Genomic DNA, 576,716 nt, shown 5'->3' on the forward strand with positions numbered 1-576,716 from the left:
TTGACTGCGCGTATGGTGCATTTGCGGCACGTAGACGTACGTTATGAATGCATAGTTCGTGTTCAGCAACAACTTGTTCTTGTGCATATTAAAACACATGTTGCCTAACTGTTGCTTGTTCCTCGCAGTACTCGCGACAGCACGAGGTCTTTTGTGCGTTCTAGGCTCATGGCACACCTGCACAGGTGTGTGTACCTCAATACACGTGCTGATGGAGCGTTGCGCAGAATATGTGCATTTTGCTGCCCTCGACACCGTGCGCCTGCCCGCCGACGCTTTTATCCTGGAAGATGGGAAAAAAGCGGCTGCTTTGACTTAAGGAACGAATCCTCCCTACCGCAGGCGTGTCTTATCTGTGAGCGCGAGAAGCGCAGGGAAGGGAAGGTTAGCGGATGCGCTGCAAGAGGCGGCAATTGGCTCCACAGAACGTACGCCTGCGAACACATCAAACGGTTGTTCCATGGTCGCATGTAGGCCGGTTCTACGCGCGTACTGTTCTGCACCGTGCGCCGGCTATCGCAAAGCTTTGGTTCCGCGATGCTTCACTTAGCGTATTAAGAAGGCACCCCAGACCGCAGTCAACGAATCTAAACGCGAATTTAGAAATGACATTCCGCCTCCTCGCCGGCGCGCTGTCGTAGTGACGCGCGGCCACCCGAAGTTTGTTCAATAAAGCACGACGATTCCTCAAGCGAGAATGTGTTTGTGCTCATAAACTCCAAATGAATCGCAAATGGGCCGGTGTGTCGTACGTGTCTCCAGTGCGTTCTTGCAGTGCAGTGAAAATGCGTAAATTTTTTTCGTATCGCCTGACGTCTAGCTCGCAAGACCGTCTGAGAGCCCCAGGAGGTCCAAGCAGGCAAAAGCAAGTAGAAGGCAGTGATAAAGGTGACCTTCTTTAAAATCGCGCAAGAACTGGGAAGCGGCCGGGACCCGCGGTTGATAACAGCTCATTTGGCTGGCCTGATAAAGCATGTTTATTTTCATAAAATACGGTAAAAGCAGCCGATTCGACCTCACGGCCCAATTTGCGAAGTTCATTATGAACTTCTTTCAACATGACTTCGGCAACGGTAATGCAATGAGACATCGCGATCGAGCAGCCCGGTTGCGCGCAGCGCGGCGTGGTTTCGCGAGAAAGGTGGCCAACAAGAGAGGAGAGCTGGCCCGATAGGCGGAGCAACGCCATGAGCAACACCAACTTCCGGCTTCACTTCGCTTCACAAAGAGTGACGTCAGGGCTTTTCCTGAGTTTCCTTCCTCCATGTTAAGATGCAACCGGGGCACAGCAGACGAAAGGTGTCCTGAACGTCTATGGTCACCTATGACGTCACGTCCGCTATTACCCATGATGTCACATCTGTCCATTTGCATGGCGTCTGTCTTTCGGGAGCTGTTGCGCTGCGAAGCGGTTCGTATTCCGTGCCCGCTTACAGCGTGAGTAATTCATATTTCCACGCTATATGCGCGTAATCAAAGCTTGGGGCTATGAGCTGTTTGATGCGTTACCGTTAGGTTCCTTGCGCGCATATTTTGCCTCCTGGCCGCGTCAAATTGCAGCCGGCCTGTAGAATGGGTCGTGCCATCCCAAATGGCAGCTGCTCATGTGAGTTGTATTGCCTCCGTCAGAATCACCAGTGCGTGCACAGAACCATTTATTATTCTGGTTCAAGGAAGGATGCGCGAAATAACGAGGACGTAAGAAAACACTGGCATGACGAGCTGTTCCGTCAGATCGTGTTACATCGCGCTTTTTTTCTAGGACCATCTCGCTCGAGCGAGATGATCTTAGAACAGCATTACTACTGCGTTTTTGCAGCTTTGCTGCAGCTCATTAAATCATCACCTACATTCTTATAAGACAAATGGCATCGCTGCGCGGAAGAGGGTCTCTTGAAGTTTCCCAACAAAAGCCAGTACCGCCGTGTCTGCTGCATACACGATGACTGTTCCTGACCCAGTTAAGACGCGGCATCAGCTCTACTACTGCGTGATACAGGATCGCGTTGATAGAGAGAGAGAAATAAACTTTATTCTGAGACCAGGCTCCTTGAGCCCAAAGGTGGGTGGCCTCCTCAGTCCAGGTAGCCATGGCTCGCTGCCACCGCCCGAGCCCTGTTCACCAACCGCAGCTGGCTGTCAGAGTCTTGCGTCACCAGCAGAGCCTCCCACTGGTCTTCCAATTCTTCTGAATCCGCCTCTTTCTGCATGTTATCGCCTGGTGGTGAGGATGACGGTGGTGCTTCTCGATTATTCCTGCACCCCAGCATCATATGGCGCAAGGTGTTGGGCGTGTCCGGCGGGCAGAACTTGCAGTCTCGCCCGTAGGTGCCCGGATACATGGCGTGCAGCAGTGTTCCGTGTGGGTAGGTTCCAGCCTGTAGTCTTCTCCAGGTTACCGCTTGCTCCCTACTCATCGTCTTATGCGCGAGCGGGTAGCGCCAAGATATTCGAGTACTTCTTGGATATCCGTCCATCATCCTCGTCACAGTCGTTGGTCCGTGTTCTCTGCGTGTCGGAGATGGCTCGGCGTGCATAATCTCGAGCCGCGGCGTGCGCCGCCTGGTTCCCCGCGAGAGACTCGTGTCCCGGCGTCCAGAGGATTTGTACTGCTTCTATCTCGGTGTTGTTCAAGACCTGAAGAGCTGCCTTTCCAATCCTTCCGTTCATATACCTTCTGCATGTCTCTTGCGAGTCCGTCACCACGGTAACCATGGTCTTCTTGCACGTTGCGATGGCCAGGCCTATGCCCAGCTCTTCCGCTGTGCTCGCGTCCTTGGCACGTATGGATGTGGCTGTAAGTTGTTCGCCCTTCTCGTCGACCACGCTGATTGCAAATTGGTCGTTTGTTCTGTACGCAGCTGCATCCGTATAGCTCACGTTTTCTTCTTTGCTGTTGGTGCTTTCGAGTAGGCGCTTGAGCGCCTGTATTCTCGCCTGTCTCCTTTCCTTGTCGTACTCGGGATGCATGTTTATGGGAACGGTACTTATGTGTAGCTTGTCTCTGTTCTTGTGTGGAATACGCTGAGGTAGGTCCTTTCATCCTCGACTTGGTAGCCCAGATCTTGGAGCAGGGCTCTTCCCGTCTTTGTCAGCTTTAGTCTCTCCAGTTGGTTGACGTTGTGCGCTTCCACGAGCTCTTCCCACCTATTGTGGACTCACATTTTGAGTAATTTCGCTGTGGACGTAGAGGGGGACAGGCCCAAGGCAATTTTCTAGGATTTTCTGATGAGGGCGTTTACTTTGTCTCGTTGACTGTTCTTCATGTCAACGTATGGGGTCCCGTAAGTGACGATGCTCGTGAGCAACGCTTGCATCATTTTTGTGCAGTCTTCTTCCTTGAGTCCGTGACTTTTGCTCGTCACTCTTTAGATAAGGTGGGTTGTTTGTTGCACTGTTCTCTGAATTTTTTCCAACTCTGGTCCCCAGGCCCCGTCCTTTTGAATCAGGAGTCCGAGGATGCGGAGCGTCGTAACCTGCGGAATCATGATGCCTCCCACCTTTACTACCGGGTCTGGTATCTGCTGCGGTTGTCGGCCTCTTGTGCGCTTTCTTAGCACCAAGAGCTCCGACTTTTCAGGTGCGCAAGTCAGTCCACATGCTTCCAGGTACTTTTCCGTAGTGTCAACCGCTTCTTGCAGAGCGTCTTGCTGTTTACCTGTCGACCCTCCCGTAGTCCAGATGGTGAGGTCGTCAGTATATATTGCGTGACCAATCCCTTCTATTTGCTTCAATTGCTTGGGTGGCGAGCTCATCACCAGATTGAATAGCATCGGCGAAATAACGGAGCCTTGTGGCGTTCCCTTTCGCGGTATGTCAAATTTCTCAGAGCGTAAGTTGCCTAACCCCACGGTGGCTGTCCGTTCTTTCAGAAAAGCTTTGATGTAATTATACCTTTTTTCGCCGCAGTTATATATACGTTGAGGTGTTGCAGTATGGCTTCGTGTGACACGTTGTCTAAAGCCTCTTTCACGTCAAGTGCGAGGATGGCTCTTTTGCTGTGCGTGTCCAGTTTGTCGATGACTTTTTCCTTGATCTGCAGCAACACGTCTTGCGTGGACAGGTGAGTTCTAAATCCGAACAAAGTGTTTGGGACGTGTCCGTTGTCTTCGAGATAGTCGATCATGTGGTTGTGCACCATGAGCTCGTAGAGTTTTCCAGCACGCGAGGTGAGGGATATAGGTCGAAGGTTCTGCACGCTGGTGGGCTGGTTGGGTTTAGGTATCATGGTTACCTCGGCATGTTTCCATTCCAGTGGTACTTTACCGTGTTCCCAGCACTCGTTGATGTATTTTAAGAGCGCGTCTACAGAGGGTCCGTCAAGGTACCGGAGTGTCTTGTTGTTTATTCTGTCGTACCCTGGCGCCATGTTGCGGGTGAGCTTGCTCAAGGCCTTCTCGATTTCTGCTTCTGTGAAGTGCCGATCCAGTTCCATATTTGGGTTGCCTCGATACTCATGGAAGTGCGAATCTACAGTTATGTTCCGCTCCGTACCGAGAAACTTCTCCTTCATTTCTTTGATAATGTCTTCCTCTTTCCCCGGTGGTTGTGTATGAGTCTCTGCACTTTCTCTTTTGCGGCGTTCTTGTTCTCCTTCTTTGACAGGAGAGCCTTGAGCACCGCCCAAGTGCGCTTGCTGCTTAAGGTACCTTGAAGCTTGTGAAATGTTTCACGCCAGTTCTTTTTTTCAAGTTGTTCAGAGTACTCTTGCGTTTCTGTCACACATAAGAGGGAGGCTAAAATAAAATTATAAACGAAGACAGGTTTCAAGAAGACGACGAGGATGGCGTTAAGGATGACGTGGATTAACCAAAGACTAAAGAAGATAAAGAAGTACTCAGTGAGGTGGCAAGAGATGATTGGTGGAGAAGAGAAGTATCCGGTGAGGTGGAAAGCGATGAAAGGAGGAGAAGAGAAGAAGAAGAAGACGAAGAGAAGGATTACGTGGACTAACGTCAAGGCTATAAGACGGCGAGGAAGGGCGAGGCACGGGGGGAAGAACAAAGCAGTGGAGGCTCGGCGGGTCAGGGGCGGTTCGGCCAGAAGAGAGCGACGCCGGCTACTGCTCCGGTGAGCTCGCGTTCTACGGCTTCGCACCGCAGATTTCCTACCGTTCCTGAGCCCGTTCCGGGGAGTCCACGGAGGACGCTACCACCTGCTACGGCCAGGGGCGTCTCCAGCGCTGTTTCTACTCATCCGGGTGGTGCCCCAACGCCAACATCATCGGCAACACCCCCACGGGCGTTTGGACCGGGAGCGTGTACGACGCAGCCAACGACGCCAGGCCTAGAACGTCGAACGCCACTTCGACGCCGGTTACGGGACGCACACCACGCCACATCCGCACCGAACCAAACGTGAGCACGAACGCCAACCACTAACAGGAGAACGCTAGAAGTAGTGTTACCGGGTGGTGTGTACTGATAGCCTTTGTATTTTGTGTTAGTTTTGTTAGGTTTGTGTGGTGGCGCTTGTGTCGCGTAGGTTGTATTAAATGTGCGTCTGTGTGGGTACACCTGTCGCCTCGTCCATTCTTTCGGTCAGAGTGTTCTCCTGAGGAGATCCGTGACAAAGATAAGTGGCGAGCCTGCCAGGATACATTTCCTTGTTTCTTTTATGCTTTGTCTCGGATCTTTCCGATCTCTCGACGGTAGAAAGTATCGCTTTGGCAAGAACGCTAGAACTTGCGCTCAAACTAGGGTTAAGCAAGGAAGAGGTGATGCGTCTCTGTGACGAGGAAAAAGAAGCAAAAAGGCAGAGAGAGGAAAGGGCGCAAGCATGGGCAGACGCTCGCGAAGCAGAAGAGCGATAGGCTAGAAGAGCTCTCCAGACAGAAGAACAGGATAAAAGAAGGATATAATGGGAGAAGGAGTTCCTTTTGTGGAAACAGGCGCATATCGCAGGAGGCTATGAGGGGATCACGGACAATGATCATCATTCCTTAGCCGGCACCGATTCTCCTAGACCGGCCATAGTTTGTCCAATAAAGTTGATGGATCCTTTTGATGACAGAAGAGATGTTTTGGACGCGTATCTGCAACGATTCGAGCGGAGAGCTTTGGGGCAAGGCTAGGAGCATAGTGAATGGGCCACGGCATTGAGTATGTGCTTAGTCGGGGAGGCGCTGAATGTGTTTGGAAGGATGCCGGCTGCTGAGTCCATGGACTTCGAGAAGGTTAAGAAGGCACTCCTCCCAAGATTCAGGCTTACGGCAGAAGGTTTTCGGGAGAGATTTCGCACCGCGAAACCTGAGGATTCTGAAACCGCTAAGCAGTTTTCCTGCAGGCTGACCAACTATGTCGATAGGTGGATCGATATGTCCAGCACAGAAAAGAGTTTTGAAGGGGTGGGTGACAAGCTGGTCACAGAGCAGTTTTTAGCATGTTGCAGCTCAAAGCTGGCGCTATTCTTGAAAGAAAGGAAGTTGTGTTCATTAGAAGAGTTTGCCGACACTGCAGACCGATTCCTCGAGGCTCAGGGGCTGAGAAATATGAGTAAGGGGAGGGAGGAGACACAGAAGGTCCTAGAGACAGATGCGACAAAACTAAAAGCATATGGCGGTGCATCTAAGACGCCAGTAAGGTGTTTTCCCTGCGGCAAGGTGGGACACCGTGCAGTTGACTGTCGGAGCAGTAACGTTGCTCAACCTACACAGGCTGTGTGTCAGGGTTGTAAGAGGAAAGGACACACTGTGGATGAGTGCCGGTATAAAACGCAAGACGGAGCTGCATGCGTTGTCGACTCTCGGGCAGAACTTGTCACATCACCTGAAGTTCCACAGCTGAAAGGAGAACAAACGCCGCTGGGAAATGAGGTGGTGAGTGGAGCACCGAAGTCAAAAGCAGCAATGCCGGTGGTGGTTGGGCAAATAGGGGACCATGCTGTATTGATGCTTAGAGACAGCGGAGCCAACACAGTTTTGGTACGGAGAAGCCTGGTGAAGGACGAGGATCTTACAGGGGAAACGTCGGCCGTCATTCTTGTAGAGAGCACAGTAAGGTACCTTCCTGAAGCCAGGATTCTAGTATCCACGCCATATTATACTGGACAGGTAGTGGCAAAATGCGTAGAGCAACACATCTACGATCTCATCTTGGGAAACATTACGGGTGCAAGAAGTGTCGAGGACCCCGGTCCCGAGTGAAGGATGCTCGACGTTGAAGAACACCCAAAGGAGGAAAGGCCCACGACAGCTCAGGCGGGTGATGGGGCAGTCAGTTTCTCGTCGGCAGTGGAGACAAGAGCTCAAGCGAAAGCCAGAGCAACGCAGCGTCCGCTCTCTACTCCCGTTACGATGTGTCTGAGCATAACACCGGGTGAAATTGCAACTAGGCAAAGAGAAGACCCGAGCTTGAAAACCTGCTTCGATAGAATCGGGGAAAAAGTGGATAGGAAGAGGAGTCGTACGTCATTCGAATATCTATTGGTAAGCGGTCTTCTGCACAGGGAATGCATATTTAGCTCAGGAAGGCGGGTCCAACAGCTGGTGCTATCAGCTGGATATCAGCATACAATACAGAGCTTGTTTTAATATAAAATAATTCTGACAGGCGGCATTCAATCGATCAGTCTAAGCAAAAAGCACTAATCCACCAGTGAGGCAGCGGTGGCGTAGAGGTAGAACACCCGCCTCGCGTGCAAGAAGTCGGTGGTTCGAATCCCGGTGCCGCGCAATTTTCCACCGGAATAAAAAAACAGAAAAAAAATAAGAAAAAAAATCCGCGTGTTGATAAAATTGCATAACCAGGCCTGGAGTGTGGCCTGATCCCGGTGACCAGAACCGGTAACGCATTCCCTCACCAGAGCAGAATTCGCCACCCTGGTGCAGTACTTGGCCACAACCTCCGATACGAACACAATCAAACCCCGGCCCTCCGTCCCCAGCAGCTGCGAAGCAACTGACCACGGCGGCGGTCAGACCTGCGACGCAGCAGAGGGTGCTAAAAATCCCTGGCTCCGGACAGGCCGCCATTGGAATATGAACCTGGCAGCGTTTAACGCTAGAACTTTATCTAGTGAGGCGAGTCTAGCAGTGCTATTGGATGAATTAGAGGGCAGTAAATGGAATATAATAGGGCTCAGTGAAGTTAGGAGGCCAAAAGAAGCATATACATTGCTAAAAAGCGGGCACATCCTGTGCTACCGGGGCTTAGCGGAGATACGAGAACTAGGAGTCCGATTCCTGAATAATAAGAATATAGCTGGTAACATACAGGAATTCTATAGGATTAATGAGAGGGGGCAGGCCTTGTTGTGAAACTTAAAGAGAGGTACAAAATGAAGGTTGTACAGGTCTACGCCCCTACATCCAGTCATGATGACCAGGAAGTGGAAAGCTTCTATGAAGACGTGGAATCGGCGATGGGTACAGTGAAAAAAATACACTATACTGATGGGCGACTTCAATGCCAAGGTAGGCAAGAAGCAGGCTGGAGACAAGGCAGTGAGGGAATATGGCATAAGCACTAGGAATAGCAGGGGAGAGTTATTAGTAGAGTTTGCGGAACAGAATAATATGCTCTCAGGAACGGAGGAAGCCTAAAAGCAGTGAAAAAAAAACTAGGAATAGGCAACAATCAGATGTATGCGTTAAGAGACAAAGCCGGCAATATCATTACTAATATGGATGAGATCGTTCAAGTGGCTGAAGAGTTCAATAGAGATTTATACAGTACCAGTGGCACCCTCGACGATTATGGAAGAGAGAATAATATAGAGGAAATTTAAATCCCATAAGTAACGCCGGAAGAAGTAAAGAAAGCCTTGGGAGCTATGCAAAGGGGGAAGGCAGCTGGGGAAGATCAGGTAACAGCAGATTTGTTGAAGAGATTGTTCTAGAGAAACTGGCCACCCTGTATACGCAATGCCTCATGACCTCGAGCGTACCGGAATCTTGGAAGAACGCTAACATAATCCTAATCTATAAGAAAGGGGACGCGAAAGAATTGAAAAATTGTAGACCGAACAGCTTACTGTCCGTTGCCTACAAAGTATTTACTAAGGTAATTGAAAATAGAATCAGGAACACCTTAGACTTCCGTCAACCAAATGACCAGGCAGGATTCCGTAAAGGCTACTCAACAATAGACCATATTCACACTATCATTAAGGTGATAGAGAAATGTGCGGAATATAACCAACCCTTACGTATAGCTTTCATTGATTACGAGAAAGCGTTTGATTCTGTCGAAACTTCAGCAGTCATGGAGGCATTACGGAATCAGGGTGTAGACGAGCCGTATATAAAAATACTGAAAGATATCTATAGCGGCTCCACAGCCACCGTAGTTCTCCATAAAGAAAGCAACAAAATCCCAATAAAGAAAGGCGTCAGGCAGGGAGATACGATTTTTCCAATGCTATTCACAGCGTGTTTACCGGAGGTATTCAGAGACCTGAATTGGGAAGAATTGGGGATAAAAGTTAATGGAGAATACCTTAGTAACTTGCGATTCGCTGATGATATTGCCTTGCTTAGTAACTCAGGGGATCAATTGCAATGCATGCTCACTGACCTGGAGAGGCAAAGCAGAAGAGTGGGTCTAAAAATTAATCTGCAGAAAAATAAAGTAATGTTTAACAGTCTCGGAAGAGAACAGCAATTTACAATAGGTAGCGAGGCACTGGAAGTGGTAAGGGAATACATCTACTTAGGGCAGGTAGTGACCGCGGATCCGGATCATGAGACGGAAATAATCAGAAGAATAAGAATGGGCTGGGGTGCGTTTGGCAGGCATTCTCAGATCATGAACAGCAGGTTGCCATTATCCCTCAAGAGAAAAGTGTATAATAGCTGTGTCTTACCAGTACTCACCTACCGGAGATACCTGGAAGCTTACGAAAAGGGTTCTACTTAAATTGAGGACGACGCAATGAGCTATAGGAAGAAGAATGATGGGTGTAACGTTAAGGGATAAGAAAAGAGCAGATTGGGTGAGGGAACAAACGCGAGTTAATGACATCTTAGTTGAAATCAAGAAAAAGAAATGGGCATGGGCAGGACTTGTAATGAGGAGCACCCAGTCAAGCTGCAGCTTAGCAGCTTTTTGTGCTTGTCCTAGCATTCTTCTGTCTGTACAAAAGAAATGCTGAAATAAATTGACTTGACTTGACTTGACAAGGTAACCGATGGTGATTAAGGGTTACGGATTGGATTCCAAGGGAAGGGAAGAGTAGCAGGGGGCGGCAGAAAGTTAGGTGGGCGGATGAGATGAAGAAGTTTCCAGGGGCGACATGGCCACAATTAGTACATGACCGGGGTTGTTGGAGAAGTATGGGAGAGGCCTTTGCCCTGCTGTGGGCGTAACCAGGCTGATGATGATGATGATGATGATGATGATGATGATGATGTGACGTGTGCCAGCGCACCGTTCCGAAGGGTAGAATTGGTCCCGTACCTCTGGGCAAGATGCCAGCCATCTACCTGCCATTTGAAAGAGTGGCCGTTGACATTGTGGGGCCAATCTCTCCAGTATCCGCCACAGGCAATAGATATGTGCTTAGTCTGGTTGATATGGCCACTCGTTATCCTGAAGCCATTCCATTGAAAACTATTGGCAGTATCCAAGTGGCGGAGGGTGTTGTGGATGTGTTCTCGCGTTATGGATTCCCGAAGGAAATTTCGAGTGACCGGGGCTCGAACTTCACGTCGGAGCTGATGAAGGAGGTTAGCCACCTTTTGTCAGTAAGGCAGTTACTGACAACGCCTTACCATCCCATGTGTAATGGACTTGTAGAGCGGTTCAACGGCACCCTCAAAAGTATGATTAAGAAAATGTTACAGGAAATACATCAGGATTGGGATAGATATCTCCCAGCTCTTTTGTTCGCTTACCGCGAAGTGCCGCAAATGAGTCTTGGTTTCTCGCCCTTCGAGATGTTGTATGGGAGAACCGTTAGAGGTCCACTTACAATACTCAAGGAGCGGTGGGCTAATAATGCGATCGCGTCAGATCTCAAGACAACCTACACATACGTTCTTGCGTTGAGGGAGAAGTTGGAGGAGACATGTAGGCTTGCACATCAAGGCTTGGAAAGGGCGCGCGAACGCTATAAGGGCTACTATGACAAGAAAGCCACGCACAGGAATCAGAAGCCGGGCGACAGGGTTCTCATCCTGCTACCCACGGATCATAATAAGCTACTGATGCAGTGGAAGGGCCCTTACCTTGTGACTTTGAAGAAAAACGACATGAATTATGAGTTATTGATAAATAACACCATGAAGGTTTTCCACGCAAACATGTTGAAAAAGTACGAAGAAAGAGTTCCCGTATGGTGCGCCGCCGAGGTAGCAGGCGCGGTAGTGGCAGAGGAGATAGATGATGTTGCCGAGGTGCCCACGTGCAGTGGAAAGAAAACTGTAGGATGGGATAAGCTGGTAATAAACCCCGATTTGAATGAAGACAGAAGATCACAGATAAAGGCCCTACTTCAAACTAAGGGGGATGTGTTTTCGGATGTGCCGGGAAAAATGGATGTCATAAGTTGCAAACTAGATCTTTCTTCAGATTGAACAATCAGCGTGAAACAATATCCACTGCCTCTAGTAGTTCAAGAGTCCATTGAAAATGAGGTGTGGGATATGTTGGAGCTTGGTGTGATTGAGGGGTCGTGGTCAGCATACAATGCGCCTCTCGTGGTCGTCAAAAAACCCGATGGTACTAACCGACTGTGTGTAGATTTTCGTCGGCTAAATGACATCATAGTACCCGACACCGAACCTATACCAAGAGCGGACGTGGTGTTCAATAAGGTGGCTCACAAAAGGTTTTTCTCGAAATTTGACTTAGCTAAAGGGTATTGGCAAATACCAATGGAAGCTTCGTCTAAAGAAAAGACTGCCTTTTCTTGCTCGGCAGGTTTATTCCAGTTTAAATTCATGTCTTTTGGTTGGAAGACAGCGTCCGCAATATTCACGAAGCTGATGCGGAAGGTTTTGGAGGGGATCCAAAATGTAGAACATTATATTGACGACATCCTTGTGGCAACAGATACATGGGAAGAGCATGCAATTACGCTGGAAAAATTATTTGATAGAATTCAACAAGCCAGGTTGACCATAAAACCGGCAAAATGTGAGGTGGGCTGTGAAGCCATTTCTTTTCTCGGACACAAGCTGGGGATGGGCCGCATAGCGACAAAAGACGACATCCTGGTCAAAATACAGCAAGCCCAGACACCGACGACCGAGAAAGAAGTACAGTCGTTCCTGGGTTTAACGGGTTACTACAGGGACTTTATTCTCGATTATGCCCACATAGCCGATCCGCTTGTTGAACTTACTAAGAAGGGGGCAAGCAATAAACTGAATTGGACTGCTGAACACGAGAACGCTTTCGGGATGTTAAAATGGCATATGGCAAAACCGCCCGTACTGCTTGCTCCGAATTTGGATAAAGAGTTTGTGCTGCGCACTGATGCATCTGACTGAGCTTTAGGAGCCGTACTCTTGCAAGAAGAAAATCACGTGCTGCATCCGGTATTTTTTGCAAGTAAGATACTATCGGCTACTGAACGCAACTATTCCACTGTTGAGAAGGAATGCTTGGTAGTGGTGTGGGCGATAAAGAAATTTCACATTTATCTTTATGGGAGACATTTCAGAATTCAAACGGATCATCAGCCGCTTGAATACTTAACCAAGGCCAAAATGAACAATAGTAAAGTCATGAGATGGAGTTTGGCCTTACAAGAATACTCATTTCAGGTGGAATGTATTAAAGGCAGAGATAACGTTGGAGCGGACTTCATGAGTAGAGCCAACTGAACAGCTCTAGGTATCTTTGGGATGTATCTTTTTGTTGCTGCTGTGCTATGTATTTCAGGGATGTATCGTGTTGTTGGTGTTGTGGTTGTTACGTGATTATACAAAGGAGTGTGTTGTGGACATTAACATGTTTATTAAGGACACCGTATGGACAACGGCAGGGATGTGTTAGTGTTCCGAAAACGCAGTTTGGTGGGATGTGTTAGTGGTGTGCTTTTGGTGTGTGCTGGTCATCCGCGGTGTGTTGTGTTGTGTGCTGGGTCCAGAATCGCCACAGAAGATAGTCGGTTGGCTGGATGGCTTGAAGATGAGGATGACGTGAGCAGTTTTTCATGGAAAAATTCTTGAGAGAGGGGGCCCTTGTCAGATATAAGAGGGAGGCTAAAATAAAATTATAAACGAAGAAAAGTTTCAAGAAGATGACGAGGATGGCGTTAAGGACGACGTGGATTAACCGAAGACTGAAGAAGATAAAGAAGTACTCAGTGAGGTGACAAGAGATGATTGGTGGAGAAGAAGTATCCGGTGAGATGGAAAGGCATGATTGATGGAGAAGAGAGGAAGACGAAGAGAAGGATTACGTGGACTAACGTCAAGGCTATAAAAGGGCGAGGAAGGAGGAGGCACGGGGGGATCAACAAAGCAGCGGAGGCTCGGCGGGTCAGGGACGGTTCGGCCGGAAGAGAGCGACGCCGGCTACTGCTCCGGTGAGCTCACCTTCTACGGCTTCGCACCGCAGATTTCCTGCCGTTCCTGAGCCCGTTCCGGGGAGTCCACGGAGGGCGCTACCACCTGCTACGGCCAGGGCTGTGTCCAGCGCTGTTGCCACTCATCCGGGTGGTGCCCTAACGCCAACATCATCGGCAACACCTCCACGGGCGTTTGGACCGGGAGCGTGTACGACGCAGCCAACGACGCCAGCCCTAGAACGTCGAACGCCACTGGGGCGATCCCAGAGATAGTGCAATACCAGGCCCACCCGCTGCGTAGCTTAATCAGGCGTTGAGCGCTCCGCATACGTGGGTCCATCCCAAAGATTGTGCAATACCGGGACGAACCGTGGCGGAGGTGAGGCGGGCATTAGGCACTCCCCATACGTGGGCCGATCCCAAAGATAGTGCACTACCGGGCCCACCCGCGGCGGAGGTGAATTAGGCGGTGAGTGCTGTAAGAGTTGTCGCACGATCCCACCGCTGGCATAGAGTTGTAGGAGTTGTCGGGCGATCTCGCCGCTGCCACCATTTGTAAGGGTTGAAGGTCGTAGAGAGGAACTTGGGAGGAACTAGGCGTACAGGGTTTATTTACAGTATTTACAGTTTAAACAAGAGATACATCGACAGTCTACCGTGACTCCCAAATCGAACACGCAAAACGAAGCACACAGCATACAAGCACACAGCTCACGAGTACATGACGAGCACGAGCAGACAGCTCACGAACACGTTGACGAGCACGAGCACCCCTAGCAGGCGACAACAGAAGCTTATAAGCACTTCGTGTTCCCTAGATCCCTAGGTGAGGCAAAAACGTTCGACGTCATCGCAGTCGGCCCCCTTTTGAGGGAAGTGGAGAGGGGGTTTATACCCACACGTACGCACAGCTTTCACTGCCGATTCGCAGCGTCAAACGTCAGCGCAGTCGACCCGCCGCTTGCCCATTATCTTGAGTCTTGAAAGGTGCGTTGGTTCCCCGAGCTGACCCCCGCAGCGTGGCCGCCGGTTGTCCCTTGTCCGGCGCCTCTAAATTCCAAAGCTGCCTTTCTCCTGTAGTCGCCGATTCCTCGAACGAGGCGCATGGTGGATTAACGCCGCCGTAGTCAAGTTCTCCAAAGGTAGTTCATGGTTGGTTAGCGCTGTCGTTCTCGCTGGTTCTCTGAAGGGCGCCACCACCCCGGATCAATCGAAGCACCTGCAGCGGGCTGAGATAGTTTTGCAGAGCAGTACCCCTGCAGGCCGATCCTAACAGCGCTCCGCATACGCGGGTCCATGCCACAGATAGTGCAATACCGGGCCGACCTGCGGAGGAGGTGAAGCAGGCGTTAAACACTCCCCAACGTATGGTGAGTGCTTAACGCCTGCTTCAACTTTGCCGAGGGTTGGCCCGGCATTGCACTGTACCTTCGGGCCGACCGGCGGCGGAGGTGAATCCGTTTGAGAGGTTTTCGTTTGAGAGCTTTGATTGTCGTCAGCTCTCGCTGCCATTCAATCTTCAGAGTGGAATGGTTGTCAATTCTTGAACTCTTTTTGGATGGCGGTAGTTATCGGCATCTCCTGGGGTGTGAAGGCCAGTTTTTTCATCGATTTGGTGGTTGCGCGATTAATCGAGATGAGTTCAGTTGTCACTATGTATTCAACGATCACGCGCATCGCTGTTGTTTCGTTAGTTCAACCTTCTCTGTTTATACTGATTCAGGGACCAGGAAAGGGATTCAGTTCGTAGTCAGGAGGTCTGTATGCTCGTGGAACGAGCTGCGGCCGGAGAAAACTCAAGTTACGCTTAACTTTTCCTTTTGCTTCCTAATTTCCTCGAGTGACGGCACACCGCGACGCTGGCGGATGCTGTTGAGATCGGCCTGCAGGGGTGCTAACCTGCAGAATCTTTCCCGGCCAGCTGCAGTAGTTTCGATCGTTCTGCGGTGGTGGCAATCTTCGGAGAACTGGCGACGCCAGCAACGCTAACCGACCATGCACTTCCTTCGCAGAACTGGAGACCACGGCAAAGTTAATTAACCATGCTCCTCGTACAGCCCAGCGGCGTCGGCCAGGCTAGCCCTTCGGCGGACCGAGTATTGTTGGTTGATTCGCCGTCGCCTTCACGGTCTATTTACAGCAAGAGAACTTCTCAGAAAAGGGTGTTTTGCGGTGCGTTTTTCCTCGGGCCCCAGGATTCGTCACAGTCTGCTGACACTCGTGGCGGCTACCGGAGAAGTCAGCTCTGGAATTAAGAGGCGCCGGCTGGGGCCAAGCGTGACAATCTGGCTACGAAGACCCGCTCAACACGGAGGGTTCTGGGAATCCAAAGTGCGCACGTGAGTGTGTGAGCCCTCCCCCTCAAAGGCGGGTCGACTACGCCTCCAACAACTGTGGACGCTACGATTGGACGAAGGTTGGACAGCAGTTTTCCCTCAACTAGGGGTCTAGGAAGGACAGTGTGTTTTTAAGGAGCTGTGTGCTCTACAAGCATCGCGCTTGGTGCTTGGAGCTTTGTGCTCGTGTGCTGTGGGCATTGGGCTTCGTGGTGGGAGCTTCGTGCTCTTTTTTGCAGTCATTCTAGGCTGTTGAAATGTATCTCTTCGTTTAATGTAAATATTGCAATTCAACCCTGTACTCCTAGTTCTCGATGAGAGCAAGTTCCTCCCTACAACCACGTCCCAAGCGTGGGTGAGTTGAACGACGGCATGGGCCAGCTACCACAGAATTCATGCCCGACTACAACCCTTACAACTGGATGCCAGCGATGGGTAGTTCCTCCCTTCAACTACGTCTAAATCGTACAACTGGCCGCCAGCGGTGGGATCGTCCTCCAAACCTTATAATACTCGGAACCATATACCCGCGATATGGGTTAGATACGGTGGAAAATAAAATAATGTGACCCTGCAATAACCGTTAAACCCATGCGCAATATGACTGTCGCCCATTACCTCGTATGGCTTTTCTCTAATTGTACAACACTTTTCGTGCAGAATTGGCCATTGGAAACAAGAGCCGCAAGGTGTTGAGAAATTAAGCGATCTACTACGAGAAAGAGCCAAGCCAACAACCAAACAGGAAGGAAAAGTGAAAAGTAACAAATTGAACCGTTGTTTGTGAAAATATTTATGGACCAATATCTTTGTATTTAACAACGAGGTAGCGAAAACATGGCCGGAAGTGGAGAATAATTCTGTGTGTTTTGAATGATACTTCTACATTTATCAGTGGAGCCGCCTGACGTAGCCACTTCCCTGCTGTGTTAATGTGGGTGCTTTTCTAACCTTCCGGGGTGGGTGCAGTACGTCTCGAACCGCAACGTCCTGCGATCTACGCGGTTGTACTGATGACCACGCAACGTTACGCAACTTCCCGAAGAACAACACGAGTCGGTTGTGGCATTTAAATTGGTAGAGCAGCAAACGCGGGTTCCAAAAGAACTGTGATTATTCCGCAAAAAGTATATATATATATATATATATATATAAATTGTTACGAAGAGTTGTGAAGAAATTATTGTATTTACAGGAGATGGACGATGATCGTATCGTGGTCATAGTGCAGTCCGGCCTCTAAAACTCCTCGTTCTCTTCGTCTTCTCGTCTTTCTTCTTGTACCTGCCTTTCGTATCCGTTACATTTCCCCGCAAGCAGATGAATTCCGTGGGAGCCAGTCAGGATGGAAAGCAGGGTAGAAATGCTTCAGGCGAGTATATCAGTTAGCTGAGTTTTGCTTGATCGCCGACCATTGCACAGGAGGCGAGCTGTGACATAGGTGAGTTCGCTCAGGCGGTCCACAACTACAAATATGCCTGAATATTGTGCAAGAGCTTTTGGCACAATCCACGCTTTGGTCGTGGTGTCCAAAGAAAGACCAAGTCAGCTTTTGGAATGCTATTTGTACATGACGGTCGTCGTACGACTTCGAACGACTGTGCGAAGCCAGCCTACGAAGACGAGCTATTCGACGGGCTTCTTCGGCGAGACACAAAGTTTTCGATACAGAATCGTCATTACGCAGAACGAAGGGTAAGAAAGTGTCCAGAGGGCTTCGCAGTAACCTTGCATACAGGAGATAAAATGGGCTATAGTTCGTGGTTTCGTGTTACGCCGTGTAGTATGCGTAACTGATGAAGGGCAGCACGTCGTCCCAGTTCTTATGATTGGAGGAGATGTACATGGGAAGCATGTTGGTCAGCGTTCTGTTTGTCCTTTCAACGAGGCCATTGGTCTGTGGATGATACGGCGTGGAATGACGAAACTGTGAAGTGCACAAACTCTTCAATGGCATCAGCAGTGAACTGGCGCACGGTAGCTGATAACTACACGTGGTGGGCCATGAGGAAGGACCACGGAACGCAGCTAGAGACCGCCACGCAAGCAGCGGTGGAAGAGGGTATGGCTGCAGTTTCTGCATACCGTGTAAGATGGTCTACGCATACAATTATCCAACAGTTCTTGTTGTTACATAACGGGAATTGACCCAAAAGGTCAATGCCTACATGCTCGAACGGCGTACTGGGCGGTGTCAATGGCCGAAGGTAACCCGGGGTTTCGGTGGTCGGTCGCTTGTGACGTTGGCACGTTTCACAACTAGCGACATAGCGCTTGGCTGTTTCGTACATCTTGGGCCAGTAAAAGCGCTCCTGCGTGCGGTGTAGCGTTCGCACGAAGCCGAAATGCGCGGATGTCGCATCGTCATGCATGACGCGTAGAACGTCGGAGCGGAGACTCTCGGGGACAACAAGCAGAAAACTCGCTCCGTGCCCGGAGTAATTAGTATTGTAGAGCAACTTATCACGGACAGTAAAGCGACTGCTGCCTTGAAAATTACGGGCGGCGACAAAAAGCGGATCGCGGGTAAGATCATTCCGCTGTTCTCGCTGAAAGTCTGCCTCGTCAGGGAACGTAGAAGTAACAGTAGCGAGACAGTCGTCAAAATTCTCAGCATCGCAGTCGGTAGTCGCAAGAGGAATCCGAGAGAGGCAGTCTACGTCAGCGTGACGACGGCCACTCTTGTACGATACCACAAAGTCGTATTCCTCGAGGCGCAGCGCCTAACGTGCGAGGCGACCAGAGGGATCACGCAAACCGACCAGCCAGCATAAAGAATGATGGTCGGTGATAATCTTGAATGGTTTACCGTAAAGATAACACCGAAGCTTCTGTACGGCTAAAATAGCTGCCAGGCATTCCTGTTCCATAACAGTATAATTGCGTTCAGATTTGCTCAGGTAGCGGCTGGCATATGCGACGTGATCTGCGCCACTGTGACGTTGTACAAGCACCCGCTCCTATCCCGATTCCACTAGCGTCAGTGTGAACTTCAGTCGAGCAACATGAATCGAAGTGAAGCAAGAGGGGTGCTGACTTTAGTGTAAAGTTCAGTTGAGAGAATGATGCGTCACACTATGGTGTCCAATGGAAGGCCGCATTTTGTCGCAAAATACTTGTCAATGGGTAAGCAATGTCGGCAAGCCAGGGAACAAAACGACGAAAATGCGAACATAGGGCAATGAATGAGAGAAGTTCTAGTGCTGACTGCGGTGGATTGAAGGAGCTCACCGCTTCAATCTTACGAGGATCAGGTCTGACGCCATCCTTCTCGCCTAAGTGTCTCAGGACCAGTGTTTGACGTTCGCCAAACCGACATTTTCCTTAGATTAGAACCACTCCAGCTTTCTCGGTGCAGTTCAAAACAAGGCTGAGGCGTTCGTTATGTTTTTCAAACGTGCGGCCAAATATTACAACATCTGCAACAACTTTGCGCTCGGAGAAGGACACTCGGTAGGGCTTCTGGCGAATGGGGTGTGCTGAGCCGGTATCTATTCTGTGACGAGCGCGGGACGACGATAAATGAAGGGGTGCACCTCCATGCGTGAAGTCGAATACATCCTCATGCCTGGCAAGGACCTGTACCAGTGCTTGCCGTTCCGATGTACAGAGAGCCCTGCTGATCATGCCAAGCATTAGCTCTTCAGAATGGCAATTATCGCAAGGAGAACAAGCTGTATAGACGTCCGCACTTAGTGCCGCTATTGAGCTACATGCCACTTCACCGAAGAGAGCGATTTTCATACCGTGAGGAAGGACAACCGGCGTGTCGGAACAGTTCGGCGACCACAATGTGGCGACTCCTTTCGTCATGCACACGACCGAGCAGGGCACAAGTATATTTTCTTTAGCACAGTTTATGCGGAGAGGCTTAACTTCAAGGTCAACACAATCAGCTTCAACGGTAGTTGCAGAAACACGAACGGGCGTCAGGCACTATGATGGTGCAATCACTTCATCAAGAACAGTGAGTGTGTCTGTGCCCCTGTCTTCGCCACGCGAGCTTTGTTCGGAATGTGCTGACATAAATAACTTGTTCAACGATATTTCGCCAGAGCCACAGTCCACGGAAGGGCCGCAGTGTTCAAGAAAATCGATACCAAGAATAACATCGTGCGAACAACAAGAAAGGACAAGGAATCCCGACACCCCCAAACACTTTCCCAGCCAAAAAAACACTCACAGCGCAAACACCAAAGGGATAAACCCACTCGCCGGCTACTCCACGAAAGGTAGTACCGTCGTTCCACCATCATCATCATCAGCCTGCTTACGCCCACTGCAGGGCATAGGCCTCTCCCATACTCCTCCAACTGCCCCGGTCATGTACTAATTGTGGCCATGTTGACCCTCCAAACTTCCTGATCTCATCTGCCCACCTAACTTTCTGTCGCCCCCTGCTACGCCTCCCTTCCCTCGGAATCCAGTCCGTAACCCTTAATGGCCATCGGTTATCTTCCCTCCTCATTACACGTCCTGCCCATGCCCATTTCTTTTTCTTGATTTCAACTAAGATGTCATTAACACGCGTTTGTTCCCTCACCCAATCTGCTCTTTTCTTATCCCTTAACGTTACACCTATCATTCTTCTTTCCATAGCTCGTTGCGTCGTCCTCAATTTAAGTAGAACCCTTTTCGTAAGCCTCCAGGTTTCTGCCCCGTACGTGAGTACTGGTAAGACACAGCTGTTATACACTTTTCTCTTGAGGGATAATGGCAACCTGCCGTTCATGATCTGCGAATGCCTGCCAAACGCACCCCAGCCCATTCTTATTCTTCTGATTATTTCACTCTCATGATCCGGATCAGCAGTCACTACCTGTCCTAAGTAGATGTATTCCCTTACCACTTCCAGTGCCTCGCTACCTATCGTAAACTGCTGTTCCCGTCCGAGACTGTTAAACATTACTTTAGTTTTCTGCAGATTAATTTTTAGTCCCACCCTTCTGCTCTGCCTCTCCAGGTCAGTGAGCATGCATTGCAGTTGGTCCCCTGAGTTACTAAGCAAGGCAATATCATCAGCGAAGCGCAAGTTACTAAGGTATTCTCCATCATTTACTCTTATCCCCAATTCTTCCCAAGCCAGGTCTCTGAATACCTCCTGTAAACACGCTGTGAATAGCATTGGAGAGATCGTATCTCCCTGCCTGACGCCTTTCTTTATTGGGATTTTGTTGATTTCTTTATGGAGGACTACAGTGGCTGTGGAGCCGCTCTAGATACCTTTCAGTATTTTTACATACGGCTCGTCTACACCCTGATTCCGCAATGCCTCCATGACTGCTGAGGTTTCGACAGAATCAAACGCTTTCTCGTAATCAATGAAAGCTATATATAATGGCTGGTTATATTCCGCACATTTCTCTATCACCTGATTGGTAGTGTGAATATGATCTATTGTTGAGTAGCCTTTACGGAATCCTGCCTGGTCCTTTGGTTGACAGAAGTCTAAGGTGCTTCTGATTCTATTTGCAATTACCTTAGTAAATACTTTGTAGGCAACGGACAGTAAGCTGATCGGTATATAATTCTTCAAGTTTTTGGCGTCCCCTTTCTTATGGATTAGGATTATGTTAGCGTTCTTCCAAGATTCCGGCACGCTCGAAGTCATGAGGCATTGTGTGTACAAGGTGGCCAGTTTTTGTAGAACAATTTGCCCACCGTCCTTCAACAAATCTGCTGTTACCTGATCCTCCCCAGCTGCCTTCCCCCTTTGCATAGCTCCCAAGGCTTTCCTTACTTCTTCCGGCGTTACTTCTGGGATTTCGAATTCCTCTAGACTATTCTCTCTTGCACTATCATCGTGGGTGCCACTCGTACTGTATAAATCTCTATAGAACTCCTCAGCCACTTGAACTATCTCATCCATATTAGTAATGATATTGCCGGCTTTGTCTCTTAACGCATACATCTGATTCTTGCCAATTCCTAGTTTCTTCTTTACTGCTTTTAGGCTTCCTCCGTTCCTGAGAGCTTGTTCAATTCTATCCATATTATACTTCCTTATGTCAGCTGTCTTACGCTTGTTGATTAACTTCGAAAGTTCTGCCAGCTCTATTCTAGCTGTACGGTTAGAGGCTTTCATACATTGGCGTTTCTTGATCAGATCTTTCGTCTCCTGCGATAGCTTACTGGTATCCTGTCTAACGGAGTTACCGCCGACTTCTATTGCACACTGCTTAATGATGCCCACAAGAGTGTCGTTCATTGCTTCAACACTAAGGTCCTCTTCCTGAGTTAAAGCCGAATACCTGTTCTGTAGCTTGATCTGGAATTCCTCTATTTTCCCTCTTACCGCTAACTCATTGTTCGGCTTCTTATGTACCAGTTTCTCCCGTTCCCTCCTCAGGTCTAGGCTAATTCGAGTTCTTACCATCCTGTGGTCACTGCAGCGCACCTTACCGAGCACGTCCACATCTTGTATGATGCCAGGGTTAGCGCAGAGTATGAAGTCTATGTCATTTCTAGTCTCGCCGTTCGGGCTCCTCCACGTCCACTTTCGGCTATCCCGCTTGCGGAAGAAGGTATTCATTATCCGCATATTATTTAGTTCCGCAAACTATACTAATAACTCTCCCCTGCTATTCATAGTGCCTATGCCATATTCCCCCACTGCCTTGTCTCCAGCCTGCTTCTTGCCTTCCTTGGCATTGAAATCGCCCATCAGTATAGTGTATTTTCTTTTCACTCTACCCATCGCCGATTCCACGTCTTCGTAGAAGCTTTCTACTTCCTGGTCATCATGACTAGATGTGGGGGCGTACACTTGTACAACCTTCATTTTGCACCTCTTATTAAGTTTCAGAACAAGACATGCCACCCTCTCGTTAATGCTATAGAGTTCCTGTATGTTACCAGCTATATTATTATTAATCAGGAATCCTACTCTTAGTTCTCGTCTCTCCGCTAAGCCCCGGTAGCACAGGACGTGCCCGCTTCTGAGCACTGTATATGCTTCTTTTGGCCTCCTAACTTCACTGAGCCCTATTATATCCCATTTACTGCCCTCTAATTCTTCCAATAGCACTGCTAGACTCGCCTCACTAGATAACGTTCTAGCGTTAAACGTTGCCAGGTTCATATTCCAATGGCGGCCTGTCCGGAGCCAGGGATTCTTAGCACCCTCTGCAGCGTCGCAGGTCTGACCGCCGCCGTGGTCAGTTGCTTCGCAGCTGCTGGGGACTGAGGTTTGGGGACTGAGGTGCCGGAGTTTGATTGTTGTGTTTATATAGGAGGTTGTGGCCAAGTACTGCACCAGGGTGGCCAATCCTGCTCTGGTGAGGGAGTGCGTTACCGGTTCTGGTCACCGGGATCAGGCCACACTCCAGGCCTGTTTATGCAATTTTATCAACACGCGGATTTTTTTTTTAATCTGGTGGAAAATTGCGCGGCACCGGGATTCGAGCCACGGACCTCTTGCACGCGAGGCGGGTGTTCTACCTCTACACCGCCGCTGCAACCGTCGTTCCAAGAAACCATAACTTTGTGGTCTGGACGGTTTTTGAAAGCGAGGCTCATCGCAGACACAGTCGCCCCGGTATCAACTAACGCCATGGTTGGCATTCCGTCAATCGACACATTCACTTTGTTTTTGAGCATCACAACAGGCAGAGGTATTTCTTGCAAAGACGGTCCGGCTACCTCATCTCCATTGGCAGCGGATGCTAGTTTCCCGGCGGCGGTGAGGCGGAACGGCGCCGAGGGGACGGAGAGCGACGGGGACGGTTATTTGGTGGCGTCAAACTCCGCTCAGATGCTGGCGAATTGCTGCGTCTGGTCTCGTGTGGGAAGCGGTCCACTGGAAGAAAACCGGTCGTCTGCAATTCATATGAAGTACGGGTTCCGGGTGGCGAGAACATCGGTGGTGTCGTTCGTTATTGACGGCCTTGGCGACAATACCGAGCTAAATGGCCTATGGAACCGCAGTTGTAGCACATGGGAGGGTCGCGGTTCACTGCATCTTCCTCGAAAAGACTGCTAGGCTGCTGCGGGCGGCGAGAAAGTTTGTTGTCATGTGAACAACGTGTCTTGATCTGCTCGCTGAAATGCGGAATATCGGTCATAAGTCACATCGTGGTAGTAGCATCAGTGCTGTTCTTGTCGCGGCCTGACAGAAGTCACAGGGCCTCGGGGATAAAAACGCGGCCGTTTTCGTTGTGGCCGAGCGTCATAAGTAGGGCCTCTGTCGTAGAGACGTGGCTGCTTTCGGGGTGCGTGTTCATAACCCTCAATGCCCCTCGCCGCAGGATACGGGGAAAAGGATGCCACGTTTGGCTCGAAATCTGGTGGTAGGCGGAAACTATGAGTGCCTGGGTGTGTCACTTGCGCGTGCAGGCTGAGCTCTTCCCGAACTATTTGTCGGATCATTGATGCAAGATCGAGGGGCTGGTTGCTATCCACGCTTGCAACTGTCGTCACATTGGCTAGTCTGCCAAACTTCGGCGTGATGCGCCTCGTCTTCAGCTGCTTGAAAGTGCGACAGTGCCGAATGATGTCGGCGACGGAAGCCAGGGTGTCTTTTGCGATGAGGAAACTGTAAACATCTTCGGCAATTCCGTTTAGGATGTGCCCGACTTTGTCTTCCTCAGACACTCCAGAGTCCACCATCCTACACAGCTTTATTACTGCCTCAATGTAGGTCGTGCAGGTTTCGCGTGGCACTTGCGCGAGTTGCGGTAGCGTCTGTTCTGCCCTTTTTTTTCGTCGCGGAGTCGCCGAATCGCTCTTTGATTTCCGAAACAAGTCTGCCTCATGTTGTGAACGTTTTCTAGAAATTTTTGAACCACACCGACGCAGTATCCGTTAGAAAGAACACGACGTTCGAAAGCTGAGAAGGGCTGTTTCACTTGTTGGCGGCACTCACCCGGTGATAATGGATGAGCCATTCTTCGACGTCCTCGTCCGATCTTCCGGTGAAGGCACGCGCATCTCAATTGTTGAACGGAAGTGGTCGGCGCAGCAGTTGGAATGGGTCATTGTTCGTCTGCGTCGTGGCACATATTCAAATCTGGTGGATTCGGTGGGAGTCCAGCAAGGTGACGGCTCCGTCGAAGAACTTGTGGTTCAGCCTCCGTCTTCGGTTTTCGAGTACCCCGCACCTTCCACCACAACTGTTTACGAAGAGTTGTGAAGAAATGGTTTTATTTACAGGAGATGGACGATGATCGCAGCGTGATCGTAGCGCAGTCCGGCCTCTAAAACTCCTCGTTGTTGTTGTCCTGTTCGTCTTCTCTTCTTTCTTCTTGTACCTGCCTTTCGTATCCGTTGCACACTATATATATATATATATATATATATATATATATATATATATATATATATATATATATGCAGAGTGTCCAAGGGAACTTGGACCAAGATGTTGAAAAAACCTATGCGTTGTTCGGAACAGAAATCACGTGGATGTTGCTAACGTGTATCTAAACTTACAGTACAATTTTTTGCTCGTCTTCGTTTGAGTAATTTGCCGAGATAAATTAACTAACTTTTTAAATATCGCTTGAAACGTTCAGGCGTCAATAGGAAAGTCCTGGAGCTCCACAAACATTGCCCAACCCAGGCACTTCCAACGAAATTGACTTAGCGTGGCTGTTTTTATTCGGGAAAAATGAAGGCCCGCGGAGTTTAAGAAATACCACGTTGCAGCGCGCTCTGTGCGCTGTTGTGCCATACTACGAGCACCACGTGGCTACCTCGAGGCGACGAGAGCTCCCACTTCTCCGCGACGAATAAAAAATTCGACACGGGAGGCGACTTCAAGAAGCGCCCAGCCCTCTCCATGACGAAGCAAGAATTCGACGAGGGTGAGGTCATCACCCTGCCCCGCCTGGTTCCTGCCGACGAGAACTCGCCCAAACCGTTTCCTGCCGATGAGGGGTCGCCGAAGGGATTTAAAGGATAACCGGCCCATTGTGAGAAAAGAGTTTCGCTTCCAGCCGCCTAGTCGGGCTGATGCGCTCTTACTGCTACCTGTAGGCTATCATGAACTATCTGTAAATATTGTATAAAGTTTTTCGTTTGTTCTTCGTCTACTGAACGAGTCCGTCTTTCGTCCTCCACCCCGAAGTCACAACAGTGGATGGCAAGCTGTGGGATTCGAAACCAGATAACGCCCGCTACACCGATCAACGACAGCCACCAGGACCACCGGCGTCAGCTACTTTGAAGGGGGTGAGTACCCGACATTTGCCTTTCGCATCGCGAGACCTCTGTCACACACGTAAATGCTAAGGACCATTGCTCAAGTATTCTGAAAGGGTTGTAGTAGTTTTGTCTTAGTTCGCTTCAGGCCTTGCGTAGATTTCCGGTTTCGGAAGCAAAGCTAATTTAGAGGCAAAACCGGAGACGAGCCGTCAGATCGCGATGGAGAAGCTCAGGATAAAGGACCTTCTTGATGTTTGTCAGGAGATGGGCCTTACGTTTGCCACGGCAAGGCGAAGGAAAGCCATTCTGGTCGTTATGAGGGCACAAGAGGTAACTGAGGAGGAAGTGAAATAGGTCTGGGAAGAAATTCTTGAGAGGAAAAACGTGGAAAGAATGCGCGAAGAGGACCAGAAAAGGCGCGACGAGGCAGAGGAGCAGAGAAGGCGCGATGAAGCAGAGCAGCAGAAAAGGCGCGAGGAGTAGAGAGAAACTCGCGAAGAGCGAGATTACGCTCTTAAAATGAGAAAACTGGAAATAGAGCAAATTCCAATCAGCTCGGTGCGTTCAAATCCTCCGTCCGGTGCAGACAATACGCCTAAACTGAGAATACAGGACCTAATGCTACCGTACACGATAGGCGGTGATATCGCACTTTTTCTCGTGAATTTCGAACGTACGTGTGAAAAGATAGGGCAGGACGAAAGTCTTCGGTCTCAAAAAATTCTTTCGGTTGTTCCAGGAGAGGCCGTGGAAGTTCTCGCAAGCTGGTCTAAAGAAGACTACGAGAACTATGGAAAGGTAGAAGCCGCGCTCCTTCGCAAATACCGCCTCTCTGCCGAGGCATTTCGACAGCGGTTTAGACAGGCAAAAAGGGGCAGCAAGTCGCACATTGAGTTCGCGTACGAGTTAAAGTCTAACTTAAAAGAGTGGCTCAAAAGTGCAGAAGTGTGTGGCAACCACGACAAGGTGCTTGAATGCATAGCACTAGAGCAGTTTTACCGAGTTCTTCCAGAAGTTAGACTTTGGCTGCAGGACAGGCTCCAAGAGGTAGAAATAGAGAAGGCAGCGCAGTTCGCGGATGGAATATTACACGCGCCAAAACTTCCAAGGAAAACTGATTAAGGAAGATAGGCTAGAAAGAAAGGACTATTCTGCAAAGTGGTTTTCCCCTCACAACCCAGTTTTTGCCGAATAAGAAATCGTCTTCGAGCGACGAGTTCAGCAATGGAGTATCGACTGAGGCTGAGGTGGCGAGGGAAGGGCTAGCAGAGACAGCCCAGTCGGCTGGGGCCGCTAAAGCTAAGGCAGACCTAGAGCGCGCGTTCTAGGCCCGGAGACCAATTATCTACTTCCGTTGCAACAAGGAAGGCCATATTTCCTTAAATTGCAAGGAGCAAATCGCCTTCGCCAGCATTAGCCAGTCGGACGAAAATCTGAGGCTGCGCGAGCCATTTATGCAGGATGTTGTGGTAAACGGAAAGATGTGCCGGGCACTTCGCGATTTCGCCGCCACCATGGATGTTACTCATCCGTCCAGTGTTTCTCCCGGAGACTATACAGGGGAATGCGCCTGGATCAGACAAGTCGCAGAAGAGCAGAGCGCGTGCTTGCCAGTTGCCAGGGTAACCCTCGAGGGCGCGTTTGGAAGGTTGCAAACAGAGGCAGCCGTGAGTCCATGTTCACCCGAACACTTTTCATATCTTTTTTCAAACAAATCAAAGTAGCTTTTAGAAAAGGAGGGCCAGTCGTTCTCTGCCAGTGTCGCGTGCATGGCATTAACGCGATCGCGGTCACGTGCCTTCTTAAGGAAAAGTGAAAGCTCATCTTCAAACGAGGAAATTACTGAAAATGTAACGTCCTCACAGCAGCAGTCGAGGCCGGGTGATATACGGCTGATGAAAAGCAGATGACTCAGACTTGTGATGGATTAATTACCGGATCAGTGACAGTGGGTGAGGAGCCTTTGGAGACTCGGGAAAATGGGGCGCCTAAGGCTGAAGTGGAAGGTTCACTGCTTAGTCCCGCATCCTTTTGCTGGGAGCAGGTTAGTAGGGTTGAAAGAAAGGCGCTTACCGCGGCACAGAAAAGTGACCGTTCGCTAACTGTGCTGCAGGCTAATGTAACTGAAGGAGTGGCCCGAAAGAACATCTCGTTCGACACTAGGTCAAGTCTCAAGTACCGGAAATATCAGGATTTCAAGGGTCGGATATACAACCAAATGCTCGTGCCAGAAAAGTATCGAACACAGCTTTTAGACTTAACGCATCGGAATGTTTGGGCGGGTCACTTCGGTATCCAGAAGACAAAGGCTAGACTAGTGCAAGAATTTTATTGGCCACCATGCTGGAAAGAGGTTGAAACACTTGTTCAGTCATGCGACGCATGTCAGCAAGTTGGTAAATCCAATGACAAGTGACAGAATTTCACTCGGAGCGAGACAGGGCAAAATATAAATTTTCTTCGATTGCATCAACTGTGTCTTGCCTGGACGAATGACTGTTAAAAATTGCTTTGCAATCTGTTCCTTAGCTGTTAATTCTCTTTGAATATGTCTTCTTTGAGAGCACTATTTATAGAGGTTTGTATCCCGGGCTCTGTATCGGGTGCGTGTTTCGTGTTTAGTACAACAACTGTAATGGTGCTGTTGAGAGCACAGAGGGGGGTTAGAGCGTTTGATTTCATGGAGTTTGGTCTGCCGTTGTGGAGGGCAGTGGGAGGGTGCTCACTTTCACCGAAGTGATTGGCGTTGATTTTCGGTCACTCCATGAGCTTTCTCAGATCCAAGCAAAGGAAAGACCTGCGGATGAAAGGGCGGCAAAGCCATTTCCTTGGCCCCACAAGGACGTCACCCAATCAGCACATCGCATACGTCGAGCCGCGTCGAACAGCTTGACTTCTGGATGTATTATCTGGCGGCGGGGGTGCTGTTGTGCCTAGAGTTACTGTATATGCTACCAAAGGTAGCAGAGTTGCGCGTCTGTTTTATCACGCCGCTAGCGCCTCTATTGGCAGAGCGTCGTCACGTGGTAGTCAAGCAACCGTGCATTGCGGAGAAGCAGATGCTCGGGCCAATTTTTGTATTTCACGACGCCGCCTCTGCAGCCAACTGGATTGACACAAGTTATCGCCAGTCAAATTCAAAGCGAATCCGGCTGATCTTGGCGTTCGCTGTTCGCGTGCGGGCTAGCTGCGGAGAGCTGGCTATGTAGTTATGTCATTGTAGCTATGTCAATCCTGTGAGAGAAACACTTTCACTACACTCCCACAGAAGGTTACCTTTGGAATCCCGGCAGTCAAAAGGCACATAATGAAGTGGCACTTGCAAGTGTGGCTGATATTCAGTGCCTGCTAGTAGTAGGTGGGTACGTTTCTACAGCAAGTCTAATATGGGGTACCAGTGTCGAAATACTAATGGTTGGTAATTGATTCACCAGTAATATTTTAGACTGCCTACACGTTGAGAGCTTTGGCACATAAGCAGGTATCCCTAATGCAAAAGCCAGTACCCATTATCCAATGTTCAGTGCAGCGCCGGATTATGGGCCCAGTGCCGCGCACTGGATGCTGGGGCGCTGGGCAGGCGCGGCGTACTCGGAGGCGCTGGGTATTGGTTCGAAAAATAGCTCTAGCGCGTTAAATACGTGGTGCCTGGACACCGCATATGTTTTTTTTTTGGAATACAGAAAGCAACGGAGAGCGTTTTGGTGCAATAAAAAAAGGTCCGACGACAATTCGATTGTCGGACCTACAGATCCCAAGCCCGGTACTTTACCACTACGCCACGCCAGAAGGCGAACATGAGTGGATAATTTGCCATATCAAGGATCGAGAAACAGCTTAGTTTCACAGACATGTCTCACTCAGTCATGGTAGATGCGCTATCGCCCAGCAACTAAAACTCACGCCTGTACCACAAAGAAAATTTTGCTGTCCGTATTCAGTAGCATGCTCGGAAGTGCCACAACATCGATTTTCACTTGCGAAAACACAGTCCTAAATGAACCGCCGACCCGGGAAACTGTATGGGCTGTTACTACTGATTTGGATAGCTGTTTCTTGTTCTTCACGCGAAGGATATGCAACGTTTTCTTAGTTCAGTGATGCCTTTCAGTCGACACGTCTGTCTAGTCATATATCTTCGTCAGAGAAGCGCAGGCTAGTGCCGGGAGCCTTCCGCGACAGCACATCTATACCTGTGTTTATGACGCTTCACATCGGCGCTCATCGCTACTTGTGCTGGCACTGTAAACATGAAAAAATGGTTTATTTAAGAACACCGATGCGAAAGCTGAAATATGGAGTGATTTATCCGTGTTACACTTCTTGATTCCTGAGCCTAGGCGCGCCGAGAGCGTGCAGACGGACTCGGCGGATACGCTAGGCCTAAGCTTCGGTGGGGACCGATCTCGGCGCCTTTTTCTTGACGATCTTATGCAGTCAGCTGTTTCGATGCGCTTTGTTTGCGATTAGGCGGACAAGCAGTCCAAAAGCGATGCAAAACCACCAACTGTCGATCGACGATACCGTAGGCATGCCGCCTGCAAAAACGGAGTGCGGCTTCGCCGCATAGATTTGGTTGCTTCCCAGGCAAGATGGCGGACCTACGCGCAACTCTGCTACGTTTGGTAGCATATACAGTAACTCTAGTTGTGCCATACTACGAGCACCACCTGGCGACCACTAAGCGACGGGAGCTGCCATACTATATGCACCACGTAGCTAGGGTGGCTAGAAGGGGAGGTGTGAATACCGGCGGCGCTTTCCTTCGGGCGCGCATGACCCCCTTGAGCACCGATGCCACCAGGGGGAACGTGGCGCTGCTGCTCGCGGCGTGGTATTACGGCGTGGTACTTCCGCGCTGGGATGCGCCCTCCGCTGTCAGTTGGTCTCGTCGCCTGGTTTGGAGTGTTCCTCCCGACATTCCGTCATTCGAGGGCGAGATGCTGTGGACCACTAAAGTTATGTTGAGCACCGCAGCGACGCACGGCTAGTTTATTACATTGCAGGTTATGTGGCGAGAAGGCGTGTTTTGCCCACACATTGTGAAGACTGCGAAGGACCATAAAAATTAAGGCAATATCCCCAGAGAGTTTCCACCAGAGGCATCCAAAGAGTGGTACCTTGAGGGCCTTTTATATCCCGCAGAATCGTTCTATAAGCTGGACAATGCCCTTGAAAACTAACTCACTCGTTTATTCAGTATAACACCCGCCGTGGTTGCTCAGTGGCTATGGTGTTGGGCTGCTGAGCACGAGGTCGTGGGATCGAATCCCGGCCGCGGCGGCCGCGTTTCGATGGGGGCGAAATGCAAAAACACCCGTGTACTTAGATCTAGGTGCACGTTAAAGAACCCCAGGTGGTCAACATTTCCGGAACCCTCCACTACGGCGTGCCTCATAATCAGAAAGTGGTTTTGGCACGTAGAACCCCATAATTTTTAATTCAGTGTAACACGATGGCATGCCAAAGCTAGGGCCGAGATTTTGCAGTCAATTGGTTAAATGTCAAAGATTGGTTGCCTAGACCATTCTGCTACCCTGACAGCCTCAGTTATACGTTTTTATTGCCTTGCAAAGATTCACTTTTTGCTTAAAGGTGTCGATCAGCAGAGCAGTGAGAAGAAACGGAAAACACTGAAACCTTGTGTGTTGTAATTTTTTTTCCTCACTTGTGAATAAATGATTTCATGACCAGATCTGTTGCTTCACTGTCTGCAATCATAGTAAATTGCTTATATGAGCGTTAAAATGACATGCTACAGGTCTGCAAGCGCAGACAAAAAGTGGTTTGTAAATACGTCCAGACGTTATCAGGTAATGTCTACAGTTTACAGGTCTTACGGCACGCATAGGGTCATTGACTGCTGATCTCGAGGACGACGGTCGCATTTTCAGGGAGGCTATATGCAAGGCACCTGTGTGCCGTATGATGTCAAAAATAATTATGGGGTTTTTCGTGCCAAAACCACTTTCTGATTATGAGGCACGCCGTAGTGGGGGACTCCGGAAATTTGAACCACCTGGGGTTCTTTAACGTGCACCTAAACCTAAGTACACGGGTGTTTTCGCATTTCGCCCCCATCGAAATGCGGCCGCCGTGGCCCGTATGATGTCAGTGCGCGTTAAAGAACCCGAAGTGGGCGAAATTATTTCGAAGCACCCCACTAGCCCCTAACACCCAAAGCCATCTCACGAAATGCGCACAGACGAAACGCGTTTTAATCTCGATACAGTGCGAACTGGGCCCGTAAAATTTCACAGGAGTAATGCTGTGGGCTGACATAACATTGTTGTCATGATAAAGATTCATTCCTTGACGCTCGCAGAAAGCGCGCGATACCCGAAACGGGCTCACTTTCACTTCGGTGGTAGAGATGCAGCCGACGTGAGGCTGGCGAGGCGCTCATTTCAGCTGCGTGCTTACCCGGATGGATGGATGTTATGAGCGTCCCCTTGGGAACGGGGCGGTGGGTTGCGCCACCAAGCTCTTGCTACTATGCTGCCTAATATCCTACCTAGGTTAACCAATGAAAAAAAAAAAACACTATTAACTACCGCGTCCAAACTTTCTGATCCCCTATTGCGAATTGTGCTATTGTACGTCTCCGTCTTTTGTCGTTTCCCTACTTTTCTTCCACCAATCCTCCAATCGCCTCTTACTAATGTCTATTGCGGACCTGTTTGCTTTACCACTGCTCCCGCTGAACCCAAGGGCTTCAAGGAGGCCAGTGGTGCCTAAATCGACCGCTGGGTAGACGTCTTCACATTCTAATAAAATATGCTCCGTCGTTTCCCTAGCTTTACCGCAGCAAGCACATGCTTCTTCTTCCTTCTTATATCTCGCTTTATAGGTGCGTGTTCTAAGGCATCCCGATCTCGCTTCGAAAAGTAATGAACTTCCCTTTGAGTTATCATAAATGGTTTCTTTCCTGATTTCGTTTTTTCCTCTTAAGTAGTTACTCATGGCAGGTTTCTTTTCCATTGCCGCCACCCATGAGATTAATTCAGCCTCTCTGACTTTCCGCTTGACCTTCCTTGTTGCTGTGTTGCCCACCCCACAGGCCGCATACTTGCTGGTAAGCTTCCTAGTTCTTTTCCTCCACTGTGAATCAATGTTTTGCCTGTACAAATACTTCAACACCCTTCCAGACCATTTACTTCCATATTCCTCAGTCGTTCTTCATACTCAATTTTACTGCGAGCTTCCCTCACTTCAAAACTAGTCCAGCCCATATCCCCCTGCACAGCTTCATTTGTAGTCTTCCCGTGAGCGCCCAATGCGAGGCGACCCACTGACCTTTGGTTCCTGTCGAGTCCTGATTGTACCCCTGATTTAAAGCAAACAACCGCATTTCCAAAAGTAAGTCCTGGAACCATTACCCCTTTCCACATACCTCGGAGGACCTCGTACCTATTGTATCCCCATAGCGCTCTGTGCTTCATTATGGCTGCATTTTCTTCCCCTTGACTGTTATGTTTTTTTCCTGTGTTTCCATATATCCATTGCCTTCGTTTATCCATATACCAAGGTATTTATATTCTGTTACCCGAGGTATTTCTTGGCCCTGTAAATTCTTGACCCCGCCTTGGTCAACAGCGCCACCCCGCGGCATCGGTGCGCTGTGGGGTCACGTTTGCGCCGCCAGTATTCACATCTCCCCTTCTAGCCACCCTAACGTAGCTACCACGAGGCGACGAGTGCTCCCACTTTTTTTTTTTTGAATGAATGAATGAATTTATTTCCATAAATATACAAGTTTATGGAGGATATAAGGAAAAAAGTTACAAAAGAGCAACTTGACTAGTCCTTAATCCTTCTCGTGACAGCAGCAGCAGAAAACAAACACATGGCAAAAAAGGAAGGGTAAGAGAGAAAGAACAAAAAAAATATCCGTTCTCAGACAAGTGTACATACAGCAGATAGCAATAGAAAAAATACATAACTCAATAAAAAGAAGCCTACTTATACAGAGATTAAAGGCTAATAGGCACCAAAGTAATTTATTAACTTGTTTTTACTGCAAGAAAAGACATCAATGCCATCGTTCATTAACTTATTTAATAAATGCGGTAAAGTGTATGAAAGCTTTTGTTTCGCATAGTTGGTACGTGGGTATGGCACAAACCAATATTCTGGAAATCTTGTAGCATAATAGCTTCTTTTCGTGTTAAGTTGGCTATAGACCTGACGTGGTTAATGTTTTTCTGGCATTTCTTACCATATGTTAACGCTAAGCGAAAATTCAAGAGATCAGGAGCTTTAAATATCTTTAAGTCTTTAAATAATGAATTAGTTGGAAAGTCAAATGGCACTTTGCACACAACACGAATGGCTCTCTTTTGCAGACGAAAGATACGATTAATATTAGTGGCAGATGTTGTGCCCCAAACCAGGCAGCCGTAATTTAGGTGGCAAAAAAATGAAGAGTTATACAGCAGAAGTTTTACCTTCTGTGAAATCTGTTTAATAGTGAAAAGAAGACCAGAAAAAAATAGTATGACAGTTCCAAGACATGTCATGATCAAAGAAAACACCTAAGGTTTTAATGGAATTCACGAGCATGATTTTTGAAGAGCCAAGTTTAATTTCATCCTTCAGGAGAGCATTCTTATTCTTGGCTTGAAACAAAATTGCTTTAGTTTTTTCTGTGTTGATTTTCAACCCATTTTCGACAGACCAAGTATATAATTTCTTAAGCACACAATTCGCAACTGTAAGCAGTGTTACAGCATACTTGAGGAAAACAACACGGTTGCATCATCAGCATATAAAATAAACTTAGTGGGGAAATCTACATTAACAATATCATTAAGAAAGATATTAAAGAGGGCCTAAAATGCTACCCTGCGGAACGCCAATATAAACTGGTTTAACTTGGGATGAAATGTTATTAATTTGCACAAATTGGCATCTATGACACAGATATGACCTAATCAGGTCTAAAGCGATGCCACGAATACCATAGCGATTCATTTTATGTAACAGAAGCTCGTGGTTAATACAGTCAAAGGCCTTGCTAAAGTCTATAAAAATGCCTAGAGTAAGAAGGCCTTTATCAAAATTATCCAAAATAAATTCTTTTTGGTGAAGCAGGGCAAGTTGAGTAGACCTATTTTTACGAAAGGCAAACTGACAATCGGTTAAAAACATTTTGCTTTCGAGGAAATCAGAAATGCGCTGAAAAATAATTTTTTCTAAACCTTTTAAAAATACGGGGAGAATAGAAATTGGTCTGTAATTTGTCAACAATTTCTTATCTCCTTTCTTGAACAAAGCCAAAACTTTTGCAGTTTGCATCTGACGTGGAAATACACCGGAAGAAAGGCAGACATTGTAGACGTGCATTAATACAGGCGCAATCAAATCTAAGACGTATTTCACAGGCTTAATCTGAATGTCATTGACATCACAAACGCTGCTGTTATTGAGTTCACTGAACTTGCATATTATTTCTGATACGTTTGTTGGGTGCAAAAAAACAGAATCGGAGCAATCAACGGATAAGTAACGACTAGCATTCATGTTGATAGATGCACTTGTAACGCCGGTAAAGTAATTGTTAAACGTGTCAGGCAAAAACACGTCTGGATCTACATTGCCATTTTCCAAAATACCTGTTGGAGGCTGATAATCAGGCACACGATTCAACAAAACGTTGGCCCGCTTCCACAATTTCCGGCTGTCATTCCAGCAGGCTTGAAAGTATTCGAGATGATAGCGGTCTTTAGCGCGGCGCAGCTCTTTTGTTAATTGGCTCCGAAATGATTTAAAAACCTGCAGGTCATGTGGATTCCGGGTTTTAATGAACTTATTATATAATTTTATTTTAACCTTGATTTTACGAGCAATTCTGTCATGATCCAGGGTTTGCGGATTTTCGAAGAACGCGAAGGTTTGGTACGAAGTGGGAAATGTTTTTTGTAGCAAGTTCGAAAAGTGTGCAAGAATGTTTCATAGACAGCATCTGCATTATCTGCTGCAAAAACATCCCCCCAGTTAATCAGCCGTATTTCATTTCGGAACTGTGCAAGCTGGTGCATTGTAATTCGTTGATAAGTGAAGTTACATATGTTTTCTTTTTTACTATTACGGATGAGACTTAGGAAGATGGGCATGTGGTCGCTTAAACCATACGTGAAAACACCGGCTTTTATGTCAGCTTGGGGAAAGTTTGTCAGAAAAAGGTCAATACAGGTAGATGTGTTAGCTGTGACCCTGGTTGGAATTGAGATTAATACCGTCACTACCACGTGACAGTATTATGACAGCCATATGCTTGCAACAAAAGCAAAAAGTCACGACTCGCTGCGGTATCAGTCAACACGTCAATGTTAAAATCGCCTCCGAAAACAACTGTACATTGTAGATCATGTGCATATGAAAATAATTTCTCCAGAAACGCCAAGAATCGCTCGACATTCCCATTGGGTGGACGGTAGAATACAGAAAAAATAGTTCGTGCATGCAGCACAGATAAGACTTCACAGTCTTCCGTCAAGAGGCAATATTCATCAATGCAATTTACTGAAAGATTACCTTGCACAAGCATGCTAACACCACCTCCCCGCGATGTGGTTCTGGACCGAGTAAAACATTGATAGCTCGAAAGGCACCATGGGGTAGAGTGTTGGTCATACCACGTCTCAGAGAGCATTATGAAATCAAACTGAAATTTGAGGCTTTCAAAGAAAAAATCGAGTTCATCTTTTTTACTTCTAGCAGACTGGCAGTTTAGGTGAAAACATGTAGTCGCCCGATTATGACAATTTCCAATATAATTAACGAAATCTGATGGAGGTAACAAGCCTGTGAAAGACATGGCAGTAGAAAGACAATTATCTATCAAACACGTTTTATGATTTCAGTTCATCAAGGTCGGCAGCACAGGTGATCGTGTGGGCATGACTGCCTTCTTTTTTCCTTACAAACACTTTTCCGCGACGGCGCCAAGCGAAACTGAAACCACTTGGCCAGTCTTTAGCGGTCTTTAAAAGTGCCCTGTTATGGGTAGTTAGGTTTTCCAACATGAAAACACCTTTTTCTACTGTTGGCAGTACTTTACGTTTGTTCAGCCATTGATCCCTTACTGATTGTTGTGCAAAGCGTATGATAACACCGGGAATCTTATCAGGCTTAGAAGGAAGCCTGTGCACGGCAAGAGCAGATTGACTGGTCAGGGGATCAAGTTCTAGCTTTGACGCAAGCACGTTTATTTTGTTGATTAGGGACTCATCTTCATGCATTTTGAGGCCATGAATTTCAATGTTCAGTTTCCTGCTTTGGTATTCCAGATCATTCAATGCAACAGACAACTTTCGTACCTCGTCGTTGGCACCGGAGTTTTCAAGGTTGGAAAGGCTGGAATTCATGCTCTTAATTTCAGCATCATGCTTGGAGACTTGAGCAAGTATTTCGTCATATTTGTTTGACATTAACTGTAATGATGCCTCAATGCCGTCCACCGTTTTCTTTAGTGGTAATAATACATCAAACTTGCGGTTGATGTCAAGAAGCAGAGAAGCTACAGAGGGTTCCATATTACTATTCATGCAAGGCGCATTTGTTTGGCTCTTGCGGCAATGTTGACACCTCCAGGCTTTCTTATACTCTTCCCCCTTTGATTTGAAAGTCGTTTCGGCGATTCCCGAGCATTCACCAAGATGGTAAATATTATTGCAGACGCAACATGTCATGAAATGAGCATCAGCTTCAATGTCAACATCACATTTTGCGCAAGTTTCATCTTCTAAGGCAGTCATAACTGAGACAGTTAACAGGCAGGCACGGTGACATGGACGAAAAGCAACGCAACCAAGATTTTCAATGTGGTGCAAAAAAACTAGGCAGCAGCAGCAGCGAGAATACGAAAATTAATCGGATATTACAGCTAGAAAAAGAAAAACTACACAAATCCGTAAAAAATTGCAGAACAGTTTAAGACAGCGTGTAGGCTGCGCTGCCGCTGCTGCCACAAGACGAGGAAGCGCTTGGCGACCACTTCTTATGTAGCGGATGGTGGCGCTTCAGCTGCTTGGGCCGTGACACAGGACTTGGTGAAGACAACTGTCACAGGTAGCTTGATCTTGACGATTAGATTCCAGACAGGCGCTTACGTCGATCCGAGCAAAGCCACGTTCCCAGCACAAGAGCAGCAGCAACTGTAAAAAATTGCAGGACAGTTTAAGACAGCGTGTTGGCTGCGCTGCCTCTGCTGCCACAAGACTTCTCCGCCACGAATCAAGAATTCGACACGGGAGGCGACTTCGAGAAGCGCCCAGTCATCTTCGCGGTGCCCAGCCATCTCCGTGACGAATCGAGAATTCGACGCGGGCGAGGTCATCACCCTGCCCGGCCTGGTTCCTGCCCACGAGAACTCACCCAAACTGGTTCCTGCTGACGAGGGGTAGCCGAAGGGATTTAAGGGAGAACCGGCCCATTGTGAGAAGAGAAAGTCGCTTCCAGTCGCCCAGTCGGTCTGATGCGCTCTTACTGGTACCTGTACGCTATCATCCACTATCTCTAAATATTGTATAACGTTTTTCGTTTCTTCGTCGTCTACGGAACGAGTCCGCATTTCGTCCTCCACCCCGAAGTCACAACAGCGCCCGAATGCGCCACGATTACAGCGCTCTCAAGCGTGCTTTGCAAAAAACATCGCTCGCTTCGCGCCTTTCGTGCTACCCACGACAGAGCTTCGCGTTGTGCTTGGTTACGAGATAAACATCAGTGGGGTTCGGGTGGCAGTTGAAATACAGCGCGGGTCCGGTTTCTGCGGCGATAATTGCACTCTCACGCTGGCAGAATGCATGCGGAGTAAAAATGACAAGCTCATGAGTTCGAATTTGGGAGCAAGACCCGAACAAGGAAACACTCATTATAACAAGCTTGATGACGTCTTGTGAATTATGCTGGTTGTCACAAAAGGTAGAATTGTAAACTGACCCGGCAGGTTGCTTTTGAGCTTCCTGTCCATTCCTTGTCGGCAGAGAATTTGTAATTTCATATTACTTACGTGCCTTTTCCCCGTCGCACAAAAGTTTCACACAGATGGCTTTTTTCATGGATATTGGTTGTAGAGATTGATTCGCTCTGATGTCTGTCTAAAGAATGTGTTCAAACAAGTCGCCCTTTGGCATGATGCAGTATTGGCGCCTTTTCAGCACGTCCGATGTAGCTTTTTTGATGACGCAAGACGGTATCTCGCTGCAAGCCTCAGCAATCTCTTCTTTTAGCGCTTCTGGTGTAGTAGGTTTGCGGTACACTTGGTCTTTCACATGTCCCCACAAGAAGAAGTCAAGAAGTGTCAAGTCCGGTGACTCTGCGGGCTATGCCACTAGTCCATGCCGTCCGACCCACTGGCGTTTGCAGGCTTCGTCAAGCCAGGCTCGGGCAAGGCTGCAGCTGTGAGCTGGTGCACCGTCGTGCTGATACCAAGTTCGCTTTAAAAACGCAAGAGGCAGATCACAGCAAAAATCTTCGACTGGGCCTTCCAAGATGTCGCTCACGTGCCGCTGAGCAGTGAGCATGTGGTCAAAAAGTATGGGGCCAATTATTCTTCCGTCAAAGATATCGCACCACACACTGAATGACCACTGGCACTGGGCCTGCGCCACCCAATGCGGGTTCGTATCGCTCCAGTAACGCGCACTATGGATGTTGAGAATTTCTGGAGAAGGTTGCCTCATGTGTCTAGAGCACTTCGTCAACAAAATCCGGTATTTCGTCACTGTTCACAAGGATCGAATTTCAGAAAGCAAGCCGCCATTAAAAGTCTCTTTCTTGCAGCTTTTGATGCAGTTGACGGTGATACGAATGCATTTCAGGCTTCCTAAGAACTCTTTACACTGAAGACTTTTGAAATGCCGACCTCGCCACTCACATCACGCACGCTGGAATGAGGGTTTCCAGTCATGAAAGTCAAAATCTTCAGCCTTCAACTTCTTCAGCCTCTTCACTGATGGTCCCATTTCTGTGCCGCGTCTTCTTGAAGCTACCTGTTTTTTTTTAACGTCAAGTAACTCCTCATAATTGGTTTCGCACTTGGTCTTCCCTCACATTGCCAATTTCGGCATACTTTGGCAGCTTTCCTCTTGTCGCCCTGTGCCGCTCCCAAGGCTGCTCGCTTGAGTACGGCATGCTTTAGGCACTGCAAATTCTTCGAAACGGTCGCGCGGCACGACAGTAATAGAATTTCGAGCTCACATGCATCTAGCCGCTGGCACAGCTTGGAAGCGGCGTTGTAACAAATGCTCTCTCGCACAGGTTCCAGATGTATGATGCATGTTTTGTGTGTATTTTGTTTATTCCGCATCGACTTGAGCGTTGGAAAAAAATTGCTCTTCTTGTCATATCGGGATAAACGGCTGATGACGGCGCGTTCTTCGGCGATAGGCGCGAGCGGCTGCTGACGAAGCGCTTTTTCGGAGCGCCATTGCCAGCCGCTGCCTCTAATGTCAGAGCCGAGCAAAGGTTGAAGCCCTTTCTCGTAAATGAAGGGAAGGCGCGGCACTGGCGATGTTTTCACAGATCGCTCATGCGAGCGCTGTAATTGCGGCGCATTCAGTACGCTGTCACGTGGTATTTTTTAAACTCCGCGGGCTTTCGTTTTTCCCGAATAAAAATGGTCACGCTAAATCTATCTCGTTCGAAGTGCCTGGGTTGGGCAATATTTGTGAAGCTCCACAATTTTCCTATTGACGCCTGAACGTTTCAAGCTACATTGAAAACGATAATTATTTATCTCGGCTAATTACTCAAAAAAGACGAGCGAAAAAATGGTACTGTAAGTTTAGATAAGGGCTAACAGCATCCACGCGATTTCGGTTTAGAAGAACGCATAGGTTTTGTCAACATCTTCGTCCAAGTTAGCTGGGACACCCTGTGATATTATATATATATATAATTCTTCCAGAGCTACTTCAAAATACGCTACTAGAAATCTTTATTTTACACTTTCGCTTGTTTACTTGTTCTTGGCAGTGTTCTTCCTGCGGTTTTGTCATGCGCGGGTCCATTCAATGTGGTTCCTTGTTTGCCAAGTAAAAGAGTGGTATGTCACAGGCGTACCTGGTAGGTACACCTTACTTCAATTCTCTTTTGCGGGTTGACGTGTCTTTATGGCGAATGCTGGGCATTATTCGCATTTGTACTAGTAAAGGTACCTTCCCCTCGCTCATTTGCATAGACAAGTTACTTTGGATTGCCCCCCCCCCCCCCCCCCCCCCCCGAAAAGAAATCCTGGGTATGCGTCTGGAGTGGTGGATACACATTCGATGCACGAAATATAGCTATTATGGCATATTGAAGTCATTTCAGCGCCTGCAATGGCGTTGGCCACCACCGTGCTTCTAGCATAGAGTTTCATACGTGAGCAGAATGGTAGAAGCGACAGAAGCATAGCCTCCGAGATTTCTTTTAGCGTAACCAGCAGTCACTGTTTGTAAAATATGACACCATAATTAATTAACAAAGGTGTTTGTAATAAAATGTAGTTCCAAAGTTTACTGCTAACACATATTGTTATATCTTTACATGTAGTCTTGGCTAAAGACGACGTCCATCATTTCTGCCGTCAAAGCCAATGCAAGCCGAGCCAAGCAGAGCTACAAACTGTGCGGCAGTGGTTCTGGTCGCAAGAAGTGGCTTTCGGATTCTGCATAGGTGACTATAAACCTTATTTCTACACTTTTGCAACTGTTTCTGTTCTCTTTTTGCACGCATTCATAGTTTGGCATGAGTCAATGGGCTCACGTGCGCTATTCTGCTTCCACGTGTTTATTGATGCTGTGCATGGTCGCTCTAAATTTGTGGATAATGTATGACTTTCTTTGTTCCCGTTCACCAGAAAAGCGGAAACCTGACTGGAGAAGGGTGACACGTATTTTGTCAAAATCTATGCTCTGGCAGACAGATGTTTTGAAAATGGGAGATGTGGGAGACGCGTGGGCTCAACATCGGTTATTTAAACGGAGTCCGAACGCAGTCTGGCCTATATACTGTTGGTGGCAGACATCACAATGTAGCATGTAGACCACATTGGTACTGTCACAATTTAGAGGTTCTTTAATTCTGAATGTAAAGTCACAGGAAGTAGCCTTAGTAAGACAGGTTGAAGTCATATACATGCAGACCTTGCGGCGTTGTTTACTACACGGTTTGCAGTCTGATTCCATGTGTTGAACCGTGGTTGTTCTAGCTCTGACGACGGTATCTCTTAGGTTCCTTCCCCGGAGACAGAGAACTCGGGGTGGCTCTGTCAAAATTGCAGGCAAACGTGCGCTCTGCTGAATAATATTAAAGTGTTTGGTAAGACAAGGTTGGTTTGATTTCTAGGATGGCGCAGCTTGGAGCCTCACAAAATTCCATTTCTGTATAAGGCTTGTGCTCGTCTTACAGCATCATCAGCAATACTTTCCGGGTAGGCCTTCGCCACCGGTGCCATTTTGAGTTCCCTTGCGTTATCTGTCTCGTCAGAGCATATTCGGTGGTATCGTTGGGCTCGTGAATACGGGATAGCTGTCTTGCAATGTCGCGGATGGCTAATTTGGAAATGTAGGTATTGGTGGTGGTCTGTTGGCTTTTTATACAGGGTTGTGAATTTGCGATTGTCTTTAATTTCTACAGTGGCATCAAAAAACTTTACGGCTGATCTAGAATAGCTGCACGTGAAAGATTTATTTATTTATTTATTTATTTATTTATTTATTTCGAATACTGTTAGCCCTTTTGGGGCTGGTACAGGGTGGGAGGATTGACACATTTTGTCAACACATCAAGCAATGAAAAATAAATACATCACGAGAGGTACATTTCCAGCTCCCGTTCAAATGATTGTACAGTCATTGTGCCATCAAAAATCTGTACATCAAGGCCATTCCAGTCTTCAATTGTCTTAACAAGGGGAGAATATTTAAAAACATCAATTTTGGCATTGTAAGGCATAAAAAAATAAGGGTGATTCGCACTGGGAGAGACTCTGCCAGGACGCCACAAATAGCGCGACTGATTCAAGTCATTAGCAGAGAGCTGGTACAAAAACTCCAGTCGTGCGATTTTTTCTGCGTGTTGCCAGTGTCGATAAATTTGCCCTAGCGAGCAAAGCGGTTTTGCGATACGCTGAAAATATAAACCGTACTGCAAGTTTCTGAATGCTATCAAGTTGGTTAATCTGATATTGCTGGTTAGGATCCCATATAACACTAGCATATTCCAAAGAAGGGCGTAGAACAGCTGTTTAGGCCTTAAGTTTAACTACAGGCGTTGCATGCGCCAATTTTCTTTTAAAAAATCAAAGTTTTCGCTGAGCAGATCCACATATGTTGTTTACATGATTCTTCCAATTGAGGTTATTTGAGATGGTAACACCAAGATATTTTAGTTTTGTCGTGCGGGCTATTTGTTTGTTGCCTCCAAAGTAATTAAAACACAGTGGTATTTTCTTGTTCGAGACAGTCATACACGCTATCTTCTCAAAATTAATTTCCACATTCCATTTGGAGCACCGGTTGTGGATTCCTTCTAAGGATTTATTCAGTAATTTTTGGTCATCTATTGATTTCATTGGGCAGTACAATATACAATCGTCCGCAAATAAACGAACCTCAACACTAGTATCTATATGCTCGGCTATATCATTAATGTAAATCAAGAATAATATCGGCCCCAACACAGACCCTTGCGGTACACCATAAGAAACGGGTAAACTTTGGGATTGTTGGCCATTAATTTCAGCAAATTGCAGCCTATTTGACAAGTACGCCTAAATCCAATTAATAATTTGTTCGTTGACCCCAAAGTCATAAAGCTTGCTGATCAGCTTGCTGTGACAGACCTTATCGAATGCCTTTGACATATCAATTGAAATTACGTCAACTTGCGCTTTCGAGTTGACTGCCTCAGCAAAGCTGTGGATAGTTTCAAACAGTTGGGTCACAGTTGATAGACTTCTTCGAAAGCCATGATGCTTACTGTAGAAAAGATTATTATTTTTTATATACTGAACTCCTTAGCAATTGTGTTCCAGGACCTTGCATATTGTGCACGTAATAGAAATCGGGCGATAATTCCCAATGGCAAGCTTGCTTCCAGATTTGAAAATTGGTTTTACCCTTGCCATCAGCCAGTGAGCAGGTATAATACCGCTATGAAGCGATAGATTGATGGGAGAACTGAATTAAGATCTGCTACGAATCTAAGGAGACTTTCTTCGCCGTGGAGCCAAATAAAGAATATGCTAACGACCTCTTGTAGATGAGCGGCTTCAAAGGTCTGGCCACAAAAAAAGGGTTCTTCAAGCGATGCCACAAAAATATTCGCATAATTATTAGCCATGCATCTTCGTGGCCATTGCCGTTCCGCTTATGTGGAGAAAGTGTTTCTGGTGAAATGTGAAGTTATTGTACCCTAGTACTCACCGAAATAGAGTTCACAGCGTGCCCTCGTCCATACTTACAGGCGTGTTTGCCTTCTTGTTAGCATTGACCGTCGCGTCAATGCCACTTGTTTGTGGTATGTTTGTGTATAGGGACACTACATCCATAGTAACGAGGAAGTTCTCTTTAGGGATCTCGAGTCTAGTTATTATGCGAAGAAAGATTTAAGATGGAATCGTCGGAACTATGTCCTTAATTATGAGCTCCAAGGCACTTGAAATTATTTCGGTTATCATGCCATTGCTTCAGACAATAAGGCGACCGGGGTGGTTAGTCTTGTGGATTTCAGGAAGGAAACAAAAACGACCTGGGGCTGGCTGAATCGGCTGCATTGCTTTAAGCATGTCCTTAGATATTTTCCCTTCCTTATGCAGTGAATTTGCGGTTTATGTCTGATTCAAAACAATTTATTCGGGCTCACCAAATTCTGTGAAGCCCATACATACTGATATCCTTCTTTCGGCTAGTCCACCTTATCCAATATTACTATTGGGCCACCGTTCTCCGCAGGTTTAATTACCACATCTGATCGGTGGCTCAGCGATTTCAACAACTTGCGCTCTTGATAGCACACGTTTTGTCGAAGGGCTTTCAATGTGGAGCATGCCGCCGTCAGCGTGCGTGCGCGCGCGCGTCGCGTGAGGGGTTTTAGTACTGCGAAATGCGTACGAGGGCGAGCGTTAGGCCTTTAAGAGACTCTACTTTTAATACGGATGAAATACACGAATCATATCGAGAAAAATAAAAAGCGAGTGCTTACTTTCTGAGGCTGGCACGTTCAATTGCGACGAACTGCCCCAAAAGCAAGTCGAGCCTTTCGCGCAAACAGCACACACTGAACGCTTTCTCAAAAACTAATTTCCTATTTTTGCTATGCATTCCCACCGTGCAGGTTCCGGGAATGGCTTCTGCGCGCTCACTTCACGCAGCAAAGCCAAACCGTAGACCATTGAAAAGTACAGCCTTCCGCTGGTCGCCTTTGACGCTGCCATTTTGGGAAACTGTTTTGTCTCGCGCTCTGCCGAACAATCAAGAACCACGAGCGCAGCACGAAAGGCTCCCTACGTACGCATGCAAGAATCAGATGCCTGCGTACGCAGCGGCCGCGTACGCATCACGCACCGTTCGTGTTGCGTACTGCACATGCGCACTTTGCAGAACGTAGCGATCTTACGTGCGCAACGCCGTTGCGTACGCTACGGACGCAGTACTAAAACTGCCTGTTGACACGTAGACTTGTTTACCGTTTTTGGCTGAGCGTTTTTCACCGTCTAACAAATGTTATCGCTCAGTGCAGGACGCGCCCGCATGTATCGGAAGTTTCTCGAATGTTGTCGATGGTTCTGTAGTCACCGAAGCTTGCGTAATCTGATTGCATGTGCGACGCGAATTGTGTAGAACTTTCTGAAAGACACGCGGGGACCACGGATTACTCTGGAACCTTCAATGACTTGTGTATTAAAGCCGACGCGCTTGACCGGCAGATGAGATTTTCGACGATCGCCGACTGTGTTCGCAGCTGTCGTTCTTTGAGTGTAGCCTGTTTTTGGGGCCACAGGCTCGGCCAATAAACGACTAGTTTCGCCATTCACAGTTTTGCTGCTTTCTTTACTGTCACTACCACGTGACAATATATATATATATATATATATATATATATATATATATATATATATATATATATATATATATATATATATATATATAGACGGATGAGAGAAGAGATATACTGCAGATAGCATTTTTGAAGAGATCCTGGGGTACATTTATTATCACTTTTGCTTTAGAGTAAGAAATGTGGTGTGGATTGGTATTTTCAAATAACGCACAAAATCCGTAGGCAAGCACTTTCGAAGGCGGTCCTTGGAGAAAAATCGCCCATCTCGTGGTGTGGATGTCTTGGCAGTGGCACATGCAACACAGGGGGCAGAACAACTTTTTGTAAAGTCTTGTATGCAACACTGCTGATGACATTGTACACTGGTCTTTCATGACGCGCCCTTCCACGTCATGAATATTTGCGCAGCCTGGTATGGTCCGCTTCACATTGTCCACGACTGCATGGCCGGCTACTTGCTGCTGATGGTGTCCGTGCACGATACGTGCAACTCAAGCTCATTTACTTGAGGCAGAACGACTGGGTCCAACACCAAGCAAACAAACAAAAATAATGTCCGAAATTAAACAACAGAAACGCACGAGCACACATAATTGACGTGCAAAATAGAAAATTCATTTACACCCTGCGCGATTTTAACGGATATATTATTTGATGTAATGTCCAGACATACATTGCGCATCGTTGTTAGCATAATTATTTGACACAATGCGCAACGACTATTGCTGATGATTTTTTTTGCCACGCAATTGGCACCCTGGAAGAATGCCTGCATAAGTGATATCACACATGAAACAATGCAGGTACCTGGCACAGACGGCGAAAGCGACTTACTTGGGGCACAACTGGGCCTATCGGAATGCTTTAAAACTTGAAGCGTAAAACACAAAAAGGACATAACAAAGAGCTCAGGATTATCACATATTCCTTCAGAATATTTGGCGAGAAGCGTGCACCAAACGAGACGTGCACGCTCTGTGACGCTTCGCACATGGCGTCACACATATGCACACGCACAAGCAAACGAATAAGAAATGAAGGTGGTCGTCACCTAGACTGTGAACACGCAGTGCCAGTGTTCGTCCTTCATCGAGTGGATTGCCTGTGTTTGTTTCTTCACTTAACCGCTGAACCGAGACGCTGCTGGTCAGAAAGAGCGCGGCATAGCACATGCCCCAGCAGGAGACATTTCTGTCCTCGCTGTCGCAACACGCCGTGTGTGCCTTTAGTGGTTGCCCACTTGCGAAACTACCCACAGCTGTGTTTGAAATTCCGCAAAACAAAGAAGCTATATGCGAGCGAGATGAGCAGAGAAGTGCTCGAAGGTCTTGGCACGTCCTGTTCGGAACAGAGGAGAAACGCTGGCGCCGCTTCTGTTAACACCGTGAGACGACGAAGGCGAGCCAAAAGAGCATCGGCAGCTTCAGCACTCGGCTGGCGCCGCTTTCCATCGGGTCCATAGCTTCTTCCATTTCTTCCGGGTCAGTGACCACGATCCTCCAGCCCAGATAGTAGTGGGTGAAGCACTGAAACAGAGAGCAACAGTCAGCGCACCTGCTCATTTCGAAAAGGGCAGCAGCACCTGGTAGTAGACAAGGCCGGGCGTATCCTTGTCCGGAGTCCAGGTAAATGTTCCGGGCTGACCGCGGTCACACTGTAGCCTTAACGTTTGCTTGAAGTTCTCCCAGGATGTCGACTCGTCGCTCATGTCCACCGTCTTGTGCTTCCACTCGCAATAGCGGCCCGTACCTGCGTCGCAGTGAAAGATCACTATGAGCCGCCTTCGAGAGGTGCCGCCCTAAATTGCCAGCTGGCGCGCACCCCACTCACCGATTTCTTGCTGTTGGTTCGCCCCTGTTCACATGGGCTGTACGCTTATTGCGGAGTGCTGCTCACGCTATTTTAGCTACGGGAATGAACACTATCTTGAGCCCAATGTATTTTCTTTGCTGCCAGAAAATCACAAACGTTTATTTCTTAGGGTCTGCAGTCAGACAAGATTTTCGACTCTTGTTCATAACCTTAGTAGAATACTTATTAGTTATAAAAACATCGACATTGTCATCAGATGACAGGGAAGTGGTATCATTACTGAACAGTAACGATTCTGATAATCTTAAAGGAGTACTAATATGAAGGTAGCTCAGAATTCTGCAAATACATACGTTGTGGGACATGCTTATGGATATGATAAATGGTAAAAATTGTCCAAATGTGTTTTTGCGCATGTGCTGAGAAATACATGACATATTTTTATAGGGCATGGTATCCCAAAAGGCATGGAATAAATAGACTGAATGCATGGGCCGTATAACGTAAAACGATCCTAATATGTTTTTATTCCAATATCCTGACGTCAAATTTGCGTAACCGCCGACGCAAGACTCGGACGGTGACCCGAAGGGTTGTCTGAACCGACCAACCAAACGCTCCCCTTGTTTATAGGAGGTAACTTTTGTTTGCTTCAAAAACGAATAATATTGCATACAGTGAGCGGCTTGTTTTACATGATTGGCTGACAAGAGGCGAGATGCACGCTCAAGTGGAGAGGGATTATGGGGCCGAGCCAGTGCACTGAAAATCAATAACCGGCTGAAGCAGGCGGTGCCGCCATCTGCGACTGGTCCGCTTTCCCTTGTATTGAGGTGGCTGGTCAAAAATCGCGGCGGCATGCACCGGAAGGTTAAGGATGCCGCTAAAACGGATCCTCAGCAAAGGAGAGTTGGCAGAGCGAGGTCGCAAACGTGCCGAAAGTGCTTGAAAGCGTTACACGGCCACGCAAAAAGGTTTAGTGGACGCAAATAAACCCATGCTCTCCGGCAGGTGCAAGTAGCCAGTGCCTGAGCGATTGGCGGTAGACATTTTTATTCCTTTCAGAACGGGGCAGCCCGCGGCTATTCAGAATAAAATTCAGTTTTGGTCGGCATATAATGCATCTTTAATGCGTGCGCGTCACTTTGACGTGCTTAGTTTTCGAGGTCTTGTAACGTCGCGTGACAGGCAAGTGGGTGCAGCCCGGAAACTTTTGACCAATCATCATCATCATCAGGCTGGTTACGCCCACTGCAGGGCAAAGGCCTCTCCCATACTTCTCCAACTACCCCGGTCATGTACTGATTGTGGCCATGTCGTCCCTGCAAACTTCTTAATCTCGTCCGCCCACCTAACTTTCTGCCGCCCGCTGCTACGCTTCCCTTCCCTTGGAATCCAGTCCGTAACCCTTAATGACCATCGGTTATCTTCCCTCCTCATTACATGTCCTGCCCATGCACATTTCTTTTTCTTAATTTCAACTAAGATGTCATTAACTCGCGTTTGTTCCCTCACCCAATCTGCTCTTTTCTTATCCCTTAACGTTACACCCGTCATTCTTCTTTCCATAGCTCGTTGCGTCGTCCTCAATTTAAGTAGAACCCTTTTTGTAAGCCTCCAGGTTTCTGCCTCGTACGTGAGTACTGGTAAGACACAGCTGTTATACACTTTTCTCTTGAGGGATAATGGCAACCTGCAGTTCATGATCTGAGAAGGCCTGCCAAACGCACCCCAGCCCATTCTTATTATTCTGATTATTTCAGTCTCATGATCCGGATCCGCAGTCACTACCTGTCCTAAGTAGATGTATTCCCTTACCACTTCCAGTGCCTCGCTACCTATCGTAAACTGCTGTTCTGTTACATTACTTTACTGTTACATTACATTACTGTTACATTAGACTGTTAAACATTACTTTAGTTTTCTGCAGATTAATTTTTAGACCCACCCTTCGGCTTTGCCTCTCCAGGTCAGTGAGCATGCATTGCATTTGGTCCCCTGAGTTACTAAGCAAGGCAATATCATTAGCGAATCGCAAGTTACTAAGGTATTCTCCAATAACCAGTATCCCCAATTCTTCCCAATCCAGGTCTCTGAATACCTCCTGTAAACACGCCGTGAATAACATTGGAGAAATCGTATCTCCCTGCATGACGCCTTTGTTTATTGCGATTTTGTTGCTTTCTTTATGTAGGACTACGGTGGCTGTGGAGCCGCTATATATATCTTTCAGTATTTTTACATACGGCTCGTCTACACCCTGATTCCGCAATGCCTCCATGACTGCTGAGGTTTCGACTGAATCAAACGCTTTCTCGTAATCAATGAAAGCTATATATAAAGGTTGGTTATATTCCGCACATTTCTGTATCACCTGATTGATAGTGTGAATATGGTCTATTGTTGAATAGCCTTTACGGAATCCTGCCTGGTCTTTTGGTTGACGGAAGTCTAAGGTGTTCCTGATTCTATTTGCAATTACCTTAGTAAATACTTTGTAGGCAACGGACAGGAAGCTGATCGGTCAATAATTTTTCAAGTCTTCGGCGTCCCCTTTCTTATGGATTAGGATAATGTTAGCGTTTTTCCGAGATTCCGGTACGCTCGAGGTCATGAGGCATTGCGTATACAGAGTGGCCAGTTTTTCTAGAACAATCTGCCCACCATCCTTCGACAAATATTCTGTTACCTGATCCTCCCCAGCTGCCTTCCCCCTTTGCATAGCTCCCAAGGCTTCCGTTACTTCTTCCGGCGTTACTTGTGGGATTTCAAATTCCTCTAGATTCTCTCTTCCATTATTGTCGTGGGTGATACTGGTACTGTATAAATCTCTATAGAACTCCTCAGTCACTTGAACTATCTCATCCATATTAGTAATGATACTGCCGGCTTTGTCTCTTAACGCATACATCTGATTCTTGCCAATTTCTAGTTTCTTCTTTACTGCTTTTAGGCTCCCTCCGTTCCTGAGAGCACGTTTAATTCTATCCATGTTATACTTCCGTATGTCAGCTGTCGTACGCTTGTTTATTGACTTGGAAGTTTCTGCCAGTTCTTTTCTAGCTGTAGGTTTAGAGGCTTTCATACATTGGCGTTTCTTGATCAGATCTTTCGCCTTTTGCGATAGCTTACTTGTATCCTGTCTCACGGAGTTACCACCGACTTCTACTGCACACTCCTTAATGATGCCCGTAAGATTGTCGTTCATTGTTTCAACACTGAGGTCTTCTTCCTGAATTAAAGCTGAATACCTGTTCTGTAGCTTCATCCGGAATTCCTCTATTTTCCCTCCTACCGCTAACTCATTGATCGGCTTCTTATGTACCAGTTTCTTCCGCTCACTCCTTAAGTCTAGGCTATATCCTATGGTCAATGCAGCGCACCTTACTGAGCACGTCCACATCTTGTATGATGCCAGGGTTAGCGCAGAGTATGAAGTCTATTTCATTTCTAGTCTCGCCGTTCGGGCTCCTCCACGTCCACTTTCGGCTGTCCCGCTTGCGGAAGAAGGTATTCATTATCCGCATAGTATTCTGTTCTGCAAAGTCTACTAACAACTCTCCCCTGCTATTCCTAGTGCTTATGCCATATTACCCCACTGACTTGTATCCAGCCTACTTCTTGCCTACCTTGGCATTGGGGTCACCCTTCAGTATAGTGTATTTTGTTTTGACTTTAACCATCGCACATTCCACGTCTTCATAGAGGCTTTCAACTTCCTGATCATCAGGACTGGATGTAGGGGCGTAGACCTGTACGACCTTCAATTTGTACCTTTTATTAAGCTTCACAACAAGACATGCCACCCTCTCGTTAATACTATAGAATTCCTGTACGTTACCAGCTATATTCTTATTAATCAAGAATCCGACTCCTAGTTCTCGTCTCTCCACTAAGCCCCGGTAGCACAGGACGTGCCCGCTTTTTAGCACTGTATATGCTTCATTTGTCCTCCTAACTTCACTGAGCCCTATTATATCCTATTTACTGCCCTTTAATTCCTCCAATAGCACTGCTAGACTAGATAACGTTCTAGCGTTAAACGTTGCCAGGTTGAGATTCCAATGGCGGCCTGTCCGGATCAATGGCCAATAGATCAATTTTGACCAATAGCCGAGGGGTAATGGCTGAAAAGCGTCGAATCAGAAATTACAATTTTTCTTTCGTTCGGCCCAATGATGCATAATCAGTGTTTACGTGTCATATGTGATGGGGAGCTATCGCGGTTTTCGTGACGTCGCGTGACAAACAGGCGAAGTGGGGGTGGTTCAAAAAAGTTTTTGACCAATCGCGGAGGACTGATTGCAGAATTGGAATAGCTTTACGGTATAGCCCCCCATGACTACAGAAGGCTGAAATATTGTACTATCAGCGGATGTTTGGAGATGCTTCGCGGAAGCGGTTTTGGGAGCTTGAAAGGGTATTCTGAAAGCAAAAGCTTTTAGTGGGCACGAATTATTAGGGAAAGCAATGGCAGATCACTTTCAACAACACTCTGTGAATACTCATCCGAGTACTGCATTAGACTTTTCTAACGAGACTGTTTATGCGCCTCATGTGACTGCGAGTGCATGCTTTGAACCACTAACATAAATGAGGTAGTAAAGCATACATACACATATAGTAAATCACTATAGTTTTGGTAACTACACAAATAAAACTAGTCAAATGTATACCTTGTGAACCATATATTTGTTCTCTGTAGTACATTTATAATATTGAACTTGTATCTTGGAACGATGCGTAAAGCTATGAAAATAGGAGTGGCGATCAGGACAATGTTTCAAACTACTGAACCTACAGTGGAGGCCGGGTTTTGGCTTTGTAAATGATTATATAAAACATTCTATACATTCGAATAACTACGATTTCGATAAAATAAAGGTAACACGTTCGTAATATATTGTCTGAGAGCCCGCAGGTCAACTAAAAAGTTTTGTACCTTACGAGACAGTAGACAGTTTTAGTATAGCGTAAAGCAGCGAACGCAAAGGGTTAGCGTTAGCGTTAGCGTTGCGTGCACCACACTGCGCATGCGCTATACGTAAACGCTGCTCGAGCTCTTACGTACGTACGCTATTTTCAGGATTTAGCGTTGAACGCTAACGCACGCAAGGGGAGCCTTACGTACGGCAAGATGGCGGCGCCAGTCGAAGTGAGAGCAGCCCGCTTCGGATCTATCGAGTCGTCTGCCTGAACTGCTAGGCTCTATCCTTCCCCACTAATGCTCGTGTTCGCCTTAGATTTGTGTGATGATGCTTCGGCAGCGGCGCACAGGTGACAAATGGGCGTTGTTTGCGATATACGTCCTCGATTAGCCGGGCAGTAGGCTTAACTAGAGGGTTTGCTAATGTTTGCTCATGTTTGCTGTATCCGCCTTGAGATGGCGCCCAAGTGTATTTCGCTCGTTCGCTTGGTGTAAAGCCGCATGTGAAGCCGATGCATGTCATGTTTTCCGCGGCAAAACACAGTAGTGTGGTCGGTGCTGTGGTCACAATGCGTGTGCGTTTTACCAACGACGACGATATGAACCTCGTGAAGGAGGTTTTTGCCTTGAACCCATTCGGATGGACGTCAAGGTGGGCGTCCGTTGCAAAAAATTGGAAAGAAGTGGGAAATCCGCTTTCTGGAAGCGAAATTTCCGGCGAAACGTCCCCACCGGTATAGCTTAGACGTTGAGTGGATCTTGAGGACACGTATAACCTGCGCGGTCGCTCTCATTCCCGAAGCATGAGGGCGTCTATGTCATCCCAACTTAAAAAGGACACGTAATATGGGTCCTACAGAACACTCGATCGCGGCATGCCAAGATTAATCGGTGTGTTTCGCGACTCTCGACAAAACAACGCTCAAACCAAACACCTACATGCGTAATTAACGCAGCGACTGTGGCTTTCGATAAGCTTGACTTAGGGACACACTTGCGGATTCGGCATTGGATAAGCTCGACATTTCGTGTGGATTTGGCTTTCCAGTACTTTGTGTTTTTACATCTAGATGGCGCTGTATTTGTTTGCGTTAACGTTAACGCTTTTCTCCGTTCCGCTATTCTAAAACACTACCTTGTGCCGCGCAGTGCAGTCTTTCTTTGCGTTAGCGTTGCGTCGCACGCTAACGCTAACGCAAGGATTTTACGCTATACTAAAACTCGCTAGTATTTTAAGAACGAAAGATAGCACTTACTCGCTGTGAAACTTTTCCGCGACATTATCAAAGCTTTCGACTACACTAACCACAGGGTTCTTGTTAGTAAACATAATATGCATGGAATCTTAGATAACCCACTACATATATTGGAAAGCAATCTTTGGAACAAAAATATGTTGGCCAGTGTTGGAAATTTCTCGTGGTTTCCGACAATGAACTGCACTCCAAAACCTGTTGCTTCGTGTATATGTTAAAAATATTGCTACGCGCTAATAGAAGGCGATGATGTTGACCTTTGCATTTAGTGGGACGTACCCGTAGAGGACATTGCTGATAAGATGACGACGACGTACCTCGCTTGATGTTGGTTGGCTTCCATATAGGCCAGTGCTTGCTATCTTTGTAAGTACACCCTGTAAATAGTTTCGCTAGTGTGCTTTCAAGTAAAATATATTTGGTGGAGGTGTTGGGTACTACTTCTGACGACAGAGCTTCGCAGTGGATGTCACCTTGTGTCTACCGCCAGGTGCTGACACGTCGCCGCCAGCTACGCCTGCGACCACCACCCATTTTGTCGCCCTCTCACAGCCCCGCGATCCATTTTCCAAGGCCAGCAGCGTTCACGCGGATGAGTGCTACAGGATGTACGAGTGTGTCATTAAACAGAATGGCTCGGATCCAACTATAACGCTGGCTAACTTGACCTCAACGGAAACCCTCGCGTCTGGTTTCGGAACCACGATGACGACCTCACCAGCTGGGACGCGTTCAAGCAGCAACTCCGCGACCTTTTCGGCAACCTGTTTGGTCGACAGCCATACAGAACTTGCTTGCCCCTGTGTCCACATGCTGACCAGAAGATGTCCGAGCATAACAACATCGCCCACATTTTGAAGGGTATTGCTGAGGACGCGTTCAATCCGCTCGTCTTCACAAACGTGAGCACCGTCGAAAGTGTGATTAAAGAGTACCGTCGTATAGAGCAAGCGAAATGCCGGCGCATCTCAGTTCGAGCGTCTGCTGAATACTGCTGCAACGTCGTCCTGCGAGGCAATTGCTTGCCAACCATCCACATCAGACAACGTGACGCGCATCGTCCGCCGAGAACTCGAGGCCGCCTATCCGACACCCCGACACCGGCTGCTTCATTGATCCAGTCCGTTCGCCAGGAATTTGCGAACCTTGGCCTCTGCTCTACTGTCTGCGCCATGAACACCCCTGAATGCCGCCCTAGTCTCCGTGGGCATGCCTCGTCGCGGGCCGTACGCCATTCAACGTTCCAGAAACCCGTCGGAATGGAGCAGATGATAAACCTGTTTCCACTGTAGCCGCAAACACGCCGTCTTGTGTCGCGTGAAAGGCCGTGAGAGAATGTGAGAGAGGGAGGTTGCGGCGTTGTGCTCCGGCAGCAACTGCGTATTTCGCAGCCGGGCGCAAGGGGAACCGACGCAAGGGTTGATGACGATTGTGGCTCAATCTCGCGCGTAGAGGCAGCGCGGGAGGGCGGCATCGACTTCGCCAACAAGTGCGCACTGTTGCACGGCTGCGCGCGGTCACGCGCGCCGTATCTTGAAAGGGATCTGCAGTCGGCTCATATCTTTGTGCGCGCTGTGTTCCCCTTGCGTTGAAGGTCTCGCTGCTGTTGCCGCGCTTGCAGCGTTTTGACAGCCTCTCCGCGTTCATCGAGTGTGATGTGCTCATGATTGCATGTGCGCACTGTCACCATGCTCGGTAATTGAGTTCGTAATATAGTTAGCAAGCGAATGCTTATACGTTTATATGGCCGATAAAACTAGTATCCTTACTTTGTATAGCTGGGGCGAAATAACGTAAAGCTACTCCAAACTTTTCTATTCCAAATCTGTAATCAGGCCTCCGAGATTGGTGAAAAACTTTCTTTGGACCAACCCCACTTCGCCTGTCCGTCACGTGAAAGCCCAAAAACCGCGATAGCTCCCCACCTGATATGACGTGTACACACTGATTATGCATGATTGGACCGAACGAAATAATATAGTTATTTCTCGTTCGACGCCTTTTCGCCATTAGCCGTCGGCAATTAGTTCAAAGTTTTCGGGCTGCACACACTTCATCTGCCTGTCACGCGACGTCACAAAACCGCGTAAACTAATCGCGTCCAAGTGACGTGTACGCATTAAAGATGCATTAATATGCCGAACAAAACTGATTTTAAATAGCCGCAGGCTGCCCCATTCCGAAAGGAATAAAAGATGGCTGCCGCCGATCGTTCAGGCACTGGTTACTCGCGCGTGCCGGAGATCATGGGTTTATTTGCGTATAATAAAACTTCGTTCGCGTGGCCGTGCAACGTATTTGAGCGACCTCGTTCTGCCCACTATTCCTTGCTGTGGATCCATTTTAGCGGCATTCTTAAAGGGAAGCTGAAGCGGTTTTCAATTTCTATGAATTGCTGGGGTTGGGAAGAACAGACCTATTCATTTACGGTTTTGAAATTTTTTTCTTTGTTTTGTTAATATAAGGGGCAGAAATAGCTTTCTGAATCCCCCCCGCGGACACGCCCCCGTCGCTTCCCGGAGCGCCGGGTGAGGCGGTTGCCAGAGGAGAGAACCGGCGAGAGTGACGTCACTCGCGGGGACCGTACTGCCGGACCGGCGTGCTGGCATGTGCTGGCATGTTTCTTCCCGTCCTGCGCTTTACTAAACGACGCTACGAGAGATATGCCGCCGCTGACGTTTGTTTTCTTTTGCGATTTTCGTGAACTGTGCTTTCTTTCTGTGCTGCGTGAGTGCCTACAGCCAAGGGCGCCTAACCTGCCATCGTTCTGTGCACATTCGGCTGTGCGAACACAGGCGGCCGAGACGATGTGGTGTTTCACATGTTCCCGAAGGAGAAGAAACTTGCAGCGCAGTGGGTCCGTGCGGTGAGGAGAAATAATTTGGTGCCGACGAAATCAACTGTGCTGTGCTCGGAGCATTTCCGCGACAGTGGTTATCATCGGAGCTTGACAACAATGCGGGCAATCGGTATTCCAATTAAATCGGCGCGACTGAAGCCCGGCGTTGTTCCGTCTATATTCTCCCACAAGGCAAACACCTCGCCACCTACAAGAGCGGCCTTCGCCAAGAGGAGAAAGGGTAAGGTAAGGGTTTTAATGTGCACACGGGCAATGTTTTAAACAGATGATCACCTGAGTGTCGAACAAACGGCCTTACAGCGGCCTTTGACGAAGCGAGGTGGAGGCACAGCCGGGAATATGCACGTGCGTGCAAACAGCTTGCCGTTTTCATCCTGTTTTTTCCCTCCGCTGTGTCACGGAACACTGTACTACGGCTGTTTGTTCGGTGCTGTTTTGATACGGTGAAATAACTGACCGGGGGTACGCTGGTGAATTACGTGATATTTGCTATTCGTCCTACCACGCGGTGCCCGCAGGTTTAGCTGTTCAGCATTCGTGTTCAAATCGCACGACATGAGGCGTTACGGTAATATTTTCATGCTCGCAATACAGTAGTTGAACTCGGCGTGTAAAAACTTCGTTCCGTAAATTTCGCACTCACAGCTTGCTACCAGCAGCGAAATGCTGCAAAAAACAAGCGTCGGCACAGCCGCGCCCTGGTAAGGCGAACGGGCTCAAATAATGAAGTAACGTTGTGAGGTATTGAACTTGTCAGCGTTCGACGTCGTCTAGCCCAATACAGGCATCGCTTCTGCACAAAAAATGTTTTCTTGCCTTTGTACCTAGAGAACTAGCTATGTATCAGGCATGACAAAATTATTTGAAAGTAATTATATTACATTACTCATTACTTTCTTATTACAATCATCGATTTGAATTACATTACCGATTACCGCTTTCAAAAATGGTATTACTTTACGACTCCTTCCAAAAAGTTTTCATGCATACAAGAAGCAAAAAGCAAAGTTTAAAGGGACGCCAACCTTTCTTCAAGGTAACATACACTTGCCAACATTTCATGCCCTCCCCCCCCACGTTCCTCCACGACACCTCACGACACTACCAACGTTCTGGCACCGTACACAACTTACTGGTGCATATTTAACGCAATTAATAAATTCAGCCATGAAATTACAGACACCAAATAATTCACATTGCTAAATCACTAGACAATTAATCCATCACATAAGTTACTGAAAAAGTATTTCAATTACTGGATATAATCCAATTGTTGTCATGTTTGCTGATATGCATGATATGCTGAAATTCATGACATCCATGCCTTGCACTCTTTCAGGTTCTAGCAGAGCACCTAGAGAACCGAGCCCCTGATGAACCTGTTCCACTACCATCACCAATCGAAGAGTTTGAAGCAGCCAGTGTGACACAGGCAGATAATGTTGAAAAGTTTCAAGTAGCCAAACGCGGCACTTATGTTCGCGATCGTGTATCAACACGCAAAAAACCACGGAACTTTAGACAAGCAGCGGCAAGGTGCTTGACATCGCGTAATTGCACCCATGTTTACAATCTAATGAGAAGTTAGTGCTTCGGCATTCTTCCAGCAGCAAGTTCCCAGTGACACTTTAGCGCATTTTTTCTCCCGTCATTGGAACGTGCAGCTACATGAAAAAAAAAAACATACGTGCCAGCTAAGATTTCCAACGCGCAAGAAGGTGCACACATCGCTCTCGCTGTTGGCACATTCAACATCGTCGTTGCCGCCATCGTTTACCGTATCGGCTGTCGGTTCGAACATGTACGGCGAAAACACAAGCTGTCCGAGACAGCGAGAACGTTCCATAATGCTTACAACTCAGCCATAGAATAAAGAACAACTTTGACTGAGCTATGAAGCCAGAACAGAACAGCGTGCTACGCTCTGAAACGGCGGCGCCGACCGGCGACGGCCGCCAATGACGTCACAGCGGCCCCGACCAATCGCGCGGCGTTCGCGCGATGCCCTGAGGCGCTGGTGCGCGTTTTCTTGGAAAAACAGCCGCTTGTGTTTGTTTCCGCCCTTTTTGAACCAGATATTCGTGTTCAGGGGACTCAAAACTGTAGAATGCTGCAGAGAACTCATTTTTTTCGAAAAGTGTTTCAGCTTCCCTTTAACTTTCCGTTGGATGGCGCCCCGATTTTCCACCAACCACCGGATGCTAAGTAAGGGCAAGCGGACCAATCGTAGACGCCGGCACCACCTTCTTCATCCAGTTATCTATTTTCACTGTGTTGGCTCGGCCCTATCGAATCCCTCTCCACTTGAGCGTGCTCCTCGCCTCTTTTCAGCCAATCTATCGAAAAATCTGCTCAATGCGGGCAATGTTATTTGCTTTAAAAGAAAAAAAATGTGACCTCCTATAAACGAGGAGCGCGTTTGATTGGGCTTCTTAAACAACGCTGCGGGTCACTGCCAGATGCTTGCGTCGTCTGGTTACATACGTTTCGCGTCAGCCGAGGACGTCGCCCTTGCCGATTGGCTCTAACCCCACCTCCCCACGGCTGCGGCGTTTAGGCCGCTGCTGCTCCTTCTCTCCCTCTCTCACCCCTTTTCACCCCCATTTCCCCTTTGCAGCTTAGTTGAGTTGTCGTCTGCGGAGAGAAAGTTACTGCGCTGCATTGTATCGAATATTTTCAACCTCCCCTTCCAATAAGAATCTCCTCTTCAGGAAACTGGAATAAAAACATATCGGAATAGTTTTACGTTATAGGGCCCCTGTTTACTAATTTGCTATCGCAATTGATGCTTTGCCTTTCGGGCGAAACTGCGACCTTTTAACATCAGAGTTGTTTGAGCTTGAGCTCTGGCCGTGCCGAAAGTTAAAAGAAAACTCCACTGGCCGAAGTGGAGAGGGGGAAGGCAAGCGAGGTAGAGGAGAGGTGCAGCTGGTATTAGCACGCGGTGCGGTGCAGCTGCCGTGGATAGGAGAGAGAGATTCTTGTTGGAGGGAAGAAAAATTGCGGTAAAGTGCAGCGCAGTAACTGTCTCTCAGGTGAGGACACCTCAACCGCGCTGCACAATAGGGAAAGGGAATTGAAAGAAGGGTGAAAGAGACGCGGCGGCGGCTGCCCAAACAGTGCGCGAGGGCAAGTTGTTTACATTCGCTTATGAGGCGCGGTGACGCGCCTAGTCGTGGTGAAGCAGAGCTTCCTGCGCGGCGAGAGCCGCGTCGCACATCTGTCGGACGTTGCCGTCGATAGCTGGGCACTGAACGAGCAGGGCACGGAGTGCAGCCGCGAGAGCGGCTATGAGCGCGTCCCTGGGGTCGCTGCTCGGAGCGGTTTGTTTGCCGCGCAATGGCTCAGGGGCGGCCGTCTGCGTGTGGCGGCCACGAAGGACGTCACTGTAGGATCGACCCTGCGGCGAGCGAGCAGACGTCGGCGGAGCGGCTGTATGCGGCTCGCACGATGTAGTGCCGGCCAGCTCAAGCGCTTTTTTCCTCGAGAGGGGCCGCTCAGACGATGACAACAACACGGCCGCCTTCCTCTCGCGCTGCCACTCGGGACAGCTCGGCTCTGTTGAAAGGTGTCGACCACCGCAATTTAGGCAGCGTGGCTTCTCAGCGGGGCAGTCTCCTGTAGGATGCGAGTCACCGCAGCGGAGGCAGCGGGCGTCGCGGAAACAGGTGGCGCCGGCATGGCCGAAGACGCCGCAGCGGTCGCACTGAAGTGGCCGGGGCAGACGGGCACGAACGGCGCGTAGCTGCTTGAAGAGTCGCACGTTCGGAGGCACGACGCTCCCGACGAAAGTGACGGTGACGCTTGTGCCACTCCGCGAGCACGACAGCACCGCGACGGGTGCCTCCAGGTTTTCGCTCACTGTGCGGGCGTCGAAAGAAGGGTCGACCCCATAGATGACGCCCACACAGGAGTTGCTGTGGAGTGCCTTCGAGTGTACTGTCACGTTACCAATGACGCACACCTCGAGAAGGGGCGCCGAGTCGGCACCGCGTGTCACGTCCACAGCCACCACGTTGCGACGGAAGTTGACACGCACACGCCTCACGCCCGGCACGGCGGATAGCTGAGCGGCGACACTGTCTCGCGAGAGAGCCAGGAACGTGGCTCTGCGCTCGATGGGCCGGTAGAGGATAGTGACGGCGGTATCGTGAGTAACGCCGCCGTCAACGGGTGGGGAATGCGCCTCAAAGTCGACGAACCGTCGGAATCGGCGTCGTCTTCTTGCGGCGTTTTTCGACTTTCCCGCTGCGGGCTGGCAGGCTTGCGAGTCCTTAGCGGTCGCGGGCGGCAGCGGAGACTTCCTGAGGAAGTGCTGCCCTGATCCTTCCGCAACTGGGGTAGGCGTTCTCGGCCGGCTGTGGTTGGAAGCCGGGCCGTCGGCGGCATCCTCGAGAGGCAACGTCGCAGTCGCGCACGGACTCTCGTCTGGTGCGGTGTTGAGCGGAGGCGACGAGCAGGCTTCCGTCGATGAAAGCAAGGGGCTCTCCGGGCGGACAGGACTTGTCGCGGGTGAGGCGGTCGCGTCCGTGCGGGAGGACGTAACGTCGGAGCCAATCATACTTGCGGTTGGCAAGTAGAAGGTGCCGGCACTCTCGTCGGTGTCGCCTGTCGACGGGCAGCTGGCACTGTCGTCGGTGGAAGCTGCCGAAGTGGGGGCCTCCGCGGTAGTATCCGTTGAAACGGACGGCGCAGCGTGGTGGTAGCTGGCAGAAGTTTTCAGCGCGTCAATAGGAAATGCGCGGAAGGGTGTATCCAGCGCAGATGGGGCGCGTATGGGTGGTGTCGCGCTCACTGGAGGAGGCGTGCATGACGCCGCGGAGCTCGCCGAGTCCGCCGAGAGCGTGCGTAGCGTGCGAGCTTTCAGCCCCCGCTTCCAACGTAAGGCGGGAGGCGATCTGCCGGGGCGTGACTGCCGGCCACGTGGGTGGAGCTGCTGGGCTCGTCTGGACGCCGGGCCATCGGTGCAGTCAGGAGATTGCTTCGTCGGCCTCTTCCTCTGCTGTTTCTTCGGAGGGTCGCCCATGAGATGGGGCCTCCGCCTGTCATGCGAGCCCTGAAAAGGGCTGCGCTCGTAAGCGCGGTCGAATGCGGAGACGTACGCGCGCAAGAAGTGGCGGGCGAGCCGTAGTCGTCGGAGCGAGGGGCGATGCGACCGCTCGCTTCGAAGGTCCGGGAGCGTCTCCCCGTGGATAGGAGGCGCGTCATATGGGATTGGCTGAGCCTACTGATGACGTAAGCTCTGACGTGCAGGTGCTCTCCTGGAAAAGAGGCGATGTATGTGCCGACGGCAGGGTTGCCAGATTGGGCTATTAATAGCCAAATTGGGCTACTTTTTATGCGTGCTGACGTCGAAAATTCTGGGTTGGCTACATGACTATATTTGGGCTATTTTTGTCTTAAGGACTTCCGAGTCCCAAATATACGTCAACACTGACAAAATTAGGGAACGTCGGTTTATGAAAACTAAAACCTCATTGCTGCTACAAAGATATGTAGGCAATCTCGAAGGCTGAGTTTTTAAGCAATGTCGGCGCTGGGAGGATGGCGTTATGTCATGGCTGCCATGTTTATACGTATTCCAGCGCTCTCTTACTCTTGTGTTGGTCTCGGATCTACTCCCGGTTCACGCGTGCTCCAGTAAGAAAAACGGTGAGGCTGACAGCTGTCGAGTACGTGTTCCGTGTCGGCTGCTACAGAGCAAACTATTCTGTCGACTTAACACAACAGCTCAAGTACTCGCACGCATGTCGCAGCGAGTCATTTCGCCCGTGATCCTTCAATGTTTATGAAGGGTTCCTCGAAGCCTATTGCTTGGTTCTCCTGCAAATTACCGCGTTATTTATTTACTTAGTAACTTTATCAAAAATTCCGCAAGTAGCTCTAAACGAGAAACGCGACGGTTTGAGTGTTTATATGAGCTTGCGAGCACGGCCACATAAAGACTCAAACCGTCACGTTTCTCGTTTAAAGCTACTTGCGCAACTTTGAAAAAGCAATCCGGAGCGAAGAACTCGCTCCGCAACTCTCGGCCGTCCAGCAGATCCACGACGCCGCCAGGAAACTCAACCTGCCGGTTCCGTCGTGGGAGACGCCCACTCCATGAGAGCCCAAAGCTCTCGTGGCCTGCAGGACCTTGAAAAAAGTTGATTTCCTTCCTTCCTTGAGTCTTTATGTACATGCTCAGCGAAGTGCAGCAGTCTCAACTGTCGATAAAACGAAATATTCTGCTCTAGTATCACCAGGCATCACCAAGCACCAGGAATGCAAAAAACGGTGCCGGAAATGCAATGTTCCCTCTGCTATCTGAGCTTGTTTTGTCCCTACTTGGGCTGCCTGTTTCGAACGCACCGTCCTAGGCGTGTTCGGCCAGGTTTCGTTGACAAAGAATGATTTGAGAAACCCTACGTCGAATGAGACACTGCAAGCTCTCCTTCACGTGATGTTTGGTCTGGCAGAGAGTGGGGACTGCTGCAAAGATTTTCAGCCAGATGAACATTTCTGTCGCGTTTCAACTCTGCATTTCTATATGGTCCATGTGGCAGTGAAAGTTAATTCAAATGGGACTAGACTATATATTTAATCCATTTGTGTAAATCCTCAGTGTGAGAAGTATCAACTGGTACTCTACACACTGTTTTTTTCCCGTTCTTTTGTTTTAGTGAAGCAGCTACGTATTATGGGAGAATCACGATTGTTTCATGGCACTTCTTGAACGTTGCGTATTATTACAATGATAATCTCTGTAAATTTATCAAAAACGATGTTCGTCCACAGTGAAGATGGAAAGGCAATTAATCACTAAAGGTCGGTCAGTGATTGCCTTGCCAACGTCAGGAAGATAACTCGTCGGTTTTCATACCGTGCTCCTGCGATAATTTTCTTCCCTTTAACTTTTGTGCGTACAAGTAACTGCGATAATGGCTTACTTTTTATATGCACGTACTTTATCATCATTGTAATTCCTCTTTGTTCGTCTTACCAGTAATTACATTATACTTTGCTCATGCGTATTTTCCAGCTGTGATGAGAAAAAAAAACTGCGTTCGATATACATAATAGGTGCTTGTGGTACTGTTACGTCTATATTTTATTATTTTTGCACACATCGCAGTGGTGTTCGGGCAAAGAGTTCTTGCCAGTTTGTAAAGGTATATATAGTGTTCTACTGACTGGCTATTCTGATGTATAGTGCTTGTATTTCTTAAATAAAGGGTTTTACTTTGCACTTCATAACAGCCGTGCGCGACCCATATATATCAATTTTCTGTGTTCCCTAGTGGAATTATATTTCTTTATTTTTTTTTCAGGTCGCACTGAAAGTAAGGTGCAGAGCCCTCCTTGGAAATTTGGCAACACACGCATTCGTGCTTGCATTCACAGAAACTTACGTGCGCGTTTTGCACATTGCGCGAATCTCGCCAGCGAATCACTGTTTAAACATTGCGCCCTGAAACTCTTTTCGATACTAATACTACCTGGATTATTGCCAGCGCCGTAATTCAGGCGGCAATTCAAACTACAAACTTTAATTCACCTCTGCTGTTATGGGCCAGCAGGTCGTTTTGTTTCTTCCCATTCAAAGGCGAATTGCGGTCACAACTGGCGCTTCTTCGCATGAGAAAAACGCGAGAAGGTTTCAAGTTTTCTGCAAAGTTCAGTGTGCCTCTAAGCGGCACCATTTGCAAACTCAGCGTCGAGCTGCTTTTGAGTAAATTGGAAACAAAAAGAGAGCGGGAGAGAAATGTTCATTTTATGAATCAAGCTTCAGAAAGGCATCGCTATTTTAATTACTTGACCTCGAGCTGCCTCGTGGGCCCACGATCGGGAACAGCCAGAGCTGATCCTCAAGGTTGGAGCTGGGAATAGTTTGCTCGACTTTTATAGAAAAACACCTCGGGTACAGCGAGGCGCGATGTAAAGTTAGCTCAGAACGTTGTAAATACCGATAAAGTCATGAGCAAATCGGAAAAGAAATCCTTCGGTTCATTGTAACAATAAGTGGTGTACAAATCTAGGTCTGAGTGGCGGCTCACTAGAATTCTTTACGTAGACCTTGAGACCAGTGTTGTGCTGGTTGCATGCAGCGGAAGTAATTTTGGTGCCGGTAATACGCGGTGGGATTTCGACACCATTTACACCGTATATAAGACACCTGCAGAACGTCATCAAACGTTTAGGGTATGTTTTTGGCTACTTCTCGCTCACGAAAAATCTAGGTCTGGTTATTTCTGGGCTACATTTTGAGATCGTTTGGCTATCTTTCTGGGGGGGGGCATCAGGCGACTGTGGCCGGCGGCGTCAGTATCTGCTCTATACTGTCTAGTTGGGCAGACCGAAGAAGATACTTCCTCCTGAAGAAGCCTAGCGAATGCGAAAGACGACGGAAGCAGCTCGTGAGGGTATGAGGCGTAAGCGGAAAGATCCTCAATATAAAGCTAATGCTGCCGAAGCTAAGCGCTGGAAGATGGGTGACGATCCAGAGTTGCGGGCCAGACAAGCAGAAGCAAAACGGCGATACGAGGCGACACATCGGGATGAACTGGCGGCTACAAAGAGCGTCCGATCCTCGCTTGCGCTTCATGGGGAACTTCAAGCGAAGAGAGAGGATGGCTACTTCTGGTGCGGACGGACGATTCAGACGAGACTTTCTGGACGTTGAGTTTAGACACAGTTGAGCAGTTTATGATGGACTGTGGTTCAATTTGAATTTAAGCAAGATATGCAGTGTGCGTAGTGCCCTCGAAGTTCTGCGAAAGGCGTTTCTCGAGGAACCTTGTGTGGCTGATATGTCCGTGTACAAGGCTTGCAAGGACTCTGCTTGGCGGGAAGTTGCCCCAGCTAAGGAACACGAATGGCTATCATCCGAAACCGTCGCATCTGCCTAAGCTCAACGACGTCGAAAAGCGATTGCACCGCGCCTTCGCTTAATGAACATTAGGCGCCTGACGAGTTTAAGCTTGGCTTGGGTGGGCGAAAGTAGCGCAAACAGCTCTGCTGTTTCATCAGTCTTCGCGACGTCTGTAATGCTGGTTCAAATTTTTTTTGTCGTGGTCAGTGCTCGGCAAGACAGAAAGTAGTTGCGTTATTTCAATAACATCGACAGCGATACGTAGAGAACAAGTTTAAAAAGTTACCCAAACTTTGCTGCTTAATATCCCCGGCTCGGACCGTCTGCATTCTCATTATGGCTCCCTTTCCTATATTTGACCTCGAAGTTGTATTCCTACAAAATAAGACTCCATCTCTGCAGTCTCCCGTTTATTCCAGGACATTCGCTTCAGCCATGCAAGTGGGCAATGGTCGCTCTCGATCGTGAATTTCGTGGCTTGAATATAGCATCCTAGGTTTTGAATGGCCCATACTATGCACAAACACTCTTTCTCCGAGGTGCTAAACGCCTCTTCTCGCGGTGTCAGTTTTCGACTGAGATACAACACGGGATGCTCTTCACCTCGTTCGTTAAGTTGGGCAAGGACGACACCTAGACCACGGTTGCTGGCGTCACATTGGAGAACGAATTCTCTGCAAAAGTCTGGCGAAACAAGCACAGGCCGTGAAGGCAAAGCTTTCTTCAGGTTGTGGGAAGCCTCTTCCCTATCGGCGCTCCAAGTGACCCCTCCTGCTTCACGCTTCCGGAGGCTGTCAGTTAGCGCACTGGCAAGTTGAGGATAATTTGGAATATAGTGCTCGTAATGCCAGGCCATTCCCAGAAATGACCGCGCAACGTTTTTTAGTGATCTCGGAAAGTTAGCTATTGCCACCCCTTTGACTTTCATTGGTTCACGTTTTCCGTGTCCTATTCCGTGCCCCAAATACGTGACGTGGGCCTGGCCGAACTGATACTTCTCGACTTTAACAGTGAAACCCGCCCCTCTAATTCTCTCAAGCTCTGTTCGGGTACACTTTGCAAATGACATGGTACCGAATAACGAAGTTAATTATCTAATAAGCGGATTTATTTAGCTACAGCTAGGCTAGAGAAATAAAAACTGGTGAGGTAAGAAAATTTTACCGTGCTACAAATAGTCAGTTGTCTTTATTATGACATCAGCTACAACTTGCGTGGGTTGACATATGTGGGATATGAAACTCACAACCTCTCATGTAATACCCCTTTAATCAGGGGTCTCTTAGCTCTTGCTGCAAGGAAGCGTGTGTTCAGCATCTTGGGAGCCTACTGAACGCGTCGCCGGAACTCGCATGAGCAGCTGTTGCAGATGCTGCTCGTGTGCGTGGCGGCGGCGAGACACGCGGCCGCAGTCTTGTCGGAACACTGTAGCTGCTCGCTGGTGTGAGCAAGTGAAGAACATTCGTGAACACCTCTCGCTGGCTGCTGAAAGAACTTTTCGATCTCAGAGCTGGCCTGGCTTCGCTGTCAAGAAGATTAAAGCTTGGTTCGTTGTGGTATCGGTGTCTTTCTTCGTATATGTATGGTGTGGTTGCATAATTCATTGCAAGAGTTCATTCATTTTTCACTGCACTATGCACCTGCCGTATGCCCACCTGTATGCTCTCAATCGATGGCGGCAGCATTTTAAATAATAATAATGACAAGATTAGTTTACGATAATACGTGCTATAGCTTGTTTTGCAACTGCAGTAGCCGAGTTATGTTCGAATATGTCTTGGTACCCGATACTCAGTGGCTGCAGTGCATAACTTGAGAAATAAACGACTTATAAATTAATATTTCAATTTCTGACGGGATTAAAGTTCATCGATTTAATATTCCGATGATCCTGGAACATTTGCTCACAAAATGGCTTGTGTGTTGATCCCATGAGTTATTTTTGTAAATGAGACCGAGACAATATCAAGATTAGTAGAACGCAGTATAAAAGGTGGTACTGTGCCCAATACCTTGTTTCACTCCTTCTTGGCCTGAATATAATGGCCGAGAAACCTCTTTTGTAAGCATGCCGTCTGTTATGCTATCAGAGAATGATGTGTGCTTTCTATCGGGATCCTGTATGAACACGCGGTAGACTTGTGTATCGATGTTTATCTTGATTTTATTGCTTGACAACCAGCATTTATTGCAAAAGAATGAAATGTAGCGTTGTTAGTGTGCCGTGTGGTGCCTGGGACCATTTGCTGCCAGATTAAACTAACTAACCCAACAATACGTTTTGACCAGTAATAATATCGTTAAAAGCAAAGAAAAGCATTCGGCTGTATCTGCATAGCTAAGAGCTTCAAGTATTTAAACGCATTTATCGTGTTTTGTTCCATGCTTAGCGAGCGTGAAAGGGGAAGTGCAACTTTTGCAATGCAAAGTTCGAGCACTCAGAGCGTCATCAAAGAGTCATTAACGGAGTTGGGTGGTGCTTCTGCTGTGAGGTGTCGCCAAGAATAAACTTACTTACCTCTGGAGGTGTCAACCTTGTCCTGGGAGTCCAAGACAACTCCAGCAAGCAATAGATGGCCCTAGAATAGTGATAAAAACACCCAGTGCTCCATAATTATGCGCAAACTCCGCAACGGCAATAAACAGCGTATTTTCGCATAGAACATGCTTAGAGTAGCCACAGCCGTGCCGTTTAAGAAAAACATCACAAATTTGAGCACTTGCCGGTATGAACTCACTTATACCCCTACTTTGCGAAAAATTACTGATATATTAGGCAAGCACTTCGAACTGTATATCACAACGACAGTACAATGACTGCACGATGACAACGGCACGAAGATGACATGACAGTGAAGCAGGACGACGCTATACGACAAATGACCAAGTGGCACAACGACATAGACGGCAAGTCAGCGCATGAATGGAGAAAACGGCAGTTGCATCTGTGTCCTATAGTAATTGATGCATGAATCCCGATATGACGACGCACAGTAGACTAACGGACGGAAGAAGGAAACCCTGTTTTAGAGTAAAAGAAATAAATTAAACCATGAAGCATTATCCCGTTTTCTAAGCTGCCGTATAGTATTCTCTTGAAAATTGGGACCAGGATGCAAGACTAGCTTGTAGCAAGGTAGACATTTGGGCGAGTTAGCACCGTTCCAGGGGAGCGCAATCAGCGCATACGAACCGTTTCCTCCAGATCTTGTAGTAATAGCAGCACAATTGTTTCTTTTAATGACTGGCTATAGATATATATGTACAATGTAACGGCACTTCTATTGGGTATTTTTAGCTCCAGTTTTATGTAACATTTTTCATTCATGTATTGACCAGGTACTTGCTAGAAACCTCGACTAGGATCTTTTTGGTAGAATTTTTGTTATGAGGCTGATTTTCTTGTATCTCTAAAGAATTGTAACCCCGTGACTGTTCGTGACGATGCCACACATGTATTATCGGTTTTTAGACAGCATGGAAAAGGCCTAACGTTTGCCCATGAGCTACCTCAAGACAATTATTTACAGTTTTCAGAGATTAAATTGCCGCTAAATCTACACATTTGTGCTGGATCTTGGTTAAAACGCGTTGGCGGGCTAGTTGGTTTGAATCCATGGTAGAGTGTGCAAGCGCGACTGAACGAGGACGTAGAAAGAAGCGGACGCACAGCGTGTGTCAATGCTTTCGACGTCCTCGTTCAGTTGCACGCATTCTATCATGGATATACAACTCCCGTGCACCTCCTGCGTTATGATTCTGCTCCCTGGTGAGAAGAGCCATTGCGACGCTTTGTCTCCCATCTGCTTTAACGAAGTCGTACACCACGGACGACAGTTTCTATTTGCACATCTTGAGGCTGGCTTCAGCCAGCTTCCATTCTACGGTTTTAACCAGTGCGTCCGGAGCTCAAGAAGTTGAGGCAGGCGTCCTATCCTGTCCCTGCTTTCACGTACTTCGCTAAATCGTATCAATAGTCCTTGCTTCATTTATGCGTCCGTGGTGCGTCGCCGTGTTTCAGTACCTTCTTCCCGAGGACTGCGCGATCCTCCTTGGAGCCGCCGCCCTTGCTGCTGTCGGTGATGTAGAAGGGGTGGTAGCGAGCCGAGTTGCTCGGGTCCACGCCGCCCTCGACCACGAACGTGTACGTCTTGCCGCGCTCCACGTGCAGCACCGGAATGAGCTCCTCGTTGATCCACCACGAAATGCCCCAGCCCGATTGGCCGGTGACCTTCTCGTAGCCGCGGCTGCCACCGGTCGGCCCGATCTGGGCGCGGAAGGTGGTGACGTTCAAGCTCTTCCAGATGTGGCGCCCGCCAAACACGGCCCGGCCCTCGGGGGGCGCGGGCAGTACGGGCGCCAGCGGCGGGCAGTTGCGCTCGGCGTTCCGGTTGAACTGCAGGAATACGTCGTCTGCATAGTTCCAAGGCCTGACTAAGAATCCCTCGTGGAAACACTCGGACCGTTCAGAAAACTTGCTATTATCGCTTTGTGCGGACACGGAATTAGCTCCAAATAAACGTCAAGAATAATTCGCTCCTACTAATACGCCATCAAGCATTGAAAGTAACTACAACTGTGTTTTTCGATCCATCGTATTTTTGAGTGAGAGTGTTTCATGAAATTTTCATTTAGTTGTCCCTGTATTGGCTGAGAAATTGTATTGGCCAGGCTGACTTTGGCTGCAAGTGCGGATGGCGGCTCGCGTCGCCTGCTAGCTATGACATGTGCGCGCTTCTGGCGTGCTATCCCCCAAAGCCTGTTTGTTCCATTGAGGTAGCGCACTCATAAATGCCATATTAATGCGAAGCATTCTTGCCGACCGTTTTTCCTGCCACATCTGTATAAGCATTCTTGTGGTCTAATTCAGAGCAGTTTAAGAATGCGGGGCGATACCGAAGGTAGTCAAGTTTCGGCTCTCGACCGCTATTGGCTTCCCGGAAAAGCGCGCCCGGGTTTTCCACAAGTGGCGATTATTCCTTCCATCTGCCTGACTATTTTCGTATAACTTGTTTCGCGGTACTCCTGAATCAATTCAAAATTCTAAGATTTCTCCGTTGCTGGACAGAATGAAACACTGGTCACAAGAGTTGCTCAAGCACAGCAGTCCGACGATTAGCGCGCAACGAATGCCTCGCCAGAAGAAGCTTCTCGCCCGAAGAACGTACGCGTGCTCCCCGACTGGATCGCCGACCGTGAACGCCGCCAAGACGGATAAAATCAACTTGCTTCAATCTAAAGAATCATTTTCTCCTAAACAACCGGCGGGTGATTTTCGCTGCACATACGCCTAGCTTTGACACACGTTACAAGTGCGGTCGCCGATTCGTGAAGACACATTTTGTCACCAAACAATGCTTTGAATCACGTCGCGCTCAGATAGGCTTGTGGCTGCCGGCAACGATATATACCTGGACTTGCGGTGCAGTCTTTGCACTGCAATAACAACAGTGCCTACACGTGTGGATCGAACGATGCTTGACGATCGTTGACCCGAATCGTTTCAACCTTGTTGCCGCTTTGTGCACGTAACAAAAAGCATTTGTCGTCATTTTAAAGAAGTTGTCGCCGTGAATGCAGCACTAAAGCGATTCTTGTGTTCATCATTCCGCAATCTTCCACGAGACGGGAGCGAGCAGCGTACGGACCACTCGTGCCGCAGGATATACGTTTCGTCTTTGGCATATGTTTTTCGCTTAGCGATTATGTGACCAAGCTCAGCTGTGCCTAAGTTATCTTTTATATTATGTGGTGCTGATTCCGGTACGGAGAAATCATTGTACCGCTCTAGTGAACTCTAGAACTTTGGTGCTTTGATTCTCTACTACAATAGGAAAGCGAAAATTTAGTATTATACTGAGGATCATGTGTCAAGTGGCCATCGCTAGACGCAGCATGTCGTTACACTGTCTCGCTGGCGGTTATTACAATTCACTCTTTCTTGTCTTCAAGTCGCGCAGCTGATTGGCACATGGTTCCTGCATTCTGATGGTCCCGCTGTAGTGACGGTAAAGACCAGGACAGGGCCACAACTGCGACTCGCAAAAAGCCAGGAAAACAAGAATACAACACCGAATGCACAACGATAGCGGCGAGCACGATCGACGAAATTTGATCTGCGTGTCAAGCGCGTTGGGTATGAACCACAATATGATTATTATATACGCCGTAGATCGAATTAATTTTGACCAGCTGGGTTTTCGTTTAACGTGCACCGTGCAAGCAATGTACATGCAATGTACGCGCAACGTACAATTTGGGATAGTCCCAAACACTTGCAGCCGCACTTAAGTGTGCCAAACGCAATTACTTTCAGAGCAAGGTATTGAATAATGACAATAATTTGAGACTGAACCAGCAGTTTATCAATGAATTTTTAAATAATAAATGTCATGGACATTTAAAAAAAATCATAACTGGCACAAACACACTCCCATCGCTGATATAGCGAATGCCTTCAATCAGTATTTTAGATTCTCAAAGTAGATCCCCCATGATCAGCATTCTCTCGCCACATTCACTCTTTTCTCTTGCAGCCTACGAGTGCAGAGCAAGTTTTTCACGTTATGTGCTCATTTAGGTCTACTAGAGCTGGCCTAGGCTCTGTTAACCCATCTCGTATCAAGCAAATTTCGAGTGAGCGATCTCCTATCACAGCAGGCATTGTTAGTGAAATATTTAAAGTAGGCATATTTCGCAGGATTGCCCCTTCAAAGATAATCTTACGACCTTTCACGAAATTACGTCACATTACAGACACAGCAGGAGGAAATTCCCTACCCCCAGCCCGAAACTGAACAGGGCTGAGGCTGTTACTTTCAGGCTTTTACAGACGAGATCCTACCTCACCCTGAGAGTGCTTAGTTGCATGGACCCGAACTTCCCGCAATCGTGCTGCAAATGCGGTCACGCGTGCTGCTCCTTCGACCACATGCTCTGGCTGTGCCCGTACAACGCGGGCTCCGACTTTGATAACAAGTTCAAATGGGACGCCTTGCTGAAGAGCTCGGATTCCACAAACCAACTACAGGCCGTCCAGAGGGCCCGCGACGTCGCGGAGAGTCACCACCTCACTGTCCTGTCGTGGGCGGAGCCACCAACTTGATCGGGGAGCCTTCGGTTCCCCCCAATCGAGTTCCTCAGGACACTCTAATAAAGTTCTTGTCACTGTCACTGTCAGGCATATTTCCAAATTCTCTGAAAGTTGGCAGAATAACAACTGTTGACAAAAAAGGTGCTCGTGAAATTCTCGATAACTGCAGACCTTCTCTTTAGTTTCTCAATAAAATAATTCGAAAGCTTTTTATAGACGTGTAGTATTCAATTTAGCAAAATTGAATTTGTTGCCACCTAAACAGTTCGACCAGGTTACTCAACTGCTTCTAACCTTAACCGAAAAATCATAGACAAAGGCTTGCTGGTTGGAAGCGTATCTACAGACTTTACAAACGTTTTGACACCATTGATCACCAAATTCTTACGCATAAACTTGAATATTATGGAATAACTGGTCCGTCACTTGAGTTTATTTGTAGCTATCTAACCAATCGTACTCCAGATTGACGGTACTCTCATCTTCTCAGAACATAAATCACGGTATTCTTCAGGGCTTGATCCTTAGCCCGCTGCTCTTTGTGCTATTTATTAACAACCTTTCTCGTGTTTCGACTAACTGGATCTTATGTCCTGATGCCACGACTGCTTTACTTGCGCTAATAATGTCGACAAGCTGCAGCGAAACGTTAGCGCTGAGCTACAGAAATCCACTAAAAACACTTTATGATTTTTCATTCTGCCATCGACACTAATTTTCAAATATGTATCTGTGTAAATTGAAAACAACTTAATACGAATTTCCGACAACAGAGAATTTCTCGGCTTAGTTTTAGACAGGCACCTGATTCTACCTTCATGCGCAATCAACTGTGCTAAAGACTTTTTTAATACGTGCCACCATCAAACCTCGCTCATATTTTCAGCCGCACATGATTCGTTCGTTTTATCGCGCAAATATTCACAGTCATTTACCTTATTGCGTATTAGCTTGGGGCAAATTCATACTCGACACACCTCATCCAACTTCAAAGCCTACAAAATCAGGTGCTTCTTGTCATGACTTTCAGTCATTATTATCCAATACAATGCCACTACGCCAATACAATGCAGCGGTGGCGTAGAGGTAGAACACCCGCCTCGCGTGCAAGAGGTCCGTGGTTCGAATCCCGGTGCCGCGCAATTTTCCACCGGATTAAAAAAAAAAAAAATCCGAGTGTTGATAAAATTGCATAAACAGGCCTGGAGTGTGGCCTGATGCCGGTGACCAGAACCGGTAACACACTCCCTCACCAGAGCAGGATTGGCCACCCTGGTGCAGTACTTGGCCACAACCTCTTATATGAACACAACAATCAAACCCCGGCCCTCAGTCCCCAGCAGCTGCGAAGCAACTGACCACGGCGGCGGTCAGACCTGCGACGCTGCAGAGGGTGCTAAGAATCCCTGGCTCCGGACAGGCCGCCATTGGAATATGAACCTGGCAACGTTTAACGCAAGAACATTATCTAGTGAGGCGAGTCTAGCAGTGCTATTGGAAGAATTAGAGGGCAGTAAATGGGATATAATAGGGCTCAGTGAAGTTAGGAGGCCAAAAGAAGCATATACAGTGTTAAGGAGCGGGCACGTCCTGTGCTACCGGGGCTTAGCGGAGAGACGAGAACTAGGAGTCGGATTCCTGATTAATAAGAATATAGCTGGTAACATACAGGAATTCTATAGCATTAACGAGAGGGTGGCATGTCTTGTTGTGAAGCTTAATAAGAGGTACAAAATGAAGGTTGTACAGGTCTACGCCCCTACATCCAGTCATGATGACCAGGAAGTCGAAAGCTTCTACGAAGACGTGGAATCGGCGATGGGTAGAGTGAAAACAAAATACACCATACTGATGGGCGATTTCAATGCCAAGGTAGGCAAGAAGCATGCTGGAGACAAGGCAGTGGGGGAATATGGCATAGGCACTAGGAATAGCAGGGGGGAGGTATTAGTAGAGTTTGCAGAACAGAATAATATGAGGATAATGAATACCTTCTTCCGCAAGCGGAATAACCGAAAGTGGACATGGAGGAGCCCGAACGGCGAGACTAGAAATGAAATAGATTTCATACTCTGCGCTAACCCTGGCATCATACAAGATGTGGACGTGCTCGGTAAGGTGCGCTGCAGTGACCACAGGATGGTAAGAACTCGAATTAGCCTAGACCTGAGGAGGGAACGGAGGAAACTGGTACATAAGAAGCCGATCAATGAGTTAGCGCTAAGAGGGAAAATAGAGGAATTCCAGATCAAGCTACAGAACAGGTATTCGGCTTTAAGCCACGAAGAGGATCTTAGTGTTGAAGCAATGAACGACAATCTTGTGGGCATCATTAAGGAGTGTGCAATAGAAGTCGGTGGTAACTCCGTTAGACAGGATACCAGTAAGCTATCGCAGGAGACGAAAGATCTGATCAAGAAACGCCAATGTATGAAAGCCTCTAACCCTACAGCTAGAATAGAACTGGCAGAACTTTCGAAGTTAATCAACAAGCGTAAGACAGCTGACATAAGGAAGTATAACATGGATAGAATTGAACAAGCTCTCAGGAACGGAGGAAGCCTCAAAGCAGTGAAGAAGAAACTAGGAATTGGCAAGAATCAGATGTATGCGCTAAGAGACAAAGCCGGCAATATCATTACTAATATGGATGAGATAGTTCAAGTGGCTGAGGAGTTCTATAGAGATTTATACAGTACGAGTGGCACCCACGATGATAATGGAAGACAGAATAATCTAGAGGAATTCGATATCCCAGAAGTAACGCCGGAAGAAGTAAAGAAAGCCTTGGGAGCTATGCAAAGGGGGAAGGCAGCTGGGGAGGATCAGGTAACAGCAGATTTGCTGAAGGATGGTGGGCAGATTGTTCTAGAAAAACTGGCCAGCCTCTATACGCAATGCCTCAAGACCTCGAGCGTACCGGAATCTTGGAAGAACGCTAACATAATCCTAATCCATAAGAAAGGCGACGCCAAAGACTTGAAAAATTATAGACCGATCAGCTTACTGTCTGTTGCCTACAAAGTATTTACTAAGGTAATTGCAAATAGAATCCGGAACACCTTAGACTTCCGTCAACCAAAGGACCAGGCAGGATTCCGTAAAGGCTACTCAACAATAGATCATATTCACACTATCAATCAGGTAATAGAGAAATGTGCGGAATATAACCAACCATTATATATAGCTTTCATTGATTACGAGAAAGCGTTTGATTCAGTCGAAACCTCAGCAGTCATGGAGGCATTGCGAAATCAGGGTGTAGACGAGCCGTATGTAAAAATACTGAAAGATATCTACAGCGGCTCCACAGCCACTGTACTCCTCCATAAAGAAAGCAACAAAATCCCAATAAAGAAAGGCGTCAGGCAGGGAGATACGATCTCTCCAATGCTATTCACAGCGTGTTTACAGGAGGTATTCAGAGACCTGGATTGGGAAGAATTGGGGATAAGAGTAAATGGAGAATACCTTAGTAACTTGCGCTTCGCTGATGATATTGCCTTGCTTAGTAACTCAGGGGACCAACTGCAATGCATGCTCACTGATCTGGAGAGGCAGAGCAGAAGGGTGGGACTAAAAATGAATCTGCAGAAAACTAAAGTAATGTTTAACAGTCTCGGAAGGGAACAGCAGTTTACGATAGGTAGCGAAACACTGGAAGTGGTAAGGGAATACATCTACTTAGGACAGGTAGTGACTGCTGATCCAGATCATGAGAGTGAAATAATCAGAAGAATAAGAATGGGCTGGGGTGCGTTTGGCAGGCATTCGCAGATCATGAACAGCAGGTTGCCATTATCCCTCAAGAGAAAAGTGTATAACAGCTGTGTCTTACCAGTACTCACGTACGGGGCAGAAACCTGGAGGCTTACGAAAAGGGTTCTACTTAAATTGAGGACGACGCAACGAGCTATGGAAAGAAAAATGATAGGTGTAACGTTAAGGGATAAGAAAAGAGCAGATTGGGTGAGGGAACAAACGCGCGTTAATGACATCTTAGTTGAAATCAAGAAAAAGAAATGGGCATGGGCAGGACATGTAATGAGGAGGGAAGATAACCGATGGTCATTAAGGGTTACGGACTGGATTCCCAGGGAAGGGAAGCGTAGCAGGGGGCGACAGAAAGTTAGGTGGGCAGATGAGATTAGGAAGTTTGGAGGGTCAACATGGCCACAATTAGTACATGACCGGGGTAGTTGGAGAAGTATGGGAGAGGCCTTTGCCCTGCAGTGGGCGTCATCAGGCTGATGATGATGATGATGATGACAATGCTACTTTATTGCAGCATGAACATTCATCCTTTTCACCGGCTCTTTCAGTTTAAGTTATGAATTGTGGTACGTAAATTATTTCCTAACATTGTACATATAGATGATTTTGCCATTGAAACTTTTGTAAATACTAATATTACGAGGTCCTCTGAGCCTGATAACCATCTTTTGCCTAAAGTGCACACAAGCTAGGGAACCTCCCCACTAGCGGGAAGCAAACAGCACAATTCTGTTCCACATTTCATTAAAACCATCGCTCACAGAGCATGTATTGAAGAACCATAGTAAGAATAATTTTATCGGCCGCCGCAGTTAGATGGTAGCGAAGTGAAACAACGTCAGTGTGCTCTGCACTGGGTGCAGGAACCCCACGTGGTCTCCCACCACGGCGTGCCTCCCAATGAGATGGTGGTTTGGGTACGTGAAACCCCGGAATGTAATCAATCATTTTATCTCTTAATCCTAGCAATTGGCTGATTGTAATAATGATGCTCGTTATATTCCTTCCATTACTGTTGTATTGGTAACTGGCACTGATTAATGTTCTAATGAGGCTTCCCGTAAAATTTCAATTGATCCCACCCCACGCAGGAATTGAAGGAAACGGAAAAGTGGACGCTCTTGCACGCCTAGCGCGCGTCCCAAAGCTGAGAGCGGCAAACATTTTTCAGAACTGTAAGGATGCAATACGCAATCACTTTAGGGCGATCCACAAGGCTCCACAGCAAGCCTGTGTGATCCATGAATTTACTCGCGAGGAAGCGACGTTGGTGTGCCGGAGTGCGCGAGCCCCCCGGCTTGGTTATTCAAGAGTGGAGGTTCCGCTCTGTGCTTTCTGGCGTGGCGGCACTGATCACTTCATTTGGGGATGCCCACAGTTCGACGCAGAATGGTGGACAGGCTGCAAAAGAGTGGCCTTATGCACAGGACCATTGAAGACGTCGTTTTCCTCGGGGGGCAATTAGGAAGAGAGCGCGACTACTGCGAATTGCCTTCCGGCGAGACACAGGACTCATCGACAGCTGGTGACACACCCCTGATCTCAGCTCATAGGAGGCTCAGGTGGAAGAATTGCCGGCTATGTATGCCAGGCTAACCCCGCCTGCTGCAACACCACCACCACCAAAAAGTTTTCTTCGCAATTTTTTTTTACTGAGCAGCTTTATATTTTCTTTTTTGCACTGTTTGCTTTTCTTCAATTTTACCGCAACCATTGCTTGATGAATTTCTTTTTTCCACTTTGGTCATGTGTGGCAGTCCCTAACTTTAGGGCTCCCTTTGTATTGAAAATATTGTATGGACTTTTATGTACAACTGACGATGTTGATGAATAAACCGGACACTTGAAGAAAGAAAAGCCTGAACCTGAACCGAACCTAAAAAAATTTTGGTTCGACACCCTGATACTTACTATATATTTTTTATTTAATCTTGCTATACCAACACAAAATGTTCCAAATTCGTATCGCTAACTGAAATCTAAATAGCGCAAAGTTGTGTAAATTCTAATGGCCATTTGAGTTGTCAGCCTTGTTTGGTGAAGTCTGTAACGTGACAAGCATGTGTTTCTTGTGGGATCGTGGCTTTATTAATGCTACCACGTTTTGCTAGGCGGTGGCGCTAGTCAAACTGCGTTTGAAAGACAGCTTGTTTTCTGGCCTTCCACACCACAGCTGTATTCTTAACCGAACAATTCACATGTCTGTTGGCCTCCTTATATTCGGATACTTTATCTGCGGATCTGTGCTTGACTATCAGTGAGATCGCGTTGCCTGTCGTGCATTCATTCTTTTCGAATAAGGAATCGCTCCACTTCTCGCTTCTTCTCCGTTTGTTTCGCGTTGGACACAATGCGCCAGGCATTGTTTTAGTTGACACCAAATAGCCGAGCTCTCTTGCTTTCCGGCCAGTCATACACTTGGTGAAAAATAACCATAGGTAACAAAAAAAAGGGCGCAAAATGGAAGAGATGCCTTCGTTAACTCATCTAAACAAGGAACCAACCTCTCGTAACTACCATGGTGTGGTAGAGTACAGTGTCCGGCTGGTCCATGTTGGTGGGACCCTGAGCAGCAACCACCGCCACTCGGCCTGTGGTTGCGATGGTCTTGTCATTGCTGTCCGCTGCACAAAGAAATCAAACAGTACTTGAGGCGCGCACTACGAAGATAAGCAAATGGAAAAGTGCACTGATGCGCTTGTCGGCGATGCGATGTTTGAAGCCGCGAAGGTGGAGCTACGAAGGCGCCCGCTGAGTCAGGGTGGCTCTTATTCCTTTGCAACGGGGCTGCGCCAGCAAGCTCTTGCCATTATACTGCCTAATGTCCTACCTATGTTAAAAAAAAATAAAAGAAAAAAAAACGATGAATTCCCACAACCAGAGATTCTGAACCCCTATTGTGAACTCTCTTTTTGTACGCCTCCTTTGTTTGTCGTTACCTTCCAATCTCCTCTTCATAATCTCTATTGCGGACATGTTTACTTTGCCCCTGATCTCGCTAAACCGAAGGGTTTCAAGGAGACCAGTGGTGCCTAAATCGACCGCTGGGCAGATATCTTCACATTCTAATATAACATGCTCCATGGTGTCCTTAGCTTTACCGCAGCAAGCACATGCTTCTTACTTCTTATCTCTCGCTTTATAGGTGCGTGTTCTAAGGCAGCCTGAACACGTTTCTTAAGGTAACGAACTTCCCTCTGAGTTATCATAAATTATATCTTTCCTGATTTCGTTTTTTCCTCTTAAGCAGTTATTCATATTCCAGCAGAACTTTTTGTTGGGCTAGTTGTTGGTAAGCGTTCGTCCGTGTCTCTTCTTGTGTCGTATGTCTGGCACTTTAGTACATCAGTTACTCATGGCAGGTTTATTTTCCATTGCCGCCACCCATGAGATTATTTCAGCCTCTCTGATTTTCCGCTTGACGTTCCTTGTTGCTGTGTTGCTCACCCTACAGGCCGCACATCTTCTGGTAAGCTTCCTAGTTCTTTTCCTCCACTGTGAATCAATATTTTTCCGGTACAAATGCCTGAACACTATCCCAGCCCATTAACTTTCTTCCATATTCCTCAGCCGTTCTTCATAATTAATTTTACTGTGAGCTTACCTCACTTCAAAACTTGTCCAGCCCATATCAAATACGCTAACGAAACATTCTTATCAACCACATTACCATCTATGCTGATAACTAACGTGAAAAAATTTTGGCGCGTCATACATACACCTTCTTATGATTCTATCACTCTTAACAATTGCTCTGGTAACCTTGTTCCGAAAAACCTATGCGCAACTCTCCTGACTAATAACTTTGTTAAAAATTTCTCGTGCACAGCTGAAATTCAACTTCCAGTCTTGAATGACTATAGCTTCTTAACTATGCCTCCAGTGACTGTTGAAGTTCGCAGAGTTATTCGACTAACAGATTCATTGAAGATTCATTCGTCACCCGGCTTTGATAACATCAGTGCTAAATTTCTTAAAAACACCTGCTGTTAAAGTTGCATTATATTAAACAATATATTTCAACAATGACTCAACACATATACTGTTTCATCAGAATGGAAAATAGGAAAAATATTCCTTGGCATGAATCTGGCAGCAAAACATCGCCTACAAATTATCGCCCGATATCATTAACCAGTACCTGCTGCAAACTGCTAGAACATATTATTTTTACTAACCTTGCGGATTTCCTTGAGTCTGATTCATTTTTTTTCGCCATCACAACATGGTTTTGGAAAATCGTTCTCATTTGAATCACCATTATTAACATTTACTCAGAAACTACATCAAATACTTGACCGTTCTTCTCTTCCCGATCGCATTTTCTTAGATTTTTCCAAAGCCCTTGACAAAGTGTGTAATAAACTATTACTTTATCAGCTAAGCAAATTAAACTTCCATCACAACGTTCTAAAATGGACTGAGTCATTTCTCGTTAACCGTTCTCAGTTCGTAACAGCTAATGGTCATGACTCACCTCATAGCGACGTTCAGTCCGGTGTGCCACAAGGCTCCGTCCTGGGACCTCTATTATTCCTTATCTATAATTATGACTTACCTTCAGCAATAACTTCTGACGTACATTTATTTGCAGACGACTGTGTAATCCTCGGAAAAATAACTAACGAACACGACATCACCATGCTTCAGGCCGATCTTAATAACGTCAGCAGTTGGTGCCGATTATGGCGAATGGAACTCAACATTAACAAGTGCAAATTTCTGAGAGTATCCCGATCTAACGATAACCTGCCTGTGTACTAATTGAATAATGTTGCTTTAGAATCGACAAGTTCATATATGTACTTAGGCCTGCATATAACATCTAAATTAACGTGAAATCATCACGTCGGATATATAATTAACCAAGCCAACCGCGTGCTGGGATACCCACGCCGTAACTTTTCTCGTGCTCCCTCTCCTTTAAAATTACTACTTCGTAAAAACTTCTTGCGGCCAAATTAGAATACGCTGCAGCTATATGGGACCCCTTTCACGAAAACGTAATGCACTACCTTGAACTAATAAAAAAAATGCCACTCGTTCTATTCTTTGGAACTACAACCGTGGTGCGAGCATATCTTCAATGAAATGGAATCTGGGTCTTCAACCGCTAGCAACACGTCAAAGAATTTGCCGCCTTTTATTTTTTTATAAGCTGCATCACCACCCTACTATTCATCCAGAATTCATGTCGCGACCATAATACTTATCTCACCGTACTGATCATCAGCATAAAGTTAGAATTGGTGCATGTAACACGACATATTTCTCATACTCATTCTTGCCCCGCACGTCAAAAGATTGGAATGAACTCCCTTCTGCCACTGTTTCCATTAATAACAATAATAATTTTTGAAAAGCACTAGCTAAGACTGTATAATAGCAAAAATGTGTACGAACTACTGTTGGTGTTTCCCTTTTCACGTTACTTCTAGATGTCATGTTCTATTACTCTATTTATCATTACCTTCAGCTAACATTGTATAAATAGCAAATATTGTGTATAAGTCGTAATTTATTTCCCTCTCATTTGTTGTATAACCCACTCCCCTCTCTAATGCCCAAAGGCCCTGAGGGTGAATAAATAAATAAATAAATAAATAAATAAATAAATAAATAAATAGCACCCTGCACAGCTTCATTTGTAGTCTTCCCGTGAGCGCCCAATGCGAGGCGTCCCACTGACCTTTCGTTGCCATCGAGTCCTGATTGTACCCATGATTTCAAGCAAACAACCGCACTTCCAAATGTAAGACGGCAAAGGATGGATGGATGGATGGATGGATGGATGGATGGATGGATGGATGGATGGATGGATGGATGGATGGATGGATGGATGGATGGATGGATGGAAGGAAGGATGGAAGGAAGGATGGATGGATGGTAGGATGGATAGATGGATGGATGAGTGGATGCTATCAGCGTCCCATTTGGAATGGGGCGGTCGCTTGCGCCACCAAGCTCTTGCTATTATACTGCATAATGCCCTGCCTAGGTTAAAAACGAAAAAAGTTAAAAAACACTATGAACTCCCACAAACAAATTTTCTGGCCCCCTATTGAGAACTTTGTTTTTGTACGTCTCCGTATTTTGTTGTTTCCTTACTTCTACCAATCTTCCAGTCGCCTCTCACTAATCTCCCCCTACTGCGGACATGTTTACTTTCCCCCTGCTCTCGCTGAACCCAAGGGCTTCAAGAAGGCCAGTGGTGCCTAAATCGACCGCTGCGCAGATATCTTCACATTCTAGTAAAACATGCTTAATCGTTTCTCTAGCTTTACCGCACCAAGCACAAGGTTCTTCATCCTTTTTATATATCGCTTTATAGGTGCGTGTTCTAAGACATACCGATATCGCTTCGAAAAGTAATGAGCTTCCCTTTGGTTTTTCAAATTTCGTTTTTTCCTCTTAAGTAGTTATTCATGGCAGGTTTCTTTTCCCTTGCCGCCACCCATGAGATTATTTCAGCCTCTCTGACTTTCCGCTTGACGTTCTTTGTTGCAGTATTGCTCACTTGACAGGCCGCACATTTGCTGGTAAGCTACCTAGTTCTTTTGCTCCACTGTGAATCAATGTTTTTCCTGCACAAATACTTCAACACCCTTCCAGACCATTTACTTCCATATTCCTCAGTCGTTCTTAATAATCAATTTTACTGTGAGCTTCCCTCACTTCAGAACTGGTCCAGCCCGTATCACCCTGCACAGCTTCATCTGTAGTCTTCCCGCGAGCGCCCAATGCGAGGTGTCCCGCTGAACTTTGGTTCCCATCGAGTCCTGATTGTGCCCCTGATTTAAAACAAACTGCATTTCCAAACGTAAGTTCTGGAACCATTACACCTTTCCACATACCCCGGAGCACCTCGTACCTATTGTACCGCCATAGCGCTCTGTGCTTCATTAAGGCTGCCATTTCTCTTCCCCTTCACTGATATTGTTTTTTCCTTTGTTTCCATATATCTATTGCCTTCGTTTATTCATATAGCAAAATATTTATATTCTTCCACCCCAGGTATTTCCTGGCCCTGTATTGCCACTGCCGGTTCACTGTTTTCATTGAATACCATAATACCTGATTTTCTAACACCTAATTTCCAACCTAAATTCTCGCCTTCCTGTGCACAGATATTAGCCAGACGTTGCAAATCACTTTGCTTGTTAGCTAGCGACACAATGCCGTCCGCGTAAAATAAACCTGAAAGCTGCTGCTCTACTACTGTACCCTCCTGTTTGTATAAGAGATTAAACCTGGTATTACTTCCTTCTAGCGCCGTCTCCATCCTTACCCTGTACATCATAACCAGCAGTGGGGATAAAGGGCACCCCTGGCTCAGTTCGTTGTTGATATCAACCTTCTCCTTGCTCCTCATCCCTTCCCATCCAACGCAAATGGTATTTTCTAGGTGAATCTCTCCCAAAAGCTGTAGACAATCGTCGCTTAAGCTTTGCCCTTTTCATTTTTTACAAATACCTACAGTGCTCGAGTTGGGCGTTGTCGTAGGGGGGTTAATTACAGACATAAAGGTCAAAGATTGAACTTCGAGAAAAACAGCATCATATCAGCTATGGTATTGAAAATACCATCATCGTAATTAGCAGAGAAAGGCAACACATCCAATACTAACAACATCCGATTATAAAATTTGTTACACAATGCATAAAACGGCACACTGGAAATATTGTCTAAAACAGATTCATGTAAAGTTCTCTATGGCAAATGAAAAATTGGGTCCAGACACTACCTCATCCAGGAGCAAATTCCATTCTGTAATTGTTCGCGGAAAGAATGAAAACTGAAATACATTAATGCGACTTTGGTAGGCCCTTATTTTCTGGGAACTGTCGCGTCTCTTAGACTGATAATGTGGTGGTTTTCAATATATGTTCTTATTGATTCCTGTGTTAGCGCTGTTAATGTTGTCTAAAAGCTTTAATCTGATTATTTTTCTGCGTCTGGACAGCAACTTCCACCCTAGATTTTCCCTGATTTGCGAACCTCTAGTTCTGTAGTCGTAGATGCCCGTGACGAATCTTGCAGCTCTTTTCTGAACACGCTCTAACTTATCTTCAAGAACTTTTGTGAAGGGGTCCCATGGCCCTTCCAGAATATCCGACAAAAATGCTGCGATATAAGTTGTCATACGCTCCTGTAATGTCTAAAAAGGCCACACATAACGGTCTGTTTTCCAATCTTGATATTTCAGCACACTGAGTAAGAACAAATAAATTATCATCCAAACGCCTACCTCTTCTGAAGCCAGTCGAAGTTCTCCCAAAATGCCATTATTGTCTGCCCATGCTTGCAGCTTTAATTTGATTGCGTGCATTGATAACTTGTATATTACCGATGTAATGGTCTACGGTCTATACGAGTCAATTCTATCTTTCTCCCCCTTGCCTTTATAAATTAAGTTCATCCTACTTTGTCGACAACTGCCAGGTATTCTTCTAGATTTAAAGTATTTTCCATTGCCTTCACCAGAACTTCGTTACTTTTTGGTCCTAGTTCATTAATCAGCCTCACCGGAACCTCGTCTAGCCCTGTGGCTTTGCGCTTAGGAATTTTTCTTCAGCTTTCCTCCAGTTGAAATTTGTCAGTACCAGCTCCTTTTCCATCTGGTTCTCTTTGACGCTTTTTTCTTCTTCATATACAACCTCGTCAGTGCGTTAGAATGATTCGGCTATTATTTTTCGGATGTAATTTAATGCCGCTTCCCCTTCCAGTTTGTTTCCATCTTCGTCTAGGATATGTTGTTATATTGTTGTTGAATTTCTGCGTAATAATTTTATTTCGTTCCAAAATATTATAGGTGCGGCGTCCTTTTTATCACGTATTTCTGACCACCAGCGTTTCGGTTTCTTTGTTTCCTTTCCTACCAACATGTTGTTTCACTTTCCGCATTTCTGTCGTTATTACACTTAGAAGCTCACTACATTCCCGCTTTTCACTTGCCCATTTGCCAAGTTCTTCCTCGACTCTTGTGACTATATTTGCTATTTTTTCAGCGTTCAAATTTGGACTGGCCATTTTGCACTCTTTGCTCTATTTCCCAACTACATGTCCCATTATCAAACTGATGCGTTTATGGTCACTCCCTGCACTGCTTTACCCTTCCTCGTCAATGACCATTTCTATCAAGTTATCATGAACTCTTTCATCAGACAGTAATCAATGGTCGATTGCCAGTTTTCCACGTCCCACGTGATCTGCCCTTCACACTTAGGCCCTGTGTTCACGATTACGAGGCTATGTTGCTCAGAGAGATCTAGCACTGACTTCCCATTGTTGTCGGTATAGCCATCGAGATCCTGTACATGGGCATTCATGTCACGTAATAGGATAATTTCGGCATCATTCCCGAAACCCTTCATATCAGCCCTTCGGCATTCTACTAACACTTGATTCTTCGCTGTGCAATTATTTCCGGTCGAAAAATACCTTACGCCCAGCCAAGTTTTTTCCCACTCATTGTACCTGATAACCAAAGATGCCCTTTAAATTTTAAATTTACTTTTTCCATTTGGATCCCTCATGGATGAACATTCCGACTCCACCGCCCTTTCTTCCCGACTTAGTTCTGTTGCACCCTTACTAAACATAATTCTCAATCACTGGCGGCTCTTCCGAGTCCCTAAGGTGCGTTTCTGTAACCACATACACCCCTATTTGTTCTCTATTTAATTGCTCCTCATTCTCTGCCCACTTTTCCTTTCTTCCGCCGCCCTGCATGTTGATGTAGCCTATTGCATGACGTGCTCTCTTTCTTGTTTTGCTCCTTTTCCTGTCATTGACGGCGATGCTATTCTTAGGTTCCCCTAGAGGACGTTCTTCATTACTACCTATTCTGGCCTCCTGAGCGCCCATGGGCCCCCTAAAAAAGCGACAACGCAACCAGCAAGTCGCCAGCCCACTGCTCGTCCAAGCTTTTAATTAAAGTGGGTGCCGTCTCGTTCAAGACCACCCCACCTTCTCACTTCCCTGTTTACTTCGACAACCTCGAAACCTTTCTCGAGGCTCATTTTCCATATCGCCTCATTAGCAGCCACTAAGCTCGTTGTACGTGGCTGTCACGTACAGGCACCTCCGGCACCGCGCACAACACGAGCTGCCCCTGAGGGGACAGCTCGCGCAACTCATCAACCCCCTTTTCCAAGCACTGGGCTAGTCCTGTCCCTTTCCTGTTTAGGACGTCATTTAGCCCACCTGATACTATGATAAGGCTGCGCACGTGTCCATTTCCCGTGACCTTTGTTTTGCTCGCTCCATGACAGAAGCTAGTGTCCGCCCTGGGAATGTCCCTACAGCCTATCTTTTATCGCCTTTCACCCTCTCCACAATCACTTCTGAGCACCTACCCAGGTTTCAGTTGCCAGCGATAATCACCATTTCACTCTCTCCTACTTCTCCCTGCTTCCCTTTGACCTTCTGCGCTTGACTCGGACTTGACAAGGGGCATTGACCCCTGCGCTCTTGCTTTTTTTTTTGTGTGGGGCCCTCAAGGTAGGCGCCGCTCGTTCCAGCTGCTTCCTCCCCACGTTTCACGTATTCCACGTGTTTTGCTGACACTCCCTCTCCTGTCACGTTGGGAGATTGCGTTTTATTGTCACGACCATTCTCGTTTAGAATGGCGGCCCTGTTCAGCTTTTGCTCGGCTGCTTGAAGTCTTTTTTCCACTACCTTCGGCAAGTGTTTACAAGAGGTATTCAGAGACCTGGATTGGGAAGAATTGGGGATAAGAGTTAATGGGGAATACCTTAGTATTTTGCGATTCGCTGATGATATTGGCTTGCCTAGTAACTCAGGAGACAAATTGCAATGCATGCTCACTGACCTGGAGAGGCAAAGCAGAAAGGTGGGTCTAAAAATTAATCTGCAGAAAACTTAAGTAATGCTTAACAGTCTCGGCAGAGAACAGCAGTTTACGATAGGTAGCGAGGCAGTGCAAGTCGTAAGGGAATACATCTACTTTGGGCAGGTAGTGACCGCGGGTCCGGATCATGAGACTGAAATCATCAGAAGAATGAGAATGGGCTGGGGTGCGTTTGGCAACATTCTCAGATCATGAACAGCAGGTTGCCACTATCCCTCAAGGGAAAAGTGTATAACAGCTGTGGCTTACCAGTACTCACGTACGGGGCAGCAACCTGGAGGCTTGCGAAAAGGGTTCTATTAAATTGAAAGCGACGCATCGAGCTATGGAAAGACGAATGATGGGTGTAATGTTAAGGGACAAGAAAATAGCAGATTGGGTGAGGGAACAAACGCGAGTTAATGACATCTTAGTTGAAATCAAGAAAAAGAATTTGGGTATGGGCCGGACATGTAACGAGGAGGGAAGATAACCGATGCCCATTAAGGGTTACGGACTGGATTCCAATGGAAGGGAAGCGCAGCAGGGGGTGGCAGAAAGTTAGGTGGGCGGATGAGATTAAGAAGCTTGCAGGGACGACATGGCCACAATTAGTACATGACCGGTGTAGTTGGAGAAGTATGGGAAAGGCCTTTGCCCTGCAGTGGGCGTAGACAGGCTGGTGATGATGATGATGATGATGATGATGATGATGATGATGATGATGATGATGATGATGAGCTCTTCGACCCGTTTGACTAGGTCATCCTGAAAGTCTCCTTTTCTTCAGCCAAGCATCGACATCACAGTGTCTGACGATTGAGTCGATTCCGTCTCCATTCTCATCCATCCCCTCGTCTGCCTTGATGGACACCTCGTACACTGCATGCTTTCCCGGCTTGACATATACTGCACGGCTTTTCTAATGTAAACATCGAAGCTTTCAGAGCACGTGCTTTCTATGAAAAACAGATACGCACAGAATCTGAATCCTTTAAATGCGGCAAAGTAATTCTCACCAATCTTTTAAAAGCAAGCAATGCCGCACAGAATTAAGGTATGACACGTTTTCAGACGTGTTCAAACACGCGGCCACGCTCTCACTTTCCTACCAAAGCAATATTGCCGATACCAAAGGACACACAGTAAAACCACCTAATAGCTATTAGTCTTTCCACTTCCAAGCTACTATTTAAAGGCTATAAAAATATAAAGTCGCACAAGGTCGCACGTGCTAAAACACGTGGCGCGAAAGGACGCTCTGACTATCCTGCAAAACCAAATATACACGAAACACACCCGCGCACACTAAAAGACAAAAAAAAAAGAAGACTACACAATTATTATTTAAAGGCTAAAGAATCGGCAAGTCAAAAAAAGAAGCAAGCTCAAAGCACGCACACAAAACTGGAAAAACACGTCCATCCGCTGCAAAATCTCACGAATCTTCACTGATCAGTAAGGTGCAGCACTGATAAATCGCGCCTGTGCCGAGCGGTGCAACACTGGGAAGGTGGGAAGACCGCGAAACTTAAACTACGTGCTCATGTCGCCGAAAGCCGCACGTATATCCTTGTTTCGCCGTTTTTGTAGCGAAGCTGTTTGTGGCTAGGTTCTGGCTGATCGCGTCTTCGTATACATACACCAAGACTTTTTCATACGTGGGCTGACCCGCGTCGGAGATGACGCAGGCGTTAAACACTCACAATACGTGGGCCGATCTCGAAGACAGTGCAATAGCGGGCTGATCGGTGGCGGAAGTGCAGTTCGCCATTAAGAGGCCCACATTCACAGCTTCGCTGGTGATCATTCTTCACATAGTAGAAAAGACACTGAATTTTTTTTGAATATGAAAGTGCAAGCGTGGTCCTCGGTGATGTAGCAAATACTTTTATATTAAATGTATATTATATATAGAGATAATTTAATTGAAAGAAGGCAGAGAGGTCGGCCTGAGCTAAGGTGCTCTAGCCTGCTACTCTGCACAGGGGGAGGGGGAACAGGGACATAAAGGTATGATGAGGGATGATGATGACGACATAGCAAGAGGGATGCGCAAAGGTGAAAGCAAGTTCAACACTCTGATGATAAACATTCACAAATGTCATCCATGAAGCCACAATCAGGTTTCGCCTCAAGTCTGTAGTCACCAATTCGAGTGAAGTTAAAAATAGAGGCGTTACGACGAAGCTGGTGTGGGCCTCCCCTGCGTGAACAACACAAGCGCCAAACAAAATCTTTATAGCATATAAAGAGCTATATATTATATAGATGTATATTAAATGTATAGGAGAGTACATTCATGCTGCTGCGTTAAGCAGCGGAGAACAGCCGTACGCTACTTCACATTTTCTCTCCGCGAAGGAAGTGGACAGCCTGGACATTCACGCTAAGTGCCGTTCGTAGCAGGAAAAACAACTGTATGAAGAAATCCTGCACCTGAGTAAAGCCTACTGTGGCACTAACATTGAAGCCACTGGACTGGTCCCCTGAAAACATTTTGCTTCTAATAGGTTGACCGATTTTGAATTGACACCTCACTGTTTTCGGCGCAAACCTCATTTCGCTCCGGCCCGTTGTACGCCGCGGCCTATCATTTGATGCCCATGTCACATTCTTACCTTAGATCGCCATACAGGGCCGGTGTCGTGTACGCGTTCGAGAAGCCGACGTTCGGTTTCGCCACACGCGATGGTGATGCGCTGTGGATGCTCGCTGGCATGATGAGCGACATTTGAACCAGCTGCGGAAGACAGCCACGATGGCGCGAGCAGTGGCACGAGTGGCAGGGGCAGTATTGGAACGCTGGCGTTATGAGCAACATCGGAGCCAGCTCTGGAAGACGACGACAAACGCGCGACCAGTGGCACGAGTACGACAGTCAGTATGGGAACGATGGCATGAGGGGCGAAATCGGCGCCAGCTGTGGAAGAAGGTGACGACAAAATAACGAGCAGTGGCACGAGCGCGAAGGGGGGTATAGAAACGCTGGCATGATGAGCGACATCCGGGCCAGCTGTGGAAGAAGACGACGACGAACGCGCGAGCAGAGGTAGGAGCGCGAGGGGCAGTATGGGAATGCTGGCATGCTCAGCGGCTTCGGAGCCAGCTGTGAAAGAAGACTACGACGGACGCGCGAGCAGTGGTACCATCGCGAGGGGCGGTATGGAAACGCTGGCATGATGAGTGACGTCATAGCCAGCTGTCAAAGAAGGCGACGACGAACGCTCGAGCAGTGATAGGAACGCGAGGGGGGCATGGGAATGCTCGCATTATGAGCCGCATCGGAGCCAGCTGTCAAAGAAGGCGAAGACAAACGCGCGAGCAGTGGCACGAGCGCGAGGGGCAGTGTGGGAATGCAAGCATGATGAGCGGCATAGGAGACAGGTGTGGAAGAAGACGACGACGAACGCGCGAGCAGTGGTACGAGCATGGGGGGCAGTATGGGAACGTTGGCATGCTCAGCGGCATCGGAGCCAGCGGTGAAAGAAGGCAACAATAAACGCGCGAGCAGTGGTACCATCGCGAGGGGCTGTATGGGAATGCTGGCATGATGAGCGGCATCGGAGCCAGCTGTGAAAGAAGACAACGACGAACGCTCGAGCAGTGGTGCCAGAGCGAGGGGCGGTTTGGAAACGCTGGCATAATGAGTGGCATAATAGTCAGCAGTCAAAGAAGGCGACGACGAACGCGCGAGCAGTGGTACAAGCGCGAGGGGTCGTATGGGAATGCTGGCATGCTCAGCTGCTTCGGAGCCAGCTGTGAAAGAAGGTGACGACGAACACCCGAGCAGTGGTACCAGCGCGAGTGGCGGTAGGGAAACGCTGGCATGACGACTGGCATCATAGCCAGCAGTCAATGAAGGCGACGATAAGCGTGGGAGCAGTGGCACGAGCGCGAGGGGCAGTGTGGGAATGCTGGCATGCTCAGCGGCTACACAGCCAGCTTTAAAAGAAAGCGACGACGAAGGCGCGAGCAGTGGTACCAGCGCGAGGGGCGGAATGGAAACGCTGGCATGATGAGTGGCATCATAACTAGCAGTCAAAGAAGGCGACGACGAACGCGCGAGCAGTGGTACAAGCGCGAGGGGTCGTATGGGAATGCTGGCATGCTCAGCTGCTTCGGAGCCAGCTGTGAAAGAAGGTGACGACGAACACGCGAGCAGTGGTACCAGCGCGAGTGGCGGTAGGGAAACGCTGGCATGACGACTGGTATCATAGCCAGCAGTCAATGAAGGCGACGATAAGCGTGGGAGCAGTGGCACGAGCGCGAGGGGCAGTGTGGGAATGCTGGCATGCTCAGCGGCTACACAGCCAGCTTTAAAAGAAAGCGACGACGAAGGCGCGAGCAGTGGTACCAGCGCGAGGGGCGGAATGGAAACGCTGGCATGATGAGTGGCATCATAACTAGCAGTCAAAGAAGGCGACGACGAACGCGCGAGCAGTGGTACAAGCGCGAGGGGTCGTATGGGAATGCTGGCATGCTCAGCTGCTTCGGAGCCAGCTGTGAAAGAAGGTGACGACGAACACGCGAGCAGTGGTACCAGCGCGAGTGGCGGTAGGGAAACGCTGGCATGACGACTGGCATCATAGCCAGCAGTCAATGAAGGCGACGATAAGCGTGGGAGCAGTGGCACGAGCGCGAGGGGCAGTGTGGGAATGCTGGCATGCTCAGCGGCTACACAGCCAGCTTTAAAAGAAAGCGACGACGAAGGCGCGAGCAGTGGTACCAGCGCGAGGGGCGGAATGGAAACGCTGGCATGATGAGTGGCATCATAACTAGCAGTCAAAGAAGGCGACGACGAACGCGCGAGCAGTGGTACAAGCGCGAGGGGTCGTATGGGAATGCTGGCATGCTCAGCTGCTTCGGAGCCAGCTGTGAAAGAAGGTGACGACGAACACGCGAGCAGTGGTACCAGCGCGAGTGGCGGTAGGGAAACGCTGGCATGACGACTGGCATCATAGCCAGCAGTCAATGAAGGCGACGATAAGCGTGGGAGCAGTGGCACGAGCGCGAGGGGCAGTGTGGGAATGCTGGCATGCTCAGCGGCTACACAGCCAGCTTTAAAAGAAAGCGACGACGAAGGCGCGAGCAGTGGTACCAGCGCGAGGGGCGGAATGGAAACGCTGGCATGATGAGTGGCATCATAACTAGCAGTCAAAGAAGGCGACGACGAACGCGCGAGCAGTGGTACAAGCGCGAGGGGTCGTATGGGAATGCTGGCATGCTCAGCTGCTTCGGAGCCAGCTGTGAAAGAAGGTGACGACGAACACGCGAGCAGTGGTACCAGCGCGAGTGGCGGTAGGGAAACGCTGGCATGACGACTGGCATCATAGCCAGCAGTCAATGAAGGCGACGATAAGCGTGGGAGCAGTGGCACGAGCGCGAGGGGCAGTGTGGGAATGCTGGCATGCTCAGCGGCTACACAGCCAGCTTTAAAAGAAAGCGACGACGAAGGCGCGAGCAGTGGTACCAGCGCGAGGGGCGGAATGGAAACGCTGGCATGATGAGTGGCATCATAACTAGCAGTCAAAGAAGGCGACGACGAACGCGCGAGCAGTGGTACGAGCGCGAGGGGCCATATGGGAATGCTCGCATTATGTGCGGCACCGGAGCCAGCTGTCAAAGAAGGCGACGACAAACGTGCGAGCTGTGGCACGAGCGCGAGGGGCAGTATGGGAATCCTGGCATGCTCAGCTGCTTCGGAGGCAGCTGTGAAAGAAGGTGACGACGAACGCACTAGCACTTGTACCCAGCGCGAGGGGCGGTATGGAAACGCTGGCATGACGAGTGGCATCATAGCCAGCAGTCAAAGAAGGCGACGACGAACACGCGAGCAGTGGTACGAGCGCGAGGGCCTGTATGGGAATGCTGGCATGCTCAGGGGCTTCGGAGCCAGGTGTGGAAGAAGAATACGATGGACGCGCGAGCAGTGGTACCAGCGCGAGGGGCGGTATCGAAACGCTGGCATGATGACTGGCATCACAGCCAGCAGTCAAAGAAGGCGACGACAAACGTGAGAGCAGTGGTACGAGCGCGTGGGGCCGTATGGGAATGCTCGAATTATTTGCGGCATCGGAGCCAGCTGTCAAAGAAGTCAACGACGAAAGCGTGAGCAGCGGCACGAGCGCAAGGGGCAGTATGGGAATGCTGGCATGCTCAGAGGTTCGGAGCCAGCTGACAAAGAAGGCAACGACAAACGCGTGAGCAGTGGTACCAGCGCGATGGGCGGTATGGAAACGCTGGCATGATGAGTGGCATAATAGCCAGCAGTCAAAGAAGGCTACGACGAACGCGCGAGCATTGCTACGAGCGCGAGGGGCCTTATGGGAATGCTGGCACGATGAGCGGCATCGGAGCCAGGTGTGGAAGAAAACGACGCAGAAAGCGCGAGCAGTGGTACGAGCATGGGGGGCAGTATGGGAACGTTGGCTTGTTCAATGGCATAGGAGCCAGCTGTGGAAGAAGACGACGACGAACGCGCAAGCAGTGGTACGAGCGTGAGGGCCGGCAATAGACAAAGCCGGCAATATCATTACTAATATGGATGAGATAGTTCAAGTGGCTGAGGAGTTCTATAGAGATTTATACAGTACCAGTGGCACCCACGACGATAATGGAAGAGAGAATACTCTAGAGGAATTTGAAATCCCACAAGTAACGCCGGAAGAAGTAAAGAAAGCCTTGGAAACTATGCAAAGGGGGAAGGCAGCTGGGGAGGATCAGGTAACAGCAGACTTGTTGAAGGATTGTGGGCAGATTGTTCTAGAAAACCTGGCCACCCTGTATACGCAATGCCTCACGACTTCGAACGTACCGGAATCTTGGAAGAAAGCTAACGTAATCCTAATCCATCAGAAAGGGGACGCCAAAGACTTGAAAAATTATTGACCGATCAGCTTACTGTCCGTTGCCTACAAAGTATTTACTAAGGCAATTGCAAATAGAATCAGGAACACCTTAGACTTCCGTCAACCAAAGGACCAGGCAGGATTCCGTAAAAGCTACTCAACAATAGACCATATTCACACTGTCAATCAGATGATAGAGAAATGTGCGGAATATAACCAAACCTTATATATAGCTTTCATTGATTACGAGAACGCGTTTGATTCAGTCGAAACCTCAGCAGTCATGGAGGCATTACGGAATCAGGGTGTAGACCAGCCGTATGTCAAAATACTGCAAGATATGTATAGCGGCTTCACAGCCACCGTAGTCCTCCATAAAGAAAGCAACAGAATCCCAATAAAGAAAGGCGTCAGGCAGGGAGATACGATCTCTCCAATGCTATTCACAGCGTCTTTACAGGAGGTATTCAGAGACCTGGATTGGGGAGAATTGGGGATAAGAGTTAATGGAGAATACCTTAGTAACTTGCGATTCGCCGATGATATTTCCTTGCTTCGTAACTCAGGGGACCAACTTCAATGCATGCTCACTGACCTGGAGAGGCAAAGCAGAAGAAGGGTGGGTCTAAAAATTAATTTGCAGAAAACTAAAGTAATGTTTAACAGTCTGGGAAGACAACAGCAGTTTACGATAGGTAGCGAGGCACTGGAATTGGTAAGGGAATACTTTACTTAGGACAGGTAGTGGCTGCGGATCCGGATCATGAGGCTGAAATAATCAGAAGAATAAGAATGGGCTGGGGTGCATTTGGCAGACGTTCTCAGATCATGAACAGCAGGTTGCCATTATCCCTCAAGAGAAAAGTGTATAGCAGCTGTGTCTTACCAGTACTCACGTACGGGGCAGAAACCTGGAGGCTTACGAAAAGGATTCTACTTAAATTGAGGACGACGCCACGAGCTATGGAAATAAGATTGATGGGTGTGAGGTTAAGGGATAAGAAAAGAGCAGATTGGGTGAGGGAACAAACGTGAGTTAATGACATCTTATTTGAAATGAAGAAAAAGAAATGGGCATGGGCAGGACATGTAATGAGGAGGGAAGATAACCGATGGTCATTACGGGTTACGGATTGGATTCCAAGGGAAGGGAAGCATAGCAGGGGGCGGCAGAAAATTAGGTGGGCGGACGAGATTAAGAAGGTTGCAGGGACAACGTGGCCACAATTAGTACATGACCGGGGTAGTTGGAGAAGTATGGGAAAGGCCTTTGCCCTGCATTGGGCGTAACCCGACTGATGATGATGATGATGAATTCTCTGTGCCCCAGCGTTTTTCTTGGGCATACGCTGTCTTAGTCCTTGTTACACCAGCATCTCACACTTTGCATCCATCAGGTTTGCTGTTCGCGTTTCGCGTAGCTTTTGAAGGGTCTAAACTTTGCATGAGAAGAAAGTTGTGACCAGGGCAGTGCATCAACATAACGATTACGCGAGGTTACGCATTGCAAAGGATAAACACAAAAGAAGAAAAAAAGCGCATTGCATTTAGTTCTACAGCACATCTATATAAATTTCATAAGCCACTATGTTCTATGTCTACTGCATGACAAACGCCTCTACCATCGATCTCCAATAATAACAAACTTGCGCTAGCTGATTACAACTTGCACCTGCAAGTTTCCTAATTTCATCAGCCCGGCTAATTATCTGCCGTCCTCGACTGCGCTTCCCTCCCATGACGCCCATTCTGTGACTCTGATGGCGCACTTGTTATCAGCCCTACGCATTCCATGGCCTGCCCAGCTTCATTTTTTTTCTCTTAATGGAAACTACATCGCCTATCCTCGTTTGTTCCCTGATCCACACCGCGCCCTTCCCGGCTCATAACGTTACGCCTAACTTCTAGAGCCTCTGTGTTAACCTCCAAGTTTCTGCCTTCGATGTTAGCACAGGCAGAATGTGATGATTGACAGCTATTATTTAAAACGACAGTGGTAAGCTTCCAGTCAGGACTTGGTAATGCCTGCCGTATGCATTTCAACTCATTTTATTCTGTAAATTTCCTTCTCGTGATCAGGGTTCCCTTTGCAGAATTGACCTAGACAAACGTACTCCTGCACAGACCCTTGACGCTGATTGGCGATAATGAATTCTTGCTCCTTTACCAGGCTCTTGAACATTACCTTTGTCCTCTGCATATTATGCTTACAATATATATATATATATATATATATATATATATATATATATATATATATATATATATATATATATATATATATATATAGAAAATGAACGAGCAGACAGGGGGTTCACCGAGGCGGCCGATATTTATTCATCATATCATGAGAAGCGAACGAGGACGCCAAGGACAACGTAGGGGTGATTACTTGTACTTACTAATTGCATTAAAGAAATAATAAATTAATGGCAATGAAAGTGGACGAAACAACAACTTACCGCATGTGGGGGAACGATCCTACGTCTTCGCATTACGCGTGCGATGCTCTACACGATGCTAACGGGGAGAGCATCGCACGCGTAATACAGAGACGTGGGATCGTTGCCCACCTGCGGCAAGTTGTTTGTTCGTCCACTTTCATTGCCATTTATCATTGCTGTATCTATGTTGTCTTTGGCGGCTTTGTTTGTTGGCTTCCCATGATATATATATATATCGGGTAGTGGTGTTATTTGGCCAGATTTACGCAAGTTTCAAGGATGCCCGTTAGCGATCAGATAAAATTATGCGTGGTAAGAATTCGGCTTGGGGTAGGCCTCTTGGCTCAGATTCGGGTTCGGTTAGACAGCATGGTGTTAGGCAGTATGTCAAATTCTGTTGGTGAGAAATCTTAAATAATCATGTCTTAGTCAAGATCCCTGTCAAAAAAAAAAAAGAAAGAACAAAATGTTTTACCGAAGTGGTTGTAGAAATAATGCGTAAAACTCGCACAACCACACTATTCTGCGATTGATTAATTATAATAATAATAGATAACATTTTATTTGCGTATTCATTTCGAATAAATATTGTGTAAAGAACCTATACGACAATTCTGTGTACCATTCTTTATCTTTTTTACTGCGCGTACTTGGCGGTCATTAGTAATTTGCACGGTGCAAATCTCCTCCTAAGGATTCCACGACTAATTCTCCTTCGTAGCCTCTGCCGCCCCCAAGACATGGCGGCGATTACAGTACCTGTGGCCAATTTTCTGGAGTAAACGACGTCAACAACGCCGTTGTCGTATCGGGACGAGACAAGCTGCAGGTCCTCGGTGCCGCCAACTTTGCTGTCCGGACACACTCCGCCGCTGCTCGAGCACTGAAAAGGGTTGACGCCTTCTCGAGCTGCCCAAGCAGCGATTCGCGCTGCGTCGTTTACCTGTGCCTTGGACGAAAGGTAGTAGTCGGCGACGGAGACGCGGCTGTCGCGGTGGACAAAGACCACGGCCACGTCGGCGCCGACCATGGCGCTCCGCTCCTTGACGCCGCTCGTGCCGAAGGCTGTCCACTGGCCCGGCACTGCAACGCGGATAACAGGGGCCGGAATAGGGCGCGGGTTTTGTCAGTGGCCTGAATCACAGCTGCTTGATGCGACACCATGGCCCCACGGTTTGTACAACAGTATATATTTACTATTTAAGAGGTCAGCAGTCTGCACAAAATAGCCAACACCTTCGTTCTGTTGAAGACGAAAGCTTCTCACATGGCGTACTCCAGCGCCATTCAATTTTATGAGGAAAACACAGAAAAAGTCATGAATTGACTGTCATTGTGTATGTGAACATGCTGAAAGAACATCCAAGAAAAAAAAAAAGCTCTTGAGTTTTTATTATTATTATGTGCTTAGGATGCCACATGGACGAAGGCTCGGAAGATCACTGTACAGCCTTGTATTCGCGACTCGTTCGCGAACTCGTTCTTCCATCAACCTCAACCCGGTTTTAGAAAAACTTTTTCATGCGATACTGAACTTCTTTGTTTCACTAACGATTTGTTCGCCGCCTTATAACAAGGATTCGATATTGAGTGTACTTTTTTAGATGTTGCCAAAGCTTTTGACACCGTATATCATAATGTACTTATCCATAAACTTAATCAGTTTAATATTGACCGAAATATGTTGTCTTGGATTAAGGAGTTTCTTTCTAATCGAACTCAATAAGTCACAACCAATAACTACTCTTTCCGCTATCTTTCCGGGCAACATCGAAGGGTCACGAGTTCAAATCACCTGTTATGTCCCTCTTCCCCCCCCCCCCCCCCTTTTCTTTCTTTTTTTTCTTTCTTTTTAATGTCTTTTCCTTTATTTTATCACTGAACGGGAACCCTCCTAAAATAAAAAAACAGAAAGATATATATCTTCAATTATGTATGGCCTCACAAGTGCAGGTCATAAATACCAGGTTCTCTAGCCGAGTGCCATCCGTGCGGTAAAACCGAGCTCAGATTGGTCCAGCTTGACTGATCAAATAGGGCACCACTGTATATTAAATGAGGCGTACAACTCCTGCGGGACCCGCCGTGGTTACTCAGTGGCTATGGTGTTAGACTGCTGAGCACGAGGTCGCGGGATCGGATCCCGGCCACGGCGGCCGCATTTCAATGGGGGCGAAATGCGAAAACACCCGTGTACTTAGATTTAGGTGCACGTTAAAGAACCCCAGGTGGTCGAAATTTCCGGAGTCCTCCACTACGGCGTGCCTCATAATCAGAAAGTGGTTTCGTCACGTAAAATCCCACAATTTCATTTTTAAATTTAACTCCTGCGGAGACGGTAGAGTATCCGCCTCCCGTGCAAGAGGACCTTGATTCAAATCCCGGGCCACACAATTCTCCACCGGAAAATACCAGAAAAAGGAAAACAACAACCGTGTGTTGAGAAAATTGCACAAACAGGCCTGGAGTGCGGCCTGATCCCGGTGACCAGAACCGGTAACGCACTCTCTTACCAGAGCAGGATTGGCCACCCTGGTGCAGTACTTGGCCGCAACCTCCTATATGACACAACAATCAAACCCCGGCCCTCAGTCCCCAGCAGCTGCGAAGCAACTGACCACGGCGGCGGTCAGACCTGCGACGCTGCAGAGGGTGCTAAGAATCCCTGGCTCCGGACAGGCCGCCATTGGAATATGAACCTGGCAACGTTTAACGCTAGAACGTTATCTAGTGAGGCGAGTCTAGCAGTGCTATTGGAGGAACTAGAGGGCAGTAAATGGGATATAATAGGGCTCAGTGAAGTTAGGAGGCCAAAAGAAGCATATACAGTGCTAAAATGCGGGCACGTCTTGTGCTACCGGGGCTTAGCAGAGAGACGAGAACTAGGAGTCGGATTCCTGATTAATAAGAACATAGCTGGTAACGTACAGGACTTCTATAGCATTAACGAGAGGGTGGCATGTCTTGTTGTGAAACTTAATAAGAGGTACAAAATGAAGGTTGTACAGGTCTATGCCCCTACATCCAGTCATGATGACCAGGAAGTCGAAAGCTTCTATGAAGACGTAGAATCGGCGTTGGGTAAAGTCAAAACAAAATACAGTATACTGATGGGCGACTTCAATGCCAAGGTAGGCAAGAAGCAGGCTGGAGACAAGGCAGTGGGGGAATATGGCATAGGCTCTAGGAATAACAGAGGAGAGTTATTAGTAGAGTTTGCAGAATAGAATAATATGCGGATAATGAATACCTTTTTCCGCAAGCGGGTTAGCCGAAAGTGGACGTGGAGGAGCGCGAATGGTGAGACTAGAAATGAAATCGACTTTATACTCTGCGCGAACCCTGGCATCATACAAGATGTAAACGTGCTCGGCAAGGTGCGCTACAGTGACCATAGGATGGTAAGAACTCGAATTAGCCTTGACTTGAGGAGGGAACGGAAGAAACTGGTACATAAGAAACCAATCAATGAGTTAGCGGTAAGAGGGAAACTAGAGGAATTCCGGATCAAGCTACAGAACAGGTATTCGGCTTTAACCCAGGAAGAGGACCATAGTGTTGAAGCAATGAACGACAATCTTATGGGCATCATTAAGGAGTGCGCAATAGAAGTAGGTGGTAACGCCGTTAAACAGGAAGCCAGTAAGCTATCGCAGGAGACGAAAGATCTGATCAAGAAACGCCAATGTATGAAAGCCTCTAACCCTACAGCCAGAATAGAACTGGCAGAACTTTCTAAGTTAATACAAGCGTAAGACAGCGGACATAAGGAACTATAATATGGATAGAATTGAACAGGCTCTCAGGAACGGAGGAAGCCTAAAAGCAGTAAAGAAGAAACTAGGAATAGGCAAGAATCAGATGTGTGCGTTAAGAGACAAAGCCGGCAATATCGTTACTAATATGGATGAGATAGTTCAAGTGGCTGAAGAGTTTTATAGAGATTTATACAGTACCAGTAACACCCACGACGATAAGGTGAGAGAGAATAGTTTAGAGGAACTTGAAATCCCAAAAGTAACACCGGAAGAGGTAAAGAACGCCTTGGAAGCTATGCAAAGGGGGAAGGCAGCTGGGGAGGATCAGGTAACAGCAGATTTGTTGAAGGATGGTGGGAACACTGTCCTTGAAAGGTTGGCCGCCCTATATACACAATGCCTCATGACCTCGAACGTACCGGAATCTTGGAAGAACGCTAACATAATCCTAATCCATAAGAAAGGGGACGCCAAAGACTTGAAAAATTATAGACCGATCAGCTTACTGTCCGGTGCCTACAAAGTATTTACTAAGGTAATCGCAAATAGAATCAGGAATACCTTAGACTTCTGTCAACCAAAGGACCAGGCAGGATTCCGTAAAGGCTACTCAACAATAGACCATATTCACACTATCAATCAGGTGATATAGAAATGTGCGGAATATAACCAACCCTTATATATAGCCTTCATTGATTACGAAAAAGCATTTGATTCAGTCGAAACCTCAGCAGTCATGCAGGCACTACGGAATCAGGGTGTAGATGAGCCATATGTAAAGATACTGGAAGCTATCTATAGCGGTTCCACAGCCACCGTAATCCTCCACAAAGAAAGCAACAAAATCCCAATAAAGAAAGGCGTCAGACAGGGAGATACGATATCTCCAATGCTATTCACAGCATGTTTACAGGAGGTATTCAGAGACCTGGAGTGGGAAGAATTGGGGATAAAAGTTGATGGAGAATACCTTAGCAACTTGCGATTCGCTGATGATATTGCCTTGCTTAGTAACTCAGGGGACCAATTGCAATGCATGCTCACTGACCTGGAGAGGCAAAGCAGAAATGTGGGTCTGAAAATTAATCTACAGAAAACTAAAGTAATGTTTAACAGTCTCGGAAGAGAACAGCAGTTTACGATAGGTAGCGAGGCACTGGAAGTGGTAAGGGAATACATCTACTTAGGGCAGGTAGTGACCACGGATCCGGATCATGAGACTGAAATAACCAGAAGAATAAGAATGGGCTGGGGTGCGTTTGGCAGGCATTCTCAAATCATGAACAGCAGGTTGCCACTATCCCTCAAGAGGAAAGTGTATAACAGCTGTGTCTTACCAGTACTCACCTACGGGGCAGAAACCTGGAGGCTTACGAAAAGGGTTCTGCTGAAATTGAGGACGACGCAACGAGCCATGGAAAGAAGAATGATAGGTGTAACGTTAAGGGATAAGAAAAGAGCAGATTGGGTGAGGGAACAAACGCGGGTAAATGACATCTTAGTTGAAATCAAGAAAAAGAAATGGGCATGGGCCGGACATGTAATGAGGAGGGAAGATAACCGATGGTCATTAAGGGTTACGGACTGGATTCCAAGGGAAGGGAAGCGTAGTAGGGGGCGGCAGAAAGTTAGGTGGGCGGATGACATTAAGACGTTTGCAGGGACAACATGGCCAGAATTAGTACATGACCGGGGTAGTTGGAGAAGTATGGGAGAGGCCTTTGCCTTGCAGTGGGTGTAATTAGGCTGATGATGATAATGATGAATAACTACTCATCTGTTTTGTCAACAATCACATCCGGAGTGCCACAAGGCGGAGCCTTGTGGCCATTACTCTTCTTGATTTATATTAGTGATCTCCCTAACTGTGTAACGTCATCATCAATTAATCTGATCGCAGACGATTGTGTGATATACCGACAAATCACTAACCCTGATGATTCATATAAACTGCAAGAGGATCTTTACAATGCGTCACTCTGGTCTAATAAATGACTCATGAAACTTAACGCTAGCAAGTGTAAATCGATGGGCATATCACGTACGGCCAGCAATGGCAATCAGTGCAGATATGTACTGAATGACACTTCATTGGTGTCCGCTAACACTCACAAATGTCTTGGTCTTCACATAACTAATGATTTGTTATGCAAAATAATTATATTACTGCTAATGCTAATCCCATGTTAGGATATCTTTGTCGTAACGTTTCCACCGTTCCTACTTCGGTAATATTGACACTCTACAAAACCCTAGTTCGCTCAAAACTAGAATACGCATCTACCATTTGGGATAACAATAAAGCATCCCTAACCGTAAACCTTGAAGCGATTCAAAATCGAGCCGCTCGCTTTATTTTATCTAACTATTCCCGCCATTCCAGTGTAACATGTATGAAAAAAACCCTGAACCTGCCAGATCTTTCATTAAGCCGAAAATGTGCTCGCCTTTGTCTATTCCACGAGGTTTATCACTCCAACCACGTACTCACGAATCAACTTATCCCCCCACCTTTCTACGTTTCATCCCGTTCTGACCACAAATATAAAGTTGCCGTCCCAACCTGCCGAACGAACAAGTATCACGATTCTTTTTTACCCCGCACAAGTGTCGACTGGAACCACCTTCCTGCTGCCATGATTCAGATCACAGATACACAGGTCGCAGATACATCTTCATTCAAAATAGCACTCTACGACGCTATCGCTTAACGATTTTTTTCTGTTATAACATTGTCTGCATATTACTTTGTTTTGTTACGTACCACTCCTCACTGCAGGGCCTTCGGGCCTAGAAAGTATGTATGGTAAGTAAATAAATAAATAAATAAATACATAAATATCATATGATATTATGTGAAGCAAACAAACAAAGACACCAAGGACAACATAGGGGAAGTTGTGCTGAGTAATTGAATAAAAGAAATGATCAATTATTGGAAATGAAGGCGAATGAACGTGGGAGTGTTCCCCACCTGCGGCAAGCTGTTTTTCATCCGCGTTCGTTGCCATGAATTTATCATTTCTTTAATTCAATTAGTACAAGTAATTTCCTCTATGTTGTCATTGGTGTCTTTGTTGGCTTCTCATGATATGATTAAGAATTGTTTTCACAGGTGTGATGGCCTTACATGAGCACTTGCAAGACCTCATAGTAGGAGAAAGTTCAGTTTCACAGCCTTAGTTTTCTCGCAGCACAAAGCATCTGGCGTCTCTCGGTGGTGTAGCCTTCCTTCATGGAATTGCCGTATACTGCACTATCACTAATACTGCTTCGCCTTTCTGGAGAAACTGCACTCTCTCTGTTTGGTTTAATGCGAGTCCAAGTACAAGCGCTGCTGCGCATGACTGCTGTTGATTCGGGTTTCGGGCGAGCCGGCTCGGACTCATTCCGGTTACTGAGTAAATTGTACAGGGTGTCCCAACTATTGCGCACCATGTCTTTAATAAAGAGCAATTGCGTTACTCGAAGAAAACCTAGTGCATATCGTTTCCAGTACAGTGCACTAGCTGCCAGTAATTTTTTCGTTAATGAGATTTAATTAGGTAATTGCAATTGATTATCTTACTCGAGAAGTACTGTCGTAATTATGAGGGTCAATGAGGCATTTGCAGGCACACCCAAGAGACATCTAACTGCGGTATTTTCAGCGATGTCCTAATTGCGCACTAATGTTTTCCGACTGGTAAAGAAACCCAACGAAATATAAAAAAATACCACGAGACTGCGCTCTCGCCCGCATCATAAAGCAGCGCGCACAAATAAGCTTATTGAAAGCAACTGCTTCGCCTGGTGGCAAACCCGAAGAAAGAGACAGCGCCTCACCTCGATCATGATACGGAAGGAGTACCAACACCAGGTTTCGTGGCTTCCCAGCTATTCCTTCCTTTCATTTCTACGTCACACTTATTATCTGTCTCTCAAGGCCGACTGACCACATTGATAAGAAAAGGCCCTTCATAACGCAGCCGGAGCGCCTCTCTGACCATGCACAATAGGTGAAAAGCAATGGACCAGGCACGGAATGCGTCAATATCCCGGCCCTGCTCGCACCGCATCGAAAGAGTGCGCGTATCTATATTTGGCGCCATAATCTTGCTTCGGACCAAAGCCAAATTAAAGTGACAGTTTTATTTTTCATGAGAGTGTATACCTGCTGTGAAAACAAACTCGTGGCAAAAATAAAAGCGAAATAAAGAGACAGGGAAGCGACCCATGTGTAGAGAAATCGCAAAACCGATGCGTTCAGGTAATTAAATGTACCACTTCTAAATGCGCCGAATTGGGAATCGGGATGCCTGCACAAAAAAAAAAAAAAACAGAAAAAGAAAACCATCATATTTTAGTGGCCCGTAGCATCTGTGAATTCCTTAGCGCCGTTGAACACCAACTGCAGCCTGGAGGGTGTGTTCGAATAAGTCTCCTTCTGCAGGTATGCAGCACTGAGTGACCGACTGAGTGACGCTGGAATTCTATGGCAGACATCCATTATCCTTGCCTTGAGCGCATCTCAGGTCGTCGTCTCGATCATGTAAACATGATCTTTCACATAACTCCGCAGAAACAAATCGAGTGGACAGAGGTCAGGTGACCTAGCCGGCCAATTTAGAGCCCGTGCCTTCCAATCTTTTGCGCATGAAAAGTCGCATCCAGCCAGTTTCGTGCACGGCTGCTGCAAAATGCTGCCGCACCATCTTGCTGATACCACATAAGTGGAAGGCGTGACAGCGGGACTTCGCTGAGAAAGCCATCTACCACTCCTTCAAGGATTTCGCCCACGTAACGCTGTCAAGCCAGTGTGTGATCGAAGAATATGGGACCGATTATAGCACCGGCGTAAATTGCGCTCCACACATTGAACAAGCACTGGTACTAATGCCGAGGCCGCTTTACCCAGGGTGGATTGGAGTCACTCCAATTGTGTGCATTATGCAAATTTGCCTGGGGGTTTCTAGAAAGAATGGCGTCATGTGTGCACATGATTTCGTTCAAAAAGTCCGGTGACTAATCCGCTTTTGTGAGGGCCCAGTTCAAGAAATCTAGACGATTCTGCAGGTCCCTCGCTTTGAAGTATTCATGCTGGTTAAGGTGGTACGAGTGAAAGGCCGAGTGAATTAGAATCCGGCAACTTGGAAATTGGTACCTGCACGGCCACGTCCCACACGATAGTATAAGGGTTCGAGGCCATAACTGCTAGAACATCCGTGCGTAGGCTAGGACTCAAAGATAGAGTCCTCCGCCGCTGTCTCTCGAAGATGCCGGTTTGTCTAAGGTTTTCCTAATTTCCGATGATAGTCGATGCGTTTGGTATAGCGCCACACTTCCATGACTGATATATAGGGTGTCCCATATAACTTGAGCCAAGAATTTAAAAATGAAAGGCGTGTCGGAAGGGAATTGAACCGAACGCATATTATTCGTAATAGCCTATAGTAAATCAGACATTTTTTGTTTCCCCAATCCCCCACTAAATAATTAACTTTGCTTACCCAACTTTTTATTTATTGGCTGAGGGCCCCAAGTATTATACGTAGATGTGAAGAGCACCTTCAGAAACCACCGATCAAGCTATTTCCTTTACGATACGTCTCACGTAGTTTTTTTCCCGTGTTGCAAAGAAAGCTCATGAAATATGACAAAAGCCATGTGACGGAGCGCTTGCGCAGTGCTATCGTGCTGCTCTCAAGCGTGCGTTCGGTGAACAAGGTCGGCTCCCGTTGGATGACGGCGAAAATGCATGCTGCCGAATCGCACCGAGAATGGCTTACTCACGCTTGTTGCTCTTGCAGACGACTTTTGCCGGGGCGGTCCCTGCTGCATTTCTCGAGTGGAGGCAAGAGCCGCCTGTCGACAAGTTTACGCAAAGAATTCTTCAAGCATACAGAACGCCGCTTCTGGATGAAAGCCGCTGGCTTATCTGGCAACGCGGACCCACTTCCAAGGCGACTGAGGCGACTGGCGGAGGATATAAAGGGCCGCTTCCCGCCTTTCTGTTTGGGCATGACATCGCACCGAGGAAGGCTTACTCACGCTTGTTGCTCTTGCAGACGACTGCTGCCTCTTTCCCGCAGAGAATTAGCAGCAAAAAAAAAAAAAAAGTAGCTTATGAAGTCTTGAATATTGGCCAGGATGATTTGGCATAGATATGATAACGTTTATGAACATTTCTGATGAAGGTAGTGGTAGTAGAGTGAATAATCAAAGAATTTCGATATAGATTAAATAAGATATTTCATTCCACTGCCAGAATTTTAAATCATCCCAACTAATTCTTGTATTTGATAGCCTATGCGCATCAAGCGACAGTGCTTCTTGATGCTTAATTCGTGCTGACATCATTCTTATGCTCCATAATTCACCTGCTTAAATTCCCTGTTTCTCCCGTGCAAGCAAATTTACATTCATCATAAGAAAGCTTGTAGATGATTTCCAGAAACTTGCTGATGAGATTAGAAGGCGGCATGCACCCGAGGCTTAGATATGCATTCGAGAGCCTCGTATCTTGCAAACGTTAGAAATACCCCTCCTAAGCAAAATCAAGAAAGGGGCGGACAGATGGAATAGCACACTGTGGTATAAAGTTTGTAAACAGGGATAAGGTGCCACAAAAAGGCTGGCCTATCTTCGTCGAAGATAGATCCTCCTATCGAAACGTTGGCCAGCCTTTCTGAGGCACCTTATTCCTCCTAAGCAAGTTCTTCGTGTCATCCACAAGGTTACTTGCGAATACGAATTTGTCTAAATTGGGAAAACAGTCAATCTAAAACATGTCAAACAATATCGCTGGCAATGCACACACATTCCAACTGAAATAAATACAAATAAATATAGCACCAAACGCAAGAATCATTGGCATGATGCCATTCTTTCAGTGGAATAAGATCTGTCTTCCGTTGTAAATCTGGAATTCTTTATAATTCAGACTACTAAATACCTCATGAGGGTTGCGACGTGAAATATACATGTTATATTTATTCCAATTCCTTTACTTTAAGACCCGATGATGCTTAAACAGCAGTGAAAGAATTGAGATCGCAGTACTTAATACTTTATATTGTTCCATAAATTAGTATCTCTGCCGATCGGAGCATCTGAAAATAACAATTTTTGACAGCAAATGCGAGACAGAAGGCACGTAACACTTAGGGTGGTGCTATTCTCTTTGATTGTTTGGGAATGAAGCCCATAGTGTACATGTTATGGCCCTACGTGTCATTACCTTTAAACAACAAAAAGGTAAGGGGTTTGCATTTTGCAAAACTACATGGTGGTTTTTTATTGTGTGTAATTTAAATTAGAAACCTTCACAACTGATAATAAATACATTCTCCACAGCTTTAGGCTATACAGGTGCACTACTTTACACAGAGCACACTCCTTACCTCGTCACGGCCCAGGTGGCGATTCAGGTTCTTCAAAGGTGTTTCATTGTATGGGATGGCACATAGCGCTTCACGTATTTGCAGAATATTGCATTCCAATTGTGTCATATGAGATAAATGCATCAGAGAGCTTCAACTCGCCCTAAATGTATTACAGTTGTATACTGGTAAACTGGCAGCAGCTTGCAGTGCTTGTGGAAAAACATATGTAACTGCCACATTTTGTGTAACTGTTAGTGCACAGGCATCGGCAACATCAATGGTTAGGGTACACTAGTTTCTTCTACTCTGAAATATGCATCCTCCACCAGAAAATAGGCTTTTTCCTCTTCTTCCTCTACCAGATTGGAATGTGAAATGGGGTGCAATTTGTAGGGTATACTCTTGCATAAACTTCATAAGCATTTCTCCTTGTCTGTACTTAAACTTACAGGACAAACACCTAAGACGAACCACAAAAGGAAGACACGACACAAACTGGCGCTGACTAAGAACTTCTTCATTTCTTCGTCGTCGATGCATATATAAACCCTAGGCCACACGACCGCGCCGGCGCACAGATTACATTACGGAGATCTGCCAACTTATCGCATATGCAAACTTAGGAATTCAAATTCAGATGGGTGAAGGGACAAAGATGTGTCACTGATGCAATTATCACCTTGTCTTTGTTAGGCCTCTAAGGCAAGCCGCGCATGCTCATTCTTGCTTTTGCCAAGAATCCGATCAAGATGCGTCTCACAATTGCTGCAAGAGTTTATATGCGCAACAAGGTGCGCTCCTCTATCTACATTTTTGTTTACTTTTTGCGCATGTTCTTTTTGCGAATGTTTGCGCATGTTCAGGCATCTTGATCGGACGTTAATTCTTGGTTGGAATGTAGCAATAATGTAAAGCACATTTAATGTTATAACAAAAAGAATTGTGCCGTCTTATCCCCTAATTCCCCTCGCTTGCTGCCTAGTGTTATAATAGCATGGTTGACACCATGAGAGTCAGTGGGTTTTATAATTGTGTGTATGGTTTGTGTGTATTCTTTGTATGGTATGTATGGTATTTGTGTATGGTATGTGCGTATGGTATGGTATGTATTGTGTGTATGGTATGTGTGTATGGTTTCCGGATGACTTGAATCAGTATTGTGGAATGCTGTTTCTTTCAATAATTGTTACCAAGCTTCACCTTGGTTGTGGCAACAAGTATAATGTAGTTTGCTAGCGCTCCTGCCACCATATATTATGGGTAGGCATCTGTGTTGAAAAAAAAAGACCAGCTAATGGTTTGCCAGGAGCTAAGGTCCATTTAGACCATTAAATTTTGAGCTTACACCTGTGGAAATTACTGGTGAGTGAAAGCCCACCCAGGAGAACTGCCCATAATATTTTCTTTGATTATAATAATGCTGATGCTTTGAACAGCATTTCAACTTAGACTTGTTTTAAAAATGACCCCTTTCCTTGTTCAAGTAAGACAAAGGTTCCACAGGAAGACAGAAACTTGAAGCCGTAAACAGCAGCATGAATATAAACAGCGCTCAACGTTTTGCAATTTTGCACCTGGTTACCATATTGCCCATTTCATATTTTTCCACAGGCTGTTCTTTACTGTTTTATGGTCATACCCAGTTTAATTTTAATGTCCTTACTTTTTAATATTCGGTCAATATATTTTTTTATTCATCGGGTTTCAACAAAATCTGTATTCATAATGTGCCTTCATTTACCCTTTACACTGATCTTAACCAGATGCATCTTGATACAAAATTTATTTTCCTTAAGTCTTCGTTGCCTTTTTCCAACTGTGCAAACAGTTTATCTTAATACCTATTTTGACTTCTGGGAAGATTAAGTCTACTGATTATTGACTGCTTACATGTGTACATCGTTTTATGTTTTGGTCACCCCTACTCTTTGCAAGAACTGACAACGGTGCTCATACCCGCTCCATCACAATCACCACAGCTTAGAACACCCTTCCTGCCTTTAACACTTTGGCTTCTCTTGACCTATTACATGCACCAGCTTCTTCCTCAATGAGGGTAGGGGCCAGTGAGCTATGCACAAAAAAAAAACACTACCAAGGACAACATTTGGTACCCTGATGACGATCACCTATGTCGAAATGTCGGCTACAGCAACAAATCCTGCGTACGTACGCAGGATTTTTTTTCGGGGAGGGGGGGGGGGCCAATCTAAGGTAACTTTTCTATGCAAATGAGGGAAAGGGTAATTTTACTAGTACACATGTGAATAATGCCCACCATTGGCCATGAAGACGCGTAAACCCGCCAAAGAGAATAGAAATAACGTGTATCTCACAGGTACGCCTGTGAGATACACCTCTTCTTTACTTGGAAAACAAAGAACCACATCAAATGGACTCGTGCATAGAAGATGCGCAGGAAGAACCTTGCCAAGAACAAGTTAACCAGAAAAAGTGCAAAATAAAGATTTCTAGTAGCGTTCTGTGAATGATCTCTGCAAGAATTATAGCGAAATGTATATTTGCGAAACAACCAGAGTTCTTTTGGATCCCTCCTTTACTGCTCTACCAAATGCGAAAACCGACTCGTGTTGTTATTTGGGAAGTTGCGTAACGATGCCTGGTCACAAGTCCCGTACAACCGCGTGGAGCGCAGGACGCTCCGGTTCTAGACGTACTGCGCCCACCACGGAAGGTTAGAAAAACAGCCCTATCAGCACAGCGGGGAAGTGGCAACGTCAGGCAGCTCGAATGATAACTGTAGAAGAGTCATTCAAAACACGGAAATATTATACACTTCCGGCAGCGTTTTCTCTACTTCCTTTTTAAATAAAAAGATGTTGATCCATAAATATTTTCAAAAACAATTTTCGCTTTTCCTACCTGTTTGCCTGTTCCCTTGGCTTTCTCCCTTAGTAGATCGCTTAATTTTTCATCTCCTTGCGACTCTAGTTTCAAGTTGCCAATTTTGCACGAAAAGTGCTGTACAATTAGGGAAAACAAGACCATGCTTGTGACAGTCACTTTGACAGTTGAACGGTTATTCCAGGGCCTGATGATGGACGCTGTTTCGCAAGATACTATTTTCCACCTTATCTAACCCATATCGCGGATATATAGTTCCGAGGATCTGCCAGCGTCGCGGAGAGCCATTACTCAAGGAAATAGTGAAGCAAAAGGAAAAGTTAAACGCAACTGGCCCTTTCTATGGCCGCAACTCGTTCCATGAGCATACACACCAGCTCACTATTAAACGAGTTTCTTTCCTAGCCCCTGGATCAGTCTAAACAAAGAAGGTTGGACTAACGAAGCAACAGCGATGCGCGTGATCATTGAATAGATGGTGACATAAAATTGTGTAGGGCATTATAAATAAATTAAAATATTGTAATTAAAACAATAAACTACAATAGATGTTGACAGCTGAATTCACCTTGAGTTAATCGCGCGGGCACCGAATCGATGAGAAAACTGGCCTCCACACCCCAGGAGATGCCGATAACTACCGCCATACAAAAGAAGTGAAAAACTTGCCAACCATTCGACTCTGTGAAGACGGAATGGCATCGAAAGCTGACGACAGTCAAAGCTCTCAAACGAAAAGCGATGTGTTTCACCTCCGTTGCGGGTCGGCCTGAAGATAGTGCAACACCGGGCCGGCCTCGGCGGAGGTGAAGCAGGAATTGAGATCTCCCCTTACGTAGGCCGATCCCGAAGATGTTGCAACACCCCGCCCACCCGCGCCGGAGGTGAAGCAGGCGTTAAGCACCCCCCATACGTGGGCCGCTCCCGAAGGTAGTGCAACACCGGGCCGGCCCTCGGCGGAGGTGAAGCAGGCATTGAAAACTGCCCATACGTAGGCCGATCCCGAATATATTTCAATACCGGGCCCACCCGCGCCGGAGGTGAAGCAGGCGTTAAGCACTCCCCCATACGTGGGCCGCTCCCGAAGGTAGTGCAACACCGGGCCGGCCCTCGGCGGAGGTGAAGCAGGCATTGAAAACTGCCCATACGTAGGCCGATCCCGAATATATTTCAATACCGGGCCCACCCGCGCCGGAGGTGAAGCAGGCGTTAAGCACTCCCCCATACGTGGGCCGCCCCCGAAGGTAGTGCAACACTGGGCCGGCCCTCGGCGGAGGTGAAGCAGGCATTAAGAACTCCCCATACGTAGACCGATCCCGAATATATTCAATACCGGGCCCACCCGCGCCAGAGGTGAAGCAGGCGTTAAGCACTCCCCCATACGTGGGCCGCTCCCGAAGGTAGTGCAACACCGGGCCGGCCCTCGGCGGAGGTGAAGCAGGCATTAAGAACTCCCCATACGTTGGCCAATCCCGAATATATTGCAAGACCGTGCCCATCCGCGGCGGAGGTGAAGCAGGCAAAAGCACCCCCCATGCGTGGGCCGCTCCCGCAGATAGTGCAACACCGGGCCGGCCCTCGGCGGCGGTGAAGCAGGAATTAAGAACTCCCCATACGTAGGCGGATCCCCAATATATTGCAATACCGTGCCCACCCGCGGTGGAGGTGAAGCAGGTGTTAGGCACTCCTCCATACGTGGGCCGCTCCCGAAGGTAGTGCAACACCGGGCCGGCCCTCGGCGGAGGTGAAGCAGGCATTAAGAACTCCCCATACGTAGACCGATCCCGAATATATTCAATACCGGGCCCACACGCGCCAGAGGTGAAGCAGGCGTAAAGCACTGCCCCATACGTGCTCCCCAATGTAGTGCAACACCGGGCCGGCCCTCGGCGGAGGTGAAGCAGGCATTAAGAACTCCCCATACGTAGGCCTATCCCGAATATATTGCAATACCGTGTCCACCCGTGGCGGAAGTGAAGCAGGCGTTAAGCACTCCCCCATACGTGGGCCGCTCCCGAAGTAAGTGCAACACCGGGCCGGCCCTCGGCGTAGGTGAAGCAGGGATTAAAAACTGCCCATACGTAGGCCGATCCCGAATATATTGCAATACCGGGCCCACCCGCGCCAGAGGTGAAGCAGGCGTTAAGCACCCCCCATACGTGGGCCGCTCCCGAAGGTAGGGCAACACCGGGCCGGTCCTCGGCGGAGGTGAAGCAGGCATTAAGAACTCCCCATACGTAGGCGGAACCCCAATATATTGCAATACCGGGCCCACCCGCGCCAGAGGTGAAGCAGGCGTTAAGCAGTCCCCCATACGTGGGCCGCTCTCGAAGGTAGTGCAACACCGGGCCGGCCCTCGGCGGAGGTGAAGCAGGCATTGAAAACTGTCCATACGTAGGCCGATCCCGAATATATTTCAATACCGGGCCCACCCGCGCCGGAGGTGAAGCAGGCGTTAAGCACTCCCCCATACGTGGGCCGCCCCCGAAGGTAGTGCAACACCGGGCGAGCCCTCGGCGGAGGTGAAGTAGGCATTAGGAACTCCCCTTACGTAGGCCGATGCCGAATATATTGCAATACCGTGCCCACCCGCGGCGGAGGTGAAGCAGGCGTTAAGCACCCCCCCTACGTGGGCCGCTCCCGAAGGTAGTGCAACACCGGGTCGGCCCTCGGCGGAGGTGAAGCAGGCATTAAGAACTCCCCATACGTAGGCCTATCCCGAATATATTGCAATACCGTGCCCACCCGTGGCGGAAGTGAAGCAGGCGTTAAGCACTCCCCCATACGTGGGCCGCTCCCGAAGTAAGTTCAACAACGGGCCGGCCCTCGGCGGAGGTGAAGCAGGCATTAAGAACTCCCGATACGTAGGCCGATCCCGAATATATTGCAACACCCCGCCCACCCGCGCCGGAGGTGAAGCAGGCGTTAAGCACTCCCCCATACGTGGGCCAATCCCGAAGGTAGTGCAACACCGGGCCGGCCCTCGGCGTAGGTGAAGCAGGGATTAAAAACTGCCCATACGTAGGCCGATCCCGAATATATTGCAATACCGGGCCCACCCACGCCAGAGGTGAAGCAGGCGTTAAGCACTCCCCCATACGTGGGCCGCTCCCGAAGGTAGGGCAACACCGGGCCGGTCCTCGGCGGAGGTGAAGCAGGCATTAAGAACTCCCCATACGCCGGCGAATCCCGAATATATTGCAATACCGGGCCCACCCTCGCCGGAGGTGAAGCAGGCGTTAAACACTCCCCCGTACGTAGGCCACTTCCGAAGGTAGGGCAACACCGGGCCGGTCCTCGGCGGAGGTGAAGCAGGCATTAAGAACTCCCCATACGCCGGCGAATCCCGAATATATTGCAATACCGGGCCCACCCTCGCCGGAGGTGAAGCAGGCGTTAAACACTCCCCCATACGTAGGCCACTTCCGAAGGTAGGGCAACACCGGGCCGGTCCTCGGCGGAGGTGAAGCAGGCATTAAGAACTCCCCATACGCCGGCGAATCCCGAATATATTGCAATACCGTGCCCACCCGCGGCGGAGGTGAAGCAGGCGTTAAGCACCCCCCATACGTGGGCCACTCCCGAAGGTAGTGCAACACCGGGCCGGTCCTCGGCCGAGGTGAAGCAGGCATTAAGAACTCCCCATACGTCGGCCAATCCCGAATATATTGCAATACCGGGCCCACCCTCGCCGGAGGTGAAGCAGGCGTTAAACACTCCCCCATACGTAGGCCACTTCCGAAGGTAGGGCAACACCGGGCCGGTCCTCGGCGGAGGTGAAGCAGGCATTAAGAACTCCCCATACGTCGGGGAATCCCGAATATATTGCAATACCGGGCCCACCCGCGGCGGAGGTGAAACAGGCGTTAAGCACCCCCATACGTGGGCCGCTCCAGAAGGTAGTGCAACACCGTGCCGGCCCTCGGCGGAGGTGAAGCAGGCATTAAGAACTCCCCATACGTAGGCTGATCCCGAATATATTGCAATACCGGACTCACCCGCGCCAGAGGTGAAACAGGCGTTAAGCACTCCCCCATACGTGGCCCGCTCCCGAAGGTAGTGCAACACCGGGCCGGCCCTCGGCGGAGGTGAAGCAGGCATTAAGAACTCCCGATACGTCGGCCGATCCCGAATATATTGCAACACCCCGCCCACCCGCGGCGGAGGTGAAGCAGGCGTTAAGCACTCCCCCATACGTGGGCCGCTCCCGAACTAAGTGCAACAACGGGCCGGCCCTCGGCGGAGGTGAAGCAGGCATTAAGAACTCCCCATACGTAGGCCGATCCCGAATATATTGCAACACCCCGCACACCCGCGGCGGAGGTGAAGCAGGCGTTAAGCACCCCCATACGTGGGCCGCTCCCGAAGATAGTGCAACACCGGGCCGGCCATAGGCGGAGGTGAAGCAGGCATTAAGAACTCCCCATACGTAGGCGGATCCCCAATATATTGCAATACCGTGCCCACCCGCGGCGGAAGTGAAGCAGGCGTTAAGCACTCCCCCATACGGGGCCGCTCCCGAAGTAAGTGCAACAACGGGCCGGCCCTCGGCAATAGAGATATGGAAACAAAGGAAAAACAATAACAGTACAGGGGAAGAGAAATGCAGCGGTAATGAAGCACTGAACGCTATAGGGATACAATAGGTACGAGGTGCTCCGGGGCATCTGGAAAGGCGTAATGGTTCCAGGACTTACGTTTGGAAATGCGGTCGTTTGCTTTAAATCAGGGGTACAATCAGGACTTGACGGGAACCAAAGGTCAGTGGGTCGCCTCGCATTGGGCGCTCACGGGAAGACCACAGATGAAGCTGTGCAGGGTGATATGGGCTGGACTAGTTTTGAAGTGAGGGAAGCTCGCAGTAAAATTGCGTATGAAGAACGGCTGAGGAATATCGAAGAAGGTAAATGGACTGAGAGAGTGTTCAGGTATCTATCTGTACAGGAAAAACATTGATTCACAGTGGAGGAAAAGAACTAGGTAGCTTACCAGCAAATATGCAACCTGTCATGTGCGCAATACAGCAACAAAGAACGTCAAGCGGAAAGTCAGAGAGGCTGAAATAATGTCATGGGTGGCGGCAAGGAAAAAGAAAATGTGCCATGAGTAACTACTTAAGAGGAAAATACTAAATTAAAAAAAAGTAGTTATGATAACTCAAAAAGAAGCTCATTACTTTTCGAAGCGAGAAGAGGAACCGTTAGAACACGCACCTATCAAGCGAGATATATGAAGGAAGAAGCATGTGTTTGCTGCGGTAAAGCTAGGGAAACAATGGAGCATGTTTTACTATAAGGTGAAGATATCTGCCCAGAGGTTGATTTATGCACCACTGGACTCCTCGAAGCCCTTGGGTTCAGCGAATGCAGAGGGAAACTAAACAGGTCCGCAATAGAGATTAGTAACACGCGATTGGAATATTGGCGCAAGTAGGGAAACGACAAAAAACGCATACGTACAAAAACAAAGTTCACAATAGGGGGTCAGAAAATTTGGTTATGGGAATTCATCGGGAGTTTTTCCATTTCTTTTTTTTTAACCTAGGTAGGACATTAGGCAGTATAGTAGCAAGCAATTGGTGGCGTAACCCATGGGCCCGTTGCAAAGGGGACGCTCATAACATCTATCCAGAGACGAGCCGGTCTGGAAACACGTTTCGTATGTTGGCAATGCCCGGTGCCACTGCATTGCTTCCATGCCAGCTGCATTAACGTCGACATTCAGCGTGAGATGGGTTCTGCAGGAATTTTTGTGCTCAGAAAACGGCTACAGACAAGTCCCGGCAATTAAGCGTGATCCGTTATTTGCTGCTTAAATTATGCTGATGGTACATTCTTCAAATACACTTTTGAAAGATTTCAAGTAACGATAATTACGCGGGAAGTAGTGGAAACCGCCTGCTCGCCTGCCTACGCATAACGCTACCATATGAGCAAGGCAGTCATAGCGAAGATTCACAGCACCAGACCATATAATAGGTTGTTTTAAAAGCAGATACTGCGGTTAACAGTGTTCACGGTGGCCTTTATGTATGTTTTTTATTTATTAGCGCAACATCAGGGTCAGTAGCGCGAGTGAGCAACTAGGAGTGTCTGCACAAAAAAGGAAAGTGCGCGAACACCGAAACATTTACACAAAGAAAATCCCACATGGCATACAACTTGGCTTGTGGATATCACAATACAAGTATGCGGATTCCACTCACTGTGGCAATCGATGTAAGCGAAGCTTTCTGTACTGTTTACTTCAATTGACGATATTTAGCGGTGATGCCAAATTAACCACGACAGTTCGTTTGTAGAGAATTACAACTACTCGGAAATATTGATGTTTCTGTGTGTGCTTCTACTACCGCAATTGTAATTTGTGGCGAGTCGCAGGTTGTGCCCATTAATTTTATTTTTGCATGTCTACAAGGCTGTGATTGCCAAAGCATTTTCAGCATTGTAACAAATATTTTCCACCTTGTAACGGCCCGAAGTATGGGCTAACAGTATTAATAAATGAATGGATGAACATTGGCGGCAATCGTTTGTGTTCTTTAGCGCTTAGTTCAATACGAAAGTTGTGAGTTGATGTTAAATGTTACTTTGCCTTCACCACTGCTGTATATATGCGTACTGCACGGGACACACAGATAGCAGTGTTTGCTAGAGCCGTTGCTGTGCGCCATTGTTTATAGCCTATGAGAAGGTTGAGCATTGTCATTGCTTTCCACGGCACATCGCATCCTGGCACAAGCGTTAAACCTTCATTGTAATAAGGGGCTGTACGTGCCAAAACACAGTTGGATTCTCAGGCACGCCGTAGAGGCACACTCCGGATTAGTTTTGACCGTCTGGGGTTCTTGCGCCTAAATCTAAGCACACGAGGGTTTTTCGCCGCGTGGAAATGCCGCGGACGGAACCCGCGACCTCGAGCAGTGCCACACACGCGGCGGGCCCAGCAGTGTTCACTGGACGTGCAACCGCTTCCGTAGTGTCGAAGCGGCTTTGCGTCCGCACACCCTCTGTCAGCAGTCCGCTTGACAAATTTGCATTAAGCTTATTTTTGAGAAATAACTGAAACGTACTGTACCGTGCCTTAAATTTATTCAGTTTGTCCGCAACCACAGTCCTGTCTAGAAGGAGCGTTTTCTTGCCTTCTCCAGTCAACTTTTCCCTCGCCCACCCTCCCCCCATGTATGGGAACGGCGAGCGAAGAATGGTAAAGCTATTTTTCAGTCGTTTTGTGCCTATGTTGCTTCTCTCCATTCTCTGCCTCCTCTCCCAACCTCCTCTCTCCCCTCTGCACTGTTGCACGTTAGTAGAAAAATAAGCGCTGCCGCTTCTGCAACGCTTTTGCGGGTGGTCAGGGATAGTTACAGCTGTCAAGGGGTATTGTAGCGACGCCTAGAGAGCTGCGGAGAGAATTGTGCACCTTCAATGCGACAGAAAGGCCGGGTTTCTCACGTCATCTTTCCACTCTACTGCTGTGCATTTGCACGCTCTGAACCACCTGTCAACGCGGCGTGCAAGACAGCGAAAGCATCAGCAGCGGAAGGAGAGAGAACGAAAAATATTATTGGCGATTCAGCTGTGAAATCGAGAGAAATGCGTTAGAATTATGTCGCACTTTCGCGGGTCCATGATTTAAACAGCGTTCACCACATCGCAAAGTGTAGTTCGGGAGCTCACTCTCGACACACACGTCCTCGCCGAAGAGCAGCAACAGGCAACCACAGGCCACCGTCAGCTGCACTGTACGTGTGTGTGTATATATATATATAGCTACACGCCGACATGTTCATGGGCCTACTGGAGTCAGAGTATCTTGAGAGCCGCGCGTTCCAAAAGGTTCACTGACGACGTATTCCAAATATGGTCCCACGGCGAGGAATTTATTCAAGTTCATTTCTCAATTCAATGCAATACATCCAACCTCTCATTCTCCCATCCATATTCGGACTCCGCAATCACCTTTCTGGATGTTAGTGTAAGCGTGCACAACAACAAGGTTGTCACAGCAGTTTACAGAAAACAGACTGATAAGCATCGAACTGAGAACATCGCCGTGACGACTTACTACGCCATCGTTATCGTCCCCTCTGTTATATGCGACGCGATTCAAAAAGCAGACAACCTGGATTGTCATGGGCTCATCAGCAGCAAACCAGCTCGCGCAGATTCACGGACTGACCTTATCCTCAGATATTGTGCATCAACTCCTAATATAAATCGTATCCTCCGGAAACATCATAACATGCTCTTATGGGTCGAGAAAATGCGCAAAATTGTTGTCTGGGAGCTTGAAATCGCACTCTTGATGTAGGCCGGACCCCGGCCGAAACGTCGAAACAGATATACCACGCGACCGGCTTTCGACACATACAATTTTTTTCCACTTTGACGCTCCTATATAATACTAACGCATTCTTGCCACCGAACATGTTCAGAACTGACAACGAAGCCCATCAACCTAGCATCAACCTAGTAACTCACTCGTTTGCGCTCGCACGTGGAATGTGATGGTGTCTGTCTCCAGGTGCCAGCCCACTTGTATTCGGTTGGAGACAATGGCCTCGCAGTTGCTAAAATCACCCGGTCTTTGCTGCGCCTGCATTGAAGCCACACATACACTACCCGCTGTGTACCCGTGGTGCAATAACATTCTTTTTCATTGTTTTAATTAGCTATGTGCCATTAACAAAGCTACGTTCAATAAGCTGAGCTCTAATAATAACAAGTGCATATTCAAACCTCTTGTGAGGGAACAGAATTGCTTTCTATTGCTAGTAATAATTTTAGCATGCAGATGTTTAGCCGCTCAGCTTTCAAGTTCCCTTAATGTTTAATTGGCTTCACTAGTCTATTCATGTCTTTAGGCCGGGAGAAAAGCCAGCGGCAATTCCCTGCCCAAGTGATACACGGCGTGACTTTAGAACACGCAGAATGTTTAGAAATCGCCTGTGGCAGAATCCTTGAGCTGGATTAGCGCTGGACATTAAGTGCGCGAGAAATCAAAATGCATTACCGAATTTTTAACGAAAATAGTTAATTAATATTTTAATTATTTATTTTACGACGCCTATTGGAATTTACGAAGTGCAGCCGGTGCATTTGCAAGTCATATCCATTTGGAAATGAAAATAAGGATCGCACGGGGTTCGAGATATGCGCCATGAAATCTGCTGTAAAAATGCACTACTGGCCCACCACTTCTTTTTTAAACAAACTACCGTTTTGTGCATTCACTCATGAGTTACTGGAACGCTGATGTATTTCATCGCATACTTTGGAAATTAATGTCTCGAAACTGGTGTCATCCTGAAAATTTGCTCCGAGGGAGAGCTCACCGGCTGCAAAACGCAAATTGCTATATGTGCCGTAAAGTATGTAATTAAAAAGTTAATTAGATAGTTTTTGTTATTCAGTCGAATATGCATTTTTGCTTCTCGTGCGGGTAATGACTGCCTGTTTGAGCATTCCAGCTCAACGATTAGAGTTATGCTATCTGCCTGAGGCGATTTTTTTTAAATTCTGCAAGGTATAAAAAACACACGGAATTAGGCAGATGAATTTCTATTGACTACTTCATTGGTGTACAAAGTAAAAAATTCATGCATAAATTAATCTGGGAGTTTTCTCAGTATGCATAAGCATTGTGCCAATTGCTCATCGCCATGTAGCCCGGTGCATTATCAATGTTATGAAACTTGATCCGACCAGAATAAACCGGTCGTTAATAACTTTATCGGAAAAGATCCGACCATTATCAACCCTTATCGGCTGTTATCAAACTTATCGGACTCGATCTGAGCCTTATCAACACTTATCGGTCGGTATCAAACTTATCGCAATTGGTCCGATCCTTATCAATCCTTATCTGTCTTGATCCGGCATGGTCCGACACTTATCAACCCTTATCGCTGTTGATTAACCTTATCAGAATTGATCGTATACCATCATATGCCCTTATTGCTCTTTAACACCTTATCCATCCGCGTCGAAACATTAGCAATCGTAATAAGACCTATCTAACCGCTCATCACTCCTTATCATCTTTATGAACTCACTGACTGCTTATTGAGCACCGCAACGTTTTTCCTTTCGAATTTAGTCTGCTTTATACAATAATTTTTCTATAGCGATTTGTCTTACGTGACAGGCGGACGGACGGACGGACAGACGAACGGACAGGTTTTTTTCGCTAGGTAGCCATAGAAATGCGTACGCATTTAAAAAGCAATTGCCCTGACGATCCTTCACTGTAGTACAGCATTAAAAAAATTGGAGGACAAGGATGGAACGCAATAGCATTCAAGGATCCCTGACTGCTTCTCACGCTTCCTGAACTGCAGCGTATGTAACCGCAATGTTTGCCGGGAAACCCTCGTGGCGAACGCTATGCACGAAAGCGGGCTTTCTGGTAGAAATGCGGCATCTTGCAGGGGCCGCGATGGATCGATGTTATGAGCGTCCCCTTTGGAACGGGTTGCGCCGCCAAGCTCTTGCTATTATAGCAAGAGCTGGTGCTCGCGATGCGGCGGAGGCGAGCGCCATCTGGAAGCGTTTCAAGGAAGCGGGCACACTGCTCCTTGGACTCTGAGATAGTTACGCGCCGGCGTGTGGAAATGGCAGACGCCGTCTCCAGTCTGAGCACTGTAGAAACGCTGGAAAAGGGGTTTGAGTTTTCGCGTAAGAGAATTATGTTTTCTCGTACATTCAAATTACAGTCCGAGAGCTATCATGTCTTTAGGTTGTGCGTAAGTCGTAGTTCACGATTTTTCAGCGTATTATAGCTTGATAAATTCAATTAGTTCATTGAATTCTTTGGTTCATATAAACGGCCTTGGTATGTGTGGTTCGAGAATCTTTTCGAGGATGCGGCGTCTGACGCGAGATTTTTTGCGACATGGGCTCCTTAACGCTATCGCTTTAAAACCAGGTACTGGAGGGAGTAAGCTGCACAACGGTGCGCATGAACTTCACACGCGTCAGGGACCTCTTCGCAGGGAGCGCCATCTCGCGGACGCCGCAACCTTCGTTCTGTTTTGACGGGAGCTTGATGCGCATCTGTACGGTAGTTTGGCATATTTTGCATAGCGTCCGTGCTTCCAGATGCGAAAAACTTCGCCGATGGTTACGATACTCCCCAATGAAAAATTTGAGCGCAGCTCTCTACGTGTTTTCATTTCGTGATATACTGAGGCAAAGAATTTGAGAGAGACACGTAGCACAGTCGGCAATCGTCAAAAATCTGATCTGCGGGCCAAACACGCAGACTTTTATGCATGACTCGTCGAAGGTTCCAGTGTAATCGCTGGTGCCGCTTGGCTTTCACAAAGTAGTACCCAATTCGCGTCGCGCATACAATCCGATTAGAAAACAACCGCAAACCATGACAATAGAAACAAGCGCCAAAACTAAACCAAGGAAACCAAACAAGCGCAAGCGAGAGCTGACGCGAGCAGACGATAGTACGAAACAAACGGTCTGGCTGAGACAAGGTACGAGTACGCATCGAGCGGTTGGGCGTGTCCACATGAAACCAGTTTCCCGCGCGCAGGCCACTGAAGGGGCCGCTCTTGGTCTCCGCCATTCGCGGCTCACGTCTTTCATCTGCCGCTCCATGTTCGCTCTTTCATCTTTGGCTCTTGTGCTCGTTCGCTTTGTTACGCCACCGCCGCCGACGCGGACGCTTGCCAAAGGAAAGGGCCATTAAGAGCTGCGCTCTAAAATGCGCATCTAGTGGCGTTAGCCGTGCTCTCGTCTGCGCTATCGAAGCCCACCGTGTTTGTTTACAAGCAGTGCTGACGTGTTTCTGCTGTGGCGAGTGACTAAGCGTTTAGTGGGACCGCTGTAGACCATCGATGGCCCAATCCGGTGTTTCGCAGCGCGCAAGCCTGCTCACTCACCTCCTTCATAAGCATTCCTATGCTGGGAGGAACATTGAGCTCTTTGGGAATCTCAGCCATGATGAAGACCTCGGTGTAAGTGATACAGTAGACAGAGAACCAATCTATGTCGTCGACCGTCAGGTTTCCAGGCAGAGTAAGGCGCACATTGGCGTTCACGTAGCCCTTAAGCTTTCGCACTCTGAAAAACAAAAAATCGACGGAAATATGACATCGACAAGTGCTCTAAGAAATTACACGGCGTTGCTAGCCGCAATCGTAGTTAAAATACTCCAATATAACAAGCACGAGTTGCCCATAACTGAACACAAAGTACGTGTATACGTTTACACAAATATTCACGCGATGTTTTGTGGCACAACTGCTGCCTGATCTGCTCAATGAAAGGTGCTTCATTGCTTTTCTCGGCTACGAAATAATCCAATGCAATTCGTACCTTCCATTCTCGTCGGGGATCTTGGTGCCATCGGGTCTCGGCCGCTCTCCCTTTCCGACGAGGAAGAATGCATCTGGTAGAGAAACCCGCAACGCTGTGATTGCTACTACACTTCTGGTTGGTCAGCGCGAAATGAGCCGGGTTTCGTCTTGATCGTGCCTGAAAGGCAAGCTTTTGCACCAGGGGGAATATCCTGTAAGTGCCCACCTAGTGGACATGCGTATTTCGTCTGCTGCTGAAGTTCTGATTGGCTGGGCTGGGGTACGCATCAGAACAAGGCCGGCGCCCCCAGCCAATCAGCAGTTCAGCAGCAGACAAAATGGACGTGTCCACTAGGTAGACACGTACAGAAAACCCCCTGCCCCCCCCCCGCAGGAGTCCTTTTGGATGAACTTAACGTCGTCTAGTCCTTGTGAACACTCTGAACCCACATTGTTTAGGCTGCATTCAATTAAGCAATTTTGCTGGTATATCGTAGTGGATAATCACACAACACTGAACACCTTTTTTCATCAATAGCTGCGATTATATAAGGCATTCACTTCCCTTTATACCCACCGTGGTTGCTCAGTGGCTATGGTGTTGGGCTGCTGAGCACGAGGTCGCGGGATCGAATCCTGGCTACGGCGGCCGCATTTCGATGGGGGCGAAATGCGAAAACGCCCGTGTGCTTAAATTTAGGTGCGCGTTAAAGAACCCCAGGTGGTCGAAATTTCTGGAGTCCTCCACTACGGCGTGCCTCATAATCAGAACGTGGTTTTGGCACGTAAAACCCCATAATTGATGGACGTTCCTTTATGTGGTAAAATTGATGCGGCTGTACGAGGGCATAGTGCGTGATCCGCGCTACTAAAACAGGTGCACCCTTTTCACCTTTCCATATGAGGGGCCTTCAATAGCGATTTCTGCTGACCTCCTTTTTAGCTTATTGCAGGATGCTGAAACTGCGAATGTGACTTGACATAGGTCGTTATAGGTTACGTGCCAATTTGCAAGTCTGAACTGATAAGGGTTTTTATTTTATCGGTGCTCCATTGGTGCAAGGTGTGATTATGGACCAAGTAACTACAGAGCAGTCATCAAGTTTCTTTACTTGAAAGGAGTTTCAAAAAGGCGTTGAAAAGTTTCTTTACTTTCTAAGAGAGGCGTTCGATGCGATGAAAAAGTTTTATGGGGAGGATAACCCATCAGATGATATAGTCAAGAACTCGATTCGTGGATTCAAATTTGTTCGGACTTGGGTGGGAACGGCTCCTATTGGAGGTCGACCCCACTCCGCTATTGATGAACACGCAATCCAGCAAGTGGAGGCGGTAATTTTGAAAAATCGCATAGCCATTCGAGACCTAGCGCAAGATGTGGAGATTAGTGTGGGGTCGATGTAAAAAGTCATTCAAGGCTATCTTCATATACGTAAGCTATCCGTTCGCTAAGTTCCCCGGCTACTGACACCTTTCTGGAAGCAGGATCGATGCTCTCTGGCCCTTTTGACGGCGTGCCATGGAAACCAGGACTTTTTCAATGGACTGACCACACAGCATAAAAGCTGGTCATTACTGTAATGCTGAGTCCAGTCAATGTAATGAAGGCCCCTAAGAAGGCACAACCCTCGGCAGGCAAGGTCATGCTCACAGTCTTTAAGGACCAGCACGGAGGATGACTTTCCTACCAAACAGTACCACGAGTACTGAGGTGCAACATGCTTAACTACTGAGGAAATTTTGGGAGTCATCAAAACTAACAGACGCGCCATGCTCACCAGATGTGTCCTCCGCTTTCTGCAAGACAGCGCCCCAGTTCACAACTCACATTTTATCCAGATGGAAGACCACTGATGCTTCTTTGAAATTCCCCGTCATCCCGCTTATTTACCCGGCGTCTCACCATCGGACTTGCACCTTTCTCCAATAATAAAGTGATTACTGAAGGGCAAGCATTTTCCTGATGACGAGACTTACATTTACGAAGTCACAACGTGGCTTTGGGAGCAACCTGTCGACTTGTAGAAGCGAGGCCTTTACAGTTGCATAAAGAGATGGCAGAAGAGTACGTCCCTAAGTGGTGCGCCAAGTTTCGTTGCTGTAAGTACGCAGTGAGTGGGGGAATCTTCAATGAATGTTCTTCGTAGAACAACGACGGCGGCGATAAAAGGTGCGACGACGTCCAATATTAGAAAAATACATGTAAGATGCACTGGCAATCTATTGATGAGCTTCAACATCACAAAGCAACAGGCCACACTGTAGCCTAGGGCTTCGGATAAATTCTCACAAAAAGAAAACTGGCATCACATGTGAAGCTGTTTACAAAAACAAATGCACAGAAGACCTCTTCACCGTCCAAGCGCTCTCCAACACTAATAACACTGAACCACAAGAAAAAAGTAATATTCGCGATTACAAAAAAAAAAAAATACATACCCAAATAACAACGAGATAAAAGGCATCCTAATCAAAGTTAACTTTTTGATGTTCTCCATTCCTCAAAAACACTGCAAGGTCTGTGTTGCAAGTCTACAGCGAAGCGGTCCAAGCTGGAAGTCTCGTTAGAAACAATCTTTTTCTGTAGTGCCAAGCGTTAGGAAACGTTTTGACCCTGCACAACTGTACTGAGCCTATAAGTTTCTCCGGGGGGTGATGATGCGCTCTCGAATGTTTCGCTTAACCAGGGTGGCAAACGATGGTGTTTTTATTCATTTAGAGGTGTTATACGCAGCGTGCAGCTTGATGTCAAAAGACAATTAAATCGGGCACCGACATTCAGTTTAAAAGGGGATAGCGGGCATGTTGCGGATCATGTACGATCAAAGCTTGAACAATGCAAGTTAATCAGCATGACCTCAGTGACGCTGTCACGTAACGAGCACCATTATCTGTAATTTTAATCTGTTACATGGCTTACAATATTTCCGAATTCTCCTGTATTTTCGGCTTGCCTTTGTTTGTAAAATGACACTCCATAGTATATTCTTTGTATACTCTTTCCAGAATGAAAAATGTTTTAGAGGTCAGTACCAGTGGCCTTTTATGCGACATCTCTGTACTTTGTGGGATCCCCATTTCCTGATAATGTTGACTTTCGCGCTATTTGACGACACTTATGCCGTGCAACAAATACTTGCTCGAGTTGTTCCTGCAGTTTCGGTCCTCGTCAACAAGCTGCAAACTATCCAATAAGAGCTCTAGAATCCATACCTGGCGCTGAGCCATCGTAGCTGAAGTTCTCGAGCAGCAGCGTCTTCTTATCCTCGACGACGACCGCATCGGCGCGCGTGCTGTGTGCGCCGCTGATGTTGAGCGCGACGGGGGTTGGTCGCGGGTAGTCCACGTCACCCGGGATGTCCACGTGAGCGAAGCTGGTCTGCGAAGCACAGGCTCAGTGTATGCACGTGCACATCATTTACTGTGGATCTACACAGCAAAAGTCAACCGGTGACAACGAACGTCTGTCTACGCGATTTCATCTTCATTTGCGAGCCGCTAATCCAAGTCGGCACGCAGTGCTATGCAGAAAAACGATGTGCAATCAAGGAGGGTGTACAAAAGCAAATGTTTGCTTCGCCGAAAACAAATAATAAGTATTTGTCTTTTTGTTTGCGACAAGTAACAAACGTAGGAAATTATTGCGAATATTCCCAAGATTTCTGCATGCAGACTGATTTTCGGCGGACATGGAATGCGACGTCGATAGTTGAAAGCATAGATGGCCTGGTCACACGGGACTATATCCCGTATTGGCGTCAGTTCAGGAAAATAAACTTTATGTGGATTTAGTAAGTGACGCGAGGTTCCGGGGAAGATAAGGCAGTTTCGCGCAAAGGTCGACGCATTGACAGTGATATGGATTTCGAGTGGTGTTACGCTCAACGGACAAAGTAAGGAGGAAGCTTTAGCTAGGGCCCAACTCCGATGCGGCCCATTCAAATACATGTAAAACGCAGAAACGTTTTTCTGAGATAACCCCTGGACCGATTTTAATGAAATGCGTTGCATTTGAGAGAGAAAGTTAAATTCTAGTGAAAGTTGCAAGTGGAATTTGGTTTAAGGTCTGAGTTTTGTTAAAAAGATTTTCGAAAATTCGGAAGTTTGAAAAAAATACAGCAGCACGAAGTTTACAAATTAATAGCTCTGCATCAAGAATAGCTATCAGAGTTCTGTAAACGGCATCTATTAGATCATTCAAAGCGGACGAAATTCTATGAGTCAATTTGTATCTTACGTGAATTCGTTAGGTTGTTAAGTCGTTAGATGTAATATTAGAAGAAATGAACATAATTTTGATATCATCTTCCATTGCCGAGTTACAGGGTTTTAAACTTGATACTTCGGTTTTCTGAAAATTCTCAATTTCTGCCACATTTTAATAAAAATTCACGACCTGAATCAAAAATACGACACGAACAGCCACCAGAGTTTAAGTTTTTCCTTTGAATACAAAAAGAACTCAAATTTCGTCTAGTGGTTGCCGAGAAAAACGAATTCTCCTTTTACATGTATTGAGATAGGAGCCATGGAATGTATGACATGGAAGACAACGCCGTGGAATGTATGACTGAGTCGGCAAAAAGCACCTGCGTTTGAAGGCGACTTGATTGACGTCGGGCACGAAAGTTGCAGAGAAACGCAGCGCGAACGTGCGGCACGCAGAAGAGCGAAACGAAGCCGCACACAAGTGGCAGCATACGAGATTAGTGATCAGCGCGCTCGCTTACCTCACAGAGGCGTTGCGTTAGCTTGAAATCAGCCCGGCTGATTCTTTGAAGCCAGACCATCCTCCGCGCCGCGTCTCGCTTGGCAGATGGCATACGGAATAGTCGCTTGCCGTCTCTTTCCCGTGTGCTGCACCCGAAGGCACAGCAACGCGGCATCGCGAACGCGGAACTACGCTACAAAAGCACAAACGAGACGCGAAGCGTGGCGCCTGCGTACGCGCAATGTTTATCACCGCGATGGCGGCGGAAGCAAACAACAAGCAAGACAAAAGCGCGCGAGAGAACGTGACGGCGTTCGACCAATGGGAGTGAAGAGCGTCGAGGGACGGCGGCAATCTTCAAAAGATGGCGCTACTTTTTATTTTAATTATGGGTTTTAAGTGCGTGAATAAATGCGAATAAATCATCACCAACGTCGTCGTTTGAAGGAGGAACTCACCGGCCTAAACGAAGAAAATTGATGGTTCTTCCTTTCGCTCCCTTTATTTTTGGAGTGTGCGTATCTGGCTTGGATCTGAGGACGGGTACGATTGGGGACCCATCGTGTGGCCTCTTCCACTGGTTATGTCCGACAACAACAAAGCTTGGAGGTGGAATGGTACGCGGCAGGGTTTCTGTGCCACGGGAGGCATGTTAAGATTGACGTGAGACACACTTGAGTTCCTCTGATCTCCCCGATGCCATCATCGAGTTATGGATATTTAGTCAAGGGGTTAGCATCACACAGAGAACGCACAGTATGTAACACTCCTAGTGCAGTTGCTGCTTCAAAGTTGACAAGTGTTCCCTGAGAGCGCTCATCTTTCTTGGCAAAGTAGATGGTTGTCAGGATTCTGTGGTCTTGATATGTCAGCTCCGCAGGGAATTCACCGAGGATTGGCAATGGTTGTGTGGAGCCACACTCAGGTAAGTGAAGGATTTCTAGTCTGGCTGCCGAGTGCGTCTTCACCCATGGTATTTCATCGTGGCAGCAGAGTCGATGACTCTGCTGCCATAACTCTGCTACAACCCGACGGTTCCGCGCGAAATGATTTAATTTGACAAACTTTCTGAAAGTGCGTCCTTCTTCCACAGGAGAGGACGAGTGCGGGTATATGCAACACACGTCGCCTTGCGTGCTGGCCATGCGCCAAGCTGTTGTTCGCTTCATCTTTCCATGGGGTGTTCGGCATGAGTCGACATGGAGGGTTACGTCATGGCAGTTATCAATCAATCAATCAATCAATCAATCAATCAATCAATCAATCAATCAATCAATCAATCAATCAATCAATCAATCAATCAATCAATCAATCAATCAATCAATCACTCAATCAATCAATCAATCAATCAATCAATCAATCAATCAATCAATTTATTAATATTACATTTCATCTTAACCACAGCATATTAAATATACAGACGAGGACTCCAATGTGCGAGGCTACAACGGGATCCTTGTTTAAGGTTACACATAAGTATTACAAAAATTAGTTGCAGTGCGAACAATAGAAGTGATAGAAATCCAGAACAAGAATTAAAGTCTTACGAACATCAAGGATTTAACAAGTAATCTTTTACTGAATTCTTGAATGAAAGTACCATTGGATTTTTGAGATATACGTAAATGATACCATAATGTGATCTCACAGAAAGCTGAAGATGATTTACCATATTTAGTAGGAACCTTAGCCAGAACTTATTAGCAGCAAACCTGGTAAGTTGATATTTCTTAAAAGCTCACAATCAATGAAATTACTGGAAAGTTGAATTTTAATTTGCTTACACAATAACACAATTAGACTAAAACTAAATAGTTACTTTGCAGCACGACGTTGTTGGTGGCGCTGCCATTGCGAGAACAGTGAAAATAATCCGAATAGCCCGATTTTGTAAACGCTGAGCGGATGAAAGATGACTGTGATATGTATTCCCGACGAGACGATGTCATAGCTGACTTGACTATGCATGAAAATATTCGTACTTCGACTGCGAGTCCAAGTATTTGGTCAGTTGCGCAACCACCGTGTTGTAAGACGTTGCGGCGGTGGTTGAGGCATCGGTCGCATCAGGTGCCGGTAGTGTTTCGTAAATATATAAATTATATATAAATTATTTATTTATTTCGAAAATGACATACAAATACGAGCCTGCCCAAGCCAACAATGGGCTTGTGGGGCAGCGCTCGGCAGAATGGAGCAAGCCAGGGAGCGGCACAGTAAATCAATTATGTACAAGACTCAAAAATAAAACTAAAGAAAGAAAGAAAGAAAGAAAGAAAGGAAAGAAACCAAATTACGCATACAAATCAAAAATATAAGATTTAACTTCTTTCCGTGTGCTGGAAGATAAAACTTTATCTGGCAGGTCATTTAACACATCAGGTACATAGAAGGCACGGACACGTTTGCCATAGCTTGTCCGTACTCTTGGTAAGGTAAAGCGGTCCCGTGTACGTAATGCTCTGGTGGGGACATACGGGAGGCAGAACTCATTGTTCCATATATACAAAAGGATTACCGTTTCTTTGAATAACAGCCTGAACGAGGGCATGTGCGAGCATGAAAAAAGACTGGAATTGTTAGTAATGTGCACACCATACATCACCGCCCGAATTATGGATTTTAGTAAAGAATCAACTTTATTGCGCCAAAACACTGAACAGAAATAAAAAGAACAGATTCCATATCTCAGCACACTGTACGCTAATGCATGTGCTATTGTTTTCCTTACGTAAATTGGACATAGTGCTTTAATAGAATGCAGTAGGCAGGCTATTTTGCGCAGCCTTTCACAAACGTTAGACAAGTGAGTGTTCCAGGACATGTTAGAATCAAAATGAACACCGAGATAATTGACACTTGAGAGGTATGGAATAGGAGAGCAAGATCAATTGTTACACAGAGGAGAATGAAGAAACAGTGGAGTGATGACAGGAATAGATTTCAGCGGATCGTGAAAACATACTAATTTAGTTTTATTCTGGTTAATAGAAATTAAGTTTTTACGGTACCAACTGATAACATTTGTAGTGTCAGTTTGTAATTCAGCCACGGCTTGATGGTAATTAGTATGACGAGATACTAAAAGCGTGTCATCTGCGTATTGAAACACCCAACAGCGAAAAATTGCTTGACTGAGATCATTAACGTACAAGTTGAATGAAAGGGGAGCTAAAATCGACCCTTGGGGAACTCCAGCGCTCAACTGTCTAGGTTTGCTTTTAATATTTCCGAGAACTACTACTTGAATTCGACCGTGCAAATAATTCTCAAGGAAAGTTAGAAAAGGCCCTCGGAAGCCATAGCTATGAAGTTTACAAAGTAAAATTTCATGGTTGACGGAGTCAAAAGCTTTTGATACATCTATTGTAGCAACATAACATATGTAGCAACATATTGATACATAATGTAGCAGACATGGTCGTCAGCATAGTGAAGTAGCATTCCTTTGGATCACGCTTGATCTCTGATGCTGAATACGAGCAGGAAGTTGTCAAATCTCTTCCCCTGAACACTCGCTAGCGAGGTCCTGCAGATGCAGCAGTGCCATAGGTGACCGGGGAGGGGGGCACTTAGCCCCCACTTTGAGAGTAGGCCAAGTAGGCCCTCCACTTTCGAAAGCGTGCGCTGTCAGCTGCACACTGGAAAATCTAGCAAAATAGCTGAGGCCAAGCTGTCTTTCAGAATAGCGCCGAGGTAATTATGATTTTTACTACTTATTCCTTGGTTAGGCAGCGAGGATTGTCTTTCGGGCCTCGTCGCCACGCGCTGTAGCAGACGACGCAGTCAAGGGCTTCGCGGTGCGAGCCGCCTGCGGGACGCGCCTTGGACGCCGGCAGAGGATGCTGTCACCGGGTGATCGAAAACAAGTTGTACCTTCCGCCACTGGCGTAATTCCTTGTTTGTAGGGGCCGTCTAACATAACTGGCTTTGAAAACACAATATCAGCGTTGCTCTTAACAGCGGAGCTGTGTAGGGGTTCGCAATGTCCGTTGAGCGTGGCTGCTGTTGTCAGCACGCGTCTGTCACGCCAGGAGAAGGTTCTCCGCTCGGCCGACAGATGCCGCCCACACCACAGCGACCGCCACCAAAAAGACGGAGACGTACAAAAAGCACAGTTCGCAATAGGGGATGAGAAAATTTGGGCGTGGTAGTTCAAAGTGTTTTTTTTTCCTTTTTTCATTGTTTAACCTAGGTAGCATATTAGACAGTACAGTAGCAAGAGCTTGGTGGCGCAACCCACCGCCCCGTTCCAAAGGGGACGCTCATAATATCCATCCATCCATCCATCCGTCCGCGAGGATTGACTAAAGTTGCACGTTGGGCTTGTTGGTTTTGTCCTGTTTCTGATGCGCTACGCCTTTTGCGTCCGCGAGGGGTTGCGCTGCTCTGAGCGAGCCTAGTGTTCCTGTGTATGCTCCCGCAGAGAGCACAGTTGCGCATAACTTTTCCGGCACCGCTCGCACCGCTATTCGCCGAGCGCTATCACGTGGTGCAAAATGACGTCAAATGTACAACTGCGTCGAAGCCAAATTTACGGCGCGACGCCGAATCCTCGTTTCGGTCAGCGCCATCGACATTGGAATCAGCGGACCGTCGAGCGTGAGTTGCATTCATCGCTTGCGGGTCGCAGGTACGATATTCGACGATATTAAGTCAAGGACTTTGGTGAAGTGATACGAGGCGCATCATGTTGACACTTGTATTCCAGTATGACGGGGTGCAGCGCACACAAACTGCTCAAGCCACACGGAAGGCTACTGCCTATGGGCCCAAACTGGCCGGCTTCGAAAGGGACCAGGATGTGCGAGGTGCCTTGTTTATACTAAGGCAACATTTATCCCGCGTAACACTCCTTTTAACGCTGAGACCCGTACGCCTGGCATGAGAGGTTGTTCACTTATACGTTTTTTGGCGTATATGTGCAGCGCGACACAGACGTGGGACAATGCATGAACTCCGTGCCGCGCTGCATATACGTAAACGCCAAGAATGTTGACCGACCAACTCGCCCCATTCCATGTGAACGATTGTTCTGACAATGCGGGTCTCGAACAGTGTGTTCAAAACAAAGTAACTACTAGCAGATACAATTTACTCGTTGCACCCTGGTGTTTCTCCCCTCTGTATTTTTGTTTTATTTATTGTCGGCGTTGTAATTTTCATGTAACGTTGATTGAAGTGCTAGTATTCATTTTTCTGTAGTAAGCGAAAACGTCGCGCGCTCCCGCTTATGAGGCAGCTGTGACAGCTTCAGCATTAACCGCCCGCAATGTCTTGCTGGCTGAATTGGCCTTAGTCGATATGAGGAATGTAAAATTCTGCCTGTATGTTTAATAAGCGCTGTGTTACAGTAAATTAACCTGAGCAGTATAAAGAGATAAAGAAAACTGTGTTGTCATATTAGAGTCTGCAATGTGTGAATAATTAATTTGCAAGTTTGCCATCTTATGTGATTAGCGCAATAAAAATAACCTCTTGTTACTCTTAATAGCTTGTTGCCTTTCAAGTGGCTTTGAATTCTGCCCCCCCAAGGCTCCAATAACCAGCACTCATCCCCTGCTGCCACCAGCCATTGCTCATCCATTCCCTTGCACGAAATGAATTTGATCTAGAAGCTCATGCATCATGAATCTTTTTGCACTTGCAGATTTGCTGCCACGAAGCAGCAGTTTAGTTTGCGGTATGAGTGAATCGTAAAAATAAGCTTCGCATAAGATGTGCGCGTGTGAACACTTGAAATGCGTTAAAATCTACGTGTCTGCACCGCATATATCGAAAACGTGCAGCTGCTGTGAACCACGGTTAGTTATGTATGACGGTCACGGTCACTGACATAATTGCAGGCACAATAGGTCTCTTGGCGACGATCATTATCCGTCTCGTTTCGGCAGTCAAAATGCGCTCACATAATTGTCCACCATACGTGTGCGAAGTTTTCTTTAGCACCATTTAAAACATTTCTTGCCTTCCGACCTCGGTAGGAAAACTTCATATGCATACTGAAAAACACTGCAGCGATTTTTGTTGCAACGTAATGAGCGTTTGGACTCGAACTTTTGAGCTCTTCAAGCCACGGTCGTAGTCAGGATTTTATTGCGGGGGATCGAGGGGTTCCTACCCCTTGTAACTACGTTCGTGCGTGTGTTTGTATATGTGCGTGCATGCGTATATGTACATACAAACTAAAAATTTCGGGGGGTTGGCACCCTACACTCCCTCAGGCTACGCCAATACTTGGAGCGTAGCCTGCATTACAAAGTGCCATCTAGGTCAGCGCTCGCGAACATTTGCCGCATGTAGCTCGCAACCAGAAGATAAAAAAGCAAATGAAACAGCGCGCGGTATTTGCTTCCTGCGCGCGCGAGAAGTGGCTTCACTGCAGAGCTGGAACATAAAGCGGACCGCAACTCTGCTCCCTGCGAGAGCATTGAGCTACAGAGCGCCAGGTGAAGGGGGAGAGCCTGTCTTACGTGCATTCGCGCCATGGACGAGTCCGAGTGCGTTCGCCGGTCAGCTGCAGCCGCTCCGGAAACAGCGGACGTCTCGAACGTCAGCGCGCGTGGAAGAGCGAATAATCGCGCAACAGCAGCGAAACGCCTGTGGAGGCAAGCGATCCCCGAGAGTCAGATGAAAGAAGCGGAGGCTCAACGCAGAGATGTGGCTTTCCTGTGTTTCCCTATAAGGAACATGAAGCGCAGGTCCTAGCTTAAGGCAACGATAGAGAGGATAAGTGACGAGATCGGAGCAATAAACATTAGCGATGAATTGAGAGGATAATGATACGAAACCAATTATTCAATAACAGAGTAGATAATCATAACAAAACAACAGATGATCACACAAAAAGAACAGAAAGAAACAGCTAATCACCAGAACACACAGGAACAGCTAATCAGAAGAAAAGAACAGATACACACAAAAATCACAAGGGAAACACAGGGGAACCGCTGTTTCCTCAGATTTCACAAACGTGGAACTGGCTTTCACTTTTTTATAATTTAGCGGTCTGTAATCAGGGCAGCAATTTTAGCGATTGTTATAGCTAAATTCAGCGAATTTCTTGTCTGTTTAGCGTCAAAGTTTTCAATCCACTGTCTGGCGGCTTATTTTAATCTGAACGTAAAAGCAAAATTTCAGCTGTCGTCACACGTAATCACGTAAATATATCAGTAAGATACCAACACGGGTCCAGAAAAGGTTACTGTACATCTACTCAGCTAATTGAAGCTGTTTACGATTTCGCAGAAGAAATTACTAATGATAACCAAATTGGCGCAATATTTTACAGATTTCAGGAAACCATTCAATAAGGTTTCACAGCAAACGGTACTTTGTAAATAAATGAAGTCCTCGAAAGTACACAATTGACAACCTGGTTGGGTTACCACTCTAGCTGAGAAACCGGCAGCGATGTTTTGTTTACAGCGACCACTCTTCGGAAAGGTTTTCGGTAGACTCTGGCATACCACAGGCATCCATGATTGGGCCGTTTTTAGTTCTCACATTCATTAATGGCAAATTAACGTATATTTCATTTAAAATTAGATTGCACGCTATTGATTGTGGTATTTTCTCGGAGAGAGAAAGTGCTCCCGACCACACCACCTGCATCAAGACTTCCAAGGGATTATTAGATGGTGTAAACTCTAGGAAATGAAACTCAATCTGAAATTCTTTGTATAAGTACTATACTCAAACTAAAACCTTTAAAATTTACCTATTGTGCAAATAATCCGCTTCTTGCTGAAGCAACACACTTTAAATGACATTGGACCAATAACAATTGTTATAGCACATTGACAGCATTAAAGCTAACCCCCAAGTCAGTAGCTGCTCTTTCTCACAAGAGTCTTATCAACCCCCTGCTCTTCGGTTGCTAGCCAACGAAACTGTGGTCTTACCACAAGTAGGCCATCCTTCTGTTATCTCTGGCTATTTCACTAAAACTGATTGTACTGTCCAAAATGGAGAAAGTACAAAAGAGGCTGCCTCTTTTACGTATAACAGTTTTGAGCGCTCTTCTATAGCAGCTATTTTGACAGGGGCTCTGGGACAGCGATTCCCTGTCCCAGAGGAATCGATGTTCGTTTTACTTTGTTTACCAGCTAATTAATGGGCACTACAGCACTGATACGTCAAAAGTAATCTCTTTGTCATCAGATGCGCCACCAGACAAAGGTAAACTTTAACAGCAACTTTTCGTACACGCGGTAATTGCATCAAGTTCTCCTTCTATCCGAGAGCTGTTAACGTGTGGAGCAGTCCAACTAATCATGAAGTTCTTGAACCAAGTGTTGACTCGTTTGTTTCGAAACTAGACTCGTGAACTCGTTCTTTTTCTTTGTTGTCATTTTAGCCTGTATTTAATATATTCTAATTTTTACCATTTTAAGGTAAAACGCCGGCATTCTAGAGCTTGTTTATGATTCTCGTTTTGACGCCATGATATTTAGCGATTCTTAATTTGCTTCCTGTTTAGACTGAACAGAATGCAAGTATATAGTTGTCACGCGATTTTTTCAGAGCTTTACATTTTGGAACCGCGGCAGCAGGGCCCCGACTAAAACGGCAGCTGAGCTTTCCACCGATATTACCTTCACACATAAAGATCATGAGCATTTCCGTTTCTATATGATGCAACTAATTTCTCGATGTGAATGTAGAGAAGCATCCCTGCAGAACAAAATCAGGTAATTTTTTTTAATAATCTGTGTGCGTCTTGACAATTCAGTGAACTTTTCGTATTTCTTATAAAATTTTAGTATTTATTTGCTTCGGCAGCAGCATTCTTTGCATTTTAAAGGGCCCCTCACCAGGCGACATAGCAAATATCGGTTAGACGTTGGAAGTTGTTACGTGTCCTCTAGGGGGGGGGGGGGGGGCACGTAAGTTGGCAAGTTATGCAAGTTAGCAGGTTCTGCAAGCTCGTTCTGCCGCAAGAATTCTTCAAATTGGTTCATTAATAGCCGAGATAGAAATATCTCATTGCCGCTAACCCATGATTGTAGGAGGCGAGCTCCACTGCCACGCCGACACTCTCTCCACTTGCACCATCATAAGCCTGTTTCACATGATGCGATTTTCGTCGCACCGGAAGTGCGATTTCCGTCGTTTGCGATGAAAATCGCACTCGCAGTGCCGACCCCCCGATTTTCGGCTGCGACTAACCGGTTGGTCGCACAGTCGCACCGTCGCACCGATCGCTGCGATTTTCCGTCGAAATTGCGCGGAGAGCTGTCAACGGAGCTATTTCGCCGGTTTGTTTTGGAAAATGGCGTCTCGCACGACAAGTGCAATGCGCGGAGACGTGGATCGTCGAATTCCGTACGTACGCGAAGGGAGAATAAAAAACTTGTACTCCATATTCGATTCTCCCATTTATGTACGTTTGTTGACACGTTACGCAGCAACTAAAGTACATTTTCACGTTTGCTTCGTACGCCTTTGCGAGTTGTCAGTGCTACGAGGTGTTCGATCCCCAGCAGACGACGAGGTCGTCACAATTTTCTTTTGAGTAGCATGCAAAAATCGCGCTTACGGAGCAGCTTGAATTATTTCAAACTCGGCAAGGGCAAATGACAAGACAGCAAAGTACCCGAAGTTTCAACGTTGCGCTGAACGCGGTACCGTTCAGTTGCCTTTTCTTGTCGGTTTTCAAGCGTCAATTACCCGATGCATCTTGAAAGCTTATCTTACCTCTTAATAAATTTGACAGAGCAAAAGTGTAGGCTATCGTAAGGAATTTGCTACGATAGCATTAAATCCGTGGCTTGAATAAAATATTACATGCACGTTAAGTTCTCTTCTCTGGAGAAATTTTTTTTCTTGCGCAGAAACCAATAAACATTGACTATATTGCGGACTTAGTATCCTTACTGCATCTGTATTAACACTTGCTTTGAAAGGTAATTAACTCTAGAGCTAGTAGATTAAGTAAATTGCTTGCTATAGTGGCACAGTGACAACGTACCCTCCTGCACAATAATGTAGAACTCGTGCAACATTGCGAAAAGCAGGCAAACGGCCTGTTCTTGTGGGGATAAAACAGTATAAAACGACACGCTGAAGAAAAGTAAATCAAAACTGTGCAGTGAAGTCAGCCAGTACAAGCAGTCCTTGCACGTTCACAGCTGATCAAGTGTGCAGAAACATTCATGCCGTACATGTTTCTAGTAAGTTTCTAATAAGTTTGTGATCACATATATTAGTGTGTAAACCCATATAACGATATCCGCTGCGATTACTATCTTTATAAGTAATGAAATGCCATGCTACTTGCAATAACATTTATCACCCGAGGATTTTAGAACAAATTTCTGCATTTCAACTATACACAATATGTGGTTTATTCAATAAAGGACCACAAACTGGGCTTTTTTGCAATGACAAACTTATTCCAAATTTTACTTACATACAGGCAAGAAAAAAAAATCTATAGACAAAAATATTGTTCCTCACTGTTTTCACATGCCACTGTGGCTATAGCATTCTGCTGCTAACACAAGGTGAGGGGTTGATTTGCCAGCCATGGAAGTTGCATTTCGATGGGAGTCATAGGTAAAAAAAAAAGCTCTTGCACTTAGATTTAGTTCATCACCTTTTATTGAACCCTTAAACTTCAAAATACTATAGCATAGGGGGGCATGCTTATGCAAAATCTAACACCAATAGAAAGCAAATGGCAGAATTGTAAAACAACCATCTTTCGTGCTAATTTGAGCGTGTAAATATTCATTGCATCAATGTGTATTGTTCAACAGCACTGCACAAATAAGCATGATCAGGTATAGCAAGTACTCTGTCAGGAAGCTGGATCTACAGATGTATAAATGTCAAGGCATGAATGCTCATACTACGTCGCACACATAGCACAAAGAAAACCTTTTTCAAGAGTTGTCCCTTCTGGCAGATATGAGTGGGCCATAAGCAGCAGGAACTTTATTGCAGGACATTGTGTAATACCGCTTATGAAAGAATGAAGAGAGTGAAGAGCCTTTTAACAGCAGTACCTCATGCTACTCTAATAAGAGGAACGATGAGCAAAAACATTTCTGGTAGAGCACTTACACAGTAACTTTCTGAAAGACAGAAAATTCCAGGTGAGAGTTGGAGGTACATTTGGCCCACCCACACCAACAACACACGCATACTTGAAGAAACACTATAGCCTATGGTTTATTACAGTCTGTGGGAAAGCTATCTTATACAGAAATCAAGAATGATGCAACAAGCCCTCGACAACACTGCAGACTTTCTTGGCCAATCTGGCCTCTCGCTTTCTGATAAGCCAGCTCATATCGACGTCGGAAAAAAAAAGAAAGACTAGAATCAAGCACTACCCTAGATTGCACATAGTGATCCACATAGCTGAACAAATATGCCCGCAAGTCAGCATCCACAAATCCTCAGGTAGTGCAAGCCCATGACAACAGAGCCAGCACGTGGGTGAAACAATTATGCAATGCCTGGACGCAACTTCCACACCTGGTGAAAGAATAATCTCGAAATCATGGAGGTGGACGAGTGGATACTATGGAAAATCGCAGATGCTGTGCTTGTGTCCAAGGTATGGTACGGTATGAATTACCACCAGCACACAAAGAAGACAACTCATCGAATACAGGCATCGGGTAGTAATAACAGGTCTTTCCAACTTTACCATGCTTGAAGATCGCTATGAGAAAGAGCAAACAAGCAAGCACCTAGACAGAGTAGAGTTGCAGCCTGCAGCACAAATTCTTTGTCTCAAGAGCTCAGAAACCTCGTCCCAAGATACTATGCCAGCTAGCATATGAGATGCAAAGACGACTACCCCTCCCTATAGAAACACAACCTCAGGAGTACCTGAACTTGAAACACAACAGGCCCATACCGTGAAATATGGGGGCAAACAATTAGACCAGGATACTATATGCAACTGCCAAACACACAGATGAGGTTGCTAATCATGAAGATGCAAGCAAACATAAGGCACTTATAGTACACTGATCTGGCAATAGCAGTGTAACAGTAGTATGACACTACATAAAACTAAACCCCATATGAGTGAGTACCATTCCAGGTCATCCTACACCTAGAAAAGCTGAACTGAAAGCAATCAAAGCAGCACTTGTAGTGGAGATTACACCCTGCACAACACCCTGCTTGGATTCACCAGAAACTGTCTGGGCCTGCACATCACACAAGATTGTCAGGAAAATCAGGAGATTGACGCGCGACTTGTGAGCACATGGCCAGAAATTAAATTACAGGATACATAGCCATGCAGATATTCCAAGACACAAGCGGGCCTATAAGCCGGACATAATAACTGAAAACTAGATGAGGTTGTGTGTATTCGTTATTAACTGAAGTGCAACAGATAGACAACAGACAAGAACGAAGTGCTCTGTGTGTTCACTTCGTTCTTGTCTATCGTATTTCTGTTGCAATTTAGTTAATGAATTCACGAGGCTGCACAGGAGAAGAATGATACCTCTGCCCAAGGGCCCGATTTCACATCCAAATCCACGCGTGTGCGCGCGCGCACACACACACACACACACACACACACACACACACACACACACACACAAATGTTGCAGGAGTGCATAGCATGAAGCAGTATCAACAGGATGGCACTAGATATGGATGGGGACTAACTTTCAACTGAGGTTCATTTGTAAAAATGTGGCGAGTTATACAAATTACCAGAAAAAAAGAAGGATGATGAGCAAAACGAGAACAAGGTGAAAGCAGGAGCCAACGTTTCGACAAGTGGACTTGTCTTCTTCAAGGTGCACTTGTGGAAGCGTTGGCTCCTACTTTCACCTTGTTCTCGTGTTGCTCATCGTCTTGAATTTCCATCTCCCACCTTCCCCGAGTTTTCCCCAGAAAAAGAAAGACATCTTTGAATGATAGATAAAAATTGGTGCTTGATGCAGCCAAACAGAAATAAAAATGCTACAGAAAGAACATACAGAAAAATTCCAAGTGCAGAAAAAAATCATTACAATTGCCAATCCTGCATGCCAGCACCTTTCAAGAAACACTGTTGTTATTCCAATAGACAGACTGACAGCTTGCTTATGCAAGCACATTCTTCCAGTTCCATGCCATTGGGAAAAAAATGAGTGTCCTGGAAGGCAGCCACATGCACACTTGGTGATCACAATGTTTTTTTCCTGGACTTGTATATATATATATATATATATTTTCTCCCTTTCCTGCTTTTATGTTTGGTTTCATCAAGCACTAGTCTTTATCAGGTTTTATTGCTGTACTACTTTCTGGTAACCTTTATATACTATACATTCTTGCTACATTAGCCAAATAAAAGATTTTATAAGGTACACAGAAGCATCATAAGGGCTATTAAAGTGACTTGTTGCAGTCTAAAAAAATGAATAGCCTGGCTGCAAATGGCACCAGAGAACACATAGGACGAACAAGAGAACCGAGATGATCTAACTACCAAAAGTTTAATGTACACACCGAGTAAATGCTTGTTGACAAGCAATAGACTGAGCATACACAAAAAGGAGAAGCAAAAATTCATGTGCGTTTCCTGACAGGAAATGCAACCATTTCTAACGGAGGCCGTGCTGACAAGATTAACCCAGCATTTTTTAGATCTACAGCTTCCGTAATTTCTCTAGGCAGCCGATCTGCACAGAATGCTAGCTTCTTCCTCTACATGTACGCTCAGATGTGGAGAGTGCATTGTAGAGGAAGCTAGCATTCTGTGGAGATCGGCTGCCTAGAGAAATTATGGAAGCTGTAGATGCAAAGACACTGGGAGAATCTTGTGTCAGCATGGCCTCTGTTACACTTTCAGAGATGGATGCGTTTCTTGTTGGGATCTGTATGGACACACATCAGATCTTGCTTCTGCTTTTTGTGTAAATTTGATTTATTGCTTGTCGACCAGCATTTACTCGGCATGTTCAATAAACTTTCATTTGTTAATACACTTCATGATTGTCCTAGTCTCTAGCAGAAAGGTGTTCATTCTTTTTACAATGAAGCTGTATATGCCTAGGCAAAACACTCGTGGTCCGTTCACAAAAACTCTAGCATGGGGGGGTGAGCCATTGTTTAAGGGGGTGTGAGCCATTGCATTCGTCTTGCATGATGGACGGAGAAATTTCTTGTTGGGTAGACATAGAAATGCTTATGCATTTCAAACATACATTTATCTACGTATTATTGCAGGGAAGGGACACAGAGGGGGTCGGGGTTAAGACAAGATCATGATGTCATTATTATCTCGCAGCAAAGGTGTGGTGGGCCATTCACTAGACCGATAGTGAAGTCGTTTCTCTCTAGCAGCAGAGCGTGCATGCAGCAGTCTCTCTCCGACTTCCCAATAGGTTCAAAAATGTGTCCCTGTATTTAATTAAATGAAATGTGCAGCCCCGGTGTGTCACTTGGTAACCACAGTGCATAAACGAGTCATAAACATTATGATTAACGCATTACAAAACACAAGTGCGTAACATAATTCAGAAAGACTTTGATGGACCCGCTGGATTAACACAATGAACCACTGATTGCACTTTCCATGATGGTGATCTTGCAAAGTGCGATGTGTGGCATTCCAAATAAACAATGTGATAAACCCAAGCCAAACATGTGCATAACCTCATTAAGAAACATAGACATAACCAATAATATAGAAAGACGTGAATAAATCATTGGAATTAACCCAGTGATAAACACCGGGGCCGCACATTACAGCTTCGCTGGTTTACCGTCTGTACAGGGTGCATGGGCAGTAACTTTTTCTGTTATTGTTTGTTAAGTATTGTATAATGTTGTGCCAGTAAAACACGTTGGGCTAGTTGGTGCAATGTATTGGTACTGCTTTTTTTGCTGGTTTCTTTCTTAATGTTGTGCCCTTCTTCCTTTTGTAACAACTTTTTTATTCCCTCTTGCATAATACTCCAACCTTGCAGCCTGCGAGGTATGTAAATAAATAAGTACATAAGCACGTCATTCATTCATCTGCATACACCTCGCACCATTCCTTGCTCAACAAACGTCACTGTGTTGATGTCTCGCAGCGTGCATCTACATTAACTGCCATTTGCGTTTCGGTACGTTTTGTGAACAGTGTAATGCATAAAGATTACATGACATTAAGGTTGTGACCTATGCGGTGCATAAGCAAACCTTGCAAAAGATCACATGTTGGATTGTTGAAAATAAGACAAATTGTATATATCGCAGTTACTTTAACAGATTTAATTGACCACTTGACAAAAACTTCACTTCGCATAGATTTCAACACGTACACTGAATCTGCAGTTTTTTTTTTGCTTATTAATGTAGTCGTTACTGCATGGCCACATAGTAGACTTGAAAACAAAGTTAAATAAATTTGTTTGTTGCAATATAACAATATGTGTAGATAACTGCGATTGTACACCAGAACTTGATACAAACATGCACAGTAGAGGATGCAGACAAATGCTTAGGACAAACTCCAAATGTTTGCATCCTGATACTTATGAAAGTGAACGGTTTCATTCCATGGCTGTCAATGAGAGGGAGAGAGAAAACTTAATTGTGTTCGTGGAACAAAAACGCATTGATAAGCTTAGACATATAGTTATTGCTTAACACTTTCGAAATGAATAATTATAGCTTGCTATCGACATTGAAGCAGCCTTTCGACAGCAAGAAAAGGAATCAGTTTTTCCAGCTCTGAACATTGAACTGCAGGAAATGCTAGCAGGCATAAACTTCTGCCAATATAATCTGGTTGGGTATACCAAATTGGAATAAACATTGAGACTTGCATTTGTACTTTCTCTTGCTGAGCAATCTAGTTTGAAATGACTCCCATAAGCATGTTGTAACAATGTTGATATAATACAGGTTAAATGCGTGACTAGCTTAAGTAATCTGGATGATTGCTATAAATTACTGTGAAGAAACTATAATATCTAATAACATTAATATTATAATAATAATATTTATTTCCACAAAACAGGCTAACCGTGAGAGGCGTGCGAGGCTGAGCAGAAAGCTGAAAAATTCTACGGCAAGTGCGCCTGCCGTGGGCCTACGATCCTGCATTATGAATAGCGTGTATTGATATGGTCTTCTTGTTAGAAGTTCCGAGTATACTACCAGCGAGAGACAGAATGCTATGTTACAACGTACAGGTTTCTACAAAAGGACGCCGAGCACGGGTAGCGCGAGGATCTTGTTGGGCTGACACGACAACTTCGTGGCAGCCGAATTCCGAATACTGCATATGCGGTGAGGGTAGCTATATGAACTTGTCGATAGGTCATCTTGTAGATTGTTGTAGCGCAGGCAGAACGAAACGGTCATAGAAGGTAGATAAGACAACACACAGTGTTGAACCATAGAATAAAGAGCCGCTGAACCACCTGCGAACAGCTGTTTACGTGCGCGATGTCGCACTGAACTACAGAAACCGCCGTCGCGCACTCCAAGAGAAATCTTAACTAACGTATTTAAATAAGTACACGCACAAATTATTTGCTTCTAATCAAGAGAAGTCAATAATATTATAGTCTAAACATTTTATTCATTACAATAAAAGAATTATGCAGCGTGTGCTATGAAACCTGGCAGTAAGCAACCCTGGGCGTCGCACCAGTCGCATTGTTGAAATCGCAATCATCTGAAATGAGCCCTCTAAAAATCGCATTGCGACGCGTGCGACAGCACCGATTTTCGTCGTTGCAGTCGCAGCATGTGAAACAGCCTTTAAGCGAAATTTCTTCCCTGCGTTCTGGCAGCTCGAGGATTGCGCGTACGTCATGGGCCTCGCCTACTTTTGTCGCTTCTCTCGCTGCGCAGTTCGGCTGATGGCGTCGCGCGCGAGCTGTTGCGTTCGTCTCGCATAGCGCAGCGCATGATTTTGCGCGCTGTGCACGAGAACACCTGACCAGTGGCGTAAGTGTTACACGAACACAGAGGCAGACACAAGCGGATCACAGAGCCCGCGCTGGAACACAGTAGAAAATGACAGTTTCGTTGTCTGCGCGTGCGACTGCACGACGTAGGAACAAGCAGACGAAACGGAAGTTGATCTCTCTTGTTGCGGTGCGAAGTAAAACAAAAACACGCACACATTCGGTTTTTAACGCGATAGCGTTAAGGAGCCCGTGTCGCCGAAAATCCGGCGTCCCGCGTTGGTGTCCAGCGTCAGGCGTCTAACATGGTTTCGGCAGAAAGATTTTCTAACCACCCATGCCCAGGTCATCCATGGGACGCAAGGAATTTACTTTACTAATTGAATTTCTCAAGGTAAAATACGTGGAAAGATCGTAAACTACGGCATGCACACAACCTACATACATGATAGCTTTCGGACTGTAATTAGACCATACGACAAAACGAAATTCTGTTACGCGAAAACTCAAAGAAGCCCCTTTCCCAGCGTTTCCACAATTCACTGACCGACTGTTCCTTGCAATAGCTGCAGCTGGCGCTCGCCGCATCGCGGCCCACGCCACAAAGCCCGCCTTGGTGCATAGCGTTCGAGCCCAGCGTTTCCAGGTAAACATTAGGGCTGCATATGGTCCAGTTGCCGGGAAGCGTGTCAGGGATCTTTGAATGCTATCGCCTTCTACTCTCAAAGGCCAAATTTTTGGATTAATAAAAAACATAACACTCAACAGTAAAATATCAGATTTGTATTTATACAAAAAGCTCGGACTTTCCGACGCCTTGCTTGTGATCACGTGAGTGTGACCCGACTAAATTATTGTGAAAGAATGTAAGAAAATGAATGTCAGGGATCTTCGAATGCTATCGCATTCCACTCTCAAAGGCGCCCTCCAAATTTTTTTCATTACTTCTCTAAATTTTCATTCGTCTATTGAAGCAACAGATTACACAAATAACAAATGTTGCCTGGAATGTTTCCCGAAATGAGGTGTGAGCGACGTCACGGCGCTGCCACGAACGGTGCGTCGGCCCTCGAGGTGCGGGCACGTATTGTGCGCACTGCGCTCCTCAGATTTAAGATTGGTACGTCTAGTGGTGCATTCTATTGCCCACACGACTAAAATCCCCAGTGGGCATTGCCTAACGATAGATAAATGAAAGCCCGCTACACCTTATTGCTAAATTCACTGTTTATTAGTTACCTGCACGGGCATTTAAAAACGTGAAACGTCTAGGTAAATTATTTACTTTACTAAGGTGACTGTTTGGGCATGCTGGTAGGACTTGAGATTTTTGCGCACAATGCGAGGCTGAGACACACGAGCGCAGACTGACAACGCGGTTTTATTTTCAAGAAAGTGACCACGTGGCTAGCACACGTCACGTGCGCGCCACCGGCAGAAAATTCCCATCTCTGCGCAGGAAGGAGGAGCTCCTCGCTGGAAAGGGCGATGGACACACAGGTGTCACCACACCTGTCAATGAATTCGGCTTCGATGATTTCTCGGGTTGACTGATTCCGATATTTGCTGACAATTGAGCATGTACTATAACCTCTTTACACGTGACCGTATTTGTGACGTCTGCTTCATTACGCGTACAATTTCTACAGTGGGCATCCAAAAACCTCCTCTCATTTCTATCACATTGTAGCGATGCTCCCGTAGCCTGTCATTAAGGGATCGTCCGCTCTGACCAACATAGTTGAACGCACAGTTCAAAGCCACATTAGAGACTATTATGACGAATAGTTGATAATCTGCCTTTGAACTGTGGGCCCATATATGCACAATGCACCCAACTCGGCAAGATGGCCGTCGAGACAGATTCCACCTTTGCACGTCAAATTGTCCTCTTCTGACTTACGCAACAAGGAGTGTATATATATATATATATATATATACGTATTCACGTTTTTCTGACGGTAAAGACCACAGTAGCAATACTGTGAATGAAGAAACCACCTGTTATTGGGCGAACCTGTGCCTACAAAAAACAGGCTACACTTAAAGCACAAGGATAGCGGCGAACCCAGTCGGCGACCGTCGAAATCTGATCTGCCGGTCAAGGGCATCGGCTTTTATACAAGAGCCATCGAAGGTTCCGGTATAATCTCTGGTGCCCGCGTGTCTTCAAGAAAGTGCTACACATTTCGCGTCCCAAATGCCATCAGATTACACAAGCTTCGGCGACAATTAACCGACAGCAGAAAGAACCATCAATAAAATCAATAACGTATGTTAGAGATTGAAAAGCGGCCACCCGAAAAAAAATATAAACAAGTACACGTGCCAATATATATATATATATATATATATATATATATATATATATATAGCGGCACCACAGCCACCGTAGTCCTTCATAAAAAAAGCAACTAAATCCCAATAAAGAAATGCGTCAGGCCGGGAGATACGATCTCTCCAATGCTATTCGAAGTGTGTTTACAGGAGGTATTCAGCGACCTGGATTGGGAAGAATTGCGGATAAGAGTTAATGGAGAATACCTTAGTTACTTGCGATTCGCTGATGATATTTCCTTGCTTAGTAACTCAGGGGACCAATTGCAATGCATGCTGACTGACCTGGAGATGCAAAGCAGAAAGGTGGGTCTAAAGATTAACCTTGCAGAAAACTAATGTTTAACAGTCTCGGAAGAGAACAGCAGTTTACGATAGGTAGCGAGGCACTGGAAGTGGTAAGGGAATACTTTACTTAGGACAGGTAGTGACCGCGGATCCGGATCATGAGGCTGAAATAATCAGAAGAATAAGAATGGGCTGGGACGCGTTTGGCAGGCATTCTCAGACCATGAACAGAAGGTTGCCATTATCCCTCAAGAGAAAAGTGTATAATAGCTGCGTCTTACCAGTACTCACCTACCGGGCAGATACCTGGAAGCTTACGAAAAGGGTTCTACTTAAATTGAGGACGACGCAATGACCTATGGGAAGAAGAATTATGGGTGTAATGTTAAGGGATAAGAAATGGGCATGGGCCGGACATGTAATGAGGAGGGAAGATAACCGATGGTCATTAAGGGATACGGACTGGATTTCAAGGGAAGAGAAGCGTAGCAGGGGACGGCAGAAAATTAGGGTGGGCGGATGAGATTAAGAAGTTTGCAGGTACAACATGGTCACAATTAGTACATGACCGGGGTAGTTGGAGAACTATGGGAGAGGCCTTTGCCCTGCAGTGGGCGTAACCATGCAGATGATGATGATGATGATGAATAAAGCCGGTGGGGCGTAGGCGGCACTGGGGTGCGTCAGAAGGTTCTGCGAGAATCGGCAACTCAAGGCGAAGGGTACTGGAAGAGCAGACAATAAGAGCGGAATGCGCGGAGAGAAAATCGAGGCCGAGAATGAGGTCGTGGGGGCAATGAGCAATCACGGTGAAGGGGACAGGAGTGTGGTGGCCGGCGATGCTAACACGTGCCGTACACATGCCGATGATAGGCACAGTACCGGCATCCGCAACGCGGACGACGCGTGCCGACGCTGGTGTGAGGAGCTTGTTCAGTCGTCGTCGGAAGGCAGCACTCATAATAGAAAGATGTGCCCCTGTATCGATGAGTGCCGTGACAGGATAGCCGTCAACGTCAAGAAGGTTGTGGTTCGTGTTTAACGTGAGCAGAGGATTTGAGGGCAGTGTCGACAACGCAGCTTCACCTCCAGAAGCTGCAGTGCCTAGTTTTCCGGCTGGGTCCGGGAGGCGATAGGCGGCGAAGAGAAGCGGCGGGGTTGGGGCGAACGAGAATGACGGCGTCGTGGTGAGGGCGAGCGGCTGTAGCAGAGGTTCGGAGCAGGGGCAGCAGCGGCAGTGGGTTCATGGCGGGTGGCATAGGGAACAGAAGGTCCAAAGGTGCGGGAATAACTGGCGGCGTATGTGCGAGGAGGCGGTGGCCATCGGTTGCGGCAGTGACGAGCGACGTGGCCGATGCGACAGCAGTGGAAGCAGATTGGTCTGTCATCGGGGATACGCCATTCGGACGTGTTGCGGCGAGATGTGGTAGAAAAGGGCTGTCGCGGTCGAGGGGGGCCGGTAGAGAACTGGGGATCGCTGGGTGTAGATCTCCGTGTAGAACACACGGAGTTCAAACCAATTTTCTCAAATTCCTGCCTGACTACAGCCTGAATCATGGCAATCGTGGTTGCTGGCGGATTGGGAGGCGTCGCGGAGAAAACTGGCGAACAGGCGGCCTCGAGCTTGCGGCGAACAATACGGGTGATGTTGTCACAGGTGGTGGCCTGACACGGTCGACCCTCACATGTCGGCGTAGCAGTGGTGTTGGGTTGCCGCATGATGTGGTGCTTGATACGGCGGCTCTTGGCTTGGTCAAGATGACGGCATTCTTTAATAATGGCGTCGATTGTCGAGACGTTGCCGAAAATAAGCAAATTGAAAGCGTTGTCGGCGATGCCTTTTAGAACATGGGACACTTTATCTGATTCAGACATAGCATCGTCAGCTTTTCGACATCGAGCCAAGACGTCGAAGATGTATGAAACGTACGGCTCTGTAGATGTCTGAACACGAGACTCAAGAGCCTTTCTCGCGGCAACCTTGCGGCCAATGGGGTCGCCGAACAGTTCCCGTAGCTTTTCTTTGAAAGTGTCCCAACTGCTTATCTCGTCATCATGCGTCTGGTACCACACGCGTGGGGTGCCGCCATGATAAAAGATGACATTGGAGAGCATAATTGTTGGGTCCCACCTGTTATTAGCTCTGGCATGTTCATATAGCTTGATCCATTCGTCAACGCCCTGTCCCTCCAGGCCAGAGAACACACCAGGGTAGCGATGTTGGGCAACCGTGACGATTGGAGCAGTCGAACCAGCCGAAGCCGTTGCAGAGGCGGGCTCGTCACCGGGAGGCATGGTGACAAGCTCGATGTACCGACCACTCCGGAGTTCCGTGGCGAGAACGAGGATCGCTGACCTCCACCCGAATGTTACGTGTAGAAAGACACAGATGAAAGAGGCTATTTACAGGCTATTTACACTGGACATGCACGTGCAGCGAGAACTTTCTATGTGCAAACTGTAGTGGTGGTCATCCAGTTAGTTATAGCAAGTGTCCTACGCGGGCAGCGGCAATAAAGCGTAAGAAAACGTTTATCTTGGGGCCAACAAGAAACGATGAGAGAAATACGACAAAGAAAAAGACAGAAAGTCACAGAGAGTCAGACGAAATCAAATGGAGCTCAAAGAGTGAAACTGATTTTCCAAGCCTGGAGCCTTCTCCAGGAATCCAGGACACAGTGGTGCCATCGCGCATCGGACCGGCTAAAGCAGTCAAATCAATGAACAGAGGCCCCGTAGACGAGAAGACTGCTGAACAACCGGTACAGCGAAGTTATGTGTCTGTACTGCAGCGACCCCAATCGCGTTGCGATGAAAACACACCACAGGAGGACTGTCAGCAGGTGCTACGTGCTCTCTTCAAGGCCTTGCGATCACACATAGAGAAGATGCCGGCGAGCTCGATGAAGGAAATGCTCGAAGTAGTCCTGGCTCTCGAGTCAGTGATTCTCAGCTTTGCCTCTTTTTTAAGGCACCTAGCAATATTGATGCGGTCAGGATACAATGTTCACCATCTCGTCCACAGGTGCCGCTTATGCAATGGAACTGTGCGGGTCTTGCGTGCCATTTACCTGAACTGTCGCTTTTCTTACGCAACATGCCTGTGCCAATATTGGCCCTGTCCGAGCCTGGTCTTCCAAGTTCCAGATCAACTACTGGTTATGTCGCACATGAAAACCAAAGTATTCCGACGTTTCCGAACGGAAGCGCCATGCTATATGTGAGACGTGAAATACCACATTACGTTCTACCAGTACAAGACCTTTGCAGCAGTGCTTTGGAAGTCACTGCTGTACAAGTGCGGCTGGGAAACCGAAGCCTCAGCGTGGCCTCCGTGTATGTGAGCTCTCGCCTGAAGGTATCGATGGGAGAAATTATAAGATACCTCTGCAGCCGCTGCCCAGCTCCGAGGATTATATGTGGGGACTTCAACGCGCACCATACTCTCTGGGGCGACAAGGCGACTGATGCACGTGGAAAGCAAATTGTTAGTGCTTTAAACACCGAGGGTCTCTGTGTGGCAAATGACAAACAGCCAACGTTTTTTCGACCACCGGCCTCTTACAGTGTCATTGACTTGACGTTACACTCAACGGACATCCTCGCATCTTCAACGACTAGTAAAGATAGAATGGGCAGTGATCATTTTCCTGTCTTCGTTAACATTGCTGGATATAGAACCAATGGCCGAAGATCATGTCCTGTGACGCATTGGGATACGTACAGGGACGGCCTAAGCGAATCATCTGGAGACCTGTTCGCGGACATGCTACGTAGCAAGAGATTGGCTACCGCTGAGCTGAAGCTACCCGATCACTTCCCCGCTCCGGATCTAAAGCTCAAAAATCTATGCGCTGCCCGTAGAAGAGCGGAACGGAGGCTGATCAGGACGAAGGGCGACCCACCAATGAAGACTATATAGAAGAAGATTAACGCAGTGATGCGACGTTACACAAGGAAACTAAGAAGAGATCAATGGGCATCATTTTGTGCAAGACTATCTGTCTTCACGCCAGTTCCAAGGATATGGTGGGTCGTTAATAACCTTGCTGGAAACTTTCGACCAAACAAGCCATTTGAAGCCCTAGCATTGAAGTTAGGCAAGACACTCGCTTGTCTTGCGAATGCCTTCGCTGAAATATACTCTTCCGGCAGGTCAGCCGGCACAACCAACCCGCCTCCGCCGCTATCGTCGTCTCTAATGGATGCTCCTTTCACATTCAGAGAGCTGGAACTAGCTATGAGCAGCCTCCGACGTCGCTGTGCGGTGAGACCTGACCTTATCAGTAATCAGATCTTGACTAACCTACCGGTTGAGAGACGGCGTGATTTGCTGGCATTTTTTAACCAAGTCTGGGCCAGTGGGGCTATCCCACATTTATGGAAGGTAGTATGGGTGGTACCGGTTCTGAAGTCTGGAAAGAATCCTGCAGCTCTGGACTCATACAGACCGGTATCACTGACCTCGTATGCAGCGAAGCTAATGGAGAAGATGGCGTGCACAAGACTCACTTGGTATGTCGAGCAGGGTCGAAAACTACCATCGTGCATGACTGGGTTTCGGCAGCGTCTAAGCGCTCAAGACAATGTGCTGGACCTGCTAAGCCACATAGAACATTACAGTGCGGATGGCCTGTCGACACTTGCTGTTTTCATGGATGTTTCTAAGGCTTACGACTACGTGTCTCAAGGAGCCATCATCAGCCAGTTACAAGTTATAGGCGTCACGGGTCATCTCTTGCACTTCATACATACGTTCCTCAATGATCGTTGCATCAGAGTTCGTCTTGGCGACACTTTGAGCGATGAAATACGTATATTTCGCGGTGTGCCACAGGGGAGTGTTTTATCTCCCTTATTATTTAACATTGCCATGAGTAGCCTCCCAAAAGTACTAAACCATCGAACACCAGTGAGGATATCTATATATGCCGATGATATCTGCATATGCGTCTCCGGCTACCAGCATCGCCGCCTCGCACGAATAGCCCAAGGAGGAGTAAAAGCCATTCAGGGCCACTTGGCAACGATTGGATTATCACTATCAGCAGCGAAATCATCATTCGTACTATTTCCTGGAGTGAAAAGAAAATCTACACGCTTGACGCTGAATTTCGACGGATACCAGATTCGACAAGTCACCAACGTCCGATTTCTGGGCGTTACCTTAGATCACAGGCTACTCTGGCGCCGCGGTGTTGACCACGTTGTGGCGTCATCGTCACCCAGGCTACATGTGCTCAAGCGAGTCGCTGGCACACGCTGGGGCAACCACCCAACGTCGATGCTACGGCTACATACAGCGTTGGTTACGAGTCGAATCCTGTATCAGCTACCTCTGATGTCACCCTCAGACAGCCAATACGAGCGCTTAGAAGCCATCCACAGAAAAGGTATCCGGCTTTGCCTTGGAGTCCCTCAGCCAGCGTCAAACAAGAAAGTGCTCTACGAAGCTGAGTCACGCCCTCTACGACTTCAGGCTTCCCAGGCTCTGATTATCCAGCTACTACGATTGAGTGAGTCTACGCCCGGTAGAGCCCTCTTACGACGTATAGGTAACAGGCCGCGCTCACATTTTTGTGCAGCATTGAACACGCTTCGCGTATTAGGATTGCGCTGCTCGAGACAGAGAGAAAGGATAGAACCACCCTGGACATTCGAGGACATCACATGCAACTTAAGTGTACCACGATTGCAATCAAAGAGCTGCATTCCATCTGCAGAAGCCAAGTCATTAGTCCTGGAACACCTGAGCACGACTTACCCGAATCACCTACAAGTATACACAGATGGCTCTGTCAAGGCAGACGAAGACCACTGTGCAGCTGCATTCTACATTCCCTCTCTAAGATATACGTGGTCTGGCCGTCTGGACTGTATAGCCTCGTCGACAGTTGTGGAAGGCGTAGCAATAGCTTCTGCTCTGCGCAAATTAAAGACTTTGCCTCCGCAGAATGTGGTTGTCCTTACGGACTCAAGGGCCGCATTACAAGTATACCGTGGTTTGCCATCCCTCAAGTTCCCACGCAAATCACTAGCCATCGTGAAAGAACTCAACAACAAAGGCTTCACAGTAAAGTTTCAGTGGATCCCCTCCCACATTGGTATCTCAGGAAACGAAAAAGCTGATGCGCTTGCATACGCAGCGCTCTATCATCCTCCCAAAATCAAGGCTCCAAAGAGTAATCAATTGCAAAAATCTGACATTCGAAATCACATTGCGTCGCTTTGGGTTCCACCGCATATGCCCTGCGTAACTAAGAGATTGCACCGAGAGGAAGCCACACTTATATATCGAATAAGGACAGGATCTGCTAATACACCGGCCTGGTTATTTAAAACGGGGCGAATCAATTCTCCGAACTGTACGGCATGCAACGAGACAGGAGACATTGAGCACTTTTTGTGGTCCTGCCAGCAATTCCGAAATGAAAGAGACACTCTCCTGAAGAATATGCAAAACAAGGACCTTCCGCATGCGCGCCTGCAACACCTTATATTTCCCGATGGATCAATTATAGCGCGCAAAGAAACTTCACGTCTCCTCATCGAATTCTTAAGAGACACTGGTTTGATGGACATATGGTGAAACCCTTCAGCGGTATTGTGCGAGACGCTCAGGCGGAGCAATTGCCGGCCTTGTTCGCCAGGCTAAACCCGCCTGTTGCTACAATTCACCACGACCACCATGGAGCCAGAGCGCCAGGCCGACATTCATTCGCGCCAAGGGCACAGACCCACTTCGTCGTCGTTCTCACGACGGCTCGTCTCTCGGGTATTTACCGATAATATCGTAATAATATATTATATATATATATATATATATATATATATATATATATATATATATATATAACCGACACTGCTATACTGCTAAAGATGCTTATTTTTTAGGAATATTTAGTGACCCGGCTAACCAACGACGCGATGTACTTTGGCGCAAATTGAATGCCTTGTTACAGCCTAACACCTACTCAGCTAATCCTGATATATTGGAACATGATGGGCAGCAAATTTCTGGAGATGCAGTACCAAATGCATTTAATGAAGTCTTTACTCTAGCACCGCAACGGGACGTAGAACACAGCCCCACTAACTACGCTCAGTTTCTTCCAGTAAACAGGAATGGAGCATCACTTTTCCTTGCTCCAACTACTTCTCCTCAAGTTTTTTCGTGTATCAGAGCTACAAGCGATAGCAGGTCACTAGACGCCGACGGTATCCAGATTCACCCTGTAAAGTATGTGCTCGATATTATAAGCCCTATTCTATCCCATGTTTATAACATAATATTATCAAAAGTTGCCTTTCCTGAGAGAATGCAAATTAGCCACGTTGTTCCCGTCTTCAAACGCGGTGATAAAACTGCATTAAAGAATTATCGGCCTATATCAATAATTCCAGTATTTTCTAAGGGCATTGAGAAAATAATGCATGTGACATTACTCTCATTCTTTAACCGTCACCATTTGATTGCAGACTGTCAACATGATTTTAGAAAGCACCGCTCTAAGGAAACAGCCCTACTGAGCCAAAAAGAAATAATTTTAGGTGCATTTAGCCGTAAGCACATGTCACTAGGCATACACATAGATTTCTCTAAGGCTTTTGATTTAATTAATCACTCCATCCTTCTTAACAAATTAGAAATGTATGGTTTACGTGGAACCGCACACTCGCTTATGACATCTTATCTGTGCCACAGATCACAGTTCGTAGATGCCACTAACGCAAGATCTTCAAGGAAGCCAGTTATCACTGGTGTCCCGCAAGGAAGCATTTTGGGCCAACTTTTATTTTTGATTTACATAAACGACATTGTACGCTTTACAGATAACGCTACATTCGTTTCGTATACCGATGACACAACCTTTTTTATTACAGGCAACGTGGAAATAGATATAGAAATAAAGGCTAATAAGACGCTGTCTGACTTATAACGCTGGTCCGCGATAAACTGCTTAAAAATCAACCATAAGAAAACTGAAGTAATCTTGTGCACGCCTAGAGGAAAGTTGTTGACAAGTAATATGAATTCGCATCTGGGCAGTGAGCAGTTAGAGATAGTAGATTCTGTTAATATCCTTGGGGTGCGTTTTACCAAGCACCTTACCTGGAATGAGCATGTTGATCATCTCCAATCAAAATTGTCATCTGCCATTGGTGTTATTGCTCGTCTGCGTCGCCTACTCCTGACCAAGGTAAAAATAATGCTATACAATGCTTTGGTGGTATCTGTCATGCAGTACTGCATCATGGTGTGGGGCACAACTGGTGTGACAAACTTGCACAAACTACATTTGCTAAAAAAGAGTTGTGCGTTACATAGCTGATGTCAATTATACGCACAACACAGAACCACTTTTTTCTAAATATGAAATTCTTCCTGTGTTTTGCTTTTACAATTATAGGTTGATGTTGTGCTACAAAGGTTTCGTAAATGTTGGCACTGATGATACAATTAATCTGGCAAAATTTCGAGAGAATATAGATATTCGTCAGACCCGACATAAAGAAATGTGGTTCGTACCCACCCCGAGAACCTCCTATGATGAGCAATCTTTATCTTATACATTACCTTCGCTGTTAAACTTATTAGACCGACAAAATTTTGATCCTCCAGAAACCGAAACTCTCGCAATAAACGTTTTTGTGAACTTATTTATTTTCAAGACTAGTCCATGCCTTCTTATTCTCCTAATTTTGTTCCCCACTGTTGCTTATGTGTGTTCATTATTTCTTGCCGTCTTGTTTCACTCTGTATTACCCGTTGCTTTGTGATGCTTTTTTCATTTCTTGTCTATGACTGGCTGTCACCTTGCTGTTATGCCAACTTACAAGGGGTCGGGACCTCGTCAAGCTGTCCAAGCTTTTAGTCCTATACTCCTCCTTTTTTAAGGAATTAAATCACGGATTGATTGATTGATATGCATATTTTATTTTATTTATTTATTTTACAATACTGCCGCCGAGAGCCTAGCAGACGGGCATGAACACATAGACATGTGCGAGCTAATATATATATATATATATATATATATATATATATATATATATATATATATATATATATATATATATATATATATATATATATACTGCAGTGGCAGAGCAGAAGACGATGACGGCGTTTTGTTGTCGGTGCTCGACTCGGCCGTTGCCTGTCTCTGCGCATTAATATAAAACGCCGAGCGCATCTAAATGCGTACTATAAACTCGCGGAGCGTGCTGGTTGTGCACCCTGAAACTCGGACCCCCAGCCCCGGCGATGCCTACCGACGTGCCATAGCAGGGTGCACCACCGGCGGTTGCCTGCTCCGGAGTACTGCGCCAGTGAGATCCTGTCATTTTCAACGGCACCGATGAGCACGACGTCGAGGACTGGCTCACATCGTGTGATCGGGTAAGCGCCCACAATAAGTGGGATGACGGCGACAAACTCAGCAACGTCAACTTTTACCTGGCGGGTGTTGCTCAGCTGAGGTTCCCCAAGCACGAAGCTGACATTGCCAACCAGTGATCGTTTAAAACGAGCTTCGCGGAAGCCTTCGGCTGGCCCGCTGCTCGCAAGCTCCGCGCAGAACAGCGCTTACGCGGCCGCGCACAGCTATCCGGCGAGAACTTCAAGTCTTGCATTGAGGATATTGCTACGGAACAGCCGCCACAGTGTGGCTGCACTGAGGAGGACGAAGACGACGTGTGTGCCGGCTTGATATAGCGTCGCCATTCTGGCCTCCGTGAGCTTCCCTGTAAATAAACTGTAAATAGTATTCGGTTTCAGCTTCACGTAACGTTAATTTGCTGGAGGTGGACGTTCCCCGTACTCGTCATGGAGCTTCGCAGCGGTCGCAACGGCGACAATGCAACTTCGGCTCCTGCTGGCGGCACTTCATCTACGCAAGCGTCTCCGCCTGCAGCCCCGACCTATGTCGCCGTTTCCCCACCTCGGGATCCTGGTATTTTCAACGGAGTCGGCAGTCCTGATGTTGACGACTGGCTCCGCTTATACGAACGTGTCAGCACCAGTCACAGGTGGGATCCGACTATTATGCTTGCCAACGTATTTTTCTACCTCGACGGAGCTCCATTGGCGTGGTTCCAGACTCACGAAGAGGGGATCTCGAGCTGGGATCTCTTCAAAGACAAGCTACGCGACCTTTTTGGCAATCCGTTTGGTCGACAAGTCAATGCCAAGAAAGCCCTTGCCACACGTATACAGACGTCGACCGAGTCCTACGTGTCGTACATTCTCGACGTCTTGGCATTTTGTGCCAAGGCTGACCCGAACATGACTGAGGACGATAAGGTTACTCACGTCCTCAAAGGCATTGCTGACGACGCCTTCAATTTACTGGTGTTTACGAACGTCACCAGGATCGATACCATCCTCAAGGAGTGCCGCCATCTCGACCATGCTAAAAGCCGCCGGGTATCCCAGCACATCACGCGACTTCCCAACACAGCTGCTACGTCATCCTGTGACGACCTATTCCACCAGCCGTCGTGATGTGACAACTTGACCCGCATCATTCGTCGTGAGGTCGAAGCGGCACAACCGGCGGCCCCTTCATTCCCGTTACCTGATCATTCTCCGGTGACAATCTCCTTGATCCAGGCCGTCGTCCGTCAAGAGTTGTCCAACGTCGGCCTGCAATCCATTCGTTCCGTACGCTCGGAACCTTTGTCTCCACGCACGTCCCCACCGCGCTCTTCTTACTCCTCTTATGGACAGCGCAACCCCTCCGAATGGCGAACCGTGGATGACAAGCCGATCTGTTTTAACTGCCGACGCATTGGACATGTCGCTCGCCACTGCCGCAGCCACTGGACTTCTCCGACGCGCTATTATCCTGCTTACCCCCCTCGCCCCTCTAGCGCATCCTTTTACTTCGCCCCTTCTATGCCCGCTCCATCATCTGACCCTGCGACACCTTTGACACGACCCCGCTACTCCCGCTCGCCTTCTCCCTCCCGCCGCCAATCTCGCTCGCCCCCGTCACGCCGTGCTCCTTCTCCGACCTACTCGCCGCACCCCCGACCGGAAAACTAGACAGTGCAGCTTCTAGAGGTGAAGCTGCATTGACGACATTGGCACGAAATCCTCGCTTCACCTTACCCACGAACAAGAATATTTTGGACGTTCTCGTCGACAATGTTCCTGTGTGCACGTTGATTGACACCGGGGCGCATGTGTCCATTATGAGTGCTGCTCTTCGCCGTCGGCTCAAGAAAGTTCTGACGCCTGCCCCGAACCGAGTTGTACAAGTCGCCGACGGAGGGACTGTCGCTATTGTTAGCATGTGTTCTGCCCGACTCCCCATTGCTGAGAGACACACCGTCGTTCTCTTCACCGTCATCGAGCATTGCCCTAACGAACTCATTCTCGGTCTAGATTTTCTTGCCAATCATTCTGCCCTCATTGACTGTTGGGCCGGCTCACTTCGCCTTGACTTGCCTCTTCTTGCCGACCCTGTGGACCCGCCTCCAAGCCATCTGAGCTGCATGGATTTTATTCGCCTACCACCTCACTCTGCGACACACGTCGACTTGTTGTCCTCACCAGCTGTACCTGACGGCAATTATGTGGCCGCACCAATTCCGGCCGTTATGCTTACACATGGTGTTACTGTGCCGCACACTGTGCTGAAAATTACTGGCAACCGCACCTGCCTTCCACTTGTCAATTTCGCGCTAACCGCGCAAGTTCTGCCTCAGGGGATCTCCTTGGCTATAATTAGCGCTTTGCAGGATGATGAGGTCGAGCCATTCACAGTGGAAGATCGTTACAGCTCAGCCCATACAGTGACGTCAGCGCACGGTAATGGTGTCGACGTTAAGAAGATGGTCTCCTCTGACCTTACACCTGCTCCAGCTGAAGCTCTTTGCCGCGTTCTTGAAGGCTATCGCGACATTTTTGACTTTGACAATAGACCCTTAGGTCAAATGTCTGTCGTGACCCATCGCATAAATACTGGCGATGCGAACCCTATTCACCGACGTCCATATCGTGTTTCTGCGTCAGAACGAGCTGTTATCCAACAGGAAGTAAAAAATATGTTTGCAAAGGACATTATCGAGCCTTCCTGTAGTCCCTCGGCTTCTCCCGTCGTACTTGTCAAAAAGAAGGATGGAACGTGGCGTTTTTGTGTAGATTATCGCCACCTGAACAAAATCACAAAAGGACGTGTACCCTTTGCCACGTATTGATGACGGTCTAGACTGCCTGTACGGTGCCACCTATTTTTCTTCTATCGACTTACGGTCCGGCTACTGGCAGATATCCGTCGATGACATGGACCGAGAGAAGCCTGCATTTGTTACCTCTGACGGCGTTTATCAGTTCAAGGTGATGCTTTTCGGTCTCTGTAACGCGCCCGCCACCTTCGAACGAATGATGGACTTTTTGCTTCAGGGGTTCAAGTGGTCCACCTTTTTGTGCTATCTGGACGACGTCATCGTTTATTCGCCCACATTCGACACGCATCTAGAACGTCTTTCAGCGATTCTTGACGTGTTCCGCCGCGCCGGTCTCCAGTTGAACTCGTCAAAATGTCATTTCGCTCGCCGCCAAACCGCCCTCCTTGGACACCTCGTAGACGCCAGAGGCGTGCGACCCGATCCGGACAAAATTCGCACCGTTACGAATTTTCCTGTCCCGAAGTCTACCAAGGACGTTCGTAGTTTCGTAGGGCTGTGCTCTTATTTCCGACGTTTAGTGAAGGATTTTGCGACCATCGCACGTCCCCTTACCGACCTCTTGAAGAAAGACGCCCCTTTTTCTTGGGGTCCTGACCATACCGCATCTTTTTCGCAGCTGACTACTCTCCTTAGCACGCCTCCAATTTGGCCCACTTTGACCCGTCTGCCTCAACGGAAGTTCGAACTGATGCCACTGGTCACGGCATAGGAGCAGTGTTAGCACAACGCCAGCGTGGACATGATCGCGTTATAGCATATACCAGCCGACTTCTATCACCCGCCGAGCGCAATTATTCAATCACAGAGCGCGAGTGCCTCGCTCTTGTGTGGGCTGTTGCGAAATTTCGTCCATACTTGTACGGACGCCCCTTCTGTGTTATCACTGATCACCAAGCTCTCTGCTGGCTATCCACGCTCAAGGACCCCACGGAACGACTCGCTCGCTGGGCGTTACGCCTGCAAGAATATACCTTCTCTGTGGTATATAAGACGGGACGCTTGCACCAGGATACCGATTGTTTGTCCCGCTACGCCGTCGACGAACCGGCTGATGCGGACACCATCGCTTGCGTTTTCTCGGTGTCCCAGTTCCTTCAAATCGGCAACGAGCAACGGCGCGATCCTTCATTACGAGCCCTCATCGACCGTTTGGAGTCAGCTCCTGGTGACGCCTCTCTCGGGATGTTTCTCCTTAAGGAGGGGGCATTATACCGCCGCAATTTTGATCCACACGGCCTTGGCCTTCTGCTCGTCATTCCATCGCACCTGCGTTCGACTGTCCTCCAGCAACTTCAGGATGCTCCCTTGGCTGGACACTTGGGCGTCTCGCGCACATACGACCACGTACGCCGTCGATTCTTTTGGCCTGGTCTCGCCCGCTCCGTGCGGCGCTACGTTGCCGCTTCTGAGCCCTGTCAGCGCGGGAAGAAGCCCTCCACACCTCCAGCTGGATGTCTCCAGCCAATCGACACCCCACCCGAACCCTTTTTCCATGTTGGTGTAGACCTTCTTGGACCATTTCCTCTCTCGGGCTCCGGAAATAAATGGGTCGCCGTCGCTACCGATTATGCTACGCGGCACGCAATCACCAGAGCCCTCCCGACAAGTTGCGCTACTGACGTTCTTGACTTTCTGGTGTATGACATCATTTTAGTGCACGGTGCTCCGCACCAATTACTCATTGACCTTGGCCGCAGCTTTCTGTCGGCAGTCGTCGAGGACATCCTCCGCTCCTGCTCGACAAAGCACAAGTTCAGCACGTCCTACCACCCACAGACCAACGGCCTGACGGAGCGCCTCAACCGGACCATCACCTACATGCTTCCGAAGTACGTTGCGACCGACCACCACGACTGGGATCTTCACTTACCATATGTGACGTTCGCGTATAATTCATCGCGTCACGACACCACCGGCTATTCACCATTCTATCTCCTATATGGCCGAGAACCCGCGTTGCCCTTGGACACTTTGCTGCCCTCGGCCACACGTTCCGCCACTGAATACGCTCGCGACGCGATCGCACACGCCGACCACGCGCGCCAGCTCGCCCGCACCCGTCTCGAGGCCTCACAGCAGCATCAGAGATGCCTCTATGATTGCCACCATCGTGACGTGCACTTTTCTCCGGGTTCTCTGGTGCTTCTCTGGTCACCCGTTCGATGTGTGGGCCTTTCCGAAAAGCTGCTGTCGCGCTACACTGGCGCTTACCGTGTGGTACGACAAGTGACCGATGTCACGTATGAAATCATCCCCGCCGATCTCGTAGCGTCATCATCAGCTGCAAGTTACATCGTTCGCGTGGCAAGACTAAAACCAAACTACACACCTTTCCCTGCGGATGTGTAGATTAAGCACCGGGACGGTGCTTCTACAGCCGGGGGTGATGCTACGGAACAGCCGCCACAGTGTGGCTGCACTGAGGAGGACGAAGACGACGCGTATGCCGGCTTGATATAGCGTCGCCATTCTGGCCTCCGTGAGCTTCCCTGTAAATAAATTGTAAATAGTATTCGGCTTCAGTTTCACGTAACAATATTGTCGACCTCTGCCGTCGCATCGATCCTGCTATGTCAGAAGCTGATAAAATCAGACACGTCATGAAGGGGATCGAGGACCACGCCTTTCAAATGGTCATTGCCAAAAATCCCCAAACTGTCACGGACATCATTTAGTACTGCCACAGCTACAACGAGTTGCAGAAACAGCGCATTTCTCCCCACCTCCTGAGCTCTCACACGGCCAACATCTCAGAATTAACTGTAGGCACCATTTCTACTGACACCAGAACGCTAATGCAGCAGATACCGCAGTTTGTCCGACAAGAAGTGGCCCGACAATTGTCTCTTGTTCCCTGCGTCCCAGACTCCGCGGAAACGCTTGCTCCCACGTTACGGAAAGCCACAGAGCAGCACATTTCTGAGGCGATTCCTACCAGCATCCGCCTGTTGCCGCTCCTCGGACCTATGCTGAACTCGCACGCAGGCAGTCAGCAGCAATGCCACTTGGCCCAGATCTTGGTCGACCAGCAAATGCCTTCTACGCTGCGCGGGCGCCTTTTCGCGGTACCCCGATCCTAGGCGCACCCCAGACCTATCTGCTACTTCTGTTGACTACCTGGCCATGTCAAGCGCTTCTGTCGTCACCGCGACATCCGTACTGGCGCGGGCGAAGAACATCAAGGCTACCGACGTCCTCAGCCACCGCTCTCCTCCCGCTCAACGGTGGACACCTGTTCACCGAATCGACGTGGCTGCGACACACGTCGCTCGCCTTCACCACGTCGCCATTCACTTTCCGGTTCCTCGCCCCCCACCCGTTCAAGCGGAAAACTAGCCATCGCAGTTCCAAGAACTGCGCTCGTGTCAACATCTTCAAGGCTTCGATTTCTATCTGCGAACGAAATATCGCAGGTAGAATGAAAAAAAAAAATGAATATCCAAGGCGTTTGTGTGCAAGCACTCGTCCATACACTCGGGTCTCGATACATTCGAGCACTCGTGTCTGGTCTTAGTGGAGAACTGTGCCGCAAGTTAAAAAAGATAACGATTCCGCTTTCCGACGTCTCCCTGCGCACCGCAATCACGCACCACATTCAACCTTCAATGGCATGAACTGCTCGCCTCGACATTCATGACATTTTGTGTGTAGTCCAATTGGTCGTTTTTTGACCATGTTCGCACGATGTTATTTCGGGTTCGGACTTTCTTGCTACTAACCATGCCATTGTTGAGTGTGCGCATGCCGAACTTGAGTTGTCGCCGATGTGTGACGCCTCATCTGACAAGCCACCTTCTTCTTGAATGGTCGTCGCCACAGACACTGACATTCCTCCTTTGTCTTCTGTTTTTGTGCCACTTTCTTGTGGCTATGCTCCCTCTTCCATCGCCTTGTTTGGGCCCTCTGAAGCTTTCACCTCTAGCAAAAACTTCCTCCTCCCTTTTGCAATTCTCGCAGTCGAATACTCATGTAGCGCCATTCATGTCACGAATCGATTTTCTTGCCCAGCCGCTTTTTTTCGCGGTGAATGTATAGGTCGGCTTCACGATAATCCTTCCGTCTACTCTACTCAACTGCCTGACGACACGTTAAGTCTTCTCGTCGACAGCCTTACTGCTGTCACCACCGCCGATTCGTCCTCCTTAGAGGCCTTCCTTCCGACAATTGATCCCAAACTCCCGCCTCCCCAGCGTACCGAACTATTGGAGCTTCTCGAACGCTTTCGGATGTCGCTCGATCATAAGCAATCTTCCTTGGGCCGCACATCCGCCATCGTTCACCACATCGACACCGGCACCCATGCACCTCTACGTCAGCGTCCATACCGAATTTCTTCCGCTCAACGTGTCACTAGCTCGTCAACGACGTGTCGTTAACGAGCTAGTGAACTACATATTACATCGTGGCGTTATTCAGCCCTCACACAGCCCTTGGGCCTCCCTAGTTGTGCTGGTGAAGAAAAAAGGACGATAGCATCACATTTTGCATTGGGGATAGGCGCCTTAACAAGATCACGCGAAAAGACGTTTATCCGTTGCCCAGAATCGGTGACGCTCTCGACTGCTTGCAAGGAGCAGAGTTCTTTTCCTCTTTGGACCTACGATCTGGGTACTGGCAGGTCCCTATGAATGAAACTGACCATCCCAAGACTGCGTTTGTAACCCCAGACGGTCTATGTGGGTTTATCGTGATGCCGTTCGGCCTTTCTAATCCGCCTGCCATCTTCGAACGTCTCATGGACAGCATTCTTAGAGGCCTCAAATGGCACACGTATCTTTGCTACCTGGACAACGTCGTAGTCTTTTCGAAGGACTTTGGCTCCACTATGACCAGCCTCGCAAGCGCTTGCCTTTCAGCGCTTGCTTGACTTGCCTTTCACACGCTATACAGCAGCGTAATTTGAAAAAGTGCCGCTCTGGCACTCGCCAGCTTACCATCTTAGGTCATGTTGTCAGCAAGGAAGGTGTCCTACCCGACCCTGCAAAGCTTCGCGCCTTCGCCGACTTCCCCAGACCGTCTACGCTTAAAGAACTCCGTGGCTTTACAGGCCTGTGTTCCTACTTTCACCGATTCGTGCGTAATTTTGCGTCCATAATTGCCCCCTTAAAACAGGTGCTTGCCAACAGCCAAGGCATTTCGGCATGGTCTACCGCGTGCGAAAGCGCGTTCATCACATTACGCCATCTTCTGATATCCCCACCTATTCTACGCCACTTTGACCCGGACGCTCCTACAGAAATCCACAAGGACGCTGGTGGAGCGTCCTTGTGGAGCGTCTTGCCTAACGTAAACGTAAGCCTGGCTTCGACGGGTACGTCGTCTCTTAAGCGAGCCGCGCTCTCACCAAAGCGGAAAAAGATTATCCGGGCACTGAAAAAGAATTTTCTGCAATGGTTTGGGCAAACATCAAATTTCGGCCTTACTTGTATGGCCGTCCATTCGACGTCGTGAATGGTCACCACACCCTGTGCTGGTTGTCGTCATTAAAAGACCCATCTGGTCGTCAGGCTCGTTGGGTGCTTCGTCTGCAGGACTATGACAACCGCGTTGTCTACCGGTCAGGTCGTAATCATTCGGATGCCGACGCTCTTTCGTGCTCACCACTCCCCAATGAGTGTGGTGCTCCGTCTGTCTCCAGCTACGATTCTTCGTCTCTTACATTCACCGGCATGCCAGCAGAGCAACGCCGGGATCCTTGGATAGCCTCTCTTCTAGAGTATCTACCTCAACCACGCACCACCGACCGCTCGCTTCGGTGCACTGCTCGCCACTTTGCCATCCGTGAAGGGCTCCTGTGCCACAGCAACTATCTACCTGATGGCCGTAAATGGTTGCTAGGGATTCCTCGCCATTTATGTTCCGATATCTGTGCCTCTTTTGATGCGGATCCGCAATGCGCCCATGTCGGTGTACTAAAGACGTATGCATGCCTACAGCTTCGATACTACTGGTGAAGAATGCACCCCTTCTTTCGGCAGTACGATCACTCCTGCTCCAAGTACCAACGCCGCAAGAGCCCACCTCACAAGGTAACAGGGCCGCTCCAACCATTACTTTGTCTCTCCCGGCCTTTCGACCGTATCGGAATTGATTTGTCCGGCCCTCTACCGTACACCCCAGATGGCAACCGCTGGGTCATCATTGCCGTTGACCACCACACGTGCTACGCCCAAATTTCAGCGCTCCCGGCGACCACAGCACGTGAAGTCGGGTTCATCCTTCGCAACCTTGTTCTTCGACACGGTGCGCCTGGCGAGCTACTGAGTGACCGTGGTCGTTCATTACTCTCCGACGCTGTACAAGTCTTCTTTCGCGAATGCAACATTGTCCATAGAACTACAAGCGCCTATCATCCACAAACCAATGGTATGACTGAACGCTTTAATCATACTCTCGGCGACATGTTCGCAATGTACGTTTCCGCTGACCACACTAACTGGGACCGTATCTGTGCTGATGTGGATAGTGGCGTGTGGCGGTGACAAGACCAGCTTGGAATGATGATTGTGTTGTGGCAACAACAAGAAGAGAATCGGTGATGATGATTGCGGAAGAAGACCACGTGCCACCAACAAGGAAGTGGCACGCAGAACGTGAGAGCGAGCGGAAGTCTCGAACGGCAGCTCGCAGAACGGCGGTTCAAGGCTCGCTGACCGGCGACCGGGTGTCCTGCTACCGTGCAGACCTGGTCGGAGATCACGCTCGGGGCTGAGCAGCGGCCTGCTTTTATAGCGGCCTGATGCAGTGCTTCCTGCTGGGTAGCGGGGCGCCTGAGCTACCTGTCTGCCGACCGAGCCCGACGTTCTAGTGGCCGAGGCGTTACAGGCCAGGCGTTACGCGCCATCTACAACAGTAGCCTGGTGTTCTGCCGGCCTGTTGTTCCACGTCGCGACGTCGCGCGCTTCCACGTCGCGACGAGGTCCGGCGTGATGATGATGGCGTAAGACGTGGCCGTCGCAAGCAACACAACAGCTGCCTTCAGGTGTCAGACGACGCAGTGACGCACTACGCAACGACGACCGTCATGGTCACCGCAACGACGACGCACGCCGGCGAGTCGTGATGCATAAGTACTAGGCACATCTTTATATAGAAGGACAAACGACTTCCGAATTCTAGTTCGCGTTTATGTGAATCGTCTGTATCGTGTTAGCGTGTCTGTATAAAGTCTGTGTTGCATGTAAAAGCTCCCGTCTGCCGTGTCGTTATTAAAAGGATCCTGGGCCCAACGGAAACAGCAAATTTGTTTGCATCACAGCATCCTACCCTTTATTACGTATGCTTACAATAGCGCCACTCGGTCTACCAAGGGGTTCTCTCCCTTCTTTCTTCTTTATGGTCGCGAACCTTCCTGGTTTATGGACACGATTCCTTTGTATCACCCCGACGCTTCCGAATTACGACTCTGTCTGAAGCCGCCACTTATGCCGAAGAATGTCGTCAGATCGCACGCTCACTTACCGAGGAAGACCAGGCCATCGGACACAAGCTTACCGAGGAAGACCAGGACGCAAGCTTGTCCTTTACATCGTATTCATCTGGAACGCTGGTATGGGTGCGCGTTCCCTCCTCTACTACCGGCCTTTCTACAAAGTTCAGCTCAAAGTATGACGGCCCTTACCGGGTTTTACGATAGACGCCCCGATAAACTACGTCACTCAGCCTATTTAGCCATCTACGGACCAACGGGGTCGCGGACGCGAAACTATTCATGTTGACCGACTGAAGCCGCACTGCGACCCACCAATGCTCCCTGTTTCACAGGCAGCCAGGATGGCTCCTTTGTCGCCGGGGCGTGAGTGTAGTGGCAAATGCGGGCGCCAGCAACAGACGGGGTTTTGTTGTTGGCGCTCGCGCTGGCTCCGCTCGGCCGTTGCCAGTCCATGTGCATCAATATAAAACGCTGAGCGCATCTAAACGCGTACTATATATATATATATATATAACGGCCGTAACGTTCAAAACATTAAAGATGCAATTTTCGTAAGTGTGCACCTTCGTTTCTAAAACTATATATATATATATATATATATAGAGTTATAGAGTATAGAGTTATAGAGTAGAGTTAGGTGCGATGGCCTTGATCAGCTGAGCGCCTGTCGAGATTCAGCTAGCCAGCCATACGTCATCTTCTTCGTTCACCACTCTTCGGCGTACCCGCATACTGTTTCTTGAGGCGTGAACCCACTATGCACGTAAGAGCTTCACATTTCCCTCCGCGCAGACGAAGCCCGCCGGGCAAGTCAAACAGGCTGTCGAGAAATAAAGGGCGTTAAACGGGCGACATGCGAAAGTTCAGTCTTTGCTGACCGTCGGCCATTTGATGTGAGACGTGCTATGCCGTAGGTTAATTCGCTGATACGCTCAGTAATAACATAGGATCCAACATTGTGGGCCAGCAGTTTTTCACATAATCCACGCTTCCTGGTTGGTTTCCAGAGCAACACTAAATCACCAGGGTCATATATCACGTGTCGGCGTCGGCGGTCGCAGCGTGCCTTCGAGCGGTCTTGTAAAACAAGAGTGCGTAAAGAAGCAAGTCATCGGGCTTCAGCGAGACAGACTGTCTCTGATATACAAAGATTATCGTGGCTGGAAAACGGGAAGATAGTGTCTAGTGTATAACGAGGCGGACGAGCGTAAAGAAGAAAGAAGGGACTGCAGCCCGTAACTTCATGCTTTGAGGTGTTAAATGCGTACGTAATGAAAGCTAGCACGCTGTCCAAGTTCTTATGATCTGACGCGACATACATGGACAGCATGTTAGTAAGAGTTCTGTTCGTGCGTTCCGTAAGGCCATTTGTTTGGGGATGACACGGGGTGGAATGTCGAAACCTTGAAGCACATAGACGAAGCATCTCTTCGACCACGTCTGCAGTGAACTGCCGCCCACGATCGCTGATGATGACTCTGGGAGGTCCATGTCGGAGAATGACAAAACGCAGCACAAAAATGCACACTTCGGTTGCAGTATATCCGATGGTATTGCAGCTGTCTCACAGTAGCGTGTCAAGTGATCGGCACACAAGATAATCCAGCGATTCCCATCGGATGAACGCGGGAAAGGACCGAGGAGGTTGATGCCAACTTGCTCAAAGGGAGTGCTGGGGGGTGGCGCTGGATGGAGTTGACCAGGAGGAGCACTTGTCGGACGCTTGTAACGTTGACACTCGCTGCAGCTGGACACATACTGGGCGGTCGTCTGGCGCATTTTAGGCCAGTAGAACCTTTCTTGAAGGCGGTAGAGAGTTCGCGCAGAACCCAAATGACCAGATGTTAGATCGCCATGCATAGCGCGCAAGACGGAGACACAGAGACTCTCCGGGACCACCAGAAGATATCGTGGACCTGTAGTAGAATAGTTCTTTTTGTTAAGAACCCCATCACGAACGCAGAAATGAGTGGATGGTGCTGATTGCCTTGCAGTAATGAGCAGTGGTTCTAAAGTTCTGTCTTTTTGTTGCTCGACCTTGAAGGTAATTATATCAGAAAATCCCGGCTCCAGTGATGCGATATAGCAGTCGAAGTTGTCCGCGTTGCAGTCCGTCGTCGGAAGCGGCATGCGCGAGAGGCAGTCAGCGTCGGCGTGTCGGCGGCCGCTTTTATAAGAAACGGTAAAGTTATATTCCTGTAAACGAAGTGTCCAACGCGCAAGCCGGCCCGACGGATCACGGAGATTAACCAGCCAGCAGAGAGAATGATGGTCTGTCACCACAGTGAAGGGGCGCCCGTACAGGTACGACCGGAAGTGCTGTACTGCGAAAATAACTGCGAGACATTCTTGCTCTGTAACGGTGTAGTTACGCTCGGACTTACTTAAAGAACGACTCGCATAGGCGACGACGTGTTCTTTGGTGTCGACGTGTTGAGAAAGGACAGCGCCGATGCCAATACCGCTAGCGTCCGTATGAACTTCTGTGGGAGCCGCATGGTCGAAGTGTCGGAGAATGGGATGTGACGTCAGACGAGACTTCAGCTCACGAAAACTAGCTTCACATTCAGGAGTCCATTCAAAGGGAACGCCTTTCGGGAGGAGGCATGTCAGCGGATACGCGATGTTGGCAAATCCACGAATAAACCGGCGGAAGTACGAGCAAAGCCCTAGGAAACTGCGTAGCTCTTTTACATCACGAGGTTGCTTGAAGGCTTCCACCGTAGCAGTCTTCGCTGGACCAGGTCGTATACCGTCCTTATACACTAAGTGCCCCAGAACGAGTGTTTGGCGCTCTCCAAAATGACACTTCTTCGAGTTGAGCACCAAACCCGTTTTGTCCAAGCAGTCTAGCAAAAGATCGAGACGTGCGTTGTGCTCACTGAACGTGCGCCCGAAAATCACTACATCATCTAGATAGCACATGCATACTTCCCACTTCAAACCACGCAGGATGTTGTCCATGAAGCGCTCGAAAGTTGCAGGCGCACAACAGAGCCCAAACGGCATCATATTGAATTCAAAAAGTCTATCTGGTGTTACAAATGCCGTTTTCTCCTTGTCTGCCTTGTGCATAGGAATCTGCCAGTACCCCGACCTCAAGTCAACAGACGAATAGTAAGACGCTGATGAGAGGCAGTCGATAGCATCATCAATACGCGGAAGAGGATATCCGTCCTTTTTAGTGATGGTGTTGAGGCGGCGGTAGTCAACACAAAATCGCCATGTACCATCTTTCTTTCTAACCAGAATCACTGGCGCTGCCCACGGACCACAGGATTCTTGGATTACATTCTTATTTAGCATTTCGTGGACTTGGTCATTGATCACCTTGCGTTCCGATGGCAAGACTCTGTATGGTTTCTGTCGCAACGGCCGGGCAGATCCCTTATCTATGTGCTGGTGTATACGAGAAGGAGGAAACAATGGTGGCCCCTCTTGCTGGAAAAAGTCAACCAGTCGGGCATGTTTTAGTTCAGTTCAGTTCAGTTGGTTGTCCTTAAAGACCCCCAGAGGGGGTATTACATAAGGGGTGGGTTTAACATAAGTTCCACATTTGGTACACTTCATTAGTTATATTCAAAGTGATCAATCACACGCTGTAGGAATAAAGACAGGCAAGTGATGCTAACAATGTCAGCAGGAAGGCCGTTCCAGTCTTTAGCTGCTCGGGGAATGAACGAGGCTGAATAATGAGTAGGTCGGGCACGCGGGCGTGCGACTTGCTGCGGATGACTGGTGCGGTGAGAGATGCGTGCCGCAGGAACGATGTATGGTGCATGATGAAGGGTACTGAAAAAGAACTTGTGATAGAGCTCAAGACTAGCAATGCGTCGGCGATTAGATAGTAGTGTTAGTCGGGATTGTGTTTTAAGTGCGGAAATACTGACATCATATGAATATTGTGAGTGAATGAACCTAGTAGCGCGGTTCTGAACAGATTCAAGTGAGGTGATAAGATATGTTTGGTGCGGGCTCCAGACGGCAGATGCATATTCAAGTTTTGCCCGAACAAGGGACTTGTAGGCAAGCAGTTTTACGTTGTGAGGTGCCTGGCGGAGATTACGTTTTAAAAAACCTAGTGTTTTATTAGCAGATGATATGATGTTAGAAATATGTTTATGCCAAGACAGATCATTGCATACAGTGACACCTAGGTATTTATAGGACTCTGATAGTTCGAGAGGCATGCTTCTAATTTGGTAGGGAAATACCAGGGGATTACTGCTACGAGTGAAAGACATAACTTTACATTTTTGTACATTAAGTTTCATTAACCAATCGTCACACCATGTTAGTATGTTGGCGAGGTCTTTCTGCAGGGCTTTTTGATTGCAGGCGTAACGTACAGTTCGATAAATGACACAATCATCGGCGAACATTCGGATATTACAGGACACATGTGAAGGTAAGTCATTAATATATATTAAAAATAATAGAGGGCCAAGAACCGATCCTTGAGGGACGCCTGATGTTACTGGCACAGGGTTAGATAGGTGATTATTTATAATGACAGATTGGGAGCGGTTGCTAAGAAATTCAATCATCCAATTCAAAACATCAGGATGCAAATTAAGTCTTGTAAGTTTCAATATTAGACGTTGATGAGGAACTTTATCGAAGGCCTTAGAGAAATCCAGGAAAATTGCGTCAGTCTGTATGTTACTGTCAATGTTAGTGTGAACATCGTGCAGGAAAATGGCCAGCTGTGTTTCACAGGAGAAACCTTTGCGGAATCCGTGCTGGACGGGATGGAAAAAGTGATTCAAGTCAAGAAAATTCATGATAAGAGAGTAGATGACATGTTCCATGATTTTGCAGGGGACGCTTGTTAGGGAGATGGGGCGGTAGTTGAGGCGAGTTTCTGTTACCTGATTTGTGGACTGGAACGACCTTCCCAATTTTCCAGTCATCTGGAATGGAACCTGAAGAAAGATACTGGGCAAATATCAAAGATAAATATGCTGCAGAAATAAGCTTAGTGCTTTTTAAAATCTTTGGGTTAATCTCGTCTATGCCGGAAGATGATGAACACTTGATTTTGTCAATGATCGCACAAAGACCGTCTGCATTGAAAGCAATGGCTGGCATTGACGAGTTTATACTAAGCGATGACGAAATGGGAGGCGCATTAGATTCGTTTGTGAACACAGAAGCAGAATAGCAGAATATTCGCCACTTCGTGACGCTGCTTAGTGCTGAGTGACTTGTTTACCATAGTCAGAAATGAGGAGTGCGCCGCAGGGCAGGCATTAACGAAATGGCGCTCATCCACAGAATCAAGGGCCTCTGTAAGAATGGCGAGCGATAGCACTTGATCTTCATGGTAGGCGGCAAGTTTCAGACACTGTGGTAGTATTGCAGGTTCACTCGAACAGTTTACGGCCCATAAGTTGGTGCGTCCCTGAACAACTGACAGCGTGCAATACGGTATCAGTACATTCCTCTTGATGCAACTCAGATGAACGGGCTCCACGGTAGCGTCAAACGTTCCGTCGCTGGTGGAGAAACAGGCGACTGAAACACACGTTGCGGATAACGGAGGCACAACTGTATCCCGGGATACACAGAGCACACTTTCACGATATGGTGGGCCTTCCATAAACGTAGCAGAAAAGCTCGTACCTACACTGATTTCACCCGTTTTGCAGTCGACGGTGGCACCACACAGTTTCAAAAGATCAAGGCCCAGGATTACGTCATGCGCAGAATGAGGTAGAACAGCGAACTCCGCGTTAAATATTTGACCACCCAAGGTGACGTCTACATTACACACGCCCACAGGATACAACAACTCCCCACTCACTCCGCGAAACGTATCGGCACGGTCCCAGCGAAACATAACTTTTCCTCCTAGGAGGTTTTCGAACGCAAGACTCATCACTGAAACGGTTGCTCCCGTGTCCACTAAGGCCATGGATGAAACCCCGTCAATTAATACAGACACCTTATTCTTAAACATACAAATGGTTGGAGGTATCTCTGTCGACATCGAAGATTGTCCAGCGACCTCACCTCCAACGGCCGCGCTGGCTAGTTTTCCGGAGGTGGCGACGGGTATCGACGCCGCGGAGAGGGACATCGGTCAAGCTGCGATCGCTTGCTGTAGAACGGTTCCGCAGCGGCTCTGGGTGCTGGTGAGGCAAGCTTCCTAAATATGTGTGCGAGGGCGAATATGTTTCGCCCAGAGAAGCGCGGTACCGCCTAGACATCGTCGATCGGTCGAACCTCGGTGGTTGGAGGCGATTGCAGTACAGTAATGTGACCCAAGTCGCCACAGCTATAACACACAGGTAAACGACGATCGATGAACTGCCCTTCGAAGCTCTCAGCCGTGAGGGGTCGTGTAGCAGAGCGAAGCGGCTCTGCCTGCTGCACAGGAGGAACGGTCGGTCTGCGTGCAAATCTGCTGGGGCGAGGGTGTTCTGCAGGTCGGTGTTCGGGCGTAAATGTGCCCTCACGTGGCCATGGAGCTCCTCTGTGGTTGACGTCTGTGATACAAACCGCCGGTTGCCAGGAAGCGCAGGGTGCGGCAGGCGCCATGTGTTGCGGGTAATAAGCACCAGGTTGTCGTATGACGTTGCGCGCAAGTTCCTGGTGCCGCAGCAGTTCTTCACGCACAATCTGCCGTATAGTAGACGAAAGATTGGCGGACGGGCTCTCATCGACGCTGGCAACGGTTGTCACATTCGCCAGACGTCCAAATTTTGGCACAATGCGACGTGTTTTCAACGTCTCAAACGTACGGCAATGACGCACGACATCTGAGACGGAATCAACGTGTTCCCGGCTTATGAGGAAATTGTATACATCTTCTGCAATTCCTTTGAGGAGGTGTCCGACTCGGTCTTCCTCAGACATCTGCGAATTTACGATTTCGCACAGCTTGAGGATTTCCTCTATGTATATAGTGCATGTTTCTCGAGGCGCTTGAGCTCTTTGAGCTAGTGTTTTCTCGGCGCGTTTCTGTTTGGCGTAGGAGTCTCCAAAGCATTTCTTAATTTCCTCGACGAAGCGCTCCCACGTTGTTAGGCAGTCTTCGCGGTTTTCATACCACATCAGCGCTGTCTCACTCAGAAAGAGTACGACATATTCAAGCTGAGTGACAGAATCCCAACGGTTGTAGCGGCTCACCCTTGCGTAGTGCGTCAGCAACTCGTCGACGTCTTCACCCACTTTTCCCGCGAACGAGCGTGGTTCCATGTAGTGCTGCAAAGGTCCAACTGGCGCCGACCTTTGAGCAGGTGAAACTAGAGCTGGCATTTGTCCATCTCCGTGCTGAGCCATAGGGAAGGCAAGAGACCGGCAAGACGACGGCTCTGGCGAAGTTCTAGATGTTGCGACTCCGTGGTACGTTCTGTCGTACCCCGCACTTCCACCACTTTGTTACGCCCACAAAAGGCGTCACATTGAAGCCGGGTAGAGTTAGATGCGATGGCCTTGATCAGCTGAGCACCTGTCGAGATTCAGCTAGCTAGCCACACGCCGTCTTCTTCGTGCACCACTCTTCGGTGCCCCCGCATACTGTTTTTTTTGAGGCGTGAACCCACTATGCACGTAAGAGCGTCACAATATATACATATATATATATATATATATATATATATATATATATACACGCAGGGGGAGAGACTTGCCCCCCCCCCACTCGAAAAATACTTGGGGCGCCAAGCAGCAGCGGGAAGGACGGCAGCATAGAGATAGTTTGACGAGGTGGAATTCTAACTTGCAGCGATGAAGCAGCGGCAATGATGCGGTGGGAACTAGTGCTTACGAATGGTCAATGGTTTAAGGCTTTCATACTCACCACTACTGTGGAGTCTTAACACCATTTATCTACTCGATTACAACAGATTAGTAGTAACGTCCGTCATACTCGCTTCATAGCAGTGCCAGCATGCAATACGGAGGGATTTGGATTATTATATGACACTGCGCAATAGGAAACCAAAATGTGTGTGGTCACAACACTAATCACGGAAGGCACGAACGTTGTTGGGATGTTCCTGCTTGCGAGGTCATCTCACAGCCTAACTTTCCATGCTCTGGTTAGGTTACTTGAGTCCTGATATGTTTATGTTATTGCTTCGTTATTCATGGGTGGTCTTACCTTGGCTTTTCTGCAGTAAACGCTGAACCACTTAAAGTCTGTAATTTTCTTTCCTGCGGGCAGGTTGAGCACGACGGTTTTCTTGTTATACGCCATCAGAGGTCTGGCACTGAAAAAAAAAGTAATGTTTTTGTTAGAGAAGGAAAGCAACATTTCCAGGAGCAGATAAGAAATACTTTAACCGGTGAGAAATATTACTGAACTGCCTCGTCGGTGCTCGCCGCCTGAGGCGCTAGAACCATACCGCCTGAAAATTCAAGTGTGCGGCGGCCAAGCAATACGCGGAAGCGCCGTGTGAATGTGGCAATGAAAAACAAGTAAAAATAATATAAGAACAGGCCTAGTAACCAGACTGTGGGATCCACCAGAGTCGTCAACATACAGCTTCATTCTTGCGACGTGCATGGCTTCTGACTCCGTGATCGATACAATATGGTATGGCTAAATACCCGAAATGATTACGCAGAATGACTACCACTGACTGCAATAATAGAATCCTTCCCCCCGTTGAGCCCCGTTTATTCTGGCATACCTCAAAGTTCAGTACTCGGCCCTCTCTTGTCTCTCATTTATATTGATGCATTTCCAGAATGAGTGTCCTTTAACGTACACGTATTGGCCGGTAAGGTTGTAATCAGCCGCGAAATTCCGGACCAAAATAATGTTACTATTTCTCAAAACGACATCAACTATATCTAACTGGTGTATAGACCGGTTGATGAACCTCAACACGAGTAAATGTAAGGCATTATGTGCCTCCCGAAAAACTACTTGCCCCGCTTCCTACTTGCTCCAGAAGTCGGCTCTCGAATCCGCAACTTCCTATTGTTACCTAGGTGTTGTATCGCTTGGTCTGTTCATGTCAGAAAAATAACGAGCAATGCTAACCGTTCGTTAGGAAGCGACCGGCGCAAGTTTTACTCTGTTCCTCTTCCTTTGAGACTCCTCCTATACAAAACTTTAGTCCGAACTAGAACATGCCACTTCAATCAGGGACCCCAGCACTGATGAATTACCATATGTCCTCGCTCTAGTTCAAAATAAATATGTCCCCTTTATTCTCGCAAACTAGTCATACAGCAGGCATCACTTTAATGAAAGGGTCTTCGTAGAGCTTCCGTCACTCGCCTGTCGCCACAATTTTTCTAGCGAATATGTCTTTCACAAAGTGTACTGCAGTCTCACCTAGCACAATGGCCTTACACTCTAAGAAAAAAAAGGAGTGAGCCTTGCTCAATTAAGGGAGAAACGGCGATGTCCAGCAGCAGCAGCAGCAGCAGCAGCAGCAGCAGCAGCAGCAGCAGCAGCAGCAGCAGCAGCAGCAGCAGCAGCAGCAGCAGCAGCAGCAGCAGCAGCAGCAGCAGCAGCAGCAGCAGCAGCAGCAGCAGCAGCAGCAGCAGCAGCAGCAGCAGCAGCAGCAGCAGCAGCAGCAGCAGCAGCAGCAGCAGCAGCAGCAGCAGCAGCAGCAGCAGCAGCAGCAGCAGCAGCAGCAGCAGCAGCAGCAGCAGCAGCAGCAGCAGCAGCAGCAGCAGCAGCAGCAGCAGCAGCAGCAGCAGCAGCAGCAGCAGCAGCAGCAGCAGCAGCAGCAGCAGCAGCAGCAGCAGCAGCAGCAGCAGCAGCAGCAGCAGCAGCAGCAGCAGCAGCAGCAGCAGCAGCAGCAGCAGCAGCAGCAGCAGCAGCAGCAGCAGCAGCAGCAGCAGCAGCAGCAGCAGCAGCAGCAGCAGCAGCAGCAGCAGCAGCAGCAGCAGCAGCAGCAGCAGCAGCAGCAGCAGCAGCAGCAGCAGCAGCAGCAGCAGCAGCAGCAGCAGCAGCAGCAGCAGCAGCAGCAGCAGCAGCAGCAGCAGCAGCAGCAGCAGCAGCAGCAGCAGCAGCAGCAGCAGCAGCAGCAGCAGCAGCAGCAGCAGCAGCAGCAGCAGCAGCAGCAGCAGCAGCAGCAGCAGCAGCAGCAGCAGCAGCAGCAGCAGCAGCAGCAGCAGCAGCAGCAGCAGCAGCAGCAGCAGCAGCAGCAGCAGCAGCAGCAGCAGCAGCAGCAGCAGCAGCAGCAGCAGCAGCAGCAGCAGCAGCAGCAGCAGCAGCAGCAGCAGCAGCAGCAGCAGCAGCAGCAGCAGCAGCAGCAGCAGCAGCAGCAGCAGCAGCAGCAGCAGCAGCAGCAGCAGCAGCAGCAGCAGCAGCAGCAGCAGCAGCAGCAGCAGCAGCAGCAGCAGCAGCAGCAGCAGCAGCAGCAGCAGCAGCAGCAGCAGCAGCAGCAGCAGCAGCAGCAGCAGCAGCAGCAGCAGCAGCAGCAGCAGCAGCAGCAGCAGCAGCAGCAGCAGCAGCAGCAGCAGCAGCAGCAGCAGCAGCAGCAGCAGCAGCAGCAGCAGCAGCAGCAGCAGCAGCAGCAGCAGCAGCAGCAGCAGCAGCAGCAGCAGCAGCAGCAGCAGCAGCAGCAGCAGCAGCAGCAGCAGCAGCAGCAGCAGCAGCAGCAGCAGCAGCAGCAGCAGCAGCAGCAGCAGCAGCAGCAGCAGCAGCAGCAGCAGCAGCAGCAGCAGCAGCAGCAGCAGCAGCAGCAGCAGCAGCAGCAGCAGCAGCAGCAGCAGCAGCAGCAGCAGCAGCAGCAGCAGCAGCAGCAGCAGCAGCAGCAGCAGCAGCAGCAGCAGCAGCAGCAGCAGCAGCAGCAGCAGCAGCAGCAGCAGCAGCAGCAGCAGCAGCAGCAGCAGCAGCAGCAGCAGCAGCAGCAGCAGCAGCAGCAGCAGCAGCAGCAGCAGCAGCAGCAGCAGCAGCAGCAGCAGCAGCAGCAGCAGCAGCAGCAGCAGCAGCAGCAGCAGCAGCAGCAGCAGCAGCAGCAGCAGCAGCAGCAGCAGCAGCAGCAGCAGCAGCAGCAGCAGCAGCAGCAGCAGCAGCAGCAGCAGCAGCAGCAGCAGCAGCAGCAGCAGCAGCAGCAGCAGCAGCAGCAGCAGCAGCAGCAGCAGCAGCAGCAGCAGCAGCAGCAGCAGCAGCAGCAGCAGCAGCAGCAGCAGCAGCAGCAGCAGCAGCAGCAGCAGCAGCAGCAGCAGCAGCAGCAGCAGCAGCAGCAGCAGCAGCAGCAGCAGCAGCAGCAGCAGCAGCAGCAGCAGCAGCAGCAGCAGCAGCAGCAGCAGCAGCAGCAGCAGCAGCAGCAGCAGCAGCAGCAGCAGCAGCAGCAGCAGCAGCAGCAGCAGCAGCAGCAGCAGCAGCAGCAGCAGCAGCAGCAGCAGCAGCAGCAGCAGCAGCAGCAGCAGCAGCAGCAGCAGCAGCAGCAGCAGCAGCAGCAGCAGCAGCAGCAGCAGCAGCAGCAGCAGCAGCAGCAGCAGCAGCAGCAGCAGCAGCAGCAGCAGCAGCAGCAGCAGCAGCAGCAGCAGCAGCAGCAGCAGCAGCAGCAGCAGCAGCAGCAGCAGCAGCAGCAGCAGCAGCAGCAGCAGCAGCAGCAGCAGCAGCAGCAGCAGCAGCAGCAGCAGCAGCAGCAGCAGCAGCAGCAGCAGCAGCAGCAGCAGCAGCAGCAGCAGCAGCAGCAGCAGCAGCAGCAGCAGCAGCAGCAGCAGCAGCAGCAGCAGCAGCAGCAGCAGCAGCAGCAGCAGCAGCAGCAGCAGCAGCAGCAGCAGCAGCAGCAGCAGCAGCAGCAGCAGCAGCAGCAGCAGCAGCAGCAGCAGCAGCAGCAGCAGCAGCAGCAGCAGCAGCAGCAGCAGCAGCAGCAGCAGCAGCAGCAGCAGCAGCAGCAGCAGCAGCAGCAGCAGCAGCAGCAGCAGCAGCAGCAGCAGCAGCAGCAGCAGCAGCAGCAGCAGCAGCAGCAGCAGCAGCAGCAGCAGCAGCAGCAGCAGCAGCAGCAGCAGCAGCAGCAGCAGCAGCAGCAGCAGCAGCAGCAGCAGCAGCAGCAGCAGCAGCAGCAGCAGCAGCAGCAGCAGCAGCAGCAGCAGCAGCAGCAGCAGCAGCAGCAGCAGCAGCAGCAGCAGCAGCAGCAGCAGCAGCAGCAGCAGCAGCAGCAGCAGCAGCAGCAGCAGCAGCAGCAGCAGCAGCAGCAGCAGCAGCAGCAGCAGCAGCAGCAGCAGCAGCAGCAGCAGCAGCAGCAGCAGCAGCAGCAGCAGCAGCAGCAGCAGCAGCAGCAGCAGCAGCAGCAGCAGCAGCAGCAGCAGCAGCAGCAGCAGCAGCAGCAGCAGCAGCAGCAGCAGCAGCAGCAGCAGCAGCAGCAGCAGCAGCAGCAGCAGCAGCAGCAGCAGCAGCAGCAGCAGCAGCAGCAGCAGCAGCAGCAGCAGCAGCAGCAGCAGCAGCAGCAGCAGCAGCAGCAGCAGCAGCAGCAGCAGCAGCAGCAGCAGCAGCAGCAGCAGCAGCAGCAGCAGCAGCAGCAGCAGCAGCAGCAGCAGCAGCAGCAGCAGCAGCAGCAGCAGCAGCAGCAGCAGCAGCAGCAGCAGCAGCAGCAGCAGCAGCAGCAGCAGCAGCAGCAGCAGCAGCAGCAGCAGCAGCAGCAGCAGCAGCAGCAGCAGCAGCAGCAGCAGCAGCAGCAGCAGCAGCAGCAGCAGCAGCAGCAGCAGCAGCAGCAGCAGCAGCAGCAGCAGCAGCAGCAGCAGCAGCAGCAGCAGCAGCAGCAGCAGCAGCAGCAGCAGCAGCAGCAGCAGCAGCAGCAGCAGCAGCAGCAGCAGCAGCAGCAGCAGCAGCAGCAGCAGCAGCAGCAGCAGCAGCAGCAGCAGCAGCAGCAGCAGCAGCAGCAGCAGCAGCAGCAGCAGCAGCAGCAGCAGCAGCAGCAGCAGCAGCAGCAGCAGCAGCAGCAGCAGCAGCAGCAGCAGCAGCAGCAGCAGCAGCAGCAGCAGCAGCAGCAGCAGCAGCAGCAGCAGCAGCAGCAGCAGCAGCAGCAGCAGCAGCAGCAGCAGCAGCAGCAGCAGCAGCAGCAGCAGCAGCAGCAGCAGCAGCAGCAGCAGCAGCAGCAGCAGCAGCAGCAGCAGCAGCAGCAGCAGCAGCAGCAGCAGCAGCAGCAGCAGCAGCAGCAGCAGCAGCAGCAGCAGCAGCAGCAGCAGCAGCAGCAGCAGCAGCAGCAGCAGCAGCAGCAGCAGCAGCAGCAGCAGCAGCAGCAGCAGCAGCAGCAGCAGCAGCAGCAGCAGCAGCAGCAGCAGCAGCAGCAGCAGCAGCAGCAGCAGCAGCAGCAGCAGCAGCAGCAGCAGCAGCAGCAGCAGCAGCAGCAGCAGCAGCAGCAGCAGCAGCAGCAGCAGCAGCAGCAGCAGCAGCAGCAGCAGCAGCAGCAGCAGCAGCAGCAGCAGCAGCAGCAGCAGCAGCAGCAGCAGCAGCAGCAGCAGCAGCAGCAGCAGCAGCAGCAGCAGCAGCAGCAGCAGCAGCAGCAGCAGCAGCAGCAGCAGCAGCAGCAGCAGCAGCAGCAGCAGCAGCAGCAGCAGCAGCAGCAGCAGCAGCAGCAGCAGCAGCAGCAGCAGCAGCAGCAGCAGCAGCAGCAGCAGCAGCAGCAGCAGCAGCAGCAGCAGCAGCAGCAGCAGCAGCAGCAGCAGCAGCAGCAGCAGCAGCAGCAGCAGCAGCAGCAGCAGCAGCAGCAGCAGCAGCAGCAGCAGCAGCAGCAGCAGCAGCAGCAGCAGCAGCAGCAGCAGCAGCAGCAGCAGCAGCAGCAGCAGCAGCAGCAGCAGCAGCAGCAGCAGCAGCAGCAGCAGCAGCAGCAGCAGCAGCAGCAGCAGCAGCAGCAGCAGCAGCAGCAGCAGCAGCAGCAGCAGCAGCAGCAGCAGCAGCAGCAGCAGCAGCAGCAGCAGCAGCAGCAGCAGCAGCAGCAGCAGCAGCAGCAGCAGCAGCAGCAGCAGCAGCAGCAGCAGCAGCAGCAGCAGCAGCAGCAGCAGCAGCAGCAGCAGCAGCAGCAGCAGCAGCAGCAGCAGCAGCAGCAGCAGCAGCAGCAGCAGCAGCAGCAGCAGCAGCAGCAGCAGCAGCAGCAGCAGCAGCAGCAGCAGCAGCAGCAGCAGCAGCAGCAGCAGCAGCAGCAGCAGCAGCAGCAGCAGCAGCAGCAGCAGCAGCAGCAGCAGCAGCAGCAGCAGCAGCAGCAGCAGCAGCAGCAGCAGCAGCAGCAGCAGCAGCAGCAGCAGCAGCAGCAGCAGCAGCAGCAGCAGCAGCAGCAGCAGCAGCAGCAGCAGCAGCAGCAGCAGCAGCAGCAGCAGCAGCAGCAGCAGCAGCAGCAGCAGCAGCAGCAGCAGCAGCAGCAGCAGCAGCAGCAGCAGCAGCAGCAGCAGCAGCAGCAGCAGCAGCAGCAGCAGCAGCAGCAGCAGCAGCAGCAGCAGCAGCAGCAGCAGCAGCAGCAGCAGCAGCAGCAGCAGCAGCAGCAGCAGCAGCAGCAGCAGCAGCAGCAGCAGCAGCAGCAGCAGCAGCAGCAGCAGCAGCAGCAGCAGCAGCAGCAGCAGCAGCAGCAGCAGCAGCAGCAGCAGCAGCAGCAGCAGCAGCAGCAGCAGCAGCAGCAGCAGCAGCAGCAGCAGCAGCAGCAGCAGCAGCAGCAGCAGCAGCAGCAGCAGCAGCAGCAGCAGCAGCAGCAGCAGCAGCAGCAGCAGCAGCAGCAGCAGCAGCAGCAGCAGCAGCAGCAGCAGCAGCAGCAGCAGCAGCAGCAGCAGCAGCAGCAGCAGCAGCAGCAGCAGCAGCAGCAGCAGCAGCAGCAGCAGCAGCAGCAGCAGCAGCAGCAGCAGCAGCAGCAGCAGCAGCAGCAGCAGCAGCAGCAGCAGCAGCAGCAGCAGCAGCAGCAGCAGCAGCAGCAGCAGCAGCAGCAGCAGCAGCAGCAGCAGCAGCAGCAGCAGCAGCAGCAGCAGCAGCAGCAGCAGCAGCAGCAGCAGCAGCAGCAGCAGCAGCAGCAGCAGCAGCAGCAGCAGCAGCAGCAGCAGCAGCAGCAGCAGCAGCAGCAGCAGCAGCAGCAGCAGCAGCAGCAGCAGCAGCAGCAGCAGCAGCAGCAGCAGCAGCAGCAGCAGCAGCAGCAGCAGCAGCAGCAGCAGCAGCAGCAGCAGCAGCAGCAGCAGCCGCCGCCGCCGCCGCCGCCGCCGCCGCCGCCGCCGCCGCCGCCGCCGCCTTGTTGCGCCCACTACAGGGCAAAGGCCTCTCCCATATTTCTCCAACTACCCAGATCATGTACTAATTGTGGCCATGTTGTCCCCGCAAAATCCTTAATCTCATCCGCCCACCTAACTTTCTGCCGCCCCATGCTACGCTTTCCTTCCGTTGGAATCCAGTCTGTAACCCTTAATGACCATCGGTTATCTTCGCTCCTCATTACATGTCCTGCCCATGCCCGTTTCTTTTTCTTGATTTCAACTAAGATGTCGTTAACTCGCGTTTGTTGCCTCACCCAATCTGCTCATTTCTTATCCCTTAACGTTACACCCATCATTCTTCTTTCCATAGCTCGTGGCGTCGTCCTCAATTTAACTAGAATCCTTTTCGTAAGCCTCCAGGTGTCTGCCTCGTACGTGAGTACTGGTAAGACACAGCTGTTATACACTTCTCTCTTGAGGGATAATGGCAACCTGCTGTTCATGATCTGAGAATGTCTGCCAAATGCACCTCAGCCCATGCTTATTCTTCTGATTATTTCAGCCTCATGATCCGGATCCGCGGTCACTACCTGTCCTAAGTAAAGTATTCCCTTACCACTTCCAGTGCCTCGGTACCTATCGTAAACTGCTGTTGTCTTCCGAGACTGTTAAACATTACTTTAGTTTTCTGCACATTAATTTTTAGACCCACTCTTCTGCTTTGCCTCTCCAGGTCAGTGAGCATGCATTGCAATTGGTCCCCTGAGTTACGAAGCAAGGAAATATCATCAGCGAATCGCAAGTTACTAAGGTATTCTCCATTAACTCTTATCCCCAATTCTTCCCAATCCAGGTGTCTGAATATCTCCTGTAAACGCGCTGTGAATAGCATTGGAGAGATCATATCTCTCTGCCTAACGCCTTGCTTTATTGGAATTTTCTTGCTTTCTTTATGGAGGACTACGGTGGCTGTGGAGCCGCTATAGATATCTTTCAGTATTTTTACATACGGCTCATCTAGATCCTGATTCCGTAATGCCTCCATGACTGCTGAGGTTTCCACTGAATCAAATGCATTCTCGTAATCAATGAAAGCTATATATAAAGGTTGGTTATATTCCGCATATTTCTCTATCACCTGATTGATACTGTGAATATGGTCTATTGTTGAGTAGTCTTTACGGAATCCTACCTGGTTCTTTGGTTGACAGAAGCCTAAGGTTTCCCTGATTCTATTTGCTATTACCTTAGTAAATACTTTGTAGGCAACAGACAGTAAGCTGATAGGTCTATAATTTTTCAAGTTTTTGGCGTCCCCTTTCTTATGGATTAGGATTATGTTAGCGTTCTTCCAAGGTTCCGATACGCTCGAGGTCATCACGCATTGCGTGTACAGGGTGGCCAGTTTTTCTAGAACAATCTGCCCACCATCTTTTAACAAATCTGCTGTTACCTAATATTCCCCGGCTGCCTTCCCCCTTTGCATAGTTTCCAAGGCTTTCATTATTCTTATGCGGTTACTAGTGGGACCGATGGATATGACGTTACTTGGTGGATATGCTATAAATGTTTACTGTTAGTATATCTGTGAACTGCTAAAATCTAATTTCGGTTTATTTTTGTATTTACAATATATGCGTGCGTTAGTATATATGTGGAAGAATATGTGCGTGTCACCTGTATTTGTTATTAATGGCTATGTTTTTTTCATTAATCTGTTTCATCTCCTGAATTTCACCACTGCTACAAGTTTCCAGGTTGCCCGGGCCTAGTCAAGCTGTCAAAATACAGCTTTTTGCCCAGGTACCCCTACCAGAAATGTATATTTTTCCTGGAAAGTAAAAACTGAATTGAAATGAAATTTCAAATTCTTCAAGACTATTCTTTCTTCCATTATTGTCGTGGGTGCCACTGGTACCGCAAAGAACTCCTCAGCCACGTCAACTATCTCGTCCATATTAGTAACGATATTGCCGGCTTTGTCTCTTAACGCATACATCTGATTCTTGCCAATTCCTAGTTTCTTCTTCACTGCTTTTAGGCTTCCTCCTTTCCTGAGAGCATGTTCAATTCTATCCATATTATAGTTCCCTATGCCAGCTGTCTTATGCTTGTTGATTAACCTGGAAAGTTCTGCCAGTTCTACTCTAGCTGTAGGGTTAGAGGCTTTCATACACTGACGTTCCTTGATCAGATCTTTCGTTTCTGCCATAGCTTACTGGTATCCTGCCTAACGGAGTTACCACCGACTTCTATTGCACACTCCTTAATGATGCCCATAAGATTGTCGTTTATTGCTTCAACACTAAGGTCATTTTCCTTAGTTAAAGCAGAATACCTGTTCTGTCGCCTGATCCAGAATTCCTTTATTTTCCCTCTTACCGCTAACTCATTGATCGACTTCTTATGTACCAGTTTCTTCCGTTCCTTCCTCAAGTCTATTCTAATTCGAGTTTTTACCATTCTAACGTCACTGCAGCGCACCTTGCCGAGCACATCTACATTTTGTATGATGCCAGGCTTAGCGCAGAGTATGAAGTCTATTTCATTTCTAGTCTCGCCATTCGGGCTCCTCCACGTCTACTTCCGGCTATCCCGCTTGCGGAAGAAGGTATTCATTATCCGCATATTATTCTGTTCTGCAAATTCGACTTATAACTCTCCCCGGCTATTCCTAGAGCCTATGCTTGCCTAACCTCGCATTGAAGTCGCCCATCAGTATAGTGTATTTTGTTTTGACTTTACCCATCGCCGACTCCACGTTTTTATACAAGCTTTCGGCTTCCTAGTCATCATGACTGGATGTAGGGGCGTAGACCTGTACGACCTTCAATTTGTACCTTTTATTAAGTTTCCAAGCAAGACCTGCCACCCTCCCGTTAACGTTACAGAATTCCTGTATATTACCAGCTATATCCTCATTAATCAGGAATCCGACTCCTAGTTCTCGTCTCTCCGCTAAGCGCCGGTAGCACAGGACGTGCCCGCTTTTTAGCACTGTATATGCTTCTTTTTTCCTTCTAACTTCACTTAGCCCTATTATAACCCATTTGCTGACCTCTAATTCCTCCAATAGCACTGCTAGACTCGCCTCACTAGATAACGTTGTAGCGTTAAACGTTGCCCGGTTCAGGTTCCAATGGCGGCCTGCTCGGACCCAGGTATTCTTAACACCCTCTGCTGCGTCACAGGTCTGACCGCCGCCATGGTCGGTTGTTCGCAGCCGCTGGGGACTGAGGGCCTGGGTTTGATTGTTGTATTCATATAGTAGTTTGTGGTCAAGTACTGAACCAGGGTGGCCAATCCCGATCTTGTGAGGAGGTGCGTTACAGGTTCTGGTCTCCGGGATCAGGCCGCACTCCAGGCCTGTTTATGCAATTTTATCAACACGCGGATTTTCTTTTCCCGGCGGAAAATCGAGCGGCGCCGGGATTCAAAGCACGGTCTTCTTGCGCGTGAGGCGGATGCTCTACATCTATGACACCGCTGCTACTATGTTCGAGAAATTCTACAGCATTAGTGAGAGGGTAACTATAGTCGTAATCACTTAATAAGAGGTATAGGTTAAAAGTAGTGCAAGTCTACGCTCCTACATCAAGAGACGATGATGATGAAGTAGATCAGTTTTATGAAGATGTTGAATTAGGGATGAGAAAAGTGCAAACTCCGTATAGTGTAATAATGGACGACTTCAATGCAGAAGTGGGGGAAAAGCAGCCTGGGGAACAAGCAATTGGCAACAATGGCATAAATTCTAGGAACGCTAGAAGAGAGATGCTGGCAGAATTGGCAGACAGGAATAAGCTTCGAATAACGAACACCTTTTTCAGGAAGCGTAGCAAAAGAATGTGAACCTAGAAAAGCGCTAATTGTGAAACAAGAAATTTTATTTATTTATTTATTTATTTGATACCTGCGTCGCATTTGCAGGCATTACAGCAGGGGGATACATAAAAATACGCATCATATTCGAGACCAATAACAAAGAAACTAATTACACAAAGCGTAGTAAAAATCATCATTAGAGACAATGGATACAATCAGAGGCAGAAAATCATTCCACTCTCGTATAGATCTAACAAAACATGAATAGCACAAGACGTCACCTTTAAAGGCAAATTCATTTACTTTCAGACTGTGGTCCCTTCTTTGGGATATGCAAGACGGCGCTTGCATGCACTTCTCCTTATCGATTCCAGTTTTGGAATGGTAGATATGAAAAACATTTAACCTCAGGTTCCGTATACAATCTTTGAAGTCTTCCCATTTAAGTGTATTTTGCTTTCCCTCATACTAAAATTGACGATTCCAATTACCTAAAACGAATCGCAGTGCCCTATTCTGTAGTTTTTCAGGCGTTTCGGCCAGCCCTTTGGTATGTGGATCCCGGAAAACGCAGGCATACTCTGAGAATGAGCGCACATGAGTGGAATACAGTCGAGCATTCTTCGTTCCATCGCTCTTTGCGCGGCCCTTAATTGGTCTCAAGTTTCTTGGTCAATCTCCAAGCCTGTGCCCCATATGTGAGCGCCGCTAAAATGCACTGATTGTAAAGCTTCCTTTTGAGTATAGTGTTAGGCTTCCAGTCAGGAGCTGACAATGTCTGTCGTATGCGATCCAGCCCATTCTTATTCTTCTATGAATTGCCATCTCATAATCAGCGTTCCCTGTCATTCATTGACCTAGGTAAACGTACTCCTTCGCAGACTCTAGAGTCTGACTGGCGATCCTGAACTCTTCTTCCCTTGGCCTGGTATTTGTCATTATTTTTCTCTTCTGCATATTAATCTTAAACCCCACTCTTATACTCTCTCTGTTAAGCTCCTCAATCATTTGTTGTAACTCGTCTGCAGTGTTGCTGAATAGAACAATGTCATCGGCAAACCAAAGGTTGCTGAAATATTCGCCGTGGATTCCTACTCCTAAGCCTTCCCAGTTTAATAGCTTGGATATTTCTTTCAAGAACGCAGTGAATAGCATTGTAGAGATTGTGTCTCCTTCTCTGGCCCTTTCTTTATAGGTATCTTCCTACTTTTCTTGTGGAGGATTAAGATAGCTGTGGAATTTCTGTAAACATTTTCTGAGATATTTACGTAAGCGGTCTGTACTCTTTGTGATTGCGTAATCCCTTTATGACTGCTGCTGTCTCTACTAAATCAAATGCCTTTTTGTAATCTATCACAACCATATAAAGAGGCTGATTGTACTCTGCAGATTTCTTGATTACCTGAATATTGACATGGATCTGATCCATTGTAGAGTATCCCTTCGTGAAGAAACATTGTTCCCTTGGTTACTAAGGTCCAGTATTGCCTTTATTCTAATGGAAAATATGTTTGTGAATATTTTATGTAATATTGGGAGTAAGCTATTGGGCCTATAATTTTTCAATCCTTTAACGTCTCCTTTTTGTGGATTAATATAATGTTTGCATTCTTCCAGTTCACTGGGACCCTTGCAGTCGATAGACACTTCGTATAAACAGCCGCCAATTTTCCAAGCATTATGTCTTCTCCATCTTTGACTAAATCAACTGTTATTCCATTTTCTGCCACTTTCACCCGTTTCATATCTTGCAAGGCCCTTCTGACCTCATCTCTAGTTATAGGAGGAGTTTCTGTATCCTGTTCATTATTGTTTGGAATGGAGTTCTCCTGAGTCCTCTGGGTACTGTACAGGTCAGTATAGAATTCTACCGCTGCTTTTATTATACCTTCGAGACTGCTCATGACATTACCCAGCTTATCTTTCAGTGCGCGCATCTTGGTTTGTCCTATGCCAAGTTTCCTTATAGCTGATTTCAGGTTGCGTCCATTTTTTACTGCTTCTTCAGTCTTTCTCACGTTATAATTTCGAATATCGCTCATTTTCGCCCTGTTGATCAGTTTTGGCAGTTCCGCGCATTATCCTACCCCTTGAGTTGGACACTTTCATTTTTTTGTCGTTTCTTTATAGGTCCTTTGTTACTTGGGAGAGCTTGCCTACTGGTCGCCTTGGTGCCTTGCCTCCCACTTCAATTGCTGTCTCTGAAGCCAGCCTCGTTACTGTTTCATTCATTACCTCTATGTCATCTCTTCATCTCTCTGTTCTGAGGCTGCATATATGTTTGTAAGTACCAGCATACATCTGTTTGCTTTTACCCCTACGGCCTCTAAGTTGATCTGTTTCTTCTTGACCAATTTTATTATCTCTCTCTATTCAAATTGAGGTGAATCCTAGCCGTCACTAACCTACGATCACTGCACTTTACCATACCTATCACTTCTACATCCTGCACTGTGCTGGGATCGGCAGAAAGTATGAAATTAATTTCATTTCTTGTTTCACCATTAGGACTTTTTCAGGTCCACTTTCTGTTGCACCGTTTACTGAAAAAGGTGTTCATTGTTCTCAGCTTATTCCTTTCTGCGAATTCTAACAGCCTCTCTCCTCTAGCGTTTCTAGGCTCGACTCCATAGCTGCCAATTGCCTGTTCACCCGTCTGCCTTTTCCCCATATTTGCATTGAAGTCACCCATTACTAATGCATAATGAGTTTGAATTTGTTCTCACATCGCTAGTTCAACATCTTGATAAAACTGATCCACTTCCTCATCATCGTGACTGGATGTTGGAGCGTAGGCTTGTACTACCTTTTTATTTTTATTTTTATTTAATACATACTGCAGGCCAATCTGGTGCAAGCAGGACGGGCAATACAATTTATAGAATACCTGTTTTACACAAAAGGAGAACAACAACAAGAAAACAAGCATGGTAGTACCAGAGGAAAGAACACCAAAAGACAAATATCTAGTCATATAGTGCGTCATAAGGTTCTGTTAGGCTATTCCAGTCGGACACAGAACGCGGAAAAAAGGAAAACTTATAAAGGTCTGTTCTTGCAAAGTAAGGGGTTAGAAAGTGTGTTTGGTAATGTCACTTAGGTCTTGTGGCCAAAGGGGAAAGAAACTGTGTCTGATCAACAGCCATTTTACCGTTAAGAAGTAAGTTTAAGAAATTCAAACGACATTTTTTTCTTCTCGATTCAAGTAGCTCAATGTTAGCTTTCATGAGCTCAGAAGGAGAATCAGTATACTTGAATTTGGAACAGATAAACCTGACAGCTTTTCGCTGAATCCTTTCTAACTTTTTAATGTTAAGCTTAGTATAAGGATCCCAAACAATAGAGCAACAAATGTAATCGCACAGCGTGGGACGGGACGCGCCTGCATGTATCCGAAGTTTCTGGAAAGTTATCGATGCTTCTATCCGCTGTCTGTTGTCGCCGAACCTTATGTTATCTGATTTCATCACCTGACGCGAATGGTGTAGAACTTTGTGGAAGGCACGCGGGTCCGAACGATTAGTCTGGAACATTCGACGGCTGTTCTTTAAAAGCCGACGCGCTTGACCCGCTGATCAGATTTTCGACGATCGCCGACCGTGTTCGTCGCTATCGTTGTGCTATAAGTGTAGCCTGTTTTTGTGGGCACAGGTTCGCCCAATAAAAGTTAGTTTTGTCTTTCACAGTATTTGCTACTGTTTCTTCAACGTCACCACCACGTGACAATATTTAAGCTTAGGTCGAATGAATGTGAAACAGCTAAGTTTGACATTAGGAGGAGAATTACGAAGTTTATGTCTTAAGTAACAAAGTTTGCGGAAAGCTGAAGAGCAAAGGTTATCAATGTGCAGATTCCAAGAGAGGTTATTAGTGATTGTCATTCCTGGTAACCTGTTTCAAAGGAAGAGATGTCAGGTTATAAATATATTTTAGAGGAGTTTTCTTAAACGTTACACAAAGGTAAACAGTTTTATCGGTGTTAACAGTCATGCCAAAGTATGTGCACCACTTAGATACATTAATGAGATTAGAATTCAACTCAACCTGATCATGTACACCTCTGATTTCACGAAATAAGAGACATCATCTGCAAATAACCTAATTTGAGTTCCAGGAGTAATTACGGAGACAATGTCATTTATACATAAAAGGAAGAGCAAGGGTCCCAGAACACTTCCTTGAGGCACACCTGGTGTTACAGGAAGACTGCAGGAATCAAAACCGTCAATTGAAACAAACTGCGTTCGGTTATGTAAGTAATCGGAAAACCAAGAGACCAAAATGTCGCGAAGGTTAATATTTCAGAGTTTATTGAGCAATTTATCATGAATAACTCTGTCAAATGCTTTGCTAAAATCTAAGAATATCGCGTCAATTTGTCCACAATTATCTATGCATGCTGCAAATGAATGTACTACCGTGACCATTTCTGTTGCAGCAGAGAAATGTCTTCTAAATCGGTGTTGAAAGCTTGAGAGTATACAGTTTTCCTCAAGAAGTTAAGTGATGCGTTTTGCTACGTGTTCCAATAATTTACAAGAAGATGTTAAGGATATTGGGCGATAATTCGCTAATAACAAACGGTCACCTTTTTTATAGACGGGTATAACTTGAGCTGTCTTCTATTCATCAGGTAGCCTCGCACTTAATAGTGAACATCGAAACAAGATCACAAGAAATTTAGCGATAGTTTAGGCTTAACGACGAAGAAAAATATTGAGCAAACCATCAGGACCGCAAGTGGATTTTGTTTTCAGATTTAACAGCATTGCGACTACACCGTGATACGAAATAAACTCAACCTGGGACGCTAAAAATGCCCCGTGACGCAGATTCACGGTTGTACTTGCATTTGAAAACACTCCAGCAAAATCAGTATTGAAATGCTCAGCGATGACTTGTGGATCTGCAATATAGATGCCATCAACCGAAACCTGCGTCACGTGCCTGTCAGCATCGCTCAAGTAATCCCAAAATTTTCTTGGTTCATTATTCATAAAGTTGGGCAACGTTGTTCTGAAAAAGAAGTCCTTAGACTCGTGAATTGCACTTGTGGGGTCGTTTTTGATACCATTAATGATAATAGGGTTTGGAGTAGACCTTTTAGCCCGTTTTAATTTCCGTTTCAAATGAATAATTTCTCGCGTTACCCAGGGTGTACGTTTATGCACTTTCTTTCGCTTGTTTGGTATGAACGTATTCAAACAATAATTGCACATATCAGCAAACTTTTTCTATAGAAAACATACATTATGATGCTCTTCAGCAGAATCAATCAGGCAATTTTCCATATGTGCAATTACAGAAGCATCGTTAGCTCTGTCGTAATCTCTAAAATAGCGTATGCTACTAGCTTTATGAGAAGCAAATTTCACTAGGGGAATTGACATATCTACAAGACAGTAGTCTGATAAACCTTCTTCAACTATGACTGTGTTCAGTAAAATCCCGGTTTATAAAGGCCAAATCTAATATCGAGCAAGATGAACCCTGGATGCGAGTGGGCTGTTTGACAATTTGAACCAGGTCATGAGTGAGCATAATATTGACACGTGTACTTATATTTAACGGGCGACCACATTCGCCGGCTAACAAATGTTATCGCACAGCGCTGGACGCGTCTGCATGTATCCGAAGTTTCTGGAAAGTTATCGATGCTTCTATCCGCTGTTTGTTGTCGCCGAACCTTGTGTTATCTGATTTCATCGCGTGACTCGAATGTTGTAGAACTTTGTGGAAGGCATGCGGGTCCCAGCGATTAGTCTGGAACATTCGATGGCTGCTGTACAAAAACCGACGCACTTGACCCGCTGAGCAGATTTTCGACGATCGCCGACTGTGTTCGCCGCTATCGTTGTGATTTAAGTGTAGCCTGTTTTGTGGGCACAGGTTCGCCCAATAAAAGCTAGTTTTGCCTTTCGCAGTATTGTCACTGTGTTCTTAACGTCACCACCACGTGACATCTGGTGGACGTGCTTTTAGTCCATGTACCGGACGCCCCCGACAAGCCGTGATCCAAGCCCGGACTGCAAAAAGGACACCAACGTAGTCCCGGACCATCGAGCAAGCCGCCGTCTTCAACAGCTACCCCCGGAGCACGGACTTCTACTTGAGAAGACCAAGAAGATTGTGGCCAAAGCAACCCCAATGGCAGCCCCAGCGTCCCCCATCGTGCTGCAGCAGCCCAGGGAACCACCGACGTTCCGCGGTTCCACATTTGAGGACCCGGAAAGCTGGCTGGAAACATATGAGAGGGTCGCTACGTTTAATAGCTGGAACAATGACGACAAACTGCGATATGTCTTCTTCGCATTGGAAGACGCTGCCAGGACGTGGTTCGAGAACCGCGAAGCCACCTTGACGACCTGGGACCTGTTCCGAAGCGGCTTCCTGCAGACATTCGCAAACGTCGTACGCCGAGAACGAGCCCAAGCGCTATTAGAATGCCGGGTGCAGCTACCTAATGAGACAACCGCGATCTTCACGGAGGAAATGAGCCGTCTATTCCGTCACGCTGACCCCGAAATGCCCGAAGAGAAGAAAGTCCTCCTACTCATGCGTGGTGTGAAAGAGGAACTTTTTGCCGGAATGGTACGAAGACCGTCGACGAGTTTCTTCGCGAGGCCACCAGCATCGAGAAGACACTCGAGATGCGAAACCGGCAATTCGATCGCCGCACGAACTCTACAACCTACGCCGGGGTTCAATCACTGGCTACCGACGATCTACGAGAGACTATCAGAGCGGTCGTACGGGAGGAGCTGCAGAAGTTCTACCCAAGGTCGCAGTCCCAAGTGGATCCAATCACTGAAATCGTCAAAGAAGAGGTTCAGCGATCGCTTGGAGTGCCTGAGGTGCAACCACGATCACTGCAACCTCAGTCAGAAGCAATGACCTACACCGCCGTCGCCCGCCGTCAAGGTCCCCCTCCACGACCGCGCCAGGGCCCTGTAACGCCGCAGTTCCGTCGACCACCGCCGCCGCCGCCAGCACGCCCACCCGTCGCGCAGCGCAGCTACCCGAGGAAGACAGACGTTTGGCGCGCTCCTGACCACCGCCCGCTCTGCTACCACTGCGGGGAAGCCGGCCATGTGTACCGCCGCTGCCCATACCGCGACCTGGGATTGCGAGGGTTCGCCGTCAACGCACCGCGCCCTCGGGAAGGTGAACGCCCTCGTGACATCGCCGACTACCTCGCCGCTACTCAGTGGAGCCCTCGACGACCGTCCCGTTCGCCGTCACCAGGCCGCTACCTGTCGCCGCAGCGCCGTCCATACACTGGCCCAGCCCGGGGCCGGTCAGCGAGCCCGTATCCGGAAAACTAAAAACAGCAACCGATGGAGGTGCGGTTGCTGTTCGTCGAACTGACGAAGATCCTCCGCCGCCGACGAAGATGCCGAAGAAACTACCTCGACGACATAACGACACGCCGCCGTCCCGACGAAGTGTGAAAGCAAAAAATACGACGACGAAAAACGACCTGCCGACGCCCCATATCAGCCACAGGTCAACGCGACACAGCCGTGATCCGACGCCACGACCTAACTGTAACGCAAGACAAAGAACCACCGACCTCGACGTGCTTCTCGACGGCCACGCAGTCACCGCCTTAGTCTGCACAGGGGCCGATTACTCCGTCATGAGTGGACACATCGCCACCCAGTTGAAGAAGGTTAAGACTGCATGGGAAAGCCCTCAAATTCGGACCGCTGGAGGACACCTGATTACGCCGACTGGAATCTGCACGGCAAGAATTACCGTTCATGACCGGACTTACCCTCCCACCTTCGTTATCCTCCAACAATGTTCACGCGACGTCATTCTCGGCATGGACTTTCTAAACCAACACGGCGCAGTCATCGACCTGAAATCGAAGTCGATAACCCTGTCTGAAGATCAAGCGATACCACCGGAGAGCTCTCGTCGTCACCATGCCTTAAGCGTGCTCAAAACTCAAGTCAGCATCCCGCCTCGCTCCAGCATTGTCATTTCCGTCGGCGCCAAAACAACTGCCGACGTAGAAGGCGTCATCGAGGGTGACCAACGTCTACTACTAGACCGTGAAATTTGCGTCGCAAGAGGCATCGCTCGACTGCATGGAGGGAAAACTGAAGTGTTGCTGACAAACTTCAGCCAGGAGTTCAAGCACATCAACAAGGGCACGACGATCGCATACATCGAGGAAATTCTGGAAACCAGCAATGCGTTTGTCCTCTCGGATTCTGCCGCATCTACCCCGATGACCGCAGTCCCCGAACCAGACTTCGACATTAATCCAAGCCTCCCCACGCTTAAGCAACAACAGCTCAGAAGTCTACTTCGACGACACAAAGGGTGCTTCTCGACGTCATCAAGGATTCGACAAACACCAGTCGCAAAGCATCGCATTATAACCGAAGAGTGTGCTCGACCACTCCGCCAGAGCCCTTATCGAGTTTCTACGCGAGAACGTGAAGCTATACGGCACCAAGTCGACGAAATGCTGCGCGACGACATCATCCAGCCGTCAAAAAGCCCGTGGTTTTCTCCTGTAGTCTTGGTAAAGAAAAAGGACGGAACCCTACGTTTTTGCGTTGATTATCGTCGTCTGAACAAGATCACGGAGAAGGACGTATACCCCCTCCCACGGATAGACGACGCATTGGATCGGCTCTGCAACGCTAAATACTTCTCGTCGATGGACCTCAAGTCTGGCTATTGGCAAATAGAAGTCGACGAAAGAGATCGCGAAAAGACCGCCTTTATCACCCCAGACGGCCTCTACGAGTTCAAGGTTATGCCATTCGGACTGTGCTCGGCGCCTGCAACGTTTCAGCGCGTCATGGACACGGTGTTAGCCGGACTGAAGTGGCAGACGTGCCTTGTTTACCTGGATGACGTCGTTGTCTTCGCCGGAAATTTCGACGATCACCTTAGGCGGCTTGCGACAGTGTTAGAAGCCATCAAGCCATCAGGGCTCACTCTGAAGCCGGAAAAGTGCCGCTTCGCTTACGATGAGCTTTTGTTCCTAGGCCACGTGATCAGCAAATCAGGAGTACGCCCCGACCCACAGAAGACAGCTGCCATCGCAAAGTTCCCGCAGCTCATCGACAAGAAGGCAGTGCGTAGATTCCTTGGCATGTGTGCCTACTACAGGCGCTTTGTCAAGGATTTTTCACGCATCGCGGAGCCGCTTACGGATCTAACCAAAGGTGATGTCGAGTTCAAGTGGGAAACGCCGCAGGCCGATGCATTTCAAGAACTCAAACGACGCATGCAGTCGCCGCCGGTACTTGCACACTTCGACGAGAACGCCGATACCGAAATCCACACTGACGCCAGTAGCCTAGGCCGCGGTGCCGTCCTAGTCCAGAGGAAAGACGGACTTGAACGGGTGATATCGTATGCTAGCCGGTCGCTGTCAAAAGCGGAAGTCAATTATTCTACGACTGAAAAGGAATGCCTCGCCATCATTTGGGCTACAGGAAAGCTCCGCCCTTACCTATATGGGAGACCATTCAAAGTGGTCAGCGACCATCACGCGTTGTGTTGGCTAGCTAACTTAAAGGACCCTTCAGGACGGCTGGCGCGGTGGAGCCTCAGACTGCAGGAATATGACGTCACCGTAATATACAAGTCCGGAAGAAAACACTCTGACGCCGACTGCCTGTCACGCGCCCCCATCGATCCCCCGCCGCAAGACGACGAGGACGACGACGCCTTCCTTGGAATAATAAGCGCGGAAGACTTCGCCGAACAGCAACGAGCAGACCCTGAGCTAAAAGGCCTCATCGAGTATTTGGAAGGGAACACCGACGTTGCCCCTAAGGCATTTAGGTGTGGGTTGTCTTCGTTCACACTACAAAACAACCTGCTCGTGAAGAACTTCTCACCAGTCCGCGCCAGTTACCTTCTTGTTGTACCGTCAGCGCTGCGTCCAGACGTACTGCACGCCCTACACGACGATCCAACCGCTGGGCACCTCGGATTCTCCCGGACGCTGTCGAGGATACAGGAAAGGTATTACTGGCCGCGTCTGACCGCCGACGTTGCCCGTTACGTCAAGACATGTCGAGACTGTCAGCGACGCAAGACACTACCAACAAGGCCAGCAGGATTACTACAGCCAATCGAACCTCCTCGCCGACCATTCCAGCAGATTGGGATGGATTTGTTGGGGCCGTTTCCGACGTCAACATCCGGGAATAAGTGGATCGTCGTCGCGACGGACTATCTCACCCGCTTCGCTGAAACTAAAGCTCTACCAAAAGGCAGCGCAGCCGAAGTGGCGAAATTTTTTGTCGAGACCATCCTGCTGCGACATGGTGCCCCAGAAGTCCTCATCACTGATAGAGGAACGGCTTTTACAGCAGAGCTCACACAAGCCATTCTGCAATACAGCCAGACAAGCCACAGGAGGACAACTGCCTACCATCCGCAAACGAATGGTCTCACGGAGCGCCTGAACAAGACCCTCGCCGACATGCTAGCAATGTACGTCGACGTCGAGCACAAGACGTGGGACGCGGTCCTGCCGTATGTAACCTTCGCTTACAACACGGCGGTGCAAGAAACGACACAGCTCACGCCGTTTAAGCTGGTTTACGGCAGGAACCCGACGACGACGCTCGACGCCATGCTGCCGCACGTCACTGACGAGGAGAATCTTGACGTCGCTACCTATCTCCAGCGCGCCGAAGAAGCCCTACAGCTTGCGCGCCTACGGATCAAGAACCAGCAGAGGACCGACAGCCGACACTACAACCTCCGACGACGCTTCGTCGAGTACCAGCCCGGCGACCGTGTTTGGGTGTGGACCCCGATACGCCGACGAGGACTCAGTGAAAAACTACTGCGACGATATTTCGGACCCTACAAGGTCATCCGACGTATTGGCGCGCTGGACTATGAGGTCGTGCCAGACGGCATTTCGCATTCACAGCGACGCCGCGCACGATCTGAAGTGGTCCACGTGGTGCGTCTTAAAACCTTTTACGGACGCTGACAAACTTCCTTATTTTGTTGTTTTCTTTGCTAGGAGTGCTTTTCTTTTATTACTTTCGTTTGTTTGCGGCATCGGGTCGATGCTTTTTAAGAGGGGGGTATTGACACGTGTACTTATATTTAACGGGCGACCACATTCGCCGGCTAACAAATGTTATCGCACAGCGCTGGACGCGTCTGCATGTATCCGAAGTTTCTGGAAAGTTATCGATGCTTCTATCCACTGTTTGTTGTCGCCGAACCTTGTGTTATCTGATTTCATCGCGTGACTCGAATGTTGTAGAACTTTGTGGAAGACATGCGGGTCCCAGCGATTAGTCTGGAACATTCGATGGCTGCTGTATAAAAACCGACGCACTTGACCCGCTGAGCAGATTTTCGACGATCGCCGACTGTGTTCGCCGCTATCGTTGTGCTTTAAGTGTAGCCTGTTTTGTGGGCACAGGTTCGCCCAATAAAAGCTAGTTTTGCCTTTCGCAGTATTGTCACTGTGTTCTTAACGTCACCACCACGTGACAATATCAGAGACAATATTCATATTTTTGTTGAATTTCGTAGTTCCTTGCAGTCGCTCCCAGTCGACGCTGGGCAAATTAAAATCACCCAGCAAAAAAACTTTATTATTGCGACAGAAGTACACACGTTCTCGCAATTTAATTAGGTAATAGGGAGTACAATCAGGTGGCATGTAGCATGCTATCAGGATGAAGCTATGACCCCAGCAAGATATCTTTACGCATAAACACTCAAGATCGCGGAAGCAGTCGAGTACCACTGCCTCGATTGAAGATAGATTTAACAAGGATTGCTACGCCCCCGCCCCTCGTTTTTCTGTCTCTGCGAAAAACTTTATAAGAAGAAGGAAAGACTAAGTCGTCTGCTATGTCGCTGTGCAACCAAGTTTCAGTAAGGACTGAAATGTGTGGGTCATGTTCAATTAACTTTAATTCCAGGCTATCTTTCTTGTTAATAATGTTCCGGGCATTACTATTTAAAAGTCTCAGGTACTTTTTCTTTGGCTTAGCACGAGTAAGATGACTAACGGTTTCATTGTAGAAGTGTGATGAAGTGCTGCTTTGAATACTACTGCTCAAGTTCAGTGCTGCATTTGCATGCACCTGCGCGTCAAAGGGCGATTCGGTTTGTTGTTTTCGCTTTTTTTGCAGAAGTACTTTATCATTTTTGTTCTCATCCCACACATAGGCCACATTATTGATATACAGTTTATCAAAAGCCAAAGAAACCTTATCATGCTTTTCACGGCTTGTTTTTGCACTTGCCCATAACTTTCTTCTGACCTCACGTACTCTAAGCGAGAAATCTTCGCCAATAGAATATTCAGTATTTTTTAGTTTGTAACCTTTCTTTAGAATTTTCACTCTATTACGCGAGTCCGTTAACTTAAGAATCGCTGGCCTTAACTTTCTAGTGTTTGGTTGGCCCAACCTGTGAATGCGCTCTTATCAATGTCAGTATTTCAAGAATTTTCTTAAAAATACCTTCATTTATGGCCTTTTCAAGTGACTCGGTATCCTCTTTCTCAGATTCCAGAAGACCATAAATGATTAAATTAGATCGTCTGCTATGGTTCTCGCATAAAGAAATTTTCTCTTCCAAGACAGCCAGAGCGTCCAATTTAGCATCAATTGCCGATAATCTTATGTCTTTGATGTCGGACGCCATCAATTTCAGTTGATTCGCAGTTTGTGATAGGTGAGGACCAGGATTTGACTCAATATCCCCTCCAAGTAACAACAACAGTCGGAGTGAATACCACATGCGATACGAAACTCATCAATGGGCGCGGCAGCATCAGCAAACATGGGCAACATTTATCATGACGCCTTCGCACCTGCGTAAAGAAGAGAAGCGGTTTGTGAATCCGCCGCATGTTGTGGAAGCCGCCGTGCCCAGTGGCAAGGAAATTTGCTGGAAGTCCTTTTATAGTGTCTCGGCACAGTGACGCCCCCTGCAGGTCCCACAGGAAGCGCTCAGTGCTTGCTGACGTGATGCGATGATGCAGGTAATCCGTTGGCATCCATATCGGGTTTTGATGCACGTGTCGTGGTGGGGCGTCGCGGTCATGCGCAAAGGTGGTGATCGCAATGACATCCCGGCAGTTGTCATACGGTTGCATCAGAAGGCAAAGAAGCTGCGTAAAGAAGAGAAGCGGTTTGTGAAGCAGCCGCATGTTGTGGAAGCCGCCGTGCCCAGTGGCAAGGAAATTTGCTGGAAGTCCTTTTATAGTGTCTCGGCACAGTGACGCCCCCTGCAGGTCCCACAGGAAGCGCTCAGTGCTTGCTGACGTGATGCGATGATGCAGGTAATCCGTTGGCATCCATATCGGGTTTTGATGCACGTGTCGTGGTGGGGCGTCGCGGTCATGCGCAAAGGTGGTGATCGCAATGACATCCCGGCAGTTGTCATACGGTTGCATCAGAAGGCAAAGAAGCTGCGTAAAGAAGAGAAGCGGTTTGTGAAGCAGCCGCATGTTGTGGAAGCCGCCGTGCCCAGTGGCAAGGAAATTTGCTGGAAGTCCTTTTATAGTGTCTCGGCACAGTGACGCCCCCTGCAGGTCCCACAGGAAGCGCTCAGTGCTTGCTGACGTGATGCGATGATGCAGGTAATCCGTTGGCATCCATATCGGGTTTTGATGCACGTGTCGTGGTGGGGCGTCGCGGTCATGCGCAAAGGTGGTGATCGCAATGACATCCCGGCAGTTGTCATACGGTTGCATCAGAAGGCAAAGAAGCTGCGTAAAGAAGAGAAGCGGTTTGTGAAGCAGCCGCATGTTGTGGAAGCCGCCGTGCCCAGTGGCAAGGAAATTTGCTGGAAGTCCTTTTATAGTGTCTCGGCACAGTGACGCCCCCTGCAGGTCCCACAGGAAGCGCTCAGTGCTTGCTGACGTGATGCGATGATGCAGGTAATCCGTTGGCATCCATATCGGGTTTTGATGCACGTGTCGTGGTGGGGCGTCGCGGTCATGCGCAAAGGTGGTGATCGCAATGACATCCCGGCAGTTGTCATACGGTTGCATCAGAAGGCAAAGAAGCTGCGTAAAGAAGAGAAGCGGATTGTGAATCCGCCGCATGTTGTGGAAGCCGCCGTGCCCAGTGGCAAGGAAATTTGCTGGAAGTCCTTTTATAGTGTCTCGGCACAGTGACGCCCCCTGCAGGTCCCACAGGAAGCGCTCAGTGCTTGCTGACGTGATGCGATGATGCAGCTAATCCGTTGGCATCCATATCGGGTTTTGATGCACGTGTCGTGGTGGGGCGTCGCGGTCATGCGCAAAGGTGGTGATCGCAATGACATCCCGGCAGTTGTCATACGGTTGCATCAGAAGGCAAAGAAGCTGCGTAAAGAAGAGAAGCGGTTTGTGAAGCAGCCGCATGTTGTGGAAGCCGCCGTGCCCAGTGGCAAGGAATTTTGCTGGAAGTCCTTTTATAGTGTCTCGGCACAGTGACGCCCCCTGCAGGTCCCACAGGAAGCGCTCAGTGCTTGCTGACGTGATGCGATGATGCAGGTAATCCGTTGGCATCCATATCGGGTTTTGATGCACGTGTCGTGGTGGGGCGTCGCGGTCATGCGCAAAGGTGGTGATCGCAATGACATCCCGGCAGTTGTCATACGGTTGCATCAGAAGGCAAAGAAGCTGCGTAAAGAAGAGAAGCGGTTTGTGAAGCAGCCGCATGTTGTGGAAGCCGCCGTGCCCAGTGGCAAGGAATTTTGCTGGAAGTCCTTTTATAGTGTCTCGGCACAGTGACGCCCCCTGCAGGTCCCACAGGAAGCGCTCAGTGCTTGCTGACGTGATGCGATGATGCAGGTAATCCGTTGGCATCCATATCGGGTTTTGATGCACGTGTCGTGGTGGGGCGTCGCGGTCATGCGCAAAGGTGGTGATCGCAATGACATCCCGGCAGTTGTCATACGGTTGCATCAGAAGGCAAAGAAGCTGCGTAAAGAAGAGAAGCGGTTTGTGAAGCAGCCGCATGTTGTGGAAGCCGCCGTGCCCAGTGGCAAGGAAATTTGCTGGAAGTCCTTTTATAGTGTCTTGGCACAGTGACGCCCCCTGCAGGTCCCACAGGAAGCGCTCAGTGCTTGCTGACGTGATGCGATGATGCAGGTAATCCGTTGGCATCCATATCGGGTTTTGATGCACGTGTCGTGGTGGGGCGTCGCGGTCATGCGCAAAGGTGGTGATCGCAATGACATCCCGGCAGTTGTCATACGGTTGCATCAGAAGGCAAAGAAGCTGCGTAAAGAAGAGAAGCGGTTTGTGAAGCAGCCGCATGTTGTGGAAGCCGCCGTGCCCAGTGGCAAGGAATTTTGCTGGAAGTCCTTTTATAGTGTCTCGGCACAGTGACGCCCCCTGCAGGTCCCACAGGAAGCGCTCAGTGCTTGCTGACGTGATGCGATGATGCAGGTAATCCGTTGGCATCCATATCGGGTTTTGATGCACGTGTCGTGGTGGGGCGTCGCGGTCATGCGCAAAGGTGGTGATCGCAATGATATCCCGGCAGTTGTCATACGGTTGCATCAGAAGGCAAAGAAGCTGCGTAAAGAAGAGAAGCGGTTTGTGAAGCAGCCGCATGTTGTGGAAGCCGCCGTGCCCAGTGGCAAGGAATTTTGCTGGAAGTCCTTTTATAGTGTCTCGGCACAGTGACGCCCCCTGCAGGTCCCACAGGAAGCGCTCAGTGCTTGCTGACGTGATGCGATGATGCAGGTAATCCGTTGGCATCCATATCGGGTTTTGATGCACGTGTCGTGGTGGGGCGTCGCGGTCATGCGCAAAGGTGGTGATCGCAATGACATCCCGGCAGTTGTCATACGGTTGCATCAGAAGGCAAAGAAGCTGCGTAAAGAAGAGAAGCGGTTTCTGAAGAAGCCGCATGTTGTGGAAGCCGCCGTGCCCAGTGGCAAGGAATTTTGCTGGAAGTCCTTTTATAGTGTCTCGGCACAGTGACGCCCCCTGCAGGTCCCACAGGAAGCGCTCAGTGCTTGCTGACGTGATGCGATGATGCAGGTAATCCGTTGACATCCATATCGGGTTTTGATGCACGTGTCGTGGTGGGGCGTCGCGGTCATGCGCAAAGGTGGTGATCGCAATGACATCCCGGCAGTTGTCATACGGTTGCATCAGAAGGCAAAGAAGCTGCGTAAAGAAGAGAAGCGGTTTGTGAAGCAGCCGCATGTTGTGGAAGCCGCCGTGCCCAGTGGCAAGGAAATTTGCTGGAAGTCCTTTTATAGTGTCTCGGCACAGTGACGCCCCCTGCAGGTCCCACAGGAAGCGCTCAGTGCTTGCTGACGTGATGCGATGATGCAGGTAATCCGTTGGCATCCATATCGGGTTTTGATGCACGTGTCGTGGTGGGGCGTCGCGGTCATGCGCAAAGGTGGTGATCGCAATGACATCCCGGCAGTTGTCATACGGTTGCATCAGAAGGCAAAGAAGCTGCGTAAAGAAGAGAAGCTTTTTGTGAAGCAGCCGCATGTTGTGGAAGCCGCCGTGCCCAGTGGCAAGGAAATTTGCTGGAAGTCCTTTTATAGTGTCTCGGCACAGTGACGCCCCCTGCAGGTCCCACAGGAAGCGCTCAGTGCTTGCTGACGTGATGCGATGATGCAGGTAATCCGTTGGCATCCATATCGGGTTTTGATGCACGTGTCGTGGTGGGGCGTCGCGGTCATGCGCAAAGGTGGTGATCGCAATGACATCCCGGCAGTTGTCATACGGTTGCATCAGAAGGCAAAGAAGCTGCGTAAAGAAGAGAAGCGGTTTGTGAAGCAGCCGCATGTTGTGGAAGCCGCCGTGCCCAGTGGCAAGGAAATTTGCTGGAAGTCCTTTTATAGTGTCTCGGCACAGTGACGCCCCCTGCAGGTCCCACAGGAAGCGCTCAGTGCTTGCTGACGTGATGCGATGATGCAGGTAATCCGTTGGCATCGATATCGGGTTTTGATGCACGTGTCGTGGTGGGGCGTCGCGGTCATGCGCAAAGGTGGTGATCGCAATGACATCCCGGCAGTTGTCATATGGTTGCATCAGTAGGCCAAGAAACTGCGTAAAGAAGAGAAGCGGATTGTGAAGCAGCCGCATGTTGTGGAAGCCGCCGTGCCCAGTGGCAAGGAATTTTGCTGGAAGTCCTTTTATAGTGTCTCGGCACAGTGACGCCCCCTGCAGGTCCCACAGGAAGCGCTCAGTGCTTGCTGACGTGATGCGATGATGCAGGTAATCCGTTGGCATCCATATCGGGTTTTGATGCACGTGTCGTGGTGGGGCGTCGCGGTCATGCGCAAAGGTGGTGATCGCAATGACATCCCGGCAGTTGTCATACGGTTGCATCAGTAGGCCAAGAAACTGCGTAAAGAAGAGAAGCGGATTGTGAAGCAGCCGCATGCTGTGGAAGCCGCCGCGCCCTTTAATCTATACCTCTTATTAAGTTTGATGCTGTAGAATTTGTCAATGTTGCCCGCCACGTATTTATGAATTAGGAATCCTACTACGTATTGCTTCTTATCAGGGAGGCCTCTATAACAGAGCACATGGCCGTTATTTAGCAATGTATAAGCCTCACCAGTTCTTTTGATCTCACTAAGGCCGATAATATCCCAAACAACGTCTGATAGTTCCTCAAAGAGTCCTGCTAATCCAGTCTCACTGGACAGAGATCGGCTGTTAAAGGTTGACAGGGTCAGTTGCCGTTGGCGGCCTGTCCGGATCGAGGGATTCTTAGCACCCTCTTCTGCGTTGCAAGTCTGACCGCCGCCTTGTTCAGGTGCTCTGCAGCTGCTGGGGACTGAGGGACATGGGTTAATTGTAGGTATCATCAGGGAGGTTCTGGCCGAATACTGCACCAGGGAGGCCAATTCCTGTTCTGTTGAGGGAGTGTCTTTGTTCAAGCTTATTGCGCCTTCCTAATTTGGCTATACCTGGATTAGTATAGCCCCACTCGCTCTCGGCATCTTTCGCCGGTGTCAGGCGTCAGTCTAAGCCTGCAGATGTAGTCCACTGGAGAATGTCAAATTCAGATACATAGTCGTCAAAAAAAGTAAAAAAAAAGCAGGGGGGATTTGAACTTCAGACTACCGCAACCCAGCATTCGGCATAGCTTAGTAAGATAATCCCGCAGGCGGCTGCCCTGTGGCGCAAAAGTGCGGCCCAGAGGGCCCTGTTCATGACATCGTGTTTCTTCCTGGCCCTAACCTCTTGTTTCCCGAATCTCACGAATGCACGCGGTACGCGCCTAGGTACAGATATATTTTCGCTAAATTTGAACAGCACTTAACACTTCTCTGTAAAAATAAAAAGGGAAAAGTTTTAAGCGCTTACCGAGAGGCCCCGAGTCGCGTATCATCCGCTCGTCGCGTCTTTTTGTTCCTTGGCGTCTGAAAACTAGCGAACCCGGGTAGCTATTCAGAATGGTGAGTCGTGCCGCCGTATCGATACCGCTCTGAGCTTCGCTCAAAGCAGGGGACCTTGAGAGCTCCCAATAGTCCCAAAATAGAAGTGTGCGAATACAGAATTGTAGATTTCGAATAGAATATTGAATGGAATCAATAAAAAAAGTAAAATATTGAATCTGATATAGAATATTAGAATATTTTTCACAAAATGTAATGCGTACAAATTTTGGGGCAAAAATACGGTGCTGAACGCGCTTGGGAGTCTTGTAGCATTATATAACAAAAATGTAGCAAGCTATGAGCAGCTTAGGTACACAGAAATCAGAATACACATTATGGTACACTCTAAGCAGAGAGAATACCAAATTATTATACCAGCTCTGATTAGAGTGAAGTTCTTGTATATTGTCACGTGGTGGTGACGTAGAAGAACACAGTAGCAATACTGTGAACGAGAAAACTAACTTTTATTGGGCGAACTTGTGCCCACAAAACAGGCTACACTTATAGCACAACGAAAGCGGCGAACACAGTCGGCGATCGTCGGAAAATCTGCCCAGCGGGTCAAGCGCGTCGGCTTTTATACAGCAGTCGTCGAATGTTCCAGACTAATCGCTGGGACCCGCGCGTATTCCACAATGTTCTACGCCATTCGCGTCGGGCGATGAAATCAGATAACATAAGGTTCGGCGACAACAGACAGCCGGGTAGAATCATCGATAACTTTCCAGAAACGTCAGATACATGCAGGCGCGTCCGTCGCTGTGCGATTACAGTTGTTAAGCGGCGAAACGTGGTCGCCCGATAAAGATAAGTACACGTGTCAATATGAAGGTCTCAAAAATATACATATACTTTTTGTCCAGAGAATTTGTGCTCAATAGAATCAAGTGCGTTTTTTTCCTCTAAAACTAATGAATTGGTGACATTCTGTTGTATTGAATACTGATGAGGTTCCAATTGAATAGTGAATGTGTGTTTTGTGGCAATCTTTTATCCATTGCGCAGAATCTTTCCAGTTTTTCTCCAAAATACGCCTGTCCCAACTTTACGGTATATGGGTTAAGTGGGTTATCATAAGGCCAATCTGCACGACAGACGAAAGGACTGCGCCTCACGTTACATGAGCACCACTCCACACGCATCCGGCACGAAAAAAATAAAGAGCAGCCACTGTCTGTGCCTTTTCATTCTAAGGTTTGACATGATTTGGAAGATCATGGCAAGTTTGCACGACGCTCGCTATCCCTCACCCTCCTTCGTTCCTAAGCCATCTGTGCAAATGCATGCAACAGAGTAATGAAACTTTCGTGCCCGCCATGTAAATCCAAAGCTAGTCTTGTGACAGGTTTCTGGAAGCTACAGAAAGCGACCAATATGTGTCTACGAATGGTTCCGGGAACAAGAAGCTGCCGTACGGTCTGTTACAAAGATTGCGGCAATGAAGAACTTTGTTGCCATCTCATGCACTTGTTTCATTCGTGAGGCCGTTTGCTGGCTTTCGGAGTGTTGTACGGCTGCTGCAAATAGATATGTGTCGATTTGGCACCAAACAGTAACTTTGGTCGCCAGCAACCGATGAAGCAGCGTCGTTAGGCCTAGTGGCCTAGGCAGTGTGGCCGTGGCGAACATTCACCGCCGTTTGATGCGGCAACGGGCCGCCCATCACAAAAGGTAGCTCATCAGTGATCGGTCCCAAGCTCACACATGTGGGTTAGACTGACGGCTGTTGAAGCAGTGTGAAGTTCATCACCACATATTCAACACAATCTGCATGCTTATGGGCGGCTAATCAGCCTGACCGTCGCACATGCTTTGCAATTTGCAAAATAAGTGCTGTTTTTGTAGCCATTCCATCACGTTATTATTTTTATCAGTCCTGTCAACCCAGACAAATCTTGTACTCACAGAGGTGGCTCTGACCAATGCGGCACCGTTTTGCAAATTGCAGCGTTCAGGCACTGTGCATACGATTCCCGCATCAGGCCGACGTTGGAGAGCGCTTGCTGTGACTAAGTCTGCTACTTTGTCAGTCTAGTTGGCCCACCTGCGGCGCGCTTGGCACTCCTTGTGCACTGAAAACAAAGTGAAGCGCTTGCTTGGGCGGCATCGCGCACGGTGGACGGCACGGATCTCTACACCGAACTGATATCGCTTCGAAAAGTAATGACCTTTCCTTTGAGATAACATAAATTGGTTCTTTCCTGATTTCGTCTTTTCCTCTTCAGTAGTTACTCATGGCAGGTTCCTTTTCCATTGCCGCCACCCATGAGATTGTTTCTGCCTTTCTTACTTTCCGCTTGACGTTCTTTGTTGCTGTGTTGCTCACCCTACAGGCCGCATACTTGCTGGTAAGCTTCCTAGTTTTTTTCCTACACTGTGAATCAATGTTTTTCCTGTACAGATACCTCAACGGTAGGGAAAGTTGCAGTACGCCGCCTTGTGGCATCCATGCGAAAACGGGCCGCCTGCGCGGAGCCATTCGTGCTAATAGGTGTTGGTCCATCATAGCCGTCATGTCAGCTTACTGATTGGCTGAGTGAATATCCCTTGAGCAGCGTCACAGGAAGGGCCATTTCGCAATGGTCATATTGACGTTGCGCGACGTTGCGCTGGGCCGCCATTAGAGTGATTTTTCGCCATAATTTGTGGTGCGACGAGTCACGCCAATTATGGTAATGAGCGGCCATGTGCAATGGCAACTGAGAGGCATGCGTATCGCCGAATTTTCCCTCGTCGTTTGGGGCCGTGAAAATCTTTTGTTCATAAAGCGTGCCCATAGCATCTGCATCGCTCTCGGGTGGTGTTGGCATTTGTGTTTTGGGCCATCCGTCTTTAAAAGAACGTTTTTATTTCCAATAATATTGAATGAACATTTCAAGCCTTCTGCGATTCTTTGCACATTTAGCTGCAGCGTTTGTAGTGTATTCAAGATTAATGACTTTTCACATCATCAGAGGTTATACAGCGGCAACCTTTTAATTTATCAAAGGAAATGTACGCAAGGCGGCGCCTTAAAGGTTTCTCACGCGGTGCGTGTAAGCAGAAAAGTGAACGAGCGATGGCAGCGCCGGTGCTCGCTTAGCGCAAGCGGATACGCATGGCGCCCGCAACGCTATCAGTGATAGTCGGCCGTTTCTCTGCCCAGCGAGTCGGGGGGAGTCACTTCGCGAGATAGCGATAACGCGGCCTAGAACGTGCGCTCATCAGGTCGCGTATGTTGTCTCAAGGCAGAAAACGAGCGCATCGGCGCCAGCTTACGATGGCTCAGCCGGTTTCCCGGAGACACGCATCCTAGCTAATGAAGTAAAGCTCTTGCTTGGGCTAGTTGGTTCATGCTTAAATGAGTAAACAGCAAGGCGCAATAGACCAGGATTGTAGAGCACAAACGGCAGGACCGGCGCTGGTCCTGTCATTCTAGCCAATGAAGCCGACGATGGCTTGTACGCAGCAGACGACAGAAGCGAGAAGCGTTTTCGACGGAGTAATCGTACGCTGTGAGCTAGCTGCTTTATTTTTACTGAGGAGGAAAACTATTTTGCTTTATGAAGAACGTTAGGTTCAGTGCCTTCATTTCAGTTTCTTATGGCATCATCGGCTGGCCGTTTCGGCGGGCTCTAGATTGCTCTGGTGAGAAGCGTTGTCTTCGGCTTGTTGAAAGAGGGTGCGCGCCTTGCGTTCGGCTGGCTCTTCTTCGTCGCTCTCCGCCATCTTGGAGCGCTTTGAGGCACTCCGACCCCTGTCGTCGGAGCAGTCGTCGAGAGTGAACGTCATCACAGGACAGCGTCGTCCACCGTAACCTAGGCAGCCTAGGTCACTGCATGCTGGCGTTTTGTCGTCCCAGCGGCGCGTCCGCCGGTTTTATGGCAGAGACCGGAGCTTTGGATACGCGAAACATCGGTCGTTGGCAGTAGTCACGTGGCTATACATCTGCCATTTCCTCCTCCGAGAGCGAGTCGCGCGTTCAGGTTGCGCCCTTGTCCTCCGAGTTCGTGGAACACTGGATCTGCCCGACTCTGCTTCGGGAGATGGAGGAGACCAGTCGAAGATACCATTAGGCAAAACGTCAAGTTTGCGCCACGTTACGAAAGCACAACGGGGCGGCCATCAGCGGCATTTTGCACGCGTTACGGCAACGTCACGCCTCGAACAAAATGGCGGAAAGTCGAGAATAGAGCCCCTTGGCTTCGACACGCGCGGTGACGATGGAACTTTCTGGTGCCGTTCTTCTTCCTTGCAACTCTAATATTAATGAATAATAAGTGCAGAAGGTTCGTTTTTATTGAAAAGCACAGTTTGAGAAGTCACAGTAAAGAAAAAAAAATAAGAAATAGGAGAGTTGTTTTACAAGTTGTACAGAGCTAAAACGTGCCTGCATCTTCGGGCTCCTTTAGAATTACAGCGCATGAAGTTTATAATAAGCAGTAAGCTTTATAGCGGGAAAGCAAAGGGATAATCTGTACGATAACACAAAGGGCAGTGCACCTTGCTATTTGAGGCTCGAGCCGGTGGCCTAAGGACAAAAACATACACGACAAATATTTGGAACTAATGAGGCAAGTGTAAGCTGCAGCAAAAATCTGGAGACCACTCAGCACATCCTAATGGCATGCGAAGGAATTCACCAGTGAGAACTGTACGTAACGTACAGGTGCACTTGGGTTTAAAGTGGACGGAATCGTTAACCGGTCAGCAGTCGAGATAAGCAAGAGACGTTTAGAGCGCCGGTTGAAAAAAAGGAGGGAAGAGTTTGCGCCGGAGGCGGCTTGCACGAACATTTAATAACGAAAATAATGACGAATTTAAAAAGGCGTTCTTGTGCGGACTAGGTGTTGTCTATGGAACATTTAAGAACGCGTTCTTAAATTCGTTGCTATTTTTGTTATTAAATGTTCGTGCAAGCCGCTCCGGATCTCTTACAGTCATAGCTAGGGGTACAAGGTAGATTTTGAAAAAAAAGGTTAAGGAGATGTATACAAAAATGCTAGATAATAAAGATGCATAGCATACCTGATTAAACCAAGCAGGCTAGGCGACTGTCACCGCAGCATTTCAAAGGGCATGTCATTAAATCATCTCAGCGCGCTGCTTCGTACTTGCCGAGGCGCGCGATTCTGTTCGGCTGCAGGCGACTTCGAGGTTTCGAACAACGATGCTCCGACTGCGTTAGCTGGCCAGCAACGTTTGCGCGTAAAATGCTCGTCGAGTGCGGAAGGAAGGGTTTGCGCGGACATGTCAGTATCTTTCTTTGCAAGTTATGGGATAGCCATTACTCACGACCGGTATTATGGTGTTATCTGGTTATCTGTGCTGCGAACAAAACTGGTCGTGTCCAGAAGCAGGTATACACAGCGAACAATTGTCGATAAGCGCATGCGCTGTTATGACCTGAAAGTGTTCACCTGTCGGCTTGAATAACTGTGCCTGATCCATCTGGCTTGTCTGTGGTGCCAAGGAGGAAGTGGGCATCTGAAACAAGGTAGAAACAATGCGCATGAGCTTCAGAAGAGGATGCGTGCGACTGCTGTCATGATGTTCTAAGGCATCTCATGGTGCTGACGCTGAATAGTGTGCGGTAGGTGCCCATAGTAGGTCACGTGCAGGAATTCTGGACATTCGCCTTCGGAACTTCATGTCAATCCAGAAGCGAAATAGAATGTGCCAAATTAAATATATGCATATAAGTTGTCCCACATATTTTGAGCCAAAGTTTAAAAAATGAAAGGCACTCCGGACGCGAGCTGAACCGAATGCATAATGTTGGCACTGGCCTACAGTTACTCAGGCTATTTTTCTTTTCCCCTAATTAACTAACGGATTAATTGTTTGATTAATCAAGTTTTTAAGTATTGGCTGCAGACCCCAGGTGCGATACGGAGAGTTGTAGAGCACCTTGAGAAACCTCTCAATAAATTTTTTCCTACATGCTATGTATGACGCGGTCCGTTTTTCTGCGTCCGTTTTTCAGCCCGCGAAATATGAAAACATACCGCGCGACGGGACGCTTCCGCACTGTCATTGTGCTGCTGCTCTCAAGCGCGCGATGGGCGAACAAGGTCGGCTGCAGCGAGACTGGATCACGACAGGGCGTTATGCCTGCATGGTGTAGGTATCTGGGCATGCCGCTCTTATCGCATGACGGTGCAAATGCATGCTGCTGGCCGAGCGGTCCTGAAGCGATAACGCGGCTAATACCCCTGACACACGGGCAAAAGTAAAGTTCTTTGCAGTAAACGCCTGTTGTTACTCTGAAGGACCCTTTGCAGAAAGGAGTTGCGCTTATGACACACGGCACCGCACTAACTTCTTTAGGTAGTTCCTCAGATGAACGCCGCAAGAAAAATAGCGCTGGTTGTTAGTGCCACAAAAGAGAAAAAATTTTTAAAAAGCCACGTATTTAGATTACATTTAGCTACTGTAGAACCTAAAAATATTTGTTTTTTCATTGTTGATTACCAATAATGCGTATATTCGTTTATTTTCGTGTTTTTGCGTTGTTAGGAGCCACTAAACTTGGTCCAGCAACTATGTGCAGTCGGTGTTTTGCTGTGCATGCTGTTTATTCTGGGGCCGAATCTTATAACGGTTCGGAATACGAACCGTTCGCTTCGCCGCTTACGTCACTAGATGTGCCACTCCCAAGCTGGTGGTGGAAGAAGGGGAGGGCGCGACCAATAGATGAGAGGGTGCCACCTCTGAAGTGTACGTCATTATAGGACGAGTTAATCGAAGAATTGCAGAATGTTTCTGCTTGTTAAATAAATATAAAATATAAATTAGATATTATACGCCAAATTCTGAAGCATAAACTTGTGGTGCCGGGCGTTTATCAACAGCAAGCAGATGAAGCCATTGAAATATGTTACCCCTAATTTCTCCCTTGATTTCACACATCTACAATCATGCATTTGAGTGCGGGGTTTTTCCCAACGCAATAAAAGTATGTGTCATTCTAAAAGGGGGTGACCAAAATGTACCAGCAAATTATAGGCCGATTTCAGTACTCGCTGTGTTCTCCAAAGGTCTGGAAAAAGTCATTTCTTCAAGAATAAGTAAGTTTTTTCACAAACATAAGGTACTATCTGAGTCACAATTCGGATTCAGAACAGGTAAATCTACAGAAACAGAGTTATTAGCAATGAAGGAAATTATTTTGAACGATATTAATGAGAACTTGTATACATTGGGCCTTGTCCTTGATTTTAGTAAGGTTTTTCACTGCTTAAATCATGATTCTTGTCAACAAGCTTAGAACGTACGGAATTCGTGGTAGAACACTCATTTGGCTTGAGGGATAGCTCCAAAACAGAAGCCAGTCGGTGTCTTTAGATAATGAACTTTCATCCCTTTTGCCTATCAGTTGTGGCGTCCCACAAGGGAGCGTATCGAGACCCCTTTTGTTTAATACGTACGTAAATTATATTGTCACGGGGTAGTGACGTTAAAGAACACAGTAGCAATACTATGAAAGACAAAACTAACTTTTATTGGGTGAACCTGTGCCCACAATGACAGGCTACACTTAAGAGGAAGCTTTAGCTCGAGTGCTCCTATCTAAATACATGTAAAAGGAGAATTCGTTTTTCCCGGCAACCACTGTACCAAATTTGACGAGGTTTGTTGCATTTAAAAGACAAACTTAAAATCTAGTGACTGTTGGTTTCGAATTTTTGAGTTAGGTCGTCAACTTTTTATTAAATATTGGCGAAAATCGACAATTCTCAAAAAACGAAACTATCAAGTTTACAACTCTTTAACTCAACCACTAAAAATGATAAACAATTCTGTGAATTGCATCTAATAGTACATCTAAAGCGGACAAAATTGGTATGTTACACATGAATATAAAAAAAAATTAATCATAGGGAAATACAACTTTTGCAAGACCGTTGTAACCAACCTAACAAATTCACGTAAGACGTAAAATGACATATCGAATTTGTCCGTTTTGAATGTTCTAATGGATGCCGTTTACAGAACCGCGATATCAGTTCTTAATGCCGAGCTATGAATTTGTAAACTACGTGCTTGAATTCTTTTCAAACGGTCAAATATTTCAAGATCGTTTTAAGAAAATTCAAGCCCTAAATCGAAATTCCGCTTCCAACAGTCACTAGAATTTAACTTTTTCTCTCAAATGCAGCAAATTTCATTAAAATCGGTCCAGGGGTTATCTCAGAAAAACGTTTTTGCCTTTTACATGTATTTGAATAGGCCGCGTCGGAGTTGGGCCCGAGCTAAAGCTTCCTCTGAAAGCACAACGATTGCGGCGAACACAGTCGGCGATCGTCGAAAATCTGAAGAAGAAATTATGGGGTTTTACGTGCCAAAACCACTTTCTGATTATAAGGCACGCCGTAGTGGGGGACTCCGAAAATTTTGACCACCTGGGGTTCTTTAACGTGCACCTAAATCTAAGTACACGGGTGTTTTCGCATTTCGCCCCCATCGAAATGCGGCCGCCGTGGCCGGGATTCGATCCCGCGACCTCGTGCTCAGCAGCCCAACACCATAGCCACGGAGCAACCTCGGCGGGTCCGAAAATCTGATCAGCGGGTCAAGCGCGTCGGCTTTTATACATCAGTCATCGAATGTTCCAGAGTAATCGCTGGGACCCGCGTGCCTTCCACAAAGTTCCACACCATTCGCGTCGCGCATACATGCAATCAGATTACGCAAGTTTCGGCGACAACAGACAGCGGATAGAACCATCAATAACATTCCAGAAACTTCCGAAACATGCAGGCGCGTCCTGCGCTGTGCGATAACATTTGTTAGGCGGTAAAATGTGTCTCCCGATAAAGACAAGTACACGTGTCAATATTGTAAGAATAGATTCTTCCTTTCATTTTGTGATATACGCGGATGATAGCACACTACTTCTTTCAGACCCTAAATTAACGATTTAATGGAGAAATGTAATGTCCTACTAATTAAATTGTCAAGGTGGTCAAGGATGAATAAGTTAAAAATAAATCCTATAAAGTCCAAAGCTATAATATTTCGCGCAAGAAACAAACCGATAATACCGCACTGCACCCTTCACTTTGAAGATCACCAAATAGAAATAGTTGAAGTGTACAAAAAAATTTAATTAGGAGGCTTTACGCCTCAAAACCAATTTCTGAGGCACGGCAGAAATTTCGACCACCTGGGGTTCTTTAACATGCACCTAAATCTAAGTACATGGGTGCTTTTACACTTCACCCCCATCGATATGCGGCCGCGGTGGCCGGGATTCGATCCCGCGACCTCGTGCTCAGCTGCGCAACGCCATAGCCACTGAGCAACCACGGCGGCTAAAGCGCACAAAATACTCGGGGTATATTTTTCGTGTTATTTAAACTGGGATGTCCACACTGACCTCGTCTGCAAGAAACTATCTTCCATCTTCGGGGTTCTGTCGCGATGTCGTGAAACTTTACCTTTGACATGTAAATTATAAGTTTATTACGCACTACTTTTTCTCACATTAACTACTGCAGTTTAGTATGGGCCACAATGACCAAAACAAACATACTTAAGGTTCTCGTACTGAAAAAGAAAATCGTTGGAATAATCGCCAATGTGCACAATACAACTACCTCGAAGTATGCTTTTGAAGCACATAACATTATCCGCGTCAATCATTTTTATAACTTTAGGTTGTTACAAAAAATATATTTTTCGACGGCATCCATTGACGATTTTCATTCTACTCTGGCATCTTTGGACATGCGTCGTGCTAACATACACGCAAGAACTAATAATACATGGAATATACCACGTTTTCGCACAGATGATAAATTCATCATCATCATCATCATCATCAGCCTAGTTACGCCCACTGCAGGGCAAAGGCCTCTCCCATACTTCTCCAACTACCCCGGTCATGTACTAATTGTGGCCATGTTGTCCCTGCAAACGTCTTAATGTCATCCGCCCACCTAACTTTCTGCCGCCCCCTACTACGCTTCCCTTCCCTTGGAATCCAGTCCGTAACCCTTAATGACCATCGGTTATCTTCCCTCCTCATTACATGTCCGGCCCATGCCCATTTCTTTTTCTTGATTTCAACTAAGATGTCATTTACCCGCGTTTGCTCCCTCACCCAATCTGCTCTTTTCTTATCCCTTAGCGTTACACCCATCATTCTTCTTTCCATAGCTCGTTGCGTCGTCCTCAATTTCAGCAGAACCCTTTTCGTAAGCCTCCAGGTTTCTGCCCCATATGTGAGTACTGGTAAGACACAGCTGTTATACACTTTCTTCTTGAGGGATAGTGGCAACCTGCTGTTCATGATTTGAAAATGCCTGCCAAACGCACCCCAGCCCATTCTTATTCTTCTGATTATTTCACTCTCATGATCCGGATCAGCAGTCACTACCTGTCCTAAGTAGATGTATTCCCTTACCACTTCCAGTGCCTCGCTACCTATCGTAAACTGCTGTTCTCTTCCGAGACTGTTAAACATTACTTTAGTTTTCTGCAGATTAATTTTCAGACCCACCCTTCTACTTTGCCTCTCCAGGTCAGTCAGCATGCATTGCAATTGGTCTCCCGAGTTACTAAGCAAGGCAATATCATCAGCGAATCGCAAGTTGCTAAGGTATTCTCCATCAACTTTTATCCCCAATTCTTCCCACTCCAGGTCTCTGAATACCTCCTGTAAACATGCTGTGAATAGCATTGGAGATATCGTATCTCCCTGTCTGACGCCTTTCTTTATTGGGATTTTGTTGCTTTCTTTGTGGAGGATTACGGTGGCTGTGGAACCGCCATAGATATCTTCCAGTATCTTTACATATGGCTCATCTACACCCTGATTCCGTAGTGCCTTCATGACTGCTGAGGTTTCGACTGAATCAAATGCTTTTTCGTAATCAATGAAGGCTATATATAAGGGTTGGTTATATTCCGCACATTTCTATATCACGTGATTGATAGTGTGAATATGGTCTATTGTTGAGTAGCCTTTACGGAATCCTGCCTGGTCCTTTGGTTGACAGAAATCTAAGGTATTCCTGATTCTATTTGCGATTACCTTAGTAAATACTTTGTAGGCAACGGACAGTAAGCTGATCGGTCTATAATTTTTCAAGTCTTTGGCGTCCCCTTTCTTATGGATTAGGATTATGTTAGCGTTGTTCCAAGATTCCGGTACGTTCGAGGTCATGAGGCATTGTGTATATAGGGCGGCCAATCTTTGTAGGACAGTGTTCCCACCATCCTTCAACAAATCTGCTGTTACCTGATCCTCCCCAGCTGCCTTCCCCCTTTGCATAGCTCCCAAGGCGTTCTTTACCTCTTCCGGTGTTACTTGTGGGATTTCAAGTTCCTCTAGCCTATTCTCTCTCACCTTATCGTCGTGGGTGTTACTGGTACTGTATAAATATCTATAAAACTCTTCAGCCACTTGAACTATCTCATCCATATTAGTAACGATATTGCCGGCTTTGTCTCTTAACGCACACATCTGATTCTTGCCTATTCCTAGTTTCTTCTTCACTGCTTTTAGGCTTCCTCCGTTCCAGAGAGCCTGTTCAATTCTATCCATATTATAGTTCCTTATGTCCGCTGTCTTACGCTTGTTGATTAACTTAGAAAGTTCTGCCAGTTCTATTCTAGCTGTAGGGTTAGAGGCTTTCATACATTGGCGTTTCTTGATCAGATCTTTCGTCTCCTGCGATAGCTTACTGGTTTCCTGTTTAACGGCGTTACCACTGACTTCTATTGCGCACTCCTTAATGATGCCCATAAGATTGTCGTTCATTGCTTCAACACTATGGTCCTTTTCCTGGGTTAAAGCCGAATACCTGTTCTGTAGCTTGATCCGGAATTCCTCTAGCTTCCCTCTTACCGCTAACTCATTGATTGGCTTCTTATGTACCAGTTTCTTCCGTTCCCTCCTCAAGTCAAGGCTAATTCGAGTTCTTACCATCCTATGGTCACTGCAGCGCACCTTGCCGAGCACGTCTACATCTTGTATGATGCCAGGGTTCGCGCAGAGTATGAAGTCGATTTCATTTCTAGTCTCACCATTCGGGCTCCTCCACGTCCACTTTCGGCCAACCCGCTTGCGGAAAAAGGTATTCATTATCCGCATCTTATTCTGTTCTGCAAACTCTACTAATAACTCTCCTCTGCTATTCCTAGAGCCTATGCCATATTCCCCCACTGACTTGTCTCCGGCCTGCTTCTTGCCTACCCTGGCATTGAAATCGCCCATCAGTATACTGTATTTTGTTTTGACTTTACCCATCGCCGATTCCACGTCTTCATAGAAGCTTTCGACTTCCTGGTCATCATGACTAGATGTAGGGGCGTAGACCTGTACAACCTTCATTTTGTACCTCTTATTAAGTTTCACAACAAGACATGCCACGCTCTCGTTAATGCTATAGAATTCCTGTATGTTACCAGCTATGTTCTTATTAATCAGGAATCCGACTCCTAGTTCTCGTCTCTCTGCTAAGCCCCGGTAGCACAGGACGTGCCCGCTTTTTAGCACTGTATATGCTTCCTTTGGCCTCCTAACTTCACTGAGCCCTATTATATCCCATTTACTGCCCTCTAATTCCTCCAATAGCACTGCTAGACTAGCCTCACTAGATAACGTTCTAGCGTTAAACGTTGCCAGGTTCATATTCCAGTGGCGGCCTGTTACACATGTCATAAACCTGCCCCATGTTCTAAACACGTATAAACGTACAATAGGATATACGAATGCTGAGCTGCGGAAATATTTTGTTGAAACGTGATTTTATGTCTTCGCTTGTAGATGCCGCATGTCTGGTTGGTTATTACTATTAGTATTTCTGTACACACGTATGATCATTTTAGCGTTTCGATTTTCGATTTTTGTTCAAATTTTGTGCAAAGATGATTAAACTCTATGTGCATAAATGGCGAATGTTTCTCTTTATTGAAAGTGACTATTGTATTCGTGTCGGTTGAAGATTTCCTGTATTACTCGTGTGCTACTGCTTGTTGGGGTTTTCTGCACACAGTCAAGCTGCACAGGCAGCTTTTTGCCAGAAAACCCTCCCGTTGAACCTGGAAAATATACTTATAGTTATATACTTATATCCATGGTGGAAGCGGCCTCTAGACTGCACGACTACATTGAGAGACGAAATACTGGTTTAACAAATACCAGTAATCGCGAAGCGTTTAGCTCCTCAATTTTTTTTTATGTCGGCGCCGCTGTGCATTCTTCAGGGGCCCCATGTTTACCATGCTTCAGCTAATATTGAAGGCCCCGACTGTACTTTTTCTTTTTATCGGTGAGTGTTTTCTAGCGCCTAACCGCAGTTACTTGAGACGCAACTGCACGACGTCACCGATTGAGCAGAGCGCGAACTGGCGGCGCTTGGCGTGAGCCACGACGCGAATGCGCGCGGCAGATGTTGTGCATTGCACGCGGGACCGAACGGTCACGTTCAGAGAAATTCTCCTACACTACCGCAGGGAGCGGTTACGCTACCCCCCAGCACACAAAGCACTGAATAAATCTCAATCCACCATATGGCGACTCCTTCAGACACGAACTTTCCCGAACCCCGTGCTTGACAACCGCATTTACCCCGATGCATACTCCCCACTCTGCAAAGCGCGCGAGGCCCGCGCTGACCTCGATCATATTATCTGGCGATACCCCAAAGCCTCACCCACCAAAACCTCCCGCACTAACACACGCATCATAACTACGGCCGAGCAGTGGGAGACATTGCTGCTCAGCTTGGACCCAGAGGAGCAGCTCTGGGCCGTCCGGATGGCCGAAGACGCCGCCAGAAAGCAAGGACTGGCCGCCGTCTGAGGAAGGGGGGGTATTGGGGGTTAGTCTCCCGACCCCCGCCACCCCTGAACCCCATCAAGGACATACTGAAGTTTTATCTCTCTCGGCCGCGCATTGTTCCACGCCAGCGATTGCGCTGCATTGAAGTCTGATGAACCCATTCCGAAGACGCTGAGTGCAGGCATCGTTGTGCTTTGAGTGTTACTTATTTTCTAATGAGTAAGATTCGTGACTCGTTTTTTTAAAACTGCCTTGTTGTCAGCATATCGTGTCAGTATAGACATGCTAAATTTTCACAGAGGGAAAACTTGGAACGAGAACTTTTGCTGCGCGTGCACTTATGACGAGCACGAGGTCCGGGCGCGTCCCGTGCATTTGGGGAAGTGATTTCGCATTCCCCGGCGCGCCTCACAATCAAACCGCGGTTTGGCACCAAAAACCCCAGAATTAATTCATTCCCTATTCGGAAATGCTAATATTTTTGTAATACTTTTCGAGTATTTCTAAACGTGAACTGCCTGTAAGTAGACTAAATGTTAGAGCAAAATTTGGTTAATTTTTAAGCCCCCAGGCGTGCTATAAACAAAAAACATGAGAGCTTCCGTAGTGAAGGAGGCTACGTCACTTAGGTAGCCATACTTTATAGGCTGCACAGTCATCATTCGCACTCTCTGGAGAGCCATGTGCCTATGAATAAATTAGTGGTCTGCTCCTAATGCTCCATTTGTGCTTTTATAAACAACGCTTCCTAACTATCTCATTACAGAAACTAGCTAACATTAAGAATACTGGAATGTGAACATCGCTTTATATTAACGTCTATTTATTATTAATTATTATTTATTTATTAGTAACAACGTCTATTCATTATTCAAAAACTATTCGATGTTTGATTCGATTCGTTTCTGGTAGAATTCGATTCTTATTCGATCCAGTCAGTCTCAATATCACGCACACCCTTACTCTCCAATAAAACCTGTGACTCCATTTCGGAAATTTCGTATACACGCATGCGCGTCTAGCGCAAAACCTTAACTTTGTATCAGTACTTTAAGAAAGGTCACCGGTAAATAAGTGCAAAAAAATGTAGTACCGTTACCTTAAATATTAGCTGAAACATGGTGGAAGGTGCCCGCCAAGAATGCACTGCGCCATCGACATACCAAAAATTGAAGAGCCGAACACTGTGCCGATTACTTATAAATTCACTCGCCAAAGTAGGCGAGTGGTTTTGGGGCTGTTTCTACCACAGACTCACTGTGGTCAGGCCCCTATTTAACAGGACTGTATACGTATGCGAGTATTGTCCCATATCCTTTTCTTGTTTAGGCCTTGACATTACACAGTTAAATTATATAACGCAAGCCATTCATCCCAATACTTGAGTACTTTTTGTTCTAAAGCACAAGTCCGCGCTGCTCCATCTGTCACGAAATACTCAAACAAATATCGCATACTCATCCCCAGGCAGCTGTTTCATTGCGATCTTATGCGAACACCCCGGGCGCATTCCTGCCGCGGTGTGCCGCACAAAGGGCGTGCGAGTGAAAGCGTGCGATGCATTTGGCGAACGAAGAAAGGCCGCCGTTGTGGCAGCAACTGCGTATTTCACGACCGGGCGCAACCGCGGCTCAATATGGCGCGCGATAGGGATGCGCACGTCGTGTCCATCTGCAGGCCTTTGCGCGCGCCGCTCTTGCGTGGAAGCTCGCTGCCGCGCTTTCACAGAGTGTGCGCACTGACGCCGCGCTCATTAGTAAGCGACCACCTTTATGCGGCCGCTTAAACAGCCATCCTTACTTGGTATCGCAATCGATGCCTTTTGGCCCAAACGGCGCCTGGAATCTAACAGGGAGCGTGCGCAATGGTCTCGCACGCCTTACGTAATGGAGCGTAGCGCGATTCTTGTAGGAGAATCGATTTTAATGGCACAAGTGCTCGTTTGGGCCCATGCGCTCATCAACTTGATTTGTGCCAAGATGACCTGTCCAAGTTTTCATACTTCATAAGAAGCCTACAGCCCCATCAACATGCCGGCTGTATTTAATTGCACCAAATAAATACATTAAAGCCATATAAATCTTGGTGACGTCATTTTATTATTTGAGTGTTCAAACTGGTAACCTCTAGATACGGAGGAAGTTGAGCAGTTATTTGCGCAATAAAGGGTGCTAACGTAATTACCTTTTCAATAATTGATCTTGGACCGCTAAAGCAAATGATTAGTTTGGAGCTAGTCCTCAAGATTACATAGAATCACGCATACTGCATACAGAATAGCACATGTTTCAATGAAGCTCAAGCATACGAACCACGACATTGATGATAGGGCGCGCGTCATAGCGATGCGTAGCGGTTACTGTTGCGCAAGCTGCCGCGGTGAGTGCGACGTCGTGTTCGTGCATACCAGCCGAGCCACTCATTTCAGTGGGGTTGAAGCACCGCTATGAGCGGCGGCGTGCTGTCAAAGTTGTCTCCCGTTCCTACCACTATTCTAAAAGAGCACTACTACCATTACTCTAAAGCCATGACTTGCCTACCCCCCTCAGCAGCTGTAGTGGTGCTTTTCAAGAGCTTCGCTGCACATCCACTTTCGCAGGGCCGGTATGGTTTTTTTTTTTTTTTGTCCGGTCCAGATTTTGGCGCTGTTCGTTTTTCCCAAGTCATGTAACAACTAGGTCTCAACATATGCTATGTGATGCATCAATGTATGAACGAAATGCTACGGCGTCTTCGGCTGGCCGTTTCGGAGCGCTCTCGACTGCTCTCGCGAGTGGCGTCGGAAGAGGGTGCGCGCCTTGCGTTCGGCTCTTTTCCATCACTCTCCGACATGTCCGAGGAGCTCCGAGCCCTGTCGTCGGAGCAGTAGTCGAGTGTAAGAGCGTTTCCAGCAACGTCATCACAACACAGCGTCGCCGTTGTTGGCGACACCGTAACCTAGGCAACCGAGGAAACGAACGCTCGTCCCACCGGCGCATCGGCCGGTTTTCCCGGTAGCTTTGGATAGGCGAAATGTCGGACGTTGAGAGTCGTCACGTGGTTTCGCATCTGCCATTTCCTCCTCCGAGAGCTAGTCACACGTTCGGCTTGCGCGCTTGTCCTCTACCTCCGAGTTCGGGGAACGCCGGATCTGGCCGAATCTGCTTCCGGGTATGGAGGCGACCAGTCGAAGATACCTGTAGTGTCTTTTTTTACAGCGAAGCTGTATATGGCAAGCCACTTCGTCTATCCGTCCGTCTTTCCGTCTGTCGGTCGCCTGTACGGCGGAACCTCCACCTGCGCAACCCATGCCCACGCTCAAGAAAAAGAGAGAAAGAGAGGTGCGCGATTAGCAAACACCACCCAGATAGCACAAGGCCCGTTTGCTCCGATCCACGACGTTCCGCTACCTGGCCTGAAATTTTCATTGACAAGGCTGGCATGACGAAACCAGTGACGTCTAAATCACTGTTGCCTACTCGGGAGCATCCCCATTAGATTCTATGACAGTCGGGCAAGACAACATGACGTCATGGATTGGAGTGAAAAGGCCTTGTGCTATCTAGGTGATGTTGGATTTCCTGTGCACCAGTACTGGCGTAGTTGCTCTCCGACGGGGCCGAGCGCGCGCAGCGGTTTCTCTCCGGCTGCGAAAAGGGTAGGCCACGCGTCATACGTACTCCTGAGGAGCAGGCAGCTTTCGATCAGCAACGCTGTGAGCGGAACCGGGAAGGAGCTCGTCTACGCCGTCCCGATGCTGCAGCCCGGGCATAAGAACAGGCTCGTACAGCCGAGTAACTAGAACCAACTGCGTACCGAAGATCCGGCAGCCTGCCAAGCCGTCGTTTGGTGAACCATCGGGATTAACCCAGTGATAAATACTGGGGACGCATGTTTCAGCTTCGCTGGTAAATTATCTGTACTGAGTGCTTGGGCGGTGATGTTTGTGATATGATAATGTTTAAAAATAGCTTACGGATGACAGCATAATTTGATGCGAAGTGACAGCATCACAAGGTGTCGTTTCGGCAACATAAAAACGTGCATCCTTTGAGTGGTGTAGAACCGCTCTCTCTCTCTCTCTCTCTCTCTCTATATATATATATATATATATATGTGTGTGTGTGTGTGTGTGTGTGTTTGTGTGTGTGTGTGTGTGAAGCAGGCCGGACCCCAGCAGAAACGCAGGAAATAAAGCATCGTTTTCTTTTGTATTTGCGCCTGCATCAGTACCGGTTCCGCTACTGGATCCCGCAGACTCACTTATATATATAAACAAGAGCACAAAGGACACCGAGTGGCTCGATTTGTGTTAATCATAACCTACAAAGAAAACGAAACCTTTCTTCTTTTGAACGAGAAGAAAGGAAACCTCTCGTTTTCCTTTCTTCTCGTTCATTACTAGCGAAGGTCTTGAATCCGGCAGCTTTGATGCACTAAGGTACCACGTGTGGGTTTATTGACCAGTTGCCTTCGCCCAAAAAGTCACGTAGACGTGACGCCATCGGCATAAGTGAGAGGTTGTGCTGCCTAATACCACCAAGGTTAGTTCTAAGTAGATAAATACCCCGAGAGTGGACGGGAAAACGGTGCCGCGTAGCTCAATTGGTCAGCGCATTGCGTGCATAACGCGAAGACGTGGATTCGTATCCAACGTGCGGCCAGTTATTTTTTGATCCACTTTCATTTCCAGTATTCATAATTTCTTTTTTCAATGAGAACTACGCATAGTTTCCCCTATGCTGTCCTTAGTGTCATTGTTTGTTGGCTTCTCAAAATATGACCGCACGCACAGACAGACAGACAGACAGACAGACAGACAGACAGACAGACAGACAGGCAGGCAGGCAGGCAGGCAGGCAGGCAGGCAGGCAGGCAGGCAGGCAGGCAGGCAGGCAGACAGACAGACAGACAGACAGACAGAGGTGGAGGAGTGGCAGTGGCTGGTGGAGAAAACCCCTCCACTGAAGAAATATATTTCTGTCTACACCAAGCTGCCGAATAAGTGCGCGCTTTTACAGATGACTGACACCTTCCGTGACCGTATTAGAGCATATAGAACGTTTAAGGATAGTTTTCAATTTTTTTTTTCAGTATGTGGGCCGTTGACTTACCGGCTAGCGCATAAAAGTTGGATGGTTGGTGATACGCAAGATATTCTTAGTTGCTACATCTCGAGGCACACACAAACACAGTGTGCAGGGAGTTCCAAAACTGTGTGTTTATTTTAATGCGAAACCATTATATTCCCAATGAGGCAGAAAAGCCGGCGCTGATCAGCAAGGAGTGGTAAAAAATAATTATGATCACTGACGTCATCAGCGTCTTGAATGACGTCAGTAGTAATACATAATTAAAGGTAGAGCAAGTTAGAGTAAGGCGACTCCAGGTGGAGCAAAGTAAATTAGGATGAAGTAGAGTGTATTACGGTGGATTAAAGTTCGTACAAACTAGAGCAAAGTGGATTAAAGTGGGTTAAGTTAAATTAAGGTGGGTACACAGTGCAGCACGATGGATTAAGGTAGAGTTGTGAAGGACACGTGATAGTGTATGGCGTCTGTCATGGACGTAAACAATTATGCAGAGAATTCACCACGCTTTCGCATTTAAACCACACAAAGGTGTTGCAGTGACTGCCAATTTTTTCCTTACATCAACAATGTCACTCAACAAGCAGTGCAAAATTAGAATCGGACGAAAGCGTATGTGCAGGCACATTGACTCCACGCCACGAAGCTTCGCCCATTAGATGACATTTGCCTTCTCTTGGCCTCTTCTCTGCTTTTGTGAGGAAATGCAGCCTTGTCATTGCATAGAACATTATGAGGCCATTAGTGATATCTTGCGAGTGTCATGCGCAACTAACTGGAGTGAGTCGATTTATTCTCAATGCAGAAATGAAGACCAATGGTATTAGTTTGGTGAAGCAGTGCGCAGACGAGTCTTCCCTGTTCACGATAAATGTGTTGAACAGACGGGCAAAGCAGTCCTGCGCCGTGCACTTCCTTCATAACGCAGGCGTCTCGAGGCATTTCTGAACCACATAGCTTTCAGTACTCGTCGCATCTAGCCGTCAAGCTCGGCTTGGTAGTGCCACTAGCCGGGTGGGTTTCCCCTGCGTCTTCTCTGCACCGAAAAAGTTGTTTCACTCACTAACGTTGAGAAGAAAGCGTACCGCAGACTGTCATGCATGCGCATGGTGAAAATGCGCCATGAACAACGTCGCTATCGTCAGTACCGGTGCACGCCGCGACGCTCGCAGCGTGATACCGCGCCGTGAGAGACGGCCGTGCAATCACTCGGAGAGCGGCAGCAAAGCCTCACCTGGGCCGCTGCCGTCGTAGCTGAAGTCCTCCAGCACCAGGGTGTCCGCCGAGGCCACATAAACGTTGCCGCCGACGCCGTGGACGCCCGTGTCCAGGTTTCCCAGCGGTCTGCCAAGGTATCGGCGAGCCTCTGCACAGCGACACACTTGCGCTCGTCCCACCAATTTACCTACAGTGCTGTCAATGTCTCAGGAAGTGCGTGCAGGGGTAGATCGTGAATCCCAAAGTAATACAATATTACAATAACTAAAAGACCAAGTCAACTGTAACAATAAAAAAAGCGAAAGTACATTAGTTACAAAACAAAATGTGAGAAAAAGCAGAATATGAAAGCGGAATGTTCCTCTTGCTGAAAGTAGGAATTAAAAATACATTCAATACATTCAAGTGCAAATAAAAGAAGCGATCACAGGAAAAGCTATTACGACTAAACTTTGCTCGACCAATCCTAGAATGTTTTCCAATAACTAAGAGATTGTGGCTGTAGCGTCGACTCTCATACCACAAGATTATTATTGAGATAGCAATTATATGGACACCCCAAGCAAATGGCCGCCGTCCGCATCGCCGTGACGTTCCGCATATATTTAAGTATATATATGCGATGCGTCACTATATGACATGCGGTATATGCAGGTTATATTGCCACACCATTCTATCACTAAAGTTGCTCATACCAGGTCTCGCATTCTTGACAAAATTATTCCGCACAAGTTTGAGAACGGTAGCCCACAAACAAATGTCACGAAACCAAACACGAGCAGAGCACGCCTTTTATCTTAAACCTTCTCAGACTCAAATATTGAAAGCGTAAAACAATAACAGAGCTCAAACCTAAAACCTCAGTGGCTATGGTGTTGGGCTGCTGAGCACGAGGTCGCGGGATCGAATCCCGGCCACGGCGGCCGTATATCGATGGGGCGAAATGAGAAAACACTCGTGTACTTAGATTTAGGTACACGTTAAAGAACCCCAGGTGGTCGAAATTTCCGGAGTCCTCCACTACGGCGTGCCTCGTGATCAAAAAGTGGTTTTCGCACGTAAAACCCCATAATTTGTTTTAAAACCTAAAGATGATTTAATCTTGTTGCGCGGCTATGCACTGGCTCCGGGATCGGCGCAGGAAAGAGGTTTGATACATACCCTATATTGAAAAGTGGTAGCAAAGTCGCTAATTAAGAAAGACGTTGCATTTAATTAATAAACATAAATGAAATTATCCGATGACAGGATTCAAACAGAGGACCCCTAGCACAACTGCTCGTTTTTACATAGCTTACATTTACTCAATTTGTACTGCCACAGCAGCTGCAAGTCTACAACATACTAACATGTTGCTTTCGCATTCATTGCTTCGCCCTTTTAAAAAGAAAGTTGTCCGTGCATTCACTTGCAAAGTGTTTGGTAGCGTCTGTGACGTGTTGGCATTGTACCGATTGCAAAAGAAAAAAAAAATACCTCATTGTCGCGCTAGTTTAGCTCAATTTTGTGAAGTTAGCGCATACCAACTTAATTCAGCAAATTATTTGGTTAATCAGCTTGTATGTTTGAAGGGACACTAAAGAGAAAAATGACTTCTTCTGCATCATTAAATTAGCCTTCTACAAAAACACCGATCTTACCACGACAAGATGCTCGGCAAGCAAGAAAAAGCGAAATACAGGTGGCGAAGCCTCCTTGAAGTTCTCGCGCCGGGTCGCTGTGACGTCATGGACTTTGATGGCATCTTCTAGGGCCTACTTATTTATTTAGCGGTAGCGATTGACTGCGTTGCATTCTAAAGGAACCAAATATTAAACATGGCAAGTTTGGGGAACCTTTACTTAGCCAAGGCGGTCCAAATACGAAAACATACCTTGCAAACCCTGACGTCACACTGACGTAACGGCGTCGGGGTTTCAGCGCGAATTTGAAATACTGATACTTTGACCTTCATATTTCTCATCTAATATTCAAACTATTATTTTGAAATGACCGCCTGCAGAGTTCTCAAACAAAGCTTTTTAAGTCTAAACTGATTTATTGCTTTACTTTAGTGTCCCTTTAAAGGTAAGCCTTGTTTACTTGCTCTGCAGCCATTCTATCCTGGTTAAACGTTTTCGGTGAAACAGTACAAAACAATATTGGCAGCAGGAGTCTAACATCAGCTTTGAGTCCGGTGGCGCAAGACAAAGGCGCAAGACAAAGACAGAGACGCTGCGGCCCTTGCACTTAACATGACTTTCCCATCTGAGACAAGAGTAAGCCGAGATACTTAGACTAAAAAACCCGAATTATTGTCATGGCATTCATACCGTAATTGAAATCATTTATTCGTTTCTGGAACATTGAAGACTTGGGTGCCTTCGGAGTTATCTGCAACTCCTGGCACTAGCTGAAAACAGACCGCGTTATTTATTATCTCGTTAATTTGAATTATTTTGTGGTAGAAAATGCTTTCATTTAGGAGTAAAATATTTGCATGGAATTTGCAAAGCTACAGTGACGTTCAAAAGAAAATTCATTGTAAACGGCACAAGCGGCTCCCTCCTGACAAAGGTGGTGCTCCTGACCGCCTGCTGCTTGTAAAAGCAGAGAAGCGCAGAAGAAGGTTAATTTTGAAGAAAGACATCGGAACGTGGATAAAACAAATGTGCAGCTGAAGTGCAAAAAACATCTGTACCTCAAAAGCGTGTACGCAGAATGGAGGAATAAGGGGACAGGAAAACTGGCGACCAGGTGCACGGTAATTGAAAGCGTAAATAGAAAACTCGGAGTCATCTAAGGAAACGAAGAGAAACAGGAGGCAAAATGGATATGCAATAGATGGAAACAAAAAAGACCATGTAGATTTTCAAACGTGGTAAGAAAGAAAACAGGGGAAACCATCTGTTATGTATAACACAAAGGGTAGTCCCATGCTATTTGAGACCCTAGATGGCCGCCTGAGTACAGAAACATACCAGAGCCAATATTTCTAACAGGATGAGGCATGTGCGTGCTGCAGCAAAAGTCTGGAAATGACAGGGCACATCATAATGGAATTCCTTGATATTCTCCAAGCCAGACCCATAAAGAACTTCCACTTTCCAGAGGCGCTGGGACTCAAAGCGGATGGAAGCTGTAAGTGGTCAGTGGTCGAGATATACAAGAGTCGTTTAGAGTATTCGTCTGAAAAAAAGCAGGGAAGAGATTGGATCCGTGACAGATATAGGTAATTATACAATACGGATACAGAGGTCTTAATGAATAAAAAATGATCAAGGTGAGTAGGCAGGATGCTAGACTACTGTAAGAATCGCACCGCTGGCACGAGTTGTTGGAACCTCAGTGCTGACACCCGTTGTTGCAAATGGGCCGCAAGCCCCAAGGGTAGCGTTGGCCTGGCGGCCTGGGGCACAACTGGAAGCATCCGAAGGTCCTGGCAAAGCATGAGTCGACTGCTAACAGAACAACTTGTTTATTCTAACATCGCAAAAGAGCGGGCGGTCAGGTCGACCGAAGTGGAGAGACGGGAGAGCACGTAACTCAACGGAAGAAATCGGAGCCTCTCTCTTGGCGTCCGGGGGCAGCTGCTCTTATACTTTCGCAGTTGAGGGCAAGAAGGAAGGCCTCGTGACGAGGCCACGTGACGGCGGGCACGGACACGCTGAGAGACATGTTGAGACGAGTGTAGTGACGCATCCGCCAACCCGGCGCCTGTCAGACCTCCTCGCTTCACACTCGGGGAGCTCCTCTCCCCGGCTGCCGCGCTTTGACAAGCGTGGGCACACACACACACACGCACACACGAAGACACGTGGCACTGAAACACGCCTGGACGCGCTTGGCGGGGAGGCTTTGCGGGAGCTCCGAACGGGCCAAAATGTCCGCCGCTTTGAACGAAGCCCCGGCGTCCGTTGCATCCGCGCCGGCAATACCGCGCGTCGTAGGCGAAACGTAACACTACAATAGATTTAGTAAAACCTGGTTATCACCCAGGCTAGGTGACTATGTCGCCGCCCCGTTTTGAAGGGGGATGCCAATAAACATCACCATAACTTATTTCGTAGCATAAGGGGTGACACATGTGGGCCCACCGGAAACTGTCGTGTTCATGACTCATGGATTAATGCCTTGGTTCGATAAGTTACCACTTGGGTCATAGCCGACTAGTTCGAAAGACCCATATTAACACGAAATGGGACGAAGGCTCCACTGGAGGTTGGCGCGGTAACAAGCACGGCTATTGCGAGACAACCCCGGCCCAAATGCCATGGCTAGAACAGCGCTAAACATCACCGGTACCAGAGACGGTTAATGTATGACCAAATCTGAGCGAAATGAGCAAAAAAGTCCCCCATTGCGTCCATACGTTCAAATCGTCAAACTCGAGGGCGACGCCATGTTGTTACCCAGTGCAGGCGACCAGGCGCAGAGGGCTTTGCATAATATTTTGAACATTCTTAGCCCTAAAAATTGGAGGACCCTTAAGCTTCGCTTTCAAGAGTGGAACGCGATAGCGTTATCGCACCCCGTTCGCACCGCCCACTCATTCGCTCGGCATACTCTTGAGTCACACAAAGACGAAACGTGCGCCTGAGCAAGCGGAACGAACCAAAGAAGTCGGTGCCTCGGAGGGCGATCTACACGAGCCAAGCGTGACGCGCCATGAAGGCGGACGCGATCATGGAGCCTCGATGGGATCGTCCTCTATCTCGCTTGGGAGCACCACGCAGACGCATGACTCCTCGCCAGCAGCACGGCGCACATCGCAAGGGACGCTTTCCCACCAGACGCGCTACGGCGCAGCGATCACGTCATCCCACATCGAACGCTGCACGTAGGAATCGCGCTGTGAGCAGAAAGAGGAGCCGCATCGCGCGGGCGAGTGACGCGCCACCTTCCGGGGCAGCGCCGTACATGATAACGTGGCGGTCTTCTGTGTTTGCCGCAAGATGGGCTCTGCGTGCGCTTTAAGCGCCGAAGAAATGTAGCGGAAACTTACTTCGCTACGCGTTTAACTGCGACTTCTGTGATTTACATGCTCATAATTAACCAAGAAGTGGGAGAGGCAAAGCAGAAGGGCGGGTCTAAAAATTAATCTGCAGGAAACGAAAGTAATGCTTAAAGAGACACTAAAGCGAAACAATAAATCAGTTTAGACTAATGAAGCATTGTTTGAGAACCCTGTAGGCAGTGATTTCAAAAAAATAGTTTGATTATTAGATGAAAAAATGAAGGTCCAAACATTAGTATTTGAATTTCGCGCCGAAACCCCAGCGCCAGTACGTCAGCGTGACGTCTGGGATTCCAAAGTATGTTTTCGCATTTGCGCCGCGTTTGCTGATAAAGGTTCCCGAAACATGTCATCTTTAATATTTGGTTCCTTTAGAACACAATGCAGTCACTCTGTACCGCTATATATAATGAGTAAGCCGTAGAATATGCCAATAAAATCGAAGACGTCACAGCCCCCAGGTGCGGGAACTTAAGTAGGAGTCGCCACCCGTATTTCGTTCTTGCGCTTTTTTCTGGCTTACCAAACGTCTTATCGTTGTAAGAGTGGTGTTTTTGGTGTTGTAGGACGGTAATTTACTGACGCAGAAGAAATCATTTTTCACTTTGGTGTCCCTTTAACAGTCTCGGAAGAGAACAGCAGTTTACGGTAGGTAGCGAGGCACTGGAAGTGGTAAGAGAATACATCTATTAGGACAGGTAGTGACCGCAGATCCGGATCATGAAACTGAAATAATCAGAAAAATAAGAATGGGCTGGGGTGCGTTTGGCAGGCATTCTCAGATCATGAACAGCAGGTTGCCATTATCCCTCAAGAGAAAAGTTTACAACAGCTGTGTCTTACCAATACTCACGTACGGGGCAGAAACCTGGAGGCTTACGAAAAGGGTTCCGCTTAAATAGAGGTCGACGCAACGAGCTATGGCAAGAAGAATGATAGGTGTGACGTTAAGGGGTAAGACAAGAGCAGATTGGGTGAGGGAACAAACGCGAGTTAATGATATCTAAGTTGAAATCAAGAAAAAGAAATGGGCATGGGCAGGGCATGTAATGAGGAGGGAAGATAACCGATGGTCATTAAGAATTACGGACTGGATTCCAAGGGAAGGGAAGCGCAGCAGGGGACGGCAGAAGTTAGGTTGGCGGATGAGATTAAAAAGTTTGCACGAAAAACATGGCCACAATTAGTACATAACCGGGGTAGTTGGAGAAGTATGGGAGAGGCCTTTGCCCTGCATTGGGCGTAACCAGGCTGATGATGATGAATTACCGATATACACCGCAGTATAACTTTCTACGGCACGTTTCTAAGGCAACACCGCATTCACTAGAGGCACTTTTGTCCCGCTTTCAAACATCGAGTCGTGGCTGACAGGTAGTGTCTCCGTCTCCCACTCCAGAGACCTTGGTTCGATTCCCACCTAACCTATCTCGCAAGTTGCTTTTATTTATGAATTGCCTTCCGCCATTTCTTGATCACCGCCAACGCCGCCGATGACACCGGCTTTTATGCGACGCGAGCTTCTTAACACCCGCCGTGGTTACTCAATGGCTATGGTGTTAGGCTGCTGAGCACGAGGTCGCGGGATCGAATCCCGGCCACGGCGGCTGCTTCTTGATGGGGGCGAAATGCGAAAACACCCGTGTACTTAGATTTAGGTGCACGTTAAAGAACCCCAGGTGGTCAAAATTTCCGGAGTCCCTCAACTACGGCGTGCCTCATAATCAGAAAGTGGTTTTGGCACGTAAAAACCCCGTAATTTTTTTAATTTTTCAGCTTCTTAACGCTATCGCGTTAAAATGAGTCGTAGCAACATGGCGGTGTCTTCGCGCGCGGTTGCCGCTTTCTTCACCCAGGTTTTCCTCTGCAGTATGTATACTAACTCTATGATGTGAAGGAGGCATTTTCGACGACTGCGATGGACCACGTGACCTGCAAGGGTGGCGTTATCGCTTCGCCATTGCACTATATAAGCCTGAGGGCGCGTGATTAAATCATGTCACGGCGGCTGCATTTCGGTGGGGGCTAAATGCAAGAACGCTTCTTATGTACTTTGAATTGCGGTTGCATGGTCCAAATTCTTCAGCAGTTCCCTACCATGGTGGGCCTCATAATCATATCGTGGTTTTGGCATGTAAAAGCCTCAATATTTTTTTTACTCGCTGCGTGGATGACGCATGCTAATAATGTTTCACGGCCACGCATTTCGTTCTGCAATGTCGCGCTAGCGCCAGTCGGTATCTGCAGCAATACGAGATTGGCGTACGACTTGGTGGCGCATTGCTTTCTGCAGTCGATTTGATGACTCTCACCTTGGGCGACTGGCACGGTGAGCTTGTCTGGCAGCCGAATGTGGGCAAAATCCTGGGAAGCCTTGGTGCAGTAGACGGACAGCCACTCGTACTGGTCCCAGCTCGTTCCGTGACGCAGCGACAGCGTCACGTTCTCGCCGGAGTAGCGGCCCAGCTTGTCGAAGCTAGCGAGAAGCTGCTCTTAGACGTCTGCTCGAGCTACGCGCGCTGCTACTCACCTGCGCTTTTCGTCGGCAATGACGATGCCGTTGGTGCCGGACACATCACCCCTGCCTACAAGGAAGTGGGCATCTGCGCACAGAAAAGAAATACCGCACTATGGGAATGGGCACAAGCGAAGCTTTGCCCAGCCTGCAACAGCGTATGACGGACGTGCAGAAGATTTCGGCGACCAACACATCCGGCACTGACCACGGAATTTTATTCAACGTAAAAACGGGGCACAGGGGGTCATCTCTCCTTTCTTTTTTATTCAACATAAAAACGGGGCACAGGGGGTCATCTCTGCTTTCTACAGCGAAACTGTAGACGAGAAGAAACCGCTGAGGTGCACGCCGTGCGACACAAACTACGCGTTGCACGCAATGCCACGCACAAAAGATGCAAGTGCGTTCATCGTGCCACGTCCCAAGTGAGAAGCATGGAAACAATCCTGCTCGCTGTTACGTTTGACCATCGGGAGCTGGCGATCTTCGGGGAAACGACCGTCGGAATGGCGCCGGCAGGTCTGCTGCGGCGACTCACTTTGAAAACAACAATACGTCAGTCCCTAGCCCGTTGGCGCCACCATATCTGCTGCGACGACTCGCTTTGTAAGCACCACAATGTATTTAAGGAGCCGTTGGCGGCTCCTCAGTGTGCATTCTCTTTCAGCCATGTTAGACTGATGAACTGTAACGTTCTCATGTAGATACTGTAAATAAATCCCATATTCCTCGTTCTCGTTGAGAACAAGTCTCTCCCGTCAACAACGTCCTCAGCGTGGATAAGTTAGAGGACGGCATGGGTCAGCTACCACCTATTTCATGCCCGACCCCAACCATTACAAATGGCTGACAGCAGTGAGACGGACTTTGCGACGTGGATGTGTCTGCGGTTAGTTCTTCGTTCTGGCTTTGACTTTGTAGGCTTTATTTTGAGGTTGTTCAGTTTAGAACAGTAGGGAAGCTGGATTGTTGATTGTTAGCTAGGTTGTGTTTTCATAGGTAGGTTTAGCGAGCAGGACTAAGGCAGTAAAGCAGCAATCATGGAGTTAAGGACACTGCTGAGAGACGAATTCTTGGTTGTTGGTGAGGAACTGGGCCTGGAGGTACGGAAGGAAATGCCAAAATCGGTATTATTGCAGCTGATTTCCGAACAGGCCAGTGACGAGGACATTGAAATTGGGTTGGAACTTCTTAGGAAAAGAGAGAAACGGGACAGAGAAAGCGAGAGCAACGCGAGAAACATCGCGAGTTAAGAAAAATGCAACTTGAACTTGAAATAAAACGTTTGGAGTTGTCTCAAGGAAGTGAAGGGGCTCTGGGACGATCAAGTGAGGCAGAACGATGCCGCATGGACAAGCTGTTAAAGCCATTTGAGGTCGGGAACGACATAGGCTTGTTCCTCGGAAATTTTGAAAGGACTTGCAAGAAGGAGAACTTCGGTCCGAGTACATGGCCACAGCGGTTGCTGTCTATGTTGCCGTGTGAGGCTGCAGAAGTAATGGCCAGACTCAGTGCGCAGGATGCATATGCTTATGCAAAGGTTAAGGCTAGTCTTTTGAAAAAGTACCGCCTTTCAGCCGAAGCTTTTCGGCAGACGTTTAATAGCACAGGCAAGAAGGATAGCGAGGGATATCCGGAGTTTCCATATAGCTTAAAGGCCAACCTAGTCGAATGATTGAAAAGCGCGGAAGCGTACGAGAGCAGAGACATGAGTATTGAATGCTTGTGTCTAGAGCAGCTTTACAGAAGCACCCCACAATCTGTGAAGCTGTGGGTGCAAGACAGAGGAAATGTAAACACTGTGGAAAGGGCGGCTGAATTAGCCGAAGAGTACGCAACGCGGAGAAAGCTGAACGCCGAGTGCGGAAATTGGGACGGTCGAAATGGACCGCGGAAACCATTTCCTTTCAAAAAGGGTTCGCAGACTAGACGACCGGAGCCTGTAAACGTGGAGGAAAAGCCCTCAGAAAAGAGCCAGGAGAAATCAAACGGGGAAACCGTACAAAAGAGCAGAAAAGAAAATTCGAATGTTTTAGACCGCTCCGCTGGTACAAATGCAACAAACTAGAACATATCGCTGTAAACTGCTAGAAGACTAGCGGAAGCCTAGGATGAAAAAGATAAGAATACGGAACTTTTAAGCCCATATCTTAACGACGTGGAAGGTAATGCCAAACCATGCCGGGTGCTGCGAGACAGTGCCGCCACTGTGGACATTGTCCATCTGTCCTACGTGACGGTAGATGACTTCACGGGAGAAGTAGCATGAATCAAACAGGTTGTAGAAGAACACGGCGTGTGTCTGCTCATGGCCAAAGTCAAAATCAGTGGACCGTTCGGGGAGCTCGCGACTGAGGCTGCAGTTTCCAAGTTTTTGTCACTGCAGTATCTTTACATTTTTTGGAATCGGTCGGATAAGTTACTGCGTAACAAAGGGCTTAAATTGGGAGAGGGCGTAGTACAGGCATTGACGCGAGGCCAAGCTCGTAAAATCGCGTCGCTTTCGGTTGAATATGCAAAAGCTGTTCGAGCGGAAGCAGCAAAAGAGGTAACTTCAGTGACGGAATCCGAGTTAGGCTCGAGGGACGAAAAAACGGTTGAGGAAAGCCTGCCAGCTGACCAGCTCAATGAGAGTGTATCACTAGGATGTCAAAGTTCACGTCTGCAGGAAGCGCCAGCTGACGCACTCGCAAGCGAGATAGGGACATTCCTGTCACCGGCCTCAAAGAACTTTGATAAGCTCTTACGTATGCACAGAGAGTCACTGGCAGCCGATCAAAAGAATGACGACAGCTTAGCTAAATTGCATCACACAGCTAAAGAAGGCATTGCTAGGCGCAACGTGACGATACAAGAGAGAGGAGGATTGTTGTATCGGCACTACAGAGACAGAAAGGGCTGGATTCTAGATCAGTTAGTCGTACCTACTAAGTACAGGGATGACCTTTTGAGTCTCTGTCATCGAAATGGGTGGTCTGGCCACCTAGGCATAAACAAATCGAATGAAAGATTCCTTATGAAATACTACTGGCCTGGCTGTTTCAAAGACGTAGAAAACTTTGTAAGATCATGCGACGCCTGCCAGCGCTCGGGTAAACAAGGAGAAACATGGAAAGCTCCACTAAAGGTAGTGCCCTTAATAACAGAACCTTTCAGACGACTTGTGATAGACACGGTAGGACCTCCACCAAAGACAAAGTCGGGTTACAAGAACTTGTTTCCTATGCTGTGTCCGGCTACAAAGTTTCCAGAAGCAGTCCCTCTGAAAGAGCTCAGCTCCACCGAAGTAGTAGACGCGATTTCGACGGTATTCGCACGAGTTGGGTTTCAAGCCGAAATTCAGGCGGATCAAGGGTCAGTATTCACCAGGTCACTGACTTCCTCATTCTTACAAAAGTGCGGGGTAAAGTTGATACACAGTTCCGTCTATCACCCTCAGTCAAATAGTGTAGAGAGGTGGCATTCAGTGCTTAGGCGAGTTTTGCGGGCGCTATGTTACGGGCACAAGGAGGACTGGCAGAATTGTCTTTCTGCCACTTTGTTTTCTTTGCGAACGGTTGCTCATGAGGCTACAGGGTTCTCGCCAGCAGAACTAGTGCATGGGAAGACACTCCGTTCTCCACTGAGAATGTTAAGAGAGATGTGGTAGGAAAGAGGAGAGAGTCCAACAGTGGTAGAATACGTGCTAAATCTACTCGAACGGCTAAGTGCAACCCAAGAACTAGTCGAAAAGAACATGGCAGTAGCTGAAAAGAACGGCAAGTTCTATTACGACAAGAATGTGAGGTTTCGTAGGTTTAACGCCGGAAATCAGGTAAGGATCCTAAAACCTTCAAGAAAGAACAAGCTTGAAGTTCACTGGGGAGGGCCCGTTAAAGTGTTGCACAACCTTTCAGATACTGTCACAGCCTAGTAGGAGACGGGAAGCCGGTGTGGAGGACGTATGAAAGCACTTTATCAGAGCAGTCAATGCGACGTCTTTGTCGTTTCTGTGTTTCTACTCACGCGCTACTGCAGCGTCGTTTTCATCGCCTGGCGCATACGCGCGGCGACCATATAGGATGTGGATTTGCCCCCCTTTGAAAAAAAAGGCATCGTCCCGATTCACCCACCTTCGACGGCAGTGCACAGACGGTGCAAAGTAGAGGTCATGAGGAATAGTATGGCTTCATACGAAGCACGTGCACAACCTCGGGTAGATGCTGCCTGCGTTTGGAGCAGTTATGGCTGCCGGGAACAACTTCATAATACGCGTCGCTGATGCGACGCAAAACTGTGTACGGGCCGAAGTATCTTTGCAGGTGCTTCTCAAACAGCCCCGCCGACGAATCGGAGTCCAGACCCACAGCGTGTCACCGATGTTGTACGTGAGGGTTCTGTGCCGAAGATTGTAGTGTCGGGCATCGTATTCCGGTTGTTCTTGGATTCGCAAAACGCGCAAGCTGCCTTGCCTCCTCTGCGCGTTGCGTAAACTCCTGGGTACCAGTCTCGTCGTCACGGCACTCGTGTGGCAGCATTGCGTCCAACGTTGTTGTCACTTCCCGGCCGTAAATGAGGTTGAAAGGCGTCACGCGTGTTGTCTTTGGCGAGCCGTGTTATACGCAAATCTAACATATGGTAAAATCTCCTCCCAGTTCTTGTGGTCGACGCCGATGTACATACCTATCACGTCTGCCAGAGTGTTATTCAAACGTTCTGTTAGCCCATTGGTTTGGGGATCATAAGCCGCGGTCTTTCGGTGAGTGGTACCACTTAGTCGCAAAACGGTATCGAGAAGCGCAGCCGTGAACGCAGATGATCTGTCTGTTCTGACCACTGCGGGAGCGCCATGCCTTAGGACGACGGCTGCGATGAAAAATCGCGCTGCTTCGGCTGCTGTTACACTTTGGATAGCCCCTCTTTCGGCGTATCGAGCAAGGTAATCTGTGACGACGATCATCCATCTATTTCCGCCAGTAGACAGTGGAAACGGTCCTAAAGGGTCCATGCCAATTTGTTCGAGCGGCGCTTGCGCTACCTGAATAGGATGCAGCAGTCCAGCTGGCTTGCCGGGTGGGGCTTTGAGGCGCTGGCAATACAGGCATGTCTGTATGTAACGTTTCATGATCGACGCAAGTCTCGGCCAATAGTACTTTAGCCTAATTCTTGTCAATGTGCGGGTGTAGCCCAAGTGACCAGCGGTCGGCTCGTTGTGACAGGCATGTAGGACTTCGTCGCGAAGAGATGCGGGAATGACGAGTAGGTAGCCGCTGCCACTAGGTGAAAAGTTTTTATAGAGAACGTCGTGGCGGAAGCAAAATAAGGGCAGCCCTCTCGCGAATAACCTCGGCACGCTGCTTGTTCTTCTGTCTAAATAATCGAAAAGAGGAACCAGTTCTAAATCCTCGCATTGGTGGCGTGAAACGGCGACTGTATCTAGCACGCCTAGAAAAGCCGTGTCATATCGTCGTGGACCGCAGTCTCAACAGGAGACCGAGAGAGGCAGTCGGCGTCGGTGTGTCGTTTCCCCCGATTTGTATACAACCGTGAAGTCGAACTCTTGGAGCCGAAGACACCAGCGCGCAAGCCGACCAGCTGGATCTTTTAAATTAGTCAGCCAGCAAAGTGCATGATGATCACTGACAACGGTGAAACACCGACCATACAAATATGGTCGAAATTTCAGGACGGCCCACACCACTGCAAGACATTCTCTTTCTTCAGTGGAGTAGTTAGCCTCCGTCCTTGATAGCGTCCTGCTGGCGTAAGCAATCACTCTTTCGATGCAGACCTGCCGCTGTACAAGCACTGCGCCAAGGCGAACATTACTAGCGTCGGTATGAAGAATCGTAGGGGCGTTTTCATCAAAGTGTGCGAGCACGGGAGGCGTCTGCAGCCGTTGCCGTAGGTCGTGAAATGCCCGTTGCTGGTCTTCACCCCACAGGAAGCAGACATCTTCTCTGGTCAGATGTGTTAATGGCCATGCGATGCGCCAAAATTCCGCAATAAACCGTCGGTAGTAGGTGCAAACCCAGAAAACGCCGCAAGGCCTTTTTATCTGATGGCGTTGGGAAATTAGCAACGGCAGATATTTTACCAGGGTCAGGTCGGACACCTTCACGACTAACAACGTGACCGAGAAATTGTAGTTCTTCAAAGCCAAACTGGCACTTTTCAGGTTTTAAAGTTAGACCAGCTGAGCGTATCTTTTCAAAGACCGTCTTTAGTCTCCGTAAGTGTTCCTCGAACTTGACCGAGAAAACAATGACGTCGTCGAGGTACACCAGACAGGTTTGCCATTTGAGGCCTGAGAGTACCGTGCCCCTTAAACGTTGAAACGTTGCTAGCGCAGAACGCAAACCGAACGGGAGCGCCTGAAATTCATAAAGTCCGTCGGGCGTCACAAAAGCGGTCTTCTCACAGTCTCTCTCATCAACTTCTATTTGTCAGTAGCCGCTTTCCAAGTCCATCGACGAAAAGTAACGTGCCTTTCGTAGCCTGTCCAGTGAATCGTCGATACGCGGTAGCGGATAAACGTCTTTCTTTGCGATCTGGTTGAGTTTTCGATAGTCGACGCAGAAGCGCAGGCTCCCGTCCATCTTTTTCACCAATACCACAGGCGATGCCCAAGGACACTTAGATGGCCGAAGAACCCCGTCCTCAAGCATCGTCTTCACTTGTGTTTGTATTACCTCGCTCTCTTCTGCCAAATTGGATTCTGCCAAATTGGTCTGGCGTCGGCTTCGGTGACAATACGGTGCTTAGTGAGCCGCGTCTGGCTAACTCGTGACGTGGATGAGAAGCAGTTCTTAAATTCATCGATGAGCTCAAGAAGGCTGTTGCGTTCGACGGTGATAAGGTGGGACTGATATCAACCACAGGGGCAGGCATAGCCGCGGTGGACGTCGCGTGCTCCACTAAGAGGCACTCCTGTATTGAGGTAAATTCGTCGAAGTAAGCAACAGCCGTGCCTTTAACAATGTATCGACGTTCCCTGGTAAAATTCGTCAGTAGGAGTTCAGCACGTCCGTCGTGTACGTTAATTACGGCCCTGGCGATGGAAACGCCTTGACTCAGTACCAGTGCGTCGATGTGTTCAGCGACGCCAGTCCCGGTGTTCAAGTTCTCGCAGATAACAGGTTCGAGGGAACAGCCTCGCGGCGGAAGCGTGACGTCGTCGTCGGCGATACGTAAGCGGGGTGGCTGGTGTTCCGCGGGGTCGACGTCGTCTGAGCTCGTAGAAAATGTGACGACGAGGTCACGGACATTAATCACTGCACCGTACTTTCTCAAGAAATCCATCCCCAATATAACCTCCTTACAACACTCAAAGAGAATGACGAGGGTGGCGACGAGGGTTGCACCGGCGATTACTATTCTGGCTGTGCATTTTCCAATCGGCGTCATCAACTGTCCGCCGGCAGTTCTGATGCTGGGCCTGGTCCACGGCGTCTTCACTTTTCTCAGCCTGTCGGCCAGCTTTTGACTTATTATTGACTTACGTGCCGCAGCTCTCACATAGAATTGAAGCATTTACCGGTGAGGTCTTGCGATCATATTGGCGGTACTGTTGCTGTAGTGCCCTTTCTATAGCGGTAGCCTCCTTGGTGAATTCGGCCACTGTCGTCGGTGGGTTCCTCACGAGTACGGCAAACAGTTCCTCCTTCACTCCACGCAAGAGATAGCGTAACTTATTTTCTTCGGCCATCTCAGGGTCTGCTCTGCGGAAAAGGCGGGCCATATCTTCTGCAAACATGGCAACGCTCTCATTTGGTTTTTGAATACGGGATTCGAGCAGGCGCTGCGCATTGTCTCTTCTGTCGCTACTAGTGAATGTGTCTAGCAGCTGGGTGCGGAAGGCATCCCATGTGGTCAAACGTCTCTCCCGGTTCAGAAACCACGTCCGCGCACTGTCTTGAAGCGCAAAATAGACGTTAGCCAGCTTTTGTTGGGAGCCCCAGTCATTATAACTAGCGACACGCTCAAATTGGTCCAGCAAATTTTGGACATCTTCAAAAGCGTCACCATGGAAACTTTCTGGGATCTTAGGACTCTGCAGCGTCACCTGCGATGCAGTAGCAGTAGCCATGGCGGAAGTGGGTAGACGCGTTCCTGCAGGGTCCTGCAGAGGGTTGAACTCGGGCGTCAGGCCTAGCAGGCGGCGACTATACAGGCGGCGACTATACCGACGAACAAAGGTGATTCCGCGTTCGATGTATGGCTCCGCGAAGGGGTGCCGAGCATGAGGCAATCCTACCCAGCATCTCCACCAGTGTCACAGCCTAGTAGGAGACGGGAAAGCCAGTGTAGAGGACGTATGAAAGCACTTTATCAGAGCAGTCAACACGACGTCGTTGTCGTCTCTGTTTTTCTACTCGCGCTCTACTTCAGCGTCGTTGTCATCGCCTGGCACATACGTGCGGCGACCATATAGGACGTGGCTCTGAAAATGCCCGGTCGCACGAAGGAGGTGAGGATATACCACTGCAATTTGATGAAACCGTACGTAGAGCGGAGCGGAGTTGTTAACTCTACCATCAAAGAGCAGGATGACACTAGTACCGAGTTTAATGAGCGTAAGGCGACCTCCCACTCTGAAGTCAGCCTGGAAGAAGTGGTAAAACATTCGGTCAGCTCGCACGCTCTCAGACCCGAACAGCTAGATGAGCTAAAAGGGATGGTGGGGGAAAATCTCGACAGATTCAGCGATCGGCCGGGTAGAACCAAACTAATAACCCATGAAATAGAGCTGACATCAACCGAACCCGTACGATCAAAGCCTTACAGGGTGTCTCCAAGACAGAGAGAGATTATGGAGGCAGAGATACAGCGCATGCTAGAGTTGGGATTTATTGAGCCTGCTGAGAGTGACTACACGTCACCACTAATACTTGTAGAAACCCCTAATGAGGACCCTCATCCATGTGTAGACTACAGGAAGTTAAATGCCATCACTAGGGATCAGCTGTACCCGATACCAAACATTGAGGAACGAATTGAAAGAGTTAGCGCTGCTAAATACATTTCAACTATATATCTCGTGCGGGGATACTGGCGAGTTCCCCTTTCAGAAAGTGCCAGCCGCTATGCCACATTTATCTCACCTGTAGGCCCTTTTCGCCCTCTCGCCCTCAGCTTCGAGCTGAAGAACACGCCGTTTAGCTTCTCTAAGTTAATAGATATTGTCCTAAAAGACTCGCAGGAGTTCACCTTGCAATTTATTTGGACAGCTGGGAACAGCACATAGCGCACCTCAAACAGGTGAGCTCACGGTTGAGGGAAGCCGGCTTAACGATGAAGGCGGAAAAGCGTAGGTTTGGCTGTTCGCAGGTTACTTATCTGGGCCATGTTGTCGGCCAGGGCACGAGGTGGCCGGCCGAGCTGAAAACAGTTACGATTGGAGAATTTTCACACCCTCTTCCCCTTTGCCAACAGCCATTCTCTTCCTGCTCAGCGATTATCAGCACTGGCCAGGCGAGATTTCGCGGGCCATGGAGGAGCTGTTACGTTTTACCGATGGGAGCTGGCGATCTTCCGGGAAGCGACCGCTGGAATGGCGCCGGCACGTTTGCTGCGGCGACTCGCTTTGAAAACAACAATACGTCAGCCCCCAACCCGTTGGCGCCACCATGTCTGCTGCGACGACTCGCTTTGTAAGGACCACAATGCGCCGCGTCCCCAACCGAACGATGCCGAGATGTCCATACGCAGTCCACAGACCATGTATTGTTAGTGTATTCGCCGTCACCGTCATTCTTATTTCAAGCGGTGGAACTACTGGAATAAGAAATTTTGTGGCGGCGTCTCACGGTTCTTTGAAATCGTCAGTCAACGGACAGACGCGGCGGCCTCTGTCTGCGGAGTCGACACTGGGATCAAGAGGCGCCTGCTCGGGGCAGGACCCTTGTCTGCGAGAACCGTCTCGCCTCCATGTGGTCAGTGAAACCTGTGCGGAAGTGAATGTGTAAAACCTTCCCCTCAAAGGCGGGTAGGCTACGATGACTTTGGACGCTCCGAATTGGTCGACGGTGAACTGCCATTTTCCCTCACCTAGGGATCTAGGAAGGACATAGTGTATTTAAGGAGCCGCTGGCGGCTCCTCAGTGTGCATTCTCTATCAGTCATGTTAGACCAATGAACTGTAACGTTCTCATGTAGATACTGTAAATAAATCCCATATTCCTCGTTCGCGCTGAGAACAAGTCTCTGCCTTCAACAACGTCATCAGCGTGGATAAGTTGGACGACGGCATGGGCCAGCTACCATCTATTTCAAGCCCGACCCCAACCATAACACCGTCTTCCGCCTCTTGACGCACACTCGGACCCAACATCGCTCGCACAGAGATGGCTAAGATGGCAGAAACGTTTAGATAACTTCCTGGAAGCCGGGAACGTCACAGAGACCACGCGCACGCGCACCATGATCCTCCAATACGCTGGAGAAGCTGTGCACGACACATTTTTGACTCTGTCCGATATGGGAGAGGATTATAAAACCGCCCTGGCAGGCCTAAAGTACAAACCCCATGGAAGCGATGTTGCACGCCACAGCGACAAGCGATGCGATGGAGATGGGTGCCGCGTTCGCTCGTCGCCTAGAAGTCGTACCCCATGCGAGCGATGACTTCGAGCGACGTCTCTCCAGTGTTGCCGGTATGAGGGCAGCAATATAGGCGCCGAAACTAGCGTGACGCGTACTTTATTAACTTAAGTTGATGTATTTTACTGTAAAAAGCAGGATGAAATATTTCTGAAAGTCTTGCAGTAGGTTCTTCTCCTTGCAGGTATAAAAATTCACTCGTTTGCTCGTTCCGTGCGACAATCGGAAGTACTTGAGTTATGTATATCCAGTTCCGGCTTCGCGCTATTGGCTCGTCGCTCATAGCACTTCCGGGCGACGAGCGACGAATTCTAGGTTTGCAGAACCGAGCGATCGCGCGACAAGACCGAGCGATCTGTTCACGCGACGGCCCGATCCGTCGCTCGTCGCTGTCGCGCACAAAATCGCGCTCATGGGGTTTTTAAAGGAATATTTTGCGCGCAAAACGAACGCCGTGTATGAGTGCCATGTTTTTCGACAAGGAAGACAGAACCTAGAAGAATCACACGACCAGTTCCAAGTGCGACTGGGAAAATTTGCGGTGACTTCTGAGTTTGCAGAGGTGGACAAAGAACTTGTTTCATAGATAATCGAGGGCACGTCGTCCTCCCAACTGCGGCGCAGCGCACTGCGAGAATGGGACATCACGCTAACGCAGCTGCTGGCAATCGTCCGTAGCCTTGAAATCGCCGAACACCAAGCAGCCACCATGGAACGTACCGTGGCCGAAGAGCCGGTGCAGAAGCTCATTGTCAAGAAAATGAATTCTAGTTCAGGTGTTAGCCAGGAGCACTTAAAAGAGCACAAGAAAGTGGAAAGCTGTTCACACTGTGGAGGTACATGGCCTCACAAAGGGGGCAAGACGAGATGCCTATCAAGACGGCAAGTTGGGCCAGTTGGTTGGGATTCATAGTAAGGTTCGTTACAGCGCAACACAAGACATGGACAAAAGAAGGTATAAAGCGACGACACGGCGCGTTTTATACGTTCTTTTGTCCTTGTCTTGTGTTGCGCTGTAACGAACGAGATGCCAAGCCTGGGGAGCTACCTGGCACAGCTGCCTGAAGAATCATTTTGCCAGATTATGCAAGATCACAGCCACAGAAACTACGTTGCCTGGACAAGTCCAACTGACCTGGAAACGCTCTTGAGCGGTCGAGCTCTAACGAATCAGTCTTCGGGGTGCATAGCCCAAGAAGTGAACTGCCAATGGTGATAGCGGTTGCAAATGGAATTCCACTACAATTTTTTGTGAACTCAGGTGCAGGTGTTAATGTAGTGGGAGAATAGATCTGGCGACACCAACTCCAGACCAGATTGGACAGGACAACTACGCGTCTCATCCCGTATGTTGTCACACAAGAAATCCCTGTGATTGGAATGTTCAGTGCAAGTTTTTGTGGCATCAAACAAGTGTCCAGGCAACTGTGTGCGTAGTGAAAGGATGGCAAGCGTCGGGGGGCTTCTGAGTTACAAAACAGTAACAGCGCTAGAGCTAATCAAGATAGTCCAGACAACCACAGAAGGAACTCCAGTGAACATCAAGAAAGAATTTCGCAAGTTGTTAAGGAAACTCGGAAGGCTGAAGAGCTTTCAGGTGAAGTTGGCCATTTCCAGTGACGTGAAGCCAGTTGTTCGACATCGCAGAATCCCTTTTCAGATGAGAGATGCAGTGAAGGCGCAACTGAAACGCCTAGAAGACCAGGACATCATAGAACGGGTAACACGGCCTACCCTATGGGCGTCGGATATAGTAATTATGCCCAAGCGAAATGACAAGAATGTGAGAATATGCATTGACATGCGAGAAGCGAACCGAGCCATAGCCCGAAAGCGCATTAAATGCTTGCTCTTGAAGATGTAATGAGCGTCCTAAATGGTGTAGCATTCTCTAAGTTGGACCTTAACAAGGGGTACCACCAGCTAGAGCTGGAAGATTAAAGAATGATAACAACTTTTTCCATCCACTGTGGACTAAGAAGATACAAGAGGCTCCTGTTTGGAGTGAATGCTGCTACGGAGATATTTCAGGATGCCATAAGACAAGTGGTCCCAACGAAGATGGCATCATCAACATTTGTGATGACATCCTTGTCTCAGACCGCACAATTGAAGAGCCTGATCGGAGACTGCGGCTGGTGCTCAGGCACTTAGAAGATGCTAGGCTCACTTTGAATGAGAAAAAGTGTGTGGTGGGATCGAGGAGCCTGAAATTCTACGGTCACGTGTTCTCTGCCAGCGGAGTCAGTGTTGACCCTGAGAAAGTAGAAGCAGTGGCAAAAGTGGCGCTGAAAAGAAATCCAACTCAATTCAGAAGTCTACTTGGAATGGCAAACTACTGCAGCTGTTTCATTCCTTACCTGGCCTAAACAGTGGAACCACTAAGAAGCCTCACGCATACTGACGGTGAGCTCTGCTAGACGGAGGAGCACCAGAAAGCGCTGGATGAAGTAAAACAGGAGCTATCTAGACCTCGCACCCTAGCCTATTTTGATCCAAACAAGAAATCGTATGCATCACAGATGCAGGACCTGAGTGAATGGCAGGAGTGTTGGTCCAAGAAACTCCAAAGGAAAGGGAACCCAACATCTTAGCATATTACAGCAGAGCATTAATGCCAACTGGGAGGAGGTGCCCTCAGATTGACAAAAAAGATGCTGGCCATGGTGTCAACGATTGAACAATTCCGCATGTACATTGCTAGAGGCAAGTTCAAGGCGGATCATCTAGCACTAGTGACGATAATCAAGAACCCCAGTGCAAAGCTGTGACCAAGACTTGAACGCCTCACTCTTAAGCTACAATACAACTTCTTTGACATCCAGCACATACCTGGAAAACCCTGCCGAATACCTTTCCAGACACCCACCAACAAGAGAGAGTGCAGATATGCATTCTGGACAGGACAGATAATCGAAGAATAACAGAACAGAATATTGTCACAGGCAAAGCCACAAAAGACTTCGGTCGACGGTGTAGATCTTTTATAAAGCTGTCCTGGCACATTCGTCGTTGTCTTCTTCTGGGAGCCACTCAACATGCCTAGCATGTGGCATCGAATTGCACCGAGTGGGTGTCAGTTATGTCAAGGTCGTGGCATTATCCACCTCCCTAGAATCATTGTCTGGATGGGGAACATTGGTGCACTGGAGATTGCCACGGTGATACTGTTAAGGAAGAGGTAGATGGTGAGAGGTGTAGAGCTTTGCGGTCAGCGGGAGTAGTATAGTTCAACCTAGAGACGTGAACCACATCGGACAGACGTGGGCGCCGGGGACGGCGAGTGGTGCCTTCTGCTTCAGGAAGCACTTCGCATGTGACGTCGCGTTGAACGATCCTATAAGTTCCAAAGTAGTGGCGCAAACGTTTCTCCGACCCACCACGCTGGCGGATCGCTGTCCACACCCTTACTTTGTCACCGGGTTGATAAGTGACGTCGCGGTGACGAAGGTTGTATCGGTCGGCGTCGCTGTGCTGTTGGTAGCAGATACGCATTCGTGCGAGCTGACGTGCCTCTTCGGCTCAACCAGCGAATTCGGCAGCATCAGTGACAACATTAGGACAGTCGGTGGGTAAAAGCATTGCGTCCAACGTTGTGACAGCTTCCCGGCCATGCACCAAGCGAAAAGGGGTGAAGCTGGTAGTTTCTTGAACGGTAGTATTATATGCAAACATAACATATGGGAGAACGCCGTCCCAGTTTTTGTGGTCGACGTTAACATACATGGAAATCATATCAGCGATCGTTTTGTTTAGCCTTTCTGTGAGCCCATTCGTCTGAGGATGGCAAGCAGTGGCTTTGCGGTCAACTATACCACTGAGAAGCATGATATCTTTTGTGAGCTGCGCTGTAAATGCTGTTCCCCGGTCGGTTATAACCACTGTTGGAGCAGCGTGGCGGAGTACGATAACATGTACAAAGAAAGGCGCAGTATCATTAGCAGTACCTCGTGGGAGAGCTCGGGGTTGAAGGTAACGTGCAAGGTAGTCTGTAAGGTAGTCTGGTAGTCGGTTACCAGTCCTCGACGTGGTAAATGGTCCAAGCAAATCTATGCCAACCTGCGAAAAGAGATCCGCGGAGGATCCACGGGATGGAGAAATCCAGCGGGACGCACGGATGGTGTCTTGCGTCTCTGGCAGTCGGGGCATGTCTTCACGTATTGCTTTACGTCACGGCGAAGGTTAGGCCAGAAGTACTTTTGGCATATGCATGAAAACGTCCGTGCGAATCCCAAGTGGCACGAAGATGGCTCGTCGTGAGAGGCCCACAGGATGTCGTCACGTAGTGAAGACGGCACTACAAGGAGGCAGGCGGTTGCGGTGGAGTGAAAACCCAATTAGTAGAGGACGCCATCGCGGAGAAAAAACGAGGATAACTTGCGTACGAACATACGAGGCGGTTCTGGTAGACGGTTCTCAAGGTAGTCGATGAGAGGCCGGAGTTCTAAATCATCGCGCTGTTGCTTGCTGATGTCTGAGACTGTGATAATGGAAAGAAATGCGTCCTCTTGATTAACGTCGAATGGCGACGGTTGAAGTGGAGCACGTGACAGGCAGTCGGCGTCGGTGTGTTTACGCCCGGACTTGAACACTATCGTCATATCGTATTCTTGCAAGCGAAGACTCCAGCGTGAAAGACGGCCAGATGGATACTTCAGATTGGCGAGCCAGCACAATGAATGGTGATGTCTCACAACTCGAAACGATCGGCCGTACAAATATGGTAGGAACTTAGCAATTGCCCACACAACGCCCAAGCATTCTTTCTCCGTAGTGGAATAGTCCTTTTCAGCTGGAGACAAAGTGCGGCTTGTGTTCGCAATAACGCGCTCCACTCCATCTTGCCACTGTACGAGGACGGCACCAAGGCCATCGTTGATGGCACCCGTGTGCAACTCGGTGTCACTGTCTTCGTCAAAATGTCCTTGAACAGGAGGTGTGTGCAGACGTTTCTGGAGTTCACAGAAGGCCCCTTGTTGGTCCTTCTCCCAGACAAACGGAACATTATCCTTTGTTAACAGTTGCAAAGGTTCGGCTATCCGTGAAAAGTTAGCCAGGAAGCGTCGATAATATGCGCAACGCCCTAGAAAACGGCGGAGTTCGTGTTTGTTCGAAGGTGTTGGAAACGAAGCAACTGCAATGGTTTTGTCGAGGTCTGGTCGAATGCCTTCGTAGCTGATTACATGGCCTAAAAATTTAAGTTCGTCATACCCAAAATGCTATTTTTCAGGCATTAAAGACAGACCAGCAGCACGAATTGCGTCAAGAACTGCTTGTAAGCGCTGGAGGTGCTGCTCAGAAGTTCTGGAAGCACAACGATATCATCTAAATAGGCAAGGCATGACTGCCACTTGAGACCTGATAGAACCGTGTCCATCACGCGTTGAAAAGTAGCAGGCGCACAGCACAATCCGAAAGGAAGGACCTTGAATTCGTAGAGTCCGTCAGGCCTAATAAATGCGGTTTTCTCACGGTCACGGTCATCAACCTCTATTTGCCAGTAGCCGCTGCGAAGGTCCATCGATGAGAAGTATGGAGCATATCGAAGGCGGTCCAAAGAGTTGTCGATAAGGAGAAGGGGATAAACGTCCTTCTTGGTAACGTTGTTAATCTTGCGATAGTCAATGCAAAAACGCAGTGTACCGTCTTTCTTTTTCATCAGAATCTCAGGTGACGCCCATGGACTGGTGGAGGGCTGTATGATGTCGTCGGTAAGCATTTGTTGGACTTAATTTTGGATGGCGTCTTGCTCTTTATGAGAAACACGGTAGGCACGTTGGCGCACGTGTCTTTCATTGGGATTTGAAATAATTCCGTGTTTCGCAATAGGCGTTTGGTTGACCTTCGATGTTGAAGCGAAACAGTCCGCAAAAGACTGTAAAAGGCTTCGAATGCTAGCTTGTTGTTCACCTCATAAATTAGAATTCACATCAATTGTGCTGTTGGCTGGTACGCCACAGTTAGAATCTCCATCATTGTGTACTACAGGTAAACAAGCAGGAGTCTCTGACTGGCTCCAAATAGGCGATGGCAGTTCGTGGGGCGAAGTGCTGGTATTCACGACTGAAATTGGCCACTAAAATCTGGGCAGTACGTGACGACAGCTGCAAGATGCCACGTGCTACGCAAACCTCTCGAGCCAACAAGACTGACAGATTGCCTTCAGCGATTCCGAGATGGGGAGGATCATCGTCTGTTTCTACGGCGATCAACGCAGTACTCCGGGGTCGTAAAGTAGCGCAGTCATCCGAAACGTGTCACACCGTGAATTGTGGGTGATAGTCGTCCGAATGACTTGCGTGTCCGCTGGAAAAAGTGACAAGCAACTCCCGAAGGTTTATGATTGCGCCGTACTCCCGAAGGAAGTCCGTGCCGTGTATGGCCTGCCTAGGGCACTCTGCCAGTATAATAAATGAACCGACAAATGTGGCCTCACGAATTTGTACCCTCGTAGTGCACTTGCCGATCGGCATGAGAACATGATCGCCGGCTGCACGGAGCATAGGTCCTGGCCACGGTGTCGTCACCTTGCGAAGTGCAGTAACCAGTTGTCCGCTCATGACAGAATAATCGGCACCAGTATCGACAAGAGCGGTTACCAGGTGGTTATCTACAGAAACGAGTATGTCGGCTGAAACAGGTTCACGGTTTTCGAAGGAAGGTGCCGAAGGTACGCAGTCGTCGTTGTCGTCGTCGTTATCGTCGTCGTCGTAGGGGTGTCGCAGCGGAGGATCTTTCGAAGTGCGTTGGACAGCGGCCCCACCTCCGGAGGTCGCTGTTCTTAGTTTCCCCAAATTGGGCTCGTGGGCCGGTTGCAAACGGGAGCGGAGAACGTAGTAAAGCGCCTGGGTGACGCCGATCGTCGAGGAGGTGGTGATCGTGACTGGCGCCTATGCGGAGACGGAGATCGGGTCGTTGGCAGGGACTGTTCATCCGGTGGGAACAGCGCGTACGGCGACGAAGGTTGACTGGCCTGATATTGCTCGATTTCTCTCGGGCGCTCTCCCTCACGTGGGCGAGGAGCACCGGGGTGATAGCCCTGGAGTCCTATTCTTTGGTAGTAGCAGGCACGGTACAAGTGGCCCTCTTCGCCACAGTGGAAGCAGAGTGGCTGATAGTCAGGTGTGCGCCACACGTCTGACTTTCGCGTATTGGCTCGCGGGCTTGTGGACCCGTACATATTTGTATGTGAAGCTTGGCCCTGGAAGTGGCACAGCGGTTCTGCAGAAGAAGGCGGGTTACGGTGGTTCACGAGTTGCGCAAGTAGCCTCACTGCTTGCGCATAACTCAGTACGGGGGCGGCGTCAGGTCTGGTTTGCACGAATGGCTGTGCCACCTGGCGGACTTCTTCGTGGACGATATCTGTGAGGGATGTTACCGTCGGTTGAAATTGCACTCCCTGTAGTCGATCAAACATCTCACGCACGACGCTTCGCACAAGCTCTCGAAGCGCATCAGTGTCACAGGGCAACGAGAGCGATGATGCTGATCCCAGGCTGATTTGGCGATCGTAGACCGAGGAGCGTTGCTGAAGGACTCGCTCCATTCTTGTCGCCTCACTGACGAACTCAGCTACTGTAGCTGGAGGTCTTCGCATCAGTCCAGCAAACAGCTGCTCTTTCACTGCACGCATCAGCAGGCGGACCTTCGCTTCTGTGATGCCAGGGTCAGCACGCTCTACGAACATGGCTACGCTTTCGTTCGGCTTTCCAACCCTGCTCTGAAGGACTTGCTCTGCTCACTCGTTTCTTGCGGGACTGCTGTACGTAGCGCGTATCTGCCGTTGAAATCCTTGCCAGGTGTTGATCGATGGCTCGTGGTTAGCGAACCATGTTCGGGCAGAGTCCTCTAGGACGAAGTACACGTTCCTTAACTTTTCTGTTCATCCCAATAATTGACATCAGCCACACGATCGAAGTCATCGAGCCAGTCTTCCGCGTCCTCAAAACGCTCACTATGGAACGGCCGCCACCAGTGTGGCGTGTGGAGGACCAGTGACGCTGGAGGGTGTCCCGTACCGTATGTCTCCTGTGTCTGGCTTGCGGTTGTGGTGGACATCCTCGGCAGATCGTGCAGGCCCTTTTCCGGAGGCAGTCTTCGAAGCCGTCGGCTTTTGCGTAGGTTGTCCGCTTCCAGTTCCTGGGGGTCAGAGCACATAGACGCGTACCCAGCACCTCCACCAGTTTGTCGCAGACAAAGCCACAAAAGACTTCGGTTGACGCTACAGATCTTTTATAATGCTATTCTGGCACCTTCGTCGTTATCTTCTTTTGGGAGCCACCCAACATGCCTAGCATGTGGCACCGAATTGCATCGAGTGGCTGTCAGCTGTGTGAAGGTCCTGGCAATATTCTGTTGTAGTCAACTGCAACAGAAGAATATGTTTCTTTTGTCCTGAAGTTTGCTGTGCCTAAAGCTGTGGCAATGCAAGTAGTACAAAAGGCGTGCAAGAGGGACATGTGAATGCATGTCCCTTCATCATCACAGCCCTAAGGACGGGTGATCAGACGTCATCAGAGAAATTGTGAAACGACGGCAAGATCAAGCTATTCAGCAAGATCAGAGATGAGCTAACAGTTGCAGACAATGATGTTGTCTTGAGAGGACCAAGACTCGTGATTCCGGAGGAAGTGCAGTTACAAGGCATCAAGTTGGCTCACAGGGTACACCAGGGAATAGTCAAAACTAAACTAATCAGCGAGAATAGTTGATTCCCAGGCATTGCCAGAAAAATTGAATCTGAAGTCAAGGACAGTGAACTCAGTAAGAGAGCTGTTGTAGAGAAAAAGTGTCCACCTTTGTGTATGACGCAACTCCCAGATGGCCCTTGGCAGTCACTGGCAGCAGACTTCGCTGGCCCTTTGCCTGGCAACAAATGTGTTAGTGGTGGTGGATGAACAATCTCGTTTCCCTGTGATTGCAACACTGTCTTCATTGAACACGAAAAGCGTCACAGCGAGGCTGGGTGACATGCTCTCCGTGCATGGATTGCCTTATGTGCTGAATACTGACAATGTCCCTCCATTCTTTGGGCATGAATTCGCTGCATTCATGGAGCTCAATGCATTCGACATCACAGGACAACACCACTTTGGGCACAAGCAAACATCGAGGTGGAAATATTCATCAGAAATATAAAGAAAACTGTGAAGGCGGCAGGAAGCAATTGGGAATAAGCGCTCAGTGAGTACCTTAGCAACGCTACTCTCCACAACCAGCTACATGCCGGCTGAACTCGTCTTGTGAAGGAAGATTCGCACCAAGTTGCCACAGATCCATGAAAAACCCCGCGTTGAGGAACTTGAAACATTTAACAGAGAAAGGAAGCAGAAAATGAAGAGCTATGCTGACCAGGAACCTCGGGGTCTTTCAAGGGTGCAACATTCATGTTACAGTTAGGCACTTTGCTTGCACTCGGGAACGAAAACAACCCAACCCTCCGTCGTAATCACCTCTGCGCACGCAGCACCAGCCCGTGCATACTTCCAGGCACGCGAGAAACAAGCGCCACTTATGCACAGAATTTATCGCAAAACAGTTCCAGAAACGTACAACGAGACAACGAACGGCACCCACTGCTCCGGAAAGTTCGGCATGTTTGTTCACGCATCGTGCCCGGAAAGCGGTGACGATTTGCGCCATTTATCGAGCAAGCATAAAAAACGTTTGCTCGGGCAAGGTACATTGGCGTCACCGAGCGCAGCGACAGGAGTGCGGAGGCCTGAAAAAGTCTAGGTGGTGTTGACTGGGACGTCCCAAACTCCGGTAACATCACGTACATGTCCGCGCCTTTCCAGCAGCTGCCACTGGTGAAGTAACGGTCTGGCACCCTAGCAAAGGAGAAAGTGCTGCCTAGAATTTCCGCCATCTTTGCTGGAAAGTAGCCCTGTCGTCTGCTACTGCATCGCGACAGTATTTTCACGAGCGCCCGCTAGGTGGGCAACAGTGGCGCCTCTATAGGCGGCGCACTTCGCTCATAAGATGGCATCAGAATGAATATCAGAACTTCAGAATGGCTTCAGAATAGATAGGCTTTTAGATGATAACGTATTCGTTCTTACTCAGTGTATTGAAATATCAAAAGTAGAAAGCAGACCGTTATATGTAACCTTTTAGACATTACAGGAGCCTATGACAACGTAGACCGCAACATTTTGTGGGACATTCTGGAAGGGGAAGGCTTAGGTGACGATTGTCTACAGCTTTTGAGAAAGATTTACCTAGAAAATACCGTTTGCGTTGAATGAAAAAGGATGACGAGCGAGGAGAAAGTTCATATCAAGTGACTGATGCAGGGGTGCCCTTTATCCCCGCTGCTGTTTATGATGTGACGGTGAGGATGGAGAGGGCGCTAGAAGGAAGTAATATCGCGTTTAATCTCTCATACAAACAGGCAGGTACAGTAATAGAGCAGCTGCTCCCAGGTTTATTTTATGCGGACAACATTGTGTTGCTAGCAAACAAGCAAAGTGATTTGCAACGTCTGGCTAATATCTGTGGGCAGGAAGGCAACAATTTAGGTTTAAAATTTAGTGTTAGAAAACCAGGTGTTATGGTATTTAATGAAAACAGTGAACAGAGAGTGGAGATACAGGGCCAGGAAATACCTCGGGTAACAGAATATAAATATCTCGGTATATGGATAAACGAAGGCAATAGATATATGGAAACACAGGAAAAAAGAATAACAGTGAAGGGGAAGAGAAATGCAGCCATAATGAAGCAGAGAGCGCTATGGGGATACAATAGGTACGAGGTCCCCCGAGGAGTGTGGAAAGGTGTAATGGTTCCAGGACTTACTTTTGGAAATGCGGTCGTTTGCTTTAAATCAGGGGTACAATCAGGACTTGACGGGAACCAAAGGTCAGTGGGTCGCCTCGCATTGGGCGCTCACGGGAAGACAACAGATGAAGCTGCGCAGGGTGATATGGGCTGGACTAGTTTTGAAGTGAGGGAAGCTCGCAGTAAAATTGCGTATGAAGAACGGCTGAGGAATATCGAAGAAGGTAAATGGACTGAGAGAGTGTTCAGGTATCTATCTGTACAGGAAAAACATTGATTCACAGTGGAGGAAAAGAACTAGGAAGCTTACCAGCAAGTATGCGGCCTGTAGGGTGGGCAACACAGCAACAAAAAAGGTCAAGCGGAAAGTCAGAGAGGCTGAAATAATCTCATGGGTGGCGGCAATGGAAAAGAAACCTGCCCTGAGTAACTACTTAAGAGGAAAAAACGAAATCAGGAAAGAAACAATTTATGATAACTCAAAGGGAAACTCATTACTTTTCGAAGCGAGATCGGGATGCCTTAGAACCCGCACCTATAAAGCGAGATATAAGACGGAAGAAGAAGCATGTGCTTGCTGCGGCAAAGCTAGGGAGACTATGGAGCATGTTTTATTGGAATGTGAAGACGTCTACTCAGCGGTCAATTTAGGCGCCACTGTAATCCTTGAAGCACTTGGGTTCAGCGAGAGCAGTGGAAAAGTAAACATGTCCGCAATAGGCATTAGTAAAAGGCGATTGGAGGATTGGTGGAAGAAAAGCAGGGAAACGAAAAAAAAAACGGAGACGTCAAAAGCACAGTTCGAAATAGGGGATCAGAAAATTTGGGCGTGGTAGTTCATAGTGTTTTTTTTTGTCTTTTTTAATATTTAACCTAGGTAGGACATCAGGCAGTATAATAGCAAGAGCTTGGTGGCGCAACCCACCGCCCCGTTACAAAGGGGACGCTCATAAGACAGACAGACAGACAGACAGACAGACAGACAGACGGACGGACGGACGGACGGACGGACGGACGGACGGACGGACGGACGGACGGACGGACGGACAGACAGACAGACAGACACACACACACACATCCATCCATCCATCCATCCATCCATCCATCCATCCATCCATCCATTCATTCATTCATTCATCCATCCATCCATTCATCCATCCATCCATCCATCCATCCATCCATCCATCCATCCATCCATCCATCCATCCATCCATCCATCCATGTCGTGCTTTAGGTTCTTACATCAGTTTTTTTTTTTCATGCTTCTCAGGTTTAGAGCGATATTCAGCTTGAGTACGATACCTATGGTCCATTACGCGGCGAAGTCAACAACGGTTCGGCATACGCTGCCTTAAATCATAATGACGGCGCCCTTGTTACTGCGTTGAGAAGCATCGTAAAAGCAACAGCACACGCCCTATTGAGTATTCCGACTCAAATATTTTGCTTTCGTTGTGCTATCGTGTTCAACTGCATGTGAACATTCTTGTCAGTTAGCAACTATCACAGCCGCATTTACAAAGACGGAGTACCGGATGGGTGTATAAACACGCAGGGTTTGCTACCATCTCCAAGTCAGCATGCTCACAGTGGCCGGCATACCAGCGGATCTTCCCGTGACATTTTCTGAAAGCTTCTTTCAGGCTGAGAGATGCAAAAGGTCAGGGGGTGGACGAACACGTAACAAGATAATTAGCTTTTCATTCGCCTGGCGAGCCGATGCAGCGTAGAATGATGTATGCGGTCACTACTGTATTCCCGAAATAATGTTGTCGAAATATTGCGTTTAGCGGGTCTGGGAAGCGCGCGCTACAAAGCCACCGAGATGGAAGGTGGGTGCTACGTGATTTTGCTCGAAGGCCGGTGCTCTTTCCTGAAAGGGATTCGCCCAGTGAACCCACAAATATTTAACCAAAAATGTTGTAGCCACTGTGAGCTGTTACGATCGGCCAGCGGGGGCAGTGACCTTCTAGCCTCTCCTGCACCTCTGCGACGAATCGCTTCGTGAAGCTAGTACTGCGTACTCTCGGAAATACTTGACATACAACAAGGCAATAGACGTTGGGCGGATCGAGTGTCGATTGATCGTTCACTGGTCGCCGTCACCCACGATGGAAGCAAGAAACGCCTGGAAAAGGGCAGTCTACGCTATTTCCTCAAGGACTCCAGTAACCGCCACGGTTCTTTGACCGATGCTCGAGCTAATTGCTGGCTCATCCCAGGAACCAAGACGCGCCAGTTTTAGTCAAGCGTGTCAATCCCTGTCTACGAAACTACACTCCTTTCTTGGTGTTCGGGGAACAAAGGTGCCAGAGTGCTTACGCGTGCCGTCGGACTCAAGGCGGGGCCTTCGCGACTTTGGACGCTCTGGTTGGAGGAAGGCGTAACAGCAGATTTCCCTGACCTAGACATCTAGGGAGGATCAAAGGGATCTAAGCGGACTAGTGTGTGCTGGTGTGATCTGATGTGTGCCCGCCGGAAAGATGTACTCTCCTGACCTGCAGCTCATGCAACAGAACGATGTACTGCGCTCAGTGATGCGGCTAGTAACAGTACCCCTTGTTCTATGTAAATAAGTTTTAACTACCAATGTAAAAGACCCCTGTTCCGTTGCTCATCCTTCGACCTCGTAATCTTCACGAAAGAAGCAATCATCGTCAAGGAAACGCGGACGACGGCTCAGCCTCCGTGTGACGCCCCGGTCGCGTACGCCAGCTCACGAGACGCGCCGGCGGCGTAGGCTAGAGAGCGACCCCCTGTGTGACGCCAGACTCCGAGGCCACGGCTCCCACCGAGCGCACAAATATTGGTAGTGGGCGAGTACTGCAGCCATTGGCGCTGGCTTTCAAGTACGTATCAAGTCAAAACCCAATCGGAAACAAAGGAGTTGTCGCAACGGTCCTCTCGCTTGCGAAGAGGTTAACCAACATCACGCACCAGGTGCCGCTCCGTCATAGTGGAAGTTGGTCAGCTGCATGGTCCTGGAATCAAGCAGAAGTACTGGGTCAGCGGCGACGCCATGGGCGCCGCTCAGGAATCCCAGGTCCTGTGGCGAGGGAGGCTCGAAGTCGTGCGGGATTCTCACCCAACCGAAGGCCACCTGCAAAAGGTTCGCCACTTCTCTTGTAATGATAATGAAATTGTCATCCACGCGAAAAATATAGCGTGACACTACAGACTCGTCCCAGTGTCTATTGCCTGCCTGCTTTTAGTTCTTTATGAACACTTGCGTCACAGTGCAGGTTTCTAAAGAACTTACTTGTTTATTCAGCGTTTGCGCATATGGAGTGGACTCCATTCGCCTTCGCACACCAGTCTCCTTAGTCCAGATGGTGGACTGATTCAATGCCCCGCCGTCAGCCTTCCTTCTTGTATGGGTTCCCTTTGCATCTTCGTCATACAATGCCGGGCGGATAGCAATTACAACCTCTTAGGAAGACTCCACCCGGAAGCTTTCCCAAGAATTCGCTTGCGCGTAACAACAAATACAATAATAATAATAATAATAATAATAATAATAATAATAATAATAATAATAATAATAATAATAATAATAATAATAATTTATCTATTTATTGTTAGTATTTATTTATACATACTGCAACTCTCAGAGGGTTATCGCAGGAGTGGGATACGAAATCAAGGGTGCCACACACACAGTAAAAGGGGGTACAAAAATCCTAGGTACAAAGCAAAGCACTAGTATAAGGAATATGTTAAAAGAAAAAATGGTCTGAGTACAGACATATATGCATATAAACATAGTGAATGATACACGGTTTTAGGAATCACGGACATTAACCAACGATTGCCTTTACAAAATCATCAAATGTCAATTTTCGTATGTTAGGGGGAAGTTGGTTCCACAATTCAATGGACCGGGGAAAAAAATACTATATTGGAATTTGTCAGTGCGGGCGTACAGTGGTGCTATATTTAGTGGGTGAAAATTCCGTGTGTTAGACACTTTAGCAAACTTAATGCATTTCAAGTATGGAGGAATGTTCAGAGTTAACAGTGGTGTAAAACAATTTAAGACTTTCTACATTACGCCGCTGTACCAGCGAAGAGAGGTTCATGGAGGGAAGGTTAGAAAAGGGGGAGAAGTCCTTGTCGTAACGCCGGCATATAAATTGGATAGCTTCTTTTTTTGGACGGATTAGAGTTTTTTATGTCGGATTTTAGGTATGGATTCCAAATGGGACACCCGTAATCCAAGATGGCCCGCACTAGGGTTTTATAAGTAGGCAATTTCGTTTCTTTAGGGGCTGAGCGCAGAGAACGCTTTAGATTAACCTAGACGTGCTAGAGCTTTAGAACAGGCTGCTTCAATACGTTTGGACCAGGATAAATCGTGTTTGAATAGAATGACAAGGTGCTTATATTGAGAAATGTTGAAGGAAAAAACCAGTCACAAAACACAAAGGACGAGAGGTTCACACCACAATGGCTTGAATATCAACTTATTACAAACGGCGTGTCCCTGCAAGACCAGCAGAGCATGCGCAACCGCAGCATCACAGAGCATGGAAAGACAAGATATCGCATCTATCGTGAGTGACCGAGAAATGCGAATTCTTTTTCAAGTAAGCGCACCGATGTTGTACTAATGCAGTCGTCACCTAATAAACCGATGTAGTACGCTTCCAGGATTTCTCGCTCTTCTTTGTCCTTGCCCCTACCGAGAATCGTTAGATTGCTGAACAAAGAGTAACAGCCACATTCATTGCAATGGCCAGGCAAGTTTGCACCGTTATCTTACCCCAGGGAGGAGTGGTGCTCATGGAGGCGGTCATTAATACATCGACCGGTTCGGCCTATGCAAACTCTTTCGCATGTGAGCGGGAATTCATACGCAACCCTTGCGACACATGCCGTAAAAATCAGTTGATAGTCCACTTGTTGTGGTATGAACCTCTCTTCTCGTCCTTTGTGTTTTGTGACTGTTTTTTTCCTTCAACTATGTACCAAAGGGCCCGGCTTTCCACCCTTTTGAGAAATGTTATCTAGAAGAATACCATTGAAATAATAAATTGGAAGACGCAATTGCACAGTACGTGTCGAGCAGGACATAGAGACAGTTTTGCGAAAATTGATGTTCATCTGCCACTCGTTAAACCAGCTACAAAAGTAGGAAAATGCATTATTCAGAATGGCGTGATCTTCATGATTGGTAATTGTGTTATAGATAACGCAGTCATCGGCGTAAAGACGAATTTTAGTTGGTAGCGCATTCTTAGGTAGGTCATTTACATACAGGAGGAAGAGAAGCAGGCCTAAAACTGAACCCTGCGAAACATCAGAGGTAACGGCCACCGTGCGCGATTTTGCAGAATCGAAACAAACGTATTGCGCTATATGTGACAGAAAACTAAAGATCCAGGTAACCAGACTATGATTATTTAAAATACTATTTAGTTTCTGCAAATAATAATAATAATAATAATAATAATAATAATAATAACCTGGGACAATAACGTTTAGGCAGTCAGGCTATATATTCTCTCGAGCGAGAGCCCCATGACACAGGCCCAAAACGGTGATGATGAGTATGTACAGACGTGAAGATGAAGCGTAGGAATAATGCTCACACCATTTTTCCCGCGCGCTCAAGTCGCCAGCCAGGCCACGACTTAGGAAGGAAACGCCGAACGATTCGTTTGAGGCGCGAAACATGAATGATATCCGAAACACGGTAACGACAGTCGGAAGAAACCTCCATAGGCGAATCTACCGGGGGGCAAGGGGGGCGCTTGCACGGTGAGAAGTGGAGGGGCGATGTATGTCATTTGCCTTGCCCCCCCCACCACACACACTTTTGAAAGCGGGCACTTTCGGCTGCACGCTAAAAAGTCCGTCAAAACTACACCTGAAGCTAAATCTTCTTTCTTAATAGAGTGACCACAGAAGTGATGCTTTGCTGTGCTACTCATCCCCTTCTTGGATAGTGAGGATTGTCTTTTGTGCCTTCTCGGGACGCCCTGTAGCGGAGAACGCATGGTATTCGCCATACACGCTAGCGTTGCGGAGGACGCCTGGTGCTGGGCAGTACCCGCCCTAACACATGTCAGCTTGCGCCACTTGCGTCATGCCCATTTTTCTTTTTTTTTGGGGAGGGGGGGGAGCGGCACCATATCCGTATTTGAAAACACAATCAGCTTGCTACATTTCACCTTCGGGCGAGGTGGAAGTTCCGATAGAGAATCATCAGTTGAGCCCAACGACGGCTGTGCCTTGCAGCATGAGATCGTTAAATTATCTAATGCTGGATCTATTTAATCTCTGTCCAAAGGTAGCCTACAAAGCGCTGCAGTCTGAGCATTTTATCATTATCAAAAGATAATCAAACTTCTTACACGTATAATTGTCGAATTTTATTGTGTAACCATGACTTATCGTAGATGCTCGTTAAAAATGATCTTGGTAGAACGTGTAGAGCCATTTAAATGCCAGTAGAACACTGAATTAAATTTTTCTAAAGGCACATGTCACTTCTGACTTGGACGATTTTATTTTCAGCCTGTTTATAAACAAGGGCTGCACTATTACCTAATTGCTGAAAGGAGAAACAACAGCAGACATTTGGTATTTTGAAAAATGAGGACCACTTTCTGGAGACGTGTTCCGAAAACTTGCACTGTGCAGGTTGCTTGTGTGCTCTGAAAACAGTTACTAAATGGCCGCTTTCTCCCAATTTTTATGCGTTATACACAGCATTTAGTTTTCCCCCGGTATCCTCGATAAATATGTGAGGCACGGTGTTTATATTTATTTCAAGTACGAGGCAATGTCCTGAGTGACGAGCGATATATGTTTATTGAGTGTAGGTTCATTGCAGCCTTTCTAGAAAGTTATTCATTGAAGCGTTCCAGAGTGTCATAACGCTGCTCATCTAAATGTTTCCCAATCTCCTAAAACAACAGCGCTAAAGACGGTTGACATGTCGTGAAAATGGAGAGAATCTTAAATGCAATGCGTTGGGAAACTTTAACTTTTCTGCTTTAAATGGAAGTGTTGCAGATAATCACTAAATCACCGCTTTTCTATGTGTTTTCCTGCGTCATACCAGATGCGTAGTTTGTTTCTCCAGTGTTCTCGGCGAGCGAAACAAGGCATCTTGTTTATATCAGAAAAAAATTAGGGGCACGGTATGGTCAATGAGTAGGCACTGTTCCATGGTTAAATGCGCATTTGCCAGTACAATATGTATGGAAATGGTCCATAGCGTTATTAGTCAGTTCTGCGAGCGGTGCTGGTATAGTTACAACTACAACTGAGGTCCAATTTTGCGAACATAAGGGGAACAATACGCCAAGTTTATGTGCGATGGTAAATGCGTGTTGATAAAATACAGCATTAAAAAAACTGCAAGCAAGGGTTCGAAAGTATCGCGCTGCTGCTATTAGCTAGCTTTTCCAATGTTTCGAGAGAAGTCTGCATTTCAGATATTTTATACTTTAAATCATAGAGTTTCTCACTATAACACCTAGAGGGAAATCTGTCGCCACCGTCTATGGGAGTTTCTTAAGGGGGCACCGTGCCGGCATGGGAATGACGGTATATGTGTCTGCGAGGCTCGCGTTGGCTGGTGCTGTAAGAGGCTTCGTCTAAAACGTGGATATGGCTACACAAATAACGCGTTCTTAAAGTAAAATCTTCATGGAATGTTTCCATTCACGCATAATACATCTTTACTCACCTACAGTGCATGACCAAGCGAAGAAAAGCAAGAACAAACGACAAACTGTTCCAAAGCGAGCACGAATTTTGTCGTCTGCCCTCCAACTTTAGCGGCCCGCTGATACTTTTTACCTATCATATAGTTGTACATGCAATAACAAGTTCTTATAGTTAAACAAAACATGGTTTTGTGTAATAATAAAGCTAAAACAGCTTTTCACGTGCTGTTTTAGTAGAAGATGAATCATTGTGACAGACGGAACGGTGCTTGCCAAGCGCGTCTTCAAGGTGGCCTGTCTCTCCGAGAACGATGCCAATCCGAAGTCACAATATACCGGCATTCCCATGCATACCACAGCGCAGCAGTGCCAGATTTCCCACTAGGTAATGTAGTGAGAAACTCCGTGCTTTCAAGCATAGAGTTTCATATTAGTATAACTAGAGGAAAATCTGGCGCTGCGATCGTTCAACCATCATGAGAATGATGGGAAGTACAGGCTACGGATTGGCATTCTGTTGACTGGCGAACTAGTCTACAAGCATTTTTTTGGCAGTTTTGGTTTTTCTCCAAAGGCAATTGCTCTAACCTGCAGTGGGACAGTGCAACGCTGTGCTCTGTGCCTTTGTTCTGTGGCGACAGAGGCGCTGAGCCAGTGGCGACAGCGCGCTGAGCCAGCGGCTGGGACGATGTTTGTGTCCCGGTGTGGTGTCGAAGCCCTGACGAGAATGCGACGGCATCGTAAACGTTGAAAGAACATGTGTTGACCGTTTGGACCTTGAATTGTTAAGTGTGTTAGGTTGGCGCTCTCGCGTTACGTGTTTTAGGAAACTTCAGAATAGGAAAATGAAGGCAGTACTGATACAAGACATAAGAAAGTTGTACTTCTAGTGGCTTGACAATCAAATTTTATTAACGGCTTTATTATGCATTTCTCGTTTATGTGCTCATTGAAATGCGTGTTTTAGGACTTTGAGCACACAAACTTACTTGTGGTAGGAAAGGTTGCTGCTTCCTGGCTGTAGTCTAGTGTCGCAAAATGTGTAAGTGGCAAGCCACGCCATAACGCTTCGGAAGCGGCACGTCAGTATAAAATATAATGAAGCATAATCATAGGAGGCCACAAGCGTATTAGCTAGCACCGCAGCAGATGTGCTTAAAAACATTTCAAGACGTTCAGCAATCGTGACAGCCGACGCAGCCTTACGAAAGAGCGAGAGAGTTCGCAAGTGCCTGTCGTCTGCGAGAAAAGTCTCGCGTTTGCAGCGAGCAAGCGTCGTTGCAGACGACACTTGTAGCATTCCTCTCAAGGGCGCAACACTTTCTCACAATACAACATTTTTATTTCCATAAATATTTGATGAGCGTTTTTGTATAAGTACATGTACGGTTCTTATTGCTGTTGCAAGAATAAATAATTAATTATTCTCTGGCGTTAAATCGGGAACAGCATTGCACAAGCATGCATACCCTGGTGGGTCCTGGTGATAAACCATAGTAAACCGTGCTTCCATCTCAAAGTCATACAAAGCTTATGTAACGTGTTGTACATTATATAACATATTTCAGAAATATAATTAGATTTTACGCGATAATACTTGAGTATAGCTTCGTTTACTGCTCCGCAAGCAAACGCGGCTAGTCTAAAGATCGAAGTCAATCCGAAGCCTGTACTTCCCATCATTCCCATGTAGGTTGAATCAACGCTCATGATAGCCCCCGTAGACACTAGCGCCACATTTACCTCTAGGGTATTTATTTAGTAACACTATGCTTTGAAGGAATAGGCAGCATTTTAAGTGCAATGTGTCGCGTAGCTTTAACGTTTCTAGCTTATTTAGAAGCGTTACCAAGACTTATTGAACCCTCATCTTCTTCCTTGTTGCTTTTTCATGCGTGATATGTTAGTTTCGCCTGGTTTCCTCACTGAACTAAAGGCAGTAGCTTCGTTATGTGTGGTGACTGTAAAGATACGTTTATGGGTGATGGCAGGTGAAGTTGAAAATAGATCCGCAATGGGCGCTTACGCAATAAATTACGTATGCAAGCACTCTAGAGTGTTATGAGCGTGTCTAACGAGCGGGGAAGAAATGAGCCCGTGGCATTAGCAGAACTATAAAATCTACCAGGAGTAAATTTAGCGGAAATTGGCGGTACGCTATGAAAACTCCCTGTGCGAAGTTAAATCAAACACAGCCTTTGGAAGAAGTTTCTTATTACAGTGTTAAAGCGTGTGATATGGCCACTATCAGCTATGCTTTCCAGAGTCTCGGCATAGCTTTGGGTTACAACAGGTTTATATTTTGTGGAAACGGAAGGAGGGACGTCGTAACTGCAATGTGCGACATTTTTATGCGCCAAGCCTAGTTAGAAGTTTCTGAGCCGTCCTCGTTTTTTCCCTATTTTCAAGCGTCATAACACGTTCCGACTTGGTTTTAGCGTTGTCCCCGGTGGAGTAAATACGACATTTTGTTTATATTTGCCGAATATAAAGGACGCTTTTTATATTGTGCAGTACAGCGCGGAACAAGGGAAAAACGAGCGCCTCCCTTGTCCGCCGTGTATCGCGCAGTCTAAAAGGGGAAACCCTTCTGTAAAGGACGAGTTCTGGGCAATATTTAGTAGAGTTCAAATACAGGGGACTAATTATAGCATTTGCAGTAAATTACGCATGCAAGTGATCCGGAGCTCTATGAATGTGATTTGCGAACAAAAAATGTATCCCATTCCTCTGGGATAACAGTGAACTCAACCGATATCAGAACTAGCTGAAATTGAAGGGAGGCGCAGGGAGGGAGGACACTATAATAAATGTTATGGCGAAGTAATATGTGCGTTTGATGAATTACTGGATTTTTAAAAACTCCCAACATGAAGTGCTCCAAAGGATTACACACGGGAATGTTTTCAAACGGAACAGCCATATATGATGTTACGGGAAGCAAGAAGCGTGCGTCTATTTACAGATGGCTTTTAATGGCTCAGCCAACAAGCGTAGAGCAGCGATAATGATAAACTCTTCTTCGTCGTCTCTAAGGCCACCATCAGCGTCCTCTTCTTTCCACATAATCGACTGTGATATCATCCCCGTCGAAAAAAGCACCTCATTGGTGCGGCTCATCGGTCTGAGAAAAGTAAGGTTTGAGACGGCTGACGTGGATGATGTCAGAGAGAGGTGAAGGCACGGTGGCATCCAGCGGAGACACTTCATACGAGACAGGGGTCACCTGGCGAAGGATGCCGTAAGGGCCATAGTATCGCGAGAGGAGTTTCCCCGAAAGACCAACACGCCGAGTTGGATACCAAACTAGCACAAGAGCACCTGGTTCGTAGTCATTGTCGTAATGGCACTTCTGGCATGTCTGTGAAGCAGAAAGACGAATGCGGGCAATCTGGCGTGCTTGGGTCGCTGTGGATGTGACATCCCGAATGTACTCTGTCGGCGAGTCGAGTGTTGTCGAACGGAAAGCCTCAAAAGGCAATGTCGGCTCACGGCCGAAAAGGAGATAGAAGGGTGAATAGCCAGCTTTGTCGTGGCGCGAGGAATTGTAGGCGAACGTGACAAATGGTAGATCAATGTCCCAGTCGCGATGATCAGTGGAAACATACGTTGCTAGCACGTCAGTTAATGTGCGGTTCAGGCGTTCGGTAAGACCGTTAGTTTGAGGATAGAAGCGGTAGTAAGTTTGTGTTTAGTAGCAGATGATCGAAGTAGGTCGCCTATGACTTTGGCAAGAAAGTATCTGCCGCGATCGGTGAGAAGTTGACGAGGTGCACCGTGGTGCAAGATAACGTCGTGAAGCAAAAAATCAGTGACGTCTGTAGCACAGCTGGTCGGTAGGGCTCTAGTAATGGCATAGCGAGTTGTATAGTCCGTAGCGACGGCGATCCACCTATTTACGTCATTTGATATAGGGAACGGTCCGAGATCAACGCCAACGGGAAAAACATGGTCGGTCGGTATATCCAAAGGCTGCAGCAGACCGGCAGGAGACCGACAGCTGGTCTTTTCCGGCTTTGACACGACTCACACGCGGCAACATAGCACTGGACGAAACGGTTGAGACGGGGCCAGAAAAACCGTCGCCGAATTCGGTCATAGGTCCGCGTGACGCCAAGGTGTCCAACGGTGGGAACGTCGTGCAGTTGCTGCAGTACAATGTGTCGAAGATGAGACGAAATGACCGTGAGGAGCTCGGGCCCGTCGGGGTGATGTTGCGGCGATACAGGGTGCCATTTTGTAGTGCGAACATGTGACGGGATGGGTCAGACGGATCAGAGAACAGGCGTTGGGACGTAACGATTCATCGCGTCGTTGTTCAGCGCCAAGCAAGGCAGCCAACTATATATATATACGGCCAAGTATATATAATGTGCGATTACAAGAAACGGGAACTTTTATTGCAACCGTTGGAAAGGAACAGCTTCGCTGGGAATCGGGTTGTTCCAGGTCGCGCCCATCTGCTGTTTTTTTTTTTTTCTTGTGAATATTGCAAGTAATTTATGTTGGTTGTACCAACCTCGACGGTATATATTAAATGAACTAGCAATATATTTATGCTGGACACTGAAATGCCAAGTAGAATTCTTTGTTTAACCAATAAAATTGTTTGTAGCAAATGTGCATTTCTTATGTGCGCTGTACTGCTGCTACTGGGCGGGATCCGGAACCTCTGTGAGACATTTATTGCCTTTTGTCCCTGCATTATCTTGGATATTTGATAGAGCGGTAGAGCCCCGTGGTTTACCGTGCGTCATTGAACAATAGGTCTGTTTGCGAAATATAAATATAACTGACAGAAGCATTTGCAGGCTCGTTCAATCATTGTAATAGTAATTCGCAGTATATTGAATTACCCTTCCGGTGAACCTGTTCCTGCTCACTCTTGCGCTACTGTTTTAAACACTGAGTTCAACAAAAGCTTCTCGCCATTGTCTAGCCCCCATTTGCCTTTTATGAGGCAGTATAATTACTTAGTCGTGGATTTCATCGTCATTGAAGCACCTGGTGTTGCCCCACTCATTGACAACTTAACATATCAGACTTCCACATCTTAAGATAAGCGCAGAATTTTTGAAGAACACATCTACTTAAATTTCCGTTATACTAACCAAAATTTTCGAACAATCATTGAACTTGCCTGTACAATGGAAAACTGGGAAGGTGGTTCCAATGCACAAGGCAGGTGCTAAATCTTCTGCCACTAATTATAGACCAATCTCTCGCACCAGCAGCTGCTGTAAAATGCTGGAGCCCATATAGCAATCTGTTTGATTTTCTCCAACTCATTTTTCACGTGAGCGCAGCGTGGTTTTCGGAGAACATATTTTTATTTATTTATTATTTTTTATTTCAAAATACTGCCAGCTGCTTTTTGGCAGCCAACGCAGGAGTGGTACATAGAAAATAAAAAGGGATACTGCACAAGCAAAGAAAATGTCAAAATAAAATTCGAACACAGCAAGCTCACACACAGTGCAACACAGATCATACTTGTACGCTACTGCGCAGAACAACATCTCTGAAACTAATGACACGAGTTGAATAAAAATTCGGTACGAAAGGAATTTCGTGCTTTGCTCACAACTGAGAAATAGCCGATAAGAAAGAGTCGACAGTACGCTTGTTCGTTACCTCTTGTGGAAGCCTGTTCCATTCTCTTATCGTTCTAGGAAAAAATGAAAATTGATAAGCGATAGTTCTAGCTTGGGGTAAAATAAGGGTAAGTTCGTGCTTTCCGCGGGTACTTCTACACGTGTTAAACTGTAAGTATTTGTCAAAATGCATTTTAGCTTGGCCGTTCACTATGGTGTAAAGCATCTTCAGACGGTGTAGCTTACGGCGTTCCTCCAGTGTTGGAGGACCAGACCTTGAACGGAGATCAGGTAGTGACACTTGTCTTCCGTAGGCATTAAAAATAAACCTGAGTGCTCTTTTTTTGTACTTTTTCCAGCCTATCTGTATCAGCTTAGTGTGCGGGTCCCAAACGACATCACCATATTCAAGTAGAGGACGCACCAGTGAAGTATAACCAACTAGTTTTGTCTTGCTTGTACAGTGCTTCAGACGTTGCCGAAGTAACCATAGTATTTTTGAGGCTGACGAAACTATCTTTTTAATGTGCGCACTCCATCTTAAATCGGGAGATATTTCAATCCCCAGATATTTAAACGCATCGACAAGAGTAACGCCAACGTCGTTAATTTTCTATGCATGCGATAGTTTTTGGTTACGCTCATTTGGGAGCACTTAGGGATATTTAGGCTCATTTTCCAGGTCTGGCACCAGTTAGAAATCTTGTCTGGCACCAGTTAGAAATCTCGTCTGGCACCAGTTAGAAAAAGCTCGTTCACGCAGAAATTACAATGTATTTTAGACCAATCCTCATGTTCTGAGTGCATTTTCTTAGATTTCTCTAAAGCGTTTGATAACGTATGTCACAAGCTATTATTATACAAACTAAATCTTCTTAATATTGACTGTAACCTCTTAAAATGTTTGGAATGTTTTCTAACTAATCGTCTTCAATTCGTCAGTGCCAACGACCATAACTCTGCTTTCACTAAAGTATACTCAGGTATACCACAAGGTTCTGTGCTAGGCCCTCTTTTATTTAGTATTAATATTAACGACCTTCCTTCAGAATTTAAGGCAGAATGCTCGGCTAGTTAGTGGTTATTCGTACAACGGGACATAGCACTAGCGTGTAAAAAAGGACATGACAGAAACAGGAAAAAAGACGCACCGAGCGCTAGGTCGGTGCGTCTTTTCGTCGTTCGGTGCGTCCCGGCGCTTGCTGGAATGATAGCGCACTAGATGACTTTAAAGGGACACTAAAGCGAAACAATAAATCAGTTTAGACTAATAAAGCATTCTTTGAGAACCCTGCAGGCAGTCATTTAAAAAAATAGTTTGATTATTAGATGAGAGAATGAAGGTCCAAGTGTCAGTATTTGAATTTCGCACCTAAACCCCAGCGCCGGCACGTCAGCGTGACGTCAGGGATTCCAATATATGTTTTCGCATTTGGGTCGCGTTGGCTGAATAAAGGTTCTCGAAACTTGCCATGTTTAATATTTGGTTCCTTTAGGACACAATGTAGTCAGTCTGTACCGCTATATATATTTAGTAGGCCCTAGAAGATGCCATCAAAATCCAAGACGTCAGAGTCCCCAGGTGCGGAAACTTAAGTAGGCGTCGCCACCCGTATTTCGTTCTTGCGCTTTTTCTGGCTTACCAAACGTCTTATCGTTGTAAGAGTGGTGTTTCTGGTGTTGTAGAACAGTAATTTACTGATGCAGAAGGAATCATTTTTTACTTTAGTGTCCCTTTAAGCGGGATACGGCGGACGACGTCAGTTCGTAGCTGTAATGACGATGGCGTGTCTTCAACAGGAGCGATTTAGTAGTTTATGTCACTTAATCGTCGTAATACATACGTCGTAATAATAATCGTAATAATACATACATACATACGTCGTAATACGGCCCGGTATAGCGTGACACGAATTTTTTGGACAGGCGGACATGGCGAATTGGAGTCCACAGAACCACAGAAAAACGAGATTTCTGGGAAAGAAGCCAAGGTTCCGGCGGCGACTGTCGTAGCGAGTCTTGTGTGACGCCAGAGCCGCTGTAGGTCAATCATAGGCAATCTGGTGAGCCATACGAGGCCGACCAAAGGCGTCATCAGCGTATCCCGTGGTGCGTCGCGACACCGAATATAGCAGGGTGTCAAAAGGCGGAGTAAAATGCCGACCAAACAAGAGGTAGAAAGCCGACAAAGCGGTGGCATCCTGACGTGACGAATTATATGCAAATGTCACGTAGGGAAAAGTGCTGTCCCAATCACGATGGTCTGCTAAAACCTACGTAGCAACATCAATGTAACGGTGCGATTTAGTCGTTCAGTCAGTCCGTTAGTATGTGGGTGATATGCGGTTGCGAGCTAGCGTTCGGTGTAGCATGAACGAACTATGTCTTCGACAACGTGGGACAGGAAGCGCCGGTCGCGATCTGTCAGCACCTGCTTGAGCGCGCCATGGTGAGGTATCACGTCCTGAAGTAAAAAGTCTGCTACACTTGTAGCACAGCTGGTCGACAGGGCACGTGTAATAGCATAGCGGGTCGCATAGTCTGTTGCAGCGGCTATCCATTTGTTCCGTTTTATCGATGTGGGGGCCAAGAACGTCCATGCCGACACGGAAGACAGGCTCCTTGGGAACATCGATTGGATGAAGGTAGCCAGCAGGTTGCGCACATGGCCTCTTCCGCCGCTGGCAGTGGTCACAAGCCGCAGCGCACCGTCGCACAGAGCAGTACAGGCCTGGCCAGAAGAAGCGACATCGCACTCTGTCATAAGTGCGGGAGGTGCGAAGGTGTCCCGCAGTGAGTGCGTCGTCGAGTTCAGCAAGAACAGCATAACGGAGGTGACGAGTGACAACTAGCGGCAAATGTGGTCCATCAGAGCTGATGTTGCGTCGATAAAGAATGTGGCCATAGAGCACAAACATTTGGATTGAGCGATCTGGTTGGCTAGAAGTCAAGCGCTCGATTATCGACCGTAGATAGTCGTCCTTTCGCTGCTGAGTAACTGTATCGCGAAAGTCAGAAATGACCAGAAGGGAAGTGTCGGAATCCAGTTCATCGTTGTCAGGAGGATCGACAGGGTGACGAGACAAGCAGTCGGCATCCAGATCTAAGCAGCCGGACTTCTACATCACAACAAAACAATATTCCTGGAGTCTCAGTGCCCAGCGGCCAAGGCGGCCAATTAGGTCTTTCAGTGCCGAAAGCCAGCACAGGGCATGGTGGTCCGTGATGACAGAAAATGGCCGGCCAAACAAGTAAGGGCAAAATTTAGCGACTGCCCACACAAGACTTGGGCACTCGCGCTCGGTGATAGAAAAATTGCGCTCTGGAGGGGACAAGAGACGTCTGGTGTAGACAATGACACGCTCGTCTGCATTTTGCTCTTGGGCGAGGACAGCACCTTTGCTATGGCCACTGGCGTCTGTGCGAACTTGAGTTGGTGCAGATGGATCAAAGTGGCCTAATATGGAAGGCCTTGCCAACAAGCGGATGAGGGTGTGGAAGGCGTCGGCTAGTTCGCGGTCCCAAAGAACGAAGTGTCCTGAGAAGGTCTTTCAGTGGCCAACAAATATCCGCAAAATTTTCAACATACCGACGAAAACATGAGTATCAGCCCACGAAGCAGCGCAAATCTTTTGCTGAGCATGGTAAAGGAAAGTTCTAAACTGCGTGAATCTTATAAGGATCAGGATGTACACCAGCAACACTGACAAGGTGGCCAAGAACTTTGACTTCGCGGTCTCCAAAAGTACATGACACTTAGATGAGTTATGTTGGAGGTCAGCCTTCCTAAAAACATTAAGAGTAGCGGCCAAGCGACTGAGGTGGCTCTGAAACCTAGCGGAAAATACAATGACATCGTCCAGATAACAGGCAGGTGGATCACTTATAGCCCCGAAGGAGAGAGTCGGTCATTCTTTCGAAAGTCGCTGGGACATTTAGAAAATCCGAAAGGCATAATGTTAAAATGGTAAAGGCCGTCCGGTGTAACGAAAGCGGTCTTCTCACGGTCGAGTTCATCAACCGCAATCTGCCAATAACCGAATCGGAGGTCAATTGATTGAGAAGTATTTGGATCCGTGAAGGCAGTTGAGAGCGTCATCATTCCGCGGGAGAGGGTACACTCATTTTACGTCATCTTGTTTAGTTGACGGTAGTCAACATAAAATCACCAGCTACCATCCTTCTTCTTGACCACGAAAACCAGCGATGCCCAAGGACTCGAAGCCTCAATTACACTTTTGGTTAGCATCTTGTCTACTTCAGCTTGGATAACGTGGCCTTCTGCGTGAGACATGCGATAAGGACTTCGGCAGATAGGACTAGCATCACCGGTGTTAATCTTATGGGTCACAACGGAAGTCTGCCACAGCGGGCGATCCTCAAAGTCAAAGATGTCGCGATGAGACACGAGGACGGGACAGAGATCCGCAGCCTGTTCGGGAAGCAGGTCATGAGCGATGATCTTTGAAAATAGGCCGGGATCGCACGCTCCGACACTGATCGGACAGCAGGTGGCTGCAGACCAGGACAGAACATCCAATACAGAGATGGCGGTACCATCGATCGGAGAAGCGTCGCCCAGCGACAAGCCTTCCGGGATAACTTGCGTACATCAACCAAAGTTTAAGATAGGAAAGAATACGGGGGTTGTCGGCAACAGTCACAATGCTATGAGGAACAGCAACTGTACCTAGAAGGAGAACATTGACATTTGGAGTGAGCACATAGTCACTATCAGGTACAGATGGGAAGCACGTCAAAGGTATATACATGGCGGCTTAAGGCGGCAACCGTGCGAAGTAATTAACGAGTTTTGCGCCAAGACCACACAAACGTGAAATGAGACAAGACGGACGCTTACTTCAACTGTTTAAGGAGCGTAAAAGTATCCTACATACATAGCCCCCCTCCCACCAGACCCGAGCGCATGCGCACGCAAACTTTCTGAATTGTGACAGTGACACATTTGTTTTTCTGCACGAGGCTTAGCAGACACTTCTTTCATACTTGCTCAGATAAGGTGGTTTTTTTACCCGAATCTACTTGATGCCTTGTACCGGTGCGTATGCGCTCGGGTCTAGGAGGGCTATACGTGTAGGATGCTTTTACGCTCACTAAACTGTAGAAGTAAACGCCCGTGTTGTCTCCTTTGTTGTGTGCGTGGTCTTGGCGCAAAACTAATTTTCTTATGTTGGATAACCAACTAGCCCAGTAGTTCACTCTTCTAAACCGTATGAAATCTGCAGAACATAAACGAGGCTCGGCTGATTTTGGAGGGCACCAGTGATCAGGCAGCTCGAGTGGAGGAGGCCAGCCGTGCGGTCAATCAGTGCTGAATGGTTCGATAAAAAGTCGAGGCCGAAAATAAAGCATTGGGAACACCGCTCAAGAACAGCAAATAAAACAGAAGTATTGCACCCAGCAACAGTTATTCGGGCAGTACACATGCCAAGGATAATGGGCGTTGCTGCATCGGCAAACCTGATAGCACGGGATTCGGCATTTCTAACGACTTTATTCCAGCGGCAACGAAGATGGTTGCTCATTACCGAGATATGGGCTCCAGTATCAACAAACGCTGGGACACGTACACCATCGACTTCTACATCCAGTATATTGCGTCTGGTCGGCAGGGTGAGAGGCTTTGACGGAGACGTCGACAATACACCGTCACCTCCGGGAGCAGCATCATTTAGTTTTCCGGAGGTACGCGCCCAGGTCGGAAAGACTGCGACAGGCGAAGGGACCGGGGTGACCTGTACGACGGGCGACGACTTTGGGGCGAACGCGATAGTGACTCCTGGGCGACAGTGAATGACGTGCCATGTGGTCGTACCATGCGTAGCGTGCAGGTAGTGTAGGTTCGGCTCGACTTGCGGCTGAGAATCGCCAAAACTGCAGCCTGGACGAGGGCTGTTCGAGAACGGCATCAAGGACCAGTGGTTGCGTAATATCGGGTGACATGACCAACGCCGTGACAACAGAAGCAAATAGGTCAGTCATCCAGTGTTCGCCACTCTTCCATGTAGCGAGAACCTCGAGGGACCTACTGATTTTGGGTAGGCACGAGCGCAGGACATTCGGTCGGCCGGTAAATAGCCATGGTGCAAATTGACTGAAAGCCGACATTGGCGAGTTCTTGGCGCACAACAGACAGAACAAGGGGCACCATAGGAGCGCATGTATCGTTGACAGGTGGGTACCGAGCCACGGGACACATCGCTTCCAGCTCACGGCGCACAATCTTCGTCAGCTGCTTCGAAGGCTGCTGCTGCTGCCACGTAGGAGAGTCCTGTCGGTCTTCAGAAGACGATGTTGCAGCCGTATTGGGAAGCAGTGCAAATGACTGGTAGATACGACGGCTATTCACTTGCTCGAAACGCTTTCACTCCGTGATAACGTCATTAGCCGAAGTACAGTTCTTACAAATCAGTAGATTGAAGGCGTCATCGGCCATACCTTTCCACACATGCCCGACTTTCTCAGACTCGGGCATTTCTGCAGCGGCCTTGCGGCAGAGTGGCAGAACGTCTTGTATATAGGCGACGTAACCCTCAGTAGACGTTTGAACTCGTGATGCCAACTCTTTCTTGGCGATGACCTACCGGCCCAACGATTTTCCGAACAGATCTCGCAGCTTCTGCTTGCAGGTCTCCCTGTCACGGAGTTTTGCTTCGTGGTTTTGAAACCACACTCGCGTTGTTCCCGCCAAGGAAAAAAAAAAGAATTATGTTCACCAGCATCACTATGAGATCCAATTTGATGTGGCTGCTCACCCGCTCAGCAAGTCGTCGACGTTGGCGCCAATGGTGCCGCAGAATGTTCCCGGATCACGCGGATGCGTGAGTACAAGAGTCGACGTAGGCGTTGCCGAACCAAGGAGAAATCAAAAACCAAAAAGAATATATATATATATGTATATATGTATATATATATATATATATATATTATAATTCGCAGACCAACCAAGTTGTCCAGCGCTGTTTATTGCAAAAAAGGTAACGCCCCAGCTCATGCGCGAAGAAGTGGAAGAACAGGGAAGGTGATGATGGCTATGTACAAATGAAAACGACGAAGTACGTTAATAGTGCTTACACTAGCTTCCCCCCCCCCCCCGTCATGCAAGCGGCCAGCCTGACCGCAGGTTAGAGATTATCTAAACGGGGAGTGAATGGCTTCATCTGTGCAAACTCATGTCTTTTCATCGTCGTCACAACCCGCATTTATTTACATACAAGATTTCCGATTCCCCTGTCCAACTCGTTTCGTCCTATACTTACCTCGGTATCACTATCAGCAATGACTTATCATGGCGCGAGCACGTAACAAAGCTGATATCATCTGCGAATAAAAAACTAGGCTTTCTTAAACGTCATCTTCACGACGCCCCTCAAAATGTAAAGCTACTTGCTTATAAATCATTAATCAGGCCAAAACTTGAGTATGCATCCGCCATCTGGAATCCACAGCAAGCTTACCTCATCGACTCATTAGAAGCTGTGCAAAACAGAGCCGCCCGTTTCATTCACCGCTCATACTCACCCTATATCAGTGTTTCATCTCTCAAGCTACATTCCCAATTATGCAGTCTTTCCCTCCGTCGCCGTATTTCTAGCCTGTGCCTATTTCACAAATTTTATTATTCCCAGCTCAGACAGCAGCCATACATCTGCGCACCGCCATCACGCACGTCTCGCCGAATTGGTCATCCGCTGAAAGTCTCACGCCAACGTGCCCGTACGACTACATTTTCCCAGTCATTCTTCCTCCGAACAGCAAGCGACTGGAACGACCTTCCCAATGAAATTGTAGCCATCACCTGTCCATCAACCTTCCTAGAAAAAGTTACATCCCACCTGTCATCATGAAAAAAAATGTTTTACTTTTTCAAGTTAAACCCACCCCTTATGTAAAACCCCCTGCAGGGGGTCTTTAAGGAAATAAAAATGAAATGAAAAAAAAATGAAATGAAATCTGCGAACCGTGAAAAATTTCTGCATTCCGGCGGCGCCGGTCAGTGACGGAGTGTACTGGGCGGACGAAATAGTTCACTGCAGATGTTTGCTGTACAACGGTGTATGGGCCTATGTAGCGTTGAAGGAACTTCACACAGAGGCCTGGAGTGCGGACTGGAGTTCAAAGCAGGACTTGGTCTCCAGGGTGAAAACGTAGGTTACGGCGTTTGTTGTCGCAGTGACGTTTGCGCTGAGCTTGGGTAGCTTCTGTGCTTTGCCGGGCTATTTGACGGCAATGTGCAACTCGGGCAGCAAAACCTTCTGGAAGTGACGCGTTAGGCAAAGAAGGTGCTAAAAAGAATTCTCTGTCGAATAGGGTGGAAGGAGATCGTCCATACACAAGGAAGAAAGGGCTGTAGCCGGTAGTCCGTTGAATAGCAGTATTATATGCGATTGTCACAAAAGGAAGAATTTTATCCCAGTCAGTGTGGTCAGGACGGATGTACATGGAAATCATGTCAGGCAGCGTACGGTGGAATCGCTCAGTAAGGCCATTGGTTTGCGGATGATAAGTAGAAGTAGATTTGTGGACGGTACTAGCAGCCCGAAGAACTTCCTCGAGAACTTGTGACATGAACGCCTTGCCACGGCCCCTGAGAAGAACGCGAGGAGCCCCGTGGCGCAAGACAATAGAGCGCAGGAAAAAGTCGGCGACCTCGGAAGCGGTACCGGATCGCAGAGGGGCAGTCTCGGCATATCTTGTTAAATGGTCGACCAAAGTGGCAATCCAACGGTGACCGGAGGGTGTCAACGGCAAGGGACCATATAAATCAATATCAACAAATTCAAAAGGTGCGTCCGGGCAAGGGAGAGGTTGTAGTAAGCCGGCAGGAGGGGATGTCGAGCATTTGCGGTGCTGACATGACGCACAAGAGGCAATGTATTTGGCCACCGTCGTGGATAGGCCAGGCCAGAAGCAGCGGGTCTTTATGCGGTCGTAAGTCTTGTGGAAGCCTAAGTGTCCAGCCGATACGTCGTCGTGACGTGCCTCTAATACTCGCAGGCGAAGGCAGCGAGGTAGAACTGGGACCCACGGGTGACCAGTTGGGTGGTAAACGTAGCGGTGTAGTACGCCACATTGAAGGCGGAATTGTCGCTGCTGGCGTCGCAAGCGGCTGTTGGGTGGTTCGGCGAACCCACTAAGGCGATCCATGAGAGCTCGACAGTAGGAGTCGGCCCGCTGAAGCGAGATGAAATCAGAGCGTGATGAAAGCGTAACTTGGTCCAGGGGCGTTATCGAGAGCTGGTGTGAGGCAGGCGTAGCATCGGAACGACGTGGTGGGGAAGACGACAGCGCGTTACCGGGAGAGAGCGAGAGTGGGCAACGAGACAATGCGTCTCCATCATGATTACTTTTTCCAAACATTCATATTCCTGCAAGCGGAGTATCCAACGTCCTAAGCGTCCTGACAGGTTTTTCATTGATGACAGCCAACACAGAGCATGATGGTCGGTCACGATGGTGAAGTGGCGGCCGTAAAGGTATGGGCGAAACTTCTGAATCGACCAAACGATAGCCAGGCACTCGCCAGGCACTCTTGCTCTGTAATGGTGTAGTTCCGCTCAGCTGGAGAAAGTGTTCGGCTGGCATATGCTATGACTTGCTCTTTAGAGGCTGCATTACGTTGCAGAAGTACTGCGCCAATACCTTGTGCGCTTGCGTCAGCATGGAGTATGGTGGGGGCTCGATTATCGAAGTGGCGAAGCACTGGTCCGGAAGTAAGATGTCGCTTAAGAGCTTCAAAAGCCGACTCGAAGTCGCTAGTCCATGTAAAAGAGGCACCGGTAACCAGTAGCTTGTGTAGAGAAGCTGCTATTGCAGCGAAGTTGCGTATAAATCGACGAAAATATAACGCCAAGCCGAGGAAACTACGTAGATCATTTTGTTGCTGGGGGCGAGGAAACTGGAGAGCAGCACTAATCTTTTCGGGGTCTGGCTGGATCCCATCTTTTGAGACGACGTGGCCCAATAATTTTATTGTCTTGCTTGCAAATTTGCATTTTTTATTGATCTGGAGACCAGCATTTGCAAGGCACTTGAGACCTTCGTCTAAGCGATGAAGATGTTGGTTGAAGTCAGACGAAAAGATGACAATATCGTCCAGATAACAGAGGCAGGTCTTCCATTTTAAACCACGAAGTACGTTGTCTATCATGCGCTCAAATGTGGCAGGAGCGTTACAAAGCCAAAAGGCATCATGTTAAATTCATAAAGTCCGTCTGGTGTAGCGAATGCGGTCTTTTCTTTGTCAGTCTCGTTCATCGGAATTTGTCAATATCCTGATCAAATATCAAGGCTGGAGAAATACTCCGCCCCTTGTAGTGTGTCCAAAGCGTCGTCAATTTGAGGTATTGGATATACGTCCTTGCGTTTGATCTTAGTCAACGCTCGATAATCGACGCAAAAGCGAACGGAGCCATCTTTTTTTCTTTACCAGGACCACGGGAGAAGCCCATGGGCTAGATGAAGGCCGTATTCTCTTCCGCGCAAGCATGTCAGCAACGTGGGGCGCTATAACGTAAAAGAATTGCAAGTTTTTCTATTCAAATTCTGCTATCAGCCCTCCGCGATTGGTCAAAAACTTTTTTGGACCACCCCCACTTCACCTGTCTGTCACACGACGTTACGAAAACCGCGATACCTCCCCATCTGATATGATGTGTAAACACTGATTATCCATGATTTGACCCAAAAAAGAAAAACAGTTATTTCTGATTCGACGCCTTTTCGCCATTAGCCCCCAGCTATTGGTCAAAAGTTTTTGGGCTGTACCCACTTCGCCTGCCTGTCAGGCGACGTCACAAAACTGCGAAACCTTACCGCGTCAAAGTGACGTGTACGCATTAAAGATGCATTAATATGCCGAACAAAACTGAATTTTCTTCTGAATAGCCGCAGGCTGCCGCGTTCCGAAAGTAATAAAAAGATGGCTGCCGACGATCGTTCAGGCGCTGGCTACTCGCACCTGCCGGAGAGCATGGGTTTGTTTGCATATAATAAAACTTCTTGCGTGGCCGTGTAACGTTTCCGAGCGCTTTCGGCACGTTTACGACCGCATTCTACCAACTCTTCTTTGTTGAGGATCCGTTTTAGCGTCATTCTTAAGCTTCCGTTGCATGCCGCCACGATTTTCGACCAACCACCGCAAGCTAAGTAAGGGAAAGCGGACCAATCGCAGACGCCGGCACCACCCTCTTCATCCGGTTATAGATTTTCAGTGCACTGGCTCTGCCCCATCGAATCCCTCCCCACTTCAGCGTTATCCTCGCCTCTTCTCAGCGAATTAGACACGACAAGCCGCTCAATGTAGGCAATGTTATTCGTTTTTCAAGCAAACAAAAGGGACCTCCTATGAACGGGGAGAGCGTTTGATTGGTCTGTTCATACAAACCTGCGGGTGACCGCCCGGTGCTTGGGTCGGTAGTTACGCAAATTTGACGTCAGGAGATTAGAATAAAAACATATTGGACTAGTTTTACGTTATAGGGCCCCTGGCCGCTATAACGTAGAACTATTCCGAACTTTTCTATTCCAATTCTGCTATCAGCCCACCGCGATTGGTAAGACATTTTTTTGGACCACCCCCACTTCACTGGTCTGTCACGCCACGTCACGACAACCGCGATAGCTCTCCATATGATATTATGTTACACACTCATTATGCATGATTGGACCGAACAAAAGAAAAATAGTTATTTCTGATTCGACACCGTTTTGCCATAGCCCTCGGCTATTGGTCAAAAGTTTTTGGGCTGCACCCACTTCACCTGCCTCTCACGCGACGCCACAATACCGCGAAGACTCACCGCGTCAAAGTGACGTGTACGCGTTAAAGATGCATTAATATGCCGAACAAAACTGAATTTTCTTCTGAATAGCCGCAGGCTGCCCCGTTCCGAAAGGAATAAAAGATGGCTGCCACCGATCGCTTCGGCACTGGCTACTCGCCCCTGCCGGAGAGCATGGGTTTATTTGCGTGTAATAAAACTCTTTGCGTGGCCGTGTAACGTTTTGAAGAATTTTCGGCACATTTGCGACCTCGTTCTGCCAACTCTTTTTTGCTGAGGGTCCGTTTTAGCGTCATTCTTAAGCTTCCGTTGCATGCCGCCGCGATTGTCAACGAGCCACCGCAAGCTAAGTAAGAGAAAGCGGACCAATCGCAGACGCCGGCACCACCCTCTTCATCCGGTTATCGATATTCAGTGCAGTGGCTCGGCCCCATCGAATCCCTCGCCACTTGAGCATGGTGCTCGCCTCTTGTGAACCAATTAGATAAGACAAGCCGCTCAGCGCAAGCAATGTTATTCATTTTTCAAGCGAACAAAAGTGGCCTCCTATGAAAGAGGGGAGCATTTGATTGGTTTGTTGAGACAACCCTGCGGGTGACCGCCCGATGCTTGCGTCGGCGGTACGCAAATTTGACGTCAGGAGATTGGAATAACAACATATTGGAATAGTTTTACATTATACGGCCCCTGTTGTTCAATGACCTTTCGTTCGGATGGCTATACACGATAGGGGCGTCGTTGTATTATAGCGGAACCATCGGTTTCGATGCGGTGTGTAGCCGCAGAAGTTTGGCTCAACACAGGGCAACAGCTTTCGAAACAGGCTTTGTGCTTTGCCGAGACCTCCAGTAAGGCTTCGGACTGCTTGGCTGTTAGGTCAGAACCAAGAACGGCTGGAGAAGGGAAAGCATCATCCAAACCTCAGGTTGGTGCTAACAATGAAGAAGGACAAAGCGTGACTAGAGAGATAGGTTGAGTGTCTGCGAGGGTTGCCACAGCCATCCCTTTCGGCAGCGTCACAGGATCTGTGGTCGTGTTGCAAGCAGACAGAAGGGCGCGGCCACGTGAAAACCGGACGAGACAGGTGGCAAGGAGAATTGCGCGAGAAGTACAGCGGGAAGAAGGGGCGACTAGGGCGTCTCCGCCGGCGATCTGGCTGGATGTTACGGCTCCAATGTCTTCGTGATCAGGACGCAGGACGTAGTCTGCAGCGATGGCCAAGTTCACGCATGAAAGGAAAGAGTCCGTAACAGGTGCAAGCCCTGCATCCGTGATATGGACAACTTCCTCTCTACATGAAATGACAGCTGAAGCAGAATGTAGGAAGTCCCAACCCAGTATAAGTTCATGGATACATGTTGGAAGGATGATACGCTCAATGTGGTGGCGTATGCCGTCGATGAGAACACGAGCAGTACACTGCCCGTCGGGGTGAATGAATGCATTATTAGCACCACGCAAAATAGGTCCAAGGTAAGGTGTTTTTACTTTCCGGAGCCGGGAACACAGATCACTACGAAGAACAGAAACGGCGGCACCGGTATCGATGAGAGCTGACGCGGGAACACCTTCGACAGTTACAGAAAGCATGTTGACAGGGCGAAAAAGAGGAATTTTTGAAGACCGATAAGAAGCAGTTTCCCCTCGAAGAACTGCAACAGTTAGTTTTCCGAGTGTTGTTCGACAAGATGGGAAGTGGGGCGAAGCGGTGATGTAGAGCGCCGGTCAGGCGATGGACGACGACGTCTGGCCGATCGGGAACTATGAGGCAGATTGCGAGCAGATGGAGGAGACGGAGAACGCTGTTGCGGGAATGAGTACGATCCGGGATAGTAGGCGTCTGGTAGGCGAGTGTGGTCTCTCTCGTGATCAGCTTAGCCTCGTCTTTCATCCTGCTGGCGACGGCGGCAGAAGCGAGATATATGGCCGCGTATACCACACTAAAAACAAACTGGACGAGGTGGACGCCACTGAGGGTAGGATGACGCAGCAAATGCTCTGGTTCCCATCGAAGCCAAATGGCCATAGGAAACGTCAGTAGGCACGGAGATCACGGTAGGGGTGGGTAGCGAAGCAACATCCGCATAGTTAGGAGTGGGGCGCGCTACCGGAGCAAGATGCGTCGTGGGTGTAGTCATCGCTGTCAACTACTGCTTTACGACCTCGCGCAAGTCGAAGGGGGGGGGTTAGGGCGCAGGCGGCAGGTGGACGCCTTAGGTCTTGTATTTGAAGCTCTTCGCGGATGATGGTTCGGATCAGAGCACATATATCTGGAGAATGGGGAACCTGAGGCTCGCTGCTGTCATGTTGAAGACGAATAAACTGCAGCTCGTCTAGGCATTGACACGTGGAAGTATAATGTCTTGGACAGAAGCCGGATTTTGCACGATTAAGGCGTTGAACGCGACAGACCCAATGCCTTTTATTATGTGGCGAACGCGTTCGGCTTCCGTCATGCTAGGGTTCGCACGGTGGCACAGAGCCAAGACATCATCTATGCATGAGGTGTCAGACTCTTGTGGAAGTTGGAGGCGTGTGCCCAGCTTCTCTTTGGCGACTTCTGCACGGCCAGACGAGGAAGCGAAGATTTGCCGCAGCTTGGAGATAAACGTGGACAAATCCGCGATGTCGGATTCGTTGTTGAAATACCACGTCTTTGCAACAGCGGTCAAGTAGAATGCGACCTGCCTCAATTTCTGGGTGTCATTCCATTTATTGCAAACACTCACGCGGTCGTAGTGGTCGATCCAATCGTCGACGTCATCACCGCGGAGTCCCGCGCTGAGGGCTCGTCACAGTCCAAGAGGGCGCCGTAGCCGGGGTCGTCTGTGTGGTAGGGTTAGAGGCGCCGGAAGGGCCGGGGTTGGAAGTGTACATCGTTGCAGGGGTAGCCGGGCGCAGGCGGCGACCGGAATGTAGCTCTAGGGAGGACGGGAACACGAGAGGACGTGGGGGTCTTGACGTACCTCCACCACTTTAAAATGCCGAGATTGACCAGGTTGTTTAGAGCTGTTTATTCCAAAGAGGCAACGCCCCTGCTCATGCGCGAAGAAGTCGAAGAACAGGGAAGATGATGATGGCTATGTACAAATGAGAACGACGAAGTACGTTAATAGTGCTTACAACATATATATATATATATATATATATATATATATATCAGAAAGACTAGTAGAAAAACTAGAAATACTAGTCCGTCGCTATTCCCCTTTTTCTGTGTCTGTGTTTGCTTGATAACATAGCACATATTGAGCACATATTGACGTTTTGTTGTCCCGTGGCGATTGGTTTTTTACAATTCATTCCGGTGCGTTTTTATGCTTTGTATTTTAGATGATATGTTTGCAATCGCCATCGGTCTATACACGTGTCAGCTATCCTTTGAACGATTCGGATGCATTTTGTTCGCCCATTTTATTCGTTTTTCATGTAAGCGTATCTTCATTTGGTTGATAGCCACATGTATATTAACTATACTGACACCATGAAATGTATTCTGATGAAGGCCGGACCTCGGCCGAAACGTCAATAAAGCGCTTCATACGCGCGTCTGCTTCACTGTGGCTATATATATATATATATCAGGAACATAGTCCCCGTAAAGCCCGGGGAGGGGCTCGCCCCCCCCCTCCCCGAAATTAAGCGGTATACCCCCTCCCCGCCCCACGCCACCACTCCTGACACACATTCCTAAAGCAGCCACAAATCAATCTATTCGGCAGTCAACATTTCCCTGCCTTTTAGAGCGAAATCTGTATATGACTAACCTTCCGTAGTTTTTTCGGCGTCCGCCAACAGGAAAAATCATCATGTGGGCCGATCCTGATGATAGTGCAGAAAGGGTCCAAGTTCAATGGCACATACCTCTACCTGTAACGCACCCTTCGAAATGTTCAGGATGGACGCACGTAAGCGCAGCGCTCAACGCCTGCTTTACCTCCGCTGCGGGTCGGCCTGGCATTGCACTACCGTCGGGATCAGGCCACGTATGGGGAGTGCTTAACGCCTGCTTCAATTTTGTAGCGGGTCGGCCCGGCATTGCACTACTTTCGGGCCGACCGGCGGCGGGGGTGAAGCACTTTGCTTTTCGTTTGAGAGCTTTGACTGTCGTCAGCTCTCGCTGCCATTCAGTCTTCACAGAGTGAATATGGTCGTCAATTTTTCATCATTGTCATCTTCTGGGATGTGACGGCCAGTTTTCTCATCGATTTGTTACCCGCGCGATTAACTGGAGACGATTTCAGTTGTCACCATCTATTCAACAATCACGACCATCGCTGTCGTTTCGTTAGTTCAATCTTCTTTGTTTAGACTGATTCAAGGACCGGGAAAGGGATTCGGTTAGTAGTCAGCTGGTCTGTATGCTCGTGGAACGAGTTGCGGCCGGAGAAAATGCCAGTTGCGTTTAACTTTTCCTTTTGCTTCATTATTTCCTCGAGTGACGGCTCGCCGAGACGCTTGCAGATACTCGGAACCATATACCCGGGATATGGATTAGATACGGCGAAAAAAAATATGTGACCCTGCGATAACCGTTACACCTATACGCAATATGACTGTCACCCGTTACCTTGTCTGTATTTTCCCTAATTGTACAGCACTTTTCGTGCAAAACTGGCACTTGGAAACAAGAGGCGCAAGGGGTTGAGAAATTAAGCGATCTACTACGGGAAAGAGCCAAGCCAACAGCCAAACAGGAAGGAAAAGCGAAAAATAACAAATTTAACCGTTGTTTGTGAAAATATTTATGGATCAACATCTTTTTATTTAACAAGGAAGTAGCAAAAACACGGCAGGAAGTGGAGAATAAATCCCTGTGCTTTAAATGACGCTTCTACAGCTATCAGTGGAGCCGCCTGACGTAGCCACTTCTCTGCTGTGTTAATATGGCTGCTTTTCTAACCTTCCGCGGTGGGCGCAGCACGTGTAGAAGCGCAACGTACTGCGCTCTACGCGGTTGTACGGGACTGGTGACCACGCATCGTTACGCAACTTGCCGAATAACAACACGAACAGTAAACGAGGAGCCCAAAAGAACTGTGATAATTCTTCCAGAGCTAATTCAACAAACACTACTAGAAGTCTTTATTTTACACTGTCACTTGTTTACTTGTTCTTGGCAGTGTTCTTCCTCGGCTTTTGTCATGCGCGGGCCCATATAATGTGGTTCCTTGTTTGCTAAGTAAAAGAGAGGCGTATCTCACAGGCGTATCTGGGAGGTACACCTCACTTCAATTCTCATTTGCGGGTTTACGCGTCTTTATGGCGAATGGTGGGCATTATTCACGTTTGTACAAGTAAAAGTACCTTCCCCCCCTCATTTGCATAGAAACATTACCTTGGGTTGGGCTCCTTCCCCCGAAAAAAAATCCTGGTACGTGCCTGATATATATATATATATATATATATATATATATATATATATATATATATCGAGAAAGAGAGAGATAAAATTGCATGCGGTTTGCCTCCGCCCCTGGAAAATAGTTCGTACGCCACTGGAAACCTCCACGGGAGCCACACGATCGTACACGGGGAGTTTATTCAGTAATAATGTAAGGTTCCAAGGAAGCGTGATTCAAACTTCTCACACAATCCGGGTTTACGAATCGCCGTCCAAAGGAGCACTTCCTCTCTAGGTCGAAAGGAGATGTCTCGATAAGCGATATTATAATGTTGCTTACGATCTAGCTGACGGACTTCTGTATTGAGGGGAACACGTTGGCGGCATTCGTCATGTCTCGAGACGAACCGCTCGGGTATACTGGCCGAGGAGTCACTTGGGACATTTAAGAAAGCGGCGTCCATGGTGAATGTTGGCAAACGGCCATAACCGAGGTAGAAAACTGAGTACCCCGTAGTTCGTCGGATAGCGGTGTTGTGAGCAAACGGCACAAAAGGTAAAAGCTTGTCCCAGTTGTCGTGGTTTCCCATTACACATTGATATCATATCCGTTAGTGTGCGATCAAATCGCTCTGTTAAGCCATCTGCTTGAGGTGGTATGCGTATGTGGTCTTATGAACTGTGCCACAAGCTCTGAGTACTTCTCCGATCATCATCACCGTCATCATCATCATCCTGGTTACGCCCAATGCAGGGCAAAGGCCTCTCCCATACTTCTCCAACTAGCCCGGTCATGTACTAATTGTGGCCATGTTGTCCCTGCAAACTTCTTAATCTCATCCGCCCACCTAACTTTCTGCCGCCCCCTGCTACGGTTCCCTTCCGTTGGAATCCAGTCTGTAAACCTTAATGACCATCGGTCATCTTCCCTCCTCATTACACGTCCTGCCCATGCCCATTTCTTTTTCTTGATTTCAACTAAGATGTCATTAACTCGCGTTTATTCCCTCACCCAATCTGCTCTTTTCTTATCCCTTAACGTTATACCTATCATTCTTCTTTCCATAGCTCGTTGCGTCGTCCTCAATTTAAGTAGAACCCTTTTCGTAAGCCTCCAGGTTTCTACGCCGTGCCTGAGTACTGGTAAGACACAGCTGTTATGCACTTTTCTCTTGAGGGATAATGGCAACCTGCTGTTCATGATCTGAGAATGCCTGCCAAACACACCCCAGCCCATTCTTATTCTTCTGACTATTTCATTCTCATGATCGGGATACGTGGTAACCACCTGTCCTAAGCAGATGTATTTCCTTACCTCTTCCAGTGCCTCGCTACTTATCGTAAACTGCTGCTCTCTTCCGAGACTGTTAAACATGACTATAGTTTTCTGCAGATTAATTTTTAGACCCACCCTTCTGCTTTGCCTCCCCAAGTCAGTGAGCATGCATTGCAATTGGTCCCCTGAGTTACTAAGCAAGGCAATATCATCAGCGAATCGCAAGTTACTAAGGTATTCTGTTAACTCTTATCCCCAATTCTTCCCAATCCAGATCTCTGAATACCTCCTGTAAACACACTGTCAATAGCATTGGAGAGATCGTATCTCCCTGCCTGATGCCTTTCTTTATTGGGATTTTGTTGCTTTTTTATGGAGGACTACGGTGGCTGTGGAGCCGCTATTGATATATTTAAATATTTTTACATACGGCTCGTCTACACCCTGATTCCGTAATGACTCCATGACTGCTGAGGTTTCGACTGAATCAAACGCTTTCTCGTAATCAATGAAAGCTATATATAAGGGTCGGTTATATTCCACACATTTCTATTTCATCTGATTGATATTGTGAATATGGTCTATTGTTGAGTAGTCATTACGGAATCCTGCTTGGTCCTTTGGTTGACGGAAGTCTAAGGTGTTCCTGATTCTATTTGCAATTACCCTAGTAAATACTTTGTAGGCAACGGACAGTAAGCTGATCGGTCTATAATTTTTCATCTCTTTGGCGTCCCCTTTCTTATGGATTAGGATTATTTTAGTGTTCTTCCAAGATTCCGGTACGCTCGAAGTCATGAGGCATTGCGTATACAGGGTGGCCAGTTTTTCTAGAACATTCTGCCCACCATCCTTCAACAAATCTGCTGTTACCTGATCCTCCCCAGCTGCCTTCCCCCTTTGCATAGCTTCCAAGGCTTTCTTTACTTCTTCCGGCTTTACTTGTGGGATTTCAATTCCTTCTAGACTATTATCTCTTCCATTATCTTCGTGGGTGCCACTGGTACTGTATAAATCTCTATAGCACTCCTCAGCCACTTGAACTATCTCATACAAATTTGTAATGATATTGGCGGCTTTGACTCTTAACGCATACATCTGATTCTTGCCTATTCCTAGTTTCTCGTTCACTGCTTTTAGGTTTCCTCCGTTCCTGAGAGCATGTTCAATTCTGTCCATACTATACTACCTTATGTCAGCTCTGTAACGCTTGTTGATTAACTTTGAGAGTTCTGCCAGTTCTTTTTTAGCTGTAGGGTTAGATACATTCATACATTGGCGTTTCTTGATCAGATCTTTCGTCTCCTGCGATAGCTTACTGGTATCCTGTCTAACGGAGTTACCACCGACTTCTATTGCACACTCCTTAATGATGCCCGTAAGATTGTCATTCATTGCTTCAACACTAAGGTCCTCTTCCTCTGTTAAAGCCGAATACCTGTTCTCTAGCTTGATCCGCAATTCCTCTGCTTTCCCTCTTACCGCTGACTCATTGATCGGCTACTTATGTACCAGTTTCTTCCGTTCCTGCCTCAAGTCTAGCCTAATTCGAGTTCTTACCATCCTATGGTGACTGCAGCGCACCTTGACGAGCACGTCCACATCTTGTATGAAGCCAGGGTTAGGGCAGAGTATGAAGTCCATTTCATTTCTAGTCTCGCCATTCGGGTTCCTCCACGTCCACTTTTGGCTATCTCGCTTGCGGAAGAAGGTATTCATTATCCGCATATTATTCTGTTCTGCAAGCTCTTCTAATAACTCTCCCCTGCTATTGCTAGAGCCTATGGCATATTCCCCCAGTGACTTGTTTCCAGCCTGCTTCTTGCCTACCCTGGCATTGAAGTCGCCCATCAGTATAGTGTATTTTGTTTTGACTTTACCCATAGCCGATTCCACGTCTTCATAGAAGCTTTCGACTTCTTGGTCATCATGACTGGATGTAGGGGCGTAGACCTGTACGACCTTCAAGTTGTACCTCTTATTAAGTTTCACAACAAGACCTGCCACCCTCTCGTTAATGCTATAGAATTCCTGTATGGTACCAACTATATCCTTATTAATCCGGATTCCGACTCCTAGTTCTCGTTTCTCCGTTAAGCCCCGGTAGCACAGGACGTGCCCGCTTTTTAGCACTGTACATGCTTCTTTTGTCCTCCTAACTTCACTGAGCCCTATTATTATTATTAGAGGGCACTCACTGCTCTCTAATTCCTCTATTAGCACTGCTAGACTCGCCTCACAAGATAACGTTGCCATGTTCAGATTCTAATGGCGGCCTGTTCGGACCCAGGTATTCTTAGCACCCTCTGCTGCGTCACAGGTCTGACCACCACCGTGGTCAGTTGCTTCGCAGCTGCTGGGGACTGAGGACCGGAGTTTGATTGTTGTATTCATATAGGAGGTTCATAGTTGACATGAAAGTCTTGCCGCGATCATACGACAGTACATGATGTGCCCCATGACGCAGCACAATGGTGTCGAGAAAAAATGCGGCAACGTCTGAGGCCGAACTAGAGCGTAGAGGAGCCGTCTCTGCGTACCGTGTGTGATGGCCGACAGCTGTCACGATCCATCGATGACCTGCTGGCGTTACGGGCAGGGGCCCGACCAGGTCTATCCCAACGATGACAAAAGGTGTCTCGGGACATGGGATGGGCTGCAAAAGCCCAGAAGATGACGAAGTCGGTCATTTCTGCCGTTGAGACTCGACGAAAGAGGCGACGTACTTGGCCACAAAGGTAGGCATTCCTGGCCAAAATAAACTACTCCTAACGCGGCTGTATCTTTTGTCGAAACCCAAGTGGCCCGTAGACGGGTCGTCGGCCTTCAAGGACTTGTGTGCGCAGCGACCGTAGAAGTACAGGCACCCAGTGCTGTCCGTCGGTGTCGCAAATCTAACGGTGCAGCACATCGTTTTCGAGTTTAAAAAGTCACAGAACTTCTCCTGCATTCGGTGCAGGAGCAGTTCCGCACAGGCGGTGGATAATGCGGTTGCAGCATGGATCAAAACGTTGACACGAGGCGAATTGAGTGCCGCTATTGGAAGATAGCGTGTAAGTAGCCGCTACCGGTAATACGTAACTGGAGAGATAGTCTCATCATCAAATGGCGAGCAATGGAGATACGTGCACGAAGGTAATTATGGCACGGGGCAGCGAGAGAGAGCGTCGGCATTCTGATTTTTTTCCCAGACTTGTACACAACAGGAAAATCGTACTCGTGCAATCGAAGCACCCAGCGACCAAGGCTTCCCGACAAATTTGTCAGGGACGACAACCAGCATAAGGCGTGATGGTCGGTTATGTCAGTGAAATGGCGTCCATAAAGATGAGGCCGAAATTTCTTATGGCTCAAACTACTGCGAGTCATTTCTGCTCTGTCACCGAGTAGTTCTGTTCGGGAGCCGTTAATGCGCGACTGGCTTAAGTAACAACCCTCTCTCGGGTAGTGGTATCATGCTGTAGAAGGGCAGCACCGATCCCACGGCCACTAGCGTCGCTTTGCAAACAAGTTGGTGCGTTCTCATCGGAGTGACAGAGGACGGGGTTGGATGCTAAGGTTTGCTCGAGGTCTTGGAAAGAAAGATCGCAGTCGTCTGTCCAAGTGCAAGCAGTGCCCGGCGTAAGCAAGTAGTGCAGCGGGGAAGTAGGATGCCAGGCCCAAGAACACTCTTAATTGTTTTTGATTTTCTGGGCGAGGGAACCGAATCACGTCAGCAACCTGTCAGGATCTGGCCGAACGCCATCTTTACTGATAAGGTGGCCCAACACTTTGATATCATTTATGGTAAAATGGCATATTTTTTGTGTTGACTTGGAGTCCAGCGTTAGAGATGCATGTCAAAACTTCGTCCAAACGCTCGAGGTGTTGACGAAAAGTGGTAGAGAAAATAACGCTGTCATCTAAATAACACAAACAGGTCTTTCACTTAAGGCCGCATAAAACTGTGCTTATCATTCGGTCAAATGTTGCAGGACCGCTCCATAAACCGCACGGCATTACGTTAAACTAGTAAAGTCCATCGGGTGTTGTAGAGGCTGTCTTGTGCTTGTCCGCCTCGTGCATAGGTGTACCCGGATCGGAGGTCTAGACTTGAGAAATATTCAGCGCCCTGGAGGGAGTCGATGGCATCGTCGATTCTAGGCAACGGATATACTTCTTTGCGCGGCATCTTATTAGGCGCTCGATAATCGACGCAAAACCGTGCAGAGCCGTCTTCTAGACCAACACAACAGGAAATGACCAGCAACTGGAAGACGAACGAATGATGTCTCTTTTGAGCATGTCATCAACGGTGTCCGCAATGATTTTCCGTTCAGCGGAAGACGCGTTATGGGCGGCGGTGAACACTCGTACTGCCTCCGGTTTCGATGCGATGCACTGCGACGGAAGTGCGCCGCAGAAGCTTGGAGTGAACGTCAAATATTTTATTGTGTTTTTGCAGTAGGGCCAAAAGTTATTCTTTCTGGGCTGCAGTCGGGATTTATCGCGGCCGTTAAAGCAGCGGTCGCAGCATGATCATTAGTTGTGGTAGACAAAGGTGGTGATTCGGTGTGAGGAGGTACTAGTGAAAGAGGTTCGGTCTCAGTAAAGCAAGTCACAGTGGTGCCCTGGGAGAGCACAACTGGCGAAGAAGTAGGGTTAAGTACAGCGATCGATCAACGCTCTACCGCCTTGAAACCGCACGAAGCTAGAAGCAATGCTAAGCCCATCAGATATGCAGCGACCGCTCGGTACAAGGAACACATCACCATTAACAATGATGTCGGAAGTCCGTGCTAGTATATGCTCATTGCCCGGGGGGATGAAACAGCCGATAGACGTGACGAAACATAGGCTGTGAGCATCAAGATCGAATGAAGATTCAGCGTTCATCATTTGAATAATTCCCTGAGGGCCACATATTAAGGTTGACGCTGAGGCCAGAAAGTCCAATCCCAAAATTAATGTGTGGGTACACGAAGACAGTCCGACAAACTGAATGTGGTGAAGGCTGCCATCACTGAAAACCCGCGCAGTGCAAACACCGGAAGCCTGAATAAGAACTGCATTAGCACAACGAAGGGGTGGGCCATTATATGGTGTCTTCACTTTTCGCAAACGAGAACACAAATCAGTGACAATAACGGAAAGCGATGCACCCGTGTCAACCAATGCTTTAGTCTGTACACCTTCAACACAAACCAAAACAAAAGTACATTTGACGGGCGCTCCGGAGTAGTTTCATGTTGTCCGAAGGATGCAGCTTTCCCTCCTGAAGCTGCACCATTTAGTTTTGCGGGCTCAGGAGGTCGATGTAGTCGGTCGGAAGGGGAAGAGGAGCGGCGATGCGGGAAGCGCAATGCAGCGGCAGTGATGAATTCTTGCTGAGATGGGGAACGTCACGGATATTTGAAGTAGGAGCGCCGGCATAGTGGTACAGGGCCAGAAACCTCATTCCTTTCAAATCCGGCTTAGCGACGTCATTCATCTTGACGGCGTCGGCAAAACCTTGAAATGTGGCCACGGATGCCGCAATAGTAGCAAAAAGAGCGAGGTGGGCTCCAGACGTTGTAAGACTGAAACGGTGGTGGCGTTGCTGTGAGACGATTTAGGTAACCGTGCGTTACAGGTGCCTGCTGTGGTGACAGCTGAGAGGGTGGCATTATAGAGACAACCTGGGCGTAAGACGGCGTAAGTGCGACGCCTCTTAGATAAAATGCGACGTGTGCAATTTTCGCAGACTCGTCCAAGTGGTTAAAGGCACTCACGCGCTCGTACTCCTCCAACCAGTCTTCAACGTCTTCACTACGAAGTCTAGCAAGCACCGGTGGATCATTCGGAGGGATGGTGACCGTCCAAGAAGGGGCTCCCGTCAGAGAAGGGAAGGTGGATGTCGCGGTATTGGCCTGCTAGTCTTCCAACATGACCGAGTGCAGCTGGTAGAGGCGGTGTCCCGGGCGAAGCTCCAGTCATGTAGTGTAGGTGAAGCTGGAGAGGGACCTGGAGCGAGAGGACTGAGAAACCGGACACTCCACCACTTGTGAGGCAACGTTTAGGCCGTCAGACTGTTCTTTATTCTCTCAAGCGAGAGCCCGACGACACACGCCCAAAATGGGGATGATGAGTATGTACAGATGAGTGGATGAAGCGTATGAAGAACATTCAAAATATTAATAATGATATTTTTTTGCGAACTCATTTGACACATGTATTTCTTACTAGTACTGCGGCAGCTTTCTCAGGGCTTATATGGCAGGTACTCGACATGTGCGGCCAAATCACATTGAAAATTTTTCGAGCAATTCTAATCCTCCAAAATGTTGATCCTCCAAAATCGTGACCATGTTCAGAAACACATAACAAAAAGTAGAAAGTATAAAAATATATTCACCGATGATTACGATACCCGATGATTACGATACTCACGGGAAATTTGAGCGCAGCTCAATACATGTTTTGATTTCGCGAGATATATTGGCTTGTGCGGACAACCTGTCTCGTGCGGCACGTTGAAAACAGGGCGAAGTGTGGCGCGACTGCCTCGCTAATCGCGAGAGCCAGCGCGTGGGTGACGCGATTCGCAGCAGCCGCCCAGATAGACAACCGGTGAAGCAGCGCTTCGTTTCCATGCGCGGCATGGCAATGGCGTCATCGGCGGCGAACAGAAGGCGCGCGCTGCTCTGGCGCCATCGCCTTGTGCAGAACTACGCTTGTCACGCCTCACGCTCCTCCTCCGCTTTCCTCCTCGCGTCCCCATCGCCGTCTTTCACGAACGCTTTTTCATCCTTCGCTGTGCTCGTTCGCTCGGCTACGCTGAGGGCACCTACGCTGGCCTCAAGAACGGGCGCCTAACAGCTACGCTCTGAAAAGCAAGAAATAAGGCGAAAACGTGGCACACCTTAATGGTCGAAGAAAACGCATCACACGTATACATGGACTGATAATAATTAGCAGATGCACTAATGGAAAGCTGAGAAATAGAAATATAGTAAAATGTTCAAATCGAGCGCGATGTTCACATAGATAGAAAGCTCCGCTACCTTTGACCCTTCGTAGTTGCGTAGAGGCTACGGCGCTGAGCTACTAAGCACAAAGTCGCGGAATTTTTTTTGAAATTTTTGAAAATTGCCTGTGACAGAAAACACAATTCCAATCGATCACCCGTGTACTCGAAGAGGCGCACATCACTTACTAAAAAAATTTAAATACACAGTCGACTAATTACCACAAATTCACTAACTACGTTGTTAACTAATTACTTTATGGCACATATTGCAATGCACAAATTCTAGCCGGGGAGTTAGCAAGGCGGATCCACTATGAACGAATTCTGAGGATGACTCTAGTTTTTAGGCACTAATTTTCCAACTTTGCGTAGTATTGGCATTCCATTTACTTTTGCGCTTAAGTGCATAAAAGGACGTTTTTTTTAAGGAAGTAAGTGGAACAACAGTGCATTTTTAACGCAAGTTGACGGCTGATATCTCGTAAATGGTGTCGTCCACAATATTCTTTTCAAGTAGATACGCCTTGCAGTCTCACTTGCTAGAATTTGTATATACTGGATTGACCCACCGGCATATTCTTCTCCCGCAAGGCGGAGCTGCCTGTTTTTATGGCAAACCGTCCCTACTGGTTCACCAAGCTTCAGCATGGATTCCGGACAGCGTCTCTCAATCTTCGCCTTCATCGATGTCAGCGGTCACGCGGCCACATTGCGCGGTATTTGATGGGCGACAGTGCCTCAACTGGCCTGGGCGCGACAGTGGCAGCATGATGACTCCTTTGCTTACTTTCGTTATCTACGCCAAGTAGCGGCAATTGGTTGGTGCCTGCTCGTAGTGTCGTGCCCATACGACATCAAGTGTCGTTAGAGTCCGCTATGATGCCCTCGTATTGCACTGCCAGCTGATGCCCCAATGATCCGCCTGAGCTAACACCAGGACCAATTAGGCCAACTTCGATAGCTGCACTGTTGGAAAATTTAGGAAAATTGAAGAAACCCTAGCTACCCAAGGTAAACGACTAATAACACTGGGTAACCGCATAACCGCTCTAGAATACAGAAGCAGGGATGTACTTGCAACGCGGACGAAAGCGAAGCAGGGGATATTAGGAGTGATATCGTAGCCCTGAAAAGTACAAGGGTCGATACGAGTAACCGAATGTGCAGAGAAAACCTTGGAAATAATGCCCTTTTTCTTGGGCTCGGCGATTCTGAAAACGAAACCTGGCAGGGATTTCATAAGAAAGCGCTGGATTTTTATTTGAACTCTTTATACAGTGATGAGCAGAGTTGGCCTGAACGTGCGTGGTCACGCTCCATGATGCACCACTGCAGCCAGCGTGACCAAGCACTGATGCCTGAAGGCGTGTCGTCTGCGACAGCCTACAATATTCAGGCGGGCTAAGCCCTGCGTTGCATTGAACTGACTGGCGCGTTCAGCAGCATGCCACAGGTGAAGCGGAACTTCTCTGTGTGCACAGCAAATAAAGTACCGCTGATTGCAGCAACATGCATGAGTGCCGCCAATCTCTTTCGTGGGGCGAAAACACAATTTCGCTCCTCACGTTATATCGCCACCTGTCAGCGAATAGAAAAAAATGCTTTTTTTTTCCTCAGGAGGAACAGTTCGCCCAAGTCGTGTAGTTCATTTGGCTCGAGGTGAAGCATCCGCCGGCCGTTTGCATGCAGCGTACAAATGCAATGCACAGCTACGACTTTGCTGTGAGTGGAATTCAATTCAACGCATCAAGTTATGGCACCCGAATATAGCAGACGATACGAAGCCACGCCTGCCGGCTGTAATGCGCTGGCTCGCTTCAAGAAAATAGAAGCACATATTCATATCGTCGCCAGGCACCACGGCAGATCCCTTCCTCACGTACTAATTATGGCGGTCAATGCCTTAAACATACACTACCTTCCCTACTTAACTATTTCAACCAACAAAACGTTGATGCAACCAACAAAACGTTGATGTGTTATCTCTAAACAAAACTAAAATATTGGATTTATTCTTATAAATGTGTATTGTTAACTGCTCTAACAGTTCCGCAGAACTTATCATGTACTATCGTTGTGTCTATACGTTCACACTTGTACCTATTATTCCTAGAATCCAGGTTTCCGCTGCAGTGATTGTGCCTGGACCACGTGGCAGCGTTTGCGTTGTAAAATGGATGCCTGCAAAGGGCGTCTTCACGTTTCTAAAATTCGAGGATGTGATCACGCCGTCGCTGCCGGGCTGTCTGTCGCGAAAGGAGCAGCCTATATGCAGATTTTCTTTTTCTATTTTTTTAACATAGATGCACATATATATTTGCAGGCACATAAAATAATTTCTAAAAAAAAGAACGTTTGCTGGTGGCAAATTGTGTTTATTGTACACTTCTATGAAATTTGTTATATTTATGTGTGTATGTGTATGTATATATGTGTGTATGTATGTGTGTATGTATATGTATATATATATATATATATATATATATATATATATATATATATATATATATATATATATATGTGTGTATATATATGTGTGTACATGTATGTATGTATATATATTGCTTTTGCATGCTTGTGATATGTGAGATTGAATCTGTTAAATAATACTATGGAAGATAACAGATTGTACTTGTATACTGGGAGTTATTTTACACAAATGTATTATAACTAGCTTCTATAACATGAAAGTATCTGCATGTATTTGTGTTTAAAATACTGTTATATCCACACTTTATGCGTGATTGTATTGCTACACCAGCCGCTACCGTGCCTGTCTGGGAGACCGGAGCTTTGTCAAGCCGAAGAAATTTCAGCTTTTTTTCCGGCTCTCCCCTTTTCACCTCGTATTCAGTGGTGAAAATCAAAATCATGATGATGATGAATGCGTTACCACGTTGGCTACAATGGCGCTCCGCGGAGCGTGGCCATGCGCCGTCGTGTTCACCTTAACTCTGCTCATCGATGTACATTCAGCCGAACTCCAGTAATATTGAGCGCACATGGCTAATTCAAAGGCAAAGCGGCGGTCAATAACTGTGAAACTAAACCAGTTTAGAGCAAAATTGCGAACATAAGTCGGAACACACCAGATAAGCAATAAAAAACCTGGCCCACCACCGTGCGTGCTCAGGGCATGTGCAGTTTATTCAGCACCACAGAAATGTGCTTTAAACTAGACGTTGTTAGGTTCAATGTGGGTGAAAATTGTCATTACTACGATTTCATTTCAGAATGCGTGAACGAATGTATGAAACTTGCATGAGAGCATGCGCAACACTGCTATGTCGCCTGAAGACGCTGATAGCTCCGTATGACCTGCCGCATCTAAAAGATGCGCCTTCCTCCCAGTCGAAAACCCTCCTGCTTGCATGTACATATAATTACCGATACCGATGCTTCTTACCAAGACATGGCTAAGAAAGAGCCAGATTGTCCGTTCATCCTTTGCGTTAAACCGGCGTGACCGCGTTCATCGCGGTGCTGTAATTTAGGGGCTTTAATAGCCGTCACAAACGCATTCTCATCGTTAGCTCATTGGCCAGGACACTAACCTCGAACAAGTGTTGACGTGAGAAGTGAGCTTAAGCTTTTAAAGACCAAGTATTCCTTAGCGGTTTACCACCACTTTTCTGTATCGGGTATGTTGCTAGCCACTTTCGGTGGGCCGATCCTGGATATAGACCTCTGGTCGAACATCACCACTGGTGATGTTAGATTAGAACAGAGGGCCTCTAGCACAGAATCCTAATTTTCTAACCATTAGGCCATGAGCGCAACCTTATCAGGCAGCATAGAAGGCCCTTAGAAATTTCTCGCCTGCAGGTCAGCGCGTTGGGACGCTTGGTGCAGTTTTCGAGCGTCCGAAGCTTTCTTGTCGGCTTCATCTGGTACACAATCGAGCAATTGCGGAGCTACTGATCACACCAGCGTTGTGAGACGCTTTGTAGCAGGAAGGGCACTGTTCCTTCTACCATGACAGCTCGATTAAAACGCGCAGCAATGCGCGTTTTAATCGAGAGGACGACCAGGAGCTGTTGCCTGCTCTGTAGCGCCACGAGGTCCCCACCCGCGTGTACATTCAACACCGTCCGAGGAGTTCAAGCGCATAGCTACACAGTGCTATCGCTGTCAATGCTTCGGGAGAAACTGCCAGTTTTTCTTGAAATAAATCGATAAAGTTCTCCAACGGCCGTATTCGAACAGAGAACCTCTAGCACAGAGGTCGGATACTGAAATCATTATGCCACGAAGGCGAGGATGACGATATAGAGCGTGGTGTGCAGTGACTCCTCCTGGGCCGCCCGTCGGTCGGTCGGTCGGTCGGTCGGTCGGTCGGTCGGTCGGTCGGTCGGTCGGTCGGTCGGTCGGTCGGTCGGTCGGTCGGTCGGTCGGTCGGTCGGTCGGTCGGTCGGTCGGTCGGTCGGTCGGTCGGTCGGTCGGTCGGTCGGTCGGTCGGTCGGTCCGTCCGTCCGTCCGTCCGTCCGTCCGTCCGTCCGTCCGTCCGTCCGTCCGTCCGTCCGTCCGTCCGTCCGTCCGTCCGTCCGTCCGTCCGTCCGTCCGTCCGTCCGTCCGTCCGTCCGTCCGTCCGTCCGTCCGTCCGTCCGTCCGTCCGTCCGTCCGTCCGTCCGTCCGTCCGTCCGTCCGTCCGTCCGTCCGTCCGTCCGTCCGTCCGTCCGTCCGTCCGTCCGTCCGTCCGTCCGTCCGTCCGTCCGTCCGTCCGTCCGTCCGTCCGTCCGTCCGTCCGTCCGTCCGTCCGTCCGTCCGTCCGTCCGTCCGTCCGTCCGTCCGTCCGTCCGTCCGTCCGTCCGTCCGTCCGTCCGTCCGTCCGTCCGTCCGTCCGTCCGTCCGTCCGTCCGTCCGTCCGTCCGTCCGTCCGTCCGTCCGTCCGTCCGTCCGTCCGTCCGTCCGTCCGTCCGTCCGTCCGTCTGTCTGTCTGTCTGTCTGTCTGTCTGTCTGTCTGTCTGTCTGTCTGTCTGTCTGTCTGTCTGTCTGTCTGTCTGTCTGTCTGTCTGTCTGTCTGTCTGTCTGTCTGTCTGTCTGTCTGTCTGTCTGTCTGTCTGTCTGTCTGTCTGTCTGTCTGTCTGTCTGTCTGTCTGTCTGTCTGTCTGTCTGTCTGTCTGTCTGTCTGTCTGTCTGTCTGTCTGTCTGTCTGTCTGTCTGTCTGTCTGTCTGTCTGTCTGTCTGTCTGTCTGTCTGTCTGTCTGTCTGTCTGTCTGTCTGTCTGTCTGTCTGTCTGTCTGTCTGTCTGTCTGTCTGTCTGTCTGTCTGTCTGTCTGTCTGTCTGTCTGTCTGTCTGTCTGTCTGTCTGTCTGTCTGTCTGTCTGTCTGTCTGTCTGTCTGTCTGTCTGTCTGTCTGTCTGTCTGTCTGTCTGTCTGTCTGTCTGTCTGTCTGTCTGTCTGTCTGTCTGTCTGTCTGTCTGTCTGTCTGTCTGTCTGTCTGTCTGTCTGTCTGTCTGTCTGTCTGTCTGTCTGTCTGTCTGTCTGTCTGTCTGTCTGTCTGTCTGTCTGTCTGTCTGTCTGTCTGTCTGTCTGTCTGTCTGTCTGTCTGTCTGTCTGTCTGTCTGTCTGTCTGTCTGTCTGTCTGTCTGTCTGTCTGTCTGTCTGTCTGTCTGTCTGTCTGTCTGTCTGTCTGTCTGTCTGTCTGTCTGTCTGTCTGTCTGTCTGTCTGTCTGTCCGTCTGTCTGTCTGTCTGTCTGCCTGCCTGCCTGTCTGCGGTCCCGATTTCCGTAGTCCCCCAGTAGGGCGTGCCTCCTAATCAGATCGTGGTTCTGGCACGTAAAACCCCACGATTTAATTTTTAACGTCATCATCGACATATAGATAGTCGACATGCATCTAAGGTTCAACTAAGGTTTTATTGCAGATCCTGCACATATGCATACACACATCTGAATCTACAAATCAGAAGAACCGGCAGAGGACAAGAAGGTAAACTGCCACGTGCCGTCTACACCAACAAGTCAAGCTCTTCCTTTGCTAAAGGCACAGAAGGCATACTGATGCACATACTCCCAGCCCGTGCTATCTCGGTAGGTTCTACAATTTCTCTAGTCAGGCTGTTGCGGTGGCGATACACAACAACCGAGGCATGTGATAGTCTCAGTTGCCGAAGAGCTGTATCGCAGAATGAAGGCGGCATCACGCATGAGCGATGAACAGAGCGCGAAAGACAGGATAAAAAAAATGAGACAAAGAGAAGAGAGAGAGAGAAGTTTAATGATACGAACTGCAGAGAGGTCGGCCTGAGGCACATTCCTATAGCCAGCTACTCTTCGCCGTGGGAAGGGGAAGAGTGAAAGAAAGAGGGAAGAAAGAGGAGCACGATTGGCGACGATGGCCACAAAAGGATTATGTAAAACATATAAGAAGCAATTAGGTCTACTCAAAGCCTACAGTCGAGTCGCATACTTCCTAAGAGAGAGAGATGCAAATGAGAGAAAGGCAGGGAGGTTAACTAGAGTTAAAGCCTCCGGTTTGCTACCCTGCACTAAGGGAAGGGAAAGTGGTAGTAAAGACGGAAAGAAGAGCCGGGACAAAAAGAACGTCGTGAAAAAAAGGAGGGGATCATTATAGGTATTTCCTAAAAAGTAAAATAAGCGCGCATTGACCTGAAAGCTAGATTTAACCTCTAGCCAAGGGCCTAAAGTAATGTCTTCCGACAACGGTGGGCTGTCCAGGCGCGTCAGAACATTGATAAAGTTTGTCACTCTTCCACGTGCGGAGCGCAGCCACACAGCAAATGACCATTCGCGTTGCACAGCACACAGTTTGAGACTCGGTGTGTCACACCACCTTCAGCTTAAGTCTGTGCAGAAAACGGCCGCAGCTGCACTAAACATTTGGTGGAAGCACTGATTCCTTACCTGCATGAAGTATTTCGTAATCTGAAGAATCTAGGGAAACGTTCCGGCACATAAGTGTTCTTCACGGCGCAAAATAAGCATTTGAGTTTGTGGAAGCTTAGCTGCCCCACGAGAAAGTGGCTGCACTATCAAACACATAGATGCCTACGACCCCTGCAAAAGGGGCATTATTTACAAAAATCCACTCTCATGTGGAAGATAAAAGATAAGTCAGACCGACAGACGCTTGAGTGTGCGTTCGCAAGAGCACAACCGCCCAACAATAAAGTAGGCAACACTGCAGCATGCCGCAATTGGCCAACTGGCTCCTCACTATACAAAATGTGACACGGTGCCACCTTGCTATCGTTTTTGCGATCGCAACCGCAACAGCCTGAAAAGTGAAATCATAGAAGCTACCAAAATAGCAACGGCTGGAGAATATTGCTACGGGATAGTATTTCCAGTGACGAAGAGCCGAGCAGTAAGAAGACGACGACGACGATTGGAAGCTAGCGCGGGCTGTTGCCTCTTGGCCAACTGCGGCGTATTGCCTTGTAAATATACTTGTAAATAGCCTTTCGTCGGTGTCTTCCTACGTAACATATCTGGTGGGGTGGACGTTCCCTGTACCTCGTCACGGAGCTTCGCAGTGGACGGTACGTCGAGCCTTCCTTCATGGCTCCCGGCGACGACAACTCGACTCCGCCGGCTCTGACACCTGCTGCCACTTCGACGACCTACATCACTCTCCCCGCTCGCCGTGATCCTGGCGTATTCTCGGGAAAAGATGGGGAAAACGTCGAGGACTGGATCAGCCTGTACGAACAAGTCAGCCGCAATAACCGGTGGGACCCTACTATCATGCTCGCCAACGTAGTCTTTTACCTCGGTGGCACACCTCGAATTTGGTATGCGACGCACGAAGATGAGCTCACCAGTTGGGATTCGCTTAAGCAAAAGCTCCGGGACTTGTTCGGCAACCCCTACGGTCACCAACTTGCCGCGCAGAAGGCCCTTTCCGGTCGTGTGCAGACGTCAACGGAGCCCTACGTCACGTACATTCAGGACGTCTTGGCTCTGTGCCGCAAAGTTGACGCACACATGACTGAGTCCGACAAGGACTCCCACATCCTCAAAGGCATTGCCGATGACGCCTTCAACTTGCTCGTATTTAACAACGTGGCGACGGTGGATGCAGTTATAATAGAGTGCCGCCGCCTGGAACTCGCTAAAAGCCGACGTATTGATGAACAGTTTGCCCGTCTGCCCCACACCCCAGCGACATCTTCCTGTGCCGACGCTCCTCGTCGATAACACTGGCACTGGTAACACTGGTAACACTGGCGATGTTACCAGGATTGTCCGGCGTGAGATCGAGGCCGCCTATCCGGCTGCCTTCGACTCCAGCCCCTCCAATGCACCTGCAGTCACTGTTTCCCTGATCCAGGCAGTTGTCCGCCAGGAGTTCGCCAACATGGGTATTCACACCATCTGCTCGGCCCATCGCCCTGATACCCACCCGGCTTCTTCGATTCCGCCCCGTCCCGCACCTTCTTACCCACCACGTTTCCGCAACCCCTCTGAATGGCGCACTGCAGACGACAAGCCAATTTGTTTTCACTGCCATCGAATTGGGCACATTTCTCGTCACTGTCGCAGTCGCTGGAGTTCCCCGAACCAGTCTACATATACTGCCTACTCTCGCCCCCCAGGTGGCCTTTCTCGTCCCTATGCTGCCGGCTCAGATAATGCCACCACCGATTCTCCTGCGCCGAACCGCCCCTATTCTCGTTCGCCTTCGCCCCAACGACGACAATCTCGCTCCCCCCAACCCCGTCGCTCCTATTCGCCGACTCCCTTTGCACGCCGCTCCCAGCCGGAAAAATTGACGATGCAGCGCCTCGAAGTGACGCTGCATTGCTCCCTACGCCGCCAAATCCTCTCCTGACGTTGCCCACTCATCTGAACCTTCTTGACGTGCAAGTCGACGGTGTTCCTGTATCTGCTCTCATAGACACTGGGGCGCATTTGTCGGTAATGGGCGCTGACCTTCATAACCGGCTGAGGAAGATAATCACGCCCGCCACGACGCCTGTTGTCCGTGTCGCCGATGGCGGAACAGCCCCTGTAATTGGTATGTGTGCCGCCCGCGTCTCCTTCGCAGATCGCTCCACTACCGTGCTATTCACAGTCATCGCTCACTGTCCCCACGACATCATCCTCGGCTTAGACTTCCTCTCCGCACATTCTGCTCTCATCGATTGCTCCGCCAGTACTCTCCGCCTCGACCTGCCTGTTCTGGATCCCGCTGAACAACACCTTACTCGTCTCAGTTCCGTCGACCTCGTTCGCTTGCCACCTTCGGCACTGACTTACGTTGACTTCGTGTCATCCCCACCAGTCCCCGACGGTCACTACATCGCGGCTCCTATACAAGACGTCCTCCTTACACACGGCATCACAGGACCTCATACAGTTTTATCTATTACGGCGAATAGCGTCTGCCTGCCAGTGGTCAATTTTGGCTTGACGACACAAGTGCTGCCACGCGGGATGTCTCTGGCCCAACTTTGCTCATTCGGGGATCACTCTGTAGCATCGGTTTCAGTAGACGACAATTCAGCCGATCCTCCTCTACCGTCGCAGTCGGCAACTTGTACCATCGCCAACTTAAAGAAAATGATTGCACCCGACATGCCTTCCGAGCACGCTCGTGCACTCTACCGCATTCTGATTTCCTACCAAAATATTTTTTGAATTTAACGATCGTCCTTTGGCCCAAACTAAAGCTGTTAAACATCGCATTATTACCGGCGATGCCCCTCCTATTCATCTCCGCCCGTATCGAGTATCACCGGCTGAGCGTCAAGTTATTCACACCGAAGTTCGCAAAATGCTTGCCAAGAACATTATTGAACCGTCATGTAGTCCATGGGCGTCACCTGTTGTGCTGGTAAAAAAGAAGGATGGCTCATGGCGCTTTTGCGTGGATTATCGGCACCTTAACAGGGTTACCAAAAAGGAAGTGTATCCCTTACCTCGAATTGATGACGCCGTTGACTGCCTCCACGGTGCTCGCTATTTCTCCTCTATTGACCTTCGCTCCGGCTATTGGCAGATTGCCGTGGACGATCTCGACAGCGAGAAGACTGCCTTTGTAACACCCGACGGTCTTTATCAATTCAAAGTGATGCCGTTCGGTCTATGTAACGCTCCTGCCACTTTTGAACGCATGATGGACTCCCTTCTTCACGGTTTCAAATGGTCCACGTGCCTGTGCTACTTGGACGACGTTATAGTATTCTCCACAACATTCGCTACGCACCTCGAGCGCCTCTCAGCAGTCCAGGACGTTTTTCGGCGAGCCGGTCTGCAACTCAACGCATCGAAGTGCCAATTCGGCCGTCGCCAGATTACCGTCCTTGGACATCTCGTTGACGCGAACGGAGTGCAACCGGACCCAGGCAAGATCGATGCTGTTACGCACTTCCCTGTTCCAAAGTGTGTCAAGGATGTGCGCAGGTTCATCGGCCTTTGCTCGTACTTCTGCCGTTTCGTGAAAAATTTCGCCGCCATAGCACGTCTACTCACCGAGCTTTTGAAAAAAGACGCCGCTTTCCAGTGGAGCGTAACAAGGCCTCTGCATTCTCGCTTCTAATCGACCTCCTCACAACGCCTCCCGTTCTGGCCCATTTCGATCCTTCTGCGCCTACCAAAGTCCGTACTGATGCCAGCGGTCACTGAATTGGCGCAGTACTGGCACAAAGCCAGCGTGGCCACGACCGTGTTATCGCTTACGCCAGCAGGCTCCTCTCGCCCGCGGAGCGCAACTGTTCCATCACTGAGCGTGAGTGTCTGGCCCTAAATTGGGCGGTTGCGAAGTTCCGCCCATACTTATATGGCCGACCCTTTTCCGTTGTCACAGACCATCACGCGCTTTGCTGGTTATACTCATTGAAAGACCCTACAGGAAGACTTGGTCGCTGGGCCTTACGCCTCCAAGAATATTCGTTCAGTGTCACCTACAAATCTGGCCGACTACACAAGGACGCTGACTGCCTGTCTCGCTACCCGGTAGACGAGCCTGACGATGCCGACAGTAGTACCGCCGACGGCATTTTCTCTGTGTCTGCCTTCGCTAACATCGCCGATGAGCAGTACCGAGACCTATCGCTGCGAGTACTCATCGAGCGTCTGCGCTCTACACCTACCGACGCATCCGTTCGCCGATATGTCCTCCAGGGCGGCATTCTGTACCGAAGGAACTTCCTCCCTGATGGCCCTGATCTTCTTCTTGTCGTGCCAAAAGATCTACGACAGACTGTGCTCTTTGAGATGCATGACGCACCCACCGCAGGACATCTTGGGGTAACCCGCACGTACGACCACGTCCGCCTCCGCTTCCATTGGCCTGGTCTCGCTCGCTCCGTCCGACGCTATGTTGCTGCCTGTGATCCCTGCCAGCGTCGGAAAACACCTCAGGTGCTACCTTCCGGTCATCTCCAGCCGATCACCGTCCCTGCGGAACCGTTCTTTCGTGTTGGATAAGACCTCCTCGGTCCCTTTCCCACGTCATCCTCTGGGAACAAATGGGTAGCCGTCGTAACGCCACCCGATACGCTATCACGCGGGCTCTCCTTACCAGTTGCGCCACTGACGTCGCCGACTTTCTCTTGCGTGACATTATCTTAGTGCATGGCGCCCCGCGACAGCTGCTTACTGACCGTAATCGTAACTTCCTCTCGAAAGTTATCGCCGACATTGTGCGTTCCTGCTCTATTCAACACAAGCTGACTACCTCATACCATCCTGAAACCAATTGCCTGACAGAGCGGTTAAACCGTACTCTTACCGACATGCTGTCCAAGTACGTTTCGAAGGACCACCACGACTGGGACGTTGCCCTTCCTTAGGTCACATTTGCTTATAATTCTTCCCGGCACGACACCACCGGATTTTCTCCAGGAAGAAGAAGACCGCGTGTGAAGGACGAACTCCGAATGAGCTCCGGCTTTTGGGACACCTCACAGCTGATCTTTTGTTTCTACAACGTGCTTACCACCACCAGTCGACGGATCTTAACGGGTGAAATCTTTTGAGACCAAGATCTGCCAGATCCGGTGAGGCCTCGGCCCTTGGACATTTCGAGGCGAGCAGGCCGCAGCGCTAGGCCTAACGTAGGCGCCGCGATTACGGCGCGACAGCATCGCGTGCCGCACATGCCCACTGCACTGCTACCGTGACGATGGCTGCCCGAGACCCCCTGCCTGCTGCAGCATTGAATGAAACCACACCAGCCGCCGCTATGGATCAAGAACCGACTCAAGACAACGAAGACGGGACTTGGTTTCTCGTGGCCCGAAAGCGCAAGAAACAGGTCCAAGCCACGTCGAGCCTGCCACCCAACACCGAACCCGCACAGCAGGACCACCTACATCTGACATTGCGCAATAAGAGCTCGCAGCTGCCCACGACTTGAAAGTGGTCCTCCGACCGAGAGATGGACTGAATCTCGGTGAGTGGCCGCAGCACTCTATAGCCAGAGCTATAGGCACAGCGGCTCAATTAAACGAGAGCACGCTCCACCAGCTAACCATCCGCATACGCCGAGAGCAGAACGTCGCAGTGGTCAGCACACCGGACGAAGAACTAGCGGCAAGACTGCAGCTGATCAAGTCTATATGCCTGGAAAACAAGCAGTACGAGGTTCAGGCCTATGTGGCTGCTCCGGATGCTTCCTGCAAAGGAGTCATCTCCGGCATAGAAAAGAACACAACCCCAACAACGCTGATGACAAATATCCGATCACCGATGGCTCAGGTCCTACATGCAAGAATGATGGGAAATTCAGCCACGGCCATCATCACGTTCTCTGGCATTCGGGTTCCCCGGTACATCTACTATTACGGAGCAGAATACCGGTGCTACATTCATAAACCCCGACAGCAGCTGTGCATCGTGTGCCTCTCCACGGGTCATCGAGCAGATGTTTGCCCAACCCCGGATAAACCCCGGTGTGCTGCGTGCGGAACTTCCAACCCCTCCGAAGGACATGACTGCACGCTGAAATGTTTTCATTGTGGTGGTGAGCACTCCGCCACTGACTCTCGATGCCCTGTAAGGCAACGCAAACCCTTTAACAAGAGCCACGTGTTCCGAGAGCAGCAGAAGATGGCGGAGCAACAACTCCAGCACGACAAGAAGTCCAGCAAGGTAACGACATTCAACGGTGCGGCACCTGCGACTACTGATGCAACACGTGGTCGTCCTCGCTACCGATCCCGGGGACACAGCCAGTCCCAAAGTCGCAGTAGGTCCAGGGTCGGCAGGCCGTCCAAGGACCAGAAGCAACCACGTGGTCGAAGCCGATCTGAGAGCCGCAGCCTGACGCAGCAGAAACAGCCACCGAAGGAACCTCAGGCCGCATGGACAAAAACGCCCGATCATCACACCAGGAAGGCGACAGCGGTGAGTTGGTCAGCGCAGTTTCCCCCTCTTTCCTCCTCCCTTCGTTCACCTCCGTCCGCACAGCAAACAAACAAACAAAACAAACTGTCTCCCACAGCGACGCTTTCACTCACCCAGACACACACACTCGCACCTGAGAAACTCCCTCACAATTCCTGCACCAAACAAGAAGTGTGCGAAATGATAGAGTAAATGGCGACTGTTTTAAGAGCGGAGATGCAAAAAATGAAGGAAGAGATAATGGCTGATGTCAAGCACATGCTACAACAGGTCATACAACAAGCCATGACTGACATGAAACAATTCATCAGTGCAACTTTTAGCTCAACTTTCAGCCATCAAAACGACTCACTTCCACATGACACTAACGCCACTAGAGAACCAAGAAGGTCACACCCTTATACCCGTCCGGCTCGTACAACAGCACCTGCCCTCACCAGCGAGGCGGTATCAACCAATCATGGCCAGCAAACCTAAGAGGCGCACTACCACCACCTTCCGGGTGTGGCAATGGAATTGTAGAGGGTACCGAAGGAAGAAGGGTTCCCTTACACAGTTCCTAGCCACATGTCCTCACCCCTCACCCACCAGACGTTATAGCACTTCAAGAAGTACATTGCACTCCCACGCTCAGTGGATACAATGCATACACCGACAAGCATGACACCACCAAACAACCACTAGCTGCCACCCTTGTGTCCAAACAAATCACAGTGATCGAGCACACGCTCGACAGCTCCCACATTCCGCATGTGCTCTTAGAAATTGTACCTAGGAATCGATATAAAACCAGCTTGTTTTTACTTAATATCTACAGTGCACCCAAATCGCGACGAGACGACTTCGGACAACTTTTTTCGGCCGCCAGTAAACAAGCCAAAAAATTGATTATTCTGGGAGATTTCTATGCATCCCACCCAGCCTGGGGGTACCAAACAGAAACTCCAAAAGGCCGCTGTCTAGCCCACGCCATGAACCTTCATCAATTCACTCTGCTGACAGAACCTGACAAACCAACCAGAACGGGTAACAGTGTAAGCAGGGATACCTGCACTGACCTAGCAATGGTCAAGGGGTTGACTAAATGCTCCTGGAACAACCTAATGGATAATCTGGGCAGTGACCACAGCATTCTAGCCACAGACGTCCAACTGGTGGCTATACGCACCCCAGAACGTTCAATTAAAATAACAAACTGGGACACTTTCTGGCGCAAGAGAACGAAATCTGAACAACACGACCCGCCATCTCTACGAGAGTGGACACAACAGCTACAAGCAGATTTTAAAGCAGCCACTAAGCAAATTACTGCAACAACCGAGACACCGGATGTGGACAGACATCTGCTCCATCTCTGGGATGCTCGAAGAGGCCTGACCAAACGATGGAAGAGGCAGAGGCACAACCATAGGCTGAAACAAAGAATCGCCCGGATCACAGCAGAAGCTGAAGAATACGCCACCAGCCTCACTAATAGCAATTGGCACAACCTCTGCGACCGCCTTAATGGCAGACTAAGTACTTCCAAAACGTGGTCCCTCCTCAGAGCACTACTCGACCCAACGCACACAAAAATGCACACAACGAACACAGTCCGCATTATCATCCGCAAAGAACAAATGAATGATGACGCGCTCCTCCAAACACTGCAACAAAGATACATTGCTACATGCCACCGACCGGAGTACAAAGACTACCCACACGAGGAAGAAACCCAATTGGACGGCGATATTACAGAGACAGAAGTGAGGGCAGCCCTACACGGCATAAGACGAAACACGGCGCCTGGAGCAGACGGCATTCACTATGCACTGCTACGCAACCTCGACGACCAGGCCATACGGCAACTCACTGCATACTACAACGACAATTGGCAAAACGGAACGCTTCCCCAGGAATGGCGACACGCCGATATCACCTTAATTCTGAAACCCGGGAAACCGCTGTCCCTCCAAAATCTCAGACCCATTTCCTTGACTTCGTGTATTGGCAAACTCTTCGAGCACGTAGTTCTAAATCGCCTCCAGCCTCACCTCGAAGCGAACCAATTCTTTCCCAATACCTTATTCGGCTATCGACCAGGTCTGTCTGCGCAGGACATACTCCTACAACTTAAGGAGGATGTTGTGGATGGTCCAAGTAAAGCTCAAACAAGAGCCATTCTGGCATTGGACCTCAAAGGAGCCTTCGATAACGTCTCACATGACCTCATTCTAAACAACCTTGCATTCTCCCGATGCGGAATGCGCATTTATGATTATATCCGAGTCTTTTTATCTGACCAAACAGCCACCATCGGCCTAGGTGATATTCGGTCGGATATCGTAAAACTTTCCGGCAGAGGGACTCCCCAGGGTTTGGTTCTCTCACCCACCCTGTTCAACGTGGCGATGGCAAAGCTACCACCGCTCCTCGACAAACTTCCGAACGTGCAGCACGCCCTGTACGCCGATGATATTACAATCTGGGTGACCACAGGGTCAGACAGCGCCATTCAAGACGCACTACAGGAAGCCGTAAATATAGTTCAAGAGTATGCAACAGCCGGAGGACTCACATGCGCAGCTGAGAAGTCGGAGCTCCTGCTTGTATTAAAAAAACGGAACAAGGCCCATATTCCACCAGCCATCACATTGCACCTCAATGGCAACGTTATTCCAAGGGTAGACAGACTACGTGTACTAGGACTTCACATACAACACAAGGGGAAGGCCACACATACCCTACACGTGCTCCGCCAACTTACCCAAATAACGCACATCATAAAGCGCATTACAAACCGCCGACGACTGAAAGAAAAAGACGTACTCCGAATTGTGCGAGCCCTCATAATTAGCCGATTAACCTACCACCTCCCCTATCATAATCTAACTCAGACTGAGATGCACCAGATGGACACCCTCCTCCGTACGGCACTAAAGGCAGCGCTGGGACTACCCCAACATGCGTCTACGGAGCTCCTACTACGTCTGGGGGTGCACAACACCATCCGCGAACTAGTTGAAGGTCATTTTAACAGCCAATTGCAACGTCTGCAACGAACAATGCAAGGGTGCCACATTCTATCCCGGCTAGGATACCAAATACCAAGAAACCCACAACAGGAAAACCGCACACTTCTTCCGCTTAGCATTCGCAACAAAATTCACGTGGCCCCAATTCCCCGGAATATGCACCCTGACCGTCATAAAGGTCGACGAAAGGCAAGAGCGCAAGCCCTGGCTCGCCTATTTGGCGATGACAAATCAAACACTCCAGTCCTATACACCGACGTGGCCCGCTACCCACAGAAACGTGCCCTATGTCTAGTCGTACTAGATAGTGCAGACATCCTGAGAGCTTCGGCCACGCTCAACACTGTGGACAGTGGCACGGCAGAAGAGGCTGCTATTGCCCTAGCCATCGTACACGCTTCAACCATGCCGGACCCGGATGCACCTATCACAGTGGTCACTGATTCTCAGACCGCCTGCAGGACTTTGGCACAAGGGAGGGTGACAACCTACACACACCGCATCCTTACATCATTACACCCCACAGCCTTACACAGGGTGCGTATCGTCTGGACACCTGGGCACGCCTCTCTCCATGGTAATGAACGCGCTAATGCGGTTGCCCGAGAGCTCGCTAACCGGGCGCCATTGGAAGAGCTGTCCAACCCAGCCGACGCACCGACAGAACCACTGAACTACACTAAAACTTTACAATATTACAGAGATACCAGGAGACACTTCGCTCCACCACATGATTCACTTAATCGAGAAGATGCCATCACGTGGCGACAGCTTTAAACTAATTCATTTCCCTGCCTCTTTTATCTTCACCTCTTCCACCCCACACAATATCCCTCATACTGTCCCTATTGTGGAGCAAAGCCCACAGTATATCATTGCACCTGGGAGTGCCCACACCCTCCGGGCTACTCCCCTATTCCTTCACCTTCCCCTTCCTCCTGGGAGACTGCGCTGACCAACTCAGACCCGCAAGAGCAGCGACGGCTGATCTGGCGGGCACGCGGAGTGGCGCGAGCCAATGGGGCCCTGAACTTAGGGCTCCACCCTGCGAGGAAGTCGCCCAAACTCATGATAAATAAATGTTTTCTCTCTCTCTCTCTCTCTCTCTCCATTTTATCTACTCTACGGTCGCGAACCGACCTTGACCCTTGACACGGTATTTCCTCCTGCTGCGATCTCAACAACCGAGTATGCGCGCGACGCCATCGCCCTCGCCGACCATGCACGCCAGCTTGCCCGTGCTCGACTGACGGACTCGCAAACCAGGCAGCAGCGTCAGTACAACGCCCGCCACCGTGACGTACAGTTTTCGCCTGGTGCACTCGTGCTCCTGTGGTCGCCCTCTCGTCACGTCGGACTTTCAGAAAAGCTCCTTTCGCGATACACAGGGCCCTACCGCGTGCTGCGCCAGGTGACGCCTGTGACGTACGAAATTGCTCCTGTGAGCTCAACCTCGTCATCTACTCTGGCATCTAGTGATGTCGTGCACGTCAGTAGGCTCAAGACCTACTACTCTGCTTCAGAGTCCAGCCTTTAGTCGCTCCGGGACGGCGCTTTTGCCGCCGGGGGTAGTGCTACGGGATAGTATTTCCAGTGATGAAGAGCCGAGCAGTAAGAACACGACGACGACGATTGGAAGCTAGCGCGAGCTGTTGCCTCTTGGCCAACTGCGGCGTATTGCCTTGTAAATATAATTGCAAATAGCTTTTCGTCGGTGTCTTCCTACGTAACAATATGCGTCAGTATGCCTTTTGTGGTTTTATCGAAGAGCTTCACTTTCCGCAGACGGCACATCGTAGTGTACCTTCCATTCCCCTCAGTCGGCTCTTTTCATTTGCAGATACAGAGGGGTGTATATATATGTTCGGGATACGCAATAAAACCTTACTTGAAAGTCAGCGCTTTTCGTTTCTCGAACTGTACTTTGTTCTTACTGCGCAATATATTCTGCATGAGGATGAGGTCGTGCTTATTAAATCGTCGTCATTCCAGCTTCGTGACCTGACTTTCGACATGGCGCCGTCGCCACGCCTGCCACTCTTACATTGCACTCCAAGTTTCCGAACTGCTTCGGCCACTAATTTTACGTTGGTGGCCGTGATACCATTGTGGGCTTTGCATCGTCATAATTTCGGCTTTGTCACCCCACTCTCGTAATGTAGTAGTCGTCACGCCAACGTCGTCATATAGTCGTCGCCATATCACTGTCGTCCCATCAGTGACGTCATTCCATTGTCGTAATGCCGTCGTCATACCGCCTACGTATTGCCATCAACGCCAATCTTTCTTCATTTTTCCATCGACGTCAATCTTTTTTCGTCATTCCAATTTAATCATATTGTCGTCATTCAGCCGTGATCAATCCGCCCTTGTCCCGCCGGCATCATCAGAGAGCCGCTATCATGCATTCGCTGTGAGACTGTCACTCCACGTTCGTCATTTGGCTCTCGCTGTGCCGTCGCCGTCACGACGTCACCATACAGGTTTCATGATACAGTCGTGTTCACGCCATTGCCATCATACACTCGTCGTCATCCCTTTGTCCTCATGCCGTCGCCATGCCTTCGTCGTCACACAATCGTCATGCATCCGCTGTCACACCGTCGTCGTGATAACGTCGTTCCATCTTAGACCTCCGACTCTCCTCATGTCATCGTCGTGAGCCATAGTCGTCACAGTCGTCCCATGCCGTTGTCGTCATGCCCTCGTAACAATACCCTTTATCGATCCATCAGAGTCGTTCCTCCCCACCCGCCGTAATTGCTTAGTGGCTTTGGTCGTGCGCTGCTAAACACGAGGTCGCTGGATCAAATCTCGGCCACGGCCACCGCGTTTTGATGGGGCCGAAATACAAGGACAGCCGTGTGCTTTGATTTAGGTGCATGCTAAAGAACCCCAGGTGGACAAAATTAATCCGGCGTCCCCGCTAGTGTGTGCGTCATAATCAGATTGTGGTTTTAGCACGTAAAACCCCCTAATTTATTTTTAACGTCGTTCCTTGTTCGTCATTCTATCGCAATCATTCATAATATCAATCAGTCATACTATCGCAAACGTTCCGCTGACTTAAGCAAATCAATATGGCCCACTTTTCTGCGCTATATCATGGCTTTGTGAACACAGAACCAAGACGGATCCGTGACCTTATGCGGCTCGACCCCACCTGTCACCTGTCACCCCACCTTCAGCTGGGCACCTAAGGCCAATATAAATTGGATCACAAGTCGTCTTCAACAGCTGCAGCACTTGTTGCAATACGGCAAGCTGTCCGCTTGGTCTCCTGCCTGACACCAAGTAAATGGACGACACTTTCTGACGCAAGGTGAGCACTGCAAGCCGTTTATTTTTTCTCAATAAGAGGCCAGTTTTGTGTGTTAGCATTAGCCGTCGTACAGGTATTCTTTCTTGCGCAGAGGAATGGCCACTCAATTACCTTCTAGTGGAAACCCGGGGCTCTATTCTGGACATCCTGACATCTTATTCGAGGTGTGACGCAGGCACAACGCATAAAAAGCGGCGCTGATGGCTCCGTTTCGCTTTCGTAACATGACGCGAACTTGGCGTTTTGCTTAAAAAACTTAACAAATGCATCTGTCGCTTCCGTCGTCTGCTGCATACAGAACATGGCCTGCTTCATGGCCAGGATTTGTGTCTCCGAGAAACGGAATGAGGCATCGTATATTGGCGCCAGCGCACGCAGCATACAAGGACGATGCCAATGGGTTTCAAAGGTTCGGATGAAAGGCGGTCAATGGTCACCGACACCAGCAAGGGGGCAGCGATTGAAGCGCGACTAGGTGAAGCGTGAACAAACACATTGACAAACATTGTTAAATAAAAATTGACCTTTAATGAAGAACAAGACACCGCTTGAATTTATTCAGTGAAAATAAACACGGGTCTGCCTCATCCTTCTGGCTTCAAACGGTTTGGTCACCTTGTAAACTCGACATGTTCAACAAAATACTGAGCCATTACTAGTAAAACATTGTTGAAATCGTCCGACGGCAGAATTCGAATAGAGGAGCGCCTACAGAAGGTTCCGATATTGAAACAATTACGCCACGAACGGATGCATCCACAAGCGGCATATCACGGCCTTATCCATTTCTCGCGGGCACGCGAGCGCGTTTGAACTTGGCCATCTCGACCGCGGAACCACTGCAATTGGCAGCGACTGTCCGCGGTCGCAGAGTGTTCTGCACTTGCCGAAGGCTACGAGTCCCACCTTGTAGCGCTGCTTTCGTCTAATGTGCACGCAGCAAAAGGGTGCATCAGAAATCATTGAAAAGAAAAGGGTTGGAAAATTCATGCACGGCACAACCCTACGGAAACTGTTTGGGCTTAACATACCTAAGAGCTTGCCTGTTTACGTCGCGAGGTGATGTGGCTTTACGTCAGCAGGCACCATCATACTGATATTGTGACTTCTAGTCGTCACCTTGAAAAAGCGCATCTCTCAACTTTTGGCAATGGATATTCATCTCACCGAGTATCGTCGGCAGTACACGGCCAGGTATCGGTAGTTTCGGATCGGCTTGTCCAGCTTGAGGAGCAAGTTCTCGTGGTTGTAGCCCCTGAGCCGCTGACGCCTGCATACGTGATGAGCAGGCGTGTGCTATTGCGACTTCGTTACCTATGTGCACACTAACAGGGTGTCTCAGCGAACACTTTAAAAAATTTTTCAACATTGACTGTGGCAAAGAGCACAATTCTAGTCCAGAGGTATTCAATCTTTTGTGCAAGTAATGTTCACCTCTACAAGTCGACCAGCTAATATGCGCTGGTCTACTTGAAGAGGTGGACATTACTTGCACAAAAAATTAAGTGCATCATTGACTAATTAAAAGAAATTCACCAGCTGAGTTTTCAACTAATTACGCTATGGCACATATACCAATTTACAAATTTTAGCGGTTGAGACTGCAAGGCCTATCCACTTGAAAAGAATTGCGTGGATGACACCATTTAACAAGATATGCGCCATCAAACTCCTAAAAATGCACTGTCTGAATTTCTGAACAAAATGTCGTTTTATGCATTGAAGCCCAAAATAACTGGGTCGCCAGTGCATTTCTCCGCAAAGTTCGGGAATTTATATCTGGAAACTGGCGTCATTCTCACAATTCGTTCAGAGTGGAACCGCCTTCCGAACACCCCGGCTAGAATTGGCAAGTTGCAACAAGTGCCATAAGGTAATTAGTTAAAAACTGAATTAGCGAATTTTTGTGAATTAGTCAATTACGCAGTTCCATTTTTTGAGCACGTAATGCGCATCTCTTCGAGTAGACCAGCTTGTGGACTAGAATAGTGCTATCTGCCACAGGCAACTTAAAGAAAGTCTGAAATTGTACGCTCAAACACCCGGTACTAAAGCTGGGACCGTTACGAACAAAAACAACGAAACACGTTGAATTTTTTGGCGATGGAGGCATGCGACACGTATGCAAGCGGACAGTCATCATTCTCCTTGTTTGAAGTTTATTTGGACAACAAGAGAGAAAAAAGAAGTACTCGTCAGAATTTGACCTCCCAATGCATTTTTTTTGCACGTAAAGATAACTAAGCATAGTCTTTATCGCATATGCGTGTGGCTTTGGAAATTTGCGGATATGTGTTGAAGCAACTAACGAAGCTTATTTATGTAGAATATCATTAAAAACACTAGCACAACGCTGTGGGCAACATTATCCGCAGCACTGCTTACATTATGCAACATCAGGCTTCAAGGTTCATTGGCATTGGTGCCTTTTTTGTTTCACTTTGGTTGCATTGCTGCCGTGCGGTGTGGCTATGCTGCTAAACCAGCCGCCTGTCTCAATCGCAAGGACCGGACGGGTGCTCTTTACTCGCATACTCACATGCCATTCTCGTCCGCCAGGATTTCGCCCGTGCTGTCTGGCTGGGGACTGCTGCCGGCCCAGAAGAAAGCATCTGCGGACACAGAAAACTGCTCGCCAAACTGTCTACCTCAGTCGAGGAAGGTAACACTCTTCTCCATGTTACGCCACAGGAAATGTTCCACACGCTTCATTTTGTAAACTTCATGTGCAATATCGTTTCGACAACAAATCGCTCACTATTAGCACCACTCATGTTAGAATTGCACTACGTGACGTCACTGTGCAAACCGTTTGCGCATACTAAACGTGATGCATTACCCAAACGAGCCACGCAAGCTAACATGGAAGACACGACGCTCGTAACAAGCGATGGTTTATTGCACAATGCACAAATTATCATCACCATTATCATCATCATCTTAATTTGTGTCCAGCGCCCAAGAGATGGCGCTTTTATAAAAGAAATTAATGAATTGTGCACCACGACCGAATATCTACGTCGCGTCCGCTGCGGCCAATCATCGTCAGCAGCAGCCTGTAGCGCCCACCGACGCCGCAAACGCGGGGTCTCAGCCGGCGCCTGGGCTGCGCAGGGCATGAAGGTCGGCAGCGCATGCTCGCGGCGCGAGCACGGCATTCGAAGAGCTTGCTACGCAAAATGCAATAAGAAACTACAATAGGAAGCAAAAGTGAGTCATAATAGTTTCCAATGTAGTCCTCCATTTATTCCCGAAATGTTAGCGAATTCGCGATAGCCCCCGGAAGTGCTGCGGGATCCCCCCCCCCCTTTTTTTTTAACGACAGTGATAAGCACCCAGTCAGAATTTCGCAACGGCTGCCCTGTGCACTCTAACTCATTTTTGTCCTGCTGTAAGTTTTCTTCTTATGATCAGTATCAACTGTGAGTAATTGACCTAGATAAACGTTCTCCTGCGCATATTCTAGGGGCTTTCTGGCGATCATGAATTCTTGTTCCTTTGCAAGGTTATTGATCATCATCACCATCATGATCATCACCATGATCCTCATCGGCCTGTTTTATGTCCACTGCAGGACGAAGGCCTCTCTCTGCGATCTCCAATTACCCCTATCCTGCTCCAACCGATTACAACTAGCGCCCGTGAATTTCCTAATTTCATCGCTCCACCTAGTCTTTTATCACCCTCGATTGCGTTTTCCTTCTCTTTTTATCCATTCTGTAACCATACTGGTGCAACGGTTATCCAACCGGCGTATTACATGACCTGCCCAGCTCCAGTTTTTCCTCTTCTTGTCAATTAGAATATCTTCTATACCCGTTTCCTCTCTGATCTAAACCGCTCTTTCTGTCCCTTAACGTTATGCCTAGCATTCTTCGTTCCATCGCTCTTTGCGCGCTCCTTAACTTTTTCCCAAGCTTCTTTGTCAGTTTCCAAGTTGCTGCCCCATATGTCAGCACCGGTAAAATGCACTGATTGTACACCTTTCTTTGCAATGATAATGGTAAGCTTCCAGTCAGGAGCTGGCAATGTCTGCCGTATGCGATCCAACCCATTTTTATTCTTCTGTGAATTTCCTTCTGATGATCAGGGTTCCCTGTTATTAATTGACCTAGGTAAACGTACTCCTTCACAGACTCTAGAGGCCGACTGGCGATCCTGAACTCTTGTTCCTTTTCCCGACTATTTATCATTATCAATGTCTTCTGCATATTAATCTTCAACCACACTCTTACACTCTCTCTGTTAAGGTCCTCAATCATTTGTTTTAACTCGTCTGCATTGTTGCTGAATAGAACAATGTCATCGGCAAACCGAACGTTGCTTAGATATTCGCAGTCGATCTTTACTCCTAAGCCTTCCCAGTTTAATAGCTTGAATACTTCTAAGCACGCAGTGAATAGCATTGGAGAGTTTGCGTCTCCCTGTCTGACCCCTTTCTGTATAGGTATCTTCCTTCTTTTCTTGTGTAGAATTAAGGTAGCTGTAGAACCTCTGTAGATGTTTTCCAAGGTATTTACGTAAGCGTTCTGCCCTCCTTGATTACGTAATGCCTTTATGACTGCTGGTATCTCTACTGAGTCAAATGCCTTTTCGTAATCTATGAAAGCCATATAGAGAAGCTTATTGTACTCTGCGGATTTCTCAATAACCTGATTGATGAAATGGATGTAATCCATTGTAGAGTATCCCTTCCTGAAGCCAGCCCTTGGTTACCTTGGTTCCCTTGTTCCCTTGGTTGACCAAAGTCCAGTGTTGCCCTTATTCTATCGGAAATTGTTTTCGTAAATATTTTATATTATACTGGGAGTAAGCTAATGGGCCCATAATTTTTCAATTCTTTAACGTCTCCCTTTTTGTGGAATAGTATAATGTTTGTATTCTTCCAGTTTTCTGGCACCCTTGCAGTCGATAGACACTTCGTATAAAGAGCCGCCAGTTTCTCAAGCATTATGTCTCCTCCAGCATCAATTAAATCGACTAATAACAGTCGATGTCTAATAACAGTCGAATAACAGGTTATTGAACATTACGTTTGTTTTCTGCATATTAATATCCATCCCCACTCTTACACTTTCTCTGTTGAGGTCCTCAATCATTTGTTGTAATTCGTCCCCAATGTTGCTGAACAGGACACTGTAATTTTCGAACCGAAAGTTGCCGAGATATTCATGTTGATGCTCACTCCTAAGCCTTCCCAGAGTAATAGCTTAAATTGTTCTTCCAAGCATACCATGAATAGCATTGGAGAGATTGTTCTCTTTGCCTGGCAATTTCTTGATAGGTAACTTTCTACTTTTTCTGTGGAGAACAAGGTACATGTGGAATCTTTGTAGATATTTCTCATGATATTCACGTATCGCTCCTGTACTCCTTATTACACATTGCGCCTCTATGACTTTTGGTATCTCTACTGAATCAAATCTATTGTCATAATCTATGAAAGCCAAATAGAGAGGTTCATTGTCGTTCAGAGATTTTTCAATTACTTGATTGATGACAAGGACGTCATCATTATTTGATATTTTCTTGGTTATATCATGAGAAGCCAACTAACAAAGACGCCAAGAGCAACTTAGAGGAAATTTCTTGGACTTACTAATTGAAATTAAGAAATAATAAATAGATAATCATTTCTTTCTTAAGTTATTTCCCCTGCGTTGTCCTTGGCGTCTTTGTTTGTTGGCTTCTCATAATATGATTAATAAAAATCAGGCCCCTCGGTTAATCCTCTTTCTTCTGGTTCATTATATTCTTGGTTGTAATAACTGTTTCATATGTGTACATAAGTGTGTGACTAAACTACAGCATGTAAGATGTTCTCACTCCCTGCCTCAAGAGTCGGTTAACAGCAGGGTGTTGAACCGAAAGAATGCAGGTTCGCTCCAGGTCCGAGTTGAACGCGCTCTGATTTTGCTCGTTAAGTGCCAGAAATAAAAATTTATAACGGTTCGCGAACCGGTTGGACGCTGTCCATTTAACCTCCCTCCATGCTGAAGAGTGCTATCAAGTTATCCGCATGAGCTAGTTTCGGCAAGGACAGGTATCGACGGGTCAAATGAGGACACACCAATTGATGTATATTACGCAGCATATCTACAGACCTTCGTGTGCGATGGGGCGCCTGGACACACCCAACACTGGGCTCAGTCTTTTCCGTATTTGAATGCATAGTCATCCATACGGAGCGTGAGCAGGACGCTCGAAAATGCTGTCTTCTTTTAATGCGTTTAGCATTCTTTGGGTACTCCAGGTACTTTCCGGGGTCGGTCGGTTGGTCGGTCGGTCGGTCGGTCGGTCCGTCCGTCCGTCCGTCTGTGTCTGTCTGTCTGTCTGTCTGTCTGTCTGTCTGTCTGTCTATCTGTCTATCTATCTATCCATCTATCTATCTATCTATCTATCTATCTATCTATCTATCTATCTATCTATCTATCTATCTATCTATCTATCTATCTATCTATCTATCTATCTATCTATCTATCTATCTATCTATCTATCTATCTAAACCTGGGTCACTCGCTAGTAAATCAATAGTCGAGGGGTTAAAGGATTGGGCTGATGTGCCAAGGTAACAGGCTTTTAAACCAACTGTTGGACCAACTGCGTCCGTTTCCACGTGGCATGTGCACCCATGTGCCGCTCTTAAACGAACCTCTTTCACTCAGACACTGGGGATGCGGAACTGCGTGTGCGGCATTGTGTATGTACGCTCTTCAACGAAGCTCTTTGTCACCGACATGGAGCACTCGGTATGTGCCTTTGGGTAAGCGCCACTCTTCAATTACCCTCTTTGATGACAACACGAGTAATTATGTGCCACTCGGTTTGTGCTGCTGTTCAATAGCAAAAGAGAACTTTTAAAATTGCCCCACTGCTCGCATAATGCGCATCGCATATGTCCAGAATCTGAATTCTTATTCGCACAAACGACCGTGCGCAGACTTTCGCGTCGCGGCGCCGCCGAATCACACAGCGCGCTCGGCGGGAAGGGCGAAAGAGCTGCTCCATACATAGCGCGTCTCTGCGGCGCAATGTGGTGTGCCATTAAATTTTTTTAATGCTTATCACATTAACATCGACATTCATCGCGAGATGGGTTCTTCCGGAATGGTTGCAATAATATGATTGCCTATTTTAGGCACTTTGAGTTTATACATCTGAGTCTACATCCCGTGAGTATTCCATTCCCGTCAGCGTGTCGTCGTCATAGAGCAGTCGTCATGGTGATATCCGAACCAGGCGAGCGAGTGCCATAGCAAAGTGGACCGATGCCGGAGACAGTGTGCATCGCATATAGCCTAAGCAATACAAATCTCAGAATGAACCCTACAGATCCTGAATAAACGTGTGTTGAGCAATATCGCGTGTCGTTATATTGCTTGAATGCTCGACGGTCATCGTGAGATGGGTTGTGCCAACGCCTCCTAGATAACACAAGGCCGGTGCACTTCGATCCGTGATGTCATGCTACCTTGCCCGGCTGCCATAGTATCTAATGGGGACGCTCCCGATCGAGCCGCGGTGGTTTTGGAGTCATCTTCTTCGTCACGCTGGGCTTGGCAATGGAAATTTCGGTCCAAGTAGCATGATGTCACAAATCGGAGTGCACCGGCCTTGTGTTATCTAGGAGGCCTTGGTTGTGCTGGAATGTTTCCACTATACCGTGCGCTTTCCGGATTGCGCAGATGCAGAAAGCTTTTCTTCTACAAAATGAAGGCAATTAGAAAGGTTGGCGTAGCTTCAACGCCTTGACAGCAGCACTGTTTATTTCTACTTTGCTTCAGGTATTTAGTACAGGATTGGCTATGAGCGAACTGTGGCATAAGATTAGTGGTGCCGAAAACAGCGCGATTCAGATTCTAATATGTAAGTTAAATCTTCAAACTTCCACTGTGGAGCAAAGAAAGAAACCAGCAATTCGGTATGGCATATGAGCATACTGATACTTCTGAGCGATGATGCTTTGCTCTGGGCCCTATGTGGGATCTTTCTTACGCTTCTACGGCGGTCGCGGAGCCTTGAGCGCTCACTTTAAGGGTGAACCAAACCACGCGCGTTCTGCTCCGAGAAAGATTTTGCAGCTGGACGAGCCTTGCAGTCTGCTTAGAGGTGCAAAAACATGCTTTGAATTATTGCACGTAAAAAGACCAGATTTCGCGCCTTGTTTTCAGGGGAGGCTACCGCGCACTGAGAAAGTGACAGTGTTCATTAGCGATCCCAGTGTTATGCATCGAATAATTCGGACATGCAGCTCAAGTCGCTGATATTCCTATTTTCCCTTCTCAATGACCTCCGTATATCCCGGTACAGACAGTTATAGGAACGAACTGACCTAACGACCTTACGCAAACGACGTTACACCGCAAATGCTTTAACATTGTGAGCTCCAACAGCGACGTTGCGGAGCTTCTGCGGCAACATTTTGGCCCCGATGCACAACTGGCACAGACAAGTTGAGAAGTGCAAGCAGGTGCCCGTAGCAAGCAGGTAAGTCTAAACTCGTGAGTCTAAACATTCTGCTAGTGGAGTTACAGGAGCACAGCAGTAGTCATGCCGAAAAATCGCGTGTCAGTCAGCATCAGTTGACGCCCAATATGCTTGAACCGTTTCGTGCCGAAATGGCAACCGCTATTTTTTTCGGTTTAGATTTGGTTCAGGCACATTCCATGAATATCGGTTCGGGTTCTGTACGGACCCAAACTCTGATTCGGGCAAGGTTTCCTGTTCAGGTTCGGTTCTACACCCTGGTTAACAGTATAGCAACAGCTTGGGACCTGTAGATGTGAGAGTTGTTTTGGGCGCCCGCGTGTCATGCTTTGGTAAATCAGCTCTCTCCTGCGCCCCCACAGTTAAAGCAGCTCCTATCGACGCCACACCACCCAGCTCAAGTTCACACCCTATCGGCGCGTGTGAGCAGGGAGGAATTCTGTCACAGCGATGACTATTGCTGATGCCAGTTTGCATCTTTTCACGTCCTGAGTTGGCTATAAACAGGACCACGAATACAGCAGCTTATGTGTGCGCGTGTTCATTTTTTGTTGGCAACAAGACTTGCAGCAGACACTGGATAAGTCCGCGCGACTGACCTGGTCCATTGCCATCGTATGTGAAGTCCACCAGGTAGAAGCTGTCCTCACTGGCCGCGTACACAGTCCCGGACACTGCGTGCTGCAGTGTCTCCAGGCGCCCGATCAGCTTGCCGTAATACTCGGCCCAGACACCTGCATGGTTTCCCCATCGGAATGGCTGTCAAGCACATTACACAGAAAGGCCTCAGCTATCAAAACGTACCAACCAGAGAAGCATAACTGCTATTTCAAAGATTGAAGAAGCAGTAAAGAGCGGAGAAGCACAAGCCAGCCAACAAGAATGTGTACGCAGTCAAAGAGCAACTTGTCGACGAGAGTCTCTGCAGAAGGTAACCGGGATTGCGACAGTGGGATTTGGTGCATTTGCAAAGAATGCCCAATAACGATGATGCAGAGTATGAGGATGTCCAACTAGAAATACGAAACGTCAAAACTCGGTATATCACGGTCATGGTAATGCAAGCAGGCGTCGAGCTTCTAGTAACTGTTTGAGTACACCCGCCGGAGTGGCTTCGCGGCAATAGTGCTGTATGCTGAGCACGATGTCGCGACAACAAATCGCCGCCGCCTCTCGATGGGGGCGAGAACCCCCGTGCATTGGGGCACGTTAATTGATCCGGAGTTCCCAACTACCTCATAATCAAATCACGCTTTTGACACGTGATTCAATTTGCATTTGCTTCCTTCCTGGAGTCTTTACTACAATTAATACCAGTTTCGTCGGGCACGTATGGTGAAAATATTTCTTGGTGAGAAAGAAACTGTAACAGTGACAAATAACCGAAATGTCCCACTGCCACTAAATGTGCACGCAGCAGGGAAAGTGCTTCAAGCTTGCTTGACGGATAAAATTTTATGTAACTTTGTGTCATCACGTTATGCCCTGCTGTCGTCAGCAATGTGCGAAGAGCAAGGGGGTAGCACGGGGCGCATCTAACCCGGGTGAGAAAAAAGGCATGCGCTCACATTGCTGTGGAGGCGCGCCAAGAAACATGAGGTAAAGTAAAAAAAAAACATTTGCGCAAGTAGAACAAGGTAAATAAAACATACGTGGTAGCGAAGCATCCATACAAGCCCATACGTTCAAAACATGGCGGTTCATCAGCGGTTCATGGGGCTTAGCGCCATCTGTACGAGGATAGAACACTTCCGGCAAAAGAAAAGACAATGTGACGCCATATCCGTTACAAAGAGAAGTGAGGTCATTTTGTTCTCGAAGGCGCGAAATTTGTACTCGTGGTCTGCCATTGAGAGCTGCATATTTAAATGCCCCGCCATTGGAGCACGACGAATATTTTAGGTGCAGAGTGCTGGTTCTATCGTCGGACACCAAGCCCGTTGGCATGCGAAGTCACACGAAAATAACTAAAGTAAGCAATTATCTGTCCAGTAAAAGAGAATAGAGATTTTTAGAATAGCGGCCCCAAACGTTTTCGGGCCCCAAAGAAATAGCGCCGACGACACTGCGCATGGGCGGGACGCCAACTGCGTTTGGGTTCTGCGTTGGGCACGCTATTTCACTAATTTACCGGCAGCCCGAAATGTTGACCCAAAAGATTTGAGTAAAGAAACATGGCGGCACCCATCGAAGCGACGGCTCCAACCTAGCACCAAACTGGGTTCGATTCGTGGTAACGCGTGAAGTTCGCAAGCTAGGAGAAGTGACTGATGTTATCGCTTTCTCTCAACTAGTGTGTGTTATGAAGATTGATTCATTACACGCCGCCGATTCCGAATTCGATTGTGGATATTATGGCTCGTAGGCCTAAAACGGCTTAGATTGGCTGGTGAAGGCACGTAAAGTAGGTTTGCTCAAAACTAAGCGCAACTAATTGTTTGCTGCTTACAGAATAACCTCTAAATTGTAATTAAACGCGAAAGCACGCAAGTTACTATTCCTATCATAAGATGGTAAGTTTTATTTAATTATTTCTAATAGATTTTCTTTGACGCCGTAGTGGCGCTGTCAGCGCAGGACGCTATTCGCAAATGCCCTATTCTAAAGCTCTTCCCTCCTGCGTGCCCCAACACTAACACCTGCAAAGCTCTTTGAGGCCCCAAACTATTGGGGCCCTATTCTAAAACTCTGTAATAGCGCAAACCAGGACTACCACAAAATGAGAGGGACACACACAGAAGCGCTCTCATTTTGTGATCGTCCTGGTTTGCGCTATTCTCTTTTACTGGACATGTACCAGCTCGTCCCTGCAGAAGTTTTACTGAAAAGAAATTGCCTGGCGCTCGTAACTCACTACTTTCCACAGGTTGAGAAAGGACGAAGCTATACCCGCGTCACCAAATTCATACACGCGTCGAGAAGCAAAAGGGCACAACTTGATAGGAGCCCGTGTTGCGACAGGTGAGCTTTTCTGAACACTTGCCGAGCTATTACGCTGGAGCCGAAAAAAGGTATTTATTGATGATGCTAAAATAAAATTGCCTTTTCTTTACTCGTCACGCATATATAAAATTTATAAGGAACTTTACTTTCGTTGAATGAATCTGTGTCTCGCTTTAATTAGAAAACGCTTTTTTCTTTCCCAATGTTTGTTCTCTCCAAACATAGCCGCGCTTCTATCGTTGCTCCCATAACCACCCTTGCTGATGTCGGTGACAATTTGTGCGGAACCGCTTTTCGCCCGAATCTTGGCGACGTATTTGTTACCGTGGGCTTTGCTGCACTGCCGTTCCGTGTGTCCGAGTCCTTCGAGATCAGTTGGCTTTGATCACTCGAGGTTGCCACTTCCATGTGAGCGCGTCGTTTGACCAAAATGCGCCAATCAATAAAGCACCAGTTTGAATGAAACTTGGTACATTACCCAGAAAAAAAGATTAGACCAACTAGTAAAAGGGAATTGCGCTTTTGCATCTTTAAATATTGTGTGGAGACGGCTGAAAATGACGCACAAGGAAAATTTTTAGAATTTTTGATCTACAATCTCAGTAACAACCATGAATTTCATAACTTGTGTGATTAGTACGATTACGGTGTGCTAGCAGGTGAAAATTTGACATCCAGAAAGTGACGCTACAGCTGATCAGTTCTCAGAGATTTTAGAAAATTGCATTGAGAGCCGGCCAATGTTTTGAAATGCAAGAACCTATTGCGTCAAAATGAGCGTTCACCGCTTGCTCAGACAGCGACACGAAGAGGAAGTCCTCCACGCGAGACGGCGCCGGCCACGCCGGCAATGTGCAAGAACCGGGTTCCTCGCTGCTGTGCGTGCCTGCTTTGACCTTGAGCTCTGGTCAGGTCGGCCATCGCAGCTCTAATGGTTGCCTCCAACGACGCGCAACGGTTATTGCCCCTCGGGCCGTATGGTGATTACCCTCCCGGCAAGCCTCTGTGCAGGAGCGTCCATAAGGCATAAATTAGCTTTCAGTGAAACTCTTCCCAAGTTCAGTTAGCCCGTGATGACGTTTCGCTCTGTTCATCCTGGCCACAGCAGAGAGGCTGTTTCCTAAGGTTGTCAACTTGGCGTATTGAACCAGTCACACTGATACTTCATCCCTTGGCTGTCCTTAAAAGCGGAAAAGCAAAAACAAATACCCTCATTTCGACTTAATGAAGAAAGAACTCAGTATAACCGTGCACTTGAACGAGCTGTCATGCTGAATGGAGTCAACTGTACCGTTAAGAGGTGTCGACACCAACACAATAATTTAAACAATGACGAAGTCTCAAAAATTGAGTTCCCAGTAAATGCCCGTTACGCCTGCCAGCAAAAAACACGGTATGTAGGAGAGAAGCACGTCGAACACTAAAAAAAAAAAGTCACGCGAAAGACTTTTTCGGCACAGGCGCTGCTATATAAATAAAGGGTGTCCCACGTAAGTTGCGCCAAACATTAAAAATATGCAAATGCCACGTAGCTGGACAGAATCAAGGTAACGTTGTTTGCCATCGGTTGGAGATACTCATGTTATTTTTTGCATTCCGCCTAATTGTATAATTAGTCCTAATTATTAATCAACTTCTCAAATATTTTAGATGAATAGTGTCAATGAGAAAATTTAGAGCAACATTAAAAACTCTCCGTATAGTTTCTGTTGCTCAATACTTGCTACATAAAAGTATTTTTGCAAGCATGAAAACCCACGAATACAAGAAAACATAGACGCGCTTTCCTAAGCTTTTAATGTATGTGACGTCGTGTTTTATGTGTTCGCAGACGCACAAACTTAAAACACAGTAATAATATATGCTTTTATCAACATTATTTTGTCGCGGCAAGGTGGCGTGACGTCGCAGAAGCGTCTTCCATACGCATCCGGGCGTCTCTAAACGCGTCCCATTACTTGGCGTTGAAGCTGTCTCAGCTGCCTACGTAGACTGTCCCCGGCGCTGGCCAGAATTGGAACACACCCCTAGTGTCAGCAACATGGAATTTATAGTAGCGTGGTGCGTGGATGTTTTACGCATCACCTGACTATCATATGCCGCAAAACTAATATCAAGTCCTTGAAAGTTAGGGCAACATCTGTCTCTCTTGCTGTAAGTTTCCGCTGCGGTGCCTATGCCTAGAGTCATGAAAAGCACCCAAGTTGATAGAACTGTTGCACATGGATTGCCGCTGTAGTCTAGTTAACATTTAATTAAGTACCCATGCTTCCTACATACTCGTAGCCTCCTAGGCGTGTCCAAGTTGTTTAACAAAAAAAAATAGGGGCTACGAGATATGATGCTGGGAACAATGGTGTTAGCAGTTGCCTTGTGTACGCAACATAATAATAATAATAATAATAATAATAATAATAATAATAATAATAATAATAATAATAATAATAATAATGTTACGGAAGGATAAGAGAAGAGAGAGGAAGAAGATCGGAGACGCTGGCTGCTGCGTGTTGCTGGTGGTCAGCCATCTTAGCTATTCTGACACATCTCCGTTACATATTGGTGAGAGGTGCCAGGTACCACGGCTGGAAACGGAGCTCCGCAGTGGACGTCGCATCACCGTCCGCACCATGAATGACGGTGAGCACGCAGGATCAACGTCGTTGCCGCTTCCAACGTCACCGTCGCCAGCTACGTCGCTGTCACCTTCAGTCATCGTTGTGCAACCCAAGGATCCTGAAACTTTCTGCGGGACCGATGGCGCCGACATTGAAGAGTGGGTGGCCATGTACGAACGCGTGAGTGGAATCAACAGATGGGACCCCACGCTTATACCAGCTAACCTGTTGTTCTACCTAAGGGCACGGCAAAGGTGTGGTACGAGAACCACGAAGAAGAGCTAACCAGGTGGGACAAATGCAAAGAGAAATTGACAGAGTTGTTCGACAAACAAGCCGGCTGTAAGATTGCCGCAAAGCAGGAACTGAACTACCGTGCCCAATCACCCCCGGAGTCCTATGTCTCGCATATCCAGGACGTGCCGGCACTTTGTCGTAACGCCGATCACGACATGACAGAAGCTGAGAAGGTCGGGCACATGCTTAAGGGCATTGCTCACGACGCGTTTAATCTGCTCATGTGCAAGAGCTGCTCTACAGTTGACGCAATCATTAAAGAGTGCCGACAATTCCAGCAAGCCAAAAGCCGACGCGTCTTGCAACATTCGCCAGACTTCCCAATACTGCCGTAACGTCGACGTGTGAAGATCAACCCGCAGAGCAGCATGCGTTGACATCAGAGGACGTAGTGCGAATCGTTAGACGTGAACTGGATACGATGGCGCCCGCAGCTTTCTGTTGGCGTAACCCTGATGCTACCACATTTTCAGTTCCCCTCGTACAATTAATCGTTCGCCAGGAACTTGAAAACATTGGTTTACAGTCAGTGTGTGTGCTGTCGCCAATCCCAGAGCTAACGAACGCCCTTCTTCTATTTTCGCTCCACCCCGACGCTTCTCTCCCCGTTATCGAAACCCCACTGAGCGGAGCACTGCGAACGACCAGCCGATATGTTTCACCTGTCGCCGCATTGGCCATGTCGCCCGATACTGTCGCAACTCGTGGCCCTCAACACCTCGCACGCCAACCAACCTGAGCCGTTTTGATGGAAATACGCGCAATGTTTCGCCCAGCGCCGAGTCTGACAGCTCCGCCAACTCTGCTTGGAACACGTGGTACAGTCGCTCACCATCACCGCACGGACACCAGTCTCGTTCACCGCAAACACGTCGCCCGTCTTCCCCTTCGCCGCAGCCACGTCGCGTTTGGTCCCCTGTGGCCTTAAGCCTCACCCTTTCGGAAAACTAGGAAATGCAGCCCTCGGAGGTGGTGCTGCATTGCCGGCTACTGCAGCAAATCCTCTGTCTGTGCCCACAAGGAGAAGTGTAATTGACGTCAGAATAGACGGCGTACCTGTCCAAGCCTTCGTCGACACTGGAGCTCACGTATCTGTGATGAGTGTTAGCCTACGTAGACGTTTAAAGAAGGTCCTCACCCCAGCAGCTGCCCGAGTGCTTCGTGTGGCCGGCGGCGGCGTGCTGGTTGTTCTTGGAATGTGTACTGCGCGTTTAATTATTGCCCGCCGCCCTACTTCTGTTCTCTTTGCTGTAATCGACAACTGCCCTCACGACGTTATCCTTGGATTGGAATTTTTATCCACTCAGTCTGCTCTCATCGACTGCGCGACCGGCGTTTCTCAGTTAGAACTGTCTCAACTCCCCGATGCTCCGAGTACCGCCTCACCGCACTTGTGCTCGCTTCAAGATGGGCGTCGGTCACCCAAGGCAGTTACATACGTCCCTTTGACCGCGCAACCACAGGTTCCTGACGGTGCATATGTGCTTCACCCCATCCTCGATGTGCTTTTGAACCGGAACGTTGCTGTTACTCATACGTTGGCCACGGTTACTAATAACGACGTCGTTTTACCACTTCTTAATTTCAGCCTATGCCCTCAAATGCTTCCGGCCGGCATGTTCTTGGCCAGCATTTCTAGTGGTTGCGAATTTGACATTGAGAGTCTGAGTGTCGAGAGTGGCTTATTAGCGCCAATTGTAGCTGACAGCTCTGGTTCCTTAACAGATGACTTCGCGAAACTGATTGCACCTGACCTTACCTCTGCACAGGCCACGGACATACGACTCCTGCTTGAATAATCGTACGGTGACATCTTTGATTTCGGCGACAGGCCGTTAGGCCAAACATCTGTTGTTCACCACCGTATAAACAATGGAGATACGAATCCTATTCGTCGGCGTCCCTATGGTCTATCACATGCTGAACGTCGAGTCATCCAATTAGGATTGGACAAAATGCTCCGTCAACGAGCCATCAGGCAGCCCTTGGGCTTCGCCTGCCGTGCTTGTCAAAAAGAAAGATGGTACCTGAGGTTTATGCGTCGATTATCGCCACTTAAACAAGATCACGCGAAAAGACGTCTACCCACTACCACGCATCGATGACGCCTTGGACTGCTTGCACGGAGCGAAATACTTCTCGTCCATCGATCTTCGATCCGGCTACTAACAGATTTCAGTTGATGAAATAGACCGCGAGAAGACGGCCTTCATCACGCCAGATGGCTTATATCAGTTCAAAGTCATGCCCTTTGGCCTATGCAATGCTCCTGCGACATTTGAACGTATGATGGACTCTCTCCTGCAGGGCTACAAATGGACCACCTGTCTTTGTTACCTTGACGACGTTATTTTTTCTCCCACGTTCGGCAGCCACCTTACCCGACTCTCTGCAATTCTTGCGGTCTTCCGAAAAGCCGGCCTTCAACTGAACTCCACGTAGTGTCAATTCGGGCGCCGTCAGGTCACCGTCTTGCCACAACTCATTGACGCATCCGGTGTCCGACCAGATCCGGAAAAAGTTCGCGCCGTACGCAGTTTCTCTGTACGCAGTTTCCCCGTACGCAGTTTCCCACATCCTGCATCTGACGTGCGCTGCTTTGTCGGCCTGTGTTCTTACTTTCGCCGTGTCGTCAAAAACTTCGCCGACATTGCTCGGCCTTTGATAGATCTTCTAAAGAAGAACACGCCGTTCTCTTAGGGACCGGAACAGGCTCACGCGTTCGTCGCTCTCATCGGGCTTCTGACCACCCCTCCCATATTTACCCACTTTGATCCGTGTGCACCGACCGAAGTCCACACTGACGCAAGCGGCTATGGCATCGGCGCTGTTCTCGCCCAACACCAGAATGGTACCGAGTGCGTGATAGCTTACGCCAGCCGCCTGCTGTCACCTGCCGAGAGAAATTAGTCCATCACCGAGCGGGAGTGCTTGACTTTAGTTTGGGCTGTCACCAAGTTCCGGCCATATTTGTACGGCCGCTCCCTTTCGATCGTCACAGACCCCCACGCACTCTGCTGGCTGTCTTCCCTGCGTGGCCCGACTGGACGGCTTGGTTGCTGGGCTTTTCGGCTCCAGGGATTTTCATTTAGTGTCCATTACAAGACTGGACGCCTCCGCAAGGACGCTGACTGCCTCTCGCGTCGCGTCACCCCGTGGATCCTCCCGATCCTGTTGCGAATGATCCGGTGACCTGCGTGATGGCTTTGACTGACATGATCAACATGCGCGCTGAACAACAACGCGACGCATCCTCACAGCCCATCATCGCCGGAGTGCAATCTGGCAGCACCGACAGCACGTGCCGCATGTTCGTGCTGCATGACGGCTTCTTCTACCACCGCAATATCAACCCTGACGGCCCGGAGTTGCTGCTTGTCCTTCCTCGTCATCTGCGACCCGTCGTTCTCGGACAACTTCACGAAACACCAACGGCGAGACACCTTTGGGTTTTGCGTACGTACGACCACGTACGACGCCGGTTCTTCTGGCCGGGTCTCTACTGCTCTGCGCGTCGTTATGTCGCAACTTGCGAATTGTGTCAGCGCCGGAAGAAACCACCCCTGGCCGACTCCATCCCATTGACGTTCCCTCTGAACTGTTCTTTCGCGTAGGTCTCGACGAGCTTGGCCCTTTTCCCACAAAGACTAGAGGGAACAAGTGGATCGTCGTCGCTACTGATCACGCGACATGCTACGCGATAACCAAGTCGTTGCCGAACAGTTGCGCAATTGACGTCGCCGATTTTCTCCTTCGCGACGTCATTCTCCAGCACGGTGCACCTCGACAGTTACCTACAGACCGCGGCCGCTCCTTCTTCTCTCGAGTTGTCGGCGACCTCCTCCGTTTTTGTGCCACTAAGCACCAGCTGTCCACCGCCTACCACCCACAAACGAACGGTCTTACGGAACGTCTCAACCTAACAATCACCGAGGTGCTGTCGATGCACGTCTCCAACGATCACCGCGACTGGGACGCCACGCTGGCTTACATGACGTTTGCGTATAACTTGTCCCGACATGACACCGCAGGATATTCACCCTTTTGTGACTTCTGTGGTCGCGACCCCACACTGCCGTTTGACACCATCCTCCCTTCTGTGCCACGTGGTGCAACGGAGTACGCTCGTGAAGTCATCGATCGTGCTCGTATGGCATGTCAAGTCGGCCAATCTCGTTTATTATCCTCACAGCATACACAGAAAGGACGTTACGACCGCTGTCATTGCGATGTTAAGTTCGCACCAGGTTCTTGCATGCTCGTATGGTCACCATATCGTCGGGTTGGCATCTCCCAAGAAGCTTCTCTCTCGCTACACAGGGCCGTATGAAGTCCTACGCCAAATTAATGACGTCCATTATGAGATTTCACTGCTACACTTTGATGCATCCTCAAGTCAGACGCCTGCCGACGTCGTGCACGTTTCGCGGCTGAAGCCATACTTCGCTCGCAGTTCGTCGCCTACCATGCGCCGAGACGGCGCTTCCCCACCCGGGGGTCCTGTTACGGAAGGACGAGAGAAGAGAAAGAAAGAAGATCGGAGACGCTGGGTGCTGCGTGTTGTTGGTGGTCAGCCATCTTAGCTGTTCTGACACATCCTGTATATATATTGTAAATATAGTTTTTATATACTGGACACATCCCCGCAACAACAACAACAACAACAATAATAATAATAATAATAATAATAATAATAATAGCAATAATAAATGCATCGATTGAGGTAAAAGACACCCCAGCTTCGCTGCTCGACCTTCTGCACAGAGTGGAAGGGCTGATGAGTTTTTTAAGAAGCCGTTCCATCTTGCTATTACACTAGAAATGTTAGGAAACCAAGTCAAAATTTTCGATGAACTGTGAACACACACTGACACAATGATGCTCTTACGTGTTGAGTCGATCAAAAGTGGTGTTTGCCTGAACACGTTTTAAGAAAAGGGCGAGTTTCTTCATTTACGTGGACCTGCTGCTGTGCGCATCTAACCGCGGTATTAGGCAATCAGCCAGGCCAGTAACTGCTTTGAAAAGAAGAAGCTTGAATGAGGCTTACGCGTAGCCGTGCGTCCCAGCTTATTTACGTGGGCCAAGTTGTCTAACAAAAAAAAAGGGGGGGGGCTACGAGATATGATGCTGGGAACATTGGTGTTTTGTTAGCAGTAGCCTTATGCACGCTTGTGAATACTTCTGTTATCATAGATTAGCTAATTAGTCGTGAAGTGACGTGAACTGGTGTTCTACTTGTCTTTGGACAGGCCACACGAGTGCGTTTTGCAATAAGGCGAGTCCCAGCCATCCATGCTTACAATGGTCCACCCGCCGTGGTTGCTCAGTGTATATGGTGTTGGGCTGCTGAGCACGAGGTCACGGGATCGAATACCAGCCACGGCGGCCGCATTTCGATGGGGGCGAAATGCGAAAACACCCATGTACTTAGATTTAAGTGCAAGTTAAAGAACCCCAGGTGGTGGAAATTTCCTGAGTTCTCCAATACCGCGCGATACGGCGTCCAATACAACACGAGGTCACGAGATCGGATCCCGGCCACGGCGGCCGCATTTCGATGGGGGCGGAATGTGAAAACACCCGTGTGCTTAGATTTGCGTGCACGTTAAAGAACCCCAGGTTGTCGAAATTTCCGGAGTCCTCCAATACGGTGTGCCTCATAATCAGAAAGTGGTTTTGGCACGTAAAACCCCGTAATTTAATTATAGTGGTCCGCTTGTCCCGCCAATGGGCACGATGCTCCCCTGTCGATTATGCAGCGTCTAGTGTGGCCGACGTAGCTACCTCGTTTTGGTACCGTGTCGTAGAGAGGATGTTTATACTACCCATTTTACAAATTGGCAAGACGGGCCGCTGCTTAAACGACAAATACAGCGGGGTATTGTGCGCAGATACGGGCATAAGCAGGATCCGGTCACCAGCAGACCGCTGTAAGCGATGCTAATGCACATAATACGATACAATCAATAGATGGAGCTGTGCCCCTGGTACTTACGGAAGCTGCTAACAGGGCAGTTCAGCCAATAGGAATCATGGTTAGTACGTGGATGTGCCTAAACTTGGTTTCTTTTTCTAGCTTTAAACGGCTTTGTGACTTTGCTAACTGATCAATTATAAAAGAAATACGGCGTTAAAAATACTTGAATTTATTGAGATTGCCGAGGGCAGTATTTGAACGCAAGACCTCTAGCACATAAGCTCGATATTAAAACATTACGCCATGGACAAGCACAAGCACTGCTATTCGCAGCGATTATGGGTGTTGCAAGAGTCTCACTGCCTTCAGCATTTAAAACAGAAGCTTGGTTTGAAGGCAGGTAACGCGTAATAAAGGAATCCGCGAGCATGAAGACAAATCCGCGCACCCGCCCCCCCCCCCCCCCCCCTCCCGTGCGCTGGCAGAAGGAACGCGCCAGACGTTGGCCGCCGGAGGAAACCCTGCATGACGCACGCCTTCATTTTTCGGCACACGTGTTCTGATGAGGTGTAGCGATGAAAAATGCACATTTTGAAGCCTACAGCACTATAAAATTCTGTCAAATGTAATGCCACTGCGTCTACGAGACTGACATTGAGAAAGTGTGACTATATTTGCTGAAATTTGTCTGCCACAAATCTATGACGAGTGGCTTCACGCATGCGCCACGATTTAAGCGCTTACGTCTGATGTCGCGTGACTTGTGTTTCGGGCACTTGCACCACAGCTGTTGCCTTCTCTCGCTTGTTTCGCCTGAAGCGCTGCATTAAATCTATCTGCCATCCACTCTCCCTTCCATTGGCAACATGTGTGATGTATCAGCTTTATCGAAATGGAGCGCAATTTCCACCAATGCATGAGGAAAAAATTCAGGATGTTCCCAGCCATCCACGCTTCTGATGAACACGGAGTTTTTCAACGTGTTTTCCTTTCTCTTTTCCTCGATGTCCGCAATGAAAACCCCGTTTTGGAGGACCTTACTACGGATTACTCATGCGATCCGTCTCTTTAGCGCAGAGTTAGCTCTGTGTGCGTCTCCTTGTTCGCGCTGTCTTATGCATGCGCGTTGCATACAAGCCTCACTGGGCAGGGTGGCGGGGCGAGGGTGCTGGCCTACTTGGCGGAAACACGGTCGGAGAGTGAAGCACGCATTCCGCTCGAACGGGGCCGCCGCGCGTCGACCCCGTGACCCAGAACCGCGCTTGCTTCTCGTTTGTACTGCGCCAAGCGGCGGCGATCGAGTCCCCTAGAAGCATTCCACAGGAGCCTCTAGCAAACGTCACCGACGACGTGAATGCGGTAACAGGAACTTTGGAAAGAAGCAACAGGTTAGAACCATTTCCTTCAGTATAGTGACGCCTCAATAAACTACCAATATATCGTATTTTTAAATATTCGTAAGCACAAAAGGAAAATTACGGTAACTACAATAACTTCTGTAGGCGGAAAAATACATGCGCACAGTATCGTGGGCGCTCTTCTGTCACAAACACACTATGCGTACAGTGTATCCAAATAATTACCTCGAACATAAGCTTGCCTGTAGATATGTGAGAGCTTCGAAAAAGACAATGTTGGGGAAAATGCTATTTCTTCGCTTTCCTTTTTCCAATGCATAAAAAGCAAAAAAAAAGTCAAATTTTAACCAATAAAAGAGAGAGAATTCGAGTCAATTATGCAAAACTTGTGTCACCTTTTGGGTATAAAAATTCAGGCGACATCTTCCTTCATCCTGTTTGGGCAATATTTTCGATGGTGGTTTTTTGCTGCATCTACGCCGTTTGTAGCTCAATGAGGCAACCCCTACACGCGTCACTTATCGTGCGACACTGGCTACGACCTTTCACGACAAGAAAACGACAGAGTGGTGTTAAGAACGGCCAGCTGGAGTGCAAGTTTTGCCAACTAGTTGCGACAAAGGCCGCAACTTTCCTGGAGCGCCGCCGCAAACCTCTAGCCACGGCGTGACTAAGTCGACTTTGTGTCGGGAAAAATACGCGCGCCCACCACTCTCCGTCGCTTCAGCTAGGATGAGATTGACGAAGCAGGCTTTGTGCTGAAACCGCCACCGTTACGCTCTAGCCTCGTCGCCGTTGTGACTGAATGAGTTCGGCGGGCCAACTATTGTTACCGAAGCCACCAACGCGGACCTGATCTGCTATAAGTGGGGGAGTTGCCGCGGGAACGTCGTCAGAGACCTCTTCCCACACGCCGACCAAAACGCAAGACAATGGCTACCCGGGTGCACTGCGAGGGTCCGCTCCGAGTTCAACAAAATTCGTGTGATGTCGGTTTCGGACCGAGAACCTGTGTGTGTGCGTCTGTGTGTGTAAACCGTCCCGCGGAGAGGCGGCGTGTTTACAATGACTGGACGAACGTTTCCGCCCCCTTGGAATCAGGGGAGGACCGAGTGTTTATAAACGGCTGTTGTGCGGATGCTCGATACACTTTCTTACGCAGTCATGTTAGACTGGGACACTCTCTCAAGCAGTCGTGCTAGACTGACGTACTTTCTCACGCAGTCATGCTAGACTGATGAACTGCCTGTAAATACTGTAAATAAACCCATGTTCCTCGTTCTCGATGAGAAGCAGTCCTTCCTTTCGTCAACGTCCTCAGCGTGGATAAGTTGGACGACAGCATGGGCCAGCTTCCTTCTAATTCATGCCCGACTGCAATCTTGACAACGGATCACGAGTGATGGGATTGAGCCCCCAATCATAACTGGATGACCGCGGTGAGATGGACTTTGCGACGTGGTGTTGTGTCTGTGGTGAGTGCTTGGTTCTTGCTTTTACTCTCTAGGCTTCATCTTGTGGTTGTTCTGTTTAGAACAGTAGGGAAGCTAGATTGCTGAGTGTTAGCTAGGTTGTGTTTTCCTAGCTAGATTTAGAGAGCAGGATCAAGGCAGTAAAGCAGTAATCATGGAGTTAAGGACACTGCTGAGAGACGAGTTGTTGATTGTTGGTGAGGAACTGCGCCTAGATGTACACAAGGAAATGCTAAAGCCGGAATTATTGCAGCTAATTTCCGAACAGGCCAGTGAGAAAAAAAATTGAAATGGGGTTTGAGCTTCTGGAAAAGAGAGAAGAACGAGAGAGAAAAGAACAAGAGAGACAGAAACGCGATAAAGATCGCGAGTTAAGAAAAATGCAACTTGAACTTGAAAGCAAACGTTTGGAGCTGTCTCAAGGAAGTGAAGGGGCTCTGGGACGATCAAGTGCGGCAGAATCATACCGCATGGACAGGCTATTAAAGCCATTTGAGGTCGGGACCGACATAGGCTTGTTCCTAAGCAATATTGAAAGGACTTGCGAGAAGATGAACTTCGGTCCGAGTACATGGCCACAGTGGTTGCTGTCTATGTTGCCGTGTGAGGCTGCAGAGGTAATCGCCAGGCTCAGTGCGGAAGATGCATATGATTATGCGAAGGTCAAGGCCAGTCTTCTGAAGAAATACCGCCTTTCAGCCGAAGCTTTTCTGCAAAGGTTTAGAAGCACAGGCAAGAAAGATAGCGAGGGGTATCCGGAGTTTGCATACGGCTTAAAGGCCAACCTAGTCGAGTGGCTGAAAAGCGCGGCCGTCACGACCGCAGTGACTGTTACTCGTGGGCACAAGTTCGCCCTTAATAAATATCGTTGTTGTACTAACATCGTTACAATAATATATAGGCGAGTATGGTCTCTCTTGTTCTTCTACTTTTGAATGAGCAGAAGAAAAGTAGTGCTCTCTTCGGAGAGTAGCGCCCACAAACATGATCGGGTTCAAAGATGAGGCCCAGCTTGATATCCTGAATGAGCGGAAGCGACAGACTGTTGTCACTAAGCAGTGTTTTATTTCACATGCAGTGAATACGTTGGCGACAGATTCCGGTGCACGGGCGCTAGACTCATCGGATAAGTCTGCAACTGGGCAACCACTGAGGTGGTTGGGGAAGAGACGGATCAAGCTATGCAAATGTGCGTGAGCTAGACGCAAAGTGTTCATCGAGCGGGAAGTTCCCACCGATGCATTCATGCACTTGGCAGCGGCGGACCTTTTCTTCGTCAATAAGCGGTGTTTGATTCCACACGCAGTTTGGTGTATTTTAATTCTCTATTGTTCTTTATGAGCTCACACTGCGGCCGCTGCCAAACAACATTAGAAATTGTACTTGCTAGCGTTCCAACGATGTCTGACACATCCATTTGTCTCGCATGTGAAGAAGAGCTTCCTGATGATGGCCATACGCTCATTGCACAGGGTGTGAATTTAACTACCACTACGATAGTTGCTCTGGTGGTCATGAGAAACCAGGAAAGCACAAAAGTGCCAACGAGAGTTGGAAATGTCCACCTCGCACTGTAGCTCTATCGAGAGGCCGCAAGCCGGCAACACGTGGCTCATGTCATTAAATGTGGCTAAAACCGTGTTAATGTCTATTCATCGTCGTCGCAATTACGATATGCCTAATTATAGCATCGACAACATGCAGATTGCAACAACTGATTCATTCATTGGTGTGTATATCTCGAGTGACTTGGACCTGTCATGTTAACCACATAATAAACTCTGCTAATCGTACTCTAGGTTATCTACGCCGTAACCTTTTCCTCGCTCCTCCCTCTATTAAACAACTTGCTTTCCTAACCTTTGTGCGGCCGAAGCTGGAGTATGCGGATTCTATTTTTGACCCCCACCACAATAACCTTATTAACGCCCTCGAGTCGGTTCAGAACCGCGCGACACGATTTATTCTGTCAACTTATTCGTACACCCCCCCCCCCCCCCCCAATTCAAGCATCTCAGCACTAAAAGCCCAAATAAACTTACCCTTTCTAGCCTCAAGCCGTAGAATGGCACGTCTTAACCTTTTTCATAATTTTTCCCATTCTTTGCATTTTGACAACCCGTACATAAAAAGAGCACATCGCATTGCCCGCACCAGTCACTCTAACACAGTATATCCACCGCAAGCCCATACCGTGACTTTTAAGCAATCATTTTTTATGCGCATAACACGAGACTGGAATGGCCTGCCCACCGAAGTTGCCACTATCATCGACCCACTTGCATTCGATCAAGCGACGCATTGAAAACATCCCTTTGTAATTTTCAGTATCTTTCATTGTCACTAACCCCCCTCTCCCTCCTGTAATGTCTCAACAAGAGACCTTAGAGGAAATAAATAAATAAATAAATAAATAAATAAATAAATAAGTTTAGCCGCAAAAAGAACAGCAATGTGAATGAGCAAGGCACCTGGCCGCCATCAACATAAAGCTGACTGTTCTATTGAAAATGAAAGCGCAAGTTGACATGGTTGCTACCCACGATACGACGATAAAAGGTGTCGAATAATCGCTGCAATTAATGGCCAACAAATACCATGATACCCTCAACAATCAAAAACGTCAGGACAAAGACAATAAAAGTGTTACAAAACGGCTTAATCACATGGATAACCTCGCCGATTCTGTGGTTGTCAGCGTATAGGTACAATTGAATAAACTAAAACAATATGGAAGTTGTCAAAACGGGGAAATTCATAACCTGCATCATCGTGCAAACGAAAACCTGCTCGAAGTTGTTAATAAGCTGGCAATTGAACTTCACCTTGACCAAATCACCCCGAATGACATCCAAGACTTCCCGAGAAATGCGACAAACCGCCGATTATCTTGGTGCATTTTGTCAGTCGCCCAGTAAAGGAAAAGTGGCAAGCTAAATCTAAGGAACTCAGACAGCATCGAGGAGGCGTCAGTTTCCACGATAACCAACAGCTTGCAGCAAACAGCTGCTCTGGCTGATCCGCACAAACGCTGCTAAGGTTGGTTATCAGCACACTTGGCAGTCAAAAATGGCAAGGCGGTCACTCGAAAACAATCAGGTGATACGGCGATCGCCATCGAATGGGAGAAAGAAATCGGCAAAATTTGGTAGCATGCCTACATTGCTATTTTCCCGCACTTTCCGTAAATCATGGTTGGCTTCAAAGTGTCCTGGTTCAATACAGGTATTTCAGATTATAGAGGGATCATTCTCTCCATTTAACTTAAATACCCCGAGGAACAAATTCGATGAACCAACCCAATACCTTAAGACTTTCATGAAGCGTTTCATGTTGTAGCTTTTAGGGAAAATATATGGCATGCTGATAATTGTGATGCGCCAACCATAGATAACTATAAAAGTGTTTCCTTGTCTCGAACACGCAAACTTGGAGGTGGGCTATATAAAAAAATGCATTGCTAATTCTATGATATCCGAATTTTGTGTGACTAGTTCGGGCATCGAATCCCTGTCACTGCTAGTAAGTAATATTGTTACAATTATTGTGTACCGTTCGCCATCAGGTTCAATGAGTGAGATCTGTAGATTCCTTCATGATACATTCGACTATGCATTGATAAATAACCTAAAGGCTAATTACATTGGCGATATAAATAGTAATTTACTATTTAATCAAAAGTTACCCGTAAATTTTCTTGACATGGTACACAGTCATGGTGGTGAAAATTTCGTGACCTCGCTGGCAAGAATAAGAAATAACACAAAAAGTCTTCTACACGTTTGTTTGACAAATGATAGAATTTACAATACTTACGCAGGTACCTTAGCTCTGGTTTGGAGTGATCACATGTCACTTTCCTGCGTACTTCCTTGTCATGCAAAACGCAATGCACAAAGCGATCCGCCTACTTTTTTCAGGAAGATTGACGAGGAAAGCCTAACTTCCTTTTGACGTCTTGCATGCAACACTGACTGGAGCAGTGTGACGCAAGAACCAAATACCTCATTTAAATTGTTCATGGATATTTTCACGCTGATATATAACGAGGCCTTTTACGAGCGACCATTTAGGAAACACCGAAAATGTAGGAAACCACGGATTTCCCGAAGACTGTGAATGAAGCGTAGAGAAAGGCCCCTCACTTGCGTAGCAATTAATACACACACAAGAACCTAATTTATTTCTTGAATACAAAGAAATTTGAAATAAATGGGGAGACGACATTACGAAAGCACGCGAAAATATTAGCTAAATAAGTTCGATGCATTCGGTTCCCCTAAGCAAACTTGATATATGCTAAACTAATCAATTGGTGATAATAAAAATTGCATTGACATACCTCCAACCTATGAAGGAGAAATTTTAGGCGGTTTCAAGTTAGAGAATCGAATAAATGCACGCTTTCCTACTGCCCAAATGAGCCTGATGACTACTCCTTACATTCTGTGAGTTTTATGACAAGAATGTATTCTAAATCTTTAATTTTATTACGATGCACTCCAAATGGAATATTTAATATTATACATCTTCTTAAATTAAAATGCAACCCTGGCGCAGACAACACAATGGCAAAGCCAGCTAAAGAAATCGCCGACCTGTTTCCTGCCGCATATTTTCAGCGTCATGCTGACCTCTGGTTCTTTTCATGAAAACGTGAAATTAACCCGAGTCAAAAAAGTTACCTAAGATGACTATAGGCCTATCTCTCAGCTACAGTTTTAGCAAAAGTTGCTAAGCATGAACTTAACAATCGTCGACATCATTATATTTTTTATATCTTTATTGTAGATCAACAGTCCGGTTTTAGAAAAAAAAGCAAGGCTTCAGAAATGCCTTACTAGGAAAAAAGGCAAAAAAAAAAGCTTGCAAATTAATGACGGTAGGAATTTTTCTGCGTAAAGCGTATGATTCGGTACACACGACATACTAAAGAAGTTGAGTCATTACGGTATATGAGGAGTAGCCTTAGACTTGGTAGCTATCTGAATAATCGCCAGCAATTCACAACTGTAAATCATATCAAGTCAAACACTGGAATAATCTCAACATGCGTACTTCAATGGTCTATATTAGGTTCCGTCCTATTTTTACTATATGTCAACGACATAGTTAACACACAAGGTACTAAGGACATTGTGATTGATGCTGACGACACGAACGTATTTTTTTACTGGGCAAGATTGCCAGCAATTACAGGATATAGCAGATGCATGATTATGTGAGCTCGTAATATGGCTGAAAGCAAATTTTGCAGGTCAAGGAACGACTACAATGCGACATGTTACACCTTTGAAGTGACAGCGATGGGCGCCTCACTTGGTGGGATATAATGTGTGGCCAGTTGTAGCGACTATTGTGCGTATCATTCTTCTACATAATGTAACATAAACGTATGTGTTTAAAAACATTTCGTATGTATGACACTGCCCCACGTTTTCTCACTCGTCCACAGTGAATGGATAGCACACATCCTAGGACTCCCTGTCGCAACGTTGGACGGCAGAAGTGAGATGATCGGCTCAGCACTTCGATATGGTGAACGCACGATCTTCCCTCCTTGAGAGTCGCCAGGCTTAACGTTGTTCTTCCTGGTAACAAGGGTGTTAGAAGCCTTGTTGAAAGATAACTTGCTTCTGCATCTAATTCCTTGAGAAAATTGTCGGCAAAAGAAAGGTGGCAATGTATTGGAGGACCTAAACGCGATATGCGGGGAATTCGGGATTTATTGTGATAAGCACCTAAGGATAGCACAGATGATCAATGCGATAGGGGCAAGCGGCAGAGTAGACGTGGATATCATTGAGGCTTGGGAAGATATTGAGGACCGCAGAAAGCGAGTACACGAACAGCAGGAAAAGAAAGACCAGAAAAAGAGGGAAGACTACCAGAGGAAACGCGAAAAGGAAGAGTATGAGCGAAAGCAACAGCAGGAAGAGAATCGGAAAAAGCGCTAAAGGGATGAGAACAAAATTCGGATGGAAGAAATTTGAAAGGAAACCCAGCAGATCAGAGCGCTGCGGGCACTGACCAGTTTGGTCAATTTCTAGGACGGTGAAAACATGTTTTCTAGAATTTTTCGATCCGGTGTGCACAGATAGAGCTCTACCATGACGTCTGGCCTCTCAGTTTGTTGGGGCTACTACTTTCATGTGACGTGGCCTGTGTGTTAGACCACCTCTCTGATGAAGACTTTGGGAAATGCGATGCAGCTAAGAGTACGTTATCTCGGCTTTTCGGTATTCTCGTGGAGAGCGAGAGGAAAGCACAGAGTGACGGACAGAAAGTGCCTTCTCCCGAGGGCCAATTGCGTGACGCATCGGTGGGGAGTGCACGAGGCCGTCGAGAGCGGTCGGGAAGGCGTTCCTCCCGAGGACAGGTTAAGGAAGCGCCTTCCTGGTGGCACATAGGCAACTTTCCAGAGTCGTCCGAGGTATATCGAGACACCATGGCGGCTGAAATAATCCGACGCAGCAAAACGGAGATCGCTCCGGTGAGTGCGCAGGCACACACCGAGGTCATCACGGAGGGCGCTCCTTGCGGGCCTTGTCCAGCAACCCTACGAGGGCTGGAAACCTTTCTCCGTGCCACGGCGGCCAAGCAGGGCGGGACGCTCGGGCATTTCAGAGGCACATTCGGTGACCGCCTGGGAATTTTTCTGACTGCGCAGGGCGAGCGAAGTATTCCGCGCAGCCAAAAGTCGAGAGAGACGCCACACGGTAGCCCGTAAGACATCGCGCAGAATTTCAAAAGGTTCATCCTGGCAGTTGAGAAAACGGAGAAGTCGCCAAGGGCGGATGCCAAGAGAACAGGGCGCGTGTCTGCGAGCAAGGGTGCGGCTGAAATGTTCAACCTGGTTGCGCTTCCGGCCACTGGAAAACAGTCGCTGAAGTGGCCTTCAGGGACGAGAAAACAAGTGGCCGGTTGATGTCCTTGCTGCCCTCAGTTATGACTGCGACCAAATCGAGTGCGCATTAGCAGCAAGTAATTGGGCACATCAATAAGTTTCTCTGCTGTAAATAGAGCGCGATGATTTTTTTTTTGTTATTCCTTACTCCTCTAATTTCAATAGTTTCGCGTTACGCTCAGAGTTTCGTTGTATTGTTGTACGAGCTAGTTACGTGAATAAACGTGCGAAACAGGTTGTGGGACAGTGGTGGCTCGTGGTAGAGCTGATTTTTGTAGATAAGCCTTGGCATTGGACGATTGCAGAGACTGAGTAATTCTATGCTTACCGAAGAAGTGCGTTTATCGGTTACCACTGCAGTATTTTGATTTGCTAGAGCGCGTTTGGAGAATGAATTTTTTTTCTAGGTGTTGCGCGCGGATAGAGAGTAGATTCTTGTTTTCTTTAGGTTATAAATGCCTCTCTATTAACTAGTTAACTTAGTTAAATAGTTAACTAGGTAACTCACTAGATAATTAGTTAACTAGTGAGTTTCGCATTAGAGGAGCTGGTACTGGCTAGTAGCATTGACCGAAAGAGCAACTCAATACGCGGCGTTTCGCCGCTTGACCCTTTTCAATGGCAGTCACAAGTTCCTTAGTTCCTAACTCTCGATCCTCCAGCGCTTCAGAGAGAACGATGGAGGTCGACGCAAAAACCCCGGTGTCATTGACACCGAAGGACAAGCGCTCCCTTGAGCGCGGTAAGAGGGACAAAATCCCAATAACCACTCAGAATAAGAAAGCGATAACCTAAAGGTTATCGCTCATCTGTATAAGCCTTTTAAAATCCATGACACCTAACATCTCACCTCTTATTCTTTCCGTAGTGCCATTTCTTACCTTTCAGTTTAAAAATGGCTTTTATTATCCATTGGAATTGTAGAGGTCTCATACACAATCTAGGTGACATTAAAGACATCATCAACAGCATTTCACCGGTTGCAGTATGTCTCCAGGAAACAAACCTCGGTCCAAAAAATAATCAAATTCTCAAAGGTTTCACCGTTGTCCGAAGGGACCGCGAATGTTCCAGCCGATTGTCAGGTGGAGTGGCTATAGTCGTGCAGGGCGGCACTCCTACCCGAAATGTCCAATTGAAAACATCTTTAGAGGCCGTAGCTGTTACTATTCTATCTTTCAAAACCATCACCACTTGTTCACTGTATATTCCACCTCACGCACATTTTACTACTAAAGACTTAGAAAATCTAACAGATCAGTTACCGGAGCCATTTGTCTTAGTAGGTGATTTTAATGCTCATTGTACTCTTTGGGGCAGTGTGAAAACTGACCAAAGGGGGCAACTCGTTGAAGATTTTATCCTGTCAAATAATATTTGTCTTTTAAACTCAGGTGCGCCAACTTACTTCTCACCGACTTCCCGCACATTTAGTTGTTTAGATTTAGCTTTTTGTTCGCCCTCTCTCTTTACTGATTTTAAATGGGTAGCTCTCGACACCTCATATGGTAGCGATCACTTACCCGCACTCATCAAACTCCTACCATTACCAGAAACCTTAGTAACTAGACCACGCCGATGGAAAATACAGCTCGCTGACTGGCAGGTTTTTATGGAAAACGCGAAAGTGGAAAATGTCTTTTCGTCAGAAGTCAGTATTGATGAACTTAATAAGAAAATCACTGAAGTCATCACCACAGCGGCAGAAAAGGCGATACCGCAGTCATCCGGTATTGTGCGCAAAAAACTAAATCCTTGGTGGACAAACGAATGTACTGAAGCCAAGAAAGAACAAAATAAGGCCTGGGGAATCCTACGGAGGTACCCCACTTATAACAATCTTCTAAAGTTCAAACAGGCCAAAGCGAAGGCACGATTTATTCGAAGAAATGCAAAGAAATTATCATGGCAAAAATACATAACTTCCATCAATAGTACAGTTACATCAAAACGAATGTGGGACCAGGTGAGGAAATTTAGAGGAGAATACTCATCATACACAATACCGCTGCTTACATGTCCAGACACACAAACAGCACTACAGGATCAGGCCAACTTATTAGGTGAACACTTTTATAACATATCCAGCTCAGCAAACTATTCAAATTCATTTTTAAAATATAAAGAATCGGCTGAGAAAGAGAGACTGCCTACCACTGGGGCTTCAGTTGAAATGTACAATAACCCCCTCACAATACATGAATTGAACAGAGTTCTCTCTGCCGTTAAAAAAACGGCAACAGGTCTTGACCGTGTGCACTACACAATGCTGGCACACCTATCCCAAGCATCGGTAGGGGCACTTCTCAAGTTTTTCAATAAGATATGGGAGTCTGGGGTAATGCCCACAGATTGGAAAAAAGCGGTAGTAGTGCCTTTTCTAAAACCTAGTAAACCCGCAACATCCCCTAGCAGCTATAGACCCATTGCACTAACAAGTTGTCTAGCAAAATCCTATGAGAGCATTATCAACATAAGACTCACATTCATCCTTGAAACAAGAAGCCTAATAGACAAACACCAGTGCGGATACAAAAAGGGCTGCTCCACCACTGACCATCTCGTGCGACTAGAGCATGAAACACGTGATGCGTTTCTTTACAAGCAATACTGCCTTGCTGTTTTCTTTGATTTTGAAAAGGCGTATGATACCACATGGCGATATGGAATTCTGAGAGACCTGGCTGACATGGGAATTCACGGAAGACTGCTAAATTGTCTATGCGATTTCATGTCAAATCGAACATTTCAAGTACGTCTTGGCACAATACTCTCGCGCACATTCACACATGAAAATGGCGTTCCACAAGGTTGCATTCTTAGCACGACGCTCTTCATAGTCAAAATGAACTCTGTAAATAAGGTCATCCCACCATCAGTTATGCACTCAATATATGTCGACGATTTGCAAATAGCTTGCCGCGCCTCAAACCTACCCACCTGCGAACGACAACTACAAATAACGATAAATAATCTTACACATTGTGCTGATAAAAAATGGTTTCCGGTTCTCAACACACAAAACTGTTACAGTTCTCTTTTCGCAGAAGCGAGGGTTACACTGCACTCCAGATCTCACTTTACATGGTACAACGCTGCCAGCCAAAGAACACTATAAATTTCTAGGCGCAACGTTTGACACTAAACTGAACTTCCTGTCCCACATTAACGCAACTAAAATTAAAGCAAATAAAACGCTAAATATCCTCACGGTTTTATCACGTAAGCACTGGGGATCTGACCGAACATGTCTACTACGTATATATCGGTCCCTTGTACGTAGCATCCTCGACTACGGCAGTGTAGTTTATGGGGCAGCTAGGCAGTCCTACATTAGGCGACTTGATCCAGTTCATAATCTCGGCCTACGACTGGCAAGTGGTGCTTACAGGACATCGCCTGTACAAAGTTTATACGTTGACTCTAATGAGCCTTCATTACAGCACCGCAGAGCACAACTTACACTTTGCTATGTATTAAGAATTCGGTCATCACCACAACATATATGCTACAGCATCGTAACACAGTGCCAATCACGAATACACTACACAAATAAACCAAACATGATTCGGCCACTCATCTTAAGACACGAACAATATTGTCAGACCTATGATGCTCCTCCCGAAGCTCTGCAGGTTGCCGAAAGGCCACCAAGATTGCCCCCGTGGTGCAATTTTACACAGCTGTGTGACTGGACGTTAACACATATAAAGAAAAAAGACATTCCACAAGAACATATAATACAAGAGTTCCGAGCTATCCAAGAAAAATATAAAAATTACACAGAATTTTACACTGACGGCTCTAAAACACAAGAATACGTAGGTGTCGGGATCGTAACAAAAAATTGGGAAAACAGCATTCGCATAAATAATTTTTCTTCAGTTTTTACCGCCGAAGTTTATGCGATATGGATGGCAGTTACGAAAATTACTTCCGACAAACAGCAGAATGCTATTATTTATACCGACTCGTTAAGTGCCCTAAGAGCCCTTAACTTAAACTCCGCGTCTGAACCCCTGCTTGGCGATATATTAAACATAGTATTTAACAAGAAATACGAAGGAACCATACGATTCTGCTGGGTCCCAAGCCATGTTGGGATAGCAGGGAATGAAGCTGCCGATAGAAGCGCATCCATGGCAGCGCACAAAAGCATAACACACATAACACTTCCATACAGAGACAGTATCAGAGCGGTTCGTAAGGCCCTAGCAACAAAATGGCAACAAGAATGGAACTCGTGCGTAAATAACAAGTTACATATAACTAAACCCCTGCTTCGCGAGTGGAAATTTTTTTTTTAATTATGGGGTTTTACGTGCCAAAACCACTTTCTGATTATGAGGCACGCCGTAGTGGGGGACTCCGGAAATTTCGACCACCTGGGGTTCTGTAACGTGCACCTAAATCTAAGTACACGGGTGTTTTCGCATTTCGCCCCCATCGAAATGCGGCCGCCGTGGCCGGGATTCGATCCCGCGACCTCGTGCTCAGCAGCCTAACACCATAGCCACTGAGCAACCACGGCGGGTCGAGTGGAAATCATGCACTCACAAAGAACGGTTCTATGAGGTAATGTTATGTCGACTTCGAATAGGACACACGCATCTAACACACAATTTTTTTTTTACTTCGAAACGAAAGTCCACCAACATGCGAGAAATGTCACGAAACGCTCACAGTAACCCACATCATTATATCATGCCCACACAATGAAACACAGACGCAGAAACATTTCAAAAATTTGTATCACTTACATATACCTCTGCACCCTGCCTTAATATTGGGCGATGACTCACTAGTGCCATTCACTAACCTGTTCCAGTTTTTAGGTGAAACCGATTATCTACATTGACTTTAAGGTAACACAACTATAACTACCTTAACATTGGATCTTATACTGTCCTGTGACTGGCGCAGCATGGCCTTAGTCGCTTTTGCGCCAATAAACCCGAATTAACTAACTAACAAGTTCCTTAGTTAAAAATGAGTCTTTGTTTTCTTTTTCTTTGGCGACTTGTGAATCACACGCCATCTATAGTCCGGTACAACTTTAGAAAAAAGGGGGCGTTTACTCCTCCGAGGCGGAGGCACACGAGCACCCACCAATGGGCGCGCACTCTGGACTAACGTCATCAGCCGGACGGCCGGCGAGCCCGCCGACAGAGAAGATGGCCGCCCGCGCTTCGAACTGGGCGAGGTGGCGTCAGCTGTGTGCTTCAGCCCCTCGTCAGAGTGAATTCCAGAACTGTTTGTGATGGTCTATCACGCCGGAAATATTACTACGAGCTTACGATGCGGCACTTGTGCCGCGTGCGCTTATTCTGAGCCGTGATCCGGCGAAGGAACATTGCAGCGAGCATCGCTGGCGCTGCACTACGCTTTGCCTGAAAACAGGATCCCGCGGCGACCGCTACGAACACACATCTAGCGTGTTTGTTCCATGTTGTTTTATTTCGCTCCCGAGTGAAGTTACGACCAGAAAAGTTTTCCAAAGACTGGTGCCTACTGTTAGCGGCGGGTGTGTTCGTGTACTGTGTCACTGCGTTTTTCGTCGGACGGGGTGAGGTGATGGAGCAAAACAATTCTCAGGAGAAATCACAAAAGTGTGCGCGCATGCAACAAACCTGTGATTGTCTCAACAGAAAAGATTTGCAGAAGAAGCCTTCAACGCAAAAATTTGTCGCCGTCGACTTAGCGTGAACGATCATTGTTAGCAGTGAGATAGCCGAGCGTCTAGCGACGGTGTTCGAGCGTTGTTTAGCACCGTCGATTGATTGCTGTCCACCAGTACTCACTGCACGCGCAAGCTGTAGAATACGTGCTGTGAAATTGTGAAAACACAAACCAAAAAATATAAATTTTATGCTATTTACAACCAAGACTATTTATGTAAAACGATGAATGAAGCATTTTTGTACCTTCCAGCCTCGACCGTATTCTCGCCCCAGGTTTGTAATGGTTGCGATAAATGCATTGTTTTATATAAGTACTCTTTCAATAGCAACTGATTCATTTTAAGCTTGGAAAACGAGTAGTATATACGCCGTGTACATGTAAGCAAGCGCGAAAGCCATGCAGAGCCGCTCTTTCTACTTTTGTCACTTGCAATGAAGCTAAAGAGCAGATGACGGGCAGCGTTGTGGAAGGCACGGGGTTATTTTTCTGTCGCGATCCGGGATGTGCTGTAGCACATGAGAGCTCTACTGAACCAGTCATCAACATACAAAAGTCTTTATTAATGCCGAGAAGTACGCGTTTCAGGAGCACCATTTTTCGAGCGGGACTATTTTAGTCGCGGAGGCAATCGGATGTCGCGCTTCGGTCATCTAGGCGGGGCCTCCCCTTTTTTCTAGAGTTGTATCCGACTATAGGTAAATTGCTAGTCTGGAAAGGCATAGTTTGAAGAGACGAGACCCGTTACCGGGTGAGGATCTCGATTCTTCCTATAAATTTTGTCCTATCCGTACCGTGTGACACGATCGACAGTGGTCGTGGAACCGCTTCGAGAAGGAGGGACGGAGGTGGCTAAGAGCAGCCTGTGCTTTGGGCGGTCCAAAGCTCGCTGCACAAAAGGATGAGGGAAAGGGCCTCAAGCAGGCCACATGCCCGCTGCTTGGCTGGTACGCGCTTGAAATAACAGCTGCGAAGTACGTCTCCTGGATAATCGCTTACTGTGTCCGTGTGGCTCGGTCGAGCATAACTTGGAATATCCCCGCACAACACGGAAGGGAAATAAAAAACACCGATGTCCTCAGCTGAAGTTTTTTTCAGTTTATTCGCAGGGTTGACCATGATTCAGACCCTTTGTTTATTATTCTTTTATTTTTGTCATTTTCATGCGCTGTGTAATTTTATAAGTTTCTTATGCCTCGATAAAAGAGAAGAAACGGTGTTAACCGAGGGGCTCGATTTTTATTAGTCATATCATAAGAAGCCAACAAACGGAGACACCAAGGACAACATAGGGGAAATTGCTTGTGCTTAATAAATGAAATAAGGACACGATAAATTAACGGAAATGGATGAAAAAAATTCTTGCCGCAGGTTGGATACGAACTGATAGAATCGCACCGCTGCACGAGTTGTTGGGGTCTCGGTGCTGACGCCCGTTATTGCCAATGGGTCGCAAGCCCCAAGGGTAGCGTTGGCCTGGCGGCCTGGGGCACTGGAAGCATCCGAAGGTCCCGGCAAAGCAAGAGAAGACTGGTAACAGAACAACTTGTTTATTCTAACATAGCAAAAGAGCGGCCGGTCAGGTCGACCGAAGTGGAGAGACGGGAGAGCACGTAACTCAACAGTACAAATCGGAGCCTCTCCCCTGGCGTCCGGGGGCAGCTGCTCTTATACTCTCGGCGTCGCGGTCCAAAAGGGAAGGTCACGGGATGAAGGTCACGGGATGAAGGTCACGGGACGGCGGAGCATGAGCCCACGACGGCGCGCACGGTCGAGCCGAGAGACCTGCTGAACCGAGAGTAGTGACGCATCGCCAACCCTCACCCACACGACGGCGCGAACAGTTGAGCCGAGAGACCTCCAGGCTCCTCATTCGGGGAACTCCGCTCCCCGGCTGCCGCGCTTTGACAAGCGAGGGCCCACACACACACACGCACACACGAAGACACGTGGCACTGAAACACGCCTGGACACGCTTGGCGGGGAAGCGTTGCGGCGGCGTCGCACGGGCCAAAATGTCCGCCGCTTTGAACGAAGCCCCGGCGTCCGTTGCATCCGCGCCGGCATTACCGCGCGTTGTAGGCGAAACGTAACAGACCGCCCCGCCGGGGGAAGGAGATCCCGATGGTCAGGGGACTGCATCCGCTGTCCGGAGGGATGTCGCTCGATGATGCTCATAACCGTAGTCGGGCGTCCTTTGGCGTTTCTGGAGCGCAGCGCACAGAGAAGGCCTCGTTCTCACGTTCAGGTGCACACAGGACACTGCAAAGTGACTTCGGGAGAGTTGACATTTTTGTTCTCGTTTCCGGCAAGCGTTAGAACCACGCCTGAAAGTCAACCGCTCAGTCAGCAAGCACGGCACAACCCTCACTAAGCCCTGCCAGGCTCTTTCCCCTTTTTTACTGCTGCCTAGTTCCTTACAGTAGTTTAGCAGCACTCAGAACGCGTCCACAAATCGGAAAAATTGCACTAAAAAGCACATCATCACTTTGAAACACTACACAAAAGCAATAAGTTAAAAAAAATCCTGCCTCAGGAAGAAAAACATCAGTAACAAGCAATTTTGAGGCTGATTCCCACGTTAGGGGCTTCGACTTAAGCCATCGGCGTTACCGTTGAGACTCCCCTTTTTGTAACGTACCTCAAAGGAATATTGTTGCAAAGCGAGGCTCCAGCGCAGGAGGCGGCCATTTTTGGGAGAGATGGTCTGCAGCCATTGGAGAGGGCAGTGATCCGTTTCAATGATAAACCTCGAGCCGGCTAGGTAACATGACAATTTCTGAACGGCCCACACGATACACGCACACTCTTTCTCGGTGGCGCTATACGCCTGCTCACGACTCGTCAGCTTACGACTAGCATACAGGACGGGGTGTTCTACTTCTCCATTTTCCCGTTGGCACAGTACAACGCCCATGCCTCGCTCACTAGCATCACTCTGAACAACGAACCCTTTTGTGTAGTCGGGCGATCGTAGCACAGGCTGGCTTGTTAGGGCGCTCTTTAGGGCGCGAAAAGCTCTTTCCTTCGTCTCATCCCAGACGACTGTTTGCGGCTCTGTCTTTCTTAGAGCATCCGTTAGGGGAGACGCGATATCAGAGTACCTGGGGATGTACCTCTGATAGTAGCCGGCGACACCTAAGAACGACCGAATATCGGTCTTCGTACGCGGTTGCGGGAAGTCTCGCACAGCGGCCACCTTTATTTCAGAGGGGCGGCGTCGACCCCGACCAATCACGTGTCCGAGGTAGACAACCTCGGCCTGTGCTTACTGGCACTTGGGAGCCTTGACTGTCAAGCCCGCATCGCGCAGGCGGGTTAGCACTGCCCGCAAGTGCGCCATATGTTCCGGCCAGGATGCGGAGAATATCGCTACGTCGTCTAGATACGGTAAAGCGAATTATTGCTGTCCCCGCAACACTTTATCCATGAGGCTTGAAAAGCAGTATGGCGCGTTCTTCAAACCAAAACTCAAAACTTTAGGACGGAATGTCCCCATTGGTGAAATGAACGCCGCATACCTACTAGCCTCTTCTGTAAGTGGAACCTGCCAATAACCCCTGACAAGATCTAGGGTGGAAATAAACTGAGCGCTACTCACTCTCTCAAGGCGCTCCTCGATGTTAGGGATCGGATAAATTTGATCCTTAGTGATGGAATTAAGCCTGCGGTAGTCGACGCAAGGACGAGGTTCCTTGCCCGGTACCTCAACTAAAATCAAAGGGGAGGTATAATCACTCTCACCCGCTTCAATAACACCGAGCTGTAGCATTTTCTTTACCTCAGCCTCCATAATATCGCTCTGGCGGGGTGACACCCGGTACGCCTTGGATCGTACTGGCTCTGGGGAGGTAAGTTCTATGTCATGAGTAAGGACAGAAGTCCTACCAGGCCTCTCAGAGAACCGACCTTGAAACTCTTGTAAGAGCTGGTGTAGTTCTGTTTTCTGCTCAGGCGACAGCGATGCTTTACTTATTAAGTCACTAATGACTTGATCGGTGTCTTTCCTGTTTGTCACTGAGCCTAGTCCCGGAAGCTCTTCTAACTTTCCCGCATCGGGAATTTCCTCTCCAGTATCTGGTGCCTTTAACGCTACAGGCTCAATTTTATCCCGTTCGGGCGTGCTCTGAATACTAGCTTGCTGCGCCTCTGACCCTTTTTCATCGTTCAACAACGTCGGCCCCGCAACTACCGCCTTTTCAGCGAGCTCCCTAACCTTCGATCTGGTTAAGGCCTGAACGCTAGCCTCACCAAACAAAAGCCCCTTCTCGCGCAGGAGGTGATCGGACCTGTTCGAAAATAGGTACGGGTACTGGGGGGGCAGCATAGATGACACTGCGGCCTCCGTCTCAAGTGCTCCGAAAGGTCCTTCAATAAGCACTTTTGCTACCGGCAGACACACGCTATGAGCTTCCACTGCTTGCTTGATCCATGCGCACTCGCCCGTGAACATATCGGGTTCTACGTAAGAGGGGTGAACGACATCCATCGTAGCTGCGGTATCGCGAAGCACTCGGCACTCTTTCCCGTTCACGAGGAGGTCTCGCATGTAAGGCTCGAGAAGCTTCATGTTCTCGTCAGTGCTGCCTAATGAAAAAAACACGACTTTTGGTTTTGTTTCTGGGCACTGCGCCGAAAAGTGTCCCGGCTTCTGGCACGTATAACACACGCGCACTTGCCTCATCTCGAACCGCTTTCCGCGTTCGGCTTCGGCTGCCGCCGTCTCCTCACGTTCGGTCGGACACTGCGCCGAAAAGTGACCCGGCTTCTGGCACGTATAACACACGCGCGCTTGCCTCGTCTCGAACCGCTTTCTCATGGGCGTGAACTTCGGCCTCTCAAACTTGGAGCCAAATTCACCCTTTTGACCGTCCTTAGCTCCGCGAGCCCGACGCGTCACAAACTCCTCGGCTAACTCAGCGGCTCTAGCCACCGTACTAACGTCTGGCCTATCCAAGACCCAGTACCGCACGTTCTCAGGTAACCGACTATAAAACTGTTCTAGCCCGAAACACTGCAGAACTTTCTCGTGGTCACCAAACGCTTTCTCTTCTTTGAGCCACTCCTGCATGTTTGACATAAGCCTGTACGCAAACTCTGTATATGACTCACTTCTGCCTTTCTCATTTTCCCGAAACTTCCGACGGAACGCCTCCGCTGACAGCCTGTACTTTTTTAGCAGACTCGATTTCACTTTGTCGAAATCCTCTGCCTCCTCTCTCTCCAAGCGAGCGACTACGTCGGCCGCCTCGCCGGGTAGCAAAGTGAGCAAGCGCTGTGGCCACGTTTCCCGAGAGAACCCCTGCTTCTCGCACGTTCGCTCAAAGTTAACCAGGAACAAACCAATGTCCTCTCCAAGCTTAAACGGCCGCATCAGGTCAGTCATTTTGAACAATACTCGTTCTCCTGCACCGTGTGCCTGACTTCCATTACGAGCGCGTTCCATCTCTACCTCGAGACGCTTCATTTCCAAAGCGTGTTCGCGCTCTTCTTTTTCTTTCTGTTCTTTTCGTTCACGCTCATCTTTCTCTTTCTGTTCTTTAAGTTCACGCTCCCTCTCCTCAATGGTCTCAAGGCATTCCGACAGCTCGTCATCCTCAGCTTCTAACTCAAGAATAGCCCTTAGCAGTTCTGGTTTTCTGAGTTTGTCTGAGACATCCAGACCCAACTCTCTTGCAAGCTCCAGCAATATCGGTTTGCGCAACGACTTCAAATCCATGGCTGCTCTGAATGCTGCTTTCTCTACTGTCTACTATTGTCTTGCCGCAACTAACCCGGTAGCAACGACAACCACAATTACCAGCTCTGTTTCTAACACTAACAAAAGCCTGGCAAAACTCAGAAGAAGAAAGTCCCGCACTCACCAAACCTCGCAGCTAAGAATTCAGCGCAGTCGTTCCGCTGCAGGCAACCAGTCATCACACAGGGCTCGTTGCGCTGCTCCCGGATGGTCGTTGTGCTGCTCAGCATACAGTCAACCGCATCTCTTCGCTGCTGGCCTCCGTTGTCGCGATCTCACCGCTGGCAACCAGATGATGGAATCGCACCGCTGCACGAGTTGTTGGGGTCTCGGTGCTGACGCCCGTTATTGCCAATGGGTCGCAAGCCCCAAGGGTAGCGTTGGCCTGGCGGCCTGGGGCACTGGAAGCATCCGAAGGTCTCGGCAAAGCAAGAGAAGACTGGTAACAGAACAACTTGTTTATTCTAACATAGCAAAAGAGCGGCCGGTCAGGTCGACCGAAGTGGAGAGACGGGAGAGCACGTAACTCAACAGTACAAATCGGAGCCTCTCCCCTGGCGTCCGGGGGCAGCTGCTCTTATACTCTCGGCGTCGCGGTCCAAAAGGGAAGGTCACGGGATGAAGGTCACGGGATGAAGGTCACGGGACGGCGGAGCATGAGCCCACGACGGCGCGCGGTCGAGCCGAGAGACCTGCTGAACCGAGTGTAGTGACGCATCGCCAACCCTCACCCACACGACGGCGCGAACAGTTGAGCCGAGAGACCTCCAGGCTCCTCATTCGGGGAACTCCGCTCCCCGGCTGCCGCGCTTTGACAAGCGAGGGCCCACACACACACACGCACACACGAAGACACGTGGCACTGAAACACGCCTGGACACGCTTGGCGGGGAAGCGTTGCGGCGGCGTCGCACGGGCCAAAATGTCCGCCGCTTTGAACGAAGCCCCGGCGTCCGTTGCATCCGCGCCGGCATTACCGCGCGTTGTAGGCGAAACGTAACAGAACCCACGTTGTTGGCTTCTTATGATACGAATAATAAAAATCGGGCCCCCAGTTTCCTTTCTTGTCTTATATATATATATATATATATATATATATATATATATATATATATATATATATATATATATAATTTCCTTTCGAACTATAATCCGCACCCCCCGCACAGTCCACACTAACGCACTTCGACAAAGAAGAGGTAAAAAAACAGCAGGTAAGCAGGTATTTCATTGTGAACTTGTAAAAGCCTCGACACGTTATTGCAGTGCAACGAGGCTTTCCAAGAACTCACGAGCAGCCACATGGTTAGCACCATCCGCTTTCTCATTGTCATGGCGTTTCATATTTTAGGGCATATATGTCACTCACGCTAAAAATATCCCAAGCTGCCAGTGTGAGCTGCAAATATTGCTAAGGCTAAGCGATGCCCATTGTGGAGCTGATTTCGCGCGATAAAAGTTATCAGTCGAGCCTCTTTATTTTCAAGCGCGCCTCCGATCTTAAGAAAGAACAGCCCCCACACCTACAGAGTCTCCACCCCGCGAAATCTCAACTGTATTCCAGAAAATACGGTGAATAAAATACAAACGTTGCGGCTCCAATACGGGAGAATTGTTCGCAATGAAAGATGTGCGCACCAAAACAGCGCGCGCTCGCTCGTTGGTTTTCATTCGATGTGCCACATGTGCCGGCAAGCTCGAATACGTTTACAAAACAATGAGGGACAGAATGGTCGAGCTATACATGCCAACTTATAAACTCGTACCAATAGGATAAAATTTACTAACGCCGACAGTCGACCTGATGTGATACCTTGCGTAACACTTCTTTTTCGCCATAATCGGCTTTTGATTACCCGCCGTGGTTGCCTTTGGTGTCGCGCTCCTAAGCACGAGGTCGCGGGATCCCGGTGACGGCATTTCGATGGGGGCTAAATGCAAAAGCATCCTTGCACTTACATTTAGGTGCGCGTTAAAGAACCCCAGGCGGTCGAAATTATTCCGGAGTCCACCACTACGGTGTGCCTACTAACGAGAGCGTGGTTTTGGCACGTAAAACACCATTGTTTAATTGGCCTGTTACATATAAAAAGAAACCTTTGCGTCATTACACTCCTTATTGTTGCAATTGGCTTTTCGGCTGAAATACTTCGGCCGAGCAGGCTTTTCCTTCCTGGGTGGCGTAACGCACCCGAGCCCCGAGCCCTCACAGCTGGCTCCGATGCCGCTCGTCATGCCCCCGTACTGCCGCTGACGTCGGTGCAGGGATTTCAGTCTTTTTGCCTCAATGTGTCGCGAAATGAAAATATGTATATAGCTACGCTCAAATTTCGCACTATAGGGAGTATCGCCGGACACTTTTTTTTAAGTTTCTTTTTTTAACAGGAGGGATCCTACAAATGACGTAGCAGGAGACTAATTTCTATCACCACAGCAAACTGATATTCGGACTGCCCGACATGCTCCGATGTTGTTTGTCTTCAAAAAGCGGTGTAGTTAACCACGCTCTGAGTAGTACTTCGTGCGTGTCAAAATAGCCTTTTCATAGGAAGCCAACAAACAAAGACTATATCCAGCTTTTCTGGACACGTACCAACTAACGCTCCAAGCGGCACAAAGCGCGTTTTCAATGGAAGAAGCGGGTTTCTCGCGAATAATTAAGAGTGCTGGTCAATCACTGAAAAAGGCAGGTTACGGACATGTTCTCGAAGGCAATCCACACGAGATAACTGCAGTGATCATGCTGTGCAAAGCTAGAATTTTGTACCCTGAGTGGTTAAAGATTCAGCAATGGAGGCCTATGGAAACGACAAATATTCTACTCGATGTTCTAGACGAAAACGGTAGCCGTGATGAAACGGCCGCTGCTATCGTAATAGCCGCTACAGCGTATGTAGTGCGTAGGCACGGCTTTCGATTGATGCCTATCTCGATTCTCTGCACATGGCGTAACACTGTTCTCCAAAGCGATTTCCGAAACGCAGTCGTGCAAATTCACATGGTATCTTGATAAACCCAAGCCTATCCCCGCGGAAACGCCGAAAGCCATGGCCGAGTGGTGTAAGCGCACACACCTACCCACTCGCGTCATGGTGGTGGCGGTACAATACCGCGCTCCGTGATATCTTAAGAGGAAGCTTTAGCTCGGGCCCAACTCCGACGCGGCCTATTAAGATACATGTAAAACACAAAAACGTTTTTCTGAGATAACCCCTGGACCAATTTTAATAAAATTTGTTGTATTTCAGAGAGGAAGTTAAATTCTAGTGACTGTTGCAAACGGAATTTCGACTTAGGGCTTGAATTCTATGAAAAGAATTTTCGAAAAATCGGTAGGTCGAAAAAAATACTCGCACGAAGTTTATAAATTAATAGCTCTGCATCAAAAACAGATATCGCGGTACTGCAAACGGTATCCATTAGATCATTCAAAGCGGACAAATTCAATATGTCAATTTATGTCATAGGTGAATTTGTTACGTTGTGTACTTGAGTTCTGCAAGAGCTGTATTTCCATATTACTCCATTTTTTAGATTCATGTGTAACATCAATTTTGTCCGCTTTACACGTACTATCACATGCAATTCACAGAATTGCGATATCATTCTTGCTTGCTGAGTTAGAGAGTTGTAAACTTGATTGTTTCGTTTACTGAAATGTTTTGATTTTTGCCTATCTTTGATAAAAATTTGACGATCTAAATTGAAAATTCGAAACCAACAGTCACTAGATTTTAAGTTTTTCTTTTAAATGCAACAAACCTGGTGAAATGTGGTGCAGTGGTTGCCGAGAAAAAATGAATTGTCCTTTTACGTGTATTTAGATAGGAGCACCCGAGCCAAAGCTTCCTGAGCCTTTCTTTGTCCACGAGCCTTTCTAGGCTCATCGTGAAGTTTGTGTCGGCAGACATGACCGCCGGAGTGTCCGCCGATGCGTCATCACGCCATATGAAGACAGATTAAAGAATGAAAAATGATTGACAGTGAATGATAGCGTTATAATAGAGATTGGTAGAGGTTAGCACTGACTAGCAACGACTAAGAATGATTCTAATGATTTGTAATGGCTACTAATAACTCCGAAATGACCAATATCTCTGGCGACGGCTTGTCATGACCACAACTGATTAGAAATGGCTTGTATTGACTACGAAATGACCAATAAGTCTAACGACGGCTCGTAACGCCTACAATTGATTATAAATGACTAAAAATGCTTAGTAATGACTAATAATTACTGAACTGACTTGTAATGACTACGAAATGACTAATATGTCTAAACACGTATTGTAACGACTACAATTGACTAGAAAGGACTGAAATGACTTGTAATGACTACTGATGACTAGGACATGACCAACACGTCTAACGACGGCTTGTAATGACGACAATTGATTACATATGACTAAAAATGCTTAATAGTGAGCAGTAGTGATTACGAAATGACCAATATGTCTTACAACTTGTAAGGACTACAATTCATTAGAAATGTCCAAAAATGCTTAGTAATGACTAATAATGACTGAACTGACTTGTTATGACTACGAAATGACTAATATGTCTAAACACGTATTCTAACGACTACAATTGACTAGAAAGGACTGAAATGACTTTTAATGACTACTGATGACTAGGATATGACCAACATGTCTAACGACGGCTTGTAATGACCACAATTGATTACATATGACTAAAAATGCTTAATAGTGAGCAGTAGTGATTACGAAATGACCAATATGCCTTAGGACAACTTGTAAGGACTGCAATTCATTATAAATGTCCAAAAATGCTTAGTAATGACTAATAATGACTGAAATGCCTTGTGATGACGACTACTGTGGGCTCGGCAGTGCAGTGATGGTCCCAGCTAACCGGCCCTTCCTGCTGCAGTTCTCCAGCGCGGTACCTTGGCTGCCGTTCTTGATGAGCCTTGCCGATGTTACGCCTTGCCCTACCGATGTCAGCCAGCAACGCCTTGTCCTAACGAAAGGCAACCCACGATCTACCTTGCTGACTTGGGCTTCCGGAACGTGGCACCCCCTCGATCCACTACGACTGAAATTCGGCACATTGCGAGACAACACGTCACGACCAACCCAGCCCGACCAACACCCACCGCCGTATCTGGAAATCCGATTGGCTCACTCTTGCCAAGCAACAAGCATCACTGCCGATCAGGATAAAAAGCCTGCGCAAGTTCCTTTCAGTGGGCTCGGCAGTGCAGTGATGGCCCCAGCTAACCAGCCTTTCGTCTTTCTGATGCATCGCCTTTTTGCTAAGAAGTCTAATTTTAGGGGTATTGTGCTGCCGAGCCCACAACTGAACTTGCTCTTGTTGGCGGGAGATGTCGGGAAGAACCCCGGGCCCATTGCTGATGCTGCCTCGTCTCCTGACCTAGTTCAGACATTACAAGATATGCATTGCGGGCAAACAACGATACTTGGCGAATTTAAATCAATGAAAAACTCTCTGACCACGACAAAACTTTCGAGAGCCTGAGAAACAGGCTAGGAATAATTGAATCCGAGTTCGTGTCACTTGCGTCCTTCAAGTCCGAGTTGAGTGAAGTGCAGTGGGCAACAAATGAGTGCTTGGCTCAAGTATCTGCCTTGACAGCCCGCATCGTAGACACTGAAAATAGTGCTCGACGCAACAACTTCGTGTTTTACTGTTTAAAGAACAGCCCAAATGAACACTGGTCTGAAAGCGAGAATCTTATCCTTGACCATTGTCATCAGTTCCTCGACGTTGACATTCAGCCACGCGATACTGGGCGTGCTCATAAATTGGGTACTTACACAAAAGGGAAACAAATACCAATCATCGTCAGGTTTGTTTGCTTCAAGGACAAAGATCACGTACTTTCTATGTACAAAAAATTGAAGGGAACGGATGACAGCGTCAGTGAAGACTTGTCGCCTGAAACTCGCCTTGAGCGAAAAAAAAACTTTTTCGGTTCGTAGAGGAACATAACCTCAAAATCATATTAAGACATGACAAGCTTATCGCAAACAACAAAACATACATTTACCATCCTGCCGCACAAATCGTCGTTGAAAAATCCTTGCGCAAATAGCAGGTACAGCGCGACTTCACCAACAGTAGTCATTCCCCGGTGCATTTCTTGTACACTAATATACGAAGCGTTATACGGATATGTGGTGAAATATGTAGCCTCATTTCTTCTTCTTCTAGTGACTTGATGCTACTTACAGAGACATGGCTAAATCTATCAATAACAGATCTCGAGATATTGCCTTCATTCTCTCACTTCGATATCTTCCGCAAAGATAGACATGGAAATGCACGTGGGGGCGGTGTGCTTATCACTGATAAGCGAGCTCTGCGCTACGCACCGGTAAATATTCCTACCCTTCTAGAAATGATTTGTATGTGTTGTAATGCTACCTTTCCGCGCCTTCTAATTGGTGTTTGTTATCGACCCCCATCTAATGATGACTTCATCTCATCTTTATTTCATGACTCACTGTAGGCACTAGCCACCATGTACCATAATACCCCCGTCATTCTTTTAAGTGAGTTCAACTATCCCTCGATAACCTGGACTAACCCAACTTCCACCTTGTCAAAGCGCAATTATGAGGATGAATTCTTGAACACATGCCTGACTTTTGGTCAATCACTGTTGGTCACAGAACCCACCCACATTACTGACAACTCATCTAATATTCTGGACCTCGTTTTGACCCATGCCGATATCTTCGCTTACCTTTCTGCCCTCCCCGAGCGATCACAATATATTCTGCGGCTCTCTCCACTCCAGCACACTCAGAGGCAAAAAATGTAAGAAAACATGAACACTCTATGAAAACGGCGATTATGTAGGTATGAATACTGGGCTAGCATCTTTTTGTGACACTTTTGCAACCAGTTATCAAGAGCGCCCTGTTGAAATTAACTGGCAACTATTTAAAACAAAAATTCTGCGTCTAATCGCTAAGTACATCCCCACCATCACAGTAACAGAGCGTGCGCAGTCGCCATGGTTCAACTCAGACCTAAAGCATTTAAACAAGAAAGGCTTTTTCGTACCGCTAAGCATTCAGACAATGAGGCTGCATGAGATAAGTATTTTTGTGCCGATAGCGAGTACAAAAAAAAAATAATTACATACCGCTCAACAGAACTTTTTCAATATCACTCGACCCTCTGTGCTGCGTAATGACCCTAAAAGGTTTTGGAAAGTAATCGAATCCTTCCGTTTCAATCAATATTTCCTTGTTTCGTAGCAGCGACTATATTGTGCCTGAACAGAAAGTTGCTGATGTGCTTAATGATGCATTTTGCGCTGTATTCACCTATGAAACCCATGTAAACTTCCCATCGCCTCCGGAATATGCTTATCCCCAAATGTATCCTATGACCTTCGACCCGAACGGCATCTCCAATGTGATTGATAAACTGAAGAATTCGTCCTCGGCAGCAACAGATGACCTTAATGCTAAAGTGCTTAAAAATACTAAACATATCAATAGCTTTGTATTGTCGCTCACATTTCAGCAGTCTCTGGTACCATTCCCGCTGACTGGGGGATTGGGAAGGTCGTTCCCGTCTTCAAAAAAGGTAACCGCTCATGTCCCACTAACTACCGACCGATATCTATCACAAGTGTGTGTTCAAAAATTATGGAACACATTATTTATTCTCAAGTTGATACATTCCTGTCCCTTGTCAGTTTTTTCACCCCAGCCAGCATGGCTTCCGTCACTCTTGTGAATACCAGCTTGCTCTTTTCCTCCGCGAGACTCACGCCAACCTTGACCTTAATATACCCACTGATGCCTTTTTAGGTTTTGAGAAAGCATTTGATAATGTCCCGCATCGTCACCTGCTCTTCCAAACGTCTTGGACCATTGTGTACTCCTCTGGATCAGCAGTCTCCTAACCAATCGTCATCAGTTCGTTGTCGCTAACTCCCAGCCATCCATCCCATGTCCGGTCGGGTCTTCCCCAAGGTGCTGTTCTAGGCCCCTTACTTTTCCTAACTTATAGTAACGACCTACCAACTAACTTAAAATCTAATATACGCTTGTTTGCCGACGATTGTGTACTTTACCGGTGCATAACTAACCTATCTGATGCAACCGCTCTACAGAACGATCTCCTCAAAGTCCAAAAGTGGTGCGACACCTGGCTTACGAAACTAAATGTCAACAAAACCTCTGTAGTTTCTTTTCGCCGCCGACGTAAGTACTCACCTCCCAACTGCCTCCCTTACGGTTGTCCGATAACTCAAACCGACACGAATATCACTATATTCATATATCCAGTGATCTACCTTGGTCCAGACATATTACTCATATAGCGAACTCTGTCCATCGTGTCCTTGCCTACTTAAGGCGTAACATTACCATTGCACCTTCTTTCAAACTAAATGCTTATAAATCGCTTGTCAGACCCAAACTAGAGTACGCACATTCAGTATTCGATCCTCACGAATCAAATCTGCCTAATTTACTGGAATCTATTAAAAATCGTGCTATACGATTCATTCTTTCATATTGCTTTTATCGCCCTAGTGTAACCCGACTAAAATCTCCACTTGAACTTAGTGTTCTTGCACCGTGCCGTAAACTTTCTCGCCCTTCTCTGTATCACAAATATTTCCACAGCTTGCCACCCGACAGCGTATTCATCCGCCCAGCCCATCGTTTATCCGGTCACAGCCACCCCAACGCCGTCTACCCCCAGCGCGCCCGTACCGCAACATTCAAAAAATAATTTTTTATCCGTACTGCCCTGGAGTGGAACGACCTTCCCGGCCACATCGCTTCCCTAACAGATTTTCAGCAGTTCAACACTGCCATCGAAAATAATTTTTTTTGTCGTAGCTGCCGTACTCCCCGCCAGCCCGTTATGTAATACCCCTTAAATGTGGCCTTTGAGGACCTAATAAAGAAAGAAGAATAACGACTATGATATGCCAACATGTCTAACGACGGTTTGTAATGACCATATTTGATTAAAAAGGACTAAAAATGCTTAGTAGTCAGCAGTGATGACTAAAGGAAAGAAGAGGCAAAGAGAAAGAGGCGAATGATACGAGGAGGAATAGTAGACTTTCACCGTTGACCTCTTCAGAGAGATATTAAGAGATCCTGTAATTTTTTATAAGCCACATAGGACTTAGTTCCACATTCCCCCACTGATTGACAGGAACAGCAAACTCAAAATTTGGCTTCGGTTTTGGTTTTTCAGTGGTGCTCTCCAAATATTATATTTTCTATTTTTTCTTCGTAAAAGGCCGCATTGTGTTGCTCATTTGTTAAGTCATCACTTTTAAAATCTCATTATATTCTTTAGAGAACATAACAACAAGCATGCGCATGTCCTTTTGTTACGTTAAAAAAAAAAAACTGTCGTGCCTTGTAGCAAGGACAAACTCAGGAATTATGGAGATTGCACCTTCACTATTCTGTGGAACTTCACGGCAATGTACATATGTAAGTGAATGGGCAATATGTCAGAAAATTTTATTTCGGCATATCGGCCGAGTATCAGCAAGTTTCAGCTGACTACGCCGACAGGATAGTCCCTCCTAACAACGTATGCATTTGTGACACTTAGTCAGCACATTGGTGGTGAGTTAAAGCAGTGTTTTGGTCAGGGATGGGCGGTTATGTCATAGGACAGGAGCAAGTGGTTTTGCACCCTCTCGGCAGAAGGCGTATTGCCTTGAAGAAGCGCCAAATAGAAACCGTGAAGCGATTTATTAGAGCTGGTGTTTGAACCATAATTGCAGAGCGAGTGTCATGCAGTCCCTTTACCCGCGCATGTTTTTGTGGGGCAGCAGGGAAGGAGAGGGAGTGTATAAGGGTATGCACGCCTTGAGCGTGCTTGCGTGTGTGCGTACTTGTATTTGCGTGTGCGCGCGTGTTTATGTCTCCGTATTTGAATTTTTGTGCGCATGAGTGCGTGTTTGCGCGTGCGATCATACGCGCATTTGTGTGTGCGTGGATTTATGTACGCGTGCGCGCGTACATTTTCGTGCATGTGTGCATGCGTTGGCGCGTGTAAATGGGTATGGGGCGAAAATATGTGTTATCTGTGCGTCTGTAGGTGTGGTGTGTGAGAGAGAGCGGTGCATATGTGTGTGTGTTAGCTGGCGAGCGAGCATTTCCCTGCTTACACTTAATATCAGGGACGAATATAAAGTTTATTTAAACCCATATTTAAATCTAGGATACAAGAACGAATGACACAGCATTTATAGTATTATCGCTTTCTGAAAGTGAAATCATCCAAAAAAAAGCACCTGAACCCCGATTTTGCCACGATGGCACCGTCAGCATCGGCCCCGCGAGCAGCTACCGAGCTGTTCACCTTCGTTCTCTTCCTGGCCGCAAGCAACACGCTCGCGGCGCCATATTATTGATGACAATATCACAAAAGGCTAAGTGCGGTCAGGTTGATTTCACAGACGTGCTTTTTCTGGGTCAGTTGCGCTTTCAGAGAGCGTGTGAAAGTTTATTTAACATAATTAACGTATAGGACTGCGAAGTACACACTTTTGAGACCAAACTTTTCCGTTTAATTGCAAAATATTTGTTCGGATAGCCCTTACAGAAGCTTGTTTAATCAAAATTTCTTCGCTCTGCCAGATAATCTCGAGAACGAGCTCCAAACTACTCTTTTGCTTCAGCCACCTAAGATTAATTGTTGAAAAGTTAATTAACGTAGCTTCGTTAATTACGCACACAACTTCTCAACTTACTCCGCATCTAGAGGCTACCAATCTGAATACTCGAATGATAAAATGATGTCACCAATATTTGAATTGGTTTAATAGTTTGTTGCAGTTAAAAGCAGCCAGCATATTGACGGCGCAGTAGGCTTCTAATAATGTAAGTATGAAATCTTGGACAAGGGATCTTGGCGCAAATCAAGTTCGCGTGCTTAAACGCATGTGTCCAACCGTTCACTTCTTCCTTTACGATGGACTCTCCTACGTTATACAACAAGCACCTCAGCGTTGCGGTATATCACACAAGGTGTGCGAGAACATTGTGCGCGCTCCCGATTAGATTTCTGAGCGTTGGTGGCATCAAGCTCGGTTTCCTGGCATCATCAGGAATAAAAACAGCTGGCTGGGGGAAAGCATTGGACACGTTTCCAGTATTTTCTAACATATGAAGCAGCACGGCCATGTACGTTAGAATGAAAAGTACTGAAGTATTAGGATGGGGGTTTTGCTGCGTATATTTTGGATGCCTAATGTTAAAACCTAAAGAAGAAAATACTGCGATTTTGTGACAATTAATGCTGACATCTATACAGTCACGGGAAATATGAGCTCCGACACAGTGCCCGTGGAGGAACTGGCCCCTGGATTGAAGGGCTTCATTGACACACGAAACGCAGGTTTCATAAATACCAGTTAGCTCTTGAATTTTAGGTATGTTGGCGCCTGTGTGCATTTTTGGGGGCCCTTTTTACCACGCGCACTATGTTTCAGCTGATATTTAAAGCAACTGTACTTTATTTTTTAATTTTTTTGATGAGCTTTCTTTAGCATCTAACCACTCTTCCCATGTTATCGGCTAGCTGAAGATTCGCCTGCATGTATTTCTAATATCGAGAATGTCGTCACGGATTCTATGCGTGAAGCGAATGCTGGCGTACATTCTCCATCTCATTTGAACGCCCCTGTTTGAGCTGCAGAGAGAGAACTAGAAGACAGAAAAGGCAGGGAGGACGCAGTCCGGTTGGCTACCTTGCACTGGGGGAGGGGCGTTGAAGAGAGAGAGCACAGTTTCGCGCACAGTGAAAGGTTCGCACCGAGTAATGCACCGCTTCACCAATTATTCCAATCTGATGAACCAACGCCTTGGTCTGCAGATCAAGAAGCATTACTGTGCGCGCAGCCTTCGCAGTGCTTCCAGTGGTTTTTTTTTTTTTTTTTTTTTTTTTTTTTTGCAAGGCAAGCTCGCCTTACAGTGAGTTAGATTTGTGACTTACTCTTTTGGAACAGCCTTGTTCTTCACATCACTACAACGTGACAGAAGAGACGCTACATTTTCATTGCTTGAATACTGGGAAATGAACTAGGACTTTTTTTGCGTGTGCGTTTACACATTAAACGCAATAATTTATTATGCACAACTTACTTTTTAAATTTAGAGGGCTGCAAAAGACAGCAACCTTATATTAACAAGAGGTCTTCAAGATAAAGAAAATATCAGTGCCCTTCCATTCTGTGATAAGGATGACCAGTGAAGCTGTGTATGTGGGACCCTTAATGGCGAACTGTACCTCCGCCGCGGGTAGGCCCGGCATTGCACTATCTTCGGAATCGGTCCACGTATGGGGAGTTTTGTTTCTACACGGGGACACGATCCTGGGGGATCTAACCCTTAGCAGCTTCGCTGTAAAATTTCCATGCTTATTACCCTTTACATCATGCTTGGCAGGGAAGCAAGTTTCAATAAGATGTCCTTATGATAATTAAAAGCCTATTCGCTTGAAAACATTTCATCTGAGTTCCAACTTTGCAAGCTGATATCGACTTGAAGGTTGTTCGTGTAGTGGGCCCTTGACATATGTTAAACCGTCGACCAAAGGGTTATTCCGACTGTTTCATATCGGGAAGGCGTGTTACTCTCCTTGACTCCGGTTCACAACTACGAAAAGACGGAAGTGCTGCGTAAAGAGCCTCGTTAGCACGAGGTCGCAGGAGCGAATCCCGGCCATGGCGGCCGCGTTTCGATGGAGGGGAAATGCGAAAACACTCGTGTACACAGATTTGGGTGCACGTTAAAAAACCCCAGATGATCCGAATTTCCGGAGTCCGCCACTGCAGCAACCCTCATAATCCGGTTTTGGCACGTAGAGCCCCATATTTATTCTGCCAACACTTCTGCCGCGATGTGATGTGCCATGTGAAGCAATGACAATGCGCAACCTTCTCGTGCGCTATAAACAACGGCGCACAACAACGCCTCAAGCGAACACGTCTCCCTGCATGTTCTGTGTGCAGACAAACAGCAGTGCGCAAGGTAACATTTACCATCAACTCGCTACTATCGCATTGCACCATACGCTGAAGAAGTGAAACATTCGCAGTCACCATCACCGCTAAATATCGCCAGTCAAAGCAAACAGCACAGAGAGCTTCGCTTACATCGATCCTCGCAATGCGTGGGATCCGCATAATTTTCTAGACTGCGAAGTTATATCTACATGCTTAAGGATAGCGCTCATTAATGGAATAGTTATATTCCAAGTGGGTAAAAGCGGCTGTCGTGTCCACGGTAAACTTGATTTAAACGGCTTCAATCGAATGGCCGCTGCGTGATTGCCGACATCCGTGGGAATGTAATCGTCAAAAAGGGCTACAATTGGTAGTGAATTCAGGAATTTGGTGAACGGCAAGAAGGCAGGCGCTTGCAGACGGCCTCAGGAAAATAAAACGACTTATTGAGCAGCATGGTCAGGGGGCCGTGCTATGATTTCAATGCCTATCAAAAATCCCCCAAAATATGAACAAAGGCCGACAAAAATGCGGGCACCTTGGAAATGTGAAACAGATGGAAATCTCAGGACAGCCCAACCTAAATATACAGATAACTTAAAGATAAGAAACAATAATGTACGTTGGCAGGGCGTCCAAATTTTGGGACAAGTAAATTGGCTATTGAAACAGTTCAGCTGAAATCCTATGGCACAAAAGACGGCGAGAATGTCGGCAAGTGTTAAAGAGGGGTCCAGTAGATCCTATGGCCGACGCCAGCGCCCGGCAACTATCGGATGACTACACATATAAGCGAGATGCTTATTCGTCTATCTTACAGGATTAAGCGTGGGTCTGAAATTTGGAACGCGGACTCCATCGCATTAAATACAATGCACTCTGTCATTCTTCGAAGGCTGATACCGATTTTCGCGCAATGAGGATGCGAACAAATTGTCTCATGTGCCGATTGTTACATTCCTCGAACTGCCAACATTCTTTAATGATGCCCTACACAGTCGCGCAACTCTTGGATGCAAATAAGATGATTTTGGCTTCTAGCGCGAAGTGAAACACGGACACAGAAAGGAGCAGACAGGACGAGCGCTATCTGTCTTTCTGAACAGACTTTCTGTGTCCGTGTTTCACTTCGCGCTAGAAGCCAAAATCATGTTACCGTACCAACTCGCCCAACTGTCTATCCTTTTGCATGCAAGTAAGTGCGAGGAGTTGTGTGCGAGGCCTTTGAGTACGTGGGCAGCCTTTTTGGCATTCGATAGCTGCTGGTCTGCTTTGCGGCTAAATTATAAATGCAGAACAGCAATGTGGTGCACAGTATGGAGAACAGACAAAGCCTGCATGCATTACTGCAAAATAATCTTAAATACCGGTCATCTTTCACGCGCGTAAATAACCGTGACAGGGCCGTGCTTTGACAACTAAATACAAGTACTGCATATGTCTTGCCCAAAGGTGTACCTGACCCGGTTACGAGTAAATGTGACGTGATACTGTAAGCAGCTTCGACCATATCATAATAATGGACGACAAAAAAGAAACTGTTCGCACAATTATTGTGGACACACCTTTTGCCCTACTGTGCAAAACCAAATAGTTCGTGCATCCATCTCGATTTGCGGCTGCTGCGGTAGTCCATCAGTGCAGAGAGCAAAAGTGCTAGGGAAATAATAGGGGGCACGTTAACGAAACCGATCGGTGAAAATGAAAAGCGGTCCAGGCGGCGTCTCTCGTAGACGTTGCGCGACGTTAAAAGAATTATGGGGTTTTGCGCCCCAAAACCACGATCTGATTATGAGGCACGCCGTAGTCGGGGACTCCGGAAATTCGGACCACCTGGCGTTCTTTAAGGTTAATCTAAGTACACGGGTGTTTTCGCCCCCATCGAAATGCGGCCGCCGGGATTCGATGCCGCGACCTCGTGCTCAGCAGCCCAGCACCATAGCCAGTAAACAAGCACGACAGGTGCTGTGGGACGTTGCGAAAGCTCTAACTCGGGCCGCCTATCTAAACAGATGGAAATTGAGAAATCGTTTTTCTCGGTAGCCACATCACAAAATTTGACTAGGTTCATTGCATTTAAAAGACAATCTTAAAAAATTTAGTTAGTGTTGATTGCGAATTTTTGATTTAGGTGGTCCATTTTATAATAAAAAATTATCGAAAATCGCATATTATCAGAAAACGACACTATCTGTAACTGAGCAATCCAAAATGATATCACAATTTATTCAATTGCATCTAAGAGTGCATCGAAAGGGGACAAAATTTATATATTATACATGACTCTCAAGAACACCCCAAATTTGTGATTAGAACTTTTGCGAAAACCTTGTTTGTGAACAATGTAACAAATTCACGTAAGATACAAATTGACATACGAAATTAGTCCGCTTTGAATGCTCTTGTGGATGCAGCTTACGGAACTGCGATATCTGTTCTAGGCGCAGAGCTGCGGAATTTGTAAGCTACGTGCTTCTATTTTTTTTTTCAAGCTTACTAATTTTTGAAAATTCATTTTAACACATCCATATCTCATTCGAAATTCTGCTTTCATCATTCACTAGAATTTAACATCTTCTTTCAAGAGCAACAAATTTCATTAAAATCGGCCCATTGGTTCTCTCAGAGAAACGTTTCTACGTTTTACACGCATTTCAATAGCCGAAATCGGATTTAGGCCCGAACAAAAGCTGCCGCGAAATGCTTCCGACAATTACCCTAGCACGTCGACTCCACAGCGTTACCAAAAGAAAAAGAAAAAAAAAAGAAACGTGGCTGCTTTTCGGGAAGCCTCTGAAAAGCCCGGTATCAATCGCCACTGGGTTTCTCTCGTCGCGACTAAGCGTTCTTAGGATGACAAATTCTTTCCAGCCGACGAGCGGCCACTCATTATCAAGAACGCTGATAACGCCGGCGGGACAAACTTTGTGGTGAAGCTCAATGCACAGGAATAGTTTTTAATTCTTTCATGTTTCTTTCGTTGACGCCATCACTACGTCACCGCGGGAAACATGAAAAGTTTAAGCTCAGTACGCCATGTTGCGGCACTCCCGCGAATTAAACCCTCACGTCCAGAAAGGCCGGATGCGACCAAGAAAAGTGTAGGGCTAATACAGGTGCTTATTAATTGAAATAAATAAATTCATTAATGGCCGACCCGAGAAACTAAGGACAGCGAAGTAAAACATTGGGAGCATCCCACGAAGCAGCCCAAGCTGATATGCAGCAGCAGGACGCCGAGCTGCTTGTTGTGCCCAATTGATGTTAGCCACCCATAAAGTGTGTCTCCCTTCCTCCTAGCTGAGCCGGTTAACCGACCAACGGAGGAAATAATGAATCCAATTGAAGCCAGTGGACGTATGAACGAGCTGAAATTACGCCCTTCGTGGGAAGCCTGTGGTCGGTGATCACCGGCTTTCTCGCAGGGTAATGCGTAGCTGCATACCCAGCCGAGCTCCAACGCGGAGCCAACGACGTCAGAAACATTACACATTTCTCCCTAGGAAACCGCCAAGTTGATGTCGATTCCAGTGAGGCATACGCAAGATAACATTTATTTTATAATCATTGATAATTGCATTTTGAGGCAATAATGTAGGCTGTTCTTTATTCGACACCGAGCAGGCCGCAAGCAAAACGGGTGCTGGTAAACCCCCCTTAAAAACTCCTCTCCAGACCACACAGCAAATTTTGATTATTCACTGGAAGTTGTCACGTGCCCTCTATAGGCAGCGTTCTACCGCACGATTTTTTTTCCAATTGGTTCATTAATAACCGAGAGAGAAATATTTCTGTGCCGCGAACCCATTGTTTCAGGAGGCGAGCGTCACCGCCAATATATACACTCTCTCCACGTTCCCCTTCTAAGTGCAATTCCTTCCCCATACCGGAACTAGAGGGTCGCGGGACGCATGCGTCACGGGCGCTCTATTTTTTCCCTCGCTTTTTTACTGAGCGTGTACAGGCGTGTGTGAATCTAGGAGGGAGCGTCTCGTGACAATTTTGCAACTTAGTCATAAAAAATTTAGAGGAATGGGATTCTTATTCGTGATTCGCACGTGATAGGCGAGCGGCAGTTTTAGTAGGCTTGATTTGGTTGCGTCTGCTGCGGGGGTTTTTGGAATATGCGCACATAGTGGGCGTGGCAAACGCACGCCGAAGTTGAGTGAAGGAATTCAAGTGTGTGAAGCAGTCGAGTCTGCGCTATAGATGTCAAACAGGTAACGCACCGAACCACCGCACGGCTCGCCGCAAGCAGCAGACAGGCGCCAAAGGCGTCGGGTAATTAACCGGCCCAGCAACCCGCGACGGCCACCCCAAGGACGACTGCTCGCGTCTCGGGGCGGAAACGAGGAAACGTTACGCCAACGTGTGAAGGTGATTCGTCGCGTTTGGGGGCAGCCTCTCAGCCCGTCCGCTATTCTGGCAAACGGGGGCGGTTTGGGCGGATTTATTTATTTATTTATTTATTACATACTGCTAGCCTTATATATAAGGCTGTAGCCGGGTCGGGACACAAATACAACTGTGAAAGTGGTATCAAACATGGTTAATAGTTTCTGTTAATAACAATGCCAAATATTGTGGACAAAGAATAAAGGCAGTACAGACACTTTCCTGCAAGTCATGTCAATGTATGCAATTCATATACACAAAGGTATTAATAGCACTATAAACATATTTAAAAAAAGAAACCACGAACAATTAACGACATGAAAAAGACCGATACATACATCTAATTTTTCAAGCTAAGGCAGTAGAGAAATATAATTGGTTAGTCTTGGGACAAACATATCAGTTGGACTACTACTTCCAACGACGTGTTCCGGTAGTACATTCCATTCTGTTATTGTCCGTGGGAAAAATGACAACTTAAATGCATCATTGTGGAATCTATACTCTTTCAAGTGTCTACTATGTTTTGTTCTATAGTGGGCCTGGTGTCTGAGAACGATAGGAGTCGTCGGCTATTTCCATTTGCTTAATTATTTAAGAGCTGGAATATGAACTTGAGACGCAGAAGCTTTCCACGTTCGTTTATTGCGAAAAGACCTGCTCTCGCAAGGAGTTCAGAAGACGAATCACGGCGTCGATACTTGTTGTACACAAATCTAATTGCTTTCCTTTGTACTGCTTCTAATTTATCAATACATCTTTTCGTGTGCGGAAACCAACCTATAATACCATATTAAGGAATTGAGCGATCTAATGATGTATAGGCTAGTAGTTTTGTACTTGGTGAAGCAGTCCGATGTGACCGTTTTAACGAGCAAAGAGCGGAAAAGGCCTTACCTGAAATATATGACACCTGTTTATCCCATTTTAAGTCTGTGGAAATAATTACCCCGAGGTACTTGTAATGGTCAACGACTATTAACTGTTCTTCATCTATTACATATGTGAACGTCAGAGGCTTCTTTTTTCTTATTGTTTTCATACAGACAGATTTACCTAGATTAATAGACATCTGCCACGATCGGCACCAGTCCGTAACGTTTCTAAGTGCATTGTTCAGAATAACTTGGTCTGTAGTATTGTTGACTGCTTTATATATTATGCAATCATCTGCGAACATGCGGACTGTCACATCCGTGTTCTCAGCTAATTCATTAATAAAATTACCGGATGTGCGTAAACGTGAACGGGTGGAGAGGTGCGGCCGCCTGGTGGCGTAGAGGTCAACCAGACAAACGCAGAGCTAAAATTGCAGTAACCTACTGTATTTTGCTTGGCTGCGGGTGCAGATTTTCGGCAGCGGCGTGATTGTGAACACGGTTACGCCACTGTCGAAAATTTGCACCAGCAGCTAAGCAGAATATAATAATTGGCTATGTGTTTGTGTGGTTAGTAAGTAAGTAAGTAAGTAAGTAAGTAAGTAAGTAAGTAAGTAAGCAAGTAAGTGGTCCTGATCCCTTTTGACTCAGGGCAGGCGTTTGTCAACGCCACAGGAGATGTTCAGAGTACAAGAAGGAAAGAAAGTAAGGGGAGAAAGAACATAAAACACAGTTTTGTCACAGTCTGTGAGTCTGTCTGGTTGGTCCGGTTTGTTGTATTCTAGGCTCCAGTCGCCTCGGATTTCACCAAAGCCACGACAATCCAATCCGCTAGCGCTGCCGGTTCAAGTCAGCGCGTCCCAGATGCGTCGCTGCCTGGTCGGCTGTCTTTATTTTAGGAGCTCGTGTAGCTGAGGAGGTCGGCATCAGCGGCCACTCGCTGTGACTGGCCGGCTCTAGCCGGGCGATATCTGTCTGGGGGTTCCCTTCACCTATTCGGCTCGCCTGCCCAGTCGTTCCCACTGTTCAAGCCGGATCTTCGTAGTCTCGGCGCGTGCAGTTCGGTCCTCCTCGGTGAGACCAGTCAGCACAAGATCGGGGAACTTCGGGAAGCCTCGGAATTTTTTTACTAATGCATTTTGATGCGGATCCAGAAAGTTTGGTTGGTCACTGAGAGTTGTGCCGAGGTATTTGTATTCCGATGTTTTTTTGACGAGGTTCCCTTGGAGGGTGAATTCATTGTTAGTGTTGCTTGTATTTATCCCCATCCACTGTGTTTTTTCAGTGTTAAACCTTAGCTGGTCGGTTCCTGTGACTTGGGAGCAAATGTCGAGCTGGTGTTGGAGGTCAGCTGCTGATTCTGCTAGCAGCACAATATCGTCCGCGAGTGCCAGACATGAAATTTTGGTGTATTCTTCTTGTATGTCGGTTGTTATTGTGGACAGGCGGAGGCCTGGTCCTTAATTGTCTAATGTTTGGAGTAGTTGTGTGATGTATATGTTGAATAATGTTGGGGACAACGGGCATCCTTGTTTTAGTCCTATCTTTTGCTCGATTTTCTTCGACCTTAGTTCTTGTAGTGGGTACACTGCTGTGCGATCCCTGTATAGGTTCTTGAGCAGGTCTATGATTTTACAATCTATGCCATTGCTCAGTAGTTTTTGCCAAAGCCTCAAGTGGGGAACACCGTCATAGGCTCTTTCCATATCAAGGAAAGCCAGATATAGCGTTGATATTTCCTTATGTTTCATCTCCATAGCCTGGGTGAGAGTGAATATATGGTCACTTGTCCTGCGGTTTAGTCTGAAGCCGTTTTGAGACTCTGTGAATATGCTATTTGTTGAGCTGTCCACCACCAGCTGGCGCCACCAATCTGGCCGCTGAAATTTACGCCCCCGCTCAACCGGCAAACCGTCCACTCTTGCCGGAATACCGGACGCACCAAAATTTTCTATTTTCTGGTAAACCCTATGTTGTCTTTCGCCCCTGCAGACATGTGCAGGCGCTCAATCTAACGTCCAGGGTCCGCAGAGAGTGCTTTGCCGTGTGAAAAAAAAAAATCGCCTCATCTTGTGCCCAACCATGGATTGGCGAGTCAGGGACCCCGACCATATTTGAGGCCGTGCCGGGCCAGTGTTATGGCATGCATACGGTCTCAGTCGACGCTGTCGTTCTGCTCAATGCCTTCTGACTCTCAACAGACCGGCGAGAACTCAATAGGCAAGTCTCCAACAGCGTAAGGACGGATGACTTGAGCGTTTAGAGTGCAGGGTAATGATTTGTTTATTCCCAACGAAAGACGCACAGCAAAACCGTTTACTAAGCAAACAATGCGACAAATAACTATACCACGAAAGTTCTCGTCTCATCCTATATAGGTGCTAGACAGCGGAACAAAAATTAGCCCTAAAATGCGCACCAGAGTTTAGTGCACAACAGTTGATTTGACGAAACAACATACCACGCTCGGGCATGCTCTGGACGGGCTTTAAGGCGAGATCGCTAACTGCGGCGGTAAACGCAAGCGATGCTTTGAAAATTATGCCCCCATGGGTCTGGCTGCCCCGTCTTTCTCCGCGTTTCGAGGCAGCGCATTTGAAGCGAAGAACGACTCCCGCAATAGCAGAAACTTACGCGTTCCTACGTGCCTTTGGCGGCAGGCGCCACTGGTCGTTACCACGTACCAAACAAACACGAATGGTCCGGCAACAATGTGGGCCTATGCCTACCCGAAAGGCACCACGCACAAGGCCCCGGTGAGCGGGAGGGCCGGCTTCAGAGGAGGCTAGCAGAATCACGTGACGCTCGTTCATAGTATTTTTCTTCCTTCATGACTTTCGCCAACGGTCTCGTGCCCGAGCTCTTGCGCCTGCCTCGTTTTGCGCAGCGCACGATTTTGTGCACTGTGCACGAGAGCACCTGACTGGTCAGTGCTACACGAAAACTGATACAGACGCGAGGGGATCACATAGCACGATCGCGTGCTGGAACACGTTAGAAAATAACCTAGTTTCGCTCTCTGTGCGCGTGACTGCGCGACATGGGAACAAGCAGACAAAACGGAAGTGCATGTCTCTTTCTACGGTACGAAGTAAAACAAAAAGCACGCAGACATTCCGTTTGTAGGTTGTATTATTTCTCTAAACTTTAATTTGTATATCGAAGCAACAGAATAAACAAATAACTCATGTTGCCTTGAATAATTCTCCAAGTCACGTGTCACTATGAGCGACGTCAGAGCAGTGCCATGTATACGTAGGCGCACTTGCGCGATCGACTCTCCAGCTGGGAGCGCGGCGCCCGTGAGAAGTTTTTGTGGCGTGGTGCAATACTTTGCGATCGTTGTATACGCTGCGCTTGTCCGCAATGGTGAGGGGCCCTCATCATCAGCCTGGTTACGCCCACTGCAGGGCAAAGGCCTCTCCCATACTACCCCGGTCATGTACTAATTGTGGCCATGTTGTCCCTGCAAACTTCTTAATCTCATCCACCCACCTAACTTTCTGCCACCCCCTGCTACGCTTCCCTTCCCTTGGAATTCAGTCCGCCATCCTTAATGGCCATCGGTTATCTTCCCTCCTCATTACATGTCCTGACCATGCCCATTTCTTTTTCTTGATTTCAACTAAGATGTCATTTACTCGCGCTTGTTCCCTCATCCAATCTGCTCTTTTCTTATCCCTTAACGTTACACCCATCATTCTTCTTTCCATAACTCGCTGTGTCGTCCTCAATTTAAGCAGAACCCTTTTCGTAAGCCTCCAGGTTTCTGCCCCATACGTGAGTACCGGTAAGACACAGCTGTTATATACTTATATACACAGCCAAACGCACCCCAGCCTATTCTTAATCTTCTGATTATTTCAGCCTCATGATCCGGATGTGTGGTCACTACCTTCATTAAGTAGATGTATTCCCTTACCACTTCCAGTGTCTCGCTACCTATCGTAAACTGCTGTTCTCTTCCGAGACTGTTAAACATTACTTTAGTTGTCTGCAGATTAATTTTTAGGCCCACCCTTCTGCTTTGCCTGTCCGGGTCAGTGAGCATGCATTGCAATCGGTCCCCTGAGTTACTAAGCAAGGCAATATCATCAGCGAATCTCAAGTTACTAAGACATTCTCCATTAACTCTTATCCCCAATTCTTCCCACTCCAGGTCTCTGAATACCTCCTGTAAACAGGCTGTGAATAGCATTGGAGAGATCGTATCTCCCTGCCTGACGCCTTTCTTTATTGGGATTTTGTTGCTTTCTTTATGGAGGACTACGGTGGCTGTGGAGCCGCTATAGATATCTTTCAATATTTTTACATATGGCTCGTCTACACCCTGATTCCGTAGTGCCTCCATGACTGCTGAGGTTTCGACCGAATCAAACGCTTCTTCGTAATCAATGAAAGCTATATATAAGGGTTGGTTATATTCAGCACATTTCTCTATCACCTGATTGATAGTGTGAATATGGTCTATTGTTGAGTAGCCTTTACGGAATCCTGCCTGGTCCTTTGGTTGACAGAAGTCTAAGGTGTTCCTGATTCTATTTGCGATTACCTTAGTAAATACTTTTTAGGCAACGGACAGTAAGCTGATATAATTTTTTAAGTCTTTGGCGTCCCCTTTCTTATGGATTAGGATTATCTTAGCGTTCTTCCAAGATTCCGGTACGCTCGAGGTCATGAGGCATTGCGTATACAGGGTGGCCAGCTTCTCTAGAACAATCTGCCCACCATCCTTCAACAAATATGCTGTTACCTGATCCTCCCCAGCTGCCTTCCCCCTTTGCATAGCTCCCAAGGCGTTCTTTACTTCTTCCGGCGTTACTTGTGGGAGTTCAAATTCCTCTAGACTATTCTCACTCACATTATCGTCGTGGGTGCTACTGGTACTGTATAAATCTCTATAGAATTCCTCAGCCACTTGAACTATATCTCATCCATATTAGTAATGATATTGCCGGCTTTGTCTCTTAACGCACACATCTGATTCTTGCCTATTCCTAGTTTTTTCTTCACTGCTTTTAGGCTTCCTCCGTTCCTGAGAGCATGTTCAATTCTATCCATATTAGAGTTCCTTATGTCAGCTGTCTTACGCTTGTTGGTTAACTTAGAAAGTTCTGCCAGTTCTATTCTAGCTGTAGGGTTAGATGCCCTCCAACAGCTCTCAAATGTGTTAACGAGGTTGCTGTCTATCCGGAGTAATATATACACAAGGCATATTTTACTTCACAATCATTGTCAATTACATTTCAAAGCAAATATTCGATACGCTGGTTGCGTCGCTGCCTGTTTTCGTGGGGGTTAACCTCGATTTTTCGCGTCTAACCGATTTCGAGTGCCGATTCTGGAGAGAGTGTAGTCTAACATAGCAAATTTTGATTATATGCTCGAAGTTGTTACGTGCCCTCTAGGTATACCGTTCTACCGCAAGTATTTTTCAAACTGGTTCATGAATATTCAGACAGTAGTAACGCACTGTCTGCGACTAGACGCGGTCGCAGACACTCTGCAGACGCTCTTATCAAGTGCCGCTCGAGTGGTTGGCTGCTGCTGATGATGATGATTTAGAGGTTTGAAACGGGGCCGTGACAAATAGCCACCTAGCCTTCTCGAGTTAATCAGGTATGCTATACATGTTTTTCCATCTAGAATTTTGTATACATCTTTTTAATTTCTTTCTTCTCCTGAAAATTTTTATATCTGCCTTGTACCGCTACCGAATACCTGTAACGGATCCGGTCGTATCAATCTCTTACATGTCTTTTTTTTCAGCGATGCCCCAAACGTAGCAGCACTCATGTAGCTGGGCTTGTTGGTGCATATTCAGTAAGTACAGCGGAGCGCCGCCTAGAACACGGACGAAGAAAGAGGATGGGAGGAGCGCTGTACTGTCAACAACATTTATTAGATGATTATATACTTGCACCTTTAACCATGCACAAAGGGATCCACTGACACGCGCTTAAAAACAGGAATCTATAAAATACATTTCGCTCCCGCGTAGAACCACCGATGTGTCATTAGAGAGTTTTAGCAGAGCGTTTACGGTCCGCTCCGCTCAGACCGGCGTATCACAACAATTGGCAAGCCGCCGCTCAGCAAAACGCTACTGGGAACGCTGACGCGCGTGCGCACAGCACACACAGCGGCAGCGGAACGTGGGACGCTGACCACGTTCCGCTAGGAACCTGATTTAGCGGTGCGTCTGGCAGCGTGTAGTTGCTTTCGTAATCGTTTTACCGCCAAGCTGAGAGCACGTCAGTGGCATCTCTGGAAGGCGCTCTTGTTAGATAAGCGAAATCAATGCATTCGGTGCAGCCACCGGTGCGCGTGAAACGTGTGCGGAGCGCAAGCAAACGCTCTGCTAAAACTGTCTTTGATACACATTTCTAAAATTTGTACATGAAGCCCGGCTGCTTTATTTGCAAGTCGCACAATCTCGGCTCACCGGCGACACGTGCTTCCCTCGCCTTGTTTTCTCAACGAGCGCTCAGCCAGGGGCTCATTGAGGCCTCGTTGAGTGAGATTCCATAAACTATCCACCTTTTCTACATTGTACGTGGGGTGCTCTGTGCTTTGCTGTGCATTGCTGTGCCTTTTTTCCACCGATGCGTGAGCAGAGAGCTTTCGGAGAGCCGAGAATACCACGCCCACCCCGTACTTATTGGTCAACTTCTTCAGTTTGTGGTCTCCGGCCTTGAAAGCCTTCGGTTTTCTCGCTAGCCTTTTCAGCAGCGCTCGAGTCACGCCCAGTGGTGCCTGCCTTTTGGAGCAGCTGTGACGTAAAGCGTGATTGCCTGCAACGACTTCGTTAGTGCAGACTGAACACACGTTTTGCGGAATAACGAGTACTTTTCATGAACGAAATGCCTTTAAACAATGCTTCAACTCTGCGATTTAAACGGATCCACAATAGCACTACAGCAAAGACAATAACTGAAACATTATTTAATATTCACTGAAATAATTCCCACAATAAGCACGGCGTTGGAATCCCGCTGACGAGTCATATCTATCGGATCGCATGTCTGAGGGGCTCTTGTCGTGTATTAATGCGATAACATTCAGGAGCCGCAAAAACTCGACGCAATCATTCCGAACCACGCAGGCCCTCTATGTAGCGCAAAGAAGTTATTGAATTAATTGAATTTCTCTAAGTAAAATGCACCAGAAAAATCGTAAAGTACGACTTACACATAACCTACAGACAAGACAGTGTCGGATTGTAATTTGAATATACGACAAAACTTCATTATGCAACGCGGAAGCTCAAACGCAAACCCTTTTTAACGCGACAGCGTTTTCCAGTTGCTGTTTGAGGTCTGACTTTATGCGCGAGAACATTACTTCATAATAGCCTAGTTTTGCTTTTCTGGTGTCGCTATTTAACCTGCAGCGAAATTGTTTGAACTCTCGCAATATTGTAATGACTCTATACCACAGGTAGCTCGAAATCTGTGATAAAGTGCGTTTTTTGCTTGATTCTTTTCAAAAGGTCGCTATTTATCCATGACTTTCTATTTTTACCCTTTCTCATTTGGAACTGTTGTAGCGGAAAAGCAGTGTTGTAGCATTCAACGAAGATCTCTAAAAACGTGTCATATGCTTTTTATCTGGACTTTTTTTTGCACATACACACGTGACCAGTCAGCCGGTTTAATTAATTCGCTAAACTTAAGAAGAGTTTTTTCACTAATACTTCTATATCGCGGGAGATTTGGACGTTTTTCTTTAATGAATAAGTTTTGTGTACAAATATAAATACGTAGGTAATCAGTAAGGCCTGAGCACAATACGCCTGCGTTGTAATCGTATTTGTTTAGGCTTGTTATACAGACGTCGATAGATGTGGAGCTGTTGTGAGTAATACGGGTAGGCTCTAACATAGCATTTTCACATCCATAGGATGCTATAAGTTTTATCAGGTCAAGCGCATGCAATTCTTCACTCATCATATTAATGTAGACATCACCCATGATGAAATATGTTTTTTTTTATGTCATTGAAACAATGCATAAGTTGTTCTAAGTGGCTTAGAAAACGGCGCTTGTATCCAGTTGGGGCTCAGTATAATACAGTAAGCAGAAACGAGTTCGTTTCTATTGCTAGGCCTTGTTGTCACCATTACTCATAGAAAGACCATCAAGTACTTGTATAAGCGCTTCTGCGCATGACTGAATTTGATTCTGATTTAGAGTGAATCCGTCTTGGCCTCATTTCGCTTACTGCAGTAATTATAGTTTTATTTATTTATTTATTTATTTATTTATTTATTTATTTATTTATCGTATCCTCAAGGCCCGAAGGCATTACAGAGGGGAGTGGGAAAACGGGAAGCATAGCAATGAAATACGGAAAACTAAACAATGTAGCGTGTTAGTAATTCCTAATTATACAGTACTGTGTAATATCTTGCCTAATGTTTGCAAGTACGACAGACAATGTAAACAAAATAGCATCTTGATAATTCCTGTTAGTACAATGTTAACCAGTGTCGTCCTTAGTCGCTTGTAAGTGCGGCAAGTAAATGAAATAACATGTTAATAATTCCTAATTATACAATGTTAGCTAATGCCTTACGAATAAGCTTGTTGTCGACAATAGATACAATTTTACAAGGAAGGTGGTTCCACTGCCGTGATGATCTGGGAAAAAAAGATTGACTGAAGGTGTTAGTGTTGCCTGTTTGAAGTCCGACCTTATGGCGATGATCAATGCGGCTCAATAGGTAATGAGGTTGAGAAATGAAGTTACTGTGAAGGGAGGAATGGTAATAAAATTTGTGAGACAGAGTCAAACGTGCTATTGTTCTACGAGATGCAAGTGATGGAAGAGATAGATTGTCTTTCATTGATGTTATGCTAGCGGTGCGGTTATAATTTGAAAATATGAATCGGACTGAATTATTTTGGACAAGCTCCAGTGAGGAAATGAGGTTTTCATGGTACGGGTCCCACACAGCTGCAACGTATTCCAATTTAGGACGCACTAATGACTGGTAAGGTAATAATGTTAAGGATGGTGGCGCTTTGGAAAACTTGTGGCGTAAGTAACCGAGCATGCTATTAGCTTTACTTATTATGTACTCAGTATGAAGGTTCCAGGTTGGTTTTTCTGTTATAAGAACTGCTGAATATTTATGCGAGTTTACGGGTTCTACAGGAATTTTATTTAGATAGTAAGTTGGAAGAGTACTGGTGCTCCTCTGCACGCGCATAACTTTACATTTTTTAATATTAAGTTCCATTAGCCAAGTGTCACACCAATCAATCACATAGTTCAAGTCAGACTGAAGAGCATTAGTGTCGTCGTTAGTAATTATTTCACGATATATCACGCAATCGTCAGCAAACAAGTGAATGTGAGATGTCAATGAAGTAGGTAGGTCATTATTATAAATCAGGAAAAGTAGGGGGCCTAGTACTGATCCCTGAGGCACACCAGAACGAACCTCAGTCAATGATGAATCATAATTATTCGCAGTAACAAATTCATAACGGTTAGCAAGAAAACACTCAATCCATTTTAGCAGGTTACTGTCAAGGTTTAAAAGACTCAGCTTGAATAGCATCAGTTTGTGGCAAACCTTGTCGAACGCTTTGCTAAAGTCTAAAAATACACAGTCGGCACAGGAGGAACGATCTAAAATACAGTGTAATCTATGAGTGAAAGATATTAGTTGGGTTTCACATGAAAACGTTTAGCGAAAACCATGTTGAGCTGAGGTAAAAAATGAGTTCGAATCAAGAAAGTTAACGAGATTAGTAAATATAACATGTTCAAGAAGTTTGCAACAGGTGCTGGTAAGCGAAATCGGGTGGTGATTCAGCGGTGAGCTTTCGTTACTAGACTTATGCAACGGAACCACCTTCCCTATTTTCCATTGGGAAGTCAGAGTACAAGCGTTTATTGACTGCTGAAAAATATTAGCAAGTATTACAGAACTGTATGTGTTAGAGCTTTTCAAAAATTTACTATTTATAGTGTCATAACCGGGAGCTGTGTTTAAAGGCAAGTCATCAATCAGCCTAGCAATACCTGCAATGTCGAGAGCTATGGGTTGCATAATAAGATAGCTGTAGTGTTCTGTGTGTGGCGGATCAATGTTCAGTAGAAGTGCAAAAATTATTTGCAAATGATTCACTGAGAATGTTTGCGCAAGCTTCACTTGGAATAACTATCATGCACCAAGACTCAAAAAAAGAGCAGTTGCATTAATCGAAGAAAACGTAGTGCATATTGTTTCCAGTACAGTGCAGTAGGCGCAACTAATTCTTTCGTTATTGAGATTTAATTCAGTAATTGCAATTAATTATTTCACTCGAGAAGTACTGTCCTAATTTTCAAAGTGTCAATGAGGGATTTGTAAGCATCCCAAAATGCGATCTAAATGCGGTGCATTGAGCGACGTACTAATTCCGTACAATTTTTTCCGACTGGCAAAAAAACCCTCATGAAGTACGAAAAATGCCACGTGAGTGCGCTCCCACCCCCATCATACTGATTGAAAGCAAATGCATTGCCTGTCGCAAACCCGAAGGGTCAGCGCATCACTTCCATAATCGTACGGAAGGAGCACCAACAGCAGATTTCGCAGCTATTCCTTCGTCTCGTTTCTACGTCGCACTTATTATCCGTTTTATAAGGCCGACTGATCCCATTGATAACAAAAGCTCCTTGATAACTTGGCCGAAGCGCCGCTCTGACCACGCAGGAAACGCGAAAAGCAATGCAATAGGCACAGCACGTTTCAAAATCCCGGCAATGCTCGCACCGCATCAAGAGAATGCGCGCGGAGCTATATTTAGTGCGAGAAACTTGCTTCGAACCAAAACCAGAATAAAGCGACCGTATTATTTTTCATGAAAGTGCATGCGTGCTGCAAAAACAGGTTCACGTCAAAAACAAAAGCGAAATAAACAGGCCTGGAAGCAGCCAACGTGTGGAGAAAAGGCAATACCGACGCGTTCAAGAAAGTAAATATATCACTTCTGAATTGGGCGAATTGACAATCAGGATGTCTGCAGAAAAAAATAAAGAAAAAAACAAACAGATTGCAGTGTACCCTTATTATCTATGAATTCGTAAGCTCCGTTGAACACCAGCCTAGAGGACGTGTTCGAATAGGTCTCCTTTTGCAGCTACGCAGTTTTGTGTCCGCTTTATCACACCTTCAGTGGCTTTTTTGATGACCGACGCTCGGATTCTACGGCAGACATCTGTTATCCTTGCCTTGAACTAATCTGACGTCCGTCTCGATCATGTAAGCACGATCTCTCACATAACCCCAAGGAAAGAAATCGAGCGGAGAGAGGTCAGGTGACTTAGCCGGCCAACTTACACGCCCGTGCCTTCCAATCTAATGCGCATGAAAAGTCGCATCCAGCCAGTTTCGTGTTCGGCAGCTCCTGTGTGCTGGCGTCCCATCTTGCTGATACCACAGAAGTGGAAGACGTGACAGCGGGACTTGGATGAGAAACCCATCCACCACTCCTTCAAGGATTTCGTCCACCTAATACTGTCCAGTCAGCGTGTGATCGGTGCGACCATTGATAGCACAGGCGTAAATTCCGAACCATACAATGAGCGACCATTGGCACTGGTGCCGATTGCGCTTTACCCAGTCTAGATTGGAGTCCCTCAGATAGTGTGCATTATGCAAATTTATCTAGGCGTTTATGTTAAAATTGGCTTCATCTGTGCACATGATGTTGCTCAATAAGTGCGGTGACTCCACCAGACAAATCGCCTATCACACATTCCTAAGGCCACAACTGGAATTGGCAGCCCCTATCTCGTCCCCTCATCAAGCTTACCTAATCGCGACTCTCGAGTCAGTTCAAAACCGCGCTGCCCGCTTCATTGTCAGAGATTATCACCGCGACTCTAGTGTGACTAGCCATACGTCATCTTTATCCCTCTCATCTTTTGAATCACGAATAGCCATAGCATTGCTTTGTCGGTTCCACAACATGGTCCATAGCACGGGCCCATCCACCCTGCCGCTCACTCGTCCATCTCGGCGTCTGCATAATCATCTGAGTTTCCAGCGTATCTTTGGCGGAACCAATGCTTTAAATTCTTCCGCGTTACCACGTGCCATTCAGCATTGGAATAACCTACCAAACGACATAGTTTACATTCTTGACCCTGTACACCTTCAAAAAATATAAATTATGGGGTTTTACGTGCCAAAACCACTTTCTGATTACGAGGCACGCCGTAGTGGAGGGCTCCGGAAATTTCGACCACCTGGGGTTCTTTAACGTGCACCTAAATCTAAGTACACGGGTGTTTTGGCATTTTCGCCCCCATCGAAATGCGGCCGCCGTGGCCGGGATACGATCCCGCGACCTCGTGCTCAGCAGCCCAACACCATAGCCACTGAGCAACCACGGCGGGTGAATATCCGTCAGAGCACACTTGTGCATATTGTTTCAATAATTCGTCACAACTAAACCATACTGCGCGCCTAAGTAAATACTTTTAGCGAAGTTGTATAGCTTTCTTTTTGTCTGAATGTTTGTGTTGTATTGCGTTAACATTTTTAGAGACATGTTCTTTCATCTTCACCAGCTACCATTTGTATAATTTTTTGGTACACCTTTTCTTGCTACTTCACACAGTCGTTTTGTTTCATTTATCGCGTTATTTATAATGTTAGATATTTGTTCTTTCATGTTTACTCGATGACAATGTATCATTTCTTAGTACTCCTTTCTTTTTGCTAGTTCCCTGTATCCTCCTCTCACGCAATACTCCTTCGGGAGCTCGTGAGGTAACTGAATAAATAAATAAATAAAATCTAGACGACTCCACAGGTCCCTATCTTCTAAGCGTTGGTGCTGGTTAAGGTGGTACAGGTGAAAGACTGTCATTTATAATCCTCCAAACTGATAACTTGGAAATTGTTACCTGGCCGGCCACGTCCCGCACGCTAGCATGAAGTGTTGAGGCCATAAATGCTAGAACATCCGTGCGTAGGCTATGACTGAAAGATGGAGTCTTCCGCCGCTGTTTCTTGAAGCTACCGGTTTGTCTCAGGTTTTCATAGTTTCTGATGATAGTCGATGCGTCCGGTCTACCGCAACACTTGCATGACTGATATATATATATATTTGCGGCCTTCCTCTTGGTGTCATTTGCAGATCCCAAGGAAAGGATCATGTTTTCCTTCTGCTCATGAGAGAAACACATGGCGACTGGGACGAAACAAAACGCATCTTTAAACCTTTACACTGGCGTTGTCAACTCGCTTTTGTGGTGATAGGTTTTGTGGCAAAATAGCAAAAAAAGAAACATCCGTGCACTTTATCTACGCTAAGACAACAGCTAGCACAGCTTGTTTTCAACTAACACCAAACGCGACGTGTTACTTGGTCGGGGCGCGGCAGATAAGGCACCAGCTCGATCACGATGTTTTTATTTATTTCTTTTATTTCGTTCTGTATAACTCAGAGGGAGCCTGTTCGAGGGCGCTGCTTTATGATCCGGGTGGGAGCGCAGTCACGTGGTATTCTCCATATTTCGCGGGGTTTATTGATCAGTCGGAAATAAATTAGTGCGCAATTAGTACGTCGCTGAAAACACCGCAGTTAGGTGTTCCTTGGTTGTGCCTTCAAATGCCTCAGTGACACTTTGATGATTAGGATAGTACGTCTCGAGTTAGATAAATAATTACAATTATCTCATTAAATCTCAGTAATGCAAAAGTTACTGGCGGCTACTCCACTATACTGGAAAATATGCACTAGGTTCTCTTCAAGTAACAGTTGAACTTTTTTGTAAATCTGGGTGCATCATAGTTAATTGGGACACCCTGTATATATTTATGACCTCGGCATGCAAGTGACGACACTTATCCGTAATAAAAGTAAATTATTAGAAGAGCTTTCTTTTTATGAGTCGTTAGCATTGCTTACTGGAAACAAAATCAATACTGACACACACAACATTCAGATGCATTTCACACACCATTGATAAAAGACTGTTGAGAAGGTCACTGAAGTCTATAGGTTTTCTTCATGGTCAAAAAAGCACGCAAATCAACTTGAAGCGTGGTGAATATACAGCAGCATATACATTCTCTAGGCATAGGCTATCCATACCTTTAGAATGATTACTAAAAGGCTACCTCCATCGCTTTCAAAAATATAATAAACTTTGTCCGGTGTGTATATTCAAATATATTGTATGTGTGCATGCTGTGTACAGTGGAAATATAAAACAATCTTGAAGTAAGAAAATAGGGAGGAGGCAGCCGCCGGTAGTGATTCTGGTGCGCGTGTCCTACTATTGTGAGGATTAGTAGAAATAAAGCGAAAGTAAGAATTAAAAGCCGTGCACGTCCCCGCCAACAGTGATGAAGTAAGCTCCCCAGTAAAATTTCAAGTGAAAAGGTCGAGCAAAGTCAAAAGAAAGCTCAAACGATGCGGGTGACAGTGCTCTGGTAATGGCAGTTTAGGTGTGTGTGTGTGGGGGGGGCGTAGTCGGCACTTATGCAGCGGAGATCAAGCAGTCCGATGGTGTTACACGAAAGGAGAGAGGGCTTCACGGAGGTCGCGCAATTATTCGGAGCACGTGTTTCGTTCGAGAACCATGGTGACAGTCGGTGTGGAATTCCCGCTCGCAGAGAGCCGGTTTTGCGGGCATTGTGCAAACGGTGGGACGCCCCAACGCTCAAGGCGAAGCCGTCGAGTGCAACCATGGTTTTTTCGAGGCTAGGGAAAAGTATTGCTCGCAAGATAGGAGGCATAGTGGTGCGAGAAGTTTATTAGGAGGAGTGATTTAATTTGGCACAGAAAATGCCGTCACCTGGCTGCGTCATGTTTCGGTCTGATATCCCAAAATGTGACACCTTTTTCTGTTATTTTCGCATTAAACATTACGGGAGGATGTAACGGACCGACCTAAAGAAATATCGGTTTGAAGTATGTGCTACACAAAATGCAGCACACCTCACGTGTCCCGGTCTGCTTAAGCAGAAATGGGGGGGGGGGGGGGAAGGCCTAGTAAAACCATATTTCAGCTGCCTGTCGTTACTTGACGAGTTGCATCTCTTTCAGTTGACGCTTTTGTGCCATGGCTTCCAGGCGTGACCTTCTTGAGAAGAGCTTCCGGCGGCAGGCTCTCCTTGCTGTCGCAATGTCGGCGGCACGAAGGAACTCATTCTGCAGGGGCCAGGCAGTTCCGGCCTGACGCACCGCCGTCAACGGGAGTCAAGCCGGACACGGGCGCCCCACACTTTTCCGGTTCGCACGCGCGTCGCATGCAACTCAGAAAGGAAGTCGCTCACCGCATCTCAGCGGAGGCCAGACGGTGAGCAGAGGCGAGCGCATTCTAGTGGCCAATCCAGTTAACCTAAATCAAGCGGTCAGATGCTGGAGAATAATCGCTACAAATCTCGGCATCAGCAAGATTGTTCTGATCCGTGTTTGTTTGTAGCCTTGCAGCGGAATTATTATTATTATTTTTTTTTTTTTTTTTTGCAAAGCAGTCGGGCTTATTTAATAAGACGGCGCAGCAAAGCTGATAATCTGAATGCTCTAATCAATACGTGAATGAGCTATGCACATTTCGAGGAAAACCGAAGCTTTGTCACGCGACAACAAGAGCGAGTTGTCACGCCAGAAAACCCTCACGTCGACAGCGCACTCACCCTGGCAGGCGAGCAGTAGCAGCAGTATTCCACGCATGCCGCCTCCGTCAACGGCGCCGCGCAAATGCACCCCGCCCGGTCGAGGGGCCGCCGGAGGCGAGGGCGGCCGCCGGGCGGCGCTGCTCTCCGCCGAACTGGGGCCAGCGTTCGGCCAGCGCGCTTATGATGGCCTGTTAATCTCCTCATTAATTAACCCAGTTATAATGGGCCGTGCATGGTACGGAAGAATGCCCTGCGACAAGGCGGCGGACAGCGTAATATTTGTTCCTTTTTTTTATTTTTATTCTTCCATACCTCGGCATGAAGGGATTTTACTCGAAGGGTCTTAGTGCAAACAGCAATTCACAGTGGCCTCCTTCTACCGACGATTACGCCGGTAAAAATTACAGCATAAAGAAAAGGCCCCTCTAGCGGCTCAAGTTGTTGCTGACTTATGGCATGTAAGTTTTCATGGTGGTGCTAAAATTTATGTAGCACATTGAGATCTTTTTTAGAGCCCCGGATTTTGCTGCACGTCAAGATTCCACGAAATCTGAACCGTCTACTCTGACCTAGTATTTACGGCCATTAAATGGTTTCGGTGTAATAGAAGAAAACAACAAGCAAATCTGCGCAAACTCTTGCAGTTTCTTGGTCCTTTTATAACTGTGACAGGCGGCGTAGCTATTATTGCCGCCCATCTTGTCCAAGATGTGTGGCTTCATCATTTGAGAAGTCGTTCGACTCTGAACTGCGCATTCGAGCAGCATGTTGAGTGCACTGTGTTTTTTTTTCCCTAATGGCATCTTTTGCTTTGTTTTCATTGTGTGTGTGGTGAATTTCGACGTAGCTTCAACTCTCTTTCTACTCGCGCCGTACGCTGACCGACACAAAGAGAGAGTGACGACCGCTCGTCTTCCTTCTCTATATAGTTTTTATGTTCCAATAGAATCAGCTGCACTTCCCTCCTCGAAGAGGCAGGGCGTTTGTCCAGTGAGCTCCTGAACAACACTTTGCAATGTGGTGAACGCAGTTTAAATAACGCATCTGGGACCTCAAAAAGTGCGACGTAACGCTAACGCATTTCTCTCGCATTTACGGCTGAATCTCCACTGAATTCATTTCAGGCGTCTGCTTTCTTTGTCAGCTTGTGCTAACACGAAGTTGTTTTCTCTCGTACCTACAGTTCTATATTGCGAGTGCTTAGACCCACCCTGAGCCATCCAGGAAAGAAATTGACCGACGCAAAACGTCGACAGAGGAAGCTTCACTTTAGAACTTTTCTGCATGTGATTGGTCACAGTGTACATCGCTAAGGCATTGCTGTATGCACTTATAACTTTATTCCATGGCACATCAGAGTCAACTCAGACTGCGTCTACCAGTAAAGTTGCATGTGATGAGTAGCAGCTTGATCAAGAATCCGATATTTTATTAACATTAGCCATGCCAAGTTTCATCGCTATCTTAGCTTAACAATCGGCATTAGACAATTTTCGCACCATCAGTTTCAAGTGTCACACGCCCAAGTGGCGCTATCGAATACCCCAGCCCGCCAACGCTTCAAAATCGATGTGCCACATTCATTCATCAGATATATCACTAGTTAACCGCTAATGACAACAAAATATAGACCTAAAACAACCGTAAGAAACTCTGGCCACTTCATGCTGCGCATACAGTAGAGTACACGGGATTTCTGCTCCTCCGTTTTTCTTTTCACACATGTCATTTCTGCAGTGTCTCTGTATGGAGGCATAAGATACGCTGGCATTGTCATGCAATGCCGGTAATCTGGTTTCCTAACTTGAACTAAGTTTATAACGACCCGCCGTGGTGGTGAAGTGTCCTGTGTCCTTCGTCCTTCGTCGATTTGTGAGCGCTGTACACAAAAGAAAAAAATTCAGGACCCATTTCACCCTGAGAAGGTGGTTGGACAACGAAGCTGTGGGGGGACCACCATGTACGATATGGCGATCAGACAAACAGCAAACTTTGGTAAACATTTGGTAACAATCTTCACCACTGGTTTGCGGTCACTATGATATACGGCTAAATTTTCAGTTTCAAGCACAGAATTGTTCTGTGCAACGTAAGATCAATACACGCTCCCTGTGTGGTTGTTGATTGAGTGACATCGGTGATGTACATCAGGCAAACTCGTAGGCGACTAACTCGACAAACCACCGGTTTTGTGGCTGGGCAATGTCCACGTTAAGATCACCGAAAACGATGACCGGTGTGGTGTGGCCACTTGCCAGCGCCGAGAAGTGCGTTCGCGTGAAACACTCGATGTCCGATCTAGGCGTATTAGGGTAGACGTACTTACATTGTGTCCTCTTGTGTCCTTACGGGGCTATGAGCCATTGTATTTTTTGTATGCTGACAGGGGCATGAGCCATTGCTTCATCGGGTGTGGACCATTGATCACAATTTTCGACGTGTTGTTCTCTATGATGCATTTTTTGCTTGCTTCGGGCGGTATGAGCCATTGCTGATGATGATAGTCTTTGTTCGCACTTCTATGTATGCAGACCCGATTGTACCGTTGGGGGGTCGCGGTAAACAGCTTTGCTGTGAAACTGAGCGCCCTTCCACTCTGAAGGTGGATGGCCAGCGGAGGTGTTTATTGCACGACACAGAGATGACGCAGAATATTGAACAAAAGTACGAACATGTTTATTGCCCTAATCTGTGGTCATCGTGGCAATAAAGGTACGCACAGATATTCGCGTGTCACTCTCTGTTATTAAATGTCACGAAAGGCAATGAATGGCTCATACCCCCTTCAGCAAGGGCTCATACCCCCATAAACGCGGCCTGCCCATCACGACGGCAGAAGTGAAATTCTACGCTGGAATGATGAGCGGCAACGGCGCCACTGTAGAAGACGACGACGAACGCGCGAGCAGCGCGTTTGCGCGGTTGGCGCCGACAACTTTTCAACAGTCCTTTTTGAAAAAGTTGCACAAAACATTTTTTTCAAACACATCTGTTCGTACCCTTGTGCCTGAGACCTCCTTGGGTACCACGTGGGGCTAGGGTAGTTCAAAGGTGCGTTACTTGTGCCCGAGCTCACAAGGGTATGTGCAATTGAGCTTCGACCCTTTCTGCACTATCACCTGGATCGGCCCACATGATGATTTGTTTATGTCAACATTTCCAACCGATTTTTTTTCCAGATCCTAGCCATAGACGGCTTTGCTGTGAAATACATCATGGCGTACTGACTATGGCGTTGCGCTGCTAAGCCTGAAGGCGCGGGATCGGATGCCAGCCGCGGCTGCCGCATTTCGATGGAGTCATAATGCAGGGACGCCGGTGTGTACCATGCATTGGGTGCACGTTAAAAGGTAGAAATTATTCCAGTACTCTGTATTCTGTACGGCGTGTCTCTTAATCATACCGTGGTTTTCGCACCTGAAACCCCAGAATTTAGTTTTAATTTAACCCTCTTTATTAGAACTTATGCTCATATTACGCGCATTAGTGGAATGACGTCTGCTAGGAGCTGCCCGTGAAGCCAAACGCGACTTGATGGCCTATGTTCATCATATATTATTAGTGAAATAATGAGCTGTCATGATAATGATTATGATGTTATTATTATTATTATTATTGTTACTGTTATTAAGTCGCTCCTGAGCACTTTAATAAACACCTCTAATTGATTATTATTTATTTTCAAGATGGCGCCGAGTAAGGACGCGTGCATTTTGTGCTCCCGGTCTATTTTTGGCAAAAAGCGATTCTCTCGCTGTATTTCTTGTGGAAAACGTTCACACGCGAAGTATGTTGCGTGGCTGGACAACGACCTCGAGCTGCTGAAGTCGGGTGAAAAGGCATTCAACTGTAACTTCTGCCAGAAAGACAACATTTGTGCGGTTAGGCTTAGCGGTGTCAACACGCTAGCCTCCCCATTGGTGACCGTGCCTCCCGACGTGACAGATTCCGACGCGGTCGTTGACCTGACCACCCTCCGTGGCCTTCTCCTTTAGGCGCTTGAGGGAATATCCTACCTCAGCGATGCAGTGGCGCAGCTGCGGAATGATAGCGCAGGGTTGCGCAGAGGAAACGCGCAGCCATCCGCACAGCAATCCGAATCTATGGGCGCTATTCGAGCCGAGGTGCGCGTTGTACGAGACAAGCTTGCCAGAGAGCGCAAGCCGTCGTCGCCCACTTCTGCTACTGCGCCGCCGGCACACCCGTCCAAGGCAACGACGCATGCTGTGCGGACGGCTTCGCCGAAGACCGCTGACCATCTGCCGCGCTCAGCCCCTGCACTGGATCGGCCTGCTTCGTCGAAGGCTCCCGCTGCTGACCAATTGGCTTTGCCTACCTGCTTCAGTGCACCTGTCACCTGCCAGTCAGCCAACGTTGAAGCGAAAGCCAACACCGAGTGCTGGTTGCTGTGACACCACTCGGATTGTTGCTGCTTGTCGCTCTGTGCGCCCTCGGGCTATCTTTGTGACAAAGCTTGCGCCTGACACCCATCCCTTGCAGCTCCCCGTCAACCTATCACCAGTCGGTGAAAATCCCCTGCCCTGCACTCGAATAAAAAACAAGTGCGATTCTTACGCGTCATTTCATGTGTCTGTTAGTGAGGACTGCCATCAGCGTTCAAGGGATCCTTCACGGTGGCCGCGCTCTTGCTTCTACGAGCCCTTCAGAGGATAGTTTTACATATTCCTATGGATGGGCAGCCCAACCCGGACGAAGGACAAAAGGAAGAGCTCGATAACAGCGCAGACTAACAACCGGTATATTTTTCCAAACAAGTGATTAAATATACAGAGCATGTGATCGTGTGATGAAGTGGCGCGTACAAGTGGTGAGAGGCGTCAGCATATCTTGCCATTGAAAAACTCCGTTTCTTCATCATGCACAGAGATAGAAGTCTGGCTGACATTACGATACTATGATACTGTAACTGCTCAGGGAGATTAACAAAAGTATCAGTGATGTTTTATTCACTGAAATACTAGAGGCCACATGGCCTAAGCATGAGGGGCGAAACACAAGCTCATAAAGAATAATACACATCAATGAACATAAAAAAATGATAAAGTAAATAGCAACATTCAAAATACTCACAAGCACTAAGAAATACAGAGAAAATGAGGGTACAGAATTGCTATGCAGGAAAGACATACGGGTTCCTCGAAAGAAAAGCCCCGCAATTGAATTAGAATTTGTCCTGTTCTGGGAGTCGAACACGGGATCATCGCGTTTCCGGGGAAGCTGCGCCACCATATCTCAGTTAGCCAGGCGGCTAGCAGATGGCAGAGCCAAATCTAACTCAACAACTCGAGCAAAGAGAAGGATTTGACGTAACAGTTTTGCGGAAACCCGCAAGGTGGAGAGAAGTAATTAATGAAGCGAAAATGACACATCCACCCAATCGTTGCAATTGCTATGCAGGAAAGAAATACGGGTTCCTCGAAAGAAAAGCCCCGCAGTGAAAGAAAAATTCGTCCGAAGGTCGGGACCACTCCACTCGTGCAGCCAGTGGCGTCGCACGGGATGAGAGAAAGTGTTTGTAGGGTGCACTGCTAATGTGCACCGTGGCCGCCACTGTACGGGCGCTCATGTGCGGAACGCTGTCCTGCTGCAGAAGGACTGCCCGTAGTCGGCGTCCACATCGTCGTTGCAGGAGGCCGCGAGTCGTGCTTCTTGGTTCCGCAAGTTCCCCAGGGCACCGCGGCGATCTCTGCAGACTCTCATGCCACACGTTCGTTGCGCCGACAGCACCGCGGTGATGACTGCACTGAAGTGTTTTGAGTGTCCGCACAATTCCTTTCTCAATATTTGCCTGTGTGAAGTACTTACAGAAAAACAATCTGGGTATTAGGCAGCAAATTTCTTTTTTTTTTGCGATTACATGCACTTGCTTATTCTTTTTATTTATTTGCTCCACCTTCAAACGCCAAGGCACTGGGACTGGTATTGCATAATATCAAAAACAAATGAAATACTGAAACATTACACGCGATACAACGATAACGGCATATCATCAATAGAAAGGCAGACATCGTAGCTTGAAAAAAAAAGGAGGAAATCGGAATTCCCCAACTATCAGACAGGACTATCACAGTAAAGATGAGTAATCAACAACGACAAAAAAGAAAGTGTTGTATAGACACAATGTCGACCAATAGGTTGTTCCACTCGTTAGATGTGTGTGGTATGAAAGAATAATAAATGTTTATATGTTGCAGAAAGTGCATCTTATTTTGTACTGGTGATCAATACAAGATGAGCGACAAGTCATAACAAAACGGTAATGAAAAACAGACCTCGTGGCATATGCGGCAAACTGAGGGTGCAACGATAGGTTTGATAATGACAGACGGTGTTTCACTGTTGTTGTACGTGATCTGCACTGGTAAGTAGATAGAACAAAACGAGTCGCGTTATTTGGCACTTAATCAAAGGTAATAATTAGGATTGCGTGGGGAGGACGCAAGATTGCGGCGACGTATTCTAATTTTGAGCTCACAAGCACCAATTGTAGAGCGCAAATTTCAGTTAAAGTGACAAGTCGCTCAAGTTACGCCATATTTATCCTAATGTACGGTTAGTGTTGCTGCTGATCATATCAATATGGGTATGAATTGGAGGTAATAGTTACGCCCAAGTATCGATATAATTTCTAGTTCTATGCCTCCTAGTTTAAACTAATAAGCTTTTGCACTTCTGCGAAACAATAATTGGTTTGTATTAAGGAAGCATTTAAATCAATGATGCATTCATTGCACCAACTTTTAATGTTATTCAAGTGTGCCTGCCAGATACGTTTATTGTTCCCATTACGTATTTCGCTGTAAAATACACATTTGTCGCTACAGAAATGCTCAGAAAAGAGACACAGTTTTGCAAATTGATAATATATATGAAAAACAAAAGAGGGCCTGTAACAGAACCATGAGGTGCTCCTGCTCACTCATAAGCGTTAATTATGACGTTCTGAAAGCGCTTTGTTAGGAAGTGTTCAAGCCAAGTCAGTGTCTTAGGATTTAGATTTAGTGCGGAGAATGTATGCTTCAGTAAAGCCTGACAGACTTTTTCAAGCGTCATTGCAGTCAAAATAACAAAAAAGCGACGTCAAAGTTACAATGTTTTTCAAGTACAGCATGCAAATGATCAGTGAAAATAAGTATCTGTGTTTCGCAGAAAAATGGGCACCTAGAAGCATTTTTAGCTGATACAGAAGATGGATTGGAATATAAAAGGTTAGCTATAAGCGAATAAAAGACATGCTCCCCAAGTTTGCAAGGAATGTTTGTTAGCGAAATGGGCCAGTAGTTGAGAGCAGGATGTTAGCTGCACGACCACCACCTAAGTATGGAACCAACTTTCCGATTCCATCGCCAACATAAGTTGATCAAGCGGCTGCTGAAAAGGTTTGCTCAACTACGCACGAGTGTGCTTCAGAAAAAGGAATGTTGCAGTCGCACATGATGAGGCTGTTTTAATAAAACGATTAACTTGATAATTCCAACAGTTTCAAAGATAACAGGAAACATGGAACAATATTCACGGCACACCACGGCGGCAGCAGGCGCACCGTTTTATAATTAAAATTTGGCGGAGAAGACATTGTCAAACAAAATTCAAATTCAGCTGCAGGTTCACCAAAGTCGACGACATATGGTACAGCCTTTACCCAAGAACAATATTCTCAAGTACTGGCACCATGTACTCCTGAGTGAATACAAACACGAGACCACTTTGCGCGCAACGTACATAGATTGTTTGAAGAGTTCAATATTCATTTACTCGGAAATTGCTGCTCCTTGCTTTCCACCACACGCCTTGGAGCATAAGCCATAATCAAGGCTAATAAGGATATTAGGAAACGCTCGCATTTTTGGGCGTAAAAACTGATCACACCGAAATGAGTGAACCGAGTGCTTTTCACAGGCAGCGTGCATGAGCAAGTTTGCTGATACCGCATTCAGCAACTCAGCCCTCTTAACAAGTTAGATACCGAAGACAAGCAAACGGCCAGTACACAGTACACAACTGAGTAAGCGGGGCTATTCCCACAATATTTCTTGCCTCAAAGGCATAAGGATTTTGTGAGTAGCCTTGAGAAGCATTAGCTCTTTAAGAAGCCTATTTTTAAGTATGTAGGCATTGTGGAAGCTTCGGGTACGCAAGGTAGAACAGGCCAGGGCTCAAAGCCTCATTTAACGTGGCTTGGGAGATTCTCCTTCCCAATTATTTACGCACTTTGAAGCTAGTAGTTTACAAGGAGGGGCGCTTCTGGTCATGTAATTGAGAGTGTAATCAGTGTCGACAGCTCTGATAAGAGGTATTATGACCTTCTGTAGGCGGGAGTAGTACATTGAAAGCGCAAATTTGACATCCAACCGTCTTGTATTGCACGAAGCTACAAATGAATTCGGGAAGCCACACACACCGGACCCACACGAGCACATTTCAGAGTTGGTACAGATACGTGCTACTTCTCGAAACTTAGGATGTGGTAGGCGCTAACTACTTTTGAATTTTGTAGCTGAAACACATAAGTAACAGCGACAACCTTCTTTACTTGTTACTAACTCTACCATTGGTTACTGCTTACTATCAAGGTAATAAATAGTGCAGCAACTAAGAGTAACTGCTACGATCCTTTTCTTAAGAGTACGTAGCTATGGGAGAAGGTTGGCAAAAAAAAAATAATTCACCGACGATTACGACACTCCCTAAAGAAAGGGCAAAAAGAAAACCGCGCGTGAATGACGCAATCCGAATGAACTCCGGATCTTGGAACACCGCACAGCTGATCTTTTGCTTCTGCAACGTGCTAGCCACCACCAATCGAAGCATCTTAACAGCTGGAAGCTTTCGAGACTAAGATCTCCCAGAACCGGTGAGACGTGTGCATTTTATTGCCACTGGACATTTCAAGGTGAGCAGGCTGCTGCGCTCGGCTTAGGCGTCGCGATTACGGAGCGACAGCATCGCTTGCCGCTCGTGCCCTCTGCACTGATGCCGTGAAGTCCAAGACCTGCCGCAGGAGTGGACGAAACCACACCAGCCGCCGCAATGGATCAACAACCGAGCATATTCAGCTTTTCTGGACACGTACCACCTAGCGCTCCAAGCGGTCCCGGCACGAAGCTAGCGCGTTTTCAATGGAACGAGTGGGTTTTTCGCAAATAACTAAAGCTGCAGGTCAATTAATTAAAAAAACCGGTGATTTTTTTTTTTTTACCCGCCGTGGTTGCTCAGTGGCTATGGTGTTGGGCTGCTGAGCACAAGGTCGCGGGATCGAATCCCGGCCACGGCGGCCGCATTTCGATGGGGGCGAAATGCGACAACACCCGTGTGCTTAGATTTAGGTGCACGTTAAAGAACCCCAGGTGGTCAAAATTTCTGGAGTCCTCCACTACGGGGTGCCTCATAATCAGAAAGTGGTTTTGGCACGTAAAACCCCATAATTTAAAAAGACAGGTGAGAGACATGTTCTGGAAGACAATGTCCACAAGCCAAATGCAGTGATCACGCTGTGGCAAGCAAGAATTTTGTTCCCAGAGCGGTTAAAGATTCGGCAATAGAAACCTATGGAAACCACAAAAACTTGTACTTGACTTTCGAGACAAATACGGCAGCTGTAATAATCATACGGCTGCTGTCATAATAGCCGCTACAGCGTATGTAGTGCGTAGACTCAGCTTTCGGTTGATGCCTATCTAGACTCTGTACACATGGCGTAACACTGCTCCCAAAAGCGATTTTTGAAACACAGTCGTGCGACTTCACGGGGTATCTATAAAAACCCGAGCGTATCGTTTCTCACGTTCCCTATCGCTCCCCGCCATGCGGTTCGATAGCGTGCTGCGTGGTACTCTTCTTTTGCGCCACGTGGAACTGAGTTCGACAGTGTACCACCAGATGGCCGAAATACAAAACTCAAGATTTGGTTTCAGTCCTTTTTTCAGGAGTGCTCCTCAAATATTATATTTTCTATTTTTACTTCCTAATACGTAGCAATGCGTTGCTTATTTGTTAAGTTATTGCTTTTATTATGACATTTTATTCCTTCGACAACATAACAACAAGCATGCGCATGTCCTTCTGTTGCGTTAAAAAAAGCTATCGTGCCTTATAGCATGGACATACTCAAGAATTCTGGACATTGCACCTTCACCATCCTGTGGAACTTAACCGCAATGCACATGCGTAACTGAATGGGCAAAATTTAAAAAAAAATTTACTTCTATATAGCCTAGCATCAACAAGTTTGAACTGTCTGCGCCAAGAGGGTAGTCTTTTATAACAACATATGCGTTTATGGCACTTAGTCGGAACATTGGTGGTGCGTTAAAGCAGCGTTTTGGTCGGGGATGGGCGGTTATGTCACAGGACAGAAGCAAAGGGTTATGCACCCTCTCAGCAGAGAGCGCGTTGACTTGAAGAAGCGCGAAATTTGAATCGTAAAGTGATTTATTATAGCTGGAGTTTTGAACGGTAATTGCAGAGAGAGGGTGTCATTCAGTCTGCTTGCATGCGCATGTTTTTGTGAGGCAACAGGTGTAGGAGTGTATACAGGTGTGCATGCACGCCTTGAGCGTGCGTGCGTGTGCGCTTAGCGTGTGCGCGCGTGTTTGTGTCTCAGTATTTGAATATGCATCCGCACAAGTGCGTGTATGCGTGTTCGAGCATACGAGGGTTCGTGTGTGCGTGCAGTTCCGTGTGTGTGCGAGCGTACATTCTTGTGCGTGTGTGCATGCGTGGGCGCGTGTAAATGTAAATGCGGGCCAACATGTGTCGTATATCTCTGTGTGTGTGTGCGCGCGCGCCTGTGTGTGTGTGTGTGTGTGTGTCTGTGTGTGTGTGTGTGAGCGAGCGCCCGAGCTAGCGAGCATGTCCCCGCTTACACCTATTCTTGGGGATGAACGGGATATAGAGTTTATTCGAACATATATTTAATGTGGCGCTGCTGAGCACGAGGTCGCGGGATCAAATCCCGGCCACGGCGGCCGCATTTAGATGGGTGCGAAATGTAAAAACACTCGCGTACTTAGATTTAGGAGCACTTTAAACAACCGCAGGTGGTCCAAATTTCTGGAGTCTCCCACTGCGGCGTGCCTCATAATCAGACAGTGGTGTTGGCACGTAAAACTGCATAATTTTTTAAACATATATTTGAATCCAGGAGACATGAACGAATGTCATTGCATTTATAGTATTATCTCGTTCTGAAAGCGAAATCAACGCAAAAAAACTCTGTTTCCTTCCACCTTCGGGATCGGCCCATGTATGGGAAGTTCTTAACGCCTGCGTCACCTCCTCCGCGGGTCGGCCCGGCATTGTACTATCTTGGGGGTTTCGTTCTTCACGCGGACACGATAGTAGTGAAAGTAGCTCTTAGCTGCTTCGCTGTCAAGAAAAAGAAACAAAAGAAAAGAAAACGCCTCAGCCGTAAATATCGCCGCCCCAGATAGCGTCACGATGGCACCGTCACCATCGGCACGGCTCAGTGAGCAGCTACGAAGCTGTTCACTTTCAGCAGTCTTGAGGCCTGCGACGCGCAAAATCTGCACCATCATTGCGTCATGCATCACTCCTGCGACCAAGCAAGCTTCCGGCGGCGCACGTTCGCCGCTATATTGACAGCAAAAGCATCGAAAGATATTCAACAAGAGCGGACACTCGCATAGAGCTCAGCGGCCGAATTGAGTGTAGCGCCCCAAGCGGATGGCATTAACAACTCCTTCCGGTTTCAGTTCTGGGCGCGCGCGTTGTCAACGCTAGCTGGCACGCGCTACGCTTTCCTGTTTTGCTTCTGTTGTTCAATCGCGCGCGGTCTTAGTGCGCAATCGTTTATTAAATCTTAAACTAAATCTTAACCCCGATGCATTTGATTGGATACGTAGCCGTTTAACTAACTGACAACAATGTGTATATAAGTGCTCACTCTTCTGCTCTTTCCCCTGTAGATTCTGGCATTCCGCAGGGAACTGTACTCGGCCCCCTACTTTTCCTTGTATATATTAACGACCTACTGACTAACATTTCATCAGAAATACGCTTATTTGCTGATGGCGTGCTCTATCGGCAAATTAACAATAATGACGACGTACTAGCTCTTCAAGCTGATGTTTCTCTCATGGCTAATAAAAATGATTAATGAGCTTGAATACTAACAAGTCATCCCTTTTTTCTTTCCACCGCAGGCCCTCCTATCCCGTCCGTGAATATGTAATCAATGGTTCCATGATTTCCTCAGCTAGCGCTTGGTACTACCTTGGTATCAGTTTTCGCTCCGATATGTCACGGTTCACACATTAACAAGATAACTAACGACGCTAACCGCATCTTAGCAACTTGCGCCGTAACCACCGACTTGCTCCCGCCCCTGTCAAACATCCCACGCATTTTACTCTCATCAGACCTAAAGTCGAATACGCATGCGCTATATGGGACCAACTTAAGTCACAGTCTAACCTACCTAACCTTGAACTTCGCCGAAAAGCCGCCCGCCTCTCGCTATTCCACAAGTTCTTCCATACAACTCCCCGGTCCTCCAACATTTGTCCAGTTTACCGCCATTCTGACCGGGCCGACCATAACAAAGCCGTGTATCTTCCTCCAGCCCGAACCACCACTCATCTATCTTCATTCTTTGTTCGTACCTTAAGAGACTGGAATGGCCTTCCCACTTCAACTGTTCTTCATGAGAACCCTCATCATTTTAAACGCATCATCGAAGAACTAATTTACGTTAAATAAAATGTGCGCTCCCACCCCTCATGTAAAATCCCTTCGAGGGCCTTTGAGGTATCGCAATAAATAATTAAATAAATAAATAAATAAATGAATAAAATATTTTCTAGCTGAAGGTTGCATAGGATACACCTCTTACTTTATGTGCGTTTAGCCTTTCGAAAAGGATTGTATGCTTGCTTAAAATAAACGAGTTTATTCAAATCGACAAATAATTCATCCATGCAAACTTTCTGCTCAATGTTTTCAATTACTTTACCTTTAATGCATAGCAAGGCTTTCTAATTTTTTTTTCTTGTGAAAGGTACATTGGTGCTCTCTTGTAATATTTTTTGAGGTACAGAAATTATAAATTCTTATGTACATAGGACGTGCCAAACTTGTGGACAGATTATCTACTCAGAAACTGGCCGATTCATCAAAGTTTCATCATGATAAATAACCTCGCCTTTTTTACCACGGGCGCATACTTTCAATTATTCGGTGCGTGTAGTCCAACACGCAATCTCCGAGTTTCCCATTCTCGAATGGCAGCTGCACACGGGTCACGTGACAACGCGTCGCTGTACGTCAACAGTTGGTGCGGCAACCACAGTGGTTTCCTGCTATTAGCGTCACGTGCCACCCGTAGTGCCACTAGGCAACACGTCTTTAGACAGCACGAAATGCGGCTCGAGGCAAGCAATGGTGCTCGTTCTGTCAGCACAGTCCCCGATGGTGTCCTGCTGCAGCGGTTCTGACAAGGACACCGCAATTGCCCTCTCTGCCACCGAATGCTCCCGGAGGAGAAGTGCAGTTGCAGTCCACAAGTAGCCGGTTGGCAGTGCGTGGAACATGTGAAAAGATGATCAGCATGATGGTTGTGTCTCTTTTATAACATGCCTGACAGAACAACCACAATCACATTGCCACATGGTGTGGCACAGCAAGGGGAACGAAGAAGACGAGAACGAGGTTCGTCTCGGCATCGCGCGTCGCCGCTTACGTTTCGTAAAGTGCAGTGCAAACGCCTGGATCTTCATTCAGCGTGTATACTACAGCAGGGTATACGCGACAGTTTGGCGGAGCTTGCTGGGTACGCTCACTTTATGCAGGAGACCCCACTGGGCAGCAAGAACCTCGCCCCACAGGTGGACTCCAGTTCACCGCACAAGCCGGCGAATCCGAGGCCTCGCCCCAGAATTTGGAGACCTCCAGGAAAAAGTGATGGCTGCGACCACTGCGACTTCTACGGAAAGGGTGACACCGACTTACCTAACGCTGCTGAACCTCCAAGTGCCGACGGCTTTTCATGGCGACACATTTGAAGACGTAGAAGACTGGCTGGCGGAGTTCGAGCGCGTGGCTGCGTTTAACGAGTGGGAAAACAACGCCAAACTCATGAAGGTCTACTTCAGCCTCAAGGATGGTGCGCACACGTGGCTTATGAACCGAGAAAGTGCCCTGTCATCCTGTCCTGAGTTCCAGTGAAAGCTACTGAAGACTCACTCCAGCCCCGATCGCTAGGAAAAAGCGGAGCGAGCCCTTCAGTCACGCGTTCTAAAGCTCAACGGTAGCTTCACGATGTACGTGGAGGACATGACGCGACTCTTTCAGCGTGCCGATCCGAGCACGTCGGAAGAGAAGCAGGTGCGTCAGCTGATGAGAGGCGTAAAGGAACAGCTCTTTGGCGGTCTTGTTCGGAATACGCCCAAGACTGTTGCGGAGTTCCTCACCGAAGCCACCGCGATGGAGAAGACGCTTCAGCAACGGTCGAACATGTGCAACCGACAAGTACATGCCGCCTGCACTCCGGATACGTCGGTAGGCTTCGGGTGCGACGTCGCCTTGCTTTGCGAGCTGATTCGCTCAGTGGTTCGCGACGAGCTGCAGAAGCACCACGGTATGTCGCCACCTCCAGTCAGCTCTCTCGCCAGCGTCGTACGCAACGAAGTACAGCAGGCACTGCAGGCATCTCTTTCCAGCAGTGAAGCACCAGCTCTGCCAAGCAAGTCCTGGCGCAAGACTTACGCAGAAACATTACTGAACCCCGCCCAAGCTTTCGCACCTACTTATGTTGCGTCGCTAGTCGCGTTGCAATCGGCCCAAGCCGCTCCGTCATCTCCGCTACCGTACTTCGACGACCGCCGAACATCCACGAGGAAATCAGAGGTTTGGTGAGCACCCGATAGACGACCGCTGTGCTACCACTGCGGCGAAGCTGATCATGTGTATCGGAGGGCCCCTACCGACGACTCGGACTGCTGCGTTTTTCTATCGATTCGTCTCGACCTAGGTTCGGCCAAAGGCCTCCCGACACCGCAAAATTCCTTGAACAGCAGCGCAGGCCGGGCAGATCGCAGCGGCAGTCTCGCTCACCCTCACCGCGGCGATATTTCTCTGCTTATGATACCACCTTGAGGACGACGCAAGGGAGATCACCAAGTCCACGCCGGGAAAACTGACGTCAGTAACCTTCCGAGGCGGGGCCGCTGATACTCGTCGCGCTGAAGACCTTGTATCGTGCCGACCACAGAACAAGGAAAACACGCAGAACCAGTTTCCGCAAACAAGATTTCACTGGACATACCTGCATTAATCGACGGCCGAAAAATTAATGCACTTGTAGATACCTGCGCCGATTACTCTATTCTTAGTGAAAAATTCGCGAGCGTTCTGAAAAAAGTTACGTTGCCCTGGAATGGGGCACCAGTTCGTTCGGTAGGTGGCCACTTCGTCACACCGCTTGGCTTATAGACGGCCAGAGTAGAAATTCGCGGTGCTGATTTTTCTCGCCACTTGTCTGGTTCTACGCGAGTGTTCCCGCGATTTTTCTTGGGATGGACTTCCTCCGGGAATATGGCGCCATTATTGACTTCCGCGAGCGCTGAATCACTTTCTCGACACAAAGGGCAACAACACAGACCGACGCCATTGGACACGGATCCGCGCTTCGCGTTTCGGGCGACAGCATCCCGATACCACCGCGTGCGAGTGTTATGGTTCCGGTCAAGTCCGACGAGTTACAAGGCGGTGAAGCCATTGTAGAAGACAACATTTCTATGTTGCAAACCCAAGGTATTTGCGTAGCACGAAGCCTTGTGGAACCTTGTGATAGCCAGACAGCGGTCCTCGTTACCAACTTTACCTTTGAGCATAGGCACATTTTTCGTGGCACTGCCGTCGCCTACGCCGAACCATCAACCGACATCGTCGAGTGCTTTGCTTCTGAAGTGGACACAGACGACCGTTCGCTCAGAGACGTCGCTGTAAACTCCGAGCTTACGGACGACAAAAAGAGTGCACTGCAGGAACTCTTGAACGAATTCCGCGCGTGCTTCTCTCGGTCTACTAAGGTGGGCCAAACGCCAATCACGAAGCACCTAATAACGACACTCGCCGACGCACGCCCCATCAAACAACAGCCTTATCGTGTCTCGCCGAAAGAACGTGAGCCCATTCAAGCCCAAGTCAAGGAGATGCTAGATGATGGCGTCATTCAGCCTTCGCACAGTCCGTGGTCCTCCCCGGTCGTTCTGGTCAAGAAAAAAGACAGAAAGCTTCGTTTGTGTGTTGATTATCGACGCCTCAACGATGTCACCAAGAAGAACCTGTACGCACTACCACGTATCGATGACTCTTTAGGCAGGTTGCGACGAGCTAAGTATTTTTCGTCTCTCGATCTAAAAAGCGGTTACTGGCAAATTGAGATAGATGAACGAGACCACGAAAAAAATGCTTTAGTCACTCCAGATGGCCTTTACGAATTCAGAGTACTTCCTTTCGGTCTCGGTTCGGCACCAGCAACTTTCCAGCGAGTGATGGACACCATTCTCACTAGTCTGAAGTGGCAAAGCTGCCTTGTCTACCTCGACGACCACCTGAAACGACTGCGGCAAGTTCTCGAAGCCATCCGATTGGCTAACCTCACCCTTAAGCCTCAGAAGTGTCATTTTGGCTATGAGGAGCTGATGTTTCTGGGACACGTGGTCAGCGCGGAAGGCGTAAGCCCCGATACCTCGACCAGGTCGGCAAACGTGGCCGCTGTAGACACGTTTCCAACACCGACCGACAAGAAAGGTGTCCGACGGTTCCTGGCGTTTTATCGAAAATTTTTGAAGATGGCGGAACCGCTGACTCGCTTCACGAAGGACGACGTATCGTTCGTCTGGGTCTCAGAGCTAGAGGCTGCTTTCACTGAGCTTCGACAGCGTCTGGTCTAAGCACCAGTTTTGGCCCACTTTGACGAGGAGACGTACGCGGAAGTGCATACAGACGCCAGTAACGTTGGTCTTGGTGCGGTGCTTGTACAACGGCAGGAATGTATTGAAAGAGTGATCGGCGACGCAAGTCGCACACTATTGCGTGCAGAGACCAACTACACCACCACGGAGAAAGAGTGTCTTGCCGTCGTATGGGCGCTGGCCAAATTTTGACCTTACCTCTACGGCCGCCCATTAAAAGTTGTACCCGACCATCACTCGTTATGCTGGCTTGCAAATCTGCGGGACCTTTTTGGACGACTGGCACGGTGGAGTCTACGTTTGCAGGACTACGACATGACCATCGTGTACAAGTCGGGCCGCATACACGAAGACGCTGACGCACTCTCGCGCGCCCCTATCGACACTACCGACCAAGACATTGAGGACGACGGCGCTTTCCTTGGGGCAGTAAGCGTTACTGATTTGTCCACATGGCAGCGCGCAGGCGGCGCACTACGGCCTATATTCGAACATCTGGAAGGACGAAACCCATAAATACCGCGGCATATCGCTCGAGGATTGTCGTCTTTTCCTTTACGACATGGCGTCTTGTATAAGAATAACTCCTCTGCCACCAAGAAGACCTAACTTTTGGTTTTTCCAGCAGACCTCCGTGCCAAAGTTTTGTTCGCCTGTCATGACGAGCCTCCGTCTGGCCATTTGGGTTTTACGCGAACGCTTCATAGAGTGCGCAAATCCCACTACTGGCCGAAACTTGCCGAGTGTATTAAGTGGTATGTCCAAGCCTGCTGTGAATGCCACCGCCGAAAGTCGCCACCTATGAATCCTGAGCAATTCCTGAATTCGATTGACCCACCTGGCAAACCTTTCGACCAGGTCCGCATGGATCTTCTCGGCCCGTTTCCACTGTCAACAGGTGGCAACAGGTGGATAATCGTCACCACAGACTACTTAACGCGGTATGCTGAGACAAAGGCGCTGCCTCGAGGCACAGCTTCCAAGGTTGCCCAGTTTTCATACAGAGCATCGTCCTACGGCATGGCGCCCCATCGCACGTCATCAACGACCAAGGCATAGCCTTTACAGCACAGCTCATTGAAGACGTTTTTAAACTCAGCTGCACGACCCATCGAAGGACAACGGCCTATCATCACAGACCGAGGCAAAGCCTTTACAGCACAGCTCACTGAAGACGTTTTTAAACTCATCTGCGCGACCCATCGAAGGACAACGGCCTATCATCCGCAGACAAACGGCTTGACCGAACGACTGAACAAAATGATGACTGACATGCTGTCTTTGTACGTAGACGTACAACACAAGATGTGGGACGAGATACTCCTTTACGTAGCGTTTGCCTATAACACTGCTACGCAAGAAACAACACGCTTCATACCATCTTACTTTGTTTACGGCCGTGAATAGCCGACTATGTTAGAAGCAACGCTGCCGTGCGACAACATCAATCATCCTCGCCCAAGATGCCGAACTTTTCGTGCAAAGTGCGAAAGAAGCCTGTCAGCTTGCCCGTGTGCACATAAAGAAACAACAGAGCATCGATGCGCACCGTTACAATCTCCGCCATCGACATGTCGAGTTCCAACCTAGTGATCAAGTTTTGGTCTGGACTCCCGTGCGCCGAAAAGGACTATCCGAGAAGCTTTTGAGTCGCTACTTCGGACCTTACAGAGTGTTGCAGCAAATTAGTGATGTGAATTACGAACTCCTTGCTGACGGAAGCCAGCCTCCCCGACGTCGACCACTGCAATCTGAGATTGCGCACGTTGCGCGGTCGAAACCGTACTATAGCCTCTAATATTCGACGTTTTCAGCCGCTTAGGTTAGTCTTTGTTGTTGTTCGTCCCTCAGTGTTTTGTGACTATATCGCGCACCACAGTGATTGTGACTGTAGCCTGTGTGTTCGTCCTAGGCAATCTCGGCGCTCTCACGTCAAGCCTATGTATGTTTTCCTCCTTTTTTTTTTGAAGAGGGGGTAATGCCACATGGTGTGGCACAACAAGGGGAACGAAGAAGAGGAGAACGAGGCTTGTCTCGGCATCGCGCGTCGTAAAGTGCAAACGCCTGGATCTTCATTCAGCGTGTATACTACAGCAGGGTATACGCGACAATATGGTCACAACTTATAGGTACATTATTCTCAACCGTTATTGATAACCACGGCAAACAACTGGTAAACATATCATTTACTGATTATGCTGTTTAGACAACACTAAAAAGCACCAGCTACAACCATCAGCCGTCGTCGAGGCAGGGTAACGGAGAAGTCTGCATAAAGCAAATGGCGTCGGTCGAGTACGGACGGTGAATCGCATGTTCTTCATGATATGCGGTCCCAAACCTGCCCCGCCCCGCAAAAACGCAGGCGCCCCTGTTCATTAAATAAAGTGCGCCGCCGGCTGCAGCACGCTTTCTCAGTGGTCACGTCCCGCGGCTAGTTCAGCGACCCGAGGGTCAATGAACATTGGAGCATTTTGATCGACGCAGTCTATGCTGCCGAAAGGTGCCTGGTGACCTCTCCCTTGCAAATTGTTCTGCTGGCCGCAGCAAGGCAGGGCGTAATGATATCTTCTTTCCTTTGGTATGCAATAATTATCGCCCTGACAAAAATTCCAACCAACACTTTTTAGACCTTCTTTAGACTATTGTTACTAGAACCTACCCACAGTTAATTTAAATCATTCCAATGGTATTTAAGCTTCCTAACAACTCCTTAGTAACACCCTAGAAACAATCGGCCACCAAAAATAATTTGAAGCGTCTTCATATGCTGTCTGTAAACTTCCTACTAACTGTCTAGAAACACTTTTCTTCAGACCTCCTATTAACGTTCATTAAATTGAAGCATCTTCATAGCCTGTCTGTAAATGTCCTATTAACAATTTACTAGCACTTTCTCTAGACACCCTAGCAACATTTAGCCAACAATTGGCCACCTACATTGAATAGAAGCGTGCTTGTAGAATTTGTCGACATCCTACCAGCATTCTACAAACATGTTTTCAGGCCTAATCAGGACTTTGTCGATTATTTCAAACCTCCTACGAACATTTTCCCTTTAGACATTCTAGCAACGCTGTCCACAATTGGTCACACTATTTCAATATAAATATGTTCAACGCTGCTTGCAAATTTTACCAACCTGGACATTTATAGCGCTCAATCACCCAGTATACCAGCGTACCCCCTATAATGCTCCGAGCCACAACTGTTCATTTCATTTATTGAGCGCCATTAACGTCGGGTCGCCTTTTGTAGTTGTTTATACGACCTTACTGCAGTATTAATGAATTATCTAAGCTCTTGAAGCGCTGTGCAGCTGATGCGAAAAGAGCTACCGTAAATAAAGACGTGACAAATGAGAAACATTGTGAAGGTTGCACCAGACATTTGTTACATGACTCAATCAGTGGAAACTGGGAACAGCAGAAGAGAGACTGTAGTTATGCCAAGCTGCTTCAGCATTCTGGGCGTTAGTTGCAGCTGCAGCTAAGCCATAATGAATATGTTTCTTTTTGCGAGCTTATTCCTGTGTGATTCTGGGCATTGTATACTGCAAGAAAAAGGAAGTGAGTAGCAGTTAGCTGTGCATTACTGTCCAATACTTAGATGTGTGTTTTAAACATGCAAGACAAAGAAAAGCCATAATGAGTTAAGCTCGCAGGCGTTAAACCATAAGCTAAACATTTCACGACCTCTCATCCTGTACAGCCTGAGCAGAAAAGGTCAAAGAATTAGTTGATGATAATACATTATTTACAACAATTAAAATAATCGCGATCTTTGTCAGAACCTAGTGTTTGTACGCTTCGTCTTTGCAGCCACTTCAAGCGAACTGCACGACGCGATGTAGTTCAAGTATGCAAGAAAATCGTTTTTAAAACATTAGAGGTCGTGTCAGTCCGCGCTCGTAACAACCTGCCAGAGTGCGGCTTAGGAAACTGAAATCAAACGATACGCTTATGAAAAATGGCACATATCTTTTATGAGAATTTCGAGACAGACAGAACTTGGGCGCAATGCTGCCATGAGGAACAGCTGCTCGCTACTAATGTAGTGTGCAGTTGAAAACCTCGACAGTGCCAATATTAAATCACTTCACACGACACGGAAACGCAGCTGGCAGAGAAGTTGCACAAACGTTCGCATCCCGGAACGAAGAAAACGCCGTGGGCTTCGCAAGCACGGTTGGCTATTTCAGTCGCACATTCCGCGTGTGCCTGGAAAATCTTCTTTTACCGATGAATCAGCCACAACACAGCATAAACAGCAGCAAAAAAAAGCTAAATTGCTGCTACAAAATTCGACCAACCACCACTACATCGCTCCGACTGTTACCACGCCGACGTGGCAAAGCAAGTGATATCGATGACGATGGTCTCCTTCTTTGCCTCGACTTGAACCGCTTGCAGATATGTGCGCATGCGCGAGAGAGGCATGCGAAATTCTTTCCAGCCACCAGGTACGCCTTGATGTGGCCTTGACCACCGCCGAACCATGCACACCCTTCTACCATGCGAAGGTTGAATGGCATCAAGACGTTCCCTCTCAGTGACTTGGTGTGCGGGCCTTTGTGCGCGCATCCCCTTCTTGGGGACTGCACTTAGAGGGAGGAATGTACCCTATGGCGGAGGTTAAAAAAAGAACCTGACTTCGCTTCAGGCTGTTGACCATGCAACATTTCTTGGAGTTGAACCCGACAATCATTTGAAATTTACAACTCACATATCCTTATTAACCCGTAAAGCAGCATATGGTATCAGAATACTAATCAAAGTCCGCCCCTATTTTCCTATACGTATATTAATTTCACTCTACTACGCATTTATTCACAGCCACATCTCTTACTGCATTTCTTCTTGGGGTAATACTTACGCAACTCACTTGGCACCCCTGCAACACACACAAAACCAAGCTTTGACAATAATCAGTTACAGCCATTTTTCATGTAGTGCTCTGCCATTACTCCGCACATATAATATCTTGTCCGTAGTGGATTTAAATAAATGTTGTCTTAATGTCCTGACGTATAAATTTTGTCGAGGAGAATTACCAATTTCGTTCATATCAAAAGACCAAACCCCCCATTTCGCTGGCGCTCGATTTTCACACCATAATAACTACCTCCTACCGAAACCAAGGACTAACTACGGCAAACTTACTGCGAACTTTTTGGCAACATCAATATGGAATTCACTACCACCCTCCATTAAATCATCTCCTTCCATTCATTTATTTAAGAGGAAAATTCGTCACCACTTCTTGGGAAAGTGATTGTGTTGTATATTTTTTTACGCTTCTGTATGTTGAATAATACTCCTTGGATCTGCTTTTCGTGTTTATACTTCATTGTTATTACTATGACTCGACTTTGTTTTTTAATACTTTCTGTTCCTAGGATTGCTACTGCTGTTGTTAACCGCATTAAGTATACTTTTCCTATGTATTTATTGTTGGAGGTCCCTCCGCAGTCTTTGACTATGGGACCTCCTAGAGTCACTTTTTCTGTAAACATTTCAAACGCATCAATAAACTGAAACTGAAACTGAAAAGACAGCCGGCCTAATTTTTTATTCTGTTAGGGGCTGTATAATTCAATTTTTCGAGACAATTATTGTCCTAAAGACGACTTTTTATCCAAATGTAATAACACTTTTAAAATATAATATGCTATAAGTTAAATTATATGGTTATCTTATTTTGCACAAGAACAACTTTTAGCACTTGCCTCATTCAAAGACAAAAATTTGCTTCATGGCGCCAGCGCAAGACAATGCTCAAAGCTATTCTTGTCAAGAAGTATTGATTTTATAGTTAAATAGATGCTGACAGCGCGGCGGCTATGGCGTTGCCAGTCTTCAGGCTCCCGAAGCACGGCAAAATTATGGTCTTTGATATCCTGTCTCGCGGTACCGCGGAATGCCGTAAGGCCACCGCAACACCTTCATCTCAGAACTTTGTCGCCCTGCTAGAAATCGAAATCACTGAATATTATGAGTGCATAATTACAACATTTCGATCTGTTTTCTCACAGCAAGCCACAATCGACGTAAAGCAGATCAGATGACATTCATAGTTACTTTGCCTTCGCTTTAATGCAATGTCCTATTAGTTTCGTTTAATGAGAGTGAGCCGTCTGTAGGCGGAAGGGACGAAAGTCTGTGAGTAGGGACGTGATCAAAGTTACATTTTCTATATAGTAAAGATAACATGAAATGATTTTCACAGAATAATTTCCCAGAAATTTGACACTTGCAACGAGTTAACTTTTGCAACGAGTTAACAACTTTTTTGTTGGTCTTCGACCTGTGCACTTTCTCCGGTCAACAATTCCTCTCTTTAAGCAGCAGTTGCATGTTGTAGCCTTTTGGGTGTTTGAGAAACAGCGTTCCAGCACCGTGTTTCTCTGAGTTTTGGCTCTCTTTTTTTTTTTCAGATATCGTGACGCTACTGTGCTGACATGTTCCAGCTTACGGCGTGCTATTTATATCGCGGAGCTCACTGACTTGATTATTTCGCTACAAAGCAAGTTGGGGGGCCTTGCAATAGCAGTGCGTGGTCAGGGCCGATTTACGCTCGAGCCGCACGCCACACCAACCGCCTGCCAGACGCGTGTGGTCGGGCGAAAAATTTTCACATTTCGCAGACTGGTACACACATTTCGATATACACTGGGTCCGCACATGCAGGGGAAATCGAAATTCGGGCACCAGTGTGTGGCATACGTAGTTGTAGCACGACCTCACGTGTGCGGTGGTGCGCAATACTGGCCGTACACCGATTCCTGTTCGCGCTGCGTTTGCGAGGCCAGTGTGAACCGCAGTCTGTGCACCAGTGTGCGAAATGTTCCGCGCGACCGCACGCGTACGGCGGGCGGGCGTAAATCGGGCCCCAGTCCGCTATCACCACGCCGTTCAGTTGGTGCAGCGCAAGCGAATTTTCTCAAGCTGTGCTGACGTCACCGCAGGCTCACTTAGTCCAGTCGAACCTTTAAAAGATATTGTTCTAACAACAGTTTACTAACATATTTCTTTAAACACTTTAGTAGCACTCCGTCAACGATTCACCACCGACTCGAATTTTAACTGCTATTTAAAACAAAGAGCTCGCTTCCTGAGTAGGTTATATATCGACATTAATGTGTTCTGGAAAAAAATTATAAAACGCTCTCAAGCTACTTCGCATTCTAAACTTTTTTGGCAGACAGTTTTAGTTGTTTACGTACTGAAGACGTCCCTCAGAAAAGAAGAATCTTTTGAGGGTGCATAGTAAACCATTCTTTACTCAAAAGTAACAAGCCTTTTCACGGACTATTAAAGATGTTATTTAGACAAAAGTTAGAAGAACGTATGTTAACGGTGCATTTAAAATATTTTTATGCAAAGTAGGTAGAAAACTTTTTAACGGTTTATTTAAAACATTCTTTATAGAAAATTAAGAAGAAGATCCTTATTTACTTATTTTTTTATTTATTTATTTGTGAGACCCTCAAGGCACATAGTTGGGCATTGCAGAGGGGAGGGGCGAGAATAGATTGCAAGAGTAAAAAATACAGGATTAGTTCTAGGAAGTCACTGCATGGAACAAAAGCGATACGAAAAACTAGTAATGTATACATAACAACCGAAAAAAGACAGATAGTATGAAAATACAGAAAGAGTAGACATTACCAAGCAGACAATGTCCACGAATAAGTACGTAATTATTCCATTTGCTACCATACGTTATTTAATGTTCATTAGTGAATTCGTAAAACGAGTGGGGTCACTGATGCTTAATAATGATGTAGGTAGATTATTCCAGTCGATTGAAGTCCTAGGATGGAATGATTGTGAGCACGCGACGGTGTTATGACGGGGTACGTTAACTTTATGTAAGTGGTCACGACGAGCCGTATAATAAAGCGCAGGTTGGATCCAAAGGGGGCGAAGAGATGCGTTGTGGTAGTAGATTTTATGAAAAAAAGGAAATGCGTCATTGCTTTCTGTGAATATATATTAATGGGATTTCAAGGGCACTCTTCATTAATGTAACACTAGCAGTGAGATGGAACTTAGCTAAGATGAAATGAACAGAGCGATTTTGTACTGAATCGATTTCGTTAATTAATGTGATCTGATGGGGATCCCAAACGGATGAGGCATATTCTAACAGGGGGCGGACGTACGTTGTGTACAACAGCCGTTTTAATGAAACAAAAAAAATTTTTCTTCAACTATCCTAAGGAGCGGTTAGCTTTAGATATTAGATATTGTACATGCTGCTTCCAGGAAAGATCACTAGTTATATTAATGCCAAGATAACGGTAGCATATAACGGATTGAAGGCGGCAGTCATTGAGGGCGTAAGTAGGGCAAGTTGTGTTAGAACGAGGAATCCGCATAGGTTTGCATTTATTAATGTTAAGGTCCATGCACCAAGTGTGGCACCAATTAGATATGCTATTTAAATCAGGTTGAAGGGCAGTTATATGAGAGGCATTAGTTATTCTTATATATAACAAAGTCATGAGAGAATAAACAAATTTGTGAGGAAATGTTATCAGGTAAAAGTTAATATATATTGAAAATAAAAGAAGAACAAGGACAGACCCTTGTAGAACACCGGATTCAACTGGAGCCGCATTAGATGTGGAGTCATTGGTTAAAACAAATTGGGAACAAGACGAAAGGAACGATTGGATCCAGCTAAATATTCCTGCGTCAATGTTTAGTGCGCTTAGTCTGTGCAGTAGTAACACGTGTTTAACTTTGTCCAAAGCTTTCGAAAAATACAAAAATATGCAATCAGCCAAAAAACCGCTATCAGGATATACATGTAAGTCATTAGCAAAAGTTACCAGCTGAATCTCACAAGCAAAGAATTTGCGAAAGCCACGTTGACTGTTAGGGAAAAAAATTATTTTCTTCAAGAAAGTTGCCAAGGTTAGAAAATATAATGTGCTCCATTATTCGTTACGGTACTGAGGTAATCGGTATGGGCCTGTAGTTAAAAGGATCCTGAGTTTCGCCAGATTTGTAAATCGCAATAATCTTTGCTGTTTCCCGGCCATGAGGCAAGGATGGAGACAGGTACGACTGTCAAAAAATGCTCTCTAAGATGATAGAGGAATATTCACCAATAGTTTTTTAGAAAATTCGTCTTGGTGTCTTATATTCCGCAAGAAGATGTAAGCTTAAGAGTGTACATTATTTTTTTTATGCCAGTAGAGTTAAAAATGACGGGATCCATAGGTAAAAAATTGCAGCATGATAGCCTTGGAAGTTTGTTATCGTGTCCTGAAGGTGGGAAAGCTTTTATAAAGACATTATTTAAAATGGCATCGCTGTGCTGCCGAGGTATAGGCTCACCGAAAAACGTGCTAAGTGATAATATTTTCGATTCACTAGGGCTTACTACATTCAAAAAGCTTTTTATATTTTTTATAAGCATGTTCGGAAGAGTAATATTGAACAAGGAAAATTTAGTATTCTTTATCGCAGATGAGTAGGCCCAGGCAGCTTCTTTGTAAGCACTCCATTTAGCCTGGCTTTGCGTCCGCTTAGCTGTGCGAAAAAGTCGTTTTTCTTTTGCTGTTAGATAGTCGTTTCAATTATTTAGTATAGACCAGAACACGCTAGCCTCGCACCCAGACTAACCGAACGCGTACTCTCGCACCCGGATTGCCCGGTCGACCAGCGCCATATTGTATTGGGCTGCCAAAGTGTGTTCGCCGGCGACCAGTAGACATGGCAAGCGCCAGCTCTAGGACTCCAAAGTGCGGAAATGTGCCCGTTGACGCGGATCCAAAGTACAAGAAGGCATCTGGGCATCGTTGCGTCGTCTTTGGATGCCAAAACAACCTGCGAAAAAGGAGCAGGTTGCTTAGCGCTGTTTGCGAAGAGCACAACACACGTAGGAAATTGTGCAGGTGCGGTGTTTTCAGCCTGCACCGATTTCCATCCGCAACGAAGAATGACAAGCTGCGCCACCGGTGGATAGCTGCAATGAATAGGAAGAACTACCAACCCAGTGAAAGTGCACGAGTGAGTATTCGGTCTGTGTATATTTTGGTGCCACGTTCAACTTTGCGCCCTACGAACGTAATACGTGTAACACGCAGGTTTGCTCCGAGCACTTTCTGGACAAGAAGCCTACAGAGTAGAATCCCGCGCCGGTGCTTCGCCTTGGCTAAACAAAAAGGCAAGCCTTTTCGTGTTTTCATTCAGGCAGAGCTCCCGACGTTTAAGCGGAACAGTTAAGTTTGCGGTTAGCGATACTTGCAGCTGGTGCACGGCATGACCATTAAGCGTGAACAAGTTGTAGGCAATAGTATATTGCCCTGCTGGTGAGCGTTATTTCTAATGAAAGTAAACCAAAGTCTGCTCGTCACGTAGCATGCGTGCACAAAAGCGTAAACGACGACTGCTCGTCGCCGAAGGTGTTGTTGCAGCGCGCCTGTCTTTACGAGCTGGTTTTGCAGGTGGCATCCGTAACGAATTCATTTGAGCCTCCTGAGCTCTAAACTGCGTGCGGGCTGTTATGCGGGGCAAAGCGCAAAATTTTTCCGTTCATATGGCAAGGAAAATAAGGTGCTTAATTATTGTTGTATTTTGTAACAAAATTTCGCTCGTTCTCACCAGTTTTTTTTAGTTTTCTTTTCTAAGGGAGCGCCAACAATCCGATATGGCCTCGAACAAGCGAAACAGGTCTGATGCCAGGTAACTGCAGTTGGTGAGGCTAATTTCTTGGAATGCAGGTGCGGTTGTTGTCTTGCACCAAAGGGGTCCCTGATGATGCAGCTTTAAGTAGGGATAGTAATTTTATGTGCCCTGTCATGGTTTGTGCAACTGTACAACACCTGCATCTGTCATGCTCGCCCTGTTATACCGGCTTTGACTGCACATGTAGTTGAACATTATAACTACTGTAGTTCCTCATTTTCCAATGAGTGCAGGTTTAGCATCGTATGCTGCTTGTTCGAGTGCTGTAGGCTTGTGTTCTGAATGTTGTACCCTTAAGTGGTTGCACGATACAATTGACCTGGTGTATCTTCTATTTCATTTTGAGAGGACTTTATATCTTCGCAACAGTGATGGCATGGGAAAGAACTGCAGCCCTTCTTACTAAAACATCTATTTTGTTTTCAATGTGCAGGTGGTGAAGGGCAGGCGTCTGCTAATCAGGCAGGCTGTGAGCCCAGTCAAACGACCTCGCCAGTTGGTAGCCAAACGCTGCCAACCCAGTAGTGACCATGACAAACAAGACCGAACTGGAAGTGCAGAGGACAATGTTCAGCGTGCTTTAATAATATATGGCACAAACACAGTACTGTAAATTCCTTCACAGGTTACGTGCCAAAAAGCTCACACGTGTTCCAGCATATAGCTCGCGGTTTGTACAAACGTAATACCGTACTTACCCCATGTATTCGCTTCTGCAGTCTGCACAGCACTCATTGTGGCCATTGCGGACTTGCATGAGCTCTTGAAGATTGATTGAATCGAGACAGCCAAAATTACAGGTTAGAAAAAACGCAAAACACGCCTTCCGCCCAGCTAAATAGCTCAAGTTTCGCTTTCGCGCCGGGTCGCATCTCCCGGCGTGGCAGCCCAGGCCTGCTACTTCGCGGCGCTTGGGATAGATGGCGCGACCAGCGCTCATCAATATGGCGGCGCGCTTTGAATTCACGGTGTTCTGGTGTATACCACGACGCATTAATATTCGAAAAAAACGCGCCTCTTCGGGATAAACTTCTTGACAAGATCGTGAATTACTTCTTGGAATATATTCCCCTTAGTATTCAGTGAGCGCTCAGCAACATTAGGCAGGAAATTATCAAGAAAAAGGGCAAGTTCGTAGTTGAAACGGTGAAGTTGCCGTTTTATAATCACGAATGGTTTTGATACTGTTTTGGGACGGTAGGATTGCCAGGCAAATGGACAAATGCAAGACGTCGTGATAGCTCAAGTCGGGCGAGTGTGTAGCCTTAAATATGATATCTGTTGATGACATTAAAACAAGATCTAAAAGAGATGACGTCGGGTTCGTTACGCGTGTAGGAGAAGTGACAACCTGTACCAAGTTGAAATCTGCACATATCTCGACAAAACGCTTCAATTTTGCAGAAGTTGTATTTACTAAAGGACACGTCTCTGACCAGGATATGTTGGGGAAGTTAAAATTGCCCATAAATAAAATTTGCGCTCCGGGGAAGCGATCTGGCATAAACAATCATGCATGCTATCGCAAAAAGTCGGGGCTGATGATAAAATGATGATAAAGCCAGGCCTGATGCGATACACCGTTAACGGTGTATTGAAAATATTAAAATATTCGTTATACATAAGTAAGAAAGAAGTATTTTGACGGTGTATGAACAAATATTACTAAAATGTAAATGTAAATAGACTGCCAAAATGTAAATAGACTACGGAGACAATTCATGAGCTGAAACAACAGCAAAAAACCGTTTCAGCTGCAATATCTGACATCGATCAGAGACTGCAGCACGTGGAGAGCCAGACGGCCATCCGTGATGAATGGAAACAGGATGTCAGCTTATCGCGCGACAAGATTGAGGGTGTAGTAACCGATACGAACACGCTTCGTGCGCGACTTGATGACGTGGAAGATCGCTCACGTCGCGACAATCTGGTTTTTTTCGGTGTACCGGACACTCCTACAGAAAAGTCAATACAATCAGAGGAAAAAGCCCTAGATTTGATAAATACCACTTTAAATACCAGTTTAACTTGCGAAGACATAGTGCGCGCACATAGGATTGGTCGCTACACTCAACAAAAATCGCGGCCGATAATAGTTTTCCTCTTATAAAACCAAAGAACAAGTTTCTGTTCTAAAAGGAATGAGCGTGACTGTGAGCGAAGACTTCTGTGAGGCAACGCGAAATATGAGAAATTAACGGAATATGGTAAGGGACTAAATACACCCTACAGGCTTCGCTACAAAAGACTATTCGTGGGAGAAAACTGTTACGGCTACGACCTAGATAACGATGTTGTTTACGAAATAACGCCACGAAACAGAAATTCCGATCCTCGAAACTCGCGTTTCGAGGGGAGATGCTTGCACTTCCTAGAAACATGTTATCTTCGTTGTATTCACTAATATTCGCGGTATATTTAATAAAAGGGATGAATTGAGGTCTCTGGTTGATGACACTGATGCTGACATAATAGCGATAACTGAAACTTGGTTGACTAACAAAATAACAAACGAAGAATTGTTTCATTGCTGTAAAAGATACGTTTTCTATCGGAATGACCGCACTGACAGAATAGGGGGTGGTGTATTGCTTGCTGTTAGTAAAGACGTTGAGTGCTTTAATGTGCCGATAATCACTGAAATTGAATCTATCTGGTGTTATGTAACCATTAATTTCAAAAAAGTTATCTTAGGCGTCTGCTACCGGCCAGCCTGGAATAGTTCGTTTTGTGATCACCTGCATGACTGTCTAAATAAATTAACAGTAAGATTTCCCGGAGCAAAGATAATTCGTATGAGTGACTTTAACTTTCCTAACATAAACTGGTCGAGCACATGTCCCTTCTCTAACCCATAATCCAGTGAGGCTAATCAGTTTATCGCTATTTGTTCTGACTTTACCTTAGTACAAACGGTCGTTATCCCAGCACGTGTAACAGGCACTACGTCATCATTACTTGATCTCGTGCTGACATCATCAGCTGATATCATATCCCCGATAACGCACTTACCTGGCCTTAGCGACCACGATACATTACATTTTACAATCACGATATCACTACCACTGAAACGTAAACGTTTTAAGGAAATAAAAGATTCTAAAAAGTCTAACTTCTCGGCAATAAACAACGAACTTGCTTGCTTTCTTGACACGTTTCCACTCTGCCATCTTGATCGTTCTGTCGACACAAATTGGCGCCTTTTTAAAGAAAAAGTATCTGATCTAATAAATCGTTATATTCCAGTCCGACGTATATATTCAAATAGTAACGCACCGTGGTATAACAGACACCTTAGCAGACTAAGTAACATAAAAAAGCTTATTTCGTATCGCTAAACGGTCACTAAATACTGAACACTGGTTCTCATACAAATCCGCTGCCGCCACGTACTTTTCAAATTTACGGTCTGCGAAGTTTTCCTACTACAACGTTACCCTTCCCAAGCTACTGAAAACTAACAGTAAAGCATTCTGAAGCTCTATGAAAGGAGATAGCACTAGAAAGGTTACTTTAACTTCACTAACTGGGAAAGCAATCGCCAACCACGCATGCGCTGACGTGCTAAATGACACGTTCGTACAAGCCTTTTCGCCGTCTTCGCATGCTACTCCTCCCGAAATACGACCTAAGAAATACTCCCGCATGGATCCCATAGCATTTAATGGTAGCGGTATTAAATCCATTATAAATAAATTAGAATTAAAATCGTCACGTGGTGTTGATGGAATTAACATTAAATTTTTACACAGTACTAGTGAGTATTGTTCAATCATATTACAATTTTTTCTCAGTCGCTTCACAACGGCGCATTGCCTTTAGATTGGAAAACGGCTAAGATCATTCCGATTCATAAATCTGGTGATACGCATAACCCTTCTAATTATAGGCCCATTAGTTTGACTTTAGTGCCCTGTAAGATAATGGAGCACGTAATTTATTCTCAGGTAATTAATCATCTTGAATCTAACGACTTCTTTACATCTAGCCAACATGGTTTTCGTAAAACATTCTCCTGTGATACACAGCTTCTTTGCTTTACTAACGACTTGCATTCCAACTTGGACGCAGGCTTTCTTACGGACTGCATATTTCTTGATTTTTCTAAAGCTTTTGACAAAGTACACCACACATTACTGCTATGTAAACTCAGAGCACTAAACATTGATACTAATGTAATTAATTGGATACAAGCATTTCTAACACACCGCATGCAATTTGTAAGCGCCAATGAAGTTAATTCAACACCCGTCAAACCTGGCGTTCCACAAGGGTCTGTGCTTGGAGCGCTGTTGTTTTTGATCCACGTTAACGATTTACCTGATAACATTTCGTCTAAAATTTGTCTTTTTGCAGATGGCTGCGTAATATATCGTAAAATTACTAATGGCGCTAATATTTCATCTCTTCAGGACGATTTAAACACACTGCATAACTGGACTATAAAATGGTGCATGCAGCTTAACGTCAAGAAATGTAAATCGATGCGAATATCCCGTACTAATGAAGCTTGTCCGGCCTACTTACTTGATAATATTCCTTTAGAGAGCGTAAGCAACTACAAATATATCGGCGTCCATATAACCTATATCTTATCCTGGAAGTACCATATCGACTTTATAACAAGCAAAGCTAATCGCAGACTTGGATATATTCGCAGAAACTTCTCGCTCGCACCATTATCACTCAAAGATTTGTTATACACGACATATGTCTGTCCACAGTTGGAATATGCATCATCAGTATGCGACCCACATCATGCCATCTCAATTAACTGCCTTGAAAGTGTCCAGAATCGCTCCGCTCGGTTTATACTAGGTAATTACGATCGTACGGCAAGCGTAACACAAATGAAGTCTGCACTTAACCTACCTTCGCTGTTAACCCGCAGGAAACAATCACGCCTATGCTTATTTCATAAGATTTACTACCAGAACGCAGCGCTTCGGTCAGCATGGATTAATCCAGCACCATTCATCTCCTCACGTAGAGATCATACGCATAAGGTACATGTGCCTCGCTCTAACACACTAACACATTCGCAATCATTTTTACCCAAAACATGCAACGAATGGAACGGTATACCAGCATCCATTGTTAGTATAAGTAATCCTGTTCAATTTAGAAACGCTTTAGTTAACTCCATTTAAATCATGAAACTTGTGTTCAATATATCATGTCTTTTCATTGTATAAATACTATATTTGCAACTTAACTATGTATGTATTGACCTATCATTGCAAACTTATTTTATTGAAAAGTGTATCAAGAGATTTCTATGGTGAACTACCACTATTATTTTTTGTCTATAATGTGTAAATCAGTGAGCGACCATAATTTATCCTTGTTACTTATACTGTGCATTTTCTGCACATCATTTTTACCTCCTTTATGTTGCCTCGCCCCTCTATAATGTATACTTACTCTGAGGGTACTGTAAATAAAAAGTAAATAAAAAATAGATGGTTAGTTGGAGTTGTTAATAATGGTAATAGACATTCTTTTTGCAAAGGCATGCGCATAATTAGCGTTACGCCAGGCCTCCAAATATCACGGGTAACCTTCCCCCGAAGAGTCGCCCGTGTAACAGCCCTAACCCGCCGTGGTTTCTCAGTGGCTATGGTGTTAGGCTGCTGAACACGAGGTCGCGGGATCGAATCCCGGCCACGGCGGCTGTATTTCAATAGGGGTGAAATTTAGTTGCACGTTAAAAATTTAGGTGCACGTTAAAGAACCCCAGGTGGTCGAAATTTTTAGAGTCCTCCACTACGGCGGGCCTCATAATCAGAAAGTAGTTTTGGCACTTAAAACCCCATAATTAAAAGCAAAATTGTCACAGCCCACCAAAGCACAAATCCCGCTATTCAGTGTTCCCGCGCATAGATGGGTGGGGCCAAGATTTATTGTCATCAGACGGACAAGCTGAAGCCCGAAATATTCTCAATTTAATTTTAACATGCCCATCAGCTAGTGAGAAAAGCCATACGCCCAACGCCCTTGATATCATACTAAGCGAGAACTCTGAAGGCTTTTCGTAAATCCGTTATTTAAGCAACACTAGTAAAACCGCTAATGCGGCTTTCTCATTATCTTAAACCGGATGCCTGCGGTGGCAATGGCGGCCGCCATGGGAGCCAACAACATTCCGGGCTTTCACTGCACGTCACAGAATCCTAGTTTGTCCAGTACAATTCATAACCCACTATGCAGTTTTGAAACGTAGAACTGCATTATAGAACAGTAACACATGCTTTGAGTTTTCTTTACTTCATTTTCAAAACCATCCGATAACAGGAACTGAAGACGCCTTAAAGGCGGACTAAACAAATTTATTTCTAAGGACCGCTTCCGTGCTGCCTAACCGTCGCTCACGAGGAAGCAGATAAATAACAAGCAAAAGAATATTTCTAAGACGGCAGCGCAAAAATAGACGCCACATATTGCAACAGCTATTTTGACTCGCTGCTTCGCGGAAGCCGTTCTCCTACTAATTTACCAAACCTTTATAAAAGCCAACGAAAGTTGTGAACACTAGAGAAACGCGCATTATTACAACTGCGAACGATTCAAACCCAGACGATGCCAATGGTGCTTATGTGTTCCACTTTTGCTACTATGTTCACTGAAGGGGGATTCACACGGCACAGAAATTCACACATACTGAAGCGTCCGCGCTGTTTCTTTTACTCAGGGGTTGCGCAGATGTGTCGCGTCACACGATCTAGGCACGCGTGGAAGAAACGTGGCCCGCACGGGTGCAACAACCAAGAAATAATTATGGCCGGGCTTATTGGTGCATACATTAAAGTCCCGTGCTCTTTCTTCGTCCGTGTTACACGTGGTGCGCCTTTATATTTACCGAAACAACCACTATGCAATAGAACAAAAAAGTCAGGCAGAACTGCCCATCCTTCATGTCTGTACATTTCTTAGTAGCGGCGCATTGAAACGCTACATATGGTATGCACAATGTGCAGGTCTCTTTATTTACAGAAAACGATGTGTCCATGACTTCGACCCATTTCTCTTTTGTTCTTTCTTTTTTTTTTTTCTGCCGCAGTCTGCACCTTCCGAGGGCGCGCCGTTTACAATTGGCAGAAACGCTCTTCCTCCTTTAAATGCGCCTGTTTACGCCCCTCTTTTTGATTAGTTAGTTCTTCTTGCCAGAATTATTCAAATAGTGCAAGAAATGACGTCGGATGAAATCAAGAAGCACACAGGACACTACGCTAAACTTGAACTGAAATTTTACAGTTGTAACTTTTTTCAGTTTGAAAAACGTAACTCCTCTTACCCAAAGCCCCCATGCTGATAATTTCCGCACGTTTAAATCGCTTGCTACTATGCGGGTGCGATTATAAATCACGTTTATGAACTAAGAACACGTGTAGTACACAACCTGCAGTCAAATGCCACAGTTGACCATGCATGGTTTGATATTCATGAGTGTTAAGGGTGCAGAAGGGCTGCAAGGTATATTTTCTGAATTAGGCGCTGTATAAGTTGATGTAAGGTTATGCAGGGTGCTTTAGAAGCGTACGCATTAGGTCTGGTCGCTTCAGTACTTGAGCAGAAATAGTACAAAGGAACAGGACGTGGGAACAGTGCTGACGAACAACCAAATTATTTCAAGCGGCATATATATAATACGAAATTGCAAGAAAAACTGTTTCTCTTGTCAAGTTCTGCTCGGAAGATGAAGCATGTAAATCAGCGCCGTTGTCGGACCCTATTCCTATTCCTTTGCGGTGTTTCGGCTCGAGAGTGTTTCAGGTAACTCGTGCCATAAAATATAACTAGCGTTAAAGATCATTTGTAACGTCAGTGAAAAAAAGTATTAATTTAAGATCTCGCAAATAGACTTCACAATAAATTGCTGGTATTTTCTATATTATTTTTTATAAATACTACAAAAGCCCAAGGGCATTCCATAAGGAGTGGCCATTACAATGGCAGTAAATTAATATGACACACCAATCGGTGTCGCCATTAATGATGGAGTCTTTTAAGAGAAGGTGGTCGGTCATGACGGCAGTTGTGACGGGAAGACAATTCCCATCTTTGGCTGTGTGCAAAAGGACTGCTGAACAGTGGTTGTGTGAGCTCGTCACGGTAAACGGAGTTTGGATGGTTGTGGCTCGAAGTACGACGCATTGGTCAGATAGGCTTGTTTTCGGCTGGTAGGGCACGAAAAGAATTGCGTAACAAACATATGGACATGCGATGCTGTGGCGTGAGGCAAGCGTTTTAAGTAGACGTTATAAGTGTCAAAACCAGGATCTGATTATGAGGCACGCTGTAGTAGTGGACTCGGAATAAATTTAGACAACCTGGAGTTCTTTAACGTGTGCCTAATGCATGGTAGACGGACGTTTTGGTGTTCTTGAATTTCGTCGCCATCGAAATGCGGCCGACGTGGCGCAGATTTGAGTCCGCGACCTCGTGCTTAGCAGCGCAATTTCATCGCCGCAAGCCACCCCGGCGGATGGTGAGATGCTCTGAATGCCTGGTAGCTTCGCCAAAAGTGGGAACCGTCCTTGCACAAACATCGTTCAGGTTACTATATGTTAATACGCAGTACATCTAGATAACAAGACATCAAAATGAAATCAAAAAAGAAAATCCCACGCACTGTGGAAATTGGCGCGAAGCATTTCTCGTGCTGCAGGCCGGCCAGCATTGTTTGTGGTCCCGCAAAGCGTCACTAGGTGGACCAACGTGTTAGCCTAAGTCCAGTATATGTGTGTGACAAGAGTAGAGGAATTGACGCGAGTGCCTGTAGCTGACGCCAGCAGCAAGACGACGAAGGTAACGACGATGGCATGATTTCTTCGAACGATCGAATTGATGTGAACGAGCAGCATGGAAGTGCGAAATGCGTGAGACACGCAGAAACTAAATTAAATTAAATTACGGCGTTTTACGTGTCAAAACCACTTTCTGATTATGAGGCAGGCCGTAGTGGAGGACTCCGGAAATTTCGACCCCCTGGGGCTCTTTAACGTGCACCTAAATCTAAGTACACAGGTGTTTTCGCATTTCGCCTCCATCGAAATGCGGCCGCCGTGGCCGGGACTCGATCCCGTGACCTCGTGCTCAGCAGCCTAACACCATAGCCACTGAGCAACCACGGCGGGTGCTGCCACTTCGACGACCTACATCACTCTCCCTACTCCCCGTGATCCTGGCGTATTCTCGGGCAAAGATGGCGAAGACGTCGACGACTGGATCAGCCTGTACGAAGACGTCAGCCGCAATAACCGGTGGGACCCTACTATCATGCTCGCCAACGTAGTTTTTTACCTCGGTGGCACACCTCGAGTTTGGTTTCGGACGCACGAATATGAGCTCAGCAGTTGGGATTCACTTAAGCAAAAGCTCCGAGACTTGTTCGGCAACCCATACGGTCACCAACTTGCCGCGCAGAAAGCAGAAACCACCATGACCGGGATTCGAGCCCACGCCCTCGTGCTCAATAGCCCAACACCACAGCCACTGAGCAACCACGGCGGGTAGAAACTAAATTAAGTGTTCACTGACGGCAGCACGTGGTATCACTTGAGGGACACAAATGGGTCACTTGACGGCGATACACTGTAGCACAACCTGTAAGGCCGCGTCCTTTCATAGCCATTCGGAGGAGTGCAGCTGTTCGCCTTGGCCGAGCGATGTTGACGCTGCCATTGTGGAATTCGACGCAGCGTTGTCGTACTCGGAGACCATGTGCGCCGGAAAAGAGCAGGCCTCGACATTCGATTAAGCGGGCTGGTAACGACGAGAGGGGCCGTGAAAGTCAGCTACCAGCATTGGAAGAAACGAGGAGGCAGCGCGTTGGCACTCGGAAATCAGCGCTTGTGAGAAACTTCCTTTGAAAGCGAAGCTTTCGTTTCCTCTTCCTTTGACTTTCCCACTGCTGCTGTCTCGCGCACCGCGTCGGAGGGTGGTTCAGAGCGTTTATGTAGATCACAGGCGCGAGTAAGAGGAAAGGCGATGGGAGAAACTAGTTTTCACCCTAGCGTGTCGAAGGTGCACAATTTGGAGCTTCCTGGCCGTCGCCACATTAGCCGCTTGACACCTGTAATTATCCGTGACTCCCCTCAGAAGCTACAGCGCCTACCTTCCTACTAACTTGTGAGGCAGAGGGGACGCCGATAAGAACTGTAGAGAAGGAGATGGAAGAGGCAGTTCCCATACAAGAGAGGGGGGCAACTTACGCAGGGCATGCAAAAGTAGCGCCGCAACAGTGGTGTAGCCAGAAATTTCATTCGGTGGGGGGGCTCACCTTGCAGCTCGGCCTCCTCCTAAGAGGAAACGTTATAGGTCGGATGCTCCTATCTAAATACATGTAGAAAGAGAATTCGTTTTTCTCGGCAACCACTGCACCAAATTTGATGAGGTTTGTAGCATTTAAAAGAAAAACTCATATTCTAGTGACTGCTTGTTTCGAATTATCGAGTTAGGTCGTCGATATTTTATTAAAAACTGGAAAAAATCGAAAATGTTCAGAAAACGAAACAATGAAGGTTACAGCTCTGGAAATCAGCAATGAAAATTGATATCACAATTGTGTGAATTGCACATCATAGTACATCTACAGCGGACAAATTCCATATGTTACACACGAGCCTCAAAAAATTAAGTGTTATGGAAATACGGCTCTTGCAGAATCCTTGTACATAACATAACCAATTCACGTAGGATACAAAAAGACATATCGAATTTGTCCGCTTTGAATGGTGTAATGGATGCCGTTTACAGAACCGCGATATCTGTTCTTGATGCAGAGCTATTAGTTTCTAAACTTCGTCCTTCTATTTTTTTCGCAGTCTCGAATTTTTCTAAATATTTTAAACAAAGTTCCGGCCCTAAATCGAAATTCCGCTTCCAGCAGAAACTAGAATTTAACTTACTTTCTCAAATGCAACAAATTTCAATAAGAGCGATTCAGGAGTGTGGGGCTAAGCTAAAGCTTCCTCTTAAACAATTTGCCTAGGGATCAAATACATGAATAATAACTGCATTGCCATTGCAAAAGATGCTGCAAACGAATTCTTGAACGCTACGCACTGTCAATACAAGTAAAATATGTATTTTTTAATAAAATATTATACTCGTATGTGCCAAAAGTTGTGCCCAACATAACTGATGTCAATGCTACCATGTTTTTTGTCTATGTAATCAGTAAAGAAAATATCACACGAACTTTAGAACTACATCAGTTCGAAACCAGCAAAGCATTGCATGTCGCTGATATGAAAAGTGTAATGGTCATTAAATGAACATGTTGAGAATAAATATGTTAATGAAACTTTGTCATTCAAGATCCTTGTTTACATTCTTGTACATATGCAACGGCCAGTCAAAAATCTCAATGACGCTGTCATATGTTCCAATGTATTAAGCAGGAGCAGCTGTCACCGGTCTTGTATCGTGAGTAACTGCACCGAAAGTATAGTCGCAGCAGAGAGCACGTATAAAAAGGAGGAGTTCTGCGGAATATACGAGGGCGAGTCAAATGAAAGTGAGCCACTGCGAATATATGACAAACGGGGTACATTATTTAGCATTTAGACATTTGTCCCATTGACTAACGAGTCGCGTAAACCGCCTCATAAAGCTCCTTGGGTTGCTGCTTCAAAACGTCTGCAACTGACTTTCACGTTATCGTCCGAGACGAATCTGGTTCCCTTGAGCTGTTTCTTCGGTTGCCTCAAAATGTGGAAGTCGCAAGGCGACAGATCTGAGCTGTATGGCGGATATTGCAGCGTTTCCCACTTGAACTTTGCCAGTTTTGTACTAACCACATCAGCGACGTTGGGACGGGCATTGTTGTGGAACAAGATGACCCCATTCGTCAATTTTTCACGTAGTTTGTTCTTGATTGCGACACGCAGCAGATCCGGCGTTTCACAATATGGGAAACAATTGATAGTCTTTCAAGATTTAGCAAATTCTATCAGCAATAGCCCCAGCAATGTTGCAATGACGATCGAAAAATAAAAGTGGACAACACCTTTCCGGCGGGAAGGATAGCCTTTGCTTTCTTTGGGGGTGGTGAATTCGAATGTTTCCATTGTAAGATTTGCCGTCGTGTTTCAGGCTCGTAGTAGTGGCACCATGGTTCATCCCCGATCACAATTGCAGACAAGAAATCGTAACTCTTATTGTGATACCGGATCAGATGAGTGAAGGCAGCACCGAACTTATCCGTCTTCTGGCGGTGGTTCAAAATCTTGGGCATCCATTGGGCACACAAGAGCCGATAACCGAGATGTTCATGAATTATGGCGTGAACGGTGACGGTGAACCAAACCGTGACTGATGTTCACACGCTCTGCCAGTTCATCGATGCTTATTCTTCGTTCTTGTGTCATCAGCTCATCAACCTTTGCAATTTCGTTAGGGGTGATTGCACGATGGCTTTGGCCCCGGTCTGGGATCGTCTTTGGAACTTTCACGTCCTTCTTTGAACCGTTTGTTCAAACGCTTCACAGTAGCCAATGAAATGCAATGTTCAATGTACACGGCAGCCATACGGCGACTAATTTATTTTTGGGAAACCACCTTCAGCTGACAAAAACCTCACGGCACCACGCTGCTCAACTCCTGGAGTGTCCATTACGTCACGCAACCATGTTCAACCCAGTGTACGAGCGCATTAAAGAACATTTATCCTCACACCTGCGTGCCACTTTTGTAAATGAGAGATGCCTGCGTGCTACGCGCAGGCCTTGCAGATAATGAACAGAACCATAATTGCGCGGGTGGGTACGCTCACTGTCATTTGACTCGCCCTCATACATTATAAATGCGAAGATACAATGGAATATACAAATGCGAAGATACAGCTTGATAAATGTCAAAAAATTGCCGCTAGAGACAAAGTTCACTGCACGTATACACAAAACCTCGCAACAAGCTATCCAAAGATACGTATAAGTCTCCAATAAATCTACGTATCTAAGAAAAAGTCATGGTATATAATGGGTCAAACAAGGCAAATAAACATGTTGGGCAATCACAGATTCACAAAATCCTAGATCCCGCCCCAATTCCATCCACTCCCCCCCGATGCATTGCGCGCGACGGAAGGCGGCGCGCTTGCTCCCCGCTTTTCTCCTTTGCGCACAAAAGACTAAGCCACCATCGTCGGCTCACCCATTCCCCCCCCCACCCCCCACACGCTTTCACTCGCACATACAGCATGCGGCGCGCGGTCACGATGTTATCGCCCTTGGACTTTATGAGGAACATGAGGGCGACGGCGACGGCAGGAATGCGCCTGGAGTCTCCATATAATTGCTATCGCAATAATATAATAAGTGTGTCCGGCAGCTGAAGCGTCCCATGGCCTATTACTCTCCGCAAAAGATGTAACAAAATAGAACTTACACCATGCGACAATTCGCTGCGCCGCAACGTTCCCTTTTTTTTCATTTTTGGGGCGGGGGAACCATAATGAAATAAGAAAACGCAAGGTATGTTGGTCACAATCGAATACCTACTTTGGGCAACTAATGTGGCTATTAAAGGAATATCGAAGAAAACACGAGACGCTTGGTCCACCAAGAACAATGCGCATACTGCTCGGTATCCTACACCGGCGAGACAAGACTGTCTGGAGAGGTTGTGCTCAAGCGAACGCGCTGCAATCCGTCGAGTCCCCACAGTGATGGCGGCGAGCGACCATTGTTTCTTTTTCTCGTCTGCTAGCTAGAAAGCGTCCAAAACTCTGCCAGGCAAAAATGCACTCGGCCAGAGAACGCGCACCGAAGTGCGCCGCGCGGTGGTCGGGGCAACACGAAAAAAACGCATGCGCTCTGGCTGGCTCTGGCAGCCCCCGGGTAGGGGAGCGAGAACAAAAAAAAAATTGAAGAGGCTCAATGTGCCCTCCCGATTAAAAGTCAAAGTAGAAAAAATAAATAAGAACATAGTTACCTTGGCTGGCTTTAGTGTCTTCACTGGATGCTTTGGCGCAGGTGAAAAAAAATGTTGATATTTTTTTATGTGACATGACGGCACGAATGAACCACCACAATGCTTCGTCCCATCGGGCCTCACTGCGAACTTTGTCAACTTGTCTGCTAGTGAGTTGATGTAGTTTGTCTCATTGTATGGCCCGTTGTACGACTTCGGAAAAGTTAATGCACCTTTGGCATCAAATATTTATGGGAACATTAAACTTACAAAGTTCCGCAATTGAAAGTCTAAAGCACACGTTTGGAAATGTCAATGCACCTTTCACATCAAAAGTTTATGAGAACTTTATACCCATATTGTTTCGGAATTGACATGCACGCGCTTCGTAGATTCCATGATAGAGTGTAGATTCCGCGGCTTCCGCGAGAGGCCACGGCGAGCCCGTTTGTCATCAAAACGCCATTGAAACTTTGTGCTCGGATGGGGCTGCTTGCGTAATGTGACTCCCGGTGCATGGGCGTTGCCGCGAAATCCAACCCGAGTTCGCAATTTTCGCGGTGAAATGGCTTTTGGAGCATAAAAAAGACGTTCTAGACCAAATCCAGAATGATTTCCTGCGCCCGTGGTTGCTTTGGTCAGTGGTGCATGGACAGCACGAAAACATTCCGGGGGGGGGGGGGCTGAAGCCCCATAAGCCCCCCCCCCTGGCTACGCCCCTGAGCCGCAATAATTAAAGCGCACCGCAGGGTCCAGGACACACTACACTCTTAGTCATGTCCTGGTTAACCTCCCGGATATAAGTGGTATTCATCAGCGTGCCGCATGTTTAAATGCATATATGCGGGCTCACAAGAAGGGTCATGCGTGAAAAAGTCATATGCGGCACAAAGAGCACTGAATGATCCGCATATGAAAGGTGATAAGAATGCGGCATGCTATTATGCGGCCAGTAGATCCTGTCCCAAATATAGACGGCCTAGGACTATGCGGTAAATTTCTTGGCGCGGCTCCACTGGATTGGAGCGAATATTTAAGTCCTTTGCATCAGAAGCCGTGATTAGTAGCAGTTACATCTTACAAGAATAAGAACGTATTATCTACAGTTTTTGTTATATTACGGTTCAATTATGGCAGAAGGTATCAAACGTTAACGATATTAGTTGCCCTTAAAAAAAGTAGGATACTAAAACGATTACCATAGGAATATATTTTGGCTGCTCTTACTTTGGAATGGGGTACTTATTCTTTTCCTCGCTTCAACCGTTAAGGGCCGTTTATAGTCCGACGTAACGCCCGCGCGCGCACACGCTACGTCACGTTGGCGAAAACGACCCCTCTATAGTCGGGCGCACCGGCGCAGCCAACGTAACCGGCGGCTTCCAACGCGCCCGGCGCCGATATGGCTCCTGAGCCATTCGCGCGTCGAAGTCGGCGGAACTCTGGCACCACAATGCATTGCGCGCGAAGAAAAAGGCGCCAACACAACTCCGCAGACGGCTTTTGCGGACGGCGCGCGACTTGGCGAACCTTCTGCGCATGCTCTGAAGATAGCAGCCTACAGCGCGCGCGTTGAAGTATAGAGGGTATGGCATCTCGGCTGGCGCAGCGCAACCGACGTAGCGTGACTGACCGCCAACGACGTTCGCCCGCGCGCCGATAACGTCGGACTATAAACGGGCCTTTACTGTGGTTGCTTCAGGGAAGGATGTTGTATATGATTGACTTGTAAAATCTTGACTGCTGCTGGGCGGTTAGCCAGGACTGAAGAAAATTACGTACTTACACTTTTCGTCGCGTTCTCCGTACATATGCGACGATACTGCGCCTTCGTCGCCCACATTATGGACGTTGATCGAGCGTTTTCATGCGTCTCCAATTGCTGTGTAAGCATGTGTTGCCGGTGGCTGCCGCCGTAGATACGAAGGGCAAGGGTGTGCCTGCTGCTCAAAAAGCGATAGCGTTTAGTTTGACGTGCCACACGTTGATGGGCGCGACCGAGTGCACGCGGCTCGAACTGGATAACGCTGTTGCTAAGGTCTCGCATTCAACGTACTGTATGTGCCTCTTCTGGGGCTTACAGCCGCTTTTGTAGAGGAATATGTTTTCGTCTTGCGACGTAAAAGGCGTCTTGCGGGTACGCTACAACTTTGAAGGCAGCTGTGAGTGCAATGGTTATTTGCGGTCTACTGATGGTTCTCAGCGCCGTACCAAGCATCGTGGTGTGCATACTGCGGGCATAGCCCGGTTCACCATGCTCGTATGGGTAAGTGTCCTTATTGAATTTCGCTGCGTTTTGTTATATACGGCTTCTAGGCTTATGTGACCCGAGCTAGGCAGGTGCTTCGAGTTAAAAACGGTGTAGCGGTGCGTGTAGTTTCGAAGTATAGAGATGTATACTCTGAATGTGTTCTTAAGCGTTATAACGTTAGTTTTCTGCTCTGTCAGAGAGGCTACGAATTTTGAGAAGAAAAAACCGTTCATTTTGTCGCTAACGCGTAACCGCCCTAACGTGTTTCAAAGCTCATGGTATACCACTGCTGTCAAATGACGAGGGCCGTTAGCTTTAACAACGACGCAGTCCATTACTAGCTACTGAGGCCATAGGCAACATTGAATATGTGGTCTGTACGCAGCAGACCCAAATGAGGTGACTTCCATGTCGGTTACATGGAAGACTGGATAAGAATAGCGATGTGGGCGAGTAGGTATATGGTCATGGCGTGGTTTTAGCAGCGCGACGTACGAAAGCGCAGAAAGTATAAAGGTTCAGCAAAAGGACAAACACGAACGCTGCTACCCTTTCTTTCTGGGGTTTGGTGCGTCGCGCTGCTAAAATCGTGCCATGGGAGAGTGGGAGCGCAAAATAAATCCGACAACTAAGCACTTCTTTTGAGTTGTGAATTCGAAAGCAATAATGTTCAATTGAACGCCACTGAGTCGTCCTTCGGGTTTCGCGCTGCGAGGAGTGTTTTCGAGGTTTCCTGCGGGGTATTTTACGGACTTTTGCGATTAAATTCGCATAGGTAGTTTTTGCGGGTACGTGCGGGCAGCACCTACTATCGGCCAAAAAAAAAAAAAAAGCCAACGGACCACGCCTTAGGTGGCCGGAGCGGCTGCGGGGCCACACCGGGGCGCTGCTATCTCGCTCCGCGCGCTGACGGCGAGAGTGCCCCGAGGGACGCCCGCCCTCACGCGGGGCCTCGTCACGCTTGATAAATTTCTCGTGCACCTTTCGGCTGCTCTGGTGCTGACGGCCGCGATGAAGGGGACGGTGCATCACCTGTGGTCCAGCACATGGCGCTGTCGTGCAGTGGCGGGCGGCCGCAGGGCATCAAACCACGGCCCTGAGAGGGAACAAAGACCAGTTCTGATTGTTGTTTTGCTTATATTCACCTTCTCTTTCATATTAGTGCATGTCGTCGGCGCCCACCACTGCTCGATTTTAGGCACCATAGCGCAAGTACCGTGAAACGCGCGATCGAGAGTGGGAAGCGCTGCACGGACGTCCGAAGCTATAGAGGCGGCGGCGTCCTCGATGCCAAGGCGAGTAAGGGAAGTCATCGCGGTCGGTGGCTACTTTTCATCGCACTGAGGACCCCTTCAAGCCATGGAATGTTTCCGTGAATAAACTTTCACTACTCACTAGTTATTCCGATTCGTCGTCCCAATTATCTCTTCCTGGTCGTACTTTTGTAAAGTTTCATAACGGCCTACGCATTGTAGTAGCTAATTAGGGCAGTTTTCAGAGGCGTCGCTGATATAAATATTAAACGCACTGCTGGAGACAATGCTGGAAAAGTAATCTCGACAGGAAAGCCGTGCCCTCAGTAAAGCTTGGCGCCTGTGACTTATCACACCGGCGTGAAAGAGCGCGCATCACCGTAGCCGCCGTTGTGGCTAGTTGCGTTATGTTGCCTAAAGTGTAGCAGCGGTGGAGGCCGGCGACATGCATTAATATGAAGGATAAGGTTAATATAACCAAAACAACATTCAGAACGTGTCTTCATTCCTTCTCAGTGCCGCGGTTTGATGCCCGGCTGCCGTCCGTTACTGTGCGACAGCGCTACGTTGTAGGCTATCGGCAATACACGATCCCCTTCGTCGCAACCGTCAGCACCAGAGCAGGGGGGGGGGGGGGGGGGGACACTCCGTGTGGCTCCCATTGGCCGTTTTCGAGCAGACGCTCTTTCGACGCTAGCGCCAAGGTCCCCTTCAGTTACGGCCCTAGCCAATGGGCGACGCAGAAGCAAAATGGCGGCGCACATGATTGTTAACGTTGTCATGGCAACAGCAACAGCAGCCGCGCGGCACCTCCTCTCCCAAACGTTTTTCTTTCCTTTTTGTTTTTATTATGCCGACCCGCTCCACTCCCTATCCCCCTTTCCCCCATGCCGCGCGCGCCGCTCACTTTTTTTTTTTTTTTACCCGTAAGCGGCGCGCTTTTTTTTTTTATATAGCGCGCTTGTTACGGCGCGCCACGCGCCAGCAATGCGCGCGCTACGCAGCGCATTGGCATTGCTTGCGAGCTGGCGCGTGGTGCGCCGTGGGCTATGCGTCGGCATGCACGCAGTCTTGCCCATACTTATAGTATACCAGCATGTGCCGGGGCATAAAAAAAATTACACTTCCAACACAACAGATGTTTAGTCTCGCTTTATTGACTTTGTTTCCGAAAGCAGATTTTTCTTACAATGCTGTGTGATACACGCTCAAAAAATGAGCAAAAGTGAAAGGTGCATGCCATATACAAGAGTACCAAAGACAAAAGTTCACAGATGGTGAAATAACAAAAGAAAGCGCTAGAAAACGCGAACGCCGTTTCATGTACACAAATAAAAAAAAAAGATTTTTATATAACGTCCTCAAGGCCGAAATGTAGACGAGCTCCTGATATATGCATTAAGATATTGCACAAAATTGGACGACGTGTATGACATAGTCATGGCAACTATAGAAAGGGAAAACTCGCTGGTAATGGCAAAAACAATGACACGCAAAATACCTGAAAAATAGAATAAAATGCTCGCATTGTTTGATTGAGAGCCATACCAAAAGAAAGCTTACTTGTAAATCTGCACGAAAGTATATGAAATGCGTGACATGTTCATTACTGCTGAACAAATTGAAAAAACATGGCAGAAAAAAAATAACATTGTACTAAAGACTGAAACACACATCATCACATTATTTTGCACTTGGCCACAGCTTGAGTAACGGTGGCAAGGGGAACAGAATGTAGTCGGCTTTTGCAGCAGCACATAGAAAACATTCGCAGAAAGAAAGGCTTATTCCTCAATCAAAGACCAGGTAAAACAAGCCAACAGCACAACTTTTCTTTCGACCCGAATGCAATGCTTAGCAATAAAATTACGTCACTTAAGGCACTAAGTCGTACCTACTGGGCTCTCCTTTGTATAATAAACACGAACTGCAAAAATCTGCATGTAGGACACTTGCAATGCTGATGCTTTCCAGAAGAAAAACAAAGCTTATCATGCCTACACATGAAGGCTGTTCGCGCGGTTTTCCCATCGGGGGTTACTGAGATAGCACACAGACACTAACAGTAATTTTTCAGCTGTTAGTAGGTTTGTAGAACGTGACACACAGAAAAAGCAGTGAGGGCGGTATGGAAAGCTGGGCAAGTTACTGAAGTTGCAGAATGAGACTTGGCACAGGAAAACACAAGTCACAGACCAGGTGACAATGAGGAGGAACATCTGTTTTGTCAGCTTTCTCTACCGGGAAGAGGCAAGTGTAGCACAATCAAGGCGCAACGACGCCGGAGCCTCATGCAGCACACAAATGGACAGGGCTTTGTTCGTGTACATGCGCCTTCTGATGTCCTTGGGTCTGAGCGCTCACCTGTTGTCTTTAGGCACCTGGAACAACCCTGCAGGGCTTGTTTTTGAGGTATTCGTGCACCACTGCACGATGCACGAGCGGTACGAGTCGTGAAACGGGAGAAACATCGTGGAGCACAAGCACACTGCTACCGAGGGCCACGAAACTGACGAAACTAGCCACGCCGGTCAACGCACAGCAGCGCACGCTTCGCGATAACAGCAGATAACGAAACATGAAACGTCATGCAGCGGGCTGAGCTGGCTCCCGGGCCGGCGGGGCCGCACTGCGTGCGCGCGGAGACAGCCGAAGGTGAGGGAGTTGCGAGGGTAGTAACGAGGGAGGGCTATTTGAGAGGAGTTGGGGAGGGGGAAGGGCTCGGCCACCTGGATCGGCGCGCGTGCGCGCGACGATCTACGAGGCCATGCAAGGGAAACGGATTTTTGCGTTCGCCCATTACACAGATGGCGCCAATTTCCTGTGCCACCGAAACCGGGGAGTGTCCCCCCCCCCCTGACCGGAGCAACTGAACGGTGCACTAGAAATTGATCAAGCGTGACGAGGCCCCGCGTGAGAGTGAAGGCGAAGTCTGGCGTCACTCGGGGCACTGTCGCTGTCAGCGTGCGGAGCGAGATAGCAGCGCCCCGGTGTGCCACCGCAGCCGCTCCGGCCACCTAAGCCGTGGTCCGTTTACTTTTTTGGCCGATAATACCACAGCGGTATGTGCTGCCGGACACAGCAAGCAGCAGCAGCTTAGGGTGCCAACGTCGCATGCCACCAGCGACCTGCAATGACGAGAAACCGATGAAGCCGCATGGGCCACCAAGGCGGTTTCGGCCGCTTTGCTCCGCCGATGTGAGCTCGTCACGTATATCATCGCTGTCAATGGGAATTTGCGTGCGGTTTTGCTGCTACAGATTCCAGGCGTTTTCGCTCATTGGGACGTTTGATGCTTTCGCACGAGAAAAACCCTTTTTTTAGACATATTTATACCTCTGTTCTGTCCTATTTCGTTCTCTGCTTTTCCTACTTCTGGAATGCTTATCAGTGTTGATGCACCTATTGCAACGTATTCTTCTCGTGCAGTGCCAAGCCAGCAGCCCTTGCCAACAAGCAGCGTGCAAACAGAAGCATCGTTGCAAGAGTTCCGGGCCCCAAATATTGGTAATAATTTGATTTGCTTGCACATATTTACTCGAATTTAGCGTGACAACGATTGTGCGGCACTCAACCGTGATGCAGAGCGAATATGGACACGATGGTGGCGAATACGTGAGTAAAAATCGGCGCGCATCCTGGCAAAGTATGACAAGCGCTTTCGGCCGCTTTTATTGTTCTTTTTGCTTCCGCGACGAGAGTACGCCCTGCAGAAAACGGGAGCAACGGCAAGTAAAAACGTGCAATTTCTACTTAAATGGAATCTCGTTGCTGCCATCGGCAAATAGCTTTCTCAGGCGTAAGATAATCGGAAGCCCGCGCTATGCTGATAGACGCTCGCTTCGGACGCAGGTGATTGTACGTCACGCGAGCCGCCATTGGCGCTGTTCTTGAGATCGACATTGACGCGCAGTCTTAGCGTATGCCGCCCCTCAGTTTCCTGCACAGTATAATGATAAATATTGGCCCTGTTCCCGCCACCATAATTCGGAGAGTTCTTGTGGCCCCGTGAAATTTTTCTATTATACGTATTTAAGGCAGGGGATGGCTTCAAGCAACAAAAATCTTCAAGAACAAAAAAATGCTTGTTGAAATTGAGTAAATGCGACACCTCTGCCCATATGTTTCCCTTAGAGTTAGCCTTAGCCCAAAGTTATGACGCGTGGCCATAGTGAAACTGCATTCAATGCCGCATTCAAGTAAAGAGGCATTAGAATTAGTTTTAGCTGCTACGGTACTTGCACGGACCTTAACATCTCGGAAAGTAGTAAATCAGTCTCATTTCCTTCTTGCTCTGCAAATGGGGAGGAGAATCATCCGGTATGCAATATTTCAGACGTGCGGACGCCGTCTCCAACCGCAAGTCATGCAGCCCGTCCCACGGATGGGCTTGAAGCAGCTCGCGGAGCTAAAGGTAGGTATCGCAAAACTAGCAGCTTCTTTTAAGATTTCTACAGTTAGCCATCCCCCTGAACTCGAACTAGGCAAGCCAGTCATACTTACGTAATTATCCGATGCAACAACCATTTCGTGGTGATAATTGTTTGTAGACACTGCCAAGCGGCAGATTGGAGCTCAATTAATTTTTATAAGCGTAACAATTGGTGCGTTTTACTTGAAAATTCTATAGCTATATCAATGGGCTAATGCAGTATTCAAATGCTAGCTCATTTTATCAGACACTCAATTACCCGTGAAAATTGTATCAAATTACAGCCGATTAATTGGCTTCTTTTTTCAAAGTTATTTTTCTTGCGCGCATCGCCAACAGCAAGAACAGCAGCACAAAAGTTTTTGTACAGATCTAGGCATATTGGTATAAGTACAATGAAGTCTTAAGCCACCTTGGGCATACCTCCTTGATAAAATGATGCCCTGTCCGTATGTATTTTCTTATGTTGTGTCTATTTTTATGGTACCTTTTAATAGGTACATTGAACAGCTACCAACTCACCCATCAAGATGTTCTCTCGATACAGGTGCAGATACAGGTGCAGTATTCAGACTTATCTTAAAGAAATCGCTTCAAACGGCGCATCAAATATACTTGATCTAAAACATCCTTAATATCATGTTTTTTTAACATGATATTCTATCTAGAAAGCATGTTTATGTTCAGAACGGAATTAGTGCCGCAGGTAGTACAGTACCTAGCAGTGACGATACCGATTGGACCAGACCGCAACTCCTAAACATCTGTTTGGTTTTTCAACAACGCAGATCCACAGCCGAGTAACACGCCTTCTGCCAGTGAGCGAATTGTCTACCAAGCTGAAAATTAGGACGTCGGCGCGGACAGAGTGAGAAATATTTCAGCTAGTAGGGCAGCATGTCTGCTCGAAGTGCGGTTTTTTTTGTACCGCGTTCAGTTTGTTTGCACAACATACGAGAACTGTACATAATGGCACTGTGACTTCATTTGTGTGCAGCATGTGTAAAAGTAATTATTTCTTTCTGAAACATTATCAGGAGCACCACGGAAGATGCAAGATTAAACATTCGGAAAGTAATAAGCCACGAAAAAGAGTTCATTCAGATGGTGCAATAATTGATCGTGATCTCGTCCCTGTGTCTCTAGAGCAGCAGCCGAAGAACTATGGCATCGTATCCAGTATGATGTTGGGTCTATGCCGGCGACTAGAAGGTCGACATAAGTGTCCGAAAACATGCATTGACGACGTCGTTCAAGAAGTAAGCAATATGTTTGTCGTAGCTCAATTTCCCATAGACAAAACTAATATTGAAACAGACAGGCTTCGGAAGCGTTGCTACGAGAAGGCTGGCATATACGTGGCTCCAACTGAAGTGCAGCTCGAAGGCACAAAAAGAGCATAGATTGTAAAGCTTCAAGATCTCCTAGCAAATCATTTGAAGCACCCAGAGATTGTCACCCACATGAGAAACCTTCATCAAAGCTAGCATGATCCCATACTTGAAGACTTTTGTGACGGTAGTAGATTTTGTTCCCTCCCAATTTTTCAGATGCCAAATAATATTATCCTGCTTAGCCTCTACTACGACGACATTGAATTAGCAAATCCCATTGGTATGAAGAGAGGAAGCCGAGGAAAATTTAGTATGTTCTACGTATCGCTTTTAAATCTCCCACCTCATGAACGCTCCAAGCTAAGCAACATATTTTGCTAGGAGTTGGCTACACTTCCCATTTGAAACAACACACAGCACGTCTGGAATTTTTCATAATTTCACAACAGTGCTAAAGGCTCTAAGCACTGAAGGGATGAACTTTCGCACAAACCGGGGCACAGAAAACGTTTTTGGTGCTCTGATGACCTTGATGCTCTGGCTGTACATTCATTAGCTGGTTTTAAAGAATTGTTTGGCCCTGCACGGTTTCGTTCCTGCCGCACATGTCTGGTGCAAACGGCCGACTAGTGAGTGCATTCTCAGGACGGAACGCGGGGCAAATGCAGAGGTGGAGCAGCTAAAAGCAAATTACATGCGCGGCAGGCCGAAGTGAGCTGTCGAAGGAGTTTAGATTAAAGGGAGAGTCCGCGTTGACCTCTATTCTGTTTTTTGTTTTGACAAAAGATGTTTTGTTAGATACAATGCATGTTTTACTAGACGGAATTCTACCGAAAGAAATAGCACTTTTTTTTAAACTGCAGTTAAAGGGCAAGCCTAATTTTCCCGCAAAGAAATGAATGATGGCATTAGCACATTGTTTTCATCGAGCGGTAAGCAGCAGTGACCGGCCAAGGATGTTCGAGCTGGATCGAACTGTTATTACTTCTGCGAGTGCATCGCTGGTGCTAATCCTGCACCTTCTGTTGATTCTGGCATCTTTCTTACCCAAAAATTCAATGCATGTGCGAAGCCTTGTCCCGTTAGCGCAGATTACTCAAATAATACTGTCTCTGGTCTTGACAGCAGAGGCCGTTGGCGACTTAAAGAAACTGATTGCTGATCACCAAGAAATGTTCTTTAAACGCTATAGAGAAGGATCAATGTTTTCCAAGCGACACATGCTTCTGTACATTGTCGAACAAATTAGAACCCACTGCCCGGGCCGCCATCACTGGACTATGTGATTGGAAGCCAAGGATTCTCTCCCCAAGTCAAATTTTTTTTTAATTTCGAGAACTTGCCGTTATCTGTCGGTGACTGCCTTCAGACAAATAAATCACATGCTCTTTGAAACGACGATGGCACTCCAAGGACAGGGGACGCTACTAATAAATTAAGCTTAGTCCGCGGTGCTCCCTGTGTCCTCGATAAGAAACATTGTGAAGCTGGACTGCCTCATTGTGACGTCGGCAATGTTGCCCTCTCTGTTGGGTCTGTGGGCGCACGGAACGTAATGCTCAGAGTGAATGACGTAGTTCCCAGTGGTACACCCCATCGGAACCCATGCTTTTGTAGAATATCCGACATAGTTTCCTTTGTAGCTCATATGTTTTTATTATGCAAGGTACATAGCAACATAGCATATGTGAAAGAAGTTAACGCATTTTTGGGGAGGGAGACTTGTCACGAAAGTGTAACTACTCCTGTGAGCTTCGTGCTTCAGCGGCATGTGTTCGTGTACGTAAGGGATAGTGCATATTCATTCCTCAAAGTATGTACACTGCTTCCCACATAGGTTCAATACAATAACAGAAGTTCGCCGTGCACAGTTTGTATAAATATATCCAGTCACTGTAACAGAATTCCTGCTATGTAAAACAATACAATCATCTATGAAAGTTTGTTTTGCTGTCAGCTTTGGTATGTCGAGTGCCGTGCGCTATTTGTTATTTCATCGGGGCACATGATATTTTGTGTGGTTATTGCGTGATGTCCATGTGCGGTTATGCGATGTTATACAAAGGCAGATGCTTGGAGAAAGGAACACATTGAGTGTAAAATTTCATCTGCTTCTACTTAACGTAGCCTTTTCGTCAGTGTTTAAAGGAAGAAAACAATGTTTCGATGTGTTGTCTTTGCATGCTCAAGAAACTGCGATATGTGTAGTTGGACTTCCGAGGCTCAAACACATGTCGCTTGACGCCATGAGTCGCAGCGATGCCATATTTCTTGTGCAAAGAAAACTGTTTTTAATGAAGATGTGACATGTTGTCCAATAAAAGCTTTTTTCAACCAGTTTAAACAGACTCTCATTCTGATTCCTTGCAGAAAACTCTGGCAAGTATTCACTGGTCACTAGACAACAAGCTGCCAGAGTTTTCTGCTTTCGTTCAGCCACTGCTCAATGGAATGGAAATTACGGAAGAACAACACCCCCAAACCGTCGAAACAACTGCGCCATGAGCTGATTCATTTTCTCGAGTAAGTAATACACTAAGGCATGGTTGTACGTTTCTCAAGTATTCTTTGAAATAGTCTGTAAAGGTGGCAAGTACTGGCTTGCGTTTCTATATGTAATGGTATTATCTGTACTTAAGTGGTTCCAACCTGGTTCTTAAGTGGGCATGACAGCGCAGCAGCCATGCGGACGTATCCAAACTACCGCTTATCATTGCATATACTACTGGCTTGCAGATCCAGATGTCTTTCGCCGGATTACATCTCGCCGTTCTCCACGGGTCTCCAACGCATGCACAGCTCGTTACTGCAGACAGAGGATCCTTGTCGAGCTACGATGCCTTGAACGCCTTTACCGGGTCAGCACCGCCTGGCCTTTCCACAAGATGTGTCTCCGTTCACGTTGCCCTTGTCCTTGATATCGCCAGCCCCATAGACGGAGGCACCAGGTTCCCGCAGCTCGTTTAACCCAGTGCTACACGCCTGCTTCATCAGTGGGCATGACAGAGCAGCAGCCATTGGGACGTATCCAAGCTCCTGCTTTTTAATGCAGGTATTACTGCCTTGCGGATCTAGCTGTCTTTTACAGGATTACATCTCATACGATCTCGCCGGGTCTGCAACGCATGTCAAGCTCATTACTGCCGACAGAGGAGCGTTGTCCAGCTACGACGCCTTCAACGCCTTTACCGGCTGAGCACCGCCTGGCGCTTCCACCCGATGTGTGTCCGTTCGCGTTGCCCTTGTGCTTGATATCGGCTGCCCCATCGACGGAGGCATCACGTTCCCACAGCTCGTTGAACGCAGTGCTACACGCCTGGTTCCTCATTGGGCATGAGTGAGCAGCAACCATGCGGACGTACCCAAGCTGCTGGTTTTTAATGCATACACTACTGGCTTGTGGATCCAGCTGTCTTTCACCGGATTACATCTGACCGATCTCGCCGGGTCTGTAGCGCATGCGGAGCTCATTGCTGCCGAGAGAGGAGCTTTGTTCAGCTACTACGCCTTTGATGGGTCAGCACCGCCTGGCGCTTCCACCCAATGTCTCTCCGTTCAGGTTACCCTTGTCCTTGATATCGCCAGCCCCATCGACGGAGGCATCACGTTCCCGCAGCACGTTGAACCCAGTGCTACACGCCTGGTTCCTCAGTAGTCATGAGCGCAGCAGCCATGTCGACACATCTAGACTTGTGCTTTTTTAATGCAGCTTAGTCCGGGTCCTTCCTTGTTTTGAAAACGTACAAACAGTGTAAACCTGCTGCTCTTTCCATGCCCAAATGTTTTGTTTAGCACTGTTACTGAATGTCTCCATGGACTCAAGTTGCTTCTTTTGGGCGGAGATATTGATTTAAACCCGGGACCTCCTAAGGACGTTCCCAACAAGAGTAATGCCGACATTGTCGCCAGACTGAAAGCTCTGAACGGCAAAATGGATAAAAATCACGCACACGTGCTGTCGCAGGTTAGCGATTTAAAAGAAATGCAAACAATGCATGGGCAGGAAAGAGCGGCTACGATGCGGGCGTTCCAAATCTATCTTTGCTTCTCGATGCAGATGGTATCGATGTGCGTCCCCGGCGAGCCACAACCACAGCCTGATGCGTCATCAGACATTTGGTGCCGCTTACCCCTGCGCAGCCCAGTGCTGCAGCCAGAACAATGTTGCCCGGCCACATCGAAGGACAACGCTTGGACCGTCACGTCTTTTCCCATGGATCCGGCATCGCCATCGTCCCTGACATCATCGGATCAGCTACCTTTAAAGACCGGGCTCTCATCGTTCGTCTTCAGTGGGCAGGAAAGAGCGGCTACGATGCGGGCGTTCCAAATCTATCTTCGCTTCTCGATGCAGGTCAGTCCTGGCCCTCCTTTGCACTGTAAACGCTCTAGCAATACTAGCTTGCTGCTCTTTCCATGCCCACACACCCTGTTTAGCATTGTTTGTGACTGTGCTTATGTCATGAAACTTTTGCTTTTGGGGGGTGATGTCGAAATGAATCCCGGACCTCCGAAAAAGGACCCTAGCAAAACTTCTAACGAACTTCTTTCTTTGATGAAGACACTTACTGCTAAAATAGACAAAAATCATGCAGAGGCGCTCTCAGAACTTTATACAGTAAAGGAAATTCAGATGAATCTGGAAAAGCAAATGACAGATTTAAATGACAGGTTGACAGCTGTTGAAGCAAAATTAGAAGCAACTGAAAACTGTGCCGAGGTGGAAGTTGCCCGAGCAGTGACTGAGGCTGTGGGTAGGGAGACGGCCTGCATTTACAGTCGTTTCGATGAATTCGAAGATCGGTCAAGGCGCGATAACTTGATATTTTATGGCGTCGCTGATGACCGGACAGAAACGTGGGCTGCTTCTGAAAAAAAAGTGCGGGACATAATTTCTTCAGCGCTCAACATGGAACTGTCGAATGAGGCCATATCTCGTGCCCACAGACAGGGAAAGTTTTCGCCAAATAAATGCCGTCCGATAATAAGTTCACTAGTTTTAAAACAAAAAGCGAAATATTTTCCTCAAAATCCCAAATGAGAACGACAGGTATCACTGTAAGTGAAGATTTTTGCATTTCCACCCGCACAGCCCGCAAAAAACTAATCGAGTTTGGAAAAGCTAGCGGTGAACCATTTTCAGTACGCTACAATAAATTGATAATCAAAAGAAGGCTTATATGTACCACCCATCTACTAACAGTGTCTGTGAGATCGAGCCCGGAATCGAAGCTGATGAATCATCCTTGCATCCTTCTCAAGCCGCTGTTCGATCTTCTGCGTATGACACACCTCCGGCATAGCTAAACTCGAACACATACCGCCTTGCACCTGATATTAATCTGCTCTTTTCTAACATTCGTAGTGTTGTAAATAAACGTGATGACATATCTTTCTTAATCGATACATGCACTGCCGACATTGTCACTTTGACAGAGACCTGGCTATCGTCAAAAATATCGAACAAAGAAGTATTCGAATGCCAACAACAATATTGTATCTATCGGTGTGACCGTGGTAATAGATTAGGTGGTGGCGTGCTTATCGCAGTGGCCGACAGGCTCAATTCGTTTCACATTCCTCTTTCTTCCGGTTTAGAAGCAGTTTGTGCAAGAATTAGAATAAACCACCGTGATGTTATTTTTTGCGCATGTTATAGGCCACCGAGCGCTTCCTCTACGTTTTGCGCTGAACTTCATGACCTGCTTAATACCATCGTAACAAGGTTTCCACACTCACCCATTTTCCTAATGGCGAATTTCAATTACCCCAATATAAACTGGTCCTATCCTGTGCCAACTGTATCCGACTCATCCAGTGACAGCAAGGCATTTCTCGATTTGTGTTTTGATTTCCATCTTACTCAGCTGATTACTCAACCTACTCGAACTACAGCAACCAGTGCTAACGTCCTTGACTTAGTTTTCACTACCGCTCCGGATCTTGTCAATTCTTTAAGTATTTTGCCAGGGCTTAGCGATCATTCTTTTCTTCATTTCCAGCTGAAGGAAAGCGTCAACCGTCCCAATAGCAAACAAAAATACATTCGAGACTACAGTAAAGCCGATTACGCATCAATGAACACACAACTTGAAGCTTTTGTAGAAGAATATATGCCGGACTTTTACACTCGGAGCGTTGAACAGAACTGGTCGCTCTTTAAAAATAAAGTTAATGAATTAGTACAAAAATACATACCCCTCCGAGTTGTCCGGTGTAAGCATCGAGCAGCGTGGTTTAATGCATCCCTAAAACGTATCTTGAGCAGGAAGACGCGGCTGTTTCACCAAACTAAAAAACGGAACACAATTGATAGCTGGCGTGCGTATCAGCAGGTTGCTTCACTGTTTAAAAACGCAGTGAAAGAAGCTAAACGCGTTTTCTTTTACAATACACTTCCATCTCTGCTGACTGAAAATACTAAAAAATTTTGGAAAACTGTGAAGGGTTCCGAATGTAACACAATATCGTTAACTGATGTAGATGGTGCTGTTGTTCCACAAGAAGAATGTTGTTCTGTACTCAATGAAGTGTTTTCTAAATAATTTTTGAATAACGTGTTGCCCCGTGCCTCTCTACCTGAAATTGTTAAGATGAAGTTTCCTCCGATGAAGCCCTTGTTAATTGATTACGATGGTGTCGTGAACTTGATTCGTAAGTTAAAGATTTCGTCATCGTCAGGAATAGACGATATTAACTCTAAATTTTTGAAAAATACTGAAGTGCGCTCATCCATAATTTTGTGCAACATTTTTTCGCAATCTATTCTGTCGTGCTCACTACCAAAGGACCTTAAAGACGGCAAGGTGGTTCCATTATTTCAGTCTCGCGACGTGCATTCACCTTTAAATTACAGGCCAATTTCTCTAACAAGTGTGCCATGCAAAATTCTAGAGCATATAATACTCTAATCTCATCAACTTCCTAGAAACAAATTCATTTTTTTCATCTCGTCAGCATGGGTTCCGTAAATCATTTTCCTGTGATACCCAACTTATTTCATTTACACATGACATCTGTGCCGCGTTGGATAATGGATTTCACATCGACACCATCTTCTTAGACTTTTCTAAAGCATTTGATCTCGTCTCTCACCAATTACTTTGTCTAAAATTAAATACACTTAACATTGACCGTAACATTATCTCATGGATTGAACACTTTTTATCCAATAGAACACAATTTGTCTCAGCTAACAATTTTGACTCTTCACGTTGTCCTGTCAGTTCCGGGGTGCCGCAAGGTTCCGTTCTCGGACCTTTGCTTTTTCTCATTTATATTAATGATTTGCCTAACTGTGTAGCGTCCTCCATAAGGTTATTTGCAGACGATTGTGTACTTTACAGAGTAATATCATCAAATTCTGACACTCTAACACTACAATCTGATCTAGACAAGGTAACTAACTGGTGCGACACTTGGAAAATGCAACTTAACAGCCAAAAGTGCAAACTAATGAGGATTTCCCGCAATAATGCTTCGTCTAACCTATCCAACTATCACTGTACTCTGTACACTGTCACTGTATTCTGTACACGAAGAAGTCAGTTCCTATAAATACTTAGGCGTCCACATAACATCTAATTTTTCCTTGCAAACACACATAAACCGCATCACTAACAATGCTAACCGTACGCTTGGTTACCTCCGTCGCAATTTCTCTATGGCACCCGCTAACTTAAAGCTACTTCTATACAAAACACTAATACGTCCTAAGCTTGAATATGCCTCTTCTGTATGGGACCCTGGCTTGGATTACTTAACAAATGCCATAGAATCTATACAAAATCGTAGCGCGCGGTTCATTCTTACTAACTATTCTCGGACATCAAGCGTAACATCTATGAAGGATACTTTAAACCTCCCTCTCCTCTCATGCCGTAGGAAGTTAGCGCGCTTATCACTGCTGCACAAAATTTATTATTACAATCCGGAATTAAAATGTGACCTTTTGTCCGAACCTGCATATATATCATCTCGTACTGACCATCGCCATAAATTGAGTGTTCCACACTGTCGCACGAACCTATTTTTTTATTCATTTATTCCTAAAACTACTAATGAATGGAATCATCTGCCGGCCTCAATTGTTAACATAACCGATACATCTGCTTTTAGAACTACTATTGAAGAATACTTTTGTTAATCCGCACTTTCTAATTTTTTTCCTGTTATTATTATACCCTGTTATCTGCACATGCTATATGTTTAGTTCCACTCCCTTCGGTAACGCCTTCGGGCCTTGAAGCTACAATAAATAAATAAAGAAATCTTGAACAGCGAATGAGTGTGTTCGCGATTGATTAACTGCTGTTGAAGCCAACGTCGCTGCTTCACAATCCTACCCTGAAATTTGACATTGCCCGTACAGTATCAGATGCTTTTCACATCGAAAAGACTGCCTTTACCAGACGTCTAGACGAATTTCGAGGATCGCTCATGGGATGAAAATTTAATTTTATAGGATGTTTCTGATCAACAGTCTGCATCATCGGCGGAATCTCAAACAAAAGTTCCCGACGCTATTTCCCCATTAAACATACAGCTAGGTGACGAAGACATCGCCCGAGCACATAGATTGAGCAGATTTGTCCCGCATAAATGTCGTCCAGTGATAGCTAAGTTTTCGAGCTTTAAAATTGAAGAGGCCATTTTTCCGATAGATCAAAACTAAAATCGTCGGGTGTCACTGTCCGTGAACACTACTGCCCGGCTACTCAAGCAGCACGTAAAAACAATGATTTTGGGTAAGGCCAGCGGTTCTCACTTTGCTACAACCAGCTGTGCATCAGCAGAAAAAGCTATGTCTACCGTCCCTCGACGGACAGTGCCTGCGAATGCAAATTTGAAAATCAAAATGGTGCTTCTGCGCATGCCGAGGCTGCGAAACCAGCTTGCGCTGATAACGACTCCTCCTTATCTTGGCAATCAGTGTGTGTTCGTCATTCTGCTAGAACTGTTGGCTTTCTCTTTTCAAACACTCGAAGCCTTGTGAACAAAGATGATGACATGTGGTTGCTCATTGACACTTGTAACGCTGATGTTTACATACTTTGTGAGACTTGGCTTAACGCAAGAATTTCTAACAATTAAATTTTCAACTGTGAAAATACTTTTAAATCTACCAATTTTATCGCGTTTACAGATTAGGGGAGGTGTTCTCATTTCTATCACAGATTACATTCACAGTTATCACATTCCTGTTGCCTCCGCTTTGGAAATAGTATGTGCATGCGTGCGTATTAACCATCGCGACAGTTTTCTGCAGCTGCTACCGCCCTCCTAATGCCCCTTACTCATTTTGCCCTTATCGTCATGATGTATTGAATAACATTGTCATCAGATTCCCGAATTCACCAATATTCTTACTGAGTGATTTTAATTATCCTAAAATAAATTTGTCCGCAAGCGTTCCGTTTGCCTCAGACCAGTCATCTTAAACCATAGCATCCCTAAACCTGTGCACTAATTTCAACCTCTCACAAATCATAACGCAATCAATACAGACCATGCCAACTAGTTCCAATATTCTAGATTTAATTCTGACTACTTCTCCGGATATAATTCACTCACTCTCTCTTCTACCAGGACTGAGTGACCACAGTATTATTCTATTCTCGAATGTAGGAACCGTAAACCGCTCCACGGCAGCACCAAAAAACCTCAGAAAATCCAAGGCAAATTTCGTTTGCATAAATAGAGAACTCAGAACATTTTTAGATGAATACTTACCTAATTTCTTTCCATGCACTCTTGAAGAGACTTGGGGTCGGTTTAAAGAAAAAGCCATTTCGCTGTCAGAGAAATACATACCCCTAGGTATCATATAGGGCAGGCAGCGATTCCCCCTGGCTTAACAATTACTTAATATAGCAACTAAGTAAGAAGGACCGACTGTTTCGCAAGGCAAATCATAGCAGCGGGCAAAATCACTGGGTTGGTAATCAAGTGGCTAAATCAATATATAAATTCGCACTGAAAAATACTAAAGCCATCTTTTTTCACGAGAAATCGCCTTCGTTACTGGTTACGGATCCTAAAAAGTTCTGCAACATTATTGGAGGCTCTAAATCCAACATATCTTTGATGAAAATGGCATCGTTATTCCTTGGGACAAATGTTGTGATGCATTCAATGAGGTGTTTTCAAAGATCTTTGTGCGATCACAGCATGTTTTCCTGCCTGATTTATACAACATCAGCTTTCTTCCAATGGGCACTTTACTGATTGACTCAGTTGGTGTGCAGAACCTAATAAAAATTTAAAACTGTCATCTAGTTCAGGCGTAAACAAAACTAATTCGAAGTTTTCGAAAAGCACCGACGTGTTTTCATCTGAAATTCTGTCTAAACTAGTTACACAATCTTTGCATTCCTCAATGTTACCAAGCGATTGGAAGGTGGGCAAGGTGGTTCCTTTATTTAAGCCTGGTGACGCGCATTCTCCTACTAATTATAGATCGATTCCCTTAACTATCATTGCGTGCAGACTCTTTGAACACATAATCCAATCTGGTCACCTTCCTTGAAAATAATTCTTTCTTTGCACCACATCTGCATGTATTTCAGAAATGTTTTTCGTGGGAATCACTGCTCATCTCTTTCACTGACTACCTTTTCGTACCCATTGACTGTGGATTCTACATCGACTGCATATTCCTTGATTTCTCCAAGGCATTTGATCTTGTTAACTATTAACTGCTTTGTCCAAAACTTAGACAATTAAACGTTGTCCCAACCTTTTAGCGTGGATCGAAAACCTTCTTCTTAACAGAACACAGTTTGTATACGCTAATAACTCTAACTCTCCTTCACTAGTTTACTCCTGTGTACCCCAGGGTTCTGTGCTGGGACCATTACTCTTCCTTATCTACATTGACTTGCCTGACTCCTTTAACTCATTTATTAGGTTGTGTGCCGATGGATACAGAATATATAGAATAATTTCTTCAACCACTGACTCCACTCAACTTCAATATATCACAATATATATCAACGATATATTACAGTGTTTTAATACCTGAAAATGCATCTCAACCCTAATAATTGCAAAGCAATGGGAATTTCCCGGAAAACGCCTCCTATGTCACTGGTGCCTTTCATTACCAGATTGAAGGTATTTCACTAGAATACGTAACATGCTATAAATACCTAGGTGTTTACATAACCAATAATCTGTCCTGATATACACATACTAACTTCATTGTCAACAATTCCAATCGCATGCTAGGTTATCTCAGGCGCAATTTCTCTATGGCACCATCCTCATTAAAACTCTTACTCTATAAACTACTCGTACGCCCTAAACTGGAATATGCATGCTCGCTGTGGAATCCTGGCCTTGAGTGTCTCATTCAAACTTTGGAATCGGTACAAAATCGCAGCACAAGATTCATGTTTCACAACTACACTCCTCTGTCTACTGTGTCCGCTATGAAAGCTTCTTTGAGCCTTCCCCTTCTTTCCTTACGAAGGAAAGTGTCTCGGTTATCACTCTCAAATTTATCATTATCGACATCTTAAAAAAGTCCTTCTATTCGAGCCAGAGTACAGTTCATTCAGTAGAAATCAGCTTCATCAAGTCGGCGTCCCGTTTTCTCGAACTCACTCATATTTTCACTCATTCATTCCTAAATCAAGTAACGATTTGAACCGCCAGCCCACCTCAATTGCCACAATTATAGACATTAACTTGTTTACATCTGCTATTGCGGATCTTGTTTATTTTCAGTAATCTGCATTTTGCTGTAACATAGTAACATAGTAACATAGTGAACTGTTGTTTCTGTATTTGTTTTCTGAATTGTCGCATCTCTGTGTTTTATACACTTGTTTTTCATGCCTTCCACTCCCTTCTAAAGTGCCCTCGAGTCCCGAAAGTATTTCAATAAATGAATGAATGAATGAATAAATGAATAAACAAATACATAAATAAAAGCTAAATAAATAAATATTTCCCATTTACTGGCCACTTCATCCTGCGGCAACTGCGCGTTATTTGCCTGCCTGTGCTCTCGGGATGCTTTCTGTCGTTCGGCGATCGCTTGTCGTCTCTCCCTGTTCCACCAGCTTTTCGGTTTCTTTTTTCCTTCTCAACAAACATCTCTCTTTTCATATTTCTGTCATTATTACATTTAGAAGCTCATTATATTCCCACTCTTTACTTGCCTATTTGTCACGTTCTTCCTCGAGTCAAGTGACTACATTTGTTATTTGTTCAGCGTTCAAATTTGGTCTGGCCATTTTGGACTCCTTGCTCTCTTTCCCAACTTCATATCCCATTTTAAGAATAATGCGTTTATGGTCAGTCTTTGTGCTGCTGTACCCTACCTCATCAATGACCATATCTCTCAAGTTATCATGAATTCCTTCTGTCATCAGACAGTAATAAATGGGGTATTGCTGGATTCCCACGTGATCTGCCCTTCACACTTGGGCCCTGTATTTACGATAACGAGGTTATGTTGCTCATAAAGATCTAGCACTGACTTCCCGTTGTTGTCGGTATAGCCATCTAAATCCAGCATCTGGGCATTCATGCCACCTAACACGGTAATTTCAGCATCATTCTCGAAACCCTCAGTACCAGCACTTGTGCATTCCACTAACCCTTTATTCTTCTCTGTGCATATATTTCCGGTCCAGAAATACGTAACGCCCAGCCAAGTTTTTTTTTCCCACTCATTGTACTTGATAACCAAAGATGCTGTTGACATCTTGAATTTACTCTCTTCCATTTCGTTGCCTGATGGATGAGCATTCCGACTCCCTCTTCCTTTCTTTCCGACTTCGTTCTGTTACACCCTTCCCAAACATAATTCTCAATCACTGGCGGCTCTTCCGAGTCTGTAAGGTGCATTTCTGTAACCGCATATTTGTTCTCTATATAACTGCTCCTCAATCTGTGCCCACCTTTCCTTTCTTCTGCCACCCTACATGTTTATGTAGCCTATTGCATGCCAAGCTCTCTTTCTTCCTTTCCTCCTTTTTCTCTTATTGACGGCGATGCTATACTTAGTTTCCCTTAAGGAAACTTCTGCATTACTACCTACTCTGGCTTCCTGAGCGCCCGTGGGCCCCTTAAAAAAGTAACAGCGCAACCAGCAAGTCGACAGCCCATTTCTCGTGCAAGCCTGTAATTGAAGTGGATCCCGTCTCGTTCAAGATCACCCCACCTTCTCACTTCCCTGTTTACTTCGACAACCTCGAAGCCTTTCTCTCGGGTCATTTTCCATATCGCCTCCTTAGCAGCCCCTACGGCTCTTGTACGTGACTGTCCCGTACAGGCACCTCCGCCACCGTGCACACCACGATCTGCCCCTGAGGGGACAGCTCGCGCAAGTCGTCCACCCCCTTCGCGAAGCGCTGGCCTAGTCCTGTCCCTTTCCTGTTTAGGACGTCATTTAGCTCACCTGCTACTATGACAAGGTTGCGCACGTGGGCATATTCTGCGAGCTTTGCTGTTGCTCGCTCCATGACAGAACTCAGCCTCCACCCCGGACATGTCCTTACCGCCACTATTTTATCGCTTTTCACCCTCTCTACAATTGCTTCTGAGCACCTACCCAGGTTTGAGTCGCCGGCGATAATCACCATTTCAGCCTCTCCTACCTCTCCCTCCTTCCCTTGGTCCTTTTGAGCGTGATTCGGACTCCACAAGGGGCATTGATCCATGACCTCTTGCTTTTTCCGCGTGGCGGCCTCAAGGTAGGTGTAGCTCTTTTCAACTAACCCCTCACCACGTTGCCCGCATTCCACGTACTTTGCTGGCACTCCCTCTTCTGTCACGTTGGGGAACCGCATTCCATTATCACGACCATTCTCGTTCACAATGGCGGCCCTGTTCAGCTTTTTTCCGGCTGCTTCAAGCCTTTTTTTCACTACCTTCCGTGCATCACGCTCCCAGTTTAACTCATTTTTGAGCTCTTCAACCTATTTTACAAGCTCTTCCTGGAAAGCCTCCATTTTCTTTAGCCTCGCATCGACATCACAGTGTGTGCCGATTGACTCGGTTCCCTCTCCATTCTCATCCGTCCCCTCGTCTGCTTTGAGGGACACCGCGTACACTTCACGCTTTCCCGGCTTTCTTCCCATGTATTGCCCGGCTTTTTCTACTGCAAATACTATAATACTATATTAATTTAATAGTGCAGAGCGCGTGCCTTTTAGCAAAAACCGATACGCACAGGATCTAAATCCTGAAAGTGTTGCAATATAATTCAAAAGCAATCAATGCCGCACAGACTTAACGTATGACACGTTTTCTCACGTGTTCAACGACGCGGCCACGCTCTCACTTTCCTACCAACACTCACACAGTAAAACCACTAATAGCTATTAGTCTTGCCACTTCCAAGCTGCTATTTAAAGGCTATAAAGACTTAACGTCCCAACCGGTTGCCCGTGCTGAAGCACTTGGCGTGAAAGGACGCTGTGACTATCCTTCAAAATCAAATGTACACGAAACACACCCGCGCACACGAAAAAAAGAGGGACAAGAACTACCGAATTATTATTTAAAGGCTAACAAAAACCAGCATATCAACAACAAGCAATCTCGAAGCATGCACAAAAACTTGATTTCGTCGCCGCCACCGAGCCCTAAAAAGCACGCCCATCCGCCATAACATCACAAGCGGTCCCGAGCTTCCCCATAAACACGCTGCCTTCTAGCGGCACCACAGCGAAGCCAGAGCGCGGCCTCCGAAATGCATGGCACGGTGGTGCATGCGCGGATCTTGTGGCCGCCGTACTCCCGGGTTTTTCTCGTTTTCTTCCCCGGCCCATCATTTAGTGGCGCTGCTGCGAAGCGGCCTCCGAGACAACATGCGCGGCGTGCCGGTGAGTGTGAACACCTGGAATTGTTCCATCTCTAACCGCGCACCAAGTAGCACATACTCAGAAAGTTAAGTAGGTGAGAGCTCAAAGAGTTCGCACATACCCAGTGCCGGGGCAGCTCGTTACACCATTGGCGTGAAAGACGTTCAATAAAAAGCGGAACAACCCATGCGCATTTTTGGCGCTGCTTAACAATCGTCGGGCTGTTCTTTGAGAAACAAGTAGTAAATTCGATTCTTTCCAGCACGGGAGAAATTTTTTCTATAGGCCCGTATCCACTGGTCGAAATCGCCCATTACGAAGTCGGCCCATCCAAGTGCAGCCGTGTTCCACTGCACAAAATGCGCCATTAATCGTCATCGCAGTAAAATGCGTGCTTGGTTCAGCTTCGATTCCAGCGAGTTTCGCAAAAATTATAAGGATGTTGTTCTCAGTGGTATTTGCCTAGTTACGAGTTAGCGTCGAAGGCCTTCACTGACCCACTGTCCAAAGGTGGTATCAAGAGGTTCATTGAAGAGCAGCACAGACCGAGTAGCACATGCACACGGTGTTCCAAGTAAGCGTGGAAGAGGTTCGTTGAAAAGCCGCATATATGTTCACAGTGTCACATACCTAGCGACTCAAGTTGGTCCTACGGTTGACTTCCAACTCTTAGCACAACAGCCCGACACGCTGAACATTCGACCACGGTTACTATTCGATTCCCGGAGACACAGGTTTGCGGGGAAACGGTTAGAGCTATACGAACAGGACTTGAGCCTAACTTTAAACATATCCAAATGCTACGCAGCTGGACATAACCAAAGTAATATTATCCGCCGTCGCTTGGAGACACTCCAATTATTTTTTTGCATTCCGCCTAATTACATAATTAGTCTAAATAATTACCTCATCAAATATTATAATTATATGAAAAAGTGTCAATGAGAAAATTGTAGAGCGACATAAAAAACTCCCGATACAACTTTGTGTTGCTCACTGCGTGCTACATAAATATATTACCTAGCGTGAAGCGACACTAATACACGCAAAGTGCCTCGAGCGGCGAGTCGCGCGGCAGTTTTTCGTGTATTCTGTATGATAACGCAATGGGTCCTGCTAATTGAGGCCCGAACTGGCTGCCTGGGCAAAACACACAGCGGAGCAAATAAATACGCGCCACAGGCATCTGTGTGCTCCGAAATAAAGCCTGGAAACGACTCGGCACATGGTAATGGAATGCCACGACATTCCCCCGGAGAAACCCGTAGGGAGTGTTCACCAGGGAGATGCGTCGGGATTAAAACATATGGAAGGATTAACTGGTCAATAGTCGAGATAAGTAGACACGATTAGAGTATTGGCGGGAAAAAAAGCGGGGACGACAATGACAGAACTGGAATCATTGCAAGCGTAGGTAAGGGTAGAATATAGCATACACGTTTTAAATACGAAAGTTAGGTTCGACATCAGATTGTAGAAATGCTAGGTGGCAATGAATATAGTGAAACATGATTATATCAAGCAGGTTAGATGACTGTTTGTCTCCGCCCCATTTTGAAGAGGATGCCAATGAAGAACATTCTCATTTTGTTCCTTCTTGCTGACAAAATAGCTCGCTATGAGTGAGGAATTAGTTATTACAGAAGCCTGATATCTCACTCTAGCTCGACCTAATATTTCCCTTCAGTGTTCCCTTAAGGACTAGGTTTCACTCATCCTTATATACACGTGTCAGGGCCGCACGTTTTTTTCTTCTAGAATCTTGCCTGGGTGCGGCCCTTACGCGAATCAGGCCGATGACGGCACGATCAATGTTCGTACTGTTTCCACAACTGTAACAGAGGGTAAGAGAGAAGCAAATAGCATAACGCCGCAGTAAACGACCTCAGAGGCCGGCCTATCGTCCCTGACCAGCACTGACGCAAACAGCTTTTCTAGAGGCTGAATGCCACCAATCTGAGTGGAAACAACACAGCCGAAACCGGGCGAGTTAGAAAATCATAGCACCGCGCAGTAAACTACACAAAACGAAAAAAAAAGTTTTTTTTTTACATTTTCTTTCTGTGTCATTGTTTACAGCACGCAGGCATTATTTCTTGGAGTCGGCTGCAAGCAGTTACACACATAAATAATACGAGGCCACGCCAGCGACACATTCCAATATCACAGGAACATTGACTCGTGATACCAGATACTGTTAGTCCTGTATTAGCCCATTCATAGATGAGTGCGCCCTCCGCAGATGTGACATTGTTTATACGAGTTCCTATCGGTTGACACAATGCCTGCTGTGAGACTCCGCCGCCAAGGGCCGTTGAAACACCTGGGAAGAGGGCTTTAAGTCAGCCGCATACTCATGTTTCAGTTTTATTGGTTCACAAAAGCAGCCGAAGGATGGGCATCGGGAACAGCTGGCCATTGGTCCTCTAGAACAAAGAGCACAAAACACGCGGGGCGTCAGGGCAGTGTATGCGACGCGCGGCCCACGCTTGCCTTTGGGCTCCCATTAAATGATCATTCTAAAGGTCACATTATTTACATGGCATAGGTTTTTCTTATTTAGCTTATACAGTCGACTTCCGTTAAGACGAACTCGGCTGAGCCCAATTTTCTGATATCAGGAACAATGTGTGAACATTTGACTCGTTTCAATTTAGCCACTGCAACAAAAATGATTATAATAATAACCACCTAACACGAACCGCTCATGCAGTTCATTTGGCGGCTGCCACCTGCGCCTCCTACTCGGGTCAGCTACGCAAATGATGACGTAGACACGTCAAGCTTTGGCAAAGAGTAATTGAGAGGAGCATACAGGAGTGACAAGAACCAGCTGCATATATGACGCAGTCCAGATAAATACTTCCTTCAACAAGGTACTTAAGGGGTAGTTAAAATTCGTTAACAAGCTATACATGTGAAATGTCGGCTTTTGAGAGGTCGCACAAATTTGAACAGGTCCAGCACGCAACAGTGACTGAATAGCTTAGGCAACAATGCATAAAACTCATTTTGGTTTGCTGTTTGCCATGCAAATCTAATCAATTTCACTTTTTACATCAGTCTTTTGGTTTCAATGCGCTTTAATTTATTATTTTGCGTTGTGGGCAATTAGGCGTCCCAGGAATAACAGATTTTTCAGCTCTGGGGACAACTTTTGTTAAGACCAACTTGTGATAAAACCAACAGATGATCACGGTCCCTTCGAAATGTTCTTAACACGAGTCCACTGTAGAGATGTGAGAACATTACAAATAAAAACTGCGTCGTATATTATCGCGCGAGCCTTCTTAGATCACACATGGCGTCATGTTCATATAGTCGCGTTTATCAGAATGTTCCTGCATCTAAAAATGTTGAGTCCACCTCAGAAAAACGGCCCCGTCCTATAAGAGTGTAGCGATTATACTGCCGCGTTCGCTAACTTGAGCAGGCATCTTCCACAGAAACAGGGGACAGTAAGACATTCGAAGCTGTCTGCTGTCTCCACCTTTTGAGAGTAGCCAAACAAACAGTTCCCTGTTTTGTGCTCTTCAGCGTCTTCCCACGCAATATGAATTTGACGTGATACTACCAACGAAAACCTAAATTTAGCTGCACACACACACACCACACTGTAACGTGATTTCTTTTAAAAAAACGCCGGAGAAAATGGATTAGTCTCAACGATAAGCGATCTGAAAGAGAGGCAGGCCACCCTCAGAAGACATCAAACGTGCCGCAATGTTCACACCCGCAAATCATCAAGAGCTTCACTTCATCCGAATCACTTTTGAAACTTTTCTTGAAGCGCATTCAGCAATACATGTACCCCAGGATGTACAAGGGCGCATCACTTGGCAGCCGCTTCACTTCAGAGGTGCGCACACTTGTAGCAGCTTTCTGCAGAAAAAGTAAAGAGCGTGAAACGAAGCCACGCAGTTATTTCCTGGGTATGTTTAGATACGTTCGGCTGGGCATGTCCGGTGACGATTTTTAATTTTGACCAAAAAATAAGTTTGCTGTCTTAGTGCGAAGAACGACGAAATCAATCTTAGTTTTTTCGAGGAGAAAATCCGTCTTCACGAAAAAATGTGTTAGCGCCCGATCAGTCGAAAGTGTTTTTTAACTTGAGAATTTTGCCGAATTTGCAATTTGTTTAGCTTCCAAAGAAAAAGTGTTCTGGCTACGGCTCTAGAACATTGATTCTAATTAATTATTACAGAGTATGACCGCATTGATGGAGAGAAAAAAAAATCGCGAGAACGGAGCATTCGGCAATGTTGCTCAACGTCGATATTTTCTTCATCCATATCTGTGAAGAGCACGGTTTGTAAAATTTCGTCAGCCTGTTACCATGAAAGTCGTTCAAATTTGAGGCAAATACCTTTCCCCTAGGCTGCACTACAAATTCACGAGAATCGCTCAAGTTTAGCCTAATGGTTAAATTAGCGATATTTGAAAAACTTTTTCTGAAAGAAAGTGATCATCAATTTTCTTTAATATTTCTCAAATAAGTTTATTGACTTGTACTAATAGAGTCTGAAAAAACATGTTCCATCATTTCTTTTGGAATTACAAAGCGAGAAATGTGACCGCATACACAGTAACGCCGCTGCGATATACGGATTACACACGTGTTCGTGGTTGCGGGTTCCTTTTCTTTGCAACCCGAGAATGCTACAGGATGGTTCGGAAAGCGAGAATTCGCAAAACAGAAGATGTTGTGGTGAAAACACTCCGCGCGTTCTTGGACAGGAATCGCAAAATCTGTGCATGAGTGAAGCGACAGAACATTGGGGCGTTGTCGCATGGGTTGTTGTGCTTGTTTCTAATATCAGGCCTTTAAGAGCATGTCCTGCGTGATGATCAATAGATCATGCAGAATGTAGAGGATGCGGAAACAATGGTTTTAGCTGTACACCGGGTAATAACTTGGCCAATGAGGGGACACCACATTGGGGTGCCTATCGCGAACTACAACTGTAGGAAGGAATAGTCTATAAGCTGTTGTGCACGCAATCGACTTCTTTTTCTTTAGCGTGAGATTATGGGTGTGGCATGACGGGCGCAGACGATTACATTACATGAGCAAAGCGACAAGACAGATGAAGAAATTCCTACCGAAAGGTAGCGTCGTGCTTCACCTTGCGGGAAAATGTGTGTTGGTCCTGCCCGGAAAACTATCACTGGCAAAAAAAAGAAAGAGGCATTAAGGCGATTCAACCTCTTCAGTTGAAGTCGATCCAAGTGTAGGCCTTCCTGAGTGAGTTCGCGGTGAGAACAGGGCGGAGTCGCTGAGCAGAGCACTCCACCGCATCCCCCCTCGCGTGCGAAGGAGCGTCAGACTGCTTAAATTGTTTACCGCATTATCTTCGGGGTCAGGCCACATTTGCAGACTGCACTACCTTCAATATGGACCCACACTTTTAGACTATACATACTGTCTCCACGATTGGCCCAAGGAAAATGCTGTAAATTCAGTGTAGATGATACGGAAAAGTGAGTTACCTGGTTAAGAAAGACTTATGAAAATGAGAATGTCGACACATGTCTGTAATGACAACTGCTAAAGGCACGCGCTGTTTCAGGACAACGGACGAGTCGCTGGAGGCATCGCTTCTGAGTGCGCATTATCCGTCCTTCAGCGACAGCGCAATCGACCATTTCGTTCAACCACGCATGTTGCATGAGGTCAGTAAACCGTCGATGCGAAGTGGTTGCTTTCTGCCACTGGGCGTGTGAAAAATGCGTTCACCGAAATTTCTGGTGTGGTTAACACTACACTGCACTACGAGGTGGTGTACCACAGCTAGTGCGCGTAAGTAGAAAGTCCCAACACAGATCAGCCGAACGTGACATTGATTCAGCTGCAAAACGATTACCTGTTTACTGAAATCATAAATAAATTGTGCAGTCGATCACCCCTGTGCCTGCAGAATACAATCTTGACATTTCTGCCGATGGACGTTTAATAAACTCACTGCAAGATTGGAGTGGGGAGCCTAGGTCAAAAATTCGATTGCATCCCCGACAGGGCGCGGACTGTCTGCTATGCGCGCCACATGCAGTGCGTTGGCTCAAGTTCCGCTGCGCGCTCCGTCATTGAGCAGCTTCTCCATTTCGGTTCTCATGAACTGCACGCTCCATATCTGGAGCAAGCACTCCAAAGTTCCGTCGCTGCGCCCACACACTGGCTTTCCGATTCCTGTCCAAGTGTATTCACCCGAACGTGTTCTGTTTTGTCAATCCTCGCTTACCAAAACAACCTGTAGCATTTTATTGTTGCGAAGGAACCTGCAACCGTGATTCCCGTATATCGCCGCCGCGTTGCCCTTTATTGGTCACATTTCTCGCTTTGTAATTCCAAAACATAAGAAATGATGGAACATGTTTTTTTTTTTTCAGATTCGATTAGTCCAAGTTCATATAACTGATTTGATAACTATGAATAAAAATCGACGATGGCCTTTTTTTCGAAAATGTTTATTTAAATACAGCTAATTTAACAATAAGCCTAAACTTGAGCGCTTCTCCTGAACTTCTAGTGCCGCCTAGGGCAAATATATTTGCCTCAAACTTCGACTTTCATGGCAATAGGCTGACAAAAACTGAAAACCAAGATCTTCACAGATACGGATAAAAAAAAATTTTGACTTTGACCAATTCTGTGCTGTGTTACGTTATTGCGATTTTTTCTCCCCACTAAAGCGGTCATAATATGCAATCATTAATTAGAATCAATGTTGTTGACCCGAATTATATCCCTAAGTATTTTTAGAGCCGTAGCCACACTTTTTCTTTGGAAGCTAACCAAAGTGCTGATTCAGCGAAATTCGCAAGAAGCACTTGTGACTGACGGGCCGCTTCCATGTTTTTTTTTTTTTAGTAAGGGCCCATTTCTTTTTCTCGCTGATCTAAGATTGATTTCGTCTTTAAAAAACTTAAATTATGAGGTCTTACGGGCCAAAACCACTTTCTGATTATGCGGCGTGCCGTATAGTGGAGGACTCCGGAAATTTTGACCATCTAGGATTCTTTAACGTACACCTAAATCTAAGTACACGGGTGTTTTGCGCATTGATTTCATCTTTCTTGGCACACAGGCAGCAAAATACTTTTTTATTAAAATTAAATATGGTCCCCGAAATTAGCCGGCTCAACCGATCCATACACATGATGCCTCTCAGCTGTGAACGGCCCTTTACTTCCTCCACATGCAAACCCACGAGTCCGCTACTTTACAAGAATTACAGGGCAGTTTCCTTATGGGTGACATTTTTTTCGCAACAATTTCTCTATATAGTGTGATGTACTTGCAGGATAATAATATTGACACATTTAGCGTCCGTTTTTTTAAGCAGACGATATTATGGCCCGCAGTTGGTCACCAAAGTTTCTTCGGCAGCTTTTACTGCTCGCTTCCGCAGTCGTGTTGGGAAATAAATTATTATCGTTATTATTGGTTGTAGAAAAGTCAATTGAGAAATTAGTACTGGACACATTCTTGTACGACTTGAAGCCGACCGCGATGTGAAAGCAAGGTTACATCTTTTCACGTAATGCATGATGCGCGCGTGTTTCTGTGACGCAATCATCTAAGGAACGACGCCAGTTCACGCACGGCCCATGAAGTGGGGTACTCACCCTACGAGACGAGAGCGGCCACCAGGCAGGCCAAGACCCACAGTGTCGCCGCGTGGCTGACAGCTGCAAGACCAGCGTGGTGTTACACACTGTGAAGCAGCACATGAGGGGCGCTAACCCTAGAATTCAACAAGTTCGTTTTTTGTATTTCACGCTTCCAGTACCGCATTCCTTAATGAAATTCCTCAACGACCATCCGGCACTTTGTTGTCGTCCGTCAAGTCCCGTCTACCAGCTTGCAAACGTCAACCCGTATAGCGCAGCGCGAAAAAAGCTGCATCTAATTACTTGGTGTAATTCGTACCAGTAGGATGTTTTACAAAGCATGTGCAGTGCCTGACAACCATAGATGAAGGAAAAACACCTCACTGGGAGTATTGATGGTGCCCAAAGCAGGGCACCATTGAGTGATTGAGGCATAAACACTGCACACTATTTATTAGGTTATCGAACGTTACCAAATACGTAAGTATAAGGCTGTTCACCAACGCTAGGCGCATAATTACGTGCAGTCAGACGGAATTCTTGGAACCATAACCAGAAATAGGACTCTCCGCAATCGACGACATCCCTGTAAATGTAAGTCAATGGCTGATTTCAAGGACTACAACATAATTAAATTTAGCACCGTTATCTGTGGCATATAAAATTCAATTATGCGAAAACGAGGCACCACTGTTTTCCCGCTTATACGCAATTTATGACATTGTAGGTGTCAGTTTTATGCTATACGACATGTCTTCAGTGATTAGCCACTTGAGCGTCACACCTAAGGTCGAGACAAGCCACGTGTGAGGTGGTCGACCGTAATGCCGATTGGACTATGAATGCAGTCGCACATGCGGTGTCTGCTATAGCCGATGATATTGAAATGCAAAGTGGCGACTTCAGGATAGAGTGGGTCCCCTGGTATTAAACCAAATTTGCTTCGATAGCCGCACACCTCTGCGGCGACGAACGCGTTCACCGAGATTTGTGTATTAAAGGGTTCAGTCACCTGCTCATTACCGCCTATTCAGTGTCGGCTTGCACTCGACCCGTTTCTCCCTGTATCAAAGAAAATGAATCGCGCCGTCCTTGCTCGGGTATTCGATTTATTAAAGTGTGGCCAACCATATGCGTTCACGATTTTACTGATACTGCTACCGAATACATACGGAATGTCGAGTTATTTCAGGGACATTAAGGAGCAATAAAAAAGTGCTGCATCAGACCCTTCCACGAAAACAGCCAAAACTAGAATGTTTACGGCACCACGGCATGAATTGTGACGGCGCGGAGCTATAGTTAGACGGGCTGAATTCTATAAACAACGAAGCAAGGATTCACCTTTTTTTTCGATTTACTGCGCCACAATGTCCCAAATAAACGAGAAGAAAGGGGGTTAACCGAGGGGCCCAATTTTTTAGTCATATCATAAGAAGCCAACAAACACTGGCACCAAGGACAACATAGGGGAAATTACTTGTGCTGAATAAATGAAATAAAGAAACGATAAATTAATGGAAATTAAAGTGGATGAAAAAAGAACTTGCCGCAGATGGGAACCGAACCCACAACCTTCGCATTTCGCGTGCGATGCTCTACCAATTGAGCTACCACGGCGCCGTTTTCCCATCCACTTTCTTGGGTATTTATGTGTCCTAGTAGAACCCTGGGAGTGTTAGCCAGCGCCACCACTCACAGACCTTGGCGGCGGACGTGGAACGTCCTTTTTGCCGCAGGCGTCACGAGAACGGGATGTTGTTTGGTGAAGGCAACTGGTCAATAAACCCACACATGCTACCTGAAGGCATCAATGTTGCCTTATTCGAGACCCTCGTTGTGTAATAACGAGGGTCTCGAATAAGTTGTTTTTTCATCCACTTTTTTTTGCCATTAATTTATCATTTCTTTATTTCATTTATTCAGCACAAGTAATTTCCCCTATGTTGTCCTTGGTGTCAGTGTTTGTTGGCTTCTTATGATATGAGTAAAATATCGGGCCCCTCGGTAAACCCCCTTTCTTCTCGTTTATTACATAACTAATCAGATAAATAAGAATGGGCTGGGGCAGGCATTCTCAGATCATGAACAGAAGGTTGCCCTTATCCCTCAAGAGAAAAGTGTATAACTGCTGTGTCTTACCAGTACTCACCTACGGGGCAGAAACCTGGAGGCTTACGAAAAGGGTTCTACTTAAATTGGGGACGACGCAACGAGCTATGGAAAGAAAAATGATGGGTGTAACATTAAGGCATAAGAAAAGAGCAGATTGGGTGAGGGAACAAACGCGAGTCAATTACGTCTTAGTTGAAATCAAGAAGAAGAAATGGGCATGGGCAGGACATGTAATTTCAGTTGTGAAAAAGAACTGAAATTTTTGCGCATCGCTTAACATATCACAAAATGTATCGCTCTGATTGTTAATCTGTTCACGTGGCTGTGACTCATGTTGTCTGAGTGTATAAGTACGACCTGGTTTTCGATAATAAACAGTGTTGGAAGTTAGCGCTGTGTGTGTCCCTTTGTGTCTTCTTTTGTCCCGTCTTTGAATCGCGCTACCGTACTCCACTTGAAGATGCATTACCAACAAGCCCACATTGCAACCCTCGTGAGCTATGGAATGAAGAATGATGGGTGTAACGTTAAGGGATAAGAAAAGAGCAGATTGGGTGAGGGAACAAACGCGATTCAATGACATCTTAGTTGAAATCAAGAAAAGTAAATGGCCATGGGCAGGACATGTAATCAGGAGGGAAGATAACTGATGGTCATTAAGGGTTACGGACTGGATTCCAAGTGAAGGGAAGCGTAGCAGGGGGCGGCAGAAAGTTAGGTGGGCGGATGAGATTATGAAGTTTGCAGGGCCACAATTAGCACATCACCGGCGTAGTTGGAGAAGTATGGGAAAGGCCTTTGCCCTGCAGTGGGCGTAGCCAGGCTGATGATGCAATGCTGCCGCCAGATCTCGCGATCTCAGGCTTAGAGCGCGACGCCACTACGCCACCACGGCCACTGCCGTTGTTACATAGGAGCTTTTTGACCACTAAGCGAATGCCTTTGTTAATATAAGACAGCGGGGTGCATTAGATATTGTCGCCAATGTCCTGTAAGATGTGTTTTTCAGAGCTCTCGGTCCTCAAAGCGCTGTAACGTAATTCCCAGTAGAATACGGTGGCCTCCGGTGAATTCCTCAGCTTCGCATTACGAGCTATTCTTGCTGTTTTCTTAATACACTCTCGTTTGCAAATCATTGTACAGTTTAGCGGGAGGCGAACTTGAACAAATGTGACGCCAATGAGTGGTCACGTGTTATGCAAGGACATTACCGGTTGATGCGGCTGCGACTGACGAAAGATTGTGGACGGGCAGCTCCTCGGCGGCGTCGATTGCAATGTCAGCGAAGCTCAGCGACGCTTGAAAACAGTAGACGGAGAACCATCTGAACTCGTTCCAATGGCGGCCGTCTGGCAGCTTGAGGACGACATCTTTCCCGCCATACCAGCCAAGCTTGGAATCCCTGCGGCACAAAGACTGTGCTGAGGTTGTTGCCGCAAAGTCGGTTCTACAAACTCGGCTGCCACTTTCTGCGCCGTCACTTGACACAAATCGGCAAAGGCCCAAATAGCGTGCAACATTACACTGGCTGAGGTTGTCAACATGCAGTGTTACGACGGAAGGCCGCATCTCTAAAGTCCACTGGAGGAAAGTAAAAAATAACCGTGCATCACACCGACTGGATTCGCTTTGCTCCACGTGTTTTGCTTAAAGCGGTGATTCACTTGAACTAACGAGCGCCTCGTTTTAATTTAAAACGAAACTAACGTGCTGCTGGCCGCGTATGCTATGCCAGCCGTGCCCCAGCTTTGTGCGCGCGCAGTGCGTTGTTTAGCCAGCGCCACTGGCGTTAAAGGGGGAAGCAGTACTCTGAGCGCAGGCTGTAAGAGTTGGCAGACGATCTCGCCGCTGCCACCATTTGAAGGAGTTGAAGGTCGTAGAGAGGAACTCGGTGAACAGAATTTATTTACATATTAACATTTTAAGCAAGATACATTGGCAGTCTAGCGCGACTCCCATATGGAGCCCGCAAGACTAACATACAGCAAACAGCTTACGAGCACACAGCTCACTAGTACATATCTATCATGACAAAGAGCACTCAGCTCACTACGAAGAGCACGACAGGAGCACGACACGAGCACACTCTAGCAGCCGACAATCGCTGCTTATAAGCTCTCTGCTTGACGTCATAGTTCGACGTCATTCAAGATGACCCGCCTTTTTGGAGAATGAGGGCTGTCGACTTGGAGGAGGATGAGGGCTCACATACACGTGCCGCACATACATACAGGATTCAGTGCCGCACAGTTCTCGGTACCGCCCAGCTTTCAGTGCCTCAAAGCCTTCAGTGCCGCAAAGCATTCAGTGCCCCACAGTTCTCGGTACCGCATAGCTCTCGGTGCCGACGTCAGAGGGCTTCGTAGAACTCTGCTTTGTCCCGGGTGGCTCGGCCAAGTACCACATCCCTGAGCTGACCGCGCGCCACGTGGCTGCCGGCCATTCGCAGTTCTCCGAAGTGCGCCCCGTCTGGTGGGATTGGAACACGTGCAGCGGGCTGAAAGCTGGCGCGTTGCCACCCCGTACGGCCATTCCTAACAAGGCACTACGCGAACTGGCGATTGGGGGAATCACTCGTATGCAACCGGACGACGTCAAGGCTGCCATGATAAGCGAGCAGAATAAGGCTGTTACTTGCAAGCGCATGAAGTCAGCAGACATATGAGAATTTAAATTGCATTCTCCTCGGTTGAAAGAATGTTGCACATCCACCAATCTTACCATGAATGGAACTGGCTAGCATCCCGAGTGGTTAGAAGACCACGGTCGTTAGTTGAAATGTTTCACTCACTTAATGCGGAAAATGTGGCCGCGGCTTGCACTAACGGCAAGTTGTCTTTTTCGAACCTATTGCCATTTTCTTTTTTATTTCCGCATTTCACAACACTTTATGCCCTCTTCTGGTGGGTTTATAGCTGCTAATCGACTTTCTACACATGTGCACTGGAGACATCTTTTGTCGAGCGATGGACTGATCCCCTTTCGGTGATTTTTCATTCATAATAAGCTGTCCCGTATAAGCGCACGAAAGTAAAAAAACAATGCGGAATGCAGGGAAGGGTCCACAGAGTGCTTGCACATTCGTGCCACGCAAAGCAGGTAAATATGAAATGCTGTTATCGTGGCGGCAAGGCAGCCAAGACAGAATGAGCATCAGATTGAATTAGCATACAGGCTGCCCTCTCTCGAATTCCATAGTTATAGCATATTCTGGGTGGCACCTTGCATGCTTCGATATCCGAAACAAGGGGATAGCTGCGTACTTACAAATACATTGCGCTGGCACATGCAGAGCGCATACAAGTCCAGTCATGATATGCTTTACTATTGATTGCGCCTGTCTCTTTAATTGGTTAAGCGCCACCGACACATGCGACTTATTACTCACTTGCCATTTTCGTCGAGAAGCTTCACCATGTCCGCTTGTCTGGCATTCACGCTCGGAGCCACGACGAAGAAGGCGGCTGCAAAGGGATGATACGCAGCGTTAGGCCGCCAATGGTAGCCACTCTCCCAGAACAGCATGTTACCATATCTTGGGTATCTTGCCAAATATTTTCTGCTCGTTTGACAAAGTTCCTTGGCAAGATTACCGAAGCATAAAATCCCTTTTCCGGCCTCTGAGGCTTTTCCATCTGCCGCGCAGCACCTTCATAGCGGATATCAAAAAAATACATTGTATTTTTCCGAATACATTGTATTTTTCACTCAATACAGCAACAGTGGCGTCGGCATGTAGAGAATTCAGTTCTGCTAGTGTAGAATATTCCAAATAAGCGTAGGAGGCTCCTCTTCATGTCATCCACACGCATACATCACAGACAGCCGATCTGCAGTCCATCCAGCAGTTAACTTTGTCAGGACCACACGGACTCCATTCTTGCAGCACTTGCACGATTTAAAAAAAAAGGTTTCTTGTACTTTGTTCTTTCACAATATATAACTTAATGCACAAGCTCTTCCGGTTACTGCCTTTCCCACCCCATTTCTCTTTCACTCACTTCATCCGTGCTCCTCTGCGGATATTTCTCCTGTTCACAGCCCTGTGCAACTGCACAGCCCACGTATACGCATGCTAAACCCGAACATGGGCCGCCATCATATAGTAGACGGACCGACCACTCGGCAGTTGCAAGCAAGCCCGAGGCAGCTTCTTATCACCTTGAGTTCACATTGGCGGCAATATTAGAAGACGAGAAATCCGGCTGGCTGGCAGCACATCTTCGGAATCGCCGTCGCTGAACTAGATAACCAGACTCTGCTCGCGAAAGACGCCTCAGCGAGCACATGTCTTACTGTTAACTGCGTACTTTTGTAGACATTTTGCCACAGTTAATCACATTATATTATGATAATCTGGCAGCATATCTTATCTGTGCTTTTATCTGTGAATTTTATCTGTGCGAAAGGGGCTGACAGATGGAATAGCATACTGTGGTATAAATGCCCCTCTTTCTCTTTTTTGTTCTTTCTTTTTTTCTCTTGGTGCTCCCCCCCCCTTTTTTTCTCTCCTTCTCTTTCTTTTCTCCCCGCATTCCCACTCTCCCGCTCGTGTGCCCTCGCCTTGGGAACCCAGACGTCAGGCGACAGCGCTCATTCTCATTGGAATCTCTCCCTTTACAACCAGCCGCCACCGACAACAACCGCAAGTGACTTCACTGCACTAACGCTTTAACGCTAACATGCCGAGGCTGATGAGGCCGCCTTTGACGAAGATAGGTCCTCCTATCGAAACGTTGGCCAGTCTTTCATTTTTCTATTTTTACACGAAAAAATGGTTGTTTCATTGCGATAGCAATTAAATAGGCACTCCAGGTGAATTTCCAGCGTCGCTGTGATGTTCCGTATAAAATCTAAGTGCGATAATTATCGCGGCCACGCGCTGTATCCTGTAGGTGCGAGCGACAGTGTGAGACGGTGAGCGGAGACAGACGCTCGCTCGCGCGCGCAAGGAAGGCAGGGAGGAAGCGCGCCGTCTTCCACCGCCCGCAAGGCAGGGAGGGTGCGTATGGCGCGGCTGACCGAGCTGGTCCCACACGCTGAAGAAATTGCGCACCTTCTGAGGCCACAGCAATAATCGTCATCGATTGCTTTATTTACCGCTTCTCGCCCGGTGCTTCCAGGTCACCAACGGCGCTTTATCAACTCAACATTGTATTCTGGACAAGAGAAAGTAGGGAGCACAGAGTTTTCAAGAAAGAAAACGCAAGCAAGACAGATGAGGATTAGTGTCGTGGGTCAAGTCCCAAAGGATGCAAACTTCTTTAAGAGTTTGTATTGAAACCATCTGCGGTGGGTACATAGTCTAGTGTTTTTCTGAGCGTGAAAGAAGCCTGCAAATGCAACAAAAATTGCCGCGCGACTGGCCGCTCGAGTTAGCGGGCTTCTTTAACGCTGGGAAAAACACTCTTATGAAGCACGTATTGATCAACAGAAAGCCGCATCAGTAGTTTTTCATGTCACTCTACAATTTTCTCATTGACACTTTTCACCTAACTATAATATTTGAGAAGTTAATTTAAATAATTAAGACTCATTAGAGAATTTTAGTTTAGGGGACGCAAGCGGCTTGCGTACGCAAGAACTAGTGGTGACGGTACTGCGCACGCGCAGACGCTGACGTAGGGGTCTGCGCATGCGCAGTACCGTCACCCCTAGTTCTTGCGTACGCAAGCCGCTTGCGTCCCCTAAACTAAAACTCTCTATTATCTAATTAGACGGAATAAAAAACAATTTGAGCATCTCCAAGCGACAGGCAACAGCATTACCTTGGTTCTGTCCAGCTACGTGGCATTCGCATATTTTTTAACTCTGGCTAAAGATATATATATATATATATATATATATATATATATATATATATATATATATATTATACGCACGCCCAGGTACACACACACACTAACGTTAGCCATAATTTAAAAAGATACCGATGCACGCTAAGACGACGGACAAAATGCATGTTGCTGATTATTCTTTGGAGTCACATTATTTTTTATATTGCGCTAATCGCAAACTTAGTCAAGATTAATTAACTAAATTCGGAGTCAATTAAGTCAGGCAAGAGATTCCATTAGAAAGTTCTAGAGCGCTTTGCAAAACGTCCTTACGCAGCTTCTAACTTTCTATCTACTAAGTATTAGTGTTTTTTCGCTTACTGCAGATGCCCGCGAAATACAAAAAAATGGCTTGTCACATGCGCGCTTGTGCGATGGGATTTGAGCGCTCCCAAACGCTCCGCGTACAAATGAACATAGCATTTCACCGGTTGTGCTGCCGCTGCGCCTGCTTATCGCTAGCACGAACGGCCGCGAGGGAAGCTCATCGGTGGCGTAAATCGCACAGCCAACGCCTCCGTCACTGCCCTGTCACCTTTTAAGCGGCAGCACCCCCTGCTAGATGCTATGCTCGATTGTGGGTGTTTGGAAGCGCTGCAATCACGACGCGCAAGCGGGCAGGTGGCCGGTTTTTTTTTTTTTTTTGTAATTTCGCAGGCATCTGCAGTAAGGAGATGCCCGCAATATATATATATATATATATATATATATATATATATATATATATATATATATATATATATATATATATGCAGGGTGTCCCAGCTGACTGGGATCGAGATTTTGAAAACACCTAAAACCCTATGCGTTCTTCAGAACAGAATTCCCGTGGATGCCGTTAGCGTTTATGTAACCTTACATTACCATTTTTTTGCTAGTCTTCTTTTTTTGAGTAATTCGAAGAGATAAATTAACTTTTTAAATATAGCTTGAAACGTTCAGGCGTCAATAGGAAAGTTTTGGAGCTTCACAAATATTGCTCTGCCCAGGTACTTCCAACGAGATAGACTTAGCGTGGCCGTTCTTATTCGGGAAAAACGGAAGCCCGCGGAGTTTAAAAAAATATAACGTGACAGCGCGCTCTGTGGGCCCGAATGTGCCTAAAAAATGCTCCGCGATTACAGCACTCTCATGAGTGATATGTAAAAACATCGCCAGCGCCGCGCCTTCCCTTCACTTACGAGAAAGGGCTTCAACCTTTGCTCGGCTCTGACGTCACCGGCAGCGGCTGGCGACGGCGCTCGGAAAAAGCGCTTCGTCAGCCGCTGCTCGCGCCGGTCGCCGAAGAACGCGCCGTCATCAGCCGTTTATTCCGATATGACGAGGAGAGCAATATTCCTTTTCCAGCGTTCAAGTCGATGCGGAGTAGAAAATGGCACACACAAAACATGCATCATACATCTGGAACCCGTGCCAGAGAGAGCATCATTTGTTACAACGCCGCTTCCAAGCTGTGCCAGCGGCTAGATGCATGTGAGCTCGACGGTCTACTACTGTCGTGCCGCGCAACGGTTTCGAGGAATTCGTTTGCAGTGCCTAAAGCATGCCGTACTCAAGCGAGCAGAAGGCGAACATGGTCTTAGCCTTGGGAGCGGTACGAGGCGACAAGAGGAAAGCTGCCAAGGCAGCGCTGGATTAAAGGGAAACTTAAGAATCGGTCCAATTCAATAAGACGCTCATATACGGATGCGGGAACCTTGTAAACCATGCAGGTAAACTTTTTGGGGGGATTTCTCACTTAGGAGCGACGTAATCGCCGGTTAAAATTGCGCTGTCGCTGCGCCCCCCGTCGAGCGCCGCGCGCTGCTGCTGACGCTGACGATGCGGCCGGAGACCGGAAACCGCGGCGTAGTGACGTCAGCACTGGTGTTCCGTTCCTTCGCAGTCTCCGCGACCGTGCCTGACCATAGGGTAACATAGTAAACGACAAGAGCGGACACTCGAGCCGTTTTGCGGCCGAGCTGTGGAGCTTCGCCGATTCCGCTAGGTGGCAGAGCACATCAAGAAAAATGCGGCTGTGGCTGCGGCTGCGGCTAGCAGCTTGACAGGCGACACGACCACTGGGCACGACCCGACATGTCCGAAGCCTAGTCGAACCGCGTCGCCGGGCTCTTTCTGTAAAATGCACCTGAGCATCGTTGTTGGCTTCTTCTGCCAGCGTCTGCTTCGTCGCCGTTTCATGGTAAGGCCACAGCAAGTTCTTTAGCGCGCTTTTAACGACTTATTCTTTTTGCATTTCGTTATGTCACTGTTAGCCGCATGAACGAGTGACGGCGGCCTAGTATCCATGAACAGCTGCTGGCCATTTGCTACGCTGACTTTCATTTCGTATTCTTTTTTTATGCGCAGCAGTGAGCGGTGATGATAGCGATAACAGCGATGCGGCAGCGTCCGAGCTGGGAGGCACGTTCGATACAATGACGAAGTTTGAAAATAATATGGTTCGTTAAGATATGCGGCCTATGAACACATACCGTTCGGTCGCGAGAGCTTTATGATACGCGCGGCGACTGCTGAAAAAGTATGGTGCTCTACTTCTGCAAAAGAAATGTAGCTGTTTCTAAAGCGCTACACGTGCAATATTTGCAGTATGGCAATAATGCGCTCTTTCCCAACCTCTGTAGCAGGCTATGTGCGCTCGAGCGTTGTTAGCTGTTTTGCATTCGGCTGAGGATACGTGTTTTCATGTTTTAATTGTGTATGGAGTCGTTACCGTACATAGAAAGTTCCTTGTTTCTTAGCATTTCTTACCACGCTTCCTTAACGAAAAAAAATAAAAAATACGCATTACATGAAGGAATGCAGCATCTCTATTATAAAGCTTTGCAGGCTCCAGTATTGCTTATACGAAGGAACGTAGCGTCTACATTCAATAGCTTTGAAGCCTCTAGTATTGCTTACCTTCTGTCAATCATTCTAAGTATTGCAGGAATCTTCACCATTTCCTCAAAATACACTGTACAGCCAAAGGACATCATGCATACTCAAGGGCGAAATTCCAAGTATCAGAAGACGATTGCAAGGCTTCGAAGACAGCAAGTGAAGACCCCCAACACAAAGTGCTTTTAAAGGGACACTAAAGTGAAACAATAAATCAGTTCAGACTAATGAAGCATTGTTTGAGAACCCTGCAGGCAGTCATTTCAAAAGAATAGTTGGATTATTAGATGAGAAAATGAAGGTCCAAGTATCAGTATTTGAATTTCGCGCCGAAACCCCAGCGCCGATACGTCAGCGTGACGTCAGGGATACCAAAGTATGTTTTCGCATTTGGGCCGCGCTGGCTCAATGAAGGTTACCGAAACTTGCCATGATTAATATTTGGTTCCTTTAAAACACAATGTAGTCAATCTGTGCCGCTACATATAATTAGTAGGCCCTAGAAGATGCCGGTACCATACATGAATACCGGTACCATACATGAATTTGCGGATGTCGCCGGGATGGTTTCACAGCGTATTGTGGGCAAACTCTTTAGCAGTACATTTCATAGAATAGAGCGAAATGTGACGCTCGCGCAACCCCCCCCCCCCTTTTTTTTTTACTTAAACGAGAGGAGGGATTTGCTCTGCGTTCTGACGTTGCTCTGCGCTACTTGCGTGCGTGGTGTAGTCTTCGCCTCAGTGCAGGCCGCAATAGGTCCGAATGCAGGCCGACGTAGGTCCACGACCACACTTGCAATTGCGGCTGTCAGCGGCTTGGTCTCCCGGCGTACTTTGGGAAAATTCTTTAGTAGTACCACAGTCCCTCAATAGAAGGACTCTGGTTGTATATTTCATAAAGTAGAGCGAAATTTGACGCAAGCGCAATCCTTTTTTCTTTAAGAAGAGTGTGTTAGGAGGCTACTTGGTAAGACATCTTTTTGTGAACTTAAACTGCGCTTGAGAAAAGACACCAACGTAGAAGAAGACAGGACGAACGCAGACTAGCAACTGGTTTATTGAAATCACACATAATGCTGCCTCTTCGAACCAGGCGCATGCCCAAGCCAGATCATAACCGCGTGACGATGGAACACTCCCTCGCCAAGCCCCTATCTACAGTAAAAAATCAAGCTCTTCTTGAAAAGAAGGAGCTTTTCAAGAAGAAACTGAGAGAAGGGATTCACACTGTTCTGGGGCGTAGCTTGCACCATGTGCTCTCAGTTCGTCTTTGTCTTATCGTAACAGCATTGCTATGAATGTACAGTCTGATTCAATATTGAGGAAGGAGTGAGCATAGATCATGCTTAAGTTTCATATTTGTTTCTTATTAAAACAAAACTAATAGGATAAATTTTTTGAAGTTATGGCGCATTGCATTTGAAATTCAATTTTAACATAAATTTGAGCAATATCAAGGGTGACCTCATGACACAGTCGAGTTGAAGGTGAGGGAGTAAATTAAATGCTACATTAGCCCGTGTCCAAAGCCTTCAGAGTGATTATTTTTGTTTGCATCTCTCTCCCAATAGTACTTGTCACTATCTAATGCTATTTTGTGCTTTTATTACAGAATTTCATGAATGGAAAGCAGAAGAAGAGGGTAGCCAAAACTGCTGGTTCATTTTGCCCAGGGACCCCAAAAAGCTGGCCAGTGGAGAAACAAGGATCCACTATTACTGTAATAGATCAGGCGAGGCAAGGAAAAAGGAAGGTCATAGTGACCGTCGGGAGAAAAGTCAGGGGAGCTGTAGGTCTGGTAAGATATGTCTTTCATTTATTACCGTCACAATTACCGTCCGACACCTGAAGGCACCACCATAAAAGTCAGGTATCAAAGAAACCATTACGGTCATAAACCAGAAATTCAGCACTTGAGAATGAGTGACAAGGAAAAGGCCAGCGGAGCAGAGAACCTAGAAAGGGGTGTGCCCATGAAAACCATTCTAAAGCGAGTAAGAACATCTGTGGCATCCAAACTGAGGCCCGTGCACTTGGCAGAGTGCTCAACCCTGCATAACATCAAACAGCAGTTTAACATTGCTGCTCCTGAACATTGTCACACTAATGACGCTATCAGTGTAGACATGTGGGTGCTTGTGATGAAAGAAAAAGGTGAAACACTTGTCCGCCTGTACAAGGCACAAGGTGCAGTGGACCCAAGTGGTACATTTCCTTCAGCAGACTTTGCTCTTGTTCTGATGACAGAGTCTCAGAAGGAGCTACTAGAAAAATTGGGCCCTGCAGGTACTGTATGTCTTGACTCCATACATGGAACTACAGAGTACCAGTTTGAGCTGACCACTCTTCTGGTGCTAGATAAAATAGGATCAGGTGTAGCTATAGCTTATTTCATCTGCAACCGGATGAACGAGCAAACTTTGACAGCATTCTTCAAATATCTGGAGTCGGCCATGGCCAAAAAAGTGGCTGCTAAGACATTGATATCTGATGATGCGTCGCAATTCTACAAAGCATGGTCCATGGTCATAGGTGCCGCAAAACAGAAACTTCTCAGTGCCTGGCATGTGGATAACAATTGGCGTAAGAAGATACTCGAGTGTGTAGAGAAACAGCTAAGGCCACATGTTTACCATAGTGTGTGGCTACTCTTAGAGTTCCTCGCGGAAAAGGCATTTGAAGATTATTTTAAGCAATTCCTTTCTAGCGAGGAAGAAAAACTGAGGGACTTCCTGAAGTACTTCAATGACCACTATGCAGTTAGGCCGCAAGAGTGGGCCTATTGCTTTAGGACTAGAGCAGCTGTCAACACTAACATGCACCTTGAGAGCAAGTGCAGGATGTTAAAGCATACTATGCTGGAGAGAAAACAGAATAAGCATGGTGACAAACTTATTTCTGCCCTCATGGACTTGACAAATCATTTTTTAATGAAAAGGGCTATCCAGATGATGAAAGGGGCAAAGGGTAAGAAGCTGAGCAGAATTCAGAAGAACCACAGGTCTGGCAGTGAAATGGCAGCTTGAGCCAAATTAAATGAAGATGGCTGTGCCAAATTAAATGAAGATGGCATATAGACTGTGCCATCTCAGTCTATTAAAGGGCTCTCATATAAAGTGTCAAAAGTGGGAGATGGTGCTTGCTGTCCTTTGAGGTGTAAGGAATGTGCAGTGTGTGTGCATACTTACATGTGCACTTGCTATGACCATCTTATACACTTTACAGTGTGCAAGCACATTCACTGTGTGGTCATCGCTAATCCAACTAGCAGCAACAAGGCCCATGAGAGCTCACCCGAAGAAGCATGTGAGGCAAGTCGGGCATTGCACATTGTACAGAGTATAACAAAGCTGGAAGCAGCCAAAGCAGTGTAAAGCTCAGCACTCTTAAGAGCAAAAATGGACTCGGTCAGACAGGCAATATCAGATGGTGAAGTCTCTGAGGGTGTGGCTGAGAAGGCAAACAATTTGTTTGAGCCAGTTTTCATGCTTGTTGAAAGTGAAAGTGACCCAAAAAGAAAGATGCCAGACCATTCAAATGAACCAGCCAACAAAAAAGTTGTGCACCTGTTAAGATTTCACTCTACAAAAAACCCTAGATTGTCGCAGCCATCATCTAGCCTTTCAAGGCCCACTGAAGCTCAAAAGGAAGTCCTTAAATAACAGCTTAGGGACAGCAACATAGAAACAAGAGATAACCATGTCAGCAGGGCACGATTACTGGTAACAAGCCTCCAGTGCAGTTAGGAAGAGAGAAGTGGTGCAGTAGTGCTGTGCTGTCATGCCTTATTGAAGCAGGTTGAGGGCTCGCATGTTAACAAATCATGACATGTGGTCTCTGATGATTAGCCCGTCTGTGGTGTGCAGCCATATGTCACAGCTGGATGGTATGTGTGTTAGAGCACGAGAGATGCCTCCATGCTTGTTGTATGAGCTGCTGGTAAGTGTTCTGTGAAGATAGGTACAGACCCAGTGGTCATCTGGTATGTGGCAGCTGTTGGATGGTAGTGTGTTAGAGCACGCCTCCATGCTTGTCATATGAGCCGCTGGTAAGTATGTCTGTACATAGATGTAAGGAAGTGCATTGGATGGTGTGTAGTGTTTCAGTGTGCAAAAGCCTCCAATGTGTTTTGCTACTTATAAATTTGTGTAAACACTCAGTAGCGCAGTAGTTATGATGTTGCACTGTTGAGCACAAGCTTGCGGGTTCAGTCCCAGCAAAGGTGGCTGCATTTCAGTGGTGGTGAAATGAAAAAAAAAAGTGTGTAGTTGAATTTAAGTGCACATCACAAAACCCGAGGTGGTCAAAAATATTACTGAGTCCCGCACTGTGGCATGCCTCATAATTCGATCTAGATTTTGTGTTCCATGTGATGTTCTTATTGGCCATTTGAATAAACTTTTATTTTTCAGATTACCAAAATAGAGGGCATATGCAGTGGTATTGTGTGCAGTCTGGATAAGTTGCTCTGGTCATGAGCACTCAATTAAAACTTCTGCAGATTTGGCTGCAGCAGACAGTGTCATAATGATTGTAAAGACTATGCAGAAAGCTTTAGGCCACTCTACATATCAGATCAGTTTTATATTGCATCCCTTATGGTGCATCTCTTACTTGAGTAGGCATAATAACAATTGGCAATGCTTCCTTACACATTTAATATTTTTCTTTTTTTCTTTTGGAAGAGTAGCCTTCGAAGAATAATCTACAACAGTGCTCCTACCTTCTCTTTCACTGTCTCCCCATTTCTTTTCTACACTTCAACTTCATTCTACGCACTTTCTTATTCTCCTCTTCATCCTACATTGAGGGTGTGGGAAAGAGAGCTAAGCGTGCATAAAGATTGCTGTGCCGAACTTAATTGCGGCACTGACGAAAACAAATCTTTGTCAAAAGGTTCACTCCAGCTACATTCCCCCTCCAAACACTGTTTATCACTTCAAGCCTTCATATTCCTGTGAGCTTTTGTCTTGTTTAACAGTTGTAACAGTCATACTATTTATTACTATCAATAGCCAGCATACATTTAGCACTGCAAAGGGCTGTTTAGAAGATGTGCGAGTTTCTACTTCCATTATGATAAATACTCCAGACATTCAGTCTCTATTTTATGAAAATCTTTCAAACATTGCCAGTGATGACCACCATATAGGTTAATGTCGGCATGGGACTGAGGCTTTCCCGCAAAAAGAACAGTTATGTTGTGCTCATATCATGTGACTGGCAGTTTCTGCTGTAATTTTTGCACTTGTCAACTGCACTGTGAAGAGTTCATTTCTGTGAATATGTGCTGGCCTGATTCTTCTTGTTCACGCATTTCAGATCTTGTGCTATGAGATGAGGAGGTGTAAAATAAAAACACCGTGTAGATTTCACAATGCCTTTAAGAAACCACGCGAAGCTTGGAGATGAAGCATTACATGCACCTTGAACCAAGTGTCTGGACACAGCGAGTGAAAGTTGTTTTGTCATGAGCGAGGGTGTCGGTGTTACTTGTAACTACCTTTAAATAAAGGTTTGTTTCAAAACAGTGGCTCAACTCTGTGTTTCCCCCGGTAAAAAACACAACCATTGGGATTTTCATGAGCGAGGGTGTCGGTGTTACTTGTAACTACCTTTAAATAAAAGTTTGTTTCAAAACAGTGGCTCAACTCTGTGTTCCCCCGGTAAAAAACAAAACCATTGGGATTTACAATTCGCTTTTTAAACATAATTGAACAACATGAATAAAAAAAACGATGAATCAAGATATAAGCTTGCCATACCATGGAAACACTTGAAACTCCTTTTGAGAAGCTTACTCATACACGAACACACTATAGCAATTATTTTCAATCGTATACCCACAATTTGCCGTGTCACCACAGAACACCTATACAAACTTGTGTCACCACGTCAAGTATCAAGGCAGATTTTTTTTAGACTCCAGGAAGCTATATGCCTAATTCTATCCATTGTTTACTGCATTGCATTTGATTTTCTATAACAAATAAAATTGAATTCTCCATTGATTGCGCCGACGCTCACATTATAATTATATGCTATTATTATTGACTAGTCATATATTTTCTTGGCGGGTGGGGGCTGCACTGGTGGCGTTCTACGAACTTGCGCCGCGTTTGTGCGGGTAAGCTTAAGTGCAGAATTTTTTTTGCGCGTTATGAAAACAATGCACTGCAGGTATTTTAATTAATGCAACGAGCTGTATGAAATATCGGTCAAGGGGTTGGAAACGTCGTTATAGAGAATCCCGACGATTTTTCTTTTGCGTGTGTGTATTTGGAGTTGATTCACAGTTTTATTTGTTTATTTTGGCTACATTGCACCAATTGCGCTTCCATAGAATAAAGAAACGCGCTTCCACGCGCTTGCCGACTCGATCGCAAGGGGACAGCCTGATCAACATCAATATCAGCAGCAATGGCGGATTTGCGCTTGCCATGGCGCTTGCAAAGTTTTCAATAGTTTTCGACTATTAAGTGATGCTTTTGCTATTTTAACGTGTGGAGGTTCATTGTACGTCTGTTTTTTCAAGTTTGGCATGTGTTTTAACACATGTGAAGGTGTAGTATTTTCTTCTTCAGCGGATATTTGTACAAGACCCCGTTCACCGTCTATCAGGTAAGATGTGTACGTATGCTACACGCAATCGTAGTGCTTCACTAAGCCACAGTGCACTACAAAGTTAAGCATGAGCGGTACACAAAATTCACAAGTTCTTAGTATTGCCAAGAACAACCATTGCTTAGTGAAGTTCTCACAGGCGTTGTAGAAGTTGTTGGGCGCGGCAGTGCTGAACGTAGCGTTAGCGGCTTAAATCGTGTTTTTTACTAGTAACAACGTGTCACTATTTCGTATTATTGGCGGCGTCTCCAGGACACCAAATCGGTAACGGGGACACCAGAGCTAGAACGCGGACTGGTCCATGGGTTGGGGCTCGCCGAGGCCTGCGCGTGCTAGTAGTATATCTTGATGTCTGTAGGCTGTGTGTAAGTCGTACTTTCCGAATTTTCTGACGCATTTTAAGATCAGCTGTCCGCTTTCGCGGACAAGGCTGGAGTCAGGGTGGTCCGTGAGTTGGGGCAACATAACCTGCTTCCAGTTTTGATCCCTCCGCTGCCCCTTGGGTACCCTGCCGCCTCCTTGATTATAATCTAATGCTCTCCTGAGGCCTCTGTTTGCCGGTTACATGTGCCCTCCTGGAGCACTACTTGTAAATGAATCCGATCTATCGTCGCAACGAAAAAAGCGCCCCGCGACTTCTGCAACACCAGTCAGAACCTTGCCCATTGGTTTACATATGTGTGGCCGCAAATATCTGAAACTTAATGCCAGTTCAACAGGTTTGTTGGCAAGGGTGTCAGGTCGTTGCTTTGTGTTGAATCGGCCTTTTCTCAATTCTTAAGAATTTAATTGGAATGCACCTGACCAGTGCTGCTTTGTGGTGCTTGCCACCAGTCCCTTGGACAGGGAAGACATATGAGAATCCCTGTGCATACACTTTATACGCAGTGGTGTGACCGCTTCCTTTGGGAAACTACCACGTTAGCGATATTGTGAGCGCAATGTGACTTTCCTTCATCTTCCTCATCCGTACGTAGTGTGTGTCGCTTCTTCCTCGCCATAGCTCTAGCTCGGCAAGAATAAAGCGGTTCCTTAGAAGTGGTGGAGGTGCTGGGGTTCTGCATACCAAGGACGTATAAGGTAACAGTGTTTGTGCCTTTAATATGTCTCATTCGATCATTTTGAGACGTGGTGGTGTTCATGCGTTAGCACAGTGCAAGGACATCCACAATGTAAGAGGTACATGATTCTCGAATTGTATACTCTCTCTGGGCTTTTCTCGCGACCTCAGCACAGGTAGTGGGAGCATCAAAAAACTGACAAAGCTGGTGCATGAATGTTGCCCAGTGTTGGTGTTCCTTGGTGTTGAAATTATCCTTCCTTTCTCTAAATCCAAGGGCGAGATCTTGCATTCTGAATGTTTGCTTGCACTCTCATTATTCGCCTTCACCATGCTTTCGTCAGCGGTCGTCTGCTTGGTGAAGTGGGAGTGCCTATTGAACACTGCCTACTCACTGATGTAGAAGGTGAAGCAAACAGTCAGAAAGCTAGAAGCTTGCCCAATCTCATCCCAGGTTTTTAATCCAGTTTGACATTGAAGCATCCTGGTAGTATTAAAGTACTTTGGAAAGAGGTTCCAGAAGCATTGCCAAGTTTGCCACTTGGTGAAATTTGTAGTTTGGAAACAATTTAGGCTCTTTGCAGGATTAGTAGTGAACAGAGGTTTTCACATGGCGATTGGTGTTGTCCAAATGCATGAAGAGGTCACAGTACGAGTACTTAAGCTGATAGTGTCGGGTAACCATAAGCACCAGCAGGGGCCCCTTAACAGTGTCCCCTTTAACTTCAGATATGCTTCACTGCATGATGCTAAATATGCTTCGCCGCATAACACGACTCTGCTGCAGTGAAGGTGACTTAAACCGACAACAGCCAAGAAGGTGCAAACAGCACTGCGCTGCCTGGTTCTTGCTGTTGGCCTTTTCTTCTTTTCACAGTGTCCTTACTGTAAGTGCACTCCAGAGTTACAATGCAGGAATATGCATGTGTGCATAAGCTTTCATTCAAGAGTAACTCATGATCATAAGTTACGTCATCATGGTTTCGTACCATGTCACGGCATCATAAGTGAGACATAATAAAGAAGCCCTCAAAGTCTGCGGGAGAGACTAATCTTTTGTGCGAGATTGTGCTATTCTTGCTGCACGCAGTGCAATATTATATGACTCTCATGTCTATGGTGGCATTGTCGATTATGAATGTTTCCTTACTGCGTTAAAAAAATGTGTAGTGCATCTTTCAGATAATAATGGCATTATAGCTTCAGAGTTGTTCAAGTTTGGGGTACTTGTTCACTAAAAGTACATTATCAGAAAAGCTTTAGAATGTCTAGATCATAATTGCATTTGAAGAACTAAGTCTTTCTACACATAGCAATTGGTAGCTTACTGTGTAATGTTGAAGGTGGTTTTTATTCATAGGCCCTACGCAGAGAGCAGCAACACAATGCCTGGCATGTGACCAGGGTTCGTCACAGTGTTTGCATTTCCAGTGCTCGTAACTGATTCCAAGCATAAATTTGCTTTATGAATTCTTTGTAGACAGAAGGTGCTTGAATATTGGTTGCATGAAATGCTCCAATGCACACTGTATATGTACAGGGTGTCTTTTATTACCATACAGATTTTCTTGTTTTAAAGTTATGAGCGCAGCAAATGTGGCATTCTTGCAGAGGAATTCCTCTATTTTGGAACTCCACAAATTTGGAGGCAGTCACATTTTATAGCACTCTCATTTCTTACAAATCTTGAAAGTTGCACCTAATTCAAGATATTCATCATTGAATTTCACTGGTAAATCGAGGCAATATTGGAACAGAGTGTGCTGGGAGCGCAGAAAAGAAGGTCCCGGTACCTCATCAGATGGAAACACCCCCGACAACAGGCTCGAGAAAGTCTGAAACAACATCTTGGCCAGTCATTGTAGCAGCTGATACGACACACTTTGCCTTGCAAGCATGTGCATCAGTGTGCCGTGTCAGGCTATCATTTAAGGTTGCCCCACACTTCTTGACAGGGCACTGCCGCCTGATGTGGAGCAGGATGCACCAAGTTTTGATTGTACTCAATTGAGCGCGATAATGAATATTTCAAAATAAGTGCAATTTTCGAGATTTCGAAAAAGAAAGGGTGTGCGTTCACATGTGACTGCCTCCAAATATGCCATTTAGAAGGCTGCCGCCAAGTTACTAATAAAAAAGTGACTGAATTTTTCAAAATTAATTTTCTGAAACTCGCATTAGCAGCAAAGTGCGTCCTCCTCACCTAGAAACTCCTTTGCAAGAACGACAGGCTCTCTGTGCTCAAAACTTTTTGCTAAATATCTGCATGGTTAAAAAAAAAACTAGATATGCATAATTGTTAATGTATGAAAACCGTACACTATCACTTTTCAAAATTTTTGTCCTATGCAACACCAGAAAAATTGGAAATAGAAGCTTCAGGTGACCTATCTGATGTGCAAGTTGCATGGCCATATTATTGTTTTAATTTTTCGCTATTACCTTTTACTGTGATGTCGCCACTGCAGCAGCTCGATGGCTGTGGCTTTTCATTCCAGGTCACAAAGCTGCACCCAGGTAGAGGCAGAATCCAAAAATGCTTGTGTACTTCAAGTATAGCTGCACATTACAGAATCGGAGGCCCTCAAGATTTAGCCGTAGCCCTCTTGTAGCCCACGAGTTCCATATTTTTTATTGGGATTGAAGAGTAACGTTTGTGCTGTATCCCTCTATTTCAGACTAAATAATGTGCATGCAAAATTATATCTTCATTACTTTACACCATTGCACCAATATCTGTTGTGCGTTGATTTTCTGATGTCCTTGCATTTGCTATAGCAAGGATTTTTAAAAATCAGCCACAAAAGAAAAAATAAATGGTCAAGGAACGAAGTGGTGTGTAGCAGCTCCCTTTTTTTTAATCGGCGGCAAGTTTTGCACTCGTGTGTTAGCAACACTATTTCGCCAGTTGTGTACTTCAAAAGTGTTACCTTTCTGCTTTGGAACTTTGTGGTTTTGTTCTACCAGCTGCTTGACCAACACAAGCAAAATGTACTTTGGATATTCCAAATTCATTCTGTATGCATTTGGCACAATAAAATTTGTTTCAAGAATGGACAAATGCAGTGATGGTTAATTGAAAACTGCAACATGCAGAGTTTCATGCTTCATTAATTTTCTCAGCCCCAAAGAAAGCATGCGAGGTTTGAAAATGTATCATGCGACATTAGTGCACTCGGTCTAGAGAACTGATTAATGCTGCACATACATTGAACATGGTGGCCATGACCATCCCTCATGAATTGGCATTCCCTGCCTAAACCACCTCACCAAGACAGCTTGTTAACAGCAAGAAAGCTGACGGGGCTTCCAAGAATTTCTATGCACTATTTATTACTATCGCCCTACTGAAATTGCTCCATTGCTTTGCTGACAATTGTCTTGACAAAAGTGGAAGCCGAATCTGTTGAGGTCGATCAGTTTTATTTACATACAACCTATTATAAAGTGGACCTTTCTTCGCCTCTTCAACTGTTCCCACAGCTGCTGCTGCCATCTTGCACGCCACATCGAGGAGGAGGGCAATGTACATGGCAGGTGCGTGGGAGGATTTTCCAAGGAACTCTGGAAAGCTGTAATCAGATCGTGGGCAAAGTTAAAAACTTAAATACAAAAAGGGTGTAGAGTATTGTAACCTTGTGCATGTTGATCACACCACATGTTTCAGCTACAGCTATAAGTGCCTTGTCTCATCAACCAAGCTACAGTTCTTGCAATGTTACACTTTGTGATACTCAGTATGAATTGATAAGACTAGCTGCTATTCTAGTGGTTGTGCAGGCCACAAGGGAACAGTGCCTGGCCTTTGTGCTTGTATGTGTCAATTTCTCTCTTTCAGTCTCGCCCAAGCCACACCAAAATGTTATCCACAAGTGTCGTGCCAAAATGGCCTGGCGACATTTCGTATTAAGCCGTTTGACCCATTTATTTCTCTGATGCACACAGTGCAACCAAATGAAGGAAATGACATCGCCTAGGTGATTATTAAATTACCCTTCTAAAATACCACAAGAGGAATTTTGCTGTGGCAAGAGCCTTAGCAAAACCATAAGAGACACAAAAATGAAGGAAAAGCGACACCTTCAAGTTCCCGCACCGACTCGCCATGAGAAAAACGAATTTTGGCAGTGTCTGCTTGAGCTTAGTTATTTGGAGATACATGCAGTTGAATGCTTTTACAAGCATTGAGATGCCCCACTATGCTAGCTTGCCTTTTATGGCTATAGAAAGTTGTATACTGCCACAAGTCTGCCTATTCTTCCGATTGGAATCTATATTGAAGCTGCTTTGAGCAACGGGCGGTATTCTATTTCAGCGCTAATGATACATTGACAGTAGTGTGCCTGGAAGGAATAGACAAAAGCATTGCAGAAGCTGCAGCACTTTGTGCTCGCTGAATGATCATACGAGAAGGTAAAGATGCCATCAGAAAGCATCCTTCGTATAGTCTCTTTAAAAGAAAAATACTACATCTAGACATGGTGACAGTTGTGGTGGCAAACTAAAAATATTATAATGATAGTTCAAGGTGTGGTACGGCATGTTTATGCTATTTCTGAAAAAATAAACACGGCAAGTGTGTCCATGCCAACAATTTAGACAGGATGTGCAGATTCAAAGCTGCAATACAGCACCACGGCGTCAAAAGGACAGTATGCAAGTGGTGGTCCAGCATCAAAACTTCAATGTCCCTACACTACAACACTGGGAGGCCATGCTGCATGACAGAAGCCTGTGTGGCCAGCAGGCGCTGCTCTGTCGGGCACAGGACGTGGCAGCAACTTTTCTCCTAAGGATTCAATAAACGGATTTCTCTACCTCACCCGCCATGCGATGCGCCGTGTGAGGGAATGACAGTGCCACTACTCTCACAGGATATGGATGGTGCACAGCACCACCTTGAGCATCGGAGCGCACGTCTGCCTATGAGCTCTGTGTACTACGAACACAAGTGGTGCATGCGAGGTAACATTTAACATATCACTGCCAAATGCCATCAATGAACACAAGCAGCAAAGAAAGCTGCTTACATAATTTTCACAGTGTGTCGGATCTGCATATTTTTTACATCCTGTCTGCATGCCGCATTGTTCATTTGTTCGTCACTGCTAAAAAGTGCATAGTTGCATGGTACTTTTTTTGATTTTGTGCACTTTCTTTTGTCCTGAAAAAATAACCACAGCAGCTATCTTCATAAAAATGAAGCAGTTAGATGTTTCTCAATGAGCCGTAAGTATTAAAGTTGCTCAACAGGGTAGTCTACTGAATTGATTGTATTTGAGTACTGCAGGCCTAGTTGTTTCTTTGTGCCTCGGCACTAGTTAGCTGAAACACCCTGTATACTGGACGGCTTGCCTGGCTGCCCGCACCGCCGAGGCGGAGCATCTAACGTTTTCGTGGCGCACTTGTCGCCGTCTCGTGGCACCGGTCGTCCATCCTTATCGCGCAGCACACGCCAGCGTCGTCTGGTGTTCTGATTGGCCGCGGCAAATCGGACAGCTCTGGCGGGCGGGAAAAGTGGTCCGCAAGCGATCGCGCTTGCCGCCTCGTTTAACGCCTACTTTTATCCCCTGGCCAAGAGCTTTGCCCGGTTTAGCCGCTCCGTCTTTGGTGTGAACGTGCCTTTAGAGTAAAAAATCAACAGCTTACGCTTCCACATTTTTTGCTTGGTAGCTGCATTCAATTTGCTTGCTCCTCGTCTTTTAGATGTCTAGGCTCCCCACATTTTAACGTGGCTGAATAGTGCACAAATCAGAAAGACGAGTTTCTGTGGCCTAGCCTTCTCACACTTGCAAGGATACCAGCCAAAGTTGACCTATTTTTCTTATGGGGTGCCCACTGATTATGAGGATGCTGACATCGAAGGATCTCAAGTGGTTCTCTAGCATTTTGGCGACAGAATACAGTAATGCCGAGCTACAACGGACTTGATATCTGTCAGCACCAATGAACGCAGTAGTTAGTAGTCTCACTAAATTGAGAGTTCAGCCCAACAGCAGATGGACACCAGTGGTTTGAATCCCCATGTTGGCAAATTTAACTGGCTGAAATCAAGCATCTAAAAGACACGCACTTAGTTCCATCCCTTCAATCTGTGAGCATAATGAAGATCAAAGGTCAGGTTATGTGGCTGCAGCACCTTCTGTTCATGCAGCATACCTTTACTTTTCTTTACCAAGACACTTAGCATGCACATACCTTGTGTGCAAGCCACATCTATTTACAACAGAAACAGCGCTTTCCAATCGTGAGCAAAAGTTTGGAGGTAAAATATAGTAGAATTTTTTGTCCAGCCAACGCATGCACGCTGAAATCCAAGTGGTACAGCCAATATGTGCCTGTTCAATCACTGCAATGCATTGAGACACTTCGAACAACGCACGGCTGTACCAGAAAAAGTTTAGATGTTTTTCACTAATGCAAGCTTTCGAGTAGCTCGAACGTAAAGTGGCCTGTGTGTTATTGCTATTCAGCCGGAGTGCAATAGGAGCCAGTCAAATTGGTAAAACATGAAGTCAATGTGCACACAAAGACTATGTGTACCCTTGCATGACTTTGTGCCACAGGTAGCTAACAGCTTCCAATTCACAGTCCTTGTAATATGCTTGTGGCTGCCATCTACAGTGATCTATTTGATTTAACGGGGATGTGTATGTTGGCTGAAAACAAGAAAATATGCTAGAAAATATATTAACACCGATGGATGCAATATGTCCTTTCCGGTAGTTTCGCAAGGGGGAAACTGTGATTCGAACTTCATGGCAGCGTGCACCGCACAGCTGCACCTCATTTTATATTCTCGCGCATGCGTCAGTGTTGCCGCAGCTGTCTGTAGTGGCACCCTCGCGTGCATTTCTTGTTCAAGCTTTGTTGAAGGGTTTGAAGAAATGAAGGCAGTACGGTGTTGCTCATTTCTGCTTTTAGTATCCTGTTGCTTGCGGAGCATAGTAGCGCCTGCAACTCGGTTCTCAATGCGACCTTTGAATAGTGTGTGCATCTTAACCCTTTCATAGACTCAAGCAGAGAACAGGCCGCTTTGTGTCCGAGACATTACAAGTGCTTTTTTTTATGAAGCATTTTTTACATAACGTAAAATCTCAAAGCTGACTACGATTCAGTAATAGCGAAAAGTGGGAATATTACGTCCCACTATACAGCCTCAAGGCCCGTTTCTACCTACTCGTGGTCACCTGTAATGTGATTAGAAGCAGCCAGAGTACCCAGTACATAATACATTGTTTGTGCATGTTTTCATTATACTTACTGAGCATGCTTTGTATGAGAATCCTCAATCAGGGCTTTCCAATATCGCAAGGGTTCTTAGAAAAAAGATGCTTCTTGAAAATTCTTGAGGGCTCATATGTAGCAGCTCGCATATGTAGGAATGCGGTTTGTTCGCGATGCTAATAATTTGATCAACTGTTTTGGTAGCTGTGGGTACGAGAAATTTAGACACCTAACCGCACCAAAATTCAGCTATTATGAAAACGCGGAATTTCGATAAAAAAAGTCCATTTGCCGCTGTGGTGGTTTGAAGGAAGGCGACAGAATAAACTAAACATTGTAGAAAGGGAAGTAAACAATCTGCGCAATCGCTCTATCGCGTTGTTTGACAAAGAAATGGACGAAAAAATGTGCTTAACGTGATTCAGAAACACATCTACACAGGAATGTTCAATGGTAGAAATTACACTTCACCGCTACATAATAGCGAAGTAGCCCTGAAAAGTGGGACCAATATTTTCCGACCGCCCAACAAAGGGTGAAATGCGCACAGTATGTACGGCAACACTTGCTTTATTCACCGCAGTAATGCCACCCTGTAATGGAGACACAACTACGACAAACGGTCCGCATTTCTTCCGCAGCGAGAAGCGAGAAAAAGTGAAACATTTTTTACCGAGTCAGAAATAAGCCAAGCGTGTTCCTGACGGTATGTAACGGCATGCCGCTGGAAAAAGGGGGTCCATACCTCGGGGTTCAAATTCCGCAGACACGGCATGCGCTTCAGCGTAGCCGTCAATTTGCGGTTGAGCAAGCGACGTTTTTGCATTTTCTATTCCGCATCAGCATCTTCTAGGCAGCGAGGGAGCACCTTGAAAACCAGCACGACGGGGGCCGTCTCGTTGAACAATCAAGGCCTAAAACTTAAAAGAAAACACAACTATTAGCGCTTATTGTTTCAAATTTTGTGATTTCAGTAGACTTACCTTGATGTTGTCGCACATTTCTTGTGGATCCATGTTGCTTTCAAGGTCGTTAACGCCAACATAAAGAACGGCGAAATCGACACGCTCGAAGCGCATCGTGGAGACAGCTCACGCCAGCCGCACTGCATTGTAGCTAGCAAAACTGAATGTGCAGGCTTTTATAGACTCAATTAGGCGCAGGCGCGACCTATTTAAGAATTTAACCTGACTCACCGACAATCACGCCGCGCAAGGACGGCATGACTGAACACGATCCAGCGAGGCGTAACAAGACCACGCGAACGAACCTACGTGAGCCGGCAATGGCCGCATGTGGCTGGCAGAAACCACAGGGATTTAGCAGCAGCACCTAGCAGAGTCTTTCCCTAGGCGTACAAGTACCTATCTGGGGGCAGGGAGTACGCCACTGGCACACGTCACATCCGGTTTGCCTCCAAACCGGGTACAGCCAGCCTGCGGGGATACGCTTCTAAGTCGGCTAGGGTGCCTCGAAGTCAGCGCCGCCTCCCGCCGTACAGGGTGGTGACACCTTTTGACCAGGCCCGCGCCGCGCCGCCAGGGGTAGCACACTCTCAAGTTCAACAAATGGCCACAGAGGGCGAAAAAATCGACCGCGCGCCGCTGCTAACAAAGCCGACGTAGTAGCATCACTTTCGGGATTCGTTCGTTAGTTCCAACATTTCCCGGTAGAGGCGTCGTAATAAGCGCAATTTTATCTTACAAACTTTCTCTTACAATTACCGAAGCATTTTCTTTTACATAAAAACAGGGCAAAATTATCATTGCTAATTAGATATTGTGCTCTTTGTTAGTAAGTTTATTGTTTCTTCGCCATTATAAACGCAAATAGCGTTCAGCATCATCGATCTTTCACGTGAGCTCTGGCCTGGATTTAAAATTTTTACCGGTATTTCCGAGTGCACGGCGGCACGGATTCATTCGTTCGTACACTCAAGACTGCTTTGTTTCTAAAACTAGTTTCTTGCGCTTCGATGTCTCGCGTTATTTAACTTGGGGTGAAGTTACGTGTTTGCAAGCGGACATGTAAGCCCGGCAGTTGGGTTTCGGTCGTGAGCCATTCGGAACAGGTCTGCATCGAAACGGGAGCTGGATTTTGCTGCGGCTGAGAACGGCAATAACGGTGAGTCGTTTAACACCGCTGCTTGAATCGTTACATAATATCCGTGTCATTACCTTCCAGGCGGGCACAAGTTAACGAACTAAATCCTGCATTACATATGGGCAGTGAGGATCTCAGTTGCTGTTTCCTAAATAAACCTTTACTTGCGAGGCTGTCGTTTGGTTTACACACACAACCAGGAAAGAAAGAGCGATATCGGAACGCGCGTCTCATTTTTCATGTTACTGTAGCCGTGGTTGTAGGTGACTGAGTAGCCTTATCAATATACATATTAAACATTTTTTTCGAGTTGGCCGGCAACGTCTTTCGTCCACAAAACCGAATAATCCTTTGGTAAAACAAAGTGAAAGTACAGAATTTAATGTATTAAACAGTTGCAAGCATGATGATTCACCCATATTTCGTACTTGTTGGTTCCAAATGTTCTTGCTGTTCAGATTGGTTTACCGTAGGGCATTTATTTTTGCAGTAGTGAAGCGGTGCATCACGTTCGTGCAGAAAAATAATGCATCAGTTCTAATAGCTGCATGACTTTCATGCATTTGCTTGTGGAACTAGCAGTGTGATCACTTCTAGTGTATAAATGAACCCACAAATGTTCTCATTTGTGATCTTAATAGTACTTGCGCTGTTGACATGCATTGTAGTTAGGCAGACATCAATTTTATGGACAATAGCAATATTTATTTAACATGCTGCTTAAGCACCCTAGAACAGACAGTGTACATTTGCATGTGTTCTGTAGTCGCAAATCATTACAACATATATGTCACACCTTTTTGCATTTTAAAACTTTGCTTTTTCAATTTCTGATTCAGTCAAAATTTCTGTTCCAGACATGCAGTAATGAAGACGGCACCAGTATAAAGCAACACACTCCACGCACTAAACAGAAGCTGCTGCCTGCTACAACAAGGTCATTGTGTGGACATTGGCTACTACTACAAGGTAAACAACACATGGTTCAGAAATAAATATGTTTGATATATGCTGTATTGGCTTGCTGTTTGCAGCAGATATGAATGTTTGTTCATATTTATGGTTCAGTATAATTGGTTCGAACATATAAAACACACATAAATTTGGCTAATCTGTGCTGTATCTCATGTGTCACCGTTTTGCCTCAACAGAGTCTATGCCAAGCACATCTTGGTCATCACAGGAGCTCCTATCTGCGCCAACAGGAAGGGGCTGGAGCCGAATTTGCAAGGCTTTTACACCAAGAACAAAGAAGCACATGCAGAAGAATATGAATGAGATATCAAGTCTGCAGAGGACTGTGTCAAGACTGAAAAGAGCTTCAGCCACCATTCCACCAGCACGCACATTTGGTTGAGTCATTCAGGTAACTCAAAAAGGACTTTCTAGAAATTCTTCGTCTTCAGGTGCACCTGCAACATCTGACCAAGCACGGACGACGCTGGCCAAAAGATTGAGTTCCATCAGTTTGCCCTTAATCAGCTTCCTAGCCATGTTAATTCCGTTTGTGCCAAGTGTAATTTTTCTTCTATAAATGCAAGCTTTCTCATTGCCCATTTTTGTTAGAGGTCATTCATCCTCATCCAAATATAAAGGTCAACCGATTCTTCGCTGATACTTAATACCAGTCACTGTCTAGCAGCCTAACATATCTGTAGCAGTATCTTCTAGTGTATGTTGTCATGCGCAATTCCTCTCCTGAAATAGCTGATGCAGCATCGGCATGCGTCTTGCATTAACCTATGCACATGTGCTATGCACCATTTTACTTTTCTTGATGTTTTTAGCCTTCAATGCTTGCAGAGCAGAGTGGCTTCTCTCTTGAATGCAAGCTTTCTCATTTTCCATATTCCTAGTCTCGTTGATGATTGCTCCTCTTCCTTGATAGCCTGGGTCTTTGTGCAAGCTACAGTGAAGTGATTGATTGCAGAATCTGGTTTTGCTGCCACACTTGGCTGTGGTAACTGTGTTACGTTTCTCAGATGTGGGGGCCTGGTCAGTTGCATTGGTAAGCAGTCCCTCGAGGTAAGCATTTGCTCCTGCAGTCCGCAAAGCGACATAGACTCCCAGTATACACACACCGTAACTGGTGCGCCCCGTTCGTTCTGGCCTGCTGCAGTAATGGGCAAATTGTGCTTGTGGCTTACCTCGGCCATGATTTGCTCAAAACGGAGACCAGCATATGTGCTCACATGGTTCGAAGTGTATTAAGTTGATAGCCGTATGGGTGGAAAGGCCCGCAAGAATGGCTGCCGAAGGTGATGCCCACAAAATCGACTTGTCCACATTGCGACAAAGTGTGAGCCACACATAGCAGCCCCCGAAAGAAAATAAATGTGCACGTTGGAAAGGAGTTAACTCTAAAATGCCGGGTAGTCCATGTCGCTGTGTTGGTTGCGGCAGCAGATGCCTGCGTCACCTGATTGCTTCGCAATGGAAGTTGCTCATCTTCAACGGCAACTGTTGGTTCAAACAGGTGCGAGACTCTGTCCATCTGTTTGTACCGCAGGTTGTCGCTCGTTACCAGACCACCACATGTGACAAAGGCAAGCATTATGCCGTAAGATGGTTCGTAGCGAATGTATAATGTATTGTCTGAACCTCATGCGGTGACTGATTGCTGTTTAATCTTGCTGTTATGCCACTTGGTTACGGTCGCAGTTTTATGTTTTTCGAATATTGCGGCCTGGTCGGTTGCACTGGGAAGCAGCCTCTCGTAGTAAGCATTTGATCCTGCAGTCTGCACAGCGACATAGACTCCCAATTTACGCACACCGTGATTCGTGCTCCCCGTTCACCCTTTCCTGCTGCAGCCATGGGCAAATTGTGCCTCTGGCCTTTCTCGGCCGCGATTAGGCATGAACGGAGACCAGCATAAGTGCTTACATGGTCGGACGTGTATGAAGTTGGGTGGAAAGGCCCGTAAAAGTGGCTGATGAAGGTGATGCCCACGAAAGCGACTTGTCCATATTGAGACAATGTGGGACACCAAGTGTGAGCCACACATTAGCGGCCTCCAAAAGAAAAGAAACATGCAGGCTGGAAAGGAGTCAATGCTAAAATGATGGGTAGTCCATGTTGCTGTGTAGGCTGCGGCAGCAGATGCCTGCGTCACTTGATTGCTTTGCACTGCAAGTTGCTCATCTTTAACAGCGACTGTCGCCGCAAACAGGTGGGACACTCTGTCCAATCTGTTTCTGCTGCTGGTTGTTGCTCGTTAGTAGACCACCACGTGCGACGAAGGCAGGCACTACGCCTGTAGGTAGGCAGCTCAATGTACCCTAAGAGACCCGTGTATGTGAATGCTCACTGTTGCCATATGGTTCGTCGCCAATGTATAATGTATTGTCTGAACCTCATGCGGTGACTGATTGCTGTTTAATTTTGCTGTTATGTCACTTGGTTATGGTCGCAGTGTTATGTATTTAGAATATTGCGGCCTGGTCGGTTGCACTGGGAAGCAGTCTCTCGAAGTAAGCATTCGCTCCTGCAGCCTGCACAGCGACATAGACTCCCAATTTTCATGCACCGTGATTCGTGCTCCCCGTTCGCGCTTTCCTGCTGCAGCAATGGGCATATTGTGCCTCTGGCCTTTCTCGGCCGCGATTAGGCATGAACGGAGACCAGCATACGTGCTTACATAGTCCGATGCGTATGAAGTTGATAGCCAGATGGTTGGAAAGGCCCGCAAAAGTAGCTGATGGAGGCGATGCCCACGAAAGCGACTTGTCCATAGTGAGACAATGTGAGACAGCAAGTGTGAGCCACACATTAGCGGGCCCGAAAGAAAAGAAACGTGCAGGTTGGAAAGGAGTGAATGGCTAAAATCTGGGGTAGCCCATGTCGCTGTGTAGGCTGCGGTAGCAGATGCCTGCGTCTCCCGATTGCTTCGCAATGCAATTTGGGCATTTTTAACGGCGACTGTCGCTGCAAACAAGTGGCACACTCTGTCCAATATGTTTCCGCTGCTGGTTGTTGCTCGTTAACCTGACCACCACGTGCGACGACGACGGTGAGCCGTTTACGAGCTCGCGTCAATGATTCCAGCGTATCTCGACATGCAAACTTTATTTCTGCTATTGCACGAGAATGTACACTGCTTGTCTTCTGCCAATAAAGTCGGGCGTTCTGTTCACTCACTTGTGGCTTGTTTGTATTGGCGTCAGTAGAGGCTCTTGGCAATTAGAACGCAACACCTACGCGGCAGCGAAGGCATTGAGGCATGCCGCATAGCCTGCAGGGCAAGCACGGCGCGTACCAGCGTACGCGACCGGCAAAAAACGGCCATATTGAATTTTGCTCTAAAAAAAAAATGTGCACTTCCGCTTCCGGTTTGAGCAACGTCATCTGGCGTCCCCCAAAGTAAGTTCCATGCGCTGCCGCTGCTTATTTTCGAACCACGGCGGAAGGTACAGTTTCCCTTCTCTAAGTGTGTTCTTTATTCTATGGCGCCGCCGCCATATTGTGTCGGAGCGGTTGACACGGACGCACGTGTGCGCACCTTGTGCTGTCGCGTTGTGTAGTGTTTGCAGTTTCCACGAGGCCGCGGTCATATTTGCTGGGGTGACTTGTACGGTTCGGTATGTGCAGTGAAGCGTGTGTCACAGTTTAATAGCCTCTACCATGCCAGGCTGCTGCGTACCTTTGTGCACCAGCGCAACAGAGAAGGGCCATAGGTGCCTTCGGTTTCCCCGTGACTCGGAACGCAGAAAAAAGTGGGAAATTCAAGTGAAACGCGACTGTTGGAAAGCCACGGACAATGCAAGAATTTGCGAGGTTAGTGTCTTGCTTTCTATTTATGTATTGGATCCGCGCTTTAAGCGGCCCTCATGCTTACATTTAATTTTATCGTGAAGTTAGGCAACTTGACAACCTAAGCAGGATAAAAATGGGTTGCAGTTTGCCTCTCGTATCCTCAGTGCAATCTTTCCGCACCTACAGTCTCATGACTAAAACATTCAAAAAACTTTTTTTTTTCTTTTAGCGTCTCTTTGATGACGACCAGTTCAAGGGCAGGCGGCAAGATGGTCGTCGGCTTCTTAAATCAAGCGCTCTGCCTACTCTTCGACTTCAGGCGTAAGTGCGATAGCGCCAGAGGTCATCTTTTTTTTTGTATGAAGTTTAAAGTGCCACGTCTAGCATCTGACAGTCTGTTTTTTGGTCTTGCACAGCGGCACCCACGCAGAGAAAGAAGCCAGCACCCCGACTTCCCTTGGCTGGTGTTAAAATTCAAGGGAATGAAACCACATCACCACTTCATTCAACAGCAGCACCTGATTCTCAGATGTTTTCTACGGAGAGCAACGAAGAAGAGTGGTCCTCCCAAGAAAATATGCACGAGCTCTGCTGCTTTGAAAAAAATATCTCCTTTATGTCCGGAAGTGAACTGCGTAAAGCACTTCAAGACGCTGAACGAAAAAACAACGAACTGAAAGAAAGCCTGACGCAGGCGAGTAGGAAGTTGAAGGCGAGTTCAAAAAAGCGAGGAAGCTGGAAAAGAACTTTTTTTCATTGACCGCGAACCTTCAATTTCTTAATGATGATCAGAAAGCCGCTTTGCAAAAAACTAACAGGAAAGGTTGTGTCTAGAACAGTGAGACCATAAAGAAGGCACTGCAACTAAAGTTTGCATGTGGTTCAACTGGGTATGACTTGCTGTTGGAACAAGGCAACCCATTACCTTCACGACGAACGCTGTGCAGATCACACTCAGGGATAACCCTCCCTGAGTGTGATCAGCCTGCCAACCATGCACTCGTTTTTATGGTTGGTGGCATCAATTCCCGTTGGAAGCAGGTGATTGCATACCATTATAGTGGCTCATTTGTCAATGGAGACAAGCTTAAAGACTTTGTTCTTCATTTACTGAGGCTTTGTGCGGACATTTCCTTGCGTGTGCTTTGTGTCACTTGTGATATGGGCAGCCCTAATCGCGCAATGTGGAGGAGTCTGAACTTGTCATCTTCTCGTCATTCTGTCACAGTATGCAGTACGCCTCATCCGCAGAACAGCAGCAAGTCACTGTTTTTTATGCCAGACCCATCCCATGTTCTTAAGAACATCAGAGGCCACCTTGTGCGCAAAGATGTTATGCATCTGAGTGAACAAATCGTTTCAGAATTCTGTTTGCCCAGTAGCGAGGTCACCATAGATCACTTAGAAACTGTTTTGAAGTTGGAAGCAGAACAGCTGCGAGTGGTTCCAAATCTGAATAGTGCGCATCTGTCGAATGGACATTTCACAAAAATGAAAGTAGGAATCGCAGTGCAGTTTTTCCGAGAAGCCTCATCAGCCATAAAATAACTTATCAAGACTGGAAAGCTACCATTGGAAGCAGAAACTATTGCCTGGTTTTTCGAGCTCATATTTAAATGGTACACTCTGATGGCATCTCGCCGCCCAGTTGTCGGTTTGAGTTTTACAAATGAGAGTAAATATGAAGAAGCCATTGAAACACTTCGACTCACAGTAAGAGTAATGGAAGGTTTGGGAATTGGGGTCAAGAAAGTGTGGAAGCCATGTCAAGCAGGCTTAATAATGGCAACAACAGTGGTACTGAAACTACACTCTGTCCTACTGCTTGAATGTGGCCACAAGTTTTTTTTGACAGGAAGGTTGACACAGGACTGCCTAGAAAACTTATTTTCAGTCGTAAGAATGATTTCACCTGTGCCAAGTGCATACGACTTGAGCGCCTGAGTCTGTTTAAGAGACCCAAGAATTATCCCAGATGTCTGCATCGATATTAATTTGTCAGTGTGTAAGAAAGTACACCACACCTTGCATTTGTAGCGCACATGTTCTTTTGCATTGGTGCATTTCGCACGTGCGATGTCTCCCTCCACAAAAAAAAAAGAAAAGAAATCAGTTATCGCTAACGCTGCCGTGTCTTTTTTTGCCTTGTTTGCTGATCTTGCAATTCACGACTTATCTGATCTACAACGTAGTTGAAAACGTCTTGCGGTGATTACGTCCTTCTGTGCTTGTATTTTGAATGGTAGCTCCATAAACGTTCGGTTTGGGCCACAAGCGCGAACTTTATTTCGAAACATTTCGTAAAATAAGCGAAGACGCACCGAAAACAATTCGTGGTCTTAGAGGCTGGAAGCTTACTCTAGCACTTGCTTTATTACAAACGTTCAATTCACCTCTGCTTTTGAGGTGAGATGTAAATATAATGATACACACACACGCGTAAAACCGCAAAAGAAACTAACTTTATTAGAATCAGCAAACCCAGATCCTAAATTTGCGGTGTCTGCCATAGCGCGCCGCTACGTGCTCCGACACAATATGGCGGCGCTGCCGGACGCATCTAGTAACGTTGGCCGGACGTGTCACCACCCTGTACGGAGTAGCGCGGATCGAGGCACCCTAAAGTCGGCCGCAGGCGCCTATACGCCTCGTGCACCGCCTATATAGAGGCTAAAATCCCTTGATCATTTGAAAGTAGCGACACTCTTTGAACTCTGCCGCTGCTACGCGACCTCCTCGCCTCCTCTTCGCCCTTTGTGCGTTCCCCCGCGGCAACCAATTTTGCCTCCGTTTTTCTGCACGACGATTGGTCTCCCTGCCGTTGCCCTTGGAAACGCGCGGATCTTGAGTTTTGCTTGTGTTTTTCTTTTTCGTTCGCGCCATTTTCCTTCTTAGCACGGCTGGCTCAGCGCTTTAGCTCGGCGTAGCGAACGTTGTGCGCGGTGTTTCCTGCTCTATGTGCTAGCGCTTAGCCAGGCTGTCGCGCATGTAACTGCAGCAACTGCCTGAAGATGGTTATGCCGTTCTTCTTAAGGAAAGCGTGACGGCTTGCGCAGGAAGCAGTGGCTGCATGACATTGGCCGAAAGAACTTTGTTCCGACAAAGAACAGCGTTGTTTGCGAGCTGAGGCGTCTGTATTATAGCTCGCAGCAAAGCATCCCGTAAGGCTGAATTTTTTGTTTGATTCTTCCGGCCTGCTCACCAGAGTTTTTGTTGGCGTTGTCCTCAGTATGCTTACTTAATATTCTGGGGCTGCTCCATCACCTCGCACGTCGCTAACTGTTGTTATTCAGTCGGAAGGGCAGCATTATAGATTCTGCTTTGCGCCCTGAAAAAATTAGTGGCAAGTATACCCGTGGTATTGCAGCTAATGAGCGTTAGCTAGTCAACATTGAGTTTTTTGTAAGTTTTAAGGCGAAAGCCTTTAGATGTTTCTATGTTTCAAGGTCGCGTTGTAAACTGGAAGTATCACGTGACCCAAGGAAGGTCAGAGGTGACCCAAAGCATGTCCACCCCTGTATAAGAGAATGATTACCCAAGTTAATTAATGAATCATTAGTGATTGACATCAGGTGGATTAGGGAGGATTAAGGTTGATTAGAGTGTATTAAAGAAGATTAAGGTGGATTAGAGTGCGTTAAGGATTACGAGGCATGAATAAAGATTAAGGTAGGTGGAGGAGGATTAAGGCGGAATAAGGTGGATTAATGATTGATGAAAAGGTATTAAGACCGATTAGGGTGGATTATGGTGCATGAAGAACGATTAGGGAGGATTAAGGCGGATAAAGGTAGATTAAGGTCGATAATTGCGGATTAAGGTGAATTAGGGTTCATAAAAGGATTATGATCGATTAGGATGGATTAGGGCAGATTAAGGTGGATTAGGGACCATGGAGATGGATTAGGTTTGATAGAGGTGGATTAGGGTGTATTAAGGTAGATTGGGCCTATTAAGCCGGATTAAGTTGGATTAAGGTGACTGAATAAGGATTAAGGTGGGCGAGAAGAGATTAAGGCGAATTATGATGGATTAGGGTTGATAAAGGAGGATTAAGACCGTATAGGGTAGGCTAAGGTGCATTAGGGGCGATGTAGGTTGATTAGGTTGTGTTAAGGTGGATTGGGAGTATTAACCTGGATTAAGGTGGATGAAGGAGCATTAAGATGGATCAGGGTGGACTAAGGTGAATTAGGGTTCATTGAGTATTAAGACCGATTAGTCTACCACAATCCTCCTAATGCACATTAATCCACCGAATCCACATTCGTCGACCTTAATCCTCCTTCATTCACTTAATCCACCATAATCCACGAGAGTCCTCCTTAATGCACCCTAATCCACCTTCATCGACCTTAATCTACTCTAACCCTCCTTAGTGCACTTTAATCCTCCTTAATCAACCCTAATCCTTCCGCATTCACTTTAATCCACCTAATCCACTATAATCGTCCTTATTTCACATTAATCCACCCAAATCCACATTCATCTTAGTCCACCCTAATCCTCGTTAATCAACCCTAAGCCTCCTTCATTCACTTTAATTCACCCTAGCCCACCATAATCATCCATAATGCACCTTCAACCTTCTTAATCCACCTTTATCCTTTTTCATGCGCTTTAATCCACCCCAATCCACTATAATCGTCCTTAATGCACCTCAACGCACCTTCATCCACCCTAATTCACCTTCATCGACCCTAATCCAACCTAGTCCTCCTTTATGCACCTTCATTCACCCTTATGCACCTTCATCCACTTTAATCCACGGGCGCGCTTTAAAACCACGGCGCTGCAATTTTGCTTTCCTTTCCTTCCTTCTTCTCCGCCTTTAAACTAGCTCTCTTAACTACTACACGCAGAGACAAAGCAACAGCGCGCGCATTAGATCCCATAGATGAGATGAATATTTACAGTTATTATTAAGGTTATAATTATATTCGAGTGCTGATTGCTGTGCTATCGTTTGCTAACGAAGCTTTCCCTCAAGTCTAAATATTTTAAGGCAGTTGTCGTGTGCGTATCATGGCCACGCACGCTTATATCGCCTTCCGTTTCTCTACCACGGGTGCGCTTTAAAACCACGGCGCTGCAATTTTGCTTTCCTTTCCTTCCTTCTTCTCCGCCCTTAAACTGGCTCTCTTAACTACTACACGCAGAGACAAAGCAACAGCGCGCGCATTAGATCCCATAGAAGAGATGAATATTTACAGTTATTATTAGGGTTATAATTATATTCGAGTGCTGATTGCTGTGCTATCGTTTGTTAAAGAAGCTTTCCCTCAAGTCTAAATATTTTAAGGCAGTTTGTCGTGTGCGTATCATGGCCACGCACGCTTATATCGCCTTCCATTTCTCTACCATGGTTGCGCTTTAAAACCACGGCGCTGCAATTTTGCTTCAGAGACTTTCCTTTCCTTCCTTCTTCTCCGCCCTTAAACTGGCTCTCTTAACTACTACACGCAGAGACAAAGCAACAGCGCGCGCATGCGATCCCATAGATGAGATGAATATATATATATATATATACATATATAGAAAATTATCAGTCATAGCTCTCGTAGTATAGCCCTCTGGGCCGTTCCCTTTTTTTTCTTTCGAAAATAGTCCTATTAGGGTTATTATAATTACACGAAGGTATTTCGCCCTAGTCAGCAGCAGTCCCTGAGATAGTTATTCTGGCGGCTAGCTTCACACGCTATACGTGCCGCCCTCGCACCTGTTTAAGCTTTTCCTAGACGCTAGAGTTATACTAGGTCCGCGCAACCTTGAGCGATCGGAAAGCGCGTTTTCCCCTCTTGGCCGGCGGAGAAGGGAGGCTTTGTTCCGGCCGCAGAGTCCTCCCCGTCTCAGTAAGGTGCCTGGTGGTGGTCTCGCGCGGATGATGCCCTCTCGGTGAGCGCATATTCCCCCTCATCTTTTAAGAGGTTCAATACTTAGAAGCATTTGTCTCACAAACCATATTTATTTCAAGGGAGTTTTCCACGTCTCAATAATTTCTCTCGTCGTATTCGAGTGCTGATTGCCGTGTTATAGTTTGTTAACGAAGCTTTCCCTCAAGTCTAAATATCTTAGGGCAATTTTCCCTAGTCTCTAAAGCCGCTCGAGTTCGCTCTTCTCCTCGGACGGCCATTTTTCCAAGAAAGTATGCCTTCCAACCACTCGACTATCGCGGACAACATCAGTCCCTTTCGACGTAAGTATGAGGCTCGGAGCAGGAGCTATGGCGCTTGAAATTAACCAGGGGCCTAACGAACCAACCGACTGAGCTATCTTTCCGGGCAACATCCAAGGGTCACGAGTTCAAATCACCTCTTATGTTCCTTTTTTCCCCCAATTTTTTTCTTTTCTTTCTTTCTTTTTAATGTCTTTTCCTTTATTTTATCACTGTACGGGAACGCTCCTTAAAAATATATATATAAATATATATATATATATATATGGTCAATTATATATGGCCACACATATGCAGGTCATAAATACCAGGTTCTCTAGCCGAGTACCATCCGTGCGGTATAACCGAGCTCAGATTGGTCCACCTTGACTGATCAAATAGGGCACCACTGTAGGTGAAATGAGGCGTACAACTCCTGCGGGACCCGCCGTGGTTGCTCAGTGGCTATGGTGTTAGACTGCTGAGCACGAGGTCGCGGGATCGAATCCCGGCCACGGCGGCCGCATTTCGATGGGGGCGAAATGCGAAAACACCCGTGTACTTAGAATTAGGTGCACGTTAAAGAACCCCAGGTGGTCGAAATTTCCGGAGTCCTCCACTACGGCGTGCCTCATAATCAGAAAGTGGTTTTGTCACGTAAAACCCCATAATTTATTTTTTAATTTAACTCCTGCGGGGACGGTAGAGTATCCGCCTCCCGTGCAAGATGACCGTGGCTCAAATCCGGGTACCGCGCAATTCTCCACCGGAAAATACAAAAAAAAACCGTGTGTTGAGAAAATTGCACAAACAGGCCTGGAGTGCGGCCTGATTCCGGTGACCAGAACCGGTAACGCACTCTCTCACCAGAGCAGGATTGGCCACCCTGGTGCAGTACTTGGCCACAACCTCCTATATGAATACAACAATCAAACCCCGGCCCTCAGTCCCCAGCAGCCGCGAAGCAACTGACCACGGCGGCGGTCAGATCTGTGCCGCTGCAGAGGGTGCTAAGAATACCTGGCTCCGGACAGGCCGCCATTGGAATCTGAACCTGGCAACGTTTAACGTTAGAACGTTATCTAGTGAGGCGAGTCTAGCAGTGTTATTGGAGGAATTAGAGGGTAGTAAATGGGATATAATAGGGCTCAGTGAGGTTAGGAGGATAAAAGAAGCATATACAGTGCTAAAAAGCGGGCACGTACTGTGCTACCGGGGCTTAGCGGAGAGACGAGAACTAGGAGTAGGATTCCTGATTAATAAGAATATAGCTGGTAACATACAGGAATTCTATAGCATTAACGAGAGGGTGGCAGGTCTTGTTGTGAAACTTAATAAGAGGTACAAATTGAAGGTGGTACAAGTCTATGCCCCTACATGCAGTCATGATGACCAGGAAGTCGAAAGCTTTTATGAAGACGTGGAATCGGCGATGGGTAAAGTCAAAACAAAATACACTATACTGATGGGCGACTTCAATGCCAGGGTAGGCAATAAGCAGGCTGGAGACAAGTCAGTGGGGGAATATGGCATAGGCTCTAGGAATAGCAGAGGAGAGTTATTAGTAGAGCTTGCAGAACAGAATAATATGCGGATAATGAATACCTTTTTCCGCAAGCGGGTTAGCCGAAAGTGGACGTGGAGGAGCCCGAATGGTGAGACTAGAAATGAAATCGACTTCATACTCTGCGCGAACCCTGGCATCATACAAGATGTAGACGTGCTCGGCAGGGTACGCTGCAGTGACCATAGGATGGTAAGAACTCGAATTAGCCTAGACATGAGGAGGGAACCGAAGAAACTGGTACACAAGAAGCAAATCAATGAGTTAGCGGTAAGAGGGAAGCTAGAGGAATTCCGGATCAAGCTACAGAACAGGTATTCGTCTTTAACTCAGGAAGAGGACCTTAGTGTTGAAGCAATGAACGACAATCTCATGGGCATCATTAAGGAGTGCGCAATAAAAGTTGGTGGTAACGCCGTTAGACAGGAAACCAGTAAGCTATCGCAGGAGACGAAAGATCTGATCAAGAAACGCCAATGTATGAAAGCCTCTAACCCTACAGCTAGAATAGAACTAGCAGAACTTTCTAAGCTAATCAAGAAGCGTAAGACTGCGGACATCAGGAACTATAATATGGATAGAATTGAACAGGCTCTCAGGAACGGAGGAAGCCTAAAAACAGTGAAGAAGAAACTAGGAATAGGCAAAAATCAGATGTGTGCTTTAAGAGACAAAGCCGGCAATATCGTTACTAATATGGATGAGATAGTTCAAGTGGCTGTGGAGTTCTATAGAGATTTATACAGTACCAGTGGCACCCACGACGATAGTGGAAGAGAGAATAGCCTAGAGGAATTCGAAATCCCACAGGTAACGCCAGAAGAAGTAAAGAAAGCCTTAGGAGCTATGCAAAGGGGGAAGGCAGCTGGGGAGGATCAGGTAACAGCAGATTTGTCGAAGGATGGTGGTCAGATTGTTCTAGAGAAACTGGCCACCCTGTATACGCAATGCCTCATAACCTCGAGCGTACCGGAATCTTGGAAGAACGCTAACATAATCCTAATCCATAAGAAAGGGGACGCCAAAGACTTGAAAAACTATAGACCGATCAGCTTACTGTCCGTTGCCTACTAAGTATTTACTAAGGTAATCGCAAATAGAATCAGAAACACCTTAGACTTCTGTCAACCAAAAGACCAGGCAGGATTCCGTAAAGGCTACTCAACAATAGACCATATTCACACCATCAATCAAGTGATAGAGAAATGTGCAGAATATAACCAACCCTTATATATAGCTTTCATTGATTACGAGAAAGCGTTTGATTCAGTCGAAACCTCAGCAGTCATGGAGGCATTACGGAATCAGGGTGTAGATGAGCCATATGTAAAAATACTGGAAGCTATCTATAGCGGCTCCACAGCCACGGTAGTCCTCCACAAAGAAAGCAACAAAATCCCAATAAAGAAAGGCGTCAGACAGGGAGATACCATCTCTCCAATGCTATTCACAGCATGTTTACAGGAGGTATTCAGAGACCTAGGGTGGGAATAATTGGGGATAAAAGTTGATGGAGAATACCTTAGCAACTTGCGATTCGCTGATGATATTGCCTTGCTTAGTAACTCAGGAGACCAATTGCAATGCATGCTCACTGACCTGGAGAGGCAAAGCAGAAGGGTGGGTCTGAAAATTAATCTGCAGACAACTAAAGTAATGTTTAACAGTCTCGGAAGAGAACAGCAGTTTACGATAGGTAGCGAGGCACTGGAAGTGGTAAGGGTGTACATCTACTTAGGGCAGGTAGTGACCACGGATCCGGATCATGAGACTGAAATAACCAGAAGAATAAGAATGGGCTGGGGTGCGTTTGGCAGGCTTTCTCAAATCATGAACAGCAGGTTGCCACTATCCCTCAAAAGGAAAGCGTATAACAGTTGTGTGTTACCAGTACTCACATATGGCGCAGAAACCTGGAGGCTTACGAAAAGGGTTCTGCTGAAATTGAGGACGACGCAACGAGCTATGGAAAGAAGAATGATGGGTGTAACGTTAAGGGATAAGAAAAGAGCAGATTGGGTGAGGCAACAAACGCGGGTAAATGACATCTTGGTTGAAATCAAGAAAAAGAAATGGGCATGGGCCGGACATGTAATGAGGAGGGAAGATAACCGATGGTCATTAAGGGTTACGGACTGGATTCCAAGGGAAGGGAAGCGTAGCAGGGGGCGGCAGAAAGTTAGGTGGGCGGATGACATTAAGACGTTTGCAGGGACAACATGGCCACAATTAGTACATGACCGGGGTAGTTGGAGAAGTATGGGAGAGGCCTTTGCCCTGCAGTGGGCGTAACTAGGCTGATGATGATGATGAATCCTCCTTAATACACCCGAATTCATCTTAATCCAATCACTAATCAATCATTACTTTGCTAATCATTAATCATCTCTTATACGCGGCTGCACATGCTTCAGTTCGCTTCCCGCCTTCCTTCGGTACCGTGATATTTTCTGTAGCTCACAACGGGACCTTAAAACAGAGGTCTAAGGCTTTCGCTTAGTAAGCCACACACAAAGGGATGTGTCACAAGCAATACTAGATCAGACGCACGAAGTAAAGCATCTGATCATGAGGCAGAAAAATTGTCTGGAGTATAGAACTCGCCTCAAAGCTCCCTTTACATCGGTATGCCCCGTTCACACGGCTTTAAGAAAAAACCAACGTCCTAACAAACGTTGCCTCCAGCATTATCAATGCTGTTATTAGCATTTCTCAAAATTTTCAACCCCACTGGGGCGCGCAACTGGCCCGAAATAACACACCTCCATAGAATCCTGCGGCCTGTCCGCGGGAGCCCAGGAGGAAAAGCGGGCCGTGCGCAGCCGGCGGGCGAGGAGAATCGAGGAGGAAAGCGCCGTGAGGAGGAGAGTGTCGCTACTTTCAAATTATCAAGGGGTTTTAATAGAGGCGCCACTGAAAGCCACCTTGCTGACGCTTCCAACAGTACACGCGGGAGCAGTAGCAGACGACAACCCTTTGCAGCAAGGATGGCTGAAGTTAGCGGCTGCGATTTCTCCTTTGTTCGGGTGCCAGGCTGCTTCTTCTGCGGTGACAGCTGTAGGGAAGATACTGACCTCTGTTCGAGCGGGTATGAACAAGGTGTTACCGGTGTTTGGGACAACATGGTCCACATACGTGCAAGGTGTGTCCCGCAGACAAACGCCATGAACGCGATTTACATGACGTGGAGTTCATGTTCACTAGCCGATAAATTTTGTTGAGTGATGTGATCTCTCGATGGTTTTTTTTATTCTACCCTTGTCGCAATGCAGCATCTGTACCTGAATAATAAGCACCCGTCGTTAGTGCAGACTTATATAAAAAAAATCCGCACGGTGTAATCTCCGCATATGCCGTTGTGATTTTTCTGCCGATGAATACATGTGACATCGCTGAATAAGTGCAGTCGAAGTCGCCGCAAGAAGAGTAGTTGCCAATTTATTGATGGAAACGCGTACACTAGCCAACGAAGTCACCAAACACACGGGTCAATAACAGCACGTGTTAATGCTGTACCGCCGATGCAATTCTGCTGCATACGCCGATGAACTACCATTCCCGCTGCAGTTTATGCAATTTTAAATTCCCCAAGGGAGCTGCTTGGAAACGTACAAAGCTAAAGACTGACTAACTTTTCAGTACTCTTTTATATTACTAGAGAGAGGTGCCACATGATATATTTAAAGGCAGAGCAGCGCCAGTCAAAGTAAATGAACGCTGGCGGCAATGCCCGGTTTAGTCGTCTGCAGCGTAAGTATAAGAATTCAGTTGAGTACAAAACTCACATGCAAGAAGGGAGTATGTTGTGAAACAAACAAATCACTCGGCGTGTTAAGTTTGCTCAGGCAGCATCGAGGTGTGATGACTACCCAAACGGGACGCGAACTTTTCAGCGAGAAATGGAACAAAAATACCATGTGCAGCAGCTATTAGCAATTCTCGCCTTGAACTACCTATTTTCTAAACACATTTCCAAAAACGCAAACAATATCTAAGATGCCCTCGGGCGAAAAGAATAAAGCTGTTAAAGAAGCACTTCCTTAGTATCATTCGGATAAGACACAGCGTGATTTATACCCTTTACAAACAAGGCAGGGTGAAAACTTAGCAGCTCAAAAGAATCGACAAGAGTTATGCATGGAGCAACTGGTAACAGTTAAACATGTGCAAAACCACGCATAAAATAGATGTAAAAGCATGAAGTGCGCGACAGCTGGTGCGAGGATTTACCGCGCCACATGAAACCAACAATTTCAGTTCTTGCAAACTTCAGTAGCTTTAACATACAACGCAATGCGCTCGTGCGCATTGCGTTGTAGCGCAACGCGGTAAAGAAGCGGCAAACAATATAGGCGGCAAACAGCATTCCGAACTTTAGCGAAATGCCTTTAAACCTTATGCTGCACTGCAGACGAACTTCGTTGCTCACGCGTCTAACTATGATCGAGTGGAAAAAAACACCGACGGGACAAAGGAAAGGATGAGAAGAAGAAATTTCCCTTCGAAGAGACAATCCATTTTTGCTACAGTTGCTCCCGCTGATGAGGCTTTGCCGGGAATGATTAGAACCGTATCGCCGGCACGTTTTCACCGGTATTTTAGCACCCCCACCCTGCAACAATTCTTCTTCGACATTCCCTGAAGCTTTCGCCACCCCACACGTGCGAATGGTGTTGTCTATCTTACTCTGAAAACGTGAATAAGACAGAGAAGCACGATCAACGACACAGCAAACAACGGCGCGCGCGAGGCTCCTCTCCCGCGTGTTCTGCGCAAGGCCGCCACCAGTGGCGCGTCCGTCGGCGTGCACGGCGCGTATAGACAAGATCGGCACCGAGAGCTGCGCTGCTGCGCCGTAATATCGCTCAATAATTTCAAAGTAGAGAAAGACTTTGATCCAGCCGACGACGCAAGCGATAGGCTGATCGGTGACATGTGACCTTGCTCCGCCCCTTTGCCGCCATGAAAGTTCTGGCGCGCTGGGCGAAGTGCGCGCGTTTCGCCTGTTGTGCTATGCACATTGCTGCGATAATTTCGTTCCGGGAGGGCCAAAATGCCTTGTTGCTGTGCTATTGGGTGCCGAAACTGGACGAAGGATGGCAAGAAGTTATTTTGCATCCCACGCGGAAACCAGAACCTAACCTGGAGAAAGTTTGGTTGCACAGAATTGGGACGCAAAGACAACCATTGGTAACTGCACGACTATGCGAGGAAAGTAAAGTATAGCGATACGAAGGTGCGAGAGAAAGTATACACGTGTGTGTGCAGAGCTGCGATAGTATTTCGTTCTCGCAGATGAATGTTGACGGCCGAAGTTTGTGGAGAATATTAATTCTAGTGCATTATGAGCCCGTTGACCTTAGCAAGTGCAATAAGACCTGACATGCAAGTAAATAGTGGGGCAGAAGCGCATTAACTCTCTGACCTATATCCGCATTGCGTTATGTGCGATAAAAAAATCACAAATTTCAGCAGCGAATTCTACTTTTACACTTTCCTGTGTTTGTGCGCACGTTGCAAACTGCGCTTTATAATATGTCTATGAAGTCATTTCCAACTCTGCATATTCAAATCGTATTTTGTGCATTGCATATGTGAATAAATATATTCCTAAGTGCCTACATTACTCTGCTTTTAAAAACAAATACTGCATAGCCACTGCTACTGGCCATCCAATAATAAAGTATAATACAATATATCAAAGTACATTACATACACCTGCGAGCTCGTTCCTTCCATGTTTTCCTTACACTCGAAGATGTTTCAATAATCGGCGAAGCCATTATACTGATGAAAAACACACAACTGCAAATTAACATAAGAAAAACGCCAGAAGCGATACATGGATCGCCAGCAAAACACAGTGCAGTAATATAATTTCTTACATGGCTTTAGGGGTGCACGGAGGCGAAAAGCCATAAACACAACAATGCGCGACATGATTCAAGTTTACGTGGCGACGTCGCACGGTTCACGAGAACAGACAACCGCATTCCCACACGCGCACACACTACGCTCGATGTTGGTGTGCCACGAGATTAGATCGCGCTGGCAGCCCGAACACAATCGAGGAGACTCGCTGACACGATCCATACCACCGCTTCAGAATGTCATGACAGTTGCACTGCCTCGTTGCACTGAACCACAAAACACAACAGTTGTCGTGTAATTGGCACACGACAGACACACTCAGCGGCAAGAAGATTGTTGGCGCACTCGTTTCCACACACACACACAGGATGTTGTTTAGTTGCTGTGAGGGTCGCACGTTTCAGCGACGTTATGTCGAAAGTTTTTCGGTCCAAGCGACTGTCAGCCTTGTTTTTTACACGAATCATTCGTTCAAAGTAACCGCTATGTGTACGCAGCACACTTAAACGCAAAAGAATTCACAGAGCAAACGGGATTAAGCGCAAGCAGTCACCAAGGTTCGCGCACTGATTGAGCGCAAACGAACGAAAGGTAAACATGCGGAATCGAGGCGATCAAGCCCTCATTCCGCTCTCTTGAGCGTTTTTCTTCCAGCGCTCATTTGAAATTAAAGGACTAGATGTAGCGGTTCGGCCCCTTCTTTCGTTTTTTACCACAGTCAGGCACCAGTAGCGTTTTATTTCCGCGCATGTGCAGATATTTTTTCACCTCACGAATGCCGCGGCGCCGCGGTTTAGCTTCGGTGCCGTCTGCTACAGGAACTTCCTAGGTGGCGCGCGCGGCAGAGGTCGCTACCTCATTATAGAGGGACCTTACTGGATGGATGGAAGGATGTTATGAGCGTCCCCTTTGGAACGGGGCGGTGGGTTGCGCCACCAAGCTCTTGCTACTATGCTGCCTAATATCCTACCTAGGTTAACCAATGAAAAAAGAAAAAAAAAACACTATGAACTACCGCGCCCAAACTTTCTGATCCCCTATTGCGAATTGTGCTTTTGTACGTCTCCGTCTTTTGTCGTTTCCCTACTTTTCTTCCACCAATCCTCCAATCGCCTCTTACTAATGTCTATTGCGGACCTGTTTGCTTTACCACTGCTCCCGCTGAACCCAAGGGCTTCAAGGAGGCCAGTGGTGCCTAAATCGACCGCTGGGTAGACGTCTTCGCATTCTAATAAAATATGCTCCGTCGTTTCCCTAGCTTTACCGCAGCAAGCACATGCTTCTTCTTCCTTCTTATATCTCGCTTTATAGGTGCGTGTTCTAAGGCAGCCCGATCTCGCTTCGAAAAGTAATGAGCTTCCCTTTGAGTTATCATAAATGGTTTCTTTCCTGATTTCGTTTTTTCCTATTAAGTAGTTACTCATGGCAGGTTTCTTTTCCATTGCCGCCACCCATGAGATTAATTCAGCCTCTCTGACTTTCCGCTTGACCTTCCTTGTTGCTGTGTTGCCCACCCCACAGGCCGCATACTTGCTCGTAAGCTTCCTAGTTCTTTTCCTCCACTGTGAATCAATGTTTTGCCTGTACAGATACCTGAACACTCTCCCGGCCCATTAACTTTCTTCCATGTTCCTCAGCCGTTCTTCATACTCAATTTTACTGCGAGCTTCCCTCACTTCAAAACTAGTCCAGCCCATATCCCCCTGCACAGCTTCATTTGTAGTCTTCCCGTGAGCGCCCAATGCGAGGCGACCCACTGACCTTTGGTTCCCGTCGAGTCCTGATTGTACCCCTGATTTGAAGCAAACAACCGCATTTCCAAAAGTAAGTCCTGGAACCATTACCCCTTTCCACATACCTCGGAGGACCTCGTACCTATTGTATCCCCATAGCGCTCTGTGCTTCATTATGGCTGCATTTCTCTTCCCCTTGACTGTTATGGTTTTTTCCTGTGTTTCCATATATCCATTGCCTTCGTTTATCCATATACCAAGGTATTTATATTCTGTTACCCGAGGTATTTCTTGGCCCTGTATCTCCACTGTCTGTTCACTGTTTTCATTGAATACCATAACACCTGATTTTCTAACACTAAATTTCAAACCTAAATTGTTGCCTTCCTGTCCACAGATATTAGCCAGACGTTGCAAATCGCTTTGCTTGTTAGCGAGCAACACAATGTCGTCCGCATAAAATAAACCTGGGAGTTGCTGCTCTATTACTGTACCTGCCTGTTTGTATGAGAGATTAAACCCGATATTACTTCCTTCCAGCGCCCTCTCCATCCTCACCATGTACATCATAAACAGCAGCGGGGATAAAGGGCACCCTTGCCTGAGTCCCTTGTTGATATGAACTTTCTCCGCGCTCCTCATCCCTTCCCATTCAATGCAAACGGTATTTTCTAGGTAAATCTCTCTCAAAAGCTGTATACAATCGTCACCTAAGCCTTCCCCTTCCAGAATATCCCACAAAATGTTGCTGTCTACGTTGTCGTAGGCTCCTGTAATGTCCAAAAAGGCCACATACAACGGTCTGATTTCTGCTTTTGATATTTCAATACACTGAGTAAGAACAAACAAGTTATCATCCAAACGCCTACCTATTCTAAAGCCATTCTGAAGCTCTCCCAAAATGCCATTATTCTCTGTCCATGCTTGAAGCTTTAATTTGATTGCCTGCATTGCTAGCCTGTATATTACCGATGTAATTGTCAACGGTCTATACGAGTGAATTCTGTCTTTCTCCCCCTTACCTTTATAAATTAAATTCATTCTACTTTGTCGCCAACTGTCTTATATCCGTCTATCTTTTAAAGTTTTTTCCACTGCTTTCACCAGAGCTTCCTTACTTTTTGGTCCTAGTTCATTTATCAGCTTAACGGGAACCTCGTCTAGCCCTGTGGCTGTGCGCTTAGGAATTTTCTCTTCCGCTTTCTTCCAGTTTAAATTTGTCAGAACCAGCTCCTTTTCCTGGGTCTCTTTCATGCTCTTTTTTTCCTCAAATACAACCTCGTCATTGCCTTGGAAAGATTCGGCTGTTATTTTTCGGATGTAATTTATTGCCGCTTCTCCTTCCAGTCTGCTTTCATCTTCGTCTAGGATATGTTGTTGTATTGTTGTTGACTTCCTGCCTAATAAATATATGTGGTTCCAAAATATTCTAGGTGCGGCCTTCTTTTTCTCACGTATTTCTGACAACCAACGTTCACTTTCACCTTTTAATTTTGCTTGCACCAGTATTTGAACCATAGACTTTTTCTCCCGGTATATTTCCCATTTACTAGTTACTTCATCCTGTGACAACTGCGCCTTCTTTGCCTGCCTGTGCTCTCGAGATGCTTTCTGTCGTTCGGCGATCGCTTCTCGTATCTCCTTGTTCCACCAGCTTTTTGCTTTCTTTTTTCCTTTCCAACGAACATGTTGTTTCTCTTTCCGTATTTCTGTCGTTATTACGCTTAGAAGCTCACCATATTCCCACTCTTTACTTGACCATTTGCCCAGTTCTTCCTCAACTCTAGTGATTGTATTTGCTAGTTGTTCAGCGTTCAAATTTGGACTGGCCATTTTGCTCTCCTTGCTCTCTTTCCCAACTACATATCCCATTTTCAATATGATGCGTTTATGGTCACTCCCTATGCTGTTAAACCCTTCCTCATCGATGACCATTTCTCTCAACTTATCATGAATTCCTTCAGTCATCAGACAGTAATCAATGGTTGATTGCCGGTTTCCCACTGCCCACGTGACCTGTCCTTCGCACTTAGGCCCTGTATTCACGATCACGAGGTTATGTTGCTCACAAAGGTCCAGCATTGACTTCCCGTTATTGTCGGTATAGCCATCTAAATCCTGTATGTGGGCATTCATGTCACCTAATAGGACAATTTCAGCACCACTCCCGAAACCCTTAATATCAGCGCTTATGCATTCCAATAACTCTTTATTCTTCTCTGTGCAATTTTTTCCGGTCCATAAATACGTAACACCCAGCCAAGTTTCTTTCCCACTCATTGTACCTGATAACCAAAGATGCTCTTGACATTGTGAATTTACTCTTTTCCATTTGGCTCCCTGATGGATGAGCGTTCCGACTCCCCCTCCCTTTCTTTCCGACTTAGTTCTGTTGCACCCCTCCCAAACATAATTCTGAATAACTGGCGGCTCTTCTGAGTCTCTAAGGTGCGTTTTTGTAACCGCATACACCCCTATTTGTTCTCTGTAACTGCTCCTCAATCTCTGCCCACTTTTCCTTTCTTCTGCCGCCCTGCATGTTTATGTAGCCTATTGCATGGCGAACTCTTTTTCTTGTTTTCCTCCTTTTTCTATTATCGACGGCGATGCTCTTCTGATATTCCCCTAGGGGACCTTCTTCATTACTCTGACCTCCTGAGCGCCTGCGGGCCCCCTAAAAAAGCAACAGCGCGACCACCAAGTCGCCAACCCACTTCTCGTGCTAACCTGTAATTGAAGTGGATCCCGTCTCGTTTAAAACCACCACAACTTCTCACTTCCCTGTTTACTTCGACAACCTCGAAGCCTTTCTCTCGGCTCATTTTCCAGATTGCCTCATTAGCAGCCACTACGGCTCTTTGTACGTGACTGTCACGCACAGGCACCTCCGGTACCGTGCACACCACGATCTGCACCTGAGGGGATAGCTCACGCAAGTCGTCCACCCCCTTCGCCAAGCGCTGAGCTAGTCCTGGCCCTTTCCTGTTTAGGACGTCATTTAGCCCACCTGCTACTATGACGAGGTTGCGCACGTGGGCATTTTCCGCGAGCTTTTCTTTTGCTCGCTCCATAATAGGACCAAGTGTGCGCCCTGGAAATGTCCCTACCGCCACTCTTCTGTCGCCTTTCACCCTCTCCACAATTGCTTTTGAGCACCCAGCCAGGTTTAAATCGCCAGCGATAATGACCATTTCACTTTCTCCTACCTCTCCCTGCTTCCCTTTGTCATTTTCTGCGTGATTCGGACTCGACAAGGGGGATTGTCCCCTGGGCCCCTGCTTTTTCCGCGTAGCGGCCTCAAGGTAGGTGCTGCTCTTTCTAGCGAACCCTTCATCACCCTGCCTGCGTTCGACGTATTTCTCTGACCCTGCCTCGCGTGTCGCGTCGGGGGTCTGCGTTCCATTGTCACGCACATTGTCGTTCACAATGGCGGCCCTGTTCAGCTTTTCCTCGGCTGCTTCAAGCCTTTTTTCAACTACCTTCCGTGCCTCACGCTCACTGTTTAGCTCATTTTTGAGCTCTTGCACCTGTTGAGAAGCTCTTCCTGGAAAGCCTCCATTTTCTGCAGCCTAGTATCGACATCACATTGTGTGCCGGTGGTTTCAACGCCCTCTCCATTCTCACCCGTGTCCTCATCTGCCTTGAGGGACCCCCCCCCCCCCCCGTACTGCCTGCTTTACCGGCTTTCTCGCCATGTATTGCACGGCTTTTTGCAAATACTATAATACTATATCAATGCAGAGCACCTGCCTTTTAGAAAAAAACGATACGCACAGAATCCAAATCCTCAAAATGCCGCAAAGCAACTGTCACCACTGTTTCAAAAATAAACAATGTCGGGGAGACCGAAGGCATGACACGCTCTCACACGCGCTCAACCACGCGGCCACGCTCTCACTTTTCTAGCAAACACGCATAGCAAAACCGCTAATAGCTATTTGTCTTGCCACTTCCAAGCTACAAGTTAAAGACTACAAACACTTAACGTCCCACCCGGCTGCACGTGTTGGAACACGTGGCACGAAAGGACGCTCTAATTATCCTGCAAAACAAATTTACACGAAGCACACCCGCGCACCCGAAATACGAGAGACAAAAAACGGGAAAGAAAAGGAAAACCCCCCAATTACTATTTAAATGCAAAAAACCAGCAACTAAAAACAGAAGCAAGCTCAAAGCTTGCACAAAAACTTATGATTTCGTCGTCGCCACGGAGCCCCGAAAAGCACGTCCATCCGCCACGAAAAGGGGGTTGAGAGCGCCGCATGCGGGGCTAAATTCAACTATCGGGTGGTACACCCAGGCCCCGCACACTCTCAAGTTCCAGCGATCGCCACAGAGGGCGAAAAATCAATCGCGGCGCGTTCCAGCATAAGCGCGCAAGTGGAGCTACTGTAATTTTGTCGCATACCTTAATTTGTATTTTTCCTTCTAGGGGCGCTTAATGCGGCTAAATATTGCAACTATAAATGTACATATAATAACTGTCAAACATAGTTAACGTGAATTTTTTTGCAAAATAAATACACAACTGTTTTTATTAAATTTATATTGACACGTGTACTTATCTTTATCGGGCGACCACGTTTCGCCACCTAACTAATGTAATCGCACAGCGCGGGACGCGCCTGCATGTATCCGAAGTTTCTGGAAAGTTATCGATACTTCTACCCGGCTATGTGTTGTCGCCGAACGTTGTGTTATCTGATTTCATCGTGTGACGCGAATGGTGTAGAACTTTGTGGAAGGTACGCGGGTCCGAACGATTAGTCTGGAACATTCGACGACTGCTGTATAAAAGCCGACGCGCTTGACTCGCTGATCAGATTTACGACGATCGCCGACTGTGTTCGCCGCTCTCGTTGTGCTTTAAGTGTAGCCTGTTTTGTGGGCACAGGTTCGCCCAATAAAAGCTAGTTTTTGCCTTTCACAGTTTTGCTACTGTGTTCTTTGACGTCACGACCACGTGACATCTGGTGGAGGTGCTTTGCGTTCATGTACCGGACGCCCCCACAAAGCCGTGACCCAAGCCCTCACTCGGAAGACACCAACGTCGCCAAGAACCAGCGAGGTAGCCGCAGGCTGCAAGGACTGCCCCCGGAGCACGGACTTTTGCCTGAGACGACTAGGAAGATGGCCACCACGTCCACCCCGATGGCAGCCCCAGCGTCACCCGTCGTGCTGCAGCAGCCCAGGGAGCCTCCGACGTTCCGCGGTTCAACTTTCGAGGACCCGGAAAGCTGGCTTGAGACGTACGAGAGAGTCGCTACCTTTAACAACTGGAACAGCGACGACAAACTGCGATATGTCTTCTTCGCTTTGGAAGACGCGGCCAGGACGTGGTTCGAGAACCGAGAAGCCACCTTAACGACCTGGGAACTTTTCCGAAGCGGCTTCCTGCAGACATTCGCAAGCGTCGTACGCCGAGAACGAGCCCAAGCGCTATTAGAAACCCGGGTGCAGCAACCTAATGAGACGACCGCGATCTGCACGGAAGAAATGAGCCGTCTAATCCGCCACGCCGACCCTGAAATGCCCGAGGAGAAGAAAGTCCGCCTGCTGATGCGTGGTGTGAAGGAGGAACTTTTTGCCGGAATGGTACGAATCCCACCGAAGACCGTCGACGAGTTTCTTCGCGAGGCCACCAGCATCGAGAAGACACTCGAGATCCGAAACCGGCAATTCGACCGCCGCACAAACTCGACGAACTACGCTGGAGTTCAATCACTGGCCACCGACGACCTGCGCGAGGCTATCCGAGCGGTCGTGCGGGAGGAGCTACAAAAGCTGTTCCCGCCATCACAGCCTCAAGTGGCTTCGATTGCCGACGCCGTGCGAGAGGAGCTCCAACAACAACTCGGAGTAGCCCCTGTATCGCCCCAGCCTGAGCCGCAAGCGATGACCTACGCCGCCGTCGCACGCCGTCAAGGTCCCCCTCCGCGACCGCGCCAGGGCCCTGTCACGCCGCAGTTCCGTCGTCCGCCGCCGCCAGCACGACCACCCGTCGCCCAACGCACCTACGCGAGGAAGACGGACATTTGGCGCGCTCCTGACCACCGCCCGCTCTGCTACCACTGCGGAGAAGCGGGGCACATCTACCGCCGATGCCCATACCGGGAGATGGGACTCCGAGGGTTCGCCGTTAACGCGCCGCGACCACAGATTGGCGAAAGACCTCGCGATATCGCCGACTACCTCGCCGCTACTCAGTGGAGCTCTCGACGACCGTCGCGTTCGCCATCACCTGGCCGCTACCTGTCGCCGCAGCGCCGACCATACACTGGCCCAGCCCGGGGCCGGTCAGCGAGCCCATATCCGGAAAACTAAAAGCAGCAACCGATGGAGGTGCGGTTGCTGTTCGTCGAACTGACGAAGATCCTCCGCCGCCGACGAAGACGACAAAGAAACCATCTCGACGACCTAATGACGACACGCCGCCGTTCCGACGAAGTCAGCAAGCCAAGACTACACCGACGAAAGACGACTTGACGACGCGACGTTCCAGCTTCAGTTCAACACGACGCAGCCGTGATCCGACGCCGAGACCTAACTGTAACGCAAGACAAAGAACCACCGACCTCGACGTGCTTCTCGACGGCCACGCAGTCACCGCCTTAGTAGACACAGGAGCAGATTACTCCGTCATGAGTGGACCCATCGCCGCCCAGTTGAGGAAAGTTAAGACTGCATGGGAGGGCCCTCAAATTCGCACCGCTGGAGGACACCTGATTACGCCGACTGGGATCTGCACGGCAAGAATTACTGTTCATGACCGGACTTACCCTGCCACCTTCGTTGTCCTCCAACAGTGTTCACGAGACGTCATTCTCGGCATGGACTTCCTGAATCAACATGGCGCAGTCATCGACCTGAAGTCGAAATCGATAACGCTGTCACAAGATCAAGCGATACCGCCGGAGAGCTGTCGTAGTCACCACGCCTTGAGTGTGCTCGAAGATCAAGTGAGCATCTTGCCGCGCGCCAGCATTATTATTTCCGTCGGCACTGAAACACCTCCTGACGTAGAAGGCGTCATCGAGGGCGACCAACATCTACTGCTCGACCGTGAAATTTGCGTCGCAAGAGGGATCGCTCGACTCCACGGAGGGCAAGTGGAAGTTATGCTAACCAACTTCAGCCAAGAGTTCAAGCACATCAACAAGGGCACGACAATCGCATACATCGAGGAAATTGTGGAAACCAGCAATGCCTTTGTCCTCTCGGATTCAGCCGCATCTACCCCGATGGGCATTGTCCCCGAACCAGACTTCGACGTGAATCCAAGTCTTCCTATGAGTAAGCAGCAACAGATCAGAAGTCTTCTCCGACGATACAAAGACTGCTTTTCGACGTCATCGAGGATTCGACAAACACCAGTTGCAAAGCATCGCATAATAACCGAAGAGAGCGCTCGACCACTCCGCCAGAGCCCTTACCGAGTTTCGACGCGAGAACGTGAAGCTATTAGGCAACAAGTGGACGAAATGCTGCGCGACGACATCATCCAGCTGTCGAAAAGCCCGTGGGCCTCTCCTGTAGTCCTGGTAAAGAAAAAGGATGGAACCCTGCGCTTCTGCGTCGATTATCGTCGACTGAACAAGATCACGAAGAAGGATGTGTACCCCCTTCCACGGATAGACGACGCATTGGATCGGCTCTGCAACGCTAAATACTTCTCGTCGATGGACCTCAAGTCTGGCTACTGGCAAATAGAAGTCGACGAGAGAGATCGCGAAAAGACTGCCTTCATCACGCCAGACGGCCTCTACGAGTTCAAGGTCATGCCATTCGGACTGTGCTCGGCGCCTGCAACGTTTCAGCGCGTCATGGACACGGTGTTAGCCGGACTGAAGTGGCAGACGTGCCTTGTTTACCTGGATGACGTCGTTGTCTTCGCCGGAAATTTCGACGATCACCTTAGGCGGCTTGCGACAGTGTTAGAAGCCATCAAGTCATCAGGGCTCACTCTGAAGCCGGAAAAGTGCCGTTTCGCTTACGATGAGCTTTTGTTCCTAGGCCACGTGATCAGCAAATCAGGAGTACGCCCCGACCCACAGAAGACAGCTGCCATCGCAAAGTTCCCGCAGCCAACCGACAAGAAGGCAGTGCGCAGATTCCTTGGCATGTGTGCCTACTATAGGCGCTTTGTCAAGGACTTTTCACGCATCGCGGAGCCGCTAACACATCTAACCAAATGTGATGTCGCGTTCAAGTGGGAAACGCCGCAGGCCAAGGCATTTCAAGAACTCAAACGACGCATGCAGTCGCCGCCGGTACTTGCACACTTCGACGAGGACGCCGATACCGAAATCCACACTGACGCCAGTAGCCTAGGCCTCGGTGCCGTCCTAGTTTAGAGGAAAGAAGGACTTGAAAGGGTGATATCGTATGCTAGCCGGTCGCTGTCAGAAGCGGAAAGCAACTATTCTACGACTGAAAAGGAATGCCTCGCCATCATTTGGGCTACAGCTAAATTCCGTCCTTACCTCTATGGCAGGCCATTCAAAGTCGTCAGTGACCATCACGCATTGTGTTGGCTAGCTAACTTAAAGGACCCTTCAGGACGGCTGGCGCGGTGGAGCCTCAGACTACAAGAATATGACGTCACGGTAATATACAAGTCCGGAAGAAAACACTCCGACGCCGACTGCTTATCGCGCGCCCCCATTGATCCCCCGCCGCAAGACGACGAGGACGACGACGCCTTCCTTGGGATAATAAGCGCGGAAGACTTCACTAAACAGCTACGAGCCGACCCGGAGCTAAAAAGTCTCGTCGAGTATTTGGAAGGGAACACCGACGTTGTCCCTAGGGCATTTAAGCGCGGGTTGTCTTCGTTCACGCTACAAAACAACCTGCTCGTGAAAAAGAACTCACCAGTCCGCGCCAGCTACCTTCTTGTTGTACCGTCAGCGCTGCGTCCAGAAATACTGCACGCCCTACACGACGATCCAACCGCTGGGCACCTCGGATTCTCCCGCACGCTGTCGAGAATACAGGAACGGTATTACTGGCCGCGTCTGACCGCCGACGTCGCCCGTTACGTCAAGACATGCCGAGACTGTCAACGACGCAAGACACCACCGACAAGGCCAGCAGGGTTACTACAGCCGATCGAACCTCCTCACCGACCATTCCAGCAGATTGGGATGGATTTGTTGGGGCCGTTTCCGATATCAACATCCGGGAATAAGTGGATCGTCGTGGCGACGGACTATCTCACCCGTTTTGCTGAAACTAAAGCTCTACCAAAAGGCAGCGCAGCCGAAGTGGCGAAATTTTTCGTCGAGAACATCCTGCTGCGACATGGTGCCCCAGAAGTCCTCATCACCGACAGAGGAACGGCTTTTACAGCAGAGCTCACCCAATCCATTCTGCAGTACAGCCACACAAGCCACAGGAGGACAACTGCCTACCATCCGCAGACGAATGGTCTCACGGAGCGCCTGAACAAGACCCTCGCCGACATGCTAGCAATGTACGTCGACGTCGAACACAAGACGTGGGACGCGGTCCTGCCGTACGTAACCTTTGCGTACAACACGGCGGTGCAAGAAACAACACAGATCACGCCGTTTAAGCTGGTTTACGGCAGGAACCCGACGACGACGCTTGACGCCATGCTGCCGCACGTAACTGACGAAGAGAATGTCGACGTCGCTAGCTATCTCCAGCGTGCCGAAGAAGCCCGACAGCTCGCCCGCCTGCGAATCAAGAGCCAGCAGAGGACCGACAGTCGACACTACAACCTCCGACGACGCTTCGTCGAGTACCAGCCTGGCGACCGTGTTTGGGTCTGGACCCCTTTACGCCGACGAGGACTCAGTGAGAAACTACTCCGACGATATTTCGGACCCTACAAGGTCATTCGACGTATTGGCGCACTGGACTATCAGGTCGTGCCAGACGGAATTTCGCATTCACAGCGGCGCCGCGCACGATCTGAAGTGGTCCACGTGGTGCGTCTGAAACCCTTTTACGGACGCTGACGAACTTCCTTATTTTGTTGTTTTCTTTGCTACGGGTGTTTTTCCTTATTTCGTTTGTATGCAGCATCGGGTCGATGCTTTTTTAAGAGGGGGGTATTGACACGTGTACTTATCTTTATCGGGCGACCACGTTTCGCCACCTAACTAATGTAATCGCACAGCGCGGGACGCGCCTGCATGTATCCGAAGTTTCTGGAAAGTTATCGATACTTCTACCCGGCTATGTGTTGTCGCCGAACGTTGTGTTATCTGATTTCATCGTGTGACGCGAATGGTGTAGTACTTTGTGGAAGGTACGCGGGTCCGAACGACGACTGCTGTATAAAAGCCGACGCGCTTGACTCGCTCATCAGATTTACGACGATCGCCGACTGTGTTCGCCGCTCTCGTTGTGCTTTAAGTGTAGCCTGTTTTGTGGGCACAGGTTCGCCCAATAAAAGCTAGTTTTTGCCTTTCACAGTTTTGCTACTGTGTTCTTTGACGTCACGACCACGTGACAATATTATTAAAACCTATGCTTTATTGAAAAAAGGTTTTGAGATCTCACTGACGTGTGATAAGCAGCAGCCCACTGGTATCGATTGCAGTCGGTGCCGTTTATCGATTCAAATTGTTCGGCGGCTATATTTGCGAACTGGGTGGTCGTTGCTTTTGTGCAGCATCACGCAGGTTCGTTTTAATTAGACATCAATAAAATCTCAGCCAGTTTGTGCGTCCGACATTCAATAGCCACTACCAGGCGGACATATTTAAAGACGGTGAATTTTATCAGCTGCGGCGTTTCACTGACGTAATGGCTACATACACGGCTTCCGTCGTCAGTGATCTGCCGCCTCTGGCCGCGCAAAGACGGGTTGCCTGAAAAAAATGTACTAGCTAGCGTGAAAACTGGTCGCTGGAACCAAGCAGTCTGTCAGGAAACTACTCAAGAAACGGATTAACCTTGCAGCCTCAGGGTGTGTGCACCGGTGAGTAAAAAAAACACTGCTTCGTACTTTCAACTTCTTCGGGTGCGAGGCGAATAAAACAGATTCCTGTAGTGAAATTTTTTTTCAATGTAGAAAATCACAGTAAACTTCTTGCTCATTAAAGGCAATTCAAACAAGGCTCTTGTTATTTTGACACGTTGTTAAAATTCCTAGCACGGAGTACAGTATCAAAAATAGTTTTGGCTGTGCCTGCATGACTGATACACTGCGATAAATTCACAGCACATTACAGTTTGATTAATATCATTTGATACATAGTAAAATTACTGTGTTTATTACCTAGTAGCTGGCAAAAAAATTTATCGAGGTTTCACTAAGCACAGCCTGCACGACACCATTGGAAGAAATGCACACTTAAAACAGTGTTGTGTGTGTGTGTGCTTTTCTTTCATGGAGCGTTTTGTGCACTGTTCTTAGCCATACATGAATCACATACTCACCCATGCCTCCACCATAGTAATTGAGGCTTTCTTCTTTTGCCTCCAGCCTCCAAATGCTGCTCATATTTGATCACCCCTTTGGACTCTATTGTCGCTGGACGTACAAGTCAACCGTGAATGTGTCACCACAGAGCCAGAATCCTCGCAAGGTATGTTTCTGAACACTTCAACTAGAACTGTGATTTGCTCAGTAATTGAACAAACTTTTGTTTCACCATTCTTTGCTTGCATGTTTGTCATGGCTTCATGATTTCTCTTTTCAGGAAGGACGAAAGAGAGATTATTGGTTTGCAAGCTACCCACGCCAAGCCATCAGAAGCTCAACGGTCACCATAATGACAACAGGTCCTCTTGAACTACGTGCCTCACCATGAAATGTTTGCAAGTTTACCAGATAGAGGGCTGTGAGCGCTATCAGGAAAGCAGCAGTCTACAGTTTTGTATCGTACAGAGCGGGAATGCTAAAATTCGACATACAAGCTTGCTTGATTTTGAGGGCGTTTTATGAAAATCGGAGAAGTTACAAGTTGAGTCCCAGCTTGTTTCTTTTCTCGTCATGTAACAAGCTCCTACTTGGTAATGCACAAACTCTGTCATCTGCTGTTTGCAAATCAGATTGACGGGCACTACCACCAAGTATCACATGCTCCCTCATAGCGTTAATTTGTTACATGAAACTGCAAAGATTCTAAAGCCTTCAAAACCGCTCAGTGCAATTTTGAGGAATTGATGCTTCATGTTCACTGAAACTCTGGCAGTCACTCTTCACTTTATTATTCTGTTTTTTATTTAAAGTACGCTCAGGATCATATGCCATTAAAGAGGGGAGTGGGTACAAAGCAGTAGAGTAAAACAAAGGAACAAGAGCAGTGAGTTCTGGTAATACAATCATTCTCCTGATTATACAATGTTAGCTAATGTTTTGCAAAAAACGTTTATCGGTGATGGCTACAATACATGAGGGAAGGTGGTTCCATTTCTGAGATGTGCGGGGAATGAAAGATTGAAAGAAAGACTTTGTGTAGCAAGAATCAATCCCTGCGATACTGCGATGATTGATGCAGTTTGAAATGTACTTGAGGCCGCGGTGTGAAGTCGTCGTGAAGTGTGGTATGATGGAAAATTTTATGAAATAGCGAAACATGGCGACTGCAGCGATTAGCTAGGGGAATAGGTGCTGGTTAGTTTCATTAAGGTTATACTTGCTGTATGGTTATAATTAGAAAGAATGAAACGAGCAGAGTTAGTTTGTACTAGTTCAAGTGTAGTAACAAGACTAACGTGACTGGGATCCCATGCTGCAGATGCATATTCAAGTTTTGAGCGTATTAGCATCTTGTAAAGGTGTAGTTTTAAAGTAGGCAGTGCTTTGGAAAAGTTGCACTGTAAGTACCCGAGCAGCTGAATAGCATTGTTAATGACACTTCATATTGGTGCAGCTTAAATTATTTGTAACGTGTACACCAATATATTTATAGGACATGAAATCTAAGGGAACATTGTACAGATGGTAAGTGATAGGATTAGAATTAAATCTGGATATTGCAGTTTTGATTTGTTAACTACAAAAGGCTCATGTACAGTTAGAATCAAATCAGTAACTGCTGGCCCACTCGACACTTCTCAAACATGACAAACCAATAAAATCAATTTTTCTTTCTCTTCAAAGAGCAGATGACATACATGAGGACAGTGTGTTCACAAAGAAGTTTACGAAATATACTTGAAGTTTGGCTTAACATTCATCCAATCAACAGTGGACGAGCAAGGGAAGCCTCAGCATGGGAACCTATCTTCGTGACGGCCGTCACAAATATGTTTGATTGTTGAAACGTTGGCTGCAGGCTGAGGCATCCCTTGCTCACCTCTGTTACTCAACTGAAGTGTTCATCTCCTGGTAACCTTTCTGCATTGTTTGAACATGCAAACCGAGATGTTTCTTCAACATGAAACCGTAAATTGCATTTTACAAGGATCTGTGAGCATTAATTGGGCCTACTTATGTGTTTATTTAGTGTCCTTGTTTATACACAATATTTGCAGAGGACCTTGTAAGCGTTGTCGTCTCCGTAACGTTCCTCGCCTTCCTAAGAGTACTCCACTTGTGTCAAAGCATTTACTGCTCCGCCTGAACACTAAATGTGCAGCAGAAATATCCAGAACACACAATATGTGATCTAAAATTTAGCGTAATGTATTTCCCCCTCTGCACTTCGTGCCTATCGCCAATGTGTTATGAAAACAATGTGATATTGCAGCTTGAGCTTATCTTACTGACAGTATATCTTTGTCGAGGACTTCTTATGTTTCTTTTTTTTTAATCTAGCTGAAATCGTCGAATGCAGACAACATACGTATAGTATGAAACACGTCAAACAGCACTGTACGCAACACAAGTACGAGTGTAGCCGAGCACAATATCGTTGTCGTTGCTTTATCGGCACCCCAAACACGATGAGAAAACTTCGCTCGATTTCAGCTTTCAATTCCGTTAAATAGATTACTATCTGTGTTTCTGTATGTTGTAAAGTCAGTGACTGACAGCATTAGCTCCACTTGACCTGCACGAAAATTGTGGGCATGTACTGCTTCATTCACGATTGACAATAAACAATGTAAGTTTACTTGTCTGACGTGTTTTTTTGCCAGTTGAGGCCTCTCGATCACCTGGCGATATAGTAAAGGTATCGGCAGTCATTTAAGAGTATCGTACACACGAACACCGCTGCGAAAGCGGTAGCAAAACGCCAAAAACCAGCGAATGAGCAGCGCAACGAACCCCACCAGCCGCTACCGCAGCGGCCATATTACTCACTACATGATGATGATGATATGTTTTGATTTTGCCAGCGCCACCCTCGGTCGCATACTTTAGTTCACAACGCCACCGTTACTCTTATTTCCGTTGCACTGTGGAAGGTACAGTTTCCCTTCTCTAAGTTTGTGTAGGTGTTCAGTTCTGTGGTACACCTCTCCCACCTCTCGTTCGCGCTGCCTTGATTGCCTCTTGCCACGGAGGAAGGAAACTCAGGAGAGGCCCTGACGTCACTCTTCGTGAAGCGAAAGTGCAGCCGGAAGTTGGCGTTGCTAATGGCGTTGCTCCGCCTATCGGGCCAGCTCTCCTCTCTTGTTTACATTTCTCGCGAAACCACGCCGCGCTGCGCGCAACCGTGCTGCTCGGACCCGCGCGCTCCGCAGCGATACTAAACGATCCTTAGCACGTTAGCGTGATTCTGCCAAAGAGGGCAAAATTTCCCGCGGATATTCCTTCGTCCCTTGCCATTGCCGTGGCACGGTGATTGCGTACAGCGTTGCATGCGCGTTCATTTCACGAACTTTAGTTCCTCCTGCCCCACCTGGCCACAGCAACATCCGGTTGAGCACGGTCCAGATAACGCAGCGCAACAAAACACGGAGACCAACCCAAACCTGCCCGCACGGCGCCTTTGCCACGGTATGAAACCTACGGAGCAACACGTGTGAGCGCACAGAACAATAACAAAGCCGCCATTGTGGCCCGAAAGGCGGGGCCACTACAGCAAAGGAATAAAAAAAACAGCAAAACAAAGAAGAACCTACTACGTCATTTCCTCCACACTTTTCTCCTATAGCGCGCGGAGGGGGTAGGGTCTCTCCTTAGTTTCCTTCCTCCATGCCTCTTGCACTGCGCGTGTTTGGGCACGTTTCGTACCGCGCGCGGTGTGTACCTTCGTGTGTGAGCGTGGGCGTTTTATTCGAAAGACGATGTACAGTCTCTTTCACACTTAGGGGAAAACTCGGAGCGCATTGCATCGCGATACGGCGAGCGCTTGAGTCAGCCGGCGGCAGCAGTTCGCGCAGGCGCAAGTGCTCGAGGGGCGGGGTTTTGAACGGCGACGTCTGCTACGGCGGCGCGCGCTGGCCGCATTGTAGGGAAGCGTTCTGCTGTCAGTTGCAGTGCGCCGATCTCACCGTTACTGCGTGAAATGAGCTGGTATTCTTTACTAAGCGTTGTGCGACGCCCACTGACACGCCTTGAAGGTAAGTTCATCGCTGAAAGGTGCAGGGCAATCACAGACGACGTACTGATTCCATACATTCTTGACGGCCCGTTCCTGGAAGGCGACTATATATTCTAACACGATAGGCTGCCGATCCACTCTGCTCGTGTTGTGCAAGAACTGCTGGAAGGGCGCGCCGTCACTCTCTTGGAGTGGCCGCCTCAATGCCCGGGCGCCAACGTCATTTAAAATGTCTGGGGCTCGTTGAAAGTATCGCTGGCGCACGATCCCCTCTATTAGACGCCCGAGCTTCGATCCACCATCGTCAGCGACTGAGACGTGCTGCGAATGAACACATCCCTGATCAAGTCACTCTGCACTTCACTGCCTTCCAGGATGAGTGCTGTCATCGCTGCCGCTGGGAACATGACGAGATACTAACTGAAGTTCGGAGCGTGACGTGTCCAAAGGGTGTAGTGATGGATTGTCGAGAAAAATCACGTCCAGCTCATTGTCTTAACCTAAAACATTCCTTTAATCGTATCCGGTTGTTTCATCATGTTCCACCCCCATAGTTATCATTGTTGAGTGCTTTGTTTTCATTTCAAGTCAAATAAAGACTGAGCACGTTGCGCGCACATCTTGGTGCGTCTTGTCGCTGCTTATTACGGTAGCACATACAGTGAAGAAATATACGTGCACGCGCTCAGTACCCCGGCCTTTCGAAAGAACAAACGAAGCATGCTGTCAAAAGAAGTTTGTGGAACTCCATTATCACCAATGAAGGCTCAGAGTTTGGCGTCGCACAACGTTTAGTAAAGAATATCAGCTCACTTCCCACAGTAGCGATGAAATCGATGCACTGCCCCTGACAGTAGCACGCTTCCCGGCAATGCGGCCAGCGCGCGCCGCCGCAGCAGACGACGCAGATCACGACTCCGCCCCTCGAGCGTCTGCGCCTGCTCGAGCTGCTGCCGCCGCACGATTCCATTGCCTGCCGCATCGCGATGCAATACGTTCCGAGTTTTCCCCTAAGTGTGAAACAGACTGTACACGCTTCTATTTGCCTTTAAGAACATCGGTTCGCTTGACGATTATTTTTATGGCTGCAATGCGGCGAAAGGGCAACGTCTCCTTAGCCATGTAAGTGAGGCCGAGCAGGTAATTGGAAACGACATCGTATGTGCCGCCGGAAAAATCGTCGGCACATATGATGCGGCACATACATACGGCACATACGGGCTAAAGTCATTTTTGCAGTTTCTCAAAATATGTTTGCTACAAATCCATGTTGTCTCTGATGGCGACAACGGACTTCCATCGACACTGTGCGGAAATAAACAATATATATCGCTGCATAGCACAAGTACGACATGCGCACGCAACTTTAACTGTACGTCCCCTACATTATAGAATAGAGGCAGCAATGTAAATAGCTGGACTATATTTAACAGTGCTCAAGAGACGGAAGTTGAAAGTATTAGTAATCATTTCTGCTTCAGCAATGCCGGCGCGACCAAGACGCGGGCGTGTATCGTCCAGTAACTCGATTGATCGGTGCAGTGGTGATGCAGGAATGAACTGCGGTCATGCACAATGCATCATGCCCATATTCAGTTTCTCAGCACGCGTTAACTTCGGCCACTGCTAGCGCATGCAACAGAAGTGGTTTCCATTCTTGGGCAGCGCACACACAAACGAAACACGAGAAAGAAGACAGGACAAGAGCTGGTCGAACAACTGAAAGCTTTTACATGAATAAAAGGATTATATACCGAGTAATTATTAAATTCATGTGAGTCACATATAGAAACCGTCATACACTCAGGAATGATCAATGAACGAGCTCGCTTCGTTTGGCAGTTGTTTACTTCGTTCGGCGCACCGCAGTAATCCATGTCTGTCGTCTGATTTTTTTCGTACCATTTTCTTGTGAATCGGCAGGATTTCACTGGTGGCATCAACCCTTTCGGGTTTACATTGCTGTCGTGACAGTTAACAACACAATCATAATTGGCGGTCATCAGAAGAGGCGCCGTCGCAAACAAGCGACGTTTCGCGCGCAGCGCGATCGTGAAGGGAAGCGGCGGCGGAAACCTACACCCGTTGGAGGTGAAATCGTTCCGCCAGGGGAGAAACGAGCGCTGGCGTCTAGGATGAAACTTGGCGTGCGGACGTCCATGGGAGTGTCCAGCAGGTGTCCACTCTTTACGTTTACTATGCTACTCTATGCCTGACCGCGCTTGTTCCTGCGTGCGTGCCATCATAATTTGCTTCGCTCGACCCTGAATTCCTTTGTTTGTGTGTATATAGAGTGGTAGTTGACCTGCGCAGCATCAGTTGAAGTCGTGGGCCGATCATGCCGGCGGTCCGTGCAGCCTACGGTTGCACGAACACCAGCGGCCTCGACAATGTTCCGATGTTCCATTACTTCCCGGAAGACAAGAAGCTTTCAGCTAAGTGGGACGCTGCTGTGAATCGAAAGAATTTCAAGCGCTCGAGAACAACCGTGATGTGCTCTAACCACTTTCGTTACGATGATTAGTACCAGAGTTTATCAATAATGCGTGAATGAGAGAGAGTAAGACTCTTGTAAGCCTGGACGATTCTATTTACAGTTTTCAGTGGCCTTTTTGTCATCTCCGATATAACGCGTTGAGAATAGTTTTGTAGGCACAGATCTACAATGCGTCGTCTTTGTTTTTCCAGTACCCGCGACATGGCTAGTTTCCAAAGTGCACCAGGGGAAATGAAATTATTCTGCACTGTTACAGCGTTTTTATCGCCGAAGTGCCATGGCAACCAGCAACCGAACAAAATGCAATTCATCATGCAAGTCGACGGAAATGCGTTTAATGGAAACACCTCTGGTGTCTTTCGATTTGGCGAGTCATCCCAGAATCTTTAACTCCTGAGCGGCCAGTCACTCAGTTGAGTAGTCGTTGGCTGCACCGCATCATCATATTAAACTAAGATGGGGTAGCATGACCTAAGCAAAAAAAAAAAGGGGGGGGGGGGGCTCGGCGGTTGATCGGGCCCATGGTCAGTTAAATAGTAGACTGGCCCGACCACAGCAATCTGGCTTGGGCCGGGCTTAGCTTTTACAAATGGCGAGCCCGCTTGCCGACCACCGGCATGCTGTGGGCAGACGACATCGGGCCGGCTTCATGACCGCCGGTTTAAATATTGTGGCCGCGTTCGTCCAACACACGGACCGGCCATTTCCACACGACGGTAACAGCATCGCTTGTCCGCGGCAAGGGTGCCTTTGCCGTATTCATATTTGGGTTTTACCCACTCAGCCCAGCCCACCCCCGCCTACCCCCTTAAAAAAAAAAAAAAGAAATCAGTTCCTCCTAATCTCCAAATTCATCTGGTGCCCACCTCTGTGGTGTAACTCAGAGGCCATGTGTCGCTTCGGGACGTATACCGCACAATTAACAAGTTATTATATGCTAGTGAGAATGTGCATATGGCCCATTCCGAGGAAGTACTGAAATGAAATAGAAGCGAATAACGACTTAATTACCCGGCAAGACGTAATTTAATCTAGAAAACAGACATGTAGATTACAGATTTTCCACTCTAATTACCTATTCGAAACGGACGGAAACAGCATTCGCATGCGGCGTGCATTGACTCCAAGGAGAAAAGAACAAACAACAACAAACAAAAAAAAAAAAAAACGTCGGCCCCACATGTTCTAATTGATCTAATCAATGTAACCAAATAATCGACCGACAATTCCACTAAATGAGAATGCGACTTCTCGCGTCAGGTAGCCGTCAGAGGACCGGCACCGCTTCGGTGATTTTACCCAAACTGTGACAACAAAAATGAATTTAGTTTTTTTATAGGATGTAGAAAAATGAAAAGGCGGTGTAATATTGCCGCCAAATGAGTTGCTACTTCGGGGAGAGCACTTTCCTACATCGCATGAAGCGCTCTATGCTCTCCTACCAGCGACATTAACGTGTCAATAAGAGAGTGCGAAGCAGCGGATATCACTTCTTCGTTGCTGTCGAAGCAATAGTATTGCCTGCTTAATGGTAAAATCCATGGCAAACATGATGATGCGTGATTGAACGATCGCTCTCTAACTTACTGCGAAATTTATAGTGGGTTTCGGTCGTTTTTTAAGTCAATTAAGCACATTCGTTCTAGAATCAAGACTTGCGCGAGACGGCGCGCTACGCTCATCACATGATGACTCCAACCAAGAGCGCGCCTAATAGGTTTCTCGGTATGCACTACACCAAGTGCTAAAAATGCTACACCAAGTGAGTAAAATAAATGGGCCCCAGTCTAATAAAGAGCGCGAAAAAATGACTGTGTTTTTACCCTCATCACTTATAAAAAAACATGCTAAGTGATTTATGTGGTGAGAAGCTTGTTTCTGTTTATGTATATTGATTGCCAACAGAATTCGCCGCCCTTACGGCTCCGGTTACGAGTAGCGTGCGGATGGCGCGGTGATGAAGGTCACTACGCGTGCTGCAAGAGCCGGAAAACTTTTCCCGCACGTAAACCATCTGTGTAGATTGCCGACCGCTTTGGGGTAGTGTACAAATGCCGACGATTGCATCCCCGCTTACGTTCCACGAGGAGGCATGTAGGAACATAACAGTACGTAACAGTTGTTTGCCCGGAAACGAATTTATTGGATCGCTGAATGCAGCTCTGCAAAAAACGTACTCACCAAAGAGCATTTCTAACACGAGGAGATGCTAACATTTCGATTTCGTTCCCGTCGAAACCACTGCTTGCTACCAGCATCTTTTGCTTCTTCGAGAGGCCGGCTCTTCGCAGTCGGCTCGTACATGTAGAGAGCAACGCCGAACTCCTCAGAAAAACGCAAGCTCTCGAAATTTACCATAACCGTCTCAGCAAAACAGCGCCAAACCACCTTGCACCGTGCTTAATGTGTAGCGGCAGCGGTCGGTCCGGACGAACGCCATTGTTGACGTCACGAGGCGCCTGACCAATCACAGGCGCAAACGAGGCAGGTGAGCTGCCCCGAGTCTGCTGCACTTTTCGTCGAAATAAAGTCTGTTTGCGCTTTCTTTCACTCAATTTCGATGCGATATGCGAATTCGGAGGGTTGAAAACCATTATGTACAGATCTTCACAAATTTTTTCTGGAAAACCCTTCAGCTTCCCTTTAAGGGGGGGGGGGGGGGGGACCTAAGGGGGCTGCAGCCCAGAGCCTCACCTCGGACAGTAGGAGAAGGGGGTTCATTTATTCTAACCTGCTTAATATATGGAACCATGGGCAACGGAACTTCGAGCGACATGTATGAAGCGAGAAAACCAGAACGAGCAGACGGGGCCCCCGCCTAATGTAACAGCATGCGTTTAGCCTGATCATTTGGGGAGAGCTTGTCGAGCTGCAAAAACAGGAAGCCCCCGCCACCCCGGCGGGGCCCTCTTACGAAGTGAGGTGCGTTTGCTTGGAAGAGTTTTCGCGGTTTCTTGTCAGTCCGTCTGTCCAGTGCTGTCGGGAGAGGAGGGCAAGGGGGAAACACCTAAAGCATGTAATGCTGGATGAGGACCTAAATCTCCCGTGCCCCTCGTCACCACCACGCCACCCTCCACCTCTCAAATAGTTCCGCCGCTGTCCTTCTCATAGAAAGGATGTGCTGCAGTACCCAACAGTGCCGCCCATTCGACTTTTCTTTACCGTGATGGTAATTTGGGCGGGGGAGGATGAGTACGATAGCAGATGATGATAAGTCTGATGGCAGAGTCTAGGCAGGAAAGGAAAGAAGACGTCACATGTGCTTTTGTCCGCGTGCCGTGGAGCATGGAATGTTCACTGTTTGGGCTAGGGGGAAGTTGGATAGCTGGAAGTTGGATAGCTGGACGGAAAGGCCTGTCTCCAGGGCCCATTGCTGCTTAGTGGCTGCGCACCCTCGCGCGCACTCGACGGAAACAGTAGGTCAGACTGGCCGCCGAAGTTTCCAGAAAGAAGTAGAAAGAGATGACTCAGAAGCGACGGATGGCGGGTAACTTCGCCAGCGCTAGGAGTCGCCCTCTCCCCTTCGTTCTCGCGCTCGGCGTCGACGGGGCGAAAGAAAAATCGCGAACCTCCCTGAACAGAAGATTGCTCCTAGCCAATAGGAAGACGAGACCGAAACGGGAGAAGGAGTCAGTTTGTACGGAGAAGGAGGGAATGTGTACAAGGAACTCTATGCGTATGTGAACGCCTGCTTTGGCGCTAGTAACAGACAGACGCGGCATGCATCTATAAAAGGAAGTTGATTGCGGGCTGCGATTCAGCCCCGAGCCACCGGTTAAGCTTGCATAAGCCCGACCGCTGAGGAGCTCCCGGGGGACGCACCACTCTCGGCCAGCCACGGACCATCCAGGCAGCGTGCGCCAGTCATCGGGACGGCCACCGTTGGACACCTGCGGTCGCGTCGGACTGACGAAGTGCCCGGTGAACAATCAGCATCCATTCATGCGAAAATGCTCTGTCGGAAGCATCAAAGTGGTGCGTCTAAACGAAAGGCGAAGTTAAAAATTAAATTAAAGTATGGGGTTTTACGTGCCAAAACCACTTTCTGATTATGAGGCACGCCGTAGTGGAGGACTCCGGAAATTTCGACCACCTGGGGTTCTTTAACGTGCACCTAAATCTAAGTACACGGGTGTTTTCGCATTTCGCCCCCATCGAAATGCGGCCGCCGTGGCTGGGATGAAAGGCCAAGTTAGAAAGAGAAGAGCGTGAAAAGAAGCTACCAAAGATGACAAACTACCTACTATGCAGCTTTCGCGGAGCAGTATGATCGCTCTACCCAGAATCCGTGTCAAACTCCCAATAGTACCGACTGTGCTTCTGTGGAGGACTTGCCAACTCGATCACCACGGTTTCCTGGCAAGACGCATGGTTTGACTCATCTTGGTTGTCTGGATCCCGTGAAAACGGTGCAACCTCGGTCGTCCATATTTCTGAGCAACTGACGCTAACCGAGCCCTGTCCTGTTCCTGAGTCAGCAGCGGCTATGCTACTCGGCCGGGCCCCTGCCACAGAGCTCCAGCGTATCCAGCTTATCTGGACACGAGGGTTTAGTTCGCGTGAGTGCCACCACGTGGCGTACTGACCTTAAACTTTTCAAACTTCCCGCGGTGACGCATCATGACGTCAACAAAAGAAAAATAAAATGATTAAAAGCTATCCCTGCGCCTTGAACTTCGCCACAATGCTTGTCCCGCTGGCGTTATCAGTGTTCTTGATAAAGCGTAGCCGCTTAGCGTTTCCTAAGCGTTTAGCCGCGACGAGCGTTGATTGATTCTGGGCTTTGATACGGTTCTTTTTCTGTCTTTTTTTTTCATTTTGCTGTTTGTCTTTTTGACGCTACAGAGTAAACAAGCTAGGCTAACCGTCAGAAGCACTCCGCGGCAGCCTTTCTTCATTCGGCACACATTGTTAACGTCCGATCACTGCACAGCGTCTACGAGAGACGCTGTCGTGGGCGGCTTTTGCTTTTGACCTATCGATTTCGTTAAGGTGTCCCCGATTATATCGCTAGCGACTTTGCTATCCACTCTCATGGGCTACCGCCGCAGCTGCAAATCGATAGGTGCTAAAGTATTAAGACATATACATGGATATGTTGGTTTTGCACTTTGACGCAAAAGTCACGACACAAGAATGGAGTAAACTGTCTCTGTGTCGTTGTCCGTTAGCATGCTATGGCCGGAGCTGCTCGGAGTATTACGTCACATTTACTGGCCACCAGGCCAGGTACACCTTTGGGTATGACGCATACAGTACTTGCAGTTAGTTTCCAAAGTGGTCTCCAATGACGGTTATCCACGTGCCTGAAGGAAGACCGCTATTTAAAATTATTGGGCAGTAATATATGCGGGATTTGTATGTTCTCCATATATTCTGCCATGTTGCAGTTCCGCCTTTATAATATAGCCGCAATGTAGACTAGCAGGTATCGAACGCCATAAAGGCTATCCACATACTCAAGGACCTTGCGCACAACTCCTGACAGTATTCAAGAGTTGTGCGATGCCAAAGACATCCTTAACGAATGTTACATAACACATTATGGGGTTTTACGTGCCGAAACCATGAACTCATTATGAGGCACGCCGCAGTGGAGGATTCGGCACTAATTTAGACCAGTTGGGGTTCCTTAACGTGCGCCTAACCCTAAGTACACTGGTGTTTTTCGCATTTCACACCCTCAAATACGGCTGCCATGGCTCGGATTCGATCCCGAGACCTCGTGATCAGTAGTCGAACCCAATAAAGCTAAGCAACTACGGAGGGGAAGGAATGTTGCAGTTCGAGAAGGGTGATGGTCGGCACGTGAGACAGTTTGTTTCCATCTTCATTGCGCGAGAATCGGTAGCATCCGTCGAATAATGACACCGTATACAGTGCACTATATTTAATGTGGTGCAGTCCGCGTCCAATATTTCAGACCCGAATCACCCTGTAACGACTGACGACCAGGCATCTTTCTTAAAATACATGCAGTGGCCTGATAGTTGTCGGGTGCTGCCGTCGGCCACAGGACCTACGTACTTGACCTCTCTCCAACACTTGCCGACATTCTCGCCTTATTTCGCACCATTGCGTTTCAGCTGAACTGCTTCAACAGCCCACTTATTCCTGCCAAAATTTGGCCACCCTGTCAACGTTATGGTTTCTTATTTTTAGGTCATCTTTTATATTTGGGCTAATGCTGTCGTGGGATTTCCAGCGATTTCACCTTTCCCAAAATGCTTGCATTTTTGTCGGCCTCTGCTCATATTATGGAGGATCTCTAATAGACGTTGAAACCGTTGCATAGCCCCCTGACCGCGCTGCTCAAAAAAATCATCCCATTTCCCTGAGATTTTGTGCAAGCTTCTGCCTTCTAGCCGTTCACCAACCTCCTGATTTTCCTGTCACTTGTATCCCATTTTGGCGACTACAATCCCACGGAAGTTGGCAACGATATAATGTCCATGGGATTAAAGCCGCGTAAACCAATTTCACCGTGGACACGACAGCCACTTTTGCTGACTGTGAACGAAAATATTGCATTAATGAGCGCCATTCTTAAGCATGTAAATTGATAGTCTAAAAAATTATGCGGATCCCACGTATGTGCGAATCAATGTAGGCGAAGCTTTCTGTGTTGTCATTCTCGTACGTAATCTCCACAGAGTAGTCAGGCGCCCTCTAATGAAATGCTGTCAATGTTTGCTTGATTACGCACTCATTGTGATGCAAATAAACGGAACTTTAACTCATTTTCTCAGAAATAAACGCTGAATGAAATGCTGACGTCATCCTGAACAAGATCAACAAGCGCCGTAGTACTCGATGTTATGATGCCCCATTCGCAAGCTTATTTACGTGTTATTTTTTTTTGGGGGGGGGGGGTGCTTTTTTACCGTAGAAACATCCGTCGGACATCGCTAATGTGCTCGTTTTTATTCTCAAGCACCCAATGAAAACTGTCATCGTTGCAACTTCATGATGTCCTGGTTGCAGATCACCATGGCGTGTCGTGCAAGTATGACCACGCTGATTCATTTGGGTTAAATATGCTATTTTGTGCCCCATACTTCGCTACATTCATTTTTCAAACTATGCCAGAGCTCGAAAAGCCCGGCCAACTCACTACATCCCTTTCCTCTGTTTACTTCCGCAAAGCGCGTGTCTGTAGCTGTGGTTACCAAATACGCCAAACGGTATGCTACCACTCAAGCCTTTCTGGCGATCTCAGCAACTCGCTCCTGCTAGACACAACACAAACACACAACGACCTTAATGAAGTATCATTAACACGCTAGTTGACATGCTGTCGATGTACATTCCCGATGAGCACCGGGATTGAAGCGTGGTCCTGTTTATGGCGACATTATCGGTTTATAGCCTCGCTCAACAACACCGATCGTTACTCATCACTTTTTTTTTTGTCGACAGGAGCATACTGTCTTTCCTCTGAATATACTTTCGGATTTAGGTGTGACCTTGCATGCCCGCTTATACTGTTACGTTGACGGCGACCGCTGTCGTCACGCTGCCACCTCATTCTGAGCTTCGCCGTCACCTGAGAGCAGAGAAAGCTGTCTTCACAAACAAACCACCGAGATTCGAGCCCATGTATTCGCAGCATCCTGCATTTGGGAGATGGGCACGCTAACCGTTACGCTACCACCTCCCTCCACCAATTTCTGTTTATCTGCCTTCCAACTTCTCGTTCTTGCCAGACGCAGGCAGAACGGACGCAGAAACGAAAAAGAAGTAAAGATTGCTTAAAGCTGAGACATGGCCTTAACTTTGACAGGTTACTCTTATTGGAGCGCATGTAGGCTTGCGGCTGCGTGCAGATTGTGAGGCGCCTTAGCTTTATTGTAAATTTGCTTTCACCGACTCTCTTCGGCTAGAACTAAAACGCCGCACAAAAATGAGACCTACCGTTGTATTTTTTCTTGTTTTCTAGGTTTAAACCAAAAACGCTCGTTTACACAAGTGGTGATTCTTTAGTAAATGGCATAAAGATACTATATTTCGAGGTCATGTCGCTGCCAATACGGGCCGACACCCCGTATCGACGAAACGGCATCACACTGCCGATGCACGTGGCAGGTTACTGAATGAGGAAAAAAGAAATAGAAACACAAGGCACCCGCCACCATGACGCGTATTTTTTTTCTACAACCGCGACGCACAATGGCGGACGGATATTTATTTATCATATACTTTTTAAATACTTCTTAAAGCGGTTTATATTATTTTTCATCGCAGAACCGCAAGCGCAGAGAGCGCCGCGCGTATATCGCGGCCACGTACTTTAGCCGCCCTCCTTTTCCTCTAACAATATGGCCGCCGGCGGCTTCACGCGCTCCCGTAGGCGGCGAATTGGACTGTCACTTCAGAAGTTTAAATATATAACCTCTTTGCATAGAAATTGCAGCATGATTGCTAACATATTGCTACGGAACAGTATTTACAATGACGAAGAGGCGAGCAGTGTGAAGACGACGACGACGATTGGAGGCCGGTGTGCCGCCGTCAGTTCGGCTGTTCGGCGTCGTTCGGATCGCAACAGTGAGCTTTCGGGGTTTTGGCTAAGTGTCGGGCGGACTTAGTCCAGCTTTGTAGTTACCTAGCAGGGTTTTAAGATAAATTTACATTGTCTGCTACGGAGATAGAGCCACAAATGTCTAAATGTTCTCCAGGGGACGGCACGGGGCGATCTCCGCCCTGGTCGGCCTCGCTACCACCTGATCAAATGCCTCTTGAAGCTTTCTTTCGTAGTGGGGTGAGCAGCAGCCTGTGGCGCTGGTGCCTCTGCATGGAGGAGCCATCCGGCTCAACAAACCGAAGGCAGTGCAGGCGGAACTTCAGGCGGCAACGCATCACTACTTGCACATCACTGATGTGCGACAGTTTGGCAGAGGTGGGATTGTTTGCCGTTCGCCAGACCAGGCGTGTGTGTACGACTTACTTAAGTGCTCATCATTTGGATCGATGCAAGTAAGTGCCTTCATTCCCCCGCATCTTGCCTGCACTAAGGGAATAGTTCGTGGTGTAGACTCCTCCTTAAGTCCGACAGAGACCCTAGAAAAGCTCTCCGCGGCTGGAGTAATTGCTGTTTACCGGTGCAACAGAATGGTGGACAATACACGAGTCCCTACTGAGTCAGTAATTGCCACGTTTGCAGGTACGTCTTGCCCTTCAGAGATAAAAGTCTGGCCTCTAATATTCAGAGTGGACCCGCTTGCCTCGCGTCCATTACAATGTCGAAATTGTTGGCGCTATGGTCACAGCATGGGTGGTTGCAAATCCAGCCTTCGTTGTTGCGTCTGCGGCGGGAGCCATTCCGCTAGTGATTGCTCGGCCGAGTCGGACTCTTGCTGCCTCTGTGGTGGAGCCCACAAAGCTGATTGCTCAAACTGCCCTGCGAGAACTCAAGAAGTCCAAATAATGGAGGTTATGGACAAAAGGCGCTGCTCACGTCAAGAGGCAATTGCGGCGGTAAAAGAAAGAGCCCATGGTTATGCGAGTGTGACAGCACGAACCCAAGCCGTCGTTGATGGAAGCCTGTCAGAGGTAATCGCACAAGCTATTGAAAAGTCTATGGCTAAAATTATGGAGCGCATAGTAGAAAGCGTCACAGAATGCTTCAATGGACTGGTTACCTCAAAGTTAGAAAAATTATTACCGAGTGTTACTGCCCTGCCATCATGCTCTGACATGAATGCTTGTTTAACCCACTCTCAGGAAAATGGAGCAATTGCGTCCGCAACCCATATAGAGCTAGTCAGGTCTGCCGCAGGTACCTCAACCAAGGCAACTAATAGCCCAGACAACCCTGATCATCCAGATACCTCAAACATGGAAATTGACGTGAGGGCACATAAAAGGAGGTGTTCTCCCCTTGAGGCTACCACTTCCCACTCAGTTAGTAAATCCAAGAAAATCCTCCCTGAAGTCAACCCGAAAGGTAATATATTGGAGGAGGCTGTGGCCTCTGCGGTGCTCTCATCACTGGAAGGTAGATGAGGGTATTGCAGTGGAACTGCAGATCAGTATTCGCTGCTTCTACAGATTTAAACGTTCTATCGTCTCAAATTTCTCCAGATGTAATTTTACTGCAAGAAACCTGGTTATCCCCTGAAAAACAATTTTCTCTGCGCAATTTTAGGTCCTTTCGCCTAGATCGCCCATCGAGAGGTGGGGGACTGTTAATTATGGTCTCTAGCAAGTTTTGCCACAGGGCAAATATATCATTCCAGCTGATGTCTCCAGAATGTGAAATTCTAGCAGTAGAAATTACTCTCCCTGGCAGTAGGCCTTTTTCATTAGTCAATATATACTTTCCCTCGGGTGTTCAGGATACACACCCACTGGACTCGGTTATGGCGAAATGCGGTAAAGATATAATTTTGGCAGGTGACTTCAACTCTCATCATGTATCATGGGGATCCAGGACAGACCCGTGCGGAAAGCTTCTATGGGACTGGGCAATCACAAATAACTTTTCGTGTCGAAATTCGGGATCAGTTACGTTTCTTCGCGGACAGTTCATATCTGTGCTGGATCTTACATTTTCAGGTCCAGGTATTCCCACATCCGCATGGGAAACTGTGAATGTGGGGACGACAAGCGATCATTTGCCTGTTGTGTTTGAAGTGGTAGTTCCGTAGTCCACCGTGCAGGCTCGAATCCACTCTTTTGTGGATTACCGTACATTTAAAAATTGCTTGCGGACTACTTTCAAATCAATGGAAAATTCTCCATTGAAAGCCGAGGATATTTGCTCCATCATTGATACTTCGCGCAAAAGATCAAAGTTCCAGTTAAAGGCATGTAAAAACACTGCTTCTACAAATTCGTGGAATGACGATTGCTCGCGGGACTACAAGCGACGCAAGGCTGCATGGAAACAACTCATGCATAACCAATCTCCGAAAAACTGGAAAACTATAAATTTATTGCTGGAACATTTAAAAGAACGGTAGGTAGGGCAAAAGACGATTACAATGTCCGACATTTCGAATTCCTTTCGAAAGCAAATAATAAGCGTGCATTATTTCGGTTTTTAAGATCCCAAAAAATCATTCCACGCCCCTTCAACTGGGAGTCGGTAGTTTTAACCACAAGTGAAAAAGCTGACTCCCTAAATGTAATCGCGCAAGGGTTAGAGACCCGCTTCGCTACCTCTCTTCCCTTCTCTCCTTACGCGCAGGGTACTTCAGAAGATTTCGAAGAGTTTTCCATGGCAGAATTGTCCCAAGCCGTTTCCTGTTTACCAGCTGCAGCCCCAGGTCACGATGGAGTCACTACCAAGATGATTAAACTTCTCTTTGAAGTCGCCCCTAACGGCTTGTTAGATACCATAAATTACTCAGTACAATATGCATGGTTCCCTCCTGCGTGGAGAATTGCGAAGGTGATTCCTCTGCTGAAAGACCAAACCAAAAGGTATGCCCTAGACAATATTCGGCCTATTTCTCTAACATCAAATTTCGTAAAATTAATAGAAAGATTATTAAACGCACGTATGGTTCAGTTTGTGACCACAAGAGAATTATTGAGCCCCTGCCAAATTGGCTTTCGACCAGGGATGTCCAATTGGTGCGCACATATCGACCTAGAAAGCCGAATTCAGTTGGCTCGTTACCAAAAACAATATGCTGCCCTAGTCCCGTTAGACATTTCTAAAGCATACGATAGTGTGGAATACCCTTTATTAATAAAGAGGATGCAGGATATTGGATTGCCAGACTACTTCGTGACGTGGACTGCAGAGTTCTTGCAGGGCAGGGAGTTTTACTGTGCACAAAGCGGAATTTCATCGGGAAAATTCAGACAAACACGCGGGGTTCCTCAAGGGGCAGTTTTGCCCCCGCTGCTGTTTAACATCCTACTCAGCTCCATTCCTCATCATCAAAATGTAAGCACGTACGTTTACGCTGATGATATAGCGTTTTTTGCATCAGCAAGTGATATTCAGTCACTGTACGAATGCTTGCAGACATACTTATGCGAGCTAGAAGCATGGCTGGACAGTATTCGCTTGACCCTTAATGTAAATAAGAGTGCCGTTCTTGTCTTTCCCCTACAAGACCCAGTTACTATATCCCTTTCATACCGTCACTCCACTATCCCACAAGTGGAAAAGGTCAAGTACCTTGGAATTATTTATAATGGTAATCTTGATTGGCATCAGCATATTGAACATATAACTTCAAAAGCTTCTCGTGCAATGGGGATATTACGAAGGATAAGTAATTATCGATGGGGCATGCGCAGAGACACACTCATAATGATTTACCGCATGTATATTCGACCTATACTAGAGTTCGGTTGTGTGTTATTCTCCGGCGCCGCGGCTTACAAGCTACGCCCACTAGTTTTGCTAGAACGGGAAGCGCTTCGCTTATGTCTGGGGCTTCCAAAGTTTGTAGCCAACGCTGTACTCTACAAGGAAGCACGATTACCTTCCCTTGAAATGAGATTTAAATTACTTACCGTTCAAGCGTTTATAAGGCTCTATGAATCCCCACTAAGAAGATCCCAGTCCATCTTCATCAAACAACGAGTCCAATTTTTTGGAGTCAGATGGCCACGGTTTCACACGCCACAAGTCATTGTATCGCAATCGTTATTGAATCCGTTAGACGTAAATATAAATGATATAATCACGGAAAACAGCATCTCAAATTCCCTAGTTATTACTTATGATGACCCATACCCAAATAATGCAAAGCAGCTTCCCTCGCATATTCTTAACGGCTTACTCCAGGATCACTTGAATCAACTCCACACTAACGTAATTATAGCAACGGATGCTTCGCAGAGTGAAGAAAAGGCAGGAGTTGGAATCTTCTCATCATCATTGGACTGGTCTTTTTCTATTCGGCTTCCCGACTTCACTCCAATATACCTAGCGGAATTCCTAGCTGTTGTCCTAGCTTTACGAAAGCTACAATCTTCCAGGTCAACGGCGGTAATAATCACAGATTCTTTGTCGCTCTGCACCTCACTTACTGCTCCCGGCGAGACACAGATATTGAAAACTTTGTACTCACTGGCTCCAAGTCATTTGAGAAGTTTACGATTAATATGGGTACCTGGCCACAAAGGCATATTTATGAATGAGGTGGCAGACAGCTTGGCCAAGGCTTCTATCAGCGGCCCAGTGCTTCCCCTTCTTCCAACGATGGGCTTTATCACGTCCGCCAGGTTCAGAAGATACATCCTTTTAACATCTCAATCGAACCTCAAATCATCATTGGAACTACGCCACTTACAATTCCCTTGGAGCAGGAAGTTTTGCAAAACAAGACAAACGGAAGTTACATTAACGAGACTACGTTGTCGAGTCCCATCTCTAAATTTTTACATGCACCGATCTGGTCTGGCAATATCCCCATTGTGCCATTTTTGCAATGCATTAGAGACGATTGAGCACTACCTACTGGAATGCCGGCGTTTCTCCTCCATGAGGAAAATGACATTAGAAATTACAGTGCGACAGCTTGGTCTGCCATTGAACACTCCGGTACTGCTGTCTTTCGGAGCGTCTGTGCTTGGGCACTCACACAGGAATGTGTGCTTCGCCTTAGAAAAATTTATTATTGAATCAAACCGATTTCATTGATGACCATATTATTCTATTCATTCCTCCTCTATTGCCTCATTGATATATTAAATATAATTATTTTTTTTCCTCTACGTAGCATGACAATCTACTGAACCGTTTCGATTTTCCCTCGCCTAAATTCATGTAACAAAATTTTAGATTTTTACCTCCTTTTCTGAACACACAAGCAAAGTCTGCCCGACTCTTGGCCAATCCCCGCGAGTGGGTAAGCGCCAAACTCAAGGACATCATCATCATCATCATCTCTTGGCCAAGTGCGGCGTATTCCCTTGCAAATATACTTGTATATAGCTTTTCGTCTGCGTCTTCCTACGTAACATATCTGGTGGAGGTGGACGTTCCCTGTACCTCGTCGCGGAGCTTCGCAGTGGACGGTACGTCGAGCCTTCCTTCATGGCTCCCGGCGATGACAACTCGACTCAGCCACCTCCGACACCTGCTGCCACTTAAAAAAAAAATTATGGGTTTTTACGTGCCAAAACCACTTTCTGATTATGAGGCACGCCGTAGTGGGGCACTCCGGAAATTTCGACCACCTGGGGTTCTTTAACGTGCACCTAAATCTAAGTACACGGGTGTTTTCGCATTTCGCCACCATCGAAATGCGGCCGCCGTGGCCGGGACTCGATCCCGTGACCTCGTGCTCAGCAGCCTAACACCATAGCCACTGAGCAACCACGACGGGTGCTGCCACTTCGACGACCTACATCACTCTCCCTACTCCCCGTGATCCTGGCGTATTCTCGGGCAAAGATGGCGAAGACGTCGACGACTGGATCAGCCTGTACGAAGACGTCAGCCGCAATAACCGGTGGGACCCTACTATCATGCTCGCCAACGTAGTTTTTTACCTCGGTGGCACACCTCGAGTTTGGTTTCGGACGCACGAATGTGAGCTCAGCAGTTGGGATTCACTTAAGCAAAAGCTCCGAGACATGTTTGGCAACCCATACGGTCACCAACTTGCCGCGCAGAAAGCGTTATCCGGCCGTGTGCAGACGTCAACAGAGCCCTACGTCACGTACATTCAGGACGTCCTGGCTATGTGCCGCAAAGTTGACGCACACATGACTGAGTCCGACAAGGTCTCCCACATCCTCAATGGCATTGCCGATGACGCCTTCAACTTGCTCGTTTTTATCAACGTGGCGACGGTGGATGCTGTTATAATAGAGTGCCGCCGCCTCGAACTCGCTAAAAGCCGACGTATCGACTAGCAGTTTGCCCGTCTTCCCAACACCCAAGCGACATCTTCTTGTGCCGACGCTCCCCGCCCTACCAACACTGGCGATGTTACCCGGATCGTCCGGCGTGAGATCGAGGCCGCCTATCCGGCTGCCTTCGACTCCAGCCCCTCCAACGCACCTGCAGTCACGGTTTCCCTGATCCAGGCAGTTGTACGCCAGGAGTTCGAAAACATGGGTCTTCACACCATCTGCTCGGCCCATCGCCCTGATAACCATCCGGCTTCTTCGATTCCGCCCCGTCCCGCACGTTCTTACCCACCACGTTTCCGCAACCCATCCGAATGGCGCACTGCTGACGACAAGCCCATTTGTTTTCACTGCCATCGAATTGGGCACATTTCTCGTCACTGTCGCAGTCGCTGGAGTTCCCTGACCCGGTCCACTTATACTGACTACTCTCGCCCCTCAGGTGGCCCATCTCGTCCCTATGTTGCACGCTCCGATAATGCCGCCACTGATTCTCCTGCGCCGAACCGCCCCTGTTCTCGTTCGCCTTCGCCCCAACGACGACAATCTCGCCCTCCCCAGAGCCGTCGGTCCTTTTCGCCGACTCCCTTCGGACGCCGCTCCCAGCCGGAAAACTAGACGATGCAGCGCCTCGAGGTGACGCTGCATTGCTCCCTACGCCGCTAAATCCTCTTCTGACGTTGTCCACTCATCTGAACCTTCTTGACGTGCAAGTCGATGGTGTTCTGTATCTGCTCTTATAGACACTGGGGCGCATTCGTCTGTAAGGAGCACTGACCTTCGCAACCGCCTGGAGAAAATAATCACGCCCGCCACGACGCCTCTTGTCCATGTCGCCGATGGCGGAACAGCCCCCGTAATTGGTATGTGTGCCACCCGCGTCTCCTTCGCCGATCGCTCCACTATCGCGCTATTTACTGTCATCGCCCACTGTCCCCACGACATCATCCTCGGCTTAGACTTTCTCTGCGCACATTCTGCTCTCATCGATTGTTCCGCCAGTACTCTCCGTCTTGACCTGCCCGTTCTGGATCTCGCTGAACCACACCCCAGTCGCCTCAGTTCCGTCGACTTCGTTCGCTTGCCACCTTCGGCACTGACTTACGCTGACTTAGTGTCATTCCCCCAGTGCCCGACGGTCACTACATCGCGGCTCCTATGCAAGCCGCCCTACTTACACACGGCATCACAGTACCTCATACAGTTTTGTCTATTACGGCGAATTGCGTCTGCCTGTCAGTGGTCAATTTTGGCTTGACGACACAAGTGCTGCCACGCGGGATGTCTCTGGCCCAGCTTTGCTTATTCGAGGATCACTCAGTAGCATCTATTGCAGTAGACGACAAATCAGCTGATCCTCCTCTACCATAGCAGTCAACAACTCGTACCATCACCGACTTACAAAAAATGATTGCGCCCGACATGCAGTCCGAGCACGCTCGTGAGCTCTAACGTGTTCTGTTTTCCTACCACGATATTTTTTACTTTAACGATCGTTCTTTGGCCCAAACTACAGCTATTAAACATCGAATTATTACCGGCGATGCCCCTCCTATTCATCGCCGCCCGTATCGAGTGTCACTGGCTGAGCGTCAAGTTATTCACGCAGAAGTTCGCAAAATGCTTTCCAAGAACATTATTGAACCGTCATGTAGTCCATGGGCGTCACCTGTTGTACTGGCAAAAAATAAGGATGGCTCATGGTGCTTTTGCGTGGATTATCGGCACCTTAACACGTTTACCAAAAAGGACGTGTATCCCCTACCTCGGATTGATGACGCCCTTGACGGCCTCTACGGTGCTCGCTACTTCTCCTCTATTGACCTTCGCTTCGGCTATTGGCAGATTGCCGTGGACGATCTCGACCGCGAGAAGACTGCCTTTGTAACACCAGACGGTCTTTGTCAATTCAAAGTGATGCCGTTCGGTCTATGTAACGCTCCTGCCACTTTTGAACGCATGATGGACTCCCTTTTTCACGGTTTCAAATGCTCCACGTGCGTGTGCTACTTGGACGACGTTATAGTATTCTCCCCAACGTTCGCTACGCTCCTCGAGCGCCTCTCAGCAGCCCTGGACGTTTTTGGTCGAGCCTGTCTGCAACTCAACGCATCGAAGTGCCAATTCGGCCGTCGCCAAATTACCGTCCTTGGGCATCTCGTTGACGCGAATGGAGTGCAGCCGGACCCAGGCAAGATCCATGCTGTTACGCACTTCTCTGTTCAGAAGTGCGTCAAGGATGTGCGCAGCTTCATCGGCCTTTGTTCGTACTTCCGCCGTTTCGTGAAAAATTTCGTGGCCATAGGCCGACCACTAACCGAGCTTTGAATAAAGAGCCCCTTTCCAGTGGGGCGATAACGAGGCCTCTGCATTCTCGCATCTAATCGACCTTCTCACAACGCCTCCGGTTCTGGCCCATTTCGATCCTTCTGCGCCTACCGAAGTCCGTACTGATGCCAGCGGTCACGGAATGGGCGTAGTACTGGCCGAACGCCAGCGTGGCAACGACCGTGTTATCGCTTACGCCAGCAGGCTCCTCTCACCCTCGGAGCGCAACTATTCCATCACTGAGCGCGAGTGTCTGGCCCTAGTTTGGGCTGTTGCGGAGTTCTGCCCATACTTGTATGACCGACCCTTTTCCGTTGTCACAGACCATCACGCGCTTTGCTGGTTATGCTCACTGAAAGATCCCGCAGGAAGACTTGGTCGCTGTGTCTTACGCCTCCAAGAATATTCGTATACTGTCACCTATAAATCTGGCCGACTACACAAGGACGATGACTGCCTGTCTCGCTACCCGGTCGACGAGCCTGACGACGCCGACAGTAGTAGCACCAACGGCATTTTCTCTGTGTCTGCCTTCGCTAACATCACCGATGAGCAGTACCGAAGCCTATCGCTGCGAACACTCATTGAGCGTCTGCGCTCTACACCTACCGGCGCATCCTTTAGCCGATATGTCCTTCAGGGCGGCATTCTGTACCGAAGGAACTTCCTCCCTGACGGATCTGATCTTCTTGTCGTACCAAAACATCTACGACAGATGAGATGCATGACAGATGGGATGCATGATGAGATGCATGCTCTTTGAGATGCATGACGCACCCACTGCAGGACATCTTGGAGTAACCCGCACGTACGACCGCGTCCGCCGCCGCTTCTATTGGCCTGGTCTCGCTCGCTCCGTCGGACGCTATGTTGCTGCCTGTGATCCCTGCCAGCGTCGGAAAACACCACAGGCGCTACCTGCCGGTCATCTCCAGCCGATCACCGTCCCTGTGGAACCGTTCTTTCGTGTTGGATTAGACATCCTCGATCTCTTTCCTACGGTTATATTGCGCTCAGTTGTACACAGATGATATTAAGTGAAGGACAGGACGTGGACGGACGTAGCGCACGTCCGTCCACGTCCCGTCCTTCACTTAATATCGTCTGTGTAAAACTGAACGCAATATAACCATGAACGTTCACCAACTAGCGCCCTTCATTGCTCTTTCCCACGTCATCCTCTGGGAAAAATTGGGTAGCCGTCGCAACTGATTACGCCACCCGATATGCTATCACGCGGGATCTCCCTACCAGTTGCGCCATTGACGTCGCGGACTTTCTCTTGCGTGACATTATCTTACTTCATGGCTCCCCGCGACAGCTGCTTACTGACCGTGGTCGTAACTTCCTCTCGAAAGTTATCGCCGACAGTGTGCGTTCCTGCTCTACTCAACATAAGCTGACTACCTCATACCATCCTCAACCCAATGGCCTAACGGGGCGGTTAAACCGTACTCTTACCGATATGCTGCCCAAGTACGTTTTCAAGGACCGCTACGACTGGGACCGCCGGAGTTTCTCAATTGTATCTACTTTACGGCCGCGAACCGACCTTGCCCCTTGACACGGCACTACCTCCTGCTGCGATATCAACAAGCGAGTATGCGCGCGACGCTATCGCCCTCGCCGACCATGCACGCCAGCTTGCCCGTGCTCGACTGACAGCCCCGAAAACCACTCAGCAGCGTCAGTACAACGCCCGCCACTGTGACGTACAGTTTTCGCCTGGTGCGCTCGTGCTCCTGTGGTCGCCCTCTCGTCACGTCGGACTTTCAGAAAAGCTCATTTTGCGATACACAGCGTCTTATGGCGTGCTCCGCCAGGTGACGCCTGTGACGTACGAAATTACTCCTGTGTGTTCAACCTCGTCCTCTGCTCTGGCCTCTAGTACGTCAGTAGGCTCAAGGCCTACTACACTGCTTCGAAGTCCGGCCTTTAGTCGCTCCGGGACGGCGCTTTTGCCGCCGGCGGTAGTGCTACGGAACAGTATTTACAATGACGAAGATGCGAGCAGTGAGAAGACGACGACGACGATTGGAGGCTAGCACGGGCTGTTGCCTCTTGGCCAAGTGCGGCGTATTCCCTTGTAAATATACTTGTATATAGCTTTTCGTCTGCGTCTTCCTACGTAACAATATTATTGGCTTGGATATCTTTGGCACGAGGCCCTAGACGGCACCCTGTCTTCTAACGCGTTCTTATGTTTGCGTTCGCGTCTCTGTCTTGAAGGGACGCGCACCGTAACATGCTGCAATGGTGCTTGTGTTGAGCGTTTGTAAGGCGAGAAACGCTGCTCTAAAATGTCTGTTCTCTAACTTGTGCAGCAAACCCATGTTTATAGTATTCCCGCAATAGCAAGAGTCCCCAGTATAGCAAGGGTAACCGCAAGCGTTAACTTGAAGCGACAGCGTAGTTGTAATCAACTGACCCTGCCAGTAAGGAATGAGCGGTGAGGCATGGCTGATGAATAAGGAATTGCCAAGATTGGTTTTCAGTAAACGTTTGTTCCCAAGAACGGCGGGTGCTTATACTACCGCAAAGGACGGATTCCGGGCGGTGACTCCAATCATTTACTCGCCACATCACACATATACACTGGAATTCAACTGGTTTCACCAACTCTCGCTTATATTCTCTCGACCCTAAACTGCGACTTCGCCTGCCACCCGGGCTCCAGCTTTTCCTCTCTTTGTGCTTCGCTTGTTTCCCAATGTGCCGAGACATGCTTTCACTGATGCTTGCTACTCCTTTTTCTCAATATATGAAGGCATTCATTAATTCATTCTTAAGTTGCTCCAATCTCCATAACTACCCTGTATCTCACCTGGACTCTCCCATCGCAAAACAACGTTGCTGTGCTGCAAATGGCTGGGCGTCACGTATAAAATATTCTAGGAATGGGCAGCAGCATGGCGTGCAATTTTCGGTGGGTGTCGACGCAGTATATAAAGCGCCTTCTCTGCCACATCCACACTTAGCGCTCTGCTCCGTGAACTACTATGAGCCGCTAGCACGCAGTACGAAATGAAAGAAACCTATCTGGGCTGGTCGGGGACAGCTCATTTCGGCTTCGTGATGCGTCGATTTAAAATATATATTTCTTATCTAAGCCTAAATGACAGCGATATAGGCGACGTGAATTACGGTAGCTCGTTGGTTTGCACAAACGACGCTCTTCATGCAGCACGTTCGTCTTACGCCTGTTTTCGAACGGGAGTGAAAGGCAGGAGGGTAAGACGCCTTCCTGAAATGAAACATTTGGAATAGCTCTTTGTTTCACGGTTGGACATATGTCAAGGGCCCACGGTACGAAACCTCCTTCAAGTCGGTATCAGCTTGAAAAGAGGAACTCAGATGAAGCGTTGTCAAGCGGATAAGCTTTTAATTATCATAAGGATATTATTATTGAAATTCCTTAACATGAGGTGAAAGCCGACTAATAAGCATTTAAATTTTCTGTGTTATGAAGACCTCAGGTTAATATAAGGTTGCTCTCAATTACAGCCCCCTAAATTAAGAAATCAGTTATGAATAACAAATTGTTGAGGTAAATGTGTAAACGCAGACGCCAAGAAGAGTCCTAGTCCGTTTCCCAGTATTCACTCAATGAAGATGGAGAACGTCTATACTCTCATCCGTTGTAGTGATGTGAAGAATAAAACACTTCCAAAAGAGTGAGTCACGAATATAACACTATAAAAGGTGAGCTTGCGCTGGAAAACACTCAAAGCACAACGATGGCAGCGCGCATAGTAGTGCTTCCTCTGGATCTGATCTACGGATCAAGACATCGGTTCATCAGATTGGAATGCCCGTGCATTGCAGCGCAATCTCGGGTCCTCAAATGTGATAAAGAATGTGCGCCAGTATTCGCTTCACGCGCGCGATCTCATAAGATAACGCTCTTTCGCTATTGGATCCGTGGCAACATACAGGATATTAGAAACACATGCAGGTGCATCTTGAGCTAACCTATAACTTTAGAACAGTGATTAAACGCTAAAAAAAAGCTCTCCCCCCCCGCGAAAGAAAAGAAAGAAGAGAATACAGTTCCTTTTAATATTAGCTGAAACATAGTGCTCGTGGTAAAAAGGGCCCGCAAGGACTGCACAGCGGCGCCGACATGCAGAAAATTCAAGAGCTAAACGCTTTCCAATTACTGGTATTTATCAAACCATCATTTCGTGGTTCAATGTAGCACTGTAGTCCAGGGGCCAGTTCCACCCCGGGTACTGTGTCGGAGCTCATATTTCATGTCAGCATTAATTGCCACAGAATTACAGCATTTTTTCTGTAGATCTTAACACTAGACAGCCAAACTACATGCAGCGCAACCGTCATACTAATACTTCAGTACTTTTCGTTCTAACGTACAGGCGCCGACAAAAGTGGTGTACTCCACGCAGCAGGAGCCGGAGCAGCGGCAAACTGCATCGCAACGCCGCATAAAGGCAGCATCTGGGATCGAGACAGCCAGTGGGTGCTGTCGCATCTGGGTCGCAAGCCCCAAGGGTAGCGTTGGCCTGGCGGCCTGGGGCACAGCTGGAAGCATCCGAAGGTCCTGGCAAAGGATGAGTCGACTGCTAACAGAACAACTTGTTTATTTTAGCATCGCAAAAGAGCGGCCGGTCAGGTCGACCGAAGTGCAGAGACGGGAGAGCACGTTACTCGACGGAAGAATTCGAAGCCTCCCTCGGCGTCCGTGGGCTGCTGCTTTTATACTCTCGGAGTCGAGGGCAAGAAGGAACGGCTCGGGATGAGGCGCACGTGACGGCGACGCACGGACACGTTGAGACGAGAAGTGACGCATCCGCTGGGCCGGCGCCGGTCAGACCTCCTGGCTTCACAGTTGGGGAGCTCCTCTCCCCGGCTGCCGCGCTTTGACAAGCGTGGGCACCAACATGCACACACACACACACACGCACACACGAAGACACGTGGCATTGAAACATGCCTGGACGCGCTTGGCGGGAGGGTTGCGGCAGCGCTGAACGGGCCAAAATGTTCGCCGCTTTGAACGAAGCCCCGGCGTCCGTTGCATCCGCGCTGGCTATACCCCGCGTCGGAGGCGAAACGTAACAGACCGCCCCGCCAGGAGAAGGAGATCCCGATGGTCAGGGGACTGCATCCGCTGTCCGGAGGGATGTCGCTCGATGATGCTCATAACCGAAGTCGGTCGTCCCTCGGCGTTTCTTGAGCGCAGCGTACAGAGAAGGCCTCGTTCTCACGTTCAGGTTCACACAGGACACTGCAAAGTGACTTCGGGAGAGTTGCCATTTTTGTTCTCGTTCCCAGCAAGCGTTAGAACTACGCCGAAACTAAACCGCTCAGTCAGCAAGCACGACACAACCCTCACTAAGCCATGCCAGGCTCTTTCCCCTTTTATACTACTGCCTAGTTCCTTACAGTAGTCTAGCAGCACTCAGAACGCGTCCACAAATTGGAAAATTGCACTAGAAAGCACGTCATCACTTTGAAACACTAAACAAAAGCAATATGTTAAAAATCCTGCCTCAGGAAGAAAACATCAGTAACAAACAACTTTGAGGCTGATTCCTACGTTAGGGGCCTCGACTTAAGCCATCGGCGTTACCGTTGAGACTCCCCTTTTTGTAACGCACCTCAAAGGAATATTGTTGCAAAGCGAGGCTCCAGCGCAGGAGGCGGCCATTTTTGGGAGAGATGGTCTGCAGCCATTGGAGAGGGCAGTGATCCGTCTCAATGATAAACCTCGAGCCGGCTAGGTAGCATGACAATTTCTGAACGGCCCATACGAGACACACACACACTCTTTCTCGGTGGCGCTGTACGCCTGCTCACGACTGGTCAGCTTACGACTAGCATACAGGACGGGGTTTTCCACTTCTCCATTTTCCCGTTGGCACAGTACAACGCCCATGCCTCGCTCACTAGCATCGCACTGAACAACGAACCCTTTTGTGTAGTCTGGCGATCGTAGCACAGGCTGGCTTGTTAGGGTGCTCTTTAGGGCGCTAAAAGCTCTTTCCCTTGCCTCGTCCCAGACGACTGTTTGGGGCTCTGTTTTTCTTAGAGCATCCGTCAGGGGAGCCGCGATATCAGAGTACCTGGTGATGTACCTCTGATAGTAGCCAGCGACACCTAAGAACGACGGAATATCGGTCTTCGTGCGCGGTTGCGGGAAGTCTCGCACAGCGGCCACCTTTATTTAAGAGGGGCGGCGACGACCCTGTCCAATCACGTGACCGAGGTAGACAACCTCGGCATGTGCTAACTGGCACTTGGGAGCCTTGACTGTCAAGCCCGCTTCGCGCAGGCGGGTTAGCACTGCCCGCAAGTGTGCCATATGCTCAGACCAGGATGCGGAGAATATCGCTACGTCGTCTAAATACGGTAAAGCGAATTCTTCCTGTCCCCGCAACACTTTGTCCATGAGGCTTGAAAAGCAGTATGGCGCGTTCTTCAAACCAAAACTCAAAACTTTAGGACGGAATGTTCCCATTGGTGAAATGAACGCCGCATACCTACTAGCCTCTTCTGTAAGTGGAACCTGCCAATAACCCCTGACAAGATTTAGGTGGAAATAAACTGAGCGCTACTAACTTTCTCAAGGCGCTCCTCGACGTTAGGGATCGGATAAATTTGATCCTTAGTGATGGAATTAAGCCTGCGGTAGTCGACGCAAGGACGAGGTTCCTTGCCCGGTACCTCAACTAAAATCAAAGGGGAGGTATAATCACTCTCACCCGCCTCAATAACACCGAGCTGTAGCATTTCCTTTACCTCAGCCTCCATAATATCGCGCTGGCGGGGTGACACCCGGTACGCCTTGGATCGTACTGGCTCTGGGGAGGTAAGTTCTATTTCATGAGTAAGGACAGAAGTCCTACCAGGCCTCTCAGAGAACTGACCTTGAAACTCTGGTAAGAGCTGGTGTAGTTCGGTTTTCTGCTCAGGCGACAGCGGTGCTTTACTGATTAAGTCACTAATGACTTGATCGGTGTCTTCCCTGTTCGTCACTGAGCCTAGTCCCGGAAGCTCGACCGGAAGCTCTTCGTGAACGTTTACCATCATACACACCACTGCTTCCCGTCGTCTATAGGGTTTGAGCAGATTACAGTGGTAAACTTGCTGTGTTTTCCGTTTTCCTGGCAGACTCACCACGTAGTTAACGTCAGACAGTTTTTGAACAAACCGTGCTGGGCCCTCCCACTGCACGTCGAGTTTGCTTTTTAGCGATGTGCGCAATATCATTGCCTCATCGCCCACCTCAAAACGACGGGCCGTGGCTGTCCGATCATAATAAACCTTGGCCCTCTGCTGGGATTTTGCCATTGCTTCACCTGACAACTCATGTGCCCTTCTTAAGCGTTCGAGGAGCCTAAGCACGTACTCCACCACGACTGGGTCGTCGCCCCTGCCTTCCCACGAGTCTCGAAGCATGCGAAGCGGAGACCGCAGCGAGCAACCGTACACCAGCTCAGCTGCCGAAAACCCCGTAGCCGCATGCGGCGCGGTCCTTAATGCAAACATCATCCCCGGCAGACACAGCTCCCAGTCAGTTTGTTGTTCAAAACACAATGCTCTCAACACGCGCCTCATGACGGAGTGGAGCTTCTCAACGGAATTCGACTGTGGGTGGTACACTGAGCTGTGTAACAGCTTTACCCCACACCTTTCGAAAAAGGCTGTCGTGAAAGCGCTAGTAAACACTGTGCCCTGATCTGACTGGATTTCCGCAGGAAAACCAACTCGCGCAAATATGGACAGTAGTGCATTGACTATCTCAACTGAGCTGAGTTCTTTAAGCGGCACTGCTTCAGGGAACTTTGTCGCTGGGCAGATCACAGTCAAAATGTGTCTGTACCCCGTGGTTGTTACCGGCAGAGGTCCCACTGTATCAATAACGAGCCGTCTAAAATGCTCCGTAATGATAGGTACCAACTTCAACGGCGCCCTCGATTTGTCCCCTGGTTTGCCCACCCGCTGACAGGTGTCACATGTCCTCACAAAGTGTTCTGCGTCACGAAAACACCCTGGCCAATAGTACTCTTGCAAGAGTCGGTCCTTAGTCTTCTTAACTCCTAGGTGTCCGGACCACGAACCTCCATGCGACAAGCGCAATAGATCCTGACGGTAGCACTGAGGCACGATCAGCTGATCGAACTCCACTCCCCTGCGGTCTAGATACTTCCGGTACAGGACCCCACTTTTTTCCACAAAACGAGCATTTTTCTTGGCGATACCTTCCTTGACATTGCAGCGCATGTTTTCTAGGCTGCCATCCTTTTTTTGCTCGGCTATCAAAGCCGACCGGCTGACTTTTAGCAACCTATTAAGTCCATCTGACGTAGGCGCGATGAGCAAATCTGGAGATAGCTCTTCTAACTTCCCCGTGTCGGGCATGTCCTCTCCAGTATCTGGTGCCTTCAACGCTACAGGCTCAATATTATTCAGTTCGGACGTGCTCTGAATATCAGCTTGCTGCGCCTCCGACCCTTTCTCATTGTTCGACAACGTCGGCCCCGCAACTACCGCCTTTGCAGCGAGCTCCCGAACTCTCGATCTGGTTAAGGCCTGAACGCTAGCCTCACCAAACAAAAGCCCCTTCTCGCGCAGGAGGTGATCGGACCTGTTCGAAAATAGGTACGGGTACGGGGGGGCAGCATAGATGACACTGCGGCCTCCGTCTCAAGTGCTCCGAAAGGTCCTTCAATAAGCACTTTTGCTACGGGCAGGCACACGCTATGAACTTCCACGGCTTGCTTGATCCATGCGCACTCGCCCGTGAACATATCGGGTTCTACGTAAGAGGGGTGAACTACATCCATTGTAGCTGCGGAATCACGAAGCACTCGGCACTCTTTCCCGTTCACGAGGAGGTCTCGCATGTAAGGCTCGAGAAGCTTCATGTTCTCGTCAGTGCTGCATAATGACAAAAACACGACTTTTGTTTTTGTTTCCGGACACTGCGCCGAAAAGTGACCCGGCTTCTGGCACGTATAACACACGCGCACTTGCCTCGTCTCGAACCGCTTTCTGCGTTCGGCTTCGGCTGCCGCCGTCTCCTTAAGTTCGGTCGGACTGCTTTCACTCGCATCCGCACTACGTGTGTCCCCCCTTCTCTCATGGGCGTGAACTTCGGCCTCTCAAACTTGGAGCCAAATTCACCCTTTTGACCGTCCTTAGCTCCGCGAGCCCGACGCGTCACAAACTCCTCGGCTAGCTCGGCGGCTTTAGCCACTGTACTAACGTCTGACCTATCCAAGACCCAGTACCGCACGTTCTCAGGTAACCGACTATAAAACTCTTCCAGCCCGAAACACTGCAGAACTTTCTTGTGGTCACCAAACGCTTTCTCTTCTTTGAGCCACTCCTGCACGTTTGACATAAGGCTGTAGGCAAACTCCGTATATGACTCACTTCTGCCTTTCTCATTTTCCCGAAACTTCCGGCGGAACTCCTCCACTGACAGCCTGTACTTTTTTAGCAGACTCGATTTCACTTGGTCGAAATCCTCTGCCTCCTCTCTCTTCAAGCGAGCGACTACGTCGGCCGCCTCGCCGGGTAACAAAGTGAGCAAGCGCTGTGGCCACGTTTCCTGAGAGAACCCCTGCTTCTCGCACGTTCGCTCAAAGTTAACCAAGAACAAACCAATGTCCTCTCCAAGCTTAAACGGCCGCATTAGGTCAGTCATTTTGAACGATACTCGTTCTCCTGCACCGTGTGCCTGACTTCCATTACGAGCGCGTTCCATCTCTGCCTCGAGACGCTTCATTTCCAAAGCGTGTTGACGGTCGCGCTCCTCTTTTTCTTTCTCCTTTTGTTCTTTACGTTCGCGCTCGTCTTTCTCTTTTTGCTCTTTAAGTTCGCGCTCGTCTTTCTCTTTTTGCTCTTTACGTTCGCGCTCGTCTTTCTCTTTTTTCTCTTTACGTTCCTGTCTTTTTGCCGTCTCCCTCTCCTCAATGGTCTCAAGGCATTCCGACAGCTCGTCATCCTCAGCTTCTAACTCAAGAATAGCCCTTAGCAGTTTGGTTTTCTGAGTTTGTCTGGGACATCCAGACCCAACTCTCTTGCAAGCTCCAGCAATTTCGGTTTGCGCAACGACTTCCAATCTATGGCTGCTCTGAATGCTGCTTTCTCTACTGCCTACTATTGTCTTGCCGCAAACTAACCCGGCAGCAACGACAACCACAATTACCAGCTCTGTTTCTGACACTAACAAAAGCCTGGCAAAACTCAGAAGAAGAACGTCCCGCACTCACCAAACCTCGCAGCCGAGAATTCAGCCCAGTCATTCCGCTGCAGGCAACCAATCATCACACAGGGCTCGTTGCACTGCTCCCGGATGGTCGTTGTGCTGCTCAGCATACAGTCGACCGCATATCTTCGCTGCTGGCCTCCGTTGTCGCGATCTCACCGCTGGCAGCCAGTTGTTGCATCTGGGTCGCAAGCCCCAAGGGTAGCGTTGGCCTGGCGGCCTGGGGCACAGCTGGAAGCATCCGAAGGTCCTGACAAAGGATGAGTCGACTGCTAACAGAACAACTTGTTTATTTTAGCATCGCAAAAGAGCGGCCGGTCAGGTCGACCGAAGTGGAGAGACGGGAGAGCACGTTACTTGACGGAAGAATTCGAAGCCTCCCTCGGCGTCCGTGGGCTGCTGCTTTTATACTCTCGGAGTCGTGGGCAAGAAGGAACGGCTTGGGATGAGGCGCACGTGACGGCGACGCACGGACACGTTGAGACGAGAAGTGACGCATCCGTCGGGCCGGCGCCGGTCAGACCTCCTCGCTTCACAGTTGGGGAGCTCCTCTCCCCGGCTGCCGCGCTTTGACAAGCGTGGGCACCGACATGCACACACACACACACGCACACACGAAGACACGTGGCATTTAAACATGCCTGGACGCGCTTGGCGGGAGGGTTGCGGCAGCGCTGAACGGGCCAAAATGTCCGCCGCTTTGAACGAAGCCCCGGCGTCCGTTGCATCCGCGCCGGCTATACCGCGCGTCGGAGGCGAAACGTAACAGTGCCCTTTATTATCTTCAGGCATGTCGCTTGACTCGTGTCAATGTTTCGTGCTTCAGCTAGCCAAAATGCCCAGCGACGCCGCTGCTCCGGCTCCTGCTGCGTGGAGTATACCACTTTTGTCGGCGCCTGTACATGTCCGCACTGATCTATTTGATTTATTGATCGTTTTTTGCTCACCCTGCTTGGACTTCTTGTCTGCAGTATTGTATAAATAAAATAAAAGAATAAATAAATGTGTTACAAAATACTGAAAATGTTTCCAATGCTTTCCCCGAGGCAGCTGTTTTTATTCCTGATGATGGCACGAAACCGAGCCTGATGCCACCAGCGCTCAGAAATCTGAACAGGAGCGTGGACAATGTTCTCGCACACCCTGTGTGATGTACCGCAGCGCTGAGATGAGTCCATTGTAAAGGCAGAAGTGCATGGTTGGGCACGTGTGCTTAAGAGGAAGCTTTAGCTCGGATGCTCCTATCTAAATACATGTAAAAGCAGAATTCGTTTTTTTTCAGCAATCACTGCGCCAAATTTGACGAGGTCTGTTGAATTTAAAAGAAAGACTTAATATCTAGTGACTGGTGGTTTCAAATTTTTGATTGTGGTCACCAATTGTTTTATTAAAAATTGGCAAAAATCTTGGATTTTCAGAAAACAAGGCTATTAATTTACAGCTCCGTAACTCAGCAATGAAACATGATATCACAATTCTGTGAATTGCATCTAATAGTATATCTAAAGCGGACAAAATTGATATGTTACACATGAATCTAAAAAAATTCAGTAATATGGAAACGCAGATCTTGCACAACCCTCATACACAACGTAACAAATTCGCGTAAGATATAAATTGATATAGAGACCTTGTCCGCGTTGAATGATCTAATGGATGCTGTTTACAGAACCGCGATATCTGTTCATGATGTAGAGCTATTATTTTTTAAACTTCGTGCGTCTATTATTCTCGAAATCTCGAATTTTTAAAAGTTCTTTTCACAAAATTCAGACCTAAATCAAAATTCCGCTTCGAACCGTCGCTAGAATTTATCTTACTCTCTCAAATGCAACAAATTTCATTATAATTGGTCCAGGGGTAATCTCAGCAAAACGTTTTTGCGTTTTACATGTATATGAATAGGCCGCGTCGAAGTTGGGCACGAGCTAAAGCTTCCTCTTAAGCTCATGAAGTTGATTTGCGCCCAGATAACCTGTCCATACTTTCATACTTACTTTATAAGAAGCCTACCGCACCACCAATATGCCGGCTGCTTCTAACTACACCAAACAAAACTATTAAACCAATACAAGCAATGGTGACATCATTTTATCATGCGAGTGTTCAGATTTGTAACCTTTGGATGCGGAGTAAGTTGAGAAATTGTGTGCATAATTAGCAAAGCTACGTTAATTAACTTTTCAGTAATTGATCTTACATGGCTAAAGAAAATGAGCAGCTGGGAGCCCGTCCTCGAGATTATGCAGCCAAGCGAAGAAATTTTGATTAAACATGCTTCTGTAAGAGGCATGTGAACAAAAATTTTCTAAGTAAATGCTCTTGCAAGGCGTAACTGACGCAGAAAAAGAACATAGAACATATGTAAAGTCACAGAAAAGAACTTTAAGATGGGATATAAAGGAGGAACCACACACAAACTGCGCTAACAACTTGAAGCGCTTTTCCTTCTGCGATAATGAAGCAACTAGCCCGTCAGTCATTACTTGCAAACCTGTAAAGTCGACCTGACCGCACCTAGCCTTTTGTGATGCTGTCATCAATAGTATGGCCCCGTGAGCATGTTCTTGGTGGCCAGGCATTCCGCTTTCGATTTTTATTCACGCTGTTGTTTCAAAAGCAAGCAGTTTACATTCTTATTGTGAATGTGGCAGCGAACGTGCGCCGCCGAAAGCTTGCTTGGTCGCAGAAGCGATGCATGACGCAATGATCGGGCAGATATAGCGCGTCGCTGGCATCAAGACAATGCGCTGCCGCCGAGGAAAGGATGATAACACAAGTGAACAGCTTGGTAGCTCCGCACGAAGCCGTGCCGACGGTGACGGTGCCATCGTGACGATATCTGGAGCGGTGGCATTGACGGCTGAGGAATTTATTGTCTTTCTATATATATTATATATTTAGCGAAGCCGTTAAGGGGAAGTTCTAACTCGGGCCCAACTCCGGCGCGGCCTATTCAGATAGATGTAAAACGCCGAAACGCTTTTCTCAGATAACACCTGGGCTGACTTTACTGAAATTTGCTGGATTCTAGAGAGAAAGGTAAATTCTAGTGACTTTTGGAAGCGGACTTTCCATTTAGGGCCTGAATATTGTTAGAAGAATTTTAGAGATTCGAAAGTGCGAAAATAATAGAAGCGCGAAGTTTACAAATAAATAGCTCCGAATCGAGGATAGATATCGCGATTCTGTAAACGGCATCCATTAGATCGTTCAAAGCGGACAAATTCGACATGTCAATTTATATCTTACGTGAATTCGTTACGTTATGTACAAGGGTTCTGCAAAAGCTGTATTTCCATATTACTAATTTTCTTTTGAGATTCATGTGTAATATATTAATTTTGTCCGCTTTAGATGTGCTGTATGATGCAATGCACAGAATTGTGACCTCATTTTTTATTGCCGAAAGACAGTTGTAAACTTGATGGTTTCGTTTTCCGAAAAATTGTGATTTTTGTCAATTTTCAATAAACAAATGATGACCTAAATGAAAAATTCGAAACAAATAGTCACTAGATTTTACGTTTTTCTTTAAAGTGCAACAAATCTTGTCAAATTTGGTGCAGTGGTTGCCGAGTAAAACGATTTCTCCTTCTACATATATTTAGATAAAATCACCCGAGCTAAAGCTTCCTCATAAGGGCTACTTTCTCCACTATCGTGTCCGCGTGTAGAACAAGATCCCGAAGATAGTACAATGCCGGACTGACCCGCGGTGGCGGCGAAGCAGGCGTTAAGCACTCCCCATGCGTGGGCCGATCCCGAAGATAGTGAAATGGCGGGCCGACCCGCGGCGGAGGTGCAGTTCGTCATTAAGGGGCCCGCATACACAGCTTTGCTGGTCATCCTTCTTCACAGAGTGGAAGGGCACTGAGATTTTTTTCTTATCCGCGTTTGTCCTGCATGCGTCTGCGATGAAAACAAGAAGCAGGCATGCATGGAAAATCTAAGGTGGCGGCAACAGGTGGTAGCGCAGAAGTTAGCATGCCCAGCCCCTGCACATAGTGATATCTGCATTGACATGGGTTCGTGGACGTGATAGCGACCAAAGCTCTCCTTTTTCTGCGCGCTCAAGCGATTGTGAAACTAAGGATGTGGTTAGCATGCCCAGCCACTGAATGCAAATTACAGCAGTTACGAGTGGTGGAATCCCGCTGGGGCTGATTGTGAAGAAAGCTTCCTTTCTCTGTCCACTCTCGCGATGGTGAAGCTAAAAAGGAGGAGGACGTCTGACGGACACAACGTTGATCGCCACCATAACATAAGGAATGGACGATCTGCGTAAAGGGCAAGGCACACCAAGTTTTTAGCACTTCACTTGTCCTACAGTAAAGCGCTACAATGGCTAGTATGCCCTCATGGGTATGGTCGACCGAACTGCTTCTCACTGCTAACACTGGACTGATACTAAGAAAATGCTCCGTTCGCAGGCACCTCGCTACACTGAAATTGGCAAAACAATGTCAGTTTACAAAAGTGCGTGTGCCAATTATCTGGTTTCCTTCTTGTGTGTGTGGAGGGCATAAAGGTCCTGGCAATGAAACGGTAGTATCGTCATTTTTGCTGCAGTTGCACACAAACGAAATTAGTTGAAGTGATCGAACAGCGATCGACCAGCCGAGAAGACCAACCCGCAAATAAAAAAAAATTGCTGGCTTCAGATCTTCCAATGTACTTTGCGCTTAGCTGCCAACTGCAATATTTTTTTCCCTCTGTGCTCTTATGAAGAGGAAAACTCCACATTACTACAATATCAACAACAGTACACAAAATAGACTGGCTTTGAAGCTGTGACCACGCACCGCACTTTTGTACATTCAGCCCATGTAGTATTGGGGCAGCACGTTTGAGCAAATTGATTAGGTTTTCGGTCAAAGCACTGCGACAGGCGGGAATAAATCGTTGTCATGCCCGGTTGAAACAATTCCATCTGGAATCTTATATACTTATATATATATTTTGAAAAATCACTATAGCCATTTGTACATTTGCTTCGTATGAGTTATATACTGGCTTGCCTCGTCAATCTCAAAAATGTATTCTCTTTGCGGGAGAAGGCCTTCGTGAAAAACGACGCAACATAACAGTAAAACATCCAGCAAGCTTCCTATCCAGATGATTGGCGAAATTGTGCACACAGAGAGCGTGTCGCCTAGCGTGTGATTGAAAGTTAAATTATGATCGTTGTAAGCTTGTGTTGCGTCTAGCACGAGCGAGAAGCGTTAGCGACGACATTGGTGTGAAAATGGTCAGCTCGGTCTGCGATAAGTTCTTGTGGATCTCCACATTGAACGTCGCAGTCGTCGCGATGAGAGCATTCCTGTGACATTATTAGCCCAGTGGGCTGGGAAGGCACGAGTGGTAGCTCCCCTTGAGGGGTACTGGCCAACAATTATTAATATACGTACTTTGCGATGATGAAAAGGATGCAGAAACACCACTGGTGTTGTCTAACTATTCGTAAACAGGCACCCAAATTTCAATTAGCCCACCCCCAAATTTCAAGTTGGCACACCTTCAAATTTAAATTAGCCCACCCCCAAAGTTCAAGTCGGCCACGTCCGATTTTCATTTCGCCCAGCCCTAAACTTCAAGTTGGCCCAATCCCAAATTTCAATTGGGCCACCCCTAATTTTGAAGTTGGTCCACCCACGAATTTCAATTAATCGCCCCCAAATTCAGATTGGCCGACCCCGAGATTGCCCTCACATTTAGGTAGGACCAACTCCATATCACCCCCAAATGCAGATTGGCCCGCTTGGACAAACCACCAAATTTAGATTGGCCCACTCCAATACCACCTGCAAATCAAGGTTGGCCCACCCACATATCAGCCCCAACATAGCCTGGCCCACCCCTCTATCACCTCAAATTCAGGATGGCCCACCGAAAATCACTCCCAAATTTAGGTTGTCCCACCCCCACATCACCCCCGATTCAGCTTGGCCAAGCCCCATATCACCCCCATGGTTAGGGTGGCCCACCCCCCATATCAACCCCAAATTAGGTTCTCCCACCCCCATATCATCCCCAAATCCAGGCTGGCCCACTCCCCCATATTCCCCCAAACTTAGGCTCATCCACCCCTATATCACCACAAATTTACGTTAGGCCACCCCCATATCAGCCTCAATTTCAGCTTGGTTCACTATCATTTCACCCCAAATTTAGGTTGGGCCACTCCCATATCACTATCAAATTCAACTTGGCCCATCCCTGTATCACGCCCAAATTTATGCTGATGCCACTTCCAATTTCGAGTTGGCCACCCCAACCATCTTTATGAAGATATATGTATTTATATGGGAAATGCGTCAAGTTTTTTGGCGTTACAGACACGATTTTGCTACCAAATTGCTGGGGTACTCGCCAAAAAATGCTGCGCATTAAAAGCAAATGCACCGAACGAGGGTCGCCATATGTTGATCCTAAATGTTAACGGCTAGCCAAGCTAGCTTCTCTGTAGAGCGACCGGGGCAGACACAGCACGGGACATTTATTCAAATGGTTTTTTTTACGGCCACACCTACGGATTCATACCACTTGGCTGTAGGGAACACATTAACAGTAGCTATTAATCTAGATGCTGCACATCTTCCCCTAGTTGGTGCATTTATTATTTGGACGAATCTTTAGAAATAACGTTCGGGCCTAGCACACTCAGCCTAGCACATCCTGTGTTCCACACGAATGTTGCATAGTATTAGAGTTGGCGGTCTTAGCTGTAGGGAGGAACTTGACTCTTCGTCGGGACTTAGGCGGGCAGGATTTATTTGCAGTATCTACATTTGAACATGGGATACATTTACACAGTCTAGCGTGACTCCCAAATGGCGCCCGCAAGACGAAGCATACAGCAAACGAGCACAGCTCACGAGTATATTGACGAGCACAGAGCACGACGATGAGCACACACTAGCAGCCGACAATCGCTGCTTATAAGCACTCCGTTCGACGTCATCGTTCGACGCCATCGCAGACTACACGCTTTTTAGTGGAGGAAGGCTCGCACACACGTGCCGCACAGCTTTCAGTGCTCTGTCGAGGGCAGACGACCTTTGCAGCGCAGTCGTCGTGGTATCCATTGTCTGGCGTCCCCGTAGTCAGCTGGTCACGCCCGACCCCAGCCGGCACCGCTAAATTCCAGAGCTGCCTTTTTCCTGTAGTCGCCACGTGTGTCAGCAGACTGTGACGAATCCTGGGGCCCCCGTACTGCAAAGCACCCTTTTGCGAGGGAGGCCACCCTGCCGCAGAGAGACCATGACAACCCGGCAAATTAACCAACAATGCACGGGGCGCCAAACGTGGCCAGCCCTGCTGTCGTCATCGATCCTCCAAACGCGGCGCATGGTCGGTTAGCATTGTCGTTCTCGCTCGTTCTCTGAAGGGCGCCGCCACCGTGGGTCGGTCGAAGCATATGCAGCGGGATGAAATAGCTGGCACGTTGCCACCCCGGCCGGCCATTCCTAACAATAGGAATGGCACTGGCCAGCGGGTGGCATTGTGGCCCAGGTGGACCTGATTTACTCGGAGTGTGTGCCATTAAGGACAGCCGAAAGTCGAAGAAAACGGACCTTCTAGAAGAACGCAATAAGAATAGCCATTTTGTTCTCCCAGGTTCCACACTACAGAGCACGAATTTTTTTTGCATAACACAAAGCCATGCGCAAGCTTCTATTTATGATGTCCAATGAATACAGTCTTCATAAAAGCGACGACTTAACAAATGAACACGACACTGCTACGTGTTAGGCAGGAAAAAGAGAAAACATAATATTTCAAGAGCACCACTGGAAAACCAGAACCGAAAAGAAATCTTGAGTTTTGTGTTTCTGCCATCCAGTGAGAGACTACAAAACTAGGTCCTATGCAGCTTAAAAAAAGTGCGAAGCGGGAATCGAACCGCGAGCAGCGTGACGTGGGACCATAGGTTCGCGCGATTCTGCCACTCGGCCACGGCTTCCGAGGCTTCGCCAAGTGGTGCACTCATGTTTTTATAGATACCACGTTAACTTTCACGACAGTGTTAAAGAATCGCTTTTGGGAACAGTGTTATGCCATGTGTGTAGGGTCGCGATAGGCATCAATTGAAAGCTGATTCTCCGTACTACACACGCTGCACTGGGTATTGCGATAGACGCCATGGTTTTTTCACAGGCATCGTTCTCGCCTCGAAAATCGAGTACAAATTTCCGTCGTTTCCATAGGCTTCCATTGCTAAATCTTTAACCGCTGTGGGAACAAAATTCTTACGTGCCATAGCATGATCACTGCATTTGGCTCGTGTGGATTGTCTTCCAGAACACGTCTGTCACCGGCCTTTTTCAATAATCAACCTGCAGGTTTTGTTTTTCGCGAAAAACCCGCTCGTTCCATTGAAAACGCGCTAGCTTCGTGCCGGGCCCGCTTGGGGCGCTAGTTGGTACATGTCCAGAAAAGCTGGATATGGGTGTCTGGTCCGCCACGCCCGATTTCTACTACTGCTGATCAACAGATGCCAAACCTCTCCTGACGAGCGCCAGGAAACAACACTCCAAGAACCGACCCACTTGCTTCCTGTTGGTTTGGCTTCAAATAATGATGTTCCCGCCCACAAAGTGTGCCTCGAGAGGACGAATGAGACGGCTTCTCGTTGCGGCAACAGAGAGGTAGAGACACCCCCGCAGCAACAGGTACGTTGCGAGATTCTCCGAAGTTGCCCTGCTAAGTGGCCAGACGTTATTACTGACAGCTTTCGGAGTGTATGCCTTGAGAAAGGGCCATTGTATTTTTAAAATCGGGTAGAAAACTTTCCGTCTTCTGAAAGGCAATACAAAACTAAGAAACGCTATATGTCACCTCATGTTTTCGTGTGAAAGGCTGTAAAAGGGGAGGCGTACGAGCGACACTGGTTAATGTACTCGGAGCCCAAAGGTTCTGTTTACGATTTCATGTGCAAACTATTTTCGATTTCAAGCAACCCCAGTGCTTTCACCACGCACGGCTTTTCTGATTGGAAAAGAGCAGAAGAAAAGGTTTGCGCACACCGGAACTAGGTGGCAGCATCGCTCGCCCGCTCTAACTCGAGTAGCACAATTGACAAGGAGCTGGTTAAGCATCTTGTCACTGAGACCGCTATCTGGACAGAGGTGTTGAAGCGCGTAGTCGTTGTAGTTAAGCTTCTAGCTGAGCGCAACCTAGCGTGTAGGGGCAGTGAGGAGATTTTTGGCTGACCGAGAAATGGCAATTATATGGGAGTGCTTGAGGCCATTGGCAAGTTTGATACCTTTCTAGAGGAGCACATCAAACGCTACGGAACAAAGGAAAAGGTCACCCGTCGTATCTGTCAAAAACTGTTTGTGATCAATTTATCGAGCATATGGTAAATGCTGTCAAGGAACGTCTCGTTGACGAAGGGAAACGCGCAAAATACTTCTCTTTAATTGTTGATTCGACTCCAGACCTTACTCACGTTGATCAGCTGTCAGTTGTTTTACGATACTATTAAATGGGAAAGTGTACGAACGCTTTTTTGGATTTGCTCCAATTGAATCGCATACCAGCTTGTATCTTTTCGATACCCTGACGTCCCTCTTACCGACCAATGGCATCTCAATTGATGATTGTAGGGGCCAAGCTTATGATAATGCGAGTAATATGTCAGGAACATACAAAGGACTGCAAGCTCAAATCAAACGCCAGAACGAATTGGAAGTCTACGTCCCGTGTGCAGGTGATTCACTGAACTTAGTTGGTGCGTGTAGCGTTGACAGTTGCCTTGAGGCAGTCAAATTTTTCACCGTAATTCAGAGACTGTATTTGTTCTTTGCTGCCTCACCTAAGCGATGGAGGTATCTTTTGAACAGCATGGGCGGAACTGGCCAGCAGCGTGTTTTGAAAAGTTTCTCTGAGACCAGTTGGTCAAGACACACTGAATCATGTAAGGCCATTCTGAAAAATTTCAATGCAGTCTTGTGTTGCCTTGAAGCTACATCAAAGAACGAGGAAGAAAACGGTGACACTAGGAACGAAGCGCACTCTCTCTTCAAGAAAATGACAAAACTAGAGACTGGATTCATGGCGCTTTTCTGGAGTGAAATCTTGGAGCGCTTTGACAAAACGAGCGTAGAAACCAGGCCAAGACATTTCAACTGCTGTAGACCTGCTGAGCTCTCTAGCAGGCTTTGTTAATTCTTTGCGACCTCTCTTTGATACCTTCGAAGAGAGAGCACGCACGCTAAGTACCAATCAATGTTATCAGGATGAGGGCAAACGCATCGTTTTGAGTAAGCACCAAGACAGAAAAAGCGATAATGCGCTACAAGGTAGAAAAAACTTTATCGTAGAGACCTACAATGTTGTACTTGACAGTCCAGGCTCTGCTTTGCGAGTGCGAAAGGCTGCCTACACTGAACTCTGCGAAAGGTTCGGATTCTTCAAATTGCTGACAGAAGTTGGGAGTGAGGCCTCACTGGCACAGCAGGCTGAGAAGTTGGTGAAAATCTACAAAAATTATTTGGAGCTAGCATTTGTGCTGAAATCGTTCAGTTTGCGAACTTTCTGCAGAAATCTGTGTGCCAGGACACGAGTCCCCTGGGAATAATGAATTTCCTGTACAACAGAAAGCTTATGCGTGTTTCCGAACCTTTCTATTGCTTTGTGAATGTACTTAAGCATACCCGTGGCAAACCCTGAGACCGAACGATCGTTTTCCAAGTTTTCGCTGATAAAAAATCGCCTTCGTTCGAGCCTCTTTGACGACAAGGTGAACTCGCTTGCTATCATGTCCATTGAAAGTGACGTCCTCCGCAATCTTCGAAGAGACAATATCAGATTTTGCCAATGTTAAGGCGCGAAAGATGTCATTTTAAAACAGGACTTTTTGCGCCATACATGAATAGTTCCAATAAGTTCGTTGTGTCGCCTCCCCGCCTCCACGTTGCCAATGAAACGCTGAGCAGTGCAATTCAAGATATGCAAATCTTCGTTGTTCGTCTCTTGTTTGTTCTTCTTGTGATATTTAGCGTGCTTATAAAGAACCGTATTTTTGTTGTTTTTGATAGTGCCACGTTTATTTATTTGTCATCCCTGCTTGTCTTACCTTTAATGAAAATATTTTCAAATAATGTTTTGTAATTACAGTTGGTAATTTTCATCTGTATTCTAGTGAATTTTTATGGTGTTTGTATTGCCTTAAGTATTGTACATATCTATTGCATAATTATAGGGTAACATGTATAACGATTACTGCAGTCTTGAATTGAATTTAATGTATAATTTTTATTGGCACAAGGGCCAGATATGGCCAAAGAGCTCCAGGTCCGCGGTGATGAGTTTGCAATGTAAGTATGAGTTCTATGAAGTTGGTGTGGCGTGGCTGTAAAGGGGCCTTAAAATAGTCGCTCTAGAATGCGTAAAATCTATCTGTAATAAGATTATGTCGATGACATATGACGTGTTCTATGAGCATTAAAATTCATCGTAAAAGAATGATGCAAAATAGAAAATATATGAGATGGTAAAATTTCCTGGACCACTGCTGCCGCACTAGAGCCCTTGAAACACAAGGGCCTAGAGGCATGTGCTATACGAAAGAGCTATCGCAGCGGCATCCTCTGAAGAGAGGACCCGCTACGAACATGTGGGGCTAACGACATGCAACACAACATCTTTCAGAAAACTTAGGACTGCGTTGGTGTCAAATAACGGTTCTGGGCCGAGTAACATTACAGGATGTAGGGGGATGTGCTGCCGGTATGCTAGGGAAAAATGTTTCTTTCTCTCAAATTCGGCTGCCCGACACTCCAGGAGGACGTGGAGGACGGTCAGCCTCTCCCCGTATCTACCGCAGGTTGGAGGATCATTTTCAGTGAGTAAAATGCTATGCGGGCCAAATGTGTGTCCTATTCTGAGGCGACAGAATGGGACATCTGTTCGCCGTGATTTTGTTACGGAGGGCCAAGAACCTAACTGTGGCTTTACCATGTGCAGTTTCTTATTTACTTCTGCGTCCCACATACGTTGCCAGTGGTTTCGCAGTTTCCTTCTTAAGAAAGGCTTCAGGTCTTTGACAGGGACCGAAGCAGTAGGATTAACTGCATGCAATGAAATTGATGTGGCCATCTGGTCCGCTAGAACGTTACCCTCGATGCCGCTATGTCCAGGCACCCAGCATATAATCACATTTTCGTTAGATATATATGCTTTACACAGCACGGAGTAGAGTTCATTAATTACCGGATTTTTGTGGTTACAGAATGACATCAAGGCCTTCACAACACTAAGGGAGTCAGTATATATAACTGATTTCTAGAGTTTTGATTTCTTTATATGCTTTACAGCCGACAACAGTGCGTAGGCCTCAGCCGTAAAGATACTAGTTTCCGGGTGCAGTACATCGGATTCCGAGAAGGATGGACCGATGGCTGCATAGGACACCCCGTCGTGTGACTTCGACGCGTCTGTGTAGAACTCCGTGCAGGAGTGTTTGTACTGGAGTTTCCGGAAATGCATTTGGATTTCAATCTCTGGAGCGTATTTTGTAACTTGCATGAAAGATATATCGCATTGTATCAGCTGCCACTCCCAAGGAGGTAGCAGCTTGGCTGGATGCATTAGGCGAAGCTCGAGGAGTGGGACATGCATTTCATGACTAAGCTCCCTCACACGCAGCGAGACAGGCTGTCTTACGGAGGGACGATTACAAAAGAGTGTAGCATACGTCATATCGTTAACGGTATTAAAACACGGATGTTGAGGATTAGAGTGGACTTTCAGAAAATATGTTTGGCTGATGTATGTTCTCTGCAGATGAAGTGACCACTCATTTGATTCTAGATATAAACTTTGTATGGGACTTGTTCTGAAAGCGCCAGTGGCCAGTCGGATTCCTAGATGGTGGACTGGGTCTAGAATCTTTAGCGCGCTCAGGGCGGCAGAGTGATAAATCACGGCACGATAGTCCAATCGTGATCGAATGAGGCTCTTATAGAGATTCATTAAACACTTCCTGTCACTACCCCTTGTAGTCTGGGATAGAAGTTTCATTATGTTCATTGTTTTTAGACATTTTTCTTTCAGAAGTTGAATGTGTGGGACGAAAGTGAGTCTGTAGTCAAGTATAACACCTAGAAATTTGTGCTCTTTGTTTACAGGTATCTGTTGTCCACACAGTTCTAAGCTAGGATATGGGATGAGGCCTCTCTTTCTTGTAAAAAGAACACAGTAACTTTTGTTAGGATTGATCTTAAATCCATTTTTGTCTGCTCACTTTGACACTTTGTTCAGGCCATGCTGTACCTGTCTCTCGCACACTGCGAGGTTAAAGGATTTGAAAGCTATTTGAATGTCGTCCGCGTAGACAGAATAAAAGATGGCCGGTGGTAATGAAGCACGATGCGTGTTCATCTTCACGATGAAGAGCGTGCAGCTGAGCACGCCTCCTTGGGGTACACCCGTTTCTTGCGTAAAAAGACGTGAAAGTATAGTGCCGACTTTTACCGGGGAGGTACGATTGCACAGATAGCTTTCTACTAGATTTAGCAAATTACCACGGATGCCCATTTCTGACAAGTCTCTTAAGATTCCGTAACGCCACGTTGTGTCGTACGCTTTCTCCATATCGAGGAATATGGATAAGAAAAACTGTTTGTGTACAAATGCGTCCCGGATATTTCCTTCAATACGTACAAGATGATCAGTTGTGGAGCGCCCTTCTCTGAAGCCACACTGATAGGGATCAAGCATTTTGCTCAGTTCAAGGAAGTGAATGAGTCGCCGATTAATCATTTTTTCAAATACCTTACAAAGGCAACTTGTGAGGGCTATCGGGCGGTAGCTTGCCACTGAGGAAGGATCTTTGCCTTGTTTCAAAACAGGAACCACAATGGCTTTTTTCCATGCAGTTGGAAGGTATCCTGCAGCCCAAATGGTGTTGAAAATCGTGAGTAGTGTAACTTGGGTGTCATTGTGTAGGTTTTTGATCATTTCATACATGATTCTGTCAGATCCCGGTGCAGAGCTCTTGCATGAGCTCAAGGCAGCTCTCAACTCGGCAATACTAAAAGGACTCTCGACTTTTTCTTGTGAATGGCTTACGTTCTTCTATTTGTTTATATTTGAGAAAAGATTGTGCATAATTGGTTATTATTAGACCTCTGACGTTCCATTGAATAATTTGTGTATCCATATTGGAAGTAAATAGGTGCTGTGTGTACGGAAAGGGAAGTGATGCCTTAGATTACAGAGCTCTTTCGAGGCCCTGTAACCGGGGCTTTGCCCTTTCTGAAGCGTTCGAGGGAGCCTCGCCGCTTCTTAGGCGTTTGGTGCGCCTTGAGGACCGGTATAGTGTCCATTGCCTTTAGTGAGCCGCCGGACACGTGCTCTTTGCGAGCGAGAAGTTACCAGAGAGAGCCCCGCCTTTGAGGGCAAGACCCCGGCGCCCACCAGCCCGGAGGTCGATGGGACTCCCTGAGGGATTTGGCTGCGCCGCCTGTTGCCAGCGCTGGAAGGGGCCGGGGAGGTTGGGGCAGCCTCGGCTGCACCCACCTTTATGGGTCGATGGTCCCTTCTGCTCGGTTGGCGGAGCGCTAGCTGCAACCACCGTGGGGGCAGATGGCGTAACTGCCGACTCACTGCTTGTGGGTCGGACAGCCGCCGGAGGCCGTTGTGACGCTGCCCCCTGACGCGTCACTTCGGCAAAGCTTTTCTTCGGCAGGTATGCTACACGCCTGCGCGATTCTTTGAACGATATATTCTGTTTTACTTTGATCGTTACAATTTCTTTTTCCTTCTTCCAGGAGGGGCACGACCGCGAGTACGCGGCATGATCCCCGTCACAGTTTACACAGTGGAGAGCATTCTCACATGCTTCAGAGGTGTTTTCTTGGGCACTGCATTTTGCACAAGTTTGGCGACCTCGGCAGCTCTGCGAGCTGTGGCCGAAGCGCTGGCATTTGAAACAACGGAGTGGATTTGGCACGTACGGCCTAACGCAGAGCTTGATGTACCCGGCCTCGATTGACTCGGGCAAGACACTTGAACCAAAGGTAATTATTAGGTGCTTCGTGTGAATCTCTTTGCCATCTCGCCTCATCTTAATTCTTTTGACATTGATAACATTTTGCTCACTGAAGCCCTCCGGAGTTCCGCTTCAGTCAGCTCAATAATAATAATAATAATGATCTTTATTACATCCAGTCATGTCATGGTTACAGATCCAGCCCGCATAAGCAGCATTGCTTGTGTGCGAGGCTGGGCAGTCAGCTGGTAGTACTGATATGTGTACAAATAAATAAAGTAATAAAAAATATATATAGGAAAAAAATGATATTGCAAAAAGTGAACAAAAGATATTGTTGCATCAACTGGGGAAAAAAACACATTGACATTAGAGATGACTTCGCAATCAGGTTCGCATGCTTCAAATCCCGAAGAAAACTTCAAAGAATATGGACACTACGTATCACCCATGACCTTAAATGTGATTTTATTTGTTTAAATGTTCCCGCGATGTCATTCTCATTCAATTTATTGAAATTAGCCGGCACGTAGAAAGCGCGAGTTCTCTTGCCGTAGTTTGTGTACACACGAGGTACCACATATTTTTCTGTCTGACGTAAGCTGCGAGATTTCACGTTCAAGTTTTTGAATTTAGTAGAAAAATAACTTTTACACATGGCGTCGAACAAAACTTGTTGCTCGACAAACAACATGTCTGACTGGTACATGCTCAGCAAGAGATCTTCCCCGTGACCAAGTGTGCCATACGAGAGGCTATAGGCAATTTTTTTAGGATGCGGTTAATTATCTTAAGTCTACTAAATGAAGCAAAGCCATAAATTGTTATTCCGTACTTTATGATCGATTCGCCAGGTGCCTTGTAAACCATTTTACGAACAGTTACATCACAGAAAGATTTTAGGGCATACAAATGAGCGCACACAGCACGTAAGTGCTTTGCGAGCTCTTCAATGTGGGCATTCCATGACAACGTATCGTCGAAGTGTAGCCCCAGGTATCTTGTGCTATTTACCAGATTTACCGGAGGACATGAGCATGCAAGGCCGTCACTGGTGTGGAGATAAACAGGGGAAATATCCGCGACTGCTTTATATGGGCTGTGAAAACATATCATATTAGTCTTCGGTTTATTAATGAACATTTTGTTATTGATGAACCAATCAAGTAGTTCACAGACATCATATTGTAACACTCTAGCGGCTTCGTTCGAAGGTTTGTTCGATACAAACAAAGCCGTGTCATCAGCGTATAAATAAATTTTTGATTTTAGTGGTAAGCAAGCAAGATCATTCATGTAAATGTTAAACAAAAGCGGTCCCAATACGGACCCTTGCGGTACCCCTGATTTAACACGCAACAAAGAACTATAGGACTCCGCCAGGCGGACACACAGTTGTCTGCCTGTTAAATAATTTTTAAAAAATGAGTAATACGGGCCTCTGAAACCACATCTGCTTAGTTTTGATAGTAACTGTTCATGATCCAATGTGTCAAATGCTCGTTGTAAATCAACGAAAAGAGTCAAAACAACATTGTTTTTATCGATTTCGTTACAGATATAGGCATTAAAATCTTCCAACAGACCCACAGTACTCTGTCCCGAGCGAAAGCCAAACTGCGCTGGGTTAATAAGGCTAAACTTTTCCAGAATGAGGCCATATTAACATAGACTATTTTTTCCAATATGCTTGCCAAAGACGAAATAATTGAAATTGGTCGGTAATTCTCGTAAAGTTTTCGAGATCCTTTCTTATAAAGAGGTCTCACAATGCTAACTTTCATGTTTTCATGTATCTGACCGGTTTTTAATGTTTCATTTAGGATGTAAAGTAGTGTTGATTTGAGGACATCGAAATTCGCAGCTATATCTCTTATCCTAATTTTATCAAAACCTGGAGATTTTGTTACACTCATGGATCGTATAATATCCCACAATTCTGCTTCATCAACAGTAGGCATAAAAGCAGAATGAATGTTAGAGAACGTAACATTGTTTCGGATATTTGCCGGTATGCACCCATTTGTAATGTTGTTTACTGATTCGATAAAGTGTTTGTTAAAATCATTCCCCATCTGAACAGCAGGTGACTCGAGAAGGGCGTCCACAAGAGTGTTATCAATACTCTTTTTTGCAGGCCTCCCTATTGGAGTGTTAACCAAGTTCCATGTTTTACCGGTATTGCAAGCTGCAAACTTGCCTGAGTGGTAGCGCTTCTTAGCTAGTCTTACTTTGAGCGTTTACTTTGTTTCTCATCTGCCTAAATTTTTCTCTTGCAAGAGCGTCTCCGGGTTTATCTTGGCGTTTTCTAAGGAGTTTGCTTTTAACGCTGCAAAGCTCCATTATTTCGTTATCAATCCACGGGCTGTCTTTATTTCTTCTTTTAAGCTTTATTTTCTTTTCGGAGCAAAGGTGAATTTCTCTAAAGGCCTATACAAACAGTTCGTAAGCCTTTAGGTGGCTGTGCCGCGTTAAAGAATCCCAGTTGAATGTTCTCACACGTTTATCTACTTCATTAGAATTCAAAACATATTTCTCTACAGTCTTTGTTTCAGTCAAAGCAACGGCATCTCCTGAAACTGCTATAGCGATAAAATAGTGGTCCGCTGCTTTTTCCTTAATAACACAGCCAAATGAATTATATTTGCACATTTTTGTGCTGATATAGTCTATACACGACCTTGTTAAAGGATGACCGAGAATTTCCTCTTGTGTATAACTCTGAATTTTGTTTTCGAGTCCGTAGCTTGCCAAAAGTGTTAAGTAATCAGATGTTGCAGGCTTATTTGCTGTAAAAATGTCTATGTTATAATCACCGGCCAAAATAATGCTGCTTCTGTCTGCGTACTTTTTGAGGAAGCTTGCCAAATCGTCTAAAAATGTATTTAGGTTAGTGCTCGGTGGCCTATAAACAGCACATACTGTAAATTCCAGATCTGCTTTAGTCATTAGTACAGTAACTACTTCAGCATCTTGAAAATCAAAGGACACTCGTTCACAGTGCCAACCACCTCTTTTGTTATCCCTGCACAAAAAGAAAGACTGAAAACCGCGCAGTGCAAAATGAGCGCATTCGCCTTTGGAAATGTTGATTTCGGTTAAAATTAAAACATGTAATGATGGCAGTGCTTCAGCTAGGTGAGTCTTTAACAGGTCCCAGTGTTTGCGCATGCTTCTCACATTCACATGGATTAGCTCAAGCAATAAGCTGCTAGAAAGATCTGACGCCCACTCGTCTTTCTTAGATAGCCATTGTTCAGTTGAGTGTACTTGGTCAATCATTTCAGATTATTTTATTTAAGCCTTGTTCATTGTCAATGCGTAACACTGACGTTCCTTCGCGTTTTCTTACAAGTATTCTGCCATTGCGCACCCAGACGAAGCGATATTGTTTATCTTTCGCCAGATTTTTTGTCATCCATAGCAGTTTCTTCATTCGGGAAGTTAGATTATCGTTCAAGTATATCTTTTCACCCTTCAGTCTGTTCCGATTTTCAATCCAACGCTCTTTTATTTCACTCCTTGAAAATCGCACCAGAATAGATAGGTGGGACGGAATTAGCTTTGCCTTTGATTCTGTGCATGGCTTCAATGTCGTCGTCACTAGGCCTAGGAAGTTCGAGTTTGGTTGCAATAGATTCCACCAGCTTTCGTAGGTCCTCGTTATCACTCACTTTGACACCATGGATTTCTAAATTGCTTTTTCGTGAGTACCGTTCAAGATCATCTACTGCTTGCTCCATATTCGACAGCCTGTCAGATTTGGCCAAAAGCTCGGCTTCCAGTTCAGTTACTTTTTTGTTTGTTTCCTTAAGTTCCTTTCTATGCTCCTCCAACTTTTGCAGCATTGTGTCATAATTAGATGAAAGCAATTCCAATAATGTCTCAATACCCTGTATTGCCGTCCTCTGCGCCAGCATTTCCTGGTTGGAAGCCTAGAGCTTGGCCAACTGCACGTTTTGCCGCCTTTCTAACACATCTAGTCGACTCAGTATGACATCAAGTTTGGCCAGTACATGTGTCAGTGACAGCTCGACCGATACATCTGTTGCTCTATCCTTCTGGGTTACGCCGTCACCGTTTCCAGTTGGCAATCGTGATGCACGATTTACACAAGTCAGACACATCCACTGTTGTTTTTCCTTAGTGGAAAAGTTTTTCAAGTTCGTTTTCGTAACCCCCGAGCACTTTCCTGCATGATACCGACTTTCGCACTCGGCACACGTGAGGCTCTGCAAAACAACAGCAATCGATTTCATGCACGCAAGGCAATCAAACTCAGCCATCATGGAAACACTGATGCAGTCCAGCGGAGAAGTATGCAACAATGAAATAAGCAATAATACTTAATTAGGCATTCTCACCTAGAAAGCAAAGAAGCGGTCAGTCTCCACTCTGCAAGTACTCCGCCGGACTGCAACCGATGCCCAGTAGGCAGCGCCTTTATACCCTGCAGGTTCCGACATCCAGCGACAGATGGACACTTTCCACAGATAACGTAGTTGAAATCACGGCCATATCTTGCTTCCGAAGACGCTTTGCCTGTGGTGCCTTGTGACGACACGTGCTCCGTCTTTTCTTTTCCCTTTCGGCCGGGAAAGCTTGGTTTGGACGATCCTTGCTGCTTTCTTCAACGTCGGCGTTTCCTATAAAGCAAAGAAGCGGTCAGTCTCCACTCTGCAAGTACTCCGCCGGACTGCAACCGATGCCCAGTAGGCAGCGCCTTTATACCCTGCTGGTCCCGACATCCAGCGACAGATGGACACTTTCCACAGATAACGTAGTTGAAATCACGGCCATATCTTGCTTCCGAAGACGCTTTGCCTGCGGTGCCTTGTGACGACACGTGCTCCGTCTTTTCTTTTCCCTTTCGGCCGGGAAAGCTTGGTTTGGACGATCCTTGCTGCTTTCGTCAACGTCGGCGTTTCCTATAAAGCAAAGAAGCGGTCAGTCTCCACTCTGCAAGTACTCCGCCGGAGTGTCAAGCAAATCATCATCCGACCCAACAACACGGGTTATGTTGATTGTACGGTGCGGGCTTACTGTTATGTGGGTCTCCCCAAATGACACTAGTTTCGGTAGTTTCTCATATTGTTTCACATCGCGGAGCTCCAAGAGGAGGTCACGGCTTGCCATCCTCGACACCTTGTAATCTGGACCAAAAACATCAGTCAAGGACTTTGAAACAAGGAATGGTGAAACGGTTCACACTGCTTTGACTTTTCAGAGTGAATAATATGGAAGTGGGGAAAATTCTGGATTTGGTGTCCGAAAAACTTGAAGACATCTTCGGTGCGCCCTCGTTTCTGAGGGCGATCAGGAGGGTGGGGGAAAGAAGTTTCCATGAAAATATATAAACATTCGGCAACAGCGCCGACCGCCCACCACGGAGCCCAACGAGGGGACGCTGCAGAGCTTGCACACAAGTCTGCACGACGCCAGTCGTACGCCGCCACTATAACCAAATATGATGTACCCAAGGTTGGATAGCCATACAGGGTTAACCCTTGCCGCCAAGGAGAAGGAAGTAAATAGAAGAGAGAAGGAGACAGGAAAGGTGGAAACTAAGGGGAAGACGAAGGTTGTAGGAAGAGAGAGACAGGAAAAGGCGACTGCCGATTTCCTCCAGGTGGGTCAGTCTGGAGGTGCCGTCTATGTGAAGCCGAGGCCGAAGAGGTGTGTTGCCTCCGCTGGGGGGCCTGAAAGGTTCAAACACCCAGCATCGGCACAACCCCCAGGATCCCCTTTTCCCTAGACACGGCTGAGCCGCGCACGGCTACGCGCGGGACGGTCCAACCCTCGTGTGCTTGGGTACGTGGTGTCGCAACACACCAAACGCCTGCTTACGCAGACGCCTCTGCGGGGATACTGCAGTCTGATGCTTGCATTTTAATAAAGAATGTTTTGGATACAACCATGCGTCTCCTAACGGGATTAAATTTAGTGATGCAAACAAAGCCTAGCTTCAGAAGGATCTACATCTGAGCTGTGCTGTCTTTTCTACGTTCTTGTTCGTCTTGAGTGCACTAAACTTTTCCTTAAAGCCTAGCTTTTGCTGAAAGCAGAATGCAGATTAACCACAAAGTGAACATATGTGTTGGTGTTTGCAACAGCACGCGTTTCAAGAAAGTTTTGTTGTTTTCCTTATAATAAGAACAATAATAATAATCCTATTGACCGCACTTCGTTCTTCTTAATTTGGTGGAATTAAAGTGAAACATGGCATATTTCCAGTAGCGTAGCAGGCGAAAGGGGGGGGGGGTCAGTATAGGGAAAGGGTGCATGCATACGCATTAGCCCAGGTACCCCATTTTTCTTAATCCGGCCCTGTGTCAAGGTATACCGTAATTGGCAATGTGGGGGAAGACCTAGCGCGAACCCAATTATGAGGAGTTATTTGACGCTGAAAGAAACAGGTACCTTCAAGAAGACATGGCATAGAAAGGGGACTATCAGTGAAAAGGCTGAAGGAGACATTTTGACTTTCATGACTGCAAACCCTCATTCCATCGTGCGTGATGTGAGTGGTGAGGTCGGCATTTCAAAGTCTTCAGTGTCAAGGTCTTAGGAAGGCTGAAATGCATCCGTATCACCGTCAACTGCATCCAAAGCTGCCAGAAGGAGACTTTCAATAACGGCTTGATTTATCAAATTGGTTCCTTGTGAACAGTGACGAAATACCGGATTTGTTGACAAAGTGCTCTGGACAGATGAGGCAACCTTCTCCAAAAATTCTCAAGTCAACATCCATAATGCGCATTACTGGAGCAATACAAACCCGTATTCGGTGGCGCACACTAGACACAATAGTCATTCAGTGTGTGATGCGGTATCTTTGACGGAAGAATAATTTGCCCCATATTTTTTTGACCCCATACTCACTGCTCAAGCGGCACGTGAACGACATCTTGGAAGGCCCAGTCGAAGATTTTCGCTCTGAGCTTCCTCTTGCGTTTTTAAAGCGAACTTCGCACCAGCACGACGGTGCACCAGCTCACAGCAGCAGCCTTGCCCGAGCCTGGCTTGACGAAGCCTTCAAACGCCAGTGGGTTGGCTGGCATGGACCAGTGGCATGGCCTGCAAGGTCACTGGACTTGACACCTGTTGACTTCTTGTGGGGACATGTGAAAGACCGAATGTACGGCAAACCTACAACTACACCAGAAGCGCTAAAGGCAGAGATTGCTGAGGCCTGCAGCGAGATGCCATCTTGCGTCATCAAAAAAGCTTCATCGGAAGTGCTGAAAAGGTGTCAATATTGCATTATGGCAGAGGGCGACTTGTTTGAACACATTCTTTAGACAGATTTCACAGCGAATAAATCTCTACAACCGTTATCCATGAAAAGAGCCATCTGTGTCAAACTTTTGTACGACGTGGAAAAGGCACGTAATATAAAATTACAAATTCTCTGCCGACAAGGAATGGACAGGTAGCTAAAAAGCAACCTGTCGTGTCAGTTTACAATTCTACCTTTTGTGACAACCAGCCTAATTCACAAGATCTCATCAAGCTTGTTATAATGAGTGGTTGCTTGTTCGGGTGTTGCTCCCAAATTCGAAACCATGAGCTTGTCATTTTTACTCCGCATGCATTCTGCTAGCGTGAGAGTGTAATTATCGCCGCAGAAACGGGAGCCGCGCTGTATTTCAACTGCCGCCCGAACCCACTGACGTTTATATCGTAACCAAGCACAACGCGATGCTCTGTCGTGGGCAGCACGAAAGGCGCGAAGCGAGGGATGTTTTTTGCACAGCACGGTTTAGAGCGCTGTAAACGTGGCGCATTCGCGCGCACACACTCGTAAGCAAAATTGCACCCTTTCGCCTCACAATGGTAATCGTCATCAGTCTCGTCCGCATTTCCTTTCTTTAACGCGGCGATCCCGGTACTTCCCCGTAAAGTCCGATCCACACGACGGACCAAGTCCGCGGGCCGCTCGGTCACGTGATACGACGTCACGGCCCGCCGCGGTCCGGTCCGGCGCAGAGCACATCCACACGGCGGACCGCCATAGCAGACGGCAGAGCAGACCAACCAGCTACACTCTCGGCCAGAGTGTTATCATTGTTATCATTGCGGCTCGAGTCCCACAAAGCCGGGAACTGCTCAACGAGGTATACAAAATGAAAAAACCTCCTCATCACTCCAAGAGGACACGGTGTTTAAAAAATATATCTGCTGCACGCACGTGTAGGCGGAACGGCGGACATGAAACGACTAGCTTGACTAGCTTTTGCTGAGCCGAAAACTAGATTGGATTTGGCTGAGGACACTCTGTTGCCGGACAACATTCGTTGGCTAAGCCAAAATCGCTGGGGTGTGCATGCGGTCCGCCGCCAAAACGGAAGCGGGCAAAGCCTCGGCGATTTGTTGGACCGCGAGGGCCGCGGTCTTGCGCGGGCCAACGGTGGTACGCACGAACTGGTGACGTCCTATCACGTGATGCGCGGA

General features: G+C 47.4%; 3 protein-coding genes, 1 long non-coding RNA gene and 1 pseudogene across 4 annotated transcripts in view; 2 read left to right on the forward strand and 3 right to left on the reverse strand.

Annotated features, from left to right (window-relative positions):
- Positions 1-46,104: 46,104 nt before the first annotated feature.
- LOC126545889 (protein Skeletor, isoforms B/C-like) lies at positions 46,105-387,436 on the reverse strand. Its single transcript, XM_050193912.3, has 21 exons — positions 386,764-387,436; positions 320,510-320,644; positions 313,963-314,035; positions 312,591-312,693; positions 256,024-256,186; positions 231,736-231,808; positions 231,518-231,681; positions 224,226-224,357; positions 209,548-209,614; positions 174,960-175,068; positions 126,220-126,385; positions 123,026-123,098; positions 122,590-122,770; positions 119,174-119,288; positions 97,650-97,789; positions 97,466-97,589; positions 79,064-79,183; positions 69,717-70,105; positions 68,211-68,271; positions 47,569-47,735; positions 46,105-47,512 (listed from the first exon to the last, which is right to left on the reverse strand). The coding sequence occupies exons 1-21, from the start codon at positions 386,798-386,800 to the stop codon at positions 47,363-47,365; spliced, it is 2,742 nt and encodes a 913-aa protein (XP_050049869.2). The 5' UTR covers positions 386,801-387,436; the 3' UTR covers positions 46,105-47,362.
- LOC140215301 (uncharacterized) lies at positions 232,158-244,245 on the forward strand (annotated as a pseudogene).
- A 67,330-nt stretch (positions 387,437-454,766) lies between the features above and the next one.
- Positions 454,767-576,716, reverse strand: part of LOC126545897 (protein Skeletor, isoforms B/C-like) — a 269,421-nt gene continuing 147,471 nt past the window's right edge. Inside the window, exons 6-9 of the mRNA XM_050193940.3 lie at positions 465,530-465,605; positions 463,353-463,543; positions 460,042-460,104; positions 454,767-454,841 (exon numbers count right to left, since the gene is read on the reverse strand). Of these exons, the coding sequence (XP_050049897.2) occupies positions 460,043-460,104; positions 463,353-463,543; positions 465,530-465,605 (329 nt within the window). The 3' untranslated portion in view covers positions 454,767-454,841; position 460,042. The remainder of the gene's footprint in view (positions 454,842-460,041; positions 460,105-463,352; positions 463,544-465,529; positions 465,606-576,716) is intronic.
- Positions 472,417-476,393, forward strand: LOC126524385 (uncharacterized). Its single transcript, XM_072286065.1, has 2 exons — positions 472,417-474,171; positions 476,183-476,393. Exon 1 carries the CDS (start codon positions 472,666-472,668, stop codon positions 473,884-473,886), a length of 1,221 nt encoding a protein of 406 aa, XP_072142166.1. The 5' UTR covers positions 472,417-472,665; the 3' UTR covers positions 473,887-474,171; positions 476,183-476,393.
- Positions 481,949-487,082, reverse strand: LOC129386675 (uncharacterized). The gene is made up of 3 exons (XR_011892416.1): positions 486,755-487,082; positions 486,517-486,685; positions 481,949-482,116 (listed from the first exon to the last, which is right to left on the reverse strand). It is a non-coding gene; the product is annotated as an uncharacterized lncRNA (long non-coding RNA).

This window comes from Dermacentor andersoni, chromosome 1, assembly GCF_023375885.2.
Source record: "Dermacentor andersoni chromosome 1, qqDerAnde1_hic_scaffold, whole genome shotgun sequence".
NCBI classification, from domain to species: domain Eukaryota; kingdom Metazoa; phylum Arthropoda; class Arachnida; order Ixodida; family Ixodidae; genus Dermacentor; species Dermacentor andersoni.

Excerpts from the sequence above, each read along its gene's own strand:
- LOC126545889 (XM_050193912.3), bottom strand. The coding sequence starts at position 386,800 with ATGCGTGGAATACTGCTGCTACTGCTCGCCTGCCAGG. Across the intron at positions 320,645-386,763 it reads GCTACTGCTCGCCTGCCAGG|GTGTCTGGGCCGAGTATTAC; the intron begins GTGAGTGCGCTG and ends GAAACCATGCAG. Across the intron at positions 231,682-231,735 it reads ATTGCCGACGAAAAGCGCAG|CTTCGACAAGCTGGGCCGCT; the intron begins GTGAGTAGCAGC and ends GCTTCTCGCTAG.
- LOC126524385 (XM_072286065.1), top strand. The coding sequence starts at position 472,666 with ATGTCTTTCATTTATTACCGTCACAATTACCGTCCGACACCTGAAGGC.